Source organism: Sarcophilus harrisii, chromosome 4, assembly GCF_902635505.1.
Source record: "Sarcophilus harrisii chromosome 4, mSarHar1.11, whole genome shotgun sequence".
NCBI lineage: Eukaryota > Metazoa > Chordata > Mammalia > Dasyuromorphia > Dasyuridae > Sarcophilus > Sarcophilus harrisii.
The window spans coordinates 202,460,325-203,037,040 of record NC_045429.1 but is presented as its reverse complement, the minus strand read 5'-3'; the positions used below and the strand labels follow the sequence as shown (position 1 = coordinate 203,037,040).

At 33.2% G+C, this 576,716-nt stretch overlaps 2 protein-coding genes across 3 annotated transcripts; both read right to left on the bottom strand.

Moving 5' to 3' along the window:
- Positions 1 to 12,332: 12,332 nt before the first annotated feature.
- Positions 12,333 to 90,094, bottom strand: SIM1 (SIM bHLH transcription factor 1). Its single transcript, XM_003769314.2, has 11 exons — positions 89,184 to 90,094; positions 77,493 to 77,575; positions 75,489 to 75,578; positions 74,672 to 74,780; positions 74,461 to 74,546; positions 73,617 to 73,816; positions 72,889 to 72,995; positions 71,507 to 71,654; positions 45,224 to 45,389; positions 20,940 to 21,342; positions 12,333 to 17,937 (listed from the first exon to the last, which is right to left on the bottom strand). The coding sequence occupies exons 1-11, from the start codon at positions 89,356 to 89,358 to the stop codon at positions 17,207 to 17,209; spliced, it is 2,298 nt and encodes a 765-aa protein (XP_003769362.1). The 5' UTR covers positions 89,359 to 90,094; the 3' UTR covers positions 12,333 to 17,206.
- A 52,505-nt stretch (positions 90,095 to 142,599) lies between these two features.
- ASCC3 (activating signal cointegrator 1 complex subunit 3) lies at positions 142,600 to 465,806 on the bottom strand. 2 transcript variants are annotated; one of them, XM_003769315.4, is made up of 42 exons: positions 465,381 to 465,806; positions 450,682 to 450,830; positions 443,253 to 443,403; positions 440,145 to 440,716; positions 415,848 to 415,965; positions 414,412 to 414,619; positions 413,364 to 413,505; positions 412,647 to 412,772; positions 403,991 to 404,191; positions 403,389 to 403,529; positions 392,849 to 393,013; positions 383,128 to 383,304; positions 379,559 to 379,630; positions 351,482 to 351,616; positions 312,692 to 312,883; positions 312,165 to 312,389; positions 305,683 to 305,802; positions 302,052 to 302,216; positions 300,953 to 301,039; positions 299,961 to 300,137; positions 295,258 to 295,483; positions 289,934 to 290,088; positions 286,293 to 286,391; positions 285,527 to 285,695; positions 278,853 to 279,073; positions 273,103 to 273,188; positions 268,268 to 268,434; positions 268,014 to 268,159; positions 267,736 to 267,856; positions 264,983 to 265,125; positions 250,197 to 250,334; positions 249,995 to 250,115; positions 247,605 to 247,737; positions 242,385 to 242,510; positions 223,491 to 223,602; positions 221,770 to 221,904; positions 167,663 to 167,887; positions 150,953 to 151,104; positions 148,529 to 148,679; positions 145,209 to 145,415; positions 143,974 to 144,149; positions 142,600 to 143,639 (listed from the first exon to the last, which is right to left on the bottom strand). In XM_003769315.4, the coding sequence occupies exons 2-42, from the start codon at positions 450,769 to 450,771 to the stop codon at positions 143,492 to 143,494; spliced, it is 6,621 nt and encodes a 2,206-aa protein (XP_003769363.1). In that variant the 5' UTR covers positions 450,772 to 450,830; positions 465,381 to 465,806; the 3' UTR covers positions 142,600 to 143,491. The 2 variants fall into 2 exon arrangements, with proteins under 2 accessions (XP_003769363.1, XP_023358903.1); XM_023503135.2 differs by lacking the exons at positions 142,600 to 143,639; positions 143,974 to 144,149; positions 145,209 to 145,415; ... (23 more) ...; positions 312,165 to 312,389; positions 312,692 to 312,883 and adding an exon at positions 313,466 to 313,618 and having other exon boundaries at positions 465,381 to 465,799.
- Between the last annotated feature and the right edge of the window lie 110,910 nt (positions 465,807 to 576,716).

The following is a 576,716-nucleotide window of genomic DNA, read 5'->3' as shown; positions in this document are numbered from 1 at the left end:
AGAAGGCATTTGAAAACATAGTGTGAGGTACTGGAAAGATATTCCTCATCCTCCTGAATTTCACACATTTTATAGTCCCTGGAAATGCTAATTTACTCAACTAGGGTCTTTTCATATGAGTTAGCCCTATGAACTCCCTGTCATGCTAATAGCTCTAATGACTATGATTTGCTTTGCACTTTGTTAAAAGGTTTCTGTTTTATGTGCTTTGTAGATTTCTATACTGCTTTTCCAGTTAATTAGTAAGCTCATGGAGACAAAGAAGACTTTTTCCTTCATATTTCTTTGTATCATATGAGATCCATCAATACTCAAAAGTTCAGCCTAACATTCCACATGAAAAAGCAAATGGAATAAGATAATATTCAGGTCATAATATGTGGTTAAATGGATAGACCATTTAGCTGGTTTATCAGTACAAATAATTTAGACAGACACTGAAAAAGGATCCTGAGCTTGGCCCAGAACTGAAGAGGAGAAAGAGAGCAGATTGCATCTCCTTAGGAAATTATAGAGAGCTTTCAATGATCTCAAGCTTCTCTTTTGAACAACAACAACCAAAAAAAAAAAAAAAAAAACCCAGCTTTTTGTCACTAATACTCTCCTGGTGATACTGTATGACTACAAATCACAGAATATCACGGTCTATGAAAAAGCAAAATTACAGATCACCTAAAGAGCTGTGGAGAATAGAGGTGGGTGAAAGATGTTGGAACATTTTACCAATGATTAACAGCATGCAAGAAGTAATGGGAAAAGATATCATGAAGGAGATAGTCATTTTTTCAATAATGTCTGACTCTTCATGACCCTATTTGGGATTTTCTTGACAAAGATACTGGAGTAATTCACCATATCCTTTTCCAAATTAATTTTTACAGATGAGGAAAGTAAGGAAAACAGGGTTAAGTAATTTGCCCAAGATCACACAGCTAATAAGGACTGAGATCAGATTTGAACTCAGGAAGAAGAGTCTTTGTGCTTCTAGGCCCAGCACTCTATCCACTGTATCACCTAGCTACCCTATAATCAGATAGGTGATTAGAATTTACATAAATCAATCACATAGTAAAAGCATGGAATAACAGATGGACAATCCATGTGTTTCATGTGTGTTATGTTAATGGACTTAGAAAAAAGGTTACTCCTAACACATTGTGGGCAGGAGGGAGAGACTTCCCCATGTGGAGGACCCCCCTTATGGTATTGTAAAAAGAATGTTACACCTGGAGTCAAAGGTTCTGGGTTCAAGTCACAAATCTGATGGTTACTACATGCTCGACTTTTTTTTTTTTTTTTTTTTTTTTTGCTAGTTGCTAGGCCCTAGTTACTAAATCTGTGAAATGAAGGGCTAAATATAAATGAGTGCCTGCAGTGCCTAGAAGCCCTAGACCTATGGCCTTCTGGAATGGATGAGCATTCTTCTTAGAGAGAAAATTCCCATCAATAAGATTATAGATACCTCAAAGTATTTAAGAAACCTAAGACATCATTCTGAATTTAGTAGTTCTCGATTAATTTTGCTGATTCAATATCTTAAAAGCAGTGGTTATAGAGAAATATTCATATAAGTAGGAGCATTTACCACAAATAAAGACACATTCGTGCCCTCAATCTCAAATGTTTTTACCTTAAGTGAAATCTTTCCATTCTATGATTAAAGGAGTAACCCAATAAAATTTTGAAGCCTTCCCTACAAAATCATATTGGGAGCTTGCTATTCCAAATTGACCCTTAGACAAAGGCTCTGTTCACTGAGGAAATCTCAATAGACTGACAACCCTTCCTTAAAGAAGTATCAGAACAGAATAAAAATAAGGCTAGTAAAGCCTACTAAAGGTGGAAGAGGAGAAAAACACCATTCTTCACCATTCCTCTGTGAAAACCCCTTGCCCATCACTTGTCCAAAGGTACTTCTAGCCTCTGACTCCAAAATCATATCAATAGAATTAACTGCTGGTAAATTTCTGTTTCTTCTCTTGCCCTCAGAGCAATATAATTTATGGTAAGCTGCAGATGCTAAATTATTGGAATCCCCATTCGGTTGTTCCTCATTTACATGGTCTGTGGCAAATAAAAAGATAAGTACAATCCATATTGCAAATGCATCAGACCATGATAAATTTGTAGCTGTTCTTCCCCTGGTTCTCCTTTACCTCATGGAATTTATATTGCCATCATAATAATGTCAGATCTACCCTATGAATATCTTCTTGCTAATTATACTTGGATTTTTAAACAGTGCCCATTTATGAAGACAGTATTATGGTATTCTTGATTGCACCCTAAATAATTCTGTAAACATAAAACATGCTGAATAATATTGAAATTGAAGTAAAGTATGACAATAAAAATTAGCTATTTGCATAGATTCCAATATTCTTTTTTCCCCTAAAGATGTGTTTAAAGGTATGCTACAATGTCTATGTGTTTTAAAGGTAGTAAACTAAAATACCCAGTAGCTGAATTGTATTAAGTCTAACCTCCAAAAGAAAAATCAAAGCCTTTTTAGATAGAAGAATGAAAATATCCAGATCTGGAAAACATCATAGCAAAGATTTAAATCTTGAATCTGCCTTAGGAGTCTAGAATCCATGTGTTTCTAACATTTAAAGGCAATCATGTAGAAAGGAATGAGAGATAACTTACAAACATAGGCTTCTACCTTTCGCAACAAATAAAATAATAGCACAAAGTACTTTTGTTATAATATCTCTATGAGGTAGGTAGTGCAAGAATTGTCTTTCCCATTTTACAGATGGGGAAACTGATGCTTAAAAAGTTCATGATATTTCCAGGGTCACACAGCTACTAAGGGTTGGAGCAAGGGCTTGAACAGATCTCTACTAAGTCTGAAGATATAGATAAAATACCTATAGTTTGCCTGATACGTACAAATGGATCATACAGAATCTTGAGAAGAGATGGATTATCTTGAATCTAAGGTCTGCTCCAACTATGTATTGATTTAAATGCTATTAACACTGTAATGTAAGTGATTAAAACATCAAGCATTAGAATAGGGATTATTAACTTTTTGTGTATATCATAGACCTTTTTGGAAGTCTGGTAAAGCTTATGAATCCCTTCTCAAAATGATATTTCAAATTCATGAATTAAAATATATAGGATTTACAAAGAAAACCAATTACTACTGATCCTTCCATCTCTGTGACCATCTCTATCTCTATCTCCACTGGAGGATCCATGGTTTTACTGCTATGAAATTCAATTCATTCAGGCTCCCTAAAAACCAATTTCCTCACATGTAAAATAAAAGCTTTACACTAGACAGCTTCTGAGCTCCCTTCTATATCTTGATCTATGATACTGCAATCTTCTAGAACTGGGCTCTAAGTATCAATACTGGGATATATTGTCCAAATAGACCAAACTTTAACCTCTAAGTGTATCTAATACATGAAAAAATGGATTTTCAAACCAGACAAATGAATAACAAGGAAGAAATAATCACACACAAGCACAGAATGCCAGAGTAAAAAGGACCTGACTTTTTTATTTAGTGGCTTCAACAGCTCCTAAGTATTTGCTTACAGTCTCTAGGCAAATGGTTATTCCAATCCATGTGGTCTATCCAAGGCTATTAGTCTCATTCTTGAACTACAGTTTTGAATTAGCTGCTGCTTTGACAGTTTAAATTGGATATCTCATGGGTACCTCAAACTGAATTTTTCCAAAATAGAACTCACTATCTTTCCTCCAAAACACATCCTTTTTCTTAATTTCCCTATTTATGTTGAGGATGCCATCATCCTCCTACTCACTCAGGTTCATGACTTCAGTCACCCTCAACTTCTCTCTCTTATTCATCCCATATATATCCAATGTATTGCAAATAGTGTCATTTCCACTTTTGATTATGTACTTTAATATTCACTTGTAGAGAGGAATGAGAGAGAACCTATTCAGGCTTTCATCATGTCTCATTTAGAGTATTGCAATAACTGAAATTGGTTTCTCTGTCCTATAATTCTCTAAATTCCCAACTATTCTCTATATAGCTACAAAACGATTTTTCTAATGCTCAAGTCTGACTATGTAACTTCCATTTTCAATAAGCCCCCATGGATTCCTTATTAACTCTAAGATCAAATGTAAAATCTATTATTTAGTGCTTAAAACCCACCACAATCTAGTCACAATACCATTATTCAATGTTTCTTTTCATATATTTTAAGCCCAGCTAAAATGGAATTCTCATCATTCTTCATACTTATTTCCATATCTTTTCATTTGACTTATGATTCCATCCTCCATTCCTGTAATGCATTCCCTTCTCCCCTTCTCTGTCCTCTTAGAATATCTTATCTTTCTCAATTACCAGGTACCACTTTCTGTGTGAGCTCTTACTTGCTTTCCCCAGGGGCTAGAGTCCTCCACCATAACCATTTTGTATAGACAGACTAGTCAGTGATGGTTGAGTTCCTCAATCACATATTCCCTGCCTGGTACCAATTCAACCTGTGGAATTATGGAAGCTGATTTGAACCATGATGTTTCTGGGTTAATAATATATGATTATTAAAAGTCTCTAATTAGAAGGACTGATAACTCAGAAAAGGCTGAGCTGAAATTGAGTGCAAATACAAAAGATTCAAACAACCAATCTCTCAGTTTCTTTAGCTTTCAAAAGAAGATAGCTCTGCTGTGACCCATGAAGTTCAGAAGAGAAAATGCCCCCCATCCCCAACATTGGATACACTCACAATATAATTATGTTTACAAAAGGTAATAAATGCATACATTTATAGCACCCCTACATACCAATCTACTTATAACCACTATCAAAAGCCTCCTGAATTATGAGACACAAATCATATAGAAAAGCATTTAACTTGAATTCAAAAAAGGCCTGAGTTTAGGGGTATGCTGATAAATATCAAACTGGATCTTCAGAAAAAAATGTAAACAAAATATTTTAAAATTTAATCTGCATAATTCACATTTTCTCCATTACTTCCTTACTTCTTGACAATCAAGGAAACATTAACTCATATCCTGAATTGTAATGTTTGCCAATTTCTGAGATGTAAATACTTACACTGATTATTAAACAACTGATTCTTCTAAGCTGAACTAATGCCAACATACCCCTAACGGAGTTCAGCTTTTAGGAATTGTGTGATCCTAGGCAAATCATCTCCCTTCTCTGCTCTGATCATTCATAAGATCATGGCTTAGAACTGAAAGCAACTTTAGAGGTTACCTAAACCACTTATTTTACAAATGAGGACACTGAGGCCCAGGGAGGTTATGTGATTTTTCCCAAATTAAGTGTAGTATATAGTAAACACAAAGTGCATGAGTCTGAATCCTACTTACTAACTATATAACCCTGAGCAAGTTATTTCACCTCTCTCAGGCTTAATTTCCTTATCTAAAAAATGAGAATTATCATCATAGTTCCTACCTCCCAGGATTATTATTATAATCAAATGAATTAATATATGTGAAGCATCATACACACCTTTAAAGGTAAAATAAATGTAAGGTGATAGCAATCATAGCAATAAGAAGTGGAAATGTTAGGATCTGAGCCCAGGGCCTCTAACTGAACAAAGGGCTATTTTTTGCACACTGCACTTATATATAAAATGAAGAGGCTGCTCTGTATCACAGGTTCCTAACCTGGAATCCACAGACCCATTAATTTGGACAGGAGAAAATTGCATTTTAATTTTTTTTTTTTTACCAATCTCTAATTTTAGTATTTAACATTTCCCTCAATTACTTAGGAACTTCATTCTATCTAAGGATTCTATAGGCCTTCCAATAATGTCAAAGGGGTCCACGACACAAGAAAGATTAAGAATTCCTGAGCAAAATGATCTCTGAGATTGCAGATGTACCAACACCTTGCAACAGGGCTCAAGTCTTAGCATCCATTTTACTGGCCAATGAAATTGAGAAGAGAAGGGAGTTGAACTCAGAACAGCACAAAAGTGAAGCTAGTTTGTTTGAATGAACAATATCAAATGCAGTGGCACAGAATTAATAAGGGTAATAACTCTGCATGCTGGCATTCTTATAATACAACTTTCCCACTTTGGTATACAAAAAAAATAATAATGGATTTCCTTATAATTTAAATAAAAAGTTGAAATGGTATAAAAATGAGAAGCTAATAACTTTATTCAAAACTGGTTGTATTTTGTTGTTGTTTGTTTTGTTTCGTTCATTGTTGTTTAGTCAGGGTCATCTCCATCTTAATTCATTATAATTAAATGGTCTGATAACTTCTGTATGAAGAAACTGAAAACTGAAGAAGTATATCTGCAATTCAATCTGCTCCAGAACACAAGTGCAAATGAGATGTCATGTCTAACAAAAGGAAAATGATATGTATCACTTAGTCAGCTGGAAATATCAGTATTTGTTTCATGAGCCTTTTTCCAACCAATTAAAGGTTTTTCAATAGGACTGGCTCTGAAGTGGTTGTGTAGATTTTAGGGTGGACCTTATTCTGTTTATGTGTTTATTTGTTAAATCTACAAAAGATATACTAATCTTCTCATCTTTCACACATATTTCTCCCAGGGAGAAAGGAGAGGGGAGGAAATCGCCTTTCGATTCATTGTATCCAATCTACCACTAGAATGTATTCATTTCTAGTCGAATGCTCCCCTTTCCATCTCCTCCCTCTGTGCCCAAATCACAGGGATACTTTCTCAATGTATGCTTAGCCACCAGCTACAAGAAGTCACTTAAGTAAACACGGAGCACCTTCCTGAAAGCAATTGCATGGTCTGAATACCAGTAACTGACACTTCTCTTCGGTGACCCTCTCAGGTCTCACAAATGGTCTTTTCGGATTCCTCATCTTGATGTATTGATTTCAATCAGCAGCTTTTCCTAAGAGCATCATTTCAAAAATAGCCTGTCACAATTTCTACTGTCTAGCCAAAGTTTCATCATGGACTTTTGTGTTCCTATTTGAAACCATTCGGCTTGATGACATGAGAGGATTTGATTGAGGCATCGATTCCGACTCATGCATAGCCAGTCCTATTTACTCTTCTGTGTATGAGTAAACATTTGTGTTTCCTTTGTGATGCAAGGTTTCCTTTTCAAACAGCCAGATCATTTTTTTCTGTTGTAACAATAAAGTTCCACAATTAAAACTGTTGTCATCACAAAATAGTTTAAGTGTGATATAGACAAAGCAAACTTAATACATCTAAGTATTTCCCTTTAGGGAGTTTATAATCAAAGAAATGGTCTGTGTGCAGACCAGAAAAAAGATTTTAGATTTAGAGCTGGAAGGAGCTCGAGAAATCATTAAGTCCAACTCTCTTATTTACAGATAAATAAACTGAGGCCCAGATCGTTGAAGTAATTTGTCTAAGGTCACAAAAGTAGTAAGTGGCAGAACTAAAATTTGGTCCCACTTAGGGTAGGGTGCATGGGGGAAAATAATTTAAAACAAATGGGGAAAGTACATGTGTTTTTAAAAGCAGAGTATATTACAAACACCAAAATCCGATGTCATTAAAGAAAAATGTTTCCAAATAAGCTATCTAATAAATGAAAGGACTTACATAAAAAACTTTCATGCTCTTGAAACCACAAGATATTCCAAAAGTCTTAGTGCATGTTTAAGCTTTAATTACTTCAGAAATATAAATGTTACAAACTTACAAGGAACAAAATTTTTAAGGTCTATTTAAAATTTTGAAATATTCATATGTTTCTTATTAAACTTCAATGTAATCCACCACCTAGTGCTATGTATTTTTTAAGACAAATTTTGAACTTTGTAAAAATTTTCTCCAGCTGCTACTCAGTGACCGAAAGAACTTTATTTGTAATCATAGACTTAAAACAATCTTAAAAACAAGGTTGTGATGCACATACAAACAGTCTTTGACAAGACTCTATAAGAAAAAAAAATCTGATGGAGGTGGCTGAAATGGTTGAGCAAAAAGACCTTCCCTACTGAAAGCATTATCCAGAAACTGTCACAATGTGTAATGATAGGGTACTCTATCTTATTAAATTAAAATTTTATTCTCCAAAATTTATAAAATTAAATACATGTAAAAGAAATCTAATTAACTAAACTTTCAATTTTTTTGTAAATTTGTAGCATTTGTACTTCTGAAGCTATTAAAGCTTAACAGTGCACTAAGAATTTTGGGACATCTGTAAATGTGATGAAAAAACATCTAATGTCTTCCCTTACCCCTCCCTTCCAAAATAAAACAAAACACTTGGCTGATGTTTCTTTCTTGTTAAGTTACCTAATTGCAAGTATGAATAAGAATCTGTTCCTTCTCTTTCTAATTGAAAAAGAGATTTAGTCTGATACTGCTAACTAATCACTCTCAGTCTTTAAGTAATGGGCTATCTAACTAAGCAAAGGGCTGAAAATTGAGAATTATAGCTATGTCATCTAAAGGACCTCAATTATACTACACATGATTTCTTTTCTACATTAGTCATTCTTAAGTGAACCCTGGAGACTTTATCCATAAAAAGATGCTTCAGGATTCAGCTTTAATTTTTTTTTTTTAAATTAAACAAAGCTATCAGGAAATCCTCACCAGAAACTCAGAATGATTTCCTTATGGCTAGAGGGAATTTGCCAAGATTCTCTTTAAGGTTTACTTTAGATAGAGCTCAAGTAAGGCTCCCATATGGAATTACTCCATGCACAGGAGCCTGACCTAGAGCAAAATCTGAACAAAGCAAAGATTTTGTCAACTTCCAAACCAGTGACTGTTTTGCATTTCTCTTACACTGGATCTAATTCCATCAGTAAATACTGCACATATTAGGTTATAAAGCATAATTATGAAAAGGCTAAGCCACACTAAATAAGGTCAACTATTCTGATGACACACAATGAAACAAAACTTCAGGGAAGTGTCCTGGCCTCCTTTGCAATTTCTCAGTTGGCTGGCACCTGCAAGTTTGCATCTTTCCTGCTGTAACTAGAAAGATTGATCACAGGAAGCCCAAGCTACTTACTAAAAGAATGTCTCATAAGAATCCATCTGGTTTGGGGGGTGGGGGAACAGAAGAGAGGGGGAAGAGTGGTGATGATGGTTCCATGTGATAACCAACCTAATGAGCTTCAGTAAGTTTCTGTTCAAATGAGGAAAACTGAAGAATTAGAAGTGTTCTATCTTAAATCATTTGTCATCTTTACAGCTGCAGAACGGCTACTGCATCTCACTCAAAAAATGCAGCCATTCTTAGAATATTACAAAATATGTAGAGTTGAAATTATTTTTTTCTTTCTCAAAAAATTTGATGGATACATCCTCCAGCCTCTTATAGAAATAAAACATTTCATGAGCATCTTAATGGGAAATTATTTTAGGCTTTCGTAGATAGACTTGAAATGTTAAATAGAAAGTCTGTTAGCATTATTATTGTTGTTTAAAATAGCTGAACTTATTAAAATAGACAAACCCTCAAACAAATCAAAACAATATAAGAATTAGCAAGAATCCTAACTAAACTGTCTTCTTTGTGTGAATTCAAGTTTCCATTAAAAGAAAAGAAATTTTGTGCTACAACAAGGCAGGAAAAAGGAATAAATCCTTATGAGGTCATATGAGCTTAAGTCCTCCTCCTAGATTTTGTCCACCTGGTCTAAAACAGTGATGTTGTATTTTGCATAATAGAGAAAAATCACCCTCACCCCCACCACAAACCTCACCTCTTCTGCAAATATATATCCCATGGCCTATTCAACAAAACATCCAGATTGATGTATCTTTCCAGTGAACTGACTGGGTCAATCAAAACAATTTAAACAACTGACTAATTTTGCTCATGTATACACTATTGGATTTTAATAAAAAGAATTTATTCCTTTTGAGCACTTAAGGAAAAATCAAGCATGAGACTATATTTAGCTGCCAATAAAGAAAAAAGTTATTAGATGAAACTATTTTCAACAAAATAGAAGTGAAAATCATTGTGGCTTTATTTCTAAACCAAGATTCTTGGATGGCAAACCCCTAAGATAAAGCACTTTTCAAGAATTATAGTGAAATAGTGGCCAATAAGCCAACACTGGCTACCCTTCTGTGACATACTTAATGGGATTTGTAAAATTGCTTTATGGAAGGCACACAAACCTGCCTTCAATTCTTATAACACTATGTGAATCTCTCCCAAGAGCCAAAGTGTGGATCCTGGCTGATAGTTTCTGGGGCAAATGGAATATGTGAGAAAACCCCAGGGAAAACTCACATTGGATATGTTCAAAAGGAGGTGTCAAGAAGAGCAGGAAAACTGTTTGGTAATATCCTTAGTTCTACATAGAAAAAGTAATTTAATTTCCTAAAGCAAAATTATTATAATACAATTTTTTTGTTGAGTCGTGTGCCCAATACTATAGATTTGTCTTTTAAGAAATAAATATTTCTATTTGAGGCAATATGATATGATAAAGTATTGGATTTGGATTTAAGAAGACCTGGGTTTATATCTTACCAGCTAGCTTTGTGACCATAGACAAGTTATCTCCTTTGCGTATATTCCCCCAGCTGTAAAGTAGGGATGGGGATGTCTGCAGAACCTGCCTCACAGAATTTTTGTGAGACTCAATGTGATAAATGTATGGAAATTGCTTTGAAAATTCTAAAATTCTATATGTTAGTAATGATTATTCAAAAGACTCATGAATCCAGACAAAAAATGCATATTGGTAACTATATTTTAAACCAAAAAAATCTTCACATAATAAATACATTTTATGCACATTAACTTCAAATTTACTTCAGAAAGCTATTTACAATATAAATAATTATAAACTGGAACATTCTGTAAGATATTGTTGACGTTGCTAAATTTTCTCTACGTTACATTCCAAAGTAAAACCTCCAGCCACAGGTGTTTTGCCACAGTGTCACTAGAAACTATATACTGCAAGGTATGGCAATGGAAATATCAGGGATCACTTTCTTTCTTTAACAATATAATCATTACTTCTTCTTCTGTTTCTTTTTCTTTTTCTTTCTTTCTTCTTTCTTTCCTTCCTTCTCCCTCTTTTTCTTGATTTCTTCCTTTCTTTTTAAATGCCGGTCCAAAAGCAAGCCTGGAAAAATCATATTTTTGAAGTGGATCTTCATATGCTTCATATACTGAAATGTTTCCCTTTTGAAAAAAAAAATTAATGTTACAGTAACACTAATTTTCCAGGCAGATTTCATTTCCTTTGCCACATAAACACAATGGAATTTGTCATGTAACAAATTCATATGCAATTGTTATTTTCAAATTACAGATTAGGTTAGATGACCACTTACATTCGATTCTATGGTTCTGGGTCCCAAATCTGTTAATTAAGACAAACTACCTCACAGGTTTCTGAAAGCAAATTCTTCTTAGATTGTTCCATTCAAGCAATTTAAAAAATCATACAAATTTGGATAGAATTCCTCAAACAATTTAGGAATTCTAAATTTTCCTGTGTCTTGTCAGTTTGTCAAGGAGCATGGAAGATAATTATCTTTGTTTTTATTTATATTTCTTGAATATTTGCTAACATTTCCATATGGCATCATGCTGCAGGAACTCTAAAGTTCTCATTTGGAAATAAGCATGTCTTCCCCTCTTGGAGCCAAGCATTATCTGTACAATCTTGCACACAAAAAATGAGCACCACATTGAAAATGCCCCCTCCTGCAAAATATAAATTCTTCATACAGACAGAACTCATCTGTCATAAATGTATTATATACCATGATGGTGATTTGCTTTCTGAATATAAACCAAGTATTTCAAAGAGTTAGCTTACCTGAACTCAAGTCTCTAATCACAAAAATTGACACATTGAATTTTGGATAATTCTATCTATTCTTTAGAACATTTTGGAATTTTACATCTATTATTCATCTATTTAGAAAATAATATATATTTTTAGATATCCTGTTCCAGTAAAGGGGAGAGAGTGTTGTAAGTTTTTGAAATTAAAGTTCTTTAAATGCAAGAGAAACTAGACTAGATATATAAGCAATTCACCCATGTAAAATAAGTAAATCCAAAATAGCCATGTCTTTGATTTTCCAAATTCCTTAGACTAACTTAATGAGGCATTCTTCCAATACTTAATATTTAGTAAGCCTCTGTGTCATTTAAGGAATAACCCAAAGCTTTTGTTTATAGATATGACTTGGAAATTTAGAGAGACTTAATTCCTACTTTTGAGAAGGAGCATAGGCAAATATCTTCAGATACTTATTAGTTACATGACTCTGGGCAAGTCATTTAACCCTATTTGCCTCAGTTTTCTCATCTGTAAAATTAGCTGGAGAAGAAAATGGTAAACTACTCTAGTTTCTTTGCTAAGAAAATCCCAAATGGGGTCTTGGAGAGTTGGACACAACTGAAACAAATCAACAACAACAATAAAAACAAATATTCATAAAACTGAATGTTTAGATGTAGCCACTGTTTATTCTTTCTAATCCTCTTTGCCTTTGGAGCATAGACTTTGAACTAGAAGGGAACTTAACAGGTACTCTAATCCAATCTCCTATTTTACAAGTGAGGAAACTGACACTTAAAAAGGTTATTTGACCCAGGTTTTGAGAAAATATACTTTAAAATTATTATTGTTATAACGTAGTCATGGATATTTTTCTAGTCTTGTTTAGCAACAAGAATAACAAAATTCTGCCCAGTTTCAAAAAGCCCTTCTCCACAGGACTTGGCATACAGAAAGTACTTAATCAATGCATCTTATTTATTTCCTCATCTTACATACCATATAAAGCTCATTAGGCAAGTGAGACTTCTCCATACCAAAGCAATAGATGGAACAGGACAAAAAAGGGATTAAGAATATGGCCAAATGGTCTTATTCCCATTCCTACAAGTATTATCCAGAATTAATGGGGGAAAGTGCTATTTCTGGGATAACATTAATTGCAAAAAATGTATAATTCCATTTCATCTGCAGCATCACTTCAATAGGTATCATATTGTTTAGTGTCAAGCAACCATATACAGAAATAGAGGCATATTCCATTCAATGTGGTATATCAATCAACACATAGAGATGAAATCCTTCAGAGCCTCCCAAAGGAAAATGTAGGAGAGGAGAAGTATGTGACTACCCAACTGAACCTTTACACTGCCATTGTGCCGACCTCATTGTTATATGCCTGTGAAATCTGGACAGTTGTATCACTGCTATGCCAGAAAACTGAATCACTTCCATTTGAATTGTCTTAGGAAGATTCTGACGATCACCTAGCAGGATAAGATATCAGACATTGAAGCCTTTTCTCTAACTAAACTGCCAGGCATTCCAATTCTACTCAGAGAGCACAACTCTGTGGGCTGGACACATTATTTGAATGCCAAATGCACACTTGCCAAAAAGACTATTCTATGGAGAACTTACATAGGGCAAGTGTTCACAAGGTGGTCAAAAAAAGCAATGCAAGGACACTCTCAAGGTATCTCTTAAGAACTTCAGAATCAATTATGTGACATAGGAAATACTGATAAAGGATCACCCAGGATGGCGTGCCTCAACAGAAAAAGTGCTGTGTTCTATGATCAAAGAATTGAATTAGCCCACAAGAAACACAAAATATGCAAAATTAGAGAAGCTACTCCAAATGTTTGTGTGGAGTATTTGTGTCCAATCTGTGGCAGAGCATTCCAAGCTCATATTAGTCTGATCAGCCACAGTCAGACACACTGTAACTGGATTTTAAAATAGTGATCTCATTTTGGTCCTCTTGGAAAACAAAGGATGACAACAAGAGAAAAAAATCCATCCTGAAATGTCTGTCCTGGGTTAATGGTAAGGCTATTGTTATAAATTAGAAAAATAACAGAGAAACTTTCGATGCATCTTCCACATTCATTAACAAAGTGGTTCCTCCCACTCCCAAAGGAGAATTCCTTATATTACCTCAGCTATGCAAAGTTCTGGATTAAGTAAGAGAAATGGTCTTTAAAAAAAAAATGCTAAAGAGAAAGCTTTAGTATTATTGGCAGAAACATAAAATATAGTGCCTATTTATTATCCTAAGATAATATAGAAATTATGCTTCTTTGTGATTAGTGTTTTAAGATGCTGCCTTTTAAGTTCAATGCCATGGTTCTCAGCATTTAGCAAAAAGATGGAAAACAAAGATTACAATCCAAGAGCAGACAGAGCATAAATTTAACTTATCAAGCTATTGGAGCAATGTAGTTTCCATTTATATATAACACACAATGGGCACAGACAGCGTGTACACAGCATGGGAAACATATTTTTGTGATTAATGTATTAATGAGGACTAAAAATACAATTTACCACTCTGTACACTGCTTTAGGTTTCTGCCAGAGTGAAATACAGTGGGACTTGTTTAAGTCATTCTGATCTTGCCTTGTCATAATATGTTGCCAAGCACAATAACAATGTTGCATATTTTTACTCCACTTCTCTCAAATTATATTTTAATTTTATGTGAAAGGATTGTTACTAAAGAACTATTGATATCATTGGTATGTTAAATAGAACAAAGATGTGCTTAAAACTGAGCCAACTAGAATTTTAAACCAAGATATAACTTGGACAATCCTTGTCTTTCCCTAAACATGCTAGTCTTGTTTTTCTTACAAGTTTTATTTATTGAGGCTGCCTCTATCTGTAAATTTCATAGTTTACTTTTTCTATTTATTAACTAGTCTCCACATAAAAATTCCACCCAAATTCCTTTAGGGCCAGTCTTTCCTCTAGCATAAGTTCATTTTCCTTGGTTCTTATGTTTCAACTACTCTTTCTAGCATCTGTCTATGCCATATTCTGTAGAATTTGTACACATCAGTAAGGGCCCATCTGTACAAACTTCCTTTCTAAAGTAGGCAATATTCTCTAAGTATTTCAGTTCACCCATATCTTTGGCTCTTGAATTCTCAGTTTTGCTAAAACCATAGCACTTCCAAAATAACCTTTCCCTTACAAAACTACCAGAATGCCATTACAAGAATCCCAATGTGGTCACAGTTCTCCAAAAATTTCTTTTAATTTGTGATTCATAACTAAATTGGTATTGTTCAGAATTGTACTTGTAAACTAGGTATTGGAATTGTTTTAGATGTTACAATTGGTAACGAAAATCATTATTTATTCTGGCCTCTTTTTGTCTTTATAAGATACTAAGTGACCCAAAAAAAATATCTATCATGGATTTTAAAAGTATTTTACCATTGCTTTTACTTTTGACAGGCCAGTTCTCAATCTTCAGATCTTTCAAAATCACTACTGCCTATGGACAATTAATTAGGTGTACTTTGTTAAATATATATCCTAAATCCATTGAAAGTTCATGTTGTATTTTCTCTTAAAAGCTGTAGTTTAATTCCTCCAATGCCTAACATTCCCTAAAAAAGTCAAGAACTCTATGCTTGGTGAAAATGAACTATTTCCCTATGCCATCTATAACACTCTCCACAAATTTTTAAAATATATCTCATTAAACTTAGCTGGTATGCTTTCTGAGATCTAAATTTACTTTTCTTCTTTCTTCCCTTGTCAGATCCTGCTATATACATTTTAACTAGGTTTAAATACATGTGGAAATGGCTAATATACCTGGGAGATTCAAAGGGTCTGGTACAATTATAGGCCATTCATACTGCTATGTGAGTGGTACACTACCCAGAAATTAAATTCTTGCAATTCCCAAGGCATGGTGAACTAACCCAACAGAATCTTTCAATTAAATCCAATTTTCCTGAAATAATGAATCATTGGATTTTAGAAAAGCAAATGACCTTAGAGATAGGTTTTCTAATATAACTAACTTCTCCATTTTATAAATGACAAAATGAGAACCAAGAAGGATGGTTATGTGATCCACACAGGTTCACACAGCAGGTTAGTCAGTAATGGAACTTAGTTATTCTGACAAAGACTAGTACTATTCTTCAAGAGTCAAGTAATCTTTCTCACTCCCCCAACATGCCTCAAGAACCAATATTTGTCTTTAAAAATAACAAACAACAAATATTATAATATCTTGTCTATTCCTTCATTCAAAATATTACATATCAAACTCCTGTGCCTTATTCTAAGCTTTTGACTTCAACATTCTCTTGAAGCCAGATTATTTCTTTGTTGTACTGCCTTTCCATGTGTTTTAACATTTGCACAATCATATTTAGCAATGTTTTCAAACACTTCCAATCATTTCATGCAGTACCCCCCTTATTTTTCTTAATTACCTTTCACACTTCCTCTCTATCAGCCTTGTTTCCTGGTGGGTAGTTCTGTGGTTGTTTTTTCAAAAACCCTTAATGTGTTGATACTAATGGCACACACAGTCTGAACCTGAAATAGTCTGTTCTTGGAAATCTTTTCATTTATCTCTCTTTCTGGTCTCTTTTCTCCTCTGAATTTCTTTTAATTGAGTACCCTAAATTCTTGGTGCATGTTCCAATGTCTAATTGCTATTACTTAACACAGTCCCTTACATCTACATCAGTAATCACGTTCTTTTGTATGACTCAAAAGCACAATGAAAATTGCCATTTCCTGATTGCTTCTAATAGATACCATGTGAGAAATATGTCCAGTGCCATATCCAGAACCTTATCCCTAGTTCATTCCTATATCAAATGTATCAGAATGGCTAAGAGACCACAGGGGGGGAAAAAACCCTTCTCTGAGATCTTTCATTTTCTTCTTTAGGGAACAGCAACAACTTCTTCACATCATGAAGAAGCAATCACATGTTAGGGTTAAGAAAAATTACCCATTTTTGGCATGTGCATTTTATAGTCTACATTCCAGATTTTTGCATGTCAAAGGTGCATAGAGGTTTTGTGAGTAGCGATCTGTGCCCATGAAGCTCACTGGGTCTCCCCTCTGTGGCATTTCCAACTAGTACTTATACAATGTGCATATATTGCTCACTCGATCTACACTGGTATTTTCAACTCTTACTTTATCCATTCCGGCTCCCATAAATCATGGGGGCAACTTACAGGTTCACTTTAACTCCATTCACTGTAACCCTGAATGCTAGTGCATTTCTTATATTTTTTTTACAGTAACATTTGTCAGTTCATACCCAGTAGCTTCAGTAGCTTAGGTTATTCTCTCTAACATACTGTGGTATATTAAATGCTGGTAACAAAGGCATTAAAACATATATATGTTCCAACTATGTTTCAAAGATATATATCCTTAAAGCACATTTTTTAAAGAAAAAAAAAACATCAGCTCCCATTGGTTATTATTACAGATGTCCCTTTGTGTCCTTGTGCTGAGTCTTGCTGCATTCTTAAATGAGAAGTTACATCAAAGTGAGAGCCATTGCAGCCCAATGAATAGGTTCTAATCGCCTCACTGTCATACAAGTGCTCCAAGGCATACCCAGTTAATGTGTAAGCATGCTTATCAAAATACTGCCGGTGAGAACTGTAATAGTTTGGAGAAACTGCTGGATGATCTCCTACTGTCTGATGAGGGGACATGTCTGAATGGAGATAGTCTTTAGCTAATACCAAACTTGATTTAGAAATACGATCCGAGTTGGGACTGCTTATCCTAGACAAGGCTGTGGGGCTGCTGCCATAGTCATTTTCATGAGGGCTCATCATCTTCCCTTCTCTTTGTTGAAGGTGCTCACATGGGGAAGTGTTGGCAAGAGAAGGGCCATGGCAGACCTCTCCAGTCAGCTGCGGCTGCTGGTAGTTTGCAAAACAAAGGGAATGTTTTTTCCCTGCTCCATTAATGGCAGCCAGTTGGTCAGGAGGGGCTTTTCGGAGCTGCAATCTGTTCTCTTCCTCTTTAATCATCTGCTGGGTGGCTCTTATCAGAGTTTCAATTTTGCTGGGTTCATGGGGACTGCTCTGATATTGCTCAGCACGATAGCGGTCACCTGATTCACTGGCAGATCCCGGGTCTGGAGAACTGACCACACTATCTTCGTCCCAGTGACCTCTCCCTAGAGAAAGATCCATATATGAATTAAAAACTAAGCAGATTCTTAGGAAGGAAAAATGTGTAAAATATATATACATATATATATATATATAACATATTTCTAAAAGAAAAACAATTCATCAATCATTTTAAAGTCAGGCACAATGCAGAAATAGCAGAACAAATGACAAAAATTGTCACAAGAATTAGCTTCAAATCATACCTTTTATATTTACTATATGACTAAATTTAAACAAGATTCTTAAATTGTTTAGATCTCAATTTTTAAAAAAAAGTTGTATTGTAAAAGTTATATTGGATTTAATGGAATTAGGGGTTCCTTCAATCTCTATGTCTAGAGCATTTGATCAATTCTAAGTCCTCAAAAGCTCTTGAGTTCGATAATAATATGGCAAGTTTACCAGAAAGTAAAGGTAACTGAAGGGAAAAATCATGGCAAATCAGGAAGGGGCCCCAGCCTTGGAATCAGATGGCTAAGCAAGTCACTTGAACTAATTGAATCTCTTACTTCCTCACATGAAAAATGAAAAGGTAGACTAGAACTCACCACCTTGAAGTCATCATTGCAAGGTTGTTTCCCACACTGAGCTAAGTCAGATATCTCTCAACAAGATTTCTCATTTTAAGAGAATTTAATAAAGCTTGTGTATTGTTGGTACCACTAGGGAGAACCTAGCAGGGGTCCTCAAACTACGGCCCGCGGGTCAGATGCGGTAGCAGCTGAGGACTTTTATCCCCCTCACCCAGGGCTATGAAGTTTCTTTATTTAAAGGCCCACAAAACAAAGTTTTTGTTTTTACTATAGTCCGGCCCTCCAACAAGCTGAGGGACAGTGGAATGGCCCCCTATTTTAAAAGTTTGAGGACCCCTGATTCTGTACCACTATGAGGAATTAAATTAGCATATCAGTGCAGAGATTGTTCTTTTAACTTCAGGGAAAAAAAACTATAAACATTTTGAAACTTCTGAGTAGATCTTAAATTACTAGAAAATATCTCTTGAATTCATTTATATATTACTCTTGGTATAAAAAAATTGAAATTAATATCCCTATTGAAATCTACACAATATGTATATTTCATTATAAAGCTGGCATCTCAGATTGTCAGCTCTTTTCAATTCAACACTATCATTTAAAGCTTTTATCCAAGCTACGGGGAAAAAAAGCTAAAGAAATAGGGAGTGTTTCCTAAGGACTTTAAGGAATAATGCACATACAGAATATCCACTATAGAACATCAAGTTTCCCAAAGGTCCAAAGTCAATATAAGAGGAGGAAAGAGAAACAGAAAAGCATGCAGATAATTTGTGGACTGCATAAGAGGGCATATAACCTCATAGATTTTGAGTCTATCTTTTTATACTGTACTTTTACAGATGAGGAAACTAAAACTCAGAAATGTAAATTACTTTCTCAATAACACACAGGTAGTATGGAACAAAGCTGAAATTTAAATCTTTAAATCTTGTTCTCTTGGTTTCAAACCCAACATTTTATTCACTGGATTCATGCCTCTCCTGGACGAATTCTACAATTATACTATTAATTGCTTTCAAGTCTTTCCCTGATACTTTTCTTTCTTTTTGGTATTTCCTTCTAAACTACAAATATTAGATACCTTCCTTCATTCTCTGTCTTGTCACTGTAAGTCACATCTACATAATGCTTTTAGGGTTACAGTAGGCACTTAATAAAGATTTTTCTCTTTCCCCTTCCCCTTCTATGACATATACTTCCATTTTATAAGACTAGACAAAAGTGTAAATAAAAACAGACAGATTGAAAAGCAAAAGAAAAATTATTGGGGTATATGTTGAGTGGTGAAGCAGCAGAGCATGATGGATAATATAAGACATAGGCTGAACTTTATTGTGGCAAACCTATTTGAAATACTTAGTACACTATAGGTGTTCAGTAAACAGCAACAAGCTCTAAGATCTTCTAATTAATCTTTGTATTATGTACTTTAACAAAGATATAACAGGGGCAGTTAGTTGGTTTAAGTGGATAGAGTACCAGTCCTGAAGTCACGAGGATCTGTGTTCAAATCTGATCTCAGACACTTAACATTTCCTAGGCTGTGTGACTCTGTACAATTCACTTAACCTCAATTGCCTCAGCAATAAATATATATATATATATATATATATATATATATATATATATATATATATATATATATATAAAACAGGAAGAATTCAAGAGATCTACCTGAACTCAATCCTGGTAGAAACAACTGGGCATCTACTTATTCCTTGTTTATTTGCAAACCTGACTAAAAAATCTTTTTGTGACACTAAGCACTTTAATTATATTCTCCATCATTATGAACCTACAATACTATCCAACTTCTATATAATATGCCAAGATGAAGATCTATTCATGCCCTGCATGTCTTAATATCCTTTCCTCCCAGGATTCTTTTTGAGTGATTTTCTACATGGACAAGCCATTTTTTATATTTTACTTTCTAAATGAGCACCAGAAGGCAGAAGATACACAACAAAATCAAAGGACCATTAGATCATGAAACTAGAGTTAGAAGGGTCTCAGAAACCATCTCTCCAATTCCTTCATTTTACAGATGAAGAAACTCAAAGCCCAGAGAAGTTAATTCACTTGCTAAAAGTCACAAGAGTAGTAAATAAGAACTGATGAGATTTGAACTTTGGTCCCTTACCTACAGGTTCAAGACTCTTAATTTTAAGGTACTAAAATATTTTCCTCTCAAAAACTCAAAATTTGACATATATTAAAAACATATCCAATTGGCATTTTTAATGGAAATTTAGGAAAACCTTCCATTCAAGCAATATAAAGTTACAAATTATAAATCCAAAAAAAAAAATCATTTTGACTAAGAAGTATATTTCCACATCTAGAATACTATGTTGTAGCCTTGAAATTTCTAATTCCATCTTATCAGAAACTCTATCAGTAATACTGCTAATACTAAAAGCTCCATTATATAGTGCTTGAAGGTTTGCTCCTACTATTCTTACCATGAATTCTGTGAACGGAGGTTATATGTGGCATGCTGTTCTCATAGGCCTCTCTGCTTTCTGGGGAGGACTTGGTTAGGGGGAGTGCAGAACGTGAGCCCCACCAGGGCTCTCTCCCCCCTTGTGGGGTGCCAAGGAAGTATCGACCTGCTTCACAGCGACCTCCTTCACAGGCCTGGGTATGAAAATGCCTATCATCTGTTAGCCTGGAATGGTCAAGTGCAAAGCCATAACAAAGAGAGGTGCGGTCTGAATACTGTCTATAGGCACATGAAGCATCATGCTGGGAACTGGGCCTTTCGGAGGGGTCCAATAACTGTGGAGATGCAGTATCTGTGAGTGGGCTTCCTCCCCATTGACTGTCATGATCCGATTCAGATCTTTCGGTATGAAATCCAGAATACTAAAAAACAAAACAGAAAAAATTTAAGTTTCTACAAAACCTTTTATGAACTGATGCAGAGCTAAGCAAGCAGAAGCAGGAGAAAAATTTATACAGTGAAGACAATAGTATAAAAGAAAACAACACTGAAGGATTTCAAGAGCTGTAGATTAATTCATTCTGGAAAGCAATTTAGAATTGTGGTTAAAAAAAATAACTAAAATGTCCATGCCATTGGTTATAAAGAGGTCAAAATTAGAAAAAGAGTATACACACACACACACACACACACATACACTATATACTCCAATATCCTCAAAGAAGTATTTTTTTCTTGAGAAAGAACTAGCAATAAAGTAGGTCCATGGGGAATCTATTGAGGATTAATTGAGGATTAAGCAAACAATATGGTACATGAATATAATGATATATTAACTTATTGAAAAAATGTGGATATGAATAATTCAGAGAAGTTTAGGAAGATGCCTCTGAATATATACAGGGTAAACAGAATCATTTTAGGCAGGGTCATGTGTTGATTTGCTTAGCTTAAATGTATCTCTTTAATAATTGTCATTTTTTTTTAAGACAACTTCTTTTAAGAAAAAGTTCTATCAGGGAAGAAGATGACTAATAGTACTTTTTGTTTAAAAGTGATCTTTCTTATTTAAAGAGAAATTTTTGCAAAATCTTACAATACCTCTATATTTTTGTAACTGAAACTTTTTGGGTGAGGTCTAACATGCACCAATCATGAATAAAACGCTACATTCAACAGCAAGGTTTAGGCACAACTCCCCTTTTAAAAAAAAAAGCTTTGGAACTATATTTCTATCACCATACTACTAGAAAATCCTAAATCTAGGAAGCATGTAAGAGATTTGCAACATACCCTAAAAGAGGTTCCCAATAAAACAAACTCAAAATTTGATTTCCCAACCTTGATTTGAAATCTTCCAAAGATGTAGAACTTATAACTATTTATGGCAGTTTATTCCACTTCTGGACAGCTATAATTGTTTAGAAATTTTTGTTTATCACTAGACAAAAAACCACTTCTCAAAATATCTTTGATTTTGTTGCTGTCAAATGTTCCAGCATAGCCTATCCTAAACTTTTCTGCAACCATCCACTGCTTCTTTTCTAATCACTATAGTAAAATCATGTGCAGAAGATAGAATGGACTAATAGATACAACTTAGAAACTTCTGTGGATTATTAATTGTCTTTCTGCTCCCTAAGAATTTCATGACGGTAAATATATTTTTAAAAATAAATAAAATTCTGTTCATGGTTAGTTCCATGTAATAGAAACTTTGAATAGATGGAAATGAGTAGAATGGATAATGTTATCTTGAAGTAATTTCATTATTTCAAGACTCAATTATTGCATTAATGTGGGTACTCCCTTAATAACACTTTTATCTTTCAACTACAACCCTTATGTCTCTTAATAGACAATCTTTTGTTTTTGCTGCTGAAATTTCATCACCCCATAGCTAATATGGTAATGAACATTTTTTTTCTCAACTTAGCTAGGCTGGCTCTGGAACAACCATCACACAGCATGAGGCTATGCCTATACATTAAACTATTCCAGCTTTCAAGGACCTCCCATAATTTGTTTCTGCCTCAATTTCCTGGTCTGTAAAATAAGCTGAAGAAGGAAATGACAAACCACTATAGTATTTCTGCCAAGAAAACCCCAACTGGAGTCACAAAGAATCAGACATGACTGAGATGCCTTAGCAACAACAAACTTAGTTTTCAAGATCCCTTGGTGTAACCTACATTCCTGATGAAGTATCAGAGTAACATGTTAGTGGAAAATCCTGATACCAAAATGGAGAAAAGAGATGCTTATCCCATCCTCAAGAGAGTCACCATGGTAATTGTTAGTGCCTAATCCACACCAAGAGTAGGAGAAGGATGAGATTTTTTGTGACCTATAACCTAGACCCAGAGAAAAATTTGCTTTAAGCCACCTGACTGTCTCAGTCTAGCTAACCCCTCCCAAAATATGGCCTGTTCATAGACCCTTCTTTCTCTTTATTGTCTCTTGTTCAATCTGGGTTTTGAGGAAAGTATAAGGAGGGAAATATTTACACTTTTGAAAAACAGACCAGCAGACCTAAAGACAAAGATTGGAGGGAGAGTAATAGCATTCCGATTCAGGTCTTGTTTGGGAAACTGCAGGAAATTCTAACAAATATAGTGTATAAAGTTCAGAATTTTATTTAAATTCCAATTTACAATTATTCCTTCACTATTTCAAATCAACTTATAGTTAATTCTTTGCCAGCTGTAAAAATGGACTATCAGTCAATCTATTCTATCAAGACAAGCAAAAAGAGAGCTGAAAATCCCAGGTCCTCCAGCACACAAAGTTGGTACATATGGAGACAGAAGGACAGAAGTCTGAGTGGCCACACTGCAGCTCTTCAAAATCCCAAACACCTTTTCTTTTAACAAACTTCAGGCCTGTCTTTTCAAAAAAAAAAAAAAAAAAAAAAAGGTTACCTTCACATTCACCGCAATAAGTGGTTAACTAGTGTCCACCCTCTTCTCCATAAGCAGGGATCAGAGTTTCAAGCATTTGCCATACAGAAGTCTTTACCATATGCTCGCCCTTGGAGAAATTCAAACCATCTGTGCTCCTCCAAGAGAGGGGTTGCTCAGATTCTGTTTTGTTTTTATAAAAGTATAAACCTGGCCTATTTCTAAAGTGCTTCAGTCAAGTCTTTTGAGCTCTATTCAGAAAGAAAAAAGCTTACCCTGAGTGCATGTGAGAAAGCAAGCACTTTGGCTCAGTGTAAAGGAACATTCTGTTCCTCATTCACAGAGAAAAATTCCACATGAGGCAAACCCTGAGCAGACAGGCATGAGACAGGCACACACCAGGGAAACACTTCAAGAATACTCTGAAACAGAATTTGGAGACTAAGGGTCATGCCAGTGGCTGAGAAACAATAGCAGCAGATAGGCTGCCTTGGAGTACAAACAGCCAGAGGTGGAATGGTTCACTCTAAGTAAATATATCATAATGACTTGAAGAAGAAGAGACATAAATAGTAACAAACCCTTCCAGGTGGCAGCTTGAATTCAAAGGACAGCCAAAAACCTGACAATCTGTGGAGCACCAACCTGCTAAGCCACATTCAGCTGCTATGGGAGCAATTCCACTAGATTATATATTCTTTGGGGCAGGAAGTACATCCCATGTGCTTAATATAGAACTTTTCCATCTTCTTTTCAATATCTCCCCACCCCACCCCAACCATAAACAGAAGCTTCCTAATAGCAGGTGCCAAATGAATATCTGTTGAAGACAATAAATAACAACTCACATTTATATAGTGATCGTGTAGCTTGCCAATAATTTTGCCCATTACAAATTGGAAAAGTAAGTAGATTATTACCCCAACTTTACCAATAAGAAACACAGATTCAGAAAGAAGGCAAAAGGGCTTCCATGAAAGTTTCTCCATTTTTAAGTCACAAAAATCAAATTTGTTTCTCGGCTTTGACACTGACCATCTGTGTGACCATGGACAAATCAGGGATCATACTTTTAGAAATAGAAATCTTATTTGATTTTTCTTGTGCAGCAAGATAATTGTATAAATATGTATGCATATGTTGGATTTAATATTTTTACCAGGATTACTTGCCATCTAGGGAAGGGGTTGGGGGAAAGGGAGTAAAAATTGGAACACAAAGTTTTGGAAGGGTCAGTGTTGAAAAATTACTCATACATAAATTTTGAAATAAAAAGCTTTAATTAAAAAAAAAGAAATATGGATCTTAGAGAGCAATAAGTCCAATTCTCATCATTTAATTTTTCTGCGCCTCAGTTCCTTCATTTGTTTAATAAGAATAATTTTTGCATCTCCATGCAAAAAGGAAGATTATCATGAGGAAAACTTTTAATCAAGTTCTATCACTGTTAATATCCCAGTGACAAACTGTATGTCTATTGTCTGAGGACCATCCTATTTAAGTTAGAGAGATCCCTTGAATGTCATTAATTCAATTCAGCAAGCATTTATTAAGCTTGTTATATATTTACTGAGTTTTTTATAATTATAGACAAGCAGGTGGCACAATGAATAGGATGTAGGACCTGGAATAAGAAAGATTTGCATTTGAATGTCTGAATCTGGGCAAAGCAATTAACTATTATCTGCCTCAGTTTTCTCACTGGAAAAGTGGGGATAATAATAGTAGCTATCTCCCAGGATTGATTTGGAGATGAAATGAGATAATATTTGTAAAGCACTTAAACTTTAAAACACTATAAATGCTAGCTAATAGTATTATTTTTAAACACCTTACCATGTTCCAGATATTGTGCTAGGTAATGAATACAAAGACAAAAAAAAAAATGAAATAGTGGTTAGCTTCAAAGCACTTATCACCAAGTTAGTCATAGGGTGGTGAAATGTTAGGCCATAAGAACTTTCAAAGGCTATATCCTAATTTACAAAGGTGCTATGATTAATGTTGATATCAGAAGTGCTGATTGTGACAAAATCACAGATCCTCCCAGCATTCAAATATTATTGTTGTCATCTAATCACAATAATAGCAAGTGCAGGAGTTTAAATTACACAGTAGAAATTTTGAATGCCCTTTCAGTGCTCTTGAGCTTTTATCATACTGCCTCTGTATTCTTTTAGAAAATGTAAATTTGCATGTGCATACAGCTATAGTGAAATAGCTAAGTGATACAGAGAATACAACACTGGACTTGGGATTCAAATTCTGCCTCAGATACTTACTACCTAAGTGACCCTGAGCAAATCATTTAATCTCCATCTGCCTCAGATTCCTCATCTGCAAAATGGAGATAATAATAGCACCTTCTTCACAGTGTTGTTGTAAGGGTCAAATGATATAATATATGTAAAACCTTTTACAAACTTTAAGGCACTATATAGAGTACTTATTATCATCATTATTAATTCAACAGATAATTCCTGAGGGTCTGCTATATCAAGGCACTGAATAGATATTAGGGGAAAAGATCATAAAACAAAGTCTCTGGTCTTATTAAACTGATAGCCTACAAGAGATATTAGACTAGTATACATACAATATATATATATATATATATATATATATATATATATATATATGTATATACATATATGCATTAAAGAGTCTAAAACACTAAATATATATATATATAAATACCAGATGTATTCATTTGATGAAAAAACTGTGATTATCCCACTAAAATACTACAGGGTAAAAACCAAGGTTTTCCTTTACTGTGTTATCTAGAGGTTTTGGCATTATCCTCAATTCCCACCTACCACATATTTAATCATTTGCCAAATCTTGCTGTTTCTGCAGCTATCTCTTTTTCCAATCAGATCCCTTCTCAATCTACTCATATGACTACCTACCATCCTCATCACCTCCTAGACTTCTACAATAAGAGTCCCTTATTTGGGCTCTTGGCTTCCAATCTCTCCCCTCTCCAGTTCACCCTCCTCAAAAGTGATTTTTCTTAAGCAGCAAGTTTGATTCTGCCATTCCCTGATCAATAGAGTCCAATATACTTTCCATTGCTTCTAGAAGAAAATATACATTCCTTTCTACTTATTCTGCATAAACTTATATGCATACCTGTCTCTCTCTTGTTGAATTGTGTGCCCTTTGAGAATAGGTATTGTTTCATAAATTGTATTTGTAGATCCAACTCCCTGCCCCTGGTCTGGAGCAGAATAGAAACTTAATAAATGTTTCTTGATTGACTGATCTTACCAATATGGAAAAGGGATCTAAAATTGAAATAATGTGTCTCAAGTAATATAACAAATAAGTCAGTACCATATTGATGGAAAAGAAACCTAACTTGGAAACTTGGGCTCAGTTTTTCAAACACTAGTTTCCAATTACCCTTGCTCAAGTCAAACAGTTTTTGTTTCTAAACAAAAAGCAAATCCTTTGAGATATGATAAAAATTACAAGTAAAAGTAAGTGAATGTGAATCCTTTATAAACCACACATCCTTGTAATACTAATATGTTTCTAGTGTAGTGATTGTAAACCGGTTAGCATTAAATGGGACATTATAAACTTTTCAAATTTATAATTGCCTTCCTATGAAAAGACAAAGTTCTCCCAAAGTCATTTTACATTTAATGTGACATTTCCTCTGATTTCTAAGACTGAAGAACCACAAAAGTCTACTTCTGAACCAAAAGGAAATATTTAGATTCTATGTTTAAATTAATCTCCACAGATAGGTCATTGTAATCTCAATGGGAAATAATATATACTCATTTTATTGCAACCAGTTCCATTCTTTTTCCTTCATACTGACCACTTCTCACAATACTAATTTCCTTCTTAATTGCCCCACCTTTAATTTTTCTCATTTCTCAATCTCGGCTTTTCAAAAAGTCATTCCTTGTAAGCACTTTTATTTAATTGGTCCTGACATGCCATTTAATAGACTTAGGGCATTTGTGATATGAAAACCATATTCTGCATAGTCTTAGAAAAATTGCCTGGAGGTGCAGAGAAATTAGCCTTATCCCAGGATCCAACCTAAATTACAGTAGGCAGGGCTTGAAATCAGGTTTTTCGAATCCCTCTCTCCACCATGGCATGATAGCTCTATTGTGACTAAATAAGAAAATAAATAGAGAAAGATCTACTTGTTCAACTGTAAAACGTCCACCTACTAAACATAAGGGACTATACTTCTATCAGAAAAGGCAAACCGCAGCCACAATCCCTGCTGCCTCTCAATTTGGGCTCCTAATCCATGATATAGCTGTGCCTCCCTGAGGCTTAAACTGCTTTCAGAAATTCAGGCTCAGCCTATCAGCAAAAAGGCAAATGATTTGGGGATAAAGGTTCATCCAAAAATGGTTATTTTTCCAATAGATTCCTTAGAAGGGCATATTTGAGCAAGACAGGCTAGGCTCAATTCTCACAGGTTAAATAAATGATAAAAACCATAAAAGATACTGAGTGGTATGAAATCCCAGCAAATTTTCCCAAAGGGCCTGCTTTAAACTAAAACACCCGCTTTGGGAAATCCTTGTTGGGCACTTCTTCTAATCAAGCCCCCAACCTAAAAAGAAAAAGTGTGCAGTAGATATAGCTGTGCACATTCCTCTTGGGGTAATATGTTTAAGATTCATGCTTCTCTCAACAATTTGTTGTAGGCAGGTGCTCAGCATTCATCTGGATATGAAGGCAACAACCCAGCTCAGGAAAAATGCCAGATGTTCATATAATAAATGTTATAGTTATCTATTTTTTTCCTGGCAGCTCATTCAAGTTTTTACCATTTTTAGCTATAAAATATATAGTGAAATCCTCTTATGGTAAAGTCCTGTTTTCCATGAAAACTTTCACTATATTAGGCGTGAGCAGCTTTCTCCTTGATTTGTGTCTTAACCATGAGAAAAAACATCACAGATGCAGACTGCATTGTACTGAGAACATATGCATGCTTTTAAATCACTTTTATCTTACTTTTTACTAATGTAACCCTGAAACATAAAATATGTTCTTTTTTGCATTCGCTGTTATGGCAGAACAGATGGTGAAAGGGTTAGATTAAAGTAATACAGCATGTCCATTAAAATAACCCCCACTGCTGGTGATTCTTTATTCAAACAGGAGTCATGTTTACTATAAAAAAAAAAAAAAAAAAGACTTTTGCTTTAGCATTTGGAGTATGCTGGAAGTCTCCAAGAGATCCTTAAGGATAAACATGAGAAGAAAAGAAGAACTAATGTCAGAATAAAATGTATTTCAAAAATATTTTATAGAAGTTGTTTTAGTAATCAGAAAGGCTAAATAAACACAAGGCCTCTGAGCAGCCAGCTGAACTATCAACAAAGGTAAATGTGGCTAAATTTAGTAAAGAAATTTTTTGAAAAGATTATCTGGGAAAAGTAATTTTGAATCAAAATATTGTTTAACAGAGAAAACTTTATAGTTTAACTGAAACTGTAACAATGGGAGAAATTTACAATTATTTTTCCACACTCTATTCTATTTTAATAATTTAGTCTATTTTAATAATTGTCAAAATTGACAATGGAGGGGCCTTGTCTGCCACTTTATCAATCATTATATGTATTATTAAATAGCAAATAGCCTAAAGGTCTTTTTCCCAATAAGATAAAACACATATGGTTTAATACCTTAAAATTTCTGAATCCGGTCAATGAGGCAATATGATCAAAAGATCTTAAAAAGCAAGTGATGACAGGCATTCATAGTCATTTAAATAAGATCCATTTTTAAAAATCTGGGGTAATTTCAGGAAGCTCTAGTTATCTCATAGTACCTTCATTTTAGAATATTAAAGCTTATTGGTTTAGACTCTCAATAATATTTGCTAAATCTATTTGTTACATAAAAATCACTGGGGAATTCAAATTTTTATTTTTAAAAATATTCTTTCAGAAAAAGTATAGTATGCCTTCCAATCGCAATGAAACTCAATAATAGAGTATACTGTTTTGATTGTTATTCAAAATAACTGTGGAAGATGATTGGCCAAATGACTAACATTTCAATTACACATAGATTCCAAGCTTCTAAGTCATCTCTTCTGTACCTCTAGAGAAAAAATTCTTAACCTGAGCTTGTTTTTAAAAACATTTTGATAATTATATTTTATTATAATTGATTTTCTTTGTAATCCTGTGTATTTTATGCATTTAAAAAATATTATTCTGGGAAAGGGTCAATAAGCTGCACTATACTGCCAAAGGAATCCATGATATTCAAAAAATTGATCCTTGAGTATAGATAACCACTGACAATTTTTCAATATATAATTTCAATATACATATCCATATTAATTACTTGCACAGTCAACTTGTGTTCATGATTTTAGGTTTGTTTTATTTTAAGCTTCAATCTTTTTTGTGTGTCTGACAAGAACCAGGTCCATTTCTATTTTTACCAGCAAAATATCTGGGTTATTTCATTAATAAGGATATGTGAGATTTTTAAGCAAATTGCAAAAGTCCCTAGAAATAGCAGATACTTTTCCTTTATCCAAGACCCCACAGAACAAAAATGCTCTGGGATTCAACCCATTCTTTTTTTCTCACAGAAAAAGTAAGCACGGACTACATCTCATTCTATGTCAATGTGATATGCAGCTGGAAAGGAATAGGCAATCTGGAACCAAAGGCCAGATTGACTTCCAATGTAACTCTATCAGGATTCTCCTCTAGGGTTACAAATGGAGTGAACTGGATCCAAAACCATAAAATCCATTCCCTACCCCAAGCTCCCTTCTCAACACACACACACACACACACACACACACACACACACACCTCAAAAAACACCACATTTTTCCAAAGATAAGGGGGTAAAAGTCTTAATAGATGCACTTGCTCAGACTCTCTTAAACAAGCATTACTCATGACTATTTCATCCTAATAAGTTCACCCTGCCCACAGGTGGAAATGATAATGCCTGTTCATTCCAACTAATCAAGATAATACAAAAACATCTAGAGACAATTGAGTAAATCCCAGTTTTCCATGACCAGTAGCCCTAATTTTAATAATAATCCTCATCCATAGCTGGCTTAGGGAATGAGCCAGAAGCACTCCACTCTGTCCACCCATTCCTCCAAATCACTATCCGATTGCCCACAACTAAGTGGCAAATTAGATGGGCTTGAATGAGATGGATACAGGTGGTGCCACCTGCTCCACCTCTTTTACAGCAATATTATTTGGTCTCTCAGTGATTCAGAAGCTGAGAGAAAAGACAGAAAGAAGGCAGACTGCTCTTAGCAGTATAATTGCACAGTGTCTGCTCTGACTGTGCTGGCAAACTGGCAGCAGACACTACTAACCCCATTCCCTACCCAATCCTAGAGAGAGGGTGCATGAGATGTGTAATTTTGAAGAAAGAAATGAAAGCTTAAGGTCATTGTACCAAATTAATTCCTTTCAAACAAAACACATATCCTTCTTTTAGTCTCACTTAAAGTTAACAGACAATTGTTTATTTTTTTCTCCTTGTGTGCAACTCGTGTAGCAGAAAACACTAAAGTTAACAAAAATCTAGGACAGCAACAGATATCTGTTAAAGAAACACACACACACACATCACAATCTCGACTTCATGGAGTAACAATGCAATACAGGGCAATGTGCTTACAATGTGTTGCAGAAATATGAGGGAAAATAAATGAATGATCTAAGAAGAAAATGTGAGAATTCCTGGTCATGGATGCTTAAGATCTATTCTTTAAAACTTTTCAAAGGTTTCCATAGTGGGTGAGTGAAATTATATTCTGTAAAGTTAAAGGAGGCACAATTCATCCCCTTTAAATTTTGAATGGAAAAATGCTGCTTCTACCAGCATCAATCGTTGCATAAATTTAGCCATAATGAAATTTCATTGAGCAGATTTTGTTGTAATAAACCTTCCTTACTATGTTTATGTGTAGGCTATGTGTATGACCATGAAATATATGTGTGTGTACATGGGTTATCTAATTGTAAAAATACAGTTCACAGACAGCATAAATAAACTTCTCTGGAATTTAACCCATACCTCTCCAAGGGAGGTTGTCATTTTTGCTTTGAGGGCAAGAGGAAAAAGGTCATAAATAGATACTTGCTCCTTCCTTGAAGTATGTCAGGCTTAGTTTATATTTAAATGTTCATCCAAATACTGGTTGTCTAGAAATATGATTTTTAGGGATCAAAAGTTGATTGCTCTTAAAAAGAAATCTGGGGGTACAAGGAGGTAAGCTAAGGCTTATATCCACCAACTTAGCTCTTTCCTCCAAATGACAGTTACACAAGACCATTGCAAATTCCAAATGAAAAGAAAACTCATTTATCCAAGCAAAACAGCTAACAAAAATTGGAATAATTATATGGATTATAATGTAACAGAAAATACACAAGAGTGAATGAGCTCTTCTGCCAGGAGTGAGACAAGATATTGGTTTAAACCAAAAGAGAGAGCCCAATTGCCAAAAGGAAATGCTATCCCTGAAATCTCTAGGGAGGCAAACTAAAAACTAAGAAGCCAACTACCCAAAAATGTCTGTAACTTATCCTTGAAAGAATCTTGCTCCCAATTATCTCTTCTGAAGAGTCACTAAAAATATATGATGAATCTCCCCTAAAAGGCTTTGACACTAACTCTAAACTTATGTAGGTTATTCAGCATCTCCTAAGTATTCTCCCTACCTATTAAAAGTCATATCTCCCCTCCACAAACCCAACAGCACAGAAAAAAACACTTAGGTTTATTTAGAAGCCCAATAACATTTAGAATTTCCAGAAACCTGCTCCACCACCCATTCTCTAGAGAATGAGATGACAAATTCCAGGCTGATAAGCAAAATAGGAGAGTATCTTGTTTGAACTGACCCTGCTTCTTTGCTAGTTGCAAGCTCTCCTTTCCACTTCTAGTCACAATACCCTACAAACTGGGAAGTATTTCATCTAAATTCCTCAATCTGTGTTCATCCGTCTTTCTAATGCCTTCAACCCTTGGTCTATAGCCATTTGCATCCACCTAGATATAGCAGAGTGGTAGGTGTAGCTAAAGAACCTAAGTTTAAATGTCAATTTTACTACTATTACCTTGCATGAGCCCCTTATTTTCTTTAATTCAATTTCTTCTGAAATGAGAGGGGTGAAGAGGAAGATCTTTAAGGTTCCTTCAAGGTCTAATACCTCTTCTTCCTGAGAATTCACATTACCTTTGTTCATATTTCTCTAATGGTCTTGCCATATTCCTGTGATAAATGTATTGTGATATTATTATTATTTGCATATTCTATCAGAACCCTAGGCAAACACAACAGAAACTATGTTTTATTATTCCTTAGAGGCAGGATGATGGGTAAAAGCGTTTGTTTTGGAATCAAACTTGTGCTTCTGTCCCAAATCTGATACTTCCTAGCTGTATACTTGCTACTTAGTTACCCCAGAGATCTGAAAAGTACTTTGTAAAACTTGAAGACCTATACAGGAACTATTATGTTCCTCTACTTTTAAAGTACTATACCATCTCTCTTCTTTCTTTCATTGTCAAACTTCTAGAAAAAGGGAGCCATATTAATTTCATCTACTTCTTTACCATCCTTTCCCTTTTATCAATCTCTGGAAATCCAGCTTCTATAACTAACATTCTACTGAAACTACTCTCTCAAAGGTCACCAGTAACTTCATAATCACAAGGATCCTCAGTCTTTGTCTGTAACATCCCACATTGTTGACGGTCTCCCTCCTTTTGGATATTTTCTCCTCACGATTCTGACACTGCAAATCATTTGATTTTCTTCTTACTTCTCTAGCCAAGTTTTAACCTTCAAATGTTTGTGTTCAGGAGATATTTCTGCTTTTCTTAAATGCCTTAAATCCTTTTGAAAGGCTTTCCTTTCTTTTCCTTTAATTAAATCTAAGAGATAAGCATGGCTCATAATTAGAAGGAAATGAAGAATTCATAAAGGCACAATTTCAAACCACTAAACAATAATTTTTGTAAGTCTCTTTTCTATAGATTTAAGGCAAACTCTCATTGTCTAAATTATAGTAATCAAAAGGCTTGGAAAGTAAAGAAAAGGAGGAGGAAGAAAAGAAGGAAGAAGGAGGAAGAAGAGAAGGAGGAGGAGGAGGAAAAAGAGGAGAAGGAGGAAGAAAAAGAAGAAACCACTTTTGAAACCACCAGCTTCTGATTGGTCCCTGTGCGGGCACTATGTTGAATACTGAGTAGCAAGGGTAAAAGAAAAATTTCACTTTCAGTTTTGTTCTCTTCTCTTCTTAATGTGTGTACTGGGAACACTTTTAAGTTTTGCAAAGTTCTTAATACACATTATCTCAATGGATGGATATCTACCATAGAACTTAGCAGAGTGTTATTCATTCAATTCAATTCAACAAACAAACATTTATTAAGCACCAACTATGTGGTACTATACTTCCCCAAAAGTACAGTTTTGATGTCTCATCATTTTGTAGAAATGACCATGGATTCTCCAGTGAAGTGTAAGCTCTAATAATAATTATTGGCATTTACTTAGTTATCTTAAATTGACATATAGTATCTTTGTCACCTTATCTACATAATCTCATTCAATTCACTCAAGAACCCTATGAAGAAACATAACAATGGATAAGCAAATTGAGACTGAGAGAGGTTAAACAGTTTTCCTGGAGCTGTATAGCTAATAAGAATATCAGATAGGACGTGAACCAGGAAAACTTAGACTATGCTTTTCAGTGGCTTGACAAGTTGTTGATGTTGGTTCTGTTCTAGGCATCAGAGGGAATATCAGGAATTTGCAATCTAGTTGATAAGATGATGATAAAAAAAGAAAATCAATAACCAGGATGCCTTTAAGCATATCTTTAAAATGCTTTACTTCAGAGACAGAAATTAAAAGTGTCTCCAACCTTATATTAGAAAAGTTTTGATTATTGCCTATTAAAGCACAATAATAAGATTATAAATTACTGTGTAGTCTATAGATAAATAGTACCTATAAATGAAAATTACTTTATTCACTCTCTCTCAAACATAAAAATAATAATTTTTTTAAAAATTTAAAAATTTTAAATTTTAAAAAATAATAATAATATTATTAATAACATATTTATAAGACATTTTAAGGGTTATAAGTGCCTTTTTCACAATATCCCCATGAGGCAGGCAGTACGTTACTATCTCCATTTTACAAATTGGGAGATTGAGACTTAGAGTATCCAAGTTTCCCTAATTTAGGTTTCGGTATTCTCTCTACTAATCTATTCAACAAGAAGAACACTCACTATTCAAGACAATTTATAAGTAATTTCTAGATTGAATAGTCATAATTGTATATGTGTACACAAAATCACATGTGCTATGCATATATTCTTGCTTCTCATAACCACTTATCTTCTACTCATCCTTTAATACCACTATTCATCATTTTTTTTTTCATCCTACTTGTTCTTTTCAACCCACATCCTGTTTTAATTCCTTTAATCAAGGGTAACTTGTTCTAGGCAGAAGTATGTAGATTATCTATTTCAAACTTCAAATCATTAGGACCAAGTCTATACATAGTATTTCAAGACATTAAACAAGCTGAAAATATTAGCCCACTTGGAAGAATGAATATAGAAAGATCATTGCCACTAACCCAACTATCTGCTAACCAATCATCAAACTTCCATGGAATCCTGAGCTCATCATCATATGCATTTTTTACAACTATACAGATTGCAGCATATCTATACCTTCTCATCCTATGTAAGTTTTGTCTATATTCTCTCATAGACCCTCCATCCAGAAACCTAATATGATGGAGACCTTATGCTAGATCAGAGTTTCTTAGCATGCACACAAATATGTGTGTGTGTGTGTGTGTGTGTGTGCGTGTGTGTGTAAGTGTGTGTGTGTGTGTGTGTGTGTGAGAGAGAGAGAGAGAGAGAGAGAGAGAGAGAGAGAGAGAGAGAGAAAGAGAGAGAGAGACAGAGAGAGAGAGATTTTTTTAGCAACTGGTGAAGCCTATGACTCCTCAAAATAATGTTTATAATCCATAAAATTTTAAAAATAGGATTAAGTGAGAAGACAATTATATTGAAATAAAGATTTTTAAAGATCTTTTTTTTCTCATTCAAGAGATCCTCTGAAAACTGTGCACAAACATCATGTTAAGAACTTCTAACTTTATTTTTGGTTTGTCCAATTAGATCTAGCACTCTAGCTGTCCAACTGGTATCCTTCATTCTCACTATATGATCTACCCCCTTTTCCAATCATTTATTTCCTTGAAGACCCTTTTTTTTTCATTTCTTGGGTATAAATCAATTATAATCTGTCATCATGTTGCCTTGTAGTACAAATAACCATCCTATCTATGAAAAACTTAGTTTTTGAATAGCTTCATAAAAATACTCATGCTCATGTGAAAAATGCTCTAAATAACTACTGAGAGAGAAATTAAATTAAATTGAAAACAACCCAGAGGTACCACCTCACATCTATGAGATTGGCTAATATGAGAGAAAAAAAAAAAAGATAAATGTTGGAGGGGATGTAGGAAAACTGGGATTGGGACACTCATGTGCTGTTGGTGGAGTTGGTGGGAAAATGATTCAGCCATTCTGGAGAGCTATTTGGAACTATCCAAAAATCTACATGCTATGATCTAGCAATACCATTACTAGATCTATATTTCAAAGTAATCAAAAAAGGGCCTGGGGAATCTATATATACAAAAATATTTATATCTTTTTGTTGTAGCAAAAAATTAGAATTGAGGAGATGTCCATTAATTGGGGAATGGCTGAACAAAGTTATGATATAGAACTGTAATGGAATATTATTTGTGCAAAAAAATAAAAGACGAGCAGGATGAATTCAGGAAAAAACTGAAAAGAGGTACATGAAATGATGCAAAGGGAAGAACTAGAAGAACATTGTACATGGTGACAGCAAAATTATATGATTAGCTGTGAATAGCAATATAATGATCCAAGATAATTGCAAAGGACTTATTATAAAAAATGCTATCTACCTCCAGGAAAAAAAACTGATAGCAAATGCAGATTGAAGTATGCTATCTTACATTTTTATTGGGAGTCTTTTTTAGTCTGTTTTTTTTTAAATAATATGACTAATTTGGAAATATGTTTTACACAATTGCATATGTATTAACTATTTAAAGGAAGAAGGGAGATGAATGAGATAGGAAAAGAATTTAGAACTCAAAATTTTAAAAAATGGATGTTAAAAATTATTTTACATGTAATTGGGAAAAAATAAAAATCTATTTTAAAAAAACCAATGCAGACTTGTCCATGATCACACATATAGGTTTTGGACACGGATCCTGTCACTCTGGAGCCAGTGGTCTTTCTTCTATACCATACTACCTCTCTAAAGAAAAGTATATTACTATAATTATTCCCAGACTGCCTTCCATCTTTGTATTATCTAGGCCTGACTCTGCTTAGATTTCAAGAACAAGTGAAATTAGATGCATTCGAGGTGAAAGGGCCAAGATCATACAATATCAGATTTGGAGAAAGTGGCAAAAGTTTTGCTAAAAGGAAAGATGTTCATGGTGAACATCGTTTCACCTCCAGTTGTTAAATGGTCAAAGGATATGAACAGACAATTTTCAGATGAAGAAATTGAAACTATTTCTAGTCATATGAAAAAGTATTCCAATTTATTATTGCTCAGAGAAATAAAAACAATGCTGAAATATCACTACACACCTCTCAGATTGGCTAAGATGACAGGAAAAGATAATGACGAATGTTGGAGGAGATGTGGGAAGACTGGAACACTGATACATTGTTGGTGGAATTGTGAATGAATCCAACCATTCTGGAGAGCAGTTTAGAACTATGCTCAAAAAGTTATCAAACTGTGCAGACCCTTTGATCTAGCAGTGTTACTACTGGGCTTATATTCCAAAGAGATCTTAAAGAAGGGAAAGGGACCCACATATGCAAAAATGTTTGTGGTAGCCCTTTTTGTAGTGGCTAGATACTGGAAATTGAATAGATACCCATCAGTTGGAGAATAGCTGAATAAATGGTGGTATATGAATGTTATGGAATATTATTGTTCTGTAAGAAATGACCAGCAGGATGATTTCAGAGAGGCTTGGAGAGACTTACACGAACTGATGCTAAGTGAAATGAGCAGAACCAGAAGATCATTACACACTTCAACAACAATACTATATGATGATCAATTCTGATGGACATGGCTCTCAACAATGAGATGATTCAAACCAGTTCCAATTGTTCAATAATGAAGAGAATTAGCTACACCCAGAGAGAGAACTATGGGAAATGAATATGAAGCACAAGACAATATTTCCACTCTTTCTGTTATTGCTTGCTTGCATTTTTGTTTTCCTTCTCAGGTTTTTTACTTTCTTTCTAGATCCAATTTTTCTTGTGCAACAAGATAACTGTATAAATATGTATACATATATTGTATTTAACATATACTTTAACATATTTAACAAGTATTGGACTACCTGACATCTAAGGGAGGGGGTGGAGGGAAGGAGGGAAAAAATTGGAACAGGGTCAATGTTGAAAAATTATCCATGCATATGTTTTGTAAATAAAAAGCTATAATAAAAAAAGGAAAAAAATATATGACTTATAAATGCAAAAAAAATTTATTTTCACTCTCCTAAAATGTTCAATGAGCAGTTCATACCTCTAAAATACTGAGTTTCTATTCTGTATAAATTCATTTGCTTATGTATCCTATCTACCCAACAAGATGATAAACTCCTTGGGGATATACAACCTATCATTTCTTCCAAAAATTAAGGAACTTTCACACAGCCCATAGCCACTAATATATTTCTTTCTAACTGATTCCTAGCTATTCCTATTTGTAACATCCTGTTGTTATTGTCATGTTCAAGATTTTGTGATCCTTTTTGGTTTGGATTTGTTTTGGTTTGAGGTTTTTTGTTTTGTTTTTAAATATCTCTACAGGATCTATTTTATCAGATAATCAGAGATTAAATGACTTTCCCAGCTAGGAAGTATCTGAGGCTGGATTTGAACTCAAATCTTCCTAACTCTGTGTCCAGTGCTCTATCCACTGAGTCACCAGCTGCCTCAGCAGCATTTAACTGACACTTAGTAAATACTTGCAGTGAATAAATCCACAACACTGAAATCTCATCTTAGTAACTAAAGAATAGAGACAGATAAACATTGAACTTGTGCTTTCACTTGCATATTATGACGTCACCTCCCTGATGTCATGGTGCTCCTCAGAGAATGAAGGATACATTCCTTCACAACAACAACCTTCACTGGTATAAAGAAGCACTAGATATTGAAACTTTCTGGCCCAAGGTTACAATGCTAGTTTGTCAGTGAGGACTTAAAGCCAGGAAGGCATTTCTCTATGCCATATAGCCTAAGGATAGGTATGACTAGTTAATCAATCATTCAAAATGCATTTATTAAGCACCTACTATGTGTCAGATACTGAGCTAAGTACTAATGATCCAAAAACAAAACACCCCCTACCCTCAAGAAGCTTACATTCTGAGGAAAACAACATGTTCACACATATAAACAAATATGTAAAATATAAAGAAATGATAAGTTATATCTGTAATATTAGTCAAAAACATTAATATTCTATGTCATATTGGGCTGGAAAGTAAGTTCCATGCATTTAGTATTTTTGGATCAGGAGAACTCTGATGCTCATCTAAATGGAATGTTTTATCTTTATAAAAAACTCAATGGCAGGATAATATAGCTAAAGTGGAGATGGTTTAGTGCAACCCAGTAGATCTGAACAGAATTATTAAAAATTATCTCTAATGTTGCTTATAAGACTTTTCCCAAGATGATTCAAAACAAGGGCTTTCTTTTTTGACCTCTCTATCTATGGTATTACACAGAGGTAGAAAGTTGATTGAGCTATTCATTAAAGTGACCAAAATATAATCAAGTCTGAACTCATTCCTAAGGGGATCATCCCACCAAGATGGGGGATAAAGGGCTGGCTCATCATTGACTTCCACATGTAACTTGGATGAAAGGATAGAGAGATGGCTAGTTAGCATTTATTTTATACATACTAATAAATATGTCAGACCAAAAATAAAAAGCTATGTTGTAGGCCACACAGAGAGAATCAAATAGCAATATCTGACTCCTCCTCTTCCATCTGGGTTTATTTAAACTTCATGACCCTTGGCCTCTTATCTTTGGGAAGATTAGCACAGGGTGCAAACCTTCTGGACACACAAAGTAGGGTCTTTGTCACATGTCCCAAGTTTTTTCCATCAATTAAAAGAGGCTACTTTTGGATATGATATCCCTTTGGTATTTTTATTACTCCTTTTGACCAAACCATTCATAAGAGTAAATTCTAGGATCATTTTTGATCTATTTGGTCATGCCCAGTGGAGTATTACATGCTTAAAATACACATGCTAACTTTTGCCCCATTACAGTTTTAAACTTGGTATATGCATGCATAAATGTTTGTAACTACATATGTATTCTTGAATTTCTGGTTGATAAGGTTGATTTTGTATCTTTTTTCCTCAATGGGATAGGATTCTAGTTCTAAAATTTATAGTGCTTATGTGGAGACACTAAGGAGAACTAATCTCCATCAAAAACAGAATTTTATTTTCCCACTTGAACTTTTTATGAAGTCCTTAAGAGAGAACCTTTTTCATGATCAAATATTTCATTCCCTGATAATGAATTGGGGGAAGGGGAAGCTTTTAGATCCAGTTCAATATTTGAGGTTTGTTCCATCTCTTAGTATCCCTTAAGAGTCACCATTCAGATCTCAGCATAGAGGGAGCAACCATGGTTTTGAAATTGACATCATAGTTTTAGAAGTGGGAAAATCACTCATTTAAATTTATCATATCTCAAATTTTACATAGGAAAATTGTTTACCAGTTTATCCTAAGCACCTGGAATTAAAATATCACACCAACAAATTGTGTTTTTTAAAGTGGGATGTAATCATTTTACTTTAACTATAATAAATGTTTTCTAAACAAGAACAACAAAAACCTGAATTGTAATTTCTGCTTCCTCAGAAAACTAGTAGAAGTTTCCAGCCATTCCAAAAAACAACAACAACAACAACAACAAAAAACAATATCTCAAAATAGTTAGGGAAAACCTAAAAGCAAAGAGTATTTATATTCACAGAATCTTCACAGCTTTTTGGAAACATGGGATCTTCTCCACAGAACTTAAGAATTGTTATAGCATGGCATCTTCCCAGTGCCCCAACCCCTAGGTGCCTTTTCTTCTAAGATCATCTTCCATTTACACTGTATTTATTATCTTGGATACACCTAGTTATTTTCATGTTGTCTTCCCCATTAGAGTATGAGTTTTTTTATGGACAAGAATTATTTTTTCCTTTCTATGTATCCCAAGAGTTCAGTACAGTGCCTAGCACATAGTAAAGGCTTAATGAATGCACATTAATTGAATCATACTAGCTCTGGAGTAAGAAGACTAATCCTCTGATACTACCTATGTGACCATAAACAAATCCCTTAATATCCCTGGCCTCAGTTACCTCATTTTTATGTAAGAATGATCTCAAAATAATCTCTAAGAGTCCTTTTACTCTAGATCTGTAATTCAAGGGGTCCTAAGATCCTTCTACTCAGAATTTTCTTTTTTTTTTTAGATGTTAAATATATTAAAGTATAAATTAGATACACAATAAGTATACATGACCAAACCATTATTTTGCTGTACAAAAAGAATCGGACTCTGAAATATTGTACAATTAGCCTGTGAAGGAAATCAAAAATGCAGGTGGGCAAAAATATAGGGATTGAGAATTCAATGTAATGGTTTTCAGTCATCTCCCAGAATTCTTTCACTGGGCATAGCTGGTTCAGTTCATTACTGCTCCATTGGAACTGATTTGGTTCATCTCATTGCTGAGAATGGCCAGGTCCATCAAAATTGGTCATCATATAGTATTGTTGTTGAAGTATATAATGATCTCATGACCTTGCTCATTTCACTCAGCTTCAGTTCGTGTAAGTCTTTCCAGGCCTTTCATCTACTCAGAATTTTCAATGAAAATCATTTTCGCCTCCCCCCCACCCCAATTATGAATATAGAAACTGAGTGTGAATCCTCACAAAGGGTTTTGTTTTATTCATTGTTGTTGTTGTTGTTGTTGTTTTACTAATAGCAGTATAGTTAAAAATTCAATCCCATCATTGGGATTGAATTTCTGACCTTTTTAGACAACAAGCATTTCCAAATTCAATCAGTTTCCATGTTGTTGATTCCATTTTCAAAAGACCTTTTACACTATTCAATATTTTCTCACTCATATGACCATCACTTACTTAGGACTTCCATAGAGGTTAACCCATACCACTTCAACAGTCCCCTAACACACACACACATACATGCACACACACACACACACACACACACACACACACACGTTCTCTCTCTCTCTCTCTCTCTCTCTCTCTCTCTCTCTCTCTCTCTCTCTCTCTCTTTCACACACACACACACAAACATATGTTCCCTCTTTTTGATGCCTACCCAAATCTTGCTTCTCCCTAAAGGCATCCTTGGCCACCAAGTGGTTTCTCATGTCTCTAAACTATACTATCCACATACTCTGTCAAATTCTTTTAGATGATACTCATTCTATATTAACAACCTGGTATTGTTTTTGTCTAATTATTCATGTATATATATGTATATATATATATATATATATATATATATATATACATATATATATATCTTATTTTCCCAACTAAACTGTAAGCTGTTTGAAGAAAGTAACCATACAATATTCTTCTTTTTATATTTCATAGCATTAAACAATGCAAATTTTCATTGGAGTTCTTTAATAACTATTTGCTAATAACTATAAAATCAAATATTAAGAAACTGATCTAAGTACAGATTGTTTCTACTATTAGAATGACAGCTCCTTAAGGCTAGAAATTATTTCATTTTTATCTTTGTATCTACAATGTATACAGGGTATGGCACACAGTAGATGCTTGATAAATGACTGTTGATTTATAAGTCATACTTAAGTCAATGAGGACCAACAAGTACTTTGAGATAGATAAACAAAAATATTCCAGAGAAACTAAAGGAGTATTTTTTTCCACAGAAAAGCCTGTTGGCTAGCATAAAAGTCTAGAAATTGAGACCTTTAGGTATTAATCCCACCATGAAGTATATATAGATATGACTTTATATATCTCAGTTATTTTCCCTACAGTAATAGCTTAGGTCTTGTCTACAACAACATTTATACCATGGTCTACAGAATAACTGACTACCTAAACATAGAGAAGAATTTTGATTAGACCCATAATAATTAAATTACCCAATTTGCTTTTATGAAACACTGAAAATATACCATACTATAAAAATTCAAAGTGTACAAGTGTTTACCAGAGAAGATTAAGCAGATTTCCCATTGCATAGTAGTCCCAAAAGAGAACAAAAAAAATGCAAAACTTCAAGCACTCCATTTGTCATATGAAAATGGTGGCAATAATCTGATTGCAGAAAATTGAATTCTTAAGAAAACCATAAAATGGAGTTTCAGTGATATAACTAAATGAGTAATCAAGAGTCTGTACTCTAGTACCAAATTTGTAACTTAAAAAATACAACAATAGGGGAAGCTAAGTGGCACAGTAGATAGAGCATCAGTCTTGAAGTCAGGAGGACCTGAGTTCAAATATGACCTCAGATACTTAACACTTGTTGCTATGCGACCCTGGGCAAGTCATTTAACCCCAAATGCCTCCGTAAAAAACAATAAACAATAAACAAAAAAAAACAATAAATAAACCTCTCTATATAATTTCCCCTTCATATATTGCCCAGCACTTAGATTTAAGGAAAGGGGGCTAGGTAAACATATCTGAGGTCAAAACAGATTCTCCAAAATTATGAAAAGAAGCCTAAAGTTCAATGACAGAAGCTTTAAAATGTTATTAATATCTTTATCTTAATAAGATAAGATGTTATCTATAATCATTTTAACCAGTAATTTTAATTTTTAATAATTTTGTTTTTGTTTATTATTTTATTAGATTTAATATTTAATAAAATAATCATTTAAATTAAAATACGAAGTGCAATGCTTTTAGTCTTCAAAATTGAAGGCATGTGCTGTACAACATTTAAGGTCAATGAGAAATTGGCCTTCTCTTCTTTACCACTGAAAGATTTTTCTCCAATGTTAAGTTTAAACCTCCCTAATGCAACCAGTGCTTGCAACAATCAAAAGTCAGGTAATAGGCTCATTTATTCATAAAGATTTGGTATTCCTAAACCCACTGAGATTCTGATTTCATTCCTTTTAAAGACTTCTAACAGATTTTTTTTAAAAAAAAGTTATTTTGAAATGATAAGTTGACGAAAGGGAAAGCTTATAAATACAGTTTTGTTCCTTGTTGTATAAAGTTATTATTTTTGTTAGAGCCTTGAAGACCATCTCTTAGCATTTTTGCTGCTCAAGGGAGCTATTAGAAATTAGAGATGAAGATAAAATGAAAAATTAAGAGGGCCACAGGTTTTTTTGGTATTTGAAATTGAGAATTCTGAGTCTTGTAGTGAATTCTTCAGGCAAGAGAGTATCACATTTTGGCATATCCTGCCAAGCCTCTGTATAGCAAAAAATTATGACATTTATTTCTTCTCATTCCTGTTTCTATCTTTTGGTATTTCTGTGACACCTCCTTTGAGTCTCTATGTACACTCTTGGCAAAAATGAGTGAGTTCAGAGCTACCATTTCAATCATTTCTATCATCTGGAATAGACTTTCTGTTTTTTTCTTCCTCATGAACAGCCCATCTGCTTCTCAACTGCAAAAGAAATCACAACATTGATCCTTTGTCTAAGTATTTTACTTTGGTTCCCCTTTCAAATTCTGGTCATAGGATTAGAATTTTCAATTCCAAACTCCTGGCCTTTCTATATCTTGGCAAATTGGCTGCTTCCTTAAAATATTTTTAGCAAAAAATTTTCTAGGAAAAGACATTTAGCCAAAAAGCTGGAATCTGTTATGCTTTGTGTAAGCTTTAGTATACTACAGATATGCAACCAAAACAAACAAAAAGAAATCAAGGCATCCCCTGAAATTTATTTCTACTAGCTGAAAAGTGGGAAAATCCCATGGATTAAGAGAAAACCAAATTTTAAAAAGTCACCAGTGGGATAAAAAGTTCTTAGATGTGTGGATTGGATTTAATTGGATTAAAGTGGATTAAATTTAATTGGATTAAAGCTGGATGAGTTTTCTAATCAGTTCCATGATTTCCCCAAACGGTGAACTCAAACCAAATCAAATGCAAAGAAAAACATCTGAAGCAATCTTTTCACATACCTGAGGATAGGGAGATGTCCTGGATTTTGATTTTGGGTTTGAGAGGCGGGGCTTATTCCCCTTTCGGTTGTCAGTTATGGTGGGTGTGGTGTTGGTATAGGAGAAGGATGGTTTGGTGGCTGTGATCTGATCCAATGAGAGTTGTAATCCTTTATATTCTGTATCTCTGCAAAGAATACAAAAGGTAGAGATTTAAATATTCCATAAATATACTGAATTCACGAATTTTCTTATTAGAAATAAAAATCTATGTCTGAAACCAGTGGGAATTTTTAAAAATACTTGAAAAGATAAGAGAAAAAAATAGATGTTTTCAAATTCCTCACTTTTTCTAATGCTAATCACAAAAAAAAGTAAAAAATTCAATCAACAAATTTAGATAGCTTTCATACTTATCACAGAATAATTATAGTATTTGATTAATGTAATACACCATACTGATTCAGAGTTCATCAGTTTTTATTGTTTTATTAACTTTTTCAGTACAAAATAACAGATCAAATTCTACTGGTACTTTTGCAATGTAGCTATTTAATGAGTAGAGATTAGATGATGTATTTTGGGACTTTAGTGAGACCATATTAGAAATGGAAGTCCCCCAAAATATCAGTTCTCAGAATATCAATTTCTAAGGACTGCACTTTAGTAGTATTTCAAAATATTACAATAATCATGTATGAGATCATCTTATTTATTAACAACTCATAGTTACTAGATTATAAATTTCATGAAGACAGAAGCCATGTCTTTTTCAAACTTGATATGTATTTTGGATTAGGCAAGTACTTAACAAATATTTGTTGAATCAAGGTTTGTACAAAAACATGGATACAACTTACTCCAAATTTCTTAGCCAGTAATATAATGCCATTTGCAATCTAACTTCTACCTATGCTTCCAGTTTTATATTCAGCTACAACTTTCTTAGGGTCAATTTGTGTTCTCTGAACATACTCTGTACTCTCCAAGCATTTGTTCATGCAATTTTTCCTTCCTATAATGACCTCCTTATCTCCTTTTCATCAAAAACCTATCTATTCCTCAGGGCCCAAATCAAATCTGATATCTCTGTGAAATCTTCCCTAACTAGCTAGCATTTAATCTTTGTACCTAGTTTTCATGTATATACAACCATGTACAAGACTTTATAAACTCCACATCTCATACATCTCTGCATCCAGTGGTATAGAACCTAATATATAGTAAGTGCTAATAAATATCTGCTCATTACTGTTTCCAGTATCTCTGTGGCAAAAGCAGAAAACTAGAGAAATAAGAAAAACTTTAAAATTTGAGTTATTTTTCTCTAACTATACATCTATTAACCAACTGGTCCCTCTTTATGAGAAAAAACTCTTGGACAGATCCAAAAAAAAAAAATCATCAAAAAACCCAAATCACTTCTCTGTCCTCTGAGAAGTCACTTACACAGTGTAAGTCAAACAAATGCAAATCTCATCTTGACCAAGAAAGCTCACACTTAGGTAACTGGTCAATCAGCTTTGAATCTGACATAATTTGCCATTTTGTAAATAAAGCAATGAAAACTCAGAGGACAAAGTACCTTGGCTTCTAGGAGTCCAATTATTATCTCTTATTTCTAATGTAATTTTTCTTGTGAAATTTTTTTTATTAAAAAAAGAGATTCACTTTTAAAGAGGATACTACTGTGTACTTATTCCCTTCTGTGATTCTTCTGATTGAATTTTTACTCAAGAGCAAAGAGCCAAAATGAATGTGCTCCAATAAGAAAAGAAAAAAGATTTTTTTATGGTGAAGTTGCTGAAAATATCTGTAACTAACTCTGAAGTGACTACTAAATCTATATCATAGCTCAGCCACTATGAGGCTAGAGACAAGAAAGATAAACAAGGATAATCTCTCTTTTACCCTTTCAAGCGATATAATTTATATAATACTTAAAGAGTTGCAAAGTTCTTTACAAATATTTTCTCATAATATTTTCTTAATTCTGAGAGGTAGAAATTATTATCATCCCCATTTTATAGATAAGGAAAATAAGACAGAGGTTAAATGATCTACCCAGGATTATCCTACTAGGTAGGGACCTGAATATAGATCTTCCACATCCCAGGCTCAGCCCTTTATTCATTGTACCATCTTACTGTTTCTAAGTAACAATGAATCATATTCATATTCTAAGACAAAAGTTATCATCAGTTAGATGTGATTTTGTAAGCAGAAGAAATTCCCAAGTGGAGTGATTTGATACCAGTATAGGCAGACACCTTCTCTGCAATCTAAAATCTCAGAGTTGCCTAGAACACTGAGAGGTTACATGATTTGTCTAAGGTCCTATAGCCAGTGTATGTCATAATCGGAAATTTGAACTCAGGTCTTCCTGGCTTTAAGACCAGATTTCTATATACTTTGATACTTTTGTAATTATAATATTCTAAAATTCTTCCATTATTTTTGGATTCAATACAACTTAATAGACATCTACTAATCACTTCCAATATGATAGTAGTATTTCAATGAATTTCAAGGAAACGTGTTTCAATGGTGTGGATATTTCTCTTGCCCATACAACAAATCTCAATCTTCTTTTAACTCTTTAGTGTTAAAAGTTTTAACTCTTCATTCATAATGGGCCAACTTGATGAGGAATCCTTCTGAGATAAACTGGACTGATTTTTACCCATCAGTTTAATCCAGTAAGTAGTTCTCAAGCTTGAAAGAATCTGCCAAAGCTTGCACTCAATCAGTAAATAAACATTTATTTGTTGTTGTTCAGTTGTGTCTGTTTAATTCCTTTTTGATGTTTTCTTGGGGGGTTTGTTTTATTGATGAGGAAAATGAGGGAGAGTTGAGTGATTTGACCAGGGTCACACAACTATTGTGTGTCTGAGACCAGTTTTTAACTCAAAAAATGAGTTTCCAGATTTAGGACTTTATTCACTGTGCCACCTAGCTACCCCACTCTACCATGTATTAGGCATTATGCTAAACATTGGAAATATGAAGAAAGGCAAAAAGTCAGTCCCTGCCCTCAAGGAGCTCACCATCCACTGGCATACTCTTCAAGAAGCCAAGTAATCCTCATACTATAAAGAAGCATGGAGTAGAACTTTGGTCCCAAAATTATATCCAGTAATAAATCTTTTAAAATTAATAAATGGTTAAAAATGCCAAAATAGCCCTAATGATGACAAAAAGTAAGTCCTAAGAGTTGGACAAGTAAATTATTAAATGAATGGGTTATATTATATATCAATATGACAATTTTTTGTTTTTATATGAATGGGGAGGTGCTTCTAAAAGGGACATTGAGTAAGGAAGGAAACTGTCAGAACTAAATTCCTATAACAGTTAAGCAGGGCAGTACTATAACTACACAAAGCACAGATGGGAGACTAGAAATAGGCTACTGTACTAGAAAACACTGTCCTAATCACAGCATCCCTCCATTTGTATGTTACAGGGAGAGTTTCACCACAATGCTAATGAATATATTGCTGATGCATGATTACCCCTAATATGAGGCTGTTTTTTTTTTTTTCCAAAATGCTTCCTCCAGAGACAAATAGAACATTTGCATGCGAGTGGAAAAGTGCCACACATGCCACCAGATTGTAAAAAAAAAAAAAAAGTCATTAGTTCCAGCCTTTATAATGAAAGACACTAAAAGAATTCTCCATTTCTGGTTACTATGTAATATAGGATGGGAAATAGTCATGCTACTCATCATATAAAGGAAATGAGAATATAGAAAAACAAAGACTGCTGTCCTTGTATTAAAAACAAAAATAATGATATTCCCTGGGATTCTGAAGCAAGTATTTCCTCAAAACTGTAGCAAGGAAATGACATGATTTCTATATTTTAGTAAATATCAGAGCTCTTTTCTCTGAAGCTATCAATCAACTAGTAATCATTAAACACCAACTAAATGCATGTATGAAGCACTAAGGATACAAATACAATGAATAAAATAATTCCTTCTCACAAGCAGCTTATATTCTGATGCTGCTTCTGCTATTTTACTCTAATTTTCCATGGCCATTCATTTAAGGGTATCTTTTCAGTGTTAGAGATCAAAACATTTAAATAAGTTCTTTGCTAATGTTTATATGAACATATGTAATTGATATTAAATTGCTTGCTTTCTCAAGGAAGGATGTAAGAAGGAAGGAGGAAGAAAATTTGGAATTCATAATCTTAAAAAAACAAAAAGAAATCAAATATTTAAAAAAACTTATTTACATGTAGTTGAAAAAATGAAAATTAAATGTTAAAAACTGTTTCACAAATACAAAGAAAGGAATGAAAAAAGGAAGGAAGGAAGGAAAGAAGGAAAGGAGGGAGGGAGGGATAAAGAGAAGGAAGAAAGGAGGAAGGAATGGAGGGAGGGAGGGATTTAAATGCTAATCCTGGCTCTACCCCAGTAGGGATAGGGAAGGAGCAGTATGTGGGAGTGTGGATGTGGATGTGTAGGTGGGTGGATGTGAACCTTGAACAAATCACTTATTTTCATCTTGGCAATAGTTTCCACATTTCTAAAATTAGGATATTAGGCTAGCTGATTTCTGAGGTCCATTTCAGCTCTAGTCTATTACAATTATTCTCTATGTAGCAATCAATCTATATTCATTGGAAAACACCACCCTCAAAAGATAGAGCAAAGTGCCATAAGAAACTACATCTAGTCTCTAATATGGACATTTCACTTATTGGTGTGCTTTCCACCAAAAGCTTTATACAAAGTTTTTAAAAAATGAAAGAAAAGCAATATGGTGTGATTGAAAAGAAAGCTGACCTCAGAGACAAGAAGACCTAGATTCAAGTCCATTGCCATAATTTCTCAGTGCCTCCTAGATAACTGTGTAAAATGACAAGGTGAACAAAAGGCTCTGATCTGTATGGTAGAAATCTGAAAAGCACCCATCATGCAAGTGCCAAAGCACATTAACTATGCACTAAGAGATAAAAGGTAAATCTTTTCTGGGTTGGGCCTGGTCCAGTCACATCAGCAGATGACATTCTCGTTTAAGAATGTATATCTTGAAATATGTGTGTGTGTGTGTATGCATGTTCAATAAAGTCTTTCATTTTTTCCCTGAGGAGCAAGACAGACTAAAAGGGAATAACAGAAAGTTTTATCTAGAAAAAAAGAATTTAGTACATACTGAGTTTTTAACATTCATTTTGCATGAATTTCATTATATAAAATCTTCTTAGAAATACTTTTTGTTAAAGATTCTATTTAGATCATTGTAGGTTATCACCTCAAGGAAGAGTTAGTTCAGTTCACCCAAAGGCAATAATGTAAGAGAATCAGTATGATAAACTATCTGCCACATATTTGGTTGCCACCAAAGTAAATAGAATGATAAATTACAAATTTTCCATTTATTAAATTTAAATTGGCAAATTCAAAATGCCAAATATTCTTCCACTGCTGGAGATCAAAGAATTAGTCATCTACTTTCTAAAACTAGTTTTATAATTGATCCAAATGGGGTTTCCAGCCCTAAAAGTAGTAGGACATGGGTAATCTGCAATCACTAAAGCTTGGAATTGGTTGATTGCATCCCCATTTCCACAAATAAGCAAGCATAATCTTATTCAAATATAGGCAGTCAAGAACTACCCAGTTCACAAATTTTGTCATCTGTATCTACTCTAAACTTTAAAATAGTTCCAGATTCACTTTTTTCTCATAAAACTGTGTAATCTCATTGTCATAGGTCTTTCTTGACTTGAGTAACATGTTACACAACACAATTCATCATACAGTGTTAACTTGTTCATTTCAGCCCCTTAGCTTAGCAAATATTTTTGTAATTGTTCATTCATACAGAATTATCCTTTATTAGATGTGTTCCAAATTCATCTGGATATAAAATAATTTTATACTTGAGACTATATTTATATCATGTGCAAAAATTAGGATAATGCTTAATTTAATATTTAGTATTTAGAAGATAAAATATTATTAGAATAAAAATGTTCTCACAGAATCCATATCCCCATTGTATAAAGCATCTAATTTTCCTTAGGATAGTTAGGGAGTCCTTGCTGTAAACTTTGATGCCAACTACTAAAAATTATAATAATATCAATTCAATAATTTTTAATTAAGGATCTGGAACCAGCACTATGAAGAATCACATCTACTCCCTCAAAACAGACACTTGAATTTTCAATTCTATAGTCAATAGAATTGTCTAAATTTTGAGTTCATTCTTATCAGGGATTCTTGGAGCTTTCTCTTTCTTCCTGCATTAGCCAGCGTTTTTATCTCCATTTTAGATTACTTCTTATTTTACTTCTCTGTTGATATTTCTGCATAATGTTTAACAGAATTCAGTTCCTCTTTGCCTGTTTTATGTTATATTATAATTTTTAATGGATGTTGCCAGATTTCCCAATTGAGCTATCCATTTTTTTATACAGCTGAAGGTGATCAAATTACTCTGAAAAACGTGGAAACAAAGACATACAACTGATTTGGCTCAAAAAGATGTTGATTGAAATAAGCAGAGTATTGCATTAAGCAGTGATGGGTTTAAGTGGGAATGACTGCCTATACTAAACTTTTTAATTGGATTCTATAGTCATTCTTACACGAAGTCCATGACCTTTCTTATAATCTGGCACTATGACTGTCTGTCCACAATTCCCAACCTCTGCAGCAGAGAGACTTACTTAGTGCTTCATTTCCAAGCTCCTACAGAGTCCAGCCTTCGGGCTGATAAGCAGGATTCCTTACTGTGAAGGCCTCACAGACTAAAGAGTCCTGCAAGGAAATTACACTAAAGCTCCCTTGGAAATGTAATGGTTTCATACTAATAAGTGGATTTGTGTTTCTTCCTTGTGGTTTTCACCACTTGATTTGACACTTGTACTAGTTCTCAAATACAATTTGGTTTACACAAACGTTGACTCTGTAACATCCATCTATCTTCCATTCCTATGTATTCTCAAATGTACTAGGAAACTGCTACCATCACAATCATCAGCTCAGTTTACCAAAAAAAAAAAAAAAATGGTATTTGTAGAGCTAAAACTCATTTCATTTCAATGTCTAAAAGTGAGGATCTAAAGGTGTTCTTCACCACATATATTTAAAAGTTAAATCCAAAGTTAAATCTCCAACATGGGGGAACATGGATGACAAGATATCTATTGAAATCGACAAGCAATTCTTCCATGACCTTTTGCTAAGCTCCTCCCATTAAAACAGAATCTAGTTTATATGTATCCTAATCCTGTCTTCAATCTTATTTCATTGTGATTTCTTATAGATAATTTTCAGTGATCTCTCCCACATATGAAATCATGGACAGCCTATCTTATATCAATAATTTTATTTTTTTTGTTTATTTCCATATATATATATATATATATATATATATATATATATAGTAGGACGTGTGTGTGTATGTGTGTATACAGAGAAAGAGAGAAAGAGAAATAAAGATATGGAGAGGTCTTTTTCCCCTGTTACAGCTACATCAGACATTCATATAGGTGAAGAACTATACCTAATACTAACCTCCTTACCCCAAACCATTTGATAAAATTCTTCACAGAATATATTAAATATGCAATAAATATTTTCCAATATTTGATATCAATTTTATTATAATAAACTATCACTTATGCAAAGCATTACTTTCAGGGCACATTCTAGAATTGGATTCTGTTCCCTATCCTATCCTTTATCTAATGATGACTGATAAGATTCCACATGGTCCTGGTTCATAAAATAAATGCAAAATTATAGTCAATAAAACTGAATTATTTAGGGTATTTCACAGTATTATAAATTATTAAATAGGATGGCATAAATAGAAACTCTTAATTACTTTGTATATTGCTTTAGAATTATATTATATTGTTCCCTAACATTCCTTATTTATAATTATGATAATGACTTTAAGAAAGCTGATAAGTAAAAAGTAACTCCCTACACATCATTCTTATTTGACATAGGATATCAGAGCCTAAAGTCAATAACCAAAAGAAAATTAAGTAGAAAAAGAAGAAATTCAGATACCCTAATAATTTAGCATCATGTAGTTTTAAAATGGTTAATTTGCTGATTGAAAAAAAAAAAACTACACTGAATTAAATGTGAGCATGTGTCTGTGCACAACCCTAGACACTAAGCGAATAAAAATTCATAGAAATAAAAACATGATAGAATCAATGTGATATGTCTCATTTTTTCTTCTGTTGCTTATTTATTTAACCAATCCATCTCACATAAACCCTTCTAAAAATATGAGTTCACTCTTTTTTTAAAAAAGAAAAACAATTTGGCTTTTAATGCCAGATCCAAAAAAAATCATATGCATTATATTCAATTTTTCTCCAAATTATAAACTGAATTTTGAATCCCTACTACAATAATGTAAAAGAATCCTTTTCAATCAAATGTCCCAGACGTATACTTCTGGATACATAGGCTTCTAGGAAAGGCTCTTTTTTGCTAGATTCCCAAATGATGCAGAGACTTACAAGTAATCATTATTCATAAGGCTAATTGGTTATTGTCCTCCTTTTTCAAAGAGGACAAAAATAACATCATTATGTTGGGGTCAAAGTACAGTGTATCTGACTATGGCTGATCAGATCAATAGGATCTCAGAAGGCTCTACCACAGGTCTTATACAAATAGTTCATATCATTATTCTATACTTGTTCTTGTTCAGCATTCCCTTATCCATGTGATTCAACTATATAAACTGAATCTCTTATACCTTCAGCAGCTGCCTCTTGTCTCTTCTAACATTTATTCTCTTTTTCTGTTTTTCCATATCCATATCCATGGTCTAGCCTTTTCCTCTCACCCCAACACATATAAAGTGACTGGTTTCTATTGATTTCACCTTAGGCTTCACAGTTGTCACTTTCTTAACCATTTTACATCCTCTCTAACTTGCAATATCAGCCTGCAAAACTTTAATGTTTCCATGAAAACACACGCATAAACTTCAATGGTTCCCAAAGTTATTCTTTGGAAAAAAACTGCTATTTTATACTATTACCTACAAATGAAAAGAAACAATGAAGTTTCACCTTGTGGTTTTAGCAAATGGTTCAATCATCAATAAATTTTAATATGCACATCTACTATTATCTAAATTAAGTTAATTCTAGTTTATTTTTTGGACCCTATCTATTATATTTTAATTCTCAGAGTCTTCTTCATATATCTATCTGTAGGTAGCATATGCTCATCTCTGAATTATGTTCTCCAATTCTCTAAATTCTTTAAATCTTGCCTATCCTGATTCTTTTCGCTGTTTTTACTGCTTTGGGGACTGAGGGTTGAGAGTCTTAGAAGTCAAAAATAAAAATGTTATATTATATTTTATAATGTGTCTCTGTGGCATAAATTAAAATTTTCAATTCTGCAAGACCAGTTCATTCTCTTTCCCCAAATCTCAAGTACTATTTAGGAAGATGACAAAAATATAATATTATCATAGTGTAGTGCAAAGGGAACTGAGTCTGCAATCAGAGAATCTGGATTTTAATAAGAGCTTTGATACTTACAATTTGTATATTTTGATAAAGTTATCTAAGTTTCTTCAATTTTAAAGATGTCTTCTAGGTCATCTAGTTTGACTTCTGAACAGGAAATCTACCTCTACTACAATTTCTAGAAGGGAACATTTTCTTACAGGCCTATACTGAGAGAAAACCCAGTACATTTTAAGTGGTTCCAATTCATTATTTAATATTATATTATCCATATCCAAAATTTCACTAAATTTTTCTTTACATCAAGCCAGAGTACGTGTCAAACTTCCACTGATTCTACCTGAGAGCTGATTGTTAGATTTTTCAGTATTAACATTGCAACTCAGAAATCAACAAACACTACAAGTTAGAGTTTGGTTTATAATTTTGTTGAATATATAGATTTAAGAAAGTGATGGGAAAATGTTTCAAATATACATTAAATTAATGTACATTAATTAAATTGTCATTGCATACATTATCCCTTCTTTCCACCCTCAAAACAGTTGTGAAACATTTACTCTGCCAACCCCTAATCTTCTCTTCACTCCTCAATACATTATCAGTTCTTTAAACTATTTCTCCAGGACTCTCACTATGCTGGAACCCTAATCTAGAAATTCAGCAGCTTGTCAATGCCCTTCCAAAAATTTGGTACAATGAACTGAACACAATGCCAGACATACAGACTGACAGAATATAACTAGACTCTCATCTCTCCAGTCCCAGACATTGTATCTTTCAAAGAAGTCTAAAATAAAGATGCTAACTGTCAATACATTGAAATACTCAACTCTTTTTCATACAGACTACCTTCTTGTCACATCTTCCTCATCTCTAATTCCCTTTTCTATACCTTGATTTTCTTCTCTGTAAAACAAAGAGGTTGAACATATTAATTCAAAGGTCCCTTCCTGTCCAGCAAATCTATGATCCCAGGAAAACAAAAACAGGATAAGAACATGGCAATGGTACTTGAATCAGTCATGGTTTGCTTCTACATTTTATAGCAGATCAAAGAATGATAGCACTAGAAAGGACCTTGGAGGCCATCTTAAGCCAACCTTTCGTTTTACATATAGATGAAAAAACTAAAGCCAACAGAAGTGAAGGGATTACTCAGTCTCACATGACTAAAGTTAGTAGCATAGCTAGACTAGACCCTAGTCTTCTGAAATTGCACTGCTTTTCTTGTCACAATACATTGTGAACCAGAGCATAGCCACAGCCTCTGGGAAAGTCATTGTAACATTGTACAATGGCTAAAACTATTACCAAATGATGAATAAAGTAAATATGATACCATGGGCATTGCAACAGGGAGGAAAAAAAGACAAACCAAAAATTTTTACTGATGCAAACAATGTTTTTAAATGTACAAATCTCCATTTATTTAACTTAAACATTTTGTGGTATGTTCCATTGCATTTATCCTTGATTAAGCTTCTTCTGGATAGTTAATCATTAATGGTTTCTTTACTGTTGCTATGCAAACAGCTCATTTATACTTAGGACATATCAAATCTCAAAGACATGTTCTTTAATTGGATTCATTTATTTCTAATCTGCTTAAGCCCTTACTACTGTAATGCTTGACTAAATATATATTAAACTCTTTTATTTAAACTGCTAAAATAAATTTGAAATGCGTTCCATGAATAAAAATAGTTAATTGAACACATGTTCTATCATTGTTGTTATGTGCCTCACTGTTCACAAATTATTCGAAATGGCCTGGTACACAAGCTTTTGTTATGTCTAAAAGAAAAAAAAAAGAAGTATGAATGGTTGCTAGGGAATTTGGGGTTGCATGAAAATGAGAGGCCTCCTTTTTAAATTATTTTTGCATGTACTGTCAGAGATTATGAAAAAGCACATAGGGTTTACAGATTCTGTATACTGGGATTAGCATTACCCTTAGATAGAGTAATTGGATGCCAATACAGTAAGATCTGAAGGATCTGAGAAAACTCTGAAAAACACTATTCTTGAATGTGATTCTAAAATTCAACCAATAAAGATTTATTTCTGTATTTTAAGGCTTCATCTTCAATAAAATGTCTTCAGGGAAGCATAAATATTAAGCTTTACCAGCCTTTTCTACATTTTTCTTGGTTTCTACCTTTCATTCCTTCTTTCCTTTCTTTCTCTCTTTTCCCCCTTTCTTTCCTCTTGGTCTGTCCCTGTGATTTCATTGGTATAGAACTCACTGTGTGGTTATAACTTTAGACAGATGTGACTTCCCCAAGATAATATAGCCATTATGTGTCTGATATGTAACTTTAACAGTAATTCTTGCTTCCAAAATAGGACTTATATCTATTATGACTCATTGACTTTTATTAAATCAATTTTTCCCCCAGAGAGCATATTTTGACTTGGGAAAATAGAGATCATCTGAGGGGACTTCAGTATCTGAAAGAACAAGAATAGTCTCCAGAGAGAAGGAGAGAAGGCAATTAGAAAGAAAAGAAAATGGTTATAAAGACAAATTTCAACTGTTTCCCAATTTCATATGTGATCCAGCCCTACCTCCTTCATCCAACTTCATTCAAGATGAGGAAACTACAACTTTCCCAATGTTATATAGATTAATAAAAAGAAGAGTCTGAGATTTGAACTCACATTTTTTGGGCTACAAATCTAGTGTTTCATACCTTGTTGCTTCTTGACAGAGTGGTTTTGGAGAGACGAACAGTTGAAGAATTTATATGTTTTGCCTGTCCACACTGTAATTTGATTTGAGAAAGACCATTCATTTTCAATATTCTTATTTTAGAGATCAATAAATAAATATATGTTAAGCACCTACTATGTACCAGGCACTGTAACTAAAACCCACAAGAATCTAAGTGACTCACGCAAAGCAACACAGCCATTGAGTTTAAGATCTAAAATGTGGATCTCAGAATCAGCACCAAGTCTCATTGACACAAATACTTTATAAAAAACTATTTTCAATATGTTTTACAACCTTCCCTAAATAAAACAACACAATTGAAATAAGTGTTTCCCATACAAGAATTCAATAAAAGATTCTTCACATTCAAATTGGTTTATGTTGATTGTCATCTTTTATGTTTTCAGAGAACCAAAATGACATCACAATGATGGGGTAAAGGTACAGAGTATCTAATTGTGGCTCATCAGACACCACATCTGTATCTGATAAAAAGCTCAGAAGACTCTACCACAAATCAGACACACCTAGTCCATAGTCCAATAGGAGATGCCTAGATAAGGAAGACTTTACCTTGAAATATTTCTTCAGTTGTTTTTACCTGGCTTTGTGAGGTAGTCCTCACAAAACAGCAGTACCTGCACTTTGTTGTTTTTTTTTAACTACTCTAATTTAATGACTGGCATATGCTCTGGGTAGCTTTGAATCACCATCCTCCAGAGCATCCTTGGAACCCTGCAGGTACCCAAATCCAGGAAAACAAATTAGTGCTACATTCTACCCAGGCTGAGGTAAGATTTCAACAGTTACTATAAATTCTGTTTGTTTCCACACTGTTGGTCTCTTAGTGGTTTATAAGAGATGAGAATGAAAAGAAAAAGCTGCTGTTGTACTTTATAAGTTCTGCAAGAAAACTGCCCTTTTAATGTTATCTGTTGAGATTATTAAAGGACACAAATATCAATTAATTAACAGAAATGGAAAACAAGCAAACCTCATGTCTATTTCTTCCCTTTAGCCATTATAGCAACACAATAGTTGGCAAATTATCAAAAGCACAGAGAGAGAAAGAAGACAAAACTGGAATGACAGAGATTCTTTGGAGAAAGTCTAGGATTAAAAAACAGAACCAGCACCTTTAATTGCATCTTCAGAAGAGAGAAAAATGAAAGTTACCAAGTAGCCTAGGACAATGTTTCCCAGGATGTTCTTCAGAACCCTAGTGATGCCAAGAATGTGAAATCTATGAAATCCATGAAAAAATAATACTCCTAATGATATTCCCCTCTTCAATGATATAAGATATGAACTCATATGTCAAAAATATTTAACATATGTGGCCACTTTTAAACATGAAAATAGGCTCATGTTACTATTTTACTCCAAAATGTCCCTGTCTCTCCTTTTTCCTAAGAATAGTCCATATTTCCTAAGCTCCTCAAATCAGCATTTCTGGGTTGTCAAAATCTTTCAAATCCCAAAGCCAAATTAGTTTCAAAGAAGCTATTATACAATGACATAGCCAAACAGTGTTACTCATACCACAGAAATAATATAAGAAGTAGTGAGGGATTTCAGTGTGAATGAAAGAATATAAGAGTTTGAATATTATCATAACAAGTTAACATAGAAGTTCAATAGCATAATGTCCATTTCCTAACCAAGAATCCATATTAACAAAATTTTGAGATAGGGATACAATGAATTACTTAAATAAGATACAATGAGTTATTTGGATAAGAAAGCCTCCATCAAAGAAGGGGAATATTCTCCTTTTTTTTTAAGGGATTTTTTAAAGTATTTGCCTTTTTAAATCCAGCTCTAACATAAACTAAAGGCCAGGGACAAATCATTTAGCCATTCTTGGGTCTTGGTTTTCTTCTCTCTAAAATAAGGGAATTGGAGAAAATTCATATTTTCCAAATTCAACTGTATCATGGACAACAAAAAAAATCTATGTTCTCAAAATTCTATGCCTTCAAAAATCTCTCTGCACAAGAAACTCTATATAGTTATTTTGTGCAGAACAAATGCTTAATGAATGTTGATTGATTGTATACTGTTCATTCAAATATAATCAATAGATTATAAATGCCATGAGGTCAGGGACTATTTCATCTTGATCTTTGTATCCCTGGTCACTATTATAGTGTCTGGTACATAGGAAGAACTTGAAAAATACTCCTGCATTAAAGTCTATGTGTTTGATCTTGGGGAAGGCACATTATCTCTCTGAATTTTCATGTTCTTCACTGGTAGAATGAAGGGATTGATCTATATTCTTATTTCTAAGATGCTCTGACCTTGATTCTCTATGTTTTAAGGGATGAGAACCAGGCATTTTAGAAAGATGTGAAAGAGGGGGAAAATATAGAGGGGGAAGAAATGGGATCGCAAGTAGAAGGAAGGAAATGAGGGAAGAAGCAAGATGCATGGAAATGGAAACACAGCAAAATAAAAAAGGAAAGGAGGTCAGGTTTTCTTTTTAAATTTATATGATTTTGGAAGTAAGAATATTTGGATAGCAAAAATTCTGAATGTTAATTTTTTTAAAAAATTATCCCATTGCTCGAAAATCTTCAGGCTCTCTGAAGTCTGAAGATTTCTTAATCCCTTCAACTTAAAAAGGTATAGGAATCTATAAATTTCATAACTTTTACAGTGTCAACTACTTTGCATTAACTTTTATGGGCTTTTTAAAAAATACTGTGCTGGTGGTTTTTATAAATTGTTTTTCATATGAAGAGCATTTCCTAAATTAATGTTTGGGACTGGAAGCCATTAGGTTAAGCCAGGGCAAAAAACAGAACAGGGCAGACATCAACTGAGAAAGGCCCTCAGCTGCATTGTGGAAGTTCCAGAATTAGAGGGCATTAACCTACATAATGCACTAACCCAAAATCATTGATTACTTTCTGACCTATCACTTCACCAGTTTGATTTAGCTTAAATTTTGTACCTCACAAAGTAGTAAAAAAAAATACTTTTCGATTTGTCTCTGCCTTGTGCTGCTCAGAATTCTTATATTTTATATTTACTATTTACTGTATCAATAAACATGAGTTACTCTCAATGACTCTCCATCCAAAAAATATAAAAATCTTAAACATAAAAAACACCCCAAAACATTTTAAAGAATGTTTTAAAAAAATAATTGTAATATATTATGTAGGAAGGAGAATAATAGAGAGAACAGAACTGCTAAAATCAAAGAACATAGGTCCAAACCTCACCTCTGGCACCTTCTACCTGGTCACCCAGGGCAAATATCTACCTGCCTGGGCCTCAGTTTTATCACTTGTAATATAAGGAGATCAGACTACATGGATTTCCAGTTCTAGATATTATCATATGCTCTAATAAGTTAATTAATAGACTCCCTAGGAGTGAAGCTCTTTTATGCACATCAGCCATGTTTTTTTTTTTTTTTTTTACATTATACACAGTTATACATAAACTAGTGGAAGATTTTGCAACTGCATTCCAAAAGTAGCTAAATACAGAGCTCTATGCTGAATGCCTACCCAAATAGAAATAAACAAGTCTGTGAAGCCTTTGGAGGCTGTCCTCCACATTCCCAGCTTCAGGGACTCAGTGCTCCTCAACACTTCCTATTAAAATGGTGAAACATCTGTCATCAGTCATTTCCATTTATTAGCTAGCTGATTACACTTTTGCTGAAACTTGTTTAAGTATTATTATAACAACCAGGTCTTTGTATTTTGAGTCTTTTCTTTCTGATTGTAAGATAAATAGCTTTTTATCTTATTAAAGAAATTACCGAGCACACAAATCAAATTAGGGTGAAGAATCAAGTGAGCCTTTGAATAATACTAGGTCTGCTCAATCCAAAAAAAGTAAATCTGATTTACTACTCTTAGGGTAATTTTGGAGTGAAAAAAGGAGACTGAAAGGATGAGTTGTTGGCCTCTGCCCCACAGACAGACTTTTATTCTCCAAGGCAAAACAAGCTAAACCTGAGTCCTGCTAAATGCCTTGTTTCAGAGATTGCTGCTGCTGCTATTGCTATTGCTATTTGATGAAGAACATCACCAACTTTTTTCCAGGACCTAGAACTTGCCCTGGTCTTAGAACAAGTCCATTAGCAGGTATCTCTTTAAAACTATAAGTGCAAGCAAAACAAACCAAAAAAGGGTTCCCATCTTCACAAATATATCACAACAGGTATCTTCTCCTTAACTCAACCCTATCTTTTTACTCCAAGATTCCTAAAGACAAATTAATGTTAAATCCAAATCAGTGTGAATATTGACATAATTTTGATTAAATTTGATATTATTTTAGTTAATATCTAAGTCTACACCATCATAATGAATTGAAAGGCATTCCTGTATCTGAATAGAAGCAATATGGAATGTTATTTAGTCCACCTGAAATTATAAAATTTCTGACACATAATGATTTTTACTATAATATAATCTTTCTTTTTAGAAATATTATCATACTAGAACTATTTCTGTACATAATAATAGAAAAAAAGAGAGACAATTCACTCTTCGGTACCACAGTTTTGAAACATTAAAAACATGTTAATGTTCCTCTTCTTCAATTTAGTAATGTTAACCTATACATAAAATACCTAAGTTAAGGGAAAATTGTACTGTATAGCAGAGAAAGCACTGCTTTCAGAGTCAGTGGCCCTCTAAATGCCTTTCTTTCTAAATCTATTATCCTATATTCTGTAATGTGACTTTTGTGACCTTGGATTGGTCGCTAAAACTGAATTTCATTTTATTATTTGGTAAAATGAAAGAGTGAGAATGAATGGCCTTTGAGGTTCCCTGCAGCTCTAAATATTTCTACAATTTTTTAAACATATAATTCTTCTGTACACATTAGCAGTTGATCACTATTTGAACAAAAATCTAGAAATATCATTTTTATGTTCCTATGAACCCTATTTATATGCATTACAAAATCATATCTAATGCTGAAGCATACTGAACTCTATTGAGAATTTTCTTATGTAATGCCATGTAAAGATAAAAAACCTTTGGGTGTATCTGAGAGTGTATCCTTCTAGATCACCATCTAGATCAAGATAGATAAATTAGAAATAAAGACTAGTTATAGCAAAAACAAAAATTATAAATTCATCACCCTCTGAACCTCAACTGTACTTCACACAATTCTTATTCAGTAATTGTTGTCTGTGACTATTACTGTATAATTAGAGAAATATTTATCTATTGTATATAAGGACAATGAGCTGGGTTAAGAATCAAATAAAGAAAAATGTTGTTGGATTGCACTTGTAAACTTGTACAGTGCTCTATGACAGCAGACATCCTGTCGATCCCAAAACCTATTTCTTTAACACCAATATTCTCCCAGAGGGGCAAGAAGAATAGGAAGCATGGAACACCATAATCTCTGAAGAATTAAAATTACAAATAGCCCAAAGGGCAATAGAAAGACTCAAGCTACAGCAAGTTATCACTCACAACATGTTTAAGAAGTGGTGTAAAAGATGTTTTCAAGAATATGTGTGACTGGAAAAGAAGGTGGGCTGGTCATGAAGTGAGAATGAAAGAGAACAGATGGACAGCCCAAATGGCACTATATCAATGGAAGGAGTATCCATAGTCATGAAATCACACCTCCACCAAAGGACCTAACTACAAAGAAGATGGGCAAGTATTTTTTTCCTATAAAACAGCTAGGGATAGAATTCAGCAAAATAAGTAAATAAATTCACTTTAAAGACCTATACATGTTATTATTTGATAGTTTAGGCATAAGGGTTTCCAACATGGATACAAAGTGAACTACTAGCCATTAATTTCAAGTAAATCACTTAAATTCTCTAAACTTTAGTTCCTTCATCTTTGAATTCATATAGTTCTCATTGTGTAGGATTCTAACAATTTTATTGAATAGAAGAAAGAAGACTTGGGAACAGGAAAATAGTGGAAAAGAGATTTATCTGGAAGCAATACACTTTTATTTTCACTTCTTTCCCTCCTGAAATTATTAACACATACACAAAATAGAATGAAACACTAAGCCTAAAAATTTTCTTTAACCCTTAACATTTGAGAATTTAGAAATTGCTATTAAAGAAAGGTCAACTCTACTCTTCATGCCTCCAAAGTACAGTAACAGATGGAAAATAGATGGCAAAAGGATGTAAGTTACTACATGGTACTTACCTGCAGCTAAAATGTAACATACACACACACACACACACACACACACACACACACACACATACACACACACAGAGAGTAGAAAAGAATTATATATAATGTGGTAGAAAAATTACTGGATTTAGGGTCTTAAGTTCTGTGCTCAAGATTCAGCTATGACATTTACTACCTGGTTGAAAATGGGTAAGTTACTTAGCCTCTGAATGCCACAGTTCTTTTCTCTGTAAAATGAGAGCACTGGATAAGATGATCTCTTTCATTTGTAAATATTATTATTCTATAATCCATCCAAGAGTTTAGAAATGCAAAATGAAATTGTACATTATTCCTGCCCTCCAGGAGCTTATACACTAATGGAGGAAATAAGTACATAAATAAGTACAATACAAAAGAGAGGCCTGAAAGGAATGTGAAAAAAAAGGGACATCACCTTTACCTTTGGTAATTAAAGAAGGGTTCACAGAGTGGCTCCACCTAAGCTGAGCCTTAAAAAAAGATTTCACCTAGCAAAAATGTGAAAAGAAGGTATTACAAGTCATGAAGGGTTGCCTTCAGGAGTACATAAAGGCAAGAGAAAACAGAATGAGATGGAGAAATAACTAATAGTCCAACTGGGCTGGAGCATAAAATCAAACAGAATTTGGTAAATGGAGGTAAGTGGAAAGGTAATTAGAACTGCAGATAGCCTTATAAGGCAATGATGCAGAGTTTGTATTTTAATTTATAGAAAACTGACAGTCATTGAAGGTTTTTGAATGTAGTAGAATGGGCACTACAATGATTATTTTGACAGCTATAAAGACAGACTGGACAAGGATGAGAGCAAAGGAAATAGTCTGGAGGCTACTACAATAGTATGTATAAAATATAATGAGACCACACTTATGGCTAGTGGCCATGTGAATGAGGAGTAGTAAAAAAAAATGGAAGATACTGCCAAGTGAAAAACTGTAAAATTTGGCAACTGACTGGAAGTGAGAGGTATATAAAAGAGAAGAGCCAAAGAGGATTTTGAAGTTCTGAGTTATCATCATCATCATCATAATTAGCATTATATAACACATGCTATATGCCAGACCCTGTGATAAGCAGTTTAAGAATATTATTTCATTTAGTTCTCACCACAATTCTTAGGTGTAGGTGCTATTATTAACCCCATTTATTGAAGAAACTGAGGTGGGCAAAGGTTAAATGACCTGCCCAGCATTGGATAGTTAGTGTCTAAGGTACATATTTGAATTCCTGTCTTCCTGATTCCAAGAGCAAGCATTCTGTTCACTTGTGATGCTATCAATATGTTAGAAAAGGGAATAGATTTGGACAGTGTAGGCATAGATATTTTCAGTTTTAGACAGGTTAAGCTTGAAGTGTAGCTGGAGAGCATGGAGAGATATTCAACGGTCAGTTAGAACTATGGGGCTGGATCATAGGGGAGAAACAAGGCTGGAAACATAGATATGGGAATATTCTACTTAGTGATAATAATTAAAACCAGAGGAGTGAATACAGAAGAGCAAAGAGAACTGAGAATAAAGGCTTAGGGGACACCTGTATTCGGGAGACCAGTAAAAGGACAATGAACAATCTGAAAAAAGCCAGTCTGTTGTCAGGTACTGTCACTCCTCCCCATCTTTTCTTTTCTATTCCCCCAGAAAAGAACAACAAAAACCAGTTACATTATCCTAAAGATCACTAGGAATACATTTAGCTTTTTATTCCCTTGGATAAATGAACCCTGAGACTTATGATTAAGTAAAAAGGTCAAGGCAGCAAGTATAATATTACTCTTTCTAGAAGTTTTGTAGTAAAGAGGGGAGAGAAATAAGATGAAAATTTAGATTAGAGGATCAAGGAAAGGTGTTATTTTTTGTTTGAGTGTGAGACCTAAACATGTCAGACACACAGAAAGAAGCAAGGGAGGGACTGAAGACAAGAGAAAAGGAAAAGAAACCATCAGGGTCCCAAAAGAGCCAGGAAGGTATGGGATCCATAACACAAGTGGAGGGATTGGCCATGGTAAGGAGGTAAAACATCTCATTATCATAAAATAGGAGAGGAGAGGAAAAGATAAGTGAAAGGAGAAATTAGAAAACTTAACTATACATCCAAAATCATGACTTTGTGGCCCTATCATTCAGAGAAGTTGGTTTGTTGATACAAATAATGATTTGAAAAGTCATAAATTATAAACAAAAATAAGTCAAAATTAAAGCAAAATTAAGTTCTATAATTACCTTTCATCATTTGCTCTTCAACAGTATAAGTGTGTGAATGTATGTGTCTGTGTGTGTGTCTGTGTGTGTGTCTGTGTGTGTGTATCTATGTAAGTACTCTGATATTTTCAGACACCTTTGTTGGCTAAGCCAGCTATCAACTACCACATTTAAATAAACTATCACTTGGACTTTTCATCTGTCTGAGATGACACAAGTGACGTTCTGCTAGAAGAAAGAGTAACAAATTAAATGAAACTCCTTTCAACCCTATGAGGTAAGATAAGCAAAAACATCCTTTATTCCTTTTTGCTTGTCAAACTAAGGGGCAATAAATGGATGACAACCAAATCGCAATTTAGCAAGCACCTTTGTAAAAATTACAATAGTCAAATATAGTATACATGTAGGGCAACATATATGCACACCATATTTGTCTATTGTAATTTTTACAAAGATTCAGTGAGAAAAAATTATTTTAAAGTGAAATATCAAGTACTTTTTAATGTATTAAGTGCAAGAATACTACGAACTAAGCTGAATGAATTTTATTTCAGGCAAATCATTTTAAAAGAAATTTCAATAGGTTAGATCTAGCTTTCATATAATAAAGAATTTTAATATGGTAGTTATAAATTATCTTTCATAAGGTTGATGTTTACAATTTGTGTTTTTAATCCTGAGTTACATAAAACAAGATCATTTGAGGACAACTGGGACTTTTATATACAATATTATCATAATAGAAATTATGCTCAATTAAAGACTTAATTCAATTTGTGAATATACATTACTATTATAGTGATTATTTTTAGTATTAAAAAAGATTATTTCTATACAACAATTATTCCCCAGCTTGGGGGGTGGGTGGGGGGTAGAGCTACATTATCTTCATATTTACAGAATTCTGAGAGACCAAAAGAAGCTTTATCTGATATGATCTATTAAAAAAAATTTACATATACTGCAAATAAACTAAATGTCAAGAAGTCTATTTTACTAGCTAAGTCCATTTTTAAGATGTTTTGCTAAAACTACCTTAAAAGAAAATGAAAAATATGCACATGACAATAGTCTCGATCAAATGCATACCAAAAGTCCATGTTATTTGAAATGTCCAAAAAGACAATCATTTGGGTATTGTGCACAGTTCAAACATAAGAAAAGTTAGATTTTAGTTAAAAAGTAGGTTAGCAATGAAATGCATTTTATTTTAATCATAAGGTCAATAGGGGTCTAATGCAAACAAAAAGAATTCTAGTATCTGTGATTTAGGGATATAGATTCTCTTTTTTTTCCTCTTCAATCCTTTTTTCAAAAAGTAAATTCACAGAACTATTGAACAAAAACCATGCACTGTTTTAAAATTGTCTGGATTTGTTTTGCTTCTAATTACAATCAAATAAAAAAGTTAAAGTAGAAAATATTTTTGAAGTCTACATGCTCTGTCCTGTGCTTTGATTATCACTGAAAGGCACTGAATAGCATTTGTCCCTAAAACAATGTTACTTACAACTTTTATTGTACCAGTATGGTTTAGAAACTTAACCCTATGTCAAAGGCAAAAATTATCAAATTAATCTCTAAATTAAATGTCTTTTTAAAAAAACTCTACTCTTAAAACTAATGTTTTTTCAACAATTCTCACCAGAATTCTAATTTAACATACAATCATTTTTGCAAAAAATGTCCTACACTGAGACTTCTAACAATAATTCTAACTCAGTATATGTACCCACTGAATGCTAGATGAATATTAACATAAATGACTGACATCCATAAATTCTTACGTTGTATACTTTTTTAAGCATCCATAGTTGTACAAAGTAGATTGCCAACAAATTAAACACCATACTATTTAAAGAATATATATGTGTGTATGTGTATATAAATATACATATATACATACATACAAGTATACACATACATACATGTGTGTATGTATGTGTATATATAAAATAGAACCCTATCCTCTTTTTTTGGTTTACTGGAGGAGAAGCAAAGTTCAACCTCATCCATAAAAAATTTTAGTAGGGGGAAAAAACAATTAAATCAAAGTCTTTATTTCTATTCTCTTTTTACAAAAATATATTCCCAGGATTTATTATTTTCCACATTTTCTCCTTTATCAATATATCTCAAGACAAAATATTTTTTTATCTGAGTAAAAGGAAGCTAACAGACATCAATGTGAATAATTAATCTTGCTAATTAAACAAACTCAATAAAGAAATCCAAGAAAATTAATGAATTCAAATGAATGAATGAGTTCAAAATATGATTTCAAGAAAACCACTTAACTCTTTTAAAAAATGTACTTTTCCCCAAAAATGTTCTTTCTACTCACCATCCTGATTCATGGTATTTCTATCATTCAAAGGTTTCTCTGCAAAGTATCCCAAAGCAGTCTTTTACCACTATTTATCACATTTCAAAGAATGTGAATAACTTAGAGATGCGGTCCATATAACTATTATGAAAGGCATGTTGCAGAAAAATATGGACAAGGAATGAAGAGCTAGTCAAATATCATGGAACCTCAGGGGTCCAGACACAGCACTAGAAGATTTTAATTCTCAGTATCTTTACACTGCTTCCAGCCTTTCCAAATCATATAGAAGCCATACAAGGACCAATAATAGCACCAGAACATTTGCCATCTGCCTCTGAAATAATACTATTTTCTTAGTCACACTGATGAGGCAATTAATTTAAACAGACCAATGTCTTAAATAGATCAATTTATAGTGAAGTTGTTACACAATACTGAATAGGCTTTCCAGGCACATTTTAACAGAGGGCTAAGAGGGAAGAGAGAGCAATGAGCTTAAAAAGAAAATGGCAGTTGATTTAAAAATTTAGAAAAACTAAGCTTATTGAAAGTTTTCTTATGTACTGAGGTAAATAGGCTTCACCAAAGAGACATCTTCATTTAGTCAATGCCTAGTTAAATTATATATCCTTCAGTTTCATAGCAATACTCTAAAATATATCCTCTCAAATACTTATATTTGGAATACATCTGGCATGTCAAATTATTTGGAGGACTGTGGTTTTAAATGTATTGTTGGAGGTAGTATGTTTGGAAAGAACTCATTTATCATTCTAGTGCTTCATAAAGAATCAGCATAGAAAACAAATGTAAGTTCTAGTCTGCTGCTACCATAGAGAATCAATAGTCATCTATTTAATTTGCTAAGACAATGTAAATTAGTAACTTCCAACCAGATGTGTGATGTACACATCAAACAAACTGCAACCTGTTCATTATGAAAATCCTGTCAGCACACACAGAGCTGCCTGATGATATTTTATCTACTGTAGTTTCCCCATTAGTGGTTATGAAAATTGTCCTGAGGATTTCTGTACGAAGAAATGGGCGTTATAAACCCATAATGGTGCAATCAATTTCAACTATTCATCTTTTATATGTAGACTTATACAGGCTTCTGTGTGTTTCTGTGTCTTTTCATTTGGGAGGGATAAAACATTCAGAAAAAAAATGTGACATACTATTTTCCGTCAATAAATCATTTATCTGTAGTCATTAAGCCTCTTTTATTTAATGTACAGTTTCTACCCTCTTTCTATGGCAGTGAAGAAGTATGAAAAGTGAAAAAAAGACAGAGTCAACAGAAAAAGAAAGTGCGCATTTACTAAAAAAAAAAAAATTCAAAATGACTCTAAACATAAATTAAGCTTACCCATTGGGAGGTCTAACTGGCACTCTGGTCATTTATATGGGTCTATGTGACTATGTAGCCTGCTGTTTGATAAAAAATGATTACTAACCACAGGCACCCACAGGATAACAGGATATATATAATACTGGTGATGTCTCAGACATACAAAGCTCCTTCTTCAAGTATGTAAGCTTCCTTTTCATGGTAAGCAGACCTCATTTTTCATTCTTTAATACTTTCACTTCCCCAAAGTAGTTTATTATATGAAATGTATTTTGCCATTTCCCTCATGTTTATTTTAATATCAAAAATAGCAAACATAAAATAAATGGTTACATTTTGAAGGTATGCACAGTAACCAAAATATTACTGATTTGTTCTAGTCATTAAAATCTGCAGTAATCATTACAGCATCATTTACTCTGCTTCCTAGAAAAGGAGAAAGCTAAAAAAGGTTCACACCACCAGTGATCTTTCCTGAACACTGACCCCTCATCTTAACCAAATCCACTTCCCAAGTCTAACAAGTTACATTCTTTTATCAAACAAGTTGTAGAATTGATAATATTATTACCAGATATAATATTGCCAATGACTACATTTTAAAATGTTATTATTTAAAGTAATATGAAATGAATGTATTTTTACTCATACAGTTGAAATCCATACAACACTTCCTTCCAATGGAAAAAATCCATTTCTACTAAAGCTCTTTTCTGTCAGCATTTGTATGATAAATGTCATAACCTAAAATCACAATCATTTCTATTTCCCCATCTTGTTTCTTCTCCCCACCCTTCACTCTCAAACCCCCCCCCCAAAAAAAAATATGACTTTCCACTAAGGTTTAAAAATGAAGCAAGCAGCCCAGTCCTCACAAACATACAGTACGTGCCTCTTCACCAAGAACACAACAGGCCATGTGACCTAGCATGCATTGGAATACTGGCAACCAGAAGCTATGATTATTTCCAGGGGGAAAAATATGAATCAAATATTGCAACTTCAGCCAGCCTGCTGGAGATTAGACCTGGCCCTACTGGCCCCAGGTCCTGAAGTACCAGCAGGTAGCATCCCATACACACAGATCTCATACCCTTGCAATCCAGAAGTACAAGGGGAAGAGTTAAGAGCTGAGTGTTAGCCAAGATACCCAGCATTAACTTGAGTCTCCTTTCTTTCTGTGGGTTATATTCAGACCCATTTGGTCACTTAAACCTTCTCTGTGGTTCAGCATAAGAATCACTGTCTCAGAACTCTCAGCTTTGATTGGAAACTCTGGTTAAAATTAAGAACTTCAAACCCCAAATTTGAAAAAGTGAAACAGATGTCCTGTTTGTTAACTATAAATGGCTCCTCACAGAGATCTCTGTCTCTCTGTGTCTCTGTCTGTGTCTCTCTGTCTCTCTGTCTCACTTTCTGTCTCTCTATCTCTCTTGTCTCTCTTTCTCTGTGTCTCACTCTCCTTCCGTCTCTCTCTTTTTCTCCTTCTAACTCTCTTTCTCTGTGTATGTCCCTCTCTTCTCTCTCTCTGTCTCTTTTTTACCTCCTCCTCCTCTTCCCCTCCCCTGCATTAAATTTAATTTAATGCAGGTTAAGCTTAAAAGAAGTGGAAAGCAAAATATGTACTGAGGATGAAAAACCCCTAAATCTTCCTCTGGGAAATAAAAATTAAAAAGAGCTTTATCAGAAAGATGAAAGTAGTGGGTAGAACTGTTTTCTCCCATGATTAGCCTACACTAAAAGTCCAAATTAGATAGAGTGCCTAGAGTATGCCTTTTTCAGCGCCTTCTCTCTATTTTTTCTCTTTCTAATGTAAGCATCCCAGCTGTGAAAAAAAGATGGATATAAAATAGGACGGGAAGGGGAGGGGGGGAAGAGAAGATCAAATGATACAACATATAAACCGCCAGCTTCTAGCTATCTGCTATTGTTATTCTAAGTGTGGCTGAAGCAGAAAGGGTATTCCAAAGGATCATTGGGCATCTTCCCCACTAAGAAGCCTCCCATGCCAGCAGGATGTTTATCATTGAACTTACGTGAGGACATAGTTGACGCTGACGATGCAATGGGGCCTAGAGGACCGGCTGTTGTGCACAATGGTGGCGTAGCTCTGTACCCATACCCAGCCCCCGTGCTTTGCCAGGAACCGGTAGTACTTTGTAGTCACCTGCCCTTTCACCAGAACTGAGGTGAGAGACGGGGGGAAAAAAAAGAAGCAGAGTGGGAAACAAAGAAAATCTGTACTAGGATTTAACCCCAAAACCACTCTGCTAGATTGCTAGTTTCCAGACTAACCCTAACCCCGCCCCCTCAACCTTAATGCCCCGCAGCAACAGCAACAGCTGCAGCTATAGGCTGGGGGATGCCACCAAGTCCAAGTCCTTTCCTTATGGAAGGAAGAAAGACACAAGAGGCAAAGGGATGCTGGTCGGATTCGAAAAATCTTAAATTAAATAATCAGAGAGGAACTGGGGCTTAAGGAATTGGGGGGAATCCTAAATGGGATACTAATAACCATGGAAATGAAGAGGAGAGAAAATTTCCAAAACCAAAGGATTATGCAATGTTAATTTGTATCGAATTCATTCATTCGATCCTATTGACACGCTTTCCCTTTTTGAAGGGAGATAAAGCTATTATTCACTTAGTCGATTCCTTCCATATTTGCAGTAATATGAATATGGATAATTTGGCGTTAATCATGATTCCTCCACCCCAAATTCATACTTTTCAACTACCGAAGAGGGCTTGTTGTTATCACTCTTCCTGGAAGTTAAACTCTGACTCGGATTTTTTCATCTCTTACTCTCTCCCCTGGCTCGGAGATGTAACTCTAAAAAGTGCCCCTGGACATAATCATGGATTTGGAGTCATTGCTCAAGCTAAACAGTGTATTTGTAACAAAGAGATCAAGAAAATGTTTTCATAGTCAACAGTTGTATTCCTCGTTTGAAGGGATTTTTCAGTAAACGTAAGCAAATCGGAGGAGTATGGAAACATGAAATGGGAACAAGTACGTGATTTTGATTTGTAAATTGAGTTTAGGGATTGTTGGTTGTTTTTGTTATTGTTGAATAAAAGGGGTTCCCTGTTGACTTGGAACAATTGAATATGCCCAAGTCTGCTAGGAGAAGCTAGGTCATTTTTATTTCAGTGCCAAAGGAGGCTTGAAGGTAAGACTGCCAGGCTCCTTTGGAGTTGATGATCTGTGTCTACTCCATCCTTGCAATAAAGATCCATTTTCCTTATTCTAAAACAGAGTCTTGGGGGCCTAGAGCAGTCCACTATCCCTGACGGAATTATCTTTCTGAGCAGGTGGTAGAATTGTTCCCAAAAGAGAAAGCAAAACTAGTGGCGCTTAAGTGGAAAGTAAAAGGTGAAGGGAGGGAATGTTAAAGGATGCTGAAAAATTGCTTACGCAGGTGATGAGCACAGCGCAAATGGAAGGTGTCACAACCATGGACATGATGATAAAGGGTCTTCTCGATCAGGTCCTGTGGTTCATAGCCCGTTAGTTCAGCCACCCTGAGGAGTACAAGAAGGGGAATTCAGTAGTGGGGAAATAGCACAGAAGAAGTAGGAGGCACTGTATAGACAAGTGAGAGGAAGAAGAGAGATTTCAGTCTCTTATATGGCCATCCATTCTGTACTGACAAATGATAGTAAGCAAGCCACTTCACATCTGAACCTGTTTCCTGCTCCATAACGTGAAGACAATTTTTATCTACCCTTCCAATCTCTCCCACAGATTTATATAAGGATCAAACGAGATAGCAGATATAGAGCACTTTGTAAATTCTCTTAGCCTCTCTAAATGTAGGGAATTCAGCACAGAGAATGGAATCAAACTGTTAGAGCCCAGAGGGACCTTTGTAGACCTAGATTATCCAACCTGTTTATTTCAAAGATGAGGACACTAACCCAGAAAAATTAGGATATTTAACCAAGTTCCCATCATTTAACATCTCTGCAACAAAGTTGTGATTGAACTGACTTCAAGGCAGCACGATGGTTCTCCAGCACACACACACACACACACACACACACACACACACACACACAACTTTTGACTCATATTCTTATTAAGTCTTTGGGGCAGGTTGCAAGATGTGGCATTCACATAGCAGCAACTCAGTACAATCCTACCTGGAGTCCAAAAATATGAGCTTCATATCCAGGCTGGCACGAAACATGAACATATTGCTGTGTAGTTTGATCTCTGTCACAGCACTGGGGGGCAATGAATGGCCCACAGCTACCAAGCCCACGTTCTGGTAGCAGCCATCAAAAGGGGACATATCCAGACTATACTGGCGGATCTTTAGGTAACCACTGCAGTGAATGACCTGCAAAGGAAGAAAGAAAATTAGACATTTCACCAACTCTTCCCTTCCTGCTTGAGTTAGGATCCAAGATCAGGAACGCCAGACAGGAGAGGAGTTTCCAGGGGCCCTACAGGAGCTAGCTGGGTTCTTTGACTGAAGTGCCAACCCTGACCTATAAACCAAGATACTTAGTAAAAAGTTCTGCATAAGTTTAAAATCTAAACTCCTAGATGATGAATAAATCTTTAGATTGTTTCTCTAAACAAGACAATTGTGTTAATACTTAATCATAATTTTGTAGCAATCTTGAGCAAATCATTTAGCCCCTTTGTGCCTTAAACCAATAAGTTCCCTTGGTGGGGGGAGCTTTCATACTCCCACATTTAAACCGTTTTCCATTTCTTCTCTCCCCCAAATCCTTATACATTTACTCTCCAGGTGGGCCCCTTTTTTTCAGGGAGAATATAATAATGCTTCAAGTATGTAAAATATATGTATTCTTATTTTTTAATTGTCTAAGCCTAACTGCTCTGCCTATATCGTATACATACATGATTGTCTTCAGGAATCTCATTGTCCAGAATACCCTATCACTGCAATTTGACAGGAGTGTCCATCCCTGGCAGCTGCAGCAACTGGGGTTTCAGATTGCCCTAGACACACACCTTATAACCCCCACAAGTGAGACCAGCGTTCCTCTTGGCCAAGACACACTTCATCCTCAGGAAAAAGGAACGTTCTATCTCATACTCTGGAAAAGAAAAAGGGGAAAAGGAATTTGGTATATTTTTTAACAATTTATAAGGTTCAGTCAAAGGAAGAGTGAAGGAAGGTGATAGAGAGAGATACAATGGAAGACTCTGGGGTATTCTTTACCCTGTACAAAATGGGAGTGGTAGGGCTGGTGGGCTGTGAGCACTGCAGTCATCTCATCATGGTCTGCTGGATGGATATATTCATAAATACTGTTCCCAGTCAGTTCTACCTGTTATAAATAAGGATTTCAGAGTTACCTGCATTGACTTAAGGAAAGGTTAAAGCAAAAAAAAAAATTGATTGGAGGGGGGTAGAATAAATAGGGAGGTCTTTTCCCTGAATTCTTGAAAGGGTGGCCTTTTATTCCATACAATTCTTTAAAGTTTCCCTCTAGCCCCAATCCTAATTGACCAATGGGAATAATATTCATTTAGTTTGGAAAGGAAAGATATAGAAAGGAGTGATAGGAATAGGGTATGAAAAGTCCTTGAAGTTCATCTAGTCCAAACTCCATTGTTATATAGATGGGGAAACTGAGACCCTGAAAGGCTGTCATTTTTTAAACTTTATATTCCCAAGTATCCATTCTGAATAAACATTTATTTTTAATAAATTATTTGCCTGAAGTCCCAGATAGTAAATAGAAAAATTGGGATTCAAACCCAGGTTCCCTTATTTTAAAATCATTTTACACCATGTTGGATGCTGATCTGATATGTTCCAGAAACTTCATTTAGCACCCTGTAATCATGTAAATATTGCTTCATTAAAAGATACTGTTCTACTATGTCCTAGCACTTCCAGTTTCCAGGAAAAGCAAACTCTTAAGGAGTGTCCTGAATAGAATGAAAGCCTACAGTATTTCTCATGCTCTTATCACTGCCACAAAAAGGGAAAGGATCAAGAACTAGGGAATCTGTGGATCTACCCCACCTACCTGAGAAAGACCCAGGTGGACAGATGCAGTCTCTGAAATATACATGATCTTTCCATCCGGAGCCACCACAAAGATGAAACCATCCAAGGTCTAGAAAAGTAGACAGAAAGTATGTAAGAAACTCTAGAGATGGCGCTAGGAATCTTTGGAGAGTGTTCACTTTGCAGAGAACAGAAAATAAGGCCCAACAAATATAAGACAATGTAGAGGGAATAAGAAGCCAAGAAAAAATCTTTGAGAATAGAAAGTATGCAGTGAAAAGATTAAAAGTGGCCTAAATCCTGCAGTATCTATTATATGGAAACCTTGTCCTCCAAGGTCTAATGAGGAGAGGAAATCCAGCAGGCCTGAAAAATGCACAAGAGAAACATGCAAGTGGGAATAACTATGAAGACCACAAAGCAGGAATGAATGAACTGATTTGAGTAAATTGTGCTGCAGGAAACATAACAAGGTTTGTCTGGTCAGAATGAAAAGTTGGCTTCAGGGTTTAAGAAGAGATGAGTGGTGCTGATACACATATACATAATAACATCTATTCTTATTGCCTCTTATACCCTAGGATCCATTCTATTTTCCCCAAACAAATCACATCGATAGAAAGATAGAAATATACATAGATATATATGTGTATACGTAAATACTAGGTGCTTATCTCCTGATTACATAACCATAAATAAATAAAGTTTCTTAAAGCTGACAAAATCAGTTTCAGAAAGGGTTAAGGTGTCTGGCCCAGAACAAGAGAAATCAGTTCTCAGTTTCCAAGCTGCAAACTTATTTTCAAGGCTCTACTCAAGAAGCTCATGGTGGACTTGAATGACAATTAAGGGGATGAAGGAGCAGGGGAGAAGTGTCAAGCCTAAAAATGCCAACGGGAGTTTTACTATTTTAAATATTTGCTCTGCGACTTAAGTGGGCAACGGGCAATTTAAAACGGTCTGCACTGCAAACAGTGCTATAATAGGACCTACACACTGGTCATACACATTACCTGAATTTAGTATGGTGTGCACCTGCGCATGTGCGTGTCTCTACAATGCTAGACACCAAAGATGGAATCTGAGGAAAGAAGGGCGGAGTGTACTGCATAAGGACGTTTGAAAGGGGCTGTGACAGCGAATGAAAATACGATTTGAAATGCAAATATATCCAAAATATAGAATTTTTACTTCTTTAATAGACGGTTGCGTTTCCCTATTTCATGCCTGAGTCACTGGCCTCGAAAACGCACTAAGGGCATGATTCTATGGCTGACATTGCTTCCAACATGTGCAGGCAGAAAGAGTTGTGTTTCCATGAACTCCGTTTATTCATCTTTGCTGTACCTGTCATAGGGCCCATGGAGTTCTATGGTCTCTGTGTCTCTCTCCCTCAGTTTACCTCTGGCTGGATAGAAAGAAATCTAAGAAAATAAGCCAGCGCACCTTCACTCAGCAGGCACCTAAACAAATTCCTTTCAACTTTGAGGAGTCCTTTCAACTTGCCTGTCCACAGATCACAGATGTGTGTGTGTGTGTGGGGGGGGGGGGGGGTCAGGTGAGGGCAGGAGAGATAATACAAATATTTTTAAGCACATACTATTTCCGAGATACTGAGTTATTTGGTGGGGATACCATGACAATAAAAATTTTAAAAAGAAAAACAAATTCTGCCTCATTAGAATTTACTTTAAACTAGGGCTGGAAGCCGACACAACTCTGCTCCTGCTAGCGTGCCTTATCACCCAAAGGAAATACTACCTGGATTCCTTGAACTGTGACAAAAATGCAAAAGGAAGATCCTGAGATGTACCTTTTTTTTTTTTTTTAAGTAAAGTAATATAGACAACAAAAAGCTGACGGTGCTTCAAAGGAAAGAAATCCAGACTTAGGCTCCCTTCTTCGATCTGTAAAAGGTTTTGTTTTGTTCTTAAAACAAGTACACAGGAATACAACAAGCTACAAATATAGCAGTCTTTAATAATCTTTCCGGGAAACGGGCTTTGATTTCAAGGCCAGTTACCTGTAAGAGATGGGACCCCAGCTCCCGACCGACGTTATCCAAGGGACTGGTACGGGTTGAATGGCCCCACGCTTCTCCAAGCCCTGTATACAGAAGACACAGAGAAAAGTCTTCAGTAGAAATGAAATTGATAAGATCCCAGGTCCTCCACGTGGGAAGAATTGCCAGTTGCTAGAGGCGCAGCGTCCACTAATTACTGTGCCCAAGGTTATTAGTACAACTGTTAAGACTACAATCACAACGACTGCCATACGGTGGTGTAGCCAGTGATAATAAACAGTAAGCATTCCCCAGCAACACTAAAAAGACCATAGCAATGGATTGTGGAATAGCGTTACTTTCAATTCCAAGGGCTGAGTGAACTCCAGTTGGGTTGCCAGAGTCCAAGGATGCCGATAATCAGACCTTTCACACTACCTTATCTCACCTAACTTGCTTCCTTCGCTGAAGAAAATGCCGGGTTTCTCTTAGAGTACCGAGCCACAGCAAGATGTAATACAACCTATTTTGTGCCCAGCTACAGCATCTCCCTCCCTGGAAAAAGAGTGCGACCATAATAGAGGGTAAAGGAAATGGTCCGTTTTAGGTTGCATTTGAATATGACTGTTAGCGATTCCCCTGATACCGTATGCTATCGATGCGTTTTGCGTGCTTCATTTGTGTATCTACAAGGAAAAAAAACCACGTTATTCCTCATTCACATTCTTCATTCTCATCATTAATAAAAGAAGGAAACTAATAGCACGCGAGGAACTTGTACATCCACATGGAGTAATCTAGATCTTTCTCATTTTAGCCTCCGATAGGATTTTTTGATTGGCTATAATGACTCTCCTGTCATTCTCCTCCTCTTTAACCCCCGAAATTAATCCCCCTTATTAAAAATCAGTTTGCTTTCAGCTTTGTGGTAACTCTTAGGCTCTATGTCTCCAGTGGCAGATTTTGCAGGCATCAGTCAACTATTCCCCACCCCCACTCTCATTCCTTTTCCCCCATTCCCATCGCCATCTAACTCACGTTTTTGAAGTTAGTTCCCTGGGGGCACTAAGAGGTTTTACATGTTGCCTTAATATTAACACCGTCCTGAACAGAGTGCAGAGTCATTTTATTTCGCAGACTTCTAAATATAAAATACTTGAAATGCGGGCCTCCATTTCCTTATTGCCTTAGATTTCTCAAACTTTGCACTCAAATTCTCCGTTTATATCGGAATTAAAAATCTCTTTGTTCCTCAATATACTCATATAAACGTGTATACACACATATAACATATACATGTTATATGCGAATATCTATTACTTATGCATATTACATGTATAAATAATATCTAATCAAGATTATTGTTTTCTTGTATACAGAGAGATAAAAACTAGGAAAGCCGAGGGGAATTGGTCGAGACGGAGTTGTTATTTATGAGTAATATCTTTTAGCAAGGTTGCTGCTGAAATAATTTAAACTGGGCAGTTAAAACCTTTTATGCTAACCCCATTAAACAGGGCTTAACGTGACGAGAGGGAGAGGGAGAGGCAGAGGAAGAAAGAGGGGAGAGAGAGACAGACAGACAGATTTATTGGAAATACACAATGACAAACACGAGCATTATGATGTCTTACTACAAATTAGAGCATGGAATCTGACTGTTTAAAAACTGCTGGCCAGGTGCTACTTGCTGTTTATCCCCCAAACCAGAGACAAATAAACAAGTGATCAAAATCTGGGCAACGTAGAACAGTTAGTTCTCTTTCATCCCGGACCCGATTTACCTAAGTGTTTGCACATCTAAATAAACCTAACGATTTCCCCACAGCTATGCAAACATTAATGCTCCCAGACTACCTCCCTCCTCTCACTCCATTTCTCCCTCTTCTGTAACCCTCCCTGATTCTTTTTCATCCCTTTGGTCCAGTTAAATCTCTCCCATCTCACCCCTTCCCCGACTCTCCCCTTGACAATCGTTTTCCTGCCTCAGCTATGGCCCCACTTTGCTCTTCATAGTTTTTCTCCCATTTTATACACAAAACACTTATTCGTACCTCTACACACACACACACACACACACACACACACCCTGTTTGTCTCTCCCTATCCTTCCTCCCTTTCTCTCTCTCTCCCTGTCATCTCTATCCTTTTTTCCTCTCTTCCATCTTCTGAACCCTCCTTCTCCTTCCTTTTCATTCCTTTTATTACCAGAAAGTGGGGGCGGAGAAAGGCGGAGTAAAAAGTGTGTTGACTATGGGGCTGCGGGGGAGGATTGTCTACTCTTACTGTGTGTATGCCTGACTTGACTGACAGTGATCCAGATCACCCAGGTACCTGCACGTTGAGCAACAAAATCACCCGTAATGGAACGCCATCTGATGTCTTTGGCTAAAGGCAGGTAGTGAAACCTCAGGCTAAAACTCGGTGAGAAATGCGCAAACCAGGATACCACGACGGAGGGTCATCGCAACTCTGGAGAGTGAAAAGTATTTTGCAAAACAGTCCAGGACCACTATGTGTGGCCCATTGCATGTACTTTTTAAAAAACAAAAAAGGTTCACAAAGAGATGTGTGAAAAATAGCCCAAGAAGGTTTTCCTACCTGAACAACTGGGAAAGACACAAATTCGGAAGGCTACATATTACATACTGTTTCAGTTTTCCTGGTTTAGAATCTGGGCTGATTATTAATCCAAGTTTACGGATCTAATTAGTATGCTCCTATGAGGGAAAGTAAAACTTCCATCCCAAGTTAATGAATAGCTCATTTCCATTACAGGTTAATACAGGCCTCTTTTTCTTTTTCTTTCTTTTTAATGAAGTTTTTTTTTCTTTTCTTTTTTTTTTTTTTTTCCACGGAGCATTGCACTCCACTTTATGTTTCTGGTAAAAAAAAAAAATCTGCCTTGAGATCGAGTTAATGTTTTATAATGTAACGTGTTTTCTCTCTCTCTCTCTCTCTCTCTCTCTCTCCCTCTCTCTCTCTCTCTCTCCCTCTCTCTCTCTCTCTCTTTTTAACCTGGCGTGATTTTTCCTAACCCTAATTCTTTGTCTACAAGGTCTAGTCTTCTCATCCTCACACCCCCAGAAAAATGGGAAGAGGGGAGTACACAAAAGAAAGCAAAACCTCCTTCTGTCTTCTAAGACCCTGTTGGAGACTCCTCTTCTAACATGCTTCTTTGCTATAGTCAGTCAGTTGGTCCTCGGATCCGTTTCTCTGTCCAATTCCTTTTAGTCAAGGGGGTAAGCTGTGATTTTTTGCACTTGACCTACCGCAGAAAATTCTGTAAATCCGTTGATTGTCTGTTTAAAACAAGAAGGAAAGCAGCTCCCTTCGCTACAGGATTACAGTGGAAACCAGATCTAAAGATTTCCTTGTAATTTGGAGAGGCCGAAGGAATAAAGGGTTTGCAAGGGGAACAAGTAGCTCTGTGAAGGAGAGGATAACTAAATCGGTTTTTAGGCAAAAGGATTTTCCCCAGCTAAAGTGGTAGAAGACAAAGAAAAACATAATCTATTTTGGAAGATTTCCAAGATATGCCACATTAACCTTAGCAGATAAATTTTGCTTTTCTACCTTCCCTCCCCCATTCCCCTTAAAGTCTGGTTTATCATATTTACATAAGTAGCATTAGAGGGGGTTGTATCTATTATGGATCTAAAGGACTAGCTCACATTTCATTAGAAAACCTGGTTGAAGTTTCCCTGTTGCTGTATACTTGATGCATTGTAGAGCCATTTCCATTTAAATACCCCCTGACCCAAGGATTACCTCAATGGACTGACTGCACGGGTTTTGTAATTTCCTGAAAATGAGATTTCGATTTATAAAACAAGAAACCAATTAGTAACCAAATGAGGCGAAGTAGATCCACTAAAATTGACCTAATCCCATAGGCACCATTTAGGCAAGTTCTTGGCGAATGAATGATGAGCCCCAGTCTAGCATGGGCTCAAAGCATCATCCAGCTGTGTTATTGCAAGCAGCAAAAATAAATTGATCGAGCTTTTCCTTCAGAATGAATTTCATATCCTTGACAAAATATAGATTATGGCTCCAACATCATAGCTTCCTCCACTCATACAGGAAGAGGAGGAGGAAAAGAAGCACTTGGCATTATTATTGTGTTTTTTTAACCCTCCCCTAGACAGGTAATACACACACACACACACACACACACACACACACACACTGATTCCTTTGTAATACATAATAAACAAAAGTACAAGTAGATGACATAGTTGGAAGGAATATTTACACTGATTATATCACAAATTCTTTTTAGTATTTTGCTAGGGTTGCTTTAGCTTTCTCCACAGCTCCTGATATTTCTTTAAGCAATCATGTAGGACAGAGAGTAGGGTTAGGAGTCATAGCACTTATCTCTTGTCATGACCTGAACATGACCTAATCATTATTGGCAAAGATGCCAATCCGCTTTCAAACTCAGGACAATAACAGATTTTGCTCAGGAAGAAGTGGGGAGATAGGCTGAGGGTGGAGTTCAAAAGAAAAAAGAATGGAGGAGGGTAGTCAAAAGAAATTACATAGTTTAAAATGCTTCACAAAGAGACCCAGATGTCCATTAACCCAATTGGAATTCCAATATATATAGTTCATTCCAACCTACCTCCTGTGCTTTCTTCAGTCCGGGAGAGATAAGGGGAAGGTTTGAGGCCTGTCATGCTAGAGCTCAGCCCACCAGCTTACTGGGACCGGTGACTCCAGTGTCTAGGAGGGCAAGGGAACTGGAGGTAGGGGACAAGGGAAGGGAAATCCCATTAGGTATGCAGGGAGAAGAAACTCTGACCAGGTTTAGTTACCAACATGTACCTTAAGACCTCTATAACCTGTACTCTAGGGGTAGCTTTGCCCTGTCCCATCCTGCCTATCTACCATGACTCTTGAGAAATTTGGGAAAGGGGACTACGTTTTGGGTTGATGACTGTGTATGCCTCTGTGGAAACGGGTTATTGTCTTTACAGAAAAGGAGGGATGTCCGGGCTCTGGACATTTTCCACAAATATGAGCCACTTTTTTCTGAAGTCTCGGCTTTTTCGAGAATAATGTGAGTCTGATCAAGAGTAATTTGTGATTCTGGTTGCCAAATCAAATAGCAAATTAACACCCCAAGCTCGTAAAAGATGAGAAAAGCTAGATGGACTCACAGGCAAGGGATTGAGATAAAAGACAGGCTTAAAATATGGAAGAGAAAAGTAAATATTTTTTCAAAGGTTTCGTTCAGCCTCATCTGAGAGTATCAAAAAGAGCTTTTATTTCTGAAGAGCACAGCTTTCCATGGACCGCGTCTGCTATGGCTCCCATTTCTGCACTTGGGTGGAATCTTCTTGCCCTGTAGCAATGTGGAGACCCAATTCCGACACTCCTCTCAATAGGAGCTAGGAGGGTGATAGAGTCGGGGAGATGTTCAAGGATGCAGGATGGGAACTAGTATCTCTCGGTGGCCCAGGAGTCTCTACAAGGCGTGCGCTGAGCTCAACCTCAACTACCCCCAGGATTCTGCTTCTCTCCCCTTCCAATCTCTCCTCACTCTAATTAGTTCAATTAGCCGCTTCAACATTTAATCAGAAGCGACAGCATTAAAAGTGGTCTTTCGTAGCTGAGAGGGGCAAACTAAAGGAAGCAGGAAAGTTTTATCCGGGCCAGCATCCTTTCATGTCCAAGAAGATAGATGATTTCTCGGCCCAGAGATCATTTCCATTATTACTAGAGGAGGAGATAAGGGAAAGAAAAGAGGAAGGAAGTAACTTTAACTCAATAACTTTTAAGCTCTATAGACTCTCCAGGAGGCCATTAGCTAGGACATTTTGTCCCCCTTTTGGCCTCTCTCCTCCTTCCTCTTCCCCCTCCCCCAGATCTAGAGGTTAGGGGTTGGGGAGTGAGTAATCGCTGCTGTTATTCAGTTAAGCTCTAGTTGCATTTTCCCAAAGTAGGTCAAGGTATGCGGCCAGGTAGCGCCGAAGTTGCAGATCTCGGTCCAACCCAGGCAGGCCTGGGAAGAAGGTGAGAGCTGGAGGAATCCCTCCCGCGGCTACAGAGTAGGCGAAGGTTCTGTAAACCCTCATAGCCAGAGGGAACTTTGGGGAATCAAGTGAAGCCGTTTCAAAAATCTTAATGACTGTTGGGAACTAGTTCTTCGCCTCTCACCCAACTCCCCGTACACTCTGTTAGTTCCTTTCGTATTGCTCTTTCAGGTAGTCCTAGCTACTGGTGGAGATCTTTCTCAGCTCCTTGGGAGCTCAAGGCGTATAAGGGAAATGAAGGGTGAAAGGAAGTGGCGTAATGGATGGGAAAAAGTTGGCTCTTTCTCTATCTCCCCAGACCTTTTCTTTTGTTCAGTCTATTTGCTGAAAACAGATGAATCCAAACTGTTGGTTAAAGTCCAGCGTCAATTTAGGGATCAAGGAGCGATTTCATGTCGGGTGACGAGTTGGAAAGGACTCCACAAAGCAAGACATCCCATCTAATGGGATGTGCGAGACTCTTCTCTGAATTCAGAGTTGATGTCTTAGGAAGACACTAAGTCCAATGAGGCCTTCCTTCTAAATGACGATGAGACTAGCATAAATAAGAAGCCTAAAAGAATAATTTTCACAATTCAAATAATTACAAGGATATCTAAAATTTGCGCTTTATGGTACCAAGATGAGAAGAAATTTTGTCTTGGGATTACATACCCGAAGTCTCAGTAGCGCAGAAATGAGAATATATAGGATGAAAGGACTGCAAACCCCGCTGGGAATTGATCTAAACTCTGTTGCTCTTTGGCCAAAGTCGTTGCCAAAGTCACTAAGTCGAAAATTTCCTTAGCCAGACACCACCCAGCCTTTTTCAAAATTTTGCTCAATTCCAGGAGGGATTTGTACTGTTGGTTGAAAACACCCACCAGCCTTAGAAAATGGGTTTGTGGGTTTTTTTTTCCCCCTCCTTAGGAAAAAGAAATCAAGGGATCAACGCCTAAATCGAAAAAAAAAAAAGTGACTTCCTCTATTGATCTGATCTATAATTTCTGGGACATAAATCTGCCTTTGCAACTGCTCCGCTAGGAGTTTAGTTCTGTACTTCGCATTTTAAGGCCACATCAAAACTGGAATTAAACAGAGAAAAGCAGTGTGGAGAGCAAACTGCTGCTTAAAGGCTTTTAAATGAGAAAAACTTCTGTAAGAAAATAAACATTGAAACCTAATACTCAATCATTTCCCTGAGCGGCAAGGAAAATAGCCTTAAATCACGAGCCCACGTGGGAAATGGGGTTTCTTATTCCCTTTTAGTTCTCGGTCCCTAAAATTTAACATGATTAAGCATTTCAATCTCGAGGTGAACCCAATTGAACCCACCCCCTGTCGCCAAGGTTTGTTTAATCATTGTCCCTCCAGTCCTCTAAGAGTGTGCCCTCTTTTATGCGAATTGTTGATCTCAAATCTGCAATTATTTTTATTTTCCCTAAGTCATCTTGACACCAAAATAGTAGATATGTTGTCAAATTATTGAATAGATCTGAAAACTGTGCCTAACCTTTCGGAGTTACCCACTTTGTTCTCAGCCAAAAAATGCATTTAATTCAATCACACATTTTTAAGGTTGGGTTAACCCACTATACACACAAAGAATGTAACCTTCCTTTTATCGTCCCTCTTTCCCCTCCCCATTCCAGTCTTTGATACACTAAAGATTTATTCATTTCTACACGTCTCAGTTTTTCCTCTGTAAGGCTGTTTAAGAATAGATTATGTTACCAGTTGGAAGACATGGCCGTTTTAATGATTTCACAGCAATCTTCCGAGTTTTCTTCTGCTAGTGTTCGTATCCTGGAGTCTCCGCTCTAGCGGCTGCATTCTAAACTCCCCCAGGGACCTAAACCACCCGCTAGCTTTCCTCTTTTCTTCGTCTTTCTTACCACCTATATATCTCTTTCTCTTTTTCTCCGATCTTCTTGCTTTTCTCATTGTCTTTCATTTCTTTGCCTTTATCTTTCTTTATTCCTGCCCTTTCTGTCTCCCTTTTCCTTTCTTGTTCCATTTCTTGTGTTTTCCCCACCTTTTTTTTTTCTCTTTTAAACTTTACTTCTTTCTTCTCTTTTTCTTTCCACTTTCCCATTCTTTCTTCTCAAGATTCTGGCCCATTTGGATTTAGGTTGGAATATTCGTCTGATTTCCTTGAGACTCTAAATTCCTGAGAATACTTGGAAAACAGTTTAACTGTCTTTCCCCCTTTATTTGAAAATTGTTAGAAAGTCAGGGAAATACGCTTTTAAAAGTCCTAAATTCTTTTTTTTTAAGACTTAGTGACTATAGAAAATTTTAACTTTCTGCCCCCATTGCCATTAAGGGAAAATGTGTGTATTCAATTGTTTTTTTTTTTTTCCTTTCAAGCAAACACACACACACACACACACACACACACACACACAAACTACCTCAAAACAGTGACATGGGCACACGGAGTCAACCTCTACAGTAATTGTTATGAATGGTCAAGTTTCATGTGTTCAGGATGAGTTTCAAAGTTGTGTAATTTAACCGCTGACTCTAAATGATATGTAGGTCACTCTCAGCGTAACTAAAATTTTTGTCTTTGAAATAATACCACAGTTCTAAATTTGTTCTAGAATTCCCTTTCGCAAAGTTGAAAAGGATTTCTCCTACTTGGTACTAAGCATTTTCTTTAGCTTTCCAATCCCATCTTTCTGTCACAGTTCCCCTCTCTTTTACTCCTCTGCATCCCGATTCAGCACCCCCTGCTGGCAAAGCCGGATTCTGAAACTTTCCTCCCTTTTTCAAAGTGTGTGTTTCGTCCACACTAAAATGAAACTCACCCAGCACATGCTGGAAATGTATTACCTCGAGGCCTCCTGCATTTCCAGTTCTTTCAGATGACCCTGCATAACTCATCAGGGGACTTTGTGGCACTCAACCTCCAGTGAGTTATGAGCTCATCAATAACTAAGGGAATAAATGAGGTGCCCAGAGTTAGCACATTGTCTCTCCCCTTTATCTCCATAAATGTACCATCACTCGCAGAAAGGGAGAAAAGAATTGCACAGGATTAAGTGGAATGGTGGGAAGAGGACACTGCCGAAACCATAGTCCCCAGAAGTTAAGTGAGACATACTTTGGAAGTTAGTTAACTTAATCTTGATTAGGATTCAGAATTGACTTGAGAGTGCCTTTTGCATCAATTAATTAATTTGTGAATTGCTGTTAGCACTTCATTAAATGAGGAAGGTTGATGTCTTTAAAAAAAAAAAAAAGACAAAATAAAACAAACAAAAAAAAAAAAATCCACCACCGAAGAAGAAGCAGAAGCAGAAGCAGAAGAAGAAGAAGAAGAAGAAGAAGAAGAAGAAGAAGAAGAAGAAGAAGAACCACCCCACCCCACCCAACTCTGAGCAGAAGCTCCTCCTCAATTTCTTTCTGGCACAAATTAGCATATGCTTTGGAGAGCGGCAGCTCGGGCTCCTATGCACTTTGCCACACAATTCCCTAGTGCATGCAGACATTCTGTTTGGCCACGGAGGGATGGGGATCCGCTATTCTTCTCTTCCCATGATTACTTACAGCCCTACAAGCAGTACCATATGCTTCTTCTGATCAAACACCTCGCTACATAGGCACCAATAATTGACGAGACCGGCTAGAAATCACGAAGAAAGGTAGCCTACTGAGACTGCAGGAGTTGACAAATCACTGCTAATAATCCTTTTAGGCCCATCACGGCCATCAGAGTTTGCAATAGCTTTATTTTTATAAAGTGGGTGCTGACAATATACAAGACAAACTAGTTCTCTCTCTTTTTCAAATCAGAAGACAGCCTATCATGGTCATCATCTTCCCTTCAATAATTCCTACAGGAAAACGGAATTCGGGTTGTGGTTTTGTTTTAATTTTTGTTTTAATTCCTTTTCAGGTGTTAACTTTAGTTAACTTTCAAGATGGATTTTTAGTCTAAGATGAAACCTATTAGTTCAAGGAAATTGATTTAAGAGGCAATTGAACATATAAATAGTAAGTATAAATACTTAGAACAGTATTTTTAGTTTCAGGGACATTTCCAAAGATTCCCTTCTAGTCCTAGCTAGAACATGCTTTTCTGAGGCTGGTTTTTCCAACAGATGAATAACAATCTGAAAAACTTTCAATCAAGGAAAGTGAAACAAATTTCACACATTTCCTTCCAGTTTTCCATTTTAAAAATGCCAATAACCCCAAACACTCAAAGTCAAAAACAACAAAACCCCCTTTTCTCTAAAGAATAGTGGTTCACTCATAAATAAACTCAATTTTCAATCTTCGTTAGTTAGTTAGTCAACTAGTATTTATTAATTGTCTACTATATTCCCCTCCCCCCCCCAAAAAAAAAGAAAAACAGTTCCTACTGTCAGGGAGCTCACAATCTAATAGGGGAGACAATTTACAAATTACTAAGTATATACAAAAAAAAACATTTATATAGAATTAATTGAGGAAGACAATTAAAAGGAAGAACTACTGGAGTAATGGGAAAGGATTCTTGTTTTAATTCTCTTTATAACAATTAAACCATATGAACTACTTATTTCCCTCCCCTTCAAATTTTCTTTTTATTCTAAGCAAACTTCATATATTTTGTAATACTATTTCTTCTTTTTCTCTTTTCTCTTCTTAGTGTTTTTTTTCCTAATTTCGTTAAGGAGAGGGAAGTAGAAGACTTCAAAGGCTTTATTTTTATCATTAATATCTACACCTTTGGATTAGGGCACTAATGAATTAGGTAGATCCTTTATTTCATAGATTTTCCCCCTTTATTTGGCTTGGGGATGATTCCTGACTCTAAATACAGATTTTATCTATCGATTGAATTATTTTGTACAATTCCTTACATGTCAACAATCCTTCCACAGCTCCTTTTACCAGTCAGCCAACAAAAGCTTACTTTCTAAACGGGTTACTGATTGCAATTGCCTTAACTTACTCTGAAAAGTGCATTAGAAATACAGTTCCTTCATTATTAAATTTTTAGTTAGCCTAGTCTTTCAGTAACATCTCTGAGACAGCTATAAAACTTAAAGCCAGGAATAGTTTTCAGAAAATGTGGATACCAAGAAACACCAAGAAATCCCAAGCAATAAGATTCCTTCAAATAGAGTCTAAGAAATCAACGCGAAGATGGTACTTCTCCAGTATTTGCAAGAAGTAGTGTCTTGAAAGAGTTGCCTGACTTTCCAGTAGATTCCACCCATATTCAATCTATGTACCTAGCACTGTGTCTGTCATTGCATACATACAATTAAATGTAAGTACTCTGGCAATGCATGTGTTTTCTACTGAATGCAACTCTCACTTAGGGAATAAAAAAAAAAAGAAAAGTCCTGTTTGCTTTAAGAATACACTTTCAGTTGAGCTCAGTGTCTGAAGTGTTGACAAAAGCATTGTTGGTCTGCTTCTCCGCCAAACATCTCTGAAGTGAAGTGAAAGTATTAATGGAACAGAAGAGGGAAGAATGAAGAGCAAGATCTAACACTGACTTTAAGAAAGTCCTTGTGCAAATAGTCTCAATAAATTCCCATTCATATCAGGCATATTCATATGTGTATACGATTTAGACCGATATGCATGTATATGAGGGCATTTATACATACAGTATACCAGCATATGAACATATTTTATATTACTTTTGTTCTTTCTGAAATTAAATTTAAGCAAAGTCACTTACCTTCTGGGAAAACCACTCTCATTTTTAGATAGCTAGTGGTGAGTCTGATTATGGATGCTTTGTCCAGCTGAGAGGTGATGGCTGAGGGCAAAGGCAGTAATTTAGCCAGTTCATAAAATTCACTGTTTTCCTTCTCCCGTCTAGTCCGGGCAGCATTTTTGGACTTCTCTTTCATTGTGTCTTTTTCCCCCTTTCTTCTTTGAATTTAAGCTCCACAGATTCATCCAAAAAATACGAAATTTTCAGCTACAGGTCATGTTTGGCAAAAAACATAAAACACACCTTGAGTGAAGTAGTTTACGTCTTTTTAACTGGAGGGATATATGATAGCAACAAAAGACGAGAATTGGACAATAAAAATATTTACCCAAAATAAAAATGAAACCAAAAGGTAGAAAATAAGAGGATAGGAAAGGTGACTTTCCAATGCAGATTCGAAAATCCAAGTGTTTCTGCAGGACACTATATGTCAATAGGACCATCGAAAAACCAAGCTTCTCTTCTGTGGCAGGCAGCAAACATCGGTCCTCGGAAAACAGGCATAATAATTCCAGTCTTTTAAATTTCAGCTCTCAATCCCCAGGCCTCAAGGATGGCTCCAGTGTCTTGAAGGTGGATCAAATATTCGATGCAACTTCTTTCAAGCCACTGTAAAGACAACAGCATGGAAAGGATAAAAGATGTGCTGCCAAACAATTTTACACACGCACACAAGCTGAGACGGGGGGGAGAGGAAATGGCCAAGAAGGTGCCCGGGAGTTTGTTTTTAAAGATCTGGAGAAAGCGGCTAGTTTAACTGAGCGTTAAGCACAGTACTCATACATTCTTCCTCTCGTTAGCAACTTTCTCAATTCCATCTAGTCATGTGAAATTGATCAATGGCTAATAACTTATTTTAAAATAAACAAACAATAAATTCTGTTGCCCTATTCTTGTCTCTCGTGCCTCCTAACCCCAATCCCAAGACGGATACCCCATTACCCCTCAACAACAGAACAGCTGGTCTTTGGATTGGACTAAATGTGCCAATAGGACAAGATAGAAATTCCCCTAATAGTGAAAAACACAGGCTAAATCCCAAAGCATTTTGTATGTATCCATGTTGGTCCCAGTTTTCTGTTATGAGAGCTGGAAAATAGTTTTTAAGACACTGAATGGCACAGACTGTTAACTGATGTAAACTTTAAGTCAAATGGGATCCAGTGGGTTCTCTTCTTTCTCAGGAGTAAAGGCAAAAAGACAACACAAATAAGAAATTGGACGCACAGCATCCCCCCTCCCCCAATAAATCTTGAAGGTCATAGAACATCTTAAAACTCAACTAAGGGGGTCTCTGTCTTTATCTTTTTAGTAAGATAAACATAGCCTACAAGGAACAGTGATATTGCCTGGGTAAATCGTCTGCTTCCACCTACCTTCGATCCCCGAAGTCTGCAGTAGGTAAGGATCCCAACTCTTAATTGCAACCATTACTACAATCAACTAGAGAAACTTTGCCCTCTTCTCTGCTGCTCACACGCAGAGAGTTTCTGCTTCCTTTATCTTAGTTATCAGGTTTGGGGTTTGGCTATTTTTTAGGGAGATGCGTGGGAGAGGGGACGAAGAAAGAGATTATAGGTTTGGTTCAGATGAGACGGCCTTAGAATCTTCTTGGATAATTGTCATGAAGTTGCTATTTTGCCTAATTGAAAGCAAAAAAAATACACCCCAAATAACTTCTTTATAGCTAAAGGGTTTTTAGCCTCAACTTCACTCCTACTCTCCCTCTCTCCAGCCCTCCCTTAATGCCACAAACAGGGCCTCCTTTTCTCCTATTGGTCCGAAGCGCCTCCAAGGCCAGGTACTCATTGGCCCGGTGGCTGAGTGACGCGTGTACGCTCCGAGCTACCCTCCCTTTTCTCAGCCCCCCTCCTCTTTCAGGGGGCAGCGTCCGCCCTCTGACCCGCGTGGTAGCCAGAGCTCCTAATGAGATCCGAGCTCTGGGGGCGGGCACACAGGCGAGCACAGGGGATCCCGCGATTTGCTGGCGGGACCCGGAGTTTCCAAGCCGCTGCTACAGCTCCTAGGACCCTTGGTCTAGTCTGGCCCGGACGGTGCTCCTGCCTGCCTGGTCTGCAGCGTCCAGTCTTCTGTGGGCAAGGGGAGGAGCGGGTGTGAGGATAGCAACGAGGGTGGTGGTGGGGTAAGGAAGATTGTCAGTGCCCCGTCCTCCCACCCCTCACCTCTCACTCCCCTTTAATGTGTGAGTGGAGGTGGATGAACATTGAGCCAAAGAGGAGGCCTATCACTTTGATGTCGCTGATGCAGTCCAGTAGCAGTGGCAGATTCAGGGTTGCAAGGTGCATGGGGCGGGCCATGTAGTCTTATCAGTAGCAGTAGGCGACAGCTACAAACCAGCAAGCTGCAAGGGTCACACTTCCCCAGCTGAGGACGCAAAGTACTGAAGAACAGCCTGGGAACAGAAACCAGTTGAGAAAGGGGGCGAGGGGTGTGTGTGCATGGATTGGAGTGGGGGAGGGGAGACGCTGCCGTAGTTAACGCCGCTAGATTATTACATGTAGAGGATTGGTTATTCTTTAAAACTAGAGTAATATGCCTGTGTGTATGTTTTTACGCCTTCTCCGCCCCCAATCTCCATATAGTTTCAGGCACCACCTGAAGGTATTATTCGTGAAACCTGAGCTGTTCTGATCGTCTCAGAAGACTTAGCCGGCTTTGACAGGTTGTGACAGAGTGGCTGGCCCAGCCCTGAGAACTAGGAACGTGGGTGACTGAGTGTTTTCCCGCATTTCTTAGAAGCGTACAAAGCAACAGCCTTCATCGCTACAGGAAGAAACTTAATATTTCTCCTAAAATTAGTCCCAAATGAGGGAATCTTCTTCCCTATGGATCAGGTTTCTTGGGGTTTTGTTTGTTTGTTTTCGTGATAGGGGTAGAAGGGTGGAAGATCTGTAAACGTTGTAAAGTTCTGTGGGTCAGCTTTCCTTAAGAACTTTGGGGAAAGGAGTGTGGAGGATTATAGTCCAGGCCAAAATAAATAATGTACTATTTTAATGGGGAAAAAAAAAATCCTAAAGCTAACCACAGTTACTCATTCATAAATGCAACTTCTTTTGGCTGGACGATTAAAAAATCCCTATTATTTCAAGTAGTTTTTTTTTTTTTTTAATTCATTTCTACATAGTAGCACCTTGAACGATAACCTTGCTCCAAACTTTTCTAACAAGTATTTAACTGGTTTTGTAGCACAGTTACTAATGCTACTGTAGCTTATATTTTAAAACAGCTAGCTGACTTCTTTCACCATCATTAGAGGAAACAAAGTGAATAGCACAGAAAATATTTAGAAACTAAAAATCAATTAGTACCACATTCAACGTAGTTCTATACAGATGTGTCAATTCCTTAAACAGTCTTTAGATTTACTGTTGCATTTTGCTTAGGCTGGGCCAAGCGATTGATGCTGAAGGTGTATGAAAGGTAATTCATTCACGATATTGTGGATGAACGCAAGAAAAACAGCTACAAAAGCCAAATATCCATTGTTTTATAACGGAAATTGCTTTGGAAAAAGCAAATAACGTCAGGGAAGGATGCCTGACATTTTACCGATATTCTGAAAAACTTTAAAAGTGTTTGCTAAAAAATATCGGCATCTGCCACCTCGTTGCCATTCTATGGAAGAAAGCTCTTGGAATGATAGAGGCTTCTCTTGAAGGGTATTTACACATCTGGGCAACATCTGGCAGAAAGAGAATGAACGCTGTTCAGGACATACAACCAGCGGCGCCGAAGAAAGTGGCTGATTGTTTTTTCAATTCTGGGTATAAAGAAAGAAAGAAATCAAATATGTAGATTTTGAGAAAGATTCAAGTTAGATATCTAATCAATGGACTTCTGACCACGAAAGAAAACAACAAAGACAAGAAGAAAGGAGAGAAGGAAGAGAAAAAAGAAAAAAGGGAAGGAAAGAATAATAGAGATTATAGAAATTTACAGATACTTCTTGGATTGAGAAGGGTATAAATGACGAAATACTTTCAACAGAAGTTGACTTTTCTTCTTTCTTTTGAGAGAAAGTAACTCACTTGTTACAAATGTTACACATTTGGCGCCTAAAATCCAAGCTTTCAGAGACCAAATCACAATTTATTTCATTTTATGGGGTGGGATTGAAAAGAGGGAGGAAGGGGGAGAAAGAAACAGAGGAACAGAGACAGAGAGAGAGAGAGACAGAGACAGAGGCAGAGACAGACAGAGACAGAGGCAGAGACAGAGAGGAGAGAGAGAGAGAGAGAGAGAGAGAGAGAGAGAGAGAGAGAGAGAGAGAGAGAGAGATGGAGAGATGGGAAGGAACCTTCCATAATCAACAAAGTAACTCCCTCAGTGAAGCAGCGGGGTGAAAAGGAGCAGCCCCGTGAAGAACAATTACCGTGAATCCAATTTTTTTCAGTAACACCAATCCAGATGGGAACCGTGAGAGCTTAGTGTATGTATTCGAATCTCAAATATTTTCTAAAGAGATTGCAGACATGTGATCCGTTGCTTTAAAATAACAACAAACTCCAAACTTCAAAACAGCTCCTTGGCTTTCGTTCCTTTTCTGTGGTGTATAATGTCAATCTGTGTAAGTGACTGTATGAAGTCTTATCAGTGCCCCGGCTGCCTGATGTAGGGTATATTTGACACACCAGAAATTCAATATCTTGTCTTCTATTGCAAGATGGACAAAATTAGTATGTAAGTCTTCGAATCAATCCAAAGGCCGACGTCATGGTGGGCTAAGCAAGGCTGTTCTAGAGTCCCAATGAAGCTCGTTTGTCCCAGAATGGAGTGGATTATTTTGTTTAATAAACAAAGTGAATGCACAGTCATGAGATTAGGATACCAAGATAAATCCCAAGCATACAATTGTTCGGAACTGAATTTGCCAAAGAGGGCTAATTAATAGCGAGAAATAACACCTGTTATTCTAATCTTTGAACCTCAGCAAAGAAATATGATGCAAAGAAAGAGCTGACTCCTTTTTGTTACCTACACTCTTGCCCCGCCCTCTTCAGACATCCAGAAGCTTAGACTTCTGCACCTTCATGGACCGGTACGCTAGACAGTCATGCACAGAAGGACATACACGCATTTATTTGTCTTCCGTTTGAGGTTTCTCACGGTTAAAGTGACCCCCACCAAAAAAAAATCCTCCTTTAGAAAAGCCACCCCTACACACATACACACACGCCCGCACACACACACACGAAGAATTACTGCTCGCCTTTTAAGCTATTACAACAGCAATATCCCAAGATCACCTGGATCCACTCATCTCTAAAACTGCAAACATTTCAGTTCACATAAAAAGAAAGTGAATCGTAACCACAATTCACCCACATGTGTTCAGGGAATTTTTACATTTGGCGTCATAAAACAAGAAAACTCTAAAGACAGAATCTGGAGACTTCATTAGGCAGGAACCTTAGGACTTCTTGGCAAATGTAGTACCAAAAGGACAGGCGTGCAAAGATCAGGGGGATGTGCGCTTAGACACACGCGTGCAAATACGTGAAAATCTCCTCGGAAATATTAAACCAAAATCAAAAAGGGGCCTTTAAGATAACTAGCCCATTACCCCGTCCACTATAGGACGGCTCTCTATCTTGGCATTTAGCCTGATGCTTTCACAGGGATCATTTCTATCAATGAAAAAGTGTTGATAAAGGGAGGGGCGGAGTGGAGAGAGATAGTGGTAGGGTGGGGTTGAGAAAGGCAATTTAAAGCAACTCCCACCTTCCTACCCTCTATAATCAAATCAGGCTTGTAATCTTTATTTCTGTATTTCTCCTAAAGAGATTTACGATCCTGCAGCCCGCTTTGTTGCCTCTTCAGAATGATTGCTCTGCTAAAAAACACAGCCAGACTTCCACTTAATTATAGTGTTGCCCAACGCAGTGAAAAGTGCGCTCTGTTAGAAGACAGGGAACTCTCTTCTCCAGATTCAGAAACTCTGGCTCATTTCTTGCCCTGAGACCGTTAGAGACTACTGAGTCCCTTTATAGCCAGTTAATTTAGGAACGCAGCTGGACATTTGGGGTGAATGAACTTGTGTGAGGGTGCGGAGGAAGGTTCTGAGGATATAGGGACCGGAATTAAGCTTTTTAGTTAGGGCTTAAACGCACTCGCTCACGGGGGCCAGGAGTTTGTCACACCCTCACAATGCCCAGCTTTCCAATTCTAACCTGTATGGATATTTGCAAGCTAAAAGTAAAGAAATTCTTCAGAACTTGGTGTTTTTTAAGTAAGAGTGTGTACCTTTGTCGGGGTCAGTGGGAACTTTGTAACAGAGGGAAAAGAAGAAATCAAATTATTCAGATGACTCTGAAAATCATGCAGTTATATCCAAAATGTACTCTCGCATCCTTGACTGTAGTACACCTCAGAAAAAATAAATTAAAAAAAAAGGTTCGAAAATCCTGTAGCTTAGATCAGTCAGGCCCACGCTGAGGTTAGGATAACCAGATTAAAATACCTTATGACTCCTGTATTCTGTGACTTCTTTAAGATCCTCCCCAAATCTAAAAGCATGTCTATAGTGCCTACCCACTTTCTCTTACTTTCTGTATCCAAAGTGTCTTTCAGAATTCTTCAAGCTGACTAAATATCTCTTTTCAATGATGCAGTTTGCTCAACATTTTAAAAATCAAAAGTAGCTTAGTTGCTTTTTCTTATTTTTTTAAACAAGAGTAACAAGAATAACTCACATTTCTTAAAAGCACAAATAGTCGCAGTGAAGAGTAATTTCACTAGGTGAGTCTTGCCTATGGGAGTAGTATGTTGTCCCACCTCTCTTGCCTAATAATTGTGACATGATCTAAGTCACTAAATATCTCTGGGTTTTAGTTTTTTCTAGTAAAAGAAAGGCTTGAGCTAAATGATGAGTACAATCTTTTCTGACTTGTTCCAATGATCTTATGTTCTCAGTCTTATAAAAGTAGAGGGAGTATAGAGCAGTGGACAGAGCACAGACTCTGAAGTCAGGAGGACCTAAGTTCAAATTCCAGTTCAGACATTTAACACTTATTAGCTATGTGACCCTGGGCAAATCACTCAATCCCCAATTGCCACCCCAAGAAAAAAAAGTATGGAGAGAATAAAGGAGGAAGAAATCCATTCTTCCTCCTCTCTGGGACTGAGATAATCAGGGAAAGCAGGAAATGAGTGGGATAGTATTCAGAGTTGAGGGAATTGAAAGAGAAAAGATAAATAAGTAATCAGGAATGTTGTATTTTGTGTTAACAAATATTTGCTTATGAGCTTTGATCAGACTTTATGAATGTAAAGGGCACATTTATGATTAAGACCCTAAAATCTAACACTTCCACATAAGTATTCATGTGATGCATTATGATCAATAATGAAGATAGAAATGCAAGATATTAATATGCGTGTATGTTCCTAAAGAAAACCAAGATGACTTTCTATAAAAATAGATTGATTTTGCTACTCTCCCATTCCAAGACTAGCCCCAAATCAGCTCTAGACATTATTTGCAGCCTCTCCAAAGTTTCTAGTCAGGGGTATTGAAGAAGAGATTCTGTATGTAGATTGGACACTAGATGATCTCTGAGACACTTTGAAAAGCTGATATTTCATGACTCCTTGTCCCAAAGTGAGGTTGACCAGTTCACATAAAGGAAAGGACAGTTAGAACTATTAATTCAAAAAACAGATTTATCCAAACAAAGAATATTTAAACTACATATTCATACAATATGCTCTCTCTTATTTTCTCACTCTCTCCCAACCTCCCTTCCTCCCTCTCTTTCTCCTCATTCTTCTCTTTCTCCCTGTTCCCTTTTCTTTCTCCTTTCCCTCCTTTTTCACACATACACACACACATATACACATACACATTTATCTATGAGTGGACACATTGGGTGGAAAATACACAGAGTTATTAGTGAAACCTTTTTAAAACCTCTCTTGCATTTGACAATGATGTCATACAGTATATATTCTTAGTGGATGATTTATAGTTCCATTTGGGCATTGAAGTCTCAAAAATTTGCAATTGGAATTTTCTGAAAATATTTTATTCCATTAGGAAATATCTTATACTCTCAAAAAGTGCTGGGCCATTGAAGCAACATTATCTTTCTATATATTCACATATGTCTATATGTATTTGTCATCTATATGAATATAAATCAACATTATATTCATTGCTATATTCATCACATATGAATATAATGTTGCTGTATATTGATCCAGATGATGATTACATGTGAATAAAATTACACTTATTAGTATTTATCATCTGAATGAATATAAAGCAACATTACATTCATATATAATCATCTTATATTTGTCCTGTCAATGATGTGCTTCATATTCATATATATGATGAGTCACAAATCATGTATATGAATATAATATTGCTTCAGTGGTCAGAATTTTTTGAGGATGGAAGATTTTTTTCTTCCTGGAATGAAATATTTTCAGAAGATTCTAGTTCCAGATTCCTCAGACTTCATTGCCTGAATGGAACTATAAATTAATTACTCCTTGAGAATATATGCTGTGTGCCGATGTTGAATGCAAAAGAGGTTTTAAGAAGGTATATTAATAACTTTACATATTTTCCAACCACTGTTCCAATTTCCAGACAACCCAGCCCAGTCTGAAGTTGGTCTCTATGGCCAGAAAATATTCAAACTGTTCACCAGTTTTTTATATATATACATAGATTCTAATCTTTAAAAAGAACCTAATAAATAATTAGTAGAAACCTGCCAGATTTCTACTCCTGGCAAGGGGAGAAATTCCTTGGAGCATGCTTTAGAAGCCTGTGTCCATAGGGACACATTTCCTGTTACATATGTACTTTTTATGCTCTCTCTTGCTCTAACACCCATTAAGCCCTGAATTTACTTTTCTTTTGATCAGTAACTGTCATTTCATTGTTCAGGGAATTCACAAGAGTAAACATTTCCTTCATCAATACTGACAACAATTTGTGCATAATTTAATAGCTTAGCTGTAGAAAGTTGCAATGCAAACTTAAATTATTTGTCCATAGTCACATTATTAGTTATGTGTTGATCAGGTTGAACTCAGATCTTTCCAGTGATTCCAAGTCCAGACCTTTTTTCACAAACTGCCATCAGTACCTCTGGAACAATTAAGAGGAACAAGGAAGAGGACAATAATATAAGATTATGAAGGACTCTGAATCTTAATTAAGGACCAGAAGAAAGAATAGGCTTTGGATGTTCTAGTCTAAGATGTTGAATCTGGGATCTTCTTCAACTGTATGTCTCCATTTCTGCCTCTTTCTGGGGATCTCAATTTCCTTCACCCTCTCCTCACTCCACAAAAAGAAACCAAAGATCACAAGACCCTACTTTATTATCACCACCTGGGGATGAACTGTCACCTCTCTGAACTTGATGAAACTCTCCCCATTGATCTCCTACTTAAAGTCAGTCTGGAATGACTGGAATGGATTCTACCAGGGCTTTTTCTTCACTGGCACATTCTTCAAAAACCCAGGCTGAACTTCATATCATCATGATGACACACCAGGAGAAGTTGTCACTGAAGTATAATGGCATGTTTACCCCATTCATTATTAAGTAATTTACTAATTATAGTCCAACCATGATAACAATAATTGCCATTCTAGCTGCAAAATTAACAAGGTATAAACTGGGTAGAACTCTCCATAAGCTAGTTTCAATATGTACTTGTTACTTGGTACACCCAGTATTAAGTGATAATGTATCCCTCCTCTCCAGATTAGATTTGGAATCAGAAGTTAACAAGACTGAAAGTGAATAAGAGTAAGAGATAGCTACAATTGCATTTTTAAAAATCAACTAATTGCACAAGAGCTTGGGTGGGAGTTTCTATACAGAGGTATAAGTCTGTGTCTATAAAGCAATTTATTTGAAAAAGACCTAAGGGTCTTAGTAGACTTCAGACTACATATAGAGTAGCAAGGTGATAGAAGATAACTTGGGCTAGGACCAAAAGCATAGAAGCACAGTGTCCAGTCTTACTAGAGGTCCTAATATATTTTACATTGGTCAAGACCCATCTGGGGCATCCATTATTTTATCTGATTCTCCCAACAATCTTGTAAAAAGTGTGTATGTGTTTATTCCTATTCTCCAGATGAAGAATTGGGGACTTAAAATGGCGAAGCCCGGACTAGAAAACAGGTCATTTGCCTCCCAGTTATTATATTCTGCTTCTAGGAAAAGATGCCCTAACCTAAATAGGTGAGCAGCTCTCCCCAAAATCTACTACATTGTACTTGTATGCACAAGGAATGTGGAAAAAAATCTATTTCCTAGGCAATACTTATAGGTGATCTGTAAATAGATAGCAGACACCAATCTCCCTCTTACTTTATCCACTGAAAGATTAGAAAGGAGGAGGATTAGAAACTGAAATCCTCAGAAAGGAAACCTTTAGCAAGCAAAGTCAATTATTGAAGTCACCAGCTTTCAGTTGTTTCAATGGTGTATGATTCTTCATGAACTCATTTGAGGATTTCTTGGCAAAGATAGTTTGGTGGTTTCTTCTCCAACTCATCTTACAGATGAAAAAATTAAGGCCAACAGGGTTAAGTAACTTACCCAAGATCACACAGTAATGTTTATTAGTGTTTAGGACTATTCAGTGACTGCTCCTCAGAATCTGAGTTTAGATCACATCTTGCCTGCTTCAAAATGGCTGTTCTCCATAGCTCCTTTGGGCAGAAGTTAGAGGAGCATCGACCAGAACTCTAAGATGAGCATTCTTTTTTTATATATAATTATAACTTTTTATTGACAAAACCCATGCCTGGGTAATTTTTTACATTACCCTTGCACTCACTTCTGTTCTGACTTTTCCCCTCCCTCCCTCCACCTTCCTCCCCCACATGGCAAGCAGTCCTATACATGTTAAATATGTCACAGTATATACCAGATACAATACATGTGTGCAGAACCCTACAGTTCTCTTGTTGCACAGGAAGAATTGAATTCAGAAGGTAAAAATAGTCTGAAGAAAAATAAAAATGCAAACAGTTTACATTCATTTCCCAGTGTTCTTGATCATTGATCAATTGAAACTGAGTTAGATCTTCTCTTTGTCAAAGAAATCCACTTCCATCAGAATACAGCCTCATACAGTATCATTATTGAGGTATATAATGATCTCCTGGTTCTGCTCATTTCACTTAGCATCAGTTCATGTAAATCTCTCCAAGCCTTTCTGTATGCATCCTGCCGGTCATTTCTTACAGAACAATAATATTTCATAACATTCATATACCACAATTTACCCAACCATTATCCAATTGATGGGCATCCATTCATTTTCCATAAGATGAGCATTCTGATGCTCATGAATGAGAAAAGTAAACCAGACTTAGGGCTGGGTCAGGAGAGAAATTGAAATTAAATTTAGGGAAAAAAAATCTGAAAAAAAAAGAAAAAGCTTTTAAGTAAGATTCCTTTCTAAGGAGTTACCTATCTAAATGGGTCTCTTCAGAATCCATCCTCCACAAAATAATCTTCCTAAATTTCAGGTCTGGTTATCTCATTTCCCTGAACACACACACTCAAACTCCAATGGTTTCCTGTTACTTTTAAGATTAAATATAAGTTCTTCTATTTGGCATTTAAAAATCTTTAGATGTAATACTATTGTGCTATAAGGAATGAGAAGTAGAATGCTTTCAGATAAACCTGAAAAGACATACATTGATGCAAAGTGAAATGAGCAGAACTAAGAGAATGTTGTACAGAGTAATTCCAATGTTGTATGGTAATCAACTAAGAATTACTTAGCTATCTCAACATTACAATGATTCAAGACAATTCTGAAGGTCTTTTTATGAAAAATGTTATCCACTTCCAGAGAAAGAACTAACAGAGATTAGATGCAGATTGAAGCATTCTTTGTTGTGACTTTATTTTTCTTGTTGGTTTAAAAAATTTTTTTTTTTGCAGCATGGCTAATATTTAATATATTTTGCATGACTGTATATATATAATTCATGTCAAATTGCTTGCCTTCTCAATGCGTGGAGTAGGAGAGGGCAGAAGAGAATTTGGAACTCAATTTGTAAAAGAAAGAATGTTTAAATTATTTTTGTGGTAATTGGAAAAAAATAAAACTTTTCTCAACTTGGTTCCTTTCCATCTTGCCAGCTTTCTTCCATAAGACTTCCTTCCACAATAGCTATGGTCCAGCCACTGGCCTATTTGTGTTCAATCATTTTTCAGTCTTTTTTTTTTCACTGCTTTTTTACTGGTAACATGTCCCTCGTACCTAGAATGCTTTCCTTCTTTGCCTCTGACTTCCACATAATAATAGCTAAAATTCATATAGCATTTATTCTCTGCCAGACACCATGCTAAGCATTATCATATATATTATTATATAATTTGACAATTATCTCATTTGATTCTCACAACAATACTGTTGTGTATTGGACACTATTTATATCTCTGTGCTAGACTCATAATTTAAAACAAACACCTTAATTAACTTGCCCAGGATCACATATGTGATCTGGTGAGTATCTGGGGCTAAATTTGAACACATCTCTCTGACTCCAAGCCTAGTGCTCCATCTCTTGAGCCACCTAGCTCCTCTGGAGTCCCAGTCTTCTTCTGAGATTAGCGTCAAACAGACTTTGTGTGGGGCATCAAGTTGCCTCCAACTGCTAATACTTAACCCTCTAATATTACCTTCCACCTATTTTGTATGTATCTTATATTTGCCTATTTATATATAGTTTTTCTCTTCTTTTAGGAGATAAGCTCTATGCAAAAAAAAAAAAAATACAAATTTTCCTTTGAATCCTCCAGGGCTTAGTGCGATTTAACAGAACATAATAATCAATTAATGAATGCTTGTTGATGAATTGATTGAAAAGATGTTGCTGAATTTCCTTTCTATTGCTCCCTCCACCTTTCCCAACAAAGCCACAGAGAAAATCAGTATCTTTGCTTTATAACTATGCCTACTACATCTTTTAATTTAGAGAGGAAAAATGCTTCAAAAGTTTTAGAATTTCAAACTATAAACTCTAGCCAGAGGGGGATAGCCCTGGCAAGAAGCCCCATTTAGGCAATAAAAAAACAAATCATGGAAGATAAGTTTAGAACTAAAAGAAACCCTAAACATTGTATTTGTTATATAGTAGACAGGACATTGAACTGGGAGTCAGAAAAACATGAATTCAGATCCCATCTTAGACACTTGTTAGCAATGTGACTTTGGGCAAGTCATTTACCATCTTTCTGCCTCAATTTTTTCACCTGCAAAATGAGAACATTAGACTTCATGGCTTCTAAGATCCCCTCCAGCTTTAAATCTATGTTACTGTCAGGTAGTAAAACTAGTGCCTTTTAAGCATTAGTCTAGTTTCTATGGTACTTTGAGGTTGGCAAATCATTTTATACACAGTATCTCATTTAATTATCTCAATAAAGCTGTGACATAAGTACTATAGGTATTATCTCCAATTGATAGTTTGAGTCTAAAACAAGGAAAATTTGATTGAGTTGCTTGTGGTCATATATATTGTGTTAGAGATGGGAATCAAACACAACTAGTCTAGCTTTTCTTAACCATGTTGTCCTCTTTACTTCTTGAGATGGAACTGAACTTCACCTAATAGGTTTTCCATATATGAGACCTATATCTCTGAATGCCCTAAGATGAGTAAATGAGGAATTGGCTGGGAAATAAGGGTAAGCCATAACAACAATATTGTCCAAGTGGCATTATGCTTGACTTAAGTGCCCCTATGGGACTAAGAACTATCTGCTTTCTAAATGCAAGTGAAAATTTCTCCCAGGTTCCCTAATAGGTACTGAGAATGGAAGCCTTCAATAACAAAGTCTCATACAAGCTCAGGAAAACTAAGACAAGGCTTCAGAATAGCTATAAAACCTTTTAATGGAAAAGAAAGGTAAATTGAGATGACATTGATAATATCTTTCAGCAAATATGCATCAAATGAATACTATGGCCAGGGCACTAAACATAGACTATTTGGCATCTTCTATTATCTGTTATGTGTCCCCAGGATAATAGGTAGTAAACAATGTAATCCCTTGGCAAGGTGTTTTCTTTCAGGATTTGTTGTAATGGCTCCTGCAATCCAGGATTGCATTTTGTTTACTGATTTCATTTAGCATTTGCCTGATCCAACTCAAAGTTTTTTCTGTTTTTTTTCAACTTTTCTTCCAGAATTTGGATTTTACTAAAAAAATAAATATGTATGAGCGCATAGTATTGGAGAGGTGGGGAGGCATAAATAGGATATAAGTGTCTTAAGGATAGGGACTCTCCCCTCTTTCCCCTTTCCCCTTAAAAAATCTTCATATTCCCGGTCTCTAGCTAAACTGAAGTGTTAGTAGAGTTGAATGAAAATGAGGGAAATCTTTTAAAGACCAAAGGAATTCTGTCCTTAGAGCTATAGGTAACCCATCTTCAGAGCTCCTCCTTTCTACAAGAAACTCTAGAGAGCTCCCATAAACTTTGTGTCCATTTCTTCTTATAATTGAAAGATCAATTAGTATCCAAGTTTAGTGGAAAGGGAAATAGTCTGGGAGTAAGGAAATCCATATTGCTCCCACTCTCCTGTTAATTACCTGTGTTGAATAAGTGGTTTAACTCTTTCCAGGCCTCAGTTTCCTCAGTTGCAAAATGAAATTGTTGGACTAGCTAATCTTAAAGATCCTAGTTCTAAAACATCCTGTGATTAGGTCTTCAGTATAATCCATTTGCTAAGTGTTTTTTGTGAAGTTATTTTGAGATCAGCATGCAGGCAGGGGAGAAACAATCTTTTGTATGAATATCTTTGGGGAGTTTTGGAAAGACTCAAATTTTTAACTCTTCCTCCATCACCAGATAAACAGAAGTTCATGTGAACATTCCATAGAGCTATATATCTTTGAGCCAGACAGACCATCAAACTCTATTTTTGGACACCGAGTAACATGCCACACCAGTTTCATGAGGATGAGTCAGAAGAGGCATCTCCTTGAGATCTTGCTGGACATTTCTTCTCCAGTTACTTCTGTCCCAACATAATGCCAAGCATAATACTGTAATCTAGTGAGATAACTACTAGATATTCACCAATAGTGACAAATTGGTGAAGAAACTAAATGATATTGGCTATTGCTTTGGTACTTACAAAAGTAGGGCAGTGAAGGACCAGTTTTAAAGGACACAGAAAATCTCATTCTCTCTTTCTAGAACAACATATCCAATATAGAGGTTAAAAATAGTGTAATTAATCTTTAAAGAGATTGGAATCATATAATTTAAAAAACAGGATGAAATTCTAATTTTCTACAATTCCAGTGTTCCATGTATAGTTTGTGTAAATAGCTAATAATAGTAATAATAGTTCATATTATTTTATTTAAAGCAATGATGTCAAACTCAAATAGAAACAAGGCTACTAAGCCATACATAAGTATACCTGAAGACCACATTTTACTTTGAAAACTTATAATTGTTTTTATATATACCTGGGGAAAATTAAAAAAATATGCCAGCACACCTGGTCCAGTGCTCTGCATGTCTGTCATAACAACCTTTTCTTTTTTTTATGATTTAAAAAAAAATTTAATAGCCTTTTATTTACAGGTTATATGCATGGGTAACTTTACAGCATTAACAATTGCCAAACCTCTTGTTCCAATTTTTCACCTCTTACCCCCCCACCCCCTCCCCCAGATGGCAGGATGACCAGTAGATCATAACAACCTTTTCAAAATAAAAATAAGATTAGTCTTGAATAAATTCTTCTTGAAGCTAAAAAAAAGAATACTACATAACATTACTTGCATTATATTTTTATTTTATTTATGACAATTAATACTTTATATAATTTATAAAATGCATATATGTATAAAATACATATTAGAACTATACTTCTAATGTATTAATTTCTATTTTATTTTATCTCTTTTATCAAATATTTCCCAGTTATATTTTAATCTATTCTGGCCATATTAAGGAGTATTCTGGGTGCATCTCCCCATAGGAACTGAAGGCTACTAAGGCACTGAAACTAGAATCAAAACACCTGAGTTAGAATGAGAAGTATGCTATTAAATATTTGACAACTGGTTCTCTGAAAAGATAGAATGCATTTTTTAAAGTTTAATTTACATTATTAATATTTTCTCCATTAGTTTCCTATGTCTAGAAAATCAAGAAAGTAATGGATCATGTATAATATTTGCAAATTTCTGAAGTATAAGTATAATTTGTGTGTTCACCCTGAAAATTTCACATTTGGCTGACCTAGCAGGCATGAGTTGGCACCAGCACAGCCCTGGATGGAATCCTGGTTTTGCAATTTGTTACTTTTGTGACCTTGGTCATATCATTTCTTTGGGGGACTCAGTTTCTTCTGTAAAACAAAGTTAAAGGTTCATGGTGTCTAATGAAGTTGGAAGAGACAATTAAAATAACTGTAGTTTCATCCAATTTCATAGAGATATAGGATTTTTTGACTTTAGAAAAAATAATGCAGGAATAAGTAGGGAAAAATTCATTTGGATTAAGCTGAATGTTGTAAGACTTCTGCCTCAACATAAATTTAAATTTTAATTGCCTTTTTATTTTTAACTATAATATAAATATAAGTTTATAATTTCTTATATATATTTATATTCCATGTAGATAGAGAAACTAGAAGCCATTTTTTCTCTTAACAAATATGTTAGCTATAATGGACTACTTGCTATCTAAGGAAGGGGATGGGGGAAAGGGTGGAAATTGGAACACAAGGTTTTGCAAGGATTAATGTGGAAGAATTATCCAAACATGTTTTGAAAAATAAAAAACTTTATTAAAAAAAGAATTCAAAAAATATGTTAGAAATTTTTATAACAAAATTCAGTATAAGGTTTTTTTTTTCCTAATGTGACTTGTGTAATATGGAGAAAATTTAGGACAGAAACTCCCTCTACAAATGAAGATCAACAGCTGATCTAGAGGTTAGGAGGCTTACCCAGGGTCACACAGTCTGTGTGATTAAGAATTGGGACTTGAACCAGGTTTTCTTGATTATAAGGCCAACTCTTCATTCATTGCACCATGCTGTCTCTGTATAACGATGCCAAGACATTAATGATGTTGATCCAAGGGACTTTCTGGCTTAATAAAAATCATTTCTGCTTACTGGTAACTCACTGATTTTTAGTTTTTTGAAATTCAGTTGACTTGAATTATTTCATGCTAGCAATTGAATATAACAGTTGGATGTACTATAGAAAAAAACATGATGGCATTGGTCTAAACCCAGGATTGTAACTGGGAGTGGGGATTGGGTGAGCAAAGCTGTGCCCTAGTCAATTAGGAGTTAGATAGTGCAAACATTTAAAATAATGATTTTTAAGAGTTTACACTTTTAAATTTTGTTATATTTATATTTTGATAGCATCATAAAAACAACCGAGTTTAGCACCTAGTTAGTAAGAATAATTACTGAAAATAAGAAATTACCAGATAGCTAATAAATCATGCTTTACCTGCTTGATTTCCAAGCCATGCTACAGGTAAACTCCTCTGTCATTCAGCATATAGTGCTGAATATAGACTCCTAATCCAACAACTAGATCAGTGCCTTCTCCCCCAGCAGCTTTGAGGTATCCTATGGTCTCTCCCAAAGAAAACCAGCATCACAGGATCTCTATTTTCCATTATGGTGAAATGCCTCAGGTGTCCCCTCCCAATCATCTGAATTTGCTTGTTTTTATTACTTACAATTAGGGCATTGTACTATAGTTGATAGAGGATTGATCTTTCAGTCAGGAAGTCCTACCTCTGAAAGGAGGTAGCTGTGTGAATTCAAGAAAGTCACTTAATCCTCTAGTGCTCCAGACAACTCTCTGACTAACTTTTACAGATGAAGAAACAGTTCAAGGAAGATGAATGGCCCTCCAAGGATATGAAGGTGACAAATAAGTCAACAAGTAGGACTAAAATTCCAGTCTGAATCTTTGATTCTAATTCTAGTGCTTTGTAAACCTTAAAGTGCTTCAAGTTAGTTATCATTATCATCATCATTATGAGCTGATTATCCAAACTACTTTACCTGGAACTTTGAAATTGTGGAATTTCATATTTCGTTCTAATATAGGGATTTTAAATGTACTACGTTTCAATTCTCATAAAAATGTATTTTAAAAAAATTCTGGTGACTTTTATCAACTTAGGTATTCCAGCAGGGTGGGGATGAGGAGGCTAGTAATAAATGTTACCTATTCTGAAAACAGATTCTGTTTAGCTGGGATGTAATTTATAAACCTATAATTGCTGACATACATCATAAAGAGGGTGTCTGGGGGGGACGGGAATTACCCTCTTTTGGTGGTTTGCAGCTATGGTCCATTGATGTTGCAGATATGGTGTAGAAATTCCCTCTGAAAATGAAGTTTTTAGATTTGCGGTTTCATGTACAATCATCTTTCCCCCCCCCATTCTACTGTTATAGAAATTCTTGCTTTATTTCTTCAGTTCTGAATAAAATAAATAAAAATTAAAAAAAAAACAAAGTTAGAAACTATTCTATAGATTATAGGTTTACAGAACTGTCTGGGAAACACTGAGAAATTATGATTTATTCATCTATAATTATACCAGTATGTCTCAGAAGCAAAACTTGAACCTGGATTTTCCTACCTCCGAGGCTACCCCAAACTGCTTCTTTGCACTAAAGAAATCTCTAATCTTTTTGAATCTTGAATTATAAAATTGATGTAAGCATTTCATGTTGCTTGGACAGAAGCCTAACCATGTTACTTCCCTTACTCAAAAAACTCCAATAGTTTCTTCTAGCCTCTAAAATAAATCATAAACTCTTTTATTTGGCTTTTAAAGCTAGTTACCTCTCGGTCCATGCTGATCTTTGTAGGTTCATGATGCTTTACTTCTTTCCTCACATTTTAGATCCAGTCAAAATCTAGGTTCACTTAGACTGTTCTAGTCCCATAGCCAACATTGGCCATCTTCTATTTATTACTGGAATGCATTTCCTTTTCATCACCTCACAGAATGCCTCAATTCCTCCCAGTCACCTCAGGCATCTACTTCTATATGAAGCCTTTCTCCCCAATGATCCCAATGATCTGTTTACTCTTAGTATTTAATTTCATCTATTTTTTTCTGTATATATATCCATACATACTTATATGTGTATATACTCATTTCTCCATATAGCATGTAATTAATATTAATTTAGCACTCACTATATGCCAAGCACCATGCTAAGTCCTTTTGATCTCTTTTTATCTTCGAAAAACTCTGGAAGATAGGTACTATTATTATCACCATTTCAAAGATGAAGAAACTGAGGCAAATGAGATTGAATGGATTGCTCAGAGTCACAAAGCTAGTAAGTGTTTGAGATGGGATTTGAACTTAGATCCAGCAAACTCTGAGATCAGGAATTGTTTTATTTTTTGTCCTTGAGTCTCCGAGTACCTGACACATAGCAGATACTTTATGAATACTAAGTAATGTGTTTGTCCTAGTTGGCTACATTCAGTCTTTTGCATGAACAGAAACAACTCTATCTTAGTTTATTAAAGGAGATGAGTAAACAGTGACTGTATTGCCTTTCCCACAAAAATAAGCACACACACAAGCACACACAAACACACACACACACACACACACACACACACACACACATACAAAACAACAACAAAACCCAACACACCATTTAGTTTAAGGAGCAAAAATATAAAGACCACATTTGAGAAAATATCAGCTACAGTGAGCATACTGCAAATGTGCAAACCATTGTGATATGGATTCTAGATGACCTTTATTTTCACTCCTGAGATTTCCAGTAACTTGCTTGTGAAGATAAATGTCACACTAGATCTAAGCTATTTTTTTTTTGTCCTTATATTTTCTGAAAGGAAGTGGGGGCAACAGCATGTGAGTCTTTTGTCCCAAATCTGAGCTGGTATCTACCTATACTGCTCCCAACATTTACAAATATCAGTTTTAATTTAATTTTTTTTTGCTTCAAGATGTATAAGTGAATTAGACCCTAAAGTACAATTTCTTCTTTAGGAAGCTATTTCTCTGCTCCCTTTCCCTCCTCCCCAATTCTTAGAGTTAGATGGACATGATAATGAGACTCTATTCCAGCAGGAGGAGCTGGTTTAGAAAAAATCGATTCCATGGCAACTCCTGACTCCACATGACTTCTCATAACCAGCATTGCTATAGGAAATTGTCTGACTGCAATTCAGCCACTGCTGGTGCTTTAGATGGGACTTTCCCTTTTAAATCACAGGCACCAAGTCTTCATCTTCCAGTTTCATGAATAAGAAGCAGTATCAAGGCTTCACCATCCAGAACCACTAAGACAATTATTTTCAGCTGAGACTAGTGCTGATTTCAAAGCTAAGTTCAAAGATGAAGCATTTTCCAAGAAGCATAATACACAAATATTCTCTCTCTCTGTCTGCCCGTCTCTCTCTCCTCTCTGTCTCTCTCTGTCTCTCTCTGTCTCTCTCTGTCTCTCTCTCTCTCTCTCTCTCTCTCTCTCTCTCTCTCTCTCTCTCTCTCACACACACACACACACACACACAGTCCTGTGAGGCATTTGCCATTGGGAATTGACAGAGAAAAATAATTCTGCACAAATCCATGGACTATATTTATTTGGCAGGCAGAAAACATGGTGTGGGTGACATGCCATGGATATTCTGCCATGATTATCGGCTTGTACACAAAGTTTCATTAGGGTGTTTACCCAGGAAACTTTATTTTCATTTTTAAGGTTAACAATTATTACATATTCAATAATAAAGGTCACATTTATTTACCACACTAAAGAAATTAAAATATATATATTTTAAAAACAATAAGTGACTTTTATGATGACATACAAGATACCAAGTTTAAAAAAAAAATGCTATGAGCCTTCACATACCTCGCACATTTGCCAATGTGCTTATTCCAAAAGCAATAAATTACTTTTTAATTAAGGTGCATACATCGCTTCTTTTTAGTCATAATTCTATTGTACACTTAACAGACTCCAGGGTAGTATAAACATAAGCACTAAGAAACTAAAAAATTAACATAATTCACTTTATAGTGATATTTGCTTTATTGTGATGTTCTGGAATCAAACCAGCATTATCTCCAAAGTATGTCTGTACCTTGTCTTTGCATCTCTGGTGCCTAGTACAGGGCCTGGAATATACCAGGTTGAATTGAAATTGAAATTGAATTGAATTGAAAAATTAAAAATCTTCCAATAAAATCCCTTCACTTTTCTTTGGTAAGAACTGGATAAATTTGAGCCTCTTTTCTCTTCTACCTCTTTGGGGCCAAGAAATTAAGACTATCTTTGTAGAGTACAAAAATATGTGAATGGCAATATTCCACTTAAGGAAATATCTCAATTTTTATCCCATCAGCAAATACCAATAAAGGATTTTATTAGTTCATCATGTTTTTTTGAAAATATATCATGAGAACATACATAATTTTGATAATTTGGAAAAATAGTACTGAATAAGTCAGAGTGGCAGACCTTTAGAAAAGATTCCTTAGAGATTATTTACCTCAGCCCTCTCATTTTACAAGTGAGGGAATTGGGCACAAAAGGCAAAACAATTTGTTCAGGTTCAAGTGATTATTAGCAGAAATAGTGTAATAACTCCTCCAAAGCTCTAATCTAAGTTATTTTCTTTGATTCTTCAAAGGATCTGTGATCTCCTGACTTGAATATTCCTTCAAAAGTACAGTTCATAATTTATTTATACCTTCTTATTCTGTGTGATTCTTGTCTATATCTTTCCTTATGTTTTTTATAGAGAATCTACCCAGTGAACTGGAAATATTTCTCTCTAGTTTTTTATCTTATTTTTTTTAACATTCTGTGCATCCTAGTGCTATCACTTAAGCTGTCTTATGTTGTCCCTTACTTCTGCATCTCTTTTTGAAAATTAGATATTTCCTAGATAATAACTTTCATGCTACATCTTGCGTGCAAATCACTATTTGGTAATATGTTGTTGACTTAATAGATATTCTAATTCAACCTACCCATTTTATAGATGAGGAAAACAACACTTAGAGTGACCTTCGGAGGATCACATAGATAATAGGCACTAAGCTGGGTTCTTCTCCATACCAGGTGTTGTAGTAACTATAGAACCATGTCATGATCGTGGACATGAGTTCAAATACAATCTCTGGCACATAGTAATTGTGTGACCATGGGCAAATCACTTAACCATAGTTTACCTCAGTTTTCTCCTGTAAAATGGAGAGAGTAATGGCATCTAACTTCTAGGGTTGTTGTGAGGATGAAATAAGATAATAATTATAAAACACTTAGCACAATGCCTAGCACATAATGAGCATTATACAAATGTTAGCTTTTTTTTTTTTTTTTACCTTTTTTTTATTACCTTTTCATTGAAATAACTGAGTATCAACATAAATGTTGAATTGTCTTGGAAGATCTTGTTGAATTTTTCATAGAATTGTTCTACCTCTACAAAAGAGGGTGGTATATATATTGCAATTATCTTTATGAAGTTCTTAGGGGAATTTTGTGTGAAATGATATTTCTCTTTGCTTTGAAGTACTTGATCAAATCAAGTCTGCCAATTTTTATTTGCCTTTTAAGTGGACCCTGCAAGTCATATTTAAATTTCACTACATGTCTCATGTTTTCACTTAAAGAAAGTATCCTTTATTGGTATAATTCAGTTCTCCCAATAGTATATTAACTTCTTTGACTGCTGGACAAAGATTTCAAAGTTAGCATTCCAATACCTGAAGTGATGTTTAAAGACAGCCTCACAATTGTGAGTGTCTCAACACTCTCTATCCCATTTCTCTCATCATTGTCATTGCAGAAAAGAAAAAAACCAGAGCCAAGAGCTAGTTTTTATTTTGTTGTTTTTGTTGTTGCTTCATGGATTCCTATGGTCAAAGAATTCATCACTTAGTGGTCAGGTTAGATTTTTATACAGCTAGGTTGGTCCTTATACAAGGGGCATAATCTTTCAGCAGGATTATACTCAGGATTTTTCTAATTTAGAGGACCCTGACATAGCTTCTCTCCACTGATATACCCTTCCAGAACCAAAGTCAAAAGCACAGTGAGATTCAGAATAAGATTTTTGTGGAGATGCTTTTTCTACTTTTTTTGAAATATATTTTTTAAAATTATTTTTAAAATGAATTTAACCACCAACAAATGAAAAAAAGAGGATTCTATTTGAAATCACAGACTTGACACAAAAAGTTTTTTTAAGGTATATTAAGTTGAACAAAATGTCTTATGTCTCTGAAATCTTTTTCCATATTACAATTTCTACAGATCATAAAATGTTAGAATTGGAAGGAAACCCATATCTCTAATCACTATCTTCATTTTACTAATGAGGATATAGAATTAGGGAAATAAGTTCAGTGATTCACCCAAGATTACAGTCAGTGACAGAATTAACACTATATCCCTTTTTCTTCTTTTGTTACTGTTTTTCATTTCAGACTCTTCTTATGATAGATGCTGAGAGATTTCTTCAGGATGTATAGATAGCTAAGGTCAGAATATGAAGATTTTCAACTAGGGCTATTTTTTAGCTTTTTAAAAATGTCAGTTTTTCCTTAGAAATATTGCTGTGTGATTAAATAATAAGTCTGGATTAACTAAGACAGCTCCCCTCAGGATATTTGGCAAAATCATTGGAAAACTCAGGAAGAAAAATCCATGTTGATTGATGATTGATGTAGGTTATCCAAGCTGTCTTTGCTTGATTTCACTGAGGTGTTTTCTAAGTGGGCTTAGATTTCCCATCGTTTTGAGAAATTCTAGAATTCTTTATTTTAAGTCTTGTGGAGAAATGATTTCTAGGAGAAAGAGGGGAAGAATACTCATCATGAAGATCTGTATTCAAAGTGAATCTTTGACAATTACTAGCTGTGGCACAACTTATCTGGGCTTTGGTTTCCTATAAAATAAGGAATTTATAGTATTATTACTTATAAATATAAGGAATTTATAAATATATATAATAAGGAATTTATAGTATTATTACTTATGCACTTGTCAGAATTAAATTTAATAATGAATGTAAAATGTTTTAAAACTTTCAGTGCTTCATAAAGTCAGTTATTATTATTATTATTATTTCTAAAATCAGTTCCTTTTCTTTTAACTATGAATTACATTCTCATCTTTACAGCAATGCATTCATTTCTAACTGTAAAAAAGATATGTATTTAAAGTGTTACATCTGTAAGCTGAAATTTTGTTATATTCAGAGGTATGCTGAAGCCATATATAATCCACTTGTAAAAGCCCATTTTAAAAATTTCATTGAAACATTTATGCCACAGAAATGTCAGTAGTGAATCAGGACTTGACTTTTTGTTTATTTCTAGACTTAAGAAAGTGTTAATAATGAGATTAAACTTAAAAGCATGTATGCATACATGCCTTCCCTGTCCCCACCCCTCCTTAATAATTTACCAGCATACCAATACAGATTGGTCTATAAATATTGCCTGAGCTCAGCAAGAATGCAGTAGAAGACTCAGGAAATGAAGTGGTTATCAATCAGAAAGCCTAGTAATTGTAGGCTGCTGCTGCTAATGATGGTGATTGCTGGAATTTATATAACACTTGTTTGCAAAGGGATTTAAATTCATCATCTCATTTGAGCTTTACAACTATCTCTGATTATATAGATTCTATTATTATCCAGACAAAATACATAAAAAAGATACATTTTATTACAATCTCCATAAACTTTTATTTCCATCCCAAAGATGAAGTTGATGATGATAATGATAATTAATGATGATAATGATGATAATGATGACTATGGAATACTTATATCTACATTACTTTTTGCCAATTGGCATAAATTTTGTTTACTAACAAAAACTTAACAGTTGACATATGACAAGTTTATGTATCTTGCCAGCTGACATACGAGTGTATGTTTGTATGAGGGTACCAAAGTATCATTAAGCAACCTTGATCCAGATCTCTAGGGGAGCGTGATGCTTTAGAAAGAAAGAGTGCAATGGAACTAGAATCAGCTGATGGATTTGAATTCTTATTGCAGGTGACATTCAGTAAGATACTTCATCTCTCTGAGCCTCAGTTTCCTGAACTGGAAAATAAAATAGTTGGCCTAAATGGCTTTTAAGGTCCCTTCTTGTCCTCCATCTAAATTCTCTATATGTTCTACATTCTATAAAGTAGTATAATTGAAAATATATCACATATACATTATGAATGAAAGTATGTATAGGTATGTGTGTATACAGGTATACGTGTGTGTATATATATATATATGTATGTGTGTGTGTGTGTGTGTGTGTGTATACATATACACATACACACAATTCTAGATCCAAGTGAGTATCATTTTTTTTTCAAAGCAGTCAATTTGGGAGGTTCTGTGAAATCATTCAAAACATTTAGGGAAAACCTCTGGAATTACTTGAAGTACCTAGGCAGTATACTGGATAGAAAGGTGGACTTCAAATCAAGAAAATAACTCAGGTTTGAATCCTGCCTCAGACACTTATTATCTGTAATCTTAGACAAAGCAATTCACCTTTAGTCTCAGTTTTCTTATCCATACAATGGGGATAAGAATATCATTGTCATCTTAAAGTTGTTAGGATCAAATAAAATAAATGTAAAATGCTTGTCAAATCTTAAAGTACTATATAGATGATAGTTGTTATTACCATTATCATGATGAAATCCATAAGAAAATTAGCTTGCTCAAGGCATCTATTCATGTTCCTATCCATCCATCCAGTCACCTCTTCATGCTTATTAATTGGTTGAGAAAACTCAGTCCTGAGAGAGTGACCAGCATACTTGGCATTATGCTACTAACAAAAGAAATATTTATTTTTCATAGATTTTTGGTCTTTTCCTATTTTCCTACCTTTCCCCTCTCTCATCTTTATTCTAAAATTCCTCTCAATATCATTTGGATTTTTAAAGAGCTTTCCATCATTTTCACTCAGAAATTTTTGTGAAATGGTTTGACTCTAGGATATGAACTGTAGCTAATTAGTTCATTCTCTGCCTACAACAATACAGATTGAGAAATGTATGCTTCATGAGAAGATGGTACTTAATTTCAGACTTTTCCCTGTAAAATGTTTGATTTAAATAATACTCTTGGCAAACCTGAGACTTCTTTAAAAGTGAAAGCTGGAGTCTTTCTCATTTCCTCCACCTTTCCTTTGCTCATAGATTTGTTTCTCCCTTTTCCAGCTTGTGTTAGCCTCTGTCAGGAAAATACATCAGTCACATTAAGGGCTCCATAAATCGGCCCACTGGCCAAGCCCTCACACTTCCTGCACTAGTTTTCTTCCGTTCTCTTTTGTTCCTGGCTGGTAAACAATGTGTTAGGACCAGAAAATAATGTGTTGAATGCTCCACTATAATCAATTCTTGGATTAAAAGGCATGTCCAGAGAATGCAGTGATAATCATATCCTGGGCAGAAAGAGGACCTACTTCAAATAAGCTCTTTCCTTTTTCATTTTTTAACTGTAGAGCTGATGAGCCTTGACCAAGCTCAATTAAAGACAATGGCGAAATCTTCAAAGGGAAAAATGAGGCACTCACTCCAATGGGCTAAGACTGTTTTAGGTTCCCACCATCTAGCTGTCCTTGACAAGTGCCACTAGAAGTCAACAGGTGGTGGTCCAAATATAAATAAAAAAAGGCTTAAGCCTAAAACATCACTGTCTGTGAGGGTTTTAATGAGACTTTACTCTGTGGTTTTGGCAGAGACTATGTGTTCCTTTGCCAGGATACAGAGAAAATCTGACCAGTGTCACTTGACTTAGAAAAGCTCTCATCTCTACCCTCCCCCTTTCCCCTATTCTACCAATTAAATTAAATTAAATTAAAGGGCAAGCAGGAAAAAAGAGAAGAGAAATGCATTTTACTATCCAGGCCTTCATAGAATTGTTTATATTAAAAGAAGTGGGCTTTGTTTAAAGTGGGTTTGTGTTAAAGATATGACAGGGACTAAGGGAGGGAAAACCATTCTGATATGACTCTTTGGTTCATAGTCTTTTCCTTAAAAGCAACTTCTATTTGAATTGTCACTGACTTTATATATAGTTTGTCAACGAAAAAAATTAATTTCTTCTAGATTTTTTTCTATCTTTTCTTTGAGCGATTTTAAGTTTCTCCTGTTTAAATGGATGATTCCTGTCATCAGAAAGGTAATGAGAGATCACTTGGAGAAAGTGGATGATACATTTTCTACTAATTGACATAAAACTTAGAACTCTCTTCTATATTGGTGTTCAGCAAAGTTTTCTTGGCTGGGCAGCTTACAGATTTGATCAAGAATTTAGGGTTGTAATTCAGAATCTTCTTTCTTCCTACTTCTATGAATTTGCCCTAATTTTTTTCTGCTTCCAGATAAGGGAATTTGATTGATCAACATTTGGCAGGATATTCCAAGAGCACTCAAACCTTCTTATATAGCTGCATGATATAGCGAATAGAGACCTTTCCTTAGGGCCAGAAAGAAGTGGGTTCAAGTCCTATCTTTGACACATATTGACTATATGATCCTAGGTCACTATACCATTCAGTGTTCTAGCCAACTGTTTGGAGAAGATGTGGACCTGCATAAATAGAAAGACTTCTTTTTTTGAGAGTTCCTATGCCAATGAAATCACAGATCTCAACCCTGTCCTTTTATGTCATTTCAATTTGTACATCAGATATTGAGGTTTGTAAAGACAAACATTAAACATTTTCTCTTCTCTGCCTACAAGGAACTTTCATTCTGCAGGAGAGAGGCAACAAGTACATCCATGAGTAAGTGCAACAAACATATTTGGGGGAATTAGGAAAGATCTCCTGAAAAACTTGGCACCATGAGTTGGCCATGAAGGAACCTATGACATTCCAAGAGGAATACATTTCTAATAAGATATAACAATAAACACAAACTTTTTCCAAGTAAAAGCAACCACATCTTTAATTATGTTTTTTCAACATCAAATGTAAATCTAAGCTCCTGAGCACATACAACATTAGAAACAGACTAATCTCAAAGAAACATGGAAGAAATGATGGTGAGGACAGTCAACACTCACCTTCACACACAAAAAAACATTCTGAGGTCCTTGATTGTTGTTCTGTCCCAGTTGGTGGAAGACATCAGCCAAAATGCCTAAGTGACAGATGGATGATTGAGTAGAACACCCTCATGTGCTACTATCTGAAGGGTTCTTTGCAGCTAGATGCCTGGTTCTTCTTTCCTTGATGTTTTCTAGCATGGCTAAGGCTCCTCCTACCTACTATCTCTTCACAACCTTGGCTCATTAGAAACACACACCCTTTTAGCTCAATGCCAAACTTCACATGTGTTCACAGATACTAGACCAACTCCTCAGAGACGTCTGTAGACCTTACAACCCTGGTTTCCTGGGTGACACTGCTGTGTTCCCAAACACACAGCTGAGATTCCATCACAGCCTCCTATTAGTCTGTCTCATGAATCATGGTTGTATTTGGTCAGCAGGGAAGGTAGAAAGTATCTCTTCTCTGATGGAACAAAGGGACAGGTTTGTGCTAATTTCAGTGAGGTGTGCATTTGTCTTAGATACTATCAAAAAAAGGAGTTAATTTCAAGATAATATTCTCTCTCTTTCTTCCCCCCAATAACTTCTAATATGTCCCTTATAACATCCAGACATCAAACTGAGTCAAAAGCAGCTTGAAATGTTATAGGTGGAATAAGAACTCCCTAGTCTTTATGATGGCAGAGATTTGCATGGGACAAACCTTGATGCTTCTCAGCTACTAAAGTTCCCAGTTGTCGCCTAATGAGCTCAGTTTTTTATCAATAAATGAGAGAAAGGGCAAGTGCAGCTAACCCCTAAATGGTCTTGGCATCAGAAGTATGTTCAAAACTAAAACTTTAGCACTTGTTCTCAGCAGCATATAAATGCCAGAAAACATAAGCAATTGTAAAGAGCTTATCATAGTGATCCTATACTTACTAATTAGTGGAGTTTAAGAGAACTAATATTCCATTTCCACTAATTTGAAAAATGTAAAATTGTTGTTCTCTAGTGAAATAATAGCATCTTAAAATGTCTGATTTAACCTAATTTTAATACAGTTGGAAAAAAATATATTGCTATAAGGTGTGACTATAAAGGAGACAAAATAAGCAGCTTAGCAGAACTTAAATATCCGAATCCATATTGCTTTTCAAAGTGACTACCTGGAACATCATCATAATAGCTCATTTATTTAGCACATTAAGGTTTCCTCACAGAAGCCTGGGGAGACAAGAGTATAACAAACATCGATGTCTTCTTTATATAAAGGAGAAAAAAAAATGAAGCTTGGAAAAATTTAAGTGACTGATTCACAGTCATACCACCAATAAGTTGGGATTCAAACTTTTAATTCATTTCTCTTTTTACCTCAACACAATTTATTTAAACAATATTGCTAATGCTTTAAATGTTTCTTTTTTGGAATTGCTTTTTAAAAAAAAATTTATAAGCTACATAAGAAAAACAATGTAAATCAACATCATTTGAAACTAGTTGTGGTTCTAAATTACTTCTGGCTTTTTCTACAAACCAAACTCACCTTCCAAGTATGGAAATTTGTTATGACTGCAATATTCCTAAAAATATACTTTTAGTACTGAAGGAAATTCACCAAAAAGTAGCTTCCAAAATTTTATGTGTGCCAGCATAGCCTTCTATATTGAAAGAGGCAACGTTAATATTTAAACATTTAAATTCTGTTGTGTTTTTTAAGTGTATTTTAAAACACATTTACATTATTTTATATTGTTACTTTTCTGAGTTTGACAAGTTATTAAGGCTCAAAAGATTGCTTAGATCAGTTTGAGGCACAGAAGATTTAGGGAGCTCCCCTTTAATTCCATGTATCTTTTTTCTAAGAACTCCTCTTTAAGATTCCTATAAATATGTGAACATTTGCTAATATAAACCCTCTCTTCTACTCTGCAGTTTTAGAAAGTGTTGCTTTAATGCAATCAGAAAATCAATTCCTCCCCTGAGCCAACATTTGAGTGATTCATTTCACCAGCACCTCCATCCTGCCTATGCACATATATACATACACATTTTGCCACTAAAGGCTTTGATTATTTGATGATATTGACATATTTCTGAAAAGGTCTCATCCTGCAAAAAGGTATGTCATGGTCATATAGCCTTGTTAAAAGGACTATAATAATGTCTAAAAGAAAATGATTGAAATTTCTTCTCTAGTATTATAACTCAAAGGACTATCCCTAAAGCAATACTATGACCATTAAAAGACAGAACAATATCAAAGCAAAGATCCAGAAACTGAGAATGAATTTAGTCCCTTGTCACTATGCCAATTAACATGACACAAAGTAGAAACTAAGAAATGGAGTTCAAAGATAGCATCTTAGAAAAGAATATAAAATAGAGGGCCATTAGCTCCCTGGATGTCTTTGATATACAATTTTATAGGCTTAGAAGCATAGATCAACTTAAAGTTTGGGCAGGAAACAATGTAACACTCCCTGAGGTAAGCATTCCCAGTGACCCTATCAAAGAAACAAAATTCTGAGAAGTGAAGAAGAGTTGTGGTAGTGCACTTGATTATCCTTAGCCCATCTATGTGTCTCCATAAGACATGTCTGCAGGGGACTAAGCTACTGCATAATAATAGGGTGACCAAACAATCATGGTCCACTAAAAAAGGATAGTTGTGGCTTTAATATCCTTATTGATTAAAAATGGAACCAAGGATGTGTCCATGTGCATGTATGTGAGTATGTGGTTAAGCGCTAGGAGCTACCCCCACCCAAATACTAGATTAGATTTATAAAATCAAACCCAATTTTCCTCAGACAATTCTAAGTTTCTTTCTTCATCTATCTTTTCTAATGTACATCAATTCTATTTTTTCTTGTGTTACGAGTTTAATGAACCTTTGTCCCCCAAAATCCTTCTTTCTTAGGTTAAGGATCTTTGGGAAACTATTTGGGGAGCTATTAAAATACAGAACAGGAACCTAAAATGGAAGCAAAGAAAGTCTGGAGTCATTTTGACTCCACACAGTTTTCTGTTCTTTTTGTGACGACATTTTCCAGATATTTCTCCTTTGCAGTAATAAACAATTATGTAATATCTACTGTATGTTGAACCTTGGTAAAATTAGATCTTGCCAAAAACTGAACTTTATAAATAAACAATTTTGTCTTTGAATTGCCCTTCTCTCTTTTCTTATTCTGTTGCTTCTGAAAGTCATGTTGACTTCTCTAAACCCACTGGAAATTTTCCAAAGTGTCAGAGTTTTCCAAAGTGCTGATTCAATCTCTTGGATGCAAGAGTGCTCAGAGGGCATTTACGGAACTTTTCCATGGGCTTCCCCCTTAATGTCTGGGCAGCAATCAAGATAGACTAGATAATTCTATAAAGCCACAGACGATCTCATTATTAAATCACAACCTCAATTACCTTATGATCACACAAGGGATTTTAAAAATGATTTTTATGAAGCAATTTTCTCTCCCCCCCATCATGTGCTGGCAATATTCATATCTCAGAGCTTTTCCCACATGGCCACCCAAGATTCAGACCGTATAAGGAAAAAGCTACTGAGGCTGATGGATCAATTACCTTCCCCTTTATGAGTCCCTTGTGACTAAACTGATCACGGTGATGATGGCCAGATCTTACTATCTTTGGTAGATCTCCAAATACATTTGTTCAGACTTTAGTACTGTATGATATTCAGATTTATTACACACAACAGGGATGGCTCATTATTTTTTTCAAAATAAATTTTGTGGATGCCTTTGTTTTTATAGCATAGTCATAGTTTTGTTGGAGCTAGCTTATACAGACTCTAAGATTGCAAAATTTTCAGTGTGAGCATTTCTACTTTGAAAATAAAAAAAAATTTAAATTCAAAAAATTAATAATGTAAAAATATATCAGGTATATATTGTTTTACCCTGGAAAAGTGGTTATTAAACATCTACCAGCACATCTTAGTCATGTCTGGAAAAATGGATCCTTCTCATGATATGAATTCCCTCATAAGAACAGAAGCAAACAAATACAAAGTTAAGGCAAACCATCTGATATTTTCTTTCCTTCCCCCCTTCCTCCCTCATTCCTTCTCTCCTTCCTTTCCTCCCTCCTTTCTTTCCTTCCCTCCTTTTCTTCCTTCCATCCTCTTCCTTCCCTCCTTTCCTTCCTTCCTTCCTTCCTTCCTCCCCCTCCCTCTATTCCTCCTCCCTCCTTTTTTTCTTTCTTTTTTCTTTCTTTTTTTCTTTCTTTCTTTCTCTCTCCTTTCTTTCTTTCTCTCCTTTCTCTCTCCTTTCTTTCTTTCCTTCTTTCTCTTTTCTTTCTTTCTTTCTTTCTTTCTTTCTTTCTTTCTTTCTTTCTTTCTTTCTTTCTTTCCTTTTATATTAGTAAACAATATGGACAATTAGTCCATATCTTAGTTAGATTTGAACTCAGGTCTTTCTGACTCCAAGCTCGGTGCTTTGACCCAACTGCCTCACCTGATATATATGACATGTCTAATAAGTTTTATTGACTAATTGAAGATTTGCTCCTATGAATATTTTGGAATATAGAAGGTCTTTATTTCTGTTACTGATTTCATCGAGAACTTGGGTGGTTTTTGCTGGACAAGGTCTTATATGTGCTTTAAAAATATCAACTTCTTAATAATAGTGATGCAATGGAGGGAACATTGGATTTGGAATCACAGTACTTGTGTTCAAATCCTAGATCTTTCACTGCCTGTGTAACCATGGTAAAATCATTTAACCTCTATGGGCCTCATTTTTTTCAAATATAAAATGAAACAATTGGATTAGCTGACTTTTAAGTCCCTTTCAGCTCTAAATCCTTGTTCTCTGAGGGGACAGCTAGATGGTACAGTGGATAAAGCACCAGCCCTGGCCTCAGGAGGACTTGAGTGCAAATCCACCCTCAGACACTTAACACTTACTAGCTGTGTGACGTAACCCCAACTGCCTTGCAAAAAATAAATAAAATAAATAAATCTTTGTTCACTGGTCCAAAGTGAGGACAGGTGGGTGGTATATTGTACTTTAGGTGTTTAGGTGCTGACATTTTTGTGAGGAATGGCTAATGAAAATAAGAGATGTGTTTTCAAACCACTGTCCTTTAATACTAGCTAAGGTCAATCTGAGAACAATTAGCAGGGGTAGATGACACAGAGCAAGTCTGGGGCACGCTTCCAATTAGGATCTAACCTTTCTTTATTAGGTGAACATTTTTTTATTCCTTCACTATCATTGGAGAGTTATTGGATAATAAAATAATATGCTAATACATGTACACTCATAATTTGTAGGTGATTGAGAAAAATAATTCTTTGAGATTATGATTTACAAAAACAGTTGTGATTTCGCCTTTTTTCTTTCACGGGACTTCCAAAATGAGGACTTGGGTAAATTAGGAGCAATTGGACATTGTTGTTATTTTTTGCCCTTACAGAAGATAATAACTAATATTTACATAGCAGTTTAACTTTTATAGTCTTTTAGTATCTTATCCGAGCCTCAAAAGAACTGTGTCAGTAAGTTCTGCAGTAATTTTCCTTCTCATTTTATAGAAACTGGAATTCAGAGAGCTTAAATGATTTAGGTTCACAGAGCTAGTAAGTGCCAGAGATGAGGTGAGGGAAGTTCTTTGGGATTAGGGACCCTTCTACTGCTATCCTTGAACCTTCTGAGTCTAGTACGATGTTTTGTACATGTATTGTTGTAGGTGCTTAATAAAGATTTGAATAAATAGTAAAGGAATGATGAATGATAGTTTTTCTGACTCCAGGTCTAACCAATCAATCTACAAGCAGTTATTCAGTTCGTCTAGAGATGAGATCAGTGACAAGTTGGGTATCACCATTTATAATCTTCATCTCTTTTATGTTTATCCGTGTGTTCAATCCAAGGGACCTCAAGGTCTCTTCATGGTTCAGCTGAAGTGTTGCTGCCTGCAAGAGGCTTTCCTTCAGTTGTTAGCAGCCTTTTCTTCTTCTTGATATTATTTTGTATAGTTTAGTTACCTGTTTACATATCATTCTCAATCCTGCAAGAGAATATAAATTCTTTGAGGATGGGGACCATTTCATTTTTGTTTCTGTGTATTCAGCACTTAACATAAAGTTTGGTTCATAATAGGTACCTACTAATTAATTGCTGGTTGAGTGATACCAAAGGACCTCCTGAGTTCCAAAGGCTTTAAGATGTGACCTATATTGACTCAAATTTATAATAGTTCATGCAATTTTCCAACTGATAAATTGGTCAAATGATATGAACAGACAATTTTTAGATGAAGAAATTGAAACTGTATGTAGTCACATGAAAAGGTGCTCCGATGAATACAGAGAGGCTTGGAAAGACTTACATGAACTGATGCTGAGTGAAATGAGCAGAACCAGGAGATCATTATACACTTCAACAACAATACTGTATGAGGATGTATTCTGATGGAAGTGGATTTCTTCGACAAAGAGAAGATCTAATTCAGTTCCAAATGATCAATGCTGGACAGAATCAGCTACACCCTGAGAAGGAACACTAGGAAATGAGCGTGACCTGTTTGCATTTGTGTTTTTCTTCCCAGGTTATTTTTACTTTCTGAATCCAATTCTCCCTGTGTAACAAGAGAACCGTTTGGTTCTGCACACATATATTATATCTAGGATATACTTTAACATATTTAACATGTATAAGACTGCCTGCCTTCTAGGGGAGAGGGTGGAGGGAGGGAAGGGAAAAGTCGGAACAGAATGTTGTAAAAAATTACCCATGCATATGTTCTGTCAATAAAAAGTTATAATACAAAAAAGGTGCTCCAAATCACTATTGATCAGATAAATGCAAATTAAGACAACTCTGAAATACCACAACACACCTATCAGATTGACTAAGATGACAGGAAACAATAATGACCAATGTTGGAAGTTATGTGGGAAAGGACATTAATACATTGTTGGTGGAACTGTGAACGGATCCAACCATTATGGAGAGCAGTTTGGAACTATGCTCAAAAAGCTATCAAACTGTACATGCTGTTTGATTGAGCAGTGTTTCTATTGGGATTTTCTCCCAAAGAAATCTTAAAGGAGGGAAAGGGACGCACATATACAAAGATGTTTGTGGCAGCCCTCTTTGTAGTGGCAAGAAACTGGAAACTTAAGTGGATGCCCATCAATTGGAGAATGACTGAATAAATTATGATATATGGATGTTATGGAATATTATTGTTCTGTAAGAAATGACCAGCAGGATTTCAGAGAGGCTTGGAGAGACTTACATGAATTGATGCTAAGTGAAATGAGCAGAACCAGGAGATCACTATACGTGGCAACAAAAAGACTATATGATGATCAATTCTAATGGACATGGCTCTCTTCAACAATGAGATGATTCAAACCAGTTCCACTTGTTCAAGTAATGAAGAGAATCAGCTCCACACAGAGAGAAAACCATGGGAACAGAGTGTAGAACACAACATAGCATTCTCACTCTCTATTGTTATTTGTTCGTATTTTGTTTTCTTTCTCAGTTTTTCTTTTTCTTCCTTCTTGATCTGAGTTTTCTTCTGCAACAAGATAATTGTATAAATATGTATACATATATTGGATTTAACATGTATTTTAACACATTTAACATGTATTGGATTACCTGCCAGCTAGGGGAGGGGATGGGGGGAAGGAGGGGAAAATTTGGAACAAAAGGTTTTGCAAGGGTCAATGGTGGAAAAATTACCAATGCATATGTTTTGTAAATAAAAAGCTTTAATAAAAATTTTTTTTAAAAAAGATGTGACCTGTACCAGAGAGGAACTTAAAATCATTCACTTAAAGCAGATACACATAGATAAAATGGTTGATACAGGTAAATATACCCCCAATTGCTAGCAGCATATAGGGCTGGATTGATTTTATTTCCATGGTCCCTTGACTCAGTTTCTCAATTACTCCAAGTTTCAGCTAACGTTAAGGTAAGAGAGGGGCTAAAATGAAGTCAAGAGTTTCATTTCTATTTGTATTAAAGGAAACACCCAGGAATGTAACTTTAAGTATCATCCTCATCATTTACTTAAAATTTTAGATCTCTGTTAACTATGAGCATATCATCTATCTGTTTGAGATGACTTTTCCCCCCTGAACCTACTAGAAAGAAACATTATTTTAGTTCTTATTTTTACTGCTCACTCCAGTGGAAATATTCTCAGAAAGTGGTGATATATATTATTGGCATTATTATTTTATAAATTTAATATATGGCCTACTAATCTAAGAAGTGTCAAGCTAACTATTTTAAATAAAATGAATTTAATACCTGCTTTAAGCAATGTATTGTAGTAAGCATTAAGGAATCTTGCCATTCATAGGGGAATTAGTTGAATTCTTTGTCAACCAGGAGAACATGAGGTTTGAAGAAGAGGACAAGTGGGATCTAAAGAGGCCCTGTGCACTATGTGCAAGATATCTCATGACTATGTGTGGAATAAGTTCAGTATATCTCAGAGGGAAGAAGGCATGGTGTTAGAATTCCTTGCCAGAAATTCCAGCTCAGAAGAGAGTCCAATATTGAAATTTTGGCGTCCAGAAAAACACAAGATAGAGGACTGATGAGGAGTTGTCATACCAAGTGGCTGAAAGATTAGGTAACCTGCAAGCCTATCAAATAGTCCCAGGGAATGTTTTGGATCCTACAAAGATTCTTCATCACAGATATCCAATGCTTTTAGAGCCATTTCTTTCTGACTGCCAAGAGATCAGGAGTGATTGAGGATAGAGAAAGCAGGTACAAAGAAAGAGTCATCCATCAGTTGCAGATAGACAGTTGGAGTTAGATGATGGTTTATATGTAGAGCATTCTTTTGTACTTTTTGGAGGAAAGGAATATCTGCCAAGATTGCCTGGGAATGAATATCTCTGCATATTATCAGTTGAAGATAGTTGAATCCAGAGACTTTTTTTTAACCCATTGCTCTGTTTTGGAGGGCCCAAAAAGAACAGAGGCTACTCTTATAGAATCTAAATTGTTAGGGCATAGAGATAGTAATAGCTACCTTTGGTCATTTATGTTTTAGGATTGAGACCAGATTACCAGGATTGAGGATATTGTAGGTATAAAATGGATAGTAAGAGACCACAGAAAGTGCCAGGACTATCTGGCCAGCAATCAAGCCTCCAAAAATAGGATATGTTACTACAGGTATAGCCATATGATATCTATTGGTAGATTCTATGTGATTTATATTGTGTATATAGCCTCTGCTTGTGATGTTCTATATTACATGTTACCTCTATATTTGATCTCTTAGATGAAATTCTGTTATGTGATGATATATATTATGTATTGTATGTTTTATATTGTATATTTGGTCTAGAATATGCAACTTCACTTTATATTTTTGCAATTCCTGAAACATGATAGACACAAAAATTATTGATACAACCTCTGTGTATGGTCTTCTATATACAATTCAAATGTGGATGCTATTTACTATATACCTGCATGTATACTCTGTATTTGAGATTATTGTTTGTGATGATACAATATACTAATTAATGTTTATGTAGTGCTTCAACAGATGTGTCTATAAAACTGGTGAGATTTTCAGGGACTTTACTTTTTTTAATTGGGCAGATGCATTAGCATAATAGTTATATATATAGGATTTCATTTCTCATAATGCATAGGATCAAGAAAACATTGGCTATGGGAGAAATTCTATGGATTATATTTCCCCAAGTCTCTGCTTATGTTCTGGGTGATAACATTAGCAAGTGTAGATATTGTTTATTGTGGAGTACTTTACAGGTGAAAGAGCAGTTAGATGGCAGAGGATAGAGCAGTAGACCTGATGGAGTCAAGAATTCTCATCTTCTTGAATTCAAATCTGGCCTTGGATGATTATTAGCTGTGTGCTCCTGGGCAAGTCACTTAACTTTGCCTCAGTTTTCCTCATCTGTAAAAATGAGTTAGAGAAGGAAATGGCAAACCACTCCAGTACCTCTGCCAAGAAAATACCAAATGAGGTCTTGAAGAGTTGGACATGGCTGAACAACAATAATCACTACAAGTTATAAGTTTAAAAATGGAAAGCCAAGCCTTATATAAGGTCGTGTAAACAAAGGAGCAAATGGGCTTGCGGGTAGAGAAGAAATCTCACCAGTGGAAAGAGTAGTATACAAGAGAGATCAGACATGGAGCTATATCAAAATATAGAAATAAAAGAGAATCATGATCCTGATTTCAGCGTTTAGGGAAAGGAATTCTTAGAAACAGATGATAATGCATACTGTTTATCACCATAAATTCTTTTTTAATAATAACTTTTTATTTTCAAAATACCTGCAAAAATAGTTTTCAACATTCACCTTTACAAAATCTTGTGTTCCAAATTTTTCTCCCTCCTTTCCACCCACCCTCCTTCCCAAAACAGCAAGTAATTCAATATATGTTAAACATGTGCAATGCTTCTATACCCATTTCTACATTTATCAAGAGAAATTACAAGAAAAATTGTAATGGGTCAGAACTCTGGAGAAACATACTTGAGGCAAGGATTCTTACAACAAGGTGTTAACTCAGTGGAGTTGATAAGACAATGGTTATCTAGTTTAGCCTGGTTATTAATAGTTTTCTAGTTCAGTATGGATTGATTTAATCTTACAACAAATAATGGTTCCCTGGTGATATAATGATTGACATACTCAATATGATGAATTAATGTAATTGTAATAGAATATATAAACTGGGGACAAACTCAGCCAGAGAAGAGAATACTTGACCAGTTTCATAGTGGCTCTCCTGCCTTCATCACTTCTCCACTAAGGCCAAGGACTTGGGCAGGTCCCAAGATCCTCCAGAGAGTTAGTCTGGACACTATATTTTAATCCACCCTGGTGTGGGGGCCCTAGAAAGCAACAGTACATCTTGTCACGCCAACTTGAAGGCTCTAGAAAACAGAACATTACATTGAGATATGCAGACTGCTGACTGGCTGGCTGATTGAGACTGCCTGATGCAGATTGGGAGACTCAAGAAAACAATAAAGACTTTGGACTATCCCTGACTATTCTTGTGATGATTATTCTGCTGAAATCAAGTCCCATTCGGAGGACCTACAGAAAGCTAACCAGAACATTACAAAAAATTATATCAAAAAGGAAAAAAGTGAAAAAAAGCAAGCAAACAACAACAAAAAAGGTGAAAATACCATATTATGTTCCACATTTAGTTCCCACAGTCCTCTTTCTGGGTACAGATGGCAGTCTCTATCACAAATCTATTGAAATTGGCCTGAATAACCTTATTATTGAAAAAAGCCATGTCCATCAAAGCTGATCATCACATAATCTTGCTGTTGCTGTATACAGTGTTTTTTTTTTGTTTGTTTGTTTGTTTGTTTTTACTCATTTCACTTAGCATCAGTCCATGTAAGTCTCTCCTGGTCTTTTTAATATCATTCTGCTGATCGGTTTTTTGTTTTGTGGAACAATAATATTCCATAACATACATATACCAATAATTTATTCAGCCATTCCCCAGTTGATGGGCAGCCTACTCAGTTTCCAATTCCTTACCACTACAAAAAGAACTGCCATAAACATTTTTGTACATACCACCATAAATTCTGAAGTGAATTTGTATCAGAAAATCAAAGGGTATTCCATTATAACTCTGGTAGACTTATAAGAGATTACATCCTTTTGTACATGAGTGAGTTTATTTATTTATGAGGTTGAATGTTGACTTTGTGCTATTTGCAGAAGGTTGTCTAAATAAACAAACTTCTTTCTGCTACTGATTATTAATTCTCTTTCCCAGGTCCACAAGAAGTGTGGGATATGAATTTATCAGAGATTACTAAAATTTCAGAAATTATTTCTTCTAATTGGTTCAAACCCCTCTGCCCTGTTACCTGCTCATACACATACACACACATGATTTCTGAGGATGGAGCCAAAATGGCCGAGAGCAGACAAGACTCTCTTGTAACCTCCTTTAACTTTCTCTCAAACCAACAGCAGATTAACTGCTCTCTAACTGCTTCTGAAGTCAAAGAATCCACAAATATTTGGAGTACAATATATATACCTTGGAAGAACTTTAGAACAGGTCCGTTTCAATCGGGCAGGGGGACAGTCTGTTGAGCCCAAACCAAAGCATAAGGAGACTGGGGCAAGAAAATGGAGTGGAGAGTCAGAGCACTGTAGCTTCCACACACCTGCGAATCTTCTGTGAGACTTTTTAGGACACTCTGTTCTGGTTGCAAGCAGGTGGCTTGGCAGATTTGCCTTTTGTAAAAGACAAATTGTAAACCACTGAGCCCTGGGTTGCTACTACCCAGCGCTGGGAATCAATCAGTAGAACTTCCTCAGGGCAAATTAAAGCAACTGTCATTTCTTTGCATTGAACAGACCTCAAGCTTTAAAAAAAATGAATAAAAAACAAAACAAAACAAAAATCTCTCACCACAGACAGCTTTTATATATAGAGAGAACAGACATCAAATCCCGAGGTTCCCAAAGTCAAAGCAACTCCAGCAAAAGCTCCAAAGAGAGACATCAGCTGAGGCCCATTTTATAAGGCTTTCTTCGAAGATTGCATAAAGGATCTTAAAAGAGAGTTAGAAGAAAAATAGGGATATTAAATGAGATCATTGAAAGAAGGAATGGAAAAAATGGAAAAAGAATACAATGAACAAAAAAATTTAATTGGCCAAAGGAGCTAAAAAAAAAAGGTAATTGAAGGAAATAATACACACAAAAATAGAATTGAACAAATGGAAGCGAATGACTCAATAAGACTTCAAGAATCAGTCAAACAAAAACAAAAAAAATTAAAAATGGAAGAAAATATGAAATATTTCCTAGGAAAAAACAACTGACCTGGAAAATAGATCTAGGAGAGACAATCTAAGGATTATTGGACTTCCTGGAACCCATGATGAAAAAAAGAACTTAGATATTATCTTACAGGAAACCATAAAAGAAAACTGTCCTGATATTTTAGAATCAGAAGGTAAAATAGCCATCTAAAGAATCCACTGACCATCTCCTGAGATCCCCAAAATTAAATCCCCAAGGAATATTGTTGCTAAATTTCAGAACTATCATACCAAGGAATAGATATTGCAAGAAGCAATAAAGAAACAATTTAAATACCAAGGAGCCACAATTAGGATTTTCCAGGACCTAGCAGCTTCCACCTTAAAGAATCGAAGGGCATGGAATCTGATATTCCAAAAAGCAAAGGAATTGGAATTATTAAAATCTAAGCTATCCAGCTAAAATGAGCTTTCAGGGAAGAAGATGGACATTCAATGATATAGGTGAATTTCACCTATTTCTAATGAAAAGATAAGAATTGAACAAAAAATTTGATCTACAAACAGAACTCAAGAGAAGCATAAAAAGATAAAAAGGAAAGAACTCTTGAGAACTATATTTCTCTTATGGGTATAATTAGAGAATGTGAATATAATTTTTTATTATGATAATATGAAAAGAAACTAGAGGTGGAAGTGGAATCATACTGGAAGAAGAGGATAAAGGAGGTAAAATAAGGGAAATTACATCTCATGAAGAGGCAAAGAAAACCTATTATAATTGAGGGAAAGAAGGGAGGGATGAGCATTGTATGATCTTACTCTCATCAGATTTGACTCTAAGAGAGAATATCTAAGAGAGAATATCAGACATATTTGGTATTACAAAGAGACTTGTCTTACCTTATAGGGAAGTAGGAGGGAAAGGGGAAAAAGAAATGGAAAGATTAACAGAAGAGAAAACAGAAGAATTAGGGAAAAGGTATAAAAAAAGGTGGAGGGGCTCTAAAAGGGGAATACTGTTTAAGGGAGTTGGTCATCAAAAGCAAAATACTGGGAAGGAGGGAAGAGGGTTAAGAAAGAGAAAAGCATAACATAAGTAAAGAAGATGGCAGGAAATGCAGAATTAGTTATTTTAACTGTGAGTGTGAATGGGATGAACTCTTCCATAAAAATGGAAGCAGATAGTAGACTGGATCAAAAGCCAGAATCCTATAATATGTTGTTTACAAGTGATACATATAGAGTGAAGATAAAGGGCTAGAGCAGAATATATTATGCTTCAGATGAAGAAAAAAAAAAAAAAAAAACAGGCGTAGCCATCCTGATCTTAGTTCAAGTAAAAGCAAAGATAGATCTAATTAAAAGGGATAAGGAAGGAAACTATATCTTACTAAAGGGTACCATAGATAATGAAGCAATACTATACATATACACACATACATCTTAGGTTGGGCTGAGGAAAATCCCCCTTTCCTTTGGGATTAATATCCTCTTCTCATCCTCATATATACCATATATATCTCCAGAAAATATGAAGTGTCTTCACTTTTTAATGGGTCCAAATATTCAAGTTTTGAAAATTATTTGGCTTTCTTTCCATTTTCTCATGTTTATCTTTGATGCTTGTTATAGAATATCTAGATATGTTTGTTTTGGGGAAGGAGAGTATCATCAATGTATGACCCACAACCATAAACTTGGAGTCCTGAAGAGCTCATTATCATTATGTTTGTTATGTATTTTAATAAAGGCTCCCAATGACCTAGAAACATAAATAACCATTTGAAGAAATAGGTACTTCCTGACCATGATGACTGAAGTTGAGGTGAAAGTTTGATTTTCCCTTTCCTCTCTCCACCTACATTTATAGGACAAATAAAGAATTAAATTAATGGACAAAAAAAATCTGTGGTTTTTCCTAGTCAGTGCTGCAGAGTTATAAGGAAAACAGATAATGTGGCCTGGATTCTAATAATTTTAACCATGATTTGCTCTCTTCTTCATTCAAGTATCTCTTTCTTATCTATTCCATGAAATATCTCCTTGTTACTTTTCTTGCTTTGTGTATCTTAAGGCAACATCCAGTTTCTCCTTGGTTTCTCCAACAAGGGCAACATAAGGTAAGAGGGTAATTCATAAACCTCCCTTTCTTCTGTATCTACATGTGGTTTCTCAGATGCATAGTTTCCCAGAAGAAGACAGTTATTTCCCAGGATCAAAACTCCCTAGAAACTGGGGAGCTCTGGGGTAAAAAGGCATTAAAAAGCTACTTAAGACACTCCTCACTGACTCCCACTGCCACAAAGCCTCAAAGACAACATCCTTAATTATATTTGCATTTCCAAAAAATGTTAACTTTTTAGTAAATGAGGAAAAAGAAAAGTTATCTAGTTAGTACTCTTTCCAAAAAAGTTTTTCTGAGCAAGAAGAACATGATTGAAATGCAATATTGATGCCTGATAATGGCTTTCTGGATCCCTTCTTTCAGAAAGTATTAAGTGCCCTTGCTTATGGGTCCAAATATAGAAAGTTGGAAAAAAACCATTGCTTCATTCTTTCTGTTTCCTCATGTTTAGTGCCTAGCATAGAACCCATCAGGTAACGTTAAGTGAGAGAACGCTGGCAAAGTGTATTGTAAGCCTTAAAGCGCTATATCAAAGATGATTGTAATAGTATTAATAGTAGGAATAGGAAATAATAGGAATAACAGCAGTAAGAATAACAATGATAATAATATAGGGCCTTGTTTCAAAAGGGTTTTTAAATCTTGTTTGGCAACTTGAAGCAAACCATAATGTCTGGTTCTCTTCTTATTTTGAAAATGAAATTAGTACATGTACAATTCTTACGTCATGGTGTTATGTAGTGCAGATAATCGCCAAAGGCCATTTCTACTGTTAGCAAATAATTTTTTTTAAAAAAGTGAAATGACAAGAGAATGCAAATAATTACAAATTTGAGTTAACTTCTATCTTGCCAATGCAAAAAATATTAATAATAATAACTTCCATTTACATAGACAATGTACTAATTCTTTTATAAATGTTATTTCATTTTCTCAATGTACAAGAAATATCCAAACACAGATTTTAAAAAAAAGTAACTTACTGTGAACTTACCAATAATCAACACAAACATTTCTATTCCCAAAGAACAAGAAATAAGATTGTATAGGAGAAATTGAACTTTTGCTACATGTGGTTTGTTTTTTAAAAATATAAACAGGTTAAATTTAATAAGCTAATACAGAGTTGCTGTACTTGGGTCTTCTATATTTTGGGGGTGGTTTCTTCTGTCTATTAAAAATGTTTTGTTGATTCTTTTTTGGATGGATCTATCACTACTTATTAGTCTTTGCCTTCTCATTTTGGGCTCTCTACTGTGACATTGACCCACCAGATTTCCTTAAAACAAATATATGATTGAGAAAGCCCTTCACATGGCTAGACATATATGCCTTGAATATTTTAGACAAAGACCATCCCTATTTCCTCTCCTCTCTACCCCCAGCAATGTTTTTACAATGATTAAAGCTGTTTTCCAGTGTACTGTAATTGGGATTATTCATTTCTTCAGCTTCCCCATAGACTTTTAGAGTGAGCCATTAGAATATGGAATTGATTAAACCATAATTGCTGAAATTCTAAGGAGGTCTGGTTCTGACCCAGTTATGAGGATATGCAATCTGAAAGAGAGGGAAAGAATAAAAGAGATTTGAGGACAATCCCATACCAATTTTCCAATTTGGGGGAATTTTTTGGAGGATTCATGGTTCTGGGTGTCCTTTGTGTCATATTGAGTTTTCTTGATGGATAGAGTCTCTGGCTGTCTCAAAATGAATTTAATTCTGAAACCATTGGGGCCTTCTTAATGGTGTCACATTTCTATAGGCCTCCATAGCCACTTCAATTTAACAAATCTTAATTGAGTTCATAAAAATTAGAACACTATGCTAGGCACTGGTGGAGAGAGGAATTTTGAATTTCCTTTTTTTTGTTTCCCTCCTTTCTCCTTTCCCTCCTCCCTTTTTCTTTTTTTCCTTCCTTCTTTTCTTCCTTACCTCCACTCTCCTTCTATTCCTTCCTTCCTTCCTTCCTTCCCTCTCTCCCCTCTTTCTTTCCTTCCTTCCCTCTTTAAAAAAATAATTTACCATTATTACATGACCATCACTTGATTTTATTCTTATTTTTGTGTTAAGAAATTTCCCCAGAATCTTGTAATTGGCAACATTTGTCCTGGTTTCCTTTTCACTGTTTATCCTCTCACCCTTTCCCCAACAACACCATGTCCCCCACCCCTCCTTGGCAGTGGTTTCTGTTCTGATTTCTGCCATCTAACTTTCAACTGCACACATGCACATTGTACCTCTGAGCAACTGTTTTAAATATATCAGAATTGTCCCTGGAAGATTTCCTTCATAAAAGTTGATTCCAATCAATTTACTTCAATTCATTCTGAATTACTTTTGACTGCCTTTCACGAATCCAATATTTCTGCAATGCATTCTCAAGAGGGTTTCAAATATAATGTTTAGGGATGGGATGAAGTAGCCCAAAAATAATTAACATAGTTGGGCAAAGACAACTAAATGATAAAAATGGAATCCAAGCTACAGATGTACACTCATTTTCAGAACTAAAAGTACCAATCAATTGCAACTCAAGCTTTCTAGGTTGAAAACCTGCACTCCCAGCAGCAGGTCCAGTGTTTGAGTTACAGAATTTTAATGGATGGACAAAAGCCAATCTTGTCACCATGGTATAGTGTATAATCACAGTCTAGTTATGCTTCTATAATTAATTAAAATTGCCCATGGAGGATCTTTGCAGCAGACCAAAGATTTCCTTAATGTTTCAACTCCTCCAAAGCTCATTTATAGGATGTGCTTTTTAGAGCAATACATTTTTTTAAGTGTCTGAAAACATTATTAGAGCTTTACTAAGCTAAACATTCCTTATATCATCTCAACCTCAAACACTTTATTGTTAGAAACTAGCATTTAAGTAGGCTGATTTTTTTTTTCTTTTAACCAAGATCTGTGATTTCCTTGGTGTAATCATAAAATAATAATTAATAGCATATTTGTGTAGCATTTTGAAGTTTTCAAAGCAATTTATGTTATCTCATTTGGTTCTTAAAACAACCTTGTAAAACAGGTACTGTTATCATGACTTTTGCAGTTGGGAAAACTGAGGCTGAAAAAGGTTAATTTGTCCATAGTCACATGGCTGGTAATTGTCCTGATTCCAAGACCAGCTGTATACCCACTGTATCACCTAGATGCTAATAATAATAATAATAATAATTAATAACATTATTAGCATACATGTAGTGCTTTAAGATTTGGAAAGTACTTTGTAAGTATCATGATTTTATAACTATTGCAATATAACAGTTATGATGTCTGTTATAACAGTTATAATAACTGTTATATTGCTGTCCTTATTTTACTGATGAGGAAACTGAGGCAGATAGACATTAAATGACTTGCCCAGGACCACAAAGCTAACATTTGAGATGATATTTGAATTCATGTCTTCTTGATTTCAAGCACAGTACTTGTCATCTAGGAATTATAAGGAAATCTGAATGAGGAAACTCTTATCTATGAATGGAGATTGACAACTGGTGGGCAATATATAGTTTTTGAGAATGCCTGAGGATACTAGGTGGTTAAGTGGTTTGCTCAGGGGGACCGTCAATGGCAGCACTTGAACTCAGATCTTCTTGATTCTGAGAGTGGGTTCTCTATGGAAGGAGAAAATATTTTAGATATTTGACTTGTTCCTTCTCAATCTAGGAGAAAGAGGCAGAGACAAGAAAGATAAATAGAGAGACAGAGACACAAAGAGAGAGAAGCATCAAAAGACAGAAACAAATGAGAGCAAAAGAAGAAAAAGAGAGGACAGAAATGACAAAAATAAAATATCTTAGAATGAAGTATGCTTCATATTTCAGTGGACACAGGTGAATTTTGGGGGATATTTGAGACGGATTTGGGAGGAGCAGCTCATTTCAAGTGGAAAGTATTGAAGGAGTGTCTTAAAAGATACTTTAAGGAGGGAAAAGATATAAAAAGAATAGAAAAAAATCACAAATAATATGAGTAGCTAAAAAAGGTGATGGAAATGAGATATTACTAATAAGAAATTCATGTACCTACTGTCTCCTCCTTATGAATTCTTTGAGTATAACCTAAACATATCTTCAGAATATTCTTGGTGAAATATGAGAGGGTAACAGATAGTCTTTCATAAATGATTTTCTATAGCATACCACAAATGAATAGAAAGGAATGTCCCAATTTTATATACTTTTATCTTTTGCCTTATGCCAGAACTTTCATCTGTACAAGAAGATATATTAGATATATCTAATAACACTTATCACTGATCTTCTACTATTTAAAAAAGGGTATATATCTGTGAAAAAAAAAGTATAATAGCTATGAGTCTTAAGGAGTTGCCTTGTCTTGCTCACTTGCTTTCAGAAATGAAGGCTTAAATGACAGATGACTATCTCATGTATTTTTAATTATCTTTACAGTTACAGTAAATATATTTAATTATTATAATTTTAAGGAGGAAGATTCTATAACAAGTTTCTACATTAGGGAAATCACAGCTAAACATAATATCTCTAAAAAAATAAAAAAAAAAAAGACCCAGATATTTACATAGCACTTGCTATGTGCCATGCACTGTGCTAAGTACTTTACAAATATTATATTATTTGATCCTTAAACACTGGAAGGTAGGTGGTATTATGATTTGTCCAGGATCACTCTAATAATAAATGTCTGAGAAAGGATATGAAAAACATAGGTTTTCTCCATTGTATTAAAAAAAAACTGGAAATATAGGAAGGGAAAAGATTATGAAGAGCTTTCAATATCAGAGCATTTTATTATTGATTCTGAAGGAAATGGAGAAACACTGGAATTTATTGAGTAAGATAGAAAATCAGTGGGGAGCATAGTGGTGGAAGTGACTTGCTCAAATCTATATGTAAGAAAAATCTCTTTTAAATGTTAATTTTTAATCCTGAATGTTCTTTTAGGAACTTTTAAAAATACACAATGTTATTTTTACTATGAAAATAACATGAAATAATTAAAATGAGATAGAATAAATTAATTTTTCTTGGAATGTTTCAGAGATGGAATAAAGATCTGGCAATACATTTGGGATGTTAATGTGAAATTCAAAGAACACCAGTTTTATATACAGGCAATATTTGCCTAATGCTAGCAGATCCTTCATGTATACGCTAAGTTATTTTATTGATTTGCTTTTTTTTTTCCTTGAGAGGCAATTGGGGTTAAATGACTTGCTTAGGGTCACACCATTAGTAAATGTTAATTGTCTCAGGTCACATTTGAACTTGGGTCCTCCTGATTCCAGGGCCTGTGCCGTATTCACTTTGCCATCTAGCTGCCTCTGTACAGTAAGTTATAACTAATACTGATGTTATCTTACACTTATCACTGATGTTTTATCATTTTTAAGAATGGATCATATCCCTGAGAAAAAAAGCATGATACTCAGAAGGGGCCTCAGGGAGTCACCTGGTCCAGTCCACTTGCTTTCAGAAATGAAGGCTTAAATCACCCATGACAGATGGTTATCTCCTGTATTTTTAATGATTTATATAGATGGAGATTGCCCCTGGCAGTCTGTGTCAGTGTTTAATGATTCCATTGATATGATCTTCTGTAGGACCAAATCAAACTTACTCTTCTGTAACCTAAACCACATTCTCTTCCCTGTCCTCTGTGGAAGGAAAGAAAACTGTTTAATGTCACCTTTTTAATGCTTACACAATCTGAGGTCCCCTAAGGGAGAGAGTGTATCTAAACTTTGTACCCTACTACAAAACTCATTATACAATGAGCATTTATTAAATGTTTCTTGCTGCTTATTGTAATGGATGAATTATGACTCCACAGGCTCGCTTAAAAAAAACCCCACAACAAAAACCTTACATATTCCAATGCATATTGCCTGTCAAAGTTATCATCTCATGAACTTATATGTCTTTTGGAATTTTGTCTCACTCTTTTTAGCTACAGATGATTGTATTTTAACCTCAATTTCATAACCTGGACTGATCCATTTATCTTCTTCCTTAGACTTGGTCCTTCAAGGGATTACTATGTCATCATTTGAGATAATTTAGAAGACTGTGTCATGTGAGTACTAAGGTGACTACTTAAAAGATGTCAACATCTATGTAGGCTAAGAATATCATGTTTTTTTTTTTTTTTTTTTTTAATTAACCCCATACATTGCTTTTGCCTTATATCATGTGAATTTATAGTCTCATATCACTTTTCTGCCTTCTCTTAAAAGGTTGGCTCTTTTAATTTTTCCTTGATTTTAGGATTTCATAGACCACATGCTTATTTTCATAATGTATAATAAATATTAGGTGTTTTGTAAACTTCAGCATAGTATATAATGTTACCTATTATCCATCACTTCTGGCTTACTGTTCATTCTGTTTCGTCACCATACCAGGAATAAGGCAGGATTCCATTCTGAAGCTGATTCAATGATTAATGAATCTGTCTAGAACCATCATATCATGAGAAAGCCCAGCCTTGAGACTCACTTTTCACTACCCACTTTGGCTCACACTTGAGCCTACTTCAACTGCAAACTGGCTGCCTAGCTTTCCTGGGGGATGGACTTAATTCAGAATTCTACTCAATGTAGTGGCAAGTCTCTATCCACCACAAGAAAACCTTGCAATTAGCCCATGCTTTTCACTTTTCACTTCTAGCTCATTCTCCTCTGACCTACTCCACCACTAATCTAGTTGCATGGTACCTGTGTGGGTATCTTCCTCTTCCCCAATTTACCATGTACATAATAAATGTGTATCTCTTCTTTCTCTTTCAATATATACTACAGCAATTGCAGATTCATGCTTCTGATAAAATAAGACTTCAAGTTAATACAGATAATATATACGTCCAAATAATGGAGAAACATGGGCTTAGGAAAGCCAGCTTTTACAATTGATAAGGGATTTGTGTCATGTTTAGCTAAAGGACTCACAGCTTTTCCAAAAGTCTCTTAAAAATGAAACGAAGTTTATTTACAGACACAGCATTATTGATGGACCTTGATTCAAATATATTTTAATATAACCTTCAATTTGCAGACTTGCTGGAGAATGAAAGTGAGAAATTAAGTAATCATTCAGACCTGGTTTTCTTGGCTCAAATGCTTGACCTATTCTAGTTCTAGTGCCAGATTAAGTCAAAATTTGAATAGACATTCCAAGAGTTTTAATCTTTTTCAGTTACAAATCAAAAGGTCTTTTATAATATCAAGCTTTTCAAATAAGATTGCATCAGACACAGTATGAAAAGTAATGGGAGGAGAATCAATGCAAGGTGGAATGCTGGACAAAGGCTTTTAATAATTTAAATTCACAAACCATTTAATTCTTGGAAAGTGGCATAGAGTGTACCAGTGACTATAGACATGAAATCTCAAATTGAAATTGCAGGTGTAAAACTTGATACAATCATCCCTACTAGAATCCCCATTAGAAACTGGTTTCCAACATTGCTGGAAGTCCTAATCATTAATCTCAAATATTCTGACTCAAATTTAATGATTTCAAAGTGTTTTCCTTGTATTACCTTATGAGGTAGGTGGTACCAGTACTAGTATTCCCATTTTATAGCTGAGAAAATGGGCTCAGAGAGATTGCAATTTGTCTAATGTAGAATTCAAATACAGATCTCCTGATTCTAGGACTAGAGCTCCATTCACTACCTCACCTTGCATTGACTTTCCTTGAATTAATGGATTATAAAAGGCTTTAAAGAAAAGGGCCTAGATTAGTGGCCCATATCTTTTTAATGACAATATAATTAAATTATGAATCTTTGGTAAAGAGAAACCATGATCTATGCAAATCACACCGAATACTTGGGCCAAGATGTTTCTTCATCCCTGGGTTTGAGATATCTACACACAAACTCAGGCACTGGTCCCCTAGTTCATTTCAAAACAATTGGAGTTATGCAACAACTCAAAGAAATAGGCATTTGTTAAGTACTGAGGCTAAAAAGAACAAAAATAAGACAGTTCCTGCTCTCAAGAAGTTAACAACCTACTGATGGGTAGGGGAACAACTTGTAGGTGGAAAAATAAATCAAGTACATATAGACAAATTTTTTTTATTTTATATTTTAAAGTATAGATCTTTAGGGGGGGTTCCTCTACCTGTACCAATCTATATTTCTTTTTTAAAAAAACAAAACAAAACAAAGCCCTATATAGTTTCAGAGAGGAAGCAATTTCTACTTCGTAGAATTTCTTAGAAGCATTCAGACCTTACATTTGAGCATGCTCATAATATAGTATGTATTATCATCTTTTGATAAGTCATTACTTGACTTTGTAAGTTGCTATTGGAAGGTAGGAACTGTGTAGAAACACACCTTGCACAGTTTTGGGGGGACCCAGAAAGACATTTATTTATGTTTGCTGAATTGAACCGACAGATAAAGTAAAAACAAATCTATGATGCAGAACATTAACCACGTTTAAGCTCTTTCTTTTTTTATTTATCTGAAAACCCAATAGAGGGGTGTGTGTGTGTGTGTGTGTGTGTGTGTGTGTGTATGCCCCACTCTTTCCCCCAGGGTATAAGAATGAAGAAGTCTTTTCTGTGCCACAGTTTAAAAGAACACAGAGGTTACAGTTTATTTGAGTCCTTGTGTTTATACTGCTACTTAAATTACTCACATTTGGCTTCAGTGACAAACACGTTCATTAATTCCAGAAGTTCACTCTATCACTATGTGCAACAAATATTTGTTGAATGAATGAACCCTGCTTGAACATCTGTACTGCACTACTCTAGTCTGATTTAAGAGACTATAGATGAATAAGAAACAGGGCACCATGAAATGAAAAGTTACAGAGTCTAAAAGCAGGCGTCCTCTCTGCTTGCCAGTAGTGAAGAATGAAGTTAGGCAAGAGCTTTGGATGGAAGCTTCACCACAGACCGATTTAAAACATGGATATGTTGAAATTTTCAACTATCAAAATACTCACTTTTTCAAGTAAAATCACTCTGGGGTTTCCTGCAGAAAAATTAACTTCTCTAGGTAATTAGGATTCTCTTCAAGATACTTATTTGATAGGGAAAATAAAGACCTTTGAATACTGGTGGGAATCTTGGCTACTAAGTGATGAGAAGCTAATGATTTACAGTGCTGAAAATAGTAGCACTATTCTAATTATGTTGACACATGGGCTGTTACAATCGGCACTCAACACGAAAATTTTGTTGATTAATGAATGAGAATAGTTAACAGACAACTAGTTTGAGTTACTCACTGGAATAAACTACACTTCTATGGCCATGTGGACTTTCCTTTGCTGATGACTGATTGTAGTACTTAGTTTAAATTTAGTTAAACTTAAAAAGCATTTATTAAGCACTGGAGATGTGCCAGCCAGTTAGGCACTGGGGATATAAAAACAAAGGCATTTTTAAAAGTCCCTGTCCTCAAGAAACTTATATTCTACTGAATCTTAACTTCCATGCAGATACTGTCTTTAGGGTTGATAATTAAAAAAAAGATAATTTCTTTCCCTTTCCAGGTTATTATGATAAGAATTCTTTCATCTCTCCAAGCCTCACTAATTTAGCTAAGTTGTGGGTGTATTTTTACGATCTCACTTTGAATCATATCAAGGTTGCTTCTAAGCATGTCTCCTATTCCTAGTCACTCCTGGGATGAGTGTTTAAACACAATGTCAGTGTTTAAATCCTAGGGTTTTAGATGCATGTCTGTGGAAACAGTTGATTTTTTTGTTTTGATTTTTAAGATGCTAACAATATGGAAAAGCTATAAAACTTAAACAATGAACTTCTTTCATGGATAAGTTTTTTTTTTTTTTTTTTTTTTTTAAATCAGACCACTACAACTACAAGTTTCTTGAGGGAAGGGATGGTTTGCTTTTGTTTCTGTATCTCCAGTGCATGGCAGGGGTCCTGCTGCATAGTAGATAATTCATAAATACTTGTTCAAGTATGGTCATATAATCTTCATATTGGGGATTCAATGCCCTTTATTCCCCAACTCCAACAATTGCCTATAAAATGACAAAAATGTTAAATCAGAATTAACATAGAACAAATGAAATATCAATTTTACTTTGTCTTACAATAATTTCAGAAAATTTAAAAGTCTAATTGCTTGTTTCTTTTTGGAAAGAACAAGGACTGAATGTAAATGTCTAGTTCAGAAGTACTTTTAAATTAATTTGAAACAGAAGACAAAGATTACTTTGAAAAATTCTTTTTTCTCTGTTTTTTCATCTACAGAATACATTTTTATTCAAATAAAATTTATAATATTAATAAATATTTCACTTTTCCTACTAACTTTAATTTTGGAAAAGTTTTTCTTGGGAATGAAATATGTTTGGAAATGAAAAATTTGGTGACTCAGAAAGAAAACTGACTTTTATGAGCTAAAAGATTTTTATAAGTGTTTCAATATTATGAAGGACAGAAAGATACAGAGATGGGGTTATAGAACATAATTTGTTATGCATTATTGAAAAAATTAAAAATTCTAGTGTTTCCTCATTATGAGAATGGTTATCTGACAGTGGAGAAGAAGAGAATAAAAGAAGAGATGATGAAAAGAAAAATAGATCATATGAGGGGAAGAAGTAAATGAGTATATTTGTCACAGAGAGTATTCTAAACATTTTATTTTCATCAGTTATAATGTTTACAGTTTCCAAAATGAACAAAATCTGTTCACTTGGTAATCATTATTTAGAGTCCTTAGTGTACTTATCATGTCAGATTTTATTAACACTCATAAGGATGCTAAATTCTTAATGGCTGCTGTGTAGGATTCACACTTAAAAGTATAAATTATATTATTTCATATATTTATCCCATACTTTTTTACACTGTAGGGTTGTAAACTGTTGTAACATTCCCTAATAGTGCAAGTATTTGTATAAATAGTACCTTGTACAATGGTGAAAGATTAATGATTAATTTGTAAAGAAAGAATGCCACTTTAAATGTACACAAATTAAAATATTCTCCTACATGCTTATTCATTTTATACGTCAAGAAACTAATGGAGACAAAATGACAAAAGGCAACTCTTTATAAGGCCACTGTGGCTAACTCTAGGTTACAAGAGTCAATACAGCAGCCACTTTTCAATTTTCCAAGGTGTCTTGAGGTTAGAAGTTGATTCCACTAAGGCAAACATCAAGTAATTTCAGTGTTGTCCAGAAGACTGAATGGCCAGATTTCACAGCCATTTCTTTCAAATGTATTGTTCAGGCCGGGTTACTTCATAGCCAGGTCAGTCAAGGCATCAGAGACCTTGGTGTTGACCTCTGCTGAAATGCTTGCTGGGATGATATTCAGATAAATGTCATACTGCTGGTCCATGCCAAGATAGCTGTCACTCATGAGATAAAGTGTGTAGATATACCTAAGATATAAAAATAGAACAACACTGTATATTAGCAAATCTTTTTTTTTTTATCTCAGGATTCCGTTATACTTTAAAAAATTATTGCGTTCCTTCCAAAGAGCTTTTGATTATGTAAGTAATATCTATTAATATTTACCATATTAGAAATTAAAATGTCTATTATCATGAAAACAGTTTTGCCCTCAAGGATTCCTTGAGCCTCAGGGGACCATCAGGAGCCCCTGGACCACACTTTGGAAACTGCTGCCATAGGCTTTCCTTTTTCTGGTGAGGTTAAAAAAAAATCTAATTCTAAATCTTTGGGAATATTAGTTATGCCAGTTCATCTTACCTTCCAGATACTTCAGGAGTATAAAAAGCAACAGAGATAGAATTCCGATTTCTGATATACCCCACTCTTTTCAAAGCAACAAGTTCTTTTTTATCTATCTCGCCCAATATCAAAAACCACCCTTCATCCTTGGATTTGGGAAATCTAGGAGCACTAGCTTTGCTATCTTGTTTTCCCTAGAAGAGAAGAAAAAAAAGTTCAGTTAGTAGAGTTGGGACTTTTTTTCAGTTTACTTCTTGGTTATGTTTAAAAAATTTACCCTAATTTTGTTTTTTGAAGATAAAATAACAACTCACATTTACATAGTACTTTCAGGTTTGCAAGGTACAACCTTCACAACAATCTGTGATATAAATAATGCCAACACTATTATTCACATTTTACAAATGAAGACAGTGTGGCTTTGGGAGACCTACTTGACTTATTTATGGGCAAATTCTATCTTATGAGATAGAATTTGAAACTAGGTCTTTTGTCTATCAGTCTAACTTTTTTTCTATTATATCATGCTGCTTCTTAAAGAAATATACTTAACAACAACAGTTAGCCTCAACTTTTCCCTATTTTATCAAAATTGAAATGATTTTGTTTAGGCTTCAATGAAGATTTTCAAAGTAAAACACAGAATTTTTATGGCTATAACCATGAAGATAGATAGATATTTTCATCGACAATAGGGTTCCAGAGAAGTGATTTAAAGAAATTGCAACTGGAAATGATGTCTTAGTCAAGAAAAGTTACTGAAATAGTAAGCACATTTTTTGGGTATATTACCATAGGAGGGAAAGAGTAGGGAAAGGGCCTAATGAGTTTTAATATTAGTGAGAACTTCTCTTAGAAGTAGGGAACTCTGTAAAATCCAATTAGTAACTAAAATGAGAGAAAATGGCTTTATCCTTCATGTATTATGTTATTAAAAATAAATTCATATGTATGAGTTTTAATATTCTTAGGGGAATCAAATTAATTCAGGTGTCAGAAGCAGAGAAGAACAAGTATTTAGAATTTTCAAGTAATTTCTGAGTTACCATATTACACATGTTAAATCCTTTGGTAGTGGACAAATGCCATGTTAAGAGCAATGACTAATGTCGAAAAACCCTGTCTGCTTAAAGCTGTTAGAGAAAAGAGAATTCATGAATTACATGACAGCATTAGTCATCTAAGAGATATGCATGGTGGTGTGTGCTGGTATCTGGGGCAGAGAATTTGAGAATGGAAACTGAATACTATACCTTCTGGTACCCCATGTGGACTCTCTGCAAGTTGACCTGAAGCACATACTCTTGATCAGCATGTAACTTGATCCATTTTTTGTCATCTCGTCCATCTGTTGCCAAAGTTGGGATACACAGTTCATTCTGTCCCTCAGCTGAATCCCACGAGCCTTTAATGCTCAAGTCAACATCTATCACTGGCAAATGAGACAAGAAATTCCAAGCCTAAAAAAAAAGAATAAATATGAAACCCATGTCAATTAAAACTGGATGATTAACTAGAAAATATTGTGTTCTGTTGTTTGAAAGCTTTATTAACATAATGAAGAGGATATATATATATTTTGGGGTCATTATCTGAATACCTGATCTTACTGCTAATATTACCTAATCAAACAGTTTATGAAGTGGGATAGTCCTTTACCACATGGCAGAATATGCTGGGTTTTAAAATACTGGCCAGAGTACCAGAATATTTTTGAGAATTATGTATCATGACACTCTTCTAACTTCTAAAGCAGAAGGCATATCTTGAGGATAAGAATTCGGGAACCTATCACTGAACCTGAAAAATGCTCCTAATATAAGCCAAAGTATAAAGTGTTATTTTTAATTTGGTAGCAATCACTGAATATTGATGACCTGAAATTTTTTCAAGGCTTACTGACAATAAAAGTAAATTTTTCTGGATTTGGTTTTAGTTTTTTGAAAGGAAAGCATTTCATGGTACACTTAGTTTTGCTCTAGGAAGAATCATGCATTTTGGCATATTATTCTGAGAAAGCCAACAATGAAAGTATATGTCAAAGCAATGGATAACAATGAACTTTGATGGTTTCATCCCTGCTTTTTTAATTGAAAGATAGCAGTGGGAAATGAGGTTACAATTCCCAAGTGAAAGGACATTGCAAAAAGGCCCCAAAGCAATTTTATAATTAATTGCTGCCCTGGTTTCACAATATTTACTGTGATAGTAGTGCCAATATACCAATAAAACCTTTGTTTAATCACAACTTTAACAGTTAATATCCTAAAAGCCTTCAAGGATGTGTGGAAACAATCTTTTTAGTTTTTCCTACAAATTTACTTGTAAACTCTGACTTTGTTTTCTGAGATTTTTTAGTGCTTGTATAAGTACATCCAATTGAAGTGAAGTAGTTTGATGAACCAAATTATCCCTAAGGAATCTTAAAAAAATGTAAATCCATGCATTATTTTTCAGAATTATTGAACATTTCAATTTCCAATCTATGCTAGTCTTGGCCATCTCAAATTATGACTTATATCATATCTTATTGTGAAATGATCACAACTTTGAAGCAGCTACCCATGCTGTGCTTCTAGATTGACTATGACAAGAAGGTACCTGCAGCACACCAATCACTGAGTGGAAATCAAAACCAAGAGTTCTTTTTAAGAGTGTCCCAAGTGGGAAAGAAACATGATGTTATATAAATACACACATTCCTGTTTGAAATACTCAATGTTGTGAGGCAAAGCAAAGGCATTTTCTATAGAAAGTGAGATTTCACCTTTTTCCTCCCCATATTCTTGCCATCAAAACAGGTGCCAAGATAACTCCCATGTCTAGCTTGGTGAGATATTATTTCACAAAGGCAGAATAAAAATGGAGTTTGTCTGTATAAGCTTTAACCTCTATATAATTCATGTTTTTGGACATACAAAGCATACATATTGTCTATTTGTGTGTGTGTATATATACACACATACATACGTATATCTTCATGTATATAAAGCGTGAGCTATTTTTGAAGAAACTGCTAAGACATTTCAATACCAGCCAAACATATTTATCTGAGGATTAATCTTCATCTATTGAATCAGGCGAGAACACTGCCGTGCATACAATTATTTAATTAGCAACCAAATCCTCTGCCAGTCAGCAGTCGTTCCAGGCATACTGATGGGGCAGTAGATGCAAATCTCACAGTCGTACTGCTTTTTCTCATTACTACTGCAATTAGCACTTAAATTGATGCTTTAAACATACTAATTTCTGGAATAATTCAGGATTTGTATGTTACCTGGGATTGCCTCACAGCAGAGACGACACCAGATTGCTCTGCAAATTGAAGCACTTTTGAGCCAAATAACCATCATCATATCAGACAGAGCCAATTTGCATTTGGTTTTAAAGATAACAGAATGGCAATTTATGCAAATAAATTAAGTAAGTTTACTTCTGAGTTCTCCCTGAACTAATTATAACAATGTTCTAATTTTTCACCACATCTAAAACTTGGACTGAAATCAATGTATGTTATGTTAGAAATCTGTTGTTGTTAAAAGGAACCTTGTTTTGATTTAAATAAATTGTCTTTATTCAAAATTTTGATGGTAATTTAGTTAGAATACAGGCATTTATTATGGATATTAAATTTTTTTGGGTGCCAGTTTTGGGTTCAACAGAAACTGAACAGTCAGGCAATTTTACAACCTGTTTTACTTTTCACAACTCAAGTTCAAAAATAACTTCTTAATAAAACCCCCTAAACCACTTGGTTCTAAGGTTTTCCTTCTTTCATATCTATATTAGCAATATATGAATGTTATGTTTATTGAATGTTAATTTTGGGATACTTTGGACTAAAAATTGTTTAAGAAATAAAAGCCTGAGGTATGCAAAGTCTTTCTTGCCAATATGTAGTTTTTACCCTTTCAGAAACATGAAGGGATGACTCACATAGTTTTTCAACAGAAAATAAATTCATCTTCTTACATAAATCATACTGTGAGCAAATACTGAGTTTCATTAACATTTTTTTTGAAGTTCTAGGAGCATTGATATTGATAACGTATAAAGTCTGACACCATTGCTAAAAGAAAAAGAAAAAAAAACCGCACCCCTATCATCATTATAAAAAAAAATGAACACTGAAACTGGAAATGTGTTGATTATGCTAAAAGCTGGTTCACACTTCCCAGGTGGAAGCCAAAGTAATAAGTTACACAAGAAATGGGATAAATTAGTGGTTATTAGGAATAAAGAAAAATAAGAGCAATAAACTGCAAGAAGGGCAAGAAAATACATCTAAAATAAAAAAAAAGGGAAAAATAAAACAAGGGACTAAAAAAGAGTTCTGAAAAGTTCTCATGTCAGTCCATTCTTCTGCTTCCATGTGGAATTCCAGATTATTCTGGAAGGTTTAAGGTGTTAATTCTACAACTTCCTTTGACAATGGTATCCTTGGGACAAAGACCACATATGATTGAGGATGTTCTCATTGATACCACAAGGTTATTTTGAAAGGAGTGCAAAAGTATTCTTATGACTGCTTCTATTCTTTAACTACAACACACAAGGAAGAGACTGTTACCTGTGTAACATATGTACTTTGAAGTTCTCCATTTACAATGGAATTGAATATTTTCTCTTTGCCTTCACAAGCAGCAATTAATTCAGGAAGACACTCGATGGGACCTTGATAACCTCCAGGTGGACCTTTTCTTTTTCCTTGGCTCCATTTCCTGTGAATATAACCAAAGATTACAACATAATAATTCTAGCTCACCATAAATGAAGATTATCTGACAAAGAGCTTGTTCTATTCAACAACAGAATTTATTATGATAAATTTTTTTTATCATTTATTAAATAAGCATTTATTAAGCACTTACTATACAGGCCAGGTACTGTACTTAAGCACAGCAGATACAAAGAAAGGCAAGAAGTTAAAGTGTGGGGAGGAAATCATATTAACATGTACACAAAAATTTTTTGACAGTCCTATATTATTTTTTACAGAAAATTATACTAGAAAGTGGTGAGACTTATCAAAAGAAGGATGATTGTCAGGTGATGAATATTTTCAGTCATAGTAATTCATGAAGATTGTCTACTAGAGCATATGAAAAAGTGAATTGAATCACAGAAATTTTGATCCTTGAAGTACTTTTTTCAAAGACATTTAATCCCTGAAGTTATAAAATAACTGCTAATTATTCTACAACTACAGTGAATGCTCAGTAAATACCTGTGGGCAGTGAGTGAATTTGTTGGGAAGTTAATTTCTTTTGGGATACAAATTTAGTACTTCTGGATGTGCATTAACTTTTTCAAGCTATTTATTAGTTTTACCACTTCTTGGGATAGGCATTTTTTTTATGGTCAAAAATGCACCTCTTGATATGATTACTTGACTAAATCTTTAGAAAACATGAAATTAAATATGTACTATGGGAATCTCTGAGTTAGTAAGTAAGATATGTTATACCAAAAGTTTAGGACATACAAATCCCACTTGTTTAGGAGAAACAAATTCTATTATTTGTTTACATAATAAGCAACAAATTGAACAGTACTAACATTATGCCATTATGCCATTATGTAAATTTGGGGGGACTTTAGTCAAGGAGAGGAGAACTAGACCTGGAAATCACTTGTTATGGAGAACTTCCGGGCAGAAACTCCGTCTATCAGTGGCATTTATAATCTAAGAGTTGCCTAAGATACAAAAGGTTAAGTGACTTGCCCATGGACACACAGCCAATATGAATAGAATTATGAGACAAAAAAACAGGTTTTCTTGATTCTGAAGTTTCCTTTTTTTCATGTCACACTGCCCATCAGCTATGAGACATAATAACTACTAGCATTTATACAGAACTTCAAGGTGTGTGAAATTCTTTATAAATACTATCTCATTTTGTACTCATAACAACCCTGGGAAATTATCATCAGTTTCACTTTATAGAAAAAGAAAACTAAGGCAGAAGGAGATTAAGTGACTTTTCCAGGTCAAATAGCTAATAAATACCTGAGGCTAGATTTGAATTTAGGCCTTCCTGATTCCAGGTCTAGTGTTCTAATTTACCTGTTGCCATCACCATTGCTACCATTTTGATTTCTTCTTTCAGTTGCCATTCATATATATGTAACTCCAGCATTAAATACCTACTAGATATTACTAGTATCTTTTTCAAATGTTAATAAAACCACTCTGCTCTTGGTGTGCTATCTTACTCAATTTAATAGATTTTTGGATGGCCTTGGAATGGTCATAGACCAGTTCTCGGTTCCTACTATTAAAGAATGTTCAGGAGTTGTCTGTACTTCTCACAATGTCTCATGGACTTGTGACATTGTTTTTAGTTAGCAAGTCTTAACTGATAAAACAAGGTTATCTTGATGTCAAAGCATTTAACAACATGAGTTTAAATGAAGACTATTTAATAATTCTAAAGAGTAATCTGTCAAGAATAGAGGCATGGAGAGGTTAAAATCTGATCAGGTTAAGTAAACATGCTTTCCATGTGCTAGGGAGGCACTGTGCTAAGTAAAAAGGATACAAAGAATGGCAAAAGCAAAAAAAATCCTTGCTCTAAGGTAGCTCAGTCTAAAAGAGGAGATAATGTATAAACAAAAATGTATAAATAGGCATAAAACTGGATAAACTGGATAAAACTAGAGATAATCTCTGAGGAACAGTACTAAGATCAAGGAGGAACATGAGGAACTTCTTTTAAAAAGCGTCATTTTAGCAGATACTCCAATGAAGTCAGGGAAGCTTGGAGGTAGAGAGCACGTAAGAAGTGAAACAGAATCCCACAATCTATGTTAGAGCCCTGGTCACAAAGACCCAAAGGGGTCTCTTTCTTCGAAACGAGGGCACAGTCTAGGATATAATGTGAAATTTGGTGCCTAAGTGCTAATTTTAATACAAACATACATACATTTATACACACACACATACACACATACACGCACACACAAAGCCTACACAAATAAAATAATTCTGTACCTGAAAAGATGAAGATGGTGCTGCTCTATGTTTGGCAGTGTAAGAAGAGAAGAGTCATTTATCCATCGACCCTGGATTACCATCTGAATCAGACTGGTAATATTCAGGGCAGTTACCAGCCAGCCTTGGTTTGCTGCAATATCCAACATTGCCTAAGAAAGAGAAAATACATACATATAAAAATAATATGACATCTTACTCTTGTGTCTAAACAGAAGAACCTTTGGAATTTGCTGCAGGTCTCTTTATTTTTCATTGTGTGGCTGAATTACACTATAAAACTCATTGGAGCCACTATCCCTTTTTAAAAGATTTAACCTTACTTTTCTCTGTGTGAAAAAGATAAGGTAAAATGATATTATAGCATTCCTCTTACTTTGTAACAAGTGATAGATTTGAAATTTGCTCTCTAATTGCTTTGCATTTTAAAAATTAATGAAAAAAAAAATCCCAAAGAGCCAGAAGCCAGGTCATTATGGCTTAGGAATCACAATGCAACTACCTTCAAATATGAGAAAAGCTCTTCTTATTGGAAAAGTAATGAAACATTTTCTGCAGGACCCATAATCAGGAGAAAGGGAGGAAGTACAGAAAAGAAAAACTTAACAAAATGGAATGAGCTGCTTTAAGTAGATTTTCCTTCACTGGAAGTATTCTAATTTCTAGTTTGATGAGGATTTGGTCAAGGATATTGGGGAAGGAATTCTTATTCAGATATGGGTTAAACTACACGGTCTTTAAGAGTGCCTCTGTGAAATACCTATTATGTGTAAGGAACTAATGCTAGGTCTTTTGAATAACACCAAAGAGATGACATAGGGGATATTAAATAAAATATGTAACATTGCTCAATAGCAACATGGTATATTTTTAAATTACTTAAAAATACACAGTATTTAGTACACTAATGGTTGTTCTGTTATTCTGTACCTACAAAGATATCTGATTAGAACAGACTGATTTAAAATAATCAACAGAACTAAAAAAAAACAAAAACAAAAACAACAACAACCTTATTTCCAGTTCAACATTAGGAAAAAAATCAATATAATTTATCATATTAAAAACCCAAACATCCAAAACTCATGATCATTTAAAGAGATGCACAAAAAGTCTATGCCAAAGTGAATCATTCTTTTATGCTAAAAACCCTATGTAGTATAGACTTAAAAGGATCTTAAAACACACACACACACCATCTACTTAATATCCAAAATAAGCATTATTATGTGATGTGTATACTGTAGAGCCTTTTCCAATAAATATGGGAGTGGAAGCAAGGATATTCACACTCTCCTCACTATTAATCTAATTCTGGAAATGGTGGAAGAAGGAAAAAAGATAGGATAAAAACATTAAAGACATAAGATGAGTAAGGAGAAGATAAAACTAAAATGATTTGATGATGATATGATATTCTTAGAAAATCCTAGGGAATCAGCTACGATACCAAGATAAATAGTTTTACTGAATTTTCAAGTTATGAAATAAACCGTCAAAAAAATCAACAGCATTTTTATGCAATAATAACAAAATCCAGGAAACAGACACAGGAAATTCCAATTCCAAATATCTACAAAATGAATAAAATACCTGGGGATCAACCTGCTAAATCATACATAAGATTTATATATGTCCAATTATAAAGTTTTTCATAAAGAAGTAAATAAGTTAAATAGCTGGAGGAATGTAGAGTGCTCATGGGTTATGCCATGCTGTGTTTTCCAAAGTTAATTTATGCTTTTTAATGGAATATTATTATACTGTAATAAATTATTTAATGAATAAATAGAAACATGGATTTATATAAATTGATGCATAGTAAAGAAGGCAGAGCCAAGAAAGCAAAACACCAATAATTACAACAATGTTAATATAAAGAACCTTCCACCCCTCAAATCAAAAATGAATATAATAAAATTATACAAAGATAAAGCATGATTCTTGAATGAAGAGACAGGAGAAGATAGTAATTACTGGAGAATCTACCTCTTTGTGGATTTGAGTGGTCTTCAATTACAAATTTCACGTGCTTTGCATATGCATTTTTTCCATTGCATTCATTAGTTGCAATGATTCTCTTCCCCTCCCCCCCCAAAAAAAATACTATTAGTTACATAGCATATTTGGAGTTGGAAGGCATAAAAAAGATGTTGGGAATATCTATGAAGTTATAAGAAAGAGAAGACATTACTCAATAATATTTTGAAAAATAAATTATCTTTCATGAAATTTAAGCTTAAATTAAAAGAGTAATCTTCGTATAGTCTTAAACTTACTATCAGCAAGAAGATTAAAAACTTTTAGAATCCCCCTCTGGAAAACATATCCCTCTTTTTTCAGTGCAAATATCACAGCTCATGATCTTAACAAAGTACAAACCCCTAATACTTCTAACTCATTTTATATGCTGCTAGTAGAAGGATGAAGAGCTATGCATATTAGTCTATACATTTAATAAAATGTTTTATGGACAAACAAAAGGCTGCATTTACTTAAGGCAAAACTAAACAATGAAATCTTCTTTAAACAAAAGAATTGTTTATACAGACAAATCCATTTCAATTAAATTAGACTGATTTTGGAGAAATGCTGCCATAAAGATATATGAGTTAGTATGAGTCATGGTTAGACAGCCATATTACATTAGTAGCCTACAATGTGAATCTTAATACATTTGGGGCATTCAGAGTTGAGAGTAGCAGGGATTAGAAGTATCCAGTAAATGCTTAAAATGTCATTTTAATTGCACTCATTTCATTTCTTCATGAACATGTTACTAAGATGTACATTTGCATGAACATATCTGGAAAAAGAATTTTAGAAATGCTTTTTTGGCAATTTAAAATTAACTGCTGAACAAATGTAACTACTTATCTACACTTAGTTCCTTTTGAATCGTTTGAAAAATGATTATGAAATCATTTTATTTTTTCTCGTTTTTTTTTCTAATTAAAGAAGTACATCATAATCCTTTGAAAATAATTTTGCCTGAACTTAACTTTCTCAACAAATGGTCAAATCTATAGCTCCCATCTATGTTGTACACAATAGAAAAATAGCTTCAAAAAAACCTATTAACTTTTCATAAAAGCTTTCCACCTGTGAGGTCTGCTTTCACAGCCATACCTGATGTTTCTAGGCTTCTGCTTATTGAATTGCATTGCAGAAAGTCTTTGCTGACTAGCAAGAGTATGAAGAGAATAATTTTTTGAACCAATGATTTTATAACTCTGCTTGTAGAACAACCTATAAGAAGGCAGTACTCTAAATATAATGGAAACATATATGTTTTAAAATCCAGGGATAATTCAAATCTTATACTCCTCTCATACCCCTGCTGAGCTGATTGAAATCCATCAGTTTTCTATGAAGCAAACGGAATGAATCAAGGCAAACTCATACCCATGACGAGTAGAAACATATCCTATTCAGACAAATATGCTATTCAGTGTTAAAGTAAAAGGAGAGGAGATAAATGAGTAATTAGACCCAATGAAGCATCAATATTGTATAAATAATTATAACATTGTACTCTTAGTGATCTCAGTTTTGGTGTTAAATTATAATTTGGCTGGAAATTGCGCCATGTTGACAGTTTGCATACAAGTAGAGTTGGTTAAAACATCTGTTTTTAACTTTGAAGTTTTCCTGATGAAACTGAAAGTTTTCACAAAGTTTATAGCATTTCTTAATAATTTTCCTTAGTAAAATCCAGATGCGGGATAGCAAGAAATAATGCTAAGTAACTGCTTACATGAAGTAAATAATATCAAAAGGCACAGAAATGAATTGGAAACTCTTAACTTTCTTTTCTCCAAAAAGAAAGATCAAGAATCTTTGGTGGCAAGAGCACAGCACACAAGACAAGGGAAGTAGTGTATAAGCCTGTAAGGGGTCAGGTCCCATTAAGCCTTTATTTTCAAGCTAGTCTAACTGAATTCAGTATAGTAAAGAATCACAAACCTTTTTGTGCAAAGGAGTAGCAACAAGAGCCTATACTAGGAATTGCTATAACTTGCAGTAAGTGTCTAACGCAGGCTTTGAAGTAAGATCTTCCAAACTTTAAGTCTGACCATCCAATGAGCCATCTAGCTAGCTACTTAATTTGTAGAATGGTTAGAAGGAAGGTGAGATAAAGTGAAAGAAACAAAAGTCATTTATTCATCCAATAAATATTACGTGACTATTATGTGCAAGGCATGGTGAGCTAGGAGCTGTTAAGAAGTTATTGAAAAAACATTAAAAAGCAGATGAAAATAAGAAATTAGATCATGTTAATGGTGAAAGGAAGTAAATGAAAAACATGGAGAACTGACAGAACTTGGAGGTTGACTGGATACAAAAAAGCAAAGGTATATAAGATAGCTCACAGGTTTTGACCTCTGATCACTAAGGGGATGGTGCCAACGTTAAAAGAAAGAGAGTGCTAGATCTGAAACCAGAGGAGTTGGGTTCAAATCTTAGTTCTGTCATTTGTTCCTTCACTTCTCTCTATGCAGTTTCCTTATCTATAAAATGAGGACTACCATCTTTTTAAGTTTTAAATTTGTGATCCTATGTTCCTAACTGGTGTGTTTCCTCTTCCATAAGCTGACATATTAGTATTCTTAAAATAGTGCTCTATGTGATTATAAATTTCAGTGGTTCAGCTTCTAATACCAAATATAGCCCAGTTTTTAAAGTCCTCAATAATTTGGCTCCCATCCTCTTTTCTAGACTTATTTCATATAAATTCTTTTCACACACTCTCTATGTTCTAGCCAGACTGCATCAGGTTATTAACATAACTCAATGGGATATTTTCCATTTCTGTGCCACAGCAGAGTTATTCCCTCATTTCCACTACGCTATTTCTTTAATTTCTACTGCATAGAACAGAAGTTAAGAATGAACAAAGATGCTATCTCATGAAGGAAGCCTCTCCTGATTACAATATGCTTGCTACATAATTTTTTTCACTCATTCACTCCATCTCCTTAATTATTAGTTTGTTAGTGTTGTATATCTTACATTTACTTTTAGTTTATATGTTGTACCCAACTACTTGCAGAATGTAATATTCTTTGGGGCAGAGGCTATTTCATTTTTATCTTTGTGTCTTTAGAATCTATGCATAGTGCATTTGATAAGTGCATTGACAAATGACTGTTAGATTCAAATGAATGATCAGAATTTCCTTCCTGGAAGATTATGAAATAACTATTCTATCTTTCTGTTTTTATCATTATCATCAGGTAACTTCCACAGGTCATTGTCTTTGTAAATTTCCTTTCTGACTTTAACGCTAATTCTTCATTCTGACTTTACATGTTTTGTTTCACCCCCACTCAACTAGTCTCCTACATTCAAAATTGTCCTATTATCTTTAACTCCTTCTTTATTCTCATATTTAACCAATCATTTAGTTCTGCCAATTTTACTTCCATAATCGCTCTTGTATCTCTACTCTTCTTTTTATTTGTGTTGCCATGCTGGACCCATTACAACAGTCTCTTCATAGATTTCTTTTGTTTCTGGCTTATCTGCCATTTAAACTAATGAGTTGCACAGATCTGATGTGTCACTCAGTCTGCTCAAAACTTTTCAACAACTCCCTCTTTACTGCCTACTCAGTAAAGTTCAACTTCTTTAGTTGGTATTCAACATTCTTCACAACTTGCTGCCACCTTAGTTACAGACATCTCAATAGCATACTCACTACCAATAAATAATAATAAAAAAAATAGTAATGATAGAGGATTTATGAAAACACTTAGAAAACAAATTATATCATTTGACAAACACAAACCAGAGGAGAATGCTCACTGATGAGATCATAGTTCTATCAAAGAAAGGTATAAGGGAGCTATAAACATAAGTCTCTTGCTTTCTTGGCTGGTTTTGATCATGCTTTTCCCTCTACTTATGCTTCCCTTTCCCCTTTTAAACCTATGGGATTCTAACTTAAACTTGAAGTCTAACCAAAATATCAACCCTTGTGAGAAAGTTTCCTTAATTTTTCTAGTTGGTAATGAACTATCCTCCCTTATATCTCACTTAGTTTTTCTTTATAACTCATGTATTTCTTTGATGAAACTGTGAACCCTTCAGTAAGCCTCTTTGGGTGCTCAATCTCTTCATATCTTTTTATCCTGTGTGATTTATTTTGGAGGGGAGAGGAGAGGGTATAACTCTTCCAAAGAAGGTATAGTTCTTTTCAGGCTACTTGCTCTTATTCTCTTATCTCTTATTCTCACTGTATATCTGATTTATATTCTACTCCTAACACAAAAGTCATTCATGATACTTTTTGTAGTAATAAACAGTAGCTTACTTTGTATTTATCATGTGTATTTTCATTGCTCTTTGGGAGGCCTTCAATTTGTTTCTTAAGATTTTAGGGTATTTCCTTATTGACAGCCCTATAGAATCATTGTTATAATTACTGTGTTAAGAGATAAATTTGTTTTTTATTTAATTTTTTTTATTTAGCAATGGGCAGTGAACAATTTCTCAAATGTTCTTCCTTGTTGGTTCAGTTCATTGGTTATTTACAGGGGCAGGATGGCATAGGAAAGTGAGTTCTGGAGTTAGAATTAAAAGACTTGGGTTCAAATATACCTCTATTTTTCATATTTGTGATCTTGAAATTATCTCAAGGTCTCAGTTTCTTCATTTATAAAACAAGGCAGCTAGATGAGATAATGGCTAATATTCCTTGTAACTCCTATGAACCAGTTTCTAGACAAGATATGCATACTGAGGCATATACTAAATAAACTGTATTCAAATGTAAGCCATAATCTAGAAAATATTTATTTAAAATCTATATTGCTATTGTGGGTGGTTAGACTGCTATCTTTCAAATGAGGATCTCAATGACAAGTTGACAAGTTATTATTGTGTTCTGGGGATATATAAAATCAATACAATGCCATTTGCAAAGTAGACCAATTAGCTAAGTGTCATAAACAGAAAATCTCTCTTTTATTTAAACTCTGCATAGGGCATACTCTATGATACTTTATTTCAGCATGTCTCTGTTTTATTTCTTGCTTAATATTGATATTCAGCACAATATTGAACAAAGTTAATTTTAATGGTAACAGCTCTAGAAGACTCATAATTACAGAGATGAAATGGAAGCGCTTTGAGGAGAGTCTTTTAGGTAACATATTCTTTACAATACTTCCTTGAAATCATTTAAACAATAAATATGATTGGATGGTCTATCTTCTTATGTTTCAGTCAGTGGTAACTATAGAAAATTTACTGTAAGAAATTGTCTTTGAAAGTCTTTTGTTTCACTTTCAAAATTTCTTCTTCAATGTCCTTGTTTTCTTGAATAGAACATTTTCTGTTTCATAAAATTAAATGAAAACATATAGTTAGGTATCTGCCTTATGTCTTTTTGTAGGCCATGACTTCTACTCCTGCTGTTAGGTAAAAGTATAGTCGATGAGTATTTCCATTCTTTTGAATGCTTTAAAATTGTCTTGAGTGCTTTAAAATTGTTTTACCATAAGAGATTTCTTCCACATGTATATCATCAGACCCCATGTCTTTTCTTGATTTAATTTTCTCAAGGGACATTACTACACTTTTCAGATACTTTTCAGGAGGTGGTAGAATCCAAAAGTGGTGATTCCACTCTTGTCAATGGGACCAACACTCACCCCCACCCTAGCAATATTGGTAGATCTGGCCCATTTCACATCTATCTGTTCTTTTCTCTTCCCTCTTTCCAATTTTACTTACAGATGGCTCTCTTGATGATGTGGCTTAGCTAAGTTTACGTCAATCTTTCTGTATTTAAATACTTTCATCTATCTCTATGTATGTATATCTAATTTATTTATTTTAAGGGCATGTGAAATAATATAGTCTGCCATCTTTTTTCTAATCTTCTCCATAATGTTTTGTGAATGTTTATATCAGGGCTGCCCTTGGCTGCCTCATCAGGACAAAGATGTCAAGTGTTTCCCAACTGAGATAGTTTCTCGGATCTTCTGGTCATCCTGTGGTGACTGCTTTTTGCTCTTGAAAACTCTTCTAAAAATGGTAATGGATTTAATTTCCCTGAATAAGTTTATTGGATCAGAAATGAAAAGGTATGAGGCATTTTAATCTTTTCTCTTAAGTTGGAATTGTTTTTGACCTTTGCTTTATCCCACACAAAGATATCTGATATTTAAAATGACTGCATGTCAGAGATTGGTTATTTTCAGTTTAAGTCCAATTTAATTTTTTTTGGGGGGGGGAGGGGCAATGTCAGTCAAATGTAGAAGAGTGAAATTAGCTGGCAAAAAGGGCCTGATGAGAAGGGAGATTAGAGTAGGTAGCGGCTGAATGCTTGTTAGGATGAGTAAAGCTAGGCTGGAAAGGGATGAAAGTGTGGGAGGTATGATCTTGTCAAGGGTGGGAAGTGTGGATACAATGACTACTACCTGTATTATCCATATTTCTTGTGTTGTTTGCAAAAAGTAGAGAGGAATTTCATTAGTGTCTAACTGATAAGGGAGGAGAAGAGATGAGGAAGAGGAATTCTGTCATCAGAGAAGTTTGTAGAATAAACCATCCACAATATTTTTAGTAGAATGTTTGTGAGGTGATATACTGTACAGGCTGGTGTGTGTGTGTGTGTGTGTGTGTGTGTGTGTGTGTGACTGGTTAATGTGAAAGAGTATCTAATGGTCCTTTAATATGGTATCTCACGTTCTGAACTTTGTCTTGAAAAACATCAAGGTAGAGGAAGTCATGAAGTTTTTACTTAAATGTAACAGTTTTTGGCAGAGTCTACACTAAAATCATGTAGGAGGTTTGGTCCATTTTCCAGGTATTTCAATTGTGGCTTTACTGTTTAAATAGAAAACTGAATTAATTGCTTCACACAAAAGTAAGAAGGAAAAACTGGATTCAAAAGAACCTGAGGAGATACACAGTCAGGTTCTTTGTGTTTACCTTGAACCTCCTGCAAGTGTCTTCCTAGAGAAATTTTCATTGTATCTAGAGTCAAATTCATGTACATAGGGCATATAAATAATTTCTTAAAAAGCTATTATAAAAATTATTGATCTTTGAAAGCTTTAATCCAGAGTTTTTCCTTCTTACTTTTGCCTAACAATTTTGACAAATAACATTTGCTAACTAAATTGTACATGCATTCAACTTTTCATGAAAACTTTTATGACACATCGATATATTTCTCACAACTAAATAGTTCTTTTCATCATAGATAGTTCATAAAAGTTAGAACTGGGAAATGGCTTAGAGACTACTTGATCTCAAACTCACATTTTAAAAATTAAGAAACAAATTCAATAAAGTTGTGATTTTTTTCATTGGAGGGTTTTAAGCAGACTGTGGAACTACTTGTCAAGTGTGTTATAATGGACTAGAGGCTGCCAAGGTCCTTTTCAAAATTCTAAAATCTGTAACCAAAGTTCTGAAATTACACTGGTCATAAGTAATAGAAGTGTTGTTTGAATTCCAGTCCTCAAAATCTAGTCTCTTTGTAATATAGTGAGAAATCTACTTTGTATTTATTTCTAAGTCACTAATTGAATTTTACTTCACATTATGAGTGCAAAAAAATCATAAATCTAAAATGTTTAAAATAATCGTAATGTTCTTAGTTAATACTGAGAATAATATAGAGAATTATATTATTCAACATCTTTTAAGTAGAATTAATACTTTAAAAATTACATTTAATTGTAAAAACAGAAATATTACTATAGTCATTATGCTTAATGTAAATGAAACAAATCCACTAAAAACCAATTAGATTAGACATATTCCAAATAACACAAATTCTTATGTAATTACACTAGATATTATGTAAAGTGCCTTTATTTTATGATCTTGTAAATTTTGGGGAAATAATCAATATTTTTAGTATTTTTCAATATATATTGATTCTATATATTTGACCTAGATCTGTAAAACTGGTGCAACTTAGCATTAAAAAAAAACAAAAAACAAAAAACTGTGGATGAGATTTAAAAAAAAAAAAAAAAAAAAAGAAAGCTTTACCTTGTTAGGACTACATAGGATGGGACAGATGGCTCTTCTTTCTTTTTTTTTTTTTTTAACTGAGCCACTACACTAGCCTCTTAATATTCAATGGACCTTTACTTTTTCATCTCTGCCCTCCTATACCCCAAGTTTTAAACATCCCTTTCCTCTGATTTATGGTATATTCTCTAGACAGCCCTTGAATGTATCTGGCAATAGGTATCACAGAAACTAAAATGTTTGAAAAATCAGATCTCATGCATTCCACTGTAACAGTACCACATACATTTGAAAAGCTAAGAAAAGTATATTGGAAAAAATGCAAATTTTCTTAGTTCATTATGAGGAAAAGATTTTTCAATCGCTTTCCAAACCCAAGTGCTTGATTTACAAGAATATATAAAAGTAGAAAAACAAGTGTAAAAAGCTCATGTTGACAAATATATCAGTGAAAAACTAATAAACTATAATATAATAATAATAATATATAATAAAACTAAGTACAAATCACTCAACTCCCCCCCCCCCCAAAAAAAAAAAACCTTGGTTTTAGCTTGATAGTTTCTAGTAGTTTAATGATATTAGGAAAAGCAGAAAAAGTTGTCTCAAGTTAAAATACAATCCTTAAAGGTTCAGGTTAATTTCAAAATAATGATACATTATTCTGTCAATAATTAAAATAATAAAAGTACATTTTTGAAAATCCTTTTAGGTAGCAACAGTTGTTCACAGTAACTTTTCCCTGAACTTTTAGCCCCAGAAGGTTAGCATTCAGGAAGCTCAGCTGCTGTCTAACAAACTTAATTAATCAAAAAGTCATTTCCGAGCTGTAACTATGAGTAAAAGCGCTTCAAGTGCGCTAGCAAGCATACAAGTTAATCAAAATGCTAATGCAGTACAAATTAAAGTTGTGATTAACATTTCACAGTAGCTGCTTAAGTGAATTGATCACACAAATGGGTTAAGCATTACTCATTTCCTACAGCCCCAAACGGGAAAAGGTTTTGTTGGTGGGCTAGAAAAGAGTAAACTGGGGATAGGAAGATTCTTCATAAGCAGCATCACATCTTCAATAAACCATCACCAAATTGCCATACAAAAGCTTCTAAGTAAAATCACACTGCTTGGGAGAAGAGGAGGAGGACTTTGGAAGTGGAAAGGGAGGTGGATGTAGGTGGGTAGAAGAGTTCTAGAATGCATTTTTTGCTATTAAATCTACTTGATTATTAGCTAATGCCTTTAAATTTGCATAATGGACAATAGGTTGCTTCCTGTTGGCTTTGGAAATTCTGAAATGTACTTTTAAATAAAGGAAAGCATGCTGGACTTGGGAGTTAGGAGACTGGAGTTCAAATCCTGACATATTTATACTAGCCGCATGGCCCTGGCCAACTCACTTTTCTATAAAATAAGAATAGAAAAAGATATATATCATTTACCCTATTAGCTTGTTTTGAAGACTGTTTTATGTAAATGTGAATAATTATTAATCTCCCATTTTCCAAACAAGAAATCAGAGAACTGAAAACAACTTTCCTAAATCTACATAGCTGATCAATAGGTGCAAGAAAAGTAAGAACAAGATCATAGTTCTCCTCATTTCCCAATCCAGAGCAAACAACAACAACTATATTATATTGTCTTTTAAATAATAAATGATTTTGTTTAGTAGTCTAGCTGTACTATGTAATCCATTCAATTCTGGAAATCAATTAATACTGTAATATCTCTTCATTTCAAGTTAATTCAATAAACATTTATTATATATTTGCTTTGGGGAGTATAAAGTACTTCTGTTTGGCTTATCTATAAGAATTTTAAAAAAAGTCACTTAGATGGATTTACTTTAACTACCTTTAACCAGAACATTTTTTGAAGATACTGAACAAGGGATTTGACCAAGTACTTCTTTTGTAAGCCTAGAGATACTTGGAACATTTTTCTTGCAAACTGTATTTGATTTGCTAATTCTAAACCTTGTTCATGTAAAAGGTTTTGACATCCCTCAACATATTGGTATCCTATTGAATCTGTACTTACCTCATTCATAGGTAAATACTCCTTAAAGGCTAAGGCAGTTCTATTCATTTTATCTTGGTAAAATTAAATATCTGTGGTGGTATTTACTAGAAATGGAAATTCTTTGCTAATATAAATGGAGAAGTAATTAAAGCCATATTCATTATCAAAAAAAAAAATTATGCCAATGAATAAAGACTGAATTTATCCTCTCTTCTCAGAATTAAATATATATTTGCATATTTGCTTGAAGATGTAATAGAGTAGTTTTAGAACAAGAGAATAGTAAAGACGAAGAGTATTATCTGTTTCTATCTGAAATGCATAAAACTTTTAAATGAGTATTAAATGCTGTCACTGACAGGGATATCAATTTATTATATTTGGTATTTTGTTAAGTAAGCTGCAAGCATAACAATTAAGATAGCTTTTATAAAAATTGTTATATTCCTCTGAATAAAGTGGTTATCAGAAAATATTATTGGCCTGCTTGATACTGCCCCAAGCATAAAAAAGAGGCATATTAGAAATCAAAATCCATTCAGCTAAAATAGGTAAAAATAGGGTTCAAAAAAGGCAAAATATACAGAAAAAGATGAAGTAATCTTAGACTTTTTTACTTTTTTAAAATACAAATTCCTTGAAAGCAGAAATTTCTTAGGTATTGATTATTATAATAATAGTGGCTAGTATTTGTACAAAGTTTTGAAGTTTACAAAATGCTTCATGTATGTCATATTACTTGGTCTATACAACAGCTCTGAGAGTTAGATCCCATTTTATAGATAAGGAAAGTGAAGCTGAAATAAATGAATTGCTCAGGTCACACAGGTCATAAGTAGATGAAACAAGATTTCAACTCAGGTTCTTCCTGACTGCAAGTCATTTGATTAAAGAAAAGATGCGTTTAGGTTCTGTTGGCTTAATATTAGAATTATTAGCACTAAACCAATGGCATTTTATCACTACTGTTTCTTATCTAACCTACAATACAATTAAATTCAAGACTCACAAGATGGGAATAAAATGATTTATAGGATTTGTTCAAAGGACAGCAAAAGACAGTTTCATTTTTGATACTATTGGTCATTTACCATAGTTCTATTATTTAATGCTGCTATTAATGCTATAAAGGTGACAAATAGATGTCATAGTGCATTGGTACTGGATTTGGGGTTAGGAAGAGACAGAGTTCAAATTATATTTCATCTCCTTATCAGTTGTGTGACCCTGGGCAGGTCATTTAGCTCGACCTTCTGTACATATTTGGTATTTAATAATTTTAATTGAATTAAATCCTTTGGTTTCTTCTAAAAAACATTTTTTATTTTCAACAGAGATATTCTGATGACTTTAAAATTTAGAATTTTTTTCTTTGGAAAATTGAAAATGTTATGTTTTGTTTTACAGAGGAAAAAAATCTGCTTTCATAAAATAATATCCCTATTTAGGGTTTTGGAGAATATAATTGTTAGAGCCTTTTAAAAACTATGTTGAGTTTTCACAGTGACAAACACATAAACTCACTTTTGGTCTTTGCACTCACTGGTCAGAGGAAATTAAATTGAAGACCTGATATAAATTATCCTGATATAAACAATGTTTATATAAAAATATTAAGCTTAGATGATTTTCATAAGTTTGCTTGATAAATTAGTGTCATGAATGGATTTTAAACCCATTTCTCTAAAATCCTTAAAGTTCAAATTTACACATTAAAAATGACAGAAATAGAGTATGGAGTGTAGATCAAAAATTCTTATCACTTTAAAGCTTTAATAAGCTTCTCTAAAATTAGCTCAAGTAGGTCCTTAGCCAACATATATACATTTCTATCTCCAAATTTAAACTGAGACTTTCTAGCTTGGTAAGATCTTATAGAGATTATGTTCCAGGGGTACAGCTTTTTAGAACTTCAGGTCAGCTTTATGTCACAGAAAACTTTTAAGAGGCATCACTTCAACTCTGAGTTATTTTAGCTTCCTAATTATCCATTCCCTTGCCAATTCAGAAAACAAATGTAGCTCAGTGAGCCAACCAAACCACCGGGCATTTCCTTTCTCCAGTCTTAATTTTGTCATTTGTTGGGCAAGCTTAAGTCAGTCATAACTTCTTGGCATATCTCATCAGTGAGATACAGATAATTCTGAGGGTTAATATAAAGGCCTTTTTCTTTAGTATACTAGCATTAAAATGATTTCAGTTCATATATCAGGAACTACGGATACATTTTATTAACTAATGTAATCAAGAAAAACATTCACAAAGGTGAAGGAACAAGAAAACTAATTACATATGTAGTAAATAGCTAAAATTTCTCAAAATAGCTGATAATGAAAAAAGTACAAAAACTGAAAATATTAGTCATATCTGAAGTTTTATAATATGTATGCTGATAGAGTGTGTTTCTCTTTCTCCCCTCTTCCTCCACCACACACAGGGAGGGAAGGAAAAGGAAGAGAGAGAGAGAGAGAGAGAGAGAGAGAGAGAGAGAGAGAGAGAGAGAGAGAGAGAGAGAGACACATAGATAATAGGGACTAAGATACTACTGCCAAGAATACTAAAATATAAAAAAAAGTAGAAAAAGACACGTACAATCTTACTGATAAAGGATTTGTTGGGGTGGGAGGGTATTTAATGGGTATATCGAGGATGTTTTTGAGTTGGGAAAATACAATGACCAAATTCTTTGTAAATGATTGTACTAAGGTGTCCATAATATAAAATAGTGACTCCATCTAGTATGATAGTCTATGAACTAGAGGCTAACAATTTTCAGGGAATCAGAATTTTCACACTTTTGAGAGGGAACTATGAAAACACTTCTAAGAACTTTAAAATATCAAGCTATGTCTTTTACTCCCAGAATTTTTATTTACTTTATAAACATTAATATATCATCTGTGTAAGGTATTAGTTATGCTCAGGCAGCAGAGGTTAAGTGACTTCACCAACACCTTAGAGTGAAGCAGCACAGGAGCTGACTTTATGGTTAATCCTGTGCTCAGACTACAAGGTCATGCCATTGTCCCGTGAAGGTATAACTTTCCATCAGCCTGAATAATTGCTGCCTGAAAAAAAATACCCTTGTTTAAACAAATGCTTACAAAAGCTAGAATATACATGTACCTATTGAAAGTTGTAGTGCCAAGGATTTAAGATAGTGAGTTAATCATGGAAAAATTTATCAATTATTTAGTTTTCCATCAGTCACCTGAATATTTCTCTCCTCTTCTCTACTGATTTATCTTAATCACAAGTTTGGAGGGGAAAGAGTTGTGAGAAGAACATGATTTAATACACAGATCTGAATGACATATCTTTTATAGCTTTTATAGTATAAGGCTGTAGATCCTCAAGCTGAGAAGAAAAGGCTGGGTCACCAAAAAAAGGTTTAACATTTAAGATTGTCAATGCTATTAATCTTAAAATGATAACATAGGATCAAGAAGAGCCCATGTCACTAAGGAAAAAACTCCATAATGGAAACTAAAAATCAAACAAAAAATTAAAACAAAAAACAAAACAAAACAAAACAAAAAAAAAAACAATTTGACTATGCCTTTCTTCTTTATCATTTGCTTAGGAACTGACTTCTTTGAAATCATCCTATTATTTTGATTTTTTCTATACCTATTAAGACCTGATGTAGAGGCATGATGAAAAAGATAAATAAAGAACATACACAGTGATTTTCTTATAATAAAATAAATTCAGGACATATAACACATATGTAACATATATCTGTGCTTATTTGTAGGTTTATAAATGTACTTAAAAAGTTTAATTCCATTTACAAGGCTTTTCATTTCAAAATTCTCCAACAGGTCAATGATTAGGGGGGAAAATGACAGTGCTTATATCAAGTGCTTTCCACTGCTAAAACTTAAGGATTTTTAACCATAGCTTGTAAAGAATGACTAATGAAGAGCAAATCATCTTTTTGAAGACATAAGCCATGTGTTAGTGACAAAACAATATAAAAAATATTTACACCTGCTAGAACCATGTTTTCTTTTTGTTTCCTGGACCTGTGTTTTAACAGAGTTCTTCACAGATACCCATTAGTATAAGAAAACAAAAGATATTCATTTTAATAGATTTTTTTTCATGTTTTAGAAAAAAGAATTATTTTAAAATCTCTCCATATAAAATGAAAACTAAGAAAGTATTTTTTTCACATAAGACAAATTAATGCAGGGAGTTTGTATAATCGTATTTCCAAGAAACTACAACTTAAACAAGAGTTTAAAATATTAAATTCTTGTTACATGCAGCAGATTATAGTATTCTTAATGGTACTTTGCTATAAATTAAATAAAAAATGGTAAGTTTAATCTATATTTTCACTAAAATTAATTTCTAATTCTCATCAACAAAATAATAAAAGCGATATGTTAGTCTTAAAGAAAAAGACAAATAGATACTTCTTTGAATCACCTATTTGGCTTTAAAATAATTTGTAGAACAATATCTGCCAATTTGTTTTTGATAAATATTCAATTTACTTTAAACACTTATACCAGGTTTCACATTTATGGATTTCTTAATTATTCTTATTTTTATTTAATTCACCAACTTTGATCATAAAGTAGAAATAAAAATTTAAAATTAAAGCATATTTTCCTTTCATATTGAAAAATGCTATAACATACACAGAAAAAAAATAAGTATAAAAATTGACAGTCATACCTGACATACTCTGACAGCTTGGTCCAATACCGTTTTAGTGTCAGTGCCATAATCTGGGCATGGTAACATGGCTCTACTGAAATGAGCTTGAAGAAGGAGATGTGATTTTGTATGGGAATTGTCAAATGAATGAGGATTTACTTCAATGGGGAGATTCCTTGCCAGTTCACTGTTCATCTGATCTTCATTGTGCCTTACTGGCAGATCTGCATATTCTTCAGCATCCTTAAAAACAAAATGGGAAAATTATACACACATAGACACAAATATGTATAAAATATAAAATCTTTTGTGACCTAAAAATAATTAGTTGTTTTGCTTTTGATTGTACATTGAAACAACTTGTAGAAATCAGGCCTTCTGTCATATTTCTTAGACTTTTGCTTACTTAAAACAACAATTTTGAATGTTAACGTAATCAGTGGTGATATGCAGTTTTTTGGATTATCTACATGTATTACTATGTAACATATAACTTAAAGCTGATTTTCTTCTATATAAATTAGATGAGAGAAAAACATTTTGAAGTCATTCATAGTTTGGGAATATCTTTGGTTTCATTCTTCTGTCTTTAAAGTCATATTCAGTAAGGCAAAACTTTACCAGCCTGATAGTCTAGGTACACTTTTATGAGATTTGTTAAACAGATAGAAATATAGAAATGTCCTATTTCATAAATTTAAATCTACTCTGGGGAGGAAGCTCTACCCCACATCATCTAACAAACACCTTGTGTAAATGACCATAGATTTGAAGGGTTGCTGGTCTTTCTATTACTACATAATCTTTTTCTAACTTTACTGCCATGAAATCACATTTAACCATCTAACTCTTAATATTTTTTGTATCAGTACTCCTTCTCAGAATATATATATTGGATAAGAAGGGAAACTAAAAGTTAGTGAAAATAAAGATATGATTTTTCCCCCCCCTGCTATCCCAGTTACACATCCCCTGAAACCTATCTCCTGGCCCCTGGTTAATAAGTGGTCTAGGGAATATTTTCTTCCAGCAATTAGATAACTACAGAAATCAGAAAGTTGATAATGCCATAAAAATATAGTTTACTATTTCATTAATGAGAATGTGCTATGTTCTAGAAATATGTAGACTTATTTGCATATTATATTTATTTATCTATATATTTACATACATACATACATATATAAGTTCTAGGTATTACTGTTGTGTGAATCTGTAATCTTACTTTCTAAAAAGCAATTATTTGAGATACACCCCATTGCCCTTGATAACTGAGCTATTCTTTACATATAGTTTTAACTAAATCAATCATTTGTTCTACAATTATCCCCTTTTCCCTGATTTATTTGATTCATGTTGACTCTTGGATGTGAAGAAAGTACTGATGGCACCCCTTTGAGATTTCATTATATGATATTCAGTACTCTGTAATATTCAATACATTTCCTTCCCCACCCTTCATTTTGTTCTATTCATAAACTTTAGTTTTTATTTGTCTCACTCGGTTAATGTTAGAATTTTTGTAGAGAATGAAACCGGAGAAGTTTTAAAATGAATTTGATTAGACCCTTTAAATTTAATATGCACATATATTTTAATACTTTATTTCAATGAAAAAGTGAGAATAGAGTAGAACAGAGAAAAATGTTAGAAAACATGGTGCAGTAATAAGAAAAGAGAGAGGTCAAAGGCTTCTGCAATTTCAAAACTATCTATCATTAATATGCTATCTTTGAGGAGAAAGTACAAGTGAGAATGACCTAACATCACCAAAAAAAAAAAAAAAAAGACATTTATTATATTTTAACAGATTGGAATTCCTATTTGATATATTGGGACACTTGGCTTGTTAGAATAAATTTCAAAGTCAATACTAAATAAGAGTAAAGAAAAATGAAGAAAGTATATGATGAAAATGGGGAAAGATAACAGAGAAGACACAAAGCTATTAACATTTACCAAGAGAATTTGACAGATATCAATGAATCACAAAGAATAAAGAGTCTGTGGTTCTGGCTGTTCACACCAGAAACCAAGCCCTGGAGGAAATTCTGCCCTGGAGCCCTCTCTTCTAATTTGTGAACTTCCCTTGCCAGAATACTATTTCAGGAAAGAATTTTTTGAAATACTTTCCACTTTTTGGTGATCTCTTCCACAGCCTCCTAATCAGGTTTAGATTATTCTTCTGCTTTATTCAGTTCTATAGTTATGAATTAAGATAAAGCAAACATTGTCAACTAAAACTAAATGATGGGTGGGGCCACTAAATTTAGACTCCTCATAATTCTCAATGTACAAAATGAGGAAGTAGAAATAGCAGTAGAGAAAAAGAAGGAAAAAACAAAACAAAACACTGGACTAAGAGGAAACTGGCACAACCTAGTGGCATAAGCCTATATACATATACGTACACACACACACACACACACACACACACACACACACACACACTTATTTATTTACTTTGCTTCAGGCTTAGCAAAGTGCCTTCCAAACATTTTTTCCACTGTATCCTCAACAACCCTGGGAGGAAGGTACTATTAATATCCCCATTTTACAGATGAATAAATTTAGGCAAAAAGAAGTTAAGTGACTTGCCCATGGTCACACAGTCAATATCCTTAGCCAGATTTACACTCAGGTCTTCTAAATGACTCCATGTTTACTTACATTGTACCATTTAACTGCCTCAAGGTATATGAAAGATGGAAGAATACCAAACTCTTGGGGGGGGAAAATATGGGACTTTATTATTGTTCCCCTGGACCCTAAAAAAAAGGTACAGAGAAATTCCCACCTGCTTACTTTCCATTTTGTACGATTTTTTAAAAATCTACATAGTTGCATTATGCATATATACACATACATGTATATGTCATATATACAGTCTGTCTGTCTATCTATCTATCTATCTATCTATGACTTTCCTTCATGAAGGCATGGGAACAGAAAGGCTTTGCAAATAATTTTTTATGGCAGAGCAAATATTTGTAGGCACACAACTAACTGAAATGTCTAGTGAATTCAACATCCCACCATGCTTACAACTTGACTATAAAAAAGCACTTGATTTTGTAGACCCAAATGCTTCATTAATATAGGTTTCTCAAAGAATGTGTCTTCCTTGCATATATCTGTTGTTTCTCACATTTAGAAATGTCCCAAGAGCAAACACTACTTTGCTTTTGCCAAGAAGTTAGCATATGTTCTTGCACACAGTAAACACTTAACACATTTTTGCTCATTCATTCATATACCAAAATTAAAGTGTTTTTTTGGTCCCACAATCCTAGACAATACTCAATTCAGGGACAAAATGGAAGACATTTTACTCCTAGACGTTGAAGTCTTCCAGAGTATTTGGGAGTAACATAAACTGATTTTATCAAACTCCAAAACAATGTAAAGCCTTCTAAATGAGATTTTAAAAATTATTCAAAAGAATTTATGCAAATTCTAGACAGGAAAAAGTGGATGTAAAATGTTTACTACCCATACTACAACAGAGTTAGGCATGTCACAGAGACTATCTGACTATCTCTTAGGAAGAATGGACACCTCTTTTATCTATCTCTTAGAAATAGATATCATCTAGAATCTTAGAATGGATGATAAGTTGGACTAAGAACTGAACAGGAGCAGAAAAAGATGGATCACTTTTGGAAAACTCTGTATAGTGTTTTACTGACCCCAGAACTATTCCAGAAACAAGGGTCTATTTCTTTTTAACACATTGTTCCGGTGATGATGTATAGTTATGTCATTGAAAACTAGACTCAGAGAATTAAAATAGAGGATTATCGAAGGATCAATAGAAAGATGCATACTAGGATTGAATAGGCAGCATATGTTGCTTATGAAGTACTACACATAAGACAGGTATAGGATATCATCAGAAATATGTATAACCAAATGATAGGAGTAGGCTACTCATACGTGAACAAGAGATAACTAGATAGGTCATGTGTAATGTCAAGAAATTGAGTGGACAATCTGCATCATGTTGGCTGGATCTCCTGTTAAGCCTCACATAAGATTCTGAACCTCTTTTCTGTGTACTTATTGCATATGATTAATATGGTGGTTATTTGTGAATGTGTCACATACATCCTAAAGACTATACAATCTGCATTGAGGCAACAAACATAGTAATTCTTTTATATTTTAGGTGGGTTTTTTTTGGGGGGGTTAAGTATTCTCTGCATTGCTCAGGTAATATCTATGACTACCATTTCTTTGTTTTGTCTTTTCTTTCTACAGTTATGGTAGTAATTTTTAATTTACTGAATGTTCTACTTTCTTTGAGTCAGTCATTTCAATTTTCTGATTCTGTCTCTCTTTGCTCTTCCTATTTCTATACTGGGTCAGCAGTTGGGAAACATTTTATATACATACATATATATATATATATATATATATATATATGTGTGTGTGTGTGTGTGTGTGTGTGTGTATAATATTACATACACACACATGCAATCTTATTTGAGCTTGGGAGAAAAGCTATTGGCAGTTATGCAGAGCAATTCACAGCAGACTACTATAGACCATCAGATATTTCAAAGATTGATTACATTTATCAAGTATCTAATTTGTACTGTGTACCTCAGGATAGGACACAGAACAGGGATAGAAAACAGAGTACTTTGTTTTACAAACTTGTGGTCACAAGACTTTGATGCACAAAATACTCAGGAAACAAGAAAGTATTTAATAAAATTATGTAGCAGAGACAATAAGTACAGGAAGAAGTCATAAAGGGGAGAGAGTTGTGAGAGACAGTTCTACAGAGGAGGAAGGACTTATTTTAGATCTTGAAGATAGAAGAGCACCTTAGGAAAGAAAAATAGCATCAACAGATATAGGAGACAGAGAAGGAAGAATCTAAAATAATTGCAAGGTATCAAGCTACAGGGATAAGGAGAATGATACTTCCAATGGTGACACAGTTATATGTATCTTGTTCTTCAAAAAAGCAAGTAGAAAGCAAAGGGTAATTATCTGGATAATTCAGGAATTTCCCCAGACTATCCATTCCCCCTTCCAAAAAAATTAAGCTTTAAATTCACTTGCAGGTCAAAAAGATTTCAATATTTTAGATACTCTTTAATTCATATGAGGCAATCAAATTCTATTTGATTTATTTCCAGTGGGGGGAAAAATTAAACATACTATTATTATAATCACATGAAATTATATGAACCAAAAGTTATGGAGGAAATTAAGGCCTAAAAAGAAAATGAATGGTCAGCAAAATTCTGACAAAGAATCTCAACTTAAAAACAAAAATTACCTACTAAGTAATTTGGGAACTTTCTTCACCCCAGAAATGATAGTCCTCATCTTTACCAAGGGGAAATTATTCACATCTCTAAGTATCATATAATAGAGATAATGTATCTGGTAGTAAGCAAAGGTTAATTTTCAGGGTCAGATAAATCTTTTTTTTTTTTTTTTTTGAATGGCAGGAAACTTTTTAGAAATTGTTTGAAAGACTACAATGAAAAGGCAAAATCTTAGTGTAGATATTATCATGAGAAATCCATTTGATTGAAGTAGCCAATCCAGCAATCCCTGTATTTAATGCATGCTAGAGTCTCTCTTGGCTAGTGGCTTTCCAATTCCTTTGACTAAAAGCCCTTTAAACCAATTAAATATGATTTTTTTTCCCCTGGCAGTTACAACATAGCATAACAGCAGGGGGTTGGAGAGTAATACTAATAGATGAATTCCTATAGCAATTCTACCCTTAGCAAAGATACAGTACTCAAAAAAGCTTTTTACCATCTAAAGTGGTACACCTTTCCTCCCACTCCCTTCCCCCATTCTATAGCATAAACATCTAATTTGCTTCAATAACTAAAGGGATAGTAATGCAAAGAGAATGTGTTTTACAGTTTTTTTTTTTTAAACTGGTAGAAGGCAATGTATTATGCAAAGGATAAGACTATGATATTGCTTATATATAGCTGATGCAAAGAAGTGACAGGCATCATCACTAAGGAAAGTTTAGTTTTATTTTCATCGAGACAAGACCGAAATCTTTATCGCCCTTTATAGAGTAGATTAACTTCAGTGAAGATTAACATGAAAAATTATACTTCTAGTAATGGAGGAAAACCTAGAAGGTAACTTCATATCACTTTTCAGATAAGAGGCGAATATTTACTTCTATTGTTATCGAAGTACAATCTACAAATGTTTGATTTATGTACTTGGAGAATTTGATGTAAATTCTGTCTTCATCTATTAGACAGTTGTCTTTCTTATCTTTAAAAAGATTATTACATTTTAATGGACAAAAAAGGTTTAATTTAATTCTTTGTTATAGCATGGAGGTGATCTTGGGTTCCTGAAGTATAGGATGAGCCTGAAAAAAGCTGCTAAACTCAGATCTAAGAAAGGCTAAATATCTTTTGTACAAGGATCAGACTACTTAAAGGATAAGCAAATCTACACCTGTATTTGTAGTACACTGGAAGATTATGGAATCTAACAGATGGTCTCTTTCTTGTCAGTGTTTATAATATAATATAGATTTTTATTTCTGAAAATAGTCATTTGCTTAAGGTAAGAATCAGTGTCTCGTCAATAGTTATGCTTTTGACTATTCCTCTCACTGATTCTGGAGATTAAAAACAAAACAAAACAGTGATTCCTTTCTCCCGCTTATTCTACCCAATCCTCCTAGTGGTAAGCTGTAGTAGCAAGTTCTTTTTATTTTTTGCTCTAGCAAAGTGGTCAAATTATTTTTTTGGTTGAGAAATAAAAATTAGTTCATTTTAGTTTAACCTGAGTTATCCTGCTAAGAGTCCATAATTTGTTCTATAGGAAGTCTTCACTGACTCCAAAAGTCACTTAGATGATGACTTGATATAGGCCATCTGAAAGCCCTGAGGATGCTGACTCAGCTTCTAAGGCTACCTGCTTTAAAGGACAAAGGATCAAAGATGCAAAGTTGGAAGGGGCCTTAGAGATGATTTAGTTCAACCCCTTTATTTTCTGATTTTCAAATGAAGTTATACTTTAATATGTTTCATTTGGAAATTTGTATTTTAAATCATCTAAATGCATTCATGCTCCTGGAAATGTAATTTAATATATAAAAATGAATAAAATTATCTTCCTTGAAATATAACTCACCAAACTGGTAACTTTTATGCTCATGGTTTATGAGTAACTGGTTTTTGGTTCATTTTTCTTCTAAGAATCACACATTTTCTGTAACTGGGTCAGTGAACATTTTGGTTCTCTGAAAGACAATGCTCTCATAACAGGAGAATGCATTCATAATTGTGTATTCTACAAAGAGACTGTCAAATTAAAGATAAAATATTCAGGGTTTTGTATCCCTCTTGAACTATAGATTTGATACTGTGGGCTTTAGTCTCCAATCTCCAATCAGACTTCTTTCAAATCCATATTAATTAAATGTTCACAAAGGCAAGTGATTCTGAATGTGATATGGAAAAATGCTCTTTTCAAATGTACCTTAGTGAAACTAACTGAAATGACTGTGATAAGACAGTGTGTAGGGATGAGCTCCCACTCCCTTTTTTCTCCCTAGATACCAGGTAAAACTTCTTAGAAGAAAAAGGGCTACTGGGTAAGTTATTTTGATATTAAACAGTGTTTTTAAATCAAAGTAAAATCAATAAAAAGCATTTTAATGGAAAGTTTCTAGAACCATTGGAAACAGTAATTAGCATTTTATTATGTGATTGCTTATTCCAGAAGCAGATTAAAAATGAAGACAGACTGAAGATGACTGTTTTTTAAACTTCAATTTCACTCCCGGAGTCTCTTGTGAAAACTGTGGTCATTTATTCTTGGAATCTTGAGTCACCATTTTTCTAAGCCTTTTAGAAGTTTACATATTTACTTCACTCTTTTCCTTAGCTCTTCACTCGTTCATTCTGGATTTTTCAGAATATTTACAAAGGAAATTTTTCACTGAGTTTAACTTTCTAGTTCAGAAAAGTAGAAGAGTCACTGGATTGACACTGAGCAGAACAAACACCTAGCATTCTAGAAACACAAACACAAACACACACACACACACACACACACACACACACACACATCCCTTTACTTCCACAATGTGACACATATTTACTTCCAAAACCTTCCTCTACTTTTAAACAACTTGTCTACTTAATTTCCTGTGTGTGATCATTGACTGTGAGGTTCATTTTCTTATCTGCATCATGTACGTAATTAAAGGAAATTGAGAATAGGGAGTGAAGCTTTTATGCAACTGGGATTGAAGCTGAAAGGAGGGCACCAAGGTCAGCAGAGTCCATTATATTTTTATGTGAGAGGCCGCTATGTCTGCCCTGTCCTTGTTTGTTTAGTGTAGGCCGGACAGACTACTAACTGCAAATCTGTTTCTCTGATTTGCCCAGCTGTCCTGAAATAAAGACATCTTCTACTGCAAATGTTAAATGACAGTGATTGACAACCTTATGATGAACTCTGCTTGTAACCCCCTGCTACTGTTTTTAGATTGCACAAGAAAAGACAGAATAAAGAAACATCCTTCATAATCACATCAAATGGGCCCTGCTGTTCACTCAGTAGTTTTCATTTTCATTTTCCTTTTCATTATAAACCTCAATCTGTTCTGAAAATGCCATGAACTTAGCTACCCCATGTAAAGTCCAGAATTGTGCATTACTCTGTTTTGTTTGCCTACTGTACTTATTTTATTTAGCAGAGATGTAGGTTTTAATATGATGCTTTAGTCATATGATCACATCATACAACTTGTAGCACCTACTTGTTCACATGGGAACAATTTGACAAATATAGACTACAGTGAAATTTCTTTCAATGTTTTGCTGGCACTTGGGCAGAGGTGAGGCTGCAAGGGATTTCACCTCATATGTTACTTTTTCATTTTTTTAAAGATACCCATAATAAATCAACATTGCAGTTTACTGGGTTTGGCAGAAATTAGTGGTCACTTATATTTTTATCTTCTATCTTGACCTATTCTTTCTATAAAAGTTACTGGGAGACTATCTGTTAACTGGAACTCTGCATTTGTTCTTTTAGATATTTGAATAAAATATAGTATTTTCCCTAACTTGTTAATCTGAAATTAATAGCCAACGAATTTATACTTTGTCTCAACATTACATAACAGGAAAACTAGTACTTTTATGTAGCTGCACACCCCACTGGCTACATTTAACTTACTAAATAGCAGATAAGAGGGCACTTGTGCAGCAGAGGCTGTAGCCTGATCAATGTGAGAGACTAAAGAAGCTTTATGCTTTAACTTAATTTCTGTCATGGGAAAAGTAAAACTTATAAAGTTAATGAGTTCTAGACTTTAAGTAGCACTTGATTAATTTGTAACATACTGAGGCGTTAAAACAAACCAAAATTAGTTTCTCACATTCCAGTGCCTTCTTTTGGCCACTGAGGCTTTATTGAATGCATTTTGGTAAATTTCCCTGCTCGCACCCATTTTAACTTCATTTTTTTTTTTACACTGTTTATTATCTATAATATATATATATGTGTATATATATATATATATATATATATATATTATATATACACACAAACACAAACATATATATATATATATATATTATTTTTACAATAACATTTGAAAAACATTTTAACACTTGCTATACCACATTTAAGAAAACCAAACAGTAACAAAGTAAACAAAATGCATTTATATTCTTTTCTTTTTCTTATGCACTACCTCAAGGCAAATTAATGCCTCATATTCAATCATTAACATTTTCCTAAGGGAGTAACTAGGAAAAGGACAAGATGGAAAATTTTTATTTGCACCTATCCAAATTCCCATTTAGCTGTTTATAATATATAATTAACAGTTCTCTTAGAGGTATTTATTAAACTGAAAAAATCTTCAGTTTCATACAGAATTAATACATGAAAGTATAATAATAGAAAAAAATCTTCCTGTATTGTAATTACCTGGCATTTATAGCCAACCTGTAAATTAAGGTTTAATTTAATTCTCAGTTTCAAGGTAAATTATAAATGAACTTACTAAGACTCTAGGTAAAAATAATGGAAATGAAAAGGGTACCGTATGTTGTCAATGAGTATGTGTTTCAAAATGAACAGTAAAAATTCTAATTACTTAAATATTAAAATGTGTCATTTAAAATATGTCCATAACGTCCTTTACCAAAACAAAAGGTTCAAACAATATTATGATGCACAGATGGTAAAATATTTAAAGAAGACAGATATAATTTCAGTTTCTCAGAGTGTCAATGTGTGTTTGATTTTTAAGGCTTATATCTGTATATATGTGGATGATTTATAAGAATATCTCAAACTTATGGAGATACTTTTGCCTTGCAGCAAAATTTAGGCAGCATAGATTTATATGCCCTAACAAATATGAGCATGAGGAAATACCTTTTTTTTTCTCCCTTTGTGAGAAATGACCACATGGTTGACAGCTGGATTTTAGGGGATCTTGCAATAGTGGGTACCACTGGGGTTGTTGTACTTAAAATAATTTCAGTGATAACAATTCCATCAAAAACTCCTATTTTCTAGGATTTATAGCTAAGACCTTAAAAAATTGCTCTTTGATGAAACTTGACAAAAAAGGGACTCAGTTTTAAAGAATGTAATGAAAATACATTATAGTTTAAAAAATGTTTAGGGTTTTTTTTTTTTTTTTTTTGAAATAAGAATCTCAGGCTTAACAACTTTGAATCCTAAGAGAAATATTGATATTTGTGATAGCCATTTAAAATGAAATACTTTAATTCTTCACAGCCTATCTTTTGAAGCTTGAAAACTTTCTCTTATGACTTTGCTAATACTCATACAACTTCATTTTCTCTATGGAAATATTCCTTTACTTTTTTTGGGAGGGGGGGCTTCTTGGAGGTGAAACAACTGTGAAAAACATCTGAGACTCAGAAATAAAAACAAACAATGATTATATTCATAACATTTGTTGGATATTAAAGTATAGCTTGAAGATTTATTTCGCTTAACAAATATTATTCTAAGTGTTCTGAGAGTTAAAAAGTAGAAAATATAGAATCTTTCTCTCAGAGAGGTTTTCAAACTTTTTTTGCAAAATGGGATAACTTACTTCCTAAGGTTGTTGTGAATATCGAATGAGATAATATTGTAAAGTGCTTAGCATAGTGATGGGCATATACTAAGTCTTACATAAATATTAACTATTATTATTATGAGTACAAAAACTAAACATTAAACCAGTAATTAAATTACAATGCAAACCAGTTCAAGATTTGTCATGAGGCAATATATGAGTTTATGCCAAATCAATGGCAAAACTATAAATGTTATGCATAGGATGGTCAGTGAAGGCTTCATTTGAAGAGGTTAGACTGAGGTTGGGTCTTTATGTGTGATTTACACTGCAAAGAAGCATCAAGGGAGGCATTTCATTTAGGGAAGGAGGAAGGCACTATGGAAAAAAAAATCTGCATAATTGCATGCTGGATTGATACTATGCAAATTAATTGGCTAGAGAGTATTTATATGGGGGAATGGCATAAGGGAAGACTGTAAAGATAGGATGAGGCCTTACTGGGTGGATCCTTGAATAGCTGACTGGGTTCAGACTATAGGTTTCTGAGAAGAATAAAAGAGCTATTTTAAGAAGATTATTTTGGCTATGGAGTACAAGATGGACTAGAGGATGAAGGAACTGAAGATTGGAGACCCGTTAAGAAGTATTGCAATAATTCAGGTATGAGGCAAAAAAGACCATTATTATGGTAGTAAGAAAAGAAGAACATGGCAGACATTATGAAGAAAGCTTTGAGAACCTGGCAATTGACAAGATGTGAAAGAAGGTGTGTCTGGAATGGGGAAGGTAAAGGGAAGGAGAAGGTCTCAGGACTTCATTTAGAATCCGACTGCTAACAGAAATAAGAAAATAAGGCAGGAAAGTCCAGTTTAGCTGAAAAAAAAAAATTAACCATTCCCCACCTTCCAATAAAATAAACCTCCATGACTCTCATTGCTATATAAAGGCTTCCACAAAACAATGCATACAGTAGGCAGTTAAAAAAAATTGCTAAAATGAATGGCTCATGCAATCACAGAAATGGAATAAAACTCGAGGTCATATTTATCTTTATGGTTTTACAAATGCTTTCACCTGAAATATCACTCAGTGTCTACTACCTACTTCCATAATTAACCCTACCTGAACTTTCTTTCTTTGTAAAAGAGCCTTCTGTCTTTTCATTATGTCTAACACTGCATTAATTTGCTCATCTTGATATACTGCCTTGTAAACAACTCAGTTTTTTTTACTGCTTCATGTGTGTAAATATGACCTCAATTTACTAAATCTATGTTTTTATATATTTCTTTATTTTTAAATATATTTTACATATTTCTTTATTTCATGACTATTACATTGTTCTTTACACAGTCCAAGAGCAATAAATATTATGGACTAACATAGGTAAGGTGTAGTTTGCATTATACACTGAAAGAAAAAATATTCTACTCATGTAACTTATGCTATTATGCCCTTTTCACAAAAAAGGAAATGGAGTAAAAGAGATTAAAATAATGTTCTTGCAACTATAACAGGTAAATAGCAGAAATGAGGTTAGCATTTAGAATATCTGATGTTGTATACTCTGCTTGACCTACTAAATTATACTAAGATACCTGCTGACCAAAGAAAGAGAAAATGGGCATATATACATCAGCATGTATATAAATCTTTAAAACAGCCTTTTTTTTTTTTTTTTTTGCAGTGGCAAAGAATTGGAAATTAGGGGGTGCTTGTCAATTGAGAGATGGCTAAACAAATTATGCTATATGTTATGAAATACTAATGAGTTATAAAGAAAGAACAGATGGCTTATAGAAGCTTGGGAAAACTTGTATAAACTGATATAGAGTCAAGTGAGCAGAACCAGAGAATAATAATAACATCTAACAATTATGTAGCACTTACCATGTGCCAGGCATTATGCTAAGCTCGTACAATTATTACCAATTTGATCCTCACAATAACCTTGAGAGCTCAGTATTATTATCTTCATTGTACAGATGAAGAAACTAAGGCAAACTGCAGTTAAATGGCTTGACCCAGGTCACACAGATAGTATGTATCTGAGGACGAATTTGAATTTAGAATTTCCTGCTTCCAGGCCTAGCACTACAGCTATTTTTGTATCATTACTGCTTTATCCACTGTAATAAATAGCTCCCCTATACCATAATAAAATGAACAATAATGAAAGACTTAAGAACTCTGATAGTCAAAACAATGATGGCTTGGAGAGACTTACATGAACTGATGCTAAGTGAAGTGAGTAGAACCAGGACATCATTGCAACAAGGTTATGTGATAATCAATTCTGATAGACATGGCTCTTTTTAAAAGTGAGGTTATTCAGGCCAATTCCAATGGATTTGTGATAGAGAGACTCATCTGTACACCCACAGAGAGGGTGGATTACAAGATAGTATTTTCACCTTTTTTGTTTTTCTCATTTTTTCCTTTTTGATCTGATTTTTCGTGTGCAGCATGAAAATTGTGGAAATATGTATAGAAGAATTGCATATGTTCAACATATATTGCATTACTGTCTAAGGGAGAAGATGGGGAGAAGGGAAGGAGAAACAAATTTGGAACACAAGGTCTTACTTGTAAGGGTGAAAGGGTGAAAACTGAAAACTGCATATAGTTTGAAAATGAAAAGCTAAAAAAAAATGCTAAATGATTAAAAAATTACTTAAAATTTTAAAATGATGCTTGATCAAAAACAATGTACTGCTGCTGATGAAATATTATTCTAAGTTTCAAGAATGTAGCCCTTTAATATTATTGTTATTACTGTTATCCTATTTAATACAATGACCTAAGACAATTCCAAAGGACCCATGATAAAAAATGCTATCCATCTTCAGAGAGAGGACTGATGAATTCTGAATGCATTTTGAAACATTCTTTTTTCACTTTATTTTTCTTCTTTTTTTTTTTTTGGGGGGGGGAGCTTTGCAACATAGGTAAAATGAAATATTTTACATGACTTCATATTATAATTGATATCAGATTGCTTACTGTCTCAGTGGATGGGGAACGGGCTACAGAGGGTCAGAATTTAGAACTCAAAAATTTAAACACGTTAAAAACAAAATATATAAATACATTTTTAAAATTATTAACTTTAAAGAAGTTGTTATTTTTACCATATTTCTTAGTTATATATGTATACACTAATAAAAGTTTCTAGGATGGAATCTATGATTGAATTGAGTATTATTTTTTACCCAGGATGTTCTTAACAAGACTTAAATCAATGTTAAAGTGATAAAAAAGCATATTGGTAAAAAAAAAAAAAAAAAAAATAGACTTTCTCCCAAAATAAGATCACAAGATCATACAGGCAATTAAAAAATGGAGTCAGGTCATGGTCAAGAATGATCAGAGGAACTAGAGGCAGATAGGTAGAAGGGTTCTAGATTAAATCAGAGTCTTAATCTTTTTTTTGCATCACGGTGACCTTTTGAAAGTCTGGTGAAGCCCATGGATCCCCTCTCAGAATGTTTTTAAACGCATAAAATGAAATGCATAGAATTACAAGGGAAATCAACAAAAATGTAGTTGTCAAAATATTAAAAAACAAAAAAAGCAAATGAAGCAAGCAAGCTAACTGATTCAGCTTAAGAATCCTGTGAGGCAGTAACAACAAGATTATGTGATGATTAATTGTAATAGACTGGGCTCAACAACAATGTGATGAGATTCAAGGAAATTCCAGTAGACTTGGGATAGAAAGTGCTAATCACATTCTGAGACAGAACTATGGAGACTGAATTTGGATCAAAGCATAATATTTTCACTTTTTTGTTTTGTATTTTTTTTTCTTTTTTTTGTTTTCTTTTTACTTTTTAGTCTGATTTTTGATGACAACATAACAAATATGGAAAATGTTTAAAAGGACTGCCCATATTTAACCTATATCAGATTGCTTCCTTGTTGTCTTGGGCAGAGGGGAAGTAAGGAAGGGAATGAGAAAAATTTAGAATACCAAGTTTTACAAAAATGAATGTTGAAAATCATCTTTATATGCATTTGGAAAAACAAAACACTATATATAAAAAAAAGAATCCTATGGAAAAGGGCAACAGTTAAGGAATAAGCAACCTGGTCACCTATACATTATAATGCTGAAATTCTGGCCATCATTCCCATCTCTTCCTATGGGAACCTTGGACTCTGTCCTAGAAACCACTGTAGGGCTCTTATAGGTAAGCTGTACTCCTTTTCAGTTTTTCTTTGTGTTGTTTTTCCCTTCTAGAATTCAAGATCTTTAAGACAGGCACTTGATAAAATACTTATTGATTATTATGAGGATGCCTCTGACTTAAAGCTTTCCTAATTGAGCTACAGCAGGATAGTTTTCTGACATCACTAGCATTCTGTAGGAAATAGGAAACACTGAAGAACACAAAGAAGCTTCTTAAGTATCAAACACATCAGGAGGGCCACACCATCAACCTGGATTAGAAAAGACAAAAAATGGCCTACTAAGATCCCTAAGAGCCAGCTGCATAAACTTGTAAGTCCACCTATTTGGACAAAATTAGAAACAACAAGTACTGGGTCTAGTAAGTCTGCAGACCTATGTTCTCAGTATTTTTCAAGTATATAGATGAAAGCTCATAAATTAAAATTTTAAAGGACTTCAATGGACAAATATATACAAATATAATGAGACATTTTGGAAAAACTTCATTGTTCACAAAAAGATCAGAAAGCTGATCTTTACCAGAGAAAAAATTATAGAAAATTAGGTAAGAGTGGAGAAACTTTACTGACCAAATAAGTATCTGCCTATATGTTTAAAAAAAAATGTAAAAAACAGTATTTGAAAACTAAAGGACTGAATATTATCAGTGTAGTCCTTTCTCGGCTGTAACAATAACATTTAAATTTTTTTCATGTATCTATTCAAGCAAAGTCAGTAAGTAGAAGGGAAAAAGCTAATCCCCAGAAATTGGTCTACTAATATGAAGAGGAAGTAGTGGAAGCATTAAATAATTACCTACCATTGTCAGGCATTGTCCTAAGTGCTTTACAAATATCTTATTTGATAATATTTGATAACACTAATGTTGGTAACAATTTTACAATAGAGGAAACTGAGGCAAACAGAATTTAAAAGCCTTATCCAGAATCACATAGTAAGGTTCTAAGGCAAGATTTGGACTCCAGACCCAGCTTTCTTTCCACTTTACCATTAGGTCCCTCTAATATGAAAAATGTAGTTCTGTGACAGATCTATTTAATAGTCTCTCACTGAGATTCTTTTCCTTGAGTGAGTCATTTCATAGGACTAAACTTCTACAATTAATTATAGTTAGGTTGTATTGCTAGCTTTTTATTTCTTTTCCCACTTAACCTCCTAATCTTAAGGGAAGGATCACTACTTTAAAAGTCTTCCAAGTCTTATAGCTCTTGTTTGCCACACTTGCAGTACCTAGGAAAGAGCAATAGGCCTATGTGTAATAACAGAGCAGGTATTTGTTAATTAGTTTACAACTATGAAAAAATGAAAGTATGTAAACTTAATTCTTTTTTCCTAATAATTTTAGGAAACTGTGAAAATTCCATTCTATTTATTCTATAATGTCCTTTTTCTGTCCCTCCTTTCACTTTAAAGTTTGTTTGCTTTGTTACAATGTGACACTTGAATCTCATTTAACAATGAGCTAAAAGCTCTAGGAACATGTATCTTCCAAATATGTTAAACTGTTGTTGAATCCTTTCAGTACAATCCAGTTCTCTGTGACCCTACTATTTGGGGTTTTCTTTGCAAAGACACTGGAATGGTTTATCATTTCCTTTAGGTTTCTTTGTTAAGGCAAAAAATATATACTTTTTTGGGAGGAGAGAGAAGCCATTAAACTCTTCTCCTCTAGTTAGTTTATTCCTTACTGACCTGAAAGAGTTAATATAGTTTACTGAAGTGAAGAAATAGTTTAGGAACTGGGAGAATATGTCCCCTACAAGTATAACAGCTGTATTTTTAAACTCAAGAATCTTCAAATCTGGGTATTAAGCAAGCTAAGTCCTCTGGCTAGCTTGGTTGAATGTTGAAGTTAAAAACTGGAAAGTAATAAAAATACATCTGAATGTTAGTACTTCTTTTTGTGCTGAGGCAATTGGGGTTAAGTGGCTTGCCCAGGGTCCCACAGCTAGGAAGTGTTAAGTGTCTAAGCCCAGATCTGAACTTAGGTCTTCCTGACTTCAGAGGTGATGCTCTATTCACTGTGCCACCTAGTTGCCCCTACTACTTCTTACTGAAATAAAATATAGTGCTTTTAGATTTTTATTACTCATAAATATATCACTGGATGTATTAAAAATATTCTTAAAGTAATGTTGAAAAACACAAGATTACACTGTAAACTTAGTGAGACAGCTCTATGTTCACTTATTAGCCTCCTGAAAATGCTCGTGTATCACAAATTCATCTCAAATATCTAAATGATAATGATGATATTTTTGTTGCCCAGGTAAAATTACTAAAGACATAGGGGAAGAAAAATAAAATGGAAATAGTATTCAAAAGCTTGGTTTATTTCCTTAAGAGCAATATTAAATTGACAATCCTAATTCAGTTTGGAAATGCAAATTTGGAAATTCAGTTTGGAAATGCAAAACAAAAAACAAGTTAATAATATTAAAAATGCTACTCGGTTGACAAACTGAAAAGCGGTGATACTTTTAAATAAAAGTCTATTACTTGATGAAGATTTTTCTGGCAGATTCTTTTAAGTTTATAAAGAAAACAGATACTGGCTAAATCCACTAAAATATTAAGATATATCTTCATTACTTTTCTATTTTCATACTTTTGATATTTTATAATGCTTTTAAACAACCAATTTACCTATCAAATGTGAGAAAAAAAGAAGCTTAATTATTCTGTTTGAGTTCTAAAAGAAGTTTAATCTTTGTGTTTGAGTTCTAAAAGTTCTAAAAGGTAAGAATTCTTATAAGGTGCTAAGTCAAAGTATATCTGTCTACGAGAAAACTAAATTTGTCTGAAGTTAGGAATACCAAGATGCTAAGCTGGATTTCATTAAAAGGCATTTCACTTAAGAAACTTGGGCTGTTAGTCATTTAACTGTCCTAAACAGCCAAGTGTCTGCTGATATATCCTTTCAAATCAGTCTAGAATCAAATGATTGGTAGCAATGAAATTAAAATGAAAATTGTGAACATCTAAAGACTCGTGAATTCATGAATAGCGAAGCATTATTATCAACTTATGTTTATTAAGGTTGGAAGAACAAGCCAGGCTCCAAACTTGTGAATTATTTTTGACTCTTCCCTTAACCCACAGATGCAATAAATTGCTTGTTGTTGTTGATTCTGTTTTTTGCAATATGCCTTATATCCAATTCCCTATGATCTACTTCTGCTGTAGCTACTGTAAATTCAGACCCTTATCATTTCTTTCTCAGATTGTTGTCAATTTCTAGTTATTTCCCTTTTTGACAGCATTTCAAAAGCTCTATCCTTTGCAATGCTGTGAATAACAAAACTGTTGCAGCAAATAAGCAAAGTCAAGCAAAACTAATGTAGTGTTATTATGTCACTCTACTAAAATGCAAACTCATTCTATCAAGACTTTTCAAAGCTATTTCTAAACTTTATAAGAGGAAGGGAAAAAAAGGGAAAGGAAAAGCATTTATGTTATCTGATATGTGTAGACATTTGCTTGTTTTTCACAACAACCCTGTGAGGTAGGTCCTCTTATGATCTCTATTTTATAGTTGAGGAAACTGAGGTAAGTAAATGTCTGAGGCCACATCTGAACCTAAATCTTCCTTTCTATAAATCCAACACTAACTACTGTTCCACCTGGCAGCCTCTATAAATAACAGACTTATTACATAAAATGGCTTTTGAAGCATTCTCTACTTTGTAGAATCTAAACTATTTGCAGTTCTTTGTTTGAATCTTGACTTTTTTGGCCTCCATCACTTTACTTATGTAGAATCACATGCCTGACATGGATTGTCTTCGTTTTCTTCCTGATGACTTCCCTGATCTGTTCACCGAAAGTGCTCTGTCCTTTTGTACTGATTACATTCTGCCCTACTTTACAGACATCTGTGCATAAATCTCATTTCCCTTCTTATTTGAGTATAAGCTCCTTGAAGGCTGGTAGGAACTATGTCTTATTTAGTTTTTCTTTTGCACTTAAAATACAGGTGCTTCATAAATGCCTCTTAATTTTAACTGAATCCCAGTAGGTCACAGACCTCTCCTTGCCCTTATCCTCAATTATAACTTACATTCTGGACAATGATCCTTGAATGTAAAAGATACCTAAACAAATTATCCCACTTAGGGGGATCTGCAATTTTATCAGGTGTTAAAATCTTAAACTAAAGAAATGGGATGCTAATTGAAGAATCCTAGGTATTCACTTTAGGATGAAGCATATTTGGGGGGCAACCAGTAGGCTGTCTCATTCACTAAAATTACAACATGCCCATGAGAACAGAGTAAAAATAATTTTTTCCAAATAATGACAGAAATAAATAAGAATGAAAGTAAATTAAGATACCCACCTAAACAACATAAAACTATTGGCAGAATCCAAGTCAGCTGAACCACAAAACCCTGATATGTGATCAAAAGTATTTTGCTTTTCTATTTGAGGCATAGCCTTTAGACATCAGATCTTGACATATTCAAATCAGTGTAATCCTTCCAAGTGGCCACCTTGGGAAACTACACATTTAATCCAATGATCCTATCATTGCTTAAAGTATTTCTGGACTTCTCTTTTGGAATCTCCTACAGAATTAGTTTATAGGCACCCAAGAAAACCACTCATATTAATTTGTAGCTACATTTTTAAAAACCCACTAAAACTAGAAATGGGAATGCCTAAGACTATCATTAGAGTTATCTTATATGAATTTTCACTGTTTTCAAAAAATCTGCTCTCAAAGTTTGACATGACTATGCCAATATATTCAAAAGAATACACCCCAGGCTATGAAAAAGCTCTCAAAATGTAATAAACAATGTACTGATAGACTTTGTGACTCTAATAATGGGGGTCAATACTCATTTACTTATATAAGTTCTGGTAAGATTATTTAAAAATCAATGTTATAAGTAATTAATGCTCTAAAATGGACTGTATGTATGTGAAAATAATGAATTGAAATAGGAGAAAAAAAATCACTAAAGAAATAACTAAACAGGGGAAAACCCTACAACTTTTTCTAAAATAGGATATGATGCCATTCCCTTATGATAATATATTTAAGTAAATGAATAAAAACTTGGCATTTCTTCTTAGAGCACATGATCTTAATATATTTCTGAGCAACATATTTATTTTTAAATTTTCTGCTCATCCACATTAAAAATTTTTTTAACATGCTAGAACATAATTTTCTAAAATTGATTAGAAAACAATTATCAATATTTTGGTTCCAGGATAAACTTTTAAGAAGTTCTATTTAAAGACAACAAAGAAAAATAGAGATTTTTTAGTACCAGATGTCTGGGAAGATCCCATTTGGATTTGAGCTACTTAAATTTGCAATCATGTATTTATACATCTAACAGAGCTTCTGTTTCCCCTAGAATCAGAAAATTAACTAGCTTTGTAGCATCTTCCTTGATCTGCCACCCGTGCCCTGAGGATTAGAGACTCCACCTGAGCTTGTTTTACAAGCATAACAGAAAAAATTAATCTCTGCTGGCAGCGATCCCACTGGGATACTGATGAATAATGATATCCCTCTTTTGCTGCCCTCTCAGTCCACTAGAAAAGCCACTCTAACCCAGCAACGTGGAAACTGCTGAAACCATTCCAGCTGTGGATTAGCAGGCAGTCAAGCATCCATCTGCTCTGTGTGAATCAAGAAAAAGCAAACATGCATTCTTATGGCTAAAGTAATATTCAAAACTCTATAATATCTCAGAGAGAATGTTTCATATTCATACATATGTACATATACATATTTTGTCATATATATTATATATGTATGTATAAATTTAATAACAGGGCAAACAAGAAGAAACTAAACTAATCCATTATCCACTCTACTTTTCAATTTGTATTTCCTTAGTATTTTAAATAAGGGGAAAAAAACCCCCGAAGAATACACTTGGCAATTCCTTAATATAGCTATGAAATTTAGCATTTATATGGATTTTTTTAAATTTGAAATGAAGCTTCTAAATGACAAGCATACATTATATGTATTCACAATGGCAACTAACAACATGTAGAAAAGCAATATGACTTAACAGTAAGACTTGCAACCAAGTGCTAAGATTGAGAACTGTGAGCTTTTGTCTCATTCAATTTTCATTTGTAGAGGATTCTTGAGATTTTAATGCTGTGTATGTTCATGATTGCATTCATCTCTAAATATGAAATAATTAAAATACAGTACTGGATTTATCTGATATTCTTTTAAGTGGAGCTCTCTATTAATGGACACTTTCACAGATCTACAATGCAATGACAACTGATAATTATGACCTTATGGCAATGCAGGAAAGATCTTAAAATATCTTCTGAGTCGTTAGTTCACCACACATTTACTCAAAGGAATACAGATTTACTAAGCATCTACTACATGAAAAGCACAAAGTTAAAAAAAAAAAAAAAAAAGACAGCTGCTGCCTTTGAGGAGCTTACAATCGAACGTGGGTGAGATGTATATAGTTGTAATGCAAGTGAGAAAATGATTCACCATGTAAGTAAATGTTAAAAGAGTCACCTTAAAAGTTTCAAGGAAGGAGGATCACTCAGATCACTTTCATCTGTAGGGATAAGGAAATGCATTATGAAAGAAATAGAACCAAGGTTGAACTTTTACACAGAAATATTTCAACAGGTTAAAGATGGTTCTTCAGAGAAATGTGAGTGTTCTTCTAATGACCTCTGTGTGTGCACTTGCTTTGTATGAGTTCTCTGTAAAATAGTCTTTTAGATAAATATATGTTTGGTATTCATGCTATGTAGTCAGCCCATTAGAGTTATGCTTTTGACAGCAGAATTTGAATGTCTGACAGTTCAGCTTGAGAGAAGATCTCAGTGTCCAGTGCCTTATTTTGGCAGATAATCTTTCTAAGACAATTCAAATCGAAGTGGTTCAGTTTTCTGGCATGGCACTGGTACGTTGTCCAAGTTTCATAGATATACAACAATGAAGTCAGCACATATGCATAATACTTTTTTTCTCCCCCACCTTCTTTTGGAGCCTTGCAAATGTTGAGCTAGCTCTCATAACTTGTGTGTCAAATTTGTGTGTGGACATCCCTGGAAAGTATACTAGAAAGATAAGTCCTACAGAAGCTATGGTATACAGAACATAAAGGTGAATAGGATAGAATGAGGCTGGATAGAAGTAACTGAACAAAATGATTGAGATTTTTTTTTATTTTACTTGGCAATCACTGGGGAATGCTTCATATTTTTTATTTATTTGTTTCTTTTAAATAAAGAAATAAGATGAATACAGCAGTGCATTAAAATTGCTTGGTTAATATGACAAAAGATAGGTTAGAGAGCTGAAAGGCTGGAGACAGGATGAATATTAAGAGGTTATGAGATCTAGAAACAATAACTTTAACAAAGATACAGGATATAAAATAAATCCACATAAATCACTGGCATTTCTATATGTTACCAACAAAGCCAAGCAGCAAGAGATAGAAAGAGAAATCCCATTTAAAATAACTGTAGAGAATATGAAATATTTGGGAGTCTGTCTGCCAAGAAAAAGCTAAGAATTATATGAACACAATTATAAAACACTTTTTATACAAATAAAATTAGATTTAAACAACTGAAAGATTAAATGCTCATGAGAAGACCAAGTTAATATAATAAAAATTACAATTCTACCTAAATTTATGTATTCAGTTCCATATCAAACTCCCAAGAAATTACTTTATAGAGCTAGAAAAAATACAAAAAAATTCAACTAGAAGAACAAAAGGTCAAAAATTTCAAGGGAATTAATGAAAAAAAATGCAAAGGAAGGCACCAGATTTTAAACTATATTATAAAGCAGCAGTAATCAAAACCATTTGTTATTAGCTAAGAAATAGATTTGTTAATCAGTGGAATAGGTTAGGTTCACAAGATGAAATAGTCAATAATTATAGTAATCTAGTGATTTTTAGTAATCTTTGATAAATCCAAAGTCTCCAGATTCCAGGATAAGAACTCACTATTTGACAAATATTTCTGGGAAAATTAGAAAATAATATGGCAGAAACCAGGTATTGACCCACATCTAATACCCTATATTAAGATAACGTCAAAAAAAGGTCAAGATTTAGACAAAAAGAATGTTACTATATAATAGGAGAACAAGGGATAATTTACCTCTCAGATCTGTGGAGACGGGAGAGATTTATGGCCAAAGAAGAACTAGAGATCATTATGAAATGCAAAATGGATAATTTTGATTATATTACATTACAAACATTGTGTTTTTGTATAAACAAAATCAATGAGGCCAAGACTGGAAGGAAAGCAGGGGAAAAAAATTTACACTATTTCTGATAAAAACATCCTTTCTAAAATAGAGAACTGACTCAAATTTATAAGAACTTAAGCCATTCCCCAATTGATAAATGGCCAAGGGACATGAACAGATAATTTTCAGATAAAGAAATTAGAGCTATTTCTAGTCATATGAAAAAATGCTCTAAATCACTATTGATTAAAGAAATGAACATTAAGACAACTCAGAGGCACCACTTCACACCTCTCAAACTGGTTAAGATGACAGGAAAAGTTAATGATGAATACTGTAATGGATGTGGGAAAATTGGGGCACTAATGCATTGTTGGTGGAGTTGTGAACTGATCCAACCAATATGGACAACAATTTGGAATGATGCCCAAAGTTACTATCAAATTGTGCATACCCTTTGATCTAGCAGTGTCTCTACTGGGTCTGAATCCCAAAGATATCATAAAAAAGGAAAAAGGATCCAGATGTGCAAAAAAATGTTTGCAGCAATCTTTTTTATAGAGGCAGGAACTGAAAATGGAGTGGATGCCCATTAATTGAATAATGATTGAATAAGTTATGGTATATGAATATAATGCAATATTATTGTTCTATAAGAAATGATAAGCAGGTTGATTTCAGACATGTCTGGAAAGATTTACATGAACTGGTGTTAAGTAAAGTGAGTAGAACCAAGAGTACATTGTACATAGTAACAACAAGATTATATGATGATCATTGTGATAGACTTGGCTCTTTTCAATAATGAGACGACTCAAGGCAATTCCAAAAGACTTGTGATGGAAAGAGCCTTCTGCATTCAGAGAGTACTACAGAGACTGAATGTGGATCTAAGCATAGTATTTTCATTTTTGTTGTTGGTGGTGGAACGCTTGCTTTTTTCTTTCTTGTGATTTTTTTTTTTTTTTACCTTTTGATCAGATTTTTTTCCAGCACAGCATTATGTAAATATGTTTAGAAGAATTGCATATGTTCAACCTATATTGGATTCCTTGTTGTCTATATGAGGAGTGAAGGGAGAGACAGAGAAAAATCTGGACACAAGGTTTTTCAAAGGTGAATGTTGAAAACTTTGCATTTATTTTGAAAAGAAAATACTATTAAAATAAAAAAAAGAGGTTATGACATCAATGTGAATATGCAGAGATAAAGGAAAAAAGGACAATTTCAGTGAGAGTGGAGGGAGGGAAAATATTATGGAAGTAAAATCCATAGGACCAGGTGTGAGAGGTGAGTGATAATGAAAAGAAAAGCCAAACAGAACACTATGATCATGAGCCTGGGAGGATGATAATGCCAACAAAGAAAATGAGAAGTTAGGGGAAGATCAGGTTTAAGAGAGAACATTGTGAGTTCTGATTTGAATATGAGAGTCTGATATAATTGTGGGTTCATCCAAATGGAAATTGTGGGTGAAAATTTAAGCCATGGAAATGGATGAGACAGCCAAGAGTTAGAGGAAATATGGTATAGTAGAAAAAGCATCAGTATAGAGTCAGATGTATTAATTCCCTTACCTGTAAAATGTGGATAGTAACATGTGCATTTCTACTGTAAAGACTATTGTAAGGAAAGTTCTTTGTAAACCTTAAATTTCTAATGATCATTCGTATACTGGATTGCAAAGAAAGAAGAGTGCTTTGTAGGGACCATTATGCTCAGAGGATATAAAGAATAGAATTAATCAGTAAAGAGGTGATCAGAGAGAGGAACAAGCAAAGAATGAATAGAAGCAATAGCAGAGAAATGGGTCAAGGAAAAGTTTTTCTCTAAGACTGGAGCAAAGCATGGTTGAGTGAGGACACAAGAAGGGATGGAAGAGAAGAGATAAGGGAATTCATGACAGTCTAAACTTTCTGGATATTAGAGAAGATGGGATTAATTGCTAGGGGGTGGGGAGTGGGGCATGGAGAGGTAGAGCTGGAGACTTTACAGAAGAGAAGGCTTAGAATTAACTTGTAGAAAGTACAGTAAGGGATTAATATGATAAAAGAATTGTCAGGTAGCAGTGATGGTCCAGTCGATATTAGATAGCAGACACTTGTAGTGGTCACAGGAAGTATAATTTTCTGACTTCCTTGAGCAGAGCTTAGTCTCTAGAGAATGGAAGTAATGAAACTATATATTAGGCATTATCTAGATTAGAGATTAAGAAGGTAGGAACAGAAAAAGGTTAAGAGAGAAGGATTCAAGGGAAAGGGAGAATGTGTTATTGAAATGGCTGACCACAGGATCAAGACTGTAAAAGAAATCACATGAAAGCAAAAGAAAGGTGATGAACTGTGAGAACAGTAGAGTACTATGAGATTAAGGTTATGATGAAAATGAAGAAATGGTTCTAGAAAAAATGACAGTATGACAAAAGTGGAAAGACAAAAGACTGTAGACAGAGTAGTAAATTTCAGAGTTCCAGATATCAGAAGTTAGACAACTCTAATTTAAAATAAGGGGTCTACGGTATGATCATATAGGTAGATATCTGAGAGTAGAAGATACAGTTAAGAGTTAAAAGTCAATTAAGCGTTTGGAAGATTAAGTAAATTACAGTTCAAGAAAGGCCATCAACATAACTACAGAAGAAAAGGATAATGATAAAATTAAATTCAACATAGTTTTAGGGTTCAGCATTTTCTTTTGTATTACAATTCTTAGAAAAATAGTAACCCATATAAGATAAAATATGGATACTCTTCATTAATCAAAGTATGTTATTTTGATATATTATATATAAATATATAATATATCCAAAGTATATTAAACAAAAGATGTTACAATCTTATTAGTTGTAATCTTATCACTTTTGACTCTGCCATTTTCCACCATTTCTTTACTCTCCTACTACTAAATGGATATTTTAATATTTTATTAATTTACTCCATTCCCTCTCCCCTCTCTAATTCACTGTCTGAAAACATGAGTATCAAAACTGCTAATTCCAAGTGATAATTTGGGATGTCAGAGTAAAGAATTACTAGCTCAGTTTCTGATTTCACAAAATGTTTCATTTAGGGAATAGGTCACTTATCGAGGATGAAACATATTTGGTTTTTATTCTTTAAATGTTCTAGTACTGCTCCACAGCTGGTATAAGAACATCAGTTATCAAAACGGAATAACTACTTATGGATAATAGCAACACTGTCTAATGAAATACTGTAACCTTAAGATTATAATGTTTCAATCCGAACTGTATTCTGCCTTTGAATTATATTAAAACAACAATGACAGAGTAGTGTAAAAGGGTGCCTAAAAAGAGTGACATTTGGAATTTTTTGGTCCTCATAGCAAAGTTAACTTTAACTTTGTAAAATAATCAAATGTTCCAAAGCAAGTTTGTATTCTATTAGTTTGTCAGCTGGAAAACATTGTTTATGAAATAAGTGAGGTTCTTTTTTCCAGGAGAATATAATGTTAAAATAAAATGCAGATGGTGTGAATAATACTACTGTAATAAATACCATCACTACATACTTTTCTCTGATAGTGGAAACAAATTCAGAAAAAAATCTAAACTTGGGACTAGGGCGCACCCATTTCTCTCTGTACAGAGAAAATTAGAGAAATTGGGCTCACAAAATGTCCTCACATTTTGTGAGGCATATAGTATTCTAGTGACAGCATTATCTTTAATGGTTCATCCTTCAAAAAATGATATTTAATTCTCACTGGGAAAAGAAAACTGATGAAGGATTTGTCCATACTAGAAAGAACTTCTCTTGCAAAGAGCTTTATAGAAATTACACATTGTAGACCAGAAAATCATTTTAATAAGTTTTTGTATGGTCAAAGTAAATTTTCTTGACAATATGGTAAATGTGCTTATTACTAATAAAAAAAAGAATTTAACTGTGTTTGGAAACCCTGTTAAATTTTGTTTTCATATTGTATGTCATAAAAGAAATAATAATTTTTTGAAAAGAGAAACATAAAAATGGGAATAATTTTTTACTTCCAGGTCTTTCATATGGCAGTCTATATCAGAAAATAGGTTGTAAAACTGATATTTGCTAATGAGATCAGTGGATAAGAATTTTTTGGCACATAAAATATAACTAAGGAAGGAGATAGGTTTAAGAAGACAAAAATTTCAGCCCTTCATATAAACAGATAAAATGGAAGGCAAAAAATTCTTACTGAGGAAAAGTTACAAAGATTTTACTAAGATTACTATTATTTGCTGGTATGTAATTTTCTTCCCTCTCTTTTAGGATTGAGAACATAGACAGTTTAACTATCTAAGATGCAATATGAAGTTGGATGCAATAAGAAACACTTTAAAAATATTATTTTATATTAATGAACAAGCATATTCTGAGTCAAACCCTTTAATAGATATTGGGGATATAGACAAAAATCAATCCCTGTCCTAAAGAATTTTAGCTTTTATTGTAAAAAGATATATATATATATATATATATATATATATATATATATATATATATATGTTATACAAAATATATAGAAGATAATTTTTTTTTTAGTTGTGGGAAGCTAATTGGTAAAGTATGAATACCTAAAATTATACTGCAAAGCAAGCTCAAATTGGCAGTGACATATATCTGAAGGCACACAGCAAAAGAAGAGGCTTTAAAGAGGGTTCTCAATTGAACCTTACTCAAAACAGATAAGGCAGTGCAAATACTTCTGTAAATTGTACTCTGTCATAATGAATTTTGCATGTGAAAAGAAAGAACTGCAGAATTCAAAACATTAAAGCAAATACAGATTACAGAGTTAGAAGGTGATATATCTTATTAAAGGAGGAGAAATATTTATGATTTTCATTTACAATAGTGTTCATCTTCCTTTTCCCCTTTATTAAGTGTTACTTAATCAGCTTAGTCAGCTACCAAAAAAATACCACTAACTGCCCACCATCATTACTGAAAATATAACATGGCTGTTGGTAAATCAAAGTATTTACTTCTAGATGTCAAACTTTTACAGAAGTGAAAAGAGGTGGTAAATCAAAATGAATAAAAATTTAGAAAACAGAAATTCTATAAATTATTGGTTTAATGGTATCGGTCTGTTGGCCAATCAAGTTAAAATTAGAATAATTTCTGAAGTTAATAAAAAAAAATTTTTTTACCCTTGCTGATCATAGCAAATACATAAATAACTTAAACAACTGAATACAGCAAAGTTACTGATGCAAGGGCTTTCAAAAGTTAAAGACATCATTCATACATATGAAAAGACTGATTTGATAGTGAGTGGGCAGAAAAGGTGCTTCATAAATGACTACTGGAGGATGCAATAAGCCAAGGTAACAACACCAAGGTGAATCAGATTAGTAAATATAATGAAAGGTAAGCAAGTATTCTTCAGGAAATGAATTTGTCACATTTGGATCATATGTAACACAGAGCTTTCATCTAGCTGACCATATGTAACAGAGCCTTCATCTATCATCTAGCTGATATAAATGCAGTTTCTTTGAATTATATGGCCTTTGTAATCTTGGAATAACATGAAGATGCTTCATATTTCCCAATGGGAGACAATAATGCATAACAGAAAAGCCTTAACATTTTCTCAAAAATATTCATATTCTGAAGCAGCTACTATTAAAGTGCTGCTGTCATAAATAGTCAGTGTTTAAGGTGTTGAATGAAACTATTGCAAATATGTTGGCAAATCTAGAAACAATTTCTGTTGTCCAAAAAGATTTCCAATTTTTGTGCATGCTGGTAACCTGGAATTGAATTTTTAACCATATTTATCAAGTTAACAGAGCATTACAAATTCAAGAATGTGACAATGTTGCAAGCCTCAAAAATGTTAGTTGTATTGAAGAGTACTTTGAGAAGGTATAGAAGAAGAATGTTTCATTTATGTTTTGAAAAAAGCAAGCAACAAAAGCAAACAATTTCCATCAAAGAGAAGCAAAAAAAGAAATGCATAACAAATCAGGAATGTTTGTTTTTGTCAGCAAAAGCTTATTTTTGCATACATGTAAAAGAGGTTTATTTTTTCAAAATGACAAACTCAGGAAAATGATAGTCTGCAAAAAAAAAAACCCAGTAGATTTTGAATTGCTTTCTGCACTCATAAATGCAGTGACTAAACTGAATTAAAAAGAATCATGAACAGTTTAATTAGCTGTGGAACATAATGAGGATTGCCATGTTTGGGGATTTTTGTTGAGAGATGGTAAGCTTTGAGAACCAATGCAAAATGGTACACTTTTATCTCTTACAAAATCAGGCACAAATTTTGACCTTTGCCACTTGATATAGATCTATATCTTTTTAGTTTGCTAACCAAATACAGAAACATGGTAACATTTTGGTTCATGCTAAGGAACAGCTAGGAGTAGGACAATAAAGAGTAGGGGACACCACTTACACATATGAATAGCCGAGTACATAAAATGAACCTAACCACCTAGAACTGTTCCTTATTTAGTTCTCTGATAGTTTGCTTGGTATTGCTGCCAAGATGGTGAGGTAGAGAAAGCATTATGGCAGAGGTCTCCCTCGAATCAACTTAAAAATAATGCTTCAATTGAATTCTGGAGTGGCAGAGTTAATAAAAAATAAAAGGTTAGGATGAAACATTCTTCTAGCCCAAGACAATTTAGGAGGTCAGAAGGAGATATCTGTGACAGTTTGGTTTAGTTGAAAGCTCAGAAGTATAACACCAGTGGTAACACTAAGCAGTTTTGGGAGTTCTCAAGAAAGAGACAGTAAGGAGATCAAATAGAACTAGGTAGAAAAGATTAGAGGAGATCCCTGCACTAGCATTTGGCATAATATCAGATGCTGTTTGGCAACTCCATTACTTATACTTACTTTCATACCACCACTCAGGGATGGAAAGGAGCACTTTTGGTCAAAAGGGGGCAGGGGCCCTGAGAGGCAGTATCACTTGCACTGGTAAGGAATCAGTGGCTTTTCCTGAGTAAAGACCAGGAACAAACCAAGAGAGCAGTGACCACACCTCTTCTTGTATCATAAGCACTGAAAAATTCCAAATTTCCAGAACTAGCACTGAAAACAGCAATACAAAAAAAATGCCTGAAGATTGGGACATTGTTCCTCATCCCCTTCCTGGGAACAGAATTCAAGATTAACATGAAGTTCAAAGTAAAGAAATAGACTGGAAAAGTGAGCAAACAACAGCAGCAACAATAGAACTTGTCATAACAGTTACTATTGTAATAGGGAAGATAAAATTCAAGAAAATCAATGATGTCAAAAACAGCTCCTGGCAAAACCTCAAAGGCAAAAAAGTATATGAATTGGACACAAATTGAATAAAAATTCTTGGAAGAGCTAAAAAATTATTTTCAAAATCAAATAAAGTGGGAGAGGTAATGTTGCATAAAGAAATTTGAGCAAGGAAAGAAAATTATGGAAAGACATTTAACAGCTTGTTTAAAGAGGTAAAAAAAATATCACTAATGAAAATAACTCCTTAAAAAGAAGAAATAATCAAATTTATGATAAAAGAGGTACAAAAACGCACTCAAGAAAATCTACTTATCTACTTATCTACAGCTTTAATATAACATGTCTCAAACAGCAATAATTGTTTTGGGAAGTTTAAAGAATAACAGATATTCTTAAATTTTTGAAAGTAAAAACTGAAAGCAAATTATTGTTTTTAGATCACAGTCATTTTATGATATAATGGTCCAACAAAGGAACCTTTCCTTGTAACCAAGAAAATTCCAATGATATATTATGTGTCAAGCTACCTGTAACCTTCCATAGCCATGGTTCTATTAACTTTTCCCAATCTTTCCTCCTACCTTTCTATAGAAAAAAGGAAAGTGCATTTCATCATCTATTCTCTCCAAGATAACAGCATTTAATCTGAATTGAATTGTTGTTTAGTGTTATTTTGGGAATACATTATAGTCACTGTGCATTTCATTTTTTCTGGCTTTCCTTTCGTTGCTCTACATAAATCAACAACCATTTACTAAGTACTGTATTATGTATCAGACTGTGGGCTAGACACACAGAACATTAAAAAAAACCCCAAAAAACCAAAACAAACAAACAAAAAAATGCTCCTGACCTTATAATTTATATCAACATATATCTTATGATTCATTTTCTCATGTTTCTTTAAATTCCTCAAATTTACTCTCCCTAACAATGAATATGTTAGGCTTTTATAACTTTTTTTGCTACTGAATGTGAGGTATATTTTCCTTTTCCTTTTTTTTTCCCCAAGGCAACTGGAATTAAGTGACTTGCCTAGGGTCATACAGCTAGGAAGTGTTAAGTGTCTGAGGTCAAATTTGAACTCAGATCCTGCTGATTTCAGGGCTGGTGCTCTATCCACTGTGTCACCTAGGTGCCCTGAGGTTTCATTTTCCTTAATATTAGTGATTTGGAACAGCTTTTAGTCTTTGAAATACCGTTTATTATTCTTTGAACACTGATTTACTGGGCATAGCTTTTTAGCCTTAAATATCTCTGTCAAATACCTGTATATCTTATATCAGGCTTTTGGTATGCATAAATGAAGTTTTTTTTTTTTTTTTCCCAAATTGACTTTTTGGTATTAGTTGAGATGATTTTGTTTATGTAAAAACATTTGTAGTTTGAAAATGGAAAATGCTTTATTTCTTTTCTGCTTATGAATTTTCTCTGCAGTACTCAACTTGAAAGGTAACTTATTTTATTCTCCATTTTATGATATATCCTGTTAACTTTTATGTAGTTGTTACCTACCTGTTATTCATCTGGTCGGAGTTTTTTGGATTTAGGACATGTCCTTTATATAGCAGGCTATTTAACTTTTTAGTCTATTAGAAGTATAAGATGCTACTCTAAACCTATTTTCTGCCAAATTCCAGCAGGTCTTTTTCAGTAGGGAGTCTTTTTTGTAAGTAGTTTGTGTTACTAAGGTTATTGAACACTTAGGTCACTATTTTCATTTGCCTCTGAGACTTATTTATCTAGTCGGTTTCACTTTTCTCCTTTTTAGTTTCATATAACAGGATCATACTGCACAATAAGAAAATAACTCAGAAATCACCTGATCTAATTTTCTCATTTTACAGTTAAAGAAACAAAAGATCAGTGAATTTAAGTGACTTACTCCACATTCCCACAGTAGGTACCCAAAACAAGTTTTGAACTATGGTCCTTTGACTCCAAATTCAGTCCTCTTTATGGTATCACATAATTTCCTTTTAATAAATTAATACCAAGTAATTTTAGTGATAAGTACTTTAAGTGATCATATGCTTTATAGTTTGAGATCCATTAATGGTAGTTCGCCTTCAGTCTTCCATTTTTTCTTTACCTCCTTTGAGACAGCAGGCCCTTTATTATTTCAAATAAATTTAAAAAATTATTTTGTCTGAGGGAGGATTCTGGGAAGATGGTGGAGTAGGTTGGTAAATTTCAAGCTTTACAACAAATTTCCCCCACAAATAGAACAAATTTGGGTTTCAGGGTAAACATAGACTGATAAAATCAAGAAGACTTGGGCACAAAAGGGATCCTCCAGATATGACCAAAGAAGAGCTGAAGAAAGATCTCTCGCTGGGGATTAACCTGTCTGAAGTGCAATCACCTCCAGGCTAGCTCCATAGAAACACCAATGAGGAGTCCCCTCGGGGTAGCTGAGTGTAAGCCACGCCTCAGCAGGAACTGCAGAGACTTACACCTCTCAAACAATTTGCCAAGTCAGGATTTGAGTCTGGGCATGGGAACACCATGCCCAGTTATGCTGCTAAGAGGCAGAGCTGGGAGAGAAGGAACCAGCACCTGGTAAGTGCAGAAGTAGGCCAGGGATTCTGTTGGTTGTGGGCACTTGCAGGAAGGTGAAGTTCTTGGTTTAGGGTTTCTGGTCAGAGTGGAGAGCTGAAAAAAAGCTTGAGGCATCATTCCCCCATCCCACGAGTAAAGGTGCTTATACTAATACCTTTTATTAAAAAAAAATTTAACTAGCAAAAAAGAAAAAAAAAAATCCACCACTGAAACATATTATGGGAACAGGGGAGACCGGGGTTCATTTTCAGAGGAGGACACTTTAGTAAAAAAAAAAAAAAAAAAAAAAAAAAAAGCTTCTGCCCCAAAGAGTAATGTGAAATGGCTCCCTGCCCTGAGACAATTTATAGAGGAACTCAAAAAAAAAAAAAAAAAAAAGACTTTAAAAATCAAATGAGAGGTATTGAGGAAAAACTAAAACTAGAATAAAATAAAATAAGTCATCCAAGACAGACAAAAAGATTATGAAAAAAGAGTTAACTAACTAGCAAAGAAGGTACAAATTCTCAAAGATGAAAATGATTATTTGAAAATGAGAACTGAGCAAGGAGAAGCCAGTGAAGCTATGAGACCAAAAAATGACAAAAGAGATTATAAAGAATGAGAAAATAGAACAGAATGTGAAATGTATTATAAGAAAAATGACAGAGCTAGAGAACAAATCAAGAAAAGAAAATATAAGAATAATTGGACTGCCAGAAAGTTGTGACCAAAAAAGAGAATCTTGACACAATAATGCAGGAAAAAATCCATAGGAGTGACAGAACATAAGAAAGTAGAAATAGAAAAAAATACACTATTCACTACCTTGAAAACAGGAATATTGTTGCCAAATTTTGAAAGCCCCAGATCAAAGAGAAAATTTTGCAAGGAACAAAAAAACAAAACAAAACAACAACAACAACAACAACAACAAAAAACAATTCAAATATGCCAGAGCTACAATTAGAATTATACAAGATTTAGCAGCAGCTACAATAAAAGACTGCAAGTCCTGAAATCAAAACTATTGACAAAAGAATTAGTCCTGTAGTCAAAAATATCATAACCAACAAAACTATCTATAATATTGAATGAGAAAAAAAATGGACATGCAATGAACTTGCAGATTTCCAGACTTTCTATCAACCAAACCCGAAAATTTAACAAAGACCCAACATCAAAAAGCAATTTCAAGAACTCAACATGGATAAATTGTTTATGATTTTTTTTTAACATGGGAAATTTATAGCCTATGTTTAAGATTGACACCAACAATACAATAACTCAAAAGAAAGATTGGGGCAGAATTAAGGTTAAAAATAGTAATTATGTAATATAAATAAAGTGCAGAGGAAGAATAGACGTAGAGGCATTAGAGATGGGAGGAGAGCTTGTAGTTCTGAAAACTTACATCGGCAATGGGTTAAATAGGCAACACTATATATATACCATGAAGAATATAGCACCCTCTAAAATCTATAAAAAAAAATAAGAAGGGCAAGATAGGAAGATGGGGAAGCAAAGGGTGAGAGAAAAAGACAAAGGAGGATCCTTGGGTGAGGGAAAGTTAAACTAATAGCAAAGCATGTTATGGAGCAGGATTTAATTAAAGATGTAGTAGGGAAAAATGTGTATGTATGGTGTATATGTGTGTGTGTGTGTGTGTGTGTGTGTGTATGTATGTATGTATAGCTACCTATGTATACATAAATATATCTTTATATTTAATTGCAGCTTGTTTGGGAGTAGTGGGGGGGGGATAATGGGGAAAAAAGAATAAAGTAAAAAAGTGTACAACAAAGTACCAAAGAACAATTTACAAGGAAGGATAAAATGGACCTTCATGAATATAATTTCTTCTACTAATAAATACACACATACACACACACACACACACACACACACACACACACACACACTTTTTTGATAAATATTTTGAATTCACACTATTTTGTTAAATATTTTGAATTCTCCCTAATGTTCTGCTGGGCACATGACAATGTTTTCTTTTTATTTTGCATTATTTTGTTTTGTATTCCTTTTCTGTTTTTCTTTTCTTTTTTTTACTCCATTTTTTTCAAATAAGTTAAAAAACTTAATTTGTCTAATTCTGTAACCAGTAGGTAGTATTATCATTTTTTTTTATAATATTGGTATGGTCCAACCATTTATTTTTCTTTTAGAGATGTCAGGGCTAGAGATGTAGTGATTATAATTGAATCTGAGAAAGGGAAAGAAATCTCTAAGGGATAGTATAGAGGGAGAAAAGCTGAGGGAAAATTACTACATCTTCTTAGCCATTTTTAAAGGGTAGGAGAAAGTATAGGAAATAAAAAGGTTGGGGAAGAAGCATCCTGAGAAACACAGCAACAACCAGGGTAATATACTTACTCTTTCCTTGAAATTTCCCATCTTTGGGATGATAAGCTAAGTTGAGAACACACCTAAGTGTCTAGGAGTCAACAAATATCTAAAAGTCTGATTATATACTACAGATTCTGCTAGAAGCTAAGTATATAAAGAAAAGCAAAAATATTATTCCCTCAAGGAGCTCACATTCTAAATCACAGAAAATATGTAAATAATTATGTACAAAGAAGGTATAGACAGTGGAAATGTAAAGCAATCAGAGAGAAACAATAGGAAGTTTAATGCCATATAACAATCTTTCCTTCTCCTCATGACCTCTGTGGGCATTTGGTCCCCTTAACAAAAACAACTCAAATCTCTTGGCACTTTAAAGTATTTTCATCACAAGTAATACAGGTCAGTGAAGAGTTACTAGATCTGGAGTTGGAGATGCTAGGTTGGAATCTTGATTCTGCCTCTTAATACCTGGTCAACTTGTACATGTCATTTAACCTTTATGTACTTTAGTTTCCCCATCTGTAAAGTTGGATTGTAAAATAAATTGAGATTACTTTAGCTCTTGATTTATACTGCTAATCTGAAATAGGAAGAAATATCTGCATTCTATACATTAGGAAACCAAACAGAGAGGTAAAGCTTCAGGGTATAATGAGCTGGGAAAAGGATTTGAAACCAGAAGGATCAGAACAAAGTGCAATGAATGATAGATTCAAAGGCTTGCAGCAGACTAGTTCAAATCCTGGTTTTGTCACTTCATGGCTGTTTTCAGTCATTTTAGTTGTGTACAACCCTTCAATCCCATTTGGGGGTCTTCTTGGCAAAGACAATGGAATGACTTGTCATTTCCTTCCCCAGCTCATTTTACAACTGAGAAAAAAAGAGGCAAACAAGATTAAGTGACTTACTCAGGATTATATAGTGTCTGAGGTCAAATCTGAAATCAGATTTTTCTGACTCTGGAATGGGCCCGCTAATCTAATCTTGCCATCCTTTGCCACTCACAACCTAAGTGGCAAAAGGCTAGTCAAAACTTCTTTCTCATTTCCTCATCTTTAAAATAAAGTTGGACTAGGGCAGAGCTTCTTAAACTTTTTTCACTTGCAATATCTTTTTGTATGAGAAATTTTTACATATTATGTATATAGGTATATAAAACTGGTACACAAATCAAACATTTGCTGATAATAAATCATAATTTCGTGATCCATATTCAGTTATAAAATCACATATGGGATCATGAACCATAGCTTATAGAGAAATTGGGGAACATGACGTCTAAGAGTTCTTCCAGCTCTAAACCTAGATCTTTTTTTTCCAAGCTGAGGGTCAGTCAAATGCATTGCTAAGATACTGAGAGACAGGAAGAGGTAGGAGCAAGAGAATCAAAATCATTGCCACTGTGACCAATTATCTTCATACTTTAGTGGAAGCACCCTAAAACTAGCTGCATTTCTAAGGCCATTTCCAGCTTGCCTATCTGCATCATTTAAGGGAGTACACTCTTGAGACCTGACCAGACCCCTGTTTCTGCTGGACTTGTAGTCCCCGCCTCTTCAGTAGCTACATCTATTGAAAGTCTAGAAAAGAATGTTCTTGATACCAAAATCCTTGGCAGTGACAAGTGGTTCGGTGTCAGAAATGGATATGGTCTTATCTTACAGACAACACCCTTTTAAAAATATATATATTTATACATTAATTGGCTTTATTTACTTTCTATATTAATTAAAATGGAATACTTGTCATTTAGACAATTGGACCTTACCTACTGTCATACTGCTGCACTCTAAATATCAATAGACTTGTTCATATTCCCTACAAATATCATCCTCTCCAATTAGAATAAGACCCTAAGAAGCCTTTTTATTTGTATTCTTAGCACTTCATTCCATTATACTGCTTCACCAGAGTATTAACTGGTAAATGTTTAGTAACTGTTCCTCCAGAAAAAAATGTACATAACAAATTTTAAAATTTCATTTGTTAATAACATTTTCTATCACTTTTTAAAGTCTAGATAATCAACAAAACAATATCAAAATCAAACCCTTTTTTTTGTTTTGTTTTGTTTTTTTGGTTTTTTAAATCAATTGCTGATTTCTGAGGTATAAATGTTCACTCTGAAAATTTAGCAATCAGCTCTTGCAAGCTAGTTTGGGGTAGTTTCAATTACACTACTGCTTTTATTCCAAATTTTTGTCTGTGTTTTGGCTACTCTTTTCAATAGTTTTTGACACTTATCTTGTTCATTCCTGTTCATTACTTTAAATCTGAAGTCACTGCCCCTGCTCTGGTCCTCAGACCATAAAACTTGGTGATTAAATCTTAATCTCCCATTATTCAACAGAGAAACTGAAAGTAGTATCTTTATCCCAGATATTTTTGGATAAAGTTAAATTTATTTATTTACTTTTGAGAATCTAGTTTTTATAAATGCATATATTTCATAGCCTTCAATTTATTTTAATTATCAAATTAAATAATGTTGCACTTACCTAAATAATAGAAAAGATAAGCAACTTAATATCATAGGCTGTAAAATTCTTTATTTTTAAGAATAAATTTCTGCAAAAAAGATTTAGTTGAACTTTAAATGAGAGAACTACAGATATATTAATATAATAATTTTGTACTTTAGTGACTCTTCTGGTTAAAACTAATGTATGTGCATGTATATATGTATGTGTTACAAATATATTCAGATATGGATACTTTGGATTTTCAGGTTTTTGATAGATAATTACAGCACAATAAAATGGCTAGATATTCAACTGCTGGAGAAAAGAATGTTTTAAAAGTGATTAATAAGTTTAAACGAATTAGAAAATTTATCCATAGTCTCCATAATAAGGTTGAAAAAGTGTGAGGTATATACCAGTGTTACAAATAATATGAAGAAAAGATGTGTAATCCTTTATTAGGAATATAAATTAAGAAATATGGAAAAATGAATGAGTTATATAGAAGTCAATGTAATTAATATACAGAGATATGTTATATGAAGATATGAAATAATCATTCCCTAATCTAAATGTTATAATGAAGATTACTCAATCCAATCAATTAAAATGGTGGCCATCTTAAAGTCCACATTAAATTGTCTAGATTTCAAGCTTTATCTCAGTTTAGAAGAAAGCAGATCAGTCAATATGATTTGAATGAACTTTCTTTCCCTCAGGTTCTTAGCAGTTGCCTCACCATTTCACATATGATTAAGTACCTGGTCTTTAAAAGAAAGAATATTTTCTCTACCTGAGACAAGCTTTCCTTATAGCTTCCAAGACCTCATTTCTAATTCTGGGGATTCATCCATTTGAAAAGTATTTTAGTGAAGACATAATCACCCTGTACTAATCACTACTAATAATTATAATTACTTTATGATTTCTTATAATTGCTATGTGCTCTTTCTAATGCAAATAGATGAGCACTTCTCAGAAGTAGGACACTAGTTCTGAAACTGTGTTCTTTCAATTGGGTAACTTTTAAGTTCTTTCATTTAATGCTGAGAAAATAGTTCTAGAAGACTGGTTTAAGAATCATTAAGTTTGAATTCTATATGGAACTGGGAAGGGAGAAAAATGCTTCCCTCTTTTATTCAATTCAATAAAAACTTAGAGTATACAGTGCCCACTTTGCACAGCAGAATGCTAGATGCTGGGAAGACAAACATCTCTTGAGTTAGTGGAGTTTACAATCTAGCAGCTGAGGAGACAAACATTTCTTGAGTTTGTAGAGTTTACAATCTAGCAGCCTAGAACTATGGCCCCTCATGTCTCTAATTAGAGCTCCTTAATATATCCTATAACCTGAGAGCTCTTAAATGAAATTTCCAATACAATCTCAAAGGGATACACTGAAAGGAAGGCAAACTTATGCAAGAGGAAATCACATATTCTTCTTGCTGTCTGCCCTTCCAAAACAGGTAATGAAATGGCAAATTTCTCTCAATCAAGCTCAAAGGTCTGCGTCTTTGAAACTCTTAAAAGTTATCTCTAAGGAGGAAGCTTCTGACAAGCAAAAACCTATTCAAAGTCTTTAACCTATCTCTTTTAGGTCACTTGGGACAGTCCAAAATCCTTCCATTTATTGTATATGACGGTATCTTTTAGAGAGCTGTCAGTGAGGTAGAGGAACTTATAGCCTTGAAAGGCAAGGATCATTGACTGCTTAATGAGTTGACTGAACTGAACTTATAGATACAGTTGTTCATTTACTCAAGAGGATCTAATGATTGATAGCCTTGAGGATTGGCACCAGATGTACAGTAACCAGAATTCTGGAGTCAGTTCAATCCATTTCTATTAGAGACAGAATAAGAAACTGTTGCAAAGTAACAGTACTTCAATATGATTTAGTGTTGCAAATATAAAAGTCTATCAAAAAGAAAGATTTCCTTTGCTAGTTTGGCAAGTATATATTTGGACTATAATCCCTTTCTTATTCTAAATGAGATATAAAATGGACTACAAAGAAGAGTTAACAGAATGATACAAAAAAAGAGGGATTATGAAAAAAGATTAGATAATACAAGTTTCTTTTTGTGAGCTAAAAATGACTAAAATTAACCATACTCTAATTACAGAAACACTGAAATGATAGTTAATTATGAAAGTACAAATATAACTAAGAATAAAACTATAAGTAATAAAAGATGAAGGTTGTTTATATGAAAACAAATTCACAAAAGTATTCATAATATCATAATGATGAATAATTTGCCAAAGAAATGTGGCAATGAACATTTTTAATAGTTTTTAAAACATAGGTTCAAGAGAATAGTGCAAGGAAATTCACAAATAAGATTAAGCTCCATTATTAATAACAATAACAACAAGAATAATAATAGCTAGGATTTATTTAACACTTTTAATTCTTTTCTCAATGTTCACATTATTAGATTTACTTTAACCATTAATCTTAGCCATTTCTTTAGTACAGAGATTGATATATCTAATATTTTCTGATATATTCCTAATTTTTGTATCATTATGACTGCTTTTCTCTAGTTCCTTTTCTCATTTGAGGTTAGGAAAGGACTCTGAAATCTTTTTTACATTTCACTCTACAATATCTCACTCAGTAACCTAATCAGTTCTAATGGATTCAATTATAATTTCTGAAGATGAATCCTAGATGTATTTGTTTAGGCATAATATCTTTACCTGGAGCTACAGCCACATATTACCAATGGCCTTCTAGACAACTTATAGTGGAGGTTCTATAGGCATCTCAGACTCAACTTGTACAAAGAACTCATCTACTCTCATTCCATTTTGATTTCCCTTATCATTGTCAAGTGTACTACTATCCTACCAGTCATCTAGGCCCACAACTTTAGTGTCACCTTCAATTCTTCACTTTTACTCATTACAAATATCCAATATTTGTCAAATCTTTTCATTTCTACCTTCACAAAATCTCTATAACAACTTTCTTCTTCTCTGCTTGTATAGCCACACCCTTAAGTGAAGCTCCCTTTACTTCTTGCCCAAAACATTGCTACATCTTTTGCTTAGTCTCTCTCCCTACTCCAATCTAGCATGCACTAAGCTGCCAAGGTGATTCTTCTGATCATGTCACTACCCTCAAACCCTAAGTGCAATGGTTGTGTCCCATGCCTTGAATATTTTGTTTTATATCTCTGCTTTTGGCCTCAAGAATCAGCTCAAATTCCGCCATGTGCCTAGGCCTTTTCCATTCTATCTAGTAGCTAGTATCTTCCTTTCACACATGATATTTTATGTCTCATGGATATATCTATTTTTTACATGTTGTTTTCCCAATTAGAATGTTTGTTCCTTGAGGACAGGATATATTTTTGCCTCTTTGAATCCATAGGGTCTTATCACAGAGTCTCACAGAGAGCAATAAGTTCTTCAAACAACTATATTCCAAAATCTAAATCTAAAACTACATACTAAAATCTAAAACTTAAAAATGTTTTACTCTTTATGTGCAGGCATCATTGGTCCAGAGATCTCTCTGAATTTTTTTTTTTTTGTAAATTCCCTATTTTAAAGATAAACCAATATTCTCCCCATTCCCTTGAATTTTATTTTTCTTTCTTAAAAACATAATGCAATTAATAGTACAGTGGAGCATGCCTTCACTTTTGGCTTTGGATAAGTTTCTCTCCTGACACAACTATCATATGACCAAATGCAATTCATTTAAATTCATTAAATGCCATTTTCTTTATCTGTAAAATGAATGTTGGTCTTCAAAAGCTCTAAAGTCTCTTATGCCTCTTATTCCAGGGGTCCTCAAACTTTTTAAATAGGGGGCCAGTTCACTGTCCCTCAGACTATTTGAGGGCCTGACTATAGTAAAAGCAAAACCTTTGTTTTGTGGGCCTTTAAATAAAGAAACTTCATAGCCCTGGGTGAGGGGGATAATCGTCCTTAGCTGCCGCATCTGGCCCACGGGCTATAGTTTTAGTCCCCTTGTCTTATTCTATCACCCTATGAATTTGCTTTAATATAAATAACATAAAGACTTAGTTAATGCAACATTTTATTTTTTGAGGAGTGGCCAAATGACTCTTCTTTTGAACTTTCTTTTTCAAACTCTATTACATGGAAACACAATGTATTACATTCAGTTCAATATATTCTAAGCAATAAGTATTGTCATCTTAATTTACCTACTAACTATTTTGCTGGGTTGGTAAGTTAAGAAAAGTTGGTTTTATTTTAGGCTTTGGTACAGAACTAAATATTCAAAAATGATAGTGAAAATGCACCTGGGAATTCACTCAGAATTAAAGGAATATAGCCCAATATTCATAATTTCCATTTTTAACAGACCTAAACTTAACACAACCAGATTCTTCAAAGGAAAAGACTTTGGAATTGCCCCATCTGCTGGTCTAGTGAAAAATCAAATGACCATAATGTTAACTATTACTTGCTGGATTCGAAGTAAAAGAAAAACAGTGATTTCTACTATGTATACATCAAAGATTTTTTTAAGTTTTAACCTTATCATCATTCTCTCTCTCTCCTCTGCACTCAGTGAATACTGTTCACAAAAAACAATGTGACAAAATAGATTAAACCAGACCAAGTGAGAGCACATGTGGGTTTCACTGTCATACTAACAGTAACCAGAAACTTTATATAACTAAGCATCACCAACCAAAAAATGGGAAAGAAATAATATCTGATTATTATTATTTGTCTATTTCCAGAAAATGTTGTAAGATGCCAGTATTGTTTTTATATTTTATATTTAAAGAATAATTCTGATTATATATAATGAAACAAATTCTCTTAGCATAATGAGATACTTTTAACTTCCATGCTTAGAATCCATGGAAAATGAATTAATTCTTTTAACCCATGAAGTTAACTATAATTGTTTGGTTCTTGAAAGAAAAAAAAAGTATATTAACTGAAAGTGGTGATAAAGCTGGAAAAGATGCTCCATATTGTGGGGTACTGGAAAGATCATTGTAGCATAAGCCAAAAGACTTGTCTCTACTATTTACTAGCTGCGTGCCTTTGTAAAAACTGCTTAAACTCTTAATTTTTTCACTTGTAAAATGGATATTATACTAATATATAATCTATTTACCTCACAGGTAAATCTCCTTATCTGTAAAGATTTGATAAGGTAGTATCTATGTATATATTTAACATGATAGGGTAGAAAGGGCAAAGGATTTACAAATTAGGGCTCTTGGGTTCAAATTCCAAACTGTAATAGTTAGCTGTGTGACTCTAGGCAAGTTTCATAACTCCTTTTGGTCTCAGTTCCTTCATCTATGAAATGAAAGAATTTAGACGAGATGATCTTAAAGAGAAATGTTTTAGTATAGTGCAAGGAGATTAGATTTTGGGAAAAGCTAGACTGGTTTATTTGGCATTAGTGGCATTCCTCTTCTATTTAAAATAAACACATTCCACTGTTTCACAAGCCTTTCCCCTTGAGTATAACAAAAAATATTTACTTTCCAATACCTAATATTTGGAAATGTATATATTTCATAATGCTGAACTTCTTTTAATTACAAGATTAAATACTGTATTATTTATTGGTTTTGGTTTTGGAATCTGAAAATCTGGATTTGAGTACTGGCACTTAAAACTCTCTCAGTTTTCTCTTCTGTAAAATGGGGCCAATAATTCTTGTATAACCTATTTCACATAAGCAGAGATTGTAAGGAAAGTCTGTAAAAAACTTAAAAGTGCTATGGTAGTGAATTACTATTATTATTTTCTTAAGTTCCTTCCAGATCTATATCTTATGAACTTTATTTGGTGGAAGCATTTGAAAACTGTAAAGTGCTACCTAAATTTAAAATACTATTTTTAATATTCTAGAACAGTAGTTTCTAATTCCTGGTGATCAGGAAATAAGACACTGAGAAGGGAAGGGACTTGTGTAAGATCTGCCTGCTTTAGGACCCAGGGTTATTGGCTTAAAATTCAACCTAAGATTCGTTTCAATATGTGACAAAATAACAAATGATTTCAAAAGTTTCCATTGCGGCTGATTAAGCTTTGATATCTAATTTTTTAACCTTTTCTTGAAATCTTACTGAAATCTGTAGGAGTCATTAAATAGGAAGAAATCTACAAGCAGCCATTAACTACTCACTATTCACCTAAATGGATAACTTTAACTGACTTGGTCAACTGAGGCTCTTTTCAAAAGTTTCCCCTTTTCATAAAAAATTAATCATCAGGGAAGAAGTGATAAGTATCTGAAAACAATGGGTACAACTCACTTTAAGAAAGCTGTGGCTCCTTTTGCATTGAGTGATAGTACATGACTAATAATTTATTATATGTTACTTTATCCACATCTTAGCCACAACAATTTATATGTTGTTTTCTGTATGATTTGTTCACAGCATGTCTCAAATAAATTGTGAGCTCCTTGTATATAGGCCTGGGACCACATTTTATACTCCTTTGGCCCCTTACCCATGCCAGGTCAGCAGTACCTAGCAGACAGAATGCTAGGTGTTCAACAAATAACCTGTTATCTGCAAAGATGAACTAATTGATTTAACCAAAAAAAGTTATAGTTTAAAAATCACAAAATGGATCAGTGGTAGGGGTTGTTGTTGGGGAATTATATTTTCCTTACAAGAGTTTTTTTCTTTTCTTTTTAAACTTTTTATTTTCACAACATACGCATAATTTTCTACATTTACATTTGCAAAATCTTGTCCAAATTTTTTTCTCCCTCTATTTCTCCTGCTCCCTCCCCTAGCAAGTAATTAAAAATATGTTAAACAAGCACAAGAGTTTTTTTTTTTGGTGAAGATTTGACCATAGAATTCTTTTAAAGAGAAAGGAATATTAAATCTAAATTAATGGATTTAATTTATATTTACCTAAATAAGTGTATTATAAATGTAAATAGGAATAAATAAATTTTTCTATGTAGGGTGAAGTATGCACATGGAATAGATAGCATGGTATACTAGCTTTTCTTCAACAATAATATTATAATTAATTGGTAATCAAAAATATAGTGAACAATATTTCTTTTTTGATAATTTTTTTTTTGCAGTTACATGTAAAGATAGTGTTCAACATTCGATTTTGTAAGAGTTTGAGTTCCAAATTTTTTTACTCTCTTCCTCCTTTACCACCCCCCCCCCCCAAGACAGCAAGCAATCTGATATAGATTATACACATGCAATCATTTTAAATACATTTCCATATTAGTCATGTTGTGGAAAAAAAAATAGAAGGAAAAAAAACAATAAAGTGCAAACAAAAACAACAAGTGAAAATAATACACTTTGGTCTGCATTCAGTCTCCATAGTTCTTTCTCTGGATGTGGATGGCATTTTCTATCCCAAGTATACTGGAATTGTCTTGGATCATTATATTGCTGAGAAGAGCTAAATCTATCATAATTGATCATCATATAATCTTGTCATTACTATAAATAATGCTTTCTTGGTTCTTTTCACTTCAATCAGCATCTCAATCAGCATTAGTTCAATCAAGTCTTTTCAGGTTTTTCTGAAATCCACTTGCTCATCATTTCTTAGAGAACAATTCATATACTATAATTTGTTTAACTATTCCCCAAATGATGGTCATTCCTTCAATTTCTAATTCTCTACAATCCCAAAGAGAGGTATTATAAACATTTTTGTACATGTGGATCCTTTTTTCCTTTTTTTATGATCATTCTGGGACACACACTTAGTAGTGGTATTGCTATGTCAAAGAATATACACAGTTTCATGGTTCTCTGGATAGCCTCTCCAATATTTATCATTTTTCTTCTCTGTCATATTAGTCAATCTGACAGATGTAAGTTAGTACCTCAGAGCTGTTTTAATTTGCATTTCTCTAAGTACTAGTGATTTAAAGTATTTTTTCATATGACTATAGATAGCTTTAACTTTTTCATCTTAAAATAATCCTTTAATAATTAATCAATTGGGGAATTACTTGTATTCTTATAAATGACTCAGTTCTCTACGTATTTTTTCTTAGTAGTTTTGTTTGTGTAAAACCCTGAGAATTTAATGAAATCAAAATTATAATTTTGCACTTCATAATATTCTCTATGCCTTCTTTGGTCAAAATCCCTCCCTTCTCCAAAGATATGACATGTAAATTCTCTGTTGCCCTCTTAATTTGCTTATATTATCACCTTGATAGCTAAATCATGAATCCATTATATAGTGTGAAATGTTGGTCTATATGTAGTTTCTGCCATATTATTTTCCAGTTTTTCCAGCAATTTTTGTTAAACAGTGGGCTCTTATACAAGAAGCTGGAGTCTTGGGATTTATCAAAAAGTGGATTACTAACGACAGTGACTATTGTGTCTTGTGTACCAAAACTATTCAACTAGTAAGCAATGTTTCTCCAATGAACTGTTAACTATGGTCTTTGGGTAGTACAGGGCAAAAGGTCTATTTTGCTTTGAGTACTAGGAAGAGAAGGAAATAATTCCTACCAGCAACATTATAACTAGATAGACACAAATACTACACTGGGCATCCCTGGAAGGGGCATATAAAAGAAAAGGTATACTGGTAAATACATAACTACCAGTTTTCCAAAAACAGACAAAATACTTTTAATTCAAAGAGACTGGACATTTTAGTCATTTTATTTGCACAAATCCAAATTGCATAAATTTCCAAAATGATGTTACAGTTTCATGATTCTACTAATAATGGACTAATGTGCTTATTGAATATTCCACAACTCATCTATTTTATGTCAATTTGAAGAGCACAATTTCTTGCCTTAGAAAAGTTTACATTCTAATGGGGGAAATAACATGTATATGTTAATTATACTGACTGGAAATGATATAAGAGTTGTTGTGAGGATTAAATAACAATGTATATAGGGCTGGGTGTAAACTATACTATATAAACATGATATACTAAATACGTACAATATTTTAAATATACATAATATATAACAGTTATAATATAATAACAAATTGTTAGTAATTCTATGACTTTTTATACTCATAATAAAATCAGTTGCTTTAAAAATACTAATGAACTAATTCCCTAAATCATATTAATAAATATATGTCAGATTACAAGTCTTTAAAAAAAGAAATAATTTCTTTGCACAGAAAGAGAAAATGCAAACCAAAGATGGTTTTAAGAAGAGGGAATAAAGCAGGAAAGGTGGAGAACATCTTAAGGAAAAAGAGAATCAGGGAAGTAGGGAGATACTTTTTTTTCCCCCAGAATATTTACCATCTGTGCTTATCTGAAGATGCCAAACAACTAAACTGTTTGTAAGTCAGGATGGCTCATCTTGCAAGCCCTGGAAGATATCCCATTAGGTTTCCCCACTAAGAAGATAACAAAAAGCAGCAGATGGGTGGAGGATCTTGGGACTGTTAGAAGGCTTATTTGGAAATAGAAGGTGATGAGCTCTGGTAGTATTCAGTTAACCTTTCCTTCACTTCCTTTTTCCCCTACTGAACTCTTCATTTTTACATGCTTTGTCACCTTCTCTCCCTCCACCTTTCTTATTGGTTTTATTTTTTCTTTCCAATTATTCATTCCTTTTATGTCCTACTTATTTGTCCCAACTTACTTCTTTAATAAACATACTTTTGCTGATTCCTATAAAAATGTCTGAACACTTGAAAACTGGGAAAAATTTATATAATCAATCTTCTTTCTTCCTATCACAATTGCTAAATTACTGAATATGCTCTATGTAGAGAAAGAGCAAGCAATCAGTCTACTTTAAAATAAGTAGCACAGAGTAATACCTAAAGTTATGAAATTTATTGTGGTATAAAAATTATATTGCTTTGATGATATTTTTATGTTTAGAATAGTTTCAATTTTTTTTAAATAAACACATGAAACTGATACATTTAGGCAAAATGTAAAGTTCTAAGAAGAAAGAATTTCAGATAAGACTTTTGAGACAAAATACAATCTTCAGTTTTTATTTATTCATAGCAACTATGACAGTAGGGTATGTCCTTTTTAAAAAAAATTATTGCAATTCCAGAAAGATTATGTTTTAAATATATTTTGACTTCTTTCAAAGTTATTAATATTTTAAGCAGATACTCAGAAAGATTTGTTAAACAAATTTGAGCAAACTAAGAGTTTTCATTTCTTTTATTGTTTTAAAATAGAAAACTTTTAGAAGTTCATCTAACAAATCAAATTATAATCATGTTCACAATGCTGACATGGATTTTTGAAAATAGGCTTTTGGCTTTCAGTGCCAACATCATTAAGAGATTCTTCAAATTACTTTTTAAATGTCCTTTTCCCTTAGGATTTTCACTTATATCTAATTAGGCTACTTACCCCATGCCATGTAATTCCCTGTTGCCAAAACTGCTAAATGCTTCAATAAGTAGGAGGAGGGCATCAATGGAGCAAGACAGATGTAATGTCGTTGGTTAACAATAGAGGTGTGAAACGGCTGCCTTAATTATGAAGCTCATTAATTCACAGTGTTTAAAAAAAAAAAAAATTTGGCAGAAATTCTTTTAAAATGCCTAATCTTTTCAAAATAGCATCAGATTGTAAAAAACAACAACAACTTTATTTTTATGCCTTTATTATGGTTTAATGGAATAACTATTGACATCTGTATTTAAATGAATATAATTCTAAATTTTAAGATTATTACCTACTTTTAAGAAAGTTCTGCTTTAAGTTTTATCTTTTCAAAATTATAGTTTCACATAACAAAACTTTTTAATAATTTAAATTATAAAGCACAGATTATTGAGAGAAATAATTTACTTTATAAAAAAGAATCCATTAAATTTACGAGTGAGTTTTTTTCCTTTTCATAAAGATAAGCAAATTGGGTTATTCACAACAAAATTTAGTGAAAATTAATATTTGTGTTTAAAAAGTAGATTTACTCTTAAAATTTAAGAAATAGTTCAATTTAGCAATGAAATCATTCTTAATGAGAATATACTTTCTAACTTTTACAGATTTCCATAACAGTATTAAATATTTATAAATATGAGCATATGTTTCTACATGTTCATGATCTAAAGGAATTTCTTCTTGAAGATGTTATACTATACAGTCTAATTTTTTTAGAGTTTAATTTTTAAAACAAATTCTGACGGACAAAATACATTTAAAGCAAAAGACAATAAACCACACATTAACTACAATTGTCAATTATGTTGGATTTGAAGCTTTCAAGGCATTTTATATCAATCAACTCATTTGAATCTTATAACCTGGTAAGAAAGGACTAAAGCTATGCTTTCATTTTATAAATGAGGAAGTTAAGATTCGAAGAGATCAGGTGATTTATGCATGGTTACAAGGCAAATTCTATAGGCAGGATTTATACAGAGATCTTTCTAAATCCAAGTCCAATGGTCTTGAAAATGTTTGTGAATCATGATAACTATCATACTAGACCAGATCCCCAGTGTATCTGATCTAACACTCTGCTGGTAAGAGAAGAGAAGCCCAAAAGGTTTTGTCATGAGAGACTACAGGTTAATTTCTCACTAATTGATAAGTGCTTAACAAACAATTTAGCAATTACTTGGAAACATATTTCTCTCTCTCTCTCTCTCTCTCTCTCTCTCTCTCTCTCTCAAAAGAAATCTGAATTTTTATTTGCAGCTGTTCTTATTTGAGAGATTGAGTCACTTACCATCATAACCTGCTGTGATATAATACTTCCTTTGACTTGTCCTATACTTATTTCAGAACATAATTATAAGATAGAAGGACTCTTAGAAAATATCCAGTATGAACTTATAAATGATGGTATTTTAGAATCTGTTGTTCATCTCATCATGTCATTCATGATTTTGTTAATTTAGTCACTTCCATCTCTGCTTTCATCTTTCAAAACTAAAAAGCTTTTTCCTTTTTTTAGACTGTTCTCATGTAATAGCTGTCAACATTCCTTTGAACATTTGAACAGTTTAACTTTTATAGTTCTACTGGCTGATTTCTGCATTGTTTTAGTTATTTGGTTTATTATATTATGGTTTTTAAGTGATTATTACCTTGTAGATCATATTATAACTTATCTCTCACTTTTAAATACACTTGAGATCATTTCTATGATCTTATTAAAGTTTATTCCCATCATTTCTCTTTTTCTGTCCCCAAAGAATTTACTGCTGTCCTGAAATCTGGTTAATACACCAAATGTCTCATTTATAAAAATGTTAAATAAGATGGATGCTAGTTTTAATTATTAAGGAACCTCATTTTTCAAATTTTACTCACTCACTTCTATTGCTAAGCTTATTATATGATAAAGCAGGCTGCCCTTTCCCCTTTATCACTGTTCCTTTGATTGTAAAAATTCTTAATTCTTCCTTACAATGTTCATGCCAGTAAGGGAAAACTTATCTTTCTAGTCTATACTATCTCAAAAAGACCTTTCCTGAATGCCACTAATCATGCTATACTGGGCTCTTAAAATTTTTTTAGGGTGGAAATGTTCAAAATGAATTGAAGGTGGCCATTATAAGGGAGTTGGTAACTGATAATTTATCTGCCAAGATAAACAGAGAGCCAGTCCTAAAGCTTGTAGGAAGAAATTCAAATGGGATTTGATTCCTCATCTGCCCTTGCAATATGGATTCTGCAGGGCAGAGGGAAAGATGAAGGTTATGTTTATTCATATAAAGCAATGTGTAATTTTCAATGCAACAGGTGTTTTATACTAACTCATTCTCATTCTTATTAAAAACTAAATCACTATTATAATTGGACTTGGTCAAAGAGATCATAATTTCATATATATTATTACCAAAAAGTACTATTAATAGCAAACTATATCAGCTGAATCAATTTTGGTGATCCACAATGACAGATCAGTAGTACTAACCCCAGTCTTTTGTATTAATATTACAGAGGAAGTTGCTTAAGTGTGGTATATGTTTACTTTAAGAATCCTCAGAGAGATCATTGCAAAATGTCTTACAACCTATTCTTCACAAAAAATATTAATTATTTCTAGTAACTTTACTATTATACAAAGTAGTAATGTAAATGTAGTGTTCTTTCCATTATAAGCTTCACCATGTCTAGTCATCAAAATGACAACTCTTAAAAACACCAGTTGCCTAGTTAAAAAAAAAAAGTTGCAGGAAAAAAATTAAGAAAAGCAATGTACTATTCACAACTTTCTTGGCAAATGGTATGGAATAAGTTACTTTCCATCTTGGGACATTTCTAATTAGTTTTATTGTGTCTGAAAAAGCAAGAAGAACTATAATGTTGTGGGATATATGCCATATATCAGAGAATAAAACTCATGTGTACTTTCAAGCCAATCCAATTCAATCTAATCTAACAAACATTTATGAAATACCTATGTTGTTCCTGTCACTGTGCTATAAGGCTGAGAATAAAATTAATAAAATGTCAGTGCCTGACCTCAACAAGCTTACAATATAAAAGGGAACACAATATATAAACAATTCCAAACCTCTCTAACATAAAAATACAATTTTTAAAAAGAAGAACATTTCTCCAATAATTCTATGTGACTATAAATCATGGAACACCACAATCTTTGATGAATCAATCAAAACTGCAAACTGCTCAAAGAGCCATGGAGAAACACAAGATATTGATAAAGTAGTATATTATTAATAATTAACACATATAAAAAACCTCCACTAAAGAGATATATTAGTGGAAAATGAGATGAGTTGTCTGGATTAGGGGTAAGAGATGGAATGTACTCCACTAGTACACAAGTAATTTTAAAAGATGGAGAAAAAGGTAGACCTAGAGGATTTGTGGAAACACACAGATAAGAGTCATAAAATAAGGTGTGGATGAGTTATAATCTCTATCTTTGGTGAAAGTATCTATATTGATGAGTTGCCAAGAGTTGTTTTATTCCTCTACCATCTTTTTACCAGCCACCTCCTGGCCTGGACTAGAAATCATGCCCTGAATATTTTAGATCTTTCAGTTCTGTAATTCCTACCCTCAGGTATCTGGCATCCTGATTTGAGGTGACTCGTGTAGGTTACTATACCAAGTTAGATGTTCCAGTTATGCTATTATCTTGTTTCCTCAACCTCATCTTCCATAAGTCTTATCTTTTAAAACGCTCTTAAAGTTCTGGAACCACCATTACATCAATACTGTCACTACTGGAAAAAGTGTGTCTGTCAATCTATTTCCCCAGGGTTCCGTTCAACATCCTCCTAACCCGTCCGTAGAACAGACTATCCCCACTTTGTTTTTATACCTCTAGTGCTTAACACAATGCTTGACACATAGCAAGCTACAAGTTAACTAATTATTTCCTCCAAAATACTTAGATTTAAGTTGGATGAATCATGCAACATTTTAACTACTTGGTTTTCTCCTTTCAAAATGAGTAAAATTAATTCACAGGGCAATACCTAGTGTGGATTTCTTGATTGAAATAAGCTAAATAAATTCCAGGTTGTGTTAGGTTTGATTTCAAAGTTTCTTAAAGTTGTATAAGTTGTGTCTTATAAGTACATTTGTAAAGAATATGCTCTTGTTGGGTTACGCATAGAGACTCTAAGTTTATTTGATAAAAACAGATCCTCAGATTGATGTAACTGATTTTAAACAAAGTCACTGAAATGTAGGAGTGAAATGACATGCCAGCATGTTTCCTCTGTTCTGATGGATAATTTTATACAGAGATGGCTGAAATACAAGACATAAATAGATGATTTCCTTGGTAGCTGACAAAATTCTATGGAATTTTCTTTAGTATATGATGTACTTCATAATCAGCATGTTGATGCTACAAATTCACATTGTTGGTTATTTGTTTTCAATTTTAAATCTTAAGCTGGTTTCCTTCTACTTATCACAATTCTGGACTGATTCCTATGGCCTTCAGATAGTTTACCCTACACGAGATTACAAAATTTTCATTATTATCCTGAGCAAAATATAATTAAGAAATAAAAATTCTGTAAAATAATGGCAAAAATGAACCTACAAAATGGAAAACTTTTAAGTTAATACTTTCAATTATCCATAAATAGTATTATCCACAATACTATCTTATCCATGTAGCAAACTGAGAATAGATTGATGAGAATAGATCATTAAGATATAAAACAAGTATTTGTTACTAATCTGGCACTGTGTTAGGCATTATGTTTATACAAAAAATACCAATGAAAGTGTTATCAGACTGGCAAATGAAGAAATTGTAAGACTTTAATACTATCTCAGAGCACATACAGAGGCAAGCAAAGACATAGAGAAAATCTAAAAGAGCATAACAAGAGAGATAATCCAAACAATGAAAGGACCTCTGAGCAAAGAAAACATTGTCCTCCTTTTTTCCCCCAACTGTCTCAATCCCTCATTTTTTAAACATGAATAAAGGCAGATGGAAGGCAAGTTCTTTATAGTGATCTAAAAATATAAAGAAAAATGTCATTTCTACTTAAAATGGAATTCTAAAAAATAGCATTTCTGCAAAATTATTTGGCACTATGTAAAAGTCTAAGCAATCTCAATGGTAAAATTAATTTAGGATGAGTGTGCAATAATAATGTAAAATAATTTGCACAAGTAACAATGTAAAGTATCTTAGAATCAAAAGACTTTGGTATTAGAAAGTATCACATAATTGAATAAAGAAACTAAAATTCATATGTATGAGTGACTAACTCATGGCTGTAAAGCTAATTAGTGGCAGACTCTAGACTAAAAGCTATTCTTCTATATCAGTCTAGGGTTCTTTATGCTTCACCACAATATCAATATAGTATAAGGAAGGATCAAAGCACACTGAAGGTGATATAATAATAAAGAATTCAACTGGTCCTAGTTATAGTTTTAAGAGCTAAAAATTCAGGATCTAAGTATAATAAGCAATTCAATTTTTAAAAATCAAGTTTGATAAACATTAATTACACATTTTTTATGGGGAAGGCACTAAGCCAGGCAAAACTATACCCAACTAAAAACGACATTTAAAGTACACACTTTATATCACATAACAATATCATGAAGGAAATTTGAAACTCACAGTCAGAACTGAAAGCAAATCCTCCACACTGCATTCAGGTTTCAAACGATCCTTAAACATTCTGACAGTTGGGTGCTTCAAATAATAATAGGATGCAATTCGGCCAAATGTAAGTGGTTCAATGCTACGATTATCCTGTTTAAGAAAAATGAAATATTTCATGCAGAAAAAGCAAATTTTAAAATGTAGCATAAAGAAAACAGGTAGTTCTTAATTAAAGATTGAGAGTGTTCAAATATCTACTGTAAAGTCAGATATTTTACACTAAGAATATGGGCATGGGGGTGGGGGGTGGGGGGAGGGGATATGTGTGAGTGTGTTTTCTCCTAGAAACAAAGCTTTAAATTGTGGTTAGGTTCTTAGGCCAATGCACCAAAGTCAAGTCCACTACAATATAGCTGAAGTACTATACATATAAGAATGGAAAAGATATGATATGCAATTAAAATTTTTAAATGCTCCCAAATGACTTGCATATATTTATGTGTCCAAAACATAAACATATCTAATCACTAGTGCTCTTGGTAGACTGTCCTGGTGACAACTTCTATCCCCATATGCTTGGGGAACTCACCTTGATTCATGTCTATTTCCTAGAAGTCCCTTAAACATGGCTACATTTTAGGAAGGATTATAGAGGTCCCTTCTTTAAAGGAAGAAGGCCATTTTAAAAATTTAAATTGATGTTTATTGATGTAGTTAATATATTTTTCATTTAATTTTTTTGTTCTTTTAAATTCAATATATGTGTACATATTTACACAATTATCTTGCTGCACATGAGAAATTAGATCAATAAGGAAAAAAATGAGAAAGTAAAATGCAAGCAAACAACAACAAAAAGAGTGAAAATGCTATGTTATGATCTACACTCAGTCCTCACATTCCTCTCTCTGGGTGAAGATGGTTCTCTTTATCACAAGATCATTCCCATTTAATTTTTAACATTTTTTTTTTTAAATTGAGTTCTAAAATCTCTTCCTTCCTGCAATTATCCTTCCTTGCAATGGTAAGCAACTTGATATAGATTATACATGTGCAGTCATGAACATATTGCCATATTAGTCATGTTGTAAAAGAAAAACAGACCAGACAAAACCAAATCAAACAAACCCCAAGAAAAATAAAGTTAAAAAAAAAAAAGTATGCATCAATCTATATTCAGACAAGTTCTTTTTCTGGAAATGGATAGTATCAGAATTGTTTTAGATCATTGTATTGCTGAAACCAGCTAAGTCATTCACAGCTGATCATTGTATAATGTTGTTTCTGTGTACAATGTTTTCCTGGTTCTGCAAACTTCACTTTGCATAGCTCATGTACATCTTTTCAGGTTTTCCTGAAATCTGTCTGTTTGTCATTTCTTACAGAATAATAGCATTCCCTTACAATTACATATCACAACTTGTTTAGCTCTTCCCCAAATGATGGACATTTCCACAATTTCTATTTCTTTGCCATTACAAAAAGAACTACTATAAAATTTTTTGTACATAAAGTTCCTTTTCCTTCTCAAAAAAAAACAAAACTGATTTCTTTGGGATACAGAGTTAGTATTAGTATTGCTGGGTGAAAGGGTATGCACAGTTTTATGGCTTTTTGTTCATACTTCCAAATTGCTCTCCAGACTTAGTTCAGAACTCCAGCAGCAAATTTCCCCATATCTCCTCCAATACTGGTCATTTTCTTTTTCTCTCAAAATTAGCCAATCTGAAACATACCTCTCCAATTTCAATACAATAGGAATATTCCAACTCAATGAGGGCTTTCTCCACAAGGTTTGAAAGGAACTTGTTCATGGACTCATGACTCACATCTTCCAAGTTATAGTAACTAGAAAAGAATAAAATGATTACAACTCATAGCTTTAAGGCATGAATACTAAATTATCTTAATTAAAATTGATCTTAATAATAATTCTACATAAAAATATTTTAATTTTATTTAATATTTTTCTGAGAATTTAAAAACATGTATTTATCTTCATAGAAACCTCTGGAAACAAAGCCAGAAATTATTATTCCCATTTCACAGATGAGCAAACTCCACACTATAAAATAAGATCAACTGATTTGGTTAATATCAGTGTCCTGTGGTTCAGTTTGTTTTAAGGTTACTAATCTATGTATAAATTAGTAAATCTATCATTGTTTCTGACTAACTTCCCTTACCCACCACTAAAACTACCACCACCACTACTATTACTACTCACTCAACTGACATAGATTTTACTGTGTGAAACACACACACATACACACACACACACACACACACACACACACAAAGGAGAAAAAGATAATTAGTTAGGTGCCTACTATGTAAAGACAATTTGCTAGACTGGGCGGATATAGCAAGTTTAGAGTAAATTTAATCCCTAAACCTGAAGGATCTCACCCAGATAGCTTGGCACATAATAAGCACTTAATAATTGGTAAATGCATTTGAATATTATCAAATTAGGTGCATATGTTCATATTTAAAATATACATATTATATATATTTACATGTATAAATATATATAATATAGTATAGTATATATCAGTGGAAGGCTAATTTATTTTTTAAATTGTGTATCTAAACCTCTGGGCAGAATAAACTTATTATATAACAAAATTTTTACATTAATTGATGAGTGAACTTTTCGTAGGTAAATTAATCACTGAGAATAAACTGCTCAGTTTTGGTGGTGGATAAACCTTTTAGGGCCCAAGAAAGCCATTTGATAAATTGCTATTCTAATGGCATTAAACAAATCTATGTCATCTTGGGACCTATAAGGTGCTTTATCAGGCTTTAAAAAAAAATCCCAACCCAGTTCTGTAGAGTATATATAAAGTTCATAGGGGTTGCTGTAAGTTATGCAAATAAAAAAAAAATCATATGGGCTCATATTTGACTTTTTTCACTTCTCCACATCATCTAGAGAATATCACCACCCTTTACAAAGCTCTATGGCTAGGAGAAATTTGTGTTCTGGCAAAGATCCAAAAACAGAATGACTTTATCCATACAGTTAGAACAATCTTCTAATTGTTACTCTACATCATGCAAGTGAGATATTTGTGCCTCCATCTTACAACCCAAAGAAAAGTAAATGGAAAGGAGATTTGGGAGTAAAGTGGTAGGATTCAGCCGTTCTAATTTTGGAATAAGAAAGCATTCTATATACCTGGTTTAAAAAAAAAGGTAACTATACTTTCAAATAAAGATAGTAGACCTACAAAGAAACTAAGAGATTTCACAAAATGAATGTTCACAGGATTTAGAAATGCTTAGGAGTATTATTATCAGCAGTCATTTCTCTTTTTTTCCATCAAAGTGGAGAAAAATGGGCTTACTAGTACGCTAAACAAAAATGGAAAATAAGCATACTTAGACTCAAGAGTATAGAAACAGATACCTAAATTAGAAATATATGAATTCAGTTAAAAAAAAAACAACTCCAAATGCGAGATTTTTCCATTAATGAAGCCTAATATAAAATCCTTTTCCTGAAATTCTAAATGAGTGCATTTGTCATAATTAGTATCTTGATAGATATGCCTTGTTATGAAAAGAAGCAGAGAGAAAAAATAACTTGAGATGGTTGTTACAATGTTTTAAGAAAAAGGAAAAATATGCTACAACTAGAATATTTATCCATGCAGACTAAAGTACAATCATATGTTAAGTATTTAATCTTCCTCTCAAATGCATTAATTAAAAATATCTTATTTTAATTCTAATTTTGATAAAAACACATACATTTTTCTTTTTTTTTCCTTTCCTTAAAATTATTAGAATGACTTGAAAAATTAAAAGTCTTTACTGGAAACAAACATTTATCAATGTAATGGTGAGGGAGTTCTGCAAATAATTTAAACCAAATGGATTTTGCTACACTCAGATAGAAAAGGGTAAAAGACTAAAACAGTAGGCATGAGAAAAATTAGCTCCTCTTCTGGTAAACAACTGAAAGGAATTTTTAGTAAGAATGATGTTTTTCTGATTTGAAAGTAAAAATTAAAAACACAAAATATGTAAAGCCCCTTGAAGGACACAAAGTATCCCAAATCACTTGGAGTTATTAAAAACATTTCTCTCTCTTTTTTTTTTTTCCCTGAGGCAATTGGGGTTTAGTAACTTGCCCAGAGTCATACAGTTATGAAGTATTAAGTATTTGAGGTGGATTTGAGCTAAGGTCCTCCTGACCTCAGGGCCAGTGCTCTATTTACTGTGTCATATAGCTGCTCCTTCTCTTTCATTTTTTTTAAGGAAAAATGAAATTCATCAGTCAAATTTTTGGCAATGACAGCTCACAACATACTTTTGGTTTTGCTGTTCCTATAAACTTTCTAATGCTGTATTTATCAGTTGTCTGAACTAATATGTATTTAAGACATTACTTCTAAATTGAAAACACTGGTGAAAATGTATGCTGCACATGTAGCATTATAATATTCTCACCAGAAAAGTTGTACAGTAAAGAAATTATTCTACAGGTTAAAAGGGGGAAACACTGTTTTAGGAAATCACCCATGCCAATGAAAGTACTTAAAAAACAAACCAAAAACCAAACACCCCTCCCACCCCACAAAAGTACTTGCAACATATTGGGTATTCAAACTGCTATTGATTTTGAAGATTTCTATACACATATGCTAAAAAATATTGAAATAAACCACTATTCTTCCTTTAGTGGTGTCATTTTGGGGCAAATAGATTTCTGAAATTTCCAGTGGTTCCAGTAGTTGTTTAAAATTGTCCATCAGTAATTCAGTTTTTGTATTTTTTTTAAAAAACTTATACCATCCAGATTTTGTTTTTCATGTGATATGTTTTAATGATATACATTTTCCAGATGAAGTATATTTGTGTCTAGCCTATTAGAAAAATGATGAGAATGATTTTGTGGTTTGAAGTACTATCTTTAAAATAGGTAAAGTAGATCATAATATACATTTCTGAAATATTTAAAATAAGCTGTTGCAAAAAAAAAAAAAAGAGAGAGAGAGATAATTAACTGAAAACATGTCTCTAAGGAGGTAACACATTATCAAAGAACTGCACTAAAATCGTCAAAGATTGGTTTGCTGGAAAACTGTTACCACATTTTTTCCTCAAGCAACATAGCATTATATTTTCTTACTGAGAGGGTTACTCTCAATAAAGATCTCATTTTTTCAAGTTTACCTAATTATGCATATACAAAAATGCGATAGTGAAACAATAGAAATAAATAACAAACAACAGAATAAATATAAATAGAATTAAATAAATATTTTATGGTACTAAATTTTTAGATAAGACTGCTTATACTAAAATACTTATATTTTCAATGATTGTAATTTAGAAATGTGTAATTGGTAACTTTTTCAGAACAGCAGACTTTTAAAGGTATAAAACAATTATTTTAAAGATTGTTTCTGATCAAAAAATTTTTATAGGTTTCTATTAATGATTTATTTTAAACAACCTACAAAAAATGTAGTTTTTTCACTATTTGGATTGTGGTTTTATATTCACTTAACCTATTTTTACATCTTACAAAAGAAATGAGACATTAGAAACATAATTTATATAAGTTACAAATAAAGTATATATTTCAACAAAACAAAAATAATTAAAACAGATTAAGAAGGAAATTTCTTTTTTTTTCTTATCTAATAAAATAATTTAGAAACAAATATATTACAATGCTTTGGGGAATGTAGAACAAATTTGGGGTATCATGTGTCATGTAGACTTATTTATATAATAAGCTCCTACAATATAAACGGAGGTTGATTGAACAATAATATGTATATGTGTGTATATACATATACAAATATATATATATATACATATATGTATATATACACACACACACAAAACATATACATATTTATTTACTTGGAGGGGATTATATATGTTTTCCAATTATGAAAACTATCAAAACTATTCAGTAATTTAAAGTAAAAAAAAAAAAACTCATATTTCCATTGTATATTCCTCACAACAGAAAAAATATAATTTATGGGTTATCTTAAGCAGTTATATAAATGTTTAATTACAGATAAAGAATAAACACAATGCAGTTTCATGCTCACTGCATTGAAATCATCTAATCATTATTTTCCCTTTGCCATAAACAGACAGCCTACCTTTTTATCAGCATGCTATTTCATTTATTTCACAGTGAAACCCAGTTTCACAATAATTGACTTGTCAGAAGCTCTAATTTATGAGGCTGGGCTCTGTAAGCTTTCTCTATATTGGACTCAACCTGCACACAAGCAGGGTTGAATATTTACAATGCTGTTAACAGGTGCTGAGTTGTTTAATGATTCTAATAGCCAGAAGCGTACTGAGAAAGCCAGCGGGATCACAATTACAGGCTGTTTGAACACAACAATTACTCGTCCCCTGAGAGGTGTGAAAGTCAAAGGCAGTTTTATACTGACAGCATCTAGCACATGGACTAGACAGGCTAACTTCCATTAGTAGTCCATTGGGAAAAAGTAGTAACACACCCCCTACCTATCGTAAAATTTCACAAAGTACATAAAATTTAAACAATCAAAAACTGAAACTAACTTTTTTTATCATCCTTAAAATTTGTTATCAAAGGAGAAATCATGCAGGAACTACAACACATGAAATTATTTTTCTAATCTGTGAAAGGATAGAATTTTACCAGTTAAAAAAGATAAAAAGTCTTTTGCAAAAACATAAAACACAGATAAAGTTACTCCAAACAGTTTGGATTTAATGCAGATAGTGACAATCATTTCCTGTTTAGTTTATGTAAACCTGGCTAGAGATCTCTCTGGGAAATTTTTCATCAGTCTTGAAATGCTGCTGCTATAACTGTCAGGACTGGGAAGTCATTTGTTACACCACCATGTTTTTTTATGTTCAGATTATGCAGCAGTAATAATGACACAAATAATCAAAGTAGGTTGCAAGGACAGCTGAAACTACCACAACATTTTTTTTCCTAGTATTATTTAAAAGGCTTTCTCAGGAGAATAAAGGAAGTAAAATTGACCACACAAATTGAATCCAGAATTCAATTTGGAGGGTATTATATTTTCTGAAAACAGCAGTTTCATGAATCTAGCTATATTTAAATATAAAATATATTATACATACTATCAGTACACACATATCTACTATTTCCATATACCAATGTTACAGATTATATCAAAACTATATCTGTTTAATCACATAATTTCTATATGTGATATAAAATATAATAAGTTGCATTTATTTAGAAGTATTTAGAATATAAACAAAATAGATGTAATTTAGGGAGAAGGAAATTAGAGAGTGGTACTTACTTCTAATAATAATTGTTTTGAATTTTCAAAATTTCAAAGCAATTGAAAATAAAATAAATATTATCCCCACACATATCTAATTTGTGCTATGTACCAGGGTGAAGTTTGCTTTAAATTTCCATTTCAATTTATATGCTTATATTGTATTCTTCTACAAATGCTGAATGGCTAGGAATCAGGGACTATCAAGATTTGAAAAATTTTAAATTGCTGGATATGATGAGACAGTGCTATAGTCCCTGTACTGGGGAGGATGAGACTGGTAGAACTCTTCAACATAGAAACTGGGAGTTTGATGTTGCAATAAGGCCAATGCTGATTTGCTACTGGCACTAAGTCAGACACTAATGTGGTAAGTCCCTAGGAGTGGGGGAGTTATTGTACTGCTTAAGGAGGGGCAAACATGTCTCAGGTGGAAAATGGAGCATGTTAAAGTGTTTGTGGTGATTAGCATGAGAAGCTTTAGATGAGAAGCTGATGTCCAAGTTGGGGAGCTCAAATTCTAGGGTCCCCTCTGAAATTAAGTCACAGCTCATCCAAGGCGCTATGGATAAAGCATGGTGAACATGACTAAGTTGCAATATATTACTAGTCAAAAATTGTGCAGGAAAAGAGGTAAGAATAATGTTTTCAAAGTTGTATTCAATTTGTGTGGTCAATTTTACTTCCTTTATTCTCCTGAGAAAGCCTTTTAAATAATACTAGGAAAAAAATGTTGTGGTAGTTTCAGCTGTCCTTGCAACCTACTTCGATTATTTGTGTCATTATTACTTTGTCATTATACTTTATATAATGTATCCCAAATTTCTGGGATAGGATGTAAGCCATCTATGCAGTAAGAACAAAGGATAAAGGAAAGACAAACCATATGTTTAGAGTGGAATCCATGAAATTTTAAGAGACTTGATACACTGATGGACTCTGTTGTGGAGGATTTGTGGGAAGACTGGGACAAAGGTTATATAGGATGAGAAGTCCTGGATGGGTTGTGATTTGTACCATTAAAGTATTCACATCAAGAAAATTACTTCTAGTCTTAGTGCTCTTCTTTCCACTCACTGTTATTACTTCAGGCTTTTGTAATTTCTTACTGAGGCTATTGAAATAGCATTTCACGAGCAGGGCCAAGAAATCCTTATAACTTCAACAACAATACTATATGATGACCAATTCTGATGGAACTAGCCATCCTCATCAATGAGATCAACCAAATCAGTTCTAATGGAGCAGTACCAGCTACGCCCAGCGAAAGAATTCTGGGAGATGACTAAAAACCATTACATTGAATTCCCAATCCCTATATTTTTGCCTACTTGCATTTTTGATTTCCTTCACAGGCTAACTGTACAATATTTCAGAGTCTGATTCTTTTTGTACAGCAAAATAACAGTTTGGTCATGTATACTTATTGTGTATCTAATTTATTCTTTAATATATTTAACATCTACTGGTCATCCTGCCATCTAGGGGAGGGGGTGGGAGGAAGGAGGGGAAAAATTGGAACAAGAGGTTTGTCAATTGTCAATTCTGTAAAGTTACCCATACATATAACCTGTAAATAAAAGGCTTTTAAATTAAAAATAATAATAATAATAATAATTTAATTCCAAAAAAAAAAAAAAGAAATAGCATTTCAACTGGTTTTCCTGCCTTCTTTAGCATTTCTCTTTCTAAAAGTATCCTTTAAACAGCTGCCAAAATTATCCTCCTAATGCACATTCCTGACAATTTACATAATCAGGAGCTCCCTACCTTTATGAAATAAAATCCCACCTTTTACAGGAAGCCTTTTCCAACCCCTCTTAATTCCTGCATTTTCCTACTGTTAATTATTTCTTTCTTTCTTTCTCTCTCTCTCTCTCTGCATATATTTATTTGCATCTTATTTCCTCCATTATAGGAAGAAGGTAAGATCCTTAAGGGACTGTCTTTTGTTTCTTTTTGGTATCCTTCTTAGCACAATGCTTGACACATAGCAGGCACTTAATAAATGTTTATTGATTGACTGGAATCAGATGAACGAGGTTCTAGTCTTGATTCCATCCTAACTATAAATGTAATCTCGAGCAAGTGACAACGTTCCAGAGTTATAGTTTCCTATGTAAAATGACTAGATGACTCTTTGAGTGAGAGACTTCTCTGGTATTCTGGTGAAATCAATGGACTTCTTTAGAATAATGTTTTTAGAAGTTCAAAACAAAATACATGGCATTACAAAAGACATTAATTACACTGAAACAAAATTATCAAAATGTTTAAAAAAAACAAAAAAAGGTCGCGGTCCCTGGGTTAAGAATTTTCCCTCTATACCTAATCTTATAGATGAGGAAATTGAGACCTAATTAACTAATCCAAAGTCATACAGATAGTATTAAAGATGGGATTTGAACCTGGATTCTCTAACTACAGAATCAATGCCCATTTCAATGTAACACACTTACACACCATTTTTCCCTTCTTCACAAAATTGTTGTTCTGAAAACCTTAAGATAATATTGAAATATGTTATTGCTGGGGTTATTATCATCATTATCTCATTCATATTTATTTTGAAGGTCTAGAGATGATCATATCATTATTTTTTTATATAGAATGTTTTATGGGCAATTGCAAAGGTACTTTTTACTACATACAAGTATTAAAAAAAAATAAGTATTTCCTATTAGGCTTACTTTTAAACATCCTCAGTACAATTCTAATAGCATTACAGTACAACAGGAATGATATGCACTGTTTCCATATAATTCAATATAATTTTGATTTTTGATAGGTTTATATTTTGAAAGCTCTTTGTTATTCATAGCCTAGAGATTTTGAATATTTAGCATGATAATCTCTTTTAAAAACACAGTTCTCAAATTATTGTGGATAAATATTTTCTCTGAAAAGTTATGTACAACAGTTCAATCCATGATAATAGATTGGTTCCAGTTGGTTTGCAGGCTGAATTCTCCAGGATATTTTCAGTTTAGTATTTGTAGCATGGCAATTTGTTATCTGTCACGGCATGAAAGATAGCAGACATTTGATATTTAATTTCTAGTCACTGATTTGTGGCTTGCTAGATATCAGGTAGGTGCTAAGATTTTATAGTCTGTTGTGATGCCTCATACAATTTTAACCATTTCCTTGCATATTCTAAATTGATTACTAAGTCCAAAATCCTTAAGGATGATTCTTTTGCTATATATTGGCTACATATCATTAAAATCTTCCATTCCCACAAACACATCTGCGTGACTCAAATCACTTGTTTAGCACTTTGTCAAAATATTGTTGATTGAATTCTTCTAGATACTGCCTTTGAAGGATTTTTTGATTCCACTCTTGGATCCTGAAGGTTGTTTTCTAGGCAAATTGATATCCACTTGTTTTAAAAGCATTTTTTGCAGGTTTCTGACTTGTCATATGCTGGAAGAATGTCTATATTCTTTCTACTTTTTGGTGAGGAAATGTCAATCTTTCTACAGCTTCTAAAGTGATACATCCTATGTTTCACTAATATTGAATAGGTTTTCTCCAAATACTTGTAATATTTGTTATGGTCCATTTTGAAATTCCTAATGTGAATATTAAGATTAGTATTGTATAGTTATTAACTGTTTTAAATGTGTTCTTCTCGATCAAGTTGGATTTCAGAATGATGGCAAATTTCTTAACATATTTAACCACAACTTTTTCTTTGATGACCTTATGCTAAATGTTTCTTGCCTAGGATTTGTAGGTATTTGTCTTTAACCATTAGTTCAATATGACATCTGTGGTCATGTTGATTTTTATTTTCTTTTGTGTATGTTACAAATTTTATATTCATTGAATCCAGAAAATTCAATGATGTTACTGGTGATTTCAAAAGATGATGTATTTTTAGGGGGGAGGAAGGTAGTGGAGCCATATAGTATGATATCTTTCACATATATCAAATGATTACAAAAGATGCTCTGGCTTCACTTCTTTTTGAGTTTGGAAGTCATATTTAGGTAAAATGGGATAATTGGTTTAAGACCAGACAACTATAATGGGCTTACTTAAATCTGAAAAATGTAATAATGTGATATTTATATTTACTATTCTTGACATTACTAAGATGGTGGGATGTTATAAATAGAAAGAAATTTTCCCCCCTTAAAAACAAACAAACAAAAAAAACAGTTTCCCACCTGGACATCAAGTACTCTAGTGTTCTTGTTACACTTTGGTCTGTTTTATATATTTGCAGAAAGTGAATAAGCTATAAATGCTGAATTGAGTCAAAGACCTTGTGAAAAGCACTAAGAGCACAGTTATCCCTTCTATATTACAGGGATCAAGAGGTGCAATGCCCCTACAATCTGGAAAATCCGTGTAAAATTTTCTGACCTTTCCTTTGTACCAGAGAAGTGTGAATTTTTTCTTTTACTTTTATTGGGTGTTTACAGTAATGTAAGATAGAATCTGGGTTAAGCATTTCTGAACCTCTAAACTTTTTCTGTGTTGTCTGATGGCTTTTATGTGTTGTCTAAGGCTTCTGCAAAACTCCTCCAAAATTCCCCTTTACAACAACTTCTTACGCCAACCAGAAATACATCAAAACCACAATGGGAAAATTGCAATGGGAAAGTAATAACTGTAGTATAAATGTTATGGCACTTTGGGGCAGCCTGGTCAATAATTACTGAATCAACAAGTCACTATTTATACTTGTTGGACTTTCTTGTACATCTTTTTTGTATCGGCAAGTCAAGACTATATGTTTACGTGTGTATATATCTGTGTGTTAACAATTTCTTTTTTAATGATATAAGCTATGACCATTTTATACAGAAGATAAATGACGTACAGGGAGAAGCATTGTTTCTAAAATTTGTAATGCCTATTAAGAAAGGTGAGAGTAAAGCTTGTGTCTGAGAAGCTGATAAAATACTTGCTAGCAATTCAAGTATCACTATGAAGCACTGAAGCCAATAATTACTGACTTTATCTAATCTCACTTGCCTATTTCCATTCACTTTCCCTAACTGTTCACTGCATTAATTGTGCAGAAGTTTTTTGTTTCTTATTTCATCCAATTCCTATTTTTGCCAATTTGGACTTATGACCATTGAAATGACCAGAATATTTTCATAGCTTTCTTAGAAGGTGTGATATTGCCCATGATTATTTTCAATTCTCATGACTCTAGCACAGTTTAGCACTAATACTGAATTATTTTTATTCTTTTAACCATTTTGATGAATCATAATGAGGTAGCAACCTGATACACTAATAGCAAAGAAGACTAATCCTTTGTCCTAATCAGTGGTATCACCAAAGTCCAATTTGTGAATATTTCAGAGATCCTGATAAGACTTTACGGCTATGAGAGTGGGGTCTTAGGACACACAAAAAGGTGTCATTACTTTACCACTCCTTCCTCCTATCCCCATGACATAGACGTTGAATTGTGATTTAAGGATGTTATTATTAGTATCCAATTTTAAGTGCTTGTAGTAACACAGGAATCTGATCATTTCTATTAATGCTAAAAGTTTAATATTGACAAGAGTGATAAAACAGAAATAACTGAGAAAAGGTATTATACCCCTTTTCCCACGTGAACACTTAGACATTCAGCCTTTCCTTAGTTCAGCCTATGACAATTTTCTCATTTTTCTGTGAATTTGGCATTACCTAGGGAGTAGAAGAAATAGATCATAAAGATTAGGAACCAAACATTGGAAGAAGTTGAGACAGATGAGAAGACGGCTATATCATGATATAAACTGTTATTCCTTTGTAGCATAAATACTTAAAAGAACATTTGAGCTTTGCTTTATATGAGCAAATCCATTGGCCAAGCCCAAAGTCACAACACAGAGATATTTAAGTTGAAAAAAAAAAGGGGGAGGGGGGAGGAGGGATCAGCAAATTAGGGGGAAAACAGAAAAAAAAGGCAAAAATCTTCAAAAACAGTTAGTAAACCTAATTATCCAGATACAGACTTAAGGGAAAATCAATTAAGATAATTATAATGATAGCAAAGTGGAATGTATAACTATAATAAAGACAGAGACAAAACAAACAACTAACTGTAAAGCATGGGCAAATATTAACAATAAAATAAATTTGTGTCATGAATACAATATATGACAGAATTTAGCATAAGGAGAGGATTTAATATTGAATGAAAAGAATGAAACTTCAATGTTGGAGTTATGAAAAGAAGGGCACTTAATATGTTGTTGACAAAGCTGTAACTGGTCCAATTTTAGAAAGCATTTTGAACTTGAAGACAGTGACTTAAATGCTTTTTCTTTATATGCATAGCTTTTAGAGCACTGCCTAGTACAGAGTGTCATCATTGACAAATTGATCTAGAAGTTTTACTCTTAGACATATATCATAAAAGGTCAAGGAATCACATGTTAAAAATAATTACAGGGCAGCATTTTTTTATAGTTGCAAAGAATTCTATTTGCTGGCATTTAACAATGATATATTTTCACTGGCAACGACAGTGAAATAAACATATTTAGACTACCCCCCCCCCAATTGTATTATGTATCATGGTACATTGCATCATGTGAGAAAATGGCAAGTATAATGTGTTACATGAAGAACCAGCAATACATTGTGAGCCAGTTCTATGATTCAGCTTTGGAATTGCAACATAATCTCGGGTATTATAAAATCAAATAAAAACTATTTTACTTAGAATAAAGGTTAAAAAGAATATGATTTCTAGTTGCTTATCCAGATAACAAAATTCCCATCTACCTCTGCATTCATCATGGCTTTGGCAAGAGGAATGTTAAATCAGAAGGCAGTCTTACAAAGTAGTAGGAATTTCACTATTAAATTTTGCTAAATCAAAAGAACAGAGATTGAAGTTTTCATTATCTTATAGCTCTCCAGACCAAACATGTCCTAAAATTGGTCTCTTTGGCCACTTAATGGGAAATTGTGCCAGAAAATGCAAAATAATTACTGTTTTCAATGTACAATGTCATTTTAAACATTGGAAAGGCTGTAGAATACCATAAATTACACAAGGATGTGGTACTATGTATTATATAAAAAACTCTGGAAGCTGTTTACTCCAATGCCTTTCTCATCTCTTTAAATAAAAGAAAGATATATGTATTTCTCGCAGATACTTTGGTGAGAAATGAAATAGATATCATCTTTTTACAGAGAATATTAGATTATGCCATGTATACTGTCTATTGATTTTTAAGGAAGCATTTGATTCTGGAAAGGAAAGAAAATCTTAAAAGATTTTTTCAAATGTCTGTTATAATTATATCACATTTACTAACTATGATACATAATCATGGAAATATTTTTTTTTTAGTGATTTACTATGATTGATGTCAAGTGAGGAGGTAGAGAGTGAGATGTATGTTTCCCTATGGTATTCACCAGGGTCATAGATTATGGACTACATAAAGCCCAAAGAAAAGAGAGATTATGTACTGATGACAAGATTCTCCAAATATCCAATATTTGTAGATGCCATTATGCTAATTATATTTAGCTCTATAGTATTAGAAAGCCTCCAAAGTAGAAATGTAAAGAAAAATAAATGAGAAAAATTAACTGATATATACTAAAATTTTGAGAAATGATATAATGTACATGGGAAATATTAATGTTAAAGATGTGGTTTTGCAATGGTAAGTAGTGTGAAATCATAAAAAGCACAACACAAATTTCCAAATGTAATCAGAGCAAGTTCTTCCTTCTACTTATTTCCAATATCTTTTTGTAGCACCTATCCAAGACAAACATATTGATTGAAGTGTTAATTTGACAGACTGTCCAATTCAAGGTAAACATATTGACAGCTTAATCTGACAAACTGCTCATCCATCATATTCTTTTAAATAATTTTTTTCACCAACTTTACTTTTCCAATATAGTTATACCAATCTGTTTCTTTTTTCCTATCAAGTTAAAACTAGTCTAGCAAAACTAAGCAATACACTGATCAAATATCAGAGGATATTCAATGTTTCATATATATATAGGCTCTCTCCTGCTTCTGATAGTCTTCCAAGGAAGCTATATTTACATACTATGGAATGCTGCAAACTGAGAAAAATTAAAATTTCAATTAATAGAAAGTACAACAGAAAGTTGTTTGGCCAGACCACTGGCCGTATAAAGCATACTATAGTTATAAATACCGGAAAATAAAATGAGTTGGTTAAATAGTAAGAATGGGTGATTAAGATATGGAGAGCTAGAGCAGTATATTAGTATTTCCTATGTGGAAAATTTATGTGAAAGCATAGGTAAAAAGTGAAAAGAATGAAAAGCTGTGAAGGAGTAAATCTCCACTGCTGTGGCAAGAGACCTAAACCAATGAAGACACAGATCCACCAAAGTGAATATTTGAATCTTTGAATCTTTCTTCCAAGGGGAGTAATCTTGATAATTTTTGTTTGTTTGTTTGTTTGTTTTATTTTGAGACAATTGGGGGTTAAGTGACTTGGCCAGGGCCACATGGCTAGAAGTGTTAAGTGTCTGAGGCCAGCTGTGAACTCAGGTCCTCCTAAAGTCAGGGTTGTTGTTCTATCCACTGTGGTATCTAGCTGTCTCTGATAATTCTTATTGAGGAAAATAGTATATTTCAATAATTATAATTTCATAGTCTATTTCTTTTTCCTTCTCCCTTCAAAATCAAATAACATGAAAAGATTAGTTTCACTGGAAAATTAGAAAGTAAAAAAAAAAAAAAAAAAAAAAAGGAGGAAATTCAGAAATTCCCAATTGGAGCAAAGCCTTTCTCTCCTCTGATTCTGCCACAATTCTGCTGTACACCCAACCTTATCATCTCACGCCTGGACATGCTGGGTGATCTTCCTTCCTGCTACAAGTATCTTCTTGTTTTAAGCTCACTCTCTACTTAGCCATCAAAGTGATTTTGCTAAGGCACATGTGCAGCCATGCTCCCAGTCTATTCAAGAAATTCTTATCCTCTTCAGGATCAAATATAAAATCTCTTATTCGACATTCAGAGCCCTTCTTTACTGCCTACCCTCCATTTTTACCTCCCATACACTCTTTGATCTAGGGGTACTAGCCACCTTGTTTCCTTGAATAGGAATACTCTGGGCTTTTTCACTGCCTGTTTCTCATTCACAGAAAGGTTACTCTCCTCATCTCTGCTTCTGACTTTCCTGATTTCCTTCAAGCCCTAGGTAAAAACTCACTGTCTATAGGAAGCCTTTCTAAATCCTTAATTCTTGTACCTTTTCTATGTTGGTTACTTCTAATTTATTATGCATGTAATTTGTTTGCACACAGTGGTTGCATGTTGTTTACCCTATTAGACTGTGAGTTCTTTGAGGACAGGAACTGTTTTTTGCCTTTGTAAACCAATGCCTGGCACATAATAGGAACTTAATAAATGTTTACTAACGGCTCATCAAGAATACGAGTACCTTCCCAGTCATCCAGATTTACATATAATAACAATTTAATACTATAACTATTCACACAAAGTAATATTTTTGTCCTTCATGGAATAAGGATCATTGATACTACAGTTCAACCTACAAGTCCTATATATAATGTCTAGTGTTGGTCTCTTAGAAGAAGAAGAGCTTGAGGTATGTAGTTAGGGCCTAAACACCTATCTACAATAGTAGATGGATAGGATGAATCCTATTCTAATTTTATTACAGGAATGGTGAACGCAAACCTTGCTTTATGAAGTTACTGAATTCCAAGAAAAAATAGCCCGAAAACCATGCACATTTTAGACACTCTGGTAATATTAATCAAGGGCAATTCCATGGTTTCATTCCTATGAGCAAATAAGTGAAAGCGTTTTACAACATTAAAAGTGCTATAAGGTATGATAATTATACCAACTAGTGAATTTGCCTTCTCTTTAAAGATATAGCAATAAATATAAATATCTTAGATCACTGCCATGGAGAAAATTTTGTGGTCTGATGATGCAGTATACTGTAACAACTGATAAACACAAACTACAAAGTATATTTCCAAAAAACACAACAGTACTGTTTCTACTGACAATAGTCCAAAAGAAATTAAAGAAATTCAAAACAAGTCCTCAGGAATGTATTTCATTTACCTAAAAGGAAGAACTGAATCAACAATCTAACCTTCTGTAAGAACATTTTATGGTGTTCACTACAATTAAATTTTACTGTTTTCTATAAAGTTTAAAGAAGGCAGTTAAGTGAATTAAAAGAATACTGGGCCTAGAGTCAGAAAGACTTGAGTTCAAATCGGTCCTCTGATATTTTACTAGCTGTATGACCCTGGCAAGTCACTTAAGCTGTTTTCTTTCATCTACTGGACAAGGAAATGGCAAATCAATCTAGTATCTTTGCCAAGAAAAGCCCATAAGAGGCCATAAAGAATCAAACACAACTGAATGACTGAACAACAACACAAGGCTTAATACTGCAAGAAAAATAAAAATTCACATTGATCAAATTCTAAATATGTGGATTGTTCCCGTTTGAAAGGAGGGATCTTCAATTATGTTATGAGGACTTAGTTACTATATTCCATTTCCATGGAAGCAGGTTCTTTTTATATAGTAGAGGATTATTTAATCTCCCATAACAGTTACTGATCACTTAGTTCTGAGGAGGGTCCCACAGTGTTCTAAGTGTTGTAATAACTTTGTCCTTATTTTAAAGACAAAGGATGTTTTGGTAAAAAATATATCTATATCTAAAGGAAAAGGGAGTAAAATTGTCATTAGGGGTTATCTTTATCCTTTTTTTATTGTGGTTGTTCAAATGATGAAGGTGGTTGGGTGAGAAGAGAGCAAAAACTGATTTGTTGTTAAATTTTTAAAATTCTTTTGTTAAATTCTTTAAAATTAAATAGGGGAAAAAAGGCAATGGCAATCAGGACATGGTTTTTGGAGTTTCAATGAGAAGTTCTTAAAGTTTTTTATGTTAAAGACCCATAGTTTGTTGTTGTTCAGTCTTTTCAGTTGTATTACCAAAATATATATATTTTTATGTTCTTGGATTTCAACTTAAAAATGTCTGGTTTAGATTATTAAAAAAAAAATCAAAAAACGCTACATTAATGTGTCTTTGGGTAATAAGAAACCAGGATGAAAATGATCTAGAAAGTAAGCCTTTTGGGAAAATCATTGGGGAGGCAAGAATGATATTTATAATGGTACAGCTAATTATTATCTATAACTCTTCTAAGATTCTAGGTTTAAATTTCTTTAAGAAAAAGCTCTTCAAAGTGGCCTAGCTGTACTAGATCTAAAATTATATTATAAAGCAGTGTTTACCAAAACCATTTGGTATTGGCTAAGAAATAGACTAATTGATCAGTAGAATAGGTTAGGTTCAAAGGACAAAACAATCAATAACTTTAATAATCTAGTGTTTGACAAACCCAAAGACCCCAGCTTTTGGGATGAGAACTCACTGTTTGACAAAAATTGCTGGGAAAATTGGAAATTAGTATGGCAGAAACTAGGCATTGACCCACACTTAATACCATACACCAAGATAAGGTCAAAATGGGTTCATGACCTAGGCATAAAGAATGAGAAAATAAATAAATTAGAATAGCATAGGATAGTTTAACTTTCAGACGTGTGGAAGAGGAAGGAATTTGTGACCAAAGAATAACTACAGATCACTATTAACTACAAAATAGAAAATTTTGATTACATCAAATTGAAAAGTTTTTGTACAAACAAAACTAATGCAGATAAGATTGGAAGGGAAACAATAAACTGGGAAAACATTTTTACAGTCAAAGGTTCTGATAAAGACCTCATTTCCAAAATATATAGAGAATTGACTCTAATTTATAAGAAATCAAGCCATTCTCCAATTGATAAATGGTCAAAGGATATGAACAGACAAATCTCAGATGAAGAAATTGAAACTATTTCTAGCCATATGAAAAGATGCTCCAAGTCATTATTAATCAGAGAAATGCAAATTAAGACAACTCTGATATACCACTACACTCTTGTCAGATTGGCTAGAATTACAGGGAAAGATAATGCGGAATATTGGAGAGGATGTGGGAAAACAGGGACACTGATACATTATTGGTGGAATTGTGAATACATCCAGCCATTCTGGAGAGCGATTTGGAACTATGCTCAAAAAGTTACCAAACTGTATTCAGCAGTGTTACTACTGGGCTTATATCCCAAAGAGATCTTAAAGAAGGGAAAGGGACCTGTATGTACAAGAATGTTTGTGGCAGCCCTTTTTGTAGTGGCCAGAAACTGGAAACTGAGTGGCTGCCCAACAATTGAAGAATGGTTGAATAAATTGTGATATATGAATATTATGGAATATTATCGTTCAGTAAGAAATGACCAGCAGGATGATTTCTAAAAGGCCTGGAGAGACTTACACGAACTGATGCTGAGTGAAATGAGCAGGACCAGGAGATCATCATATACTTCAACAACAATACTATATGATGATTAATTCTGATGGATGTGGCCCTCTTCGATAATGAGATGAAGCAAATCAGTTCCAATAGAGCAATAAGGAATTGAACCAGTTACACTCAAGTGAAAGAACTCTGGGAGATGACTATGAACTACTACATAGAATTCCCAATCCCTCTATTTTTGTCCATCTGCATTTTTTATTTCCTTCACAGGCTAATTGTACAATATTTTAAAGCCCAATTCTATTTGTACAGCAAAATAAATTGTTAGGACATGTATACATATATTGTATTTAACTTATACTTTAACATATTTAACATGTATTGGTCAACCTGCCATCTGGGGGAAGGGGTGGGGAGGAAGCAAGGGAAAAGTTGGAACACAAGGTTTTGCAATTGTCAATGCTGAAAAATTACCCATGCATATATCTTATAAATAAATAGCTATAATAAAAAAAAAAGCTCTTCAAAAATAAGCACAAGTCCAACTACTCCATTAAATTCTTTCTCTCTATTCCAGTCCATTATAATCTATTTACTTTCCAAAGTCCTACTGCATTAGAAGTCTTCTGTAAGTATCCTGATGACAAGGACCAGGTATTTGTGGTTTTATGTGCTCAACATATTGATATAAATATGACATTTAGAACAAATTAAATAATGAAAAGGCAAATAAAAGTATTTGTATCCAGACAGATTTTAAATTTATTGATACATTTAGAAATATATTGATGCTATAGTGTCAAAGTTACTTTTTTATGTTATTCTTTGATAAAATTCATATAACTGCAATTTTCAAAGTTATATAGAAGAACTTACTTTGACATTTCTTCATTTACTTAAAATTTAAAAATGCAGTTTCTTCAATGTAGAGAAGAAAGAGATAGGGTGACTTTTATAAACTATGGTCACTTTACTTACCTGGGGTTCATTATAAGTCGACGGAAAAAATAAGTCCAGGTAATGTAATCCATTGCATCCTGCTTGGATGTTATTGTACCAGCAGCAATCTCAGCATTCAGATGATCAGAAAGCACGTCTAGTAAGCTAAATGTGAATAAAAAACAGGAAACAAACATAAACGTAAGACACACACTGCACCAAATTTAACAACACATAATACACAAATACAAAAATTTATTTTCTAAGATATTATTCACTTTCAAATGAATTATGAGCTAGCCAATCTGGTCTTACTGTCATTACATAAAGCTACCCTCCTTGTTTCTGCCCATTACAATTCTAATCAACTGTGCTTCAAAATTAATTTAAGCACCTTCTTTAATATGAAGCATTTCCTGATCCCCACCAAAGTTACTTGTGTTTATTTTGCACATTTTATGGATACTTATGTAGGGTAAGTTGTTTCCTTTGATAGAACATAAGGCTCCTTGAAGGCATGACTGCTTCATTTCTTTTTGTATTCATGTTGTAAACTAATGAAATACCTTTATTATTAATCATGTCATATATTTTTTATAGATTCTTAGTTAGATGAATATATCTTCTCTATATATATTACATTCAATAATCAGACTGAAAATTCAAATTAATTTTAATCATTTAAAAAAGTAAATGTCTCATACCATTCTACATTAAAAAGTAAAATATAAAAACTAGAGAAATTAAGATAATCAGTGTAATTTTTTCCCTTATTACTCATTAATTTTTTTTTTCTTTAGGGTTAAAGATGATTCTAGGTCATATCAAAGTGCCTAATTTTTTTTGTTTGTTTGTTTGTTTTGGCTTTACTCTTATCAAAAAGGTTGACAGTAATTCAAAAAGGTAATTGAAGAAACAATTAACTAAAGAAAAAAACTTTGCTGCTAGTCTCACTGAAAAGGATTCAAATTAATGAGAATAAGATTTTACAAAGTGATAAATAGCTAAATGATAGGAATTGACAGTTTTTAAGTAGTCCAAAGTATTAAGACCATATGACAAATAAAAGCTTCAAATCATCAATAATTAGATTGATACAAATTAAAGCAAGTCTGAAGTTCTACTTCAAACCCATCAGATTAGCAAAGTTGATAGAAATGATAAATGCTGGGAGAGAGAGAGAGGATTGGTGGGCAGTGTGATGCAGATAAAAATATCAATGCCCTTTTAGTAGAGCTATAAATTAACCGGTCCAAGTATTCTAAGAAAGTATTAGATATATATCCCTGGAGTTAATAAATTGCATGCAATACTTGATCCACTGGTGCTCCTCTAATTCTATACTCCATTGAGACCAAATAAAGTGTAAAAAAATCCCATATTCACTAAAATATTTCTAGGAACTCTATTTTGAAGTGGCAAAGAACTAAAAAGAAAGGGGGCACCAATAAATTAGAGAATAGGGAACAATTATGGTACATGCATGTAAAGGAATATTAGCATGAAAGAAAAGAAAATTTAAGAGAAAATTGGGAAGATTTATATGAAGAAATATAAAATGAGAGCAATTATGAGAACAATTTAAATGGTAACAACAACAATTTAAATTGTAACAACATTGTAAACATGATCATCTCAAAAGAATTAACTGAACAATTGTATGATCAAACACAATTTCGCATGACAGATGAAGAAGAACTCTACCCAAACCTTTTTAATCACAGCCAATGGAGTAAATTGTTTTGCTTGACCATGCATATTTGTTACAAAGATTTTATACACTAACTCCCTTCATGGAAGGAAGTAAACAAGGTGGAAGAGGAAAAATAATGCTGGTTAATTATTTTAAAAAATTTAGAAATCTTATTGAATGAAGCCTTCACAACTGATTTGTCAAAACTAAAGGCTATTTTAAAAAATTCCTTTGGCATTTCATTTTAAGATATTTTCATGAAAATCAGAAACTTTATGAGCAAAACTACAAAACACTTTCCACACAAATTAAGTCTGATCTAACCAACTGGAAAAACATTAAATGCTCTTAGATTGGAGGAGCATATATTATAAAAATGACAATACTACCTAAACTAATTTATTTAGCGCTATACCAATCAGACTCCCAAAAAACTATTTTGATGACCTAGAAAAAAATAACAAAGTTCATATGGAAAAACAAAAGGTCAAGAATTTCAAGGGAATTAATGAAAAAAAAAAAAAAATCAAATGAAGGTGGCCTAGCTGTACCAGATCTAAAATTACATTATAAAGCAGCGATTACTAAAACCATCTGGTATTGGCTAAGAAATAGACTAGTTGATCAATGGAATAGGTTAGGTTTAAAGGACAAAACAGCCAATAATTTTAATAATCTAGTGTTTGACAAACCCAAAGACCCCAGTTTTGGGGATAAGAATGCATTATTTGACAAAAATTGCTGAGAAAATTGGAAATTAGTATGGCAGAAACTAGGCATTGACCCACACTTAATACCATACACCAAGATAAGGTCAAAATGGGTTCATGACCTAGGCATAAAGAATAAGATTTATACATAAATTGGAATAGCATAGGATAGTTTAACTCTCAGACGTGCGTAAAAGGAAGGAATTTATGACCAAAGAATAACTACAGATCACTATTAACTACAAAATAGAAAATTTTGATTATATCAAATTGAAAAGTTTTTGTACAAACAAAACTAATGCAGAAAAGATTAGAAGGGAAACAATAAACTGGGAAAACATTTTTACAGTCAAAGGTTCTTATAAAGACCTCATTTCCAAAATATATAGCGAATCGATTCTAATTTATAAGAAATCAAGTCATTCTCCAATTGATAAATGGTCAAAGGATATGAACAGAAAATTCTCAGATGAAGAAATTGAAACTATTTCTAGCCATATGAAAATATGCCTAAATCATTATTAATCAGAGAAATGCACATTAAAACAACTCTGAGATACCACTACACACCTATCAGACTGGCTAGAATGACAGGGAAAGATAATGCGGAATGTTGGAGGGGATGTGGGAAAACAGGGACACTAATACATTGTTGGTGGAATTGTGAATACATCCAGCCATTCTGGAGAGCAATTTGGAACTATGCTCAAAAAGTTATCAAACTCTGCATACCCTTTGATCCAGCAGTGTTACTACTGGGCTTATTACTCCCAAGAGATACTAAAGAAGGAAAAGGGACCTGTATGTGCTAAAATATTTGTGGCAGCCCTATTTGTAGTGGCCAGAAACTGGAAACTAAGTGGATGCCCATCAATTGCAGAATGGCTGAATAAATTGTGGTACATGAATGTTATAGAATATTATTATTTTGTAACAAATGACCAGCAGGATAAATACAGAGAGGATTGGCAAGACTTACATGAACTGATGCTAAGCAAAATGAGCAGAACCAGGAGAACATTATATACCTCAACAACAATACTGTATGAGGATGGATTCTGATGGAAGTGGATTTCTTTGACAAAGAGACCTAACTCGGTTTCAATTGATCAAGGATGAACAAAATCAGCTACACCCAAAGAAAGAACACTAGGAAATGAATGTAAACTGCTTGCATTTTTATATTTTTCTTCCCAGGTTATTTATACCTTCTGAATACAATTCTTCCTGTGCAACAAGAGAACTGTTCGGTTCTGTACACACATATATTGTATCTAGGATATACTGTAACCTATTTAACATGTATAGCACTGCTTGCCACCTGGGGGAGGGGGTGGAGGGAGGGAGGGGAAAAATCAGAACAGAAGTGAGTGCAAGGGATAATGTTGTAAAAAATTACCCTGGTATGGGTTCTGTCAATAAAAAAATTATTAAAGAAAAAAAAAGATATTTTTATAAAAAAAAATGATATATTTATTTCTTTAAATGTAGAGATTATTGCTGTTTTCAGGTCCTTCCACAGTTGTGGTGAATTCTCTTTTGAATCAAGAAAACATCCATTTAAAAATGATCAATGGAACACTTTTCTGAATGAAACAATCTTTAAAAAAAAAAAAAACTTTTGGGCAATCAAGATGTTTAATTTTTATCAGCAAAACTGAAGCCTCTAAATTTACTTATTTTTTGCAATCAAAACAAAGCAATGTTCTCTGTGTTTTTTTTCTGCTCAATACCTCTCTAGTTGATATTAATACCGATCAAAAAATATATAGAATAGAGCTGCAAATATAAGATTTCAGAAGAAAGCAAAGAAGAGCTGTTAGGTAGATTTCCTCACAGCTAATTTACAGAAGGATATGTACAATAGTCACACAGGTTGGATAGACACAGTTAAATTGAGATCTAGATAATTTGAGAGTACATACAGTTTGATGAAAACACAGATTCATGTAAATACAAAACAACAATAGAGAGATATCTCTATTACTAAAACAATCTCATCTCTTGTTGATTGGTTACTGACTTTAAACAGATGTGAGAGCCACATAGCTATATACAAGGAATTTGTTTCATCTAAGTGTAAGGATGTTCCACTGAAGGAAGAATTAGGTATATTCGCAGTGACCACATGGAATTAAGTTGAAATTCACCTAACCACTGAAAGTCAGTATTTTATATTTATGGCTTTTAAGAAATGAGGGCTTTTGGTAGCCCTCAATTTTTGGTGACTGGTAAAAAATTTGCCAATGGCAGTCTAGACAAATTTTGAGGAAGAAGAAATGTATAGTCAGAGACAAAACTATTAATTCAAAGGAACAGCAAATAAAGGAAAATTTGTTTTCTAATTTGAATTTAGATAAAGATCTAAAAAAACCTGAGGAACAAAAATATAACAATAAAGGTATTGGAACTTTGTTGGGAAAAAAGCTGCATATCAAGATAGCAGAATGTAAAAGATCAGACAAATGTTAAGTTAAGAGTGGGTGAAAGGAAATATCAGTGAAAATGACAATGGGATAGTCCAGCAACAGACTATGAGTAAGAGTAAGTGTGAAAATAGAGTGTCAAGTAGAAAGGCATAAATGGTTTTAAGTACTTGTGTAAGAAGTGTTGCTACATTTCAGATAGGTTAATTTTGAAAAGGAAAATTTGTTGCCAGTCCATTTCATTTTATTTCCGTTAAGGTAGTATATCAGAAATGTGGGATGATGTATTTGCTTATTAATTCCATTTAAAATCATCTGCTTATTTTGAATTAAAAAGTTATATTCTGTTTTGTGAACATGAGGAAAAAAACAAATATGCCACAAACAATTCATTTAAAGCCCCATTTTTTTTCTTTCTAAAAAAATTTACCTTGATTCTACTGGGAACGGTTCATAAAGAAACTTTTTATAGAAGTCTTTCTTTATGTCATGAACCAAGATTACAGCTTTGCCTTGGTCATCAAATTGAGGTCTACCAGCACGTCCCATCATTTGAAGTACATCTATAATAGAGAAAACAGAAGTCTTATATAAGAATGGGTCTGGGACATATTTACTGATTCTGGCACACATTTAATTATTCTTTACATATATATGTATGTATGAAATAAAGTAAGCAAGAAGGCAGCTATACAATTTACTGAAGATGTAATAATACAAAAAAAAATGTATTATGCTGTTGCTGCTATCTTATTATTGCATTTCCTAACTTTGCATTCATTCAGAAAACTTATATTTATGTCACTAAGCCACCATAATGCAAAACTAGGCTCTAACAAGATCTTATATTTGCACATAAAAATAACAATGGATAAATGTTCTCTTGGTAAAATGCTAAAAATAGCCATTTATGTGATGCTATAATTTTAACAGAATAAGTTATTGATTCATCAAATATTAATTCCTTTGTTTATCACTTCAATTCTTTGAAGCCAGAGGATGCTTTATTTTTGTATTGCTTTTTAGCACAATGCCTAGCATAATATGAAAAACTTAATAAATGTCTGCTGAATCCTTAATTATAAAATTTGTATGTATTATGTGTCTCATCATTATATATAGTATAAGGTAAATTTTAATATTAAAATATGAATCTTTTTAACAAAGTCTGTTAGATAATTCCAATCCCATCCTCCCCAGGAAAACTGTGCTACATATATTAATAGGCTTATTAAAAGAACAAAAAACAAAAAAAACAAAAACAACAACTCGCAAAATAAAATTGCCTTTAAACTATTTGTTAACCCCCAACAACCAAAAACCAAACTAAAAAAAGGAGTGAATAATTCGGCAAATCAAGATTTAGTGATTATTTAACTGGCACATATATTTTACAACTGGTACTGAGTAAAAACATATCTCTTACTAGAAAATCTATATAACCATAGGAAATTAACAGAGAACTATTAAAACGTAACTTTTACAAATTTTAATAGCTTATTCTTGTCCAAACTATGAGAGGAATTTTTATCCATGTATACAATAATATTGTAGTTGAATATGGGATATACAGAATCTATCCAAATAACAAGTATAAATTACATTCATTACAATAAGAAAGATATAAAATAGAAATTCAAAGAAAGAGTTCATACGGCTAAGGAAACAGAAGACTTTATAAAAATGATATCTGAAAGGTTTATATGAATTGGACAATTGATGTCTGGGAGGGAGTAAAAGCATTTTTAGGAAGCAAGAACAACTTAAGCAAAGATTCAGAAGAAAGAAAGTACTATAGAAAGAGCTATAGAACATGTAATGTGAAGAGAAAAGTCATAAGACATAATTCTAGAAATTAGAGGAAAAACTTGAATGCCATTTTGTTACTTTAAATCAGATATAAGTATTACTTTCTTTTGCTTTTTAAAATTTATATTTTTGAAACTAAATACAAAATAAGAAAAAAGAAAATAGGAAAGAAAAGGAAAATTAAAAAACAAATCACCCCCAAAACAAAATAATGTTATGTGCTCAGCAGAACACCAGGGAGGATTTAAAATATATAACAATAAATATCCACTTCAAGAAAGCATATAAAACAATAGTAGAGATTATAGATTCATAATTGTTTATCTTTGCTTCCTTATAAGTTATTCTTTTATTCTCTGTGTGCACTTTTTACTTTATTTCCCCCCCCTTTCATCTCCTCCCCACCACTTCCACCAAGCATACATATATATCTACAACTACAACACATATATATACACATATCTATATACATACATGCATATGCAATACACATTTACAATTATGTAGGCATGCACTTTCTATTAAATCAATTAAAATGCACATTAATGATTCCTACTTCTTGCCATTATTTTCATATTTGCTAAGGCATTTAGTAATTTTTAAATGTCAATAATGGCCAAGCAGCATACTATACTTTGTATTCAACACAGCAGAATAAGAAATTCTTCAATGCTAACAACTGGGTGAACAAGAAACAAATACATCTTAATTCTTCCTTTAATAAAGATGATTCTCTAAGGCAGTAGCATCAAATTCAAATTTAGAAAGAGATCTCTGACCTGGCATATTGGTTGATAAAAACCAAAAATTAACATTATGTATGTTGTATTTTTTGTTAGATATTTTCCAATTACATTTTAATTTGGTTGCCAATGCATGAGAGTTTTGTTCTTAAGGTATGTACACACTGGGCTATGAGTGCCTTAAAACTGCGTTAAAACATAATTTATACCATATAGTTCTTAGTGGTTAAAATCTTCATTAAAATATTTCCAATTTTTCCAGTATTACCTGTAATGGGAAAATCCACATAGCGTCTTGTTTTTCCATCATAATATTCTGTTCCCTTAACAATTACTAAATGAGCTGGGAAGTTTACACCCCATGCTAACGTGCTTGTAGCAATAAGGACCTAAAACAGAAAAGAATATTAATATAATCTCACTAACCAATTTTGAAAAATATAAATGTCAATAGATAGAAAATAAGATACCTGGATTTTACAGTTTACAAATAATTCTTCCACTGTTTTTCTATCTCTTTCATGTAGTCCAGCATGATGCATTCCTATTCCAAACGCAAGGGTCAATTTTAGGTTTGAATCTCTTATTGTTCCAATGATGTCATTCATCTACAAAGAAGAGATAATTGTATGATTTCAATATGCAATTTTAAAAGTGACATTACTATTAATATTTACTTGACATTTATAGTGTTCTATGCTAAATTTGATCTAATGATTAACTTTTCTGTGCTTTTAACTAATACCAAATAGTTTCCATGATTGTCCACTTATACTCTGAGACCTGTTAATGCCAATTCTATCATTTTATGTTGTTATTTTTCTTTGAATTCTTGATGTTCTTCTAGATGATTTTTTGGTATCTTGTCTACTTCTATAAAGGGCAGCTAGATGGCACAGTGGAGAGAGTGCCAGGCTTGGAGTCAGGAATACTCATATTTCTGAATTAAAATCTGGCTTCAAAACACTTCCTAGCTGGGTGACCCTGTATAAGTCACTTAGTCCTGTTTACCTCAGTTTCCTCATCTGTAAAAATGACCTGGAGAAGGAAATAGCAAAGTACTCTACTATCTTTGCCAAGAAAACTTCACATAAAATTATGGAAATTATACATGTCTGAAATAACTAAGCAGCAGCAGCAACAACATCAACATATTCCTGCTCCCTCCACAAGGTCAAGCCTCCCTGTGCCAAATCTAGAATCTCTTCTTGGGGCATTGAGATTGGAGCAGTGGATAGAATGCTGAGACTAAAGTCGGAAGATTCACTTTCCCAAGTTCAAATCTGAGGTCAAGCATTTAGTAGCTGTGTGATGTAAGTCACTTAACCCTGCTGGCCTTATTTCACATCTGCAAAATTAGCTAGAGAAGGAAATGGCAAACTCTAGTATCTGTGCCAAGAAAACCCTAAACGAGGTCACTAAGAGTCAGACATGACTAACAAAGAACTAGTTCTATAAAGTGACCCTTTTGATAATATAATTGATATGAAATCAAAACTGAATTGATTTAGGGACTATCACCATGTTTTATTATATTTGTTCAACCCAATCATGAAAAATGAAAGTCTTGCTCAGTAAAATTATCTTTATACTTGTAGTGTTTAAAGGTATAGTCATAACTTCTGAGTAAATATTGATAGCTTAACTCCCATATATTTTATGCTTTTGGAATTTTTTGTTTGCTATCTCTTACTGATATTTATTGTAGTTTTTTTTTTTTTAATCTCTTCTTAGGTTATTAAAATGATTATTTTGTTGAAATTTTCTGATTGATTCTTTATGGTTGACTTGGCAAACCATCACATTATTTACAAAGAGAAATATTTTTGCCTCTTTATTATTTACATTATTTCATTAATACACAAAGTTCCTCAATTTGTTTTTCTTAGCTACAACTAAATTTTTTGGGGACAAATGATAGCAGTAATAATGCTTATTCTTGCTTTATTGAAGAGCTTTTTGGAAAAGCTTCTGAGGTATTTCTCTTTCATCATATTTGAGAAAACTCGATTTATTTCTTGCTTTCTATTTTTGTTTAATATAAATTAACATATTCTGTCAAAAGGTTTTTCTATATCTATTAATAATTATGTAATTATTATTTTTGTTGTTATGTATATATTGTTTTCCTGATGCTCAATCATTTTTGGAATAAAGCCAACTGGTCATAGTGAATAATTTTTTTGAATAAACTGTGGCAGCTTTTGTCAATATGAATCGGTATTTAGCAGTATTAAAATTTATTAACAGTATTGGTCTATGGTTCTTAGCTGTTTTCCTATTATATATACATACATATATATCCATATCCCCATATAGATATAGATGTATAAATAAAATAATCAAAACTCACAGAATTACAGAATTTCAGAGGTCTTAATTCTAATTTATGCATGTAACCCTCAATAAGTGGTCACTCAGCTTTTATTTGAAGATCTCCAGTGAGGAGGATCACATTCATTACCTTGTAATGCCCCTTGGCATTATCCCAAACTTGAGAGTCTTCTTTATACTACTGCTAATGATCACTGCTAATTCCAACCACTGGTTGGTTCTGATAGTCGAAAGAGCATTGGCTTTCAAAATAGGGCACCTGGGTTCAATTTATACTTCTGAGGTACATAACCTATTTTTGTCATGTTGGATAATGATTTTTCTGGGTCTAAATTTCCTAATCTACAAATGAAAAAACTGGACTAGTTTTATCCATAGGAACTAAATAGTTGTATTCTTTCAAATAACAGCCTTTCAAAGTCATGAATACAATTAATATATCCTAAGAAAGTTTTTACTTCGCCAGGCTAAATTTTCAACTTTTAGCTTGATTTTATATTGCTAACTCAGCAGTAAAAAGTTCACAGATAGTTTCCAAAAAAGGAACAATTTATAGGACCTAAACTTTCCTGTAGTGAACCAGCTCAGTTGTTCATTTAGACTTTCATAGACAGCATAGGAATTAAACTTATAGTATATTGGATATAATTTTGACTTAGACTTTGACTTAGAAGTTTATCTTAGTTTTTATCTTTCAAACTTGAATGGCTAATAAAAAAATGTTACAATGTTACAAATCATAATTATACTTCACTATAAAGATTTAGCTTTATTAAAATTCTAAAATTATAAATAGCATTATTAAATATTTTAATAAAAATTCAAATCTTAAATATTATCTACTACCTTTCATTCATTTAAGGGTGACAGAATTAATAACAGTTGATTTTATTTTTCAGGATATGATTGCCTCATAATTATATACTCTAACAATTTTCTGATTATGATAACATTTTCTAAACAGACTCATACTCTAAGAATTATTTTCCATATATTCATTTTCCTCTTTGAAATGAAAAGATATTAGAATGCTTTATTATACATGTATACCATAAGAAAGGCCTTTAGTAAGTCTATGATAATATTAGTCATTGTGTTATTCATGTCATTTCTAGCATAAAACATCTCCAATTCACACTGCAGAGAACTCATTTAAAGATGCCTTGCTTTGACAATAAGTGTTAGTGATTTTTTTCTTTTTGTGTATGGTATTACAATGGTGCTTTATGCTAGTGTTAGTCATAATTAGGAATAAGTGTAATTTACCATAGGAAAACTAGAGATGCTTAGCAGGACTGTTGGTGCACTCTCTACTACTTCCTCTTTCTAGCAGGAGGGAAGGACATTCATTTCTCAGTGACCCCTTAATTTCATATAATTAAATAAAGAGAAATATTCAAATGCTAAAATCCTCATGACAGCTTTCTTCTTCCCTCCTGCAACTATTCCGTATTCTTTTATTATGGTATTTCTGTGAAGGAATTCTGAATTATTTTAACATTATAAGAAATCCTAAAATATTGCTAATGTAGAAGAATCATTAGAAAAAAAACACTTCTGAGACAACCTATTAAAATTTAAGTATACGTATATGAACTATAAGTTAAAAAGTGAAACTTTTGTTAACAAACTTAAAATTGATTTAACTCCTCCAGCAAAATATAGAGAAGTCCCCAAAGAGGTCACTGGATAACAAAATTAACATTTTTAGTATAATACATTCCTCAAAGATGCTGGAGTATGTATTTTTTTAATTAACATACTCAGTAATCTGACCAAATAACTATTATGTTTTTAAAAGAATAAACTCAATACTCGAAACACTCCTCTGGGGGAGAAAAAAAAACCTTTATAGGAATCCATTTAGTAAACAATCTTTGAAACCATGCCTGGGATCTCTTAATTTTTTGAAAAATTCTTATAAAGGTAAATATATAATAAATGAAAGAAATAAACTGTTCTCAGAACAAACTGTATGATTCGCCTAAGTAGTAGTCATTTTTTTAAAAGCTGCACATATGTAAACTGTTGAACCATTTACTTTAAGTTAATAGAACTGTTTTTTATATTTTAAATTTATTATACTTAAAAAGCTTTTGTAGAAATATAGGATTCCATTTAAGTAGAGACATTACTCTGTGCCTGAAATACATTCCAGTCAGAATATAATTCAGTGAGTTGATGACAATGCTGGCTCCAAAAGAAAGGAGGAGACCAGATTGGACAAGAATGAGCTAACAGATTGTGCAGCCCAATTCTGTCCCTTTGAGTGTGATATATTGTTTCAAGATGCTAAAAACCCATAGTTTCTCAAAGCATATCTGTTGTGCTGGTTTTTTCATTTTCACAGAATCCTCATTATTAGTACTCTGTACTCTTTTCAAAGCACGTCAGACTCAGACCATATGCCACTGAATAATGCTTATCAATTGTTGAAAATACCCAATAAAAGAAAGATGTGCTGCACAAAAGAATCATGAAAGTTAGAAGGTTTTTTTGCAAAAATAATTACACCTATCACATCTGGTACAGATGTTAAATTAAGCTAAAACATCTCCTAGTTACTACTAAATATTATATATTTTTTTAAAGATACACTTTTGTGTAATAAAACTGACAGAAGAAAAGGCTTAATGATAAAAGAAACCTTGTAGAACATCCTTTTGGCACCTTTATAGTTATGAGAAACATCAAGACAAAATCCTACTACATAAATAGATACACTTAGAAATAAATTCCAAATTCAATTCAATGAGCATTTATTAAGCACGTATGTGTAAGGCACCATGAGTGCTAGGCATTAAAGATAAAAACAGAAAATGAAAAGTTCCTGCCTTCAAGGAGCTTATATTTTATTTCCCATTTGTTCTTTCAAAGCAAACTTCCTATCCCATTCCTTCAAATTACTTAACTCTAAAATCAAAATCATACATCAAATTTTATTATACTGTAAAATCCTTTTAAACTCTATAATTTCCTTTAGGTCTGGGATAATGGCTAATTTTATAGTTCCTGTAGTGAACAGCAGACTGTTTTATACAGTGAACACTCAATAAGTGTTTTATGGTAGTTATTTTCCTAAATTATGAGTAATTGTATGTATAGGCATATACATAACATAATAGGAACACATAACAATAAAATCTAAAGGAGGAAAAGCTTTAACAAAATAGTTGTCATGTCTTCCAGATAAGTAGGTGGTCCTCAATAATTTTCAAGAGTATAAAGAAGTACTTAAGATAAAGAATTTGAGAAGTGCAGTGTTAGAATAAGAATTTAATTCAAATCCACAAGAAACATTCATTTAAGACACTACTATGTGCAGAGCACTATTAGATACTTAGATGAGACATAGCTTCTGTTTTTGTGAAGTTTATAATATAATTTAAATTGTATATCTAATTCAACTGAAGAGGGAGAATTTCTTTTCTTATTAATATTTCTAGTTTTATTTCACTATACCATATACAAGCTATCTGATACTTCTTTTCTAAATGGAAAGATTGAAAAAGATGCTACAGAAATGGTTCTGCAATTAAACAGTTTTAAAATAAAGATAAAGGAAAGCAAATTATGTAACATAAATATGTAAGTGGCATGGTTTCAATAAATACATGCAAATTATTCTAAATTACACCTTAATTCTGAAATGTTTTCATATTAAAAAAAATAAGCTTATTATTTTATTCCTGACCAATCCTGGCTTCCACCAAATTCCTTGTCACTGATAAAGGTAAACTCTTCAAGTGATTCCTAGAGACAGATAATAGATAGGGTAGAGAGACAGAACATTTATTTAGCACTTACTATAGGCTAAGTATAATGCTAACTATTGGGGACACAACGACAAATAAATATGACAGTTCTTTATATTGCCAATATAGGAAGGTAATATACAAAAAAGAACTAGAATATGGGAAGGGAATTGGAAAGAGTACTAGCATTGGGATACATAGCAGGTGAGAAGGAGTCCAGAAAGACTAGAATCTATGACTATAGTAAAGAACAATTTATTTGTCTCCCATGGATGGAATCATCAACCAAGAAAGTATGATCTTAGAGAAGAGGATTCTCTGAGGAGGCAAGCAATGAGTGAAGCCAGATAAAGGACCCAGATGTGAGTTTATCTTGAAGGGAATCAGGGATGTGAAGAGATGAGAGGGTAGAGCATGCTTTCCAGAAATGGGTGACAGTCAGTCACCCTCAGATAAAGGGAATGGAGTATTGTAATTGAGCAACTATCATTAGGCCAGTACTGTTAAGAATGTAATATATAGGGCAGGAGTAGAAAACATTTTTTTTTCCTCCCACGAGCCATTTGGTTATTTATAACATCATCTGCTGTGATACATAATTTTCAACTTATAGAACTCAAGCACTGGGAGGCTGTTGTACCCAGCTTTCAACTCATCACTACCTGATTATGCAAATGACTTTGCAAGCCTCATGTAGCCTCCCTGCAAAAGGTTCCCCACCTGTGATGGAGAGGAAAGAAAATAGAGCAGTATGAAGAAGCTAAGTTATAAAGATCTTTAAATGACAATCAAAGGAGTTTATATTTCAGCCTGGGCAAAACTTGTGGAATTTACTACACACCTGTCAGATTGGCTAAGATGACAGGAAAAAATAATGATGATTGTTGGAGGGGATGTGGGAAAACTGGGACATTGATTCATTGTTGGTGGAGTTGTGAACGAATCCAACCATTTTGGAGAGTAGTTTGGAACTATGCACAAAAAGTTATCAATCTGTGCATACCCTTTGATCCAGCAGTGTTACTACTGGGATTATATCCCAAAGAGATTATAAAGAAGGGAAAGGGACCTGTATGTGCACGAATGTTTGTGGCAGCCCTTTTTGTAGTGGCTAGAAACTGGAAACTGAATGGATGTCCATCAGTTGGAGAATGGCTGAATAAATTGTGGTATATGAAAATTATGGAATATTACTGTTCTGTAAGAAATGACCAACAGGATGATTTCAGAAAGGCCTGGAGAGACTTACACGAACTGATGCTGAGTGAAATGAGCAGGACCAGGAGATCATTATATACTTCAACAACAATACTAGATGATGACCAGTTCTGATGGATCAGGCCATCCTCAGCAACGAGATCAACCAAATCATTTCTAATGGAGCAGTAATGAACTGAACTAGCTATACCCAGAAAAAGAACTCTGGGAGATGACTAAAAACCATTACATTGAATTCCCAATCCCTATATTTATGCACACCTGCATTTTTGATTTCCTTCACAAGCTAATTGTACAATAATTCAGAGTCTGATTCTTTTTGTACAGCAAAATAATGTTTTGGTCATGTATACTTATTATGTATCTAAGTTATATTTTAATATATTTAACATCTACTGGTCATCCTGCCATTTAGGGGAGGGGGTGGGGGGGTAAGAGGTGAAAAATTGGAACAAGAGGTTTGGCAATTGTTAATGCTGTAAAGTTACCCATGTATATATCCTGTAAATAAAAGGCTATTAAATTTAAAAAAAAAAAAATAAAGTAAATTCAAAATTGAAAAAAAAAAAAAAACAAAAAAAAACTTGTGGAATTTACTGATTTACTGAAATTTTTTATATTTCTGAAAAATCATCTTACTAGACCTAAAATTTATTTTAAGAAATTTTAAAAAATATGAAAGTAAGAAAAAATTAAGTCAAAGGGAGAAAGATAATATAACTATGACAGGGAGAAATGTATCTTCTTTTAAACCTGATAGATAATTCTGACCAAAATATAAAGAAGAAAGAAGTTAAGGAACTGAAAAGAACTTTAGAAAAGTTAGATACAAAAGATGTCTGGGGGTTACTTAATGGGAACAAAAAGACATAAACATATTTTTCAGTGGTGAAAAGTAGCTTTACAAAAATTGATCATGTCATAGAATATATAAAACCTACAAACCAATTCTGAAAAAAAATTATGAAACACATTTTTAGAGATAACATTGCAATAAAAATTGTTAAATAAAGGACCACCAAGAAGGAGATTAAAAATGAAATTGTAAATAACTAAAAGCTCTTAAGCAACAAAAAATATATAAATTATCTAGAGATCACTACCACAGCACAAAATAACATTTGTATAGATCCAATGATAAAGCATTCTTAAAAAAAAAAAAAATCAAGAAAAACTTAAATGGCTTGAAGAATATTTAAAGATTATGGCTAGGATGAGACAATATAATAAAAATAACAATACACCCAAAATTAATTTAGAGTTTTAATGCAATACTAATTAAATTTATTAAAGTAAAACTTTATAGAATCCCATAAAATAATATCAGTTAATTTGGAAAAATGTTAGATCTAGAATACTGAGGGAAATAATGAAAAGAGGTAGGGAAGGGAAAAAGCACTTTGAGAACTCAAACTATATTATAAAGCAGGAAAAGAAACAGATCACACCTATGGGCAGAAGATATATTCTTCAGCAAACAAGTGATAGTAGGCAATTATAAAAGCCAAAATAGATAACTGACATTTAACTGAAAAGCTTCTGCACAAATAAGATTAATGCATCTACAATAAGCAAAGTTGTCAAATGGGATTTTTTTTTTAATAAAAAATTTCTCTGGTAAGGATCTGGTAGTTAAGATATATAAATAATTAACTGTATAAATATACATATATACCTATTCATCTTTATAATGATGATAGCTAACATTTTAATGATGATGATGATAATTTATGGCAGATACTGTGCTAAGCATTTTACAATTGTTATCTCAGTTGATTTCTATAATAACTCTGACAGATATGTGTTATTATTCTCATTTTATAAAAGAGAAAACTGAGGCAAACAGAAATTAAGTCATTTGCCAGGGTGTCTGGATCTATATTTACACATATGAATGACCAAAAGCTATTCTCCAAAAGATAAGTGGCCAAAGGGTAGGAATAAATGATTCCCCCAAAGAGTTTCAAGCTAAGAACTATATGAAAAATGCTCAAATCATAAATAATAATAATAATAATAGAAATGGAAGTCAAAACAAAAGTGGCAGAGACTTAAAAGAAGCAGAAGAGATTAAGAAAATGTAGCAAGAATACACAAAAGAACTATACAAGACAACCACAATGGTATACGTACTGATACAGGGCCAGATATCTTGGAGAATCAAGTCAAGTGAGCCTTAGAAAACATTATTAATAGTAAGGCTAGTGAAGGAGAGGGAATTCTAAAGATGATGATGTTAAAAAGTGCTGCACTTGCAATGCCAGCAAATTTGGAAAACTCAATAGTGATCCCTGGATTGGAAAAGATCAGTTTCTTTCCCAATTGTAAAGACAGACAATGCTGAGCAAAAGTTCAAACTACTAAACAATTGTGTTTATGTGACATACCAGTATGGTTATATTTAAGATTCTACAAACTAGACTGTGGTAACAGGTGAACCAGGAATTATCAGAAAAACAGGCAGGTTTTTGAAGAGGCAGAACAACTAGAAACCAAATTTCAACATTCAATTGAATATGGAGAAAGAAAGGGAATTCCAGCAAAAACATTTTCTTTTGCTTAATTACACTAAAGCCTCTGACTGTGTAGCAAGTCCTTAAGGAGATGGGATACCAGATCATTTTACTTGTCTCCTAAGAAAACTGTATGAAATTTAAGAAGCAACAGTTAGAAATGAACATGAAACAATTGATTGGTTTAAGACAGGAAGATTATATATTTTGACTTACATTTGGCTTAAATGCAAAATGCATCATGCAAAATTTCAGAATGGATGAATCAAAACCTGGAATTATGATTATAAGAAGAAAAAGGAACAGACTATATGTAAAAACTATGATATGTAAATGATGCAATATTACAGATGTCATGAATACAAAAGCATTTTAAAATCTACACATATTGATGTAGAGTGAAGCAAGCAGAACCAAAAATATATACACAAATACTATAACAAAGTAAACAAAAAGAACAATCACATACCAAAAAAAATTATAAAATTACAAAAATGAAGTACGGTTTTAAACAAAGAGATATGAGAAAATCTTTCTCCTTTTCCTCTTTACTTTCCTCCTTTTCCTTTTTACTTTACTACTTGGTAGAACATCCACGATTATGACACTTTGTACATATTTTCAAACGTTTTTGATGTATTGAGCAGTTATTCTAATTTTTTCCTCTTTTTTGTCATTAAACATATTATTTGTTATATGGCCTGGCTTTCAGGAAAGAAAGAGGAAAGGATACTGCAAGAAGTTATGATGATGTAAAAAGAAATTCATAAAAATTTTATTTAGAATTTTAAAAAGACATTACAATTAATTTTAAACTAAATAACAATGTGCAGGAAGGGGTAGGTCAAAGAACTTAAAAAAATAGAAAATTTCACTAAAGTTAATAACAATAATGAGTCACCACACCAAAATTTGGGAGGGAAATAGCAAAGGAAATCCTCAAGAAAAAAATTACATCTTCCAAAACTTTTACCAATGGGAGGGAAAAAGAACTTATGAAACAAGGATGCAACTAAAACAAAAAATCTACAAAACCAACAATTTAAAAAAACTCTAAAAAGATATCATGAAAATAGAAGAGATTCTCAAGATTGGAAGCAATCACCCACCACCACCATAGCAACCACAACCAAAAAACTATTGATTTAATAAATGAGATTTAGAAATTAAAAAAATAATAAAATATATAAGACATTAGCTCAAATTAATTTGAGTAATAAGAGAGAAAAACCAAATTACCAATACAAAACATGAAAAAGGTGGCTGTACATAAAATAAGAAATTATTAGAAAATATTTTGCTCACATATTCCAATGAAACTCAAAATATAAATAAAATGAATATTTGCAAAAAAGAGCTAAGATAAACAGAAGAGATAACTTCTGATATTGGAAAAAGAAACAATATATGAGATCCCTGCCCCCACCAAAAACAAAACAAGCAAACAAACAAATAAAAACTTGGGACCAGACAGATTTACAAATAAAATTCTAGGAAACAGAAGAACAATGAAACATCAGTAATGAGATCACAGCAACATAATACAAGATTATAAGAAGATTATATTATGACAGAAATGCAATTGCAATATATGTAGAAAGAAAGAAAGACATGAGTGAAATGGTCTCAGAGGGTAGAATTGGAACAGAGAGTGAAAGTACAGAGACAAATTTATCCTTTTGTCACAGCAAAACTTCGTAACAATTAGGAATGTCCAATAAGAAGGAAAACGTTACTTATCGAGACAAACCATTCCCCTTTTATTCTTCATCAATATGATATGGGAAAGGCAGTGTTGCCTAAAGGATAGAGAACTGGTATCAGTCAGAAAGACTTGGGTTTAAGTCTTTCTCTGACACACATTTACTATATGTTCAAGTCACTAATTTTTTAGTGTCTCAAGCAACTCACTAAAACTCCGGGTATTATATAAAGGACTTCTCTGTATTAGTAGAAGTTCTTTAAGATGAACTCCTTAAAGAAATGAAATTACAAGACGAGTTTAAAAACAAAAATAGAATTTCATCTTAATATATTCAGGTTAATGTTCTAGTCCAGAGGTATCAAACACATGGCCAGTGGGCTGCATGTGACTCACAACATTCCTAAATACTAAACAGGGAAATATTTTACAAAATAAATAAAAATAGATGAAAACATAATGTTAATATATGATTTTCTAAATTAATATGTGTCTGCTGGGATCTTTATATATGTTTTAGTAGCTCCTGTTTCTACATAAATTTGATAACATTGCCATCATCCAGTTAATATTTTGATTTAGAATTGTTATATGAAATATTACCTTTCTCTCCTAACTTTAATGTCATGTACAAATTTGATAAATATACCATCAACAAGTTTAACCAAGTTACTGATAAGAATGTTTAAAAATATAAAGTCAAAAATTGCTAAGGCATTCCACTGGTACTACCAAACTGCTACCAATAAACAACTACTCTTTGAAATCAGCTATTTATATCATTCATCTTATTACATTAACATCAAGTTAATTCAATAGTATTTTTAACCACCTAAAGAAACAAAGAAAGGCAAAAAAGTTCCTGATCTCAAAGACTTTACAGTCGAATAAAGGAGACAAAAAAATAAGTTAAGATTCTTACAAGGTTTTGAAAGAAACTACAGAAGCTGAGAAGCAAAGCTGAGGAGGAAAAAATTCCAGACATGGGTTTATATCTACTGAAAATGCCTGGTGATGGACATTTACAGCAAGTGGAAATGCTAGAGATGGGAGATCTTGTGTAAGAAACAGCAAGGAGGAAATGCTGTATCTTAGTATATAGAAATGGGTAAGGTATAAGACTAGAAATACAGAAAAGAGTCAGGTTAGGAAGGATTTTGAATGATAAAAGAGATGATTTTATAGTTGATTTGATGAGGTACTACTGGAATTGACTAACTAGACAGATGACAAGGTCAGGCTTGTGTGTTGGGAAGATTAATTTGTTAGCTCAATAGAAGATGGATTGGAGTGAGAAGAAACCTGAGAAGGGAAAACTCACAAATAGGCTACTAAAATAGTCCAAGCAAGAGATAAGATCTACACCTTCTCTTCCAGCCTACCTCAGATACCCTTAATCTTGCCATCACCAATATTCATAAACTCTGACATTCTCTGTTGTCATTCTACTTCTCCTCTTCCTGGTAACCCCTCAAATCTACTTTTCTCTTTCCTGTGACCTCCAATCAATCCACCTCTCATTTCAACCCAGTTCATCATCCGGTATTGGTTATATTCACTTCCTTTTTCTATCCTGACCCTCAGATCTCTATTTGTTCCCTTCTCTCCAGTTTCTTTCCCTTATTCTGCTGAAGACTTTGCTTTATCAAGCTCCATTACTCATTATTCATATGATCTGCTTCCTAATACTCTATTCCTGAATAAAGGTAAAGAAAATGAAATCATACCAATAGGTCCACTACAAATTTATGGCACGTAATCTTAACCTGTTCTTCACTATGGCAAAGCAATCCTCTTATATATCCTTAATTGATTCACTACTCCAACTCAATAAAGAAGCTTTTCCAAATCTTTTCATCCTTGCTCAGACTTACAAAGGATCTGTATTGTAACCTTCTTGCTAATGTTTCATTGAAAAAAATAGGACATTGTCCAAGAGATCCCTCTTCTTGTCATCTCTCATCACTAAGATGCCTTCTTGATTGTACCCTTTATCAATCTCCACTTTTTTTTTAATCTTTAATTTCCCCTCCTCTACTGGTTATTTCCCTATTGCTTATAAACATGCCAACGTCATCTCCATTCTCACTATTGATACTACTCTATAATATATTCCACAATATTGATAACTAGAATTCTATGTGTATTTTTTCTTTTTTTGGGTAAATGAGGCCATTTACAATCAGTGCCTCCATTTTAATTGTTACAATATGGTTTCCAATTTCTTTATTCAGCTGAAATTGCTCTTTCTAAAATTATTAATGCTCCCTTAATCGCCAAATCTAGTGGTCTTTACTTAATCCTAATCCTTTTTGACCTCTCTGTAGTCTTTGCTAGATAGAGCATCCTCTTCTTTTGATGATTTTCATGACACTTCTTTTCCCTTGTTACCCCTTCTACTTCTATTAACTTTTCTGTCTTAAATTTCCATTGCTGGACTTTCATCCAAGCCACATCCATTAACTGTAGATATCTCATAATGATTTGTCCTAGGACCTCTTCTTTCTTCACTAGATAATCTTATCAGATCCATGGATTCCACTTTCCTATTCAGTTAGATGATTTTCAAATTTATTTGCCAAGTTCTAACCTATCTTTTCACTTCCAACCTCACATCTCCAATTGCTACAGGATATCTTGAATTGGATGCCTCAGAGACATCTTGAGCTTAATATATCCAAAACTAAAAACATTCCCTCCCACCCCCCTTCTCCTTTTCTTCATTATTATTGAGGGAACCACTACCCTCCCAATCACACAGGCTTGGAATTGTCATCAATTCTTCACCTTCTCTCACCCCCTGTATCAAGTTAGTTGCCAATTCCTGTCAATTTTACCTTTGTATATAACTCATCCTTTTAACTTCTATATTTGTGTTTTATAATATACCCACAAATTAATGTACATTTGTAGGTGTATGAACATATATACATATTAAAAAGTTGGGAAACTCTTTCTTTGAACAGTAAAGATTAAATGGTGTATTTATTCAAATTAGGAGAAAATTTAATAGGTATTATAATCATTGCTCTAAGCTGCCATCTACTGAGAAAAATATTAATTTTAAAAATCTCAATATTTCTTTTTGAAATTTAAAGTGGGGGCAGCTAGATGGCACAGTGGATAGAGCACTGGCCCTGAAGTCAGGAGGACCTGAGTTCAAATCCGATCTCAGATACTTAATACTTATGAGTTGTGTGACCCTGGGCAACTCACTTAACCCAAATTGCCTCTGCAAAAAAAAAAAAAAAAAAATTAAAATGGCCCTCTAGATTTCCTCTAGTAGTGTAAAATTGTTTCTTTACAATATCTATACAAGATATTATATACTCTATCTCAACACAGAATTCTAGAGAACTTAGAATTTATTTTTTTCAAAGGCCTCACTGGCAAATGAGAAAACTGAAGCCCAAAGAGGTTAAACAACTTAACCAATGTCTCTTTATGATTCAAGAATATCGATAAAGATTATATAGTCTAAACAACACTATATTAAATTTTCAAACTTGTACCAAACTGGAAGTAAAAACTGTAAAGAAATCCACTTTTGCTAGTAATGAGATTAATCATTCTTATTTCTTATTGTTATGACAAAAGTACTGAAATAAGTACAATTTGAGTCCATTTAAATGGATAAACCTGTTATAGTATTAATTTTTAAAAATGGATAGGTAACTAAAATCAAATGAAAAACAAACTGAAATTTATAAAGAACAGAAGAATAAATTCTCTACCTCTCTTTCATCCATGTTCAACCACTGTTTAGGATCATCTTCAGTAGCCAGAAAAGCTATCAATTCTAACGCTGTAAGACGAGTTTGACGTCGGGATGATACAAATATCAGAACAGGTTTAGCTGGTGAATGACTTCTAATTGCTGTCAAAAAGTCATGGAAAAAAAAAAAAAACAGCACAATTTTTAAATGACAATTTCCATGAATAATTTCCATTATATCTCAGAGTAAATTAGGTCAGAATATATATTTCTTCACATAACATTCATGAAAGTACATTGACAATAATATTAACACATATAAATGTGTTCAAATAAACATTCATAACTTAAATCATAAAATTCACTGAGCTTTAGTTATGAAAGAGATTAAATCAAGTCTCATTTTACATGTATAGAAACTGAGGCGTAAAGAGGTGACATCTTTGCACAAGACAATATAACAGACAATGGAAGAACAAGAATGAGGTTCCTGATTTCCTAGTCCAATGTTCTTTTTTTCTAATGAAATTGTTGGCCTTATACCTAAGGACAAATGGAAATAATATCAAACTGAATCTATATTACTCTTTGTTTTCAATGTGATTGGAGTCTCCAACTTCATTTCCCCTGTTTAATGCTCTACAATTCAAGTAAGAGCTGAGTAGAAACTGTAAATGCTGAAACTCCATGATTTTCTTAAAGTGGTGATTTAAGTAGGGGCTATTTTTTCTATAGGAAGCACACTCCTGGCATTTGCAGATGACGGAGACTAGGAAAGAAACTAGGCAATTATTTTTGCTCTAAGCCTAAGCTTTAACTTGAAGATAAAGGGAAGGGAGAAAAAGTTAAAGAATCTATCCAAAGAGTTGTGCTAAGGGATTGATGTAGTTTCAATTTCTGTTCTAAGAGATTTGTCATATGTTAGAGGCACTTGAATTGTAGGGTGAGCAGAATTAATGTTGTGGGGTATGATTTGGTGGATCCTTACAGAATATAAGAGCAAACATTGAAAATGTTCCTTTTCCCATTGCTTTATCCTATGTACAAAGTACAGCACAGGGAAGGAATAGAATAAGAATATTTGAAAATGTAAAAATGTTCTTGTGAAAAAGTATGTATAAGGGTGAATTTTAAACAAAGTATAAATGAACATTTGCGTGATCCTGAATGTATGTAAGGCTATGTCATAGGGCCTATGTACAGAATAGGAAAAATGAGGTACATACATTTTTTATTTCATCTATGAAAATTTTGTAGGTTTAATCACATTTAAAATTTATTCTCAAGCTTGACTAAGTTATTTACTGAAACTGGGAATGATTTTCCCCACCTCTGTGTATGCTTCAAAATCTTAATAAAATGGCATAAACAAGAATTATTTTTGTCCTTTGTAGCTTTCTTAGAATAGTCAGTCATTTTTCTAAATATATAAAAAAAAAAAATAAAGTGAACCCTTTTTCTTGTTTGAAACATGGCTGCAGATTTTTTTTTTTTATGAGCTAAGAAATAAGGTTTACAATGAAAATGCTGACATGACCTTGACTATATTTATATGAAACCCACAAGAAATAAAACCATCATAAAAGCATATTTCTAGACTTAATGAAATACAGTGACCCACTACAGGTATAATAAACAGTTTATAAGTCTAACTGCTTTGCAGAAATCACCTCTAGCACAGTATAAATATTTCAGTTATTTACAAATGATTTATATTATATGGAATACTTTTCTCCAATTATTGTTCTGCAGACATTCTTAAGATATCTATAGCCAATCAGGCTAATAAATTATAAAAAGAAAATGTATTCATTCCTTTGTTTAGTATTCAATACTGTGTATTAACACATTACTGACTATAGATGGTAAGATTTTGGCAAATAATACCTTAGTCACAATATTTTAAATAGCCTGTATATGAGAAAAATATGTGTAGTTTATATACAGTCATGATTGCATTTCTCTCTTTCTCTTTCTCTCTCTCTTGGAAATTCAACATCTAATGGATTTTTCTTGTGACAAGAACAGGTGTGGGTGAACAGCTCAGGGCAAATTTATCGTTCATTAGTGATTTTGTACAATGCTTCTGTGGAGGTGTAAATAATCTAAACTGCCAAGATTGGTCTCCAGTTCACAATCAATACTTTGCCTCTGTCATAAGGCTAATTACAGCAGCTAAAAAGTCACCTCACAACTGCCACCTCACAATCAGCAGCAGTTCCCATTACAGAATTTATTTTAGAAGTTATTTTTAATTGACATAATAAATATTCCTTATGCAAACCAAACAAAACAAAACATGCTTTAACAAAATGAGAGGGTTGTTCTTAAATGTGTCAGGCTTGCTATCCTTGTTAAGAAAAAGGAAAAAGAAATTAGTGACATGTTTGGAGGACCTGAAAATTCTAGATTTTATGGTACTGTTATGAAACCATAAATATGTAATGTTTGTTTGACTATAACTTCTGCTCATCACTTTGAAAAGATAATAAGCATTATCTGAAAACACTTTAATAGATTAAAATTCTAAACAATTTTTTTAAAATTATAAATATTTTTGTATATTACTTTAATTATGGTAAACAGCAAAGCCATTATCACTTATGAAATCTCTCTAATTTTAAGAGTAAGTCAATTTCATGTTTATATTCCTGAACAATTTAGGCAAATGGCTCCCCACCTCCCCTTCAAGGAAATCCAAACAGTATGAAAATGTCTCTGGAGCATATTATTTACATTGGGTGCATCTCATCCCAAATACTTGCAACTTACCCTGAAAAGCAGGTTTATTCATACTAGCCATACGAGGACAGTAATGTTGACCTGGGAAACCATGAATATGAACTTCTAGGGGAACTGGACGAACCGATGGTCTGAAGTTGAACAAACCCATCTAAAGTAAATGTGAACAAAAATGTTACTCCTTTTTATGCTAAGATATACAATGTCATGGTACTACTTCTATGTCAAATCCTCTGAGAACTATACTTGTCAAATGTCATATATATATGTATATATGCATATACATATATATAAGTAATTTAAAATACCTGATTTATATTGAGCCAGTCAGCAAGGTCTCTGGCATTAGCTAAGGCAGTAGACAATCCAACTACTCTAACAGGCTTTTCCGTGTGAGAAGAGATGAAGTTAGTTCGAGATACAATAACCTCTAGAACTGGGCCTCTCTCGTCCCCTAGAAAATAAAAGGAATGTGCATTAATCATTAACAAGGTCTGACCGTGACAGTTCTATGCATGAAAGTCAACGTTTCTAAATCAACTTTATATAAAAAGGCACTCACCTAACAAATGGATCTCATCTATAATGAGAATGGCGACTTTTTTAACATAGCTCCTGTTCTGCCAGCTTCTGCTGATTCCATCCCACTTTTCTGGTGTAGTAACAATAAGGTCAGCTTTGGCAATGGATTTCATATCAGGAGTCACATCTCCTGTTAGCTCAATAACTCTGGAGTACAACAAAAATCATTAAAAAATTAAAAACATAGGGGAATAATGAAATCATTTATTATATTACAAAATCATTATCAAATTGAAGCATATGTTTCTTTTGGAAAAAACAGTGATAACTCTTAATAAATTACCTGAAAACTATGAAATCAATTTTGATAAGATTTTTAAAATAATTATTTTACAATTAGGAAGAAAATTTTCTCCATTAGCATAGTTGTCAGACTAATACTAAAGCACTTCTTATTTTTCTGAGCAGAATATATTTTCTACCAAACACCACCATAGAACTGAACTTAATCCATGGCTTTTAAATAATACAAAATGTGCTACTGTCTTACAGTAATTAGTTGAGCAGCTTATCTCACAGTTTCCCATTTTTTCTTGAGTAACCACCTGGATAATCGACTCAAGATTAGCTCTTTTTGATCCTGTAGGGTCCATGCTATAAACTGGATGATCCATTTATGGATCTATAATGCTTGTGACATGACCACTATTTCTGTATATGATAAGAATTCTGTCTAATTTCCATTATATAACTTTCTGTAGAAAGCTTCATTTGCCATGAGAAGAAATAAGATTTTGCATGTTATTCTTTTTGTTGTGTTCTGGAAAACTGTAAGCTTCTGCTCTACCCTTATTATTAGTACAACGCAACTTTCCAATGCACAAGAGATCATCACAACATGCACTGGAACAGAATACAATTTAATAAATAGGCTACAAATAGGTCTTTGCAAAGACAAGACTGTCTTGAAGAAAGAACAGGAAAAGGAAAAGGAGCTGAAACTATAAATATTTGATAAGAAATTGTAAAAGTGAATTTGAAGGCATGAAATTAAATCTTTGGAGAAGATATTTGGGAAGATTGGAGAAATTTAAAGCTTTGAAGTAAAGAACTCAATTTGACAGGAATGGGATGGAAGAAGGGGACTTGAAGAAAAAAAATCAAGGAAAAAGGCCTGAGGAGAAGAGCTGGAGCTAAAAGAGAAGATCTCAATTTGAAATAAGACAAGGATTCAAAGAGATCTTGGAGAAAGTGAAACTTAAAAGACAGCAACAAAGGAAGGACTAGAACAAGAGGAGGAAGATAAATAGAAGAAAAACTTTAAGCACAATGTAATTGGTGAGACAAAGTATGTAAATAAATTGGTAAGACAAGTGAAATTTTAGTAAAATAAGGCAAGAAAGTTGGGATTGTTGATTGAGAAATGCTTACGGGGCTGTTCCTGAATTGTTACAGTTTTAATCTTTCTATATTTACTATGGTCACATGATTGCTATCTAAATTCACAGTCAAGCTTTTTTGTCTCCTAGAAAAGAAGATAAAAGAGCCCAAGAAATATATCCATATATATTATCTGTGACAAAGTGTTCTTTAAACATACAAAAAAGCTTCAATATAAAAATAAGAAAAGGGTTCAAAAAGATAGGGGTAAATTCTGACATGTTAATAAGCTGAAGGGTAGAAAAATGTAACACAGAAGGAGGCACCACTGAATACTTCTAAATAACAGGCAAAAATGGGTTTTTTCTTAAGAGAAGGCTCCTGGAAGAAATAGCTGCTTGACCTTCAAAGAATCTTAAAATTGATCAGCAAGTGCTATTGTGGGAGATATCCTCCAGTAAAAGTGAGAATAAGAAAAAAAGAGCAGAGGTGATTGCTGATTTTTTTTTGGAGGGAATTTTTTGCTGACATGTTATCAGCAAAGGTCTGCTATATTCTTGTTTCCAAAATATGACACAAAAGCTCCATGACCTTGTTGAAATGGATGATCAGCCCTTCCCCCCCCCCCCAATTTTGGTACAAAAAATAAACACAAATAATGCCACCAGAAATAAACTGTAAAGCACTGCCAGATATTACAAAGTCTTGGGCAAGAAACATTATAGGTACAAATAGCATTTTGTCATGGCTAAAGTGTCATGCTCACTAGCTCTGTGTCACTCTTTTAAACTGAGTTTTATGCCTCTCTCTCTTCTCACTCAGTACTATCTGTCTTGGTAACCTTATAAACTTCCACTGATTCAATTATCATCTTTATGCATATGATCTTCAGAAGCATATATATACAGCCTTGGTCTCCCTGCTGAGCTGGTCACACATCTACTACCTACAAACTCTAACTTATAGAAACTCAATTTTCTAGTAGGTCCATGAAAATCAATTCTAAAACAGAGCTCATTTTTATATATACTTCTCCCAATCTTCTCTTCTTCTAAATTTGGTTATTACTGTTGAATGTCCTACCCATTCTCCTAGTCACCCATACTAATATTTTGGATGCCAGAATTTTACATTTAATCTAAAGCACTGCCAAATCTTATCATTTGTACATTCACAATATGTTGCATAAATTTCTTTATCTCCATTTCATGTCTTAACACTCTTTTAGGCATTTATCACCTTTCATCTGGACTACGGCAAAAACCATATAACTGGTTTGTCAATTTACTAAAATTCTCTCTACTTCAATCTGTCTTTTACACAGATACCACAGATTTTGTTTCTAAAGTGAAAGTCTGATCATATTACCTCTTCTTCAATAATCCCCTATAAACCTCAAGATCAAATATAAAACACTGTGGTATTTATAGGTTTTCATACTCTAGACCCTTCCTCCCTTTCCAGCTTTCTTCCTATATAAATATTAAATAACTAATAACTGGATAAATATAAATTAAATAAACATTAAAGATCTATTTCACATTCACCAGATTGACAAAGTCAACAAAAAAGGAAAATAAAAATTTTGCAAAGTGAAAGAAGCATGATCAAAACTTATAGAAAAACAACATTGTAAAAACAAATAATTCTGAAAGACTTAAGAAAGTGCTGTCTGCATCCAGAAAGAGAACTATGGGGACTGAATGTGGATCAAAGCATATTATTTTCATCTTTTTTTGGTTGTTGTTATTATTTGCTATTTCCCCCCTTTTGATCTGATTTTTCTTGTATAGCATGATGAATATGGAAATATGTTTTGGAAGAATTACGTATGTTTAACTTATATTGGATTGCTTGCTGTCTTGGGAGGGAGAAAAGGAGGAGAAGGAGAAAAATTTAGAGCACAAGGTTTTGCAAAGGTGAATACTGAAAACTGTCTCTGCATAGCATATATTGGGGGAGGGGGGAAGAACTCTGATTAATGCAAAGTCTAATCACTATTCCAAGGAATCTTCAGCTAAAAGAGATAATATATGAAGAATTGAGAGTGAAACCTATACTTTTGTTTTTTGCTGAGGCAATTGGGGTTAAGTGATTTGCCCAGGGTCATACAGCTAGGAAGTGTTAAGTGTCTGAGACCAGAAGCATATATTTTTTTAGACATAATAGATAAATTTGTTTTGCTTGACTATGCATACTTTTTTGTTTTGAATTTTTTTAGTACAGCATTTCATTTTTCCAAATGAATATTTTTATATCAAGCCCTTTGACATCACCGGCTCTAATATTCTTTTTAACTCTACTCTGATGAAGACAACCTCCTTTTCTCTATTAAAGTCATGTCTTGATCCTGATTTTTAAGTTTCCTCCATCAGATTTCCTCGTCAATTAGATCTTTCAATCTACTAGAACTTTCTATCTATTGAATCTTCTCTACCAATTTGGAACATGTATTTCTCCTACCATTTCCTCACTATCTTATATTTCTCCTCTATTCCATGGTAACTCTTAAAGAAATTGCTTTTAAATTCTCTCCTCTTGCTCTATTTTTAGTTTTTTGGAAATCTGGTTTCTGGCCTTATCATTCAACTGAAACTTCTTTCTCCAAAGTTACCCAAGATCTCTTAATAACAATTATCTGTTGGTCTTTTCTCATCATTCTTGAACTGTTTGCAGCAGCATCTTACTTTGGTGACAAGCCTCTTCTGTATGCCCTCATCACTATAGTTTTTTGTTTTTATTTTACTAAATTACTTTCTTGCTTCTCCTGCCTAATTATTCCTTTTCAGTCTGGGTCAATTTCCATATCATGTCCTCTAATAGTTGGTGACCTCCGCAAAGCTCTTTTCCAGGTACTTCTCTATTTTCTCTTTATATTTAATGACCTATTAGTTCCTAGCGGTTTTAATATTACATCTGTAGAGATAACTGCTGAAGTTCTTTATATTCCTAATATCTCTCCAAAGCTCTCCTCACTTCCTGATCCATTTTCTCCTCAAGCTTATTTAGCTGGGTCTGTCATCCTCATCACCTCCCCAATGCATTCAGAGATTCTACCCCTAGTTCCTCTGACTAAAAACTTTGTCTTATCTTTCTAGAACTAAGAATTAAGAAACTTTGTCTTGTCTTTAGGGAACTAAGAACCCACCATAAATCTTCAGGTGTCACTTGAGTACTTATCTAATCCCTTCCTCACTTTATTTTACAAAAAAGGAGAGAAAATAAAAGAGACAAAACCAATGTTTTCCTCTTGTTTTTACATATTAGGGTATATAATATGTTTTGGAATAAAGTTTCTTGTCATTTTTCTTTGGGGGGCAGTATATGTTAGTATCATTTTTTTCTTAATAAAATGAGAATATTGATCATTTAAAATATTATTTAAATACATGAGAATGTTTAAAATAATCCTGAAGTTTTTTTTCCAAATGCTTTGATTTGTACTATTTTTTATACCATTAAAAATATTTATCTTGAGTTAAATATATGACTTACCTTTTGCCAAGTTTTTCTTCTATTCTAACTTTCCAATCTTCCATTCTTTCACGTACTAGAGCTTTCAGAGGTGCAATATATACTGCCTGAATAAAACAAAAAAGACTCATGTAAATCAAATTGAATAAACTGAAAATCTGCGTAAAATTATTTAAAATATTATCTTTTCTGTTCAGGAACATAAATGCATCTCAACTACAATGACAGTCAATAAAGTATTTAAATTTCATCACATGAGAATGATTCTAAGAAAAATAACTAACATACAAAAAAATTCTGTATTTGAAATATTTTGTAGAAAAGAAAATACTTCAGTGCTAGTTTCTATAATAATATTGCTAAAGCTATTACTTTAGTTGTGCTAAGCACTGGAAATACAAAGAAAGGCATAAAATAAGCAGTGTTTTCAAAGAAGTGAGTTTAGGAGATAATACACGAATAACTATGTACAAACAAGATTTATATGGGATAAAAAGGGAGAAATATCAAGGGGAAGGTACTGAGAAGTGTTCCAGGAAATACTTGTTGGAGAAGGTATGATTTTTGCTGAGACCTGAAACAAATCAGGGTAAGAGGCAAAAATGAAAATAGAGAACATTTCAGGCATTTTCCAAATATTCAAATGTAAATGATATAGTCACAGTGTGAATTTTTAAGTTTTTCAAATTTCTGAGAACCAAGGCAATACTTCTTTCTAATCTTATGTTCATGAATCTTAATATAAACATAAAGAGATGAACAGGATACTAAACTCTCTCTACATTCATTTATATGGTACAAAACTGATAATAATGCTAGAATTTGCTGTTATTAGTGGAGTTTTTTATAGCACAAATTGCTTTGACATACCATTGAATTTCCATGTTTATACAAATTGAAAATGTGAATTACATGCTTGGAAGAACTATTTAAGGATTCACCTATATCAATCCAAACTTTACTGTAAGTTTTTCCTGCTTTAAACATATCAATAATGAAATTTCTGGTATTTTTTGTCATTTTCCACATGAGACAGATCAATAAAGTCTTGATGGGATATATTAGAAATAGAAGAAATTAAGAGATTTTTCTCTTTTACTAATAAGTTAAATTCAAACTGCAGGAAAAAAGCAAGTTTAAAAACTATTTAAAGTTTTTTAAATTCAAAGGATATCTATTCATATTTTTGTCACCTCAAAAAAAAAATATACTTCAAAACCTCACTGTAGCAAGAAAATAGCTAATTTTCAAATGACTAAAATTCAAATATTAATAGTGAACAACATATAACTAATTTTTCAAAGGTAGAAAAGAGTTAATTATTGTTCCAAAAATAGAATGTCATTTTTCTAAGGAAAGGTATAATAAGTATGAATATGTTCTATGCCAGTGGTTTTGCCATTAGGTGATTAATAGCCATTGGCTATGGCAAATCATGAGACAGAGACAGTGGTATAATGATAGAAAAGAAGTTAAAGAATAATATTAATCTCAGTGTTAAGATCATTTATAAATATCACTTTAAATTTTAAGTTCATGCTCCAATAGCCAACAATGATGTATTATAATTTTTATTACTTATGTATCTAAAAAATGTGCATGATTGTCTGCCCCAATATAATATAAATTCCTTGAGGAGAGGATCAGTTTTTGTTTTTTGTCTCTGCAAATCAGGACTTAGAAAAGTACCTGGGACACAGCAGGCACTTAAAAAATGCTTGATGATTGACTGAAACCATTGAAAGAATGAACAAAGTGAATAATGTAATTTTCATCACGGGCTAAACCAGAAGAGATTTGAATGGCAATATGAATTTGCAGGTAAATGGAAGGATGATTACAACAGTTTAGAAAATAAACTCATTTGCAAAATTTTATGAAGGAAGATGATGCAAACAGAATTTCCTCATAAAATAGTAAAGAGCTCTTAAGGGTTAAACTCATCTATCTCAAGCTTGGTGTGAAACCAAAAAAATCAAATCACCATAAGCACAAATTTAGATGAAATGGCAATGAATATAACAAAGAGGCCAAAAAAATCGGAATCTATCTACTAACATTTTTATGATAATCTATTTTTATTACCGATAACAGCAAATCTACCACATTAATATTCTATTATCTTAGCCGAGGAGAAATTACATGAAGAGGGGCTTGATGGAAGGAGGTTGGGCTAGGTTAGCTAGACTTGCCAATAGTCATCAGGCGCATATTAGTGGAAGAATTATTTTGGAGGCCTCGAGTTAGGATAAGGGTTCGGCTGTGGATGCGTTCATAGTTTGTGTTGGCTAGACAGAAAAGTATTGAGAAGGTGAGACCGTGGGCGATTATTAGCACAGTGGCACCTATGAAGCCTATAGGAGATTGTATAAGGGCTGCAATGATTACTAATCCTATGTGGCTGACAGAGGAATATGCGATGAGTGATTTAAGATCTGTTTGTCCTAAGCAAATAGAACTTGTTATAATCATGCCTCAGAGAGATAGGATTATAAATAGGTAGCATAAAGTTGATGTGGTTGGTTCTATGAAGGCTGTGATTCGTATAATCCCGTAACCGCCTAGTTTTAGTAGGATAGCAGCTAATACCATAGAGCCCGCAATAGGGGCCTCTACGTGTGCTTTAGGTAGTGAAAGATGGAGGCCATATAGTGGTATTTTTACTATAAATGCTATTATGCAGGCATATCATAGTAAGGAAGTTGATATAGAGGTGTCCAGCGTAGGTGATACTAGTGTTATGGTAAGTATGTGAAGGGAGCCTAGATTGTTGTGTAGGTATAGTAATGCTACTAGAAGAGGGAGGGAGCCTACTAGTGTGTAAAAAAGGAAATATAGACCTGCATTGAGTCGTCACTTAAAAAAATGAACTTGGGTGAAGAAACTTGGTCATATAAAGTAAATACTGAAGGAATCTATGCTGGAAGTTATATAATTTTGAAAGAATTAAGGTATTAATTTTCAGGCTATATAAAAGAGCAGACAGAAGAAAGTAGAGTCAAGAAGATGGAGTAAAGACAAGGACTTGCCTAAACTATCTCCCAACCCCTTCCAAATATCTTTAAATAACGATTCTAAGTAAACTTTAGAGCAAAAGATTTAATTTTCCAGCTGGAGACAACATAGAAGGTCAGTACAAAGAGTCTGTTATACTAAGATAGTGGTGCAGTATAATCTGACAGACTGTGCCAACACAGATACGATCCTTCAGAGACAGCACTGGTGGTTTCGAGACCTCTCAGCCCTCCGACACCAAAGATGACCTGGAAGGTCCGTAGGAAAGGGTTACAACTAAGAATAACTTACCCAACTTATCCATCAGAGTAAAAGGTGGACATTTAACGAAACAGAGGACTTTACAGAACTCTTGATGAATAGAGCTGTACAGAAAATCTGACTTTCAATTACAAGACTCAGGAGAAGCATACAGAAGTAATTAAGAGAGGGAAATTATAAAGGACTTACTAAGGTTAATCTATTTACATTCCTACATAGGAGGATAAGAACTTTCTGATTACTGAGTTAGTTAGAAGAAATAATAGACAGAGGGCACAGATGTGAGTTGAATATGAGGGGATAATATCTAACAAAAAAATAAAACTGAGGGGTGAGAGAAGAATATACTGGAGTAGGGGAAAGGGTGCGGTCCATTGGTGTAAATTATCTGCCATAATGGAGGCATGAGGGACCTTTTACATTGGTGAAGAAAAGGGGGAAGAAATCAGGAATAAATGAACCTCACTCTCATCAGAGCTAGCTCAAAGAGAAAATAGCATGCATGCTCAATAAGGTTTAAGTGAAGAGAGCAGGAACTCTAAAGAAGTATACTTGAAACAAGGTGTTAACTCAGTGGAATTGATGAAATGATTGTTCTCTAGTTCACCTATATACTTAGTACTTAGCATGGTAATGTACTGGTTCTCTAGTGATGTAATTACAATAAGGTATATAAGGGTCAAGAAGAACTAGAATAGATAGTCTATCTCTGACCAACCTCGTGGTGGCTTTCATGAACTATGGGGGAGACTGGTTGAGATTGGCAGACTGCTGGAAGAGAATGCCTGTCTGAAGGACCTCCAGAAAGCTAGCAGAGACATTATAGTTTAGAAATCTATCTTGCCCCTAAGGAAGTTAAGAGCAAGGGGATATAGGGAGGGAGAGTGATAAAAAAGAAGGCATACTGGGAGAGATAATCTGAAGCAAAAAGCTTTTGAGGAGGGACAGGGTGGAAGGAAAAGAAACAGAATAAAAAGGGGGAAATACAGTTGGCAACAGTAAGAGAAGAGAATTTTGAAGCAAGTATCTGTGATGAAACCCTCATTTCTCAAACATATAGAAACTGAATCAAATTTATAAATAAGAGCCATTCCTCAAATGATAAATTTGGACACATGGACAAAATGAAAACAGTTTTCAGATGAAGTAATCACATTATTTATAGCCATATTAAAAAATAATTCACTATTGAGTGTAGAAATGCAAATTAAACAATTCTGAGATACTACCTCATACCTATTAAATTGGCTAATGAATCACAATAGGAAAATGACAAATATTTGCAGGAATATGGGAAAAATAAGACATTAATGCATTGTTGGTACAACTGTGAAGGATTCAATCAATTTGCAGAGCAATTTGGAACTATGCCCAAAGGGCTAGAAAAACATACATACCCTTTTGACCTAACAATTCCACCACTAAGCATGTATCCCAAAAGAAAATTTTAGAAAAGGAAAAAAAAGCCTACATGTATAAAAATATTTAACATGACTTTTATTGAAATATTTTCTATAACTTCACATGTATCTTCTCAATGAGGAGGTGAGGAAGAAGGAGATAGCGAATCTGGAACTCAGAGTTATAAAAACAAATAAACATTGATTTGCATATAATTGGGGAAAAATAAAATATTAAATGAAATAAAAATGAGCAAAAGATATCAAATGATCAAAAGAAATTGTTACCAGTATTTTTACATTTTTAAAAAATGTTGCTCAGGATTGGTTTGACAAAACATATGGAAAAAAATCAAATGGATGAAGAATATGCTGACTATTATTTAGGTCGGTAGGTCATTGAGAACCTAAGTTACGGAGAAGTCCTCTTGATGAATAATGAAATTGGTTCAGAATTGTATAGGAAGGAATTATTGGTCTTGAATCTATATTTGGGAAATGCGTAGGATTTCAAGATCCTAAACTATTTTCTGACATAAGAAACTATTCTTTTATCATAATGTCCAAATGATATTAAGGAGTTACAAACTATGGAATATTACAATGAATAGATTTATGCAATAGAATATTACCAATGATGATTTTAGTGTATAATGTTGCAATAAAATATTATTTATTAAACACAAGATTAGAAAGGAGATGGACTACTTATGTATACAGGATAAGGGTTAACACATAGATATTCTGAGGAATTACAGATGACTAAGTATTCTTCAAATGTTAAATTGTTTGAGGAAGGAGTCCTCTCATGAACTGAATTGGAAGAAAGGAAAATGGATGGAGCACCACTAGAGTAAGTAGTTACATCTCTGAGGTCATGAATGGACTTATGTTTTAAAATATATTTTTGGTAATAACATTGTTAGTTTAATTTCCCAAGACATCAACTTTTTACTATTATATGCTAATTCTTTTATATATTGGGAGATTAGCAAATACTCGATGACCTTTTCAAATTAAGTTTTGGAAATTTGTTTCTCTATTCTTTGATTAAGGAAAAAGAAAGCCACTGAGTATTTTTTTTTTTAAACAAACCTTTGATGAGGGATACTTGTTAAAGATTCTGAAGATGGCTAATTCAGCAGCTACAGTCTTTCCTGAGCCAGTGGGTGCTCCAAGTAGTACATTACAGTCTGTGTGATAGAGCGTGTGAAATATTTGGGTCTGTACAGGATTGAAGTGGGTGAAGTTGTATAAGGATTCATATTTCCGGCATCCCAAAGCTGTGACAGGTAATGGTTGAAGATCCAGTAATTCTGAAATAAGAAAGGCATTCATCAAACTAGGGAAAAGAAATAACAAAAATAGAAATTATTTCATTATAAATCAGTTACAAACTACTAGAGAGAAGAAAAGAGTTGAAAATGTTGGAGAGTATTATCCTATGTTGGAGAAATGAATGGCATTCTATGGAAATAAAAGCAAAATTAAAAATTTGGTGTTACAAATCTTGACATTTTCCTAAACATCAATGTTTTGAGTTATTAGTTTATTATTCTTATAATAAAGTCTAGTACAATAAATACTTTATTGGAAATTAGTTTTTTTTCTGGCAAACTCATTACTATTTTTATTCTTTGTCATTAATTGTAACTCTATGAAGCAATACTCTTTCTAGAGAGACTCAACAGACTTGTCATATTCCAAATGAATATAGGGTAGAACAAGATTCAGAGCTGTCTTCTGAACTATCATGATTACATTCCTTTAAACACAGTCCAAGGTTTTTTCCATTGCAGGTGATTATTTCTAAATATTCTTACTCTGAAGGTCAAACTTTTGGTATTAAATCACTGTGCTCCTAGCTGGGTTAGATCTTGGGCAGAAACCTGTACCATATTCAAAGCTTTTTTAGCTTGATAAAAAGTTCAAGTTTTGTGTGTTTTTTTAAACCAGAGCCTGGACAATTTTGTTAATCCCATGACAGAAATAAGTCTCTACTACTCAACAAACCTAATGTACCAATACATCTATTTTCCATAATGCCAGAAAACTGCATTTCCTTATTAACAAAAAAATACACTGTTATTAGATATACATTCTTCTATCTTGGATTACATTATTTTTAGAATATTTCTCTATTGCATTTTGGAAACTAAGATATTATCCCATTATGCATAATGACATTGGTATGTGTTCAATCTAACAATTTCCTATTTGTACTCATTCTGAAAATATACTAAAATTTGGGAGAAGCTGAATAGGTCTCTCGATGGAAATCTGAAGTTTGCTATGGGGGCAGTCCTTAATTTCAGAAGGTTGAAACAAAGCAAAATCATTAGGAACTTTCAAGTAAAATACTTAATTTTCTAGGCAGAGACATTTAAAAAAAAATACTTTTCACTTCCAGTTTGTTATGATATTGGGAGATGTTGAACAGTAAAACAAAACCGTGAATTTAAAGAATGTTATTGAATTTAGTCTTCACTTTAGAGTTTCATAACATAAAGGACACTCACAAGTTTAAAATGAACTCCTCAAATAAAAATGATATAGGAATATCTAAAATATAATTGCCCTTATTACCATGGATAAGGAGAAATTGAAAGCACATTTTAAAATCAGATGTCTTTTGTTATGTAATGCTAAGAGTTTCTTTAAAATTTTATGTGGAAAGAAGATTCTGGGAAGATGGTGGAGAGGGTCAAAAAACTTTTGGTTCTTCAAACTTCCTCCACAGAAAAAGACAAAACATTGCCTTAGAGTGAATGTAGAGCAGCAGAAATAAACAAAAATCAGGATGTTCTTTTTTGTTTTCCACAGACAACCTAAGAAGATCCCATGAAAGACTTGACCTCTCAGGCAGAGATTCCGAGTACAAACATCTCCTGGCCAATTCTGCAGAATCAACAAACAACAAATTCTGGGGAAAAAACTAAGATTTGGCCTTAGAAACTTTCATCCCATGAACAGTGTGAGGGGGGTCTGACTGCTGAAAAAGAAGATTGAAGGACCTTTCACTACGCAGAGATGCCAAGCCCAGCTTTGTTGACCAGTCTCACTCTGGGGGATGGGGGTGCTATCACATACCTCCTGAGTGCAGTAGTAGAGGGATGGGAACCCTGCTGGCTGTGGACACTTGCAGAAAAATATAGTCCCTGGACTTAGTTCCAGGGAAGAGGGGACAGCCGTAGTTTGCAGCTATTGGAGGACCATAGGAAGTAAGATCATTTTGTGGGACAACATGACCTGGAGCTTTAGCCCACATTTAAAAGTAGAGAAAAGAGTCCAAGGTTAAGCCCCCTGACAGACTTTAAAAAATAACAGTAAGAAGGACCTGACACTTGGAAAATAATTACTAATACCTTGGGACTAGAACCAGATCACATTAATAGCTGCTAAAAATAAAATAAAACAATAAAATAAATAAAAACGAGAAAGCAAAGGAGAAAGACCAACCATAGATAGCTACCACGGGGACAGAGAAGATCAGGGTTCTTATTCAGAGGAAGATAAGAGAACTAAAAAGCCGCTCCTTTTTCAATAAGAAACATCAAATAGTCCTAAGCACAAAAAGATTCCTTAAAAGGATTTTAAAAATCAAATGAAATGGAGGGAAAATTAGAAAAAAATAGGAGCAATCCAAGAAAATTATGAAAATAAAGTCAACCAACTTGAAATAGAGAATCAAAAACTTAAGAAAATAGTTCCTTGAAAACTAGAATGGGGCAACAGGGAGCAAATGATATTCTAAGGCATAAAAAAAATAAAAAGAATAAAAAAACAGAACAGAAAGCAAAATACATCATCAGAAAAACAATTAATTTGGAGAATGGGTTAAAGAGAAATAACAGAAGAATAATGGGACTAAAAAAAAAAAAGAATAGTGGGACTGTCTGAAAATTGTGATTAAAAAAAAAGAATCTTGATTCAATATTATAAGAAATTATCAAGGAATTATCAATTTACCTTAAAGTTCTAGAACAAGAAGTCAAAGCAGAAATAGAAAAAAATCCACCAATCACCACCTGAAAGAGATCCAGGAGGACAACTTATAGAAATATCATGGCCAAGTTTCAAAGCTCCCAGCTTAAGGAGAAAATACTGGAAGCAACAAGGAAAAAGCAATTTAAATATGGAGCTATAATAAGGATTACACAAGACCTAGCAGGTACTATGTTGAAAGACTATAGGTCTTGGAATACTACATTTCATAGAGCAAAAGAGTTGGGATTAAAACCAAAGCTAACTTACTTAGCAAAATTAAGAATAATCCTAAATTTTTTTAAAAATGGACTTTAACAGAAAGATTTTCAGATATTTGTGACAAAAACAGGAGAGCTTAAGGGCAAATTTGACATATAACATCCAGGAGAAATAATAAAGTAAACATTAAGGAACTCAATAAGGTCAAATTGTTTATTTCTTATATATTAAAATATTATCAGTTCCTTTATAACTGTCATTTTTATTTTAATAGTTTGAAAGAAAAGCTTTGGCTGAGCTAAGTATGGTGGGTGATTCTAAAACAATATAAAGTTGTAGGGAGAGATAAAAAGGAGTAATTATCTCAAATGAGGCAAAAAAAAAAAAAAAAAAGGAAAAACAGATACAAAAGAAGCTAGTGAGGGGAGAGTGGAGAGTGCTGAAATCTTACTCTCATTGGAAATGGATTAAATAGGGAACAACATATCTGGAAGGGTTTAAGTCTTCTAATTTTGAAAAGAAATAAGAAGGCAAGGGAAAGGATATTTTCTTAGAGAGATAGGGAGGTTACAGGATTGGGGAAGATGATGAAGGATTATTTTGGGGGGAGAAAACAGGTAGAAGTAAAGTAGAGGAGTCAGGAGGGATAGGAATGGAGGGAGGGGTAGAAGCAAAGCAGAGGAGTGAAGAGGGACAAGAATAGAGTGAAAAGGATAGTGAAGAAAATAGGAAAGCAACAAGTAATTAGAGCTTAGAACGTGAATTGGATGAATTCACCCATAAAATGAAAACAGAGAGTAAATTTAAAATTTGAACTTAATATGTTTTCAGAAAATGCTATAAAAATGATACGCACAAACATAAAAAATCGAGAATAGAATTTATGTTAAAAATTCAGATATAGTAATCTTAATCTCAGACAAAGCTAAAGCTTTATCTTAGATTTTGTGAAAAAAGAAAAACAGATAAATTACACTATATGTTTGCCATATTGTTTTAGACTATTTAAAATAACTAGATAGTGAAAAGCTGGAAGAGTGGATATAGAAAAATATGGAAAGATTTGAAATTAGGAATGAAGATGCAACACGAAACAGAGGATAGATGAAAATAAGCATAACATGGCATTACATAAATATGAAAGTATATGAATATGGTTATGTCTATGTATAATCTATGCATAATCTATGTATAATCTATAAAAATGTGTATAAGTACACATTTTTGCATATGCAACATATGTGCATGTATGTGTGTGTGTGTGTGTGTGTATCCACACAATTGTAGCCTTAATGGAGGGTAGGCAGTGGAGAAGGGGCCAAAAAAAAAAAAAAAAAAAAAAAAGTAAAAAGTGCAGAGCAGAGAACAAAACAAAGCCTAAAAGGAAGCAAAGAATAGATGAACAGCTCTGAAAATATGTAGTATTTATTATATAGGCTTTCTTGAAATGGGAATTTATTTCTTTTATATTTTTAATCCTCTCATGTTCTGTAGTGCACAGGGAATTTTTTTTCTTTTTTTCTTTTGTATTTAAGTTTAAAATAAAAATAATGCACATAAAAAATTTTATGGTGATAAAGTTTAATAATTTTTTAGATTCTAACATAATCAGGTATTTTTGTCCAAGTCTATATTGGCTGCAGTTCATGAGTTTGAGGCTAGTAGCTTACTTTAATTTGGGAGTTCTGTGTGACAGCAGAGTTAAACCTGATTGACTGGATGTCTGAACTAAATTTGATACACCAGGCTGCCTCAGGTGAGGTGAAATTGATCCTGCAGAAAAAATAAAGGTCGAAACTTCTGTGTTTTTCAGAATTATAATAATAATAATAATAATTATACATCCAGACTTGATGAGATAGGGAAACCTAATCTAAAAAAAAAAAAAAAAATCCAAATCCAACTACAAAAACCAGTAAAGGAGCAAAAAAAAAAGAAATTTACGAGACTAGATCTATGCCCAGTAGGATACACACAAGTGCAAATAAAATGGTAGATATAAAAAAATTATATTAAATATTTGAGTAACCATTACCAATGAAGTAGTGATATTTGTTTTCTTTAACTAGAAATCTGTAGTCAAGTTTCTGGGTAAATAGGTAAATGTGGGCTTTATTAGGAAACAGAGTAGGTTTTTTAAATTATTATTTTTTATACATTATGTATGTATGTATGTATGTGCTTACTTATTCATTCATTTATTCATTTATTTATTTATTTATTTAGAAGGAAAGTTTGGCAACTGATAGGGTTGCTAAAAGTGGGGAAGGCAAGAAATGTACACACAATTATTGTACTTGAATGTCCATTTTAAATTTAAAAAATTTTTCTTACAGTCTCCATAGTATTTATCTTTCCTGCTCCATTTCCCCCATCTCACTTTAATTCAGAAGCACAAAGGAAATTTGTAAAGTAAAAGATGACCACTAAAAATTTTAGAAGGAAAATTTCTGACATTAGTTATAACCTATACAAGGATATTTCAGGAAGTTCAAGTGAAGGACCTTAGAGATTACTGAGTTCAACTCCTTCATTTTACAGATGAGAAAAATGATGTTCAGAAAGGTTATGAGATTTGCCTAGAGACACCCAGCTATTAAATGTCTCATGGGGAAAAAAGTCCAAAATGCCCAAAAGAAACTGGAAATAGAAAGATGAGCAGACGCTGAGAAACAACAACAAAGGAATTTTATATTGCACATATTCTGAATTAATATTGATGTAAAATATTCATTTAGCTTTTAAAGATTCTCTGTAAAGAGAATACAGACAAATAAGAAAAGAATACTAACATCCACAGGAATTGTTCACACATTAACTAATGATCATAAAAGTAGGTATCACCTCATTCACCTCTATCGGGGCCAGTTAACTAAAAATGGTGTCTTTCATGATATTCATTGCCAGGGATAAAAAGGGTTGCCACAATGGGGAGTGCTCTTTTTCTTTACCCTTCCCCCTTATTACAGCCTCCCAGAGCTGTAATCTTTATCTAACTTTGTTTAATTAACTGATCAGTTGGGTCTGAATAAGACTGAAGCTATCAATTCTATTTGGACCTGAGACTTTTCATTTCCATCTCTGATCACTCTTAGGATTTCGAGATCTTCCCATTTGCACTGCAACTTTAGTTTCTTTTATTGGAGTGTAAGAGAGTTTACTTTAGACCATTTAGTCTTTTCTGTTTATATCTCTCATGCTCAGCACGGTGATTGGCAGACAGTACTCAATAAAACACTAATTCATTCCATTCATTTAGTATATTTCATGAGATCATGGATTCTTCAGGGTTGGACAAGATCTCAGATTTACAAAAATAAAAGATTTTTATGTATCAAAAATAAAAAAAAATTTTTTTTTAACCACCAATATAAGTAATTATCTTTAAATTCTACAAATTACAAACACACACAAATATTTAGACAAGAAGGGGATATGGGAAAAAATATTTTAAAAATATCATTACATACTGGTTTTTAATTTGTATACAATAATATCAACCAGAATTAATTGAAGCAATAGTTTAGAGAAGGTAATAATTCAAATTCCTGGCAACATGTTACCTGTATGAGGAGGATGCCTCTCTGGTAGAATCAAATGTTGAAAGTTGATAATACATACAGCCTCTGCTCCTAACCATCTGTCAGAAACAGCTCGAATGTAGTATTGAGAAGGCAAAGGTTCAAAAATAGGAATTGTAAATACCAATAATTGAGATTCTTTTGCAATGACCTAATATGAGAGAAAGTCAATTATGAGTATGGATCTTCCAATTATATTAAAAGTAGCAGGTTGCTCTCTAAAAATCCAGTTAGTAAAAAGACATGCTATACTATGTACCTAAGCAAGATGTACTAGGGCAAACTAAATAGCATACGGAAATTGAAAGTTGCTGAAACCTGCAGAAAGTTCTTTCCTGAGAATACCTAATAGCATAAAGTTTAATCTAATGATATACAAAGAGACCATCAAAAGAAAAATGACTTTTTTTTGAAATGTATAATTTCTGTGCCCTCTTCATGCTCTAAAATTATGAATATTTTCACTTGATGAATCACAATAAAACTATAATCACAGTAAAATTATATGTCCCTCATTCTTATTTTCTGAACTGATCAGAATAAGCATCAAAACAAAAATGTATTCAACTGTGATTTTTTTTTGTTAATTGGATAAATTCCAACTTACAATAAAAGTGAAGAGAAAAGGTGTAAACACAGAAAATTAATTTATCAAGTACATGTTCCTCTTTCCACATGTTAGTTTATAAAATTTATTTGAACAAACGTTTCTTAAATGCCTAACATACGAATGACTTTATGCATTTACCTGCTTTTTTTGAATAAGAAAATATTCAGAATGATAAATATGATCATTTGTGGGATCTTCTACCCATATCCACCAGGGTTCTCCAACTGTACCATGCACCTAGAGAAAAACAAGATCATTGTACAAAATGTATTATATGTTATGGTATATGTAGACAATAAAGATTTCTTACTTGCATGGTAAATTGAAAGAAGTAAAAAAAAACAACAACAACCTTCTTATAAAGTTAGATAATACATTGACCAATAAATATAATTCAAATTTTAAATATCTAGATTAGTAATGTGCGAAATTTTTGGAGCACACCCCCCCCAAAGATTTATGTATATGTGTGTGTCTGAGTGTATTTACTTACAAATTTTATATATATACTACTATACTAACGTGTTATAAAACTAATGCAAAAATAGAAATTAGAAAATGGTTAAGATAAAGATCAAATATTTTAAAAATACTTTTATTTTATTTATAAATGATGCAACATCCTTTTTGTTCGTATTAGATATAATTAACAGTCAGTCAATAAACATCTGCTAAACATTCACTGTATTCCAGGCACCTAAATATTGAGGATAGTGAGGAAAAAAAAAGATATTACCTGCCTTCAAGCAGCTGATATCCTTGTATAGGATCTAGAGAATATGTTGCACTTATAAATAAAAAAATTTTGCTAGCAATAAATTATTCATTTATTTTGATCAATGTAGCTAGCCAAACAGGTATATTCCTTTTTTTTAAAACACATTTTTTTCAAATGAAAGATATATAATAATCAAATAATAAGTTATAATAATTTTGAATTTAAGATATTTTCAACAAAAATCTTCTTTTTAGGGATATAGATATATATTCCCTGTATATAGTACAAAAATAAGTGACAGTGACTTGTTGGGTTTTAACTCACCGGGTTTTAAATTTCAATCCATTCTTTTCTTTACATTATTCTCCTTCTAAAAGTGTCATATATTAATTTCCCATGCATATTTATATCTTTTAATCGTGTTTTGGTATGAGTATGTAGTACAGAAAGAAAGACACTCTACCTAAACTCTAGAGTACAAGAAGGGAAATAATATAAGGCGAGAAAGGTAGTTTGGGGCTAGGTGGTTTAGTTTAAAGATTTTAAATGCAAAACGCAATAGCTTTTAATTTGTTCTCAAAAGTCAATAGAAAGATACTAGAATCCCTTTAAGTGGAGTAAGGGGATTAGGATAAAGTGGAGGAGTAGGTTTTGACTAATGATGTCTATGGCACAAGCTGCAGTGGGCACTCAGACTGGTTAAGTCATAACTGCAGTGAGGGGAGGATGTCTAGTTTAAAATGTAGGAAGAGATCAGAGTGGGGAAATGCTGGGTCATAATAGGTGAGGTTGTGTGTTACTAACAATCCCCATGACCAATTATGGCAGTTTAGGGAAGCAACACATCTTTCCATACTCTGACTGGTAGATCTCAAATGACAGGGCTTCCATTCTAGAGATCATTGATCAAGAGCAGAGGTGTCAAACATGTGACCCACAGCCTGTGTTGGCAACAATCCCAGGTGTAGTCCAAAGTAGATTAATATGTAATGGGAAATATTTGACAAAACAAATAATAAAATTGAACAAAAATAATTTTAACATATGGGTTTCCAAGTCAATATGTGGCTGGCAGAGATCCTTAGGTACAGTTTTGTAGTTAATATTGTTCAGTTATTTTCAGTCATGTCTGATTCTTTGTGACCGTTTGAGGTCTTCTTGGCAAAGAATGGTTTGCAATTTTCTTCTCTAGCTTCTTTTAATGATGAAGAAATGGGACAAACAGGATTAAGTGATTTGCCAGGGTCACAAAACTAGTGTCTGGGGTCTAGACTTTAACTCAGGTCTCCCTTATTCCTCCCTTATTGGTGCTTTGACTAGTCATTGTAAAATTTGATTAAATAGTACCTATTTCTATCTGAATTTGACACCACTAATATAGGTGACTTGTTCAAAATGACAAGATAATATATTTACATCAGTATTTGACAAAATATGATTAAAAGTAATTTTGGATATGGGGATCAAGATAAATAAAAATAATGACATCTATAAATAAAAGCTATATGATAACAATTTATATAAGCAGGTTACAGACTACTGCTTTCAATTCAAACTCGGAGAAAATTAACCAACAGAAATGGATGGGGGGAGATTAATACAATCTAAGTTGGTATTTATTTAGCATTTTATATTTGCAAAAAGTTTTAAAATAATTTTTATTATGAGTTCTTCACATGAACTCAGAGACATAACTAATATAATTTTATATGCATTAAAGATGTAGTATACCAAAGTATAAAAAGGTTAAGCAATTTCCTGAATCCAAATTAGTGGCCAAACTAGATTAAGATTCAGGTTCTCTGATTCTTCAGTTGCAAATTTTGGGAGATAATATTTTAAAGTAATTATATTAGATATATGCCTTCTATGAGCATTCAAATTTGAATCAACTTTTGTTTTTTCTAGAATTTCCATGTAGGGTTTGATTATGAAACAGGTTTCCCAGTACATAAAAAAAAAAGGTGGCAATAAATTTAAAAATGTAAAAATGATATCGAGAGTTTTGTTACCAGTGTAAAAAACATACCAAATGAAAACCAAAAGAAAATCTTCATTTGACATAATAAAAATGGAAAAATATAATCTGCATTCTACATAAACAATGAGATGTCTTTGTTAAGAAAATAAAAACTGAACGTTTGTGTTGTTAAATTAAAAAGCATCATTTCCCCTCCCCATTTCAATTAAATTGAAATTTAATTCAAAATTAAAACACAATTAATAATCAATTGATGGTTATTAAAAAGTTAGTACTTAAGTCATACTTATTCCAACATTTTTAATGTATGAAATAATTACAATCTTAATTTATGAAAAACAGAATCATTTTGAAAAGTATAAAAGTTACCTACACTTTTGAAGCAGAACTGTGTGACTTGAAGTAATGAATGAAGAGCAAAGAAAATTATATGAAACATGCAATGAGGGACTTCATGGGACTATTTAAGTTTTTTAACAGTGTATATAGGCCATGTGTATGGAATAAAAGCAATGTGTATTATAAAAACATAGCATGACCAAAGGACAAGAAAAGAAAAAGCCCTTTTTTGTCTTTTACTTCCCTTTAAATGATCTTTTTGAGTCTCTGAATCTTAGGTAAATTCTGTGCATCTGGTGCCACCATGAGGAAGATGAGTTAGAGATCCGGAATATTACAAAAATTTCTTTTAAAATCTACTCAGAGTCCAAGATCAAATCTGTGATATACGAATTGCAGCCCAGAGGTTAAAATTTTTAAGTCATATCAAATTCACATTGGTTTTCTGAATGCCATGTAGTCTGTGATTATGGAACAGATCAGTCAGATTGATCATACCTTGTATTGGTTATAAACTTACCGTTCTTCTGATTTCCTGAGTTTATAATAAATTATTCAGTAGTTAAAATGTCAGCTTTCCCAGAACTACAAAGTTCTCCTATGAGTCTCCTATGTTAATATTACACCTTAGATTAGTATTACAATTAAGTTAATAAGACTCACATTTTTTTGAAAGCATCTTTTAAGAGTTAAATACAATCTTCTTTTTAACTATAGCTGCTAGGTGTTTTTTGGTTTTACCTGATCATTCCACTTAAAGTCAGGACAGATGTTCAGCCTCACTCGGAGTACAGTGCGTGTAATGGGCTGGATAGTTGCTTCCAGTGTAATGGATGGAATCTGATGGACACATTGTTTGACCTTTAGTCCAATATTCACATGATGTAGCATGTGACCTAAAGAGAAAATATTAAGAGAATGAAATGTGCATATAAAGGAAAAGAAAAACCAATACAATATGATTAGTAAATAGGATTTTAGGGAAAGTGGTTTTATTGATTTTTTTCTGGTGTTCTATACAAAATGACTGACATACTTAACCTGGCATGTTTGAATATTTTGAAACAGGTAAGATAAATTAGAAAACCAATGTTAACTTTTATCTGTATTAAACAGAATCCAAAAATTGAGATTTTTTTCCACTTTTCAGCAGTTCCTCCCTGTTTTTCGTTGGTTGCAGATATGGGCCTAATTTGATTAAATGAAGGAGAGTGGATAAGATGGCCTTTGGGAAACTATATGGTGTCTTTAATGAACCCAAGTTTAACTTCTGAAACAAAGTCCCAGACCCCTATTTTTTAAAAACCAAATTCTTTCAGTTGTATCATCTAGAATAACTATCTTTAAAGAACTAAAGTGAGGGTCGTCCAAAGGATAACAGAGAAAATCAAGATGGACATGAGTATGCAGCGATATGATATCAACAGAGAACAAGAAATAGAGTAACTTATACTGGTCATATAAGAGATGTATGAAAGGAAAGGAAGTAGATTAGTTAGTCATGTGATGAAAACAAGGATGGAATACTGATGGAACATGAGCAACTGATGGAATACCCACCAGTATCCATGAAATATCAATAAATGTAGAGAAAAGCCTTGTATATGTTAGGAGGTCTCTGTGTAGAAAATATATAGAAGGACATAGATATGAGCTAGACAGATTGAGAAAACATGGATAGGTTGTGACATGTATTAATGTGCAGAGTGCCCAAATTCATTCAAGCAAATATTTTTGGAAATACTAGTGAAGCTTATGATATGGCACATGAAGCAAAATTCAAAACTCTTACAACTCTGTAGAATTTTGTACATGGTTTCCAATAATTCCTCCACAGATATCTTCCAGATATACTGGAGGATATCTTCTCATTCTTACATTTATTGGCTATACTAGGGAACCACTTGGGTTGTCTCGCTGTTGTCTCTTGTGCTAGGCAGCACATTGGAAAGACTACTAGCTCTAAAGTCACAATGACCTGACTTTAAATGGAGCCCTAGATATTTACTGGTTGTGTGAAAGCAAATCACGTTAACTTCTATTTGACTTAGTTTTTTTTATCTGTAAATTGGGGAAAATAACAGTACCTACCCTGCTAGGTTACCATGAGGATCAAATGAGATACTTAACACTATACTACAAATATAAGAAAAGGCAATTAAACATAGTGCCTGGTACATAGTAGACATATTTATAAATGCTTATTTCTTACAGCCTTCCCCTTTCATTCTTGATATATGACCATCCCATCTACATTCCAGGTCATAGTACATACTTAAAAATATACTCATGCCACATGTAATATTTAGCAAGAAACAGAATTAGAAAGAGTTAGTAAGATAACTACAAGATCCTTTAATACTGTCATCATGTTTATTTTGATTTGTATTTCCTTTTGTCTGTTCATTCCTCATCCCAAATGAAAACTTCCTAAATAGTTCATTATTATTCATATGAAACATAATGAATGTAAATCAAATTTTAAACATGTTTAAAGGGAAGAGCAAAATAATGGCTGGAGACTGCTGAACTATGAAATAAATACTCTTCATATACATCCTCTGGTTCTGTTATCAGATCAAAAGTGTGTTGAATTCACTTTATCATAGCAAGTTTACCCAGCTTCTGATTGAGATGAAATAAACAACTGAAAGCAGATAAGTCACGTTCAAAAGATATCAAAGTAGGAGGAAGCAACCATTCAAACTTATATCAATCAAAAATCAATTATTGATTAAGTACTCTATATGTGCCAAGTACTATATTATGTGCTGGGGATATAAATATAATAAAACAATTTGTATTCATGAAAAGTTGGCATTTTGGGGGGAGCGGAGAGATAACAAACACAAAATAAAAATTGAGAAAATAATTACAAAGTAAATACAATGTAATTTGGGAGGGATAGTATTAGCAATTAGGGGGATCAGCAAAGGCTTCATGTAAAAGAAATTTTGTTAGGTGCAGGTGAGATGGGAGTGCATTCTAGGGATATGAAATACGCCAGTGTAAAAGCATAGCTATGGCTAATACACATAGAGGTTTAAATGATCTTGTATGAGGAACTAGAAGATCATTTCAACTGGATCAAACAGTAAGGGATGAATAATGTACAATGAAGTTGAAAAAGTTTGGAACAATTTAATAGTTATGGGTAGCTGGGCAATACAATGAATATAGCAGCAGATCTGGAGTCAGAAAGTCTTACTTTCATGATTTCAAATCTGGCCTCAAACATTATAAGCTGTGTGAAAGGGGGTAAGTCACTTAACCCTAATACATCCTTAAAATGAACTTGAGAAGGCCATGGCAAATGACTTTAGTAACTTCGCCAAGAAAAACCCAAATACAGTCATGTATATGGATACAAGTTCCATGTACAGAGTTGGATACAACCAAAATATCACTGAACAAATGACTTAAAAAAGTTAAACAAAGGTTTGATCCTTCAGACAACAGGAAAAAAAGAGTCATGTGATTAGAAAAGTGCTTAAGGAAAATTACTTTTTAGAACAGTAATGTAGCATAGACTATCATGGAGACAACAATGGTAGGAGAAAGACCTATTATGAGAGCAATAATTTTGGAAAGAGGTAATGAGGGCTTGAACAAAGATAGCAAGGTAGCATGGTATTCAGACAGTCTGATGATTCCTTTTTTCCCCGCCAGTCTGTTTTCCAGAGCAATTGTTTTTAGTATAAAACATCTCATAATTTTTTTTCTTTTTGTAGGGGGGGAGGGAGAGAATGGAGATTCTTTTAATATTTCTTGATGTTGTATGAAATCATTAGATTCTATCAGGTTCATTCTACTTTTCAGGGTGTTATTTCCTTGGGATAGGTTTCGTACTTCATTCAAAGCTGTTAATTCTCTTTTTACATTTTTCTTCCATAGCTTTCATTTTCTCCCCTAATTTTTCCTTTCTTATTTTAGTTTTATAAAAATAGTTTTAGTTCTTTTTTAAAAACTTTTTCTTTAGCTCATCTAAGCCTTCTGGTTGGACTTGAATCTAAGCTATATTTTATTCTGAAATATCACTTGTAAGTATTTTCAAGTCATTCTCCTCTGGGTTTGCTTCTTAAGTTTCCTTGACTTCATAATAGCTCTTTATGTTGAAATTCCTTTCTGTCTACTCAATTTTCCAGATTACTTCTTGATTTTGAATTTCATGGGGAAACTATCTGGCATGAACTTCTCTCATCTTATATTGCTTTCACAGCTTAAACTGGGAATTCTGTAAGCTCTTAATATTTCCAAAAGTGATGTGAACTCTGAAAGTTCCTGACCTATATTTGTATTTGTTGGTTTCTCTTTAGTTGACAAAGTCCCCTTTGATTTGGGACACTTGTCCTGTTCATTCCACTGATGGCTTTCATACCAAGACAGAAACTAGAACCAAGTCCATGTTTTACTACTATAATTAGAGCCACATGGTAACTGCTTGCTTCTGAACTTGTTTCTTGCTTAGTACATAGCTAGGGGCTGCTAGCAATAACTCATCTCCTCTTGCCCAATGTGCAGCTATCAACTTTGACTCCTCTCTGGATGGGGTAGTGTATAATAGTTGCCAAATATTACCTGTTCTGCAATTTGTGTTAATTTAGTGATCTCCTTGGCTCTCTTCATGCCTTGTAGCTTCCTAATCTGGTGCCTAGTCTTGTTTGTCTTTTAGTCCTTGCATGCTTTAATATTCTGCATGCACTGATCTTGGCCAGACTCAGTCACTAATGTCTACAAATGTCTCTATCTGTATTTCTTAGCCACTCTAGCTTACCGTGTCTTTTTCTAGGATTTCCCAATTAGAAATCAGGTGCATTTATTAAGTCTTTGGGAAAGGATTCAATGAAGGAATTAGGATGTCTTTTTTCCTAATATTTTATTAACATGGCTCAACTTCAAGTTAGCAGCACAGAGAAGATAAACTCATGAGCACTGATGATCTCACTGATAATAGAGAAATGTTGGGAGCAAAGGAGAGAGGGTCAAGAAACATCCCTACATAGGGAATATGATATGAGAGATGAATTGTAAAAAAGACTGAAAAGGAGTGGTTTCAAAGGCCCAAATAGAGAAATGGTCTTGGCAAGAGGAAGGGCTCCATGGATAGAGATTGGAGAAAATAAGAGAAAGTAGGATTTGATATCAAAGGATTTTGAGATTTAACAGAATGGGAGGAAAGGGAGTTTGTGACAAATGGTCTCATATTACTTAAAGAGGAGACAAATTTCAAGGTGGAATTAACTGGAAGTATAGGAAGTTTGAAGAACTGAAGGTCTGAGAAAAGCTTTTCCAGAGAATAAAAAAGGAAATCAGGGAAGAATAAAAGGACTGCTTTAATATTGATGCTACAATTCTTTAATGCTTTAATTTAAGGAGCTATAGATTTGATAGTCTTGCCTCTGGTGATGAAAATAATCTTATTACAACTCAACAGACTTTTCTAAATTCTTATGATTAAAAAAACCCCACCAGCCTTTGGTGATTAGCCTTTTTAAATTCAGTTGAATATATTGTGCTCATATCTGAAGTTTTTCCTACTTATTAAACTTGTCAGAATCTGTGTCCTACTGACATAATCTTTGAAAACTCAGGATTCCTTACACTCCACAATGAGGCACCAGAGTAGGACGTTAGTAAAGACATTACTAAGACGCTCCTGTTTTAAATTTCTAAAGCTTTTTAGGGTTGAAAAGAGATTTACCTATGTTATTTCAATTGATCCTCATAATAATCTAATTTATGTTATGTTATTATGCAAATACTAATACTATTTTATTTTATTTTTTAAAAGAAGTTTCATAAAAATTAACTGGCCTTCCAAAGGTGAAAAAAAGCTATTGTGATTAAACGATAACAAAAATCAGGTCTCCCAAACCTGAGTCTAATGATCTTTTTTCCCCCTAGACCTTGCTGTTAGTACAATGATAAAATAACAGTTTCCACAAGAAAAGAATACTAGGTTTCATAACCAAATAATAGAAATTTGTGAAATACCATAATAATCTTTTTTCAATAGAATAAAGATTTTATTTCCAAATAATATTTTAAAAACAATTCTTTCTTACCTATTTCATCTTTCCTCATGTCTTTCAACTTATCTATAGTAAGTTTCTTTTCTTCTAATTTTGTAAGGACTGATGGTGGTAACACTGAAAATTGTCTCAGAGGGCTAGCCCAACCCCACAATCGCTTATCAATGACTTTGCTGAGGTTCAAAAGCCGATAAGTCATGGCAGGCCACCGTTTCCTGAGAGCAACTTCAAAAAGGGCACGTACAATTCTAGCTGCATTCTGTAGAACAAAAGGAAGGGGGTACAGAAAAGGAAGAAAAGATGAGATGTTAAACTTACAAGTTTCCTAGTAAATGTCAGTCAGTTAACAAGTATTTTTAAAGTACTTAATATATACTAGATACTATGTTAAGTGCTGGGGAGACAGGGAAAGGCAAAAACTGTCCCTATTCTTATGGAGCTCAAAAAAGGAAGAAGGAAAAGTGTGAAGAACATATACAAAAGACTACATTGAGTAAATGGAAAGCAGTTATATCAGAAAAGGCACTAACTGAATCATTCAGATATAATTTTTTAAAAAATAAGATTGGAGTAGTTTAAAAAAAATAATCTTTAGACATCTTTTTTCTGTCCCTTAAAACCTACTGTAATTTTTTTTTACTATGAAATCATCCTAACATTTTTCTATTAAAATAATAATAATTTGTTGCAACAAAGAAAAAAAAATTAAATGGCCAGCAATTTACTTGGAAGAAAAACTTAATATTTTTATATTATATAGTATATATTAAGTTATGTACTAAGGGTGACTCTCCTGGAGGCAATATATGACAAAGGAATAAGATCTGGACAAGATTATTATCACTAATGTAAATATAAATGTAGTATAAATGTCAAAGGTAGCAAAACAGGTGTTGAGGGAAGGCAATGCAAAAGTCTGAAATTATCAGCTGAATGTGTTAAGTTCTTATACTCCTATAAGTTAAGGTGTATCCAGTAGCAGAATATGGTAAGGTATTTTTATAGCAACCAAAAAAGCCTTATGGTCTTGTATATTTTAGAAATGAGAAGGTGAGAGTTCTACTGTCCTACCCTAATGCAAGCTCCATTGGGATATCACATGTTAAGCTGCATGGTACACAGAGGAGTGAAATCAAAGTGCAAGGTTTTGAGTTCATGTCATATTAGTATTGGCTGAAAGAACTAGGAAATCTTTAGGCCATAGAAAAAAAGACAAATCTAGAAGGCTTGGGGGTGAGATCCAGAGAGAAATAGCTGTCTTAAGTATTTAAAGGGTTCTTGTGTGGAAGGATTAATTTTTTTTCTTCTATTTGATTCCAGAAGAAAGAAGATAGGTTAATGGGTGGAAGCTTCAAAGAGGAAAACTTAAGACATAATGTTAAGAAAAACTTAATACAATTAAGAGTTGTCCAAAAGAAAAATGGGCTACCTTGAGAGGTAGAAAGTTTCTCTTCTTTGTGTGACTTCAAGCAGTTTGCAAGACCACTTGCCAGGCACGATACAGTGGGCATTCCTTTTGTTTATGGATTATACTAAAGGCTCATTGAAATCTCTTTTAACATCAAATTCTCTGATTCTTGGAGCATTTTATTATCCAAATTTTCTTTAAGTTTTTTCAAAATTCAGGAAAAGTTCGAGTTTCAGTTCCTACCCAAGGGGGAGGAATTTAAGAGAAAGAATCTGAGGATGAAAGCTAATTTGTTCAAAGTAAAGGAAAGATTCTAAAGGAAATCCTCTGGGGCAAAAGAAGATTAATAGGGCAAAGGAAGATTAATATTATGGAGGACTAGAACTGAGGAGGATAGCAATGAATGTGAGGGGGGGAAAAGCAGGAAAAGGAGCAGTTTTTCTTCTTTCAGGGATTATGTTTAATATTTCAGATCAATGAACATCAGAGTTTTATGCAAGAGTCTAACAGCATGCTTTCATTCCAAGACTGGAAAACCAATACAGTACCAATACTTTTAGTATTCTAGGGTTTAGTAATAGGTAGAATAGAATTCTCAAGAGCATCTAGTAGACCTCCAGTTATATAGGAGACCTAACTTTTGTTTGAATTCTACATAGAATACAAAACTAGCAAATACCCTTTGCCAACATTAATGTTAATCCTTTAATGATTCATACTTTTCAGAAAAATATACCACTAAAGTTTTATTTTAGGCATTGGTATAGCAGGAGCACTGATTCGGAAGACAGAGAATATAAATTGAAAATTGTGGCTTTTTCTCCCTCTGTGATCTTGGCTAAATATGTGAATCTCTGTTCCTTCAACTATAAAATGAAAGATACAATGATATGATAACTTTGCTGAATGATCTTCTAGATCAACATTTATAAGTGAATGGTGTAAATGGGAGTGGGAGTGGGGTTGGAGGAGGTTGCTAGTTTATTGTCCTATGTAAAATCAAACAAAAAGTATATTTCCTATGTAAGAGGAGGTCACCAGATGTTCTTGGAGTATGCTATTCTACCGACTATACTAAATCCTAGAATACTAAAGGAACATTTCAATGAGATATACAAACAATCGAGAGAAATTGGTCAATAAATATTTTTAGGAAAAATCAAAGGATGAAAAATGAATACTTACTAACAAATCTACTTTATATGTTTGGATAAACAATTTATTGACTTATTATATCATTTTGGCTAGGCCATGTAGTAAGAATGAGATATATTAGATAGGTATACTAGGGGGTATATAGACTGGTAAACATAGAATTTTCAAAATCCTAGAAGACTTCTAGAGCCTTGTATAGTTTTTTTCTTGTAGAATTTACTGAAGTCCATGGACAAGAACTAAATAAAATGAGAAGGTATGGGATATATACTCAACTGACATTGAGATTATATATCTACTGAAATGCTTAAGTTTTTTTGGTTCATATTTGTTATTTCAATAATACAGGGAACCCATGAAATGGAAACTTCCTATACCAATGTGACCAGAACTGCTGAGCAAATTTTAGTCTTAGAGACTAGAGTCAAGTGATTAACTTTATGGAGGACTATCATGTTCACTACATTATGGAAAGGACATGTCCTTTGGTGCTACTTCCAGCAATGTAATATTAGGCTGTGTGATCTACAATTTATCTAAACAATACAGTCCTTATATTCTCATTTCAATAATAAGACACCACAATCATCAAGACTAAGATAAGTATCCTCACTGTCTCTTAAAAAGTTAAGCTTTTTAACAATTATATTATTGTTAATATATATAGTTTCAGATAAAACTCTGAAATATTAAAGTTTCCTAGACTTGCCATTAACTTTCAATATAAAAGTTACTGTGGCACATATATGTTTGTGTATGTGTTTGTGTACACACACACACACACACACACACACATACTACCATATCCATATTATATATAATATCATTTCACATACATATATATGAAATAATATTTTGAGAAAAAAAATAAAAAGGAAGTTAGAAATAAAGAGTTCTGCCAAGTACAAGAGTTCTTATTAAGTACATATTGTTCTCTGATATCCCACTGGAGAATGACATGTAATGTAATGACATGATCTAAGGATCACTGAAAAATGGCATAAGTTAAAGTTTCTCACCACACCTGTTTCCACTTTTTATATTGCATGAAATCATCACCCAAATACTATTTTTATTACAAACTAGAATGCTTTCAATTAATATATTAATGTACCTAAGTCACATTTACAAACTTTTTCTTTCATCTCATGTTTTAAGTTATTTTAATTTGTTGTAATGTGTAACGCAACTTTACATGAAAATATATCTTTCAAATATTACACCTTTATACTTTAAAACAATATACTCTTCCTACCTTTATCCCATAACATTATATTCCTTCATTTTCACAAAATTTATTACATATAATGAAGTTTAATAAAAATATCTGCATGTGACTTTCTTTATTTTTATTCAAATTTTGTTATTAGCCAATGAAATAAAATGGAAATATAAGATATTCTTAACAGAGAAAGACAAATTTTAAAAGAAAGTTTGCTAAGATGGAAAAACCTTTAAAGGAGCAAATCTTTTTTTTCCCCTTCATTTAAATGGAAAAGAGGATTGTAAACAAAAATGACCTACATTGCCCTCATGAAAAGCAGGTCCAAACTTATTTTTATTTATATTAATATATATTATTATAGAATACATATATAAATAATATATATTAATTATCAAAGAGTTTAAGACATTTTTTAAAAGCTTTATGGGTTTAAGATAACACTTTCCTTTAAGATCCCAATATTATGATCTAAGGGGTCAGGTGAAGGGTTTGTTTGTCAAGGGTATGAATATGATCACATTTGAAATGAAGTTGGTACAAGAGATATTTATTAAACTTAGGGGTAGGAATGTGTATTACATAACATATAGACATATATTTCAAAAGTTTCAAGCTTTCTAAGATACTTTGCATTTTAAAACCCCATTATATCCTTGTCTTCTATAGCTTTTTATAAACAAAAATCATAATCATATTAGATTGTTAAATAAAAAGATGGCCATTAGAATTACTGTAACTAAGAATTCTCATCCTCTGATTTTCACAAGTCTAGAAAATAAAAAGACTAATTTAAAGCATGTTTGTTAGGAGAGAAATAAGCCTAAAGAAATGTTTCCCTTTCATTTATTAAAAGTTTCTCATAGCAGTAGGCTATAAAACTCCTATATTAAATAAGTTAATTATATAAGAAACATTGAGAATGAATGAGAAAAATAAAAAAATTCTTACCTGTGCAACATAAGCAGAATCTGATATCAGGGAAAAACTATCCATCTCTCCTCGGCTTATATATGTTTGAAGAAGGATATTTATTTTTCCATAACTATTTTCTACACCTCCAGGAGCAGAGAGTTCACAGAAATTATTCAATAAAACATCTAACTCCTCTATTTCCTCTTCTCTGACCTATAAGGGAAAAAAAATCTTTAAAAATAACTTAAGGGCTGATTTTTAAAGGAAAACATCACTATAAAATTAAACCTACTTTATTCAATTTTGAAAAAAATATCCACTTTGCTATAAATATATTTCTTTTTTAATGCTAACAAACAATCCCTCCCACATACACATATATACACTACTATTAATAAAATGTTATTTGAAATGGTCTTAATACTCATAAAATTACATTATTATTCATCACTAATATTAAGATAGCTATTCAATCTTTTGATCAACTCTTATTTGATCAGAGTAAAACCTCTGTTCATCCAGATTAGGGTGATCTAGAATTAACATTGGATGCATATATTATATAATACATTCGTACCTCAAGACTGAAGAACTTAATATTCATAATATTAAGGTTTTCACTGTTAATAAGGTTAATAAAGAAAAACTTATATTTGAGTTGAATAAAACAAAACATTCAATATTTTAACATTTTATTGTATCATTATACATTATATAAAATATTATATGATACATTATACTATTATGAGACAAAACATTCATTTGCCTTCTTTGTGATTTCCTAAGAGTTTCTGTTAACAAAACATCTATTTAAAAGAAGCAGGTATCTGAATTGGATAGTACAGAGCCAACATATGATGTCATGATGTGACAATAAATCACGCTGGAGTTATATAATTTTGGTAGCTTGAAACAATTTCCCTTATTCTGAAATACTACATGCTACCCAGCTTATATTTTTCTAAGACAAAAATTCTGTAAAGAGAGAATGGTATAGTGTTTTTAAAGATAGATACTAATAATCTTACCTTAATTTGCTCAAATTCTTCAGCTTTAGACACGATAGCAAGGATATCTCCTTCTGTTTTATGAGCATCAAAGAGTTCATTGAAGGTCTACCCAAAATATGTTTAATATTTAGTTGTTATTGTAAAGAAAAGTTCCATATATTAATTTAAATTACTAAATATGAATTATAATTCTCTCTCTCTCTCTCTCTCTCTCTCTCTCCAACACACACACACATCTTCAGTGAGGACGAAGTGTTAATATCCTGTGTTTGGGGCTGTTAATCATCATCTATATATAACTATATATTAGATATATATAACTATATATAGATATATATATCTATATATAACTATGTATGTTATATATATATATATATATATATATATATATATATATATATATATATATATGTATATGTAGTTAGCTATAATTCACAGCCTCTTGGATTCAAATACTCCATTGTTATCCAATTAGTAGACTTGACCTGCTTGACCTGAAGTGTTCAAATTAAGACTATTCTCTTTCCATCTAAGCCTAGTTTCTTTTTTTAGATTCAAGTATAAAACTTTCTTCAATTTTTGATGCTTAAAGTAGCATGTGTAATACAAATGATGATCCACTCAGCTAAAAATATCACCAAGCAGCTATCCTTTTGGTATTGTCCTATAGTCTTATAATCCTTGCTAGACTAGTGCCTCAGAAAATAAACAGTGTACTGTCATGTCATGAAGCTTGCAAACATGCTTCTACCTTCACATTGAAAGATACTGACAGAGTATACTGTATTTAAAAGTTGCCTTTGATATTAGGAGGATTGTGACTCAAGTTCTGTCTCAACATAGAGGGTCTAAGAAGTGCAGTATAAATCCCCACCACTTACGACCCCAAGCAACTCTTTAAGACTTCCAATTAAACAGAAGAGGCTGCATTGTCTGAATGATTTTTCTCAATGGGCGTTCCCTATAATAATAATAAAAAATCTACAGGTCTAATACAAAAAAAGTTTCTGAAAAATGCTTATTCAACTTTTTTTCTTAAATAGGGAAATGGAGGCAAAAGGCCAGACTATCAATAAATTTATTGCTGAAATTTTATTTATTATACTCAGTGTAATACCTCAATGGTGTTGTATTTAATATAGTAGTGGCTGGCAGTCCTGCCCAAATCTGTTGAAGAAAAATATCCAGTCCGTTCTTCAAAACGAATCATGCGGGCCTTGTCCAATTTTCGTCCAACTTCAATGACTAACTGTTCTCGATGTTTCTCTAATGTTGGATCCATCTACAGAAGACCAAGAGAGAATGATGAAATATCCTTTTTAATTGGACTACAATTTTCAAGCAGGTAATTATAACAATTACTTAATTTTGTTATTGACATCTCAGAGGACTAGGAGACAACTTTCCTTATTACCACTACTTAACAAATGCATGTTTTATAATTTTATAGTTATAATTATGTAATTAGTGAAAAATTATACTATAACTATGAAATATAAAAAAGGGCCGTATGCTCAGAGAAATTATTCATTTGTATGGCTAGAGTATAATAATCCTTTAAAATATAAAATCAAAATTTGTCAAATCACTGATTGATCTGTGCCACTGGGCAATTTTAAAATTCTTCAGATTTTGATATATTTAAACATGACACCTTTCACAGAGTAACTTATATTTGTCAAATATAATAGAAAATAATCTGCATTTTTTACCTCTATATTTTAACCAAAGAAACAACCTGTGATGTAGGTATTGTAATTACTGCCATTTAATAGATGAAGAAAATGAAGCATTGAGAAGTTAAATATCTCATCCAGGATCACACAGCTAAACAGGAACTGGAGTTGGATTTGAACTCAAGTATTTCTGAGTCCAGAGCCTATGCTCTAGGACATATAACTACCACCACCAGCATGTGACCCTTACAACTATGTTGGGAAGTGGATACTGTTATTATCTTTATTTTATAGTCAAGCCTGACCCTGGGTCCAATACGCTATCTCCTGTATTACCTAACACTCTTAAATGACTAAAGATGAAGCATTAGTAAATTCTTTTTTGAATTCACATCACATTTCTCTTCCTCTGGTAAACTTTCACCAAAACTGTAGAATTTGTAATAGATGTTAAAACAAAATCTGAGCACCAGCCCTGAAGTCAGGAGGACCTGAGTTCAAATCTGGTCTCAGACACTTAATATTTTCTAGCTGTGTGACGCTAGGCAAGTCACTTAACCCTAACTGCCTCAGCAAAAAAAACAAAAACAAAAATAAAAACAAAATAAAACAACAACAACAAAACCAAAATCTGTATTACAGGATAGAGCAACCTGATGTAATATAGATAGTCTCTAATACACATTAGCTGTGTGTTCCTAGACAGGTTATTTAACCTCTCCAGTGTTTCAGCCAATTTTAAGGTGATGAATTATAGTATAAGTGCTGATCTTCAGTGGTTGAGAGAGTTTCTTTACTATATTTCCCTAAATCAAGGAAACCACTGTTCTGTGTTTATGTATGTATATGTGTATGCGTGTGTGTGTGAGAGAGAGAGAGACCGAGAGCACAAAAAGGTGGCAAGATACATATACACATATATATACACATACATATTAGATGGGTGATCTCAGAACGGAAAGCACTATTAGAAAGTGCTATCTGGGAAACCAGAAAAGGAAAACCAGGGAAACTGAGAAGTGGAGATAAGAAGGTAAAAAATTGGAGCTCAGGCAGCAGAAATCCAGAGATTAATAGATTGGAGTTTAAATATGCTTAAATAATGGTCAGTAGGAAAGCCACAGTTTAGGCCTAGAAGTGATGAGAGCCTGAATTAGTGTTATGATGGTGTGAATGAAGAGAATGGGACATGGTAAGATATGGATTAGATAAGTATGGTAAATGCAAGTGAGACTTCGAGGATGACAAAAGTTACAGATTTGGTTGAGTGAGATAATGGTGTTGCCCTTAAAAGTAAGCTAAGTTTGGAAAAATGAAAGAATTTGAAAGAATAATGAGTATTATTTTGCACATGTTAAATATGCAAAAATATATATGTTAAATATAAAATGCCTAGGACACCTGGATTGAGATGTACAAAAAGCAAATGATGATGTAGTAAACAAAAAAAGGTTAGATATGCAGATCTGGGAATTCTCTACTTCGAAATAATAACTTAACCTGTGAGATCTGATAATATCATCAATTGTGATAATGTAACAGGAAGATACTAAATTGCAAGTTCTTTGAGGGCAAGGATCATCTTGACTTTTTTTCCCAGTCCTTCCACTTAGCATATACCCTAGCACAATGTAGGTACTTAGCTAAATGTTGTGACTGCCTGACAAATGGCAGTTTGGAGGACATCTACAATTTTCCAATTTGTGGATAAGAGATGAAGAACCAGCAAAGAAGACAAAAGAAGAGAAATTAGGGAAAAAAAGAGAACCAGGAGACAGTAATGTTATGAAATCCTAAAGCAGAGTGAATATTCAGAAGGAAAAGGCAATTAATAGTACCATCTGCTTCAGAGAAGTTAGAAAGGATTGAGAAAAGGTAATTACATCTAGCAATAAAAAGATCACTGATAATTTTAAGTAGGAGATACAACAAAGTATATTGGAAAAATCACTGTTCTTGGAATTAGAAAATAAAGAATTGAGTCCTGTCTCTTGCTCTTTGATCTTGGTCAAGTTATTACCTTCTTAAAATTCATTTTGTATATTTGAGAAGGGTTGAATTAACCTTTCAGATGCCCTATCTAATGGAAATAAATTGATATCCATTTGAAATTTGATATAGGTTTCAATAAATGGTGATAGCAAAACTAAAAACAATTACAAATTTTAAAAATCTACTGAATTTTTTTTGTAGTCTTGTAGTCTTTTATATTGGTTGTTTCTCAAGTGTACCTCAATTTTATCATCTATAAATTGACCTCATGGGAATGTTGCAAAGTCCAATGAACAGAAAAGTGACAGCAGCACTTGTTAACAGCATAAAAATCTACCTAATAAAGAATGTACATAAAAAAGTTGTTTTGTTTAAGTGCCTTTAAAAAAATTAGATGAATTATATTCAAAGCATTCTTAGTCAGTTAAGTTGAGTTTTAGTCATCAAAAGCTGGCATATGGCTGCTATTAGAAAGAGACTAGATTTTAATTTATAATTGGGTAGTATTTAAAAATATGGCTTCAAAGAAAAGACAAACCTTCCTATTCTCCATAAATCATGAGACAACACAACTCTAAATATGAACCATATAGAGATAATTCACTCTCTGTGTTCACACTCATACAACAAAACATTAAAAACAAAGGAAAAAAATTATCTCAATTCTGAAAATCTTAGAAATGAAAACTCATTACCTGCTATTTATTAATTATGGATTATGTGTTAAGAAAAAATATACTATATGTAGCATGTCTATTATTTTCAAAGTTTTGTTAGGTTTTCTGTTCTGACATTTCAAAAACTGAAATACTGGAAAAACATTAAAATTTTAAACTGTGGAGATAAGAACATAGAAGGTAACTTGTAGACCATTAATAAATTTATGTAGCAATATCTCTGAGAAAAGGTTTTGAGAAACTGACTTTCCTCTGTATTTTTCATTAAAGATGAAAAATCTTTCCTTCATTTAGACACATAGCTGTTGTCAGATGAAGCAGCAATGGTAAATATTTAGCTTCATATCATGAATAGATTACAAACCAGAAAGCAGATCTGATTTTTTAAAAATGCATTTTATACCTGATAGGCTTTGTGACTGATGCCATATACTAATGGATTTGCTCTCATCCGTACATAAAGATAAGTATAACTTATCCACTTCACTGCTTCTTCCACATTAGTAACTGTTCCCAGAGCAATCTGCAAGTTCAAATATGACAAAAATTAAACAGGTTATAAGCATAAGAATATATATAAAATATAAGAATATTTTTTCATAAGCAAAGGGTTTAGAGCAATCTATACTTTTAAAAGAAAGCAATTTAATAGCATTTATTTCTCTTAATTTTAAAAGAGATTCTATTTTACTTTGAAAATGTAATAAACAGCATGTTGTTATAAAAATGAAGAGTAGTCATTGTGGAATCCAAGGATGTGGGTTCATATAAAGTTCTGCCACTTCTTAATTATATGACCATGGCCAAGCCATTTAATGTATAGAACTACAGTTTCCTCATCTATTAAATGAGGGTATAGGACTAGATGACCTATCGTCTGCCTTTCACCTATTTGACTATTTGGTTAACAACATTTTTCAAATTAAACTTTAGGTCTAAAGAATATTAGGATATTTTTAGCAGTGTTATTAAAATATGTTTTACTTGAAACTGAATTAAAAACATAAAGAGTTTTAAATCTGTAAGAATTAATTTCACTATAACACAGTATCTTTAAGTTCAGACTTCTCTATTATATACACATACATACCTATATATGCATATGCATATATATATATATATATTCACAGATTATACCACTATTCCTTTTTTGAAACTCGAATGCAAATCATCTTTTACAATATCATGTAAAAGTTTTGTGAAAAAAAATTGAGCAAAATACATCAAAACTGTTTCTATTTCTCTAAATAATATTTTATTAAGAAAGTCATATTATAATTGTGTCACTAAAATACCTCTTTTTACTAAATATAGCATCATTAAATTATATCTGAATAATGGAAATGTTATTTATTCTTCAATTTTAATAATAAAAATTTACATTTTAAACAAGACAAATTGTAAATTTCATATCTATTTTTAATTCAGTCTGAAGTAAAATCTAATTCCTAATTTAGTATATTAGTTTTAAATTGATAATTTATACTTTATATATTTTTGTAATGCACAAAAAATTTTTTTCTTTTTTTTTTTGGCCTGGACTTGTGATTTCATGGGTCTAGATAAATTCTCTCTACCAACTGAGATCAAAAATCATGTTTTGTAAGTTAGTTTTAAAGTGCTGCCTGGAATATAGACTTAAACTAAGTCTTCTTGATTCCAAGGCCATCTCTCAATTCTCTATGCCATAATGCTGCTTAATAAAAATATTTTCATGAGTTTAATAACAGTAAAAAAAAGTAACTTAGATAATTTTGAACTCATCGAAATTCTGAAAATTCCACAATAATTAGAAATGTATTTTTAGGGGGTACAAAAGTCTTAGAAAATGGAAAAATTGTAATAACAAAATAATTAGGATAGCAACAGCACATAAATACAACAAATAAATAAGTAGTCATATTTCCTTTAATTGGAGTTTTCCATTTTATTAAAAATTTCATCAATGCACAACTTATATAATGTTCTTGTTCAATAATTTTATCCTCATAATAAAATAATAAAAGTAACTCTATCAAACTCCCAAATATTTTCTGAAAACTTAGTGATATTCACAGTGCATTTTTCCAAAAAGCCAAAAGAATGTATATCTAAAATGACTAATACCAATAACAAAAATAATTGCAGGCAGAATAATCCTCACATTCTAGTGTCTCAATCTTTTCACATCTCTACCTTTTAATTGTTAACAAAAACAAAAAATGAAAGTAAAATCAGTACCATTATTTAATTATATGAATTAAAAAGTTATTTAATGACATTAATTAAAATATTTTTACTACTATTCACTAGTAAAAAAGATTAAGAGATATGACAGGAAGAATACACACACACACACACACACACACACACACACACACTCTCTCTCTCTCTCTCTCTCTCACTCTCTCTTTCTCTTTCATCTACTGCAAAAATTAATGTGCTTTCAAAACCACAAATAGGAATACTCATTTGCATCAAATTTAACAAAATACAAAATAATTTAAAATTTTATTCTCCTATGGATTTCCTTATAATAAGAGGTATTAAATTCTTAAAGGAGTTACAACAAGAAAAGCTATAAAATGTCATTCCCTAAGGTTGTTAAATAATGGGACAGACATCCATTTGTCTATATGGCTTTAGGAGAAGTTAGTTTAAAGATAAGGTTAAAGTCTTCCTTAAAGTTCTTTTCCAAACATATAACCTAAGCTGTAAAATGAATTTTTTTTATCGTGGGATATATTAAGACATTTTAAAATAATATACCATTCTGAAAGTAGATAATTTTTTAAATAAACAAAAAATTACCCTATTCTAAGTATCAATAAAAAAAATAAATAATTTTTAAAAATACATTACAAGAATAATGATAAAAGAACAATGAGAATGGACTACAGAGTTAGCAGAGTTTTGCAAAAGAAGATTTCTGGATATTCACAATAAAAGAAATGTACTTTACCCAATGATAAAAATTTGTGCTTTTTTAGATATCAATCCTTGATCGCCACCTAGTGACAAAAATTAGTATCTACTTCTAAACAGTTGCTGAAAGGTAGCAATAACTTAAGTATACTTGTCTGATGAAATGAAAGGTATTTTATAATACCTTCCCATAATAAAACTTAGGAAAGTGATAATTTGTTACTTTGTTAAATAAAGGAGGATAACCAGTTGATCTTATATAAAAGGCAAATGTTATACTTTATTGCTCATATGTAATTTTAAAATGCGATTAATGAAAATTGGTTTCAAATTATGTATGTCGTTACAATAAATTTATCAAGTACTCTCCAGTCTACTATAAAAATTATCCCCAGGCTTTCTACATTTCTAAGGCTTAAGAAGCAGAGTAAGAGAAAAAGAAGTTAGAAGCTGCCAAAAGCAATTAGGTTTGTAAAAGATAATATTTCAAAGTATTTTTTCCCTCTTGACAGTTCGATTCTTGAAATGATATCTGATGACATCGTGAGGATCCTGTGTATTTGTTCATGAAAGGTAAGGCAGCATTAAGGGAGAGAACTTAGGGTTACCTTCAATATGAGGTGCATTCAAAAGTCTGGAAGAAGTTTGTCTGTTCTCTTAGTTCCTTTATTATACAATCTAGGATACTCCTATCAAAAAAAGATTAGTCCAAGGACTAACACATATTCCACTTACTTCTATCATTTAGTCCCCTAGTTGAGACAGTTGAAATCAAATTTGTCTTCTCTAGATCAATCCTATTAAATATGTACTATATTTTTTGATTGTTCCCTCCCCCTAGTTTTTGTGAATGTGCAGTCACAATGCTTAAAAGTGAGATTACCATTAGAAGGCTAAGGAAATCAAATGTTAAGAGATTTTTACAACAATTTTATTAAAAATCTTATTTCCAGTACTCCAATTTCTCATTTGGTCTCTGGCTTTATGATTATTTCCTGAGTATACAATGAGTATTCAGAATATAGAAATCCTAAAAGATAGAGATTAGATCTTTGTATATACAAAGTACACTCAATATTAGCAATGATGATTTCCCTCCTAACTTGTAGGCTTAAACAACTATACATTTTTTTGTTGGTGTTGAATTAAAAATAAATTCTTTATTGTAAACTTGAGTAACAGATACTTTTGTTTCCAAATAAATATTTAGGGTGTGATAATTTTGTTACATTTTCTTCTATTTGATCTGAGAAGTTAATTATTTATTGAATCTATCTGCCCATTCCCTGAAAAATATGAATAATAATAAATGATGACAATATTATAGGTGACTTTTCATAATTATTTTCTTTCTTGGCATTGAAGTTTTTTATTTGTGCATCAAACAGACAATTCTACGTTCCTTCAAGTATACTCAACTTTGCTTTAGAATCTAAGAAAATCTGACAAATGTAAAGTCATGTAATATGTTAATAAATCTGTCCATTTTTGAAAATTGAGAATATAAAGAATCTTGCATCAAGGTCTCAATTATTAATTTAATGCAATAAATGTTCAAGGGTGTCTTGTTCAAATTTCAGTTGGTTTGTGATGGCCTCTGAGGTTTCTTTCAACTAAGTAAATGTTATTCTGGATGGTTTTAGGCACTGATAATTTTCCTGACTTTAATCTTCTATGACTGTCCACATTCAATGATGATAATCTTCAATGATGTCCACAGTCTCATTCTTTCCATATCCCAGTAATTCTGAACCTCTGGATACCATACTACAAATCTCTTTTCCTATCCTCTCTGTTGTTTCCTTACTCCCATCACCCTTAATTCATTCCCTTCTATATTTACCCTTCCATGTGAGTGCACTTCTATCCATGCTTTCCATTGTGCTCTATTGAATTCTTATGTATCACTGGAAATCATTTCTGTGCTTGGTTGGCCTTCAGTGACTTTTAATGTTCTATGTTGCAAATCTTGAAATGGCTCACTCCCCCAAGAATTTGACTTGAAGGAAACCCAAAGGACAATGAAAAGGCATACAGAGAATATAAACAGAATGAAAAATATTCTCCTTCATTTTCAAGATCTTCTTGAGTAAAAGTATGAAAGGAATGCTACAAAAATAATAGGTTTCTCAGATTTACTGAGAAAGGCAGGAGGAATATCTAGAAAGAGAAATTCTATTCAAAATAAATAAAAATATATGGGATTAATTTAGTAAGACATTACTGAAACAAAATAAAATCTCAAAATACTTTTTACAAAAATTGATTTAAAAATTAAAGAAATTTTCTGTTGGGGCAGATTTCTGCCAATATATTAAAAATGTCAACAATATCTAAATTAACCTCCTAAATTAGTGTCACATTGCTCAAACTACCATGGGGTCATTTTATTGATCTGGGGGGGGGGGGGGGGGGGGGGGGGGGGGGGGGGAGAGAGAAAGAATTAATCTGGAATAAAATTGGCTTAGACCAGCATGTTATACCATATTCAAGAAGAATTCCAAAAAGATAAATGACTTAAGTATAAAAAGTCCCATCATTAAAAATAATATTAATAAGGATCAGGAGAAAGAACTATTCATAATTATGGTTAAAAAAAAAAAAAGCAGAATCAGTAACCAAAGTATAGAGTAGATCACAAAAGATCAAAATTAATATTTATTAATATAAAGATTATAATACATATTAATCATATTAAATTAAAAAGCATCTGCATGGAAAAAAAAACTTGAGGAATATTTTTTTAAAACAAGCATTTCTGAGGTAAGTCTGATATTTCCAAAGTAAATAGAAACTATTATCCTGTTATCTTTATCTTCAAAATGGAATTTTTGCTTCTGGATAATGAAAAAGAAAGAAATAAAATTCCATAATTTCTATCAACTAAGAAGATGAAGATTTCATAAGAGAAACAATATTATTGTAAAAAGCTAAGGAATAGGAATTACAAGATCTTGGTTTTGCCCCATCTTTGCTTCTTGATAGAAGTATAACAGAAGATACGTCCTTTAACTTGTAGGAATATACATTTTCTTATCTGCAAACTAGAATCAATAACTTGTACTATTTATCTCATAGCATTTTTCTGAAGAAAACAATTAAAGCATTCTATAAATGTGAACTCTTCTAATTATTCTGTTTTTAGCCCCCCTCCCCCCCAAAAAAGGTACTATCTGAAGCCTAACCAAAAAAAAAAAGATATAATAAAGAAGATGAAACTGGAATATGAACATCTCTTTCCATAAACTATATTGGGGGCAGCTAAGTGGATAGAACACCAGTCCTGAAGTCAAGAGGACATAACTTCAAATCTGGTTTCAGACACTTAACACTTCCTAGCTGTATGACCCTAGGCAAGTCACTTAACCTCAATTGCGTGGGGGGGGGAGAACCAACACACACACACACACACACACACACACACACACACACACACACACACCACTATATTGAAAATAAAATTATTACCTGACAAAAAACAGAATATAAGGACTTACCAATTTATTTGACTAAATTCTGATAAAGATTTAACAATTTTACAATAAAGACTACATATTAAATAAAGCTTTCTTGAGTGAAAGACTGATTACAAATTTTTTTTAAATACAAATATGCATGTTAAACTGGAATTTATTTCTTTTTCATGTTGAATGGAAGAATATAGGGAAGATTTATTGAAAGCCAAGGAGGATGGGGACAGAAAGAAGTTTAGAAATCCTAGACTATGAGCTCTTTGCAATTTACATTATCATTATTTACTAGTTATATATTATGATATTTAAATCTGGATTAGTTACACTGTAGATCACATGAGAGATTTACATACTACTTTTCTGTACAATGATACTCAGATGCCAATTTTGAGAAAACCTTATAGAAAGGCATTGTTTTTCTGTTTTTCTTTGCTCTCTTCCCAAGAGTATTTAGGTCTTTCAGCCAGCTAGTTTCTAAGATAACAAGTTATCATTAATCAGATCTTACCTCTGCATTCAGATTATCTGCAAGGCTTTCCAAAAATTGGCTTTCAATTGGATTCTGTTGAGTAAGTAGGGTCAGGTAATGGCTGAGTTTATCATGAGTTGTTATGATTATGCCTTCTCCAAATTTATCAAACTGTGGCCTTCCAGCTCGACCAAATATCTGCATGACATCTAAAATTCCAAGGTCAACAAAGGAACCTCTCTTTGCAGCATATATTTGTGTTCCCTGGTTAAAGAAAAAGTTAATAAAAATTAACATAAACACATACAAACATAATCCTGATGAGATGAATGCTGAAATTAGGCAAATATGGTATGATTTCAAAAGTGTACTTTACTTAATCCTATCATAATCAATGATACAGTTAACTTTTTATAATACATACTAGGTTCTCAATGGAGAAAATAATTTAAAGTCAATCAGACCACCTAAAACACAATTATTTTTCAGTATGAATAGTTTCATAGGTTTCTTTTTTTTTTTTTTTTAAATAGATACATATCCATGTGAGAAGGATAAGCTCTTACCTTAATGATAACAGCATGAGCAGGGAGATTGACACCCCATGCTAATGTAGCTGTACAAACTAGAACTTTGATATGTCCATGAGAAAACAGGTTTTCAACCAAACTTCTGTCTTGTCGAAGCATTCCAGCATGATGAATACTAAAGCCATCTGGAAACATTTCTCGCAACTGCTTATTTCTTGACTTTTGCACCTGCAGTAAGTAAAAAATCAGAATTTATGAAAGAAACATTCCCATCATTTTAGCATCATTATTGAATGTTATGTTCCTCCCACTAAAAGTCTCTAAGACAATTTAGTGTCAGTTTTTCAAATTATAATTAAGTCTAGACTATTTAATGAAGCTAATAGTGAAGGTCTCATAAAACTGGTTAGTCTATTGAAAAACATTTATGTGAACTGGAAAGTCTTAAAGATAGAGATAAATGAGATAGGTAAGAAGCTTAAATACAGTCTATAATAAGAATTCTTAGTATTTTGAGGTTTATATTCCATAACTGACACCAGTGAAAAGAAAAATACAATTTTCCTGAACTGACAAATGAGAGAAATACCCACCAAAACCCCAGCAAAATAAAAATCAACATGTGACAATGAAATATGTAAACAATATTCCAAAAGAAAAAACAAAGCTATGAAAGGGAAAGTAATTATGACCCCTGGAAGCTGCAAGAAAAGTAGCTAAATGGTGAATATGAAGCTCGCTGGGCAAGTGTGAGGGACAGCCATGAAATGTCTGAATAAGAGGGAAATAAGTGGTACCTGAAGAGAAAGAGCTGACTGTACAGGCAAAATTTCATTATAATGAGCTTCAGAGGACAGCCATATATGCCTTTTAGTTGAATTTTGTTGTAATGCATGTATTGCTAGAAATCATACTCCTAGTCTTCAGGCGGTGGAGGCAAAGGAGAGCTGATTCCCAACCTCCCTGTAGTGAGACAATAAGTGAAAAGAAGCCTGAACCCAGTAGGGAAGAAGAGATGTGTCATGTGTTCTAATCATTTCTATCATTCTAAATTCTTATATCTGAGCACCTAGTGTTTATTTGGGACGTCATTTTTAAAAAATCTTAGTTTTTGAAAACACAAATGTGAAGTTAACAAGTATTTACTAAGCACCTACTATGTGCTAGGCCCTATGTTAAGCTTTGGAGACAGAAAGAAAAGCAAAACAAAATAGTCCTTGCTCTCAAGGAGCTCACAATCTAATGGGGAAAACAACATGCTAATAGCTATATAAAAACTATTTCTATTTCTTCTTTATCTTTCCCTACATATATAAATAAATAAAAACATTCAAGATAAATTAGAGATAATCTCAGAGGAAAGGCACAGAAAAACTGGGAAAGGCTTCTTACAAAAGACAGCTAGCCTAAAAGATGGATAAATTGCTGGGTATCAAGAAGATCTGAATTCAAATTTGTCTGCAGACAATACTAATTATGTGATCATTTAGCTTCTGTTAGCCTCAATTTCCCCAACTGTAATGAGTTTAATAATAACACCTATTTCCCAATGAGATAATACTTATAAAGCACTTAGCACAGTGCCTGGCCCATAGTAAGCACTCTATAAATGCTAACGTTATCCTCATCATCTTAAAAGATGGAATCTTAGCTGGGAATTGAAGGAAGCCAGAGAACCGAAAAGGTAGAGATGACAGTATTCTAGGCATGGGGAACAGCCAGTAAAAATAACTGGAGTCAGGAAATGAATGTTTTGTGCAACAATCAGCAAAGAGGCCAGTGTTAGGGATTACAACTACATGGATGGAGGGGAGTAAGCTGTAAAAATACTAGAAGGTAGAAGGGAGATCCAAGTTATGAAGGGCTTTAAAGGCAAACAGAGGATTTTATATTTGATTCTTGAAGTAGAAAGTCACTGGATTCTACTGAAAGGAGGTTGCTCCTGTAACATGGTCAGAGCTGTACTCTAGGAAGATACTTTTAGTAGCTGATTGGAGAACAGAGTAAAGTAGAGAAATAGTTTAGGCTAAGAGATTAATAAAAGATTACTGCAGTAGTTTCTGTATGAGGTAAAGGAGACCCGTACTATGGTGGCAATGTCGGAGGAGAGAAAAGGGAGTATATAAAATGCTCCAAAAATAGAATCAACAGGATTTATCAATTCATTGGAGAGGGAGATGAGAAAGTGAGAAATTAAAGATGACATAGAATTGTGAGCTTGCCTAACAGGAAAGATGATATATAGTACCCTCAACAATGAAAGGGCAGTTAGAAAAAGGAAGGGTTTAAGAGGAAAAACAGTTTTCAGTTTTAGGCACACCGACTTTAAAATGTGTGTGGGGCATCCAATTCAAGATATTTAAAAGCAGCTGGAAACTAGAGTTTAATAAAGAGATTGGAGCTGGATTTATATTTGGGAGCTGATTTCACAACACCAAGTAAAATATTATACAGGAAGAAGAGAAACCAGGAAAGAGTTTTAGGGACACCTCCAGTTAGCAAGCATGCCTTGGCTGAAGTTCTATTAAAAAGAAAATGAGAAAGAGCAGTCATAAGGAAAATTGGAGAGAACTATGTCAAAAGAAAGCTTAGGAAGAAGAAAACATCAAAAAGAGAATGATCAACTATACTAAAGACTGTAAAGAGGTCAAAAAAGACTGAGAAAAGGTCATCAGATTTGACAATCAAGAGATCCATTGGTAACTTTGGAGAGAGAAATTTCAAATGAGAGAAGCTGGAAACCATACTGCAGAGAGAGTTAAGAAGAAAAAGAGAAGTAAAAAAGTGAAGGCAGTGTTTAGATGTGAAAGGGAGGGATATCACACTGGATGGCAGCTAAAGGTGATGGATAGATCAAATAAGGTTTTGTTTTGGTTATTTGTTTTTGTGAATGTCAAGTATGTTTGAGATGAAGATGTACACCTACAGTTGAAAATTAATTGCTATTTTACAGAATGTCAAAGGCCATGAAAGGTCAGCTTTGGTTTAATTCACCTTAACTCTCTTCTTTCCTTCTTTAATATGGTACAAACCTTATAAATTGGAGATTTGCCTTAAGGATTTAGTACACTGATAGGAACCAAATATAGATACTATATATAACTACTAAATATAGATGGTTTATTTTAAACAGATAATGAAAGCGTCACTGATTATCAACTGGACCTTAGACCTACTGTCAAAGAAGGCCATCTAATATAGTTAATCTATAATAAGGTTTTTCCACTAAGGTTGAATAGTTATATGTATTGAAATAATATTTTTAAAAACCATTAATACCTTTTCTATAGAGTTTTTAATCTAATTTATGAATAAAACAAGTAATTTAAATAAAATATCAGATCTTGTTACTCTCTTACTTTCACAGGGGAGAAAATAAAATGACACAGAAACTGAAATTTAATCAGATTCAAGTGTATAGGTAAAGAATGGTAGATTGAATAGGTGAGAAAAATAAAACTCAAAAAGATCTAGACTAGTAGGGGGGAAAAGCTAACTTCCTGTCCTGCTCTTCTCTCACTAAAAATTATTAATTTGAAAACATCTGAAAATTGGAACTATTAAGAGTATCCACAGAATCACTTAAACATCCTAAAAATATTCACAGTAAAAAATTACTCTGATTAGAATATTTTACAAATGCAATTTGAAATATTGATGTTAGCTAACAAATAATATGAGAGCAAAATTTATTAAACAAATAAAGAATTATTTATAAATATGAAAAAAATGCTACAAATTTGTCTGTAAAAATTATACTAAAACTTCAGATTATTTAAATTTTTTTTAAAGCTGTTTTACTGTAGGCAACTTCCTCTAACAATGAAAATCAACAATTACTGACCAATAAAGAGTGTTAAAGAGCTACCTGCTGGCAACCAAGAGGCTTTTTAGGTCTTTTCAATGACTTTAAGAATTTTCCCCTTAGCTCAATGCTTGTATTTTTATTATGTGGATCTTATTTACAAGACAAGATATAAAATCTTACCTATTAAAACTACCAAACATATTTGTATAATGAATATCTTTCAAAACACTTCAACATAATTATGTAGCTTGTATCTCTACAACTGTGAGAAATTAATAGTGTCTGATTTGTTCCATTTCATAAATGAGAAAAATGAAGTTTAGAAAGGTTTGAGTAATCTGCCACTAGTCACATAAGTTTTAAAGCTGAAGCCAGGATTTGATATTAGCACACTTTCCACAAGAAAGGTAGTGTAGTAAAGAGATGAAAAACAGCTGAAATTGGAGATGGGAGCACCTGGATTCAAATCATATTCATTTGCTGCAGGTCCCACCAGTCCATAACACCAAAACACTCACCAAACAGGATTGTTTTAAGGATCACAAAAGATAATACGGTAAAACATCACAAAATAAACATTAGTTATTATTACAAGAAAGCTATATTATTTCTTGCAATATAAAAAATGACCAAAATTTAATATTACCAACCTTTTTATTTTATATATTATGCTACATTTGGTAAACTGAAACCATAAACTTAATTTCATTTTATAGTATCATATATTTATTTCAATCTCCACTAAAATTCTAAAGAGTAAGCTATTTTACACACACACACACACACACACACACCTTTTATCAAGCAAACTAGAAAGGCTTTAAATATAGGCTGAGTAAATAACTGGACTTCTATTGCCAAAGGAGGATGCCTAAATTTGGAAAGCCTTATCACTAGTAGACTTGGAGAGAGATGAATTCTTTGGCCACAACAATTCTTGAAAAATGTTTTAAATAATGGCCCTGGTGATACATCTTCCATCTGCCCTGATTTCTAGAAAAGTTTGTCAGCAGTACAAAGTTAGCAAACAACGGTAAGAGCAAGCTTGAACCTATGACAGCCATTTTTAAAATTTTCAGGTGACTAAGCCTAAGAAACACTGTAAAGCAAGACTTGATTTTTGTTGATTGTCTAGATTATCTAAGAAAGCAAAGGAGAAATTGTTAATGCAGATTAAAATTAAAAGTCTGTGTTACTCCACAAGTTAAATACCCACAATAAGAGTCTTCCAGGTTGGGGGGGAGGGGAGAGAGGGAAGGAAAGAAGAAAGAGGATGAGGCAAAGCAACCTATTAAACAAACTAAGACAAAAGAAAATTCTGTTCTAAGTTTAGTGGTTGTTAGTGATCAGATGAATCAAAGAGTAGACAGCCAAAATGTCAAATGAGAAGACCAAATCTAATGAATTAAAAGTATTAATACACATAAATGTAAAATCTTAAACATTTAAAAAAAAATCAGTCAAAAAAAAAAGGAAAAACAAAATGAAGTGTGAAAAGATAAAACAATTCTATGAGTGGTAAGAAAATAATTTTGAGTTTGCAAAAACCAGGCAAGCTAAAAATTAGTCAATGGTGTAACAAAGAAGGTCTAAACATTAATACTATGCTAGACTGTACTGAGCAAGGAAGGAGGGAACCAGAAAAAGAGGCAAGAACGGAAGAGGGAGGAAAAAGGGAGGAGAAATTTAGAATTAGAAGTGATCTTATCATCAACCATAACTTATCAAGTTCAACTTCCTCTCTTTATGGAAAAGGAAACTGAGTAATAAAATAACTTGCCCAAGGTCCCTCAGCTAATAAGTATCTGAGGTGGGATTTGAACCTAAAGTCTTCCTGGCTCCCAGAAGGATGCTACTACACTTTGGGTTGCAAATTCAACAGAAAACCAGTATAATAATGAAGGTTGGATCTGGCCTTTTGAGCCAGAGGATTTTGACTTTTCCCCTACAATGTAAATTGTTAATAAGAGTTTATCGATTTTAATTTTATTATTTTCCCTATACATATTCAAAACAATTTTTTTCATTTGTTTTTAAGATTTTTGAGTTCTAGGTTCTCTCTCTTATCCCCACACACAATTAAGAAACTACATGGGAAGTTATGTAAAACATTTCCATAAAAGTCAAGTTGTGAAATGAAAATAAAACCCCCAAGAAAAATTAAGTTAAAAATAAAGATATTTTTATCTTTATTCCAGATGGCGGAAAGGACACAGGCATCTTCCTAGGCTCTCCTTTTCCCTCAATCAATTTTATTTTTTTTTATTATAAAACTTTTTATTTACAAGATATACCCTCAATCAATTTTAATGAAATTCAGACTAGGAATCAGTGCTTGACTGTTAGACCCCACGAATATTGGGAGTACAACACATTATCACCCAAAGATAATCACGCAATTTGCCAGAAAAAGTCTGTGTTTGCTCTTGCAGGGAGACAGGACCAGGGCAGATTCAGGCAGGCAATAAGAGCTCAGGGAACTGCTCATACTGAGCACACTGGAGAGGGGCGGGGTGTGGTCTCTGCTGGCAGAAAATATTCAGGGAGAGGTCTACCACAGTGTGAGCTACTCTGGCCTGTCAATGAGCCAGTAGATCAGCAGAGAAGTTATTAACACGGGGGTAAAGACTATAACCCCAAAATGCTAGAGTCTCTCAAGACCTGATGACATCCACCCAGCATCCAGAGTGACTCAGCATGATCCAGGAGCAGCCACAGTCACTGCTCCCAGTGCAGATACTGCCTTCCCACTGCCACTGATTTCAGCACAACTGCTAATCCCAACGCAGCCTGTGGGTGCTGTCTCACTGCTGCCTCACCGCCACTTCCTGTTGTCTGTAGAGGTATCTTGGAAATACCCTACTACCCCCCATAAAGAAACCACAGCTTTGGTTTTTTTCTTTTCTTAAAATGAGAAAAAAAAGCTAAGTGAGCTCTAACTATGGATAGATTCTATATGGAAAGGGAGCAGACTTCAAACCCTGAAGAGACTAAAAACAGTTTATCTCTAGAAGCAAAAATGGATATGATCTGGTCTCCACCACATAAGGCTCTCATGGAAGAAATTAAAAAGGACCTTAAAAGAGAGCTAGAAGAAAAATGGGGAAGAGAAAGGAAAGCTTTGCAAGAGGGTCAGGATAAGACATATAACTGATTAAAAGATAGAGGGGGAAAAGAAATCAACTTGCTGAAAAACGGAATTTGTGAATTGGAAAAAAAAAATTCTTAAAAAAAAAATTGGCAAAATGGAAAAAAAATTCCATATAACAAAACAACTCATTTAAAAACTCAATTGGACAAATACAAAAAGAAATTTAAAAAAGTAAATGAAGGGAATCATTCATTAAAAATCAGATTTGAACAAATGGAAATGAATGACTCGCGGAGACACCAAGAATCAGTCAAACAAAACCAAAAAAATGAAAAAATAGAAAAAAAGTTAAAGACCTACTTGGGAAAACAAGAGACCTGGAAAATAGATCTAAGAGAGAATCTGAGAGTTACTGGACTTCTTGAAAATCATGATGGGGAAAAAAAGGGCCTAGACACTATTTTTCAGGAAATCATCAAGGAGAACTGTCCAGATGTTATAGAAACAGAAGGCAAAATAGACATTGAAAGAATTCATCGATCACAAAATCAAAACTCCAAGAAATATTATGGCTAAATTCCAAAACTATCAAACCAAGATAAAAATACAATAAGCAGCCAAAAAAAAAAAAAAAAATTCAAATACCAAGGAGCCATAATAAGGATCACTTGGGATCTAGCAGCATTCACATTAAAGGATCAAAGGGCCTGGAATCTGATATTCCAAAAGGAAAAAGAATTGGAATACAGCCAAGAATAAACTACCCAGCCAAATGGAGCATTTTCTTCCAAGGAAGAAGATGGATATTCAATGAAATAGGTGACTTCCATCTATTTCTGACAAAAAAACTGAATTAAACAAAAAGTTTGACCTCCAAATACAGGACTCAAGAGAAACCTAAAAAGGTAAAAAGAAATCTTGGGAACTATATTTCTGTTATGAGTATATATAAAGAGTACATGTATATTTTGGTTTTGCTGTTATAAAAAAGAATCTAGAGGTGCAAAGGAAATTGTACTAAAAAACGGAAAAGTGGAGGTATTACATCTCAGAAAGAGGCGAAGGAAACTTATTATATCTGAGGGGAAAAAAAAGGGAGGAGGGATGGACATAGTGTGAATCTCACTCTCATCAAAAATAGCTCAAAGAGAAAATATTAGATGTATTTGATTTACAGAGAAACTTCTCCCACTTCATTGAAAAGTGGGAAGGGAAAAGTGAAAAAAGAAGGAGTAGGATAAACAGAAGGGAAAAGAGAAATTGTAAGGAAAAGGTTTAAGAAAAGGGGAGGGACTCTAAGAAGAGGGGAGGAATCCTAAAGAGAGAGGAAGGGCTGTATGAAGCAAGTGGTGCTCATAAGTCTAATACTGGGGAGAGGGGTAAGGAGGAAAGAAAAAGAAAAGCATAATTTAGGGATAATAAGATGGCAGGAAATACAGAATTAGTCATTTTAATCATAAATATGAATGGGGTAAACTCCCCATAAAGGAGAGGCGTATAACAAACTGCATTAAAAGCCAGAATCCTACAATATGTTGTTTACAGGAAACATCCTGGAAGCAGGTTGATACATACAGAATAAAGGTAAAAGGCTGGAGCAAAATGTAGTATGCTTCAGGTGAAGTCAAAAAAGCAGAGATATAGCCACCCTGATCTCAGATCTAGCAAAAGCAAAAAATTGATCTAATTAAAAGAGATAAGGAAAGGCACTATATCTTGCTAAAGGGTAGCATAGATAATGAAGCTATATCAATACTAAACATATATGCACCAAGTGGTATAGCATTTAAATTCCTAATGAAGAAGTGAAGAGAGTTGCAAGAAGAAATAGATAGCAAAATTATAATAGTGGGAGATCAAACTTGCACTCTCAGAACTAGATAAATCAAATCACAAAATAAATAAGAAAGAAGTTCAAGCGGTAAATAGAATACTAGAAAAATTGGGTATGATAGATCTTTGGAGAAAACTGAATGGAGACAAAAAAGAGTACACTTTCTTCTCAGCAGTTCATGGAAGCTATATAAAAATTGACATTTTAATATTAGGAAATAAAGACCTCAAATTCAATGCAGAAAGGCAGAAATGCATCCTTTTTAGATCATGATATAATAAAAAATTATATTCAATAAAAAGCCAGGGGAAAATAGGACAAAAAATAATTGGAAACTAAAAAATCTCATCATAAAGAATGATCAGGTGAAACAACAAATCATATTATTTTAATTAATTAATTTCACCCAATTAATAATTTCACCCAAGAGAACGACAATAATGAGACGTCAAGCCAAAATGTGTGGGATGCAGCCAAGGCAGTAATAAGGAGAAATTTTCTATTTCTAGAGGCTTACTTGCATAAAATAGAGAAAGAGAAAATCAATGAATTAGGCTTGCAACTAAAAAAGCTAGAAAAAGAGCAAATTAAAAACCCCCAATCAAACGCTAAATTTGAAATTCTAAAAATAAAAGGAGAGATCAATAAAAATGAAAGTTAAAAAAAAAACTATTGAATTAATAAATAAAACTAAGACTTGGTTAAGAAAAAAACAACATAATAGATAAACTCTTAGTAAATTTGATTAGAAAAAGGAAAGAGGAAAATTAAATTGTTAGTCTTAAAAATGAAAAGGGAGAAATTTCCACTAATGAAGAGGAAATTACAACAATAATTAGGAGTTACTTTGTCCAACTTTATGCCAATAAATTTGATAACTTAAATGAAATGGATGAATACCTTCAAAAATATAGCTTGCCCAGATTAACAGAGGAAGAAGTAAATTGGTTAAATAGTCCCATTTTAGAAAAAGAAATAGAATAAGCTATTAATCAGCTCCCTAAAAAAAATTCCCTAGGACCAGATGGATTTACATGTGAATTCTACCAAACATTTAAAGAATGATTAACTCCAATGCTATATAAACTATTTGAAAAAAGGAATGAAGAATTAGACCAAATTCCTTTTATGACACAGACATGGTACTGATACCTATACGAGGTAAGACAAAAACAGAGAAAGAACATTATAGACCAACCTCCCTAATGAACATCGATGCAAAAATCTTAAATATTAGCAAAAAGATTACAGAAAATCATCCCCAGGATAATACACTATGATCAAGTATGATTTATACCAGGAATACAGAGCTGGTTCAATATTAGGAAAACTATTAGCATAATTGACTATATCAATAACCAAACTAACAAAAACCATATGATCATCTCAATAGATGCAGAAAAAACATTCAATAAAATCCAATATCCATTCCTAATAAAAACACTTGAGAGGACAGGAATAAATGGACTTTTCCTTAAAAAGTCAGGAAATATATTTAAAACCATCAGTAAGCATCATATGCAATGGGGAAAAATTAGAACCTTTCCCAGTAAGATCAGGAGTGAAATAAGGTTGCCCACTATTACCATGATTATTCAATATTGTATCAGAAATGCTAGCCTTGGCAACAAGAGTCAAGAAAGAGATTAAAGGGATTAGAGTAGGTAATGAGGAAACCAAACTATCACTCTTTGCAGATGATATGATGAAATACTTAGAGAACCCCAGAGATTTTACTAAAAGGCTATTGTAAATAATCAACAACTTTAGCAAAGTTGCAGGATACAAAATAAATTCACATAAATCAGCATTCTTATACACCACTAACAAAATCCAACAGCAAGAGATAGAAAGAGAAATTCCATTTAAAATAACCATCGATAGTATAAAATATTTGAGAATCTATCTGCCAAGGAAAAGTCAGGAACTATATGAGCAAAACTACAAAGCACTTTCCACACAAATAAAGTCAGATCTAAACAACTGGAAAAATATCAAGTGCTCCTGGATCGGTCGAGTGAATATAATAAAGATGACAATACTACCTAATCTATTTATTTAGTGCTACACCAATCAGAGTCCCAAGAAACTTATTTTAATGACCTAGAAAAAATAACAACAAAATTTATCTGGAAGAACAAAAAGTCAAGAATTTCAAAAGGACTAATGAGAAAAAAAAAAAATCAAATGAAGGTGGCCTAGCTGTACCTAATCTAAAACTATATTATAAAGCAGCAAGTCACCAAAACCATTTGATATTGGCTAAGAAATAGACTAGTTGATCAGTGTAAGTTAGGTTCACAGAGCAAAACAGTCAATAACTATAGCAATCTAGTGTTTGACAAACCCAAAGACCCCAATTTTTGGGATAAGAATTCACTATTTGACAAAAATTGCTGTGAAAATTGGAAATTAGTATGGCAAAAACTAGGCAGTGACCCATACTTAACACTGTACACCAAGATAACATCGAAATGGGTCCATGATCTAGGTATAAAGAAGGGGATTATAAATAAATTAGAACATAGGATAGTTTACGTCTCAGACCTGTGGAGGAGGAAGAAATTTATGACCAAAGAAGAACTAGAAGTCATTATTGATCACAAAATAGAAAATTTCAATTAATAACAAACGAAACAAATAAAACTAATGTGGACAGGATTAGAAGGGAAGCAATAAACTGGGGAAACATTTTTACAAGTAAAGGTTCTAATAAAAACCTCATCTTCAAAATATATAGAGAACTGACTCTAATTTATAAGAAATCAATCTATTCTCCAATTGATCAATGGTCAAAGGATATGAATAATTTTCAGATGAAGAAACTGAAATTATTTCTAGTCATATGATAAGGTGTTTCAAATCATTATTGATCAGAGAAATTAAGACAACTCTGAGATAGCACTACACTATCAACAGACTCAAACAAAACTTGTCAGACTGGCTAAAATGACAGGAAAAGATAATGACAAATGTTGGAGAGGATGTGGGAAAACTAGGACACTGATGCATTGTTGGTGGAGTTGTGAATGGATCCAACCATTTTGGAGAGTAATTTGGAACTACATTCAAAAAGTTATCAAACTGCGCATACCCTTTGGCCCAGCAGTATTACTACTGGGCTTATATCCCAAAGAGATATTAAAGAAGGGAAAGGGACCTGTATGTGCAAAAATGTTTGTGAAAGCCCTTTTTGTAGTGGCTAGAAACTAGAAATTGAATGGATGCCCATCAATTGGAGAATGGCTGAATAAATTGTGGTTTATGAATGTTATGGAATGGAATATTATTGTTCTGTAAGAAATGACCAGCAGGGTGGAGACAGAAAGACTTGGAGAGACATACATGAACTGATGCTAAGTGAAATGAGCAGAAACAGGAGATCATTATACACTTCAACAACAATATGATAAGAGGATCAATTCTGATAGGCGTGGCTCTCTTCAACAATGAAAGGATCCAAATCAGTTCCATTGATCTGTAATGAACAGAACCAGTTACATCCAGAGAAAGAACACTGGGGAATGAGTATGGACCACAACATAACATTTCCACTCTTTCTGTTACTGTTTGCTTGCATTTTTGTTTTTTCTTCTCAGGTTATTTTTACCCTCTTTCTAAATTCGATCTTTCTTGTGCAACAAGATAACTGTATAAATATGTATACATATATTGTATTTAACATATTTAACATGAATGAAACTACCTGCCATAATTTAGGGAAGGAGGTGGAAGGAAGGAGGGGAAAAGTTGAAACAGAAGCTTTTGCAAGGATCAATGTTGAAAAATTACCCATGCATATGCTTTGGTTATAAAAAGCTATAATAAAAAAATAAATTAAAATTTAAAAAATTAAAGAGAGATGGAGAGAGAAATAGAGAATGGTTCTATCTGTATTCAGCCTTGATCAATTCCCTATCTGGATATGGAGTGGATTTTTTATCATAAGTCTTTCTGAGTAGTTGTGAATGATTGTACTACTGAGAATAACAAAGTAATTTAGAGATGGTCATTCCAGAATGTTAATAAGAGCTTATGAAGATGAAAGATAAATGTGGCATGCTCATCAACTCTGAAGATGATTCAAAGTTGGAATGGACAGCTGACATGTATGGCAGAATAAGTAACCAAAAACTATTTTCCCATGTAATTTAGAAATATTTTATGTTGATATTATTAGTTTTGACATTACTTTCATTTCCAACAATATCATTCCCCAATCCCTATAATTAAGAATTTTTTAAAAATTCACCAAAATTAACCAATATTATCTTTCTTCTTATACAGAGACTCATAAAATTCATAAGTAAACTACTGACACAGACTGATAGTTTTAGAGTCTTTGATAACTTAGTTCTTTTCTACCTTTCCAGTTCTCTTACATCTTACTACCTTCCCTATCCCCATGAGATCTATGCTCTAGCATCTTTCTGCTGATCCTTACACAATACTCTCATCGCTGGACTTTGGGTGTTGTCACTGGCTGTCCCCCATGCCTATAACATCCTCTCCCCATCATTTCTATCTTCAGCTTCTCTTACCTCCTTCAATTTCTATCTTCTTTATCTTAAGTGTCTCCCCTTTGAAATTATCTCCAGTAATCATCTCCAGGATAATACACCATGATTAAGTAGGATTTATACCAGGAGTGCAAGGCTGGTTCAATATTAGGAAAACTATCAGTATAATTGGCCATATCAATAACCAAATTAACAAAAACATATGATTATGAAATTATTTCCAATTTATCCACATAGTTGTTCTTCTTCTTCCCTTTTTTTTGGCTAAGGCAATTGGGGTCACACAGCTAGGAAGTGTTAAGTGTCTAAGGTCAGATTTGAACTTGGGTTCTCATGATTTCAGGACTGGTCCTCTATCCATTGTAACACCTAGCTGCCCCCATAGTTCTTTTTACATAGTTGTTTGCTATTACCTGTTTGAAAGCAAGAGTTATTTTGTTTTATCTTTCTTTATATCCTCAGTGCTTTGCATAGTTCCTGACACACAGGCTTGCTGACTTGATCAGAGCAACACATCAACAGAGTTTGATAGTATATGAAAAATCCATAGTTCCCCACTTTTGCAAAAAAGAAAAAGAAACACATTCTGCCATCAACTCCTCAGGAACAAACTTGGATATGATAATTACATAGAATTTCAATTCAAAAAAGAATTGGTGAACATTTATTAACTGACTATTATATATCACCACTGGGAATACATCCTTATCTTGTTGATCCTCCCCTGTTATGAAATGGGCAAAACCTACCTGGGATATGTGGGAAAGAAAAAGCTTATCATCTGATGGGCATATTACCCTTGCGTCTACTCAACTGCCTGTACTTGCTTCACTGCTTACAGCATTTGAATGAGATGGAAGTCAGGAACTCCATTCATTTCTGATGAGATGGAGACCCATCAGGTCTTAAACTTATATGGTTACTACTTCCTAAGGTTCTCCAGGTTTTATCATAAGCCTTGTCTCTGTTTCTCAGCACTGTCACCTTAATTACTTAAGAATGAAGGACCTCTGGGTCTTGCCATCTATCTCATCATTGTACTCTTGCCTTTCTTGCTCTGGAGATGAACTTTTTTTTCCCTAAAATTTCCTCCCTCAATTACAGTAGGAGTTCTTTAAGAGCAAGGGCTATTTAGTTTATTTTTCTTTTAATATCCCCAGTAATTAACATAGTGCTTAGCATTAGACATGTCATTTTCAGTGATTCATTCACCATATTAGGTGATGGGGATACAAAGACAAAAAAGAAATTGTTCATACTTGCAAGGAACTTTATAATCTGAATGGGGAGAGAAAATTTGTGCAAATATAGGTATAAGAAGATAACTTGGTGGGGTAAGTGGGTGTGAAGCACTAGTAGTAGCTGGGGACATAAGGAAAGACTTCATTTAGAAAATGTTTTAGCTGAGCCTTAAAGGAAACTAGGAGTTCCAAGAGGCACAGGGGATAGAGCTTATTTTCTTTAGTGGAGACAGTTACACATTTAAGTACATATAAAATACATATTAACACAAAACAAGGTAATGGCAGAGGGAGAAGCTAATAATTAGAAGCATCAGAAAGACTTAATGAAGAAGGTGATACAAGAATTAACTAAGCTTTGAAGAAAATCCTATAAGAGGTGAAGATAAAAATCACATGCACTCATCATGTGGCAATCACAGGGTAAAAGGAGATAAAGTGCCATGTATAAGGGACAGTTGAGGCCTATTGAGCTAGACAAAGAGAGCATGAACAGGATATGTATAATGTATGATAAGCCTAAAACAAAGGACTTTTTATTTGATTCTAGAGATAATGGGGACCACTGGTATTTACTGAATGAAGGAGTGACACGAACAAACCTGTGCTTTAGTAGAATCACTCTGGCAATTGTGTGAAAAATAAACTGGGAGTGGTAAGAATCCTGAGACAGAGAGACCAAACAGATCTGAATTAGGATTGTGACTATGCACTAAAACAGAGAAAGATGAATTTAAGAGATATTGTGGAGGTAGAAATTACAAGATTTGACAATTAAGTGCTTATGAACAATATATGAGTGAAGAATTAACAATAAGGATAATATCTACAAATTATAGACCATTAAAATTTATCTAGAACTGATTTCTAGATATCTAGAATCTAGATAAATTCTAGTTTCTGATATCTAGAATTTATACATGAACTGATGCATAGTAAAATGAACAGAACCAGGAGAACATGTACATGTAAGCACTATTGTTTGATGGAGAATTGTAAATGACTAGTTATTCTCAGCAAAATAAAAATCTAAGAAAATTCCAAAGGACTAATAATGAACTATATTATCTCATTTCAGAAAAATAGCTGATATTTATTTAATACAGCTGAAAGCATGTTATTTTTCACTTTATTTGAACATTTTTTTTATTCAGATCTTCTTGTACAAAATGACTAAAATGGAAATGTTTTAAATAATTGCAAATAAAAAAAAAAGTGGGGATTTTTGTGTACTACCAGCTCAATGGCCCTACAGAGATATGTGTCAGTCAAAAATGCTAAAAAGATCTTAGACTGAATTAAGAGAGACAGAAATCATGAACAACAATCCCAACAAACTCTGCCCTGGTCAGAGCACATGTGGAATATATGTTCACTTGTGGATATCACATTTTTGGAAGAATGCATGAGAAAAGTTACTGTGTCTTAAGCTATTTATGTAAATATCTGAAAAGTAGATAATGCTACAAATTAAGACTATGAATTAAGTGTTTAATAATATTTAAATATTGCTACTTATTTATCTGCAGTCAGAAGTTTCATAGAACATGTTTCTCACACTAATCAAAAAGCTATAATTAAGTTTTTTCTAATACCTTTATAATGTTAGTTTTGCTACTATCTATCAAAAGCTCTGAAATAACATATGTGTGCACTTTACTACTCTTGATTTCATTCAACTCATTTGTGCTAGCCACAAAAAATTCACAGATCACTTTTCTGTTTAAACACTTGTCCCCATCTGTGGTTTCAGTCTTACTTATATTCATCTAAGTTTTGGCTTGGACCAGAAATATATGAAAATTTGTAGGTTATTAAGAGGCTAGCTTAAATAGCAAGAGGTCTCTTATACCTACTATGACATTTCTGTATTCAAATACCAAATTCATGTTGCTAACTTGCTTTGGATCTAAGTTCTTTCTCACAAACATTCCATGTCTGGTTTCTGACGAAATGGAAAAATCACTTATTAAGAGCTTACTATATGTTTCAAGAACTGTGTTAAGCATTAGCGATACAAATAGAAAATTGAGATAATAATCTTGCTCTCAACAAACATCTTAAATAGAGGAGACAATACATAAAAGAGTGCCCATGTTTCACAGAAGATGGAAAGTTCAGAGAATACACAGATTCTAGTCATGAAGTTACCAAGGTCAATAACAAAAGCTTATAACTATTCTCACCATGTCTGACTGCAGGTATCCTCCTCAGACTGCCCTGTATTGGTGAGTCAGAACAAGGTAGAATGACAAAGCTCCCATTTATTTGATAACTGTTTCCCCATTCCTGCCTGAAAGTGCTCCCATATGGACTTAGGACTTTCTTTTGCTTGAATGCACAGACTTTTCCTACACTTGTAGAGCTCTATAGTCTAAAGCCTGTGCTCCATGAACTATTATTTCCTTGAAGGGATTATCATCATCTTATTCATAGCATAAAAACACTGATATTACTCTTTTAAAGTTCTTCTATGTTCACAGATATTATTACTGTTATCAGATGAGAAAAGAACCTAAATGACTTGATTACACAATTTGTAAACACCTGTGATAGGAAATAAAAACCATCATGTTTGAATTCAATCATCTTTTCATTATACATGCAGTAGTGCTACAAATTAGATGGTAATACTGAATTTATTAACATCTACTATCTAGGAGAATCTAGGATCCTATACTTATGAATAAGATATAGGTAACAAAAAAAAAAGATATAGTCATAAGCAATTTTAAACTCTTAGTTGGCCACATGCAACTATACAATAGCTCTTATCAGAGACAAGAAAGGTATCTCAACTGAAATAACTTTTAAAAAATCAAGATATAATTATTTACTAGATACTAGCACAATTAAGTTTCAAATATTCCATAAATAAATTCTCTACTTTTTTTCTAAGAAAAAGGAACCTTAGAATAAGACTGCTTCTTTTGGTTAGAAAGAAAGAAGCCTCCTTAGAAACTCTCAGTTCTTACTTCTGTAATGGTGCTTTGAGTCTACTTGGGGGCTCCCGGTAAGAGGTTGCTATTGTTTAAGCTACATCCTTTTGGTACTTATAGCCTTCTATTTCTACTAAAAGCCATGTATTATAATTGGGAAAATGCCAGATACAGATGTGGAAAGACCCACATTGGAGTCTTGGCTCTATTATTTACTACCTATGTAATTTGAAAAAATTCTCTTAACCTCTCTGGCATACTTTCTCCATCTGCAAAAGGAGGGAGATGAACTAATAAGCCTTTAAGGTCCTTTTCTAAATCTGACCAGTAGCAGAATTAAAAGTCTTTTTTTTTTTAAACTCCACTATGAGAATACAATTCCTCATATTTTCTCTGAGTTCATTCATATACTTGAACTTAAGGAGTAAAGGTCTTATGTAGGTTAAGACCAATACCAATGGTATATTACCTAGTAAGCCTCCTATTGTCTTTATTTTTTTATTCCTAACACTCTTTCGAGGGTAGGCAAAAATATATTATAGAAAATTCAAACTTGAAAGTCTAGAAAACCAGTTCGAGTTCTTTCACTAAAATGATACCTCATCATTGGGGAAAGCATAATCTTTCTTGATGTTTTGCCATATTTGTAAAGTGAGAAAGTTGAACCAGATAAACTTTATAATCTTTGTTAAGATACTTGCTGTCTCCCTGTCTCCCTTCTATAATGTAGGACTTATCAGAAGCTACAGACCACTTGGCAAGCTATTTAAATCACTCCTCTGATTTAATTACCATATCTATGCTGATGATTCTCAAATCTATCCATCCTGTTCCAACCTCTCTGCTGACCTCCTTTCTTCCATTTCCAATTGCCTTTCACACATCTCAACTCAAAATGTCCAAAACAGAACTTATTATCTTTCCCTCTAAATTTCTCCCCATTTTTTACCTTCCTTTTACTACAGAAGGTACTACTGCTCTTCCAGACTTTTCCAGCTTACAATCTAAAAGCAAGTTTGGATTCCTCTCTACCTCTTTCTCCCACTATGCCCCAATACCAACTGTTGCCAAGGTCTATTAATATCACTTTTGCAACATCTCAAATATATATTACCTTATCTCCTCCAACACAAGTCACCACTTGGGTCCCTCTTTCTTTAATACCTGTATTGTCACAAAAGCCTGCTAGTGGGTCATCCTGCCTCAAGTCTTTCCTCACTCCAATCTATACTTTGCTCAGGCACGAAAGTGATTTTCCTAAAATGTAACTCTAATCTCACAATCCCCAAAATCGAAACTCAGTAAATTCTAGTAGCTTCCTACTGCCTCTACCTGTGATCAAATAGAAAAGGCTCTGTTTGGCATTTAAAGGCCTTCATAATCTAACTCCTTCATATCTTTCCAGTCTTTTTATACCTTACTCCCACAGAAACACACTTTGATCCATTCCTCCTGGCTATTATACAAACAAGACACTTGATGTCTTGGGTCTGAGAATTTTCTTGGTCATTCATACCTATAACACTCTTCCTCAGCTGTTTCAGCTACTGACCTTTCTGGTTTTCTTTTATTTATTTAGTCCCAATTAAAATGAACCTCTGATTTTTTCAACAGGAAGCCTTCCTGAACCCCTCTTAATTCAAGTGTCTTCCTTCTATTAATTGTATCCTATTTATCTTGTGCAAAGATTGTTTTGTATATATTTGATTGCATGTTGTTTCCCAGTTAGATTATAAGTTCCTGGTGAGAAGAAACTATCTTTTGTCTTTTTTTTTTTTTAAATATCCCGGTGTCTGGCACATAGGTGCTTAATAAATGTTTGACTGATTTGACAGTAGATTGCTTGTTTAGCTTACAATGCCAAAAATGCTGAGGGGTGGAGCCAACATGACAGAGTAAAAGTGGGGACTCACCTGAGCTCTCCAAAATTCTGGAGAACAAAAGAGATCATAAAAGAGACAAAAGGACCCCTATAGGCAAAAATGTTTGTAGCAGCTTTTTTTTGTGGAGATAAAGAATTTGAAATCACAGGGATGCCCATCAATTGGGGAATGGCTGAACAACTTGTGTTATATAATTGTGATAGAATACTATTGTTCTATAAAAATTGGGGAGCTTTCAAAAAAACCTAGAAAAATCACATCAACTGATACAAAGTGAGAACCAGGAAAATAGGATACATAACAATATTGTATAATATTCACTGTGTACTGTGAATAACTTAATTATTCTCAGGAATCCAGTAATCCCAAAATAATTCTGAAGGATTTATGATAGGATAGTATCATATCCACCTCCAGGGAAATAACTGATGGAATGTGAGCATAGACTGAAGCATAATTTTCTCACTTTCTTCATCTTTCTTGCCTTTTTTTTGAGGGGGGTGGGAAGTGGGGGGAGAAGAGAGAGAGGTGGGAGGCATCCCAACTCCAGGTTGTTTTTGTTCAAATTATTCCCAAAACTTGCATGTACTCTTTTTTTCAACTCTTCCTCATAATCCCTAATTTCTTTTGAAGTTAACTCAAATACATCTTTTCGCATGAAGCTTTTCCTGATTCCCATGGGTGTTAGTACTTCACCCTCAAATTATCTTGTCTTTATTCATATTTGTTTTTATCTGTTCTTATTTTATAGATACAACTGTATTGTATATTGTCTCCTTTGAGAGAATGTAAGCTCTCTGAGGGTATGAATTGCTTTATTATATAGTTTACATCCCTATCATATCACAAAGTGCCTAGCACACTTTAAGACTTTAATAAATGATGCTGATAAATGATCAAATTATCTAGCTAATTCATTATAGGTAGATAATCTTTTAAAAGACTAACTTCACAGTACTTGGTCTTTATTGTAATTTAAAATATTAGGCAGGAGGTGAACTTTTAAGAGTCATCTTGTTTTGCTGTTGTTTTTAAAAAATTTTTAAATTGTGTAATTTCCTGATTTGTTGTATTATTAAAAATCTTTCAGAAAAATGAGGCCCTCTGCTGGAAAATTCCATATAATACACTTTAATCATATTTAAGGAAAACAAAAAAAAGATTAAAACTAAGTTATTTACCTTCACCAAGAATCCTCCAAATATATTGCCTAAACTAATAAGGTCATGTGCCTTTTATGTTATGTTGGACAAACAATGAGTAATTTGAATGTAAAGCTGCTTTAAAATTTATATCGATTCATTCAGGCTCCATATCGTGAGTTTCTAAGAATCTGAAGAGAACATCATGTAAAGGTTAAATTATTCCTAAACTAATCTATTTATTTAGTGCTATACCAATCAGACTTCCAAGAAAATATTTTAATGATCTAGAAAAAATAACAACACAATTCATATGGAATAATAAAAGGTCAAGAATCTCAAAAGAATTAATGAAAAAAAAGTCAAATGAAGGTGGCCTAGCTGTACTTGATCTAAAACTATATTATAAAGCAGCAGTCACCAAAACCATTTGGTATTGGCTAAGAAATAGATTAGTTGATCAGTGGAACAGGTTAGGTTCACAAGACAGAATAGTCAACTATAGCAATTTAGTGTTTGACAAACCCAAAGATCCTCACTTTTGGGATAAGAATTCATTATTTGACAAAAACTGCTGGGATAACTGGAAATTAGTATGGCAGAAATTAGGCATAGACCCACACTTAACACCATATACCAAGATAAGATCAAAATGGCTCCATGATTTAGACATAAAGAATGAGATTATAAACAAATTGGAGGAACATAGGATAGTTTATCTCTCCTATGGAGAGGAAGAGGAAGAAATTTGTGACTAAAGACAAACTAGAGACCATTATTGATCACAAAATAGAAAATTTTGATTACATCAAATTAAAAAGCTTCTGTACAAACAAAACTAATGTAAACAAGATTAGAAGGGAAGCAACAAACTGGGAAAACATCTTCACAGTTAAAGGTTCTGATAAAGGCCTCATTTCCAAAATACAGAGAGAGCTGACTCTAATTTATAAGAAACCAAGCCATTCTCCAATTGATAAATGGTCAAAGGATATGAACAGACAATTTTCAGATGATGAAATTGAAATCATTACCACTCATATGAAAGAGTGTTCCAAATCATTATTAATCAGAGAAATGCAAATTAAGACAACTCTGAGATACCACTACGCACCTGTCAGATTGGCTAAGATGACAGGAAAAAATAATGATGAGTGTTGGAGGGGATGTGGGAAAACTGGGACACTGATACACTGTTGGTGGAGCTGTGAACGAATCCAACCATTCTGGAGAGCAATCTGGAATTATGCCCAAAAAGTTATCAAACTGTGCATACCCTTTGATCCAGCAGTGTTTCTACTGGGCTTATACCCCAAGGAGATACTAAAGAAGGGAAAGGGACCAGTGATGTGCCAAAATGTTTGTGGCAGCCCTGTTTGTAGTGGCTAGAAGCTGGAAACTGAGTGGCTGCCCATCAATTGGAGAATGGTTGGGTAAATTGTGGTATATGAATGTTATGGAATATTATTGTTCTGTAAGAAACGACCAGCAGGATGACTACAGAGAAGCTTGGAGAGAATTACATGAACTGATGCTAAGTGAAATGAGCAGAACCAAGAGATCATTATATAAGTCAACAACGATACTGTATGAAGATGTAATCTGATGGAAGTGGATTTCTTTGACAAAGAGACCTAATTCAGTTTCAATTGATCAATGATGGACAGAAGCAGCTACACCCAAAGAAAAAAACACTGGGAAATGAATGTAAACTGTTTGCATTTTTGTTTTTCTTCCCGGGTTATTTCTGCCTTCTGAATCCAATTCTCCCTGTGCAACAAGAAAACTGTTTGGATCTGCACACATACATTGTATCTAGGATATACTAGGACATATTCAACATATATAGGACTGTTTGCCATCTAGGGGAGGGGGTGGAGGGTGGGAGGGAAAAATCGGAACAGAAGTGAGTGCAAGGGATAATGTAAAAAAAAAATTACCCTGACATGGATTCTGTCAATAAAAAGTTTCTATAATAAAAAAAAAAAAGGTTAAATTATCTTCTGATCTTGGCATACATCTCTCCAATCATATTCTTTGTGTTACTTCTGCAAAATTCTTGCTACAGAATGTGTTGTAGCCTGACCCATACATACTCTGTACTTCTTCTTTGCCCTTAGGGAAGCCTACAATTTAAATCCTTTTAGAGCCTAGTGACATTATTTCATGATTTATATCCATGCAACCTCATCAGAAGAAAATTTCTGTTAAAACGCTGAGGAAAAAGTGTGAGGTCATGGAAAGCATTAGGCAATTTCTTGTATGCAATTTACCTTTTCCCCCCTCTATAATAACTTCATTGTACAGATGCAACATCTAGTGAAAAAGACATGGATTGACAGACTTGTCTTTCTGGTTGTAACCAAATGTTTAATATTGGATTTCAAAATAAACAGTCTTCATCCATTTGTTATTTTACTATGTATAAAAAAAAATACCTAGGCAAAATTTTTCTGCATATGAATACTTGGACAAATCTATTTGCCATTGTCATCTTTGTTTTCTTTCTTTCCCTTCAAAGAACATTTTCATCTTTAAGAGCAACAAAGTTCCAATTATTGAAATTTCCTGAAGCGGGGTTGATTTTGATAATATCCATGAATTTCTGTTACCTGAAGTTAATTGCGTATTTTTATAAGGTGCTGTTAAAGAAAGAAAGAAACAAAGAGAAAGTGTTGCAATCAAAAGTTACCTAATAATCATACTGAAAAGATTCTATTAAATTCTGATTCTAAATTCAAGGAAAACCAGAACAACTTTTATTGAGGTTAAACACTCAGATTATTAAGATTCTCTCTTGTTATTCTAGTTGATTCTTAATTTTATCAATATTTGGAATCCAAAAAGTTATGGAGTTTATCAGATGTACACATAATTTTCCACTGTCATCTTGAGAGGTTGCTAACCAATTAAATATTTTTCAAGTCATCTTCCCTTTTAAGGGTTTTCTCTGCTAATTTTACTCCTTGTTTTAATTGCATTTTCTTACTTTTGAGATTTACCTCCCCCCCCCCAAATATTCATCTGTGGTTCACCCTCTTTGCTTTTTAATGTTAGATTTGCCCCTGAAGCTGGCCTTTTAAATTTAAGCTATCTCCACTTTCTTCCAGGGAATTTCCTTTTCATTAGTTTGTTCCAAATAGCTTTTAGGGGGAGTGGGGATAATAAGGGCCCCAGTAGAATCATAGTTCCTGTTCCTTCAGTGCTGACAGAGAAACATGCTAGCTTCCTTCTCCAGTTCTCTCTAGTCTTTAGTTCTTTTTTATTGTTAGTTCTCTGATTGGGGTGAATCAGTGATGCCGATTCTCAAGGAGCTGTTAGGCAAAACGGCTGATTCTCAGCCACCTGGGTTTTTTCTGAAAGGTCACCCCAGGCAAAAGGGAAGCATGATTCCACCTCTCCTATACCTTTCTTTTACAAGTAAATGAGCAAAATAATAGTTCTACTTCTGGGGCATAATTCTGTTTTTGGAGGCATTTTGATAGTGAGTAGGGATTGGAGAAAATTGCCAGTTCTCCATCTTGCTGGTCACATGACTTGTCTTAAATTCCAATCAAAAAAACAATAGCAATGTTTCTTACAAAACTTCATCTTTCCTTCTTCCAGCACCAGTGATTCATTAATGAATCTCTGGTTAACTTAGAGAAACATATGTCCCTTGCCTGCCATCACTCACTGTTCCATCATCCTCATTCACCTCATCAATACCTCATGCATATCCCTATATTTCTGACTATTGCACTGTACCTTATTTATTTAATAATCTTAATCTTAGACACTTTACCTTATTCATCTTTTTAAAAATATTTAATTAAATTTCACTTTTTCATTTAAAAAATCGATCTTCTCTTCCTTCTATCCCTTACCTCAAACGAAGAATAAAACAAAAACAAAATCTCCGTTACAATGTACAGCCAAAGACATAAATTTCTGCACTGATCATCTCCCTCCCTCCCATCTCTCTTTCCTTCTATCTCCCTCCCCATTCCCTCCTCTCCTCTCCTTCCTCTTTTCCTCCCCTCTTCTTTCTCTTCCTGTCTCCCACTCCCACCCCTGTCTCACTCACTCTTTCTCTTGATCTTGCTTGCTCTTTCTCTCTCTGAAGAAGCGATTAGGGAGACAGGTTTAAAACATGACCTCACCAGTGGAATTTGGGGATGAGCAATTTTCCACTTCACTACTTTGTTTTTAGAGGCAATATAGTCTCTACTACACAGATGCTATAACCATATTCATCATATCAGAAAAGCAGTATGACAAAATGTTCATTAAGGATAATGCCAGTGTAAACATTAAAGTTAAAGAGTGGGTGGCATTGTTAATGTCTCAAGATAAAACTTAGGATTCTGTGCAGATTGATAGCCTTCAATAGCTCCTATAATATTTATCACCACTTTCTTTATATCATTATATTTGGCAGGTTTCTTTAAGTAGCAAGTCAGACCCATTATGCATATATTAGCAGCAGGATGACCATGTCACTGAGATTCTTATTCAGCTCAAGGAAGAAATTTCTTCTTACTTCCTAATACTTGCTTACTTAGAATTCCTTGAACATGACATTCAATTGGCTATTGTGCTTTTACACTGATTGTTCATCACTCCTAAAATATTTATCTAAGACTCAGACCAAATACTACTTTTTACCAAAGTCTTTTTTGGTTCCCCAAGTTAGTATTGTACCTAATTACCTACATGCTGTTTCCCACATGAGATTGTAAACTCTGTGAATAATCGGTGGTTCATTTTCCTTTTATTTGTATTTTCAGCTCTTAGCACAATACCTAGCATGAAGTAAATGGTTAATAAATTAAAAAAAATAAATTCATGCAGACCAATCCTTTGAAATATTAGAGGAGTTTTGAAAAAAAGATAATTTATTTATAAGAATAAACACAATCTTTTCACCAAGTGATAAGGAAGATAATTTAAACTGAAGTATGAAATTGTAAATGAGACACTAGAGAAGCTCCTTATTTCATTTTTAATTGTCTATATCTGGATTATGAGGGTATAGAGTGCACTCAATAAATACTAGCTTATTGATTGGGCAACCAAGTGGCATAGTGGACACAGTGACAACCCTGAAGTCATCTTCCTAAGTTCAAACCTGGCCTCAAGAAACTTACTTATTGTGTAATCCTAGGCAAATCACTATAATTTCTTTGTCTCAGTTCCTCATATAAAAAAAGGGTCTCTACTGAGTTTGTATTCCAAAGACACCAGAAAAATGGGAAAAGGACCTACATGGGCAAAAATGTTTGTATCAATTCTTTTTGTAGTAGCAAGGAACTGGAAATTGAGTGGATGTTCATCAGTTGGGGAATGGCTAAATAAGTTAGGGCATATGAAGGTAATGGAATATTATTGTTCTATTAGAAATGATGAGCAGACTGATTTCAGAAAAGTCTGGAAACACGAATAGATGCTGAATAAAGTCAGCAGAACCAAGAGAACATTGTATACAGTAACTACAAGATTATGTGATGATCAATTGTGATGGTTTTGGCTCTTTTCAACAATGCAATGATTCAAGGCAATTCCAATAGACTTGGGATGGAAAGTGCCATCCGCATCCAGAGAGAGAACTACGGACATTGAATATGGATCAAAGCAAAATATTTTCATCTTTTTTTGTTCTTGTTGTTTGTTTTATTGTTTATTCCCCCCCCCCCATATGCTTTTTTCCCCTTTTGATCTGTTTTTTTTTTAATAGCATGATAAATATGGAAATATGTTTAGAAGAATTGCACATGTTTAATCTATATTAGATTGCTTGTTGTCTTAGGAAAGTGGGGGGGGAAAAACTTGGAACATAAAGTTTTCCAAAGTTAAATGTAGAAAACTATTTTTCCATGTACTTGGAAAAATACAATGATATTTAAAAAAACAAAGGAAAAAAATGTGCTGGAGAAAGAAATGACCCCAAATAGGGTCACAATGAGTCAGACACAACAAAAATAATTGAAAAGCCCATTGATTGATAGCAATGAATTATGCAGTATGAAAGCATATATTTATATTATATAAATAATTCCACTGGGAAGTACTATGATTTGATTTTAAAGTAAGAAGGACTGAGTTTGAATCCTGCCTCAGAAACTTAAATTTACTAGTTGTGTAACCCTATACTAATCACATAATCTCAAATTTTGTCATTACTAAAGTGGAGACAATTATAGTACCTTACAAGATTAATATCAGAATAGAATGCAAAATCTAAAGACAGCCCTTTGTAAATGATAAAGAACCATGTGAACCGTTGTTGGTATTCCTGCTACTGTTGCTGATAACTACCACAACAATAACTATTACTACTACTATCACAACACATTTCTCAATGCCTCCAGAAACAATAACAATTACCAACATCACTACCATTACTACCAAAATTACATAACCCTCAATGCCTCCAGAAAAGTCCCTAAAATTATCAGTTACTAATGATTTGCCGATCTGTACTAGTAGAGGGAATTTCTACACTTAGAATTTTCTAAACAAACAAAATGCTAGATCTATTCCCTGACACTGAATTTGCAGCAGGTTATTATGGGGAAGATGTCATCTACAAGTAAGAGATATTATGAAAGAAAGAATGAAATAAAAGACAAGCACATTTAACGACTTACTGCCTTCTACAGCTAATCTCTAAATTGATTTTTAGACTATGAAGGAAAAAGTATCCAGTTGTTGACAAAGAAAAAAATAACAACTATTTTTTATTAACTATTAGTTTTGTTTCTTTCCATTACTAGTAAAGGCAAAGCCTAACTGTTTTTTATTAAACACTATCTCAAAATTTAAAGGACCAAATGCAGCTATCATGTGATCTGAGAAAATATGCAGCTCAAAATAGAATAAGGTTTTTTAATAGAATCTTGAAAGCATATGATTCTAATATTGACTTACATATAGAATTGAGGCATCAATATTATCGTGTCAATTTAATCATGCTTCTCAATTTTGAAATAGATAAGTTTAAAAAGTGAAACTAAAAGTTAAAAATATTTTTGAATCCTGATATTTATTTTGTTCAAGAACTATTTTGAACATATGCTTGTAATAACCACCTCCAGGAAACTTTATTCACTGCTCATAATAATAGGACCAAATGATAATTTGGAAAATGTAATTAAATTTATGTATTAAAACTCTATTCTGCAAAGAGAATTGTGCAAAGCATTAGGTAAGCTAAAAAAATAATAAATTAAATGAGACATGGTCCCTCCCTTCATAGATTTTCTTCCCCAACATGGGGACATGACACACATGTAATTACAAGATTATAATGCACACACATACACACACAAAAAAAAAATGTTAAAAAAAAATGTAATATGTGTGGTTAGGGTAGAAAAGTCACTTATAACTAAGGTACGAGTTGGCTATTGAGAACAAATCCTTTAAGTGCAAAGGATTCATAAATATAGGTTCAACTGGCTCAAGGATCTGATGCCTCCAATAACCAGACTTCACATTTACATAGGGTTTTATAAGGAATATTATGCAATATATGTATTGATTCTCAAGTAGCTCTATAACAGAGAAAAACCAGCATTATCATTTTCTTCTCATAAACTAAATTTTAGAAGGGCTAGGAGTTGTTTAATATGATAGGACTGCCATGTATTAGAGCCATTACTTGGATCTTGTTATCTGACCACAAATCTAGAAATCTTTTTTTTTAATCTATGACACTGCTTCTTATAGACATTAATGAAAATGAAGAGTAAGTAAGAACTTGTTTAAGCTTGACAAAAGCACTATTTATCAGGTAAATTGTAATGGAGAACACTGCAAATTGGAAAGCAGAGACAGGAATCTAGAGACGTAGAAAAAAGTTGATCAACTATCAAATTTACTATCACTAAATATTACAGATGCAGTTTTTACAGCTCTATAGTTATAGACATCATAATTCTCACACATGACTGGCCAATTTAATACCAATTCATTAATTGATTATTAATTCAAACAAAAGGAAGTGCAGCTTTTTAGGGGAATAGAATGTGTAAGTATGTGAGAATAGTGTCCAAAGTTTCTATGGTAATAAATGAAGAGGGTAAAGTTACTTTAGTAGAAGAAATTATAAAGACTACGTATTTACAGTTTCTTAGGTCCACCTTTCCAAAATTTTACCATGCAAGACTCTTATGCCAAGATTATTTGAGTAACAATCATTTATTGTGGTGTTCTTTTCTTTTTTTTATAAAATATAATCATTCTCTCTGGGAGCAGGTTTCTTGGGGAGGTTTTCTGGAGCCAGCCTTAGTTTCAGTTCAAAGAATTATCACCTCAAAATACAGCCAGCTGATAAAATCAAAACGTTTATTTCTTATCTCTTTCCTTGGGCCCGGTTAGCTTTCTTAGAGGCCTATCTCTCTCTTTTGGTTCCAAGAGCTCTTGCAGCTTGTCCTTTGTCTCTGCTTTCTTCAACCTCCATCCAGCACAAAGGTGGAAGATGGAATGGATCGGACTTTGCCCCTGAGAGTGGGCTTGTGGGCTTCTGTATCTCCCAGAGTGCTCCTCTCCGACTCCTGGCAATGTTCCAAACTGACTCTGACTGACTCACTGAAGCTCTTTTTATGCTTGGTGTAAAAGGTTGACTCCTCCACCCAGAGTGGGATTATGGGTTTCTGACTTGTGAATCTCATACTGAATACTGACTTGTGAATCTCCCAAAAGTGTGAACTCCATTTAGTACTTAAATACATTAGTGAACTAGAGAATTTGCTAAGTACCGTGCTAAATTAGGGAACCGACTTATCACTTTGTAAGGATTCTAACAATTTATGAGAACAAAAATCTCTACCATGGTAAGTAAATCAACTGTAACTTGTACCACTGAGGAATATTTTCAAAGGAAAAGATTCATTAAAAAACTCTCTTCTCCCATGATCAATGTTTAAAATGCCTGATATTTTAAGTTCACTCTGCATTAGTCTTTGAATCTGGAGAGCAAATTCCTCAAACCTGTACAATTAGAGGAATTATATTATTAACACACTTACTTTAGAAGTTTTTTTCTTTTAATAAATCCAATTTCTCTGTGGCTGCAATGAAATTACTTCTTGGTTCAAAGAAAGAGAACAGGAACACACACCCCCACATACACACACATTATTTGTAGTAGCAATTTTTATAATGACAATGAACTGGAAAATAAGGGAGTTCCTAACTATTGGGGAATGCTTGAACTAGTTATATTATAGGAATGTGATGGAACACTTCTGTGTATTAAGAATTGAAAAAGGGGATGGTTTTCCAGAAACCTAGGAAAACATGTATGAACTGATGCAAAGTGATGTGAGCAATACAAAGAGAACAATATAAAAACATTGTAAAGTCAAACAATGAAGAAAGGCGTAGGAACCTTTGGTAGACTCATCATCCATAAAAAGATGATTAGTAATAGATTGTATCCCTTTAAAGCCAACTTCCTCAGATTTCATAAGGATAATGGATTTTCCCAGGCTACCAATGCAAACATCAGGTTTTTGCCATATAAAATAGTTTATAGACAAGAAGTGCACAATGGCTGAATATTTCCTAAATCTATTTGAACCCTAAGCACTTTTTTGCCATATAAATTAGTTTACAGACAAGAGGTTCATAATGGTTGAATATTTTCTGAATCTATTTAAACCCTAAGTGTAATGTTCTTTGTTCGGTTTCTTGGGGGTCTTTGAGGCAGCCTTCTTTTCAGTTCAGTAATCACCAGAAGAGTAGCCAGGGTTAAAGTCCAAATCCTTTATTATCTCTTGCCTGATACTGAGCAGTTTTCTGGAGAGTCTTTCAGTCTGGCCTTGGTCTTAGTGGGGGAAGTGCAGGAGGCGAGGCCAGACCAGCCACCTGCATGGAATTGAATTTCTCTCCTTGATTCTGCAAGCTTAAGCTTCTGCCTCCAGTCCTTTGTCTTCTCTGCCTCTTTGAGCTTTGCTTCTGTGGCTCTCAGTCCCTGTTTATATGCTCCACACTGAGTATAAACCAATCATTATATCACTAGGAAACCATTATTTGTTGTAAGATTAAATAAATCATACTGAACAATGCTAAACTAGATAACCATTGTCTCTATCAATTCCACTTAGTACCTTGTAAGCTTCCTTGTTTTAAGTTCAGAGTTCTGGCCCATAACATCTAAGTATTTAGCATAGTCCCTGATACACAAATGTTTGTTATTTTGATTTGACTGTTTCCATTAAAAAAACAAACAAACAGGGAAATGATGCTGTGTGTAAGTAGTTTGAATATGTAGTAGCATCCTAAGTTTAATGCTAAGATTTGCTTCTTAGGAATGTAAAAAATTAGAATATTTCTGTTATAAGATTAAACAGAAAATTATTATGAATGTACGTAGATATATGTAATTTTCAGAAAAGTCAAAATTTTGTTTTAAGGCTTCATACAAAAATTTTTCAAGGCAAGACAAGAAGGAAGTTATATTAAAAAAAGAAATCAGTATTTATGGAATGAATGAATGATTTAAAGCTAACAAAGCACTTTATATATGTTAAATGATTTAATCCTTACAAATCACCAGACTAATCTATTCTGGTTTTCTCAAAAGCAGTTTTCTATTGTATGCTAGAGAAACTGGACTTCAACCATGTCTGAGAAACCTATTGCTTTATTATAGACCTTTATTTAAATGACAAATAATTGAAAATCACATTTGCAGCAAATAGGAGCTATACATAAGAGTTAAGTCTATTGTCACAGCACTGAATTCGTAAAGTAGGGGGTCTCAAATATTTGAATTTTGGTGGTAGATGCTTTATCTACAGGTACTCAGTTCTTTAGGCAATTCTTCTTTTAAGTAGCAATTTTATTTAAGTGTTAAAGGCATTTCATTGGTTTTCAAGTGAAAGTAACTTAGATGACTAAATGATAATTGATTTCTTAATAGAGGGAAAAAAAACAACCAAGAGCTGTAAAGACTAAAGTCAGAGAACTTTTGTGTTTGCAGAAGTCTTGAATCAATTACTCTATGTCTGTCACAAAGTCAAAATTACCCTCTGATACTCTTCTCCTCTGTGGTCTTGCTTAATATAAAAGAGTATGACTTACTGACTAGAGAACACATTTATGATGGATAAGTAGAAAAGGAAATTTGATGAAGATCATTCTGTGCTACTATAAAGCTTTGTTAGAAAGAATGCTATATGATGATGAATTTACTTATATTCCCACATAACAGAATTTGGATATAATGAATATAACTGTGATAAAACATTTGAAAGCCTTACATGACATAAACATCAGGTTATAACTCTGAATATTTAAGAAGGAAACTATGTATAAGTCAACAAATTTTTAATTGATTGATTTAAGTTTTTCCATAATATTTTGTTTTATTTTTCCCAGTTACATGTAAATCAATTTTTACATTTGTTTTTAAGATTTTGAATTACAGATTCTCTTTCTTTATTCCCTCTCGCCTCATTGAGAAGGAACATGTGAAGTTCTGCTAAACATTTCCATAACTCATGTGAAAGAAAAGAGATTTGACACTCTTGCCCTTAAAAAATAAATTCGAGAAAAATGAAAATTTAAAAACACATGCTTCAATCTGTATTCAGAAACAGTCAGTTCTTTCTCAAAGTATGGATAGCATTTTTCTTCATATGTCCTTTGGAATAGTTTTGGATCATTGTATTGCTGAGAATAGCAATGTCATTGACAGCTAGCTAATCATCCCACCAACATTGATATTATTTCATATACAGTACAGTTCATTTTTGCATGAACTCAGGGAAGATATTCTGGGCTTTTCTGACAACATTCTGCGCATCATTTATTGTAGAACAATAATATTTCATCATAATCATAAACTACAATTTATTCAGCCATTCCCTAATTGAAGAACATCCCTTCAATTTCTAATTCTTTGCCCTGAGAAAATAGATGCTATAAATATTTTTGTACATATAGGTCCTTTTTCTTTTATTAAAAATTTATTTTGGGACAGATGCCTAGTAGTGGTATTGTTAGGTCAAAGAGTATGCATGATTTTATAGTCTTTTGGGCATAGCCCATATCTTTTAGTCATTTATCAACAGGTGAGTGGTCCTTATTTTTAATAAATTTGATTCAGTTCCCGATATATTTGAGAAGCGAGGTCTTCATCAGAGAAACTTGCTTCAAAATTCTTTTTACCATTACTATTGATAACTGTATTCCCCCATACCTCCATTAATTCTATTCTCTTCTTTCAGTCTGTCTCTTCTCAAGTGTGTAAACTTACCTTCTGATTGTATTTAAATGTTTATCATATCTAATTTTTATTTTTAAAAATGTTCTGGGAAAATAAAATTTGTACCAACACAGTAATAGTTTTTACACAGATATTTCCACATCTATACTATACAAATGAAATGAACTGTATAAGAAATTGAATGAAATAGTCAAGTTGCTTCAGAAAGCTAGGGTGATGATCACAAATGAAACCTTCTGATCCTCCAAAGAGTACCAATATTACAATATTAAAAAAAAAAGACTATAAATCAAGCAAAAAAATTTTAATCAATAATTATGAATTATAATTTTTCATAGCATAGATTTAAACTGTTCAATTAAAGTTAGAAGTTAGATAGGGAGAATAAAGCTAAAAGAATATTTATGTAAATTTTTTATTCATTATTTCTATACTGAAATTTAGATGAATGATTCTCAGGCCTAATGTGAGAAGAAAAATTTTATTTGTATAAAATATGATTGGGTGTACTCATTATGAAAAACTGATCATAATTTGAGGCAGTAAATATGGTCAGGCACATTTAGATTAAAGATGATGTGTAACTCTGGGAAAATTGCGAAGGCCTCAATTACAATATCTGTAAAATGAGTAGATTGGAATTTTATGAAAGAGATACATTTTCTTAGAACCAATTATAATCAAAATTTTCTCCAACTTTGGTAAGAGGCATATTTTCCCTTCTTGAATTTAGTCAGGAAGCTAATGTTATTAATTTTAAAATCCATTCTAAATTTGAGATGGTATAGCTTAATCTATTTAAGAAAACTTCTCATTCCACGTGAAATTCTACACTTATCAGCTTATATTTATTTTTTGTTTAACATTCTTTGAACATAAATATACACAAGAAAAATTTTATTCATAAAATAAGGTCAAGAAAGAATCTGAAGATTCATAAAATAACAATAGATTTAAAATTCTCTAAGTTATATTTAAGTTTATTGAAACTTTCAATTATTTCAAATCATTTATTTTCAAAGTAATGATATCTGAAAATAAATGAGATGGATGAGTAAAGGAAAATGGATAATATAAATAGTACTATTAAAAGAATGCTACATTGAAAAATCAGTAAAGAAAATTTTTTATTCTCAGAATATTTATTGTCTTTTATAGTGACCATATCTGGAACAGTAGATAGAAATAACAGCTGTGAAGTAGGCAAAAATCCAGCAGATGGCTCTCAATGTTCAATTTTTAAAGGCACTAGTAAATTTCAATTTCCAAAAAAATCAAAGTTTTATTTTATTTTACATCTTAACGTTAATGTCATTAAAAATCAAACTAATTGAATTTCTTTAGAGATATAATACTGCATAAGAAAAAAAGGAAATTTTATAGTCCTAGAAAATATTTCAAAAGAAAATATAAGAGGAACTAAATATAATGTTTGAAATAGAAAGGAAGAATAAGAGAAGATTCCAATGATTAAGAAGCATAAAAACAACATTGTACCATAACTTATATAAATTTGCTTACACAAAAGTCAAGAAGACTTGAGTTCAAGTTTCATCTCTGACATATACTACATATGCAACTTTGGCTAAGTTAATCAAGGTCTAAGCGTCCTCAGAAAATCTTTATAGCTAACTTGAAATAAAGAATGTTAAATGTTCCTAACTGGGCATTCCCTACATTGATGCACAATCACAGATCTAGTTAAAAAATAAAAGGAAAAATTTGATCTTATAGAGTGTTAACTATGTTCCTAATATAATCTTTCAACCTTATTATTCCACCAAAATTGCTCTTTCCAAAGTTTGCAATGGCCACTTAATTGCAAAATCTAATGGCCTTATCATTCCTCAGTCTCTTTGATCTCTTTGCAGTCTTTGACATCTTTGACCATTCTCTCAATAAGTACTAGCTGAATTAAAATTATAGGAAAATAACTTCATCAATATACACATACAATTATGAAAAAACCTAGCATGATAAAAACCATATGAAGCAATTACAGATAAGAAATGTAGTCAAACAAAGATAAGAGAATGGGTTATAAAAAGGGAACATTAGGATCAGAAATTCAGTTCAGGAAACATTTACAGAGCATCCATTTTATGGAAAAATATTATGCTAGAAACTATTGGAGTTAATAAAGAAAACAATTTTTGTCTTTAAGATATCTGTGATCGATTAGGTGAGATATGGCATGCATAAGATACGTATACATAGAAATACAACTCAAAAGAGAATGCAATGTCTTGTGCAACAGGTAAAGCTAAAAAGGGTATCAGAAAATTAAGAAATGAGAGAAATATCTGATGCCTGACTGTGTTTGAGGATGTGAATCTGGATCACAGGGAATATTGCATGCAAGATAGAGAGAAAATGAGAGAGCATTTATTACATGCTGGGCACTGTACTAAGCAATGGGAACTGAATGAAATCATGGAGGACAGTGCCTACTCTAAAGGATCTTACAGTATAATAGAGGAAAATACATTTATATTGGGATACAAAAAGGGGAGAAGTGAAAGAAGAGTATCTATTAAGAAACAATGCAATGGTGGAGAATGCAAATGGAAATGAAAGTGAAGTGAAGCATGGCTGGGATCTTTTGCAAAATAATGCTGAGAATGAAAATATCATCAATAATGGAAAGAAGGCCACAAAGGGGAGTTCTCCTAGGGTATCACAATGGCAAGTGAACAGGAAAAAGTAGAGCCTGAAGTGATTTAAAGACAATATTTGACTTAATTTTATTCATTTTATATTCATTAGTGAAACTGGTTAACAACTTTTTTTTGATATATTTATCTGGTAATGAAATCAACACTATATTAGTTTCATAAAAGGTACTGGGATAATGATCTATATTTCCCTATTTTTATAAATAAATAGGAAATAAATACAAAATAGAGATTATTTTTACTTATAAGTTCTTAAAGAATTTCACTGTGAAATCCAGGTCCAGGTACTTTTTAGATTGTTTTTTGCAAGGAAAATAAATCTTTAATGACAGAGTAACTCCCTCTAATTTCAAATCTTGTGATCTTATAATTTTAAAAAATCATTTTCTACAGGGTCTTTTTTGGAGCAGTTTCTTGATGTAAAATTAAATACCAGAATTATCTGATTTGTTTGAACATTGGGTTTTCCCAATAAATGTACTGATGTTTCCCTAACTTTTTCTTACAAAAATCTTTACTACAAGGGACATCTCTAGAAAGAAAGATGGTAAGAACATGCAGAAACTGAGAGACGTAAAAACAAAACATATAAATAAAAATATAAACATGTACTTTTAAAAGTAAAAGAAATTGAAGCCCAGAATGTGGGGGAGGGAGGAAATTGTCCTAAATCTCACACCTAATAAATAGCTGTACAAAGAACTCAAAGTAAGGTGTTCTGACTCCAACCCCAAATCAATGTCATTCTTTTTGTGCTAAGAGTAACTTTTGAGCTCAAACATTAGGAAACACAACTTAAAATGCAAAATAACAACAACAATAATAATATAGCAACAAAGTATTCCGCTTTATGATTTTAAAATTTCTTTTGTGCATATTATAGATACTCCTCTTCCATTTTTAATTTTACAGATTTGTATTCTCAGTGTTTGAACTAAATTTGAAAGTAGTTTTGAAATTTAAAAGTTGTTAATTTAATTGGTCTTTTTGAAAAAGCAATTCTTAGTTTTAATTAACTTCATTTTGTCTTTCTTCTTAAATCTCTTGTTTCTATTCTTAAACTTATAATCTCTCTTTTTTTAACTTTTTCAGAGGTTCTTGTTTTGGTTCTTTCCTAGTGTTTGAATATTTAAGTTTAATTTACTTATTTTCAACTTTATTTCTTACTAATATGACTTTGATTAAAAAAATAACTTTGGCTAAATTCCTTAACTTGCAAAATTCCTGGCATATACTGCGCACTTACATGGTTGAGGTTTTATAGATTGATCCCACATACGTGGTACTGACTTTTAAACATTATAGTACAGGTCTTTCCCCCGCCTGCCCCATTTCTTTTTAAAACTCAGTTACTCTTAAACAGATAGCTTTTTCAGGCTCTATGTTGTATAATTTGTATAAATTGTTGTTGTATATGTTATATATGTTGTATAAATTTATATTAATTTGACTTTTATTTAATTTAATGGTATGAAAACATAGTTTGCATAATTTATCCATATTTAAATTTATAAGGAACATCTATACAGTCTACTATGTGATCAATTTTTATGAGGTTCTGATATTTATTTAAAAAGGAAGTGTAATGCTCATTTTTCTTTAATTTTTTTCTTTACTTTCTTTCCCTTATACACTGTTTAAAAAGGTCACTCTTCTAAAGCATCCTTGTGGAGTTGTGAAATGATCTAACCATTCTGGAGGGCTATTTAGAACTGCCCAAAGGACTATCAAACAGTCTCTGTATTAGATATGCATAAAAGCTAAAAAAGGACCCAGATGTGCAAAAATATTTGTAACAGCCCTTTTTCAGTGGCAAGGACTTGAAAATGGAGTGCATGCCCTTCAAGGGGGAATGGCTAAAGTTAAGTTACTGCATATGAATGTAATGAAATATTATTGTTCTATAAAAAATGATGAGTATGCTGATTTCAGAAAAGCCTGGAAAGACTTACACGAAATGATGCTAAACAAATTAAGTAAAACCAAGAGAACATTGTACATAGTAGCAACAAGATTATGTGATGATCAACTGTGATGGATTTGGTTCTTTTCAATAATAAGGTGATTCAAGGAAATCCCAACAAACTTATGAAGGAAAGTGCCATCTACATCAAGACAGATAAATAGGGATATTGAATGTGAATCAAAGCATAATATTTTCACCTTTTATTAAAGTAAAACTAGCTGTCTGAGAGAATAAAAATTAAAACATATAGCATAAATTTTTTTTAAAAGAGTTAAAAAATAAAAAAGGTATCTCCTTCTAGAATTGGGCAATGAACGATAACAAATTCAGAATGAGGGCTTAAGGGGACAACGGGATGGAGAAATCCAGACCTAACTTGCAAGAAACTCAGATTGAGAAATGAGGAGAAACTCAAGATTCTTAAGAGGTAATGAATTTAAGAGAGAAAAATCCTGGATGAGAGAGTAGAGGATCAGATCAAGGACATAAATTAAACTTTTAGCCTATCAAGGGGGTGGGTATGTCTCCCTAAGTGAAAGTATAAAGAGTTAAAAATCAGTGAAGATATAGATATTAAAGTGTGGAGTAAGGGGAAAATGTGAGCTCTTGATTTTTTAATTCTGTGGTTTTTTTCACTGATGTAATAGGCAAGGTGTTCTCAGACAAAGGCTAGTGAAAAGAAGATAGTGATCTTCAAGAAAAATGAATTATTAAAGCACCCCCTACAATAATACAAAGTAACACTGAACAGCAGTGTGAAGATATTGAGAGTAAAGGGATAACTGAAACTGAGAACAGTCAGGGATTAAGTGTCAAAAAAGAAAAAAAAAATTGTTCTCTTACATTCCTTTAAAAAATCTATTTTAATTATATAACTTCATATGCAGTATTTTGTTCCTTACTATATCTATAAACCATACTAATTATTTTGTAATAATTTCACATTTTATATAAAAATGTCAAGTAATAATGTAATCAAAACATTAAATTAAATTATAAAATGTAACTGAATTTAGCACTGAATTTCTTCCATAAAATGAGATGTACATAGAAAATAAAAAATATTGATATTCTATAAAAATACTGTAAAATTGTATAAAAGATTATATAAAAGTAGCAATTTTACCTTATTGAAAAATATGCATAACCAAAAGACTTTTAAGAGATATATAATAAAGATCAGATTTCACAACCTTTGTGAAAATATACTGCTGTTTTTTAAAGAGTTTGTACTTTTATTAGTTAGGGAGGTATTTCAAAAGAGTGAAAAAAGAGTGCTAACAGTAAGTTTATGGCATTTAACCAAATCAAAGAACAAACTATGGCAATTATAATGAAGTATGGAAGGTAATAATTTCAATCATATTTTCCTTAAAAACATGAAAACATCCTCAAAGAAAAGAAAGTGAAGCCTATTATGCCATATATTTGTAATGTGTCGTTTTCAAAAATTAAGGTCCAATTACTTCAATTTAAAAAAAAAAAAAAAGATTTCTCATCAGCCCCTTACCTGTTTTTCAGCATGTCCATATTCTGGTCCTTGGTTTGGCAAAAAATAGCAAATGTGGCCATTATTTTTAGCTTTTTCTCTTAAAGCCATAGCTGTTCGTACAGTGGCATTTCGAGCATGCACAAATACCATCACCTAAAACAAAACACAAAACAATCTATTCAATAGAATACAAAAACTACAATAAGCTTTTAATCAAATATGAAATGCTTGTTTTAAGAAACTTCCTTTCCATAGATGTCAGTCATTCAGTTCTTTTAGCACCATTTCCCCCCAACAAAATGTGTTTTACAGCCATACTCCCCAAAGTAACCAAAGATTTTGAAGAGGTGCATGACTGAAAAAGAAATTTAGTAAGGATGTTGTATCAGGCACTATACTAAGAATTAGGGATACAACAACAAGCAAGTCAAAGCCTATAGAACTTAGATTCTAAAAGTGAAGACAATTTATCAAGGGGAGACAGAGTGGGAAAGAATATGAGAAGGTATACTAGGAAGGGCAAAATCATTGGGAAATGTCTAGTAAATCACATGGCCTGGTTCTGGGCAAGACAAAGTGAGGGTTTAGTTTTTACAGCCAAGGACCCACAAGCAAAGCCCAAGTTCTGACTGAAGAAGGAAGATAGTCCAAGGCTATAAACATTTCATATGAAGAAATCAAAGCTACCAGTGGTCATTTGAATTTGAAGGGGATGAGGGAAAACTGATACATACTTTTACTTAGCAATATCATGACGTACCTGCCAAAGAGCTCATTGTAAAAAAACAAAACAAAAAAAAAAAAAAAACTGTAAAACTACTTATAGAAGATCTTTCTTTGGTGGCAAAGAATTGGAACCAAGCAACTAGGGAAGGGCTAAAAAAACAAAACAAAACAAAACAAAACAAAACTTCAGTATATATGACTGTGATAGAATATTGTATAAGAAATGGTGAACAGGATGCTTTCAGAGAAACCTGAAAGACTTACAAGAACTAATACAAAGTAAAGTGGGAAGAACCAGGAAAACATTGTATATGGTAAAAACAATCCTACATGAAGATCATTTGTGGATGCCTTAGCGATTCTCAGCAACATGATAATCCTAGACATTTTCGAAGCACTTAATGATGAAAAAAAGTTGTTCATCTCTAGAGAAAAAATCTGATGGAGACTGAATGCAGATCAAAACTTAATTTTTTAAACTTTATTTTTCACATGTTTGCTTTATATGTTTTTTTTCATAATATGACTAATGTGGAAATATGTTTTGCATGACTGCCCATGCATAACCTCTATCAAATTACTTGCCTTCTCAAGTGGGGTAGGAGAGAACTTGGAAATCAAAATTTTTAAAAACTAAGGTTAAAAATTGTTTTTACATGAAACTGGAAAAAATATTCAAAAAAATTCTAAAATCAATAGAATTATGGCATGTACGCCATGATATTGCTAAGTAAAAGCATGTATCAGTTTTCCCTCATCCCCTCCAAATTCATATGACCACTGGTAGCTTTGACTTCTTCATATGAAAACTGCCTGTTTATAGCCTTCATTACTTACAAAATAAAAAAGAATAGAATTATATCACAGTAGAAACCATGACTTGTTGAATTGTTTCTTAAAGAGATACTGTTTGGGGGCAACTAAATGGTACAGTAGGAGCACCTGAGTTCAAAGCTAGTCTCAGACACTTAATACTTAATAGCTGTGTAACCTTGGACAAAGTCATTTAATCCCTTTTCTTCATCAAAATTTTCTCTCTGATTTGCTGATATTTACCTCATGCTTTGTGCCTACTGAGCCCAACTCTTTAGGAACTATCTCAGGCCAGATCTGAGCTCAGGTTTTCCTGATTTCAGGCCCAGAGCTTCATCCATTGTGCCTCTAACTTCAGACTATATATGTATGTATGTATGTATGTATGTAATTATTTACATGCTGTCTCCTATTTCCCCCCCCCCCCCATTCTAGGAACCCAAGAGCCTATGAGTTGCATGGACCATGCTAAATGCTTAAGGATTAAGGGTCAATGAAGGAAGGAAGGAAAGAAAGGAGGGAAAAAAGGTCTGAATTGAGGTGAGAGAGGGAGGGAAGGTTTCAAATTGAATATAAATAGCAATCATTTTTGCTTTGGCCATAAATCCTGAAGGTCTTCCCCTACTATATTTATCTATTTATATATTTTTAAAATAATATAATTTATAGTTATCTTATTATTATTTCACTAGATGAAAGAGGAAATTCTTTCACTCAATTGCTACCTAGCCTTAATCACTGAACGTTGAAGACATCAGCTTAAAAAGATCAAGGTTACCCATTGCATCTAGTGTCCTCTATAGTTGTTCTGATTTATATTTGGCCATTGTACTGGATGGCTCTGGAGAGGAAAGAGAGGTACATGACTTTGCACACTCCTCCCTCACTTAAATTCAATTCACTTGCATGTCATGGTATCATCTTCCTAATGTCGTGGTCCTCTTTGAGAATGAAGACAAACAACAATACTTAAACCCAATTGCGTCTCACAAAGGAAAAAGAGAAAAAAAGAAAGACAGAGAAAAAGAGACTGTTTGATTGACAAAAAGCTATCCTTTTCAAAGTAGATATTTTATGGTCTCAAAATGACTAAAAGAGAATTCCACTCCCACCCCTACCCCCCAAAAAACCCTTTGGAACTTACATATTTTTGCTGAAGTCACCTTCACCCTTCTAATCACTCAAGTGATTAACTTCAGTACAATCTGACTTCTCATTCTCCCTCATCCCAAATATCAAATCAGCTGTTAAATCATTTTCATTCTGCCTTTACAAAATTTCTGAAATCTCTCCATCTCTATTTTCACAGCCAATATATTTGCACAATCTGTGCTATTGCAATAGTGTTCCTATCTTCAGTCTTCCCCCTTCCAAATCCATACTCTAAACAACTATTATTTTTTGAAACATTATAAAATTTTCCTTCTCAGGTTTTTTTTTCTTTCTAGATCTGATTTTTCTTGTGCAGCAAGATAACTGTATAAATATGTATACATATATTGGATTTAACATATATTTTAACATATTTAATAGATATTAGACTACCTGCCATCCAGGGGAGGGGATGGGGGAGAAGAAGGGGAAAAGTTGGAACAGAAGGTTTTGCAAGGGCCAATGTTGAAAAAATTACCCATGCATATGCTTTGTAAATAAAAAGCTTTAATAAAATAAATTTTAAAAAAAGAAACATTATCCATTGTGCTACTTCATGTTTTGCCCTGGTTGCGAGCCAGTAGATCAGCAAAGAAGTTATAAAACATCCACTATGAACACTAAAGGTAAACAGTAAACCCAAAATGCTAGAATTTCGTGGGACCTGGCCAGCACAGGGAGTGAGCATGGACTCAGTGCAGCCACTGTTGCTTGTAGAAGAAGCTTGGACAACCTTCTTTGTCCTAAAAACAGATCTCTTAAAAAAATAAAATAAAATAAAAAAGTAAAAAGAACTCTGACCATAAATAGTTTTTATGGCGAACGAGAAGAACAGATTACAAACTCTGAGGAGACTAAAAAATGAAGTCCCAAAAGGTGATATAAATAAATTGGTACCCATCACACAAGGCTCTCCTAGAAGAAATTAAAAAGGATCCTAAAAGTGAGCCAGAAGAAAAATGGGGAAAGGAAATGAAAACTTTGCAAGAGGGTTTGGAAAAGACAACACAGAAATTATCTGAAGAAAATTCACTACAAAATAGACTTAGTGAAATGGAAAAAGCATGTAACTTATTAAAAGATAGATTTGACAAAATGGAAAAAGAAAACAACTCCCAGAAAAACAGATGAACTCCTGTAAGTTATGGTATGCTGGACAGAAGACCCTTGATTTCTAGAAAGAGTGATCATCCTAAGTGATGAGGAATCTGAGTAAGAGTAAGAATGGGACTGATTGAGATCCTGATGCACCATTGGATGCACATTTATATTTTCAATAGAATAGCTGTCATAAGAAATGATAGACATGAAGAATTCAGAAAACAAGATTTCCATTAATTGAAAGCATGTGAATTAAACAGAACCAAAAGAAAAACACAAAGCAGAATAATATAAATAACAACTTTAAAAGGAAACCAAACTCAGAAAATGTAAAAGCTAATATTGATCTTGGAGCAAAGATAACAAAATATCTATCTTTTAAATGACAGGGGGCAGGTAGGTGGTACAATGTAAGTAACATGCAGGGCTTAAAATCAGGAATACTGATCTTTCTGAGTTTAAATCTGGCCTCAGGCACTTTTTAGAACTGTGACCCTGGATCCGTCCCTCAATCCTGTTTGCCTCAGGAAGGGATTACATAAATCAATGAAACCATAAACTATGCCATTACCATCCATGATGGATAGGTTATTGAGAAGAATTCTGACAAAAGATGATCCACTGGAGAAGGAAATAGTATCTTTGTCAAGAAAACCCCATGGATTCAAATGATATTCAAATAATAAAAGAGATGATAATTGAAAGTGAACCCCTCAGGTAAAGAAGGTGTCCACTACATTACTGGGAAAAAAATGGAAGATAGCTACTAATAGTGTAATACCCAGGAAACTGAGGCAAACAGAGACAGGTTTAACTTTAAAATGGAGAAATAAACTAGCTGACCAAATAGGAATATGCTTCCAAAGCACTCAGTGCAAAGGAACTGATGCACAGAGTTTATATAGGTTTTTAGCTAACTAGAGTTTGCAAGCAAAATGCAGAAGTGAGAATGCAATTAGTCTACATCTAGCAGACATTGTTATCTTTACCTCAAAGAGAGAGCAGGGAGAGAGGAGTTAACTTGGTATTCATAGCTTGAGGATTGTGGCTCAGTCCCTGTCAGACAGGGGAGGAGGACCATTCTTGGATAGAGAGAAACTTTAAGAAGGGCATAACTTAGGTTTTTAGTCAGGGAAAAAGACAAGATAACATAACTTGGTGTCTTTGTCCTTGACAATAATTCTATTCCCAGGATAGTTCTGGATAAGGATGAAGCCAGAGTAGTGACACCTGGATATTGTTTTTCTTTTCTATCCTTCATTGTGTCACAATGGTATGTGAAAGGGAGTTGGAGGTTCAAGGTTTAAAGTTTTCTTTTAAACTCAATTTTCCCAAGTCTAATTGAACAAATAAAAAAGGGGAAGAGGAGGTGTATATGACCTGCTCTTCAGGGCTTAATAGTAGCTTTAGTATTAAATAGCTAGGTCAAAATCAAAAAGAAAAAAAAAAAAAAAAAAGAAAGAAATTTTAATGCTGTAAAGATCAATATTGCATAAAAACCTTAAATGTAAGCTCTATTAACTAAGGTAAATTGGATGTGGTCAAATTGGAGATGAAAAGATTAAACTTCAACATCCTGGGTGTCAGTAAATTTCAATGTATAGGAACAAGTCAATTTAATTTAGATTATCATTACATATACTATGGGCAAGAGTGCCTTAGAAGAGATGAGTAGCTCTCATGTTAATAAAAAGCTGAGAAAAGCAGTATTGGATTATAATCTCAAAAATGACAGAATAACATCTGTTTGAATCAAGGAAAACCATTCAACATCACAGTAATGTAATGCTATGCTCCAACCAATGATGCTAAAGAGGCCAAAGTTGTGATCAGTTGTATAAAAATCTACATCTTTTAGAACACCACCAAAAAATGATGTCTCAATCATCACAGAGCATTAGAATGCTAAAACAGACAATCAAAAGATAATGGAAGTAACAGGCCAGTTAGTAATACAAAAAGAAGACCAGAGACTAATGGAATGTTATCTAGGTAATTTGATGGTCATAGCAAACACTCTTTTAACAACCCAAAAGGATACTCTACACATGGACATCACAAGATGGTCAATATCAAAATCAGACTGGTCATATATTTGTGGCTAAATATGAGGACACTTTATAAGGTCAGTTAAAACAAGACCTGAAGCTGACTATGAATCATGAGTTTTTTGTTATAAAATTTAAAATAGGGAAAATCATCAGACCATATAGGTATGACCTAAATAATATCCTTTATGAATACGTAAAGATGATGAATAGATTTAAGAGATTAGATCTGGTAGATATAAGGTCTGAAGAACTATGTGGACTGAAATCCACAATGTACAGGAGGGAATAACAAAACAATTTCACAGAAAAGAGTCAAAGTTTTTACAATCTAGGCTTCATCAATATGTGAACCAAGAATTATCAAAAGAGCAAACTAATTTTCAAAGGCAGAGGAACTAGGGATCAAATTGTCAACATTTTCTGGGTTATGGAGAAATTAAAGGAGTTCCAAAAGAATATCTATTTCTGCTTCACTGGCTACACTAAAGCCTTTGATTGTGTGGATCACCACTAAATGTGGTAAATACTCAAAGATATGCAATAACCAGATCATTTTATTTATCTCCCGAGAAAGATGTGGGTCAAAAAACAACAGTTAAAACTGAACATGGAACAAATGATTGATGTAAGATTAGAAAAGGAATATGACAAAATTGTCTGTGAGAGTTGGGCAATAAGGAAAGCTGAGTATTAAGTAATCAATGTTTTTGAATTTGTGGTGCTGGAGAAGACTACTTATTTACTTTAAAGTATTTAGAGGAAAGAAAAAAAAGAGAGAAAAAAATTGTCATGGGCACAGGAGAATATGAGAGGATGATAAAGCAATAAATTTCCACTCAAGAAAACCTATATAATACTACATACTGTGCTCAGAGTTGTCCATCTTTTCTTTGCTTCCTTATAGGTTTTCTTTTGTTCTCTGCTGGGCACTTTTTACTTCATTCTTTTTTCCTCTTTTTCTTAAGCACAGAGACATGTGTGTGTATGTGTGTGTGAACACACATATACACATGGGCCACAGTAATGCCCTTTTATCTTATACTATCTGGAGGTTAAACTATAGACATTAACTTCTGAGACTATGTTGCATAAACAGGAAGACCATGACCAACAGTTGACGTACTGATACACACAATTAACCTTGTTTACCGTTTCTTTCTCATAAACAGTCCTACTTTCCCCTATTTAGTAGTTCTAGTATTTCTTTGGGATATAAGCCCAGTAGAAACACTGCTGGATCAAAGGATATGCACACTTTGATAATTTTTTAGGCATAATTCCAGATTGCTCTCTGGAATGGTTGGATTCGTTCACAACTCCACCAACAATGCATCAATATCCCAGTATTCCCATATCCCCTCCAACATTCATCATTATTTTTTCCTGTCATCTTAGTCAGTCTGAGAGGTGTGTAATGATATCTCAGTTTTCTTAATTTGCATTTCCCTGGTCAACAATGATTTGGAACACTCTTTCATATGAGTGGTAATAGTTTCAGTTTCATCATCTGAAAATTGTCTGTTCATATCCTTTGACTATCAATTGGAGAATGGCTTGATTTCTTATAAATTAGAGTCAATTATATATTTTGGAAATGAGGCCTTTATCAGAACCTTTAACTGTAAAAATGCTTTCCCAATTTGTTGCTTCCCTTCCAATTTTGTTTGCATTAGTTTTGTTTGTACAAAGGCTTTTTAATTTGATATAATCAAAATTTTCTATTTTGTGATCAATAATGATCTCTAGTTCTGTTTTAGTCACAAATTCCTTCCTCCTCCACAAGTCTGAGAGGTAAACTATGTTCCTCTAATTTATTTATGATCTCATTGTTTATGCCTAGATCATGGACCTATTTTGATCTTGTTCTGCTAGGAAATTTTGCTCATGTACTAAGCATCACAATAAAGCTTTATCCCTTTACCTAGAAAAGATTTGAGTCTGAATTTATTCTGTATGACTCCTTACATTTAAGGCTTTACCTCATTACTTCGATATCTATATTCGTACACATACATACACTTATACATTCATATGCATTTGTGTAAAACTATAAACTACTCTCTCCCAGTTTTCCTATCTGACCACTTCTCAGTCTTATGGGCTGATCGTCATCCAAGTGATTATATTTAAAGGGAATAAGAAAGCCAGCAATAAGAAAGACAAAGATGATCAAAGAGTCAAATACCTAAAAGACATAGAAGGGGATGAGATTAAATGCACCAGTAAAGGATGTAATTTGGAAGAAGTTTCACTACATCATGTAAAGTTACAGCAGAGAAGCATGAACTAGGGATGATATTTATATTTGTTGTTTGTCCTTTGTTCTCAAATAATACCATGACATTAGGGAGGTGATGACAGCATATACAAATGAGGATGAGCTTTTACACAGTCACCAGCCTTACTCTTTTTCCCACAGCCAATTGGGACCCATGACAAAATAAAGATCAGGAGGAATGGCGATGGCCTTCAAGGGATTATACTAAGATACTGTTATGTAGGGAAATGGGGGGGGGGGGGGGAAAGGAAACTTAAAATGGATATTGTCAATTCTTCCTCCTGCTCACCAAAGAATAACAAGAATAACAAGAAAGCTCCTCCTCCATCCTGTAAGAAGGATGGAGGAAATAGTCAAGAAATGGTGCTGATTTGGGGTCAACAGTCTTCATAGTAACACAGAGCTCTATAACAATTAAAGCAAAGTGACTAGACATTCTGTACATTATCATCAACCTCACCACTAGTAAAATTTAACTTCAAGTTAATTTATGTGCATCATGAGCAAGCAGACATTAAAATTTTTAAAAATTTATTTTATTATTAACAGCAGCAATTTTTTACATCACAATACTCGGCAATACCCAGAAAATGCCTGCACAATAGCAAAAATCCCTTTAGAATTCTTATCAGCCTTAATTTCCTATTCTTTATCTACTCTATTCTAGGTTCCATCCTTTTGCTAACTCTCTAAATCAGACTATCAGTAAACCACTTGATACATCTGGTTGAAAGTAATCTGGAAAGGATAATTTCTTTAAGTTAGCAAAAGATGGAACTATCAGAGAGAGTTTTGTTTCACCATAACAAACACTCTAATTAGGTAGCATGAACAGTAACAGTATAATTTGGGAACATGGTCTTTGGTAGTGTATATACATTTGCATATATGTATATTTATATTTGTTGCTATTCAAATTTATATTTCTTTTAAAAATCTGTCAGTAGTTTCTTGTGGTTGCAAAATATATTAAACTTTCCTAATACCTATTTCTAAATATAAGCAACTATAAAACAAAAGATTAAAAAAAGTCCAATACAGAACATTTCTGGCATTTCTAGAACAAAAATAAGGCTAATCAAATTCACTTCAGAAAATTTAACACAACAGACTCAAATACCTTCCCAAAGAAACTTTTCTTTAGAAAATATATAAGTAAATGAAAATAATAAATGAAACAATGGTTTAGTAGTTATTATTCATAGTTTTAAAAATAGAATGTAAATAACTCAAAGTGTACGTAAAAACATATTTGTCATTTTGCATTTTAACACAAAAGGAATTAAATTAGGTATATTACATATTATATTATGTATATAGTACATATATTATATTATATATAGGAATTAAATGACATTATAGATTTAGAGGTAGAAGGTAAAACTAGTCTATAAAAAGATCATCCTTTAGTCACAAAGCTAATAATGTCAGAGATCTTAGCTCTTGAATTGCAAAGACGTTGACTGTTCTCTTACCATTGCTTTCATATTTCTAATATGTTATTTATCCTACCGAAACAATGAAAACTCATCAACTACATCAAGTAACTCTTTTTCCAAATAATGTAATTTAAGGAACATGTTAATTTTTAATTAGTTTTGGAACATTGCAATATTGAAATAATTTATAGAAATGAAATTTTAAAATAATTCACAATTTAAAATGTAACTAAAGGTACTTTACTTTATTGTACCCTATGATTGAACAACAATTAATTTATTAATTATTCAGATGAAGATTACTGTGTACATTCCAACAATTATGTTTCATTTTTATGTATGAAATTGTGAACTGTGAAATGGAACAAATGGAGAGGAAAACTACTGATGGAAATAGTCAAAGATATTATCCAAACTTATAAGAACATTACAAAAAACGATAGGTCAACAATTTAAGTAATGAACATAAAGAAATAGAGAAACTTGTATATCAACTTCCTTAGTCTTTTCACTTCTTCTACCCCCAATATACACAAAATTCCTGAAAGAAAAAAAGTAATGAAATAAAGAGCAAAGAGAAAATGGGAAAGAAAGATTTGTATGTGTGTGTGTGTATGTGTGTGTCTTTTTATGTGTTGCTGAAACTATAGAAATAGACAGTCTAAAGAGCAAAAATGCAGAAATAAAAAGGAAGCAGCATGAAGGAGCTGAAAGAGTATCCAGGTGCTTACCACCTGCGTTAAACTGTACAAATTACTTAATCTCCCTTGGCCTTTGCTCCCTCATTTTGAATTAGGTATTCTCTGGAGTTCCTTTAAGCTACACATAAAAAGCCTAAATCCAGAATATATAATACATTATAGTTTTCACTGACTTCACAAATATTTTCCTTACTAAAAGATCATTGGGTTTGTTCTATAAGTATGTTTCAGTTACATAGTGTGTTACTCCAAAAACTGAAATTATGTTGAAAAGAGCTGTGGAGACACTATATGCTGAGGAACCAAAAAGATTTTATATAGAAGGTGAAACCTGAGCTAAGCTATAGAGAATACTGGGGAGTCAGAAAGATGGAGACGAGGAACAGTATATTCTAGGCCTTGTGGACAAGCCTATTAAAGGAATGAACATGAAAGATAAAAATGAAAAGGAAGAACAGGAAGGACAGTTTAGATAGAGGGGAATGTTTGTTTGGAAGGAAGTAATGTAAAGTTAATATGTTTATTAAAAAAATAAATAAAACCCTCATCTATATTTACTGAGGTACCATCTCACATCTATCAGATTGACCATTATGATATAAAAGGAAAATGACAAATGTTGGAAGGAATGTGGGAAAACTGGGACACCAATTCATTGTTGGTAGAGTTATGAATTAATCCAATCATTCTGAAGAGCAAATATGGAACTATGCCCAAAGAGTTATAAAACTGCATCACCTTTGACCCAGTAATACCACTAAACAATATATAATACAAAGAGATTTTTTAAAAGGTGGGAGAAAAGATGGGGGGAAATAGATCTATTTATAAAAATATTTATAGAAACTTTTGTATGTGGTAGCAAAGAATTGGAAATTGAGGGAATGCTTATCAATTAACTGGGAAATGGCTGAACAAGTTATGATATATGATTATAACAGAGTATTGTTATGCTATTAAAAAAAAAATCACAAACCAGAAAACCCTAGAAAGACAAAAATATATGAACTGATGCAAAGTGAAGTGAGTAGAACAAGGAAAACATTGTATCTAACAGCAACAATACTATACAATAATTAACAATGACTAGCTATACTTAATAATATAATGACCCAAGCCAATTTCAAAGGACTCATAATGAAAAATACTATCCACCCTCAGTAAAAAAAACTGATGGAGACCGAGTGCAGATTGAAGTATACTATTTTTTTTCTCTTTTTTTTTATTATACCTTTTTATATATACATGCATGGGTAATTTTTCAACATTGACCCTTGTAAAAACTTCTGTTTTAACTTTTCCCCTCCTTCCCTCCACCCTCTTCCCTAGATGGCAAGTAGTCCCATGAATGTTAAATATGTACAAGTATATGTTAATACAATATATGTATATGTATTTATACAGTTATCTTGCTGCATAAGATTGGATTTATAAAGAAGTTAAAATAACCTGAGAAGAAAAAACAAAAATGCAAGCAAACAATAACAGGAAGAGTGTAAATGTTATGTTGTGTTTTCATTTCCCAGTGTTATTTCTCTGGGTGTAGCTGGTTCTGTTCATTACAGATCAACTGGAAATGATTTGGATCCTCTCACTATTAAAGAGAGCCACATCCATCAGAATTGATCATTATGTAGTATCGTTGTTGAAGTGTATAATGATCTCCTGGTTCTGCTCATTTCACTTAGCATCAGTTCATATATTTTTGTCTTTCTAGGGTTTTCTAGTTTGTGATTTTTTTTTAATAGCATAACAATACTCGGTTACAATCATATATCATAACTTGTAGTCTCTACAAGACTCTCTGTATTCATCCTGCTGGTTGGTCATTTCTTATAGAACAATAATAGTGAATAACATTCATAAACCATAATTTATTCAACTGTTCTCCAACTGATGGGCATCCATTCAATTTCCAGTTTCTAGCCACTACGAAAGGGGCTCCCACAAACATTTTTGCACATCCAGGTCCCTTTCCCTTCTTTAATATGTCTTTGGGAGATATCCAGTATTAACACTGTTGGATCAAAGGGTATGCACAGTTTGATAACTTTTTGAGTATAGTTTCAAATGAAGCATACTATTTTTGATTTTCTGTGCATATTTTGGGTTTTTTTTCCCCTTTGAGTGTGTGCCTGCTTATACAACATGATTAATATAAGTAATGTGTTTTGCATGACTGCATATCATAACCAATAATTAACTGCTTACTATCTCAGGGAGAGAACAGGTGATGGAGAGAGACAGAAAATTTGGAACTCAAAATTACCTGAAAATGATTTGTTAAAAATTATCTTTGTATACAGTTGGGGAAAATATTAAAAAAAAAAAAAAAAAAAAAAAAAAAAAAAAAAAAAAAAAAAAAAAAAAAGGAGACCTTTATCATAGATATTTGCTGGAAAAATTTCTCCCCAGTTTTCTGCTATTTAATTTTGTGTATTTTTTTTTGCTTATATAAAAGCTGTTTAATTTTATATTAATCAAAATTATACATTTCATATTTTTGTAATGCTCTATTTTGCTTGGTCCTGAATTCTTCCATTATCTGTAGACCTGCCAGGTAAACTATTCTATGCTCTCCTAATTTCCTTATAGTTTCACCCATTATGTCTAAATCTGACTTTATTTTTGTAAATGTTGTTAAGATGTTGAATTATACCTAGTTTCTGTCATATTGTTTTCCAGTTTTCCCAGCAGTATTTGTCAAATAATGAGTTTTATTGCACAATTCTGGATCTATGAATTCATTATATACCAGATTACTACGGTCATTTATTACCATGTAATTTGAATCTAATCTATTCTACTGATCTACTCTATTTCTCAGCCAGTACCAGAATGTTTTAATAATGATTGCTTTATATAACACAGTTTTGGGTCAGATATTGCTAGGCCACCATCCTTTGTATTTTTTCATAATCTTGACCTTTTGTTCTTCAAATGAATTTTGTTATTATTTTTTCTAGTTATATAAAATAATTTTGGCAGGTTGATAGGTATAGGCATTGAATAAGTAGACCAATCATTTTTTTTAATATTACCTTGACTTACCAACAAGCAATTGATATTTTTCCAGTTGCTTAGATCTAAATTTATTTGTGTGAGAAATGTTTTGTAATTGCATTCATATAGTTCTGGGGTTTATCTTGGCAGGCAGATGCCCAAATATATTATTTTGTTTACTATTTTTTCTATCTCTCTTGTTGAGTTTTGTCATTATATAGAAATTCTGATGATTTATGAGGGTTTATTTTATAACCTGCAACTCTGGATTCTTTCAATTTTTACTTTATCTTCTGGCTCTAGAATATCTTTCTTGAAAATGATGTCCAGCCATATGTGCAAAAATGTTTGTGGCAGCCCTTTTTGTAATGGCTAGAAACTGGAAATTGAATGGATGCCCTTCAATTGGAGAATGACTGAATAAATTGTGGTATATGAATGTTATGAATATTATTGTTCTGTAAGAAACGACCAGCAGGATGATTTCAGAAAGGCCTGGAGAGACTTACATCAACTGATATTAAGTGAAATTAACAGAACCAGGAGATCATTATATACTTCAACAACAATACTATATGATGATCAATTCTGATGGACATGGATCTCTTCCACAATGAGATGAACCAAATCCATTCCATTGTTAAATAATGAAGAGAACCAGCTACACCCAGCGAAAGACCTATGAGAAATGAGTGAGAACCACAACATAGCATTTCCACTCCTTCTGTTATTGTCTGCTTGCACTTTTGTTTTCCTTCTTGGGTTATTTTTACCTTATTTCTAAATTCGATTTTTCTTGTGTAGCGAAATAAATTTATAAATATGTATACATATATTGTATTTAACATATACTTTAAGATATTTTACATGTATTAATTAGTCTACCCACCATCTAGGAAAGGGGATGGAGAGGAGGAGGAAAGTTGGAACAGAAGGTTTTGCAAGGATCAGTGCTGAAAAATTGCCCATGCATATGCCTTGTAAATAAAAAGCTAAAATTTTAAAAAGAGAAAAAAATAAAGAAAAAAAAAAGATTGCTTTATGACATATTTTGAGATGTACTATAGCTAGATTACCTTCTTTCCCATATTTTCACCGATTCCCTTTATTATCCTTGAGTTTGTTCTTTCAGATGAATTTTGTTATTTTTTTTAACTCTATAAAATAATTTTTGATAGTAAGATTGACATGGAGAACTACCATTTTTATTATATTGGCTCCACCTAGCCATGGGCAACTTTTCAATTATTTAGATGTGACTTTATATGAAAACTGTTTTATATTTGTGTTCATGCAGTTCTTGGTTTTGTCATACAAGCAGACTCCCAAGTGCTTTATACCGTCTGGTTATTTTAAATGGAATTTCTCTTTCTATTTCTTGCTCATAGGTAATGTATAAAAAATGCTGCTGATTCATGGGGGTTTATTTTGTATTCTACAACTTTGCTAAAGTTTTTAATAATTTCAAGTACTTTTTTAGTAGATTCTTTAGATTTTCTAAGTATAACATCATATAATCTGCAAAAGAATGATAGTTTTCCTATTTGCCAATTCTAATTCTTTTAATTGTTTTCTTTTCTTCTTGCTAGAGCTAACATCTCTAATACAATATTAAATAAAAGAGGTTATAAAAGGCATCCCTGTTTCACGTAAGACTGTATTGGTAAGGATTTCAGCCATTAGGTATAATTTTTGCTGATGGTTTAAGAAAAATATTACTTATTATTTTGGAGTAAGCACCATTTATTCTTATACTTTCTAGTGTTTTTAATAGTAATGAGTGATGTATTTTGTCAAAGGATTTTTCTGCATCTATTAAAATAATCATGATTTCTGTTGGTTTTGTTATTGTTATGCCTAATTATGCTGACACTTTTCCTAATATTCAGCCAGATCCGCATTTCTGGTATAAATCTCAATTAGTCATAGTATATGAAGCTAGTGATATATTGCTACAATCTCTTTGCTACTATTTTACTTAAAATTTTTACATCACTGTTCATTAAAGAAATTGGTCTATAATTTTCCTTTTCTGTTTTTAGCTCTTTCTGTTTTAGGTATCAGCAGCATATTTATGTCATAAAAAGGAATTCAGTTGTACTTCTTCACCTATTTTTTCAAATAATTCATATAGTCCTGCAATTATTTGTACTTTAAATGTCTGGTAGAATTTACTTATGAATTCATATAGTCCTGGGATTTTCTTCAGAAGTTTATTGATAGACTACTCAATTTTTTTTTTCTAGAATTGGTCCAGTTAGGTATTTTACTTCTTCTGTTAATTTGGGAAAATTTACATTTTTGTAGATATTTATCCAGTTATTTCACTTATTAGATCGTCAAATTTATTGACATACAATTGGCAAAACAATTCCTTACATCTGTCTTAATTTCTTCTTCATTTGAGTGATGAATTTACCTCTTTTATTTTTGATACTAATAATCTGGTTTTCTTCTTTCCATTTTAGATCAAAATACATGGTTTACTTTATTTTTTTCATAAAAACATTTTTAGTTCCTCCTTTGATTTTCAAGGATTCTAATTTTGAATTTAATTGGGAGGCTTTTTTTTTCTATTTGATTCTATTTAGTGGCATGCCCAATTTCACTGATCTGCTTTTTCTCTATTTTATATAAGTAGAGTAAAAATTTTCCATTATGTACCACTCTGGCTACATCCTCTAAATTCTAATAAGTTGTCTCATTGCTGTCATTTTCTTTAATAAAATTATCGATTTTTTCTATGATTTGTTTTTTGACCCATTTAGGACTTAAGATCAGATTATTTAATTTCTAATTAATTAATCTTTTTGAATTGCTCATTTTTTATGTAATTTTTATAGTATTATGATCTGAAAAGGATGCATTTACTATTTTTGATTTTGGTTCTGAAGTTTTTGTGTCCTAATACATGGTCAATTTTTATGTAGATGTCACTGCCGAGAAAAAAAAAAAAATATTCCTTTCTATTCCCATTCAATTTTCTCCAGATAACTATCTTATCTAACATTTTCAGAATTTTACGTGCTTCCTTAACTTCTTTCTTATTTATTTTTGGTTAGATTTAACAGGTTCTGAGAGGGGAAAGTTGAGGTTCACCCCAGTAGTTTAATTTTATCATCTATTTTCTCCTATAACTCATTTAACTTCTTGTTCAAAAATTTAGACACTGCACCATTTGGTTCACTTATGATTAGTATTGAGATGACTTCATTGTCTATGGTACCTTCCAGCAAGAATTCTCTTTTAATTAGATCTCTTTTTGCTTATGCTTTATCTGAGATCACAATTGCTACCTTTGCTTTCCTTCCACTGAAGCATAATAAATTTTGCTTCATCCCCTTATCTTTATCCTGTGAGTTATTGCTCTGCTTCAATTTTTTCTTGAAAACCACATTTGGTACAATTCTGATGTTTAAAGTATTCTGCTAGCTGCTTTGGGTAAGTTCATACCATTCATATTATGATGACTATTATTTCCCTCCATGCTTTTAACCTTTGTTTATCTTCTCCCTTATCTTTCACCTTTCCCTTCTTCATTTCTGATCATTACCTTCTCCAATCTAGCCTCCCTTTTATTAGTTGACACCCATCCCTTTCCCTTATATCCAACTTTAAACTTCCTTATAGGGTAAAATAAATTTCTGTATCCAACTGTATATGTTATTCCCTCTCTAAGACAATTTTCATGAGATTAAGGTTTCAGCTTTGTCTGGCCCTCCCATTTATCTCTCAATTTTAATAGCTCTTTCATGTTTGATACTTTGACTTATCCAATCTCCCTTCCCCTTCTTTCAGTGCAATTTTTTTTCTTTCTCACCCTTTTATTGTATTTTTGGATATAATTCCTTCAAAATCACATCATATCCACACCCTCTGTCTATATACACTCCTTCTACTAGCTCTCACAGCAATAAAGTTCTTAAGAGTTATAAATAGTATACTATAGCATATAGAAATATAAACAGTTTAAGCTTTTGAATTTATATTTTCTCATTTTTATGTTTCCCTTGAGCCTTGTATGTAGATGTCAAATTTTTACTCAGCTCTGGTCTTTTAATTAAAAATGCATAAAAATCCTCTATTGCATTAAATAATTTTTCCCCTGAAATATTATATCCAGATTTTATAGGTAGGTGATTCTTGGTTGAAATCCTTAACTCCATTGCCTTCCAAAACATCATATCCTTGAGGTTCTTTAATATGGAAGCTGCCAAATTCTATAAAATCTTGATTATATCTCTATCATATCTGAATTGTTTCTTTTTGGCTGTTTGTAGTATTTTTTCATTATCTGTAATCTCTGGAATTTGGCTATGATGCGCCTGGGAGTTTTCAGGCAATGATTATTGAATTCCTTTAATTTCTATTCTGCCTTTTGGTTTTAATATATCAGGGCAGTTTTCTTTAATAATTTCTTAAAAGATAGCTTTCAGGTAGTCCACTAATTCTTATATTATCTCTCCTGGATTTATTTTTTGTTCCATTTTTTCAATTTCACATTTTCTTCTATTTTTTTTTTAACTTTTTTGACTTTTTGTTTTATCATATGTCTCATAAAATAATTAGTTTCCACTATTCAAAATTCTAATTTTCAAAGAATTGTGCTCTTCAGTAAGCTTTTTATTTCCTTTTCCATCTGGCCAGTTATTAGGGAGTTATTTTTTTGTATATCTTTTCCCATGCTATTGTCTCTCCTTTCATAATTCTCTTGTAATACTCTCAATTCTTTTCCCAATTTTTCTTCTACTTTTTTTAATTTCCTTTTTTGAAAATCTTTAAAGCTCTTCCAGGAAATCCTTCTGTATTTTTGAAACTTCACATATAGCCATTTTGACACTAGTGTCAAGGTTTTAATGCTGGTTCTCAGGGCTGAGCTGCTTGTTTTCACTGGAAGGGAAGATTCCCTGCTGGATTGTACTAGAGGTTGTGATCTCCCTCTCTGGCCTCCTCTGAGTGAAGGGTCGGCTGCTGGCCTGCTGCAGGGGTATGGCCCTACTGCTGGGTTGCTATGGAAGCAGGGTCCCTCTGCTACCAGGCCCAGGGTACTATAGGTTAGCAATGAGGGGAAGGTCTAGCTAGTGGATTGTGCTTGAGATGGGGCCTTGCTGTGCTGAAGAGATTACTCACTGTCCTTGGTGGGGGTGCTGGTTTGCTGGTAGGCAGGGCCTCACAGGAAGATTCCACCAGTATCAAAACCTTGCTGCAGGCCCCCATCTGGCAGCTGTAGCTGCCCTTTGACCTTGATCTTTTTCCACCTCAAAGAAACAAACCTTTCCTAGGGTTCTGATAAACTAGTTCCCTGTTCCTAAACCAACTCTGAGATTTTCTAGGTTTTCTAGTTGTTTGTAGGGGAATTTGGGAGAGCTTCTGAAGGTTGTTTCCTTTCTCTACAATCTTAGAACCTGAAATCCTCTAGATATCTTAAGAATTTAGTTTCTGAAAGGAATTCATTCTACATAAACTTACTGGATTTCAGACTATGAGATACTATAATTCCTGCAAAACTTTTAAAAATTCTGTTCTCAAATTATATTTAATCTATGAAAAGTTATACTGAAATAATAACACTCAATCCCATAAATGTACTTAGCTCATGTATTATCAAGTAATCATCAAAAGCTTTGATAAGGAAGAGGAGGGAAACTTCTTGTAGACACACACACTTGAGGAAAAAAAAATTTTAAATGACAATAACTGCTTTTACAAATGATTTTTGTAAGATACCTTCCTGACATTTTACTTAGAGATCTATATCTAACATCTTCAGAAGTACAGCTACAATGGAAATAAACTTTTACTCTCAATAAAATTGTATGATCTTTTTAAGTCTGACTTTTATTTTGCTTTAGATTAGTTTATTAATCAGTAGACAAAATGGCAAAAGGGAAAAAGAATAAATATATAGACTGATTGATAGTCAGTAATTCTACAAATTTACCCTTATTAAAAAAAAGCTTGCTAAGAAATAAATACATTTAAAAATACTGCTGAACTTGCCTTATGCATTTTTAATCATATAAATACATAAATTAAATAAGTATAATTAAATTTATGTAACAAAATCACAAAAAAAAATAGGATATATAACAAATTAAACTGAATTTCTAGTCTTTTATTAAGAGGGGAAAAAAAGCTAACCCATGTACCACAAAAAAATCTATTGAATGATTATTTCCAGTGGGGAAAAAAATTTATAGACTATCATTGTCCTAGTAGGCAACAAATGATTTACAGCATAACACATCAAGATTATTTTGCTCCAAAATTTTAAAACTTTTTCCCGTAAGAAATTGGAGGTAGCATAAGTAATTTACTAAAGTCTTAAAAAAGGAAATTTTAATTTGTTTCTTAATTTTAATAAGAATAAGTTATTCATAGCAGATATGACATGACCTTTGAATCAGTATGTAACTTAGTTTTCCTTCATGATAATGAAGTTTGTATTAAAAAAAAAAAAATCCAACTAGAGTTAAAGCATCTTTCACTTTCTTTTTCTACAAGTTACATAGGAGGAAGTAATTTACTAATAGAAATGATAAAGCTGTACTTGTACTTGGTAATATAAAAAGAAACTTATAAATGAGGTATTTCATTAATCTGAGATGGATTAAAATTAAAGGATGAATCATCAACTTTTAATTTCCGAAGAGCCAGAAAAATTCTGAAGTATTGCAGAATATGAAAAATCAACATGAAAAGATTGCTTCCATGTGTCATAACACATGACTTCATTGACTGCAACTACCTCCTGCTCTTTTTAATATTTTTAAAGGCAAAAAGTTAAAAAAAAAAAAAAATCTATTGTTATAGGCCAGAACTCTGAACTTGAAATAAAGGATTCTTACAAGATACTAACTAAGTGGAATTGATGACACAATGGTTATCTATTTAAAGGATTTAGAATTTAACACCTGGCTGTTCTTGTGGTGATTACTGAACTGAAATCAAAGCTGCTTCCAGAGACCCCTAAGGAAATCGAACCAGAGAACATTACATTTTGGTGCCCAACATGGGGCCAAGAACCTACATCTGTGAAATCAGGGTGAATATAAGAAGGAAACTTTGTAAAGGGCTAAACTAGTTATTGCAGCTGAAATGGGACAAATGTTTAGAAAGGAGTCTTTTCCAATTCAAGGAAAATGTGTAGAGAGCATTGCCAGACTTATGAAAAACCAAGGTTTCATTGTAACTTGGGAGCAGATCATTGACCTTTTAGAAACAGTACAGTACACATCTCCTTGGTTCTCTAAGGAAAAGAATTAGATGCAGACAAGTAGAAATTAATAGGAGAGCAACTATGTGAATGCTACAATGATAATGGACCTGACTCAATTTCCAAAGAAACACTTTATACATATAACTTAACATAACTGGCTTTAAGAAATTATATAAGTACTACAATAAGGAAAAAGAAGAAAGTGTAGGAAGGGAAGGAAACTGATAAACTAGGTGAAAAGAATGAAGAATCAGATAAGATTGGAGTTAAGTACAATTCTGATGAAATTAAGAAGTGTGGTGCTTCACAGCAGGAGTCATTAGAGAGTAAATTGCTGCTGCTGCTACAAAAGCTTGGGTTCCCTCCCAGGGAAAAATCGAGGGGAAGCCTGCACAAAAACAGAGCAAGGCCCAATGAACCTTTTGCTGATTTTGTGGGACATTTGCAAACAGCTGTCACAAGAACTATTGGAGTAAATGCAGCTACAAGCATTATGATAAGACAACTGGCTAAGGAAAATGCTAATGAGGTTTGCAGAAGAATTATAAGGGGAATACACAACGATGCTCCTTTAGAGGAGATCATAAGATGCTGTGCCACAGTGGGCACAAATACTTATTATAGCCAGACTATGAGAAACATGGGAAGACAGGGTCCCTCTTGGCAAGGGACTTCCAGAGAAACTCGTCAATGCTTTCAGTGTGGAAAAATAGGGCATCTGAAAGTATAATGTAGGTATAGAGATAGAGTGAGAAGACAGGGTGAGAGAAGACCTAAAACACTATGTCCAAAATGCAATCAAGGCTTCCACTGGGCCTCAGAATGTAAACTGACCCAGGGAAATGAGAGGCAGGGCCCAAAAAACAAGTGGGGCATGATGGCAGCAGAGGTTACACCCAGAGACTCTTTAGAAGTTCAGGCCTCTGATATGATCAATCAGCAGAAAAGCAATCAGATGGAAAAAAGGGATTACATACAAAGCAATTGGATGGGGGAAAGGGATTACAATTGGGTAGAATATAGGCTTTTTAACCTGACAGAAAGGCAGTGTTCAGTGCAAGCAGCTCCAATGTAATTGCCAGATACTGAGGAGAGATCTAGAAAGTGGTAAATAGAAGGGACTAGACAGGTTAATTGCTCGGGAGAGAGGGTTTGTTTGTATCTTCACAGATGGAGAAAGAACCAGATGGGTGCCAACGAGCACCTGGAGAGACAGAAAAAGAAAAAAAATCTCTAAACAAAGGAGAAGACCTAGGAAACATCTGACACTGAAAGAATACGGCTGATAATGAGACTATTACAGAACTTCAGAACCATCAGGAATCATTGGATTCCCTGAGACATAAGACTGATACAGAACTTCAAAACCAGCAGGAATCATTAGATTTCCTGAGATTAAAAAAAATTATTGATAAGACTGATACAGGACTTCAAAATCTGCAGGAATCATTGGATTCCCTACACACATGAAGTAATGGACAATAGATTCCTTTTGGACTATTTCTACGGCTTATGGACATATATAATTCCTCATGTCGATTCATGTTATTTGTCACATCACTACTAGCCTATGTTACTATGTGGCTCATGTAATTTATGTAATTATGTGTAATACCTCCCATCTTGATATTATGTATACCTGTTTAAAGTGAGACCCTTCAGAAACCCGCTAATTTGGTTCAAGTCCCCATTTTGCTTTGGTTTTCATATTCCTCCCTGAGATATCAGGGAGGGTGTGTCCCTTTTTTGGTGTTTTCACCCTTTTTTGAGGAGTCAGGGAAGCTATGATCACCTCCTATTTTGGGGTTCTCACCTCCTTGAGAAGTCAGGGAAGGTGTGACCACCTAAAGTTCTAAAACAAAGAAAGTGGAAGATGTTATGGGTCAGAACTCTGAACTGAAACAAAGGATTCTTACAAGGTACTAAGTGGAATTGATGAGACAATGGTTATCTAGTTAAAGTATATGGAATTTAACACCTGGCTATTCTTGTGGTGATTACTGAACTGAAACAAAAGCTGCTTCCAGAGACCCCCAAGGAAACCGAAGCAGAGAACATTACAATCTATTAAGCACACAAACATAAAGCCATATAATAGAATAGTATACTACCACTTACAATATAACGTAATCAGGATAAAACATCAGAATTTCTGAAAAGGAAAATTTTACCTTTTTAACCTTCAATTTTATTTAAGAACAAATGGTCAATTTTTAGGGCATTAAAAGTGAACATGCAGGTGCTCAGAAATAAAAATAAATGACCAACAGTATTCAGTAGAATTATTTGATAATTTGGACAAATGACAAATATTTAAATCCTCAAATTCCCTGAAAAAATGAAGCTACCAAATACTAAATCACATACCAAATCATATACAAGGAAGAATTCCAGAAATATATGACTTGATCAAAGTAGGCATATTACATGGATTAGACCTGTATGTTAGTTAGAAGGTATCATTTATATTGTCTAAAAAATTCTGCATTGTTCAAAATTCCAGTGATAATAACTTTATTCATTGCTATACTTCTGTCCAATTAATATGTAAAAGCAGAAGCAAACAAGAATACTCCACACATTTATTAAAATCATTCAATATTGGGACAAAGCAATAAATGTGGATGACCACTGCCATTTTTAGCAATTTTTAAAGTGTCTATGCTTTACATCTAACAATTTGAGCCTTGAAATACACCAATGAACATGTACCTGGTAAATATATGTCTTAGAATTCACAGATTACTTTTATATTGTCAATTAAGACACTATAAAGAATAAGTCTTCATAGAAGTGAGGGCCTCTATTCACTTATTTAAATTTACATTTCATCTACTTCCAAAATGAGTTGAAACAACTTAATACATTAGTAATAGAGTAAAAAGTAGAACATTTAAACCAGAAACAGTGACAGCACATTTAAATAGACAAAAAGGTGAAGAAATCTTCAGAAATCTAAACTAGACAAACTACTTCAAGTGAAGAATAAATTTGGCTTAAAGCTTTACTGCTGCTAAGACAAAAAGAAACATAAATTTGTTGTTTTTATTTTTTTTTACAATAGGAAGCATAGTAATTTATCTGCAAGAAATACAAATCCTGAATTACTTTTGTAAAGTTATATCATGTAGAGTTTTAAAAATGATATTTTTAACCATGGCTTTTTTAGAAATGGGCAAACATTTTGTTTATAAAAGAGCATAACATTAGATTATGTTGCAATTAAGCCCTTTTTAGAAAAGGAAGATAGTTCAAGCATTCAAGTAATTGAATCTATATATATATATAAAAAAAAAAATACTCCAGTAGAGTCTGCATCAAAAGTTAATAATAAAATTGCAATCCTCCAAAATGAGCAATCTGTGACTACTAAGCCAATGAATGGAAACAAAAAATTTATTAACTATATGGAGTTCCAAATGACTATTCAGCAAATTGAGAGTTAAACACATTCTAACAGTAGTTAACAGAAACTGTGCCAAAAAGATATATAATTTAAATGATATTTGGACTCCAATAAATTTCTATGTAAATATTTTTTCTTTTAATAATGGCTGAGGTTTGGACATTTTTAAGAAAAAAAAAATAGATCTGGTTCTCAGATACTAAGAGACTGATCAAAATCTGATGAGATTAAATAAAAGACAAAAACCAGTAAACTTTAAGTTGTTTTAATACTTTAATATGGTGCCATATTACCTTTTTAAAAAACTGAGAATATTTGAGAAGAATTTGAAAGGCTAGAGAACAGTTCTAATGCTCTTTAATTTCTGTAGTTAAACCACTCTTCAATAAACATTACAGCATTTTGTGAATAGCAGAGTTCCAATTGTAATCAAAATCTATTGAATAAGAACACCCATGCACATAGTACTATGTACTATATATGTACTTACTATGTAAGAAATTAAACTACAATTGTTAGAATCAAAGTTTAAGAAATTCCAGATAATACAGCTCCTAAAACAACTAGATTACAAACTCTTAGGTATAGTATCAATCTTATTGCATTTGATACTCATAACAACACTGAAAGGCAAATGTTACTATTATCTCCATTAACAGTTGAAGAGAGACAAAACAAAGATTTAAGTGACCTTTCTAGGGCACAAAGAAGTGTCTGAGGATAGATTTGAATTCATGTTTCTAATTCTACACCCTGCACTTTATTTATTGTGGCACTTAGCTACCTATATTCATTATCCAAGAATATACATTAATTTGAGGAAATAGACCCCAGTCACTGTCTCCAAAATTCATATCTAAATAAATCGACGTTATGACATAAGTATGAAACCAATTATCTATGAGTCTCAGTTTTCTCAGTTACAAAAAGAGGAGATTGGGAGATCTAATTTATTTAATTTCATCTTCAATGGTTGAACATTTACCCTTTATAATTTTAATAGTGGTAATTTGATATCCTTCATCAAATTAGGTAATGATTTATCTATTTTACTGGATCTTTTTCCCATAAAACTACCTATTAATTTTATTTGGGTTTTTTTTTTATCAATTTTATTATTTTCTTTGACTTTCAGGATTTTTTAAGACTTAATATTTTAAAACAATATTAAATGTCTAAAACTGTAGCCTTCTCTCAAGAACATTTTTATTGAGAAGCATGATTAACATTAGAAACAACTGAAATAAACAAAATGCAACTATCTCCTTTTTTTGCATTCATCTCCTTCCTCATGACACCCACTAACCAAAAAAGCTTCCAGAAATTTCATATCAAACTCAATTTGGCCAGAAATCCTTCTTCTCTATTCCCCTACCTAATCTGTATAAAATTTGAAAGATGAAGCAATTCATGGAACTTTGGACCTATCCTCCTATTCACCATTGTTGTAATATACATATCATCCTGGAAAAGAGATTCACCACATTTTATACCTAAATGCAAATAAATGAGGATTAAATGTTATCTCAAGCTTACATACATTTTTATAAAGGATAGCAAATTTTTAATAATGACATTTCAGGGCCAATAGTAGGCTTCTAGGAAGAAAAAGATCTTACTTAGTACCCACACATAAGCTAATTCTGACAGAAAGTTCATTCAAAATGAAGGGAAGTACTATAAGTACTATATAAGTACTATTAGAAAGTATTATCTATTATCTAAAACTATTATCTAATAATAGATACTCTGAAATCAAGGATATTTATTTAAATGAGGAAAAAATTAGCATAATAAATAAATATAATGACCATTATAATGAAGACCCCAAACCTACAAAATCCAACAGTTCCCAAATCACAAATCTTTATTGTTCCTGCTACAGGCAATCCCTGACTGCTGAGAAAGAAGATGTGAGTAAACACCACTGGTACAATTTTAAATAGTAGCACTGGATGGGATCTCATTTCAAGATATTAAGATCTGGAGCAACTAGATTGGCTCAGTAGCCAGCCCTAAAGTCAGGAGGACCTGAGTTCAAATCTACCCTCAAACACTTAACATTTACTAGCTGTGTGACCCTGGGCAAGTCACTTAACCCCAATTGCCTTGTTCCAAAAAACAAAATATTAAGCATCCTTGGCTTGGTTATTGATAAAATGCAAAAGAACCCTCCCTAGGTATTGACCTTGACTAATACAAACACCCATGAATACTTAGATACACCAGAATGATAATAAATGGGATGGAGACCTGAGAATATTAGTGCCATACCAAAAAAAAAAAATGACTATTTCAAAGTTTGCTACATTCTCTTTCACTCCAAAAAAAAATTTTTTTTTATCTCTGGCTTGACCTCTATCAAGACCTCATATTTCAGTAATCTTTCTACTACCTTTCTACTACTTGGCAACCAATGAAAATAAACTATTCTCTACATTACAGAGACACTGCAAAATGAATAGTAATGTCTTCAAATATTTCTCTCTCAGTAATCAAATCTTCTTATATTCCAAACCTCTAAGTACATCTCAAACAAATCAGATACAGGAAGCAGGTGTGCAACATTTCTATCATTTAATTGGTTGCTTTCAACAGTTTCCTTCGTTATAAAACTTTTGTGCATTAAGTTAAACAAGCAACAAAATGTAAGTGGAAAACACTTTATATGAGATGTCAAAGAAGAGTCTGGGCTTTGTTACATATTACTTAGCTGCCAACAACAAAATGGAAATGAGAACCTGGCCTACCTGTCTCAAAATTGTTTTCTGAAGATGAAATTATGAATACTAAAGTGCTTTGCAAAAATAAAAGGCTATCCAAAATATTCATAAATTGCAAAAATTGGACCATAATTATTTTCCTTAAAATTTTCTTTAAAAATCATTTATTTTTAAATTAAAATTGTTTATGTATTTTATCACAATTTAAAGAACAGTTACGTATCTGAAAAAGGTAATAAAGGTAATAAAAAGGTAACATTGAGAATTTGTTAGATAAAATAGATTTAATTTTATAATCTTTTGGAAATTACTCTTTCCAAAACAATTAAGAAACACATTTTATGCCTTGACCAAAATCAAAATTTAAAATCTTTTATTACATTTTGAATTATAAGGTATTTATATCTGAATTTTCAGATTTTTTTAAAAAGCAATTTTTTAATAATACAAACAAAGGCATTTAATGAAATCAACAGAAAATTACAGTTACATAGAGCTTTGTCTATCACAACACAGTAAAAGTTTTCTTAGCATAGAATATTGGCTAATTCAGAAAAAGAGAAGATAGATGTCCAATAACTGATATCATTGCAGAATACTGAAAAGGTTATTTCAGAATTAGATAGTAGAAAAAAAAGTCTTTTCATAAATATTCAGCTATACTGCATTTGATATATTCAAAAGCAATATTCAGAAAATAAGCTTGATTTCACTCAGCTCAAATTATCTAAAACTTATTATTTACAATGAGCTGAACTGCATTGGTGAAGGGAATTTCTAGTATGAGACTCCTAAACCAAAGACTCACAGATAGTGACCAAAACAAAATATAGAAACTGTACATAGGAAATGTTAAAAGCTGAAGAAACCATTACTGATCAGTACTTATCATTTAACACATGGGAAAGATGCCTACAAATAAAAACGACCTAAGAATAAAGGATGTTTACTGTTATCTTATCATCTTGAAAACTTGCTCTACCTACTTCACAGATTTCTAGTGAAGACAAAATGGCACAACAGATGCTAAAAGTGTTATATAAATGTCAGATTGCTATTATCAATTATCTGCCCTCAAAAAATTGTGTAAAGGAAATACAACCACTAAGCGCAAGCTACTGGACAAAATTTGCATTCTATATATGTCACAAAATAAAACTTAAAATAATATTTTTGAAATAAAATAATCTGACCAAAATGATAACTTTTAAAAATATTTGAAGTAATACAAAACAGAGGAAATATTAATTATATATATTTTTCTGCAACAACTGTTTCTGCTTAAGTGGCATTTTAAAAAATCTACACAAAACTAGTGGATTAAAAAAAAGTGCTTTCATCATTCATAAGTACTCAGTTAACAAAAAATACTTCATATATATCATTTTGGAACACAAAAATACATATCTTAAGCAGGAATTTAAAATTAACTTTTTTTTTCATTTATAAGTTTCTAGAATAATTTTTATACAAGTAAATATACCTGGTGTCCAGCTGTTATTTGTTTCAAAACATTTTCATAGCATACTTCATCCATGTTATTCAACTGTTGCACCTGGAAAGTTTAAAAAAAAAGAGAGAAGAAAGAAAGGGAATGTTTAATTGACTGCATTTAATTTTTCCAATCTACCTATCAAAGCACTACCAAAAAGCAAACACAGTGCACATCTTTCTCTGGCAACCCCCACCTAACAGAGATATGAAACAACTGTCATTCATACAGAAAACATGAACAAACAAAAATACCTCAAACTGTATTTATCTTGGCAGAAAATCCAAGTTTTTTGGAAACATTATCTCTAAAACATCCCAATAAATAGATGTATTGTGTGCACACATGTGTGGGGATGTATGTATGTATGTTTGTATGTATTGGGGGGGGGGGGGTAATTTATTTTGCAAAGGCCTGTGACTATATCATTGTTGGGAACTTTCTCCACCAATACAGAAGAGCAAATTGTAAATAACTTAGTTTAGAGAGTTTTCTAGGACATTAAGTCACTTGGCCCATGGTTATAGAACAAGATGAATGTGAAAAGTAAGACTTAATTAAGTTCTTTTGGAATCTACTGCCAACTCTCTATCCATTAAGCCAAATTCCCTTTATTTAGGGGAAAGAACGTCTTTATATTTTATTACTCTTAATTTTCTATTTGTTTTCAAAAAAATCAACTACAACATAATTATATAATGAGTCTATCCTATCCCTTACTTTCCATTTAGTAAGACTAGATATCGCTGAACTATAATAAGCAACCCTGTCAGACTATTTTGAGTAATATTTATGTACTTTATGCCAAATACTTATAATTTCATTGACATCAATAACGTCTCTATTGATGCAAATTGTTTAAGATGATCCTCAATAATAGCTGTGGGTGAAAATTTCATGACCCTATGGCCAATTTAGCACTGAATCCTTTTGAAGTTACCTTGATGAATAACAAACATGTAAACACTAGATTTCTAATAAAAATCTTATAGCTTTATAGAACCTACTATAAAGTTCATACAATGCTGAAAGTCTCTGCAAAAAGTCTCTGATAAACCTGGGTTACCTCTTTGCTGAGACATCATGGTGAACAATTATAGATAACTTACAGTGATGAAAATATATTCTAAATATATTTTGCTTTTTTCTTTAAAAAAAAAAAAAACTTAGCCAAACAGGTCCTAATTTATTAATACAATATTTTGTTTTGTTTTCCAATTTTCAATTTTGTTTATCTCTCCTTTCACTTTCAAGACTTCTATTTTGATGTAATGTTCGGAAGGTTTTGATTCATCAGTTTTCTAGGTTTTGTTTTGTTTTTTTGTTACATAACAAATTCATTGATGTGCTCTTCCTTTCTTTAAATAATGGAAGCTTTTAGAGATCTAAATTTTTCCATACTATGTTGATTGCATCCCACAAATTTTGGTATGTTGTTTCATTGTCATAATTATTTTTAATGAAATACTGATCATTCATATGATTTTTTCTTTAATCCATTCATTCTTTAAGATTAATTTATTTAATTTCCAATTAAATTTTAATTTTTTTGTCTCAAAGCAAAAGATAAAAAAAAAATTTCTTGCATTTATTACATTATGATCACTAAAAAAAAAATAAACATGTTTAATGTTTCTGCTTTTTTGCATTTGTTTGTAATGTTTTTCTGCTCTAAAATACATAGTTAATTTTTGTCAAAGTGCCCTGAATTTTCTAACATTCTATTCAAGTTCTTAATTTTTTCTTTATTTATGATTAGATTTATCTAGCTTTGAAAGGGGTGGGTTTAATATTTATGACTTTCTGTAACTCATCTGACTTTTCCTTTTAATTAAAAGTTATATGCTATGCCTTTCAGTTCATATATATTTACTTCTGGTGTTAATTTACTATATATAGTATCTTTTAGTACAATGCAGTTTCCTTGTTTATTTCCTTTAATTAAGATACAATTTTTCTTTTGCTTTGTCTGAGGATCATGATTGCTACACCTGCTTTTACTTTAGTTGAAGCATAATAGACTCTGCGTAAGCCCCTTCTTTTAACTATGTGTATATCATTCTGTTTCAAGGGTACTTATTGTAAACAACAGATCACTGGATTCTAGCTTCTGATCCATTATACTATTCTGTTCTATTTTAAGACTGAATACTTCCTATTCAAAATTCATAGTTATAATTAGTAACTGTATATTTTCCTTCAATCCTATCCTTTCATACTTTGCCTTCTCTTTTTTCCCTGCCCCTTGGGTATTTGTTTTGTTTCTAGGTAATGTCTCCCTTAACTTACCCATCTCTAATTTACCTTCATTTTCTCTAAACCTTTTCTCACCTATTAACAAGATGTATTTCTGTACCCAATTGTGAATATAAATATATATTCTTTTCATCTTCAACCAGTTCAGATGGGAGTGAGGCTCAAGAATAACCTACTTCTCCTCTTTCTTGTATAAACTCCTCCTTGAGCACTTTATTTATGTGAGATGTTTCCAATTCTTACTTTCCCTTCTCTCTCCACTCATGCTTTTCCAAGTAAAATGTGATCTAGTGCATTTTCTAGATTATGGTGGAGAATGCACAGTGCAGAGATGAGCTCAAATGCCTTGTCTTCATCATCTTGACTCTACCTTTTTCCAAATATATGTTATGGGCCAGAACTCTGTACTTGAAACAAGGATTCTTACAAGGTGCTAACTCAGTGGAATTGATAAGACAATGGTTATCTAGTTTAGCATGGTGATTAACAGTTCTCTAGTTCAGTACATGTACTTAGTACTTAATATAATTCTACAAGATTGACACCTATGATAATATAATTATAGTAGAGCATATAAACTGGAACAAACTCAGCCAAACAGATTCATTTTATCTCCCACCTTTGTGGTGGCTGGAGGCTGGAGCACAAGTTCTCAGACTAAGACAGACTTCAAGACAAAGACTGTTGTGGGAGTCCTCCTGCATCCCCCACAGAAAACAAGACACAATCTGGAGGACCTCGAGAAAGCTAGCCCAGGCCCCAGGGAAGGAAACTAGACTTTGAAGGAGATAATAAAAATTTGCACTTTATCCCTGGCTATTCTTGTGGTGATGCTGAAATGAAGACTGCTCCAAGACTTCCAGAAAATCAACCAGAACACTACAAATATATTTTAGTGGTTTATTAGTAAGTAATCATAAATTCCTTAAGCCACAGATTTCACTAGCTTATATGTATATATTTCTTAATTATGTCAAATTTATAAATGCCTAATTATATCAAACTTATGAACAGTACAATATGTGGATTCTGAGGAAATAAAACCAACAATTCAAAAAGAATTTGCAAAAGTGAATAGCAAGAGATTGGCAGAAATTAGAATATTTATTAGTGGAATTGCTCTTAAGAGTTACATAAAGGCAAACTACTATCTTTTGGGGATGCTTCAGAAAATGCCAAAGGTTCAAAAAAATGACATTAATAATTTCATGTAATGCAATTTTAGGGATTAAAGTCTTTGCTATTAATGTAACTTGTAACCAAATATTGCATGAAAAATTAAACTGTTCACAGTGAACATTTACCTTATTTGTTGTCTTAATTCCCAAAAATGTCTGTCCAAGAGGTACTGGCCTAAAACGGCCATCAAAATAGAAAAGTCCAATATAAGGATTGACATGCAAAAAAGTAGCAACATCAAGGTAGTTGGGTAATGTAGCAGAAAGTCCCAAAATCCTTATCATGCTCTGTGTAGATTCAACCTATATGAATGAAAAACACACATGATAAATGTGAAGCCTTACACTTGGGTGCCAGAAATCAATTTCACAAGTACAAAGATGGGGGGGGGGGGGGGGGGGGGGGGGGGTTAGAGGGTAGTTCATCTCATGATATGGGAAGGTTATATGGAAGGTAATATAATTATATGGCAACAGTGCAATATGGCAAACAAAGAAAGCTAATGTGATTTTTATGCTATATATACAGTCTAGATATGTCTAGGATTACAAAAATTATCATATAATACCCTGAAGAGACCCCACTGGTAAATATGTGTAGTTCTGAAGACCACTTGAGAAAGGATATTGAAAAGCAGAACAGTATCTAAAAAATGGCTACCAGAATGAGAATTAGTCAAAAGAACATGCCACATAAGGATTAGTTGAAAGAATGAAGAACGTATAGCCTGGGAAGAGTAGAGAGGTAAAACCTGACAATTTCCTTCAAGTACGTGAAAGAGAGATTAAAATGTTTTTGGGTCCCAAAGGGAAGAACTAGCATCAGCGGAACAAGTCAGATTTAGGAATAACTTGGGAAAATCTTCCTAACACTTAGAGAGAATGCACTCCATATGGAGTGGAATGGAAAGAATTTGTAGGTTTTCCCTCACTAAAGACCTTGAAACAAAGGATATTTAACCAATTTATTTCAAATCAACAAATAAATTTTAAGGTCCAAAAAGCTAGATGCTGAGGATGAAAAGAAAAAAAGAAAAGAGCCTTATCCTTAAGGTCTGACATGAGAAGAAATGTACACATAGCTAAGTAAATACAAAAGATACAAAGTTTAGTATTTATTTTTTAAAATCAAAAATAGTTATAAATCAGTAATATTTAGAGAAATGCAAACTAAAGTAACTTTAAAATCCCACCTCATACCCATCAGATTGGCAAAGTAGACAGTAAAAGGAAAATAAATACTGTAGGGGCTAGGAAAAGACCAATATAACAAGGCAAACTCCAAATATACATAATATATAAATATGTACATGTATGTGAATGTACACACATATTTATAAACATAGGTGGATATATACAAAACAGAATAACTGGACAATGGATTCATTTTGTTTTGAGGGTCTGAAAAGAAAAGACTAAAAATGAAAATACTATTATATTTGGGGCTTAAAAATGAAGTGAGAAGAACCAAGAAAACAAGTAACTAAAATTTCAAACTCTGAAAATTTTACGAATTATGAAAAATTCAATGACTAACTACAACTAATAATGAAGCATTATCATGTAACACATTACATAGTCTGAAAGAGAATTAATAGAATCGAGGCACAAAAAGAAGAACATTTTTGAATATAATACTGTACAGATATGTTTTGCTATATTACATTTATTTATTATAAAGCGCAAGTAGCATGAAATGGTGATTCATGGTTTTCCCTGTCCGAATTATCTTCTCCCTCCAATCTATTCTCCATTCACCATAAAAAGTGATTTTTCCTAAAACTAGGTTTGACTATGCTAGCCCTTACTTGATAAATTCAACTTAAAGACATGTTATTTAAAGGTCCTCTCAGTATAGCTCCTTCACACTTTTGTAGTTTTATACTCTACTCTTCACTCTATGTACTCTACAATGAAGTTATTTTAGCTAATTAGAGTCTCACACCTGATATGCATATTCCATCAGTCTTTCTTTGCATGGGCTGTCCTTACCTCGAATGATCTTCCCATCACTTGTACCTCATAAAATGCCTGATGCTTTCTCCTTTCAAATTATCTTTTACTCATTCTGTGTATATCTTGTATGTTTCTATTTAATGATATTTTGTTTGCTCTATTAGTACATAACGTCCATTAGAGCAAGGACTAGTTTTGCCTTGGGGAAAGGAGGGAAGGGACCCCACTGTACAGTACCTGGCACATAGAAAGCAATTAACATGTGTGTTACACTGTCTGTTATTGTACTTGAATACCTAGGCTTGAATTATTTTTTATTTATTTTAGTAGAAAGGTATTTTTAAGGCATTTATTCTCTGTGCACTATTATAATAAGCTCTTTGGGTACAAATACACAAAATGAGAGCTATACCTGCTCTCAAGGTATTAACATTCTGTAACACACATAGGAGAATTCACTTGTAGGGAGGCAACTAAAATAATCCCTCTAATAGTTTTGTTGAATCTTCCATCTACAAAGCTATGGCATACTTATTTATTTGTGGACTCTATTTAACTACTTATACTGAACATTAAATTTTTTAAAGTATTGGGCACATAAGCAAATGTGAAAAGTGTCTTTCCATTTTTCCACTCCTACAGTTTTGGACTCAAGGGACTCTAATCTCAAATATAGGCTCCATACCTTTCTGCCTCCAGAGTTTATCTTTCTCCCTAGAAGAAATAAAACAGCAAATGCTTTGATATTTATCAAAGGAAATAGCAATATCAATGTTTTAGCATCTACATGGAAGACAGACTGGAATGGGAGAAACTAGAGGAAAGGAGGAAAATTAAGATGACTTCAAGATTACAAACCTGAATGGAAGGATAGATGGGTTCTAAGTCAGTTATCACAATATGTATAGCAAAAATGAATGATAACTTACATTACTATCCCTATAAAATTATCTTATCAATACTCAAAGGATAAAGAGCAAAATATGTTCTTTAAAATAACCTTTATCTTAAAGAGAAAATCACTACTCAAAGATTTTAAGGAACTAAAACAGAAAGCTTCCCCTAAAGGTAAATGTCTTAACAAATTATGGCACATTAATGTAATAAAATACAACTTCATAAGAAATGACAAAACATGTAATTTCTGAGAAATCTGAATTTTATGAAGCAATGCAAAGTGAAATAAAAGACACTAGGAAAACAATTTATCCTACAAAAATTATATTGTAAAAATGAACAATATTTAAAAAAAAATAACTAATTCTAATCTATGCAATAATCAAGCACAATTTCAGATCTGTAATGATGAAGAATTCTATCAATCTCCTGACTGAGAGGTGATGGACTAAATGTGCAAAATGAGATATATAATTTTCCATGGTCGATATAGGAATTTTTATCACTTGGCTTTGTATATCTAAAAGTTTTTAGTTTTCCTTTTTTCCCCCACTGAATTGGGAGGAATTGCAAAGTAAAAATATTTTAATAATTATTAAATTAAAAAAGAACATAAAATAATCAACTGGATAGACTGTGAACATGCTATTATTATAGCAACTGCCTGAAATCAAAGTCTCAATACAATGACCAATTCAGCACTTTTTCATACTTTTTCATATTACTGTTTTTTCCATTTTCTTTTTCTTTTTCCAATGTGCAAATTTATTTGTTGTTCTAAATGGAAATTTGTCATTTATTTATACTTATATAAATTTAACATTTATGTCTGTTTGTTGAATATATGCCACATGCCTGGTTAGGTACAGAGGGCAGCACTTTAAAATATCTGAAAGAACAAACAGATTTGAACATTGTACACAAAGCACTTAAAGAAAATTTAAGAGGCAAAGAACTGGAGAATCAAAATTTAAAAGCATAAGTTCGGCAGAACTTCAGGGAATACTGATACTGGAGTAAAAAGCAATTAACAAATTTCTTAGAAGGATGTTAAGGAAAAAACCTGAGTGCTGAACAATGGACATATAAACTAGGTCTACAAAAAGCAATACTTTTTATTCAAGAAATACATCTAATTTAGAATGGCAAATCTGTGGCAAAAAGCCACAGATAATTTTTTAAAAGATTAAGCCTAATAATTTAAAATAGTTAGAGTGGCCTCTTGGCTAGTTTTTATTTATCATATGAACCTTACCATTATCAATCACATCACTATTCCACAAAAGTTTGTTTTTTTTTTCAGATATAGCTAATAAATTGTTTTGTTAGCTGGACATCAATGGCTAAATCACAGTAAATTATAGCAAAATGCAAAAATGAACATTGTGACAATGATAGAATTACAACCTTTTTTGCAAAAGCAGAAGAAATCTTAAAATATTTAAGCAGATCTTAATAACTATAAAATAGAAAAAATCTCCAACTTAGCTAAAAAATTTATTGTATCCTTTGAAACCTATTAAAAATCAACCATTCATCATGCATTTTTAAAGAACTGACTGTGGTAAGCACTGTCCTAATGATTAGAACAAAAGTGAAATACTTCTAACCCTCAGGAGATTATAACCTAATGAATTACATAATTCTGCTATTGTAAGGTTATGTTATTGTTGCAACTATGTAACATTAGCTATCAAATAGAAGTTATTTTAAAAATTCTTCTAATGTTAAATCAATAATATCCTGAAAGAGAATAGATTTTCTACTAAAAGTCAACTTACATCATGGAAATAAAAATTGGGGAAAAAAAAAAAAGACATAATGTGTCTTTCACTATGTGTCAGTATTTTTATCATAAACTTTTATTTTTGTATATTAGTTATTCAGGCATAAATTCTTAGATGTAATGCAAAAATACATAAAATAATGACACAAAAAATATGACATTGGTTTTCAGAGTCCAAAGACAATGCAAAGTTTTGTAAGGGATTTTAATTAATGAAGAAGACTTATTTGGTCCTTTTAAATTGACAACAGTCAATTTAATAATACAACAGTCCTGAAATCAGCTCAGTCCTAAAATTTGAATTAACTTCAATTTGAGTTAACTGGCACTTTCCCCATGTGTTCTACTTTAACCTCTCTGAAATATAGATAATGCCTAAAACATTTAAACTACAAGTACAGAAACTTTCAAAATCCTATGGATTCCATACTATACTAGGAGTGTCTATATCCTGTGTGAAAATGACATTGTGCTGAACACAATACTTTCATCTACTGGATAGTTATCATCAAAATACTAATTCATTTTAATTTTAAAAAAGACTTAATAGTTTTATAAAAACACTAAATTCTATTTTGCCCAGAATTACATTATAAAATCAGATGTTTATCCAAATGTCCCACTTTCCCTGTTCTCTGTAATTACACAACCCATAAAAAAAGGTATCTTGCCTCCAATATAGTAAAATGTGTATGTAACCAAGAAATATTTTAAACATATATTCCAAGGAAAATCAAAAGTATGAAAAATAATGAAAGAAAAAATTAATAGCATTTATTTTTAAAACATGTAACCATATAATTAAAACTGCAAAATGAAAATATCAAATCTGAAAATGCCTGAACCTTACCTGTCGTGTCAAACTATAATACAGTGGGGAAAAAACAACAACACTATCCTTAATTTTTCTGAAACTTGAGTCCATTTCAAATTATATTAACATTTCTAATTTGATTTCCAAGATAATATCTTTTGGTCTTAGAATGTGCCTTTCCAAGGCTTGTGAGACTGGCCAAATTTTGACTAAAATACATGTGATACTGGTTGAGGTACTACAAATTTGGTTTTAGACCAATCAGCCAAATGGTAAGTTTTGAAACTTCCTAACACTTACTACACAACCCTGTTTAAATCACTTAACACCTCTAAGATTCAGCAAATGTGGGGTTTGGATTTCATAACCTTGACGGCCTCTTCAATCACTAAAGCTAAGACTTAATATCTCATAACTTATTTTCCCTTTTTTCTATGTCTCAGATTAAAGTGATTAATACCTGTGCAGTGATAGCAAGACAAAATGATCACTGTTCAGCAATTGTTGATAAAGAAGTAAGAATTAGAGGGTAATGGAAAAAAGAGGTTTTGTTCATTCTAATTCTTCACAGATGTTTGTTTATTAAATTAAGTAAAATCTCTCCCAAACATTCCTTTTTTATATATAGAATGTTGACAACAGAACTCCTTATGCCATGATGTATAATCATTCCCCTTCTCCCATGTTTACCTCAACAAAATATAACAAAATATGAACTCCAGCCTCCCTGAAGAGCAGCTTTTAGATCAGTCTTTCCAATGGAAAAGACATTTATAATGCAATGTGCAAAGCACTAGGATGCAAAGACAAAAGTGAAATGAAACACTTAAAACTTAGTCCAGCACAGAATAAAAGTTTAATAATAAGTTAGAATGATGACTGATATTGTGTAGTATAGAAGACTAAATATCAAGGACAACTCCAAGGTTATGAATCTTAATGACTGGAAGGTAATGTGGTACATTCTATAGAAATGGGGGATGAGGGATAGAGTGAAAGGAAAAAAAAAAATTTTTAAGCTTGCTGTGACTGAAATGCTGTGGCAGGACTAGACAAACTATGACTGCTATGATTTATTGCATAATGTCTAGTCTATGGTTATGATGCTTCCTATTATTCATATAGAGACTATATTAAGTAGAATTTTTGTTCTTGACACTTTGTAAGAGAATTGATATTGCTTGGCAGAAAACATACTGCATCAACAAATTTATATATACCTGTTGATAGGGGAGACATCACCTGTCTATCCATTCTACCTTCTCCCAAGTATTAGAATCTTTAAATATTCAAAATTTTGCTCCCCTACAAAACACATGCCTTGTCTCTTTCCCAAAATCTAGGCTATCACTCACACAAAGAATCTCAGAAGAAAGCAGTAAAACAGTCTGTACCAAAATTCCCTTCTGGGAGAAGACATTCATAAGCCATTCTGGCAATAATGAAGTAATTTAAAGATAAAGAGAGCTCCTTTAGAATACTTAAACCCATCCTAATTATTATTATTCATATCATGAAATTTTAATTATTTCCTATTATTCTTTCCTTGTACCCCTGAACTCACAGTGTTAAGGAGCTCCCTGAACTTGTTTTCTTGAGTTGTTCTACTTTATAGAAATGAAGGCTTCTCTTTCATAACAATGATCTTTTACAACTGAATTCTACTAAACTCACTTCTCTTGAAATAGTCAGCTACAAGCATGGCTCTGGTCACTCTAGCCCGAACTGACAAATTGTGCAGCTAAGACTCTTACAGATAAACAGAACATTCTCTTTCTATGGCCAAAGGTTGTCAAGCCCTCCACTTCACTTTTTCTTTTTTCTTCCCTTGTCATTCCTATTTGAGAGGACATTGCCCTCTACTACTCCCAAGAGACCTTCCCTTTTGCTGTATCCCATAAATATCCGAGGTTCTGTTATCACAAGTTCCTTAGTATGTAACAAATTATCACATGCACGTCTTTCTCTTATAATAAATCAAGTTACTACCCATGTCTTGTGGAGTTGTGACTTTTCACACAACTAGTAAAATGTTCCTTTGTCTCTAAATATTATGACTTTATAAGTAATAGTTAAGCTGATCTATTTTCCATTTCTGTGCCTTTGCCCAAAATGTTCTCCAAGTCTGGAAAACCTTCCCTTTTTTTTTAACCTTGATCCCTAGATAAATTAGCAGGTACTTAATTACTACTTGCTGATAAGAATTCCTAGCTCCCCACCAGATTCAGGCCAAGTGCAACCTTCTACAAAGGACATTCTAGATTATCCCAAATGTTAATTTATCTTCAATCTCTACCCACAATTAAACTCAATCAATTTGTACACAAACCTCAGCTCCATCCCCATTCAAATATAGTGATCTTTGTAGACACTTAGTATTGCTATCTAGTAGACACTTAATACTTGCTTGTTAAAATGAATTATTTAATAGACTTTCTCTTATGCACTAAAATTCAAGATATACAAAAACACTTAATTTCTTTTTCCCTTTTGTGAACTTATTACAATTCAACGTTCTTTGGTATTACTACATTCTTTATAAATGCCCAATATTTCTACTATATTATACCTTTTAAGTGAGTTAGCTTGAGAAACTAACAACCACTAATAACATGTTTCTGCTGTTTAAGTTGCAAATAACTGACCTAAAAACAAACTTTTAAAATAAACCTTGAAATCTATGGATGCATGTGCAGTTTCCCTATATAAACTAATGTGGATTTTGACACAGTTTTCATGAGGCTTTCTATCAGTGTCTGAAAACGTATTAAAAATTATCTAGATGAATTTTAATTTAAAGATAGTCTACAGAATACAATAGCTTGAATATAACTTTCATTTGAAATCATTTTCAAGAAAACCAAAAGCATAATCTCATGCTATTTAACAGGTCCCTTGTTTCATATGCAATTAAATCCATTTTACATAGATTGATATATTAAGCCACTGAATTTCATAAGGAGAATAACAAATAAGTGAAAAGAGCAAAACTTGTTTTTCATATACCATAACAGCATAGGAATACTTTGTAACATTTAGAAGATAAAAAACTTTTTTTTCAAATTTTTTTTTTAATCCATAAAAATCTGTCTTCTTTCCTTTCTAGCTCTTTCTCCTCCATCTCCATTAAGAAAGCAAGAAAAAAAATCATTCGTTGGCAATGGAAGAAAAACAAAACCCTCTTACAAATATATATAGTTAAACTCCCAAAATATTTATGTTAAAAAAAAATCTCGATCTGCACTGAGTGTATCACTTCTCATCACCTAACTTAGATGGGTAAGATGTTTCATTATGAATACTCTTATGTGGTGGTCCTTGCCCATTATGTTCAGCAGAGTTATTAAACCTTTCAAAATAATTTGTCTTTACAGTATTGCTGCTACTAAATAATTTTTTAACCATATTCTGTTCGATTCATTTTGTATCAGTTCATATAAGATTTCCTAGGTTTCTCTAAAACCATTCCCTCTACCATTTCTCATAATACAATAGTATTCCTATCAAATTTATATAACATAATTTGTTCAGTCTTCCTAAGTGATGGGAATCAATTGAGATTTCCAAATTTTTGCCAATGCAAAGTTCCTATAATTACTTTTATATAAATGATCTGTCCATATTCTTTGATCACTTTTGTCTAGTGAACTATAAGGATAGGCTGGGTCAAAGAGTATGTACACTTTTAGGGCATAATTCTAAATTACTTTTCAGAATGAATGAATCATTCCAACAGCAGCACATTAAAGTATGTGTTTCCTGAAAGATCCTCTAGCATTTATTTTTTTTGGCAACTTTACCAATCTAAAAGATATAAGGAGGGTCCCTGAGGTTGTTTTATTTTGCAGTTTCCTAGTTGGCAATCTGGAGCATTTTTTTCATATGGCTGTCAACAGCTTTTTTGGGGGCTATTTATGGCTTGTACTTCTCCTGAAACATTCATATTCACATTATTTGAATATTTACAAAAAAGGAGACTGTCTCTCTTCTTATAAATTTGAACTAGGAGGGTCATTTTTTTTAAAAAATTATATAACAAACTTCTATTTTGCCAAATCAATATTTTGTTATATAATTTGAATTTTGCATCATCTCCCTTAGATGATGAAAAATAATTAGAAAATGATAAAAAATATACTTAGAAAACAGGGGAAAGAGATTCACATTAGATAAATAGAAAATATTTTTGTATTTCATTATAATAAAAGGCTATATATTAATATTTTCTTGCTTATAAAATGCTACTTATTAATATTTTCTTCCAATATACAAGATGCACCCATTTGTAGCAAAGGAAGTTACCTATCAGTGCAACTGACAACAGATCCATTTAAAACAATCTAAATTATTCAATTGCCCAAATAAACTTCTGAAATGAAATAACATACTCTTACCTGTCGTAAGGTTCGTGCAACCAGACTTTCCAATACAGGTCCTCTATCTTCATGCAACAGATGAACTTCATCAAGAATTAGGAGCTTTACAAGCTGGGAAAGGGCTACATCTCCAACACTCTTTCTTGTTACTACATCCCATTTTTCAGGTGTAGTAACAAGCATCTATAAAGAAATGGGAAAAAATTCAATTAAGGGGAAGAACAATTCACATTAACCTGTAGCAAACACTTTCTTAGTATTTTCACTGAATAGCATTCTGTCACCCATAATTCAGTAATAATGGCTACTATTAAATGAAACCTAATACCTATGAGAAATAAATTCAGTATATGTTAAAATGTCTTTATATTTTAGAGACATACAAATGTACTATATTTATCCTTTGAACAATATCAAATTCTAAAGAACTTAAAAACAAAAATGTATTCCTAGTCTCCATATTTAGATACAAAATTAACCCTAAAAAGAAGGTTTTTTTTCCCATCTCTAGAATATCATAACACTATAGCTTTGGGAATGTTGACATCTTAGGTAAGTCAAAATACAATTTCACTACCTGACAAAGAAATCAAAATAACTGCCATATTAAAAACATTTACTTGCTATCACATTAAGCAAAAAATTTGAAAAAAAAAATAAAAGAATCCATTTCAAATTCCATTAATAATCCATTAATTATATATATTACTTCAGGGAGTTGGGGTTTCACTGCATATAAGCTATCCTTTAGAATTTTAGACCTGATTATTGAATAGATTATTGAAGACAATATATTGGAATATATTGTTGGAATATATACTGGAATATATTGTTACAAAAGAGTCTTATTCCTAAAATACATACACACTATGCATGAACTATTTATATTGCAGAACAAAATGCATTTCAAAGAACCACTGATTAAATGCTTAACCTCTGCCACTGATAAAACTGTAAAAAAGAAGAAAATGAAAAATATCAAAGATACTTTTCAAAGATAAGTGTCAAAGCTAAATAATTAAGATAAAATTGATTCATAAAAACTATGATAGGCCTTAAACTAATGTATTTGCCTTCTGAATGATGTTATGTGAAATATAACTCAGACTAAAGTCTGAGGATAAAGCAAAGATGTCTATTTTTGCCATTGTTATTTAATAAAGATCCTAAAATGACACCTATAACTAATCTTCCCCAAAAAAAATATATAGAAGAGTAGAGCATTTTGCATTTGTTATTTAATTTGATCACATCGCTGTGAATTAGATTTTATGGGCATTATCCTCATTTTTACAATGAGGAAACAAAGACTTGACTTTAGTAACTGATACATGTTTAAACAGCTAGTAAAGTATTTGAAATGGAATATAATTTACTGTCATGGGAGTATACAATATACAGTATGTATCAATATACAATTTACTCTGCCATGGGAGTTATATCATATCCATATTTGCATTAGATCATATACTATATGAATATATCCATAATGAACTATGCCAGTAAGATCACAAGGGTAAGAATAAATTTCTTTAAGTAGAATGTTGTAACTCTGCTCTATTTACCACAATTGTGTAGCATTAATGACATTTAAATAAAAACTTTTAATAAAAACTACGTAATATAATGCTATATTTATTCTTTTCTCTGAAACAAATTACAACTACAAAACCACATATTTCATCATAGAGTGATAGACAGATAAAAATCAACTTAACAAAGTAAGGATGGGGGGTGAGGGTGGTGAGGAGAAGAATGTGGGCAGGGAAGTGACAATTACAGGAAGATTCCTGAAAAAGATTATTTCACAGAGATTTCTTAAATTAGATCCTCCATTTAGAATTAGAAAATGTAAATTAGGTCTTCCATATAGTAGGAAGAAAAAATAAATTTAAAAAATTTAATACCTGTGGTATCTTACTTTGCAGGGAAACTAAAATAACATATAAAAGAGGAGGGAAATAAGTAAAAAAATAAAGTTTAAAAAAAAAAGTTACCTAGTTGAGGTAGTAACATTTTGTGACATTCCATTGTAAAACTATTCATTCAAAAGATACTAAACTATCACTATCAATAATATTCTATAAATAAATAATTCTATCACCAATAACTATAAGATCCAACGTCACTTGGACAGTTGTACTGTTTCTAACACAGAAAAACCAAAGTATATCACTACATCAAAGATAGACTGATTCTTTTTATACCAATAGTTAGGTGGTGCCATGATTTGAGGTCAGGAAGACCTGAGTTCAAGTCTAATCTCAAATACTTAATAGCTATATCACTTGACCTTAGTTTGGTTCATCTATCTCAACTAAAAATTGGGAATAATAACAAATACCTAACTCACAAGGTTGTTGTGAGGATCAAAGGAGATAACACTTGTAAAGCATTTAGCAAAGTGTCCGACATACAGCAGATCATTAATAAAATGCTTGTTCCCTTTCCCCTTCCTGAACTACAATGATTTTCTAAAAAAGATTGTTCAAGAGAAATATAAGTGAATAAATGATTTTTTAAAATGTGTTAAATTCCTACTAGGTAAAAAGTACTGTATTAAGCAGTTAGGAAAGAAATACCCAAACAAGGTGGGTCCTGTATCCTAAGAATTCACATTCTAATAGACAAAATATATAGAAAATCTAGGAGAAAATCATTATATATATGGGGTCTATATTTGTAATAATATTATGTTTAAGAATAACACCAAGAGAACAATTAAACTGATATTAAAAACACAGTTTTAAAAAGTAATTTCTAGGTCATATTGGAATTAACATAAGTTTCACATTTAATAGCTACAGTTGTAGATGAGACAGGATAGTTTATATGCTTTGCAAAATCCAGGTCTACATATAAGACATACAAATTTCATTCAACCTATAAAATTAAGCAATCCCAAATACATAACTGAAAGATTAAATCTACAATTTCATACTGGTTTATGATGCTAATGTTCCCACTCATCATGAATAGACTACCCTCTTGACAAACCAGTGTTACTTCTGATGCCAATAACTCTCTTAAACATATCTAAAAATGTTCACTAAATACCTGACTCTGGAGATGCTATGATTAATATATACATATTAGTATCTCTGCTCTCCTCCTTTACATTTAAAAAGTTTCTTTCCTCTGCTCTCAATTTGCCTGAATTTGTGCACAAGACATATAGCATTAAGATTTCTAAAGTACGATCTATTTATATTTAGGTCAAGAATGACAGTTTTCAATATATGACTAATAAAAATTAATCATTTAAATACAAAAAAAACTAGCAATAGTAGTTCTTTTTAATCATCTTGTTGGTTTTTATTTATGGTAATGATAGTTAAGAATTTATATTTTCTTTTATTTCTTAATTTATTTTTGCTGGGGCAACTGGGGTTAAGTGACTCACGGTCACACAACTAGGAAGTGTTACGTGTCTGAGGCCACATTTGAACTCGGGTCCTATTGACGTTATAAAACACTAAAAGACTGACAACTTTTATATATATATATATATATATATATATATACACACACAGATATATACATCTGTACAGATGGTTCTCCTTACCAATTAAACTTTTCTAGCTTCCTGTCAACTTGACAGTTCAAGGGGAATTTCTGTAGTGAAGTGTGGCAAAAACCAGGTTGAACTTGAGTTCAGAAAGATTTGGACTCTAATTCCATTTCAAATACTTTACTAGCTGTTTAAACATGTATCAGTTACTAAAGTCAAGTCTTTGTTTCCTCATTGTAAAAATGAGGATAATGCCCATAAAATCTAATTCACAGCGATGTGATCAAATTAAATAACAAATGCAAAATGCTCTACTCTTCTATATATGTTTTTTGGGGGAAGGTTAGTTATAGGTGTCATTTTAGGATCTTTATTAAATAACAATGGCAAAAATAGACATCTTTGCTTTATCCTCAGACTTTAGTGGGAAACTCTCTGTTGTCTTTTTATTAGAGATGATAGTTCTTAGTTTTTAATTGATATTAATTAGAAAAGCCAATTTATTCCGAAGCTTTCTGGTGTTTTTATATTTTTTTTACACTTCCATTTTTAAAGACTGGGTCTCCCTATCTAACCCAGGCTAAAAGTATAGGCCATATTACACTACTGAATAGCACAGGAGCTTTTCTCTGCTTTGCTCCTAACTTGGGCCAAGTCATCCTTTCTATCTTTTTCCACTTTTAACTCCTTTCCATCCAAGAAATTTTTATGGAACCTTAGGTATATAGATATATCAAATAGATATAGAAATGTAGCAATCAAACATAATAATAAACCATAATTTTATAACACCCACCTTCAGATATGAGACCCCATATGGGGTTGTGACCCACAGTTTAAGAAGATGGGCCTTAGACTACTTGATATCCCCCTCTCACAGGGATTTACTATACAGATTCTGAATTTATAGATACCTAACTGGCTAAGGCCACAAGTGATATCAGGTACAGAATGTTCAAGTCAAAATAAAAAATCTTTAGGCATCACTCAAGTCTATATTAGTTAGTGTACTGTTATCCCTTCCACATCACAGAGGTTAGGAGAAGAAAGAACCCCTCTGATCTAGAAAATCCATTTCAAATTTTCAGTCCTCCTTTCAAACCAGAGGAGAAGTATGAATTATTTTGGCATTAAAAGATAAAATATATGGAAATTAGGCAATACTATACATTCATTATATGCATTTCTGAATTTCTAAACTTTTTTTGCGTCATCTATTGGCCTTTGCATGTTGTTTTTGGCTTCCACAAAACTCCTCTCAAATTCCAATTTAATTCCTCATGCCAACCAACAATATACTGAAATCATGATGGGGAAAGCCATGACATGGATGATGACTACAATTCATATTCATTTTAAGTAAGTCAATCAAAAAATTTTTCATTTGTAAATGTCAAGTATTTACATGATAAACTTATAGGGATATATAAGAATGTAAAAACTATCTTCAAAAATAATGTTTTAAATTGCTTTACAATTGTAGCCTAATTTATAGCCATAGGAAATGAGGGACATGAAACAGATCAGAAAATACTCAAACAAATCTAATAAAGAGGAAAAACTAATAGAACTTTTTTTAACCCAGCAATTCTTTCAAATGAACTATCTCTCTGCAAAGAACTACTATTCAACAAATCCAGCAGTGATTCTGAAATTTTTAGAGCTAAGTCAAAGATAATTGATATTTTCTGAATATTTTAAAATTATAGTTGGAGAAAGGATCTCACATCATATATCATTTGCATTAACAATAAAGACTGCTCTTTACGTTTTAAAATTTATGATATCTTTTTGAGATACAAGGAAATACAACACAATTATATAGTATTTTTTAAATTTGTGGATTTTGTCTGTAACATTTTAAAGTAATTTACCACAGCAATTCAACTTTACAAATAAAAGAGAAAAGCAATAGCTAGCACTAGAGATGTTATAATCAAAGTATTTTTTAGCTTTTTATTTAAATTATAAATTATTATTAAATCATTTATTAATAAAATGAGACTCCTTAAAAGAATATCAGGCAATATATGTAATAAACTGCCATCATTCACAATAATGTAAAATACCACTTGTGTTTATCTGGGATTGTTTAAATATATTGATTATATTTATTAGATCTATCAGTTTGCAAACTAACATTTTTCATTTAATATTTTCTCATTGTTTCAAAACTTTCTAATTAATATTTTAGTTATTAGTGTTTGCATATTGAACTAACAAAATGTGTGTTAACAAATATGCAGGTCTGAATATGAATGGCAATCATTAGTATGCTAGAAAATAAAAATCATTAGAAAAATAATTTATAAAATTGCATCAAAGATATGACATCTTTTTTCAATTCTTATCTTTTTTACACTCCCTGAAGCATGTGACATTGCTAACTAGCCTTCCTCCTGAGTACTTCTAATACTAAAAATCCAAATATGACAACATTTTTATCCCAAATTTCATCAGTCATCTTGTAGTGTCTTCTAGAGCCTACTACAAGTCAAGTACTCTGCTAAGCACAGAAAAGACAAAGAAAGGCAAAAAATAATCACTGACTATAAGGAGCTCACAGTGTTGGGGGGGAATGAGTGTTGGAGGAAAAGACTCAAAATGCAAAAGAATTAGGTATAAATAAGCTGTATAAAGGTAAAATAAGATCAACTGAGAAAAGGCCCTAGAATTTAAAGATTTGGGAAAGGCTTCCAATAGAAAATGTGATTTTAACTGGGACTCTAAAAAAGTGAAGGAGACCAGGAGGTACAGATAAAAAAGGAGAACATTACATCTATGAAGAACAGCCACGGAAAAAGGCTCAAATCAAAGAGGAAGTGTCTTGTTTGAGAAATATTCAAGGGGAAAAGGTGTCTTATCAGGATATTGAGATTACAAATGAACAAATATTTTAAATCTATAATTTATCAAAAAGCAAGTAGGATGTAATTGAACTGTGGAAGTTCTGTCCTTCCAACTGCTTGTTTGATTCAGCAGCAGGTGATATCCATGGGTTTATTCAAACCACCTTAGTATAATAAACAATAAATATTTCTTTCTTGTAGAGGGCTGAAACTCTTGAGCCGATGCACTGAGGTCAGGACAGCCGAGCACTTGAGGGTTACTATCCATTGGACAATACTCTACGGGCATATGCTTGAAAAATAGCCCTTCCCACTATCTTGTGCTGGCTCAATGATTGGTGTATACAGAGGATTGTAGGAGGGACTAGGGAGTGGAATAAGACTAGCAGAGTCACTTGGTGGTGGACAAGGAAGGAGGTTGCGGAGATCCTACTTCCATCTCCTTCATTTCTACCCCTAAAGACAAGAATAAAGACTAAGGACTTTTGCTTATCCTGACTCCGGCTGATTCTAAGGTATCCTGGGTGCGGTCATCACACTTTCTAATTTATATAACTATGATTTTGATTAATAGTTCAGCCAAAGCACAATTAATTTCCCTTACATAATTTATACATTAAATCTTTAAGTTTGTATTTGAATTCATGAAATGAAAAAATCAAAACTCACAAAACTCAAATAAACAAAAAAGACTATTTAGATAAAAATTTTAATTTAAAATAAGTGAAAAAAAAGTATAATATTCAGGAAAAATAATACTGGAGTAACCATGGGAATTACAAAATACTTAGGCACCAAAAGCAGTTAAAATTAACTGGTTTTGACATTCTATAGACTAAACTAGATATATTTCACAGAATTTGAGATGTGGAAAAGCCTCAGAAGCCATTTAATTCAATCCATACAAGAAGAAAAATTCACTATATTCCCAACTAGTGATTCAATGTCTGTTTCTATACCTCCAAAGAATCTATTACTACTTTAGGTAAGCCATTCCAAGTAGAAAACCCTCACATTGTTAAGTTTCAATTTGCCTTTTATGAACTTCTATTAGGTTACTAGAAAAATTCTAATTCTTCCTCTACATAAAACTATTTGACGCTTGAAAATAGCAATACTTGTTCCTTACAATCCTCTCTTCTCAATACTAAACATACCTAGTTCTTTCAACTCTCTTGTCATAAATGTTAAGCTCTTCACCATGCTAACTGTGTTCCTCTAGACCAGTAGTTTTCAAACTTTTTGATCTCCCAACCCTTTTATCCTCTTTGTTTCAGGAGTAACTGGTAGATTCTTTAAATTTCTATTTTGCTCTCTGATTCTAGATAGTGTTCCTTTATGATTTCTTGAAATATGTTTGGGCTTTTTTTGGGGGGAAAGGGAGGCTTAGAAGAAATGGAAGACTTTTTAGATAATCTACTGATTCTTAAATTATTTCTCCTTGATCTTTTTTCCAGGTCAGTTTTTTTTTTTTAATTAAATATTTCATATTTTCTTCTACTTTCTCCCTCATTCTTCTGAATTTGTTTTATTGTTTTCTGATGTTTTGTGGAGTCATTAGCTTCTATCTAATTCTAATTTGTAAAGAATTATTTTCTTCGGTTGTGAATGTGTTAATTCTCTTGGCAAAAAAAAAAAATTACATAGCTCTCATTTCTTTTCTAAATTTTCCTCTATTGATTTTATTTGACTTTAATTTTTGTGTATGTGAGCTTTTAAAAAATATATTTCCTTAATTCTTTTAGAAATTCATGTTCGGCTTATAACTTCAAATTTTCCTTGTAGCCTTGCTTTGTAGATGTTTTCAAGTTTTTGTCCTCTTCTGTATTTGTGTCCTGAGATTCCCTGTTGCCACAGTAACTTTAATGGCTGGGTTCTTTTTTTGTTTGCTAATTTCCTCTGTCTACTTTGGACTTTATGTTAGTGCTGGGTTCTGCTCACTTCTAGGAGTGAGGAGGGGAACTCATAGAAGAATGTCTGCCATGAGTTTCTGTCCTTTGTGTTTAATTAAGTTTAATTAATTATATTGATTTAGCCTATTAAATTTCTAGTGCTTCCAGAGTAGTATAATCTAAGGAAAGATCTATTCCTTGCTGTTTACAATGCTTGCTCCATCTAAACCAATCCTTTCCCTTAGAACTGTGACCCAAGACTGAGTAATGGGCAACAACGCTGCCATTCTTGCTCCCAGTGTTCCCATAAGCATCTCTTGGTATTAAAATAATTCCTTCCAGCAGTCATTGCTATGCCACCCTGCCATTTGGGCTCTCGCTACCCTCCAGTGTTTACAAACATCTCTTCCTAGGCTTCCCTGAGCAGGAAAAATGACTCCCTAGGACTTTTTTTGGGGGGGGAGAGGGAGAACTTTCCTGATCTGGCATACTTCCTATGGTGCTGTGAAGGAGTTGAGGGAAAAAAAAAATGTACCGGCTTGATTCTATACCTGAGTTCTACTTCCCCTTCCATTCAATGTGTTTCAGAATGTTGCTTTAGTTGAAGTATATGAAAAAAAAAAAAAAAAATCTGGTTCCATACTAATACACAGTGAGAAAATGGAAGGCAAATAACATTTTAGAAGTAATATGAGTTCTGACTCATAGAGACCCTTTTTGTGATTCCCAGGGACCTGCAGACCAGACTGCAGACTACTGCTATCTGATCACTACTTTACACTTTCAAAGTTGATTTTCTATACAAATCTTCATCTTACGATCAGGCCAATTTTTTAACTTAAAAGTTAACAAAATGGCCTGAGGACTAAATCCTGATTTTTACACTTTAAAACACAAAAGAATTTTATTTTAAAACATAGTCTAAGAAGCAGCTACACCCAAAGAAAGAACACTAGGAAATGAATGTAAACTGCTTGCATTTTTGTTCTTCTTCCCGGGTTATTTATACCTTCTATATCCAATTCTCCCTGAGCAACAAGAGAACTGTTCGGTTCTGCACACATATATTGTATACAAGATCTACTGTAACCTATTTAACATGTATAGGACTACTTGCCATCTGGGGGAGGGGGTGGAGAGAGGGAGGGGAAAAATCGGAACAGAAGTGAGTGCAAGAAATAATGTAAAAATTAACCTGGCATGGGTTCTGTCAATAAAAAATTTTTTAAAAATAAAATACAAATAAAACATAGTCTACAAAAACAGCCTTCAGGAAGGATTTGGTCCTAAGCCATAGTTTCCCTACTTCTCCTCTATATTGTCAAGATTCTTCTACATTGTATCCCAAAGTGATAGGAATCCTTTTCCACTTTATGTCATCTGGAAATTTGATGAATATACCAGCAATATCTCTATCAAGATCACTGCTAAAAGTGTTAATTATCACAGAACCAATCAGAGACTGGTCCAGTATTCCACTGGAAGTCTCTTACCAAAATGACACTGAACTTCTTTAACAACTATTCTGCATCTGGCCAGTTCTGAAAAATATTTGATTATATCATCACCTAATTAATATCTTAGCATAATCCCCATAAGAATATAATGAGATACTTTTACACCCCCTCATTCTATGTTTCCTTAGTATTTATACAAGAATTGCAACATTCAATATCTTATAAATTGGCTCATATTTATCCCCTAGTTGCTATCTACTTGTATTTCTACGATCTAGAGATAAAATTATAAGTTCTATGAAGGGAAGTTTTATCTTAAATTTCTTCTAATAAACTTGTTTTTATTTTGAATGAATGAAAGTATAAGTTTTTGAAAATTTCTCAATATTTGGTTAGTTATGCTTGTATTAATTAAGCCTATATGAAACTAAGATGAGATTTTTTTCAAAGCACTATATATATTTCCTTCTTCTGCTGATGATTCCTACTGTCTCATACTAACAGCTTATTCTTTTAGTATTTCAAATAATATAAGAAAAAGTAAGCAATAATAAAAGCAAAACTGATCATTATAGATTACCGTTTCCTGGACACATACATCTGAAATTCAGTAATATGTTAAAGATACAACAAAAACAAAAGGTAGAATCTATACAGAAAAAAATAAACAGTGAGAGAGAGTTTTGTAATATAATTATTAGAAATTAGAAGAATCAAAAACTTTTAAAAGCACCAATATATTTAGGATTTACCCGATACATTTCTATATGTACTGCCCTTTCTCTTCATCACATTTGTACAATAAAAAAATAGCATTCTTTTTAAAAGATTCATATTAATTTAACATACCTGTGTTCGTAAGATTTCACCTTTGGACAACTGCATGTCACCAGTCAGCTCTTTCACTGTGATGCCCAATGGTTCCAGACGCTTGCTGAAGTAATTTGTCATTTCAGCTGCCAAAGCCTTCATTGGTGCAACATACACGATCTGTATGAAAAGGACAAAAGTTTGATAAATGAGCTAAAGCCACAACATCATTTGTTTCACAGCAACCAATACAAATCACAATTTATTGTGAAATATGATTCTAGGCACTTCAAGTGAAAAATCTTAATAGTGATATATGAAAAGTAGTTATCTTTGTTGGATAAATGTGCAGCTGTTTAGAGGACAATGGATTTTGTTTATACAGCCTCATCACTTTGAAAATTGGTTCTGCTTCAAAGCTAAATATATTTTCATAGCTTTTCACATGGGTAATAAGATTTTTCAGAACACAAGTAGGGACTGGTTTAATCTCAATAAAGTAAATCAAGCAGCATTGTTTCTATGACTTCAGCAAGTACAATATCCTTGAAAACTTCTGGATTTCATAAAATATATAAAACTTTAAAATGGGTTTTATTTTATAATTTCAAAAGTTCCCCTTAGGTTCATTAATTTCCTACCTTAAACTCATCCTTTCTGATAACACCTTGTTGAACATGTTGTCGAATTTCATGCAAGACTGTAAGCATGGCAATGTTAGTCTTCCCAGCTCCAGTGGGTGCACAAATCAGCATGTTTTCATTTGTGTTGTAAGCTGTCTCAAAGACTATTGACTGGATCCGGTTGAGTCTTTTAACTCCCTTAAAAGCCAGTTGACCAATCTGAATAAAGATATTGCCCCCCCCCAAAAAAAAAAAAACATATTGATTTCAAGGACAACATTAAAGAATTAAACAAATACATTAAACTCCTTTTTGTTAAAATAACATCACTGCTTGTTCAATCTATCAGCATCCTATTATATGTAAGTTCAAGTAGTATACTTTGCAAAGCCAGAAAAATTGTTTGCAACTGTAAAACACTGTTAATAGATTTGTGAGTTGCTTTTCACTAAATTTGAAAACTAATTGATACTAACATCCTTGTATAAATTCTAAATACATTACTATTGGACTGAAGCAATTGGAAATTTAAGAAATACACAGATTCTCTTAAAAAAGTACCATTGAACTAAATAAAGCTGAAATGAAAAGTTCTTAAAGATATTCTTCTAAGATGGTTTCTTCTTTTCTTTTTTTTATAAGAAAAGCAATCAAGTGTAGAATACACATATCTATCAGCACATGTTCATATTTAAGTTGAAGTGGTTCAGGAAGCTTAGAGAGCTAACAAAATTATTTGCAACTCTTACATATTTAAAATACATTGATGAACTGCCTTTTTTGTGATTATATTAAATGAAATCAAAATTTTTGAAATTGGAATTTTGAAGAAAATTTTTAAAAATTCAGAATTCAAAGAGTCTTTTTTTAAAAAAAGGAACCAAGTCCATAACATGCTAAAATAAGATGTCAGTAAAATATTCACAATAATTCATGTGAGCATATTAATGTTAAAAAAATCATAGATAAAAATAATGTTGAAAATTCCCATAATATCATTGGATATTAGTTTTTCAAAAGTATACCTTCCATAAGACCACTTATAAATTGTGTAAAAAAAAAGAAAAGGACAGAAAAGGCATGGCATAAGGATTGATAAGGAATATGTTACTAGACCTGGTTTCACATTTTGCCACTCTGTTCATGTTATAAAAACATGATCAGAGTGGAATCCAAAGTCAGCATATTATTCATTATCTCATACTGTCTCTTATTTGAATTATAAATAATAAACAATTTTTAATAATCTGAAATCTCTTTATGTATAACAACTAAGGGAACTATCTTATATAAGTATTCTATCATCAATGACATGAAAAAACTGAAGTCCAGAATGGTAAAGTGACAGTCAAAGTCACATAGTTAATAGGGTTCAAAGCTAAATGCTCTTTGAATTATACCATATGTCTCTTTGTAGACGATACCTTCCTTTCTTTTGTTTTGGCTGTTTTTTTTTTTTTTATTATTATGAGTCAAAACAACTGAATGTATACAATATTAAGAAACAAACTGAAAGATGATATATTAAAAAAAATTTCCATACCTTAAATTGATACTTTTCTCATTAATCCATAACTATGATAATCACAGGTAATCACTGGGCATCCCTATGTGAAAATTTTCTGGTTCTCATGAATGTAATCAAGTATGTGCTGAATGTATTAAATATCTCTAAGACTTCAGATCAGTTTGGTGTTAAAAGTAACTTTGACAGCTCTCCTCAGCTATCAACACATTTCCCATCCTACTCAGCAATATTTTATCCTAATTATGAGAGACTAATTAAAAAGTTGACCTTAGTCTTTCTTTTTAACCTTCACATAGTCTTGCAAATGTTTATCTTCCCATGCCCAAGTTCATGCAGGTAAAGTAAAATGAAAGGGAAACCATTGCTAGGTATCATGCTGCCTCTAAAAGCATGAAAAACTCCATGACTATTTTTCTAGAATCCTAACTTTATCAATAGATAATTCCATGTTTTTACCTCTTAATTTTGTTTTGACAAGAAGAAATCATTCCCCTTTTAGACCACACTACCTCCATTCTAACCTTTATTCCCATTTCCTTTCCACTGGAAAATTGTATTCGTACCCTGGAAATACTCTAGGCTCTATTATGTAAGGTCCTGCCTTACCTTGCCTACATGCAAGCCTTCCCCTAACTTTCTAGCAATTTCCAGTTCAAGACAATGCCAACATACTTCCCCATCAGCATTCTTAAGTTATTCGTGAAGAATACAAATCACTAATAGAGGAAAAAGTTTCCATACAAGGAGCCATCTCCTTTAATCCTCTCCCCCAAAATTTCATTTTTACTAGGATGATAGAGAGTATGTTGTTGATTCATTTAACAAATATATATTAAACAACTATGTGAAAAGCAAATAAGATTATTTTACTCTTTTGTGTACTATTCAAACAATGTCTTTTTTTGATAATAAATTATCAATCTTTATGATCATACATAAATCATATATTTATATACTCAGAGTACAATTATGAAAATAATATTTGTTGAGCACCCTATGCAAGCAGAAATAGACAGAAGGAATCTATCCATATAGATTACGCAAAGACTAAAGTTTATCTTCTGCTCTGAGGATTTAAAATCTAAATTATGATAAAGACCACACAGAAAAAGTGATTCTCTCTCAGGGGTGCAAATGTATTTTATTTTCAATGGCCAGACTATTACAAAAATGGTAATGGGCTTCCATTGAGAAGGAGTTCTCACCCTTTTCTGTGTGTCAAAAGGGTCTTTGGCAGTCTGGTAAAATCTATAAGCATCTCAGAATAATATTTTTAAATACATAACTAATTATAAAAAAAAACACTTCTAATGAAATTACCAAAAAAATGTTTATAATACCTCTACAGACAGTAGGTTAAGAACTCCTGCCATAAAAGAATAAGCTATAATGACTGAAGATTGAATCAGTTTGTTTAATGTTTCCAGTATACATATTGCTCCTATAGCTCCTAGGCAGTTCTATCACCTAAGAATTTATGCATGTGCCTTTTGAATAAATCAAAAAAACAAATCACAAATTAACTACTCCCAGCTTGAATAACTCCCTTTTTAGGTTTTCCTAAAATTATGTCCTTTCAACTTTAAAGGTATACTCCAATTTTGATATTCTAGGATTTAGTAAACTGATCTAGATTTAATCAAGACATGCTCTTCATGTTGTTCTAGACAACTCTTCTCTCAGTCTTCATCCTTCTTGAAAAGTCAAGTCTTTTTCAGTCTATTCTCACATGGAAATTAAACTATCTTACTTCCTTAATCATTTTAATTTCTATTCTCCAGATCATTTTCATATTATGTACATATTTTCAAATTTGTAACAGGACAAATTGTGCAGATTTATATAGTGGTAAAATTATGCTATTTCTTTTGTTCTAATATCCCTGACCCTTAAACAAGCAAATCTGCAACTTTTTATTTATTTGTAATTTTTTTATTAAAGTTTTTTAATTTTCAAAACAACAACAAAAAGAGTGAAAATACTATATTGTGATTCACACTCAGTTCCCACAGTTCTCTCTCTTTGGGTACAGATGATTCTCTTAATCACAAGACCATTGAACTGGCTTGAATCATCTTTGTTGACAGAAAGCCATATCCATCAGAATTGATCATCATACAATCTTGTTGACATGTATAAGAAAACATGGACATTATATTCAAGAAATTCCAAATCAAAACTGCCCAACTCTGTTAAATGAAGGGCCAAAGTAAAGATACAGAATCCACAAATAACTTGCTTTAAAAAGCCCCATAAAGAAACATACCAGTAATACCATAACTAAAGTCAAGTATTTATATTAAAAAAAAAAAAAAAATCAGACCATTTCTACAAGAAACAAGAGGAACTCTTGGAATATATACATTTTCCAAAGAGCAAATGAGATAATTTTATAACCAAGCATAATCTAAACTGCAAAGCTAAACATAATCATAGGAGCGGGGAGAAACAGATGAAAAAGACAACTTATAAAGCATTTCCAATTAAAAGAACAAAGCTGAACAGGATATGTGAAATGCAAAAAAAAAAAAAAAAAAATCCAAAGAAATCTAGATATGTAAATTATTTGAGCAATAAAAAGCTGTATGATATACTAGCAATATTCTAAAAGAAGAAAAGAAACTAATGTCTTTTCATAACATCAGTGTCTTTAAATAGCACAGAAGAAGAAAAAAGAGAACTCATTTTGGACTAAGATCATTTTAAGGGTTTTAAGTGAGGAAAGAGGAAAGTGTGTGTGTGTGTGTGTGTGTGTGTGGTATGTGTATATGAATAAGACAGAATATAAAGAATAAATTAGTGTAAAAAGGAAAAATAGGATACAACTTGCTCTTTTTCTCACAATTGAAGTGTGGAGAAAAGTATACAAATACTGAAGAGAAAGTGGAGATAGGTAGTGAAACTCCTTATTTGAAACATAGGAGAGTTGAACAAATACATATAGTTTGATATAGAAATACATCACACTGCATAGGAAAAGAAGCACAGTACATCTATGAACTAATGTAAAGCTGAGTAGAATAAAAAAAAATTTTATACAAGGACAGCAACATCATAAAGGAAAACAACTTTGAAAGATTTTAAAAACACTGGATCAATATAATGACCAACTACGTCTCTAAAAGACTTAAAATGAAGTCTAGGTTTCTGTCTTTCTAACAGAAAGGTAACAGAAGTGCAGAAAGTGCATAAAAATATAAATTTTAGAACATGGTGACCATGTATGATTCATTTTGTTTGGTTATGCTTATTTTTCAGTTTTTTTTTTCTTCTTCATTCTTTTAGCTTTGTGTGTACATACTACTTTGTCAGTCAGTTAACTAGAATTGACTTTTGAACTGACAATTCAAAAACTGCTATTTAGTAAATACATTGTAACTAGCATTTAGCTAATACTTTTCAACTGGCAAGGCAATTTATACACATTAACTAATTTGATCCTCTTCTGAAAAACTTTGAGATAAGTGTTACCAGGTATTTTCATCCCCATTTTTTTTTTTTTTTTTTTTGGCTGAGGCGATTGGGGTTAAGTGACTTGCCCAGAGTCACACAGCTAGAAAGTGTTAAGTATTTGAGACCACATTTGAACTGAGGTCCTCCTGACTTCAAGGCTGGTGCTCTATCCACTGCACCACCTAATTGCTCCTACTAAGCACTAGTTTATGTGGCTATGTAAACAAACTCCTCAAAGTCTTGGTCTTAGTGGGGGAGTGAAAGAGGCAGGAGAACTACTAAGTTGCTAAGTTGCTGATCAAAGATAGAATGTCTTATTTTCAGTCCTTCTCACCCTTTATATACCTTAGTACAATTACATCATTAGAGCATATTGAATATGTGTGAACTAGAGAACCATTATATCACCATACTAAGTACTAGGTACTAAGTACATATGTGAACTAGAGAACCATCATCCCATCAATTCCACTTGTTTCAAGTATACTTCTCCAGAGTTCTCCAGCTCTCTACACAATACACACAGGCAAATGAACATATACAAATCAACACTTTGTCTTTGTTATTGAAATTCTAAAATGGGTATGATGTTAACTAAGGATAGCTAAATGTCACTGTGGTTATGACTGGCCCTGGAGCAAGGAGGATCTGAGTTCAGATCCAACACTTAACTAAAACAACCTCTTCACATATTCTACATTCCAGACTAACTCAATGCTTCTGAAATTTAGCATTCTACTTCTTTCTTCAGTATAAAGGCTGAACTCTCAAGCTCAGAATTCTCTGCATCGCTTCATCTCTTAGAATTCTCAACTTCCCTCAAAGTCCAGTTGAGAAACTACCTCCACCAGGAAGCCTTTCTTCACTTCAAGTGAAATATTACAGCTTTTTTCTTTTATTATCTTTTCATGCATGTTGTGTCCCCAATAGAAATCAAGCTCTTTTAAGACAGTACCACTTTCATTTTAATTTTGCTATCCCTAGTACCTAGGTTTGCACATACTTATTTAATAAATTTTTATTGAATAAGAAATTGACAAAAGATGCAGGTTAGAGTTATTTGATCCATAAATACATAGAAACAATTTGTAAAATCATTAGCTTTATACTATTTCTAAAACTGATATTTTCTGTTAAAAGTTAAAAAAAAAATGCTACTTTCCCGTGTGTATATGTGTGTCCATATGTCTGCTAAAGCAGAAGCCTGGCAAACTAAAATATAAGATCCGACTTTATCTTGTGAAAATGTAAATACTATTTTTATAGGCACAGAGAAAATAAGGACAACTATAATATTCAAGTTTCTAATCATCAGAATTTATCAAGTTATGGTTCTGAGATAGTTCAAATATCCTTTGTCACAAGCTTTTTTTTATTCTGATGATAGGATATTTGTCTGATCAATGGAGGCCAACAGTTGTTGTAGAAGGGGGACCTCTTGACAGATTTTAAGGATGGCATTTCATTAAGATTATTTCTAACAGGCAGATGTCAGAATTCCCATTGTAACTTAGCAGGTGTTTTTCTGCAGCTGGTGCCCTTTCGTGGTTAGTTGTTTGCAAGTATTCCCATTAGAATTTAAGTACTTCAATTCTGATGTGGTTTATCTCACACAAAGAATTACTATTAATAAAATAGAGGATTAATAAAATAAAAGATTTTGCTCTCAAATGAGATTCAGTTTAACCTATTTCCACTGAGAACTCTATATAGAAACTTTATGATTTTATATTATAATCATGTAATTGTTAACTAACTTAAAATACCAATTTTTCATTTCTATATGTCAATTTATCTACTAACTCAAAAAAACATAGGACAAGTACATCTACCATATGCCAATTCACAGACAGGGAAAGAGACAAGACCTGTAATTTACTTAAGAATATGAACTCCCAGATGAGCAGGCTTCTCTAGCCGTATAGGTTATATTTTGAAACAATTTATAGTCTTAGAAAATTGCCTGGAATGTTAAGAAGGAAATGACTCTCCCAAGATCACATAATCAAGTCAGCATGTGTCAGAGACAGAAAAATTAGGAAAGGAAATCACTTAACACATTGGGTTGTAAGACTTCCATATGTTTTTTTTTTATCCAAGTTCAACATTTTTAAAGGTACTTGTCTTTTTATTTTGTTTTTAATTGATTTTTTGTTTTTACATCATATACACTTATCAATATACCTATCTTCTGCTCTTCCCAGAGAACCATCACTTATTATAAATTAAAAGGAGGGGATTTAAAACAATTCAGTAAAACTAAACAATATATTAAGCAAATCCAACACTATATATATAGTGTCCCATATTGATATTCTGACTCATTCTTCCATAATGTACCCTCCCAACTCCCCCTATTGGCCTCCTTCCTTCCGCACAATTCCCATTCCCTGCAAGGAGTAGAGAGTTCACTGTCTTATCTCTTTTTGGGGACAATTATGAACAGTCTAATGTCACAATAACTAGTTTCAATTGTTTTATTGTTTTTTGTCCATTTCTACTTTTTATACTGTTTGTTTCTTTCTACTACAACCTGTTAGTCTATATAAGCCTTTCTATATTTCTCTGTATTCATCACATTTATTATTTCTTATAGCATAGCTACTCCATTATATGCAAATACCACATCATGTTTAACCATTCCCCAATCAATGGATATCTTTTAAGTTCTCTGCTAGTACAACATAGTTAAATATTAGCATAGAAAATAGAGAACTGGCTTCAAAGACAGGAAGACCTGAATTCAATTGCTATCTCTGTGAAATTCTGATAATATGACCACAAACAAGTCACTTAACTTTTCAGTGCTTTAGGCATCATTCTAAGTAAGTTGCAAAGAAGGTGCTCACCCACCATAATTTTCACAGTTCCAAATAAACCTTAGCCCCTACCCTACAGAAATCTATTTTTACTACTAACTTCCTTAGGGTATATGCCTAACATGGACAGAAATGGCATGGACATTTTAGCCACTTTTTTTAAAAAAGCCAATCATATTCTAATTATTTAATTAACACTCAAGTATGTTGTACTGGGGAAAAAATCTTAGTGAAATACTATCTGATAAATGTGGAAATATATACAGAGGAATTGTCCATGTTTGACATATACTGGATTACTTGTTGTCTAAGGCAGAGGGTAAGGGGAAGGGAGGGAGAAAAAATTTGGAACTCAAGGTTGTGCTGGGGTGAATGTTGAAAACCATACATATATTTTGAAAATAAAAAGCTAAAAAAATATATTGAAAGCTTTAACAACCACAATGGGTTCTAAATTATCTAAGAACTATACTTTATATATAATTATTAGTTATTAATAAAATAACTGAAATAACTTCAAATAAAATTATTACTATATATGGTCAGATTAATTTGTATTCTAATTTTTGTTATTGACTTTAAACGTTATTCTATTTTACATTTCTAAAGTTAAAGAAATCCACATAATTTATTTATTTAGATATTTTGTATAGGTGAGAGAATGAATGACATATTTTGTGGTCTAATCAGTAGTACCATTAAATTCCACAGTCTTTTAAAGACAATAGCTCACTCATTCTTACAGGTACATAAAATACATGCATATACAAGTAGCCTGTTAGAAAAACTTTTAAATCATTTATAATGCTTATCAATTTATTTTAAAAGGGTTTTATAAAATATGAGCTATCCTACAAAAAAATGTTTTTCTTACCTCATCTAAGTCTTTAATAAAAACTGGTTTTTCCTCAAATCCTATTGGCATTGGTTCACTGTGGGGAATTTTTATTTCTTCATACATTTTATTGTTCTCCCTTTGAATCCCTTCTGGTAAAAGCATCTATTAATATTAAAAAAAAAAATTAATGTCAAAATGGTTAAAATTAAAACATCTTAAGTTCTATAGTTTATATTCTAGTCTTACCTATGATACAACAATATCAAGTAACATATCCACTTAAAATATATTTAAGATTAACACTATACAGTTGGGAAATGGAGAGAACATATATCAACTAGTGGTAAAGTGGACAAGGAAAATGGAAAAACGGAAATAACAAAAGACATATAATTTATCAGAAGTTAAATCATTTTAAAATAAGTCCCAGCACACTATTAAGGTACATAACTCTATTCTTTTTATTTATTATTGTATCACACAATGCTTTCAAAAGAAATATATTAGTATATCTAAGGAGTAGGACGCTTACCCAGTAGGCCTTCTAACATACAACAACTAAATATTGGACAACAAGAAATTATTGTAGACTATCAAAATTAAAGACAAACTTGTAAAACAAGTGAACAAATATAATCTATGACAATAATCACTGAAGTGGGGATGGGAGCAGGGGAAGAAAGAAGCAGCAGCAGTATGTTCCTTATTACAAAAGGATGCATTACTGAAAAAAGTAATATACCAAACACATACCTTTGCACCTCCAATGAATGCTGATGTTTTCATGGCTTCAGCTTGGGAATCATAGACATGTGGATAATGAATTTTTTCAATATCTGCATCTCTCTGTCTGTTCAGAACTGACACACTTCGAGCATTCATAAGTGCTATCTCTCTACAAAGAAAAAAAATCACACATGCCAGGTTGGCAATTATATATGTTGCAACAAAATGAGGAACAAAATGACTAGGACAAATAATTACTTCAAATACCTCTACAAACCAAAAGAAAATAAATTATGAGGCAGCTAGATGGCACAGTGGACAGAGCACCAGCCCTGAAGTCAGGAGGACCTGAATTCAAATCTGATCTCAGACACTTACACTTAACACTTCCTAGCTGTGTGACCCTGGGCAAGTCTCTTAACCCCAATTGCCTCAGCAAAAAAAAAAAAAAAAAAAGAAAAAAGAAAATAAATTAAAACTAGTGTAGGTGTCAATAAAGAGGCTAAAATTTATGATCAATAAAATATGACAATACATTTTAGATGCTATTTTTAGATAGCACCAACCTAATAAATAAAAACAATATTGTTATTTATACTTTGTTCCCCTAACTCTGAGGCATATAAAAATTCCATGTTTATGAGTCTCTATATTTTAAAAACGAAGAATAAAAATAAGCAATATATACGATTTCTAGATACCAATGGATTATGTGTTATTTTTTTTCTCTCCTCTACCACTGTATGACAACATGGGAAATAGTATTCATCAAACTAGAGAAGGAAAAAAAAACTATTAAGACATTTACTACAAGTTTCATATATCTCAAGTTAATATAGTTTGCCTCTAAAATTAGTCTACATGGATACAACTAAGATTGTAATTAATCAGACTACTGCACTCCTATCCCAAAAAATTAGTTTTTCATGAAAAAAGAAAAACCCGTATCTGGGGGGGGGGGGGGGGGGGGGAAGAGAGAAATGTAAAATTAGAAAAGTTTAAAATATTAAAGGGAACTAAAGGAAAAAGCATATGCCAGCATACACATTCATCACTTTCTGGCCTTTATTATTACCTCTGTCTCCTCAACTCCTTAGGATCAAAGCACATTAGTCCTTCCCCTCCAATTTCTCCATCTTCTCCTGCTCTTTTTTCTCTTCTGGCAATTCGTTTTTCTTCCCGACGATGCTGCTTCATTAACTGCTTTTCTTGTTCTGATTGAATAGTGACTTGACAACCATAATTAGGTTTAGCATTTTCTGCAGAAAATTTTTTACAATTGTCTACAAAACAAATTCATAAAAGCATGTAAGGAATTTTTGAAATGTATTGTCTGACATGTGTGGTTACTTATTATTTATGCAAGCAATTTCTTTCCACTCAAAAAGAAAAGTAAAAGAAAATGTGAAGAAATATCACTTAAATTTAGCATAAGGAATACAAATGCAACCACTCACTTTGAAGAACATTTATGTAATGGAAGTTAATTTAATGGTCACCATATGCTGACTGCCTGTACGTAAAAAAAAATTAAGAAGCTTATAAAATGAATTATAACAGTTTAATTGCTAGCCCTTCAGAATTTGGGGTGTCTCAATTTCAGATATCAAGATTCTAAAATGTGCAATCAATAATTTTACATTAAATTCTACTCAAAATATTTGCAATATGTAAATACAACTTAGGGTCAATAATTGCACAATAATTTTGTCCAACCTATAAAATTTAACCTTCCCTCTTCAATGATATTCTATGTAATCACTGTTCAAAAAACATTATAATAAAAAAACAATAAAAAGGAAAATTACAACTGATGAGTAGTCAATGAATGACCAGCAAATACAAATAATAATAAAACAAGTTAAGAGGCATTACATTAGAAAGAGAATTAATTGTATTTAGAAATCAATGGTTATGGGTTCAAATATCTGCTGCTCTATACTAACTTGAGAAACCCTAAGTAAATGACTTAATTTATCTGGTCCTCAGTTTCCTCATTTATAGAATGGAGATATATATCATAAGGCTAATGAAGAGATCAAATGAGATCATATATTTTTATTTATATACACACAGTGATACTATATACATATATATGTAAATACACAGAGTATTTTTTTCAAACCCTTAAGTGCTACAAAAATGTAAACTACACAATTATAACAATAGTTGACTTGGTTACTGATATGACTTATATAAGTCACTTAACATCTCTGGATCTTAATTTCCTTTTCTGTTAAAAAAAAAAAAGGGGGGGGGGGGGAATTTTTAGCTCTTGGGCCCCTTATGTCCCTTCCAGGTTTGAACCATACTATGGTATGTTCTGCATGTTGTGTTTTATGTTTTGCATGCCACAGGATTTACACCATGATCACAATGTAATCTAAGTAAAGAGAAGTAAATTCAATGATAAATCATTACTTCATGTAAAGCATTATTATATTAGAAAGTTTCTGCTAACACCAAATATTTCATTTCTATCTAAATGAATGAAGAGTGAAATGATCTTACCTTGAAGAGCTTGCAATTTATGATCATTTGAAGAGAGAAATCTATCCACAATTATAACTCTGTTTTGGAGGAGCTTCTCAATAAGTTCAAAACCCTCAGGTCCTAGCAGTTCAAATAACTAAGGGAAAAAAACACACAAACACAAAGACTACTATCACTGCAACAACAATACCATATCTCAAGAGATATAAGGTTTGACTAGTTCATCCATACTCTGAAATTGCCATTAAGTAGATGAAAATCAGAAATTGTATACAGCTTAAAATTATCAAATTATTCAAGTAACCTGCTTTAAGAAAAACATATATAAAAATTTGATTAATTATTTTTCATTTTATAAAATCTCAAGCTTCTCTCTCTCACATTTAAATTTATGCACAGACTTTACTTAACAAAATAATCTGGCTTTTATGTAACTTTTCAGGAACCAAACAACTACCAGAAAGGAATAAAGTGAAAGGAAACCAACATTCACATTCTGATTGTTAGAGACTGTGTCACCCTCTGAAAGGGCAAGTGGAAAGAAGTGGGGGGTGCATACAGAGGATACTCAGCATACAGGGGGCATGATGTTTATAGAGTCAAAGACCAAGAGTACAGGCTGTTGGAAAATTCTAATGAAGAGGAGTTTACTGTTCTTTCTTTACTGTTTTTTCTGTTCTTTTTTTTTTTTTTAATGTTCTTTCTTTACTGTTCTTTCCTTCAGTCCTCCAATCAGAGCGGATTATTAAAATATCAAAATGACTAGGAGATTTTGGTAATTTGTGAGGAAAATAGGTCACAATATGTGAAACAGCATTCTGGGAAATCCAGGTTGACTGCCATAAAGTACATAATTTTCATTGATTCATTCAACAAAATTTTATTAAAGTTTCTATTATATGTACTCATTTTTTTTTTCTCCCAAATCTATCTTGCTTCCAAATTCATTTTTTATTGCCAAGAGCATGTTCAAGATATTGGGTGTGATGCTCAGAGCCTCACTTTCTTAGCCCACATCCATCAAATCTTCTCATTTCTATATCCACTCACATACTTCTCCTTATTTTCACTCATACAGATAATACTCTGTACAATTCAGAACCTCATTTCTCTATCTTGGATTACTTCCTACTAAAGCCTCCCTTCCTAAAGTTTTCTCTCCCAATCCATCCTCAAAACAGACACTAAAGTATTTTTTTTCTAAAGTCTAAATCTAACCATATCAGTCCTTTGCATTGTCAATTATGTCAACATGACAATGTTATACTTTGTCAATATCAGAAAATGATATGATTTTATCAATGGAAATCACACAAAAGAAGGATTAACAACTTTTCCATCCAACATGCAGTTGAAACCTTCCGTATGTATCGTCCCACCCATTAGAATGTGAGAACTATCATATTTTTCTATTTCTGTCCTTCATACATAAAACAGGTACCTGGCACATAACAAACGTTCTTTTTGTTTGCTTGTTTGTCTTGTTTTTTATTTGTATTTTTTATTTTTTCCAACTTTTTTTTTTAATTAAAGCTTTTTATTTACAAAACATATGCATGGGTAATTTTTTCAACATTGACCCTTGCAAAACCTTTTGTTCCAAATTTTCCCCTCCTTGCCCCCACTCCCTCCCCTAGCTGGCAAGTAGTCTAATACATGTTCAATATGTTGAAATGCATGTTAAATCCAATATATGTATATATACTTAAACAGTTATCTTGCTGCACAAGAAAAATCAGATCAAGAAGGAAGAAAAAGAAAAACTGAGAAAGAAAACAAAATGCAAGCAAATAACAACAGAGAAAGTGAGAATGCTATGTTGTGTTCCACACTCTGTTCCCATGGTTCTCTCTCTGGGTGTAGATGGCTCTCGCTCTCTTCATCACTGCACAAGTGGAACTAGTTTGAATCATCTCAATGTTGAAGAGGGCCACGTCCATCAGAATTGATCTTATACATAATAAGTTTTTAATAAATGCTTTATTTGTTTGTTTCTTTAACATGAATTGTATCTGATCTAAAGGTCATCTAAATGAAATATCTAGGTGCACCATTTTCTTTTTGCTACTAAAATTCCACTTAAATAGGTCAAATTTTTAAAGAATCATAAGTGGAATTTATTTAAACAAAAATCAGTGTATTTGAACAGCACATTCTTCATGACAATAAAAGTCAAACCTTAGAAGACATTAACACTATTTCAATGACAATCAACAAATAACATTCTAAAAGCCTTTCAAATATTCCACTGCACTGTGCTAAAGCAGACTAAATCATAATCACAATTCACCTTCTTTTGATACTCTTCCATATCTGTACTTGCCCAGATAAAACAGGTTATGGCAGCATCTGTTATATGTATGGTACTGCATTGGATTCAAAACGAATTGTTTCTACAATACAAACAATGCGCTAAAGAACTACAAGGATTGCTTAACAGAATGAAATACTCATTATATGATATAACTTTAATATGGTATTCTCTTCAAAATCTTGACTTAACTTGATTGCCCTTTCCTCACATTTATCTTAGGACTCTTGTTTGACTAGATCAACCAAAGGCTGAACAATACAGAAAAATAAGGTTTTTACCTTTCCAGTAACAAAGAAACGTACTGATTTTGAAGTCATTCCTATATTAGCAACAAATCATTTCAGGTCTAATAAGATATAATTCTTTTCTTTTCTTTTTTGTGATGGTATTTAAAATTTCCTCACAAAAACTCAATACTTTGATTTTACTGAAGTAATGGAAAAATGTAGAAGAAAAAGAAAACTAATTTAGCTAATTGCTATTAGCTAAATAGCAAGTTTACCTTTTTTTTTTTTTTTTTTTTTTTTTTTTTTTTTTTTTTTTTTTACTGTTTGGCACCCATAAAGTCACTACATTCATTCAGGAATACTTCTATTTAGAAAATCTATATGGTATCCTTTTCTATCCTCATTTTATAGAAAACAAAGCATTTTATGCAGCCCATTACTTATTTTTCCATTGGCTTCAGTTTATATATTTATTAAAACTAAACTGCAAAAGTCACAAAGTTTGTAATTTGACACTAACATATGAACAGGCCTAATGAGGATAATTAAAACACAATAAATTAAAATATATAGCAATAAAATTATTTTTGTTTTGAAATATCTTCAATTTAATATCTTTATTTAAATTTTATACTAAAGCAATATAACTAATACAATCAATTTTCTACTGCACCCAGCAAATAAAATGTTAAAGTTTATTACAAATATAAAGAATACATGATCAAGGTGATTGTTTAATTTTAATTTTTGTTTCCTCAAAAGCATACCCAAAGATATTAAGATAAAAAGAACACAGATCTAGAACTGGGACCATAGGAGCCAAATATTCTAACTACTATCTTTTACAGATACAGAGACTGAGGGTCAGAGAAGTAACTTCTACACAGGTAAAATAACAAAGTCCCACAAGTAAATTAACAAACTCAGAGATAAAGAAATCTTAGGCTATAACTCTGCAGGAGTATTAAAAGTAATATTAGAATTTTTTTAAGGGATAATGTATTATGTGATAAGAAGCAAAGAAGAGTTACAATTGAATCGAGATGGGGAAACTAAATAATTTTTAAATGCCTTGAGTCCAGTTTTCATAAATTTAAACCATCTTGAAATTCCAAGATTTTCAGAAACATATAGGTTTAGAAAGAAATACAAAATATTTGATTCTTAGATAATGAAACATTGAGGCTGAACCATTAGGAATCGCCTTAGTAGTAGAAATGAATAAATGAATTTTTAAAATATTTGCTAAGGAGTTACTATTAAATACAACATAGAAAAACACAAAACAAGAGAGTCCCTGTCCTCAAGAACCTTATTTTATAAACAGAAAATCAATAATGATACCATTTTAAATTGTTCTAATACTAATTTTTAAAAGTAAATTTTGGTATTACATGCAGGAAAATTTTTAATAAGCATATTATTCCTCTTTAATCAGTGCATTATTCCTAAAATGTGTTATAAAATTGATTTAAAAGTTTTTTCTAATATTTTCTATTATTTTTTTCATGGAACCTAGATAATTTTGTCCCTTTAAAAAGTTTATGTTCAAGATAATGAGAAAAATTTCTTGAAGTACTATTAAGGAATAATGATTCACTGGCAATGGAAATGAGTTTTTTACTTGATTCCCTTTTATAAGTAGAAGTTATTTCATTCATTCCTTTTGTATCCCTAATTCCTAGCACAGTGTCTGGAACCTAAAAAACATTTAATCAAATGTATATACAAAATTTCCTATTTCTCTAGTAAACTCTCCAGAGTAACAATTTTAGAAATTTTTGCTTCAAAAAATACATTACCATTCAAATGACATTAAAATAATGAAAAATGGAAAAGTAATCAGACCAGACCAAGTATTCACATTGGTCTGTGGCAAAGGAGACATAATTTTGAGAATACTAAGAATAATACTAACTCTAAAAGTATTTGAAGGAAGTAAGGATATCAAAGGTATAAAATGAAAAAAAAAAATCCTTGGATCTTATTATATTGAAGGGAAAAAAAGGCTAATTGAGAGACTATCCATACCTATCCTTGTGCCTACTTTTTTGTCAATATTTTTATGACAATGATGTACTGACATCTAGAGCATCTCTGACAAAGTTGTTAGGAAGGGACAAGCAGCTTTCAAAGGAAACATTTCATAGCAGAACACACCTTTATCATCACATAATTGATGAGAACAGTTGGAGAATACAAGATCCCACTGTGTTTTTTGATTCCTGACTACAAAAACACATTAGACCTAATAAAATAAAATGTCGTCTTAAAAGTCTCTTACATGATATGATTTTTATATGTCAAAATTATATGATTCCCTAAAATTCATAACAGCAATATCCACATTCAACAGCCTCCTAATAATTAATATCAAGGCATAAAATGGAGAAATATATATGATCATTTAAAGCATATGTCACTGTTGAAGAGAAGAAAAATTACATAGTACTAGTCAACAATGGACTCCCAATTAGCCAACCAAATTCTCCTGTACTGTATTATCAGTCAGAAAAGGTCAGTACAGGAAAACTAAGCAGATGAAAATATGTTCATCTTTTAAAATTATGTTTAGTTAACTACAATATAAATCCAGAGAGCCTTGAATAAAATAACAGGCAACACAGGGATGTTATCAGGGCATATACCATTCCCTATAAAACAATTATATAAAATTCAATTTTATGAGGGGCAAATAAAAGCCTTTTAAAAGAAATCTTTTAACAGCAGGATGAAGACAGAGAGGCTTAGAGAGACTTACATGAACTGATGCTAAGTGAAATAAGCAGAACCAGGAGATCATTATATATTTCAACAACAATACTGTATGAGGATCAATTCTGACGGAAGTGGCTATCTTCAACAATGAGAGGATCCAAATCAGTTCCAACTGATCAGTAATGAATGAACAGAACCAGCTACACCCAGCGAAAGAACACTGGAAAATGAGTTTGGACCACAACATAACATTTACATTCTTTCGGTTATTGTTTGCATTTTTGTTTTTCTTCCCAGATTATTTTTACCTTCTTCCTAAATCTGATATTTCTTATGTAGCAAGACAACTGTATAAATACGTATACATATATTGTATTTAACATATACTTGAACATATTTAACATGTATGGGACTACCTGCCATTTAGGGGAGGGGTGGAGGGAAGGAGGAGAAAAGTTGGAAAAGAAGTATTTGCAAGGTCAGTGTTGAAAAATTACCCATGCATATGGGAGGGAGGGAAGGAAGGAAGGAGGGAAGGAGGGAAGGAGGGAAGGAGGGAAGGAGGGAAGGAGGGAAGGAGGAAGGAGGGAAGGAGGGAAGGAGGGAAGGAGGGAAGGAAGAAGGAAGGAAGGAAGGAAGGAAGGAAGGAAGGAAGGAAGGAAGGGAAGGGAGGGAGGGAGGGAGGGAGGGAGGAGGGAGGAGGGAAGTCAAATTTTAAAACTGAAAAGTCATTTAGAAAGGAAACAAAATGCAAGCAAACAACAACAAAAAAAGAGTGAAAATACTGTTGTGATCCACAGTCAGTTTCCACACTACTCTCTCTGAGTGCAAATGACTCTCTTTATCATAAGACTATTGGAACTGACTTGCATCATCTCACTATTAAAGACAGCCATATCCTATTAGCATTCTTTATGAGCAAAAAACAAAAAAGGCTGATTTCAATCGAAATCAACAATTATTACAAAAGTGAAACATTTTAGTAGACATCATTTAACAATCAGAATAAATCTCCATGTCAATGTATTAAATTTTAAGGGAAAAAAATGTCTCTTGAAAAGGAATATAACTAAAAATTAAAAGAAAAAAAAAGGAAAATAACAGAATTTTAAAACTTAAAAGATTAACACAGAATTTCAGGGCTAAAAGAGACATTAGAAAGTGTCTAAAACAACCCGTAAATCAACATTTTTACAAATGAAGAAAGTGCAGTCCAGAAAATTTAAGAATTTAATTCCTAAGGTCACATAGTTTTTGTAAGTGACAGCTGGAATTCCCAATTCCAAGCCCAATTAGCCCAATTGATTCATACACATTTATTTATAAAGTAGTGGGAGCCAAGTAGTGGTAGACTTGAATTCAAATACAGCCTCAACCAGCTATGTTAATTTGGACAAGTCACCCTGCCTGCCTAAGTTTTCTTGTCTATAAAATGAAGATAATATAATGCCTCTTTAATAAGGTCGCTATAAAGATCAAATGAGATAATATTTATAAAATACTTTGCAAACTTTAAAGCATTATATAAATACTAAATATCATTATTTATCATTATTATGCATTTGAAGTTCTATCATTCACATTTCAAAGATCACTAGCAAAACATCTTTTTTGATTTGAATAATTTATCCTCAACTTGTGTTCCTTTCCTCATATCATTTCATCACTAAATATCCTTTAATAAATGAAAAAATTCCAACAAAATTGGGTTTAAAACCAAGTTCTTCCCTGTGGTATTTAACTCCATTTTCTAACTTTTTTTATATACATAGAGAGAATGTCAGATGTTTAGTATTGAGAAATGGGTTGGTAAGGAAATAGAAAATGAAATGCTGTCCAAGAGAGGAGTTAATAAAGATAATAAAGAAATAAACAGTTAGTAAAGATAATAAAGAAATAATTTCTTATCACCAAAACTTAACAACAGAATTCTGGCAGCAATTAGGGGGAAAAATGTACTTTTTCGATAGGTCAAATATGGCAATATAAAGGGCCTCTGAAGCAAGCTAAGCTATTGAGGAAAAATTGCATGATCATTGCTATGAGCACTACAATCAAACAGAAATCATTTAAAATTTCCTGTTAGCTGATATTAACAAAATTAAAAATTTCTCCTAACAACAGAGCTGAGTCAAGATGGCAGAGTAGCAAGAAGAAATACAAAGAGTCTTTCCCCCAAGGGGGAAAAAACCTACTCCAAACAGATCAAGAACTCACATCAAAATAAATCCCAATGAGTAAACCTAAGAAAAAATAATCACAGTGAATTAATTCTCTAGTCCAAGTCAGCAGAGGAAGATAAAGATGTTGGTAAGATATTGGGGAAGAGGTCTGGGTAGAATCTGAGGGCTTCTTGAAGTACAGTCAGAGCAGAGGGAGGTTATGCATTGGACATAAAGAGGCAATGGACATAAACCTATACTAGGAGTGACCTCTTGAAGAGTGTCAATTGGCAATCTACTATCTGGTTCTTGCTCACAAATCTAAGACAGAATGGCAAGGCATACATAAGGAATGCTGAGGGATAGAGAGTAATAGGTGGGGACTGTGCCTTCAAATAGAGTTCTATACAAGGGGCAAGTATAGGCTTTAAGTGGTGTACCAAGAAATGAATTTAGAAGCAGCTCTACGGTTCAGCCCTCCAAGAGCAGAGCATGGTCTCAGTTTCAAGTTCTAACTCATTCTGAAGCTGCAACCAGGATAAGAATTCCAGTTCAAAAGACTATTACAGTTCTATCACTTTGAATCAGCAGAGATTCCCAGATGGCAGATAAGAGCTAAGGTCAACAACAGTCTACTATTGCTCAGAACTAAACTCAGGTCAGGAACTTAAAGAGTTCAGAACAACGGGGCAGTGATCAGTCAATCAAAACTTTGCCATAGATCACAACATTTTAGAAGCACTGGAAGCTTAAAGATCTGCAGAGTGAGTTGTCCCTGAGGTCCTGAAAAAAACAAAACATTCTATAACTCTATACTCCAAGAGAGTAGCAATAGAACCAGCCCAGATCTTCCCTCAAGAAGTGCGTGAAGCCCAGAAGTACCATCAAGTCCAAAGAAGGACATTAGAAGACTGAGCAAACAACAGCAACAACAAACATTTATGATGAGAGGGATGCCTAAGACATAAGTGATTCAAAATATTGATAAGCAAAGCCTGGGTACAAATTTAATTAGAAGATATAAAAGAGATGAAGAAAAAGTTTTTTTTTTTCTTAAAATTCAAAATTTTTATAAAATATGATTAGAGGGGCAGCTAAGTGGTGTAGTGGTTAGTACTAGCCCTGATGTCAGGAGGACCCGAGTAAAAATCTGGCCTCAGACATTTTGTAACACCTCCTAGCTGTGGGACCCTGATAGCAGCTTTTTGTGGTGGCAAAGAATAGAAACTGAGGGGACATCCATCAATTGAGGAATGGCTGAACAAATTTCACATGAATGTGATGGAAAACTATTGTTTCATAAGGATGAACAGGCAGGTTTTAGAAAAACCTGGAATGACTTACATGCACTAATGCTGAATAAAGTGAGCCGAACTAGAACATTGTTCACTGTAACAGCAACACTGTGCAGTGATTAACTGTTACAGACTTAGCTCTTTTTAGCAATACAATGATCCAAAGTAATTCTAAGGGACTCGTGATGAAAAATGCTGACCACATCCAGAGAAAGAACTATGGAATCTGAATGCAGATAGAAGCATACTATTTTCACATTTTAGTTATTTTTGTCTTTTTTTTTCCTCATGGTTTTCTCCTTTTGTTTGGAGTCTTCTTCCACAATATGACTAATGTGGAAATGTGTTTAACATGATTTTATATATATAATCTAGATCAGATTTTATGCTGCCTTGGGAAGGGAAGAGGGAAAGGATAGAAGAAAGGGGAAAAACTTTTGGAGCTCAAAAATTTTCAAGTATGAATATTGAAAACTATTTTTTACATGTAATTAGAAAAAAATACAGTAAAAGGGGGGGGGGGGGGCTGCTAAAGAAAAAACTGAAAAGAAATGAGACTATGAAAAAATAAGAGGAAAAGAAAACTGTAATGTCTGGGCTAGCTTCCCAAAGGATTTCTGGATGAGCCTTGGTCTTTAGGTGGAGAAATGATTAAGGTAGGAGAATCACCATGAAGCTGGTCAAAGATGGAGTCTGGAGTCTGGAATCTGGAGTCTGAAGCCTTCTCTGTGTCTGTATTTGAAATTCTCCTGTGAATGTAGCTGAGACTCTCAGTTCCCAGTTCTCTCAGCCCTTAAATACCTCAGTACGATTACATCACTACAGCAACTGAGCATGTGCCAACTGTGACCATTACATCACCATATCATACTAAATATATGCCAACTAGAATGATGACATCATTATATCACATTAAGTATATGTTTAACTAGAGAACTATTATCCCATCAATCACACTGAGTAGGTGCTTAACTATAAGCACCCTGCTGTCCTTGTTTCAAGTATACCTTTCCAGAGTTTTGGTTCTCTACAGAAAACAAACTTATTTGAAAGAAAAAAAGTAAAAAGATTGAAAAAGAATAGAAAACATAATGAAAACAACTGGCCTAAAAAACAGATCCAGAAGGTAAAATGTCACAATCACTGGGCTACTTCAAAGCCACGACCAAAAAAAAAAAAAAAGTGTAGTCATCATATGTCAAGAAATCTTAAATGAAAACTGTCCAGATCTCAGAATCAGAAAACAAAGTGGAAAAGGAATTCACTAAACACATCAGAAATATATCCCAAATCAGATCAAAGAAAAAAATATTGCAAGCATTCAGAAAGAACAAATTAAAGTACTGAAGAGCCTCAGTTAAGATCACTCACAATTTAGGAGTTATAACTAAAAAGGTATGGAAATCCTAGAATATGATATATTCCAGAAAGCAAAGGATATAAAATAGGCTTCTAGCCAAGAATAACTTACCGAGCAAAATTGAGTATAATCCTACCAGGAAAAAAAAAAAAGATCTTTAATGAAATAGAGGATTTCCAAACATTCCTGATCAAAACACAAATGAAATAATGAATTTCAAACACAGGTGTTAAAATATTAACAGTAAATGCAAAGAAACAAGAAAAATAAAAATAAACTGCTTATTCTCTAATATGAGATGATCCGTGTGTTCCCTCTGAATCCTCATCATCTAGGATCATAGTTAGAATGCTTGGGAGTGGTTCTGTTTATTTTAATGATTTTAAGAGAAGACCATAAGATGAGAAGGAAGGAGTCAGGAAAGAAAGCTAAGGGAAAGAAAGTATCTAATATAATCAGGATGCACAGCTGTAAATCCAGACGAAAAAAACAGGAATTCAGAGAGTGGCTCACACTTGAACCCCATTCAAAAAAAGAAATACATGCATTCACACATGCAGGCACACACACACACAAACACACACACACACACACACACACACACACACATAAGTTGTCCAGAATTGGGTCAAAAAATATATTTCACTCAAAAGGAAAATAGGAAGGAAAGGAGAAAAGGAAAAATTTGAGAGGGAAGATTAGTCCTAAGCAAGACAAATTCTAATTAAACAAGTACGAAAATATATATAAGTTCTTTTGAGGTGGCAAGGGAATATCCACCAATTAGGGAATGACTAAACAAGGTATATATATATATATAAATATGAGAGAATATTACCATCCAAATGAAGAAGATGATTTCAAAGAAACCTGTAAAGACTTATATGAACTGAAAACAGAATGAAGTGAGTAGAATCAAGAGAACAACTGGTACAATGCCAATATTATAAAGACAAGTAGTTCTGAAAGAAGACCAACCATGATTCTGGAGGATTAATAATGAAACTCACTACCCATCTCCTGATAAAAAGATTAAACAAGAGTACAGAGCGATTCTATTTTTCTTTTGTTCTCAATGTGAGAGTGGAAGATAGGCTTAAATCAATAAATTATCTCCAGGAATAGAAGCTTTCAAACAAAAAAATGGCTGACACTGTGCCATCAAAAATTACAAAGCTGGCCAAGGCAAGCAATGATAAGAATATTCTACAACACTAACGATGTCCTATTCTTTCAATATTTTGATGCTAATCTGATGGAATTACTTTCAACTATGGTACCTGAATTTAAAGCTGACAGTCTTACAAACATATTTTGGTCACCAAAAAAACACAATGAATTTTCAATTTGGAAATGATTTGAGGCCTCTTCAAAATCACTCAAAAGGAATCTACTATAACATACCCAATCAAAGACCTCCAATGAAAATAGACCCTTCCCTCTTCACCCCATCCATCAACACAGAAAGTAGTCCAATCCTTTCTGAGGCATCTGCATCAGACTATTTTTCTAGATATCTGCCAACAGTCCTCTATACAACTTCTACCCACCACTCTTTTTTTGCTAGCTGGAATCAAACAGAACAAGTTTTACTCTTCTTTCATGTATCAGTCCTTGAAATACTTTAAGAAAGTTATCAAGCCCCATTCTACCTTTTTCTCCAAGTAAACATCTCTAATTACTTCCAAAAGTCCTCCTAAGACATTGGCTGAAAGTACCTCAATCCCCTGACTGCCCTCTTCTTGACATTCTCCAACTTAAACAATAAACTTAAATAAATTAATAGTTCAACACCTAGCTTTAAACACAATATTCCAGATGCCATCTAATCAGGGTATAATTGGAATATTATTTTCTTATTTCTGGGAGCTATGGCTCTCTTTGTCCCCTGGAAACCATGCAGATAAAAATTCCATAAACTTTTCTGGCTACCATATTACATTGCTGCTTGTAATATAAGGGAAGCTTATAGTCCAAGGCAGCTAGATAGCATAGTGGATAGAGTACAGGGCCTGAAATCAGGAAGATTCTTCTTCCTGAGTTCAAATCTGACCTCAAATACTACTAGTTGTATAACCCTGTGAATTAATTCTGTTTGCCTCACTCTCCTCTTCTGTAAAATGAGCTGAGGAAGGAAATGGCAAATCACTCCAGTATCTCAGTCAAGAAAACCCCATATGGGGTCACAAGCTAAGACACAACCTAAAACAGTTGAACCAGACCACAAAACCCCTTAGATCTTCTTCTGCTTCACATTGCCTTAAGTGGATTTCTTAAACGCAAATATAAGACTTTATATTTCTACCAAATGAATCTATTTTATTAGCTTCAATCCAGTGTTTCTTTGGATTCTGACTTATCATCCAATATGCTGGGTATTCTTCCTAGTTTTGTGTATATATAATAAGTATGCCCTTTTTCCCCCTGAGGCAATTGGGGTTAAGTGACTTCCTAGGGTCACACAGCTAGGAAGTGTTAAGTGTCTGAGGCCACACTGCACCATTTAGCTGCCCCAAGGAGTTTATATTTTAAAGAATATTATATATATATATACACACACATATATATTATTTGTTCAGAAAGGTGAATAAATTTTGGTTCTTTTACTAAAAAACTAAAAGACTGAAAACTTTTAAATAGATAGATGGTTCTCCTTACTAATTAATATAGAATGGAGGTATTGAAACAGAAACACACTGTGCCACAACATGCCATTTTTAAAACTATATTATTGATTTTTTTAAAAAGTTTAATAGATTAGTTCCAAATATAAATCTCTGGCCCCCCTCTACTGGGGCCTTCTGAATCACTAACAGTGACTCTTTGAGTCTGGCTACTGAATTAGTTCTAAATCCATCTGAGGGTATATATGTCTTCATCTTTTCCACAATAATAGAGAAGAATGGAGGAAAAGTAAAGGGAGAAAAAGGAAGAGGAGAGGAAAAGAGGAAAAGGAAGATAAGTAGAGTATTTAATTCCTTATTATGTGCCAGACACTAAAGGGGAAATATATAAATGAAAGCAAGACAGTCCTTGCACTAACTTCAAAGAGGTTACACTGTATTATATTCTAATACAAATGAAAAACTAGAAAGGGAAATAGGAAGATGTGGCACAAGGGTTTGGAAATGGTAGCCAGGAAGTGATATGGAGTCCTCAGTTCCAGACAAGATAAAGCAAATGTTCTCCTCTCAAAACCTAGTATGAAATACTTTTTAAAAAATTTACTTGAATCTAGATAAATCAGATCTTACAGCACTGTCCTGATCTATCAATTTAGTAATCCTGTCCAAAAAAAAAAGAAGGAAATGAAATGAGTTTGAAATGGCATCTCCTTAATGCAATCATTATAGTTCTTTGTAATTACCATTTCATTTGCTAGATAGTCATTAACTATATCTTTAACATTAGCTGTTCTAGAATTTTGTGAAGAATCAGTTAAGCTTCTTGATCTATAACTTAAGACTTTATCCTTTTCATCATTTTTTTTTTAATGTAGACTCTTTTTCTCAGCTCTTCTGAATATAAACACTGATTCTTCCCTACTGCTATGGAGGCTTGATAATTCAACCTGAACTAAGAAAAATTTAAGTTCAAATCCTGCCTCAGGAACTTAATAGCTGTATGACCCTTGGAAAACTACTTGCTAATCTTTCCAAATCTGTTTCCTCATCCATAAAATGAAGAAAATAAAGTGCCATATTGCCTATTAGCTTACGGCAAGTCATTTAACTTCATCTATAAAATGGGAATAATACTATCTTTATTGTTGAGTTTTTGTGGGGATCAAATAAGATAACAATTTAAATGTTTAGCACAGTGCTTGGCACACAGTAAGTGCTACATAAATTTCATTACTACTACTACTACAGGGTTAACAACTATTATTAACTATATATTACCTTGCAGGGTTATTATGAGAATCAAATAAGATGACATGTAAAGTTCTTTCATTACAGTGTCTGGCACAACATAGCAAGTACTACATAAATATTAATTTTTATTACATTTTCGATATCATATCATAACTATTATTTGAATTATCACTGAAAGTAGATTAGTAATCACTTATAACAGTTCTTTCAATGCTTAAGGACATAATTCCATCTAGGTCAAGTCACTTGAATTAATCAAGAGCAACAAGGCAATCTCTTACTATTTCTTTACTGCTTAGGTATCAACTCTATTAGCCAATTTCATTCTGCTGTTTCCTGTTAATATTAAGCTAGTATTAAGTGTAGAGCACAGATATATAGAAAAGGCTATAGCATACACAGCATCAGGAAAAGTTAGTTCAAATACAATAACTGACATTTACTAGGACTGTGATTCTGGACAGGTCATGACCTCTAGGTTCCTGCTAAATCATTGCTAGTAGAAATCTAAGCACAGATTATGTAATCACACAAGGCTGAGGCACTATACTGGGTTCAGGTGATACAGAAACAAAAATGAAAAAGCAGCATTTACCTTTAATGAGCTTACCTTCAATTAAGCAAAAAGGCAAAGAATTGTTTGCCAATGTGTAAGTGAAAGAAACATTAGAACAAAATGATGGTGTCATCTTGGAGTTCAAAAAGTTAGAGGGTTTCCTGGAGTTTAAACACATATCCTGGATTTTTAATACTATGAGAGAAGACAGCTATGATCAGTCTTAAGATTATTGATTATGAGATATGGGATGCTCTAGAAATGAAACTCAGTCTACATGAATCCTAAATATGGTCAGTAAAAGGAAAGGAATGAACCATTAAAAAGTTGCTCTGCTGATAAGCTTAAAAAATTTTTAGATGTAGAAAACAGAGAAGGAAAGACCTATAATCAAAGATGACAACCAGCAATGAAAAGGCTAAAACACAGCACAAAATTAGGCTTTCAAAAACTAAAAATCAAAAAGAACCTCTTAAAATTTACATCTTAAAAAAAAGAACAATGAGCAAAGGATCAAACTACCGTCAGGAATAAAAACTACTGTCATACTATGCTAGATGATGACTGAGGAATAAGACCAAACTATATATTTAATTTGTTTCTGTATTCTCTAGTAAGGTGAATGGTCTTAAAAATTAGAGCAAGTAGAATAAACAGTTAGGAGGAAATGTTATGTAAGGTGAAAAGAGAGTAATTGTTTAAAATTAACATTTTAAGTGGGAGATAAATGACATCTTTATTTGCCATTTCTAATGAACTTACAGATATGCTTTCTGAGTCGCCTTCAGTAGGTGTTCCCAGATAACATTAATGCAAGTGAGCTGCACCCCAAATAAGTGAGAATTGTACAAATTTTCAAAAGTAAAGAAAAAGTACAACCTTGAAATTACAGATTAATAAACTTCACATTGATCAGTAACAAAATCCTAAGCAATATAATCTAAACACAAGTTAGCAATGTTTGAAATTAACTTGATTTATTTTGAATTGCATTATTAGGTGGATAGAACAGAGAACATTAAAAAAAAAAAAAAACAGTACATTATGAATTAAGCAGAGCATATGTATGAAAAAGTCTCCACCTTGCTAACTGATTAATAAGTATATAACCAGGCATCTAGGTGGCAGAATGGATAGAGCACTGCACCCAGAATTAGGAAAATAACTTCAAATCACACCTCAGACACTTATTAGCTATGTGAACCTGGGCAAATCACCTAACCCCTGTCTGCCTCAGTTTTCAAATCTGTCAAATGGAGATAATAATATCTATTTTCCAGGATAATTGTGAGAATAAAATGAGAATCACTCTGCAAACACTAAAGCACTATATAAATATTAGTTGTTATTATATCATTTGGAGTTATCCAAATGACATATCCAATAAAGGAACCACGTAACCAATAAAGGAAACACACTGATACTTATAATCTCAAAAGCACAAAGATTCAATCCTGCATCAGATGACTCTGTATGAGACAATACAACTTCACCCACAGATACAAATACATTTCCATTATCCAGAGTTTGTCCAGTCGGCCATAAAGTAGGCATTTTATTTAACTGGTCCTATATGGGCCTGACTTCTTTATAGCTACCATATCATTGTAGACAAAGGGGCTGAATAATAACATTAATTAACTCATGAAACAATCACACTATAATGTTTCTTTAAAAACTCGGTATCAATCTAGATGTTTGAAGACACTTGGGCAGTTTTTAAAGAAGAAAGAATGGATAAAATAGCCTTTTCTAAATAGTTTAAGAGCAATCATATTTTTTTAAAAAATGGAGTAGATTAAGTATCATCGCCTATGTTACAGAATCCAGGTATCAGAGTTGAGAACTTTGGAAGGCCATTAGTTGCCTCTTTAAGGCATTATTATTTTTAGTAATATTAGAATTAGCATTAAGGCTAAGAAATTCACACTCCTAACATCATTTTTCTACTTTGAATTGTGTAATTTGATTAACTGATTAATAAAAAGCATGAATGTATAATAAATTAAGCATCTTAATTTTGAAAATTTTCAGTCATGGTTTTCTGTGTGTGTGTGTGTGTGTGTGTGTGTATACGCTCAGATCCATGATCTCATGACTACAGAGACAGCATGGCATAAGCAGTGGACTTTAGTGCTAAACTTGGGAATCAAAGGACCTTAATTCAGACTCAAGCTTTGCCACATAGAATCTGTTTCATACTAAACAAATTGTCTTCTCATCTGTAAATGAGGTGATTAAATTAGATGTCTGATGACTTCCCTTACAGGCCTAGACATAAAATTCTAGTTCTCTGTTTCTTCAGAGGGCAAAGTATAGAAAAGACAGGAAAGCAGATTTTAGCTAAATGCAAAAGAGAACTTTTGAACATTTATAGTTTTCCAAGCTAGTAAATGGAAGAATCAAAATAAATATTCAAAACATGCTAACTTGATCATCTGCTCATAGATATACCATAGAAGAATACATTGCATGAAAGCCTACATAGCCTCTTTAAGGTCATTTTCAAATCTAAGATACCTTGGTTCTTAGAGAGACTCAGATTCAAAAGAATCTAGAGCTGGGTGATGAAAGCAATCTGTTCAAATAAATGATAAGCGCTTTATTTCTCAATTAAAGGGGAGGGTTTAATCAGTCTCTTTTTGCAGCACCACTGGTCAACCTCCTGCCTGGCACATGTCATTTCAATCGTGTATGATTTTTCATGACCCTACTTGAGATTATCTTAGCAAATATATGGAGTGGTTTGCCATTTCCTTCTCCAGCTCATTTTGCAGATAAGAAAACTGAAGCAAACAGGATTAAGTGACTTACCCAGAGTCACACAGTAAGTGCTTTGAGGCCTGATTTGAACTAATTCATGATTTCAGGACTGACAGACAGTCTCTATCACCTAGCTGAACAACCTGCCACATAATAGGCACTTAAATGTTTACAGACTGAAAATGTTCACTGATTTGAAACACTGTATTCCTACTACTTGTAGGAATGCAGTCGACATATTCTTTGTTATGAGTTGCTAACATCATCATTTGATCAATAATCTTTAATGAATAGAAGTGACCAAATTAAAAATAAATTAATGCTTCCTTTTTCAAACACAGAGTGAATATTTACTTATCATTTAATGGCTTCACGATCACATTGGTAGAAATATTTTCTCTACTGATGCAAACTGCAAACCAAATCATGTGAGATTTTTGTCTACAATCCTTCTGGCCTGCTTGTCTTTAAAATGCTGGCATCATCACTGCTTCCTCATTTTTATTCATGACACATACCCTATCAGTTATCAAATATTTCTGTTTTTATAATGTTATAACATCTCTTGAATCTGTCCCTTCTCAGTACTCACCTTTAATTCAGGTCCCATCACTATCCACCTGGATTACTACAACAGCCTAATTTATCTCCCTGCCTTAAGGTTCTCCCTATTACAATCTATCCTTTACTTAGCTGCTAATGTGATTTTTTTTTTTTTTTAAGCACAGGTCAAGTCAGGTCAGGTAGGTCACTCATGTCCAAACATCACTGATTCCCTATTGCTCCTAAGATCAAAAATAAGTTCATCTGGCTCTTTAAAAGTTCTTCACAAACAGGTTCCAATCTATCTTTTTAGCTTCATTACATATTACAGCCCCTTCCTGAATGTTGTGGTCCAGTAAAATTGACTTTCTTCCTATTTTTTCCTCTAACACAGAAACTCCATTTTCCATATCTATACCTGTGCATCAATCACAGGAAAAATTCTAAGATACCTCTGCCTTAAAAAAAAAAAATCCTTACTTTCTTCAAAATAGTTTAAGGACCATCTTATCCTCAAAGCCTTTTTTGATGCCAGCCTACCCATAACTGCTAGTGACCTCCATTACTCAACTATTTTTTATTTATTTTATATTTATTCTGTGTATGGTAAATATGTACTTGTCTCCGATGATAAAATATAAATACCATTTGGGCCTATCATTTTTGTTTTTGGATCCTCAGTGCCTAACATAATATGTAATTAAAGGCACTTAACGATGATGATAGTTAGACTGATTTCTATAGCTTCTCTCTAATGGATCTATGTAATAGGCTGGAATGCTTCCTCCAATGCCTTTTCTATTTCATCGGTACAATGAAGCAACTGGCTTTTCCATCTATTATCTCTTACTAATCTTTTATTAAATGACTAGCCTTCAATCTTTCCCAATTCTATATATATATATATATATATATATATATATATATATATATATATATATATATATACATACATACACATACGTGTGTATATGTATATGCATGTGTATATACATGTGTGTATATATGTAATATACTTTTAGTCCATAGGAAGTCACCATTGGTAACATGCCAAGGCCTATTTATATCAATCACATGTTTTTCCATTGTCTTTTGTATTATCTATTATTTTTATTATTCCATGATTTAGATATTGTCTAATTTTTATCATATGGAAGCTTTAGATCATTAATATTAATGGTACAGTCTTTTAGGCATAGCTTGCTAATCCATTTTCTAAGTCTATACAAAATAATTATATTGACACATAACAATTGCAAATATACTTGGACAACACAAATTTTTCATTCATTTTGTTTTTCTAATGTGGATGGCTTTTCGTCTGTTATACATTTCAGTGAAAAGGTTTTCTAGTCTTGATCTATTTTGATAAAGCAGCCATATCACAATGGATAGCACACCTGGTATGTAGTCAGGAAGAAGCCAATTTCAAAGATGATCTCACAGACTTAAGCTATGGGGTGCTGGATAAGTTACTTTAACCTTTGTTGCCACACTTTCCTCATTGTGATGATCAAATGAGATAGTAATTAAGTAATTAAATTAGCACAGTATCAGGAATATAGCAAAAATTCTATAAATATAAATTATTATCATTATCATCCTCATCATCTGTTAAAATAAAGAATCATATCATTGATAAAGAAACCTCTATTGGCCAAGACAACACAGAAAGCAAGACAGCTTTGAATGTCACATGTTTATTATAATTAAAAGAAAAAGTAAATTACATATAAGAGAAATTTGTACTTTCATATAAAATACTCTTTTTCTATTCTACTTTGTATATGAAAACTCTCACTTTGGTGTTTAGGTCAGAATTTTTTTTAATTACTTTTTTTGTGGAGATTGAAAAGAACATTTGTACAACTTTAATAAACACCTTAGCTGGTTTTTACATTTTATACCTCACTTGATATCAGTAATCACTGAAGACAGTTATCTCCTTAGTGATAATAGTACTCACAGAGTCTTAATATGTCATATATACTGACAAATCTTGCTAAAGAAAAATCTTCAGGACTCTTTGTATTATAGCATTAAAAAGCAAGATCTTGTTTTCTTTACCTTTCAAAGAGTTACATGACAATAATTGTGGTCCACTGTGAAAAATAATCTGAGCAAGCAAACCTATTTTTGTATTCTGTTTTCATAATTACTAAAATCACCTCACAAAACCAAAAAAATCTTAGAAGAAAATGGGCCCATAGAGAGCCTGGCTTGAGGACACACAAAAGACTTTTTTTCCCCCAAGAACATTCAAGAAAAAAATTGGAAAAACAAATTAAAAATGCAGTCATTCTACTGTTTTTTATCCTAACCTAATCACATCGGTAACAATAGTTGCAACACCATTGTTGAAGACTTCTATCTTAGGACAACAAAGTAACAATAGCACTTTAGATCATAAGTCTATAAAAATAGAGGAAGAAGAAACCTCAGGGGACACTTAATCCAAGAAAAAAATGAAGGTCTAAAAAAGGTTAATATCTTACCTCAAGTGACTATTTTAAGAACAGTTGGACCTAACTAAATTACATGCAGGGAAAACAAACTTTTCAGGCAGCAATACAATTTTAAAGGAACTCAGGGATGATCTTCTTTTCAACCTTTCTCAAAGGAAAAATTCCAAAAGAAAAGAAAAAATGCAGATGATAATTTTACTAAAAGTTAACACAGAAAATATTAGTAACTGCTAATCCATATTATTGTTTTCTCATCTTTATAAAGATCTTTACTAATTGAGGCTAATTTTCAAACAAACCTCTTTTGTACAAATTTCTAAACACTGAAACAAAGATGGTGCTTATCAGAGAATAGTTTAACAAATTACAGTATACAAATGTAGAACACTATTAAACTATAAGAACTTGCAAAAGGGATCAGTATCAACTGAAGTAAAGTGAGCAGAACTAGAACAGTTAGTACAAACACTTGTAAACAAAACACTTTGAAAAATTTCTGAATACTGATAAGTGTAATGACCAACCATCAGTCTGGAGGACTGATAATGAACTATATGCCAGTTACCTGAAAGGCAGGTGGTAACTCAAAGTGCTGAGATATATTTGGGGTTAAGGACAATGTAAGAATTTGTCTTACTTGACTATGTAAATTTGTTACAAGAATTTGGTTCTCTTATTTTCTTTTCAAGGGGCAGTGATAAGAAGAGTAAATAAATGCTTGTTAATTGAAAAATGATTTTTAAATTTATATTTTGAAAAATCTATATACTCCAGTTTTCCAAATGATAAGGCCATTGTCATTCAAATAGGTAATAATAAAATGTCTTTCTTTAGAAAATTAAAATAATATTCTCATACTTAAGTAATATAACTTAATTAGCTTAAGAAATGAAATTGCAGGATCAAGAAGCATCATCAGTCAAAATTGATGCCAAGAGCAAATGTCAAACTACAAGTAAAAAATAAAAATATGCTATCCGCACAAAAAATAAATTGGATACTATCACCAAAATTCGATCTCAGAAGTGACCTGGAACACAGTATACCTCAACAAGAATCCCTCCCCATCCACATACCACACAAGTGAATATGCAGCCTTTTATGGAAGATCTCTAACACCATATATGAGAGTTCATGCTACTTTTGTTTCCTATTAATTATTAACAAATTCTTCTTTACATCAAGCCTAATTTGTTTTTTGCAACTTCTTAGATAGAGACATTGTTCTGCCCTACAGAGCTAAGCAGAATAATTATTCTTCTATGTGACAGATTATAAGATAGCTATCATGTTCCCTCTAATTCTTCTTTTCACAGGCTAAACAGTCTCTCATCCATCTACAAATTCTCATATGGATTAATCTTAAGTGCCCTTGCCATTATGGTTTTCATTCCTGTATACATGCTACCTAGAGTTTATCAATATTCATCCTTAAAATGATGGTACCAATGTAATACAATATCCCACTATATTTTGCCATTGTCCACATGTGAAATGCAATATCCCACATGTGGACAATGGCAAAATATAGTGGGATAAGCACTCCCCTGGTCTTAGAAACATGTTTCCCTTTTAAAAGTTGTCAGATTAACTACAGATTAAAGAAATGTGAATTAAAACAACTTTTGAGGTACCACTTCATACATATTAGATTAGCTAATATGACAAAAAAAGAAATGTTGAATGTTGTAGAGAATGTAGGGAAAACTGTCACACTAATGCACGCTTATCACAGTTGAGAACTCATTCTGGAGAAAGTATGTATACTTTTTGATTCAACAATATCACTACCTAGGTCTATACTTACAGACATCTAAAAAATAGGGAAAGGATCTACATGTACAAAAATATTTAAAGAAACTCTTTTTGTGGTGTCTAAGAACTGTAAATGCCTTCAATTTAAGAATGGCTAAACAGGCTGTGTGTTACATACTTGTAATGAAATATTAATGTGCCATAAGAAATGATAAGCAGGATGATTTCAGAAAAACCTAGAAGGATTTACATGAACTGATGCATAGAGAAGGAGAACAGAAATAGGAGAATATCGTACACAGTAACAGCAATAGAGTTTAATAAAGAATTGTGAGTGACTTAGTTATTCTCAGCAATACAATGATCCAAGGCAATTGTCTTAAGAAAAGAATGGAAAGAAAGGGGAAGAGAAAGACACTACACAGGATAATGGTGAAAAAGAGAAAGCAGTTTGGGGAAAATTAACTCACTTAATCAGGATTCACAAGTAGACAGTTACACAAATAAAGAGGAGGGATAAAAAAGATATAACTGACACTTGAACTTTATATTTATGTAAATAGGACAAAGGAGGCAAAGATAAACATACACACACACACACACACACACACACACAAACTGGTTACAAAAATACATTTCACTCAGCAAGAAAACATTAGGGAAAAGGATGGTTTCAAAGAAACCTTGGAAGATTTTATGAGCTGACGCAAAGTAAAGTGAACAAAACGACAAGAATCTATATGATAATATAAACAACTTTTTAAAATGTTGGATCTGTGTTTAATGTTACGATTAACCATTATTCCAGAGGACTAATGATAAAACATGCTACTCATCTCCTACAGAAAAATGAAGGACTAAGAATGCAGAATAGTTTTTATGGAAATAGTCAAAGCAGAAATATACATAACTATACAAACTTGTAACAAGGGTTTTTTTGTTGGTCTCTTTTATAGCTGTGTGGGAGTTGGGATGGGAGAGAAAGAAGGTAGATTTTTTTCTAACTGAAAAAAAATTAAAAATAATTTTTAAAAAGAAGCAGAGTGAATGGACTGCTATTAAACATCAAAATCATCTGCCAATAACACTAAAGGACAAAACTTAAACTGTGGGTCACAACCTCAATGTGGGGGTCACAAAACTATGATTTATTATCAATAAGTGTTTAATTTGTATGCTCAATTTACATAATGATGTAACTCTGGGGGGGGGTCATATAAAATTTTTTTAGGCAAAAAGGAATTGGGGTGGGAAAAGTTTAAAAAACCATACACAGCAGTAGAAAATATTTTCACTCCAATGAGCAGAAACAGTCACACAAATCAGAATTTTGCCTTACCATAAAATGTTCAAATATTTTTATCACTTTTATCTCAGAAAAGAATATTTATCAATATTTATTAGCTTTCACTTAATTCTATCCCATATAATTAGACAGCAAAAATAATTAAGACATTTTTTGGAAGTTTCAATCTTTCAAACGGTATTGTAGATTACATTATTCTAAACCAAGTTAACTAAACTAAAGCAAGGTAGTGCAGTGGACAATGTGTTAGATCTGGAATCAGGAAGACCAGAGTTCAAATTTAGCTTCACTTACCAGCTAGGTGACTCTAGGCAAGTCACTCGACCTCTGAATTTCCTCATTTATAAAATGTGACTAATAATATCACCTACCTCCCAGAGTTATTATGAGCATAAAATGACATAATATTTGTAAAGTGATTTGCAAATCTTAAAAGTGCTATATAAATGCTAGAAATTATTATTATTATTAGCCATGTAAAATCATAATGGCACATTAGCATCTACTCTGAAATAAATTACTAAAAACATAAACATTCAAGATTGGTAAAGTTATTATAACTTTTAGAATAATTAGTGACCTTTAATGATATTCATAATTGATGATAGATAAATCATCTCGACTATCAATAAGTGTATAAAATACAAAATACAAATTGTTAAGAGAAAAAATTTCCTTTAAATTATTTCCAGGATGTATAAAACTCAATTCAACAAAATTTAAATATCTGTGTAAAGAACACTTAAGCTAGAACCTGAGGAAGACACAAAACTCAGATAAAACAGTAATAGTCTCTCTAGCATAGAAAAAAAGGAAGTAAAAGTTACCTACTATAGCCAGTATCTAGCTTCTAAAGCAAAATAATAGAGGATTCTCTTAGTTGACTTTGTCAAGCATCCATGCCATATGAAACTGCTACTTTTTCAAGATAAGAGCATGTTAATAAAAAAACTTCCAACAAAATTAGCAACTATACCTCATTCTGAAGTTCATCACCACTTTTAACAGAGGCAAGCATATCATACAAAGTACAGCAAAGATCTTCTATTCTTGGTGCTTCAGCAGTTCCCTTCAAAGTTTCATTGAAATACTTTTCAACTTCATACCATAAAAAAGAACTATTATTTTTTTCCACAGGCTTGAAATCTGGGGAATAACTCTCTTGGAAATGTTCTAAAGGATTTAGAAATTTCTCATAATCAAGGCTTATATTTTTCTGAGCATCAGCTTCACCATTTATTGGTAATTCTTCAAAGTGATCTAAATCATGCATGTCAAATGAAAACACTATATTTTTTCCAAATAAAACTCTGTCACTATTTTGTTCTTCTGTCCTTTGGACAAGTGCTGTAAGATGATCTTCAGTAAAATGGGATGCAATCCGACAAGTGGCATTACAAGCTGCAGTAGCAGATGATGATGGAAAGGGACCAAACATCTGGTTAAGAGCTTTTCTTTCATTATGACCAACACAATCCTTCAAGTGAAATGTCTTAAAAAGAAATGCAGCTCCACTTTCTATTGCTTCCTGTCCATTGTCTGTTCCAACTATTCAAATACAAAAGAAACAAGATTAATTCATCTCAAAGACAGAATAACGTTTTTTTTTAACAAATAACTTGCAAAGAAAAACCACATTAGTCATTAACAGATCAATAGGAGCGATAAATTTGTTCAACATAAATATCACCATCTAAAAATTAGAGAAACAGATTACAATAGTTAATCTATGTTCAATATAAAAACTACTGAAAACAATCCAATTTTCTTCTTTAGGACAATTCTAGAACAATCAAACTAAAGAAACATTATTAAAATATAGTTAAATAGCAAAGAACATTATGAAAGGCAAAACAAACAACTTTGATTACATTAAATTAAATAGTTTTTGCACAAAAAATTATTATTGTTCTATAAAAAATGATGAATAAGCTGATTTAAAATTTTTATTTGTATAAAAACATAAACTCTGATGTTTTAACCTTGTGTTGATTTGCCTTTGTGTTAGAGACTACCTCTTAATTTTTTAAATCCCTAACTATTTTATTTGAAGTTGATTGTTTAAATTTGGATCCTGTCCACACAGGATGGAAAAAGAACATACACATACACATCTACATGTATATTTTATACACCTAAAAACATATATATGTATAAATAGCCATAAAGACATGATGGTTCCATAAGAATTCTATCAACTCCTGTGTGCATTCTTATCTAGTTTATTCGTCATTCATCTATTTTTAAAAAATGAAATCTGTTTGCTCTAGATTAGTACACCTGCAAACAGATGTTTGTCCTTCTTTTGTCCCCTTGAAGATAAAATAAGGCTAAATCTTAACTGGTCAGGATACTCACAGTCTATACTGGTAGGAAAAATGGACATCTTAGGTTTATTACACACTATATTGTCTCAAAAATCTTAACTAATATTGAAATCCAAACAGCAGTGAGGCAAGAGGATACAACTATCTTTTTCTTTTGTGTTTGCTTAACACAAACTTGCTTACATAACATTAATGAATTCTATTTAGCTCAAGTAAATATAAAATCCTACCATTTCCTGAAATTTCAGAATGGAATAGCAAACCACTCAATTTTTAAATTATATTATAATGTTTCAAAAAAAAAAAAAAAAAAAAGGACAAATAAGTGCAGTAGCACATCTTATTCCAATGACTGAATGATGATTTAAAAAAAAAAAAAAGATATCTATAGTATTTAACAATCAAAGGGGAAAAAAACCTTTTCATTTAAAGCTTTTTAAGGCTTTCTATTTCATATTTTTAAAAATAATTGTTTTGTTCTTGATCAATAGTCATTTTTCCAGATTTGAAAGTTTTGTGTAATAAAGATAATCTAAACAATCCTCAAAGAATAGTGTATAACTTCATATTTTAATATGAATAATAATATTTAAATAATTTTTTCCTTTCCATTCAAATACCTGGTATTCATATAGGCCTTTATCCCCTCTCACTTGGGATGACAGCAAATTTTTAACTTGATCTCCCAGTTACAAATCTCTCTTTATGGTAATCTATCCTTTTTTTTTTTCCCCTGAGGCATATGGATTAAGTGACTTGCCCAGGATTACACAGCTAGGAAGTGTTTAAGTGTCTGAGGCCAAATCTGAACTCAGGTCCTCCTGATGTCAGGGCTGGTGCTCTATCCACTGCACCACCTAGCTGCACTCCCTTCTTCCCCAATCTATCCTTTACTTACTTAGCAAAACAATTTTCAAGCATGGGCTTGAATATGTCATTCCCCTAATTCAATAAACTATAGTAGTTCTTCATTACCTATACAATCAAATATAAAATGTCTTTTAAAAACCCTTTACAACCTGGCCCCTTCACACCTTTCCAGTCTTCTCATATTTTAGTCCCTTCTAAATACTGTACAATCTAGCAACAGGGCAGTGTCCTATCCTTGCTGTCCTATCCCTAGCTATCCAGCATCTCCTTCCTCAACTCTTCCTCCTGGCTTCCTCTGCATCTCCCTGATTGCGTTCCTCTAAGATCACCTTCTCTTTACTCAGTATCTATATTGTATAATAATTTGCATATTGTTTTCTCTATTACAATGAAAGCTCCTTAAGGACATTGACTGTTTTTGCTTTTCTTTGTATCTTCAGTACTTAATGTGGTGACTACACATACAAAACACCGAATAAATGTATGTTGAGATAGTTAGATATAGAATAATGGATAGAATGCTGGAAAAAAGTCAGAAAGGTCTGAATTCAAATTCTACCTCAGACATACTACTACCATTGTGACAGAAAATCTCTCAAACTCTCTCTGTCTAGATTTTCTCATCTGTAAAATGGAAATAATAGCAACACCTATATCTCACAGAGCTGTTGGGAATATCAAAAGTGTAAATCAATTTAAAACCTTAAGAGGTTATATAAAACTTATCTCTGTGACTTTATTGATATTGTTGTTAATCTACTGAAACAAGTAACTTTATTGTATTATAAAACCCGTAAACATAGTTTTTTAAAATACTCTGTCTTATCCACATCCTATAAGTAATAATACTTTTAAAATATGTAAGTCATTTAAACATTTAACTTTACCAATCTGCTTTGCTGCTCGCAATATATCTTTTAAGTCTTCATTTACAATTTGTACTTCCTTCTTCTCCAGATTGTCATCCACAAATTTTACAATTTTATTCCATGTCAGTCCTAAATCTGAAATTTGTCTCTGAAGTTTGGATCGTTTCATCTGGGGGGGGAGGAAAAGCGTAACTCACACAAGTGTTTTCTTCAATCCATTACAAATTCTGCAAAGTGCATTATATATCAAATCCACTCATCAAGAAATAAATCACACAGAAGATCCTAAATCTAGTGTTTGAAGGGTTCAGGGTTTACAGATGATGAAACTGAAACCCAAGGATATTAAATAACATATAGTAAGTCTCAGAGGTGGAATCTGAACCCAAGCCCTCTCTATTAATCATATTACAATTTACAAGTCTCAAAATTAACCTTTATTTAAGGCCAACATTTTGTTGGCTTTTATGGTTTTGTTCTAATAGCATAAGCTTAACACAAAACCTATTCAGTTTCTTTTCATGTACCTAATTAATCCAGCCAAACTAGCCTTACTGCTGTTCACCTGTGACATTCTCTCTGCTATCTCTAAACTTTTGCAACAGCTGTCCCAAATATCAAGAATGAATACCCTTCCCACCCGTTTCTTAGAATCCCTTTGTTGTTGAAGAATAGTTTCAATTGTGTTGGACTCTTCATGACTCCATTTGGGGTTTTCTTTCAAAGATACTTGAGTGTTTTGCTATTTCCTTCTCCAGCTCATTTTAGAAATGAGACAACTGAGGCAAACAGAATTAAGTGACTTGCCCAGTATCATGCAGCTAGAAAGAGTCTGAGGCTAGATTTGAATTCAGGAATGTGGATCTTCCTTATTCCAGGTCCAGCATTCTAGGCACATGCCATCCAGCTGTTCCTTAAAATCCCCAATTTCCTTCAAAATTTGGCTTTAGTGATTCTCTGAAAAAATTAATTTGTACCTCTACTCTATATGTTTTGCATATATTTGTGTACACACATAAGCCTTTATAAAATATAAGTTCCTTGAGGGTAGAGACTGCTTAATTTTCAACTTTGCTATCATACAGTGACCAGCACATAATAGGAGCTTAATAAAAAATGCTTAGTGATTAAATAAGTAAGGTGAATTTTTTTTTTCAAAGACATAAAACTATATGCAGTGATGACTGAGTACCACTAATAAATTTGGCCTCCATTTTTAAATGCCTTGCCTTAATTATATGGTCTAACAGTTAGATCTTTGTAAGAAATAAAGCCAAAAAATGGAAATTTTACTATAAATAATGATTATAGCTAATATTTCCATAGTACTTTAAAATTTGTAATGCACTGGGAAAACTGGGACACTGATACATTGTTGGTGGAATTGTGAACGAATCCAACCATTCTGGAGAGCAATCTGGAATTATGCCCAAAAAGTTATCAAACTGTGCATACCCTTTGATCCAGCAGTGTTTCTACTGGGGCTTATACCCCAGGAGATATTAAAGAAGGGAAAGGGACCAGTATGTGCAAAAATGTTTGTGGCAGCCCTGTTTGTAGTGGCTAGAAACTGGAAAATGAATGGATGCCCATCAATTGGAGAATGGTTGGGTAAATTGTGGTATATGAATGTTATGGAATATTATTGTTCTGTAAGAAATGACCAGCAGGATGAATACAGAGAGGCTTGAAGAGAATTACATGAACTGATGCTAAGTGAAATGAGCAGAACCAAGAGATCATTATATACGTCAACAATGATACTGTATGAAGATGTAATCTGATGGAAGTGGATTTCTTTGACAAAGAGACCTAATTCAGTTTCAATTGATCAATGATGGACAGAAGCAGCTACACCCAAAAAAAACCAACACTGGGAAATGAATGTAAACTGTTTGCATTTTTGTTTTTCTTCCCGGGTTATTTTTACCTTCTGAATCCAATTCTCCCTGTGCAACAAGAAAACTGTTTGGATCTGCACACATACATTGTATCTAGGATATACTACGACATATTCAACATATATAGGACTGCTTGCTATCTAGAGGAGGGGGTGGAGAGTGGGAAGGAAAAATCGGAATAGAAGTGAGTGCAAGGGATAATGTTGTAAAAAAAAAAATCACCCTGGCATGGGTTCTGTCAATAAAAAGTTACTGTAATTAAAAAAAAATAAAAAATTTAAAAAAAAAATTTGTAATGCACTTATAAGCAGAATCTCATTCGATTCTTCTAACAGCCTTGTGTGACAAGTTCTATTATTAACCTTCACTTTACAGATGAATATGGATAAGAGAGCGTCAGTAACTCGCACAGGGTTATACTGCTAAGAAGTTCCTATAATAGCGATTCATATTCAAGTTTGATTTCAAGTCCAGAGCTTTACAAACTTCATCAAGCTGCTTCATACTGTACAATACTACAGGAAAATATATTATTATGGTCTTCTTTTATGTGTGAACCAAATATAGAAGCACAATTTCAAGGATAATATAATTCAAGAAATGTTAATTATGTATCTATCTATACCCAGCAAAGTCCTATGCCAGGTGGTAAGGATACACAAAATCAGAAAGAGAAAACATTTACTCTCTTCAAGAAACTTACATTATAAAAGAAACAAGTACCCCTGAAAGAATGAGAATATTAACAAAAAGGGAGATCAGCAAGGCTTTCTCAGGGATATGGCATCTCAAATTATTTTTAAAGGTACTTTGAGATTCTGAAATGCTAAAATGAGCAAGATATAGACTTAATTTGGAACATAATTGATTATATTCATCACAAAAAAAGCCTTTCTTGTACGATAGAATTTTTAAAAGATTATATTTATTCAAATAAAAGTGTAAATAGATAATGAGCAAATAGTGTCTTCATGTTTCTTAAATAAAATAGAGTATATGGGGCAGTTAGGTGGTGCAATGGATAGAGCACCAGCCAGGAAGACTTGAGTTCAAATGTGGCCTCAGCCACTTAACATGAAGACATAAATCTAACCTTAGATGCTGACAGATATATATATATAAATACCTTGACACTCAGTCAACAAGCATTTACCAAGTGCCACTATAATGGTGGACACTGTATTAAGTTCTGAGAATACAAAGAAAAAAAAACAGTACTGGTACTCAAGAGGAACACAATGTAATGGAGACAACAATATACACACAGGAAAAAAACTGAGGTGGTCAAACAGTAATCTTAGTAGACCATAAGATTAAGATTGAACAAGAAAGGCTTCTTACAGAATATGGGACTTCAGCAGAGAATTGAAGGAAACCAAAAGTTAGGAGACAAATGAGAAGAGAATTCAGGGTATTGAGCAGAGCCACTGAAAATGTATGAAGTTAGAAGATGGAATATTCCTAATTCCATCCAGAAGAAGCAAGAAGGTCACCAGCACTGGATCAAATAGTACAGAATAAGAAATCTGTATCAAGTCATCCTCAATAGGAAAGAGATTGGAGAAATCTAATAGAAAGGAATTCACATAATTCTACATGAATTTAATCAACTCCAGTGAGATTCTTTCTGAACATTAGCTTGAAGAATAAAACTGTCTAGATAAACTTGACACCTAAATAGGCTAAGGAAAATCATTTCAATAAATTATCAAATTGATTACATTAAAGTTACACTTACATAAATGGAGATTCTTCCACATTAGTTCCTCCCCCCTACCTCCCGAAGTAGCCACTACATGTACCGATGTCTCCAATACTGTTTTTTGGGTTTTTTTATTGAGGCAATTGGAGTTTGACTTGCCCACGGTCACACAGCTAGGAAGTGCTAGGTGTCTGAGGCCAGATTTGAACTTCGGTCCTCCTGATTTCAGGGCTGGTGCTCTATCTACTGCACGACCTGACTACCCCTCCAATACTGTTTTGTAAAAGAAAACTATAACTCAAGGGACCTATGACTTCTAAATCGGCCTATGTAGTTCTGCACTGGTATTTTTTAAGTTTACCTTTAAAAGTATGGGGGAGGTAACATACCACCAAACAATTAAACTACCAAAGAATTACTTTAGGAAGTAGAAAAAATAACAGGCAAAAGGTCAACAATGTCAAATGAATCAATTAAATATTGTATTAAATATGTAAAATATTATGTAAATATCAGTATGTAAATATGTAAAGAGGATTGTGGGAAGATGATGAAGAAGAAAATTCCAAGTGCTCCACAATTTCCTCCACAAACAAAACAAATTTATACCTCAGGTCTACCATAGATCAGTAAAAAGAAATGAGACTTGGGGCAGAACAGAGGTCCTCCTAGGTCAATCTGAGAAGCCCCAAAGAAAAACTCCAAAGAGGAGGATTAACCTCTGTGAAGTGTAAGCATCTCCAGGATACTGTGGAAATGGCAAGTGGGAAGCCCGAGGTATATCTGGGTTTAGAAGTAACCTCAGTCTCAACCACAAGAATTTCTATCTCTCAAACAATAAACAGGATGAGGAAATCAGAGGCTGAGTCCTGAAAGACTGTTCTCTTGATAAGGAATGTCTGAGAACCACTGAGTGAATTCAGAAACAGTGGGGCAGGGTAGCTGCTGGCTGCCAGTACTTATAGGAGGGTAGAGTTCTAGGTTTTGGGTTCCAGGCTAGAAGGGAGAACTGAAGTGAAGACAGAGGTACCCCCCACATACACTCCAGGACTAGAGGTGACTGTATTATTTAAATTCTTATTAAAAAAAAAAAAAAATAAGCCAGCAAAAAAAAAAAAAAAAAAAAAGAGAAAGAACCCATCCATAGGAAGTTACTATGGGAATAGGCAAGAGTAGAAAAATCTTCTGAGGAGGGTACTGAAGTAGGTGAAATGGGATATGTAAATTAATAGGAAAGGGAAAGGAGGGGCGGGAGAGTAGAGGGAAAAGATAATGAGGGATCCAGACTGACAACAAGGAACTTACTTAAGGCAAGGCAAGATAACAGGTAGAAGTAAAGTAGAAGAATTAACAGGGACAGGAAATTAGAAATAAAAACAAACATAATAACAATGATCAGGAGTAGAATTTATTGGGGAAAAAATGGGGATAGTAATCATTGATCTCAAAGTCAAACTTAAAAATGATTCAGAGATGGACGATTATGAAAACATGTTATTATATATGATTCCTTGAAAGGAAAATTTTTTGTTGCATATTTTGAATCCTCCCTGATGTTTTGCTGGGCACATGACATTCTGTGCTGTTGTTTTCTTCTTTTGTGTTTCTTCTTCTATTTTATTTTTTCCCTTACTTTGCATTTGTTTTAAATAAATATATTAAAAAAGAAAATATTTTTTTAAAAGGTAAGATATGTAAAAGGAAAAGGTAAAGCAGTTCCAAATCTCAAATTAACTATCAAAACAGTAAGGTACTATGTAATTGATTGATTTGATTCATGTGACAAAATAGACACACAACAAACAGAAGCAAAAGAGCACAATAACCTAATGCTTGATATGGTCAAAGATCACAGCTATTAAATAAAGAACTCATTATCTGACAAAACCTGCCAAGATAACTGAAAACTAACAAGGCAAAAATCAGGTATGAAACCACATTTCAGACTGTATACCAAGATTAACTCAAAATTGATACAAAACATAGAAATAAAGGGTGATATAAGCAAATTAGGAAAATACAAAGAAAATTACCTATCAGATCTATGGAGAGAAGAAAAGTTCATGACCAACATGAAACAGAGAGGATCATAGATGGATGGATAATTTTGTTTACATTAAATTTAAAAGATTTTGCACAAACAAAAGTAATGTGACCAAAATGAAAAAGAAACTGGAACAAAAATTTTTATAGCAAGTTTCTCTGATAAAGATCTCACTTCTCAAATATATATGGAGAATGGAGCCAAATTTATAATAATTCCCCAAGTGATAAATGGTTAAACAATTTTAAAAGACAGTTTTCTGAAGAAATCAAAGTTCTCAATAGTCATATAAAAAAAGTTCTAAATTGCTAATAGAGAAAAATGATTTAATACTTTACATCCTTCACACTAACAAGAGAGAAAATGATAAATGCTAAAGGATATTAAAAAAAAAAAAAGAAACAGACACATTAATACACTATGGAGAAATTATGAACTAGTCCACCATTCTGGAGAAAAATTTAGAATTATGTCCAAAGGGCTCAAGAATATATTTTTTTTAAGTAAAGGATCAATATAGATAAAAATACTCATAGCAGCTCTTTTTGTGGTGATAAAGAATTGGAAATTGTGTGAATGCCTATCAATTAGGAAATGGCTGAACGAGATATGGTATATGATTATAATAATACTATCCTGTTGTAAGAAGTGATGAAGTGGACGGTTTCAGAAAAATCTGGGAATATTTATATGAACAAAGTGAAGTGAGCAAAACTAGGAGAAAAATGTACACAGTAACAGCAATTTTGAAATAATGATTAACTGTGAAAGAGTTAGCAACTCTGATCAATGCTATAATTCATAATAATCTTAAATGAATCAAAATGAAAAATGCTCTCCATTTCCTGATAATGAATTGATGGACTCAGTCCAGACTGAAGGATATTTTCTCATTTTCTTTTTTTGTTTGTCATTTTCCCTCCTGCATCATGGAATGTGGAAAGACGCTTAGTTTTGTATGACTTAATATGTTTACATATGAACATTGTTATTTCTTGCCTTCTCAGTGGATGGGGGAAGGTTTGAAGGAAGGTAAAGAATTTAGAACTGAAAATTAGGAGGGATATGGTGGGGGGAGGAGAGGAAGAACATGAGAAAAACAAGGATAGAAGTAGCTATTTCATCCAAAGAACAGGAAACCAGTTGTCACTACCATGGTATAGATCCTCTATTAATGTGAATATAACATGTGAGGAATCTGTACACAAACTTAAGGCACCTAAATAGTACAATTGATAGAGCAGTAGGGTTGGAATTAGAAAGACTCATCTTCATGAGTTCCAATCAGGCCTCTTCTATAAGGCTATAACTAGGCAAGTCACTTAACCTTATTTGCCTCAGTTCCTCATTTATAAAATGAGCTGGAGAATGAAATGACAATCCAATCTAGTATCTTTGCCAAGAAAATGGCACATGGGGTCATGAAGAGTCAGACATGACTTGAAATGCTTGAACAACATTACAAACTCAAAAATAAAATTGCATCACAAGTTTGCATTGTCAATCAGGCATTTTAAATCATGTTCTATTTCTAGGTGTTACTAATATCTTGGATTCAATCAGACTAGGTATAGTGATGATCTAAATGAAGAACTATCAACTGCATTAACCTTGGATCCATTTGGTTAACATCTACATAGGAGATTACCTTAAAGATGATCTAATTAGAAAAAATCTTTACGAGTGTTCTTTGAAATCTAAGACAACAGTTCAATCTTAAAGAAATGAGATTACGTGTATATTTGAATCTATGTGGATATTTGAGTGTTTTATAGCACCTTTCACATTAAAAACTGTTACCATTAAGTCAGCTGATTCTTCATTATAATCATCTTGTTTGGTGACGTTTGAAAAGGAGCGCAATGCTCCTGTAAGACGAGGTAAGTCCATATTTATTCACTTAGTGATCCATAGAAGAAGAAATGAAATCTTATTTCAATTTCTAAAACCTGAAACACACAGGAAAAAATCATTTGGATGTTTTTTTCTTTAGCAAATCAAATTCATCTCTATAAGAAAAACAATTGTTAAAATAACAATTATTACAAATTCTAAGACTCACCTTCCATCTTTACAACACAGTTATTTAAACATATGTGCCGTCTATATATTTCACATGTTATAATAAAAATATTATTAGTTAAAAATGACTGTGGTGAATTCTCAATATTCCTTAAAAATCTGTACTAGAATTCCCTCAGAATAAGGAAATGTTAGAACACTACTACAATAATGGGGGGAAAATAGGATACTAAATTAATACCAAAAGGCTTGCAATCATGCAAGGTTAACTATCTTTCCTCATTTTTACACCTACATCTTTTTCAAATGGCCCTACATACTCAAAGGACTCAAGTTAGTGAATAATGAAAACTGAATGTTGTATTAGACAAAAAAGAGATTCTTTTGTACTTTTAAATGCACTGACATCTTTCTAAATAATATAGTATCTCTAGAGCTCGTAATAGTACATCCACAGCAATTCTAGGTAACCTTGTGCGATTTAAGAACATGCAGATATTGATCATGCGTTCCCACCAGGAAAACTTTAGCATTTTTACTTTTTCAAAAGTAATGTTTCTTATTTTCTGAAAACAAAAAGTTATTGCTCATACACCAATAATAAAAATAAAGCATTCAAAATTGTTTGAAACATTTTCACTCATTTTCCTATGCTCAATTAAAAATACTGAGATTCTTAAACTGAGTTTACCTAGAAAGATATTATCTTGATGTAAAATAACTCATCTATATCATATTATACTCTCCACCATAACCTCCCACATTTTATATATTTTTTAATCCACAGTCTATAATCACAAGGCCTCCTGACAATAAAAATTTTTACTTTCTCTCTGAAGTTTTATTAATACAACTAATCAATTTATATGAGTCAATTATCTTATGGAAGTTCAAAGAGACAATTTATTCAATATATTATTCAACAATTTAGATGCCAAACAGAACAGGAGATAAATTTCCATTATTAAATATCTCTATGTAATCTTCCAAAATTTGTAGTCATAACAAGTGTCAAAGCTTTTCTAAAGAATGTTTTGAATAAAGCAATACTTCATTTGGATTCAATTACTATGCAACTAAAATACCATTATTTTATACTTTAGAAAAAAGGGCAAATAGTTTCTCAAAGATTTTTCCTTCTCTGGCAAATGTCTCAAAAGTTTTAAAAAACATAAATAAGACTCCTTAGTTTTTATAACATATATAGTCTTATTTCTAAACACATATCTAATCAATTATTAAGCCAAAGCAATACTGGCATCGTGCAATCTAATTTGTTTACCTAAAAGATTAACACAGTATAGATATTTTGACTGAACTGTGGAATATTCGAGTACCTTGATTTCAGCAAAGTTTTTAAATAATGAAGATATTACCAGTCATGTTTCTTATATTATAAAACTTCTAAGAAGTATTTATTTCTTTGACTTAAAAAATACATATATAGGAGAAGGAGAGTATTTCCTACAGATCAGGGAATCTGTGGGTAAATTTTCTTGTAAAATTTAAGTTCATTTCAATAACCCTGCAAAGAAATCAAATAAAAAATGAACAAGGTAAAAACCACAATAAGTAAAAATAATAGTATCTAGTATACAATTATAAGACATCCAAATGGAAAAAACTGAAATAAAGATAACTGACAAATTATACTCAAATTAATAGACATGAAATAAAGATCTTAATTTCAAACAAATCCAATTTTTAAAAATTTAATTTGAACTAGTTGCAAAAGAACTAAATACCCTGGTCCAGATGAATTTACAAATGAACTCTATCAAACTTTTTAAGAACAGATATATTACACATGAAAAAAAAAAAAAAATATATATATATATATACTCTATCATACTACTTTCATGAAACAAATAGTTGTAATGACTAAATCAGGGAAAGATAACTTGAAGAAAAACAACTATATTCCAATATCACTAATTGATACTATTGATTCAAATTCTTAAACATAAATTTAACAAATAAAAAACAAAGCAACATAATCCAAAAAAAATTTTCATCCTGGCTTATATATGATTTATACAAAATATACAAGACAGCTAATCACATTAAAAAACACAAGCAGCAAGTCTCTCTAACAAAGTATCAACCTCCTTTATTAAAAAAAAGTTCTACAAAGCACAACATAGAAAACAACAACTCCATAAAATCAAAAGCTAACATTGTATGTAATGGGGAAACAATAGAAGCTTTCTGAGTAAATATAGTTTATTGAAATTGCCTGAAATTTTAGAAGTGGCAATCAGAAAAAGAATAGAGAAAACTATTTCCATTTAAGTATGACATACATAATGGTAATATTCAAAATCCCAGAAACTTAGGTAAGAAACTAATTAAGACAAAATAGTTTCCATAAAGTATCTGGATATAAATTGAACCTACAAAAATTAACAATGTATCTATAATAAGTCTGTCCTTCCTTTTTTTTGTTCCATTCTTCATTAGATAGCAATAAAATCCAAAAGGAAATAATAAAAAGGTAAGTTCCATTCAAAGCAAATCACAGAAAATATCTTGAAGTCAATATACCAACCAATCAACCTACAACCAAGATTTATATTGTTACATTATAAAATACTTCCAAGCAATAGAGCCTTTAAAAAATATGCAATAAAAATATCAAAGTATTTAATGTAATTGCGAATTTATTATTAACAACAACCAAGTGGCTAGTCAAGGGTCAGCTCCCACAGCAAAGGTGATGAAAATTCAAAGTTGTCAGATGGTTTACATGAAATTAATAATACACCCAAGCAAGTTCATAAAGGAAAGGCATAGTCAGCAAAACTAATGATCAACATTGTTATACAGACTTTGCAGAAAAGACCAGAAACAAGTATTGAAACTACTTCTATCAATTTCAAGTATTCAAAGGACTTCTGTCAATTTCTACTTGTATCAATTCAACACATTTCACAAATGGTAACTCCCAATTCCCTTATTTTCCTCAAAAAAAGAGGCAAATTAGAACTAATTAAATTTCATTCTGCTAAACCACAAATTTTATAAACCCCAACACACACACACACACACACACACACACAAAACCTGACAGTCTCAGCTGATTTCTGAAAGAAATTTAATAGAGTAATAAGGAGGTCATATAATAATGAGATACATATACTTTTATACAATATGCTAAGGAACATTTAAAAAGGTCCACACATCTTATTGAAATAATAAAAATAAATAAGATGAATTGCATCTTATCCAAATACAATTTGGATTCTATCTTTTTCTTCCTCAAGTTATCTTTTCCTAGAATATAGCTTTCTCATTAGAAAAAAATCAGTATTCTAATCTGAAAAAGTTTACTAAATTCCTTAGCTAAACAAAAGGTATCACCAGTGCTGAAGTGAATATGTTCAAAGTATGCATGTGTACAATTAATGCAAAGGCTATTACAGAAAATCCTTAAAAGGTTTTTAAAAGGAGTTTTAAAAAATTCCTTATAAAGGAACTTTTAAATAACTAAAGAGAGTGTAGAGAAACGCTTGCACTTTAGGACTTAAACTAGGCCCCTTATAAACATCCCAAAAAAGCTCTAAAAATGAAACAAAAGGAACAGTGATAAAGAAAGCCAAAAAAGAATCACTTATAAACTCCTCAATCCAAACAAGGAATATAAAAAATAACTGTCAGAATATTGCAGAAGTCTTTAATGGAGATGAGCCAAGGAAGGAGACAGTCCAAAGCAGCCCAATCCCACAGAAGAAAACAGACTCTGAGAACACAGCACAGAGAAGCTCAGAACCTTACACAGGGAAGCTACGAAGCCTTATGTACAGAAACAGACAGGCTCAAAACAGCATCAGTGTAGCCCATTCCCAATCCAATATCTAGGCAATATGAGCCTGAAATAACAACAGAAGTTGGGGTCTTAGTAACCATACTCAGAAATAAATAGGGTCTGCCTATACTAGCCAAGAGTAAAGGAGTTTAACACAAATATAGAAGCTCCTGTGTAACACTCTGAAACTATTAGTAAAGAGAAGAAAAATCAGGATACAATGAAAAAATACCTTGTACTGAATGAAAAAATACCTAAATGGAAAATGCAGGAGAAGAAATCCAGAGTAGGACTTGGGGGGGAGGGGAGAATGAAATATATAAATCATTAGATCATTAGAGAGAAATATATAAATCATATAGAAATATATAAATCATATAGATCATTAGAGAGAAAAGAATGACAAAGAGAATTTTTAAAACTCACTCAAGAATTAAAAGTCCTGAAAGCAAAAATAGGCCAAAAGCAAGAAAAAACTCAATGAAACAACAAAAAAATTAAAACAAAATTAAAAGAAGGGGAAAAAAAACTCCAAACAGATCAAGGAGAGACAACCTAAGAATTACTGAACTACTAGAAAATCATATCTAGGATTAAGAGTCTTTGGAATAGCAATGCTTTCAGCACAATGAGCATAGTGGTCATTCTAGGAAGATATCCTTGTGGAGACAAAGCCTGACAACTGTTCTTGCAGATGTTACAGCCATATCTACTAAAGACCCAGGAGGGTCACCCAAATCCTTGGCACAGTTAAATGGTTCAACATCAGAAACTGATGATTTTATTAGTAAAAATAACATTAAAGAGGTATTATCCAGTGCTTTGCTGTTATACCCCTAAGAAACATAGGACCTTTTTATCTAAAATGTGGTTGTTATAATTCCTAAATTATTATTATATGGTAATTATAATTTAAGCTCCTTGAGAATAGGGACTATCTTACTTTACTATTCATATCCCCAGTATTTATCAAAGTGCTTTACACACAGTAAGTTTTAATAGATGCTTCATTCACTTATTCACTCATTAATGACAAAAAAAAAAGTTTTGATACCATATTTCAAGAAATCAAAAATAAAAACCATGTAGATTTCTTAAAAACAGAAGCCAGAAATATCACAACTAAATACCAATTAGGATGAAACTATCATTTTAAAAAGTGAACTATATCAGAACTGAAGTGGAAAATAATAAGGCATAAAAATTTCCAAAAGTGCATCTTGTTTTTCCCCAATGACATTATTATGTAATTTATATATCTTATGAGTGCTTTAATGAAGAGTGAGGGTGGGGATGATATTCAAAATAGGCTAAAAACTTTGCTTTCTTTGTGATTACAAAAACAAAATCTAGAATTTGGAAAGGGATAAGAAGTTCTCTGGACTAACTCATGACCTAATGCATAAATCTTTAAAAAAAAAAAAAAAAAAAAAAAGGCTCTCACTGATCATTTTAAAAATAATGGTCTGTAACCTCAATTACTTTGAATTTTTTTTTTACTCAATTTTCTACCAGGGATAGCTCTTCATTTTAACACTAGACATTTTTTATTTTTCTAAGATTTTATTGATGCTTTCTTTTTGTTGAGGGGGGAGTTATTATTATTCTCATGTCCTAATGACTTCCCACCCTAATTTCCATGGAATCCTCCTTTGTACAAAGTCCAATAAAACAAATGGGTAAATTGACCTTGTCTGATAAATGCGTGGTTCTGTATCTAATCCACTCTGATATCTTCAACAAACATGACCATTCACTGTATTGTTTCAGAAGAACCCCTAATTTCTTAAAATTTTATCAACAGCTAAGTAAGGGGTCCATCAACTGCTAAGTCTGAAGTAAGGAAGTTCTGAGTCCAAATCCAGATTCAGATTATTGGTTTACTAGCTACGTGACTTTGGGCAAGTCAACTTCTATTTGCCTCAATTACTTCAACTGTAAAATGGAAATAATAATAATACCTACTCCAGAGGGATGTTGAAAGGTCAAATGAGTTAACTATCTGTAAAGCCCCTAAGCCAGTACCTGGGAACACAAGTGAAATATAAATACTAGCTAATATTTTTAAAAGCCAAAAGTTTAGAAGTAGTTAAGTCAAAACATAAGGAAGTAAAAGAGACACCACTTATAATTATGAAGAAACATGCTCAGGGAGAAGTCTACCTACTCAATAAAGTGGGGAAAATGTTTTAGAGATAAGCATAAAGACTCCAAGAAGTTCCTATTCTTTTTTTCCCCCCAATATAAGTGAGCAGCATTTGGGAAAAGGAAAGAGACTACTTAAGTTGCCAAAAAGAAGAAAAGAAAAAGGGGGAAAAAAAGTTAATGAAGTATTTAAAATAACATACACAGAAAATAACAGAAGTTCATAAGGAAACACAGATAACAGTTTTGAAATTAACATTAAATTTGTTAGGTATTTAAAAAAAAAAGCAAACTATAGAAATTTGCAGCTTTATATATAAAATCATCTTTTATGATCTGCTTCATATATGAAAATGCTATTTTTTAATGTCTAAGTATAGAACAGACTGGGGGGTAAGGAGAGCAATTGGAGTTGAGTGACTTGCCCAGAATCAGCCAGGAAGTGTTGTTATATGCCAAATTTGAACTCAGGTCCTCCTGACTTCAGGCCCAATGCTCTATCTACTACACCATCTAGCTGTTCCACAGTTGGTTGTTGGTGGTGGTGGTGTTGTTGTTGTTTTAATAAAAGTAAATGAACCTTACTTGTAGTTTTAAAAAAATAATTCATGATGAGGGAGAAAGAATAATAATAACGGGTACTTTAAGGTTTATAAATCACTTTTTATATATTATCTCATCCTTATAACAATCCTGTAAAGTAAATACAACAACTATTATCACCCTTATTTTAAAGATGAGGACAACAAGGCTCAGAAAAGTTATTAACTTAACTTATGGTCACACAAATAGCATCAAAAAAAGATTTCAAAATCACGTCTCAACTCCAAATCTAGTTTTCTTTCTGCCATACAATGTTTTAACTTTTTACTAAATGAAACTTCTTGTTAAATAATGAAATATTGCTTTTTTTAATTCAATAAAAATGCTAAATATATTTGTGAAAATTTATGCAAATTTCATACATGGATCGATCCTAACAGATAACTAGAACAGTAACAATGAGTGGCATTCTATAAACATCTATTGTTTTTCACTTCTCTTTTTTTTCAAAACCAGTTTAGATTCAAAACCACATCTAGTCGTCCTGATCTATATCTTGCCCCTGAACCCAGATAACTGGAGGAGAGTTTGGCTAGAGACTTTGCATAGTCCTATCTCATCTTAATTCTCCTTCCTGATATCATGGTCATCTTCAAGAAGGAAGGCCAACAACTATTTAGAACCATTAAGTGATCAGTTATATTTCGCTTAGTTTTTCCTTCCTTTTTGTCAGTTTTAGTCAAGTACCAACTAAATCAAAGCAATACGTGAAATACCCATTTTCAAAACATTTGAGCTTATGCAATTATTAAAAAGAATAAAGCAAAGTTCTACCCATTTTTTCTACATCCGGGTGGCCTCAAAACGTGATTCATTTTACAAAGCAATAACAAAATCACCATTTATGCCCCTTCCAAACTTCTTTGCTTTCTCTGTATTTTTGAATATTTTACTGATGGTCTATTTTTTTTCCTCCAAGCTCTGCTTACCATCAATTCAACTTCTAATTGCTAACTTTTTCAAATCTTAACCAAAGAGTCACTTCCCACATGAGATCTTTCCTGATCCCATCCAGCTGCTTCTCTCTTCCAAGAGTCTCATTCACTCCCAAGAATTCAATCAATTATTACTCTAGATCAAGAATTCCCAAATCTACATATCTAGCCCTGATTTCTCCCTCTTGACATCCAATTCATTTCCAACTGTTTACTAAGTATCCATGCCTAATGTCCTGTCAGTATCTCAAATCCAATTACCTTCCCTCTACATGCCTTAATGGCACCATTACAGAACTAAGTCCCCAAAAGGGTAAATGATTTGCCAGAGCTAGGACATGTTTTTATTCCCAATCAATTATTTCTTCCACTAATATGATGTTCAATTTTTCCTATTTCTCCATGTCTACATTTCTGAATCACTCCTCTCCTTTCTTTCCTTCCCCTTCTCTTTTCACGTACACATCCAAAATAATTCCAATTACTCTGAAATTTAAGATCAATTATAATCTGCCTCTTATCTGCCTACTCTGCTTTATTTCACTCACTTCTTAACATATATCCACATGACTACCCTTTCCTCTAAATGAGATAGATGTAAAAGGTCATATCATAAACAAATTAGAGAAGAAAGGAATTATCTTCAGATTGACAAAGGAAGAATTCATGACCAAAAAAGGGATAAAGAAGATATCAGATTATAAAATGAACAATTTTGATTATATAAAACCAAAATGTCATTCTTTTATAAACAAAACCAATGCAGCTAAGATTTAGAATAAAAACAATTAAATCGGGGGAAAATTGTCTTTATAGCAAGACCTTATTTCTACAATACATTAGGAATTAACTCAAATTTATTTATAAGAGCCATACAAATGATAAGCTGTCAAGAATAGGAAAAGGAAAGGAAAATAATTAGTTATCTATAACCACATAAAAACGTAGAAAATCATTAAAATTAGATAACAATCTTAGAAAACAAAATTGAAACAATCTGAGGTTACAATTCATACCTATCAGTTTGACAAAACTGATTTTTTAAAAAAGGAAAATGGCAAAAGTTAGAGGGGCTATGGAAAAATAGGCACATTAATGCACTATTGGTGAAAATGAATTGATCTAATCATTATGGAAAAGAATTTAGAATTGTGTCCCAAAAGGTGCTAAACTGTACACATGTACCAACATTGACTTTCTGAAAGGAGCTAAGTAGCACAGTGGATTAAAGCACTAGACTTGGAGTCAGGAAGACATGAGTTCAAATCCTGTCTCTAATACTTATTAAGTATGTGACAACAGGTAACTTACTTAACTTTTTGTGCCTCATTTTTCCCATCTGTAAAATAGGTATTATAATAATAATAGTACCCATCTCACTGAGTCATTGTGAGGATTAAATGAGAGAACACACATAAAGCCTTTGGTAATTCTTAAAGCACTATATAAATACTTGCTAAATTATTATCATTACCCAGAGATATCATTATTAAACTAATACTCCAAGACCAAAGAAAAAGCAAAAGATCCCACAAAAAACTAATTATAGAAACTTCACTGTGGTAGAAAAGAACTAGAAACTAAAAGGATACCCATCAATTGGCAAATGACTGAACAAGTGACTCTATATGAATGTAATGGAATGCTATAGTGCTGTAATAGATAGATAGAAAGAAAGAAAGAATGAATGAATGAATCTTGTTCTGGTTCCCCTGACCACCTAGTTACCCTTCTAGTTAGTAAAAGATAAGTTCATAAGTAGCCAGTATAAAGAAACAATAGCAGGAATAGTAAAGGGGAATCCCACTGTAAAAAACCTTAACAGTTACCAGCAAACTGTCTCAAATCATCTAAAAGTCACATGGTCAGTAAGCCTCAGCTACCTTCTACACACCCACAGTAAGAGTGGTAGATCACCAAATGTTGATAACTTTTGAGTTGATGTGGTTATGTTAATCAACTAAATACAAAGTAACACTGATAAGTCTATCCCCCATCAAAACCTCACAAAAATGAGACACCAAACTCCTGTCCCTCAAGCACACTTCTATTTCCTAAAATTGTCCAATTGTCCAATTGATTGTCCAAGTGCACTTTCTAGTACACTTACCATGTTAAGACTTTTCTCCTCTTTTTGACATATTCTAATTAGGTATTGAAGGTTACTTTATCGAGGAGAGTGCCGGGCGGTGTGTACGTACCCTATTGCCTATTTCAATTAAGCTCTCTATTCTTAATTTACTACTAAATCCTCCTTCATGTCTTTATTTCAGTAGACAATCCGTTATGTTCTCCACGCTGCTCTAGTGCTCCCAACTCTACTCTATGATTATGTAAAGGACTGTCTCATGCCATTCCACTTTTCCATTCTTTTCCCCATACTGTCTACATTACTCTACTACCCCATCAATGTCTATGAAGTTGGCTTTTCTATCTCAATACTGTTTTGTTTCTGTACTTTCTGTGCCATTTTGCCCTTGTATGTGTCTTATTAAAGTGTGTCTGAAGAATTATTCCCCAACAAGGGTACAAGAAACTAGGCATGAGTGCTCAAATTTGACTAAAGAGACCTTCTGGTCCACTCTTAATTAATAATGCCCATAAATTAAGTAGCAATTAAGGTTGATTCCTGGGGAAACTTGGATAAACTGATTCACAGAGAAGAGAGCATAACCAATAAAACAATTTACATTATAACAGCATTGTAAAAATGAACAACGTAGACACTCTAAGACATAGGCCAACTATGATTTCAGAAGATCAATAATGAAAAATGCTAACTGCTGCCTGACATGTGATTTACTAAATATATAGAATAAAACACATTTTGTTATGTTTGCTTGACTATGCATATATGTCAAAAGGGTTCCCCTCTTTGCTGGCAAATTAGGAGTTGGGGGACTTAGAAAATGGTAAGGAGAGAAAATAAATGCTTATTTTTATTGAAATTGTTTTTCATTTTTATTTGATGTAAGAGATGGTTTTCTGGAAAGGAATAAAGGAAATACTAGTAAATATAAGTAATGTGTAAACAAAAGATATGAATAAGAATTTATTTTTAAAGCTATTCTGTTCAACTGTGACAGAGCTAAATGTTCAGATAAATTTACCCATATAAACTTTGGAATGTCAGAATCTACATGGTAAAACAGCTTGGTAGATTTAGAAAGACTAGATTTGGAGTCAGAGATTTGGGTTCAAATCGTTTCCAGTCAATCATTTTGGTCCACAATTTCCTCAACTGTAATATGCTCAAGATGACCAAATCTAAGTCTATAATCCTAGGGTCCTATGTTATTTCATTTAATAAATATCAGCAAAGCTATCCCAAAAGCAAAGAACTTGACTTTTTTTTTTTTCCATATGCTCATAATTCAAAAATGGATGCCTTTATTAAAATTAGAGCTTCATATATACATCCTGTTGATTTTAAAAAAACAACTTAAAATATACTATCAGCTATGTATAATATAAACATATGACCACTAATGCATTACATTAGTTCCCTCTCTACCTATAGCAAATATTATTAGGAACAAATATCAAGGAGATCAAACAGTATATCTCATAATTGTTTCTGCTCTGGTTATTAGAAATTCTCATGTAATTTAAAATAGTACAGCAATGTCAAAGTCATGTTTCTTTAAAATTCAAATATTTTCTTAAATAGCTAACACATCTTTGTCATTATGTAATCAATGAGCATTTTATTAAGTGACTACAATATGCCAAGCAATTTTTTCTCAACTTTCCCAACTAATTAACTAAAATGAATGTTAAGTTCATGAACAAGAAAATGTTACTTTCAATAAGCAAATAAGAACTGAAACTAAGTGGAAGGGGCTTGTGAATACAAAAAATTAATTTCCAAGATAAGAAGCAATTCCATAATAAGTAAAGCCTCAAAGACACTAACTGAGGGCAATCCCTGCAGTAATTACTTTAAATGCAACAGGGAAATAATGTTACATACTGCAAACAATTTAATCAACTTGAGATTTCCTATCTAACTGAAAGCTAAGAACTATTATACTTGTTTGGTCCTGCATACTTCAGTGATTCCTCTATTTGTTATCAAAATGATTTCCTCAATTATAACTATATAATCCTGCACTCAATAAACCCCGGTGGGTCCCCATTAGTGCCAGGATCAAATATAAAGTTCTCTATTTATCAAGTAAAGTTCTTTACAATGTGGCCTATTCCTTTTCTCCCCACCATTCTTTCATATACTCTACAATCCAGCTACCTTCGTCTACTTGCTCTTATTCTCAACTCCAATCAATATATTATTACCTGGAATCCATGTATTGTCTTTCTCTATTTTTCTTCAAGATCTGGCTGAAATTCCACATTACACAGGAAATCTTTTCCATATCTATCTCTAGTTACAAGACCAGATGAGACATTTTAGTGTTTTCTTCATCTAACGGTAGTTAAGAACACACACTAGAAATTTAATATTACAGAAAGAACAAATATTTTGGCCACCTATTAAGTCAATGAATTTATGTCAGATTTTCAACCTCAAAAAAAGAATCGAAATTGAAAATAAGACTCCAGAAAGAAGAGGAAATACTTGGAAAAGTGGGAGCAAAAAGTAGATAAATAGGTATCTGTAGGTCCAGAATTTGTCTAGAATAGGAGTTTTTTAACCTGGGATCTATGGGTTTGGATGGAGAAAAAAATATATTTTCACTAATTTCTTCCTATTATTTATCATTTTCTTCAATTATTTTAAAGCGTTATTGTGAGACCACAGTCTTACAATGTAGTTCTTGACAGAGAAAAAATGTCAAGAACTCTGGCCTAAAAAAAGATTAATATATCGTTTTGTAAAGTTTTCTTTACATACAAAATCTCACTGAAGTCTACCAATGTCCATGTAATATAGGCATTGTTATTAGTATTATTATTCAATAGAGGAAGAAATCAAAACTCTCACAAAGTAAGTGACTTGTTCATGGTCAGGGAGCTACTAAGAGTTAGAAGACTGTGAATCCAGATCCGACTTCAAGTCCAGTCCTTTATTATACTGTTATTCCAAAAAAAATAATTTTTCCGGGACAGCATCATTAATATTTGTCCCAAACACATTGATGCATTGTTGGTGGAGTTGTGAATGAATCCAGCCATTTTGGAGAGTAGTTTGGAACTATGCTCAAAAAGTTATCAAACTGTGCATACCCTTTGATCCAGCAGTGTTACTACTGGGATTATATCCCAAAGAGATTATAAAAAAAGGGAAAGGGACCTGTATGTGCACGAATGTTTGTAGCAGCCCTTTTTGTAGTGGCTAGAAACTGGAAACTGAATGGATGTCCATCAGTTGGAGAATGGCTGAATAAATTGTGGTATATGAATATTATGGAATATTACTGTTCTGTAAGAAATGACCAACAGGATGATTTCAGAAAGGCCTGGAAAGACTTACACGAACTGATGCTGAGTGAAATGAGCAGGACCAGGAGATCATTATATACTTCAACAACAATACTAGATGATGACCAGTTCTGATGGATCAGGCCATCCTCAGCAACGAGATCAACCAAATCATTTCTAATAGAGCAGTAATGAACTGAGCTAGCTATGCCCAGAAAAAGAACTCTGGGAGATGACTAAAAACCATTACATTGAACTCCCAATCCCTATATTTATGCCCACCTGCATTTTTGATTTCCTTCACAAGCTAATTGTACAATAATTCAGAGTCTGATTCTTTTTGTACAGCAAAATAACAGTTTGGTCATGTATACTCATTGTGTATCTAATTTATATTTTAATGTATTTAACATCTACTGGTCATCCTGCCATCTAGGGGAGGGGGGGGGGGTAAGAGGTGAAAAATTGGAACAAGAGGTTTGGCAATTGTTAATGCTGTAAAGTTACCCATGCATATAACCTGTAAATAAAAGGCTATTAAAAATATATATATTTGTCCCAAACATAAAGCACAGCAAGGGAAAAAAAATAGTAAGAGTAGGGGGGGAGTTATTAATATTAATGCTTAAGAGTAATATCTTAGTATCTTTAAAATCTGAAATGTGCTTTTCATTTTCATGAAATCTGGTAGTAGCATCAACACAACATGAACTTGGAGTAAAATAGGTCGCTCTTCTTTCAAGTGAAACTGATTTCTACTGTGAAATGAAAATGCGCTATCCTTTATATTGCATCAACAAACTCAGCACAGTACCCAAAAAAAGAATATTGCTGTTTAGTTCTCAATGAAAATAAATCAAGACGCTACTTGTTAGTTTTCACTTCAACAGAAAGAAAAAAATCTAGGCAAATGGGCTGTCATTAAAATGAAGTTCATTAAATTTCCCTCCTATAGATTCCGCTGTGGCAATATTCCAATTACATACATAATGAAAACCTACACATCTTTAACTTTTAAGTTCCCTAGAAAGTTGTTCTTAGGTACAATGTTTCTTCACTAATACCTACCCTCCTCCCATTCATTACTAATACCTGTACCAGAAAATATGTTTCGGGCTCAAGCACAACCAACGTAACAAGTTTCGTTTTCCAACAGAAACCACCCAAACACAAGCTTGGAATAAAAACTCCCCTAACTGCACAAGGCTGGGACGGACACACCTGGGGCACCGACAGTCAGGTTTTCACTAAGGACTCCCTTCCTGCCCCCAGCGCCCCTCGCTCCTGCTCCCAGCCTGGCTCTTCCATCTGCACAAGTTTCGGGTGACCAGAGGTTTCTACTCAAGGGACCCCAGGGGGTGGGGTAGAAGGGGAAAAGACGACTGACAGCTCAAGCTCAGGTCTGAATTCCGAGGAAGAGCTAGCTCGGGGCTTAGAAGGGAGGGCGGCACACCGGCAAGCAGAAACTCCCCTCCCCATCCCCCCCCAAGGGTTGAGTCCAGCCTCTCTGGCCCCCAGCCGTGCCCAACTTCCTGGTTTCGTAGCTCTCCCTCCGCACCTCCCGGCCAGCCGGGGCTCCCACGTTTTCTCAAAGCTCCATCTCCTACCTAATGCGCGTTCCTCTCTATGCTTTGCCTCTCCAAGTCGATCTCCACGTCTGGCGTGGAGGACAAACGGCAGTCCGACCGTCTCTTGAGTCCGAGAGGGATCCCGAGATTCGGCCTCCCTCGGTCAATCAGGCTGACGGCTGCCGGCGATATCACAGACGCCGGCGCAGACGTACAAACTAACTGATAGACCACACTGAGAAGGGGGATTAAGAGGGAAGGAGGGCGCCGGGGCCCAGGAGGAACACTCCGAAGCCGGCACAGCGTACGCATCGACGTGTTAACGTCGGCACGTCGGCTCGCACGTTCGGCCCAAGTCGGGCTTTGCGGCCTCCGAGGCCGGAGCCCGAGTCAGCAGGGGGAGGAAGTGGGAGGGAGGAATAATAAAGGAAGAAGAAAAGTTGTCCGGAGGGTGGGGGATGGAGTGAAGCGTTTCGTGGGAGAAAGAACGCGCGCGTTCCCCGGGGGCCGCGTCTGTACGCGTGCGCGCACGCCTTCAGAGCGTGGGGAAGGGCCGGGGAAGATTTTATGGCTTGTGCGCTTGCGTGTGTGTTTCTCTTCTCGTGAACTATCCAGACTCGGTCTCTTCTTCGCGGTAGCAGCCGGGTGCAGGCAGAGCCAAGCCCTAAAGACCTCCCTGCCATCACTACCCTCAAGGAGCTTCCAATCTCTTAACTTTTTCTCCCTGACCTTTCTCCGCACTGGCCTTTATAAACCTTAAAGTGCTCGGCCTGAGTTCTTATTAATTAGGGAGGATTTTTGTACGGATAAGAATTGCGCTAAAATTGCGGTTTTCATTCAAAATGTGGCCCCCGGGGATCCTTGAGTTCAAAACTTTTCATAATGAGACTTAGATTTTATTTGTGTATTAAATTACTCCCAGTTTCCAACTGTTTACAATAGATGGATTTTCTAACTATTTTTCAATTGAAATAAATAGCAAAAATCAAATAAGGGAATCCAGGTGTCTTCTATTTAGGCAAACATTGAAAAATAAATGGGCTACATATTCTTTGGGCCCTAACTCATTTATGACCTTATGGTTTACAATACAGGTTACTCACAAGGCTTTTCCAAGTAATTAACTGTAATTTGCTCCAGTGAACTACTTAAAATCATACATAAAGAGTTGGGAGAGACCTCAGTGAGGTCTAAATAGGAATTTTTTAACCTGATTTTTAACTATCTTCTCTCTCCAAGAGTGTGGAGAATTTTCAGAATGTCCCATGAACTTTGGTGAGGGGGTGGGGGGAAGTATGTTGGAATCTTTACAAACTGTTAAGCCATTGGAGTTGATAAGAGACAATAATTATCTAATTTGGCATGGTTCAATATGATTGATTTGATCTTAGAAGGAGATATTTTGGGCCAGAACTTGAAACAAGGTACTAAGTACAACTGATAGAAACGATGCTTGTGTTCACACCTTTAGAGAGTTCATAAGTATCAAAGTACTCAATGGAGTTCACACATTTGGGAGAATGCAGGGCTTAGTATGAGATATCCAAATTCACACCTTCCTTAGGGCCAGAGAGCACTCTGGGAGATAACCCAGAATCCCTCTCTCTCCAGAAGGAGGAGTTAACCTTTGGGAGATCATATATATACAGGAAGCTCTTAGAGCTTGAGTTTTACTTGGGAACATTCCCAGGGGTTGGAGAGTCGGAGAGGAGCACCCTGTAAGAAAGCCTACAAGGCCTATCTCCGAGGTAAGAGAGATTCATCATATCTTCTACCTTGGTGCTGGCTGGAGTACATTCGGGCGGCTCTCTTGGAACCAAGCAGAGAGATAGGCCTCTGGGCTAACCGGGTTATATTGAAGAACACAATAAAAGATCTGAACTTTTATCACCTGGCTGTGTTTTGGAAAAAGAACACCACCAAAAGTACATCTTTATTTCATAACAATTGGTTTCCTTTGTAATCTTGGGTTGTTTTTTTTAATGCATTTATAAACAGAGTTCTAAGAAGGGATTCATGACATGCAAAAAATTCATTAAGAAATATTATTCAAAACAGATGTTAAGCATTTGAACCCAGATTCTCTGACTCCATAATGTGGTTTGGTTTGGGTTTTTTCTTCTCCAGGCATCTCAGTCTGATGGGTCTTTTCAGACTCCTTCCCTCAGGCTTCAATGTATTTCATATAACTTTTATGCAACACAAGATTATGGCATAAGATTTGAATAAAGTAAGCTTCTTTACACCAATTTGTGTATGTGTGACCTGTTTGTTTTTTTAATATAAAATTCCCAGGAGTTATCCTTTGTGACCCTGTAGAGTATCTGTTTAAAGGACCCTTTAAAGCTTTTTTCAAAACTGCCTTGTCAGCTTCACTATAATGATGAGCATCAGCACATGAAGAGAAAATAGTTCAGACAATGCCAATAAAGTTGTCTTGTCAGTTTTATTGCTTCCTAAAACCTGTCTGACCATCTTACTTCCCTGTTCAAAAAGCTTCTCTGATATAAAAAACAAAATCTTGAGTCTCTCATTAAAAACTTTCCTTAACCTGGCTCCCAACTGTTACCTTTCCTATCATTTCATGTTACTCCTCTTCATACTCCACCAAAAGGTTACCCCCCAAGTTTAGCATAATACAGTGAAGATAGTAGACACTGAATAAATATTTATTAAATTAAGTTACTATATTCTCCATTTTGCCTAAAGAGAAGCATCATGAAGTGGGCCTGGAAGACTAGAGTTCAAGTCCTGTCTGGAATCAATTAAAAAAAATATGAAGGAAAATACCCTAGCGATCATTTAGAACAGATTCATTACACAATATATGACCACAGTAATCTTGTGTTAGATAAACCCAAAGATCCAAGTTTTAGGGACAAAAACTGCCTGGGAAAACTGGAAAACAGTATAGCAGAATCTGGGTATAGACCAACATTTTTATTCTAGAATAAAGTCGAAATGAATACATGATTTACATATAAAGAGTAATACCATAAGTAAATTAGGAGAGCATGTTAGATCTGTGGATAAGGGAAATATTTGGGACCAAACAAAATATAGAAAGCATTACAAAATGTAAAATGGATAATTTTGATTATATAAATTTTAAAAGTTTTTGCAGAAACAAAACCCATGCAACCAAAATTAGAAGGAAAGCTGAAAACTGGGGGAAATTTAATCAAGTATTTCTGATAAAGGGTTCATTTCTCAAATATATAGAGAACTGAGTCAGATTTATAAAAACAAGTCATTTGATAAATGGTCAAAGGGTACAGACAGTTTTCAAACAAAGAAATCAAAAATATCTATAGCCATTAAAAAAATACTATTAATTAAAGAAACAAAACATCTCTGAAGTATCTCACACTTATCAGATTGGCTAATATGACAAAAAAGGAAAATGATAAATATTGGAGGATGTGGTAAAACTGAGACACCAAATGCTTTGTTGGTGGAATTGTGAAAAACATTTTAGAGAGCAATTTGGAACTATGCGTAAAGAACTATAAAACTGCATATTCTTTGATTGAACGATACCACTAATAGGTCTGTATCTCTGTATCCCAAAGAGATCAAATAAAAGGGGGAGGTAGGAGAAACCAATCTATTATTTATAATACTATTTAGAATAGCAAAGATTAACATTTATAGAGAGTCCGAAAACCTTGTGATTTTTATTACTCTTTGCCCTCATTTCTACCTGCTATTGCTATCACTATATAAACACCAGGAGATCCTACTGGAATAAGGGAAATTTTACATTTTTTATTTATTTCAAAGATTTTCATGGCCAAAGAGTTTGTCACTTAATGGTGATTCACCTAAGCAGTGAACATGAGCTCTGTGTTTAGCTAGGAAGGTTGGAACCAATTTGTACAAAGTATTTAGAGCAACTCTTTTTGTGGTAACTAAAAATTGAAAATTAAGGGGATCTCCATCTATTCTCAGCAATACAAGGATCCAAGGCAATCCCAAAGGACTCATGATGAAACATACTATCCACTTTCAGAAAAAGAACATCAGAATACAAACTGAAGAATATTCTTGTTTGCTCTTTGTTTTTCTTTGGTTCCTTTACTTCCTTCTTCCTATATAAATAATAGATGCATTATTATCCACGCATAAGTCTGGGTATTACTTTTCTATCAATATACTCAGTATCTTTGAGGGAGACTACACTTATGGAAAGCACATAAGGGAATAAAACTCATGTGCATGGCGTAACACAATTCTGGGCTTCAGGTTTTGATGTCACTGGTTTAATCAGGAATATTTGTACCATGTTCAGCTGCTTTCCTTCTAATTGCTTGCCTCGTGGTCTTTACCATTCTCCTGGTGGGCAAATCCTCTTTTATTCTTTATTCTTTGTTTATAAGTGCTTTCAATTTACCATCTCCCTTAAAAAAAAAAAAAGTATTTAAAAAACCAGAGAACTAAAAAAGTTCATACATCTGCCTAATACTGGGTAATACATATCAACTCAGACGGTTATTCACTTACCAGGATTCAATGTAATACAATCAAATTGTAGCAAACAGAGCACACAGCAAAATAGTTCAAGTTGACTCTGGATAAGGCAAATCAAACCTAGCTCCTGTAACTTTTTTTTTTTTTTAGGGGGGGAGGGTGGTCATTCCTTCCTCTTGGTAGGGAGAGACAAATGCTAGATTCTCAGGTACCCACCTTGTTAGATACACAATGTTAGGAACAGGCTAAGGGTAGTGATTTGCCTTTTGGTTAAGTGGTACAAGAAAAAGGTAAGTTCAAAGACATTAAAAGAAGAAAAGACAGAAATAACTATCAAAGTAGAGAGAATCATATTTCATGTCTAATGTTGCTTATGCCTTGGTATTTTCCTAGTGTAATATATATATATATATATATATATATATATATATATGTACACATATTCTATGTTCTTACTTATGTAAATATATATGGGTATGTGTGTGTGTGTGTGTATAAATGTTCATATAAGTACATATAAATGTATATGTATATAGGACAGCTAAGTGGGCCAGTGGATAAAACCCTGGGCTTAGAATCAAGAAAACCTAAGTTCAAATTTGACCTCAGGCACTTACTAACTAACTAGGTGACCCTGAGAATGTCACTTAACCCTCTTTGCCCCAGTTTTCTCATCTGTAAAATGACTGGACAAGGAAATGGCAAACCACTCCCCAATGAGGTTATGAAGAAATAGATGAGCATGACCAAAAATGAATGAACAACAAAAAAATTTATATATGTATACATATACACATAAGTGATTATATATACATATATTTGCATGTATATACATATTTTATACTTATATGTGTGTGTATAGATTTGTGTATATACATTTACACACAGATACAGAGAGAGTTCTATATGTAATCAGGTAGTCATATATAATATATGATCTTGAATTTAATAATAATCTATAGCCTCATTCACAAAGTTCAGGTTCAGTCTTAAAACAGAATGAGGCGCTAGCAAGTCCCTGTACAGTTGAAATGAGATTTATTTTTGCTCTACTACATCAAGGTTATGCAAGAAGAGTATAGTGACACAGCTCTCAGGTTGGCTAAGATGACAGGAAAAGATAATGATGAATGTTGGAAGGGATGTGGGAAAACTGGGACATTAATGTATTGCTAGGGGAGTTGTGAATGGATCAAGCCATTCTGAAGGGCAAGTTGGAACTATGCTCAAAAAGTTATCAAACTGTGTATACCTTTGACCCAGCAGTGTCTCTACCAAGCTTATATCCCAAAGAGATCCTAAAGGATGGAAACGGACCTACATGTGCAAAGATGTTTGTGACAGCCCTTTTTGTGTGGCAAGAAACTGGAAACTAAGTGGATACCCATCAGTTGGAGAATGGTGAATTGTTGGAGCCCCAACTCAATTTGAAACAAGGTGATAACTCAAGGGAGATATTAGAATCCTAGTGTTGACTCAATGGAATTGATACAATGCTTGTGTTCACACCTTTAGAGAGCTTATGTAAGCAAGAAGTATTTAAGTACTCATTGGAGTTCACACATTTGGAAGATCTCAGATTTAGTATGAGATATCCGAATTCACACTTCCCTTAATCCCTCCCTGTGAGGGAAGGAGTCAACCTTTGGGAGATGATATATAAGAAGTGGACAGAGGCTCCGTGGAGAGTTCAGCTGAATTAGATTGAGAGCCAGGAGCACTCTGGGAGATTGAGAGCCAGGAGCACTCTGAAGATACAGAAGCCCACAAGCCCACTCTCGGAGGCAAAGATAGAATCATTCCATCTTTGTGCTGACTGGAGGCTGAAGGGAGCAGAGGCAAAGGACTAGCTGCAAGAGCTCTTGGAACCAAGAAGAAAGATAGTCCTCTAAGAAAAACTAACTGGGCTATTTTGGAGGAAGCAATAAAAGATCTGAACTTTTAACACCAAATGGCTGCATTTGGGTGATTATTTACTTTTAACTGAAACTCAGGCTGCCTCCAGAAAACTTCCCCAAGAAACCTGCTCCCAGAGAGAACCATTATTATTTTAAAGAAGAAAAACACCACAGCTAATAAGTTATGATATAAAAATGTTATGGAATATTATTGTTCTATAAGAAACAATCAGCAGGATAATTTTAGAAAGACCTGGAGAACCTTACACAAACTGATACTGAGTGAAATCAGCAGAATCAGGTGATCTTTATACAAGATTATATGATGATCAATTCTGATAGACATTGTTCTTTTCAACAATGAGGTGATTCAGGCCAATGATTTTGTGATGAAGAGAGCCATCTACACCCAGAGAGGACTGTGGGAACTGAGTGTGGATCACAGCATAGCATTTTCACTCTTTTTGTTGTTTTTTGCTTGCATTTTGTTTTCTTTCTCACTTTTTTTTTTCCCTTTTGGAACTGATTTTTCTTGTGCAGCAAGATAATTATATAAATATGTATACATATATTGAATATAACATATATTTTAACATGGTTAGCATATATTGGATTACTTGCCATGTAGGAGAGGGGGCAGGTAGAAGAAGGGAAAATTTTGAAACACAAGGTTTTGCAGGGGTCAATGTTGAAAAATTATTCATCCATATGTTTTTAAAATAAAAAGCTTTAATTAAAATATAGTATGTTTAGTTGCAAATATGATTTGTTGCAATCTAGTTTTAAAGCACAGCTTGTTTTTTAAAGCGTGAAAAAATATGTAAAATTTATATAGAGTAAATATTTCCATTCATTAGACTTGTTTAAATGAGACTGAATGCATAAATATTTTATATAAAGATTTTGTTACATTGTGGGAAGTTCTATCCTATTATTCTGAATTGGAGAGAATATATATATACATTTTTAAATAAACTGTTTTAAGGTGAAATTAAAAAAATATTATGGTGATATTTAATTTTTTGCAGAAACAATCTGGTCAATGCTCTGGTCAGGGTGTAGTGTCTTGTATGATACTTCCTATATAGAAATTAATTTCTAATTAATGAACTTTTCCTTTAACCACCTAAGCAACTTGTAGAAAAAACCCATGTATTCTTTGTTCCCTCAATTCAGAGAATCATCTTCCTCCTTCCAGCAATCTTTTCCTCACTTTTGATCTCCTGCTGTCATTCTCCTATCTCATGGCTCATAACTCAACAAAAAGAGAAGAGAAAGAAACTAGCATTTATTAAATATCTACAGTGTGTCAGGCACTGTATTTGTAATCATACAAATATTGACCTCATTTGATCTTTACAACCCTGTGAGGTAGCTATTATTATAATCCACATTTTAAATTAGGGAAACTAAGACAAACAGTTAAGTGACTATAAATGTTTGATACTAAATTTGAATTCAGGGTTTTCTGACTACAGGCCCAGTGTTCTATCCACTGAGATACTTAGATCATTAGAACTTCTGGGTCAGAGACCACAGGTGGGTTCCTGGCTGCTGTTTATCAATTACTACCCCCATCAGGAAAGATCAGCTATATTAGTTGTTCATTAGCATTTATTGCATGTTGCCTAAAAGCCAAAATCTCTGTCTCTTGTTGCAGTGTGTGATATTATAATTTATTTTTAGTCCTATTCGGTCAGTCCAATTCCTATAGGACTATAAACGACAAGCAGGGAATACTGGACTTGGCACTTTCTTTATACCCACTTGGGCAGCTTCTCCATTACCCACTATGCTAATAATTCTGTATATATGGGATCCTGCTCCCTATCTTATAGTGAGGACTCTATACATGATCAAAAGGGCTATTGCTACTGGGAGCAATGGTTCACCATTAGATATTCAGCTGAATTTGCTCTTCTCCTAATTCAACCATGATGTGAGCCATGAAACTACCTCATCTCTTTTCATTTACTAACTATATCAAATTTTTTGCCACTTTTACTTCAAATTCAATACTGGGATCAAACTAGACACTCACAAGTCATTAAGTAGTTAATAAAAGGAAGTTTGCTTTGCTTAATCCTAACAGGGCAAGTCTATATAACAAAGATAATGTAACTTGGGTTCTCTTCATGTGACCTCCCCCCCTTCCTCGTATAAGGACTAATTGGTTCAAAAAAGAAAGGTATTACAATTCATGTAATCTTCAAATATCCATAAAGTATGAAGGGCACAATTACACATGCGTGAGATTTTTTTTTTTTTTTTTTTTTTACTTTTGTGACCAGGAAACTGTGTAAAAGAAGACATGAGCTAATCAGGTCCCAAGGACAGTTTTGCAGACTTTTAATTCATGTTGCAGCAAAACAGGCACCCTATTCCTATCACAGTTGAACATCAAATTTTGGTGCTAGAAGAACTCTCAGCTAGTTGACTAGCCCCAGTAAAACCAAAGCCAAAGATCGCAGATCAATCAACAACTGCAGCTCCATTTCATCACTCTCTCTCACTGTGAGAATTTTCTCTTTGGCTTATTTTTCTTCAATGGTTTATTTTACTAGATCAAGGGCCTAATGATGATTCTTGTACATTATCTCTTTCCTGAATGTTCTTAGAGGCCTTCACTTTCATTTCAAATTCTACTAAAGAGGATGGTGCAGGAGATGGAATTGTGAGAAAATGACTGAATAATACAGAAAATTATCCGACTTTCCCCCAATTCTACCCTCTCCCTAATAATTTAATGTAATGCCTCAAAGTAAATGTTAGAGTGTCAGAAATAATTAAAAGTTGGGCTAAACAGAGTTGTGGTAAAGCAATTTTTCCATCCTAAGAAAACTTGAGAGGATATTAGAAAAAATCTGAACTGCTGGTGTGATTCGCTGTCCTGATTGAAGTGCTGATATCACAGAATCAACAAAGAAAAATCCCTATGAGAACTGTGTCTTAGCTTCCAGAGCTTTCCCTTTTTTAAAAAAGTATAGGAGTTAGATAATCAAGGAAAAATTGTGGGGGTTCTTCTTTTTACAATAGAACTTCCCACAATGTAACAAAAGACCATGAGTGCAGTTGCAGAGAGTTGTGATCACTCAGAGGAGAGTAGAATCCCTAGTTTCAGATCCAGGACAGAGTCAGGATGAGCTGAAGTTTGCAACAATCTGAGGGACCACAGGAAACAAGAATGGTGGAAGTGGTACTAAAGACCTTGATATGTCTCAGGAGCAGAGAGGAATATTTAGGGTCACTGACTTATATCAAGATATAAGTCAGAGAAGCAATGACCACACCTGGCTTCACATTATAAAATATTAGAAAAACTAAGTTAAAGGCCACCAGGTAAAGTTAAGAAAACAACAGAACAAAAAAACCTGAAGCTAAGATATGATCCCCTACACCCCAGGAGAACAGCTTGATTCTAATATAAAGCAAGCATCCAAGAAACAGACTGTTTGAAGAAATGAGTAAAAAACAGAAAGAATCAGACCATAGATAGTTACTGTGGTGACAAAGATCAAATTCAGAAGAAAATAAAACAGCTTTTTGTAAAGTTCAAAGAAAAATGTAAAATCATCTTATGCCCAAAAAGAGTTTTAGGAAGACCTTAAAAAAGACTTTAAAATTAAAAATTTTAAAAATAAAAAAGTTTGAGAGAAAATTTGGAAAAGAAGTCAGAGTAACACAAGAAAAACAAGAGAATTATGAAAAGAAAATCAGTTAATTGAAAAAATATATCCAAAACTAAAGAAAATAGCTCATTAAAATTAGAATTTGGCAAGAGAAAGCTAAGAATTTCGTGAGATATTAAGAAATAATTAAACAAGGTCAAAAGAGTGAAACATCTCATTAGAAAAATAAATTATCTGGAAAACAGAACAAGGAGATATAATAAAAGAATTTTTGTACTACCTGAAAGTTATGATCAGTAAGGTCTAGACACTATATTTCAAAAAAATTAAAAAATTAAGAAAAATTTTCTTAAAGTTCTAGAACTAGAGTGTAAAATAGAAGTTGAAAAAAAAAATCCACCAATCATCACCTGAAAGAGATCCCAAAAGGAACTCACAGAAACATTAAAGATAAGTTTGAAGACTCCCATTTCAAGAAAAAAATATTACAAGCAATTAGAAAAAAAACAATTTAATTATTGTGAAACTAAAGTCAGAATAACACAAGATATAGCAACTTCTACATTAAAAGCCTGAAGGGTATGGAATAAAATATTCTAAAGAGCAAAGAAATTAGCTTTGCAAGCAAGAATAATCTACCAAGCAAAGCTGAGTGAAGTCCAACAAAAGAAAAAAAAATAGATATTTCATGAACTAAAAGATTTTCAAATATTCTTAAGAAAAAAACCAAAATACTAAAGACCAGTAACTAAAGAGGAAATCAATAGAAACATAAAAAGGTAGGCATGAAAGACATTTAATAATAAAAGATTTCATAAGATTAAGCTATCGACTTTGTTTATGGGAAAATGATATCATAATTTGAATTTGAAAAGACATACAAAGAAAGAAAATTTGGAATTGAATTAATCATGATGGGATGATTCTAAAAAAATGGGCAGGAAGAAAGAAAAATGGAACAAATTATCTCATAAAAGAGGCATGAATAGAAAAACTATTATGGTGGAGGGAAAGATACAGTAGAGGGCAGATAGTATGGGAACTGTATTCTTATCAGACGTGGATTGAAGAGGATATAAAAGTTTTCTTACAAAGAAATAGAAGGATAAGAGATAGATGAAGGTAGAACCTCTGAGAATGATGTGCAGATTAAGAAATAGGAGGACAGGGAGACAGGATAAAGGAGGTACTTTTCTGAACATTGCCTCACTAGTTCTTCTAAGAAAATTAGATTTCTGAGGAAGGATAGGTTAAGAAGAAGGAGAGAGGATAAACAATGAGGAAAAACATGATGGAGAAAAATATACAACTAGTAATTATAACTTTGAATGTGAATGGGATAAATTCACCCATAAAACAGTAATGGATAGCAGAATGGAACAAAAACTAGAATTTGATAATATGTTGGTTCTAAGAAAGACATTTAAAAATAAGATTCACACATGGAATAAAAATTAATGGCTGGAGTAGAATTTATTATGTTTTAATTGTTATAACAACAACAACAAAAGAATAGGAGTAGCAATTATGATCTCAGAAAAACGGAAGGACTTGAGGTTCAAATCTGGTCTCAGACACGTAATACTTCCTATCTGTGTACTCCTGGTCCTGGTATAATGCCGAAGAAACTGAGCAAGACAGAGATTAGAGACCAATTCAATAGTTTATTAAATGGAGAGAAATACTGGGACCAATGGATCCATGGTTGATCCCAGGGCTAGACGAGACTATCATCTCAAAGAGTCTAACCCCGAGTATTGGGGCAGCAAGCTTTTTATAGAATAACAAGAACAGTGACATAATGGAGGTACCTAGGTGGGGATAACCTAATGGAGAGAGGTTACTGATATTCTAATGACATCTAAAATGGATAAACCTTTATCTTGTCAAACATTAAGGAATGTCTGTAAAACCTTTATCTCAAAAATTAAGAGGAAAAGATTATAACCTAAGGCAGAATAACTAAATAGGATCATTAGAGAAACTGGGTCACAACATTAAAAGGGAACTTTGGCATAACATTGGCATGTCACTTAATCTCAATTGCCATATATGCACACACACACACACACACACACATACACACACACACACACACCAAAAAACCTCACAACAACCATGATCTCAAAGTTAAAACTAAAATAAAGAAGCAATTTACTAATGAATATTGATGCAAAAATCTCAAATATAATACTAGTTAGGATACTATAAAAAATAATACATTGTGACCATGTGGAATTTTTTACTAGAAATGTAGGAGTACTTCAATATAAGAAAAATTACTAACATAATTGATTATATCAATAACAAAAATAACAAAATCATATGCTTTTATTAATAGCAGAAAAGCTTTTAAGAAAATGTAATGCTCATTCCTATTAAAAACACTTGAAAGCCTAGGTAAACATGGGTTTTTTTCCTTAAAAATAACAGACATCATCTACCTAAAACCATCAGCAAGCATTATTTGTAATGGGGATCAACTAGAATTCTTCTCAATAAGATCAGGAGTGAAATAAGCATGCCCATTATCACCAATATCATTCAATATTATGTTAGAAATGCCAATAATAACAATAAGAGGGGAAAAAAAGAAATTGAAATAATCAGAATGGCCAATGAAGTAATAAAATTATCTTTTTTGCAAACAATATTATGATATAATTAGAAAATCTTAAAGATATAACTTAAAAGTTAGCTGAAACAATAATTTTAGCAAAGTAGCAGGATATAAAACAATCCTACATGGATTATCAGCATTCCTATATATCACCAACAAAACCTTGCAAGAATAGATAGTAAAAGATAGTTTATTTGAAATAATCACAAACAACATAAAATACCTGGGAATATATCTGCCAAAATAAAGCCAGAAACCAAATAAACATAATTATTAGAATTTTTTTTCCAAATAAAGTAGATTTAAATAATTGGGGAAATGTTAATTGTTCCTGGGTAGATCAATATAATAAAATGATAATTCTACCTGAGTTAATCTACTTATTCAGCGACCCAAAAATAATTTTATTAAGCCATGCAAAATAGTAACAAAATTCATTTGGAAGAACAAAAGTTCAAGAATATCAAAGGAATTAATTAAAAAAAAAAAAGAAAGAAGGTGTAGAAGGATCATAAGCTCTATTATAATGTGATAGTTATTAAAACTACCTGGTATCAATTAGAAAATAAAATGGTAGATCAATGGAATAAAGTATATATACACAGAATGGTTATAGTAACCTTGTTTTTGTTAAATATAAAGATTTAAGCTTTCAGGATAAGAATTTACTGTTTGATAAAAATTGTTGAAAAACCTGGAAAGCAGTCTGACAGGGGTATAGACTAATATCTCATTTACCAAGATAAGGTCAAAATAGGTACAGGATCTAGACATAAAGAGATGTCTAAAGTAAATTAGAAGAACATAGAATATACATATCCGATTTATGAGTAGGAGAATAATTTATGAATATACAAGAGATAGAGAGCACTGTGTGATATAAAAAAGATAATTTTGATTACATTAAATTAAAAAGGTTTTATGCAAATAAAACCAAGATTAGAAGGAAAGCAAAATTGGGGGAAGAGTGTAATTTATAGACAGTTTTTTAGATAAAGTCCTCATAGCTCAAATATGTAGAAAACTTTGTCAAATTTATAAGAATATGTATCATTCCCTAATTGATAAATTACAAAAGAATATAAGTGGACAGTTTTTAGAGGAAGGAATCAAAAGTATATATAGTTATATAAAAATGTTCTAAATCATTATTGGTTAGAAAAATGCAAATTAAAATAACTGAGGTTGACTAAAATGAAGAGGAAAATAATAAATGTTGAGACACTAATACATTGTTGGTGGAACTGTTAATTGATCCTGTAGTGCCACAGTTCCCTTTTGATGTCCTGACCTAGTTTCCCTAATTGTCCTAGGTAGTTACTCTGCCTCAGGTTATAACCTTTCCCTCTTAATGTTTGATGAGATAAAGGTCTACTTCAGTTGCTCAGCTCCCAAACCCCAGGCTATAATCATTCCCTCTTAAATGGTTAATGAGATGAAGGTTTTATATCTTTAGGCTATAATCATTCCTTCTTAATGTTTGACATGATAAAGGTCTATCCATTTTAGACATCATTAGAATATCAATAACCTCTCCAGTACCTCCCTCCATTGTGTCATCCTAGGTACCTCCCCCCATTAGGTCATCCCCATCCAGGCACCTTCCCCATTATGTCATTGTTCTTGTTATCCTATAAAAATTTTGCTGTCCCAATACTCAGGGATGGAATTCTTTGAGAAGATAGCTCAGAGAGAGAGAAAGAAACTATGCTGTTTCATTATTTGAAATGAGATAGGAAAAGCAGTTTTATATTATTGGGAATTTAAAGTATTTGGTTCAGAGTTTGTTACCTGTATTATAACATTGTAAATTATGCTTTAAATCCAGCTCTGCTGGACATGTGGGTTTTATGGAATTCCCCTCCCCCTCCCCCTCCACTGATTTCTGCTACTTTAAATGTTGGGTGGGGTAGGGATCTTTTGTAAAGATTTGAAAGGCTAGCTTTAGCAATAAGAGCTGAGAAAGAGATTAAAGGAATAAGAATAGGCAATGAGGAAACCAAATTATCACTCTTTGCTGATGACATGATGGTATACTTAGAGAACCCCAGAGATTCTACTAAAAAGTTATTAGAAATAATCCACAACTTTAGCAAAGTTGCTGGTTATAAAATAAACCCACATAAGGCATCAGCATTCTTATATATCACTAACAAAATCCAACAGTCAGAGTTACAAAGAGAAATTCCATTTAAAGTAACTACTGATAATATAAAATATTTAGGAATCTATCTGCCAAGGGAAAATCAGAAACCTTTATGAGCAAAATTACAGACCACTTTTCACACAAATTAAGTCTGATCTAACCAATTGGAAAAATATTAAATGCTCTTGGATAGGGCGAGCAAATATAATAAAGATGACAATATTACCTAAACTAATCTATTTATTTAGCGCTATACCAATCAGACTCCCAAAAAACTATTTTAATGACCTAGAAAAAATAACAACAAAGTTCATATGGAAAAACAAAAGGTCAAGAATTTCAAGGGAATTAATGAAAAAAAAATCAAATGATGGTGGCTTAGCTGTACCAGATCTAAAATTATATTATAGAGCAGCAGTTACCAAAACTATTTGGTATTGGCTAAGGAATAGATTAGTTGATCAGTGGAATAGATTAGGTTCAAGGGATAAAACAGTCAACAAATATAGCAACCTAGTCTTTGACAAACCCAAAGATCCCAGCTTTTGGGATAAGAACTTACTGTTTGATAAAAATTGCTGGGAAAATTGGAAACTAATATGGCAGAAACTAGGCATTGATCCATACTTAACGCCGTACACCAAGATAAGGTCAAAATGGGTTCATGACCTAGGCATAAAGAATGAAATTATTAATAAATTAGAGGAACATAGGATAGTTTACCTCTCAGACCTGTGGAAGGGGAAGGTCTTTATGACCAAAGCAGAACTAGAGATCATTACTGATCACAAAATAGAAAATTTCGATTATACCAAACTGAAAAGTTTTTGTACAAACAAAACTAATGCAGACAAGATTAGAAGGGAAGCAATAAACTGGGAAAATATTTTTACAGTCAAAGGTTCTGATAAAGGCCTCATTTCCAAAATATATAGAGAATTAACTCTAATTTATAAAAAATCAAGCCATTCTCCAATTGAAAAATGGTCAAAGGATATGAACAGACAATTCTCAGATGAAGAAATTGAAACTATTTCTAGTCATATGAAAAGATGCTCCAAGTCATTATTAATCAGAGAAATGCAAATTAAGACAACTCTAAGATACCACTACACACCTGTCAGATTGGCTAAGATGACAGGAAAAAATAATGATGATTGTTGGAGGGGATGTGGGAAAACTGGGACATTGATTCATTGTTGGTGGAGTTGTGAACGAATCCAACCATTTTGGAGAGTAGTTTGGAACTATGCTCAAAAAGTTATCAAACTGTGCATACCCTTTGATCCAGCAGTGTTACTACTGGGATTATATCCCAAAGAGATTATAAAGAAGGGAAAGGGACCTGTATGTGCACGAATGTTTGTGGCAGCCCTTTTTGTAGTGGCTAGAAACTGGAAACTGAATGGATGTCCATCAGTTGGAGAATGGCTGAATAAATTGTGGTATATGAAAATTATGGAATATTACTGTTCTGTAAGAAATGACCAACAGGATGATTTCAGAAAGGCCTGGAGAGACTTACACGAACTGATGCTGAGTGAAATGAGCAGGACCAGGAGATCATTATATACTTCAACAACAATACTATATGATGACCAGTTCTGATGGACCTGGCCATCCTCAGCAACGAGATCAACCAAATCATTTCTAATGGAGCAGTAATGAACTGAACTAGCTATACCCAGAAAAAGAACTCTGGGAGATGACTAAAAACCATTACATTGAATTCCCAATCCCTATATTTATGCACACCTGCATTTTTGATTTCCTTCACAAGCTAATTGTACAATATTTCAGAGTCTGATTCTTTTTGTACAGCAAAATAACGTTTTGGTCATGTATACTTATTGTGTATCTAATTTATATTTTAATGTATTTAACATCTACTGGTCATCCTGCCATCTAGGGGAGGGGGTGGGGGAGTAAGAGGTAAAAAATTGGAACAAGAGGTTTGGCAATTGTTAATGCTGTAAAGTTACCCATGCATATATCCTGTAAATAAAAGGCTATTAAATTAAAAAAAAAAAAAAAAGATTTGAACTCGCCCCCCATTGCTGTTACTTCAGTTATTGGAGCATCTAGTTAGCCTGGAGTGGTTTAGTTTGACTTCCCTTCCCTCCTTCCCCCATCACTGGAGGTGGAGTGGAGGGGGGGGTGGGGGGAAGGGCAGCCACATGGAATCCTCTCTTCCTCCAAACTGTTCCAGATATTTTTTATTAAGTTGTAGCTACCTGGTTCTTGGCTAAAAGCAGCAAACTGATTTGTATAAAAATAAAGTTAAGGTAAATATCTGTTTAGGATTTGTTATTGGAGGTAAAATTTCTTGGGTTTGTAGTTAATATGTCACTGCATTTTTTCCTCCTGTAACTGTTTATAATCAGAGCAATGGTCAATAAGAAACTGTTAATGCAATTCAATTATGTCATACCTTGCTGTTTCCAATCTGGTTATCTGTAATCATTACACCCTAAATATTTGAGTAAATAACTATTTAGTCTGGTTATCTATTGGTTACTAGATATTATGTTTGGATATTCAAGTGTTTTTAAGGTTTATAACTAATGAGAGGCCACATCTTGTAGCAGTCCTTGTGGACCAGTCTTTCTATCTCAGACTGTTCTAACTTTTCTTTGTTAGATTTATTTTTGTTTCTAGATTTGGTCAAATTACAGATATATTGACTTGCTTCTGGGACCCAGACAAGTTTTGATTGTCAGCACGCCACACCACACCCATCCCCCTCCCTGGACTAAGCATCTCTGCCCATCTTCAGCAGGAAACAGCTTTTGAGAAAACCATTGTCCCTTCTCCTGATGTAATTTGGATTGATATGGGGGAGTGGGAAAGTAGTTGAATTGTTAGAATTTTAACTGTATTACTGTGTGTTTAAGACTTGGGATGGAAATTGTTAAACTTTTGTAACTATTGCTGTTATGTTTGAGGGATTTTTAGTCTGTTATGTATATGCATATGTATATGATTTATATGTGGGATGGTTATTTAATAATTCCTTTCCGTGAGAAAAAAAAAAAAGGGAGGAAGAAATAGGAAATTGGGGAAACTGGTGTATTTTCTTAGGCACTTCTGCCCTACCCCCTATCTTACTAATTCAAATTTAATTGGAAGGCCTTTAAACAGTCCTTTTTCATTTTTTACTCCTTGCTTAAATTTACTGGACTATGATTTGCTGGTTATCCTTTAACTTTGAAACCCCTTATTCTGTTGGAATTGCCCTGGTAGACTCAATTTTGGGGATTATTTTTTAGAAACAACCAGAAATTGGATACCTGTCTCTGATCTGTTTCTCCATTCCTGTTACCCCAGGTCCTTAATTAGTATTTCAGCATATTTAAAAGGACTTTGTAGTTTGATATTGGGCCTCTAAAAGTTTAGGTTTGCCTGCCTTGGTCTAACTGTGCGTAACCTGCTCAGAAATCTGATCCTTTCTGCAGGCCTGTCTGTTCCTCTGGGCAGGGACAGGTGGAGCCACATGGAATCCTCTCTTCCTCCAAGCTGTTCCAGCTATTTTTATTAAGTTGTAGCTACCTGGTTCTTGGCTAAAAGCAGCAAACTGATTTGTATAAATATAAAGTTATGGTAAATATCTGTTTAGGATTTGTTATTGGAGGTAAAATTTCTTGGGTTTGTAGTTAATATGTCACTGCATTTTTTCCTCCTGTAACTGTTTATAATTAGAGCAATGGTCAATAAAAAACTGTTAATGCAATTCAATTATGTCATACCTTGCTGTTTCCAATCTGGTTATCTGTAATCATTACACCCTAAATACTTGAGCAAATAACTATTTAGTCTGGTTATCTATTGGTTATGTCATTGTTTTTGTTATCCTATAAAAATCTTGCTGTCCTGATACTCAGGGCTGGATTCTTTGAGACGATAGTCTCATTCAGTCCTGGGACCAACCATGGATCCATTTGGTCCCAGTATATCTTTTCATTTAATAAATTATTAAATTGCTCTCTAATCTCTGTCTTGCTCAGTTTCTCCGGCATTACAATCCAACAATTTTGGAGAGCAATATGGAATTATGCCCCAAAAGTTATAAAATTCTTGGCCCATCAATAGCACTATTATTCTGTTTTCAGAGTGATTGGGAAAAGGGCAAAAAAAAAACAACCCTATATGTCCTAAAATATTTATAGCAGCTCTTTCTATGGTGAGTAAAAACTGGAGATTGAATACATGCTTATCAATGAAGGAGTAAGTTGTGGTATATGACTGGGATGGAATACTAATGTGTTTATGAAAGAATGTTGTATGTAGTAATAGCAAGTAATAGCAATATTGTTCTAAGAAAAATTGTTAATGACTATGATATTCTGAGTATATGAATATTCAAAACAAAGAACTTATGAAGAAAGATGTCAAGAAAAAATTGACATATGGAACAACATATTATATAATTTTTCTCTCTCTTTCGCACACACACACACTGATCTGTGCCAAATGTTGGACTTTACTAGTATGGAGTTGGAAGAGTGGGAAATAAGCAGCTTGAAACTCAAATGTAACAAAAAAAAAATAGTTTAAAAGATAGAAATGATGCTAGTTTCTGCCTCTTAAAGGGAAAAACTCTCCTTTATCCCTACCTTACCCTGATAACAAAAAAGATGGCTTGGTTTATTAACCACCAATTTTTTAAAAAATATTTTAAAATATCAGACAAGTGAAGAAGCATGGGAATTAAAACAATAGGGAATAAAAGTTTTATAGCCACTAACAATTGATTATTGAGCTTTTTCTTCTCTTTCTATCTCTATCTCTGTCTCTTTGTATTCCTTACTCCATCCTCTTTCTCTTCAGTAGACAGAAGTGAGATAGGAAATAGTCATCAGGACAGCTAAATAAAGGTAAGGAATTCAGCTTTAATTAATTTTTCTGAGGGAAGGCAAAGGGCCATGATTTCTAACCCAATCTAACACTGTATATATTAACTTTTAACATTATTTGGCTTGATCTCTATCATCTCTATCAGCATCCTCTACATGAAAAGTTCTATGAGTGTGGGAAGAACTCTTTAGACAGTGATAGACCACTGTGATTTCAGTCTGCCAACTCTCTCCTTTGTGTGGATAGTGCAAGATGGATTCTTCTTTCCCTTTTCTTTCTCAGTGTTCTCTTCAAGGTCAAATTCAACTTAAAGATTTCTGAGAACTCTAAATAAAAAGCTTAGCAGCCATAGTTACTTATGGCACACAGAGTCTTCTTGAAAATACCAATCAAATGGTGAGGTAGTGATATACAAAAAGGTTTGGTCAGAATCAGGCCAACAAATAATAGTGAGGCAGGAAGCAATCAGAACTAGAAATTCAGATGAGAGACGTGAGCAAAGAAGCAGTGAGAAAACGAAAAAAGTCAAATTAATTCTATTTTGTAAATAATTTCATTCTATATGTCCACTGACATTTGTATAACTGCCTAAGTCATATTGCTTTGTCTCTGAATTCAGTTCAGAAGTTTAGCCTTCCTGTAAATCACTTATCTTTATGCCAACAAAACTTTTTTTTTCTGTACCACAAGCTGTCTTTGAAGGATATAAGTAGTTGTCAGAATATTTATTTTCTGTATACCAATAGCCATTTGTGCAAGATGCAGGTGAGTACACGTCAGCATTCTTTAACTACAAGAAAGAAACTCTTGTTCTATTCACTAATAAAAATTAGATGACTTGATCTTATCTTCCCTAAACTATAAAACTTCTAAAACCCACTTAAAATGGGACTTACTGAGGAGTTTCTGTTACTTAGGAGCCAAATACTTCATTTGTTTATAAACAGTATGTCTTTGTCAATAAATAACTTTGCTCAGTTTGAGCTTCTCAGTTCAATTGTGCCCACTGAGGACTGCATCAGGACCTAGAGAAAACTCCATCCTCTTGGATATCTTCTCTAAGGACCCATTTGAAAGCCACTTCTTTGTGACAAATTGCTTCCAAAGGCAGATTCTCCTTTAGTCTTAAATCTGTCCAAGCTGAGGTAAGTCTCCTTAACTTGGTGGGAAAGGGTATCTATGGGAAGTACCTCTATGAAAATAGGTAAGCCTATATGTAGTAGAGAAGTAGTAGTTACTTAAGGTTATCCTCCATTTCTTGTGAGGAAGTCTGTTCAAGGGAAAAAGGTTATCCTTTACACTAATGGGGAAGTCTGAATAAGGGAAAATGTTCTAGTAATAATAGCCTACTGATAGATTGCCCCCTAGAAAATCTTAATATTTGGGACCAAAGGAAGCTTAAAGTTCAGCCACAGTAACATGAAGTGCACAGATCATATGAATTTGGCCTAAAACTGTTAAAAATTCATCTGATAAATTGTTTTGGCCCCAATTTGACACCTTTGTTCTTTGTGCAAATTAAAAGCATTGCAATTACATTTAGAAAATTGTATGCACTAATCTTTTTGATTAAAAACTTCAGTAAGAAGTTAAAAAAAAACTAGGTGGCAAATGCTTCTCTGTGCTTCTCTTATTTTATTGTGTGTATGTGTGTATCTTGTAGATTAGTACCCTTCTTTCCCCCCATCCCAACCCCAGGACCTAATTAGCTAAAGGAGAAGGAGTGAAAATTAAATCCTTAAAAAGTCTCTTTCTATGCCTTTCCATAATCTGGTCGAGTTAGAAGTCAGATGAGATATGGATAAGAAGTAATATTTGTTCCCAATTTGAAGAAATTTATGACCTTATAAACTGGAAACTAAATTTGTAACTAAAACGTAATTTTTCTACTGTGACTTTCTTTTTTTTTTTTTTTTTTTTTTATTGTACAATTAGCTTGTTACTGTGACTTTCTAAACTGTGATAGAATGATTTTCTGAATGCTAAAATATTTTAGTGAGTTTTGGAATAACACTCTAGAAAAATAAGAATAATACTTTGTGAACGTTATGTGGGAACAGCTTTTAAACCTTTTATCACTCTTTACCCTGAGAGTGACAGATTTATGGTTTTAATGTAAAAGAGGAAGGTTATTTCACTGATTAAAAGAGGTACCATATGCAGTTTAAATTTATCTACTATTTAAGAATTCCCTATTATTAACCTTTTCTCTAACCACATAAAGAGGTAGACTTATTGGAAAAATGTTTTGGTGTTACTGCTATATTTTCTGTAAATGATGTAACAGAAATTAATTGTTTAGGTAGAATATTTCTGAAACTCCCAAAGCAACAATATTATGGTAAATTAGTGTACCATAATAAAGAAAGAAGCATGCTAAATTATAACAAAAATATTCAATAGCATGAAAACTAGTTTTATACATAGTGTAGAATATGAAAGAATAATGTCATATGAGAATATAAAAGAAATTGCATTGGTAATGGATTAAAGCACTTTAATCAAAATCTACTAGATAAGTAGATAGATATAGAAAAAGAAGAGAGAAAGTTTAAGCAAGTAGGATGAGAGGAGAATGGGTAGAAAGTAAAAGAAATTAATCTGTTTGTACTAAATTTGAAGGAAGATTTCAATTTTTCTGAGATAAAAGAAAATATACACAAAAGAAAATACATGACCTTAAATAGTGGGCAAAAAGAAGTACTAGCAATAAATGGCCTTCTGTATGATACCAGGTTTACATATAGACTGTTGTTTTTTTTTATTTTATTTTTATTTTTTTATTTTATTTTTTTTAATTTTAGTTTTATTTTAAATTACGTGTTAGTTCCAATTGTTCAGTGATGAAGAGAGGCATCTATGCTCAGAGAGAGGACTATGGGAACTGAGTGTGGTGTTCACAACAGCATTTTCACTCTTTTTGTTGTTGTTTGCTTGCATTTAATTTTGCTTCTCTGTTAGAATTCTTACAAGGTGCTAAATCGGTTGTCTAATTTTAGCATCATGCTTAGCAGTTCTCTGGTTCACTAATGTGTTTAGTACTTGTTGGAATTCTACAAGATTCACAAGTCAGAGAGGAGTCCAGGAGACTCACAAGTCAGAGAGTAGTGGAGGAGATTCACAAATCAGGAACCCACAATCCAACCCTCTCAAAGGAGTAGTCAACCTTTGAGTTCAGCCCACTGGGAGTACTTGGGGAGATTGAGAAGCCAGGAGTTGGAGTTGAGCTAGAAGCAGAAGCTGGAAGAGCTAAAGGACTAGCAACAAGAGTTCTCGGAACCAAGAAGAGAGATAGGCCTCTAAGAAAATTAACTGGGATATTTTGAAGGAGACAATAAAGAATTGAACTTTTAATTCCTGGCTGCACTTGAAGTGATTATTACTTTGGATTGAAACTAAGGCTGGCTCCAGAAGTCACCCAGGAAACCTGCTCACAGAGAACCATTATATTTTAGAGAAGAGAACATTACACTTCTCTCTCTCTCTTTTTTTTTAAACTAGTTTGATTTGATTTTTCTTGTGCAGTATGAAAAATATATGAATATGTATGCATATATTGGATTTAACATAAATTTTCTACCATGTTTAACATAAATTGGACTACTTGCCATCTAGGGGAGGGCGTGGGGGAAGGAAAGGAGGAAATTGGAACACAAGGTTTTGCAAGGGCTAATGTTAAAGAATTGTCCATGCATATGTTTTGAAAAATAAAAAGCTTTAATTAAAAAAAAAAAAAAGACATCTTAGGATAATTGTAAGGCTATAATGGAAAAGATACTTAATATTTGGTAGTAAGGCAATATGTTTAGGACCTGCAAAAGTAAGTTCTGATACAAGTATAACTGGATAAGAATTACTTAATACTTCTGTGGAATGTAAGTATAAAATGCAAAAGGTGATAAGATGGACAATTTGGAAATGTGTTCCACAGAGTCTGTCTCATTTGACAGGCAATTTATTATTTTAAATATGTGATAAGTATGTTATTATTGTATTTCTCAATTTTCTTGTATCATGAATTTTGGAAAACTATGGATATAAGAGATGTTGTTAGAGGATGATACAATTGTGTCACTGGGAATTTTAACTCTTTTGATTTGGATACTGCAATATTATCAATTAAGTTATTAGTCTATTGTCATAATGTTTAAACTTATCAAATATTTAATTGGATATGTTTATCGGGGAAAATAACAATTACTTACTTTATGGAAAGAAAAATTACCTTGCAAAACCTTATAAACTTGTAACTTGCTAAATTTCCAAGGATCATCTACTTGGACAAGATCATAAAATCTTATCAGTCTCATGGAAAAACTTGTTAAATATTGTGAAATTAAAACATAATGAATTGGTTTACTGAGAAAATAGAATCTCCTCTTCCATTACTAATACTCTTTATAATAGTGAGGAGAAAGAGATAAATATGTTTTTAATATAGAAGTGATTTATAATTTTTGATTATGAAAAATATGAAATTACACCTGGAATAGTATATATTGAAATTATATCTTGAACCAACTTAAGCATGATAGACTCCAGTCTTAAAGAATTATATTTTTCTTAAGGGCATAATAGACAATTCCTCAGCCAATGTTTTTCTGAGGTTTGAGGGTTGTTTTTTTTTTTTTTTTGAATGAACTATCATGTTTTTAGTATGTTTTTGACAGCTACATGGTACAGTGGATAAAGTGTCAAGTGTGCAGTTAGGAAAATTTATCTTTGTGAATTTGAATCTGCAACACTAGCTGTGTGACCCTGGGTAAGTTACTTAACCCTGTTTGCCTCAGTTTCCTTATCTGTAAAAGCTAGAGAAGAAAATAGCAAGCCATTCCAGTATCTTTGCCAAGAAAACTCCAAATGGCCATTCTCCAATTGAAAAATGGTCAAAGGATATGAACAGACAGTTCTCAGATGAAGAAATTGAAACTATTTATAGTCATATGAAAAGATGCTCCAAGTCATTATTAATCAGAGAAATGCAAATTAAGACAACTCTAAGATACCACTACACACCTGTCAGATTGGCTAAGATGACAGGAAAAAATAATGATGATTGTTGGAGGGGATGTGGGAAAACTGGGACATTGATGCATTGTTGGTGGAGTTGTGAACGAATCCAACCATTTTGGAGAGTAGTTTGGAACTATGCTCAAAAAGTTATCAAACTGTGCATACCCTTTGATCCAGCAGTGTTACTACTGGGATTATATCCCAAAGAGATTATAAAGAAGGGAAAGGGATCTGTATGTGCACGAATGTTTGTGGCAGCCCTCTTTGTAGTGGCTAGAAACTGGAAACTGAATGGATGTCCATCAGTTGGAGAATGGCTGAATAAATTGTGGTATATGAATATTATGGAATATTACTGTTCTGTAAGAAATGACCAACAGGATGATTTCAGAAAGGCCTGGAGAGACTTACACGAACTGATGCTGAGTGAAATGAGCAGGACCAGGAGATCATTATATACTTCAACAACAATACTATATGATGACCAGTTCTGATGGACCAGGCCATCCTCAGCAACGAGATCAACCAAATCATTTCTAATGGAGCAGTAATGAACTGAACTAGCTATGCCCAGAGAAAGAACTCTGGGAGATGACTAAAAACCATTACATTGAATTCCCAATCCCTATATTTATGCCCACCTGCATTTTTTATTTCCTTCACAAGCTAATTGTACAATATTTCAAAGTCTGATTCTTTTTGTACAGCAAAATAACATTTTGGTCATGTATACTTATTGTGTATCTAATTTATATTGTAATGTACTTAACATCTACTGGTCATCCTGCCATCTGGGGGAGGGGGTGGGGGGTAAGAGGTGAAAAATTGGAACAAGAGGTTTGGCAATTGTTAATGCTGTAAAGTTACCCATGCATATAACCTGTAAATAAAAGGCTATTAAAAAAAAAAAAAATTTGGGTTGAAAAAAAAAAAAAAAAAAAGAAAACTCCAAATGGAGTAATGAAGAATCACACATGACTGAAAATAACAAATATGAAACTTCAGAATGGAATTATTTTCTAGATTTCTTATGACCGATATTTATTTATTTTTGCTGAGCCATCTGGGGTTAAGTGACTTGCCCAGAGTCACACAGTTAAAACGTGTTAAGTGTCTGAGGCCAGATTTGAACTCAGGCCCTTCGAATTCACAGCTGGTGCTCTATCCATTACACAAACTAGCCACTCCATCTTATTGATTTTTATACCAGGATGAATCTAAACTTGAAAAAAAAAAAAGGGAAAAGAAAAAGGATGTTAAGTATATATTTTTTAAAAGGCCTGGTAAACTTGTTTTTTGTTGTTAACTGTTAAATCATTTATGTGATGTATAGGACTGCTTGCCATCTTGGGGAGAGGGTGGAGGGAGGGAGGGGAAAAATCGGAACAGAGGTGAGTGCAAGGGATAATGTTGTAAAAAATTACCCTGGCATGGATTCTGTCAATAAAAAGTTATTTAATTAAAAAAAAAATAGAAGGCAAAAAAAAAAATCATTTATGTGAGAGACATAATAACTGTTCCTAATCTTAAACTACAACTAGAGATACTTCCTGTTTGAAGCAAAAATTCTTGGGCCTATAATATGATCGTTCTGAGTTTTGAATTCAGGCATAATTACTGGAATAATCACTAAATCAATAATCCACTATTTGAGTAATGTCAGCTCAAAGCAGCTCAAAGCTGCTTAAGATATGACAAATGCTAGAGAAGCATGTCTATCTTTGAGTAAAATTAACAAGATGACCTTAGACAATCAAAGGTAAAATCCCTTTGACTCAGTTTCTCCATTTCATTATATCTTTTTTGAAGAGCAATGTTTTCTAATTGCTTAATCCTCTACCTGACTGTGAGGCACTATAAATAACGTGGAACTCGGTTGTATGAGTGGCTGCTCCCCTCAAAAGTTAACTATGACACTTATCTAAAATTGAAATGAACTAAGGATGTTTCCTTCTGTTATATTAAATTACTCTATGTTCTTAAGTTTGGAGGAGCAAGTTTAATGTTACAATCATGTCCCTCTTCCCTTTCATAATAAATTTTTTAATGAGGGCTGGTAAGTTGTAAAAATTTTGTTGTTGCACTACAAAATCTATTGATGAGTTGATTTATACTAAAACATCTATATTACTGTAATGTTGTTCAGTTATTTCAGTCATGTCTGATTCTTTATAACTCTAGAGTTTTCTTGAAAAGGTATTGAAATGGTTTGCCTTCCTTCCCCAGCTCATTTACAGATGAGGAAACTAAGTCAAACAGGGATTTGCTCAGGGTCACCTTAACTAGTAATGTTTGAACTGAGGAAGATGAACCTTCCTTATTCCCAGCCACTCTATTCACTGTGCCAACTAACTGCCTTGAGTTACTGTAATAGGACGCAAGTAAAAAAAAAAAATGAGTTTTATTATTTTAATCTGAAATTGCAGCTAATCTCATATTCTAAGCTTAAAATAAGCAATTAAGTTCTTGTTTGCCAGTCTTTTGCTACTAGTTATGATGTGGAAATAATACCCTTCCAAGAGTGGAATTAACACAAATATACAAAAATTTTCTAATTAAATAAAGTAGTAAATGTTAATAAAACAATAGAATCAGGGTGTTTTCTTTAAGGACTAGAATATACAAATTTATATAATTAGCTTCCAAATGTTTCCATGGAATAATGCATTTTTAAAAATTGCATCAAGGATTTTTATATAAAATTGCATTAATTATTATAAAGAAATTTTAAGTCATCTTTTCTTTATTTGAAATATCTGCCCTTTCCAAAATATATAGAGAATTGACTCTAATTTATAAGAAATCAAACCATTATGCAATTGATAAATGGTCAAAGGATATGAACAGACAATTCTCAAACAAAGAAATTGAAACTATTTCTAGCTATATGAAAAGATGCTCCAAGTCATTATTAATCAGAGAAATGCAATTTAAGACAACTCTGAGATACTACTACACTCTTGTCAGACTGGCTAGAATGACAGGGAAAGATAAGGCAGAATGTAGGAGGGGATGTGGGAAAACAGGGACACTAATACATTGTTGGTGGAATTGTGAATACATCCAACCATTCTGGAGAGCAATTTGGAACTATGCTCAAAAAGTTATCAAACTGTGCATACCCTTTGATCCAGCAGTGTTACTACTGGGCTTATATTCCAAAGAGATCTTAAAGAAGGGAAAGGGACCTGTATGTGCAAGAATGTTTGTAGCAGCCCTGTTTGTAGTGGCCAGAAACTGGAAACTGAGTAGATGTCCATCAATTGGAAACTATGCTCAAAGTTATCAAACTGTGCATACCCTTTGATCCAGCAGTGTTACTACTGGGATTATATCCCAAAGAGATTATAAAGAAGGGAAAGGGACCTGTATGTGCACGAATGTTTGTGGCAGCCCTGTTTGTAGTGGCCAGAAACTGGAAACTGAGTAGATGTCCATCAATTGGAGGATGGCTGAATAAATTGTGGTATATGAATGTTATGGAATATTATTGTTCTGTAAGAAATGACCAACAGGATGATTTCAGAAAGGCCTGGAGAGATTTATACGAACTGATGCTGAATGAAATGAGCAGGGCCAGGAGATCATTATATACTTCAACAACAATACTATATGATGACCAATTCTGATGGACCTGGCCATCCTCAGCAATGAGATGAACCAAATCAGTTCCAATGAAGCAGTAATGAACTAAACCAGCTATGCCCAGAGAAAGAACTCTGGGAGATGATTAAGAACCATTACATTGAATTCCCAATCCCTGTATTTTTGTCTGCTTGTATTTTTTATTTCCTTCACAGGCTAATTGTACAATATTTCAGAGTCTGATTCTTTTTGTACAGCAAAATAATAGTTTGGTCATGTATACTTATTGTGTATCTAATTTATATTTTAATATATTTAACATCTACTGGTCATCCTGCCATCTTGGGGAGAGTGTGGGGGGAAGGAGGGGAAAAATTGGAACAAGAGGTTTGGCAATTGTCAATGCTGTAAAGTTACCCATATATATAACCTGTAAATAAAAGGCTATTAAAATTTTAAAAAATATATCTGCCTTATAGTTTAAAGAAATAGAAGGGTCCATTTTAAAGGTCAGACCTCTTATAGATTCTTTTAAATACTTCATTCTGTCTTTTTCTGAAAGTGTCTATGTCAGGTATAAGATTTAGGTAAAGATAGAAGCAGCAAACTATGTAACAACTGAAATTTTAAGAAGTTTTAGGTGAATTAATTAGATGTTATTTTTACCATGTTAACTAATTATTGTAATACTAAATTTAAAAGGTTCTGCAAAACTGCATTGAGTAATCTTTTCAAGTAACTCAGAACCAGAGAAGCACATCTTCATAGAGGAGCCTCCTATAGAGCTGCCCTGAGAATTACATCCATTCTACAATATCCAAAAGAACATATTTCCAAGGACCATGCAACCACTTGGAATATCTAAGACTCCAGATGAAATGTGCTGGTTATAAGGACATTGGGAGAGGGTTATTAGGATACAAGGAAATTTGATGTTAATAGTGATTTTCACTGTATTTGATATTGTTTGATTATTTTAGTCATGTCCGATTCTTCATAACCCTATCTGGACTTTTGTTAGCAAAGATACTAGAACAATTTTCCATTTCCTTCTCTAGCACAATTTACAGATGAAGATCTGAGGCAAGTAGGGTTGAGTGATTTTCTTTGGGTCACTCAGCCAGGAAATGTCTGAGATAAGCTCTCATAAAGATGAGTACTCCTCACTTCAGGCCCAGAATGCTATCCATTGTGCCACCCAGCTGCTTCCTTATATTATTTTGATCTTTTGTTCATGGTGTTTGTATTTGCTGAGTTTTCTTGGTGACCTTGGTGACATATAACTCTTACCTCACAAATTAGTCCATGGTAAGCCCTCTAAGTAATTTGAATCTTTCACTTGAATTTTTTTCCTTTATTTACTATTTTCTCCCAGTTATATGTAACAATGATTTTTAACATTAACTTTTGAAACTTTGAGTTCCAGATTCTCTCCATTCCTCCTTCCCCACCCTGCCTCATTGAGAAGGCAAGCAATTCAAAATAAGTTATATTTGTGTAGTAATGCAAACTACTAGAACAGAACATAAATCACCACCACCCTCAAAAATAAAGTAAAAAACTATTTTTTCAATTTGTACTGACAATATCAGCTCTTTCTCTTGGTGTGGATCACATTTTTTATCATAACTCCTTCAGACTTATCTTGCAAGAAAATATAGCCAAGTTAATCACAACTATTACCACATTGCTGCTACTTTGTACAAAGTACATTTTGCTTAACATCAGCTCATGTAAATCTTTCCAGGGTTTTCTTACTAATCAGTTCTTATAATAATATTCCATCATAATCACATACCACAATTTGTTCAGCCATTTCCTAATTAATGGTTATACCCTCAATTTCCAATTCTTTGCCCTCAGAAAAAAACTGCTATAAACACTTTTATATTTATAGGTCCATTTCCTTTTTGTTTTGTTTTGTTTTTAAACTCTTTGGGATATAGAACTGGGATCTCACCTGAAATTGAGAAGTTGACTCAGACTAAAAGTGAATCCATCTCCTTCCAGATTCTCACTGTGACTTGAATCAATCTTCTTCATACATTAATCAATCAGGAGAAACTGTGAAAAGCCAAAGATCCAGCAAGTTATAGCAGAAATACAAATACCCACACCAAGTGACCCCTTTTGGAATCCTTATTCTTGGTTCATTTGGATACAAGGAAATGACCTGTTAGCAACCCTTGACATATGGGCCTTTATTGTCCTCCTGCCTTACAATCCTGTCTAAAGTTTGTGTTAGTTTCTTCACTAAAGCTTGTCCAAACTTGTTCCAGAAAGGCTTATGTTAGTGTGCACTGCTGATATTGATTATATTAAAAATATTATAGATTTGTTTTATAGATGAGTGATCCATGGGAGACATGTCTTTCATTGATCAAAACAGGGAATTGAAAAATTGAGAAAGTCAAATTGATTCTATTTTTATCCTATTGATTCTATTTTGCAATTAATTTCTTTCTATATCTCCACTAATATTTTGTATAACTTCCCAAGTTATGTTTCTTTGTCTCTGAGTTAAAATTCATAAATTCCGTCTTTTTGTAAATCACTGTGCCACATTTATGTCAAGGAAACCTGTTGTCTCTGCATCCCTAACTGTCGTAACAGGATGTAGTTGAATACAACTAATCTGCATTTTATAGCAATTAGGAAAAAATTCTCATTCTTTCTGCCAATAGCAATGAGATGACTTGATCCTATACTCTGACTACACATAAATTTTTTATACCCCCAAACTATAAGAAGTCTTGTGAACCCACTTTATAGTCTTTTTGTTTACAGAAGAATTAAAGATTCAATTCATTTGCAAACTGAATGCCATAGCCAATAAATTGCTTTGCTCAGTCTTAGCTTTTCAGCAACATCCTTAAGGCTCTGCCTCCAAGCTTCCTTGCTACCCTGATTTGAACATCAACCTCATTCTCTTCCCTCTCTGAAAGGGATGTATGTTCTCTGGGAACTGTATAGTATTTTTTATTTTCCTTTTCCTTTTCCTAAGTGGTATGATCCTAAAATAACTGAATTCTGTCTTTCTAGAATTCCTTGGTCCATGGATTGCTTAAATTACTGATTGGTAATTTAGCCTATGAGCAATTATGTGATAGATATTGTATTGTTTATTATTTATTCCTTTTATTGATTCTGATAAAAAACAAAAATAAAGAGTAAAACACTATTATATCAAGCTTTCCAAGCGTTTCACAAAAATGGTTAAACTTCATTATCATAATAATAAGCCTCTATTAGGGTGTCTTCCCTGGTCAATCCACTATTCTATTAAAGTTATTAGGATGAAATAAAAGCTCATTTAAATAAAACTCATTTAACAGTTAATAAAACTAAATTTAATTAACCATAGCAAAGAAAGAATATTCAGTAAAGATGCTCTAGTTCTTACTTTAGATATATGCAGTTCTTCTTCATTTCCATATGGAAATGTATTAGTTAGCAGATCAGAGTATGCTGACTTGTTTGTTTTTGGAACATGTATGAGGGACCCTAACTACTTGTAGATGTGCCTTTGGATGACCAGTAAACTACAATAATATGACCAGAAGCTTCAAAGAAACTGTCAACAGAGGCATAATTTGAGTTAATCAAGTCTTAGAGATAGATTTTTTTTTAAATTATAGCTTTTTATTTATAAGATATATGCATGGGTAATTTTTCAGCATTGACAATTGTAAAACCCTTTGTTCCAATTTTTCTCCTTCTTCCCCTCACCTCCTACCCCATATGGCAGTTTGACCAATACATGTAAAACAAGTTAAAGCATAAGTTAAATACAATATATGTATAATGTCCATACAGTTATTTTACTGTACAAAAAGAATTGGACTTTGAAATAGTGTACAATTAACTTGTGAAGGAAATCAAAAATGCAGGCGGACAAAAATAGAGGGATTGGGAATTCTATGTAGTGGTTCATAGTCATCTCCCAGAGTTCTTTCCCTGAGTGTAGCTGGTTCAATTCATTACTGTTCTATTGAAACTGATTTGGTTCATCTCATAGCCAAAAAGGGCCACATCCGTCAGAATTAATCATCACATATAGTATTGTTGTTGAGATATACAATGATTAGAAATAGGTGTTTCACCTTTTAGGGGAAATTAGCTTCATTTTGTTGGGGGAGTAAGTAAGTAAGGGAAAAGAGAAGCGTGCTCATAGATATTGGTTTTATTAGAGACTTTGTGAAATATATAAGGTCATGGAGAAGGTAGGATTTTCAGTAAGTGGAGGTTCAAGGGTAATTCTGATTGGGTAAAATCATACTAACTACTAAACTTAAGCTAATGATAATAGTCAGAAGGAATGTGGTCTTTCAGTAGAATTCCATAATAGGTATATGGATCATATAAGTGCCAGGGTGATAGCAATACTTTTTGGGATCTGGTTGTTTTTACTCAATAGGATTACATCAGTGCCCAGCAAAGACAAGTGATAGTTAAATGGATATGATATTTAAAGATGAGTAGTAATAAAAATAAAGATTTAAATGCTTTTAGACCTAAAATTTTAGGAAATAAATAAAGGGAAAATATAATAGTTCTTTACCATCATTGTTATTTGGACTTAGAAGAAATCTACCTCTACAAAATGATACAGAATGATTTCTGAAGTCTTGATTTTTAAAGTAAGAGATCTTAGACACATATATCTCTACTTGGCTGTCATCAAAGGAAGTCAACATTGTATTGTTTCATAGTTGTCAACAATTGAAACACAGTATCTTAATCTAATTGAGTGAAGACTAGAAAAAACATAGAGTTAAATCCCAGGTTCCAAAAATATCTTAAAGCAAATTACATATTGACATAAAACAGTGATTATTTGGTTTATACAGCACCAATGAGATGTGTAAAGTTGTCTTATATGAATTATAATTTTCCATAATTGCCAGAATATTGTTTTATTATTGGAGTAGAAGAAAAAGTCAATTCTTCTATTGTAAATATACTTGATATAGATATTCCAAATACAAACTGAAATTTGCTTTGAGAAAGGTTAAAGTTAATGGAACAGAAAGCGAATATTCAAGTGTCCTTGGAATAAAAGCCCCAAGTAAAAACATCATTTTTCTTTCATGAATATTTTCTCTTCTTGAGTTCTTTTACTGCCTCCTGCTTTCACACTTTCCTTTCCTTAAGGACCTATGCTGTGGACATAGTATTTCTGGCTACAGATTATATTGGGCTCTTTTTAGGCTTTTGAAACTACTATGCAGATAAGTGAAGCTATAGGAGTTCCTTATCCATATTAAGAACAGAATGCTTTTCTTGTTTTCGGTTATATTTTAAAGATCTATAATTCAGAATTATACCTCACAACTACTGTAAATATTTGGATCATTATTTAATTTGAGAAAAAGAAAACAAGACTCACTAAACAAACTAAACAAAAGATATTGAAATTTCTAAGCAAACAACACGTTGCCTAATGGTTTATAATGGGAATGATAACATTTTAAAGTTTGCAAAGGACTTTGCAAATATCACACTCAATCCTCATAATAACTATATAGAATAAATATTAGAGGCATTGTTATCAATGTTATAGATGAAAAAACTGAGGCTTGAGTGATGTAATTTCCTTGTGTTAAGAGATAGCATTCAACTTCAGCTCTTTCCAATTCCACATCAATGAGTGAAGAATTTATTAAGCATTTTATATGCAAATATAGTATTAAATGCTAGAGACACAAATGGAAAAGTCAGAGGTTTGTTCTCAAGAAACTCACATTCTAATGAGGAAGACAACATATATAGGAGCTTTCAATGGCAAATCAGAGAGGGAGAGGGAGAGGAAGGAGAATTGGCTTGTAGCTGAAGAGTTCTTAGGATGTTCCTTAGGGTGACGTGTCAAAGCAGATGGTAATGCAACTTCTTTAATGGTATTTCTGCTGATGAAAGTTTCTGATGTTGAAACATTTGATAGTGCCAAGAACTTAGGTGACAATAACTTTCTTTTGTGTGAAAGGGCTTCAAAAAATGTGTCATCTTTTCTAGAATGCTTCACACTATATCATATTGATTTTCATAGAGATTTTCACATAAATTCTATTGTAATCCTTTTAGAATCAGGGTACCAAGTTATTGATGTGAATGAAAAAGCATTGATTAAGCATTTACTTTGTGTCAAACAATAGGGGCACAAACAGAATAAGAAGAGAGTTCCTCTATTCAAATAATTCATAGTTTAATTGAGGTTACAAAACAGAACAATAGCAATGATAAAAAAAAATAGAGCTTAAAGATTTCTAAAATTCTTTATAGATATCATCTCATTTGATTCTCATAAAAATTATTGTTATCACCATATTACAGATGAGGAGAAATGTTTAGACTTTCTTTGAGTCACTTTACTAGTAAATTACTAGTAAATTCAGGTCTTTCTGACTCCAAGTACAACATTCCATATATTCCATCACTTAATTGCCTATGTAATATACTAGCTTCACATATTATATAGAGAGCTTAAGGTTTGCAAAGTAACTAAGAGAAAAATGCTATTGTTATCCCCATTTTTCAGAAAAGAAAATAGAGACTAAAATTAAGTGAATTGTGTACAGTCACACAGCTAGTGCCTGAGGTAGGATTTGAATTTCTTGATTTCAAGTCTAGTGCACATCTATTGTACATCTTACAGATGAGTTCTAGATGGATTGCAATCAAGAAGACATAGATATCCTTTTTGTTAATGGGTCAAGGAGAATAGAAGAAAAACTCTGAAGCAGTCAGGGTCTATAAGGAAAGTTTCTTTGCTAGAATATCTTCTTCACTGTTCCAACCATTAAGATTCATTGGAGCTAACAATATACTATTTTGAAATGCAAATATCTCAAGGCAAAGTTGAACTTTTGTCATTCATCTCTTATTTTGAATTATTATAATATGATAATCAGATTGCTTTCCTTTGATCTAGCACTAGACCCATTGAGAGAATATAAATGGTTTGTGTGTGTGTGTGTGTGTGTGTGTGTGATAAAAAAAGATTATCTTGAGACAAGTAAGAAATGTGTATAATGCTAAAAGGGATAATTTTTGGCATACAAGAGGACTAATGCTAATGGAAACAGTTTTTTAGGAGATGTGTAAAGGACACAAAAAAAGTGATGTGGAAAGGTTCCCAGGATACTTGACTTACTTGGAAGTTTAGGGACTTAATATTATCCCACTGCCACTGAAAATAATTACTTGCTATGCTATTAAAATTGGGGATTGTAATGTTTGCCTATCATCCAATTTTTGTAGTCTTTGGGTCAAAATAAAAACTCTCCTCTTTATGCTTTCAAAATTTCAATCCCTTTGTGGTAAGAATATACTAGTTTTGCAAGGATGGTAAATAGAATATTAAGAGGCTGTTGTGGGGCAGAGCAATGGCCATCCATGTTTATTCATTGCTGGTGGCGATATCCTCTTTTTTCTTTCCTATTTGCTTCCTCTTTTCCTTTCCCTTTCCTTTTTTTTTTTCTTCTTCTGGGGACCCAATGTTTTGTGTACTAGGTGGTTGCTCAGGTATGGATTAGGCTAGACTAAATCTTTTTTTATTTTTCAACAGTATTTTATTTTCCCAAATACATCTAAAGATAGTATTCAACATTAATTTTTGTAAAACTTTGTGTTCCAAATTTTTCTTCCTCCTTCCCTTATCTCCTCCCTCCTCAAGACAGCAAGCAATATGATATAGGTTAAATGTGTGCATTTCTTTTAAACATACTTTCATACTTGTCATCTTGTATAAGGAAAATCAGACTGAGAGAAAAAAACACAAGAAACAAACATACAAACAAAAAGGTGAACATACTATTCTTGATCCACATTCAGTCTCCATCGTTCTCTCTCTGTGGATGTGATTGGCATTTTCCATTCCAAGTCTTGAAATTGCCTTGAATCACCACATTGTTGAAAAGAGCCAAGTCCATTACAGTTTATTATCACATAATCTTGTTGTATTCGATGTTCTCCTCATTCTGTTAACTTCACTCAGCATCAGTTCAAATAAGTCTTTCCAGACTTTTCTGAAATCAGCCTGCTCATCATTTCTTCTAGAACAATACTATTCCACACCTTCATATACCATAATGTATTCAGCCATTCACCAACTGATGTACAACCACTTAATTTCCAGTTTCTTGACACTTTGAAAAGGGCTGCTAAAAATATTTTTGCACATCTGGGTCCTTTCCCTCTTTTGTTATCTCTTTGGAATAGACTGAGTAATGAGACTGCCAGATAAGAGTTGCACAATTTTATAGTCCTTTGGGTATAATTCCAAATTGTCCTCCAGAATAGTTGGATCATTTCAAACTCCACTCAACAATGTATTAGTGTTTCAGTTTTTCCACATTCCTTCCAACATTTATCATTATCTTTTCCTGTCATTTTAGCCAAACTGAGAAGTGTGAAGGGATTCTTCAGAATTGTCTTAATTTGAATTTTTTTAATCTATAGTGATTTAGAGCATTTTTTCATAACTAGAAATTAATTTCTTCATCTGAAAATTATTTATTCATCTCCTTTGACCATTTGCCAATTGAGGAATTACTTGTATTCTTATAAATTTTGAGTCAATTTTCTATATATTTTAGAAATGAACCCTTGAATCATGACCACCTATGTTCTAAATCAAAAGAAAAGGGGAGATGTTGGAATCTTTACTAAGTGTTAAGTCATTAGAGTTGATAGAGACAATAATTATCTAATTTAGCATGGTTCAGTATGATTGATCTGATCCTATGAGAAGATGTTATGGGCCAGAACTTGAAACAAGGTATTAAGTACAACTGATAGAAACAATGCTTGTGTTCACACCTTTAGAAGCTCATATAAGCAAGAAGTATTTAAGTACTTATTTGGAGTTCACATATTTGGGAGATTTCAGAGTTTAGTATGAGATACTGACTATAAAAATTTTTCCTAGCTTTCTGCTTCCCTTCTAATCTTGGCTATATTGTTTTATTTTTATTTCAAATTTCATAATTTTCTCTAGTTCCTTATCCACAGATCTGACAGGTAGACTAATCCCTTGCTATACTAATTTGCTTATAATAACACCCTTTATATTTAAATCATGAACCCATTTCAACATTATCTTGGTATAGAGTGTTAGATGTTGGTCAATGGCTAGGCTAATTCTTTAAAGAAGTGAGGGAGTCATTTGCTCAATAGGGTATTTGGGGTATAAACAGTTTTCACATAAGAAGAATAGTTGTAGGAAGTTTTATGCCTTTATGAATATCTTCTGGATTTATGGTGATTTCAAAAAGAAAGAGTAAGTTTGTTATGTATATATTTTTAAACTTTAGACACTAAAAAAATTGCTGGTTTTAGTTGGTTTTAGTTGCATTTGATGATCAGCAGTGTATTATTTTACTTTTTAAGCTTCAAATCTGAATTGATGGCTTTACATATTTGGCCCACAATATTATATCTCTTAAAAGCTAGCTTTCTTTGTATTTTATTTTTTCCCAGTGCCCAGGACAGTGTTCTATCACAGTAAGACCTTACTATTGCTATACTGATTTAAACTTCAGATGTGGTTTGGCAAGTTTCATGTTCATTCTAGGTGATAATCATAGAAAAGACATTAACAAACTAGAAAGCCCATACAGGAGAGTTATCAAGAGGGTGATGAGTCCCAATATGATATCAAAAAAAAAAGATTTATAAAAAGATTATGAATATTTAGCATGGAGAAGGAAATACCTAGTAGGATATGAAATCTTTGGCAACTTGAAGGGCTGCACATAAAAAAGAATTTTTCTTGCTCTGCTTTGTCTTAGAAAGAACGAAAACTGTAGCAGGAAATTGAAGAAAGGCAGATTTCAATTCAAAGTGAGGATATTTTCCCCAAAAGTAAGAACTACCAAAACATGAAAAGGCTACCTTTTTTAGATAGTTCAGTGCTTCTTGGTAGAAGTCTCCAACTAAGCACTGGATAAGCATTTCCTATATATATATTGTAATAGAGATTATTCATTAGTTCATAAGATATGAATTGGACTAGAAGGCTTCTAAAGTTCCTTCTAATACTGAGATTTTTAAATTTTTTATGAATCGAATGGAATTAACTGTTGAAACAGATGCTTGCAAAGATATACAAAGAAGTGTAAAGCAAAGCATTCTGTTCTCAAGGAGCTTTAAAATTGTTAAATAAAAATTAAAAGCATTGTATTTGGAGATATGACTTTAGTTTGAATCTTGGTTCTTATGACACAATCTCAGACAATTCACTTTGTCTCTTGGAGTCCCAATTTTTGGTACTATAAAATGGAGCAGTTGAATGAGATAATCTCTAAAGCTCCTTCTAGCTCTAAATACTATGACCTTAAAAAAAAAAAAAAGATTTGAATTATAGTGCAAAACAATAAAGGAGACATCACAAGGCAATACATAATTAATTACAAAATAAATTGTACAGAGAGCAATTGCTATAGAAGTTTTTGCCCTAGTAATTTTGATTATTGCTGATTAGCGAATCTATTCTAATGAAGCCAAGGTCATAAGTTTCAGCTCTAAATAGGTGATTTAGGTTTTCTGTGTTCTATGGTTTCAGACCCTTACCCACATCAACTGTGTTTGTTGGTCTAAAGCTGAATCAAATGGGGAAATGTGGATAAAATGATAAAAGTGAATCAACTCTATTCAAAAACAAAACAAAGCAAAACTAAACTAATTCCAGTATGTCCTTTTTTTATCATGTGTCCATGGTATGACTTTTATATTTTAAAAAATTATATTCATTACTTTAAATCCCAGTTCTCATGCCACTTTTTTCAAAAAATTTTCTTTGATTTCTCTTTTGATTAATAAGTATTTCCTCATTAAGCCTTATAGAACTTTTTTGGGGGACATGCAAAACATCTTAAAACATTAATTGTATAACAGTGTATTGGAATTATCCATGTTTATCCCTTCCTACTATAAAACATAATTCTAAAAAATCTCTTACCGGATTGTAAACTACTCATGGTCCTATCTATGTTTCATATATTAATTATAGCATAGTATCCTCCTACCGTTAGCACTTAATAAGTGAATGAATAGCTAATGAGAAAGTATTTTATAGCAATTACATGTTAGTATTACTTGCTGTGGTTAATAGATGTGTTCCTCTGATGCATTGTTGGTGGAGTTGTGAATGGATCCAACCATTCTGGAGAGCAATTTGGAATTGAGCTCAAAAAAGTTGTCAAACTGTGCATACCCTTTGATCCAGCAGTATTACTACTGGGCTTATATTCCAAAGACATCTTAAAGAAGGGAAAGGGTCCTGTATGTGCTAAAATGTTTGTGATAGCCCTTTTTGAAGTGGCTAGAAACTGGAAATTGAATGGATGCTCATCAATTGGAGAATGGTTGGGTAAATTGTGGTATATAAATGTTATGGAATATTATTGTTCTGTAAGAAATGACCAACAGGAAGAATAAAGAGAGGCTTGAAGAGACTTACGTGAACTGATGCTAAGTGAAATGAGCAGAACCAGGAGATCATTATACACTTCAACAACAATGCTGTATGAGGATGTATTCTGATGGAAGTGGATTTCTTCAACAAAGAGAAGATCCAGTTCGGTTCCAATTGATCAATGATGGACAGAATCAGCTACACCCAGAGAAGGAATACTGGGAAATGAATGTGGACTACTTGCATTTTTGTTTTTCTTCTCAGGTTATTTTTACTTTCAGAATTCAATTTTTCTTGTGCAACAAGATTACTGTGTGGATCCGCACACATATATTGTGTCTAAGATATACTTTAACATGTTTAACATGTATAAGACTGCCTGCCATCTAAGGGAGGAGGTGGAAGGAGGGAAGGGAAAAGTTGGAACAGAAGTGAGTGCAAGGGACAATGTTGTAAAAACATATGCTCTATCATTAAAAAGCTATAACTTATAAAAATAGATGTGTTCCTGAATAGTTACATATAAATAGGCATTTTTGTAAACAGAATTATATTTTAACTGCCCAGATGAGCTGTGGTGGGCAATAAGTGATTTTAGAACACAGGTCTTCTGATTACTAGTCCAATAGATAAAAATGCCTCATTACTACACTAAACTGCTATCCAGAATTTTTATACTTAGTAATTAACATATTCAACGACATTTTAGAATTATAAAAATCTTTTGATAGTGGATGTAGAGCTCTAAGTGACTTTAAAGACTGGGATAGGAAAAGTTTCTCTGATACTTCTCTTCTCACAACACAAGAGAGCTTTATTTAAAAGAAGACAAATATGTTTCTGGTCTCTGATGGGCTTAATCTTCCCTAAGGCAACCTCCTGGTTATCTAGAGATATAAAAAGGTCCATCCTATGCAGAGTCTGGCTGCTCAGACTTAGTGGATGCCTAAGTTACCAAACCCTAATGACATATTGACTAGATTTATTTCCAGATGAATATGAAAAACTGACAGGTGGGGAGGGCAGGGAGAAGACATGACATCTAAAGGTACCATTATATCTTTGTGTTGTGTTAGGGCAAAGTAAAACTGCTTTGTTAAATCTTCATTGACTTACCAATGTTTCACTTTCCCTACACTGAACCTGAATTAAGAGAGTTAAGACTCCTGAGAGTCTATGGATACCTCCAATGGATATCATTCATTTCAACTTCCTCATTTACAGATTTTGAGAAAACAGGTCTTCAGAGATTACTTGCCTATGTTCATACAGATGGTAAGTGATAGAATTTGAACCAAGTTCTTTTGATTACAAATACAGCACTATTTTAAAAAATATTGACATCTAAACAAATCAATCAACCAATATTTACTGCATGCCTATTATATACACATCACTTCAAAAATTTTTAGATTTGCATGAAAAGTGATCAGCCCTGTGGCCAGTAATTACAGTGAAATGGAAAATGGTTTAAGGTAGAGAGGGCAGAGAATAGTAGTGAAAGTGCTGCATTTTATAAGTCTCCCACTGTATCCAGAGTCATCTCCAGTCATCCTGATCTATATCTGGCCACTGGACCCAGATGGCTCTGGAGGAGAAAATTATATTTGTGTCTTTGCACAGCCATCTCTCATTTAAATCCAATTCAACTGCATATCATGGTATCATCTTCCTAAAGTGTCACAATACTGTATATAAACTATGAAATGATGTGACGAAATATTATTTTAGGACTATGTCAATGATAGGCTTGAAGAACAGTTGATTAATTAAACAATCAAAACATGAAGTAATGTGGGCTTGCCACCATGACATAAAAATAGAAAGGAAGAGAGAAATTTTGGAAAGGATACATTTAAATTTTGGTATTTATTTGGATGCATGTCTGAGAGAGAAGTAAAATCTGAGTCTAAGTATTTGACACTAGGCAGTTGGGATAATGGTATCATTAATAGAAATAGAAAAACCAGGAAGGACAATTGATTTTGGTGAAAAGATGATAAATGTGATTGAATTTAAGGTCATGATGGAACATTTAAAATAACTATCTAATAGATAGTTCTATGTAACTGCAAAAAGTCCCTGTCAGTCAGTCAACAAGCCTTTGGTATATGGCTACAAACTAAGACAAAAAAAACTATTACTGCTTTCAAGGAGTCTAATGGGAAAGATAACATACAAACATCCATGTACAAATAATATATGTGTGTGCATACATATATACATTTGTACATATGGGCAGCTGTACACACATACACACATACACACACATACACATGTATGGGGCAGCTAGGTGACACAGTACTTAGATCACCAAGTCTGGAGTCAGGAAGATCTGACTTCAAATTCAGCCTTGGGCACTTACCAACTATATAACCCTGGGCAAGTTATTGAATATTTTCTCAAGGTTGTCACATTCCAAGCCTGATGATTTTCAATTATGTAGGCAAATTTCTTTTCAGGGCTTCTGAATAAACAAAATTTAAATGAATATCAGTATAATTACCTTCTTGCTGAGATTACCTCCCATTTATCCTGTCTATATCTTATTTGTACATAGTTGTCATGCTGTCTCCTATATTAGAATGTTGAACACCTAAAGGACACGAACTGTTTTTGCCTTTCTTTGTATCTCCAGGGGTTAATGCCAATGGTGCTTAGTGAAATTTTGTTGACTTAGTAATTATACTGTTAAATTCATATTATTAGGCAATTATTTAAATATGGTTAATATATATATAGTATACATACATAAATATGTAAGATGGAGTGTGGAATAAGGTCTGGTGGACAAAGATAAGGCTTGGATTTAGAAAGACCTGTGTTCAAATTCTTCTACTGACATATGGGTAAGTCACTGAGCCTCTCACTGTTCTAGGGAACTCTTTAAGATTGTAAGTTGCAAAGCAGGTGCTGATATTTGTATTAGGAGTTTTCCCAATGAATGTTCCCTGTATCAGTGAAACCACAGGTCCAGTCCAAAAAAACAAAACATGAGTGAGGTTGTATGGATGTGTACAGATGTGTGCTCATGTGCATGCATGTACATTCCCAGAGAATATTTTATTAGTCAGATCATTTCAATTTCTTCTTTTGTAGATAAGAATTTAATGTAAAAAAAAAAGATTAGGTTATGCTGACTGATGTGATTATTCTAGCTATGTGGAATGGTGAATGTATCACTTAATCCGGGGAGTTCTGAGCTTCAATAGACTATGCTGATCTTTTATCTGTTTGACATTAAAATAATGAAATCATGGGAGTTGGGGAGAGGAGAGGAGTATAAACCAGGTTGTCCAAGAATCAAGCAGCCTAGGTTTGAAGGAAAATAGTTCAAAATTCCTGTGCTGATCAGTTTGGGATCAGTAGTTCCTGTACTTCCAGCCTAGTGGATGTAGGGAGATGCAGTCTAAAATAAACAAGGAAATAAAGAAGCTAGTGTTAGATCCATCTGTTCACTTAGGTTAGAGGTTTTATAACAGTTTGCTATATTTATCCAATTCAGGATTTCTAATTAAAAATTTTTCCATATGAATTGTTATGAACTGTTGCTATGAGGATCTATTTAGAAATTCCAAATTAAATTTATTGAAGTTTTATATTGCATCCTCTAGTTCATATAATTTGAACTGTAAGAATCTGTGTTTCAATGCCTTCTGTCTATATATTTGCTTTTATCTTGAGTATTTTAGCAATTTATCTTTCTTTCAGGCCTTTGTGGTTACTCTTCAATACATTTATTTCTTATAGTAGCACTCAGCTAGACATACTTAAAACTAATTGCCTGAGTCTGGAGGTGAGCGGTTTCTTAATTCTATTTGTCCTTGTTCCAATGAATGAATATTAGACTGTTGTTGTTTTTTATGACAGTCAACAGTTAGTAAGTTAACATGCATAGGATCTCCCAGATCTGTGCTTTTTCCAGAACCTAAATACTGAATTTTCTAAGACAAGTATGTGTTAAAAAAAATAAACACAAAAATCCAAAAAACCTAAACAAGTTACTGAAAAACAGAAAGCAACCTAGGATTAAAAAAAAATTAATTGATTAAATCACTAGATTTAGCCTTTAACTCATTCTGGAATTCATTTCTTATCAAATCTTCTAGTAGTGTGTGCCATATTTTATACTCAATATTAGTACTTGGAACTCAGTAATTTAAATTAGACCTCCTGCCTTCCTCCTCCCCCCCACCCCCCAAGGAATAGGATAAATATTTTTAAAAGCTGAAAATAATTTTTTATACTTTATATTAAAATGTGCCAAGAAACATAAATCTAGGCAGCTCAACATTTTAGCAGAGAGATAATATTTGTCCCATCAGAATTTACTGTTAAAGGATTCCTTTATTCAAGCCGTAACATTTGGGGTCAGTCAGTCAAAAAAAATTATGTTTTCCATAGTGCAAGGCACATTAGGGATTACAAAAAAAAAAAAAAAAAAAAAAAAATGGCGCTCACTGTCCTTAAAGGTCTTACAATCTAAATTAGTCGATAATATATTTTGAGACTATTCCAATTCCAATATTCTAATTGGTATATGATTTAATCAATATTAATATTTACCCCATTACAATTTACACATGTCTATACAAATCCTGTTTGACTTGTCTAATCTTTTTTTTTAACCCTCTATGCCCTTTCTGTTTTCCTATGACTGTCCTATAGTAGTTTTACTCAGAATGAGGAGGTCTTTCTTGTTTCTTTTTGTTATCAAAAGTATACAAATGAAATATAAAGGCTCTCCATTGTTTATTCTTTATGTTTATCTTATGATCAGTTCCTTGTTTTGTTCACAAAATTTTTATAACATCCTTTATAGCAGAGGTGGTACAAAAGCTTGGCACATTCAGCTTGCAAAACTCCCTCGTGGGTAAAATCAGATTAAAGTATAACTGGATAGTCTTTAACAAAGTAAATAAAATCACAATATTACAAAGATAATGTTAATTTGTTTTTTTCTGAATCAATATGCCTTGATAAAAATGAACTGGTCCATACTAGTCCCAATCACACAGTGCTACATAGAAAGGTCAGAACAGTAATAAAGTGTGTTTGTTGTTAAGGAGTTCACGGTCTAGTAGAGGAAACAATGTACAAAAAACCATGTACAGACAAGATATACACAGGAGATAATTTCAGAGGGGGGTGATTAACATTAAGTAAGAATCAAGAAAAGCTTCTTATAGAAGGTGAGATTTTATCTGAGACTTGAATGAGACCTTGCAAGCCAGATGATGTTGATGAGGAAGGAGAAAGTTCCAGGCATAAGGAATAGCCAGTGAGAATGCATGGAGTCTGGATGTAGAATGTCTTGTTCGAGAAACAGCAAGGACTCCACATCTTTAGATCAATGTTTAAAGGGGAGAAAGGGATTATAAGACTGGAAAGGTAGGAATAGACCAAATTGGGAAGAGCTTTAAAAGCCAAACACAGAATTTTATATTTTATTCTAAAAGAGATAGTCAAAGAAGTTTATTGAATAGTGGTATGACATGGTCAGATCTGAGTTTTAGAAAGTTTAGTTTGTTAATCAAGTAGAGCAAACATGTCAAACGCAAAGTTCTAAGTGTTGCCTGAACCAGATTAAAATATAGTTGTAAAATATAGTTGTAATAAAATAAAAATACTACATACATATTGTTAATTCAAGGTAAGGGCAATAAATAAATAAATATAGTGTTACTCTGGGCAAGTCACTTTAGCTCTCATATGTCTAAACAATTTTCATAAATTGTAAAGAAGATGCTAACTTGTAGTAATAGAAGGAATTTCTTCATCTGGAAGTTCCAATGAGATCATAGTTCCAGTCCGTTTCCCTCCTCCCTATAAAATTAGTGTAATCATTATTTAGTTTTTTTCCCTAAGGTGTTTTTCCCTTTTTTCTCATTTCTTGTTATTTATTTAAAAAGGTCAGGAGTAAGATTAGGTAACTAACTGTATATCTCATATTTTTTTAAATTATTATGATTCTTTCTTGCCTTTTTATTAATGGTCTGACAGACAACTGACTCCAGGATAAATATTACATCAATAACAAATCTTTTCCTATCTATTAAAATTTAATCTATTATGTTTTTATTATAAATTATTTGGTATTCACCACGACTAGCACTTATCAACTATTTTTTGAGAGTGTTCGTGATAGAAAGGAATAAAAGCTGCTTGTAATCTATAGGTATTTGTCTTTTCTCATTACTTTTTCCTAAACTATATTTTTCTTTCTAGTCTCTCCTATTTCTGTATTTGTACTGCAGTCATTCAGAATACATGTTAATTTAGAGTCTTACTGAATTCTTCATAAAATTTCTCTACTTTTTCATTGTTAGGAATCAATGTTGGTGAATAAGCTGCAATTATTTTCATGGTAGCCTTAGTACAAATACTTATCATGAGTATTGCTATGCAAGATGACTAGATATCCAATAAATTATGTTTATTTTTAATTTTTTACATTTTCAGGGTTTTTTATATTATTTTTACATTATAAACACAAAATATTCTTACTTTGTTAAAGATCTCTTTAATAAAGTAAAAAAAATAGGAGATGTAATAACAATATATAAGTAATATAATAATTATACAGCATTTCACATCTGTAGCATCCCCATATCTTTTTAAAAATTTTATATTGATCCATTTTCTCCCCCGCTCTGTTGAGGGAAAAGAAAAGAACTTGTAAGAACTATACATAGTCAAGCAAAACAAATTCCTTCAATGCTGTATATACACACAAAAAATGTCTCATTTTGTATACCCTAAATCCATCACTTTTCTTTAATACATAGCACATTTCATCATCAACTATTTGGAATCATGAATGGTCATTTTATTGATCATAAGTGTATAGCTTTCTTTTCTTTTTTTTTTTTTTTTAGGAATTCTTAAGTTCATTTTTTTTTTATTTATTTAATAGCCTTTTATTTACAGGATATATGCATGGGTAACTTTACAGCATTAACAATTGCCAAACCTCTTGTTCCAATTTTTCACCTCTTACTCCCTCACCCCCTCCCCTAGATGGCAGGATGACCAGTAGATGTTAAATATATTAAAATATAAATTAGACAAGTGTATAGCTTTCAAAATTGTTTTTTACAATGTTGTAGAATTGATCTGCTTCTACTCATTTAATTTTTGTTATTGTTGTTTATAAAAGTCCTCATTAAAGTCTTTCCAAGTCTTTTTCAAATGATCTATTTCTTCAATTTTTTATAACACAATAGTATTTTCTCACAATAGTATGTCTCAATTGTTGGACATCTTAATTTCCAGCTTTTTTCTACTATGAAATTATCTATTATAATTATTTTTGTATATAACTTTTGTGCATTTTGATCCTCAAAGTCTTTTCCTCTTTCTTTAATTTCTTTTGGGAATAGGTCTAGCAGCAGAGAAATAATACTTTCATATCTGATAAAATCAACTTTGCCCAGTCTTGTCTTTGTTCCACAAGTCATCTATAGATAAGCTACAATTTTCTACTTGTTTTTTCTTTCATTTGTGGTAAGCACAGCAAGACTGAAAAGATTCAGCTCTTCCAATAATATGTCAGTTGGACAAGGATCTTATTTTTGGAATACCAACAGTCAAGTAAAAGTTTATAAATGATGTAAAAAACTGTTTGATCTTAGTACCTCATGGCCTATTTCCTCCATTGTGCCACTATCATTACAGAAATAGAAGGGAGTTAAATGGGCAGTCGTTTGTATTTTTTTCTATGTTTCATGAAAATTACCCTGACCAAAAAATTTCTCACTGAGTGGTTTGTCTACTAACACTGAATTTGGTTGTAAAGCAGACTATCGCCAGAGCCATAGCAAAAGAGTGGCAGAACCAGCCAGAGTTTGTATTCCCTTGAAAATGCCTTCAGGAAGCTAGGAACATCATGATAACACAATGAAGTACTGGAGCAAGTTTTTATGGAAGTAATATATAAAAAAGGAGTAATGATACTCATACCAGAGTTCAAATGAGATATTTATAGTTTTTTTTTTTTAACAAACTTTAAGGTTTTGTACAAATGTCAGTTACTATTAATAACTGTAATACACATGCACTACTCTTCTGTCTAGCCCTGTGCTATACACAATATAACTACTTAATAAATGAGGATAAGAAGAACAAAAAAAAGGCAAGCAAGCAAACCATGTATCCCAGAATATGTCATTTATTCTCAAGAAGTAGTTTGTGCATTAAGATTAAATTTGGTCAATATAAATCAGATTAGCAGCTTTAGCTGTTAAAAAGATTAGCCTTTTTATAAAAGATATTTACTTTATTAGTTTATAATGTCAAGAACATTAGGGAACAGTAAACAAAACAAACAAAAGAGTTTAACATAGCTAAAGGTGATTGGAAGTCTCAGCAATTTATTGAGTAGAGAGTGGCCTAATCAGCCCCGCCTCAGGGGAAATCTCTTTAGGTGAGTTGAGGTATGGAGATTGGATTAAAATGGAGAGAATCCTGAGAGAATCCTGAGATTAGGAAACCCATTAGTAGGCTTTTGTAATAGTCTGGACTTGAGATAATGATCACTTGAAGTGGAGTGTGAAAGTGTGTGTTGGGAATCTAGGACAAATTTGAGAATTGTTATGGTGGTAGAAGTGATATGATGTAGCAATTGAATGGATATATGGAGTGACAAATAGTCAAGAATGACACTGAAGTCACCTCAATGCCTAATCTGTGACTGAAAGCATAGTGGTACCCTTGACAATAGAGAGAAGTATGAGAAAATATTGGACACAGGAGCTAATGGATTCTATATTGGACATTTTGAATGTGAGAAATTTGTGGAACATCCAATCTGAAATGATTATTACGCTGTTTATAATTGGAAATCATAGCTTGTAAGAGAAATCAGAGCTAGATATTTTTCCCTCCCTTAGACTTTAGACTTTGATCTGATTTGGAGGAACATGATTTATCCTCATTGCATAACTAAATAAAAGCAATAATATTTTGTGTTACAAAGGGGTTCTAATGAGGTACTGATAAGGGATTATAAATCATGAAAGGTGGGGAGTCTCCTGGAATTAATTCACATTCTCAAACCATTTCCATGGGTAAAGCTTTATTATGATGCTTAGCAAGCTGGCAAAATATCTAATGAATTTGAAGTTAACAAGAGGAGAAGTGGGATCTTTAATGAGAAAAAACACAGAGCAAGGTATGCCAACTATGTTAAGTGTGTATGAGAATAATTCATCTGGAACCCTACTCTATTCCAATCAGTTTGATAGAATCGTATCAATGTCTTCTTTTATAAGGCCCTAAAGTTGTAAACTGCAGGATTCTAAGTTTACTTGCTTAATTATAGGAACTTGACTAAAAGCCCTCCATCCTTGTTTTTCCTTGTCTTGGTGATGAAACTCAGAATGGTAGAGGTGACTCATCTATGTAGAAAATCCCCCCAAGTATTTTTTTACTTCCAGACCAATCTCTAGTCCAATAGGAGCAGGTAACTTATGACCACTTTGGTCACTGATCATGAGTTCTTGTACTGTTGTGCCACAGTTCTTTTTTAATTGTCCTGATTCAGTTTCCCTAAATTGTTCTGATTCAGTTTCCCTAATTGTCCTGCCTCAGTTTCCCTAATTGGTCCTGCCTCAGTTTCCTTAATTGTTCTGCCTCAATCCCCTTAGTTGCAACCCCACCCCGCTCTGGTTCATGAAGACTGATATAAGGGCTATTTGCTCTAAGGTTATAAATTGTCAATGTGTAAATTCAGAAAGGGGGAATCCAGACATTCTGTCTCTAACCAGACACTTCAGTTTGTTAGAATTTATGGTCCTACTCCTCCCCCCGCCCCCAACCTGTCAAAACCAGCCTGATGGTCCCTGCCTGGAGATTCTAGATCACAGGAGTTTGGATTCCACCTCCCTGCCTTTGTTTAGCTACTATGTATAAATATGTCATTTAGAATTCACATTCATTGCTGGATGCTTTGGATATCAGCCCTGGGGGCAATATGCCCCAGTACAATCTCTCTCTCTCAGAAATCCAAATAAAATATTAAAAACTCTCTAATCTCTATTCTGCCTCAGTTTCTCCAGCATTACAGTACCATTTCTTCCTGCCCAAGCCTTTCCATGTTGTGTGGAGATATTCTTTGCTTCACCCAACTTGTAACCCTGCTGACATATTTTGCTTATTTTAGTTTATGTATCATATATCAACTGATGGAATTATTCTGTATTTGGTATATCTGTTCTTGAATATCTACACATCTAGCCCTATAAAAATAGGGCCCTGGAAGGAGGAGACATCTGATCCTGAGGAAGATCTGAGGTCCATTTCATTAGAGGGAACCATGGACCCTTTAATAACATACCATTGGCTCAGAGCTCTCCCTCAATCTCTTTTATTTTAAGTGGGATAATTTTAATCACCATATGTATATGACAGTAAATCAACTAACAATCATGGTCATTTATTTATACAAGATTTATACAAGACAGCCTTGGGAGTTGAGATATTAACCTTCAGATTATATAAAGTAACAGTGGGAGTCAGTACAGGATAACTGACAGTATATGATAATTTCTTCAGTACAAGATAATTCTACAGGGATAGTTTGCTCCCTACAAGGGCCCACTCAGACCTGTCAGGGACACAGTCGTTTGCTTTAGTCCATTTACTCTATCAGTTCTAGTACATCTACTGTTGATTTTATTTATTTTTTGTCTTTTTCAACTGCTAGGCACCAAACATTTATTAAGCTACTTTTCTATGAAAACAAAACCAACACCAAAGCACTATAGTGGATGTGATATAGTGAGAGGTGATATAAAAAGAATAAAATATCTTTGCTAGGGAAGACTTACAACTGAGATTTAGAATGGATCCCTTAGTGCTGGTACTGTTCCATGCATACCAAAGATCCACAAGAACCCTGTGTGGTAATGATAATGATGAAGCACCTAGGGAGAGCTGATGACAGAATTCTTTACTTTCCATTTTGAACTCTAAGTGATCTCATTTAGAATCACTTTTCTGTAAAGGGGTGAGCATATTGTAAAAGACTGATTTAGTACCTCTTTTTGAAAGCTAAAAAGTGAAATTCTCTTGACAGACTGCTTATTTTCCTTTCAAAGGGAAGCCCAAAAATCATTTTTCAAAATAAACCATTTTAAAAGATGTTTAAAACAGTTAGCATAAGAAAAATCCCTTACCCTATTATTGAGGAAACCTTAAGGAGTAAGTATCGTTTTGCTATAAAATCACTCAGTCACCTTAGTATGTATATTGAATAATATATAACACCTGCATCATTCTTCTTTGGGTCTCCCAAAATAATTGGCCCAAATTTAAAGTGCTATGAGGGATCACAGCCACTCAAAATCATAGTTCATGAGTTCCCACTGATGTGTTTATTTTTTGTCTAGACATTTAGTTGAGGGGACATACCAAGTAGGATTGAGATGAAAGAGTTGGGCAGGTAGTGGCCATAAAAGGAAAGACAATTAATGGAATAGCATAGTAAAGGAATCTTAGTAGAACATTTGACTCCATAAACCTAGGACACGCTTTCTGATAAATATAAGACCATCAGAGGGAGAGTGGTAACATGTGACCCACACATATGGCATTCATACATAGAGAACATTAATGTGTTAAGGATACATATGGGGGAAGAAATAGGCTTCTGATTTTTCAGGGCTACTGATGATGCCTTATGATATTGTTATTACACTAGTATTACTGGCCTAGCTTCCCACTGAGTATTATAGCTTTGCTAATTGTGTTACTTCTCTGATTCCTGATACTCTTGTGGGAGTTGAGTATGTGTGTGATTTCTGCTGGGTGTTGCGCCTTACTCTCAACTTTTGGAATTGATTCTTTTTCATGGACAGCTACTGGCTATTTTAGTTTTAGTTTGCTAGGATTTAATGGCTATAACGTCTCCCTGATAAGAGTAGCCAGTCAGCTCTAGTCATGTCCTAGTGCCCAATTAACAAAAGTCAAACAGAATGCTTACAAGTTAAGATCAAGTCTTTTCTTTCAGGACTTAATGTCTAAGGAAAATCTCAGTCCTGTCTGTTAGCAATAACTAAGTTAGTATTAGATATTTCTAAGAAGTTCTTTGGCTTAGTACATAAATGCATCTGATCAGAACAAAAGGCAAGCTAAAGAAGCAAAATCCATTGATCTCCCTCAACCTAACTGGCATTCCTGCATTTACTATTGGTATCTATTAACTATAAGACCTTAAATGTTTTCATACTGTATTTTGGACAGTGGAAAACCTCATTGTTTTACTATATGCACTGTTAAAAAAAAATTCCTTGATCACTCCCAAAACCCCTAAATAGAGACAATTCTGATTACAAAAATCCTAGTCAGAATTCTATTTTAGTATAGAAAAAAAAAAGGCAGCAATAAAATATTGTCCCCATGAATCCAGGGCACACTTGCCCATAAATACATAAAAATTAATAAAAATAGCTAACATTTACATAACACCTATCATTTGCCAGGCATTGCATTAATCATTTTACAAATACTATGGGAAGATAAACACGTGAGGGAAAATATGTGTTCAAAAAGTGCCTGTGGAGAGAACACAAGTAGAGCACACATGTAAGGAAAGTGTGTGGCCAGGGTAGATAGCTTTCAGGAGCAAATTATAACTTCTGATGCCAAAGGATCACTAATGTCTCCTAGTAATGTCATTGCCCTGTTCCCTACGTATCTTAGCCAGATGTATGATCTCTAGATGCATGAATAAACAGGCTCTGTAGGATGTTGTAATAACTCTGATGGTTATATAGCAAGTTATCTAGGTGCTGCCTTGCTGTTGGATGCAGCTCTGTTGAACATGTAGATCTTGTCTGACATACAGTATCCAATAGCTGCTGCCATGTATAGTCCTACTGGACATTCAGCTGTGGAGTTTCTTTGCTTCCGGCATCAAGTGACATCCAATGATGTTTGTTTGTTCTTAATTAGAAGAATAGACTCTGCCATAATATTTTAGTAACTTCTAGGGACTTTGTTCCTATAGTGCTTTTAGATAAATGATTACTCTTAAGTATAACAGTACCTTTTCCTAGGATTGTTGTGAGGATCAAATGAGATAAAACTTAAAGTGCTTAGCATATAGCAGGTACTTAATTAATTTTTGCAGGTATCAAACTAGTGTTTTCTAAGTTTCTTTTTCTTTTTTTCCTTTATGGAGTATGCTGCCTGTTCTTTTCAAGAATGTTGATTGAGGATCTTTCTGTTCTCATCAGAAAATTTTTTCCTCCAGATATCAAGCTTATTAGGACACAGAATATTATTCTCCCTCATAGATAATGCACTATGGCTTCTTCTTTTCTTTGGACTATACTTCCTGGTTGCTAGGCTTGGGCAAAATACTTTATTGTGTATATATCCTGATTTTAATCTCTGAAGATTAAATTTCACTAAATCATCATCTATGGAGATTTTAAGATCTGAAGATTCGATTTCTCTAAGTCATCATATTCCATGTAGAGGAACAAGGACTTGGGAAGGCATAGGGACAAAACTAAGTTCAAGGAGGCAAAATTATTGTGTCTCCTACTTGTTTAACTATATTTATGGCCTAAAAGAGATTTAAGCTCATCCTTATCAGTCTCCTAGGCCTCATGAGGAAATAGAGTAGGAAGAGCAACCAATGGGGATGTTCTTTTTTTCCTTCTATTTCTCCTTCAAACTCTGAAATATTCTGAATCTACCTGCCACTGATTATCTCAAAAGTTGCCCTTATCATCATAAAAAAACTAAAGGCAAAGGCAAGTGTCTGATTTATCACTATACCTATCATTGTGTAAATCAGGAGTTTGATTCCATTCACTCATAGCTAGAGACCCTGTGAGTATTATTTTTCTACAAGAAGAGATTTTAAAAGTTCATTTATCTTTCTTCATGCCATGAAGATACAGCTAGTTTAATTTAAGTTTCATGGCCACTTTTGGTGAGCTAAGATCCAATAATCCTTTAGTAAACAGTTGTTATCTATTGGCAGAATGACTAGAGGATAGGTTATTCAGGAAAATTAATAGACATCTGTCCTCAGGAGCTTTATGTTGTTCCATCAACTAATATTTTGGTTGCTCTATTTGTTGTGAGGAAACAAGTTTAAGTCCTAGTTAAGAAACATTGCTTAAATTTAATATTAAAAAATTCTGCTCTGATATAAGCTTGGTTTTGCACTCGAGATAGGATGGGACCATTCCATTGCTAGAGTGTAGATTCACCGAGGATAGGTGAAAACTGGGACACTGATGCATTGTTGGTGGAGTTGTGAAGGAATCCAGCCATTCTGGAGAGCAATCTGGAATTATGCCCAAAAAGTTATCAAAGTGTGCATACCCTTTGATCCAACAATGTTTCTACTGGGCTTATACCCCAAAGAGATACTAAAGAAGGGAAAGGGACCTGTATGTGCCAAAATGTTTGTGGCAGCCCTGTTTGTAGTGGCTAGAAACTGGAAAATGAATGGATGCCCATCAATTGGAAAAAGGCTGGGCAAATTGTGGTATATGAATGTTATGGAATATTATTGTTCTGTAAGAAATGACCAACAGGATTAATACAGAGAGGCTTGGAGAGACTTAATGAACTGATGCTGAATGAAATGAGCAGGACCAGGAGATCATTATACACCTCAACAACGATACTGTATGAGGATGTATTCTAATGGAAGTGGATTTCTTCAACAAAGAGAGGCTCTAACAGTTTGAATTGATCAATGATTTTATTTTTGGGACAGAAGCAGCTACACCCAAAGAACACTGGGAAATGAATGTAAACTGTCTGCATTTTGGTTTTTCTTCCCAGGTTATTTTTACCTTCTGAATCCAATTCTTCCTGTGCAACAAGAGAACTGTTTGGTTCTGCACACATATATTGTACCTAGAATATACTGAGACATATTTAACATGTATAAGACTGCTTGACATCTGGGGGAGGGGGAGAGAGGGAGAGGAAAAGTAGGAATAGAAGTGAGTGCAAGGGATAATGTTGTAAAAAAAAAATTACCCAGGCATGGGTTCTGCCAATAAAAAGTTATAATTATTTAAAAAAAAACACATTACTTATTTTCTTATTTTTAAAAAATGTTAAATTTTTTATTTATGTTTTCTATTTTTTTTTTTAACATCATCAGAGTCATTCTCAGGATTCCCTGCTCCCCTTCCCAAATAGCCATCCTATATATAAAATAAACATATATATATATATAAAAGTAGAAAAAAAAACCTAGCCCTATTGATGGATAAATTTTAAAAGTCTGAAAATATGTGCACTATGCCATTCCTTGAACTGCTCTACTGAAAATGGATGTTTTTAAGGGTGTACTCTCATATCTTTTCATTTGAGTCATGTTTGATCTTTATAATTTTGTTATGTTCATTATTTTACTCTTTAGTGTATGGTTGTTTTTTCATTTGCATTGCTGTAGTTATTATATATATTGTTTTCTTGGCTCTGCTTCACTCTGAATCAATTCATATAGATCTTTCTATACTTCTATGTATTCATCACATACATCAATTCTTACAGCACAGTGATAATCCATTACATTAGTATACCACAATTTGTTTAGCTATTACCCAATCAATGAGTATTTACTGGTTTACAATTTTTTTGCTGTCACAAAAGCCGATGCAATATCCTTTGATCCAGCAGTGTTACTACTGGGCTTATATTCCAAAGAGATCTTAAAGAAGGGAAAGGGAAATGCAACAATGTTTGTGGCAGCCCTCTTTATAGTGGCCAGAAACTGGAAACTGAGTGGATGCTCATCAATTGGAGAATGGCTGGATAAATTGTGGTATATAAATATTATGGAATATTATTGTTCTGTAAGAAATGACCAGCAGGATTATTTCAGAGAAGCCTGGAGAGACTTACATGAACTGATGCTGAGTGAAATGAGCAGAACCAGGAGATCATTATATACTTCAACAACAATACTATATGATGATTAATTCTGTTGGACCTGGCCATCCTCAGCAATGAGATGAACCAAATCAGTTCCAATAGAGCAGTAATGAATTGAACCAGCTACACTCAGCAAAAGAACTCTGGGAGATAACTATGAACCACTGCATAGAATTCCCAATGCCTCTATTTTTGTCCATCTGCATTTTTGATTTTCTTCACAGGCTAATTGTACACAATTTCAAAGTCCGATTCTTTTTGTACAGCAAAATAACTGTATGGACATGTATACATATATTGTATTTGACTTACACTTTAACATATTTAACATGTATTGGTCAATCTGCCATCTAGGGAAGAGGGTGGGGGGAAGGAGGGGAAAAGTTAGAACAAAAAATTTTACAACTGTCAATGATGAAAAATTACCCATGCATATATCTTGTAAATTAAAAACTATATAATAATAAAAAAATAAAGACATCACACAACAACAAAAACCAAACAAAAACAAAAGCTGATGCAATAAATATTTTAATTTAAGTGGGAATTTTCTTTTTATCGATGGTTTTTTCGAGTGTATGAGTCCAGTAATGGAATCTCTGGTCCAAAGGATATGGATATTTTAGTCACTTTATTGTGCAATTTTGAGATTACTTTCTAATTCCATTCTATTTTATTTCACATTGTACCATTCCATAGTTCCATCAATAATGTACTATGTGTACATTCCATACTCCTTACAATATTGACTATTTTCATTTTTTAGGGGTTGTGAAGTTAAATCTTGAATTTGTTTTGACTTGCATTTCTTTTATTATTAGTGATTCTTTCATGTGATTATGAAGACATTACAATTTTTTCCCTTGAGGACTCTTTGTTCATATCCTTTGACCATTTATATATATCAAGAAGTATATATTAGTTTTCTACATATGTGTATATGTATAGATACATGAATACTGTTTATATGAAAGTATAATACATGCGCACACATGTATATAGGTAATTTATAAATCTTAGATACCAAACTCTTATCAGAGAAATTTCATGTAAAAAGTTTTCTCCATTCATCTACTTCCCTTTCTAGCCTAGAAGATAGCAGGTGACACAGACATTAAAATGATAGATCTGGAGTAATTAAGATCTGAGTTCAACTGTTTGGTTCTGCACACATATATTGTATCTAGAATATACTGTGACATATTTAACATGTATAGGACTGCTTGCCATCTGGGGGAGAGGGTGGAAGGAAGGAGGGGAAAAATCAGAACAAAAGTGAGTGCAAGGGATAATCTTGTAAAAAATTACCCTGGCATGGGTTCTGTCAATAAAAACTTATTTAAAAAAAAAGATCTGAGTTCAAATCCAGCTTCTGACACTAGCTTTGTAAACTTGGGCATGTTTGCCTCAGTTTCTTCAGCTATAAAATAGGGATAATAAGAGTACCTAGGGTTGTGAGAATCAAATGAGATAATATATTAAAGTGTTTGGCACAAAGTACCATATAAATATTTATTCCCTTTACCCTTTTTTGTGTGCATTATTTTTTGTCTGTGGAGAAGTTTTCATGTAATCAAAAATTCCTATTTTCTTATGTTTGTAATTGCCTTTATTGTTCCATTAAAATATAAAATATCCTATTTATAACTGTGAGAGATATATGATCTTTCTCTTCAGTTTTTATGGTATGATCTTTAATATTAAGGTCCTAAATTCATTTAGAAGATATTGTAAGATGTTGGTCTGAGTCTATTTTTGATCAAAATACTTACTGATTTTCCCAGAAGCTATCATCAATGAGGATTTTTTTTAGTAATTTATTTTTCTACTTTATCAAACATTTGAGTTACATTGTTTCTGATTCTCCCTTGTTTAGTTCATTCTATTGATTTATCTCTCTATTTTTAAAACTAATAACAGAAGATTTTGATGACTGCTGCTTAATAAGATGGTTTGAGGTCCAGAAGTACTATTTCCCCTTCAATTCTATTTCTTTTTAAAAAGCAGCCATTGTTGACCAAAAGATATGAATAGTTTTCAAATGAAGTAATCAAAACTTTTATAGCCATGTGAAAAAATGTTCTTCGAAGAAATGTAAATTAAAACAATTCTGAGGTACTGTCATATCAATTAGGTTGACTAATAGCACTGAAAAGTAAAATGGTAAATATTGGAACAAATATGAGAAAAATGAGACATTAAAGTACTATTAGTGGAGTTGTAACCTGATTCACCTATTCTGGAGAGCAATTTGGAACTATGCCCAAAGGACTATAAAACCTTGCATATCCTTTGACCTAGCAACCTCTACAGTTGGTTACAGATTTAGCCACTACTAAATCTGTATGCTAAAAGAGATAAAAAACAAAGAACCCATGTGTGTAAAAAACTTACTTATACCAGCTCTTTTAGTAGTGGCAAAAACAAAAACAAAAACAAAAACTAGAAATTGAGGGAATGTCCATCATTTGGGGAATAGCTGAACAAATTTGGAATGTGATTGTCATGGAATATTATTGAGTTATAAGAAATGATGAACAGGATGCTCTCAAAAAAAACCAAAACAAAATATGGAAAGACTTCTATGTGCTGATTCAAAGTGAAATGTAATATGTACAATGTAACAGAAATGTTGTAAGATGCTTAGCTGTGAATGACTTAGCTATTTTCAACAATACAATGATCCAAGACTCTGAAAGACTTACGGTGAAAAATGTTATCTGTCCTCAGAGAAAGAACTGATAATGTCTGAATACAGACTGAATCATACTTTTTTTTTAAACTTTATTTTTCTTGAGGGTTTTGTTATGTTTTGTTTTAGTTTTGCTTTTTATTTTCTTCTACAACATGACTATTATGGAAATGTATTATATGATAACACATGTATAACCAATACTGAGTTGCTTGCCTTCTCTAAAGGGGTGGGATAGGGAGGAATAATTTAGAACTCAAAGTTTTAAAAATGAATCCTAAAAATTGTTTTTATATGTAACTTGTGAAAAAATACTAGATAAATTCCCTCCCACCCCTCAAAATGCCCATTGTTTTCAGTAATGACTGGTCCCTGTAGTCTCTCAGCAGTGTAGCCCCAAAGATCACAGGGACCTTACAAGTTCTTAATTTCACCAGTAAGGAAGCTGAAGCTCAGGGAAACTGTGTCATCCCAGGTTTCATAAGGAAGAAGTGATTTGTACATACACATACACATACATACACACATGTATGTATGTGTGTACATATGTATATGTACCCATCCATATATTATGCACGTTTTCCATACATATTTATTTTATAATATATCACAACAAACAAAATTGTTGAAATGTGAAGCATATTTCTTCCTAGGATACCTCTAATCTGACTACTAAAGGTTAGCAAAAGCTTTTAGGCATCCTCTCCTAGTTATCTATCACTTGGGCTGTTTGTCATATGGTTCTGTCATATTGCCTTTAAAGAAAATCCCAGTGTGCCCTTTCTCTAAATAAAACTATTCCCAACACACAGTTCTTTTTATCATCCAATCTGCTTTCTGACACAAATGTCTTTTTTTTTTTTTTTAACACCAATATTCTTGTGGTGGTGCTAGATGACTGTGAATTGTGTCATACCACAATGTCCAAAGAAAGAAAATTGTAAGTGATCCAAAGGGTAATGGAGAAATGCATGGTGACAATAAAAAGTTGTAGCATATTTCCAACAATGACCTATGTGCACAATGTATGAGAGAAATCATGTAGAGTGTATATGATCAGAAAAGAAAATGGGCTGGCCATTTTAAAAAGAAGTGAAGGACAGAAAGTAATAATCTGATAGTGGCACTAACACTCATAAAAATTTAAAAGACAAAGACTATACTGTTAGCATAGTGGGTAGCTTCTTATTGAAAAAAATAAGGGAATAATCCTTTATTAAGTGCTTACTCTGTGTAAAGAATTGCGTTAAGTGCTTTATGAATATTATTTCATTTGGTACTCACAATAATTGTGAATTAGGTACTGTTTTATTCCCATTTTACAATTGAGGAAACTGAAGCAAACAGATATTAAACGATTAGATCAGGGTCATACATATGTAATTTGCATTTTCCTAATTTCAGGCTCAGGGTCCTATCCAATTTACCACATAGTTGTTCCTAGGAAGAAGTTATGAGTCAACAGGGACAAGATTTGCAAAAGGTGAGAAGCTGGAAAAAGATGGGATTTGCATTTTTAGAGAAAACAGGCACAAAGTTGTTCAGTCATTACCATTTAAGGTTTTCTTGACAAAGATATAGGATTGATTTTCCATTTCCTGCTCCAGCTCATTTTATAGATGAGGAAACTGAGACAAACAGGGTTAAGTAGCTAGTAAGTTTTTAAGGCCAGATTTGAACCCTGAAAGATGAACCTCACTTCAGACCTGGCATTCTATCCACTGTGCTACCCAGTTACCCTAACAAGATCATCTTTTTTTTTTTTTTCCATTTTCTACTAACTGCTCTGTTTGGACTCCACCACCATCATCATCATCTTTATGTCTCCTTCCCTCTTTCCCTACTTCCTCAGAATAAGATCATTACTGAGTATAAGTACCAAACTTTAATACTTACACCTCATTAGTACCTTTGCTTGCTTCTGCCCTTTGATGGGAAGGCCAGAAAACAGTGAAAATTCCTCCCATTACTTCCTTTGGTAGAGGGCTCAAAATCCCAGCATCTCTTCATAAGCCACTAGCTGCTCTGCTTGTATTTGACTCCATCATTATCATGCTCCCAAACTGGATACCTCTGGCTTCCCCCTTTCCCCTCCTTTTGTATATTGTTTTCTCCAATTAAGTAATGTGTTCCTTGAAGGCGAGGACATTTTTTTTTTAAATTTGTATACTCATTAACTTGGCACAGTGCTTGGCACATAGTAGGCACGTAATAAATTTTTTGAATTGGGGAATTGAAATAAAAAGAGGCAGATATATTTCTTCATGAACTCTAACACACTAGGGTCCAGTCAACAATATTGGCAGAAATTTATTTCTACTTAGTCTGTACTGACAGGTTTCTATATACAAGGCTTTAGCTGTTCTTATTTCTAACTGAAACCTTCCCATTGTGGAAAGCCTGGGAGACATTTCAATCAAAATGTTCCAATGCATGTTGGGGCAGGGCAGGAGATGTTATGTCATAAAAGATGAGTAAATAAAGGTTAGTAAATAGTAAATAGTAAGTAAAGTTTCAAATAGGATTTGAAACTATAATGGCCAACAGTAGTCTGAAGTGAAAGCTAAAGTTACCAGACACAGAGCTGAGTGAGTTGGAAATAATAATGTACACAGAAAAAGTTGAGTCAAAGCCAAAAGCACAACACTGTCCAGAGATTCATATGAGAAGCAGAGCCAAAGGCACATTACATAAATTTATGTATCTGGCAAACAAAAGATAATGAATGAATCAAAAAAATTAATAATAATAAACAGCATTTATATAGGACTTTTAAGGTTTGCAAAACATTTTTTGTTGTCAAGTTTTTTCAGTTATGTTCAACTCTTTATCACCCCATTTTGAGTTTTTTTTAAGTAAAAATACCAGAGCAATTTGCCATTTCATTCTCCAGTTTATTTTATAGATGAGGAAACTTAGACAAACAAGATTAAGTGACTTGCCTAGGGTCACACAGCTAGTAAGTGTCTAAGAGCAGAGTTGAACTCATGAAAATGAATCTACTATTCTATTTAGCTTTTCTGTAAATCACTTTACATATTTTATTTCATTTGATAATTTACAATAACTCTGGGAAGTATTATTTTTATTATTATTATTATCTTTGTTTTTTACACACGAGGAAAATAAGCTGAAATATTTAAATGATTTTCCCAAGGTCAAACAGTAGTAAATATGAGGTAACATTTGAAATCAGGTCTTACTGACTCTCAAATTTAACATTTTATTCACTGTACTACCTATCTGTCAAAATTCCACGTTGTTTCACTTTCTAATCTGTTGTGGGAATCAAATGACATAAAATATGTAAAGGAATTTTTAAATTCAGCCCTCTCTTGTAGTTCTTAAAATCCAGGGCTTTGAGGGCAGGTAGGTGGCACAAGGGATGGAGCACCAGCTCTCAAGTCAGAAGGATGTGAATTCAAATCTGGTCTCAGACACTTAACACTTTCTAGCTGTGTGACCCTGGGCAAGTCACTTAACCCCAATTGTCTCAGAAAAAAAAAAATCCAGGGCTTTTTTGGCGGAGTCTCAATCTCCTCAATGAAATCTTCCGAATATACTTTAGTTATAAAGCTCTGTCACCATCCTTGTTAAGTTCCATAATGCCATGGAATACGTGCTGTAGCAAATAGCTATGTTTTTGGTAGCAATGTACTCTAATTGTAGGAAAATTACCTAAGAGAAAAGGAAAAAGCCATCTTAAATCATGAATCTTTAGATAAAGTTGTAAAAGTGTGAAGCCCGTGTTGCCATCTTGGATATTTTAGAATCAGCTGGAGTCGGCAAAGGTCCTTGATCTTTATTCTCTGTGGACATGAATCGAATGGTGATGGGAAGTGAGAGCAAGACTAATCTGCCAGGAGTGACTCTGATTTTCTCACTCCACCCACCAACTCCTCCACCAAATTTCCTATACAAGAGATCAAGCCCGCAGTGTAGGGGGCAGGGCCATTCTTTCTCCAAGCATATCAGTAGATAAGAGTATTGTCCAATTGGAAATTGGCTTTACGTGTTCTGACCTCAGCGCATCTACTCAGAGTTTTCAGCCCATTACATAAAGGGATATTTAGTAATATTCTGTATAATAACATATAGGAAGAAAGGAGGAGAGCATTCATTTCTGTAATTCAATTACTTGAGTAACTAAGATTAGTGGATAACTTATTAGATAGGTCTAAGGTTCAATGAGTTATGCTAATTATGTGTCCCCACTAAGTTTGTTATCAATATAATGAACCTCTGGGAGGAGGATAAGAAGAAAGGGGTGGTCCACCAAGTTGCCTAAAGAATGAATTGGCTCAGGTCAGAAACAGAGCAGGTCCGGCTCCTGTGCAGATCAATAGTGGCACTGAGTGTGTGAGCAGTGCTTTCATTCTAGGCTGCAGATAACTAGGTTTTTTTGTTTTTTTATCTTAAAACTTATTTTAAATTTAAATACAAAATGAGAAAAGAAAAAGAATTGCCATGTACACAAAACTTATTTTAAACTTAAATACAAAATGAAAAAAGAAAAAAAAAAAAAAACATTGCCATGTACACAGTAGAACACGGGGGAAAATCAATATAAAACAACATATTTCTATTTCAAGAGAAGTTGTATAATAAATACTATACATTATTTTCAAAGTTTCCCAGCTTTTCTTTGTTTCCTTGTAGGTTTTCTTTTGCTCCCTGTTATATAGTTTCAACTTTGTTTTTCTTCTTCCCCACCCTAAAGAAGGCTACATTTAAGCTCAGATATATTTACCTCTATATAGCTACACATATACATAGATATCTATATCTATATATTTACTCATATATATATATACTCTCACATACATATATATACATACATATGTATGTAAGATATACTATATTTATATCCATTTGTAATCTATTTCTCTGAAGGCGAATGGCATATTCCTTCATAAATTCAAGTCTTTCCATGTTCTTTTAAATCAACCCACTCATTATTTTCTATGCTACAGCAGTATTTCACCCCAGTTACATCCTATCTGAAACATTGTGTATGAAAGATACCCCCCCCCACCAGTTTTCTGCATTCCTTCTATTCTTGACTCCATAGTTTTTATTTATATAAGAAAATTTTAATTTTAAACTAATCAAAATTATCCATTTTATATTTTGATAATGCTCTCACCCTATAATATAGTTAAAAGTCTGATATGCTGAATCTGCTTCATTTACATAGTTTTCCTCGTTTTTTTTTGAAGTTCCCAAAATTTTGTTCTTTCATATGGATTTTGTTATTATTTTTCTAATTCAGTAAAATAATTTTAATAATTTAATTGGGATGGCATTAAATATGTTAGATAAAATTGTCATTTAAAAAATTCTTTGGCTTTACCATGAACAATAAATATTACTTCAATTATTAAAATCTGACTTTATTGTTTTAAAAAATGTTTTATTTTTGAGTTCATATAGTTTCTGTGTCTATTTTAGCAGATATAGTCTCAGGTACTTTATACCACCTAGTTATTTTAAATTGTCTAAAACAATATTGAATAATATTGCTGATGCATAGTATAGTTTCCCTATTTTTCTCTTTTGATTAAATCTATTTTAGCTTTAATTTTGTCTGAGATCAGTTTTTTAAAGCAATAAATTCCCCTGAAATTTATTTTATTTTTATGTGTATCTCTTATCTTTGTAGTTTTCCTGAAAGCAATTTATTATTGAATTCAAATTTTTTAATCTGCCAGCCATTTTCATTTTATGGATAAATTTATCCCATTCATATTCTAAGTTATAATTACTATATATTTTCCTCCTTCCTCATTCTATTCCTATCTCTCCTCACTCCTCTGCTTTACTTCTACTTTCTATTCTTTTAGTTATCCATCCCTTTAAGAATCCCTCCCTAATTCTCATTTTGTTCCTGCCTAATCCCTTTGCCCTCATTTCTTTCTAAATTTAGAAGATTTGTGTGTGTGTGTGTGTGTGTGTGTGTGTGTGTGTGTATGTATTGTCCCCGGAGATCCAGTCCTTTAAAAAAAAAAGGAGCTTAAAATTAGGAGAAAACAAACTGCTGATATCATATTACCACTGGTATTGATCTAGTATAGGGCATCTCAAAAATTTTAGTGCAGTTCTAAGTAATTATGGTTAAAACCAAACTAAGACTTTTGAAGCATAATCTATTTTGTTTCATAATGACATTATAGGACATTTTTGGAAGATTATAATTGCCTTTCTTAAGGTAAACTTGTGGAGTATGTATTTTTGTCAGTGAGTTAAATATATGCTGAAAATTTCTAACTGGACTTTAATAATCTATATTTTTCTTTAATCTCTACTGGGCATTACTAAAGACTAAGTAACTCAGCTCAAGTAACATTTATTTCATACCTACAGAAGTCTGACAGGGTACTTGACTTTTTCTTCTCTTTTTGATAGGTCACTTGCATTGACCCTTGCAGTACTTAACACCTAACCTCCTGCTGGCTTCTATGATGGTAGGATACTCTATGACCTGATCTTTTAAAGCCTATGTGTGAAGCCAGTTGTCTAAAAGCTGACTTAGAGATATGACTACACCAAAGTGTAAAGTCAACTCCAAGCACTTCTTCCATTAAAGTGGTCTGATAGAATAAGTACAAAAGCTTTTCTTTTGTATTTGCTCCATGTTCTTGACAGCCTTTGCTGTACCTAAACTTCCTGTGATGAAGGTTATCCTTCTGGTATTTGAGTCTTCTTTCATCACTTTCTTCACTATTTTTAAAAGATATTTCTTTGTTATACATGGTAAGTTCAGTACATATTTCATATGTTATAGGGATGGTCCATGGTCTTGAAGAAAGAAACCTTTTTAGCATTGTGTTCCTGTTGCCCTAGGTTCTAATGAATTCTTGGCTTAGTCCTTACCTCCTGAAAATCTTTCTTCTTTAATATCCAGCTTTTATCAAGTAGCCTTCATATCATAGAAAGCAAACTAGGGTCAGTCTTGTTCTCAAGAATCTCTTAGACTTGTGGGAGAGACAACAACACACAACTATGTACAAACAAGAGATATGCAGGGTAAATTGAGAGTATTCTCTAACTTAAAGAGGATTATGAAAGGCTTCTAGTAGAAGGTGGGATTTTAGCTAATATTTGAAGAAAGCCAAGGAGTTTAGGTGATGAACAGGAGAGAGTCCCAGACATATCAGAATTGTTTACTTTTTATAATATTGATCTTAAAGTATAAATTGTTCTTTGGTCCTGGTTTTTTTACTCTGCAACAGCTCATATTAGCCTTTCCAGGTCTTTTTGACATCATTTGTTTTCTCATTTGTCACAGCAAAAAGTACTCAATACAGTCATATATTATGACTTTTCTTTAGTTTCCAGTGGTTGTTTCTTTTTAGAGTTACTATAATCAGTTTTGTATATTAAAGACTTTTTTTCTTTGATCACTTATGGCATAGATGTAGCAAGTGTATAGTATAGCAAAATCTTGCCAGATATCTGTCAAGAGACCTAGAGGAAAGCCTTTAATATTTGGAATGGATTCATGGGAATATCCATATTGATGAGATCACAGATTCATCCAAGTATTGAAGGCAAAGTTATTGAAAGGGAGAGAATGATTGATTGCATCCCATAACATTCCTGAGTAGGATATAATATATTGGACCTTACATGGTATTGGATTTTGAGAGAGATGAAAAAATCCATAAGTATGTAAATGAGAAGGTTGATGATTTACTATTTCTGTTATTCTAGAAATTGGCTTTCTCTCTGACCTTTCCATTAGTGTTTCACTATGTGTTCATTTCTCGGTCAGTTGCTTGCAAAAAGAAAGCGTATTTTAGTGGGAAAAAACCCAGGAATTAAAGTTAGAAAATCTATTAACTAGCTGTGTAATATTAGATAAGTCATTTTTCTTCCTCTGGGTCTCAAATTGTTCATCTGCAAAATTTTTGATAGGACTTTTCTAGCTCTAACATTCTAAGACAAACTTATGAGATAGCTATTTTTACACCATCCTCAAGTGTAAAGTGCACTATGAAAGTGAGACCAGTCTTAACCCAACAGGTTACACTAAGTAATCACAATTTCTTTTAAACCAATCAACTAATCAATCAACATATAACTATATTTAAGTGTCTACTATATAACTAGGCAGTGTGCTAGGAGCTTGGTATTCAAAGGCAAAAATTAAATAGTCCTTATTCTCTAGGAACTGTCTGATGGACAAAATAAAATTATATATACATACAAAATAATTTAATAGGAGGGGGGAAGCATCCCAAGTACAATTGTATACATCAGTAAAAGTCTCACAGAAGCCTTAAGGAGGCACTTGAGGTAAGTTTCAAAACAAGTTAGGGATTTAGAAAAGTAGAAGAAAAGAAAGATTGAATTTTAAGCATAGGGAGCAGCTTGTGTCAAAGTAAGAACAAAAATGGATTGTTGTATAGGAGGAACAATAAGTAGATCATAATGTGCAGGAAGGAGAACAATTGCACCTAGAAACCATAAAGATGGGTGAGAGCTGGATTGTGAAGGTCTGAACATCAAACCGAGTAATTTCTATTTTTCATTGAGAGAGAATAGGGAGCCAATGAAGATTTTTGAGCAGGGTGTTGCTACATGGTCATAATTCTGCTTTAGGATTAATAGTTTGGCAACTGTGAGAAAGATGACCTGGAGCTGTGTAATGGGGAAAAGAATTGAGACAGAGATCAATTATAAGATTATCATCTATTATATGCAACCAATTGTTAACTCCTGTATTTTAAATACCATTGTTGCAATTTTTGTGAAATTTAAATGCCAATAGAAACAATGTAAGAGGATTTATTATTTGTTATTATTTTTTTTTACCTCAATTGAGATAAAATATGTTATTTGTATTATATCTGCAGTCTAATGGAGCTCTAACAATAAACTGAAGCAAATGATTGTTCAGTCTTAGAATCCTGACCTCTAAAAGAGGGAATTCACAATTCTACATTCTAATCATCTTCTTCCCAAAATTCCTGGGGGAAATGTTTTTATTTTTTAACTAAAGCTTTTTATTTTCAAAACATACATGGATGATTTTCACCATTCACCAGTGAATGGTGAAACCTTATATGCCAAATTTTTTGTCTTCTTCCTTTCCCCCATACCTTATTCTAGATGGCAAGTATTTCTTCTATACATATTTCCATAATTGTCATGCTGCACAAGAAAAATCAGATCAAAAAGTAAAAAAAAAAAAAAAAAAAAAAAAAAAAAAAAAAAATGCAAGCAAATAACAACAAATAAGTGAAAATACAATATTGTGATTTAGTCTCATTCCTCACAGTCCACTGAGTGCAGATGGCTGTTTTCATCACAATATCATTGGAACTGGCCTGAATCATCTCATTGTTGAAGAGAGCCATATCCATCAGAATTGATCATCATATAATCTTGCTATTGCTAAGTATGATTTCCTGGTTCTGCTTGTTTCACTTAGCATCAGTTCATGTAAGTCTCTGTAGGCCTCTTTGAAATCATCCTGCTGATCATTTCTTATAGAATAATAATATTCTAACTTTTATATATCATAACTTATTCAACCATTCTTCAACTGATGAGTATCCACTCAGTTTACAGTTTCTTGCCACTACAAAAAGGGCTATCCCAGACATTTTGCACATGTGGATCCCTTCCTCTCCTTTAAGATCTCTTTGAGACACAAGCCCAGAGTGGAAACACTTTCGGTTCAAAGAATATTCACAGTTTGATATCCCTTGAGCATAGTTCCAAATTGCTTTCCAAAATGGTTGAATCAGTTTACAACTCCACCAATAATGTATTAGTGTCCCAGTTCTAAGATTCATCATTACCTTTTCCTGTCATTTTAGCTAATCTGAGAGGTATGTAGTGGTACCTCAGAGTTGTCTTAATTTCTATTTCTCTAATCAAGTGATTTAGATCTCCTTTTCATATGACTAGAAATAGTTTTAATTTCTTCATCTGAAAATTGTCTAATCATATTCTTTGACCATTTATCAGTTGGAGAATGGCTTAAATTCTTATAAATTTGAGTCAATTCTCTATATATTTTACGAGACCTTTATCAGAACCCTTGAATGTAAAAAATTTTTTTCCCAATTTATTGCTTCCCTTCTAATCTTGATTGCATTGGTTTCATTTGTACAAAAATTTTTAACTTAATATAATCAAAATTATCTATTTTGTATTCAATAATGTACTCCAGTTCTTCTTTGGCCACAAATTCCTTCCTTCTCCATATATCTGAGAGGTAAACTATCCTTTGTTCTTCTAATTTGTTTATACTATCACTCTTTATGTCTAAATCGGGAACCCATTTCAACCTTATCTTGGTATATATTGATATATTGGTGTGAGTCATTGCCTAATTTCTGCCATACTAATTTCCAATTTTCCTAGCAATTTTTGTCAAATAGTGAGTTCTTATCCCAAAAGCTGGAGTCTTTGGGTTTGTCAAACACAATTGTCAAATAATTACTCAGACTATTCATGAGCACTTGATATTTTTCCATTTGATTAGATCTGACTTTATTTGTGTGGGAAGTATTTTGTAATTGTGTTCATATGGTTCCTGACTTTGCTTTGGCAGTAGACTCCCAAATATTTTATATTATCGACAGTTATTTTGAATGGGATTTCTCTTTGTATCTCTTATTGCTGGATTTTGTTGGTAATATAATAAAATGCTGATGATCTATGGGGATTTATTTTGTATCCTGTACCTTTGCTAAAGTTGTAAATTGTTTCTAATAGTTTTTTAATTGATTCTCTAAGTATACCATCATATCATCTACAAAGAGTGATAATTTGGTTTCCTCCTGGGGGAAATCTTTTAAGCAAAGCTTAGGTATAGCTTAGAGTTCTTCCCAAAACATTAATAAGTCCCTTCTATATAGGGATATAGATATCAGGACTGCTTCTTATTTCCTCTGAAACAAAAACATGCTTAAAGTACACAAAAGAGTCATAAACACATATTAACAAACACCTAGAACATGAAACAACAAATCATCATCTCTGTCATACTCTCCTGGTCTGTAAAGACTCTTAGGTGACTTGTGGGACTGTTGAACATATATTTTGTATTCACCTAAACTCTGTACTGTCTGAGCAACTCACAAATTTCATTTTTCTTTTTTGAGCTTTCCCCTTCTTTTTCAGTGAAGTCAGCAATTGGTTCAGTCTTGTTCTATGCTTCAACTCCTGTCCTTATTCTGAGAGATTTCAACATATATATAATATATATATATATATATATATATATATATATATAGCTATTCCCAAAAATATTTTAACCTCCCACATTCTTAATCTAAACCCCCATTACCATTAAATCTTAGGTATTCATCACCTTGGTCTTGTCATTGCTCACAGATGTTCCACGTCCATGTTCAAGAACTGTGAAATTCCTTTACTTAGTAATAATGTCTTATCTCTATATCTTTACATGCTTCACTCTTTTTAAAACTTTTCTGTATTTATTGTCTATCCCTCAATATTATTCTAGGCTGTCACCCAAGACATGACTATACTCTCCTATATTCCCAGTCTTAACTCTTTGATGAATTTGTTCAACTCTATACTATCCTCTACTTTTCTATCTTTTTTTCCCCCTTGTCCTATTGCTAATTATGCTTTGCTAAACCTTGGATCATTTCCACTGCCTGCTTCCTTTGCTCCTACTCATTTGCTGCTTAGTGGAACTGAAGGAAATCACTAAACCATTATGACAATATCCATTACAAATTTGTATCAACTAATCTCAACTAGGCTCTCACTGTAACAAACTCACTCATTCTCCCTGCTTGATTTCCTATGCCACCCACCATTGCAGTTGTTCCAAAACTTCTTATCATCAAAGGCCTACCATGATACTTCCTCCTTCATCAGTTGTCTGAAGATCCTACTTAGTATTTCACCAAAAAAAAAAATAGTAGAATAATTTACAGATAGCTCCCTCTTCTCATGTCCTCATCTTACATTCCTCTGAAAACATCTCCAATAACACATTACTTCTGGTATCAAATATAAATTATTAAGCTTAGCATTTATGATTAGAACATTCCTATCTTTTTAATCTTCTTACCTTCTACACCCCTTGGAAGAAGTAGCCATTCAAACCTACTTGTTGTTTCTCAAAGTTCAATACTTTGTGCTATTTCTCATACCTGGAATGCCTTTCCTCCAAACTTCCTATTCTGAATAACTTTGGCTTTCTTTATGCCTCAGCTCAAGTATTACCTTCTTCAATATGCCTTTCTTAGTCTTCTTAGCTTTTAGCATAATTTCCTATAAATTCATTTTTGTGTACTTTCATGTTCTGATTTATATATGCTGACTTTAACAGAATTCATGGGTTCATTTCTTGGTCCTTTTAGCTAAGTATATTTTTGGTAATCTTCACTTTTCCTCTGAGAAGGGTATAGTTGCTGAAAGCAACTTCTGCTGGACAATTAAACCAGGTTTAGGAACTCTGGATTTCTTAATTTTAAAAGGTAGCCACCAAGACTGGAAACTTCTCTCTTGAGTTTGCTGTTTAGTGAACTATGCTTAGAGAAAGAAACATAAAGCAGAAGAGAAAGCTCAGGTCTTGAGGCTTATCTCAGATTTGTCTGCCATGATTATCTTGATGACCATGGATATGTGTTTCATGCAAGTGTGTGTGGCTGCTGCTGCTGGGAAAGTTCAAGGAAAGGTAGTCCAGGTGTGGCCCAAAAGAGTCATGGATCAGTCAGGTCATGACTTGGACTTATATTCAATTCAGCTTTAGTCATTGGATTATATAGGATCAATTAGGAGTAAATGAGTCATATATGTCCTTTAGCAAAGGGGCCAGAGCATAGGACCATCTTCATGTGTTCTCTGTAGAATGTCTTCTTTTCCACAGGCTTTTGAGTGAAAGATTCAATATGTGAAGTCTAAACAATGTAGTTAGAAAAATATTTTTTTCTTTTCAATTTTGATGTAGGGTTTTTCCTTTAACTTCTCCCATTCTCCTCTTCCTCCCCCTAATCTGGAGGGAAGAAAAAAATTCTGCATCTTTGGGAGTTTCTCTGTTTCAGAGATTCTCATTGAGAGATAGCTTTCAAATGTTTGTACTGGAATTGATAATTTCCTCAATCAGAATGGAAAGGAACATCATTTTAGACTATGTATTCTATTTATCTCTTTGCTTTCCTAAAGAATCCAGTGTATTATATGGACCATTAGATCCAGAACTTCTGATCTTTATGAATTAATTAACATTCTTTGCAGTAAGTGAGAGGCTGTTCCTATACAACTGGAAAAAAAAAAAAAACTTAAAGATTTTCATAAAGAGAAAATGGAAGAAAAAACTACTGCTGATTCAGTAGCAAAAAATACTGAGAACAAAAATATTTCAAACAAGTGCCAAGCTGTTACAGACTTATAGAACTAAATGTGGTAAGGAAAGACTAAAGCTTTAAATCTCTGTGTTTTTAGTCTTTTAACACCCAGATGAAATTAGAAGAAGATTTGGTTAACTTAGAGTATGCTAAAAATCAATGTTTTATTTGTCAAAATAAGTTCTGATTATCTATGTTTTGCTAAGTCTTGAAGAAAAAGTTTGATTCTTGAAAATATGGAAGCTAGGCTAGAGGGGGAAATGAGGATAGTTGGGTGCTCTATGTTTCAATTTAAAATCAACATTGTCTTAGTACAACAGAGGAAATGGAGCTCTGGCTCTATGGGGATTCTTGTTCAGCACCAAGTAACTTATTCTCTGCAATGATGCAGTAATTTTTTATTGGTCCCAGTGACTAGGGGATTGAATTGAAAATGATTTTTAGCTGAATCAGAAAGAACTTACCCCTCAGCAGGCTATAAAAAGAATGAGGAGAGAGTTTCCAGTCATTTTTGATATTGACTGATTTGGAACACATCTCTTCCTTGAATTTCTAGTCTGAGAAAAGAGTTTTTTCTCTTCCTGGGAGTTTGTGAACATTTTAGTAAGACAATGCTTTCTAGGGGAGCCTCAAATCGATACCCAAGTTGTGGGTGACTCTTTTCTATTTTTTGAACGTCATTTTGTGTTCTTTGCCTGAGCCCAGACTACCAAATGGTGACAATGCTGAGAAATCCTGTTCTAGTACATAATAGCAATCTCATGAATTTGAGAGGTTGAGAGTTCCTGAGCTAGTTCTAGCTACTGAATAGGAGACAATTCCTGAAACTATACCATTTCTCAGAACAGATAACCACTATCAGGAGGATTCTATATCTGAAAGGACTAACAAAAACCAAACCATGCCCTAGTTAGAATTTGGCTTGGGAGTTGCTTGGATAGTAAAGACCTGAAGTAAACATGAAATATCTATTCAACAGTCCTACAATTTTCTTCACCTCTTGTAGAAAATATAACAGATTATAAACTATTATTTATATTTTATTTGCTAATGAATGCTTCTGAGGATTTGTTTTTTTTTTTTTTTTTTTTTTGGTTTCAAGAATTTTTGTGGTAAAATAAATAAATATATATTCTATACCCGATCTACTTTGTATATTTAGTCTCTTTCTTAAAGGTGCCCTTTTACTTCCTTTTAATAGTACTTAATGTGCCATACTTAAGCTTTATTTAAGAGATTTCCTTACAATGGCAAGATTTGAATATGTGTGTGCATGTAAGACAAAGATTGTTAAAAAAAAACAAAACAAAACTGGCTTATTCTTTTTTTGTTTTCATAAGAATGCCCCGTTGATGCCTCTGGTCTGCTTAAGTCCAGAGCTAGATTTTTTTTTCTGGGCAAGGGCCATCCTTATTCCTGACTCCCTGGACCATGGTCCAGGTGGTGGCTAGATATTTAAATCTGAATCAATATTGATTTTCAACTCAAAGGCTGGGGTTTCCATGAAAACTTGAGAAGAGAAAACCCATTTTCTCTAGAAGAGTTGCTGTAGTAAGTGAGAAAGTGAATCAATTGAGAAAGAATAAAGGAATTGTCTTGCTACGGTTGAAATTAGTTAACTTGAATTTATGGAAGATCTAGTCAGCATATTTGAATTCCCCTACTTGTGCTTAACAGCAGGTGAGAAGGAACAAAAGGAATCAAATAGTGGCAATGTACTTACAGGGTTTTTTGCAAAACATGAGTGAAGATAAGACAACAAAGAAAGAGATTTGAGAGTAGTGTGAAGTTGAACAGGTTTAATAGTTAAAACTGGGAAGAGAAGAGAATGTAACCAGAGCAGGAATGATGTTCTGGGAAAGTACCAAGGTGTAATGGACTGAAGCTCGAGTTGATGCACTGAGGTCCCAAGCACGTGAGGCTAAATAGTAATTGGACCATACTCTATTAATATATATGCTTGAAGAAAGAATGGCCCCGCCCACTCTTTGTGCAAGTCCTGACATGTTGTATAGGAAATGACGATTTTGGTGGGTGGAGGCAGAGGGGCAGGAAGAGAGGTGGGGAGAGACAGCTGGCTGGCTTCTGGTCTGGTTGGCCAGAATGTTGCAGCTGCACACATTGTGATCATGATCCTCCCTTCATCTCCAATCCCCCTTCACCTCCAATCCTTCTTCACCTCTACTGAGAATAAAGATTGAAGATTTTCCCTTAACCTGAATTCCTGACTCCGGCTGATTTTAAAATAACCGGTCATCACCAATCACCAGGGAATGGAGATTATGATAAGGATGAAAAATAAATTTAGCTGGAGTAAGGCAAGGAAAATTTATTTATCATATTTATCACATTTAATGATAGGCTATTATTATTGGATTAAAAGAACTTCCAAGTGCTTGAATATGGCACTTATGAGTGATAGTAAAATCAAAGATATAAATGTGATCATCTGGAAGTCTCTCCTTAGGGTGCAAACAATTCCTCATGGTGCTGTACCCTTGATGTAGCTGGAAGGTTAACTAAATTATCTACCATTCCCTAAACTCATCCTACCCTTAATTTTTTGTCTTTATTCACAAGATTTCCTACACCTTTCCCTATCTTCTTTTCAGTTTTCTATATCTGCTGAAATCCTTTCCTTTTATACTAAGCCTAGCTAATATGCCATGTTTTTTATAAAAGTTCCCTAATTTTTCTTTCTCTACCAATAAACTCACCTCCCTGAAGTGAGTATTCTTCTGGAGGGAAAGCAGCTCATCATGGCATTTTGTTTACCATTTTTCTAAATACTTATTTTATTTTTTCCATTGTATTTTTTTATTTATCTGTTTTATCTTTCTTACCAAATTGTAAACTCCTTCAATATGAGGCCAGTGTCTATGTCCTTTGGGTTAAGTACAGTGCCTTGAATGAAATGGTTACTTGAAAAGTATTTGTTGAATTGAATTGAATTAGTTGTGGTTTAACTGTTATAGTATATTTACAAAATTCTCTGCATACTTTTGGTCTCTTTGGCTCAGCTACTTGCAGCATCCAGGCTCCTAAGAGAGGTTGTCTATCACTGATTGTCAACCAGTAATTTTTAATGAGTTTACTTTATGTGTAATAATCTCATCATGCCATTTTGGCGTTGAGAGAATCCAGCAATTATCTTACTTGATAAAAGAGATGATCCATTCACTATAGAAAGCTCTTCTTAAATCAGCTCTACAACAATATTTTTCTTAATGTCTTTCTTATTTTAATTTCTTTGTACTATCCAGATTTTTGTTTATCCAATGATCTTTGGCTATAAACAATTAAGAGATAGGAACCTTTGTGGTAGTTCCTTTTTTGTAGGGTTTAACAAATTTACTAATCTTTCCAACTTGGGAATAGGTATTAAATAGAATGAACTCCATTTTACAAATGGAGAAAAAGAGTTGTTCAGAGGTTCTTTGATTTACCTCAGGTCACTTAATTCGCCTGTTTCCTATTTCAGTGTTCTGTTAACCAGAACTCATTGCTTAATAAAATCTACCATGTGGAGGTGGGTATGGATCTTGCAGTTAGCTGGCATATATGATGGCCATAATTTTCATTTATATTGCAATTACACTTACATTCTTTCTAAAAGAGCTCATTGTGCTTCACAACATGCTACTCTTATAAGCCCTTAGGCTCAAAATAACCTTGGGAGCTAGCTAGGTAAAACCTTATGTTATTGAGCTTCATTGGAAGTGATAGACAAGAAAGATTTTGTCTTTACTTGGACAGCAGGAAACTAGATTATTAAAATCACTGGAGTCTAGTAGATTTGCTTGTGTTACCTACATTCTAGTCAAAGGAAACAGACATATTTGATTCATTATTGATATCTATTGTGATGAGAGTATCAAGGAACTAAGAAAAGAAAATTTCTTTTTGAAGATAGTCATTGTTAGGGAAACTTGGAAAAGAATCTCAAATAAGTAATATTATGAATTGATGGAACTGCCTTATCAGAAAATGCTTCCATTCTCTAGGATTATAAAATAATCCTAAACTACACATAACAATATTTATGAATTCTTATGATTAGAGTGTAATGGATTTAGAGTTGGAAGGGATCTTAGAAATGATCCAGATTACACTTTCTTAACAGGACATTCATGAACCCTTATGAGATCTGTAGATAGATTGCAAAATGTCAGTGAATTTGCATTTTTATTTTCACTGACTTCTAACCAAAATTTAGCATTAAAAAAATTATGGATGTAGGCCACAAAAAGTTATTCTATGATGGGCTTTTTCAGACTGCCAAAGGAGTCAATGATAGAAACCATTTCCCCTCCCTTACTCCACTCCTCCCTTAAACCTCCTTCTCCCTTCCCCCATATGCATCTTTCTAGTCTTCTTATACCTTACACTTTCAGTATACTCTTCCATCCAGTGATCCTGGCCTCCTTGTGGTTCTTTGAATTAGATACTCCATAATTTTCTCTGGCTGATTCCATGTCTTCCATACCTAGAAGGCTTTCCTTTCTTATCTGCACCTCCTGGCTTCCTTCAAACCCTAGTTAACATTCCACTTTCTATATCCTATTCCCATTCAGTTCCCTCAGTTGATTATTTTAAATTTCTTTTGTTATTTGCATGTTGTCTCTCTCATTACACTATAAGCTCTTTGAGGGCAGGGATTTTCTTTTATTGTTCTTTGTCTTGCTAGGATTTAGTACAATACCTGGCACATAGTAGGGTCTTAATTAATGTTAATTGACTGATAGACCTATTCCAACCATTTCATCATTGAGGTGATTGAATTCTAACAAGGTTGATATGCCCACATGGCAGAATAGGGATTTGGACCTAGATACACTGACTTCAAATATGACTGGGTTACTTTTCCTAAAACTTTTAATAGATGACCTAAGAAGTTATCCATAGCTCTTTGAAGTTGATCTTTTTTTTGGTGTGTGTGACAAAGTATTATACTGTTTTTCTTATTACCTTTACAGTCAATATTTCTTAATCTTCTTTGCTGGCATTTCTTCCTTGCCAGGTATTTTGACTGTAGTTTTCTCCTCTACTATAATGAATTCATCCATTTTCAGGCTTTATGAAATTCAGTCTATGTACTTTATATATTTAATGCCTTTATATGGTTAACCTCCAAAGTTGTACTCAACACATCTTGAAAGAAAACTCATCTCTCCTTTTGTCTTCTTATCTCTGATCCACCATAAGTCAAATTTTCTCATTTCTATTAAAACTATGGACATTCTTCAAGATTACCAGGTTTTCACCCTTATTGTTGTCCTTAACTACTTAATTCCTCATTCCATATATTCATTCAGTTGTAAAATCTCGTTTTGACCTCCAGGACAACTCACATAGTTTCTTTTTCAGTTACATAGCAAACATTCTGGTTCAGGCCCTCATGACTTCTCACTGGGATGGTTGCAATAGCTTTTAATTGTTTGCTCCAGATCTTTTCTCACTCTAATCCATCCTCCATATAACTGCCACAGTGATTTCCCTAAAGTTTAGTTCTATCAATATAATTTCCCTACTCAATAAATCTTGGTGTTTTCCTGAATAAAATATAAACTCCTCTGTTTAGCTTTTAAAGCCCTTCACAATCTCATCCCAATCTTTATCTTTCCAGTCTTGTTATATATTATTCTCTTTCTTGTATTCTAAGGTCCAGTTAAACTAGATTTCTGTCTATTCTTCATACACAATACTTTATGTACCATCTGCACTTTTGCACTATCTCTTATTACTGGCATATATATATAAATAACCTCCTCACCTCTGTCTCTTAGAGTTCCTTTCTAATTTCAAGACTCCACTCAAGTACCACCTTTCTTTACTTTTCTAATGTTTTCAAAACTTTTTTTGATTCTTCTCTCTGAGTGTCCCCTCTCTTCAAATTACCTATTTGTTTTATGTATATTCTGACTATATTTTTATAGAATAGAAGGAAATGAACATTTATTAAGTAGCTACAATATGTTAGACACTGTGCTAAGGGCTTTACACATATCTCATTTGATCCTCACAACAACTCTGTAAGTAATATCATCACCCCCATTTTACACTTAAGTTAACTCACACAGACTGAGGTTAAGTGACCTGACTATGACCACATAGCTAATAAAGTGTCTGAGGTCAGTCTTAGTGATTCCAGATACAGTACTCTATCCATTGCAGAATCTAGCTGCCTCCAAGTATGTAAATTGTATTGATTGTTTGCCTTTCCCACCATGTAAGTTTTTTGAAGCCAAGGACTATTTAATTCTTATCTTTCTACCTCAAGCATCTGGCATGTAGTAGGCATTTAATAAATGCTTGTTGATTAGTTGTCAGTTCATCCCAGGTTTATGACATAATACAGTCACTTAATGAATGACTGTTAATTCATTGTAAAGATTTTATTTCTTTAACTCTGATCTATGGACCTGTGCTCCAATTCTTATGTTAAGCACATTACAATTCCATTTTAATATTTTCCTTAATTGAGGTATAGCCAATGCAAAGTCTATATGACCTATTAATATCCATGCCATATAAGGAGAACTAGAGATAGGTTCATCTTTTGAAAGAGCTTGAGTGTAGCATTTATTGAAGAATATGCATAAGAATTGTCTAGTATAAGAAAGTATAAATGGCATATGCGTTGCATTGTTGGAAAGAGTTCTCAGAATCAGAATAATGGAATTCCACACTGGATTGGAGCAGTAATGAATTGAACCAGCTACACCCAATGAAAGAACTCTGTGAGATGACTATGAATCATTACATAGAATTCCCAATCCCTATATGTGGTGTTCTCTTCTTTTTTTATAATATAATGGTTCTCTCCAAGAGCAGGTTTCTTGGGGGAGGTTCTCTGGAGGCAGCCTTAGTTTCAGTTCAGAATAATAATCACTTCAAATACAGCCAGCTGTTAAAATCCAAATGTTTATTTTCTCCTTCCAAGTCTTATCTCTTTCCTTGGGCCTGGGTAGCTTTCTTAGAGGCCTCTCTCACTCCTTGGTTCCAAGAGCTCTTGCAGCTTGTCTGCCAGCTTCTACCTCCAGCTCTCTCTGAATCTTCTCAACTGAAGTCTCCACTCACTCCTGGCTCTCAATCTCCCAGAGTGCTCTTTGGTCCTGAGAACTTCTTGCTTATATGCTGTACACTAAGTACACACCAATCATTATATCACTGGGAAACCATTATTTGTTGTAGGATTAAATCAATTCTAAACTTAGATTTAAACATTGTCTCCTCAATTCCATTTAGTACCTTGTTTCAAGTTCTGGCCCATAACATCTCCTTGTAGGATCAGATCAATCATACTGAACCATGCTAAATTAGATAATTATTGTCTCTATCAATTCTAATCACAACACTTTGTAAGGATTCCAACACCTATATTTTTGTCTGCCCGCATTTTTGATTTCCCTCACAGACTAATAGTACACTATTTCAAAGTCTGATTTTTTTTGTACAGCAAAATAACTGTTAGGACATGTATACTTATATTGTATTTAATTTATACTTTAACATATTTAACATGTATTGGTCAACCTGACATCTGGGGGAGGGGATGGGGGAGGAGGGGAAAATATTGGAACAAAAGGTTTGGCAATTGTCAATGCTGTAAAAATTACCCATGCATATAATTTGTAAATAAAAAGCTATTTTTAAAAAAGATTGTGGAATTGAAGATCATTTACCTTCAACATTTTCTTTCTCTGTCAAGACCACTGCTCTAGGAAGTATTCCTGCATCTGGAGTCAAGGCATTCAAGGCAGAAATTTCTTTATCAAGAAAGATCTTTTTTTGAATTCTTAAAATATATTTATTTAATATTTTATTTCCCCCCAATGACATGTAGAAACAATTTTAAACATTCTTTTAAAAAAATTTTTAGTTTCAAATTCTCTCCTTTTATCCCCTCTACTTTCATAGAAAAGGCAAGTAATTTAGGGGCAGCTAGGTGGCACAGTGGATAGAGCACCATCCCTGAAGTTAAGAGAATATACAAATTTGACCTCAGATGCTTAACACTTCCTAGCTATGTGACCCTAGGCAAGTCACTTAACCACAATTGCCTCAGGAAAAAAAAAAAGACAAGCAATTTGATAAAGGTTATACATGTGCATTTATGTATAATATATTTCCATGTTGTGGAAAAAAAAACACAGACAAAAGAAAAGAAAGGAAATGAATAAAAAAATATGATTAGATCTGCATTCAGACTCTATGAGTTCTTTTTCTGAAGAGGGATAGCACTTTTCATCATAAGTTTTTTTGGGATCATCTTAGATCATTGCGTTGCTGAGAATAGCTAAGATATTCACAGTTATTCATTGCTGTTACTATTTAAAGTGTTCTAGTAGTTCTGCTCAATTTACTCTGTATCAGTTTGTGTAAATTTTTCCATTTTTTTCTGAAATCATTCTACTCATCATTTCTTATAACACAATATTTCATTACAATCATATCCTATACCTTGTTCCACAAAAAAAGAGGCACTATAAATATTTTTGTACAAGTAGGTTCTTTTACCTTTTAAAAAAATCTCTTTAGGATACAAATCTAGTAGTGGTATTGCTGGATCAAAGAATATGCAGAGTTTTATAACCTTTTGCACATAGTTTGAAATTATTCTCCAGGATGATCCAGTTCATAACTCTACCAATGGTGCATTAGTGTCTTAGTTTTCCCACACCTCCTCCAACAGTTTTTATTTTCTCTCATATTAACCAATCTGATAAGTGTGAGATAGTACCTCTGAGTTGTTTCAATTTGCGTTTTCTAATCAATAGTGATTTAGAGCATTTTTTTTTTCATATGGCTATAGATAGCTTTGAATTCTTTGTCTGAAAACTGCCTGTTTATATCCTTTGACCATTTATCCATCGAGCAATGACTCATAATCTTATAAATTTGACTCCAATTCTCTCAATTTGAGAAATTAAGCTTTTATCAGAGATACTTGTAGTCATCTAATTTAAAGAGAGATGGCTACAATATATTTTTATTAATGTTTTAAAAAATGCATTTATCTTCCTTTTTTTTGATTAAAACTATTTATTGTCAAAATATATGGATAGGTAATTTTCAACATTAACCTTTGAAAAACCTTGTGTTTCAAATTTTTTTCCTTCCCTTCTCCCTACCCCCTCTCCCCAAGATGGCAAGTAAGCCAATATGTTAAAGACGTGCAATTCTTCTATACCTATTTCCACAATTATCATGGTGCACAAGAAAAATCAGACCAAAAAGGAAAAAAATGAAAAAGAAAACAAAATGTAAGCAAATAACAATAAAAAAAGGTGAAAATACTATGTTGTGATCCATAGTCAGTCCCCACAGTACTCTCTTTGGGTGCAGATGGCTCTTTTCATCACAAGACCATTGGAACTACCCTGAATCACCTTGTAGTTGAAAAGAGCCATGTCCATCAGAATTGATCTTGCTGTTACTGGGTGCAATATCCTCCTGGTTCCACTTACTTCATTTAGCATTACTTCCTGTAAGTCTTTCCAAGACTCTCTGAAATCATCCTGCTGATCATTTCTTATAGAACAATACTATTCCATAATACTCATATACCATAACTTATTCAGCCATCCTTCAATTGATGGGCAGCCACTCAATTTCTAGTTTCTTGCTATTACAGAAAGGGCTTTCCTAAACATTTTTGCACACATGGGTCCTTTTCCCTTTTTAAAGATCCCTTTGGGATACAGGCCCAGTAGAGACACTACTGTATCAAAGAGTATTCACAGTTTGATAGCCCTTTGTACATAGTTCCAAATTGCTCCACAGAATGATTCACAACACCACCAACAATGAATCAGTATCCCAGTTTTCCCACATCCCCTCAAACATTCATCAAAAAGCATTTATCTTCCACAGGGGTGTATAGGTTCTTCAAGGAAGACTGGTGTGAAGACTTGACAGGTCCTTTTCAGGGCTGCTCATTTACCTTTTGTGTATACCTGGCTCTCCATACTCTGGTAAGGTTGGCTAAACCAGATTGAGAGTAATAGATGCATCTCAAATCTCTCAATGAGTTAGGAGGTATTTAAGCACATGAAGACTTTGTCTGGCAGAATGGGAAGATAAGAAAAATTTGTTCCAAAGACCATGTAGATAGCTGAACCAGGTACCTATGGAGCACTTGGAGCTTGGTCAAATCTTGTCTTTGTCTTGTCCCTGGACTTCAAAGACTCAGGAAGAGAGAGTAAGAGTGAAGACTTTGAATAATTTTGCTTCATGGAAATCAAATTCATGTAGAAGTTGAGACATCACCCATGATATCATTGATTCTTTTAGAAAACAAAGGACAAATGACATCTTTCATAGAATGTTATATTTCTAATCTGGAGATGAATTAAACTGATATTTGTGCCAGATAGCAGTCTGCTCGATACTAAATATCCCAGCAAACTTATAGTCTATGACAATTGAAGCAATAGAAAGAAGTTGCTTTAATCAGGCATGGGAAGGGAATAAGCACTTATATAGCTCCTACTATATGCAAGCATTGTGTTAAATACTTTACAGATATTGCCTTATTTAGACAATCTTATTTTGTTAAGAATATAAAGTTCATAGGCAATGTTAGAAGAATACATAAGTAGCCTAACTTCCCATGGTTTTATTATTCTGTAAAAATGAGTTCAGATATTCTGAAAGGAATTGTAGGTTCTATCAGATCTGAGAAACCTTATAGAAGTAGTTAAAGTGGTCTTTTTATGTTACTGGGGAGGCTTCTCCTTACTGGATATATTATGGGACGTGAGAGAGCTGGCAAATTCTGATGTGATCCTAGATAGATCTCTGGCAGTTCAATCTTCTGACCTTTTAAAGCTCAGTTCTAGTCTTTTTTAATATTCCTTTATCTAAGATGAAAAAGAGTAGGTATAACAGAGAAAGAAAGATAGCCAGGCCATCATAGTGATCATCGCCTCATGGTGTATTCCGTTGAGAGAGGGATAGTAGTCTCTCCCCTTTCTGAAAGCCTACAGCAATTACCTACTTGATTTACCACCCATGAAGGAAAGAGATGAAATTACTCTTATAACACTTTTCTATATGCACATTTGATCTTGGCTTAGGAATTCTGGCTCTTTAAAACCTTTCTTCACTACACAGTATCTGAATAGGAAACAATCATAGAATACCTGCACATGCTAAGAAGTAGAGAACCATGTCTTCTATTTTTCGTGTTTGGAAGCACCCTTTTTGATCATCCTAGGTAGGATAGGACTACCATTGGAAACCTCAATCTCATCCTCCCCTTCTCTTTTTATCAATGATTGCTCACTTTAAGGCCTACATGCACAGGCTAAATTATTTATTTGGGGAGAACTCCTTATTAAAACAAACTATACTTTTTTTATGCCAGAACTTAATCTAACCCTTGGCTGACCATAGCCATAATACTTATGCTGTCTTCCAGATTAGAATTTTTAAATTAAAATTTTTTAACTGAGGCAATTGGGGTTAAGTGACTTCTCCAGGCTCACACACAGCTAGAAAGTGTGTAAGTGTCTGATACCAGATTTGAACTCAGGTCCTCCTGACTTCAGGGCTGGTGCTCTAGCCAATGCACCATCTAACTGCCCCTTTTAAATTAATTTTTGACTTTCCTGTTGCCCCTGTATCAAAAACCTTCATCAGATTTTATTGTTTTTTTTTTTTCTTAGAAAGTTATCTCATTCACTCTCTTGTTTTAATTCTGCTTCTAAAACCAGTTAAAACCTTTATTACCTTTTGCTTGGTTTACTGCAATGATCTCCTATTAAGTCCTATCTAAGTTTAATCTCTCCATTTTCTGAGGTATCTTGCACACTCCTTCCAAACTAATCTTCCAAAAATAGTTTCATTATGTCATACCTCAATCAAGAAGGTTATATGACTCATTTTACTTAATGCAGCTTCCGAGTCCAAGATACAACAAAATATGGGACAGTTCTCTGCTGCCTGTACTAATTTTAACCTAACAATTAATACTAAGAAAAAGAGATTCTCTATTTGCTAGTTCTACACCATTTATATGTCAAACCATTGGTTTTAGCAAATGGAGAAATTTTGAATGCTATGGATGAGTTCATTTATAGCATATTTTCCAGGAAGATACACATAGATGATAAGGTTGATACACTCATTTCCAAAGCTAGCTCAGTGTTTGGGAAGCTCTGAAGAAAATATGAGAGAGAAATGGTAGTCTGGCTACCAAAATGAAAATCCATAGGGCTGTTGTGAAGACCTCATTGTTATAGATCTGTGAAACTTGAACAATATACCAGCACCAGCCAGGAAACTTAAGCACATCCATTTGAATTGTCCTAGGAAGATTCTGAAAAACACCTTGCAGAATAAAATACCAGTAAATGAGGTCCTTTTTTGAGTTAAACTGCCAAGCATTCAAACTCTACTGCATTATGCAACTCCAGTTGGCTGTGCATGTTGTTTGAATGCCAAAAGTGTATTTTCCTAAAAGATTATTTTATGGAGAACTCACACAAGGCAAGCACTCACATGGTTGTCAGAAGAAGGTATACAAGGATACATACTCACAAGATCTCTGAAGAGAATTTTGGAATTAATTGTGATACTTTGAAGATACTGGCACAGGATTGTTCAACATGGTGCACCTGTATCATAGGAGGCTCTATGTTTGCTCTATGTGCAAAGCAGAATTGAAGTAATTGACAAGAGACATGAGATGAGCAAATTTAGAGAAGCCATCCCAAATGTTCATTTGGATTATTTGTACCTGACCTGTAGCAGAGCATTCTGAGCTCATACTGGACTGATCAACCACAGTCAGACACACTGTATCCTGACCCCTAACATAGTGATATCATCTTGGTTCTCTGAGAAAGAAGGGCAACAACTAAGTACTTAGTATTTAATATAAGAAGACATTGTTTCAGGCTATGGAGATACAGTAATAACAACAATGATTGTCATTTAACTAGTACCTACTAGGTGTCAGGCAGTGTTCTAAGTGCTGTACAAATATGGTCATTTTATTTTAACAACAATTCTGGATAGTAGGATTTTCTTATTTTATAGATAAGGAAATTGAGGTAAATAGATTGAGTGATTTGCTCAGGATCACAAAGATAGAGGTCAGGTTTGAACTCAGGTGTTTTTTTTTTTTAATTGCAGACCTACTACTCTATCTTGTCTGTATTTGAGTTCATATTCTATTAGAACTATTTTGTTTACAAATTAGCGGACACAGAAAAAAACTTAGATCTAAGCTCCTGGTGAGTTCTTTTCTGCTTTCCCAATGAATAACTTTCCTCTGAATTACAGTCTAGAATGAGGAGAATCTATGATTTCTTTCTGCTGATTATTTCACTTTGGTTTGTTCTGTGTTGCCTTTGTGGTGGCTCTTTCAGGCCCCACTCAGCATCATAGATACTTCACCCTTCCATAGTTTAGTTTTTTTTTTTCTGGCCTTTGCAGTTCTATCACTCTCCACCAGATGGTATTCATAACCTTCACTGGGGGCCAACTTCTGTAGCAGTTGGATCTATACAAAGGCAAATCTGAAGCCTTAATTTAAAAAAAAAAAAAAAATATATATATATATATATATATATATATATATATATGTTTTGGTATATCTCAGGTACAAAGTACTTTTATTCTTTTTGCCCTTTAACATTTAAAAAAATTGCTTTAAATATATTTTATTTATATTCTTTACAACACAACTATTTCTGGAAAGGGGGAAGGGGGAGTACTCAGTTCCCTTCAGATAGTACTTTCCCTTTCAACAACAAAAAACAATGAAAGAAAAAATACTCAATACAAAGACTGCCTCTTAACAGTGTGCCTGATATTTTGTCCTAGGAAGTTTTGTTTCATCATCTGTTCTTTCCACTTACATTATTATATGCCAATTTTCCTCTTTTCTGCTCCCCTTTATCTCTGATATTGTCTTTCTTTATTTTCTTCTTACTCCTATCAAATGAAGGGATAGTTCTTCTGTTGGCAAGACTACCCTTCCACATGCACCCTTGATCCTATCTAATCAGCCTTCTTCTACTGCAGATTATCCCAGTCATCCTAATCTCTGTTTTTTTTTTTTTTTCAATTACTTGTTATGCATTGACTTCTTTTATCCTACTTAGAAGCAGGCTGATATCTTCTTATCCTTCAAAAACCTCCATTATATCCTTCCATCTCTGGTGTATATTGTCTTATATCTCATCTCTCCATCTTAGATAACTAAATTCCTTGAAAAAGCCTTTCACATTAGAGGCTTCCTCACCTCTCACATGTTTCATTCATTTGCTATCTAGTCTTTTACTGAAATGTTTCTTTCCAAATTTACCAATGATCTCTTAATTGCAAATATTGATCTTTTTCAGTCTTCATTTTTCTACCATTATTAGCTATCTGCATTACTAAAAATTGTAGATAAGCTTCTATTTTTAGTTATTCTCTTTGGGTTTTCATAACTGCTTTCTCTTAATTCTTCTTGTCTGACTCCTCCTCCATTTCCTTTGCTGAATCTTCATCTACCCTATTAGTGGTGGATGTTTTCTGAGGCTCAATCTTGGACCTTCCGTTCTTTTCTCTAATTACAGTTTTATTTGGTAATCTCATCAGCTTCCATAGGTTCAATGATCATTTCTATGTTAATGATTTCCAGATCTATATATCTAGCCTAGTCTCTCTTCTGAGGCCTCAAGTCTGCGTAACCAACTATCTATTGGAATTTTTGAATTGTACTCCATAAGAAATTCAAAGGCAACCTATCTAAACCAGAGCTCAATACCTTTCCCCACAAAACCACTCAAATTCATAATTTCCCTATTACTGTTGAGGATCCCACCATATTTTCCCAGTCATCCAGGTTTACAAGCTTGATATCATCCTCAAGTCTCCTTTCTTTCTCTCTCCCTCTTTCCTTTTCCCTCCCTCTCTTTGTATATGTATGTGTACATGTATATATAAACAGTTGACAAAAATTGTCATTTTAATTTCTGGGATGTCTCTTGTATACTTATTTTAATATACCATCTCTTTAGGACTTTTTTCATGTGGTACAGCTAGTGCTAAAAGGGGCCCAAAAAGTAATTTTGTATAATGGAAAAGATTTAAATAAACTGTTAAAGGATGTTAGTCGACAAGGGCTTATTAAGTGCTCAACATGTACCACCAGTCACTGTGCTGACATTGGAGATATAAGAAAAGGCAAAAACAAGGTCCCTGCTCTCAGATCACACTCTAATGGAGGTTACAATATGCAAATAACAGTATTCAAAGGATATATATGGTATAAGCAGAAAATAATCTCAGAGGGAAGAGAAAAGCAGTGTTGTGTGTGTGTGTGTGTGTGTGTTTGTATGTATGTGTTTGGGGGAGGGACAGTAAGTAAAAACTGCAAAAGGTAAGATTGGAGCTGAATATTGAAGGAATTCAAGGAAACCAAGAAGCAGAAGTGAGTCTCAATTGCATTCCAGATATGGAAAATAACCAGAGCAAATGCATAGATTAAACAGGGAGATATATTGTTTGGGAAACTGAAATAAGAGTGCACAAAGGGCAAGACAATGTAAAAAAATTGGAAAATTAGAAAGCAGGGCATATTGTAAACAGCTTAAAATGCCATAGAAAGGATTTTATATTTCATCCCAGAAGGGATAGGAGAGCCAATGTTTACTGAGTAAGAGTGAAGCACTTTGGCTGCTGAGTCAAGGATATATTAGACTGGGGAAAGACCTGACTGGGGCGGGTCAGAGACAATTAGAAGGGTGCTGCAAAGGGCTGGAATTTTATATATAAAAGATCTGTAAACTAAAGAATGACAAGATTTGACAAAAGATTAGATATATAGGGTGACTTGCAGTCACAAGTCAAGGATGACATTGAGGTACTGAATGTGGATGCCTAGGAGGATAGTGATAGGCAAGTTGGAAAGAAAAGAGGGTTTTTAGAGAAACATAATTATCTGTTTTTGATAAGTTGAGTGAGATGACTACAGAACATAAAGCTTAAGATATACAAAATGCAATTGATAATGTGGAACTGGAGCCTAAGAGAGGTTATGAAATCATCTGTAAAGGGATGATAGTTGGATTCATGGGAACACCTACTAAAACAGTATAGAAATGTAATCCTAGTCCCAAAACCCTTTGGTATGGGATTCTCTCCTCATTTATGGAGATAAATGCCTTGCCCTATGTGAAGAACTGGGTGGAGTTGGTGAAAGTGGGAGAACTCAAATCTTCTTTAGTCTTCTTTGAGGTTTCTTCAGAACATCTTCAATTTTAGATTTTGATTCCAGTTTCAAGAAGGAAAGAGGCCAACCCCATTTTAAGTTGCTAAAGGAAAAAAAAAACCCTCAGGGGAGACATGAGAGAAGCTGCCCCTCTCCTTCATGTCTCTATACCCAGCAAGAATAAACCCTTCTAAGACATCCATAGTTAATTAATAAAATCCATTAAAGGGGACTGAGGAAAGAGAGGTAAAAGAAGAAAGGAAGAGCATTATCATGAAAATCTACAAAAAAGAACACCCAGGAGAAGAGGATGATTGACAGTGTTAAAGGTTGCAAAGAGGTCAGGAAAGGAAGGATTGAGAAAAAATCAATTAGATTTGGTAAATAAGAGATCAATGGTAATTTTGAATAATCATTTTAATTGAATGCTGGGGTAGAAGCTAGATTGGAAAGAACTTAGAATAGAGTAAAAAGAGATGAAGCGAAGGTTTATAGGTTAGATTGTTTTCTTATTTTGCTGTTATAAAAAGCATTTTGATACTTAATGAAAGTATGAAAAGAACTGAGTATACTGATAAAATATGTGAATAAGAAACACAAATTTCAGTTGAACTTTGTACAGGTTTAGACATAAAATGAATTATACAAATATAAAGAATCATATCTTTTTGTGAATGCTTTAAAATGATGTTTCACTTGTATGTGGACAATTTGATGTTTGAGTAGAAGATTTATTTATAAAAATACAAAATAAAAGGGTCAGTTCAATCATCTCTGACCCTTTATGGCCCTATTCTGGGTTTTCTTGCCAAAGAAGCAGCAGTAGTTTGCCATTTATTTCTCCAGCTCATTTTACAGATTATGAAACCAAGGCAAACAAGGTTAAGGGACTTGGCCAGAGTCACAGAGCTAGTTAAGTGCCTGAGGACAGATTTGAATTTAGGAAGCTAAGTCTTCCTAACACCAGGCCTACCACTCTATCCATATTATTCATACATACACATACATGAATATATGATAAAAATATACAAATATATAGAAAAATATGTAGAAAAACATATATGTAGAAACCACATTTTCATGTTTGTTGAAGAAGCTGGAGGACTATGCTGAAAATACTTTATAATTGCAGGGGATTGTGGAGTCTTAGCTTATTTGCATAATATGACTCCAGAGAGTGAAGCCAAAAAAAATGAGAAATCCTATAACTTTAGAAACTAGGTATGATTTAAAAAACTATCGATTTCACAGGGGAATTTTGGGGAATTACTAACCTTTTAAGAAAAAGATGAGTCAGGGGGCTCTTATTCAAATCTGAAAGAGAAACTTAGCATAAGAAACTGATATAGGAATCTGAGAATGAGCAAGACACAATAGACTGAAAATCTGCTCTGGTTGCATTGCTTAACACAGTCAGCTGACATAAAGCTTGAGTTGAGTATTTTCTGATTGGTGGGAGAGAGGATTTAATTGGCTAAAATGGTCAGTGATAGCTATCACTATTCAGTGCCACCTAGAATTGGAGAGAGGTGAAGCTTTAAAATTCCTGTTGCTCTTTTCTGCCACTTATTGTTTGTATTAGAAAAGCAGAGAAGTTGCAGCTGCTTTGTGTCCTGGTGAGCTGGCTAGAGTTGTTGGTCTCACTTAAAGAGTATGCCTGACTTTTGTTGTTGCGAGCTCTGTACTGATTGGACAATGCAGCATCCGGGTGAGTGGATAGGTTTCAGAGATAGCCTCTCTGATGAGCTTTGCAATTTTCTGACTTAAAAGGAACTTTTAATGACATTAAGAGGTAATACTTTTAAAATGTCCCTTTAAGGATGACTATAGAAAGAACTTCTAAATATTCTGAATGTTGGAAATATTAGAATGGAGAAGAAAAGATTTGCCCAAATAGTGATGAAGATCAAAAGACAAGTTACAAGAAGAAAAGCAATTCCATAAGATACAGATGTTCCTGTATAAACAAACATCAGACCTGAAGTTCTGAATTGTGAATTACAACCTGCAAGTTTTCCTCATGTACTTCCCTGCTAGTTTTCCACTCTCTCCCACAGATACCAAATACATTGATGGAAGAGTATGACCTAGGTTTGTAAAATGTAGATTGTGATTGCGATATCTTATTATTTATTCATTTGATCTAATATATGAGCATTTCTGATATTATTTTTGCTTTATAATTTGGTAAGAGTTATTTTTAATATTTAAAATTATCATTAATAGGGGGAGCTGGTTGTATAAATTTCAAATGCACCAGTGGGGACTCAAGAACTAACGCAAAGAATAGAGAGAATTTATTTCCTCTTGCGGGGTTATCCCTAGGACCCTGAGAGAATTTTCCTGTGACCAGATAGTAGCAGTTTTTCTAGTCTAAGAGTAGGTAGGAAGGATTCATAGATTTCAGTGTCTATCATGCCTAGGTAAGTGCAAGGAAATCCATATAGATTTTAGATGACTATTTCAAATGAACACTCATCCCATCACTACCCAAAAAACCAATGCCACAGTGGTATTGGTGAGATATAATTTGTAGAACAAATGAAGCCCAGGACAGAAAAAAGATCTATACTATCTATTGTATACTTACCCTTCTCTCTTCTCACATAGCCACCACCTTAATTCAGGCTCACATCACATTTCAATTGTGTTATTGTAATATCTTTCTAATTGATATCCCTGTTTAAAGTCTCTCTTCACTCTAATTTGTTCTCCACATAGTTATCAAAGCTATTTTCCTAAAGTTTGGATCTGAGCATGTCAGCCCGTACTCAGACGCCTGTGGTTACATGCTCTCTCTAGGATCAAAGTTATTGATGTTTAAAGGTTTTCACAATCTGAACCTGTTATAAAATCCCTGCAACAGGGATAGGTTTTCTCTAAAAGGTAACAAAGGCTGTTTCTGGAACCTAATCAGCCCCTGACTCCATTGATATAGCTTCCTGATCACCCAAAAGCATTAAAAAAAAAATCCCACCCATATGGATTTGCTGTCTCTCCAATTTGATGAATTTCTGGAGACCATACGAGTTCTCATTTCCAAATATTTCCAGATGGAGATGAAAAAGATGTGTCTAGAGAAGCTAAGAGCCATATATCCTGGTTGTATATTCTGGCTATATTAGGGCAAGTTATCCTTTGTTAATTGTTCAAAAACTTGTAAGTGCCTCATTTGCTAACACTGAACCTGAACTAACAAGGTACTGCTATTAGGCCTGTTTTTAAAAGGCCCCCTTCTACTTTTCCAATCTTATACTTCTCTTTATGTATTCTATAGTTTTGATATACTGTGATACTCCATTTCTTATCTTCATAAATTTTTTACTAACTGCTCCCAACACCTGTCTAGTATAAAGACTCAAAGCAACCACAACTAGGACCCCTAGGATCTGAATAACTACTCCTCCTACCTCTATAGGCATCTCTGAACTTGTGTATAAGGTTCAGTGCTTTGGGACTGCCTGACTTCTAAGGCTGTTCTTATTGCTTGTAGTTGTAAACCTTTTAACATTTGTCTGTGTTCATTGAGTCAATATTAGAGGAAGGGAAACAAAAGGGGAGTCAAGGTAGACAAAGTCACACCTTTTCTTCTCAAAAGCCTCGTCCAAGAGGCAAGCCAACTAGAAGCTACCTCTTCTTTTACTAACTCAAACATCTTGCATCATCAGCTTTTTGGCTAAGTGACTAGTCAGAGAAACTCCATTCTTTGACCAATCATACCTGCCTGGAATAGGCAGAAAATCCTCCAAATACATGTGAGTGACTAGAATGCTAAGTATGTGCTAAATGGAGTACCACCAAAATGGCTCTGCCTGGAATGCTCTCATATGTATATCTTTGGGGAATTTTGGCTTACTGCAAAATTACCTTAAATGCCACTTTCTGCATGAAGCCTTTTCTATTTTCCCAAGATGTCAGTGTCTCTGATTTAAATGTTACTTTTTATTTATTCTGTATTGATCTTGCACAAATGTATCTATGTATATATGTTACATACATACTTATCTATCCTTTTCCCCATTGGAATACAAGATCTTTAAGGATCTTTTTCTTTGGTTCTCAAGTATTTGGATCTCTAGCACTTTGGGATTTTATTGCCTGGCCCATTGTAGGTCCTCAAAACATTTTTTGATCGTTATATTGTTCTGTGACTGCTTATTTTGCGCTATAATTCATTTACACACATTTTCCCAAGTTTCTATGAACTCCTTGTACTTATTACTTCTTACTGTTCAATAATAATTTATTATATTCCTACATCATCATTAACATTATTTTCAACCATTTCTCAATTAACAGGCATGCGTTTGATTTTCTATATTTTTTTTGCTAAACAAAAGATGCTGCTGTGAATATTTTTTCTTTATTTAACTTAGTTTTTGACTGTGAACTACTTAGAATTACTGGGTCAAATGTTATGGACAGTTTGGATAATTTTGGCATAGATCCAAATTTTTAAAATTTAAAGTTAACACCTTTTATTTTCATTTCACATTAAATTTTAATCATATTCCAACAGTTATACTTTCCTTCTACCCAAGTCTGAGAACAGCAATTCAATAAAAGTAATGGTATCTGATATCTAACATCATATGAAGCATTATGCAACCCTAGTTTTCCACTAATCCCATTAAAGGAGGGAGATATATTTTCTCATCTTTTCTCCAGTGTCAAGCTTAGTCACTATAATTCTATAATGTTCATTTTCATTTTATCATCCATTCTGATTACATTGCTGCAGTCATTCTGATCTGCATATTTCACTCCATAACATTCATTCAAATTTTTCTATGTTTCTCTGAATTCTTCAAATTGTTTATTTCTTATAGCAAAATAGTATTCTCTTCCCTTCATATGCAATAGTTAGTTTAACTGTTCTTTAATCAAGGACATCTACATTGTTTCTGGGGCTTTTGCTATCACAAAAGTAATACTATGAATATTTTGGTGTATTTGAGACCTTTTGGTCCTTTATATCCATAAAGTACATGCATAGCAGTGCAATCTCTATTCAAAGTGAATAAATATTTTAATCACTTCTTTTTATCTTAATAATTTTATTTTCTTCAGTTACATAGAACATTTGTTTTTAAATTTTTGAATTCCAAATTTCCCCTTTCCTTACTCCCCACATTGAGTAGCCCATGAATCACTTCTTTTTGAAAAGCACTATTACAAAATAATTCCTAGAACTTTTGAACTAATTCACCACCAATTGTATTTTAGTGTGCCTATCTTCCCACAGCCCTTCTAACACTAACTCTTCCCTTTTTATTATCATATTTGCCAATGTACAAAATGTAAAGTGATATATTTTATTTTATTATTTTTTAATGTACATTTTTATAGATAATTATTAAAGCATGTTTTAAAATGATCATCTATATTTTGATTTTTTTTTTTTAGAAACCTTTATATCTTTTAGCCACTTAAACATTGGGGAATAGCTTTAGTATTATATATTTCCATTAAACTGCATTTTGCATATCAATGATATCTAATGCAAGTTTTTTTTTTTCACTCAAAAATTTTTTTTCTCATTTCTCTCTCTTGATTGATTTTGTTGTTGAAAAGTCAATTTTATCTAATAGGAATTTTTTTTTTGGGGGGATCCTTTATAGTCTTTACTCCCTTGTTCAGTCAAGACTTCTTCAAGTCAAAGTTATACAACAGGTACTTCTAAGTTTTCCCTCTTTATTTTTCTAACTGGGATGGTCTCCATACCTTCAGAGTGATAGGGAAGTTCTAAATTCCAATCCCTTTTAGCCCTACATGAATTTATTGCATTCACGTAGACCTTGACTATATGTCACATTTTCCAAATTTGTGCTGACAGTTTGCGAGTTCTTGCATCAAAGAAGGATGAAATGAGAAATAAAAGCAGATGGAAGCAGCATTTCAACTGGAAAATAAAACCATTTTCCTTTTAGAAAAATTCCCAGTGGCTAATTTCAAATTGAAAATGTGTGTTGGCTTCATCATTAAGCAAATAATAACTAAATTATGTACTTTCCCACTGTCATTACCCCCTTCTTCCTTTCTCTTTGTGTTTAATGAATTTGGAAGTATTCAACAGAACTACATCATGAAATTACTTCACATTTTGTTAAGGTGAAGTAATTAATGACCCTAATTACAAGAGCTCAGAGTTCAAGCCCCCTGAATCATTGCAGTCAATTTTATCAATTCATATTTTGTATATTGATATATATGAGCATTGTATGAAGATGTAACAGATGGAGGACCCTATTCTAATATTCTGTGATCTCCATGTTATCCTCCAACTGCTTCTCTTCTTTCTTTACCCTGTCCTCTTTTTTCTCCTCCATCATCATCATCATCATTTTACCTTTATTGTACTTGTCTGGACTGATGCTTCTTTCCATTTACTTGTAATTAGCATAGTGACAAATCAGTGCCATACAAATTTTTTACAAAATGTGAGGTTGTTTAGAAAGATAGATTATTAGCATATTAATGACATTTAAGGCCACAGAGTGAACTTTAACTACAAAATTGCTATTAAAAAAAAAAAAAACTATCAGACGTGTTCAAATTTTAACTTTGTCTCTTAATGTGAATAAGAAACTTAATATGTGGTTGGATTAAGTGATTTCCAATGTGCCTTACAACTTTTGATTCTGTGATTCCCTGTGCCAATGGAGAATGCCTTTCTCTAGGATCTAAATTCTAGACATAGGGACATTCATGGTGATTACATTGTATTTTTCTCAACAAATAGGACATTCATTTATAATGACAGGATTTATACAGTCATCAAAAATTGGAGTATTTGAACTGTAAAAGCAAAAAGAAAACCTTAAGGAAATATGGTATTGCCATTGTGTTTAATCATAACTCTCAAATTTTCAGATGCCACAATGCTGTACAGGATAGTTCATTTCATAAGATAGAACAAGATATATTAATTATGACAATTGCTTATAAGCTATAACACTTTTTGTTTAAAAGAGAATTTTTTGTAAATTAATTTTGTAAATAAATTAATATTTATTACTAAATTAAAATAAATAAATACAAATTAAATATATAAATAAATACTTAATAACATAATATAATATATTAATATGAATAAACAATACTAAATAAATGAATATGAATATATAAACAAATACTAATTAAAATAAATGGAAATAAATTATTATTATTATCCACCCTTAAAAAAACCAAAATAAACAATAGGGAACAGAAACATTCACAAAGTAGAGGACTTGTCCAAAGTCCCACAGTCAATAGACATTGGTACTAAAGTTACAGTTCAGGTTTTCAGATTCCAAATCTTGTGTTCTTTTCACTGCATCACATAGTCAGGTTAAAAAAAAAAAATAGGTTAGAAACCTGGGATGGAATCAAGATGAAATTCAGTAGGATCAAATTCAAAATACTTCATTTAGGTTCAAAAATTCAATTGAATAAGATGGGAAAAATTTGATATGAGTACTTATGAAAAACTTTTAGACTTTAACATAGTAATTCAATTTTTATTGCCTTAACAAAAGTATAATCTTTATAAAATGGATATTTCATACTGGTCATACATCTAGAATATTGTGTTTGGCTTTAGGCTTACATTTTAGAAGAGAAATCTATAAACCTGAATATATGCAGGAATCCAGGAAGAGGTTTGTGTTAACAAAAGGAAAGCATACTCGAAGGGGAAATCCTTGAAAGTATTGTTTAGTTTATGAAAACATCTGAGTAGGAGTGACCTACTTATCTAAGATATTCTTTAAATTAATTTAAGGTGAATTGCATATTAAAAAAATACCAATAACAATCTAACTTTCAGAGGTTAAAAAAATTATTCAATTCATTGAGAAATATTATGAAGATTAAGAGTGAATAAAACTTTTCCAGGGGCTCCAAAATGTCATCATGGGTAGAAGTTAAAGAGGTCAATTTTGATAGCTCTTCCAAATTGTAATAGGATAGTTTAAAAACTATCATGCAGTACATCAGTGAAAGTATTTAGAAAGAACCTGGGTGATCATCTGACAGAAATGTTGTAAAATGGATTCCTGAGTAGAAGATTGAATTTGATGACCTTTATGGTCAGGTCCCTTCCAACTATAAATTCCATTAAAATCACCTCAAACAACTACCCGTCCTGTCATTCATAAATCAAGTAACATTTTGGGGTACTGGCATTGTAAGACAGTATTAACTCAGTAAGAAACAAAGGACAAGAGTAAGATATTCTTTAAGTTGTTGTTCTGGAGAAAACTATATCTTACCCCTTCCCCATTTTTATTCAGAATATACAGTACTGAAGTGTGTTGTTGTTCATTCATTTTCAGTTGTGTCTGACTCTTTGCAGCTTAATTTGGGTGTTTTTTTTTTTTTTTGGCAAAGATACTGGAATACTTTGCCATTTCTTTCTCTTAACAGATGGGGAAACTGAAGCAAACAGGGTTCAATAACTTTCCCAAGGTTACACAGATAGTAAGTGCTTGAGACTGGATTTGAATCCAAGTCTCCTAACTCCAGGCCTGGTATTCTATCCACTGAGTGACCTACTTGCCTAAGATATTCTTTAAATTAATTTAAGATGAATTGTATATTTTTAAAAATCCCAATAATAACCTAACTTTCAGTGGTTAAAAAATTTAATTCAGGCTACAAATATTATAGTTATGTAATTTAAAAACAGATTTTCTATTGTATTCTAGCCTTAATCTCAAACTATTGTGAAAACTTTTGAAAAAAATTTAAAATATCATTTAAAATTTATGTTACTTTAACATATTTTATATATGAAGGGGTTTTTAAAAATCATTATTTGGAATTTGTATAGCTAAGACTTGCCCTATCCTAGTGTAGTAGTAGAAAGAATCCTTGCTTCAGAGGAAGAAATCCTGTTTTCTAGTCATGTATTCTTCCTTCATAGTTGTATGATCTTAAACAATTAGTCAGTAGCCAATTATTAAGTGTTTACTATTATGAAGGAAGTATGTTTTATTATTATCTTTATTATACTGATGAGGCAATTGAGGCAGAGAGAGATTAAGTGGCTTGTCCACAGTTAGACAGCTAGTGTCTGAAGCCACATTTGGATTGAGGTTTTCCTCCTCCAGACCATTCATTGTGCTACCTAGTTGCCTCTGCTGATGATTAAGTTCAAAAACAAACAAACAAAAAAAAAAACTTAAATAAATAAAAAAGCTACTTTCTAGAACATATAGTTTAGGGGTCTTGCCAATTGTGTAAATGTAATCTAGATGATCTGTATTTTTTCTTTTATCTGAATTATGAATTATAATAGCAAATTGTATTTCTTGTGAGGTATAGAGAAATATGTTCCAAAAGGATAGCATTTGAGACTCAGCACCTTGATTATCTGACTTACAAAGAAGTCCATGGTAAGTATTATTGTCCAAGTACTGAAAAGGATCTGTGATTTCATCAGTTTGAATGTTCCATTCATCCCATGAATGACAGTTCTTTCTATGTGATTCTTGTCCATGCTCCTTTTTAAGGATGACCTAGGGAAACCTCTCAATATACTGGAAGCAAATGACTGGCCAAGCATGTAGAATGCTGTTCCTGGAGTTAAAATCTGGCCTCATATACTTACTGCCTGCATGATCTTGGCAAGTCACTTCCATCTACATCAGTTCCCTTATATGTAAGATGATGATAATAGCACCTACCTTCTAATTTTGTTGCAAGAATAAAATGAGATCATATTTATGAAATACTTAGCATAGTATATGACGCAAAGAAGATAGTATAAATATTTGTTTCCTGTCTTTCTTCCTTGTTCTTTCCTTTCTTCCTTACTTTTCTTTCTCACTTCTTCTCATCTTTCTGAATCTACCAGAGGAGCACTCAAGCCATCCATCTGTGATTCTTCCATTCCACTTGACCAGCCCATTTTTTCTTTCTGTTATACATTTCCCTAATAAAAATTTTTAACTCCTATACTTCTTCAAAGTTTCTCATTGGTTTAATGTTATAGCCTGCTCATATTTACCATTCTCAATTGCCCTCTATATGATACTAATTTTTCATATCACTGATCAAAATTATAGTAAAATTTGACTTTTGCAAATTATAACTACCAACTGAACCTCCTCTCCAACCTTCATTTTATTTTTAAAAAGAAATCTCTCAACTAAATTTTGCCCACAGAAAGTATTCTTTTCCTATAATTCAATGAAATTGTGGTAGAAAAGTGTTTGGCTGTGCCTGAAAACTGAACATATGTGCATTTGTCATCTCTGTGCCATCTCCACGTGTTATATTTTCTAGCTTGTACTGTGAATTAATTGTAATTCTAAAGAGAAAACATCAGAGAGAATCAAACATGACAAATTTCGTGGTTCATTTAAAAAGCTGATTCCCTTATCTGGGGCTCACAAAGAAAGGTGTGTTAGCAATTTCTCTGAAGTTGATCATGTCCTTGTAGGCAAGATACCTCATCTTACTTCCTAGGATTTAGAATAGTACTCAAGAGTCTGTTGGGAGTTCAGGGAAAGTTGTTGTTGTAGTTGTTGTTATTGTTTTCATTCATCTCACATGATCCACTTTGTAAAGGTACATATCATTTGTAGATAATTATTTGTTTCTTTACCTGACTGTCACTTGTATATTATATAATTGAGTATATTCACATATCCATACATAAATATATACACATATGTATATATCTATGTATCTGTGTGTAGACATATTAGCATTTTAGGTCATTCACATCCTACTTCAGCCTCCCTTACTTTTTAGCATAATTATAAGTTACCCACTTTGTGAACACTATGGTCCAGCCAATTGACCTTCTTCATGTTTCCCATATGTGATTCATCCTCCATCTTTATACCTTTTTACTAGTTGTTCCCCATACCTAGAATGCACTTCTTCATGTCAACTGTGAAAGAATCCCTAGTACCTTCAAGTACCTTACATGAACTCTTTCTTTATCCCTGCAGTTTTGTATGTGTTTTTGTATATACTTATATATGTATCTGTGTTCTCCCTAGCTTAGATTGTAGTAAACTTCTTGAGGGCAGGGATTGATTCATTTTTGTCATTGTTCCCAGCACCTATCCAACACTGGCATGTGGTAAATGCTTAATAAATGCTTCTCGATTAATGCTCAGTGAACAGGCAACAGTTCCATTATAATTACATAGTAGGATACAATGATCATAGAATGATAGTCATCCATCCCTGGTATGCTTCCTTCAGTGACTTGTCCCTTGGAAAGGAACAGATGACCCAAATAATATTCCAGCCTCACAAGAGAAATATCTGAGAAGTCAGGAGACAATCAAACAAATGATTTGATAGAATGTGAACTCTTTTCTAAGACTGTAGAAAGTCAGCTAAAATACCTATAGGGCTATGTCCTTTAAGAGGAAGCTATATATGAAAATAAGGATTAGCTTTTCCAAAGTTAAATGAAGTGAGAAATGGAAACACACTGCGTTCTGCATTCTGTGTCCTATAAAATCTGGAGAAGTAATTTCAAGATGCTGTTTCAAGTTATGTTTTTGTAGCACACATGACAACATGTGTTGTGTGAGCATTTGAGCTGTGAATGAGCATTTGGTGGACTTTTAATTTTTTAAGATTGCTTTTTCTGAAAGGGAACAGGCCTCCAAAAGGCCAATTCTCTCTGACGAGTAATAATAAGTGCACATGGTAATAGTTTTCTACCAATTTTTTTCTATAAATGATTGCCCTTAAAAATCTATCATAAATTTCCATCTCTAGGAGAGCATTGTGGAAGAGTATATTGGTAAGTTTTGGAGAATGGAGATCAAAGGTCTAAGAAGCACCAGGTGAACATTACCAGGGAGCAATAGTCAGGCATGGTCTTATGGCATATTAAGCAATTTTCATCTGATTTTTTCAATTGTGACTGACATTTAAGGGTAAAAAACAATAGGAAATGTATGACAGTCTAGAGGCAGTTTCTCTGCTTTTTTTCCTTTTTCTTTTTTAAGTGGAAAGTCATTCTATAGTCATGTTCCATTTAGAAAATTGAGGTTTGACTATAAAAGTTCTGTTTATGGTTGAATAAATGGCAAATTGTTTAAGAGGGAGAGAAGCCTTGGGGTTTTCACTCATTTTTTTAAATTAAAGCAGGTTCCCTCCATATTTATTTACAGCATTTTATAAGACTGTTTTCTTCCATTCCAATAATTTTCATGGCCTAAAGGAAAAGACCACTCACCAATTTCAACAAAGTATTAATAGCTAGCATTTATATACCACTTTTAAGATTTTTGAAATGCTTTGTAAATATTCATTTTATCCTTACAATTTAATCTCACTTTATCCTCACAAAAAACTTGGGAGGTAGCTGTTATTATTTCTCCCATTTTACAGATGAAGAAATTGAGACAAAAAGAGATTGAGTTTCACAGACTCCTCTAACAAGTACATGTTTGAGGTCAAATTTGAAATAAATTCTTTTTTACTTAAGTTAGTGTTCTATTCACCATATTACCTCTCTGCTTTAATGAACCTTATATAGAAATTTTAGATAATTATTTTCTTCACTCTATTCTTTTCCCACTCTCCTTCCCACCATACTACTCAGTCTAAGAAGTTTCTGGTTAATGTTTTCCTTGGCTTGAAGACAGGAATGAGAATTTATCAACATATTTGGACAAAATGAAAAATGCTAGGACTGTTCTAGAAGCTTGCTCTTTCTTTGTAAAAGCTACTCTCAGAACAGTATAGTTACTTTCACTTTAAAATGATATTTAACAATAGAAAAAGTGTAATAACTCTGCTGAGATAGAACTCTTTCCATCTTTCTCTGTTGGGCTCTTTTCTAGATTACATAGGTCAGGTTGTAAGGCAGCTATGTTCCTTATTCAGAATTTAGGATTTCTCTCCCTTTCATTTTAGGGATTATTAAGATGTTGAAGAGTCAACATAGTATGCAATACTCTCCTTTGCATTTGGAATCAGTAAGACCTTGTTGAAGTCCTGCCTCTCATTATAAATATTTGTTGATTGACCAGCTCTGAGGCCATGAGAAAGCTGCTTTAACTTTCTGATTCTCAGCTTCCTCATTTGTATAATGGGGTAATGATCATAGGACCATATATTTAAAATTCACCTATGTAGCACAAAATCTCTTGTTTCCTAACAGGTCATCTAATACAATTACAGATAGGGAGATAGACATTTAAGAATTCTATGTAATATGTACAAGGATACACAGTTAGTAAATATCAGACTTCTAACTCAATAATACCCATCTTGTGGGGTTGTTGTAAGGCTCAAATTATATGACATTCCTGAAGCACTTTGCAAATATTAAGCTATCTAAACAGAAGCTATTCATTTTATGATCCCTGAATTCACAGAAAGAAAGATACTGCCTTGGGATTAGTCTGAGTTATCTATTTAGTTCTGTCACTAATCCATAGGAGGGTTAAAAACCCTGCAGAATAGCATCCTAGAAGTCCTATAGTGTTTCCAATGATAAGAACCCAAGTTTTATAGTTGTTTATTGTCTATGAAAAATCATTGTCACATGGGCTCTTGGTTAGTTACTTCATACAATTAGAAAAAAATAACTATTATAAATGTGTTTTTTTTTTTTCCCAAGTGAGAATAAATCTACATATAGGCATTTAACACAGTCCTGGTTTTTAGTACTCAGTTCTAGTAATGTGATTCTAAATATACCCTACATTTTCACAATCTGAATGGTTCATCTTCCAGCATGAAGATTAGTGTGGTCTTAAATCCATAAAATTGGCACATATTTAATTTAGAGTAACTGTATTTTTTTTCATTCAAATGCTAGATTTAATGGTGTTGATAAAATATGCAAATTAAGTATGAAGAAATTAATTGGTCTGATATGATTCATTCAAGAAAGGACACAATATGGGAAAAATGGGTCTTAGCTCTTTCCTAATTCATCTTCTTTAGTGGTTGCTTTGTTGTTGACTGTACTTAGTTTGATGGTTCCCTCATTATTTAGATGAAGAGCTAATTTAAGTGCCATTCACAGGAATTCATAAAGAATCAGTCAATCAAAAAGCATTTATTAACTACTTACTATGTGCCAGGTACTGTGCTAAGCAATAAGGATACAAAGAAAGACAAGAATTCCAGAAACTTATATTCTATTCCATTTCCTTCTCCAGCTGATTTTACAGATGAGGAAACTAAGGCACATAGAGTTAAATGACTCATCCACAATCATATAACTGTGTCTGGGGCCAAAAAAGCATCACAGGATCCTCATAGATTTAGAGCTAAAATGTATTTCTGAGACTATTTAGACTAACTCCATTGACAAGTGTGAAATGAAAATAAGGAAGTTAAGTTACACAGATAATAAACATCACAGGAAGGATTTAAATCAAAACCTTTTGCTGATTTATTGCTAAATATTTGACTCCTGCTTTGCTCTCACTTTCATGTTAGTGTGCCCCTTTCTCCCAACTGGTGATGACATTAAAAATGCTGACAGTAAATAAACAAATCAACTAAACATATACATATATACATTTGTACACATATGTAATATGAGCAGATGCATATTTGTTTGTATATAGATATGTGTTTATACATATACATATAACATATGTATATATATATACAATCATATAACTAGATCTCTCTGTCATATATGTGTGTATATATACTCACATATGTATGTATATAAACATACATATACAATATAAGTATGTATCTAGACCATGACATTTATATCTTTCTTTCTATCCTTTTAGCAAGTTAGGTCTGGACTTGTGACTATCTATATCCATAAGAAGTTAATAATTCCCTCTAATGATGGAGTTTAACAATTTGTCTATAGTTTTACATGATTATTTAGGATACCGAGAAGTTAAATAGCTTTTGCAGGGGCACACATAATTTTTGTCAGAGGCAGGTCTTATACTTTGTTCTTTCTAGAACCGGGGCCAGCTGTCTATTCACTATCTATATTATGCAATCTCTCAATTGCAATTATAGTCCTTTACCTTTGTAGCATATATTATGCTTCCTAAAATGTCTTTCCAGACATTAATTCATTCTGTTGTCACCAAAATCCTGATATTGGTATGCTATCAAACGAGTTTGAGCTTTTACAACACCCACATATACTTCATATTTTGTGATCCTAGACTCCTAGCAGTTCTAAAATGAAGTTTTACTTCTCTTGACTTAATGATGCTAATTGAAGTAGAAATTTAAAAAAAAAAATCTTTGGAAAGTCTTACAAAAGATAGATTTAGTCAAATCAGAAGAATTTAAGACTTATTATGTGCTAGGCATTGTCCTAAATGTTGGGAAGAGAATAATCATTTATATAATGCTTAATATATGCTAGACTCTTTGCTAAGAGCATTTTACAAATATTTGTGATATTATTCTTTATTTAACAGTTGAGGAAACTGAAGCAAAAAGAGGCTAATCGATATATACTAATAAATTTATCACACTGGATTATAAACTCTGCCATAAACTCCCTTTGGGAATACAAATATAAGTAGAAAAGACAATCCCTGACCTGAGGAGTGGAACCTGGGAAAGAATAAACATATGGCTAGTCTGGACACTTTGCTTAAAAATTGAAGTTCTTAGAGGAACCAGCTATGTAGATGTGTATAGACTGGGGGTGAGAGGAGGACAGGAGTGGAGCCCAGAAAGAATGAAGATAAGGATTGAGGCTAGGAGAGATTTCAAAGACTATTTCAGTCTACAAGTATGTGGGGAAAGGGGTGAGGGAGGGGAACTGGATATCAGGGAAATGAAAGGGCTTGCCCTAAATCCAAAAGTAATTAAGAGGCAGGGGAAAGATTTGAATCTAGGTCCATTGGCTCCAAATCCACTATACCACATTAGACAATCACATTTTAATACAGATACTATTTATCCTGTCTCTCTATAATGGGTTTTCCCTCTTTTTCATTCTAGGCAAGAAGCATAAAAACTAATAGGGAGCAATAGGATATTTCCACTTTTGATATACTACTCTCTCAAAGCACTATGTTGGAGTCTACTGATAATTTCCTGTCCATTTTTGAGAAATTATGTATTACTGGGTATTGCAAGTTGGACCAATGTGGCCCATTAGAGTCCTGAGTTTTGAACATTTCCTGTCTCCTAAATTCTGTGAATTGGGCTGCTTTGCTATTCTAGTTAATGAATCCTGCCTGATTATATTCTGTAACAATGGCCTAAATAAACCCATGAAATCTCTTTGGGAAAATTCTATGCAGGATCAGTTCAACTCCCAGTGTTACAGGTTCTCAGAATTTCTACTACTTAGTTCTTTGCTCAGAGATGATTTAAAAAAAATTTTTTTTCCCTGACAGACATTTCCTGCTGCTTTTTCAAATCTTAAAGTGTAGCACTCAGTTTGAGGCAATATGGTTAGTTGTTGTGCAAAAGGTTTTTTGATGTTGCAATTGGAAGATTATGACTTCAGGCAGGTGAGAGTAGCGAAAGAAACACAACTCAAACCAAAACCTGTTACTGGGGAAAAATGACACGGAAACATGTAGAATTATTCTCAACTTTTCAATTATATTTCTAGTTTTCCCCATGGGCCATCGATGTTCTTTAAATAAATTTATAAAAAAAATGTATTATGGGTTTTTCCCATTTTTTTCAAGATTCATCTTTAGTTTTTTTTCCCCCTCTAACTTCTTTTTCAAAGAATTTCTTTGAGAAATGTCTCAGCTGGTCTTTTACTTAAATGATCTATTTTAAAAGATCACAGTGACTTCTTTTCTTTATATGTTTATTCATCTATACAGCAAAAGACTGTGAGGAAAGTACTGAATTTGGAGTCAGAGGAAATGGGGTTTGAATACCATCTCTCTTACTTATTATCTGGAGTAGGTATCCTAGGCTTACCTAGGTCTGAATCCAGGTCTGGATTTTAGATAAAACCAAACCTCAGGTGAAAGGAATGTTTGTATTCTTCCTGAAGTATCTCTTGCTTCTTCAGGTCTATTGCTTGTTATCAAATGATTTCCTTCCCTGCCTATCCTCCCCACCCAGAATATGATTAATTTTCTGCCTCAATCATCTTACTTATAGTGGTGACACATGATTTACCCAGGACATTTAAAAATTTTAGTAGTCATTTAAATAATTTGACTCTGTATTCACCATTAGCTTATTCCTACACAATGGCATTATCCACCTTTTATAATACATGTGAACCAAAGTCTGCTCTTGGGAAAAAAACCAACTAAAGTTTCTACAAATCCATTTCATATTTAACAAATGACCTCTCACTTCTCCCACATACAATGACTGCTTAAGCAGCTATATCATGAACAGGGAGAGAGCTATCCTAAAATGACGAGAACCAGAGAACAAATTTGTTAGTGGCAAGATACTAATGTTAACTCAATTCAATAACTCAACCAGTATTTATTAAGCTGTAATTATAGGTAGAATGCTGGACTTGAAGGAAGACTTTGGTTCAAATCATATTTCAGACACAAGCTCTGTGACCACCAACAATTTCCTTAATATCTGTGATACAGATGAGATATTTACCTCATCTGAAAATGAGAATAAAATGTCTATTATTATCTACCTCATAGGGTTGTTATGAAGTTCAAAGGAGATAATGTCTATAAAATTCTCTATAAACCTTCAAGCAATCTCTCCTCACAGATTTAAGCACTCACACACATATGTCATTTAATATTATTTATAACCCATTATTTGATATGTTGTGATGCGATAGTGATAAAAATTTGTGATGAAGAGAAACTGAGGAACAAAAGTTTTGAGAGTAATGTACATATTAGCAAGGTTAGCAATGACCAGTACTAGAGATCAATGGCCCTCAGTGAGCAGATACACATTAGCACCCACAGAGAAGTCTTATATACAGTGGATAGAGGTATAGAGTGGGTTTACATTGGCTGATTTATGGGGGAGGGGGGATTTCCGGACTCATGACAATAGGGAAAATAGTTATTCATCATTTACCTCCCTTTCCTCCCTTCCTCCCTTCCTCCCTTCCTCCCTCCCTCCCTTCCTCCCTTCCTCCCTTCCTCCCTCCCTCCCTTCCTCCCTCCCTCCCTTCCTTCCTTCCTTCCTTCCTTCCTTCCTTCCTTCCTTCCTTCCTTCCTTCCTTCCTTCCTTCCTTCCTTCCTTCCTTCCTTCCTTCCTTCCTTCCTTCCTTCCTTCCTTCCTTCTCAGGATCACACAACTAGGAAGTGTTAAGTGTCTGAGGCCAGATTTGAACTAGGTCCTCCTGACTTCAGGGCTGGTGCTCTATTCAGTACACTACCTAGCTGATCCTATGGTTGAGTTCTTTCTCCTTGCTTGCTCATTTTTATTATTATTGCTTTTTGTTTTGTTATGCCACAGTTCCCTTTTAATGTCCTGATCCAGTTTTTCCAGTTGTCCCATTTAGTTACTCTGCCTCAGGTTATGACTTTCCCTCTTAATGTTGACGAGATGTTTTATATCTTTAGGCTATAATCATTCCTTCTTAATGTTTGACAGGATAAAGATCTATCCATTTTAGAATTATCATTAGAATATCATCTAATATCATCTAGAATCATCATTAGAATATTAGTAACCTCTCCAGTACCTTCCTCCATTGTGTCATCCTAGGTGCCTACCCCCATTAGGTTATCCCCATCCAGGTACCACCCCCATTTACTCAGGGCTGGATTCTTTGAGACGATAGTCTCATTCAGCCCTGGGACCAACCATGGATCCATTTGCTACCAGTATATCTCTCCATTTAATAAACTATTAAATTGGTCTCTAATCTCTGTCTTGCTCAGTTTCTCCAGCATTCTAGTTTTATTTTATTTTTAGCATCTATTTGTGTGATCTAGTTCCACTCCGAAGATAGGGGAATTTTATCCCAAGCCTCAGGTCCTTCTTACTGTTATTTCCTGAGGTTTTTCCCTGGGCTTAATATTGGGCTCTTTTCTTTATTGTCCCATGTCATGCTGTCCCATAAGGAACCTTCCTGTGGTCCCTGCAGTATCTAGAATGTACATTTTTCCTCTCTTTCCTGGAACTGAAACAGGGACTCTGCTCTTCTGCAAGTACCCACAGCTAAAAACAGCCCTGCCCTTCTGCTACTGTATTCATTCAGGGTTTGGGCTAGTTTCTTCTCCATAGTGGCATCCCAGCTTGGGATACTTCCAGTTAGCATAGCTGTACTTGGCATTCCTCAACAGTGGAAGGTCCTTCAAGCTTCTCCTGCTCTGCTGCTGTCCATGAGATTAAAGTTTCTAAGGCTGAGACTGCCTCTCAAGCCCAACTGCTCCCGGGCTTGTTATTTGCTCATTATTCAGAGTTGGCCTGTTCATATAGGCCCAACCTCTGCTCCTGGATGTCAGGTCTTTCCTCTAGCTTTTTTAGGTTGTCTTAGGAACACAATTGCTTTACCTTGACTTTGGTTTATTTCTGCTGCTTTACATTCCTCTGAGAAAATGTTCTGTAGTTTTCTGTGGAAGAAATTTGGAGAGTCCAAATTTCTGACCTACTTTACCATCTTCCCAGAATCCTCCCTTGAAATTCTTGAATAAAGGAGTTAAGTTTTTATGGGTAAAGCTACATTAGCAACATTATTGATTGAGTTGAAGAGAAGAAAAGCAGATTAAAACTAAATCTAGAAATGAACTAAATATGAATGTTTTATGTCAATGTATATTTTCCTGAGATTAGAATGGAAATATTATGTAATTATTAGTATGGAAATTTCTTGCAAAGAGACTTTTTCCTCCTTCATTTTCTGCATACTCCCAACAAAGTGCAATTCCTAGTTTGTAGTAATTGATTAATGAATACTTGCTGATTGATTGATTGATTTACCCATACAAATATATGCATTGAAGTTTACACTTTTTCTAACGAAGTCTCTTTGTAGCTCTTATCTATAGTCTGCTCTTAGGTAGGTGGGGGAGCAGATAAAATAATGGGCCTGAAGTCAAAAAGACTGAAATTCAACTCTCACTCAAAGAAAAGATTGAGAGGGAAGCTGGTGCTGTGATCCTGGGGAAGACATTTTGATGAGGTCCTAAATGGTAGGTGTGGTGGGCAGAGAGAAAGGAAGAATTGATAAAATTGTTCCTTGGGGCAGACCTGTAGAAAGCACTGATTAGAGATCAGTTTAGCTCCCAGGTCCCACTCTATGGAGAAATTGTCCAATCAGAAATCCAAGTTATATAAAACCTTGAAGCCCATCCTCTCTAGGGGTCTTGGGCAGCTTTACCTTGTCATGGCCTATTAGAAATCCCAGTTATGTCCATGATGTCAAATTTTCCCTATAAAATCTACTTATGGTCCATACCATACATACTCCTCTGCTTTAAGAGACACTGAGAGACACAGTGAGAGATACTTCAAAAGAAAAATGACTGACATCATTTTTTTAATGCTTTGCTTTAAAATTGAACACAATATATATAAAGTTTATACCATCATAAGGTTTAAAGTTACAAAGTACCTTAGACAGGGTCCTCTTGGCAAGGGACTTCTAGAGAAACTCGTAGATGCTTTCAGTGTGGAAAAGTTGGACATCTTAGAGCTCAGTGTAAATATAGAGATAGAATGAGAAGACGGTGAGAGAAAACCCAAAACCCCAAGTCCAAAATGCAACTGAGGCTTTTACTGGGCCTCTGAATGTAAATTAACTCGGAAATGAGAGGCAGGGCCCAGACCCAAGATATCAATCAAAAGACAGGTGGGGGCATGATGGCAGCTGAGGTTACACCCAGAGAGTCTTTAGAAGGTCAGGACTCTGATGTGATCAATCAGCCTAAAAGTAATTACATGGCAGAAAGAAATTACAGTTGGGGAGAATACAGGCCTTTTAACCACCTTTAGCACTCTGTCTACCACACCTTTAGCCACTTCTCCTTACAGGTAACTAACTCTTTTAGAATGCTAAATCCCTGAAAGGGATTGCTCTTTTTTTTTTTTTTTTTTTTTTTGCTGGGGCAATTGGGGTTAAGTGACTTGCCCAGGGTCACACAGCTAGGAAGTGTTAAGTGTCTGAGATCAGATTTGAACTCGGGTCCTCTTGATGTCAGGGCTGACTTCATGACCTCATGGAATGCTTCTTTTCTCCTTTCATAAGATCCCTTTCTATGCTCTCCCACTCTTATTTCATATTTACCATTCCTTATGTCTATTGTATCCCATCATTTTGTCTGTGACCTCTTCCCTAAACCAATCAGCCTTTTGCCAAAGAGAATGGCCATTGTGAATTCTTCACATGACTGTACCCCAACATGTGGTGCCTGTCATAATCTAGTGTCTAAATCAGTCACATCAACTTAAATTCTGTCTACTTAAGTTTCTTCAGCTATAAAATGGGAATAATAATAGTAACTATCTCACAGAGTTGTGAAAATCAAATGAGGTATTATTTATAAATATAGTAACTGATATAAACTGTTCAGTCATTTGAGTCATGTCCAACTCTATGAGTTTGGTTTTTTTTTTTTTTTTTTTTTTGGCAAAGATATTGGATTGGTTTGTCATTTCCTTCTCCAGTTTGTTTTACAGATGAGGAAACTGAAACAGAGTTAAAAATGACTTGCCCAAAGTCACAAAATATTTGAACTCAGATTAGAACTTAGATCTTCCTGACTTCAGACTCCATACTCTATCCACTGCACCACTTAGCTATCTCATCTGATACTTAGTAGATACTTGTCATGTAATTGTTCCCTCCCCTCACCTCTATTTCCATATCGATATCATTTTTCCTTTTCCACTTTGAAGTATTGGGGGTATTATTGTGGGGATTAAAATTGTCCAACCTGAAAAAAAAATAAAAATAAAATAAAATTGTCCAACCTGAAAGGAAAGAGACTGAAGCAGAGCGCTTGGCCAGTGGTACTTTATTAAAGAATTCACGGTCCCCTCTAATGAAGTGGACCTCAGATCTTTCTCACTCTCTGAGATACCTCCTTTTTCCAAGGACTTTACTTTTAAAAGACTTGATACTAGATTTGATACTTGAATATTCTAGAGGGACTATACAAAGTACAGAATCCCACTTGTTTCACAGGCCAAAAAAGACAAATCAGCAAAAGGTCTCCCAGACTAGGTGAAACAGGGATATCTCCACTAACTAGATGGTTATAAGATAGTTACCGGCTCATGTTGAACAAGAGAGTTTTCTAAAGATGAGAAAAATGAGTTGGAGAACTTTTTGTGTAATTGAGTTAACTCTATCATGCTGGGCTTGGTCATCATAACAAGGAAAAACAAGAGTGGAAGACCTTTAGTTCGCTTCCTATGTTTAAACAAGTTAATTTAAAATCTGCATTTCACTGTTCTTGGACCTATTATATAGAATTTATAATCACTTCCCCTACGAAATCATATCAAACTGATTGCAATAGGGTGGGGATCCAAATGAATTATTTCTTACAGTGTACCACCTATTATGGCTGTCATCCTTTGTAGCTATGTGTCTAGGGATTATGGCTATTACTGAATGGGACTGATTGGATGAAGTATTTCTCAGTATTGAGTCACATGATCCCTCTCCCAGAATGGGACCTTGGGAAGGTCATTTGCTCTTTGGAGGAATGAACTTTGAATCTGGAGATGCAGGAAGTTGCAGGAAGTGACATGACCTGTGGGAGGCATCCAGCATTGGTGATTATTGATCATGCATGGTTATGTCCTTTTAGTCCATCCAATGAGAAGGCTCAAGTCTTTTGTTTTTAAACCCTGGATAAGCAGGAAGCTGTTCAGGTTCCAGGAGCACATGGCAGAATTGGTCTGGCTCCTAGGTGTGTCAGGGCCTCTCCCTGCAGAGATTAAATAAATGCTTTCTCTTTGTACCTGATGATGTCTCTGATTAGTTAATTGGGAAGGGGGGTCTTGTACCCGACCTGCCCCACATATTGCCATCATGCTTTCCGGAAAAGATGTGGTCTCAAGCAGAGACTTTGTCAGTGCCAGTACTGCTCTCTCAATAGTATTTCCTGATTCATTTCATGCTGATTCCTGGGTTCAGGATCATGATTTTTGACCTCTATTTCATGACTCCTGCTTAGTACTTCAGATTTGTTTGTCTTGAGGAACTCTGGCTTAACTTCCATAGTGTCCTTTGGAATTAGAGTCTGTACATTCATCTTTCTCTGTCCCACTATTCTTCCTCTCCTGATTTGTTAATTGTTCCCAATAGCTAGATTTCTATTTCCCTATTAAATAGGAAAGTATTCTTGTCACCCTGGATATGGTTTCCTCAGTGTCCCAGCATTTCCTTTAAAATGTGCTGCTGTAATTATGGTTTTGACAGCAAAGTAATCAACTCTGTGAAAGTTTCACTCCTAGGTTTTATCTGACATGAGGAAATTAATAAGTGTTTTGCTAATAACCGCATTTAGGAGGATGGATCTACTTCATAGTCCTATTTATCTATTGTTCCAATTCATGATTAAATTTCTCAATTACCTTAGATACTGCAGCAGTTGTTTTTCTTCTCTATAGGGTTTAATCTTTTTATCCTCAACATTAATTATATTGTAACAGACTTAAGGAAAGAGATTTGGAAAAAATGTTCCGACTTAGAAATACCAAGAGATTTTTTGTTTCTAAGTAAAAGTCCCTATTTTTTTCTCAC

What these genes read in the sequence shown, in the direction of transcription:
- ASCC3 (XM_003769315.4), bottom strand. Translation starts at nt 450,771, where the DNA reads ATGGACTTACCTCGTCTTACAGGAGCATTGCGCTCCTTTTCAAACGTC. An exon ending in GAAGAAAAACTTGGCAAAAG is followed by an intron (nt 268,435 to 273,102) that starts GTAAGTCATATA and finishes GTTGTACTCCAG; the next exon opens with AGTTATTGAGCTAACAGGAG. An exon ending in ACTCCTGAAGTATCTGGAAG is followed by an intron (nt 143,640 to 143,973) that starts GTAAGATGAACT and finishes TTTATATCTTAG; the next exon opens with GTATATCTACACACTTTATC.
- SIM1 (XM_003769314.2), bottom strand. Translation starts at nt 89,358, where the DNA reads ATGAAAGAGAAGTCCAAAAATGCTGCCCGGACTAGACGGGAGAAGGAA. An exon ending in TCCACCTGGGTCTTTCTCAG is followed by an intron (nt 74,781 to 75,488) that starts GTAGGTGGGGTA and finishes TATTTATAACAG; the next exon opens with GTAGAACTGACTGGGAACAG. An exon ending in CTCCGTTCACAGAATTCATG is followed by an intron (nt 17,938 to 20,939) that starts GTAAGAATAGTA and finishes ATCTTTCTCTAG; the next exon opens with GGAGAGGTCACTGGGACGAA.